The sequence below is a fragment of the Zophobas morio genome, unplaced genomic scaffold (assembly GCF_036711695.1).
Source record: "Zophobas morio isolate AGI-343-1 ecotype UQ-CSIRO unplaced genomic scaffold, CSIRO_AGI_Zmor_V1 ptg000011l, whole genome shotgun sequence".
Lineage (NCBI taxonomy): Eukaryota > Metazoa > Arthropoda > Insecta > Coleoptera > Tenebrionidae > Zophobas > Zophobas morio.
In genome coordinates, this window is record NW_026972116.1 from 4,123,584 (window position 1) to 4,700,299 (window position 576,716).

General features: G+C 33.6%; 8 protein-coding genes and 1 long non-coding RNA gene across 12 annotated transcripts; 4 read left to right on the top strand and 5 right to left on the bottom strand.

Moving 5' to 3' along the window:
- Nucleotides 1–15,295: 15,295 nt before the first annotated feature.
- On the bottom strand, nucleotides 15,296–17,941 carry LOC135127296 (uncharacterized). The gene is made up of 4 exons (XM_064053740.1): nucleotides 17,856–17,941; nucleotides 17,518–17,807; nucleotides 17,409–17,476; nucleotides 15,296–15,325 (listed from the first exon to the last, which is right to left on the bottom strand). The coding sequence occupies exons 1-4, from the start codon at nucleotides 17,939–17,941 to the stop codon at nucleotides 15,296–15,298; spliced, it is 474 nt and encodes a 157-aa protein (XP_063909810.1).
- Nucleotides 17,942–22,412: 4,471 nt separating this feature from the next.
- Nucleotides 22,413–24,144, top strand: LOC135127297 (uncharacterized). The gene is made up of 2 exons (XM_064053741.1): nucleotides 22,413–22,515; nucleotides 22,604–24,144. Exons 1-2 carry the CDS (start codon nucleotides 22,413–22,415, stop codon nucleotides 24,142–24,144), a joined length of 1,644 nt encoding a protein of 547 aa, XP_063909811.1.
- A 6,199-nt stretch (nucleotides 24,145–30,343) lies between these two features.
- On the bottom strand, nucleotides 30,344–344,846 carry LOC135127424 (hemicentin-1-like). 4 transcript variants are annotated; one of them, XM_064053866.1, is made up of 7 exons: nucleotides 344,657–344,846; nucleotides 318,601–318,707; nucleotides 102,044–102,216; nucleotides 68,249–68,459; nucleotides 58,202–58,246; nucleotides 41,570–41,869; nucleotides 30,344–31,152 (listed from the first exon to the last, which is right to left on the bottom strand). In XM_064053866.1, exons 2-7 carry the CDS (start codon nucleotides 318,668–318,670, stop codon nucleotides 31,052–31,054), a joined length of 900 nt encoding a protein of 299 aa, XP_063909936.1. In that variant the 5' UTR covers nucleotides 318,671–318,707; nucleotides 344,657–344,846; the 3' UTR covers nucleotides 30,344–31,051. The 4 variants fall into 4 exon arrangements, with proteins under 4 accessions (XP_063909936.1, XP_063909935.1, XP_063909934.1 ...); XM_064053865.1 differs by having other exon boundaries at nucleotides 318,601–318,704; nucleotides 344,552–344,846; XM_064053864.1 differs by having other exon boundaries at nucleotides 344,552–344,846.
- Nucleotides 344,847–362,405: 17,559 nt separating this feature from the next.
- LOC135127298 (uncharacterized) lies at nucleotides 362,406–363,489 on the top strand. The gene is made up of 3 exons (XM_064053742.1): nucleotides 362,406–362,417; nucleotides 362,469–362,665; nucleotides 362,717–363,489. Exon 3 carries the CDS (start codon nucleotides 362,851–362,853, stop codon nucleotides 363,487–363,489), a length of 639 nt encoding a protein of 212 aa, XP_063909812.1. The 5' UTR covers nucleotides 362,406–362,417; nucleotides 362,469–362,665; nucleotides 362,717–362,850.
- Nucleotides 363,490–364,545: 1,056 nt separating this feature from the next.
- Nucleotides 364,546–365,598, bottom strand: LOC135127299 (uncharacterized). The gene has a single exon (XM_064053743.1). The coding sequence runs from the start codon at nucleotides 365,596–365,598 to the stop codon at nucleotides 364,546–364,548; it is 1,053 nt and encodes a 350-aa protein (XP_063909813.1).
- Nucleotides 365,599–381,187: 15,589 nt separating this feature from the next.
- On the top strand, nucleotides 381,188–391,595 carry LOC135127426 (neprilysin-2-like). The gene is made up of 10 exons (XM_064053868.1): nucleotides 381,188–381,298; nucleotides 381,351–381,490; nucleotides 381,748–382,247; nucleotides 382,299–382,454; nucleotides 382,505–382,719; nucleotides 382,774–382,932; nucleotides 382,981–383,212; nucleotides 385,285–385,453; nucleotides 385,792–386,036; nucleotides 391,088–391,595. Exons 1-10 carry the CDS (start codon nucleotides 381,288–381,290, stop codon nucleotides 391,424–391,426), a joined length of 2,166 nt encoding a protein of 721 aa, XP_063909938.1. The 5' UTR covers nucleotides 381,188–381,287; the 3' UTR covers nucleotides 391,427–391,595.
- Nucleotides 391,596–472,465: 80,870 nt separating this feature from the next.
- LOC135127300 (uncharacterized) lies at nucleotides 472,466–477,607 on the top strand. Its single transcript, XM_064053744.1, has one exon. The coding sequence runs from the start codon at nucleotides 472,466–472,468 to the stop codon at nucleotides 477,605–477,607; it is 5,142 nt and encodes a 1,713-aa protein (XP_063909814.1).
- A 67,608-nt stretch (nucleotides 477,608–545,215) lies between these two features.
- On the bottom strand, nucleotides 545,216–545,947 carry LOC135127301 (uncharacterized). Its single transcript, XM_064053745.1, has one exon. It carries the CDS (start codon nucleotides 545,945–545,947, stop codon nucleotides 545,216–545,218), a length of 732 nt encoding a protein of 243 aa, XP_063909815.1.
- Nucleotides 545,948–546,189: 242 nt separating this feature from the next.
- Nucleotides 546,190–546,563, bottom strand: LOC135126598 (uncharacterized). The gene is made up of 3 exons (XR_010280076.1): nucleotides 546,500–546,563; nucleotides 546,394–546,446; nucleotides 546,190–546,285 (listed from the first exon to the last, which is right to left on the bottom strand). It is a non-coding gene; the product is annotated as an uncharacterized LOC135126598 (long non-coding RNA).
- Nucleotides 546,564–576,716: the final 30,153 nt, after the last annotated feature.

Here is a 576,716-nt window from a genome sequence, read left to right on the forward strand (position 1 = left end):
AAAAATGTTGATGACATCACAAAATTGTGTAAAGTAAAATCTCAACTCGAAAATGCTGGATAGGTTTCATTGTACTTAAGGTGCGAGGAATATTCTTTCGAAACAGTTTTCGACCAATTTTTTTTTAATATTTTTGCACTTGCGTGACAAAGGTCACATATCACTGACATTAACTAACTATAAAGTAAACAGCAGGCTGCTAAAACAAGTCAAATGTTTTCGTGCACTACTCCTTGTTACGTATAATTTTATTTGAATTGTACTTGAATGTATTAGGTATACTCTATCTAGAGCTATGGCACACGGTCGTGCGACGCCACGTTCTGTTTCTTACTCTTTCAGCATTAAGCCAGGAAGTACATATATGCATCCATGCTACTATTTTATTTGCCAATATAGCAGAGATCAATAATTATTTCGTTCACAGTCACCGTTAAACAGCTTTATCTGAAATAATTAATTGCATATATCGGGTGCGCAACTGAAAAAGTTATTAAGATTAATTAAGAAAAGAACAGTGTAGATTAATAAAAGACATGCGTTTTTTCGTACGTTATCGTTTGTCGTTTCTGACACAAGATGAAAGGTTTAAAATTATATTTTATATTACTTATACAAATAATATGTACAGGAGGGATGTATTTTGGTCAATATATTGGTTTAATCCTTGGTAGTTTGAACGTTAATATGTTAGATACACTTTGTGTGTTCATTTGCTTAGAGGATACCTTTATGTTGTTTAAATAACAATAATTAACACGATTCACTCTTTGAAAGAAACAAAATGAATTCTTATGATTTGTCAATATTACATTATTACATGACATTTTAGTGAATTTCAAGTCCTAAAATTAAGGGATCTCAAAATATTCAAATACTGAGTATGCCCGCATTGATTTTATTTATGACAGCATTCACCAATCCCCATATTTTCACCAAAGTAAGAAACAATTTCGTTCGGCGAGTACAGGCCTGCATCGACTGTAGTGGAAGACAGTTTCAGCATTTACTTTAATTAAAGCTAGTTTCTTTAATCCATTTAATTTTTTTATAGTTTTTATTAAAAGTCTGTTCTTTCAATAATTAGTATTTATATCACGCACGAGTTTTTCAGGGATCTGACGTTATTTAATAACCAGGTAATAATTTTGACACTACCTATCCACGCAAAAACTTTTATTGTTTAGGTCAATATAGGCTGGGTATTAAATAAAATAAGAGTTTAACGTTTTCAAAATTGTTAAATAAACAAAAGATAAACATAATAATTAAAACAGATTACACATTAGCAGAGTCTAGTTTTCTATCAGTTAAGAATTTAAATCGAGGGGTAAACCACAGAGGAAATCAAAGGAAATCATAGGAAATCAAAAAGGGGATCAGAGGAAATCAAAGGAAATCACAGGAAATCACAAGAAATCACAGGAAATCACAGGAAATCACAGGAAATCAAAGGAAATCAAAGGAAATCAAAAGTAAATCAAGAGGAAATCAATGAGAAATTAACGAGAAATCAACAAGAAAACAAAGGAAATCCAAAATCATTATAGCAAATCCAGTTAAACTAGATATTTTCTAGAACTAATAAACGTAACATGTACGACATAAGTCATAGCATTCATCATAAGAAAGAAAATATCAATTTAATCTTAAAAGTGGAGATTAAATAACCTTTTAAGGGCATAATGATAGAAAATTCCAGTATAATATCATTAACTGACAGCATGATATTTCAGCTTGACAAATATTAAAGTTGTAGTTAATGAAGTGCAGTTCCGATGAGAAATGATACATTATATTGCTTTATACCTACAAACCAAATTTATAATTTCACCCCAAATTAGTTTTTAAAAATTGAGTTTGTGACATGAGGTACCAAATTCATTAAGTTCAGGTCGTGCAAAAATCTTACTGATGATATGTTCTTGCCTTGGAAGTTTAGCTCTCAAACTTGTGAGAGTATGTTTAGAAGCCTTAGATCAATGACCTCAACTTTTAGCACAATGTTAATTTTAGTATAAGAGATATGTTGCATCGAAGTGACAGACTGCAAACTATAAACAACACTAAAAACGATTTGGATAAAAAATTCGTTTTTCCTAGAGAAATCAGGAAAAAAAGTTCAATCATGTAGAGAGATTTTGTGAAAAATGATGACTTAGGAAACATTTCAGATAAAGATATACAAAGCATTAGAATTAGCTTTACGGGTTTGTCTGCGTGACACTGAAGATTTAGGAATGAAAGTGATAGATTTCAACTATGTATTTTTGCTTCCGTATAAAGACAATGAATGCAATGACGAAGTTGAAGATGAAATGTTTAGTGAAGAACAGTGCGATCACAATGAAAATTACAACAATTCTCAAATAGCCATGAAACGTAACTGTTTTCAAAGTTTGGAAAACGATCCAGTTGACCAAGATGAAGATTTACTGAATGATCTTTGCACAATTTCGTACGAATCTAAGAAATTTGACAGAGACATACACCTTAGAAGTTTTGATAGTGACGATATTTTTGTTGAGAAAGGAGATCTAGTCAGAATACGCTTAGATAATACAACAAAAGTTATAAAAAAGTCTTCACTTTGCTGGCTGTTAGACAATGAAAAGGATCGCGTCAGTGTGGATCGTCTCAAAAGATTTATTCAAAATAAGAAATGTAATAGTAGTAGAGTTAACTAAGAAACAGATACCTGCCTTCAACATAAAGATGCATCTCAAATTCAAAAACCAGTCCAAATTGGAAAACAAAAAAGACGCTATAATATATCAAGTGACTCATCTGATTTAGACAACCCAAGTAGTATGGAATATGATGATAGCACGGACTCCAAAAGTTTGAATTCTTCCAATTATTCTGATGATTTGAATCCTCGTTTGAATCTCAAGGCTGAAAATAGTAAGACTGATCGTTCTAAACCAGACTTAGATACATATAGACGATTATATTATAGTACAATTAACAACTCAAAAACAAAACAAAAAATGTTACATTGGTAAAATGTTATCACTTAACCCTATTTTTTGTGATTTTTTGAAAAGGAATCCAAAAATTCCGGATGCTTTTATGTTTCCGGACATTAAAGATCAGGGGGAGATCCAAGAAAATGAATATATAATGAAATTACCTCCACCTCAAGTACTCAGAAGGGGCAGTTTAGTTTTTGAAAAAAAATTATTGAAAAAATATTTGATTTAATTCTAGTTTTTTTTTTAAGTGATGTGATTAAAATTTGTGATAATGTAACCTCAACCTGGGTCGAGATTTGTACAAGTATATATTGTAGAGAATACTACAGTAAGAAACTGTGCAAAGTTCTAGGTGCCCATGAACACTTTTAAAGGGGAAAATTATCTCTGAGGTTTTATCAAGTGGGGTTATCCACTCCTTTATTGTGCAAAAAAATTCGTACGTGTTAAATTTTGCATTTCAAAAGTTTTTTTCTAATATGCTTCATTTGAAAGTTGTGAACAAATAATTAAAAGCGTTATCATCTGTATTTATGGGTAGCTAGAATTTAGCACAGTTTTTTACTTCAACATCCTCTACAATATATACACAAATCTCGACCCAGGTTATGGGGTGAGTATTTTTTAAGAAATTGTTTTATTTTGTGATATTTTGTTATGATCCAACAGAAATGCTTTGCTTTTATGTTTAGAGTTACCGTTTTTTTTAACCTTTAATAAAATAAATGAAACTACTTGTTTTTTCTGTTTATGCTACCATAATAAATGAAAAAACCCAATTTTTAAAAAGTAATGACTAAAGTTATTATTATAAGTTTGATTTAGTAGGTCAAACTTTAATATGATCTTGTATGCACAACACAGAGATGAACCTAATGATGATTTTGGATTATTTGATATTCATTAATTACCTCTGTGAACGTATGAGCCAGTCGTTGTTGCCTTATGACTATGAGTCACTGATAAGTAAAAACTGCTGACGTAACTAAAAATATCCTTGGCCTTATGTACTTTTAATTTCGTAAAGTCAAAAGCAAAATTTCATAATATAATTTATAAAAAAATTAATAATAATATATAATATAATTTATTAAATCTTTGAGTGCTTTAAACGAACTAATTTGTACACACCAGATATTTTTAATTTCAAAATTAAAATAGACCATAAGGTTTTCTGACTGAATGTGCAAAAAATCTAGAATTTTGCATATGTCCACTTTTAGAACAAAGATTTGACCCAAGAAAGTGTAAAATTCGAACGAATACTTACTCTATTGATTTAATTAGACATCTAAAATCTCGATTTCAGAGTAGCGTTTTTTTTTTGTAAGTAAAATCAGATTTTTTTTCTTAAACATTTCAGTTTGTTGCTTAGCAGCACAATACATTTTATTTATTTATTTTTTTCGTCTAAAGGGAAAGCACTTCAGCTTACCTAGTCACCGTACGTTAGTAAACACTTGGTAAAAAAAGGTTTAAATTCAACATTATTATCGGCAAAACAAAAAAGTCAAGTTAAAAAAAAGTTAACAATCGCCCTGTAGTACATTATGTAAACAAATTTTGAGGAAATCAAAAGGAAATCATAGGAAATCAAGAGGAAATCAAAAGGAAATCATAGGAAATCAAGAGGAAATCACAGGAAATCAAAGGAAATCACAGAAAATCAAAGGAAATCACAGGAAATTAAAGGAAATCAAAGGAAACCACAGGAAATCAAAGGAAATCAGAGGAAATAAAAAAAAATCGGGGGAAATCAACAGGAAATCATTGTCAAAAGGAAATCAACTGTACACTTGATGGTCGGCGGTTTACCCCTCGATTTAAATAATATGCGATCAAGACAATTAGCACTAAATTTTTTATTATTTTATTATTTTCATATTACATTAAAAGAGTTTGCTAAACAGAATAAAATTGGTGAAAATACAATTGGGAATCAAATAAAATTTGTCACTGGTAAAACATTAATTAAACATAATAATCAAACAATATAGAAAAATATAACAAAAAACAGAAATAAATGAAATGTAAACAGAAAGCAAACACATCTCAATCAGATTACGAAGCTTCACTAAAAGGGGCTAGTCCTCAGCATGAGGCAAAGCCTAAGAAGAATTTGATAAAATTTTTGATAAGACTATGAATTCTTTGACTCTGTCAACGTCTTTGACTGGTGCTTCGCATGCTCATGAGCGTCCTTAAAAGTGACTTTCCCTATCTAATAAATAATGGCACTAATTGATGTCGCAGACAAAAATGAGATAAAAATTATTCAAAACTAGCTGACCCCGTGAACTTCGTTTCACCTACAATTTAATTTTGAATCTGCAAAACCGAATGATTTGAAATCTTGCAGTTGTTAATGTTAATATATTTACTTATCCCCTCCAAAAAATTGATGACGTCAGCCCAAAATTTTGCCAAATGAATCCTCTCTAAAATGTCCAAGATAGGATGAGACTATACTTGTGATTTATCATTCCATTCATATTTTTTAGTTTTGCTTATAGGGGGTGTCTCAAAAAAATTAATCACTGAGTCAATTTATTTTATTGATTGAATCAAGAATTGCAAAACTGAATTTTGAAATATTGCAGACGTTTTGAAGTTACTGTTTGACATGGTAGGTTTTTAATCAAAATATATCTGTTTATCAAGCCCAAAAACTTGATGACGTCATCTCAAGATTTTGCCGAACAAATCCTATCTAAAATGTGCAAAACATCATCAGTATATTTTCGTAATTTATCATTGCATTCATATTTTTTAGATTTGCTTTTACAGTGACTCAAAAAAATGTATGGATCAGTCAATTTATTTTAGAGAATAACTCAAGAGTTGAAGAAATGACTGCTTTGAGATCTTGCAGACGTTTTAAAGTTATTGTAAGCATGGTAAATTGTTAAGAATATTTACTTATTCCCCCCAAAAAATTAATGGAACGGCCCACTCGATTTTCGCAGATAATTTTGGGAATACAATATAGTTATTTTTAGTATTACACTGCACCAATCCAAGGTGGTATACTTGTTGATTAAATGTTGATTAGGTCATCACAAAATTGTGTGAAGAAAAGACTCAACTCGAAAATGCTGAATATGTTTCATTATAATTTTGGTGCGAAGGAAGTTCTGACGAAACAACGTTCGATCAAATTTTTGACAATGGTTGATATAAATAAAACTCAGTAGATGCTCATACTCGAAATACAAAGTATCTACTCGAATATCAAATCAAAATATTTCTAGTTTTTCTAGATGATGCTAATACTTCAGTAGGTAACAGTTGATGCTCAAGTGGTATCTCGATACAACAAAAACGGAAAACAGTGACAGTGTTCAACCATCAAGGCAAAAATCGAGTCACCAAAATATCAGTTAGTATGGGGTAGACACCTTGAGTTGGGAATCTCTATGGTCAGTGTTAGAAAGAACGCACTGCACAATTTATGCATAAATAAAAGCTAATTATCTTACGACTTCAGTTTTAATTTATCGGATTCCGTGATTCCTTCACTCGACAATGTTTAAATTTTGGGAAAATTTTCGAAACGATTGAAGTCGGTTGGTCAAAGCTATGCATTTGCATGATATAAATTAATAAATTTTAAACACAATTAATATCACTTATAATGTTTAAATATGATAAGCATAAATATATATGATAATTAAACCGAAACTCGTTGTCCTAAAAGCCCGAAATTATTAAAAACAAATCAATTTGTTTAAACATTATTAAATTAACCCCGAAAATGTGTATTTTCCCGGCCAAAATATGAAAAATAATTTTTGCAATCTCATCGTGACGTACGATGACGCCACTGTCAACTGAGCTACCTGTCCGAAGGTCACGTTTCGCGGTCTTTTGTGTTCGGTATTAATTTCTGTTTGATGGCGGCAAGATCGTCGCGTCGTTTTGGCGTAAAAGTGGGGTGTTTTAGCGAATTTCTACTTTATTATGAATAAATATTGCGGAAAGTATGTTGTGTTAGTGTTGTGAACACGAACGAAAATGGATATTTTTCCGAAAAGGACCGAAAACAGAGTAAGTACGATTTCAGTTTTAATTTATTGGGTTCGGTGATTCGTTTACTCGACAATGTTTAGATTGTGGGAATATTTTCGAAACGATTGAAACTGGTTGATCAAAGCTATACATTTTCACGATATAAATAAATAAATTTTAAACATACTTAAAATCATTTATAATGTTTAAATATGATGAGCATCAATATACGATAATTAAACCGAAACTCGTTTTCCTACAAACCCGAAGTTATTAAAAACAAATCAATTTGTTTAAACAGTGTTAAATTATCCCCGAAAATGTGCATTTTCTCGGCCAAAATATGAAATATAAATTTTGCAGTGTCATGGTGACGTACGATGACGTCAATGTCACGTGAGCTACCTGTATAAAGGTCACGTTTTGCGGTCCTTTGTGTTCAGTATTAATTTCTGTTTGATGGCGGCAAGATCGTCGCTTCATTTTGGCGTAAAAATGGAGCGTTTTAGCGAATTTCTACTTTATTATTAATAAATATTACGGAAAATATGTTGTGTTAGTGCTGTGAACGCGAACGAAAATGGATATTTTTCCGAAAAGGACCGAAAACGAGGTAAGTACGACTTCAGTTTTGATTTATCGGATTCCGTGATTCGTTTATTCGACAATGTTTAAATTTTGGAAAAATTTTCGAAACGACTGAAGTTGGTGGGTCAAAGCTATACATTTTCGCGATATAATTAAATAAAATTTAAACATAATTAATAGAATTCATAATGTTCAAATGTGATAACTATCAATATATGATAATTAAACCGAAATCCATCTTCCTAAGAACACGAGGTTAGCAAAAACAAATTAGTTTGTTTAAACATTGTTAAATTAGCCCCGAAAATGTACAATTTCTGATCTAAAATATGAGAAATAATTTTTGCAATCTCATCGTAACGTACGATGACGTCACTGTCACGTGAGCTACCTGATAAAAGGTCACATTTTTCGGTCCCCTGCGTTTACTTTTGATTTTGGTTTGGTGGTAGCAACATCAGAGTCCGTTTTGGCTTAAAAGTAGGGCTCTTTTCACGAATTTCTAATTTATTATTAACAAATAATAGTGAAAATGTGTTGTATTAGTACTGTGAACACGAACAAAAATGGATATTTTTCTGAAAAGGACCGAAAACAGGGTAAGTTCGAGTTCAGTTTTAATTTATCGGATTCCGTGATTCGTTCGATCGACTATGTTTAAATTTTGGGAAAATTTTCTAAACGATTGAAATCGGTTGATCAAAGCTATACATTTTCACGATATAAATAAATAAATTTTAAACATAATTAATATCATTTATAATGTTTAAATATGATAAGCATCAATAACGATAACTAAACCGAAACTCGTTTTCCTACAACCCCGAAATTATTAAAAACAAATCAATTTGTTTAAACAATGTTAAATTATACCCGAAAATTTGCATTTTCCCGGCCAAAATATGAAAAATAATTTTTGCAGTCTCATGGTGACGTACGATGACGTCAATGTCATGTGAGCTACCTGTATAAAGGTCACGTTTTACGATCCTTTGTGTTCAGTATTAATTTCTGTTTGATGGCGGCAAGATCGTCGCGTCATTTTGACGTAAAAGTGGAGCGTTTTAGCGAATTTCAATTTTATTACTAATACATATTAAGGAAAATTTGTTGTGTTAGTGCTGTGAACACGGACGAAAATGAATATTTTTCCGAAAAAGACCGAAAACAAGGTAAGTACGACTTCAGTTTTAATTTATCCGATTCCGTGATTCGTTTGGTCGACAATGTTTACATTTTGGATACATTTTCGAAACGATTGAAGTTGGTGGGTCAAAGCTATACATTTTCGCGATATAATTAAATAAAATTTAAACATAATTAATAGAATTCATGATGTTCAAATATGATAACTACCAATATATGATAATTAAACCGAAATCCATCTTCCTAAGAACACGAGATTAGCAAAAACAAATTAGTTTGTTTAAACATTGTTAAATTAACCCCGAAAATGTACAATTTCTGATCTAAAATATGAAAAATAATTTTTGCAATCTCATCGTGACGTACGATGACGTCACTGTCACGTGAGGTACCTGATAAAAGGTCAATTTTTCCATCCTCTGTGTTTAGTTTTGATTCCGGTCCGGTAGCAGCAACACTGGAGCTCCGTTTTGGCTTAAAAGTAGCACGTGTTCGCGAATTTCTAATTTATTGTTAATAAATATTAGCGAAAATGTTTTGTGTTACGTGCTGTGAACACGAAGGAAAGTGGATATTTTTCCAAAAATGCCCGATTTTTTTTTAAATATGTTGTTAATAACATGCATTCAGGACTGATAAAGTACGGCTTTGGAATATGCAAAGTGCAGCGTTCATAATTCACAAAATACGGTATGCATCATTTTTAAACTACGGCGTCTAAATTTACAAAATACGGTGTCCTTCACCCATGCTATCAAACCCTAGTCCTCTCTTTTAATGGCAAGACGCACTCCAGACCTCCTCGTATTGTTTGGTTCTTGCTGGGCAACAGCAACGAGCGAGCACAGTCATCGCTCTTTGGCGGCAAACGTGGAGAAATTTGTATATTGTAACTTTTGTAATTGAAGCATTTTCTACTGTAAATTGTATGTGTCACTAACTTAACTTGGGTCTTGCCAATTTAGCTCCAGTGGTGCAAATGCTTTGTTTTCACGGTGCATTTGCTTGGGTTTTAATTTTGCAACAGTGCATTCTTTGGTTCCGAGACTGAAGTCTCCATGTCGTCAGACGCTCTGGCCTGGAGGGTTCTGCTGGCCCTTAGACGCTGGGTCATCATCCTAAACGGATGAGGTTCATCATCCTAAACGGATGAGGTCAGTCGGCCCTGTATCTATGCGGCTGCGTTCTCCCTTGGGCGTGTGAGCGCTGCGACCTATAGATTTCGTTTCGAGTTCCATCGGTGTGCTTGCTTGGATATTAATTTTGCAACAGTGCATTCTTTGGTTCCGGATTTGAATTCTCCATGTCGTCAGACGCTTTGGCCTGGGGGGGTTCTTTTGGCCCTTAGACGCTGGGTTGCATCGTTCTTTGAGAATGAGGTAAGACGACCTTGGATTTATGCGGCTGCGTTCTCCCTTGGGCGTGTGAGCGCTGCGACCAATAGATTTCGTCCCGAGTTCCATCGGTGTGCTTGCTTGGGTTTTCATTTTGCAACATTCTCAATTTTTGGTGCAATTTCTTCCGGTGGTGTATTGGCTACTAACTTTGCATTTGTATTGTATCTGAATTGTATCTGTATCTGTAGTGTATTCTGTATTGTAGCTAGATTGTAGGTACCTGTATTGTATTTCCGTTGTATTGTACAGTATAACGTTCTATCCCTCATTAACAATTCCTAGCCCTCTCCTTTCCTAGCGAGATCTGCTCCAGACCTTCCCGTGGTTCTTGCTGAGCATCAACTATCGAGGACAGAAAATTCAAATTCAAAACCAGCAAAGTTTCACAAAAATCATGAAAATCGCTTGTTGGTGGCCAACGTGGAGCAAACGAGACTTTTGTAGCTCAACTAACTTTGTTAACTCTATATTCTTAAGGAAAAAAAATATATTACATTTAATTTATTATTTATTAGGACAAATAGTCATTTGCCACGCCGATGCTCATTTTTAGATTAAATGCTCACAAAACGCGTAAATGTTCAATTTGTGTCCGGGGAGATACAATGTTTGCAAGTAGATACACAGTACATCGGGTAGATGCTCAGGTATATAAGATTATTACTCTTTCTAGGTACTTCGTACTTCGCATATGAGTATCTACTCACTTTTATTCATACCACCCAATGTCTCGCTTCAATGTTTGATGATGTTGATTATGAGCACAACGCTGATCAACTTCCGTATCCGAATTACCCATGAAGTAAATCATTGGGATTTGCACCTGAGGTAGTTCGTCGCACATTTGATTGACTTCGTGGACCTATGTCAGCTTGTCGTCTTCTCGGCATTGTAATGAACTTCATAAAACGACACAGAATTATTTTCACAGTCAATCAAATCTGTAAATTTTGTCTTGAGAATTTTAAAATACTGAAAACTTCGAATTGAATCTTCAAATAACGGTAAAGTTTGAGATTTTGTCGAAACCAACAAAATGAATATAGGTAAATAGAATGGCAGATCAAAATTAATAAGAAACTTTCGCAATGCGTAACTAAATTCACTTTAACGAACACTTTTCTTAAAATAAACGACGTTTTTTGTTACGAAAAAACAAACAACGACTTGAAATGCCATAATACTTTTCACAATCGCACGGAAGAAATAGTTTTGTATGACACGTCAGTTAGGCGACAGGTCCGTCAGGAACGCCAACTATTCAAATTCATTCGAAATGGCGATTCCCATGCAAAATTTTAAAATTTGTTTATCTTTTAGATGTCTTATTTTTTATAAATTTTCTTACATATAAACCTTGTCCTGACAATGAGGAACACGTAAAAAAAAGAATCGTCCAATTCGGTGCGGTCGTTCTGAAGTTATGGGCGTACATACATTTCGGCGATTCATTTTTATTAATATAGATAGAATAAAAAAGACTGCATTGAGTTTAATAATTTATCTGTTGGCAATAGAGTTAAAGCATCTAATTAATTGCACATGGAAAACCGAGTTTTAAAAGAAGTAGGAAATGCCGCAGTTGTAACAATAGAAAATATAGACGAAGAAATACAGTATGAAGATAATAAAATTAGTTTTATATTAGTAGGTAGTTTCATATCGCTTGGTGTTACGGTGTGTAGTGTGCATGCAAGACTGTGCTTAAAACTGTAGTAGTTTCAAGAAATAAATTTATTTTGAGATAGGAAGTTGACTGTCAGTGTCGCCTACATCTTCACTGGTGAGTTAGTTCTGTTTGGGATGCTGGAATAGCGTTATATTGTATTTGTTTCTTAAGCAGTCGTACTTAAGGTCGATTTTGGAAAGGTACTTTTTATTATCGTTCTTATAACTTTTTACCAATATCACCCGCTGGAGATACTCTTTTTGTAATCCGCCATAATGGCTATCAAATGCAAGAAATGTGACTTGTACATTCACAGGAATGAAGACTACATTAATTGTAGAAAAAACTGTGGAGACAACCATCATCTTAACTGCGGTAATCTCAGTTTACCTGCTTATATGTCAATGAAGGAAACGGCTTTAGTCAAAACATGGGGTTGTGGACTTTGTAGTCCACATTCTCTTGATACCACAAATAATGCCACTAGCCATTGATTAAATACATACAGATAGACCCATACTAGAAGTTTGAGCAGGGTTGAGAAATTAGGAATAAGGCAAAAGAACACGTTAACTCAGTATGTCAACCATATCAGAGGCGAAACTCATTTCAGTTTTCAAATAGGTTGTTCAATACATTTTTCATTTTTAATGTTTGACTTATTATCAATGACTTTCGCAAAATATACGTTGAGCTGCTTTGATAAGTGGCCCAGGTAAATGCGCTGCAGTGTATCCACGTGATGTCAATCAGTACTAAAGCGGTGGGACACTCACACAAATAACACGCCACGATCCTGTAGCTGTGTTTAAATTTATACAAATAATAATAATAATTATTATTGTCTAATTGTAATTAGACAAAAATAGATAACAAGTATACACGGAAGCCTGAATGAAAATAGCCGAAGCTACGCCGCCAAATGCCAAGCACAGCCGACTGTTTTGCAAGGTGCAAACCCGTTGCTGAAATAGGATATTTCATAACCACGCAGTAGAGATGTACCGACTATAGTCGGCCGGCTGTTCCGCTTTGCTAAAACCGGTTTATAAATGCAACAGACAGTGTGTTGTTTTTGACGTGACAACGTCTTATAAATCGATGGAGCCGGCTGCACGCTCGAAAAAGCATGACTCATGCGCCGTTACATCGCTCTGAGGCGTCCCATGTAAGGCTTGAAGTGCAAGCGAGAACGCGGAACGAGCGACAAAGAGGCACAATCGGCCTTCGCGTTCGGCAACGTTCGCCATCCGTCTCTCTCCTACTTGAGTGAGCGATGCGTCTGCGTGGACAGCTGCTATATTATAGTACATTTACATGTTTTGGTCGAGTATCAAGTGCAGTGAAAAGTGAATGTAGTGTCAATTTTGACGTGACAACGATAATATTTTAAGAATTTTATTTAAATTGTTTCGAACGACGATTTATTTTGCAGAACTGCTTACAAACGCACCATGGAAAAAAAGCCTGACAAACCAGAGGATGTTACGAATAAGCCTTTACCTTCAATGAGTGAACCCATGGAGGTTCAAGATGCTGTAGCATTTACTTTAGCAACGCCATTCGCGCAGCCAATAATCGCTGCTTCAAAATCAAAAGCCCAAAACCATTCCATCAGTATTTTCTTAAGACGTTGTCACGTTCAACTATCGTCAGTAAACCGACTTTGCAGACAACCGAGTTTTTTTTCTATTTCTCTGACTACCTTAAAAACTTGTTTTATTTTAATAAAAGGAATAACTAAAGTTTCTTTGTTTTCCAAAAAATGTGTTAAATTTGTTTGGATAATTTTAACATTTAATTTTTTGTAGTAACTCAGTACAAAAATAAAGAATAACACAATTTAGGGCAGTTTATACAATACTTAACCAATTTTAACCACTTTTTTGGAAAATTTTTGGAAACTTTGACTTCATTTTTCGTGGTTATTAAAAGAGATATCGTGACGGCGATTTCAGAATCGTAACTAGCGGAAGATTATCTACACTTTGACACCAATTTTCGGTCGATTAAACCAATTTTAACCGGTTTTTACAAAGCCGACTAGTCGACCGACTATAGTCGGTATATCTCTACCACGCAGTAAAGTGAAATTCTGCAGGCGAGGACGTTTATTGAAGAATAAGAGGACGCGAAGCGTCCAAGTACTTTTTCAAAGCCCCCGAGTATAGCAGAAACACTTTTATGCTGTGTAATGTATTTTTTAGTCGCTTTTTAAAAAATTTAAGATATACGTCTGTCACAACAAAAAATTGTAAATTTTTACGAATGTGTTTCCTCCCCTACAATTAATTGTTGCCAATTTTTTTTTGTCAGTATCGAAAATAAAACATTAATAAGCAACGATTCCCATCAATTACTTATAAAGTAAAAATGCTTAGTCACTGCAAAAATCTTTGCAAGCTTTGCCACTGAAAAGTGACACTTTCAAAATCAAACTGAGTGTTGACATGACCCGCTTTCTAGGTGATTTCAGAAAAGGGTATATTTTCCGCTGGTCATTGCTTTATTGCTCGACTCCGAGGGGGGGGGGAGTCCGAAGTGCGCACATGACCTGAAAAAGATAGGAGTTGTGCCCTTTTACCGCTCGGAAAATGTCCGAATTGCGCCCACTACCTGATTGCTTCCTTACCGTATTCTTAGACCCAATTAATGCAGGTAAAAAATACTCTCTATTAGAAAATCCAGTGTTTTGTCACATCAATATAGGACGCTTGAATGAGATAGATATAAATGAACATAGAAATAGTAGTTTTACGGAGGTGCCATTTTTAAAGTAATATTACTCTAGACCTACCTAAAATGTACATGTAGAACATACTGAGTTCAATTAGTAGGTAAATTGTGTTAACCTGCTATGTTTTAGGGACTCAAGTTTTCCTCAGTCTGATTGTAAATTCGGGCACCTATTTATATATACTCTACATCAATGCTAATGGGGTGTTGTTTCCTCCTATCATATGGGCACAGAGTGAAAATTTTGAGGAACAACAACAAACGCTTGCAAAATGTTCCTCGCGAAATATAATGATTCATTTACTTTTTGTCACCCTAATATTTTTACCTTTTCAAAGTACTAAAGCAATTTGTGTTTATATAAAAATTTTATTTTCTTTAATGAAGAAAAGCACCATATATATTTAGAAATTATGAAAAAAAAAACGTCCACAACATTTTTACTTGCTTCATGGAGGTAGGTGTGAGATTTCCAGGTAGCGGGCGCAACTCGGAACATTCACCTACAGTTAAAAGTGGGCAATTCGGACATTTTGAGCTCGAGTACACAGGTAACGGGCACAACTCGGATACGTCCCTCTGAGGAAGGGTACCGGTGCAACTACATTCGTGTTTTAAAACAACAAACAAAAATTTGTAAAAATATTATTTGGGTTCTTCATTGCAAATTGTGTGGATTATCACATCATCTGTATCAACAAGTAGCTGTTATTATATTTATTCAGTGTACTGCGTATCTATCCGCTACAAAATTTGATGACTGCGTATTTAATTTATTAACCAGTAGCACTTTGCTGGCACACGATCTGCAATGAATAAACCATTAGTTGTTTTACTGTGCGGAAAAAATCTGAAAAGCAGGACTGCATAATGATACATTTGACATAAACATTGCGTGCTGATTATCGCATAATAATTTATGGTTGTTACTGTTAAAAGATAACTCACCTTCAGCAATAAAAAGGTATATTTTTACCATATACAGGTATATATTAAATTATAATATAGTACCAGATGTTTATCGTAATTAGTTGTCAAATAACAATGTGGCAAATGAGTACCATCTACTCGGTGGTACAGACTGTAGATGATTTTTTAAAAAGTTGATAAGTTAATAATGTTTAAGGTATTCTTCGTTGAGGACGTATACAACTGCTTACTGTCGTTAGATGGAATACTCTATTTTGTAATATATTTATTTTAAAAATTTGATGAGAAAGCCAGTTTTCAAATCAATTTCTCTGAAAATTAGTGTAGTTTTTGATAACATATTAATATGACACACAAATTACAAACGTGTGCTTGTCAGTAAATACCAAAATCAATGTACAAATAGCGCAATTTTGAATAAATTATTAGCTAGCACCTTTTTGTAGAGAGGAAATCTATGCAATATTGCATAATGACACATTATACACGGAGGTTTGCGTGCTGATACCATGGCACGAAACATTACAACACACGATATTCTAGAAATGTATGTTTGTGGCAGTTTTCTAAATGAATGTTTTGATTTGGTGGATGCATCGATCTGCGATAATACAATAGCGCGCCATCGTTTAGGTGAATAAACAAGCAATATTAACCGATTTGATCTGGAAATAGGCAATCGTCCGTATCCACCTTTAAATGTGATTCTCTTTTATCACGAAAAAGTAACTTTATTTGAATCAGAAGTACAGTTTCTCTGTATAATAAAACCTCTTGTACAATATTTATACACAACGTGCTTCATCCATGCAGAATGAGTGTTTTAGTCGAACAACAAATTTTTATCAGGCCTAAATACATTAATTTAATACCGTTTTCCGTATTGCGAGGAAATTAAACGAACCGCTTCTGAGATAATAGATAAAATAAATTGGCTCATACATTAACTGGTTTGAGACAAATGAAAGAATAATATAAGATTTATACCGCAATTTTTCGAGACAAAGTCATCAACTTTTCGAAATGGATGAACAAATAAGTTTTATTAATGTAATTTCTACATCAGTGTCTCGAGTTCTCAAGTTTTACCGCAATTTTTGAGAAGTGTGTCGTATAGTTGTCTTCGAAGGTATCACAAGTTGAGCAGAATTTATGAAAGTTGTTACACATCAGATCACATCAGATGTACCTACTGGAGATCGAACTAAAACATTAGTGCGAGGAGTGTCTACATAAAAAAAAAATAGAACTTCTTGTACCTAATCTTCAAAGTTAATTTGAGACAATAGGTTTTTAAAATCAATTTTGTTATTCACTAAATTATGTAAGAATTTAATAGAAATATACATATATTATTACGTCTATGTTCGAGAAAAGTAACCTGAAATTTTTCTACGAGAATATTTTGACTAAAGCCTGTATGAGGATAGAATCCGTCTTTTTTGAACGCTAGATATTTTATAAATTTTTGCTGAATGTTTTTAATCTATACTTTATGCATAGGTGACCAAACTAAACAACCATAATTCAATTTAGATGTGATTAGACAATTATATAGTGCAATTAAACACTGGATATTTGTGAAATCTTTGCAGTTACGAAACACGAAACCTAGGGTTTTGAAAGCGGTGGCTACTATTGGTGTTATGTGTTCGGAGAAATTTAACTATGAATCAAACAGTACTCCCAAATCTTTAATTGATATTTTACAAATTAGAATGTTATTTTTTTATAATATAAAAAAACATAATCGAACTTTTTGACTTGGTACAATCAGAAATAGCAATGATTTTATAATATAGCTTAAGACCATCGGCAAATAATAGTTTTCTGCAGTTAAGAAGCCCAGGTAAATCATCAATTAATATAACAAATAATAACGGATCCAAATTTGACCCTTGTGGCACTCCAGAAGTTGGAACAATATATTTGGAACGTACACCATGAAATTATACAAACTGAGAGCGATTCCTTAAATATGGTTTGAATAAATCTAATAACGAAGTACTCATTCCAAATTTTTCCAGCTGTAACAAAATGTAATGATTAAAGGAGTCAAATGCCTTACTGAAATCTGTGTAAATTGCATCAGTTTGTATTTGTGTATCCATATTTTCAGAAAGGTATTGACAAAAAGTAACAAGATTGGTGGTCGTTGATCGTTTTTCCATAAACCCATGCTCTGAAGTAGAAATATTCAGTTTAACAGCATTGTAGATGTACTTATCTAATATAGATTCGGAAACTTTAGATAAATTAGATAAGATGGAAATCGGTCTATAGTTAACAATCATGGTCGGATCACTTTTTTTAAAAACTTGGGATGTACGAGCCTGCTTCCAAATGTTGGGAAAGGTTCTGGTTTTTAGAGAAAGATTGAATAACATATAAAGTGGTCTGACAAACACTGAACGACAGTCTTTGATTATAAAATTTGGAATTTGGTCTATACCGGAAGTTAATTTGTTATTTAGCCTTGAGATCGCCTCCATTATGGCTTCTTCACAGATAGATTTTATATTTTTTCGTATTCAAAGGAAGTAGAACCAGTATTATATATATTCTATTTCCATTGTTCTGGGCTATCGAATTTATATACAGGGTGCCGCATCCAAGTCTGGACATAGGGAATTAACATGGCAAGTTGGTTTTTATTTTATAATATCTCCCCAGATCACTTTAAAGCTATTACTGAGTGATGCCTTTGTGGAGGTCGAAGGGGGCTATCGGCCAGTATTTTTTTCAAATCGTTGCATCGCGTTCATTTACTGTAAAAAGGTTTTAAAAATCGTATTTTGAAATTCGCGCCCGATCCGAGTTGTCGCGAAATGTTCCGTCGCAAGGTCGAAGTTCGGCGATCGCGTCTTCAGATTAGCCATGCAAAATGCAAATGTCAAAGTGAAATTAGAAATTATTCTCAGAAATCAACGAACAACTCAAACTGATTTATTTTATCCGGTGTGATGATTATTGTAGGACAAATTAAACGGAATAAATGCACAAATTGATCCATTTATTCGTCATAGTGCGCGACCCCGTCAAACGATTCATCTCGAACTACACTCAGGCTGTATCCAAAAAACCCGAGATGAAGACTTCGAGCAGCTGGTCTTCCTGTAAACCTCATCGACAGCATTCTGACATGTCCTGGGAGCCCTTCAAGCCAGGAATGTACATTCGTACCGAAAAGACGAAGAAGAAGAAGCTCGGGATGTACTCGCGCTGCCTCACTCAGTAATCACTGAACGACTCAAATTGAATTATTTTATCCAATATAACGATTACACTAGTTTACAAATTTAAACTTTTTTTCGTATCCAAAAATAAAAAAAATATTTTTTACTTCTAAATTACTTACTGATAACAAATCCAAAAACAGATTATCCTTATCACGTCAGGTTTTTTCATAAATCAAAAATAATGAACTTTGCTCTTACCTTCACGTTAGTGTCAAACTGATTCATGTTAATACACCATTGTCACATAAAAAATGTCTTCGAGATCGTGCAAAGTAAGTGCAAATCAGTTTTGTTACGTTTATGTAAAATTATAGTACCTAAAGCAAGACCTGTTCAAATATGCTTAAAAAGAAGGTATCAAGGATTTTGGGACGAAAATGTGTTACTGTTGGTCCATTATAAGGGAAACTGTCAGTACTGTAAATAAAAGCAAAGCTACTGTTTATAATTTTTAATTTTCAGTCGTAATGTTTATAATATATACTGGGTGTTGCTTTTATTTGATACAACCCCTGTAACTTCTTTATTCTTAAAGATAAACCTGTATTTCTTTGAGCAAATTTGTATCATTTTAAAAGATGTTTGTGAGGCCAATCTCACATTTTTATTATCACTTCCCGTAGAAAAATCAAAAACAACCAATTATTCTAAAATCAATACTTGAAAAATTTTAAATAAAACATTGATGACAATCTAGTAGCTTGAAAAATTGACACTCATGTTATTTATTTACGTAAATGCTCTTTTAAAATGATACAAATTTGCTCAAAGAACTATATGTTCATATATATTTAAAAATAAAAACGTTACAAGAGTTGTATAAAAGAAAAGAAATACGGGGTATGTTTATATAAATATCTCAAAAACCTGACGTGATAGATTTTTTCTGCTTTCAGATTTGAATTTCCCGAGTCCAAATCCTTTAGATTCAGCTATTTTTGTCTTTGGATATAAAACCTTGTAAACTAGTGTTATTATTGTCGGTCAATTTAAACGGAATAAATGCACAAACTGCACAAAATATTTTATTAGGTTATGTTGGTGGTGCTGGTCGAGTCTTTATTACTAAAACCTCATTAAAATGCCATGTTCTACTGCGATTAGATGAAAAAGCGAGGGCCCGCTTTTCTTATTGTGTGATGATAAGATTTACCATCAAAAGAGCTGGCGCTTTTGAAGAGAACCTTTTAATGAACCATTTAGATAACTACAAATAACAAAACTTAACAATTGTTGATGAATGAAGTAATGAAATATTGTACGAATCTGGAGAAGTATTGCACTATTTTCAAGAATTGCTCAAAAAGACTGCTCTCAGCAGCCGTACAGTAAGTACGCCAATCTTCAAAACTCCTACGCGTGTTGATTAGCATTTGAGTTGAAATCTGAAGACAATATTGCTGGATTGCTTGTTTCAGCGGGTCTCTGTTTGTATAGCTCGTATTGTTCAAATACAGATGCTCGTGAAGAAATCTCCAAAGAGCAAATTGCCAGGGGTTTAGATCTGGCGAATGCACAGGCCAATGGGGCGGTGCACTTTCCATTCCAACATTGCGGTAAAATACTGGTTCAAATAAACAACATTTATGCGAGTTGTATGGCTGGAGATTTGATCCTGCATCTAAAAGATCTGCTGCAGATGCCGCACCCTTCGAGTCCTAGGAAGTATTTGCTGATCTAGCATATTGTCCTACTTCTGAGCATTCAATCCAGATTCGATGAAAAAAGGTGCAATGACATGATGTCTTAGAAGCCCCAGTCACACACTGACAGTTGCACGCCATTGATAACGATGGTCATCGACCACGTGAGGATTGTGTATTGCTCAAATTTGATCGTTCTGACGATTATATCTTCCCTTAAGACAAAAACAAATGTTCCTCAAAAACTCTCCATCAGCCTAGATTTTCTCAAGCGTTCCTTCGTAAAACTCCATACGTGAGTAGTCCTCAGGCTTTAATTTTTTGTCATGATGCTTTTTGAAACTCTTCTATCCCATCTGTTTAAGATCCCTAGAAGACGTCGTGCCCACCTGATAAGAATCAGAGCCAGTGAATTGTTTCTACCACGGATCGTACAGAGCTTGAGATAATCTGATTGGTGCCAATGACACGGCATCCCTTACAACAGTAACTAATTAGTAAAAGTTCTTAAATGCATAATTCAAATTGTGGCGCCAAACATGCACCTGTTAACACCACCTGATTTTATGTAATTTTTATTATCTTTGAAAATAAATGTAACTTTGTTTTGTGAAATATTATTTTTATTTTTGTTGTTGTTAACACAATAAACAAATAAAACAGTAATACAAAAGTTTCTGAATCCCAAAACACATTCGTAATACAGAAAAATATTTTAAAATGTTGATAAGTGAATGTTCTAGATTTCTCTCTCAAAAATTTCTTGTAACGAACATGTTTCCATGCGGCAAAAATTCCAAACCTTTTTACAGTAAATGAGCGCGATGCAACGATTTGAAAAAAATACTGGCCGATAGCCCTCTTCGACCTCCACAAAGGCATCACTCAATAATAGCTTTAAAGTGATTTGGGGCGATATTATAAAATAAAAACCAATTCCCATGTTAATTCCCTATATCCAGACTTGGATGCGGCACCCTGTATACACTACCAAAGTATGTTGAGAAACCATTAACAACTGCATCAGATCCTTCTTGTAGTAAATTTCGTTGATCTGTTTATTAGGTATTCATGACTGATTTTTACGAGAGTTCATGTATGTCCAAATAAATTTAGGGTCATTAGTAACTTTTTCTTCTGTTAAAAGAATAAAATTTTTGTAGAGAAACTTAGACTGATACTTGATACTAGCTCTTAAGGCACAAAAATTGATATAGTCAGTTTGATCACCGCTTTTCTTAAACATTTTATGTAGCCTCTCTTTTTTTAAAGGCACACTAAAGTTAAAATTGTTTTTGTTTTTATTTGCTTAACCTTGAGATTTTGTATTGTTATCGTATTATTATACGAAGGATGCAACGGCAGCTCTTATTTTGAGTTTTATTTCCCTGAAACAGCGGTCTTTAGTTGAACGTGTGACGTCATCCGTTATACGGGCGGCGCGAAGCATAATACGGCGATACAATTCATCTCAAGTTCTCTCTCGGTTAATTATTCATTAAATCAAGATTACCTATTCGTATCTGCATTTACAACTTTATTTACTTTTATTTACTTATACTGTGTATTTTATATATGGTAAGTAAGATTATTTTGTTGAAAATGTGGTAAATGTAGTGTTGCAGTTGCATTGACTCATCATCAATATGGTTTGTTGCTGTGTTGTGGGATGTTCAAATAATCCAAAAAGAGACAAGAATTTTTCATTCCACGCCTTTCCTGATAAAAATAAATATCCCGAAACTTATAAAACATGGTTAGTCAAAATTAAACGTCAGAATTTTTTGCCAAATAAGTATACCCGCATTTGTTCTTTGCACTTTACGGAAGATGATTACGAAAATTCTTTGAAGAAAAAGTTAATGCCGAACATGAAAACGTTGCCATTATTAAAAAACACTGCAGTCCCGTCATTGTTTTTAACAGGCAAATCAACTCCACCTTCCACTAAAATACGAAGAGTTTCAAATTATTTGCGAAAAAAAGAATTAAAAGAAATGTATAGTTCAAATAATAAAGAAATAGCAAGCACTTCAAGTACTTCAACCACTAATAGGACTAGTAAACATCAGTCTCAGACAATGTGTAGAAAGATTGCATATAAAGAAGTGTATAGTTCTTCAGACTCTGAAATGAGCGAACTAAATGATATAGAAAGTAATAATAATAGTAGTGTAGGCATTGGTATACAGTGTGAAATCGGCTTAGAAATATTTAAAAATTATGTCACAAACAAACAAAAAAAATGATCTTGATGCATCTTTTCATGAAGCTGAATGGAGTGATAGTGATGACAGTTCGGATAGCATTGATGAAAAAAGTTCTGAAGGAACCGATTTGGATATGGACAAAAAAGAACTAGACGTTACTGCAAATGATAATATTGTTTCTTTGAACGATTGCATAGTTTTAACTTTTGGACAGAATATTTTACAATTATTTAAAATTTGTCATATTTGTGGAAAACGCGTAAGTGCAGTGACCCATTCAAAACGAGGATCAATGGTAATCATAAAAACTGTTTGCGTAGCTGAACATATTTTTATCTGGCGCTCTCAGCCTATAGAGAATAAATTTTCTGTAGGAACAATAAAACTGTGCGCTGCCATTTATTCTACAGGTCTGAGTTTTGAAAATTTTACAATGTTTGCCAAGGCTATGGGATTATTAACCGTTAGTGCTACAACATTTTATTCAGTAGTTCGGCGTTTTGTAGGACCTGTCATACGCCAGGTTTTCAGTGAGCAAAGGAGTGCAATATTTGCTTCCATAAAATCGGAGGAAAATGTAGAAACAAGAATTAGCGGAGATGGGCAATACGATTCGCCTGGTTTTTGTGCCAAATACGCCACATATTCAATAATGGACCTGAATACAACAAAAGTTATAGACTTTATGGTCATTCAAAAAGGTATGGTTACAGGCGATTTAGAAAAGGCGGCATGTGACAAAATTCTCCATAAATTAATTCATGAAGATTTAAAAATCAGTGTATTTTTGTCAGACAGACATCGAGGCATCCGACATTTATTACGTACTAAGTATTCGGAACTCAATCACCAGTTTGACGTATGGCATATGGCAAAGAATTTGGCGAAAAAAATCAAAACTGTAGAAAAGAAGGCTCCTCTTCTGGCCGCTTGGAAGTCAAGCATCGTCAATCACCTATGGTGGGCAGCACAAACTTGTGGTGGTGATCCAGATTTACTTATAGAAAAATTCTTGTCGGTTCTACACCATATCTGTAATATCCATTCGTGGGAGGGCAACAGGTTTACAGCGTGTCAACATGAACCTATAGCCGAAGAAGATGCAATAGATGTAGCATGGCTATCGCCTAAATCCAACGATTTTACTATGCTGAAATCTATTGTTGACAATAAGCAGTTTCTATGTGATTTACGCCATGTAAATTTATATTGCCATACAGGCGCCTTAGAATCGTATCATAATGAGCGATTAAAGTACTTGCCAAAAAGAAGTCATTTCTCTTATGATGGTATGGTTTTGCGAGGTATGTTAGCAATATTGGACCATAATTTTAACGTATCGAAAGACGTTGTTAGCGACTCTCAAAAGTATTCGAAGATCTCGGGAAAATGGGTGTATCGGAAGATATACAGAAAAAAAAATTATGACTGGAGACAAGATCTCGTAAAAAATGTCTGCAGTTTGGGTGACTACGTTGTCGATGTTGATCAACAAGCGGAATACGCTGGAATGGTACCTGAAAATATTGCACCAGTTAGTAAACCGTCTTTAGATACCACCCGACAACAATATTACTCAAGATTTGGCTCTACTCCTGTTTAGAAAAATCTATGATACTATAGTACTATTCAGTACTAAAAATTGTTATAAAAGTTTATTGTTTATTTTTCTCAAAATTCGCCATGTTAAAGTTACATTTTTAGTTTTCCAAAATTATAACTTTTCTCACTTATTTATTATTTAAATAAAAGATAAATACACGTATAACATGTTCATTTTATTCGTAAATTACAAGTACACTTCGTCTAATCAAAATAATTGGCATCTTCTCCTTGCGTTGGTGTAAATCCAGTGTAATTATTGTCAGCTTCCGGGTATTCTTCTCTAATTTTTTGGATAACACATGAAGGAATGATTTTTCGATTGTGTTTACCTAAAGGAACCCACCCATTTATCCAATAAACAAATACAACAAAATAAATTATTTGTGGTCTCTTTCAGTCTTTCTTTCTCGTAGGAAGAGGCATGCAATAACAAATGATATCGAGCAGCCGTGAGAGTGTCAATATTTAGGACAACTTTTTCAAAAGATGAATGTAACGTAATGCAATCACAGCTACCCATAACAGTGCAAATTTGTTCGAAATCGTTGCAACAAATACTCTCCATATCCGTCTGCATTTGGACACAAAAACCGCAACTGCACCACAACAGATTTCCTGTTCTTCCTTTAAATTTGTCTAAATCTCCCGGATTCTTCTTCTCCAGATTTGTTTGGGAATATCGGGGCTCAAATGAGTAAGGACAAACACCTTCCATTTTAAGAACTTTGTCAATAATGTTGGTTGTTCGTATCGCGCCCGTATAATGCGACCGCAGCAGCTAGTTTGGTGTGTAACAGATGACGTCACGCGAGATTTTAAAATCGCTGTATCTCGGAACTCCTTCGTCAAAATAATACACAACTTGCGGGAGCCGAATCGGTATTTACGCTGCTACATATTGCGACTAAAAACGAAAAATCGATTTTTTTAACTTTAGTGTGCCTTTAAGTAGATTTTTAATCAAGTCAACGCTAAACCAAGGAGGATATTTGAATGAAGGTTTATTATATTGAACTACATGAACAGTTTAATCTAATATTTTATATAAAGCATCATAGAAGACTTGACATGCTGCGTTTATCTCAGAGAATTTGTTTAAAAAGGTCCAATCAGTTTGCAGCAAAAGCTCATACAATCGAGGAAAGTTGGCTTTTTTGAAGTTGCATTTTTTATGAATTGCATTGACCTGAAAGTTGTTATATTTTATCTGCTTGAATAGTTAATTGTACGGACAATGTTGGATGATAATTGTCTTCTTTTATAAGCGGAAATTTCTTAGTGACTGAGCACTTTTCAATATTAGATAAGACAAGATCTTGAACCCGACCGAGAGAATTAGTTACATAATTATATTGCGTGAAATTAAAAAGTTTTTCATAGTTATTAATTAAGATGACGCGTTTGTCATTTTGATGGTGAGTATTATATTCAGGAATATTGAAATTTCCTAACAGTATAATATGATTATCATATATAAAAGGGAGATGTGACAGTAAATCAAAAAAAAAATTCTTATGGAGTAAGTTCAGTGCCTGGAGGTATGTAAGCAACAAGTATTATTAATTTAGTATTAGGCGAACATGAAATTTTGACACCAACTATATCAATTGTTGGAACACACTCAGTAATACAATGTAGATCTAACTTTTCACAGGCTAACGCATGACTGAATGCTAATAGTGCCCCACCATCTCTAGTAGAATCAGAAAAAAGTTCCGAATTAGCGAAATCCTCAGTCATCCACGTTTCGGTTAATCCAATTATTATGTTATAATTGTCAGCAGAAACAGAAAGATTGTTAAAGAAATTAAGCGTTTTTATGCGAAGTCCCCTAACGTTTTGATAATAATAAATATTTTAATTTCGTTTATGGCATTTGGGCGAAGTTAGTTTAGAGATTTTTGAATGGTAGGTATACCACGAACATATTTTATGAAAAGATTTTCTTCTCCGTTCTCCAGTCTTTGTTGAATTTGGTCCTTTAATTCATTGTAATAGTGACATTGTCGACTTGTGAAACTCGAATTGATTGAAAGCGAGGGTTACCTTCAATATTTGCACAATTTTTTTTTATCAGACTCAGTAGGTTACCTACTTGTTGGTCGCCTTTGCGTGTAATTTTAATAGGACGCGACTTTTTGGGATTTGCTTTAAATTTGCCAAGACGAGACGGAAGAAGAATCTGTAATTCTGGAGTTTGGATTGGCGTTAACAAATTGCGAAAAATCAGATAGAAATTCGGAATCCTTTTCTCTACGATTTTTCAATCTTGGGAGGAATCCTGCTCGGAAATACCATAAAATACAATATTATTTTTCCACTTTTTTTGTTCAGATACCTCTTGGACCACAGCTTCAAATTGATAAGAGTTATGCGGAGTTTTTGTATTATTAGAACTCAATAATGTAATTTGTTGTTTTAATTTGTCTACTGTTTCAGTAAGTTTTTTTTAGAGTGGCTAATTACCCAGGGAGTATAATGCAACAATTGCACGACTCTCCCTTAGAGTTAGAGTTTATATTACATTTTTCATATTTCCTTTCATAGTCTTAGAGACATCAAATCGATTTTTAGTAATACCCACACATTTAATATGATGATGCAATGTGCATGGATTACATTTTATTTCAGGTACTGCGGGTGTTATTGCGCCCTTGCATGTTTCACAAGTAACTGTCATGGTGAATTCGTATTAACTGTGAGTTGTATACAAGGTCATTGGGAAATACATGCAAAAAAAAAAAGGGGAATAGCTCACAATATGATTGTCACTGGATAAAATTCACGGCCCTAAGTGGTAGCAGTGTCTATAGTATTTCCACCGATAGATTAGCTGACAGAAAAGTCACCAAATAGACCGCTATAAAAAGTAGTGCCAAAGGCGCTTTATTTGAAATATAAGTAGATTTGAAAATAATGTTGAACTACGTAAAATTACTTTTAATAATAATACAATTTATTTGCAACAGACAATATTATCTACACTGGAACATACACTTCGAATAACATTACGTACTTTATATTGAAGTAACAACCTCTGTAGGGCATCTTAAATTAAAATTTTCCTTCTTGATAAAAGAATACGCATTGGCAATCATTTTCTGTGCCAGGATGTTGTCAACAACAGTCATATTGCACCGGGTTGAAGAGGGCTACAATATATAATGGTATATAATTATTGCACAGAATAAATCAACAACACACTCTTGCGTAATTATGAATTTTATTCGTAATGTTTTCCATGGGGTCCATATGAAACGTTTTTTGACACAAACAACTTAACCTAAAATGTCCAAACTTCAGCCACTATACAAAAAATAGCACAAAGGTCTATAATATCATACCTAACAAATCAAAGCAAGTAAAAAAACACAAACACTAAACGCAAAAAACACACTTTTTAACTTTTCGAACCAAAATTTTAAATTAACGTCAATCAGTTGATCGTCCAAAACACAGGTTAAACGAAACCGGCCGACTGGCGCAGGCATAGAGGCGTAGGAAATTCGTTGCGCGGGAAACGAAACGTTGGTTGCCAACTTAAACTACAACTCTTTAACAGCTTTAACCGTATAATGTTAGTATATTTTGGATTCTCCGATTGGCGATTGTGAATTCAAAATTTTCCAATCTATCGCTGGAAATAGTATAGAAAAAAATATTTTAAATTAAATGTAAATTGTTATACGCGCCGCTGGTAATGTTTCGTGACTCACATAAATTACTACAAGAATGGGACAGAGCGACTCAGATTAAGAACCAAAAAAGTGACTTTATCAGGCACTTTTTTTTAATCACAACGTGAAAAACACGAAAAGGGCCAGTCAACATCGAGCGGTCGGTGAAATCCGTTTATGGTGCAGTTTTCCAATGCAGAGTGTGTCGATATGGTAATTGGTGTGCGCGAACATTTGCATCAGTGGTACAGCATCTCCAAGATCATGGTACCTTCAACCTCAACTCACGATCGTGGCCGTGATAGAACAGAAAGAAGAAGTTGGATTTTCACAACTTGTAATGCATCCTACATTAAAAGAACACGGTCACATCCATACCATGTTGACAAAGTGCACGGTTTGGAGTCCACTGATTGTCCACGTTGTGTAACTCACTTTTGGTCGGATGGAACTCCACATAGTCGTCAACAAGTACGATTTCAAGAGACGGTTTTCGAGAAACGTGTATTGGTTGGATGAAACAATTCGTTTGTGGAAATCAACAGTGTCCATAAATAATCGAAGAGCTTCAACATGTGAAAGTGGCAGCCGCTACTCCGGTGTTTTTTTACCTATCAACAAATCTCTTGCGACGCTCTGACGCCTGTATTGCTAGTCAAGGACAACATTTTCAACATTTCTTACAAAAAGGTAGTAGCATTCTAAGTTGCTCTTATTTCTGTTCCAATAAACAATGTAAAATCGTTGTGACAAGGACCAAACATCCGTCAGAATCAAAATTACTAAAAAACTTTCACACTGACCTTTAACGATGAATAAGTAAATGAATGAACGAATGATAAGCAGCAAAAAGTCGGTTTTACTTTTAAATGAAACTGAAAGTGTTTAGGTCGTTTTTATTCGAACGTTTTTCCAACTCTGTTTACAAGGTGGCTCAGTGCCTTCGTATCGAGGGTGGTTCATGGGGGTTTTGCCCCATTCGATTTTTAATTTATTTTTTCTATATTTCGGCTCTACTAGGGTGGGGGATGCCGTGGTTAAAATATTTGCATATATTTCGCAGTCACCCTGGGTATATGTGACTTTATGAATAGGATGCATTATAAACCGCAACTATAAGACCTTGTAAAATTTCAAAAGAAATTTGTTTTAGAGTAATCTGAAAGATTTCATTAATATTTTCTTTGCAGGAAATAAATATGATAAGCTTACATGCATTAATCATAGCTTCATAACAACCCTAAATTTTATGAATCATACGATATTTTTCTCTTACACTGTCCACTATCCAGACTCCCAGGAATGTGTAGGTAGATGAACTTTAAGTTACAGAATCTTCCAGAACCAGAGAGCCGATGCACAGAAAACACCAAAAAAAAAAAACATAAAATTATACATTCGTCAAAACGATTCTATTACAACACTGTCTTTAGCTATCGCTTTGCAAATAAAACTTCTTAGTTTCTGACAAAGTTGATGTCTTGCAGAGTAGAAGACAAAACTGACAAGTTTTGCCTCGTAGGCGTTTTAGGTCTTGGCAAGAAGTATCCAGGCGAAACGTGAGAATAAAATAAAAGTTTGTTAGCGATCGAAACAATCTGGTGGGATTGTATAATAGTATATTAAAGAACGAGTTTCATAAGGCAAATATTGAGGCACGAATCCAAGTTTATAGAACGAGCGGCGAAGCCGCGAGTTATATAAAGGATGAGTGCCTCAATAGCCTTATGAACGAGTTATTTATACTATTTTTTCTACCGCACACGTTTTTTCCCAAAATTTAATTGAAATTTGCATTTTTTTTGATCTGGGGACTTTTGTCGTGGTTGGTGATGGGTTGGTCTGACACTAACCACGAAATATTTGAGGTTCGAATTTTCACAACAACAACTGTAATTCGAATCAATTCGAGTTTTTGTAATTTAAAATTGGTTAAAATGTCTTGCGAAGAAGTTACGCGTCCGGAAACATGGGAAATTTTAAGTTTACATTTGCCACTGACATTCACCTGACATTTCTCGTCATGGCTACCAATCTTACCGATCTAAATTACACCAGATCTATTAAAGAACGCCATTCCGCTATTAACGAACTGCTGTGACGTCATTTGCGTGCGTTAATAGCTCTATTAGAAAACCAAAAAACGTGGGCGGTAGAAAAATATAACTAAGGAGGTTAATGTAAAATTCAGTTGGTTTGTATAAGGAAGTGCGATGTAGGTGTTTAGTAGGTACTTTCATATTTTCAAACACTTTTTTTTTTAAAACGTTCATGGTTCGATGCATGCTAACTTTTATCTTTCACAATTGTAGAGGACTTTTCCGGTTGCTACAACTACAGCTTCGGCATCATTTTATTGTAAGCTTGTTCCTGGAAACGGAATTTCATCATATGAATGCTACATACGTTCAGTGGTGGTGATCTTTTCTGAATGATCCGTGCTTTGTTGACGGAATAATAAAAGGATCAAACGAACTATTTTGTGTTTTATTGTTGTATGTACAAGATGATAATTACAAGTTGAGATTCACCTTAATAATTACACAGTAGAACGATTTTATAAAAATATGAATAAAATGTTAGAATAGTTAACAATTTTTCATCTGAAGTAATATTGCCAAGATTTGATTTTGAAAGTTTCCAATACGATTCTGCATTTCAACCAAGTTTGCCGTTGCATAAATCAAAAATTACACAGTTGTGAGCGAAATATATTCCTGTTACGGATTTTAAAATTTCACATAAAACAGTCTGACTCGGTATAAATTCTTAGGATAAAAGTTTACAACCGAATGGAAAGGTGGCATTGAAAGTTCACATCGAGGGTGTGAGGAGCAAAGACAAACCGTGGATGAGCAAACGAAACAGACTCGAATAAAAATTTGATAATGATAACAATAAATCTACATAATATCAACATGTAATAATAGTTACAATGAATAATGCTAGAATTATCTAGAGTGCTTTAGTCTATTAAATATCAAACCGGTCACACTATATACAAAATGGACGTTCATCGAATCCCTCGTCACACTCACAACCTTTTATGTGGCAACATTTTATGTCCAGTTTAGCACCAGAAATAAAATAAAAATCCTGTTCATTGATTTGAATAATATATCACCTCCTGAGTTCACTAAAATTATGGTTTAATATTTACACCGAGTTAGTACCACTAGTTCGTTACATGAGCGTATCGTTGATTGATATTTATTAAGGACAGCGTAATCATCTTACTGCGGTGACCACCAACAGAGAGAGCGACGCCAAAAGCGCCATCTGACGTCGAACGCCCGCCCGACTCGTCTGCATCGCTGCCGGGTGCTCCCCTGGAACAAATTACTCTCATTTATTACACTGATAATAAATAAATTATGTCGAATGGCCGGCCAAGAGAGATGAGGACGTGCTCTATTGCTCTTTTATTGACCGTTTCACCGACCTCAGATTTGGTGCGAACACATCCTTGTTGCGAGGCTATTTATTGACCCAATTGCCAACTTTAACCTCACACAATGAGTTGCAATTTTTACACAAACGCCTTTTGAGAACAAAAAGGCGAATGCGAAGGGTTATTACAACGCAAAAGTCGTTATTCAGTATTTCTTAAGAGTGAAGTTGCGTCTATTTACTTCCAACTTATTATTTAAATGCTTTTACTGTGATTAGACTGCAAACTACAAAGAAGTTTCTTTATTCAACTACATTTGATTGAAGTTCTAGATGATGGAACAAATTAAAACTGAATTAAACAAGTCAATAATTTTAGTTCAAATGAATGAATCTGTTAATGTAAATAAAATTATGCCTAACTTTTCAGCTGTTGTACTTTTATACTTTTCTTTTACGTACCGGCATCAGAATAAATCGTATCCGAATCAACATAAGATAAATTTGGTCTCAAATTTTCTTCCATTGTCTTCTCACCACTTTATCGCTGTTTTTCTCTTACAACATTGTTTTTTATATAATATATTATTCATGACTCATGAGTCTCACGTGACTCAGACTACATTAATTATTAATTACGTTTAAGTTAATATTTTCTTTACCGGATAATGCTCTTTTAGTGCTTTTATTCAGGTAATTAATTGTTTCTAACATCGTAGATGGCTTAAAAAAGGTTATAGTTGACTTAGGTTGTAGGTGCTTACCTTGCAACCGACATTCAAAATTTTTTGTAGTGAAAAGGAGACTACCGATTTTCTGTTTTTGTTTATCGTAATGTGTAAATATGATTTCTGGTGATATTTGTGGGGTTATTGACGTTATAGTTAAATAGTTGTAAACTATCATCAATGTCATTTAATTTTAATTTCTTAATTATTATTCATCAACTGTGAATCATGAAAAGTATGTATATTACAGAATGAAAAGTAAAGTTAGTAAAAGGAAGGAAAATTAAATAATTAGCGAAATAAGCCAAATGGCCAACGTACTGTCACCAACAGTACCTTATTCAAATTACCAAATGGGTTGCAAGATTTTGAATCCAGATTGGACACGTGTAACTCGAGTCGACTATAGAACGATAACGATCAATTTGCTGTTATCAAGCTTCAAAACTAGTCAGCAGATTTATTTGCATTGAAATTGTAAATGAAAGATAAAGTCGTAAACCTTCGGTACGTCAGGAAGTTATTAAAAATTTCAGGGAATGCGTGCATAAAATTTATAAACCTCTTCAACAAAGTTATTCCAGAAACGAAGAGTATCACTATGTAATAACATCAATCCAAGAATGTTGCGGAATATTTCTGAAAATATGTAAAGAAACGTGGAGCGCAACACCAGGCATTTTAAGGCTTTTATCTTAAAATGAAATGAGAATGATTGAATTTATTTTTGTGCTGTGTATAATTATTCTTTTTCAGTTAAATTTGTTTCGTGATACAGTTTTATTTCATTAAATAATCCGCCGGTAATGTGTATTTTATGTTCAAGAGTTCACCGGTTACGACAAATTTTTAAATTATTTAAATGAGCTTTGTTTTTTTAACCGAATAAACATCAATTGTGTGCCGTGTTTTACGCAGTGAAATAAATTAATTAAATAAATAAGGTACACTCAGAAATGTAGGCGGCAAATTTCTCAAGCCACTGCGATGCAAGAAACATTTGTAATAACTCTATTTTATATATATATATATATATACATAAGTTTTGTATTAAGTGGCACCCTGTAGGATGAATGTAATTGTGACGCCCGGTGTATATACTGATTTGATAAATAATGTAAAAGAAGCACAATCAAAATCAATAGTAATAAGGCACCCATCTGTATATAAATTGAGACAATCAATGCTTTCGTGGCACCTTGCGTTGTTGCCACTTTTTTATGTTCATCCAAACAAACATATTACAATACCTTAGGTGCTTCGTACCCACTTATCGTAAATTTAGTACATTTTGGCAGCATAAGCTAAGAGGGAATTTGCACAAATATTGTTATTATTAGTATTTTAAAAAATAAAATACCGTAAGAGACTATGCTGGCATAAAAATTTGATAAGCAAATCTTAATTAAAATGCGAAAAATAATATGAGAAACAGGTTGTGTAAAACAGCATGCCTGCGTTGATATAGTTTTTTTAATTCAGCATAGTTTTAATTTTAAGCATGATTTCAAAAGGAAAGACATTTAAAATCCTATAAAAAAATTGGTCCCTGGCTCCTGAAGTACAATGAAACATATCGAGCATATTCGAATGGGCGCACCCTCAGAGGCGTCCGTCATCGTTTCTCTGTCATAGTGAACTTTTCTACCTGTACCTGTTCAAATTAGTGCCTAATCGAATCATCCGTCCAGACCAATTGCCGATTTTATTTTGTATGTACCTTTCAATAACATCCCGTATAATTCTTATTTTAACATTATTATTATTATTATTATTATCATAAAGACATGTTTTTCAAATTTTCGAGGAAATGGGATGACTGGTTCTTAATTTGACCAATAAAAACTTGTAATGAAGTCATTAACATGGATAATACTTGTCACAGCACAAAAGAAAAGTAGTCACAGCGTATTACCAGTGCAAGAAAAAACAGCGAGACGTACATCAACTTGGATTGGTGGAATGTAATACTAAAAAAAAACTGTATTGAATTCCTAAAGTTTTCTGAGAAAATGGAGTGAACCGTTCCTGATTTAATCAATAAAATAAACTGACTCATTCATTAATTTTTTTGAGACACCCCGCTTAAGGAAGTCTAAAAAATATTCATGCAGTCATAAATCACAAGATATAGTATATTTTCCACATCTAAGAAGGATTTATTCAACAATATTTTGAGGTGACGTCATAAATTTTTTCGGGGTGATGAGCAAATACATTTTGATAAAAAATTACCATGCTGTTGATAACTTTAAAATATCTCCAAGATTTCAAAGGATTGGGTTTAGCAGTTCCTGATTAAATCAATAAAATAAATTCATGCATTCATTAATTCTTTTGAGTCACCCTGTATCCGCAAATCCAAAAAATATGCCAGAAATGATAAATTACAATGACAGACTCATCATATTTTGTACAATTTAGATAGTATTTATTCGGCAAAATTTTGAGCTGACATCATTTTTTTTAGGGGATAATAAATAGATTTTGTTTATATATACTATATATTATATTTATCATGCTTATCATATTTTCAGTTAGCCTGTATAATCAAATCCAAAAAATATTAATGGAATGATAAATCACAAGTATAGACTCATTATATTTGGACATTTTAGATAGAATTTATTCAGCAAAATCTTGAGCCGACGTCATCAATTACAAAGTTTATTATGCTTATCATAACTTTAAAACATCTGCAAGATTTCAAAGCATTCGGTTTTGCAAATTCAAAATTAAATTGCAAAATGTTGTCTTATAATTGTGACTTTTTTTCCAAAAATCTGGACGTTTTGGATAAAAATTCAGGACGAAGTCATAAACCATTGTTATTTAATACAATTTAAAACCCATTTACTATGTGCAATTTTGAAACGACGTCATCACACAATTGTGGTGGGGATGATTTTGGTTAGCGTTTTACCATCCACATGATTTCCTAATGTAAATACAAAATTTGACAACAATTGGCCCAGTACTTTCGGAGATTACCTGTCTAATAAAAATCGGGACACCAGGCAGAGACATATTCCTGCATGTGTAATTTAAGAATCCATGTTGACTTTTTACGCTCCACATTTTTGTGAAAAATTAAAAATTGTATTTTACAGTTTAACTTTGAAATTGCTAAACCGAATGCGCTGAAAACTTGCAAACGTTTTAAGGTTATAAAAAGCCTAATAAATGATTACTCAAAATTTACTTATTTATCACCTCCCCAAAAAATTATGACGCTATATCATATAATTCTGCCGAATAAACATTTTAAAATTTTAGAAAATGACATACAGCTGCATGTGTTATTTATAAATCTGTGTTGAGTCTTTACCCTTGATTTACCTAGATATTTGAAAAAAAAAATCAAAATTGTCTAACAATATTATACAAATTAACTTCCAAATTGTAAAAGCTGAATGCTGTGAAATCTTGCAAATATCTTAAGTTTATTGGAAGCATGGTTATCGTCAATCAGACTTTGTCCATGATCTTATAATCTTGCAGGATAAATGTTCTTCAAATTTATGAGTGTTTTTGGGAAAAAACTGAATGTGATTAATTAATTAATCAGTCCTCTCTTCTGCTTTGAAAAGAAAAAATCACTTTAATTTTCTTTTACTTGTTCCTCACTTGTAAACATCAATTTACCAAGTCACTGTATTCACCATGAAAATGTCACTTAACTGGCTATAGCCTGTAAAAAATGTTACTGGCTGCCAGTAAAATCATAGTAAAATATTTACAGCCCTGGTCGTGTTGATACCGCCATGTATTTTAAACATTTTAAACTATTATAAGTTGAAATGACAGCCAAAATTGATTCAGGTAAATTTTCACTTACAATTGCTGCTTCCTCAGTAATATAGCTTGCGCCACACTCATTTCAATACGTCTAAAGCTCATACGATGTTTCTTCAAATATTGGACCTTCTAGAGGTTTTAATAATTTATAATAGTTATTTACAAGTGAGAAACAAATCAAATATTGAACAATACACGCAAGGTAACGGGTTTTTACTGACTCCAGAAGGTGACTGGCTCACCTGCGGCTCGCCAGTCATATCCTTCTGTCCGCCAGTAAAAACCCTTTTACCATGCTAGTAATGTTAAATACTATTAACAGCTGATGCTTGTAATCTGAACTTGTTAGTTGTCTAATTACATAAACAGTCGAAGTTAAACTTGTACTGAGAAACTGAGAATATCTACATTTTTTCCTGTTGGGTATCTACGATCCAGGGGCTGTGGGATCTTAATTCGGCCGCTGGTTTTTACTTTGTGGAGGTTATCACAGTGATTGGAACAATTACTTCTAAAAAGTAATGCATTACTTTAGCAAATACTTTTTGCACTTCGAAAAATTTGATGAAGATACAATTATAGATATTTGTTGTATGGGTCCAAAGGGAAACAAACGTGTTAGAACGAAAAAGGCAGTGAGTGATTTATTTTACTAACGCCTTTGTTGCATACACACATCAGTAAATAAAATAAAACAAGTAGTAAATACTTCACGTAAGAGGACTATATTAATAATTTAAATTCAATAATAACTGACATTCAAAATTTTCGTCAGCTAAGTTTTGTCTTAAAAACATCCGCGCCAACACTAAACATCCTTTCTACTGCGGCGCTAGATGGAAGTGTTGTGGGGCAATATGTTACATATATTACCAAAAATTGAAAACCCAATTCTTTTGCGTCTAATTTCATTTCACTCTAGCTACAAATAAAAGTTCGATGCCAACTGCAACAACTTTTAAACAAAAATTTGCATTGGTGGGAGATTTCAAAATATCTTATTGGCTACGTGTAAATGTATCGTAAATATTAGTCCACTAATCTTTAACAAAAAGGATGTTCCTAAATACTTAGAAGGGGGCTACAAGATAATGTAAACTTAAAAAATCTGTCTTTAATTGCCTCTTACTTGGCGTTGTGACTTGCAGATTAAATTTAGAAAACCTTAGAGGGTGGACACTCTCATAAAATTTCATGGTCGTATAATGAGTAGTTTAAAAGGACGGACTCTATCGGTTACTGGTTATAGATTTGAATGGGCCAGAAAAATGGCTAAAGTTTGACCACAAATTTTAAATATTCAGCCCCTGTTTACTGAATTATTTATTAAGATATTTTATTTCTGTAAAGCGTAATGAACTTTTTAATACAATTTCTACTATGTACCTTTTTGGAAATTTAAAATTGATCCATTAATAGCGAAAACCAGATAATCTCATACTCTTGACAATTTTAAGGCGTTGTAGTTTTTTTTTTGACAACAAAATTTTAAAAACGGAAAAGCAGTCTGGGTAGGGTTTTTTACGCTCATTTCAACGGTGTGAAGTTAATCTTCTGTTTGTGGGGACGAACTAGGTGTAATAATCCCCGCAGGTCAAGTAAATGATTCATGGAGAAAAACAAAACAATATTTTTAAGTATTTGGGGTAAAAGTAATTGTAAAAGTGACTGAATTACTCAAAAAAAAAGTAATTCGCTACAATTACTCATTACATTTTTTGAAAAGTAATGCATTATAATTACTCATTAAGTCATTACTTATTACTTCCAAACAATGCACGAAACTAACATCGCAACATCAATTTTTTAATTTTTTAATGCAGCGGGATTTGTCGGACTATAATTTAACGACTAGGAAAGTTCTGTCGAAATAACCTTCGACCATTTTTTTTTATTGTATCCAAAACGATATATTCACTTTTTGTGAAATTCTTAAAATAAAATCATCTTTCACCACCTCACAAATACATACATACTAAAATTGTGAAGTTTTGTATAAATAATTTTAGATAATTTTTTTAGCATGTACTGTATATCCTTTGTCACACAAAAACCTGAACTCCGGTCCAGGTTGGGTAGTCACTAGCTCAAAAACCTAATAATTCCGGTCCGCAATTTTGTTTTCTTTCTTCTGTATTTTCTTCTTCGTGATTTTCATCTTTCCAGATCAGTTTCAATTTCTTCCAATATCTTATTTTTAAAATTGGTAGTATTTGCTTTTTCCATTAATTTTTTCAAACTGTAACCAATTATTTTCTCCGCAAAGTGTGCTTTAGAAGTTTGCTTCGTATCTTAATACAGATAACATTTTTTTTCTTTTCCAACTTTGTTTATCTAAATTAAATATTACTTTAACTTTTCTCTCTGTCTTTGTAAATGTTTAGAATGTAAAATATTTAGAAATCATCGGATTGTTATGAAATTTCTAAAACGTAAAGTTTTTTTATTTCTATTTTCTACTAAATCTCATTAATTGTAAACTTCGAAATTCTGAAACGAATGAGAAGTTACTGGCTGTATTTCAAAAATTTAGAATTTGCTACTTATGGCATATATGTACTTATAATTAAGAACTAAATGTATTTTAAGAGAAATTTGATTTTAAAATAATACGAAATTGAATAGAACAATAGGTATATTTCCATTGTTAAGTTGTTGCATTCCTAGACGAACTAATCTTTTACTTTATGAATACATTTTTCACAATTACAACTGAACGAAAAACTTCACGGAGAATACGAATACTGTGTAAATGCGATGAATGCAATGTTGCCAGTTTTCGGGTGCCAGTTTGATACAAGTAAAGTCCCTAGATTACTAAAGTAACGCGAATAGGCGCCATTTTGGCTCAATAAAACAACCGCCAACTTTGAAAATGAGGACAATAATTGCTGGTATAATCAGTTATGACTACGAGAAATTACGAGTGTCTAACAATATGAATGTATTCTACGTGTTTTGGGTGCCTAAACTTTTATCTTAAAATAAAGTCAAGATTTCAGTTTTTAATCATTCTATTTATACACTAACTAAAAACAAAATTAAAAATTAATTGACCATGTCAACAAGGTTTCGCATTGCAAGACTACGACTACTTTTATTGCTTTTATTTTTTGTCTCCAGAGACTTATTTTTTAAAGAAAAATGAAGCCTACACTTCAAAAAAAATGTTGTCATCTTGTGTATAATATTGTGACATGTAGGGATGCGTAATTTGAGATTTTTCAAACAGATGATCAGAACAATTTGATGCAACACCCAGGCATTTTAATTGATTTTTGTAGAGCAAACACTTTGACACACTTGTTCACAAACGTCAGAATCAATTGTCAAACGGCCATTTTGGCTCAATTTGTGTCTGTCTTTGTCTAACACACGGGCCTAATGAATCGCGTTACTTTAGTAATCTAGGGACTTTAGATACAAGTACATAGTGGTGCCAGTTTGTAGTGCCATTATATCTGTATGTAAATCTGTATATGCAAGGGCGCCCTCTGGTGAGTACACCTTCCAACTAGTGGAATATAAGCGGAAATATATATTGTAAAAGTGGCACCAATATCTACGAAATTTCGTAGTTTTTCATTTCGATGTCAGATGACGCTAATGAGCCGACTCCCATTTAAAAACAAACTGGCACCCAAAGTCGGGTGCCACTTTGTAAAATCGGGTGCTACTATTGCAACGAACATACGTTTTGGGTGCTACAATTACAAAAAACATGTATATATATATATATATATATAAAAAAACTTCACAAAGGACAGTGAGCCGAACGTCCTATTTCCATTGTTTTTTACTGATATATGGAAACCGGATTTACTCATTTTGTCCTGTTTTATATTTTTTTTTTATAAAATAGTACGTCTATTTGCTTTATAATATTTTTACAATAAAATGTTGCATTTGACATACAGCAAATATGTGGTAAAACAATATTTTCATCTTTAAATGTAAAGGTAATATTTTGTAAAATACAGAAATCAGACACTTATTTTGGACAGATTTCTTATAAAATGAATTAATTCTTAGCTAATATATCACTTGCAAATTATCACGTTTATTACTACGTGGTAAGTATGCATTTCTTTATCTTGCCCTGAAAGGTTTAATGCTGTCAACATTCTTGTCATTTAATAGCTTTCTAATTTTCAGTCACCACGTCATTCATATTTTCATCTCTAATCAGCAGTTAGTTCTTTATCACCTATGTAGGTATTTAGTATGTATGAATTATTATACAGCGTGTTATTGAAAGGTACGTACAAAATAAAATCGGCAATTGGTCTCGAAGTATGGATGCTAAAAATAAAAAAAGTTGAGGTAAATGTGTTCTCCTTTTACAGATAAAAATTTTTAAAATGTATGTCCAAATTCGTTGTACCCCTCTGATAAAAAGATCATCTTTCGTTTCTATAGCAACATTTAGTCTTGACAAAAGTTTTATTGTTACAGTTGCTAGCATTTACTAAAATAAATTAATTTTACCTATTTATCCTTCAGTAGCGTCTAAAAAAGTTGGATAAAGGTTAATTTTCCCCTTATAATTTTGATAACACAAAATAAGGTTTTCAGACTTTTTAAACTTCGCGAATAACTGTCAATTTTGTTGTACGTACCTTTCAATAACACCCTGTATAAATTTATGTATTTCGTTTATTCCTATAAGTTCACGTTTTATGACCATCGATTTTTGCTATTATTTCTACGCATTCTAAAATTTCTTATCTGTTGGAGTAAAATAGCATTTGGTATTCTTAAACGAGGTACAATTGGGAGCACGGGGTAGTTTAAGCGTTAATTTTCCTAGTTACATTTTATAAAAAGTTATAGGCGTATATGGATTAAAATGTCAAAACATTTCAAATCACTGATTAGTTTTATCTTAAATTTAAATGCGACTGTCGTGTCATGTTGACATAAAATATCCGTTTGACATTTATTAGGGAAAAATTTAATTTGGCAAACCGAGATAAATGGAAGAATAAAGTATTCCGTGCTCCCAACTGTACAACGTTAATTTTTTCAGAAAAACACAAAATAAAAATAATAATAATTTTAAAATGTACAAAGTCAATCTCTGGAAGCAAGTAAGTCGTGTGTGATTCAGTGTAGTATTAAGTTCCCAAAGTTACGATATAAAGGATGAAAGTTAAACTTTGGTGTGGTGCTGTTGAAACTATTTATTATGAGATTAAACGTATATTTTATGGAAGACAAAATCACGAAAGTTAAAAACAAAAATCTAAAGCATTATATTAATTTCCATCTTCCAGTTAAACTTAAATTCATGGATTTCTAATTTAGAATTAATGCTGTCAAAATGAATGAGATATTAAGTTGAAGCAGAAGTTGAAAGAGAACATTAAAAAAAGTATTCCCTTTTTATTAAAACGAGAAGAGCCGAAAAGATAAATTTACTTTCGATAATAGCTTCCAACACCTCGACCAACACACACAATCGCGTAGTTCCTGTTTTAGATTGATAATGCCTGTTTGAAAAGACCGTGCTCTATAATAGCATCAATTTTCAGCTCAAACACTTTCATAAATCGTCGACTTCACTATTAAGCTGTCAATTCCGCCGCCATTTTGTCGTTTGAATCATGAAACCTAATTTCTATTTTGAAAACGCAAATTGGAAATTCCCGTTCGGTCTCTGATTAATTTCCAGATTAAAACTATCAATTCTCGTTTGGTTACGCATATCCGCCGGTAAAGAGGTTCCAGGAGTCGGCCACAAAAGTGCTTTAAAAACGGCGGTAGTGGGCATTTGATTGGTGAAAGCCGCAACTCGAAATAAAACGCACATATTACAAAGAGTGATTACCATTGAGGACGTGAACAACGGCCGATGCGGGACTAGCGTTGGACGGCATGCAAGTGTAATTTCCCGAGTCAGAAAGCAGAGCTTTGGTGACCAGTAATTTGCTGGTGGTGCCAGCCTCCGTTTTCTCCGTTTCCAGACTAATTCCGCCTCTGGGCGAGTCGAAATCTACCACGGAATGGCCGTGATACCAAAACACAGATGAGGGCGGCGTTGAATGGACATTCACTGAACACGTTAATGATATCGTGCTGCCCTTCTTCACGTACACTTCGGAGGGACCGGATATAGTGGCTTGGGCGTCTGCAACAAACAGTACAAATTTATTAGGATCGTTGACGTGTCTAGGCAGTAGCCATTTGTGCAATCATGGTACTGACGTGAGGTGGCACAATATTGTATCTTAATTCTTGAAAGATTCGGCTTAACTATTTTTAATATCCAGTACTCGTATTATAGAATATTGATGTTCTTTGAAATTGTCGTATCACGAAATGAAGTAATGCTGATGTGACAAGGGAGTACCTTAGGAGACGGAGGGGACGCCTATGGCAATTTTGCTTAGGAATATATTGAAGGGCCCTAGAAAGTGAAGACAAAGCAGAAATGTATGGTTTTACTAAAACTGGATTTAAGTAGGTACATTGTGACTAATTTTGAGTAACTTTTACTAAACTCGCCACCTCTTGCGAAAGTAAACATTATACTTAAATCATCCACCTGAAAATGAACTGAATAAATGGGAATATTTTTAAAATAATGTTTCTTAAAGCGTGATTATTTATTAGTACTTATTACTTAATGTATAACAGTGTTCATTTTAAATCTGTATTTATAAATAGAATTTATATTGTTAATTTCAACGATGGATTCATGTCTGGGTGATGCTTTCACAAGTCTTGAGTTGTTAGATTAAGCTGCAAATTTTAGTACGGTATATGTAATACAATGTATGTTTCGATATGAGACATAATAATTTAAGTAACAATCTGTGGGTTAAATTCAGATAATGTTCTAGCTTGTATCACCCCTGACCTTTCATTTAATTCAGAACTCAGGTACAGTATTGCGTCAAAATAAAAAAAAAACTCCGTTTTTACCTAATATGCTATTGTTTTCAAAACAGAGAATACCCTTCTACTAAACCATCGGTTTAAACTTAAAAAGATTCGATATCCCCATAATATGTATATGGGATCTCATTATAAATTTTTATACGTTATAAGTAATGGATCTTTGTAACATTGTCAGTTTACGAACTGGGAATGAAAGCATATTCTTCCTTCTTTTATTAATGATCAGTCAATATCAGTATTATGAATTTAACTTAATTATAAAAATAAAGATGATGATTATTTATAATTATATTAAGAATATTGACAAGATGCCGCTAGCCTATAAATGGATTTTGCACAATTTAACCAGTTTAGTTTAGTAATGTTATGACTATTTTCTAATTCCGAATAAGAACCGAACACAAGCATTTGGAACCTTCTGGACATTACTAACTATCTAAACAAAAAGTGTACACTAGTGAATAGAAATTAAAGTTTGAAGAATATCACATAATTCTATGCGAAAACGGCAGTTTTATATAATTGTAAGCTCTATTCATATAGTTAAATGAGATTTAAACTTAAGAGTACTGTGAAGGACAATGCCTGTTTTTATTTCTCGAGAGTAAGCTAGGGAAGTACATATTCTAATCCAGTGCATCGGGCGACTAGGTACTTTCATGTTTGTCGACTTTCATGGCCGCTAGAATACGAAAAAATAGGTGTCCAGTTTCCGTCTAACTATAGTCTGTGTCAATTTTTTCTTAGACAAATACCTTAATCTCCGAAACTATTGGACCCTATGTCGTCAAATTTTGTACGTATTTTTTTTAGATGGTAAAACGTAAGCCAAAATTTGTCTAATCATCCCCACCAACAATTTGATGATGTGCCCGCAAAATGTCTTACAGTAAAGGAACTTCTGCCGAAATGTCAGTTTAACATGGTAGTGTTGAACATTACTACAGTGTTGTCACAACATGACAGATAACTTACTATATTTTGTGTTGCTTTGTGATAATCTATAAATATAAAAAGAATATAAATAACAGCAGCAGGCGCTTATAAAAGCTTGATAGACAGTTTTAATTTTTTTGTGAATTATGTATGCTTCGGGTAACAACTCAATTCGGATTCATAAACTACAAGTACAGGAGATACTCTGTATAAAATTTTAATGACTTTTCCTAAAAAAAATGGGGAAAGATCATCAAATTCTTGATGGGGATGATTAGCCAAATTGTGGTTAACATTTTACCATTTACATGATATTCCTAATCTGCTTACATACAAAATTGAAAATAATCGGGCCAATAGTTCCGGAGATTATCTGTTTAATAAAAAAATTGATACCGACGACAGACGGATAGACGACAGACAGACGGAAACGGGAGACCACTTTTTCTGTAGTCTAGGGGCATGAAATGCTGAGAACATATGAAAGTGACAATTCGTCCGATGAAGTCGATTACTACACTTCCTTAGCTTCCGCTTGGAAAGTTAAAATGGTATGAAATACCAAAGATGGTCTAAAAATTGTATTTCTAAATGCGTCGTGAATTTCTTAGTGGAGGAGTTTGTCGTGAATGACCTTGTATTACTACCACACCTCAGCAATTGCTGCAATGGTTTGCTTCATATCTTGGCAATATAATTCAGACTGCTAAAATGGATCGAAACGTCACGAAAATATATTAATAACCATTGGTCCGATGGACTCGATTACTATACTTCCTTAGCTTACGCTCGGAAAGTATAAACATGTAGACAATTTTGTGAAAGGCCAAAAAATTGCAGTTCTTTTAAGGCTCGGACTTAACTTTGAATTTGTTGATACCCCTAAATGTTTCATGTAACCGTCAAACAATTTGTTTTTATTGATAAATAGGCTTTTGGGTTTTTGCTTCAATGAGATAAAATTTGGAAAATAGAATGTATAAACGACCAAACTGAACTGGCATATAAACCGACTTTCAAAATGGTGAGAATGACAATACAGGTTAGTAACGACAGGACATTTTCAGTTGACACAAAAATAATGCCACAAAGTAAACAACTTCCTGGGAAAATGTTTATTATTTCCCAAAAAATACTATTTGAGATATCCATGGGGACCACAAGTTAAGATTTGTTTTTGTTTTTTGGAGTTTCATTATAAAAATAGGTACACTTACCGGCAAAAAAACCGGCCACCCTGAAAAATTTCGCACAACCAAACTTTAAAAGTTATTAATTTAACTAGTGATCGTTAGTTTATTAAAGAACCATTCACTATGGGCACATGAAGTATAAATTGCCAAAAAAGGAGAAGACAATTAAACGCAGAATTAAATTTAATTTAACAAAATAACAGAAACAGAGCGACAATTTGAGAGACGTCTATAACAGTTAGCTGTATTGTTTTCGCGTGAAAACGTTTATTAACTGCCAAACTTATAATCAAATGATGAAAAACACTGTTTACAACAACAGTCTTCTTTATTGTTTTAATTAAGAAAATATGTTACTTGGTCTGTTTCTGTTATCTTGTTAAATTAAATTTAATTCTGCGTTTATTTGTCTTCTTTTTTGTACTAATTTGTATATCATGTGTCAATAGTGAATGGTTCTTTAATAAAATAACGGTCACTAGTTAAATTAATAGTTTTTAAAGTGGTTTTGCGAAATTTTTCAGGGTGGCCGTTTTTTTTTGCCGGTCAATGTATAAGACCTCGTTGATATCTTCCGGGAGCAAGTTATCTGTAATATCTGCCGAGAAAATATTCTCGAAGAAATACACTTTAAGTAAATTAAATACTTTAATAATTAAATATACAGCGTGTTATTGAAAGGTACGTACAAAATAAAATCGACAATTGGTCTCGAAGTATGGGTGCTAAAAGTAATAAAAAGTTCAGGTCAATCTGTTCTCCTTTTAGAGACAAAAGTTATTAAAATTTATGTCCAAATTCGTTGCACGCCTCTGATAAAAAGATCATCTTTCGTTACTATAACAACATTTAGTCTTGACAAAGTTTTATTGCTACCGTTGCATACGTACCTTTCAATAACACCCTGTATATATGTATATATAATAGATATAATAACTGGCAACGTTTCAAACCGATTATTAATTTTTCGTGCGGTCTGTTGGTCAACGTCTTGATGGTTTGCAAGACACCCTGAGTTTTATATTTGACTTTATTTTTTGAGTTATCGGACCTAGTCTTCAAATTATTCTCTCCAACTCAATCAATTAAAAAACTGAGGATTTACGTAATAAATGAAAAATTTTCTTTAAAATTGTTTCCGCAGAAAATATAATCCACGTATAATTTTGGATCCTTAGACTAATTAGAGTATTATTTCTTTAAAGTGATTTATTTGAATTGGTACACAAAATTAAAACCGCTCACTGATCAATTGGGAAATCCCAGTCGGATTTATTAAATTTTAAAGACACGTGTGTTTTAACTAGCAGCAACGGTATATTTGCTATTTACACGTTGATCATGAGCTTTTAGTAACTGGATCTATCTAATTGTAATATAACAGCTTCGATGAACGGAAAGTGCTCAATTTGAGCCTTTAGCTGATATGAATTTAAAAAAAAAAAAGTTATATTGATTCAGAATGCAGTGTGTTTTTGATCAATATGTTTGACATATTTGCTACCAAAAAATAAAAAAGTCAGGGCACAATATATAATTATGAGGGACTAAAGTTAAATCTGTGAAAAATATGGCTGATATGTATGCTATTTTAGTAATAAGTATTAAATAATTACTCGAGTTTGCGTTAATTTATAAAATATTTTTGATCGTTGTGTGAGTCACAAATCTTGTTACGACTAGCTAGATGCTCTCGTATTTTATAAGATTTTTAGAAAACCAAGTCCATTCTTAATACCTCTAATAAGGTTATATGATTTTCGTCGACCATCTCAACTTTTCTTACGGCTTAACAACAATTAATAATTCAATGCTTTGTTATAAATTTTTTTTAGAAGTTTAAGGGCATACGGAGAACCGCAATAGAAGAAGATTTAACAATGACGAGGCCGGAAATTTACGTTGACGATTATTGTTTGAAAATTTGCTTTAAAGCTTATCGACACCCTTGCAATAGATTTACAAGTATAGGGAAACTAAAGATCGTCCCTAAACCACCAAATTGCTAAATAAGTGAAGAAGTACCTAAAGCACGCACGTGGTGCGGGGAAAGCCGCAGGCAAGTTATAGAAGTTGGAAGTAGGTTAGTTCCAGGAACAATAATTTGTTTGGTTTAAGGAACAATTTAATTATCATAAATGTGAAATTTTTTCAGATGTATGAACACAATAAAATAAAAGAATTCCCTGAAAGTGAAAAAGTGAAGATACAAATAATAATTTACGCAGAAAATACATCAAAACTAAATACCAAGTTTTTGAAGAAACATTTCAAATTTTGGCAGAATGAGATTTAGTTATCTAGTTTATTTGCCGGAGATATTTTAAATATAAGGAGCACTCTATTGTAATGATTTATGATCATGGAATGATAAACATGGCCCGTCATCAGCTAAAATCTTGACATTTGAACTGTAACCTTGATATTCAGAAATGTTCGTGTCTATAGTTCTACTCGGCTACTGGCTTAATTATACTTATATAATTATTGTAAATACCTAATGTAAATACCTAAATGTAATTGTTATGAACATCGTTCGTGAAATTTAGATGACGATACAGAAGTCCTATGCCCTATCCAGGTCAAAACCAGTTTCCACACAGCACTAAAATGTATATCATTGTGCGATTAATAATCACTTAATTCGAGTTTTGCATGTACAGGGTTTCTATAAGTGATTATAGGGTGGTCATGAAAACGTGCCGCCTCTCAGTTTTGAACTTGACTGAATGCCAAGGACGCCTGACAAAGACTAGACGCATCTGTAGAACTGGTTGCCTAGATGCTTCATATCTTATTAAAAAAAAAATAATTCACTACAATAAAAAGAAACAAACTTATTTGGGTTAAACGTCACAGTAAATGTTGAAAATGTTCACGCTCTTCTGCAATCATTTCGTGAATACCCATTCATTGATTTGAACTTTCATGTTGCAACAGAAACTCCTGACTGCTGAGGAAATCTTCTCTAACATGTTTGCGGATTCTGTTGAAGTCCTCTCAAATCATCAACTTCCTTAGATCCTGAAGGTCTTCCAGAAGATTTCCTTTTGTTGACACTGCCAGTTCGAACAAATCTTTGATTACATCTCTAATGTGGGCCAATAGCAATAGTTCTTGAATTATTAAATCACGGTATTTGGCCAGATATTCTTGCTTACAAGCGGTTACAGAATATACTCACTCTTCGTTTACGAATGTCCCATTGTGGTAATAAGCTAATAAGACATAACAATGACGGTGTCTTGTTCAATAGAATAAACCATTTTCACGGTCTTCGCTTCCTAATAGCACAAAAACAAAATTTTCATACGCAAGCACCGAGAGTTTTGAAAACGACTGTTTTGTGGTTTTGAGCTTGATCAACGAGGATTACTGTAAATCACACTTGAAAAACGTTACAAAAATAAAAGCGATGACTTTAAATGACAGGTTATAAATGACATTAACGACAAATGAGAACTGTTGTAATGAGGCTTAATTTCAGCGAAGTGGGATTTTTGAAATTCATGGCCAACTACGCCCTTAGAATCATAAAAAATGACATGCAAATACCCATACAATTTGGATTTTTTGGTTTACCTTTGTTTGGTTTCTCTTACGATAACCTGCAACTGCCAGGTTTACAAAGTTATTACCAATAAATATCTAGCAAACCTTTTAGTTGACAGTGTCACGCATAACTTGAAAAATTTAGTCTAACGTTTTCTTAAATTTGAATTGTAGCCAAGGTGTGCATTATAGAACATATATATTTTATAAATATATATCTGACAGTTCGCCTCATTTTTGTCTCGCTTGACCGCACTGGAAGCTATAACATTGTTTATTTCAGTGACAGTGATTTAAAATCCTTTGAACATGTTAAAATAAAAATTGTGACGTAAACAATTTACTAAGGCCAACTACCATTTCACAACTGAAACTGTTGAAATTAACACTACGAAAGAGTTTACTTGGATTCTTCAATCAACGTTTACAATTAAAACTCCAATTTAAACCCACTCACTTACACTATTGATTTTACGACACCTTAATAGAAAGTAATTGACTCCCGTAATTAGGTTCCATTATAATTTGATGAAACGTTATATTTGATATTGTTCAAGCAGAGCAGTGGTTGAGGAACAAGAAAAGCTTCTTTTGATAATATTAGTGAGAACAATCGTTTATGCTTTGAGCTTTCCAAATATTATCTTCAATCCATCAAGTAAAAACTTTCTCATATAACGCCATAATTAGTATTACGGGAAAGAAAATGAATATTAGTGTCATACTTAACTGATATATTTCTAGTAAATGTTGTTGTGTAATAGTTATGTGTAGTATTGGCACACAGGGGTTTATTTCGAAACAGTGGTGGATGTGGTAAAATAATAACTAATCGATATGAACATAAAGCGGTATTAGTGAACATAATGGTAATGCAAAGCTGCGAACGTCGTCATGATAGTTGAATGGTTGAATTGATGGATTCCTGTCAGTTATGTAAATGTGAGATTTACGGATTCAGTACGAAAACATGCCCACTTTCACCGTAAATATTTCTAACTAACGTGGTTTTAATGTTAAGAAGATTACGGGTAAACCAACATAATTTTCATGGTAGATATAAAATATTAAAGTAGATTTCCGACTTAAATGAGGTTAGAGAGCTACAGCTTTTAACTAGGACCGAGTTTGTTGGAGTAAGTAAGAGTTTAACTTTAGACTGCTTGGGTATTTAAGATTATTTCGGTCACGTTACGCATACTAATTTTTCTTTTGTAACCATTTTGTTAAACATTTTCTCTCGAAAATAAAAAATTATATGGTAGGAACATAAAAAAAGCGTTAAACTTTTCTTGAAAAGAAATGAATAATGAAAGTTTTAAGCCGAAATTTTGTGCCAGATAAAATAACACGAATTTTTTTACCGCCGGAACTGTAAAATTACATGCTACATTTTTATAATTCTGTTTCATAATTTTAGGAATTTATGCCCTGTGTTTTATTACAGCGAAATGTGAAGTTTCGTTGTTAGATACTCGCATTTAGAACACCGAGATTTATTAAATTATGTGGAAAAAGCTATTTGTTGGAAAATGATTTAGTAATTACATTGTTTTAATTAAATATATTTGTTTAATATAACCAAGGGACCTGCATTCAGTTTTATCAGTTGTGAAAACATAATAAAATGTCAGATTCAATTGGAGTTTCGCCAGCGGTTGTTAATGCCTGCAAAAACAAAAGTTGATTGATTACTAAACACAATTTTCCAAAAATTTTACAATGGTCATGAAATTTAATTAACTGCGTATTCACATAATAAAATAAATAAATATTTTCATTAGGACTATTTTTCATTAAAAAATTCTAAATCATCCACATTTTTTATTCAAGAATAGATGTTGACTGTGACCAAACTTATAAGAAATCAAAATGTAAATAAAAACACTTATATCACCTTATAGGGCACAATTTTACAGTTACTGAGTTTAAGGTATATTGCATCTTACGATGTAGCCTTTACATACTGTGATATAATATCAACCAGCAGAGTACAAGTTTTTCATATTTGCAGACATTAGAACATCATATTTTTCCGAGCGACGTGCGAAAAGTGACTAGTTTCCGTACGCCAACCCGTGCGGAAAGTGATACTTTTCCGCATTAGTGCGGGAAGTAAAATGTAAGTAAATGTCAAAGATTTATTGAGGTATTATTGACAAATATTTTGCGAAAAACTTGTTTGTGGTAAAACAATTGCGTCCGCAATGTCTTGACTACCCTACGGTCAGACGATACGATTTTCGAATTTGTTGCAATTTATAAATATCCTGACGAAAATCTTAATTACTGAAAGATCTGAAAGACTACGTTAGGAAAATAACTATTCAGAATAGAAATCCAGCTTGAACTAATTTTAGTGATAAAAATGGCAGACGTTTATGACCAAGTACCTTAATCCGGTGAACATAATTTCAACGGACGGAGAGAATATTTTAATCCTTACATGTAAATTGTAGAGGGACTTTCGCAGGGCCCGAGGAATCTATGTAAATTGCAGCAGTAAGCAGGTGGTACTTGCCCAGACACTGTACTGGATGTCTTTAATTACACTGCCCGAAAAAAAACCCAGATGCCCTAATGTTTAGTGCTACAACTTTTTTTACTTTTTTCTGTTTCTACATGTTCTAGAATAAAGTTATGTTTTCTATTTATGAATACATTAATGATTTGCTTTTTGGAATATTTTTACAAAAATTTGACCAGTAATTACAAAAAAGTTCAAGTGTACCAGTTGAATTAATTCGTTGTTTTTCATAAAAGTATTGGATACGTTGCAAATTTAGTTAGTACTAATATTGTAGCAGTATTTAATATTACTAGTATGGTAAAATGGTTTTTAGTGGCGGAGAGACCGATATGACTGACGAGCCGTGGGCGTAGCCAGTCATCTTCTGGAGTCAGTAAAACCCATTACTTTCCGTGTATTTTTGAATATTTTATTTGTTCCTTACTCGGAAATAACTATCATAAACTATTGAAAATTCTAGAAATTCTGATATTAAAAAAAATCGCGTGAGTTTTAGACGTGTTGCCTTGGAAACGCAAATTATAATAGTATACTACTAGCCAGGAAAATTTTTACAGGTTAGCCAGTTAGGAGACATTTTCAAGTCGAATGCAGTGACTTGATAAATTGATGTTTACGAGTAAGGAACAAATAAAAGCTTTTATTAGAACGTCTACGACAAGTATAATTTTGTATTTTTATTATTGGGAAATCTGAACAGCAGTTTCTCTTTTGCCTGAAGACGGTACTGTGTACCGAAACACGTGTAGCAGTGCCTACTAATAAATTATTTAAACTCTTAAAGTTGTTTCTTTAATAATAAGATTAATACAGAGTTTAAACAAGTAATCGCCTCATCAATACAAATATTAAATTTAAAAATGTACTTATGCAACGATTGTTCTTTTGGAAAAGTGAAAAATAATTATTATTGTATTATTAGTTTTGTAATAATATTAGCACTAACTTATGGTCTATTGGGTATAGTAAAGTATCTATATTAAAAATGTGATTTTATCTTGACAAACAGTAGATGTACATACAGACAACACCCATCATAGAATCAGATGAGTGCAGACGAAAAAGAAATAGATTTCCAGTAATTTTCGGTCATTACAGATATATCAGTTAAAACATATTTCCTTGTTATATTTTTTATGATATTATTTTGATACTCGTTCAAAAACAACCTATAAACTTGTGACATCAATTACATCGAAATCGTTTTTGTAATTTTAAAAGTTTAGAAACGCATTGAATCATATCCAACTGAGGTACAGAAAATAACGATTTACCGTGTTGCCACAGGTTTTTTTAATCATTCCGCTAATGTACGCATAAAATGCTAGTTTTGTTAACATTCCCCATATGTGAAATTATTCTATCAAGAAACATGTTTTAAATTTCGTTCATGCAAATCCAGATCGTATAGCAAGCAGCGCTGTTATACCAAAACCATTTCGGTTTTATGAAATGTGCTAAATAACTTCCCAACGTTGTAGGATACTTAACCGAGTTAAATATAATAGCATTTCTACTAAAAAAATAATAAGTAATAATATATGGTAATTATCTGCGAAAAGACAATTCTTCGTACTTATTAACACATTTTCTAAAATGAATGCGTAATTCATTACTTATTAATAAGTTAATTTAAACGTGAAGTGCCACATGAGTAGAATGTTTAAGTTATTGGAATGTTTTGTGGGTGAATTAGTAAGTTTTGGTGTATTTTTACTTCTTGAGCGTACGCTAAGTTAAGTAATCGAGTCGATCGGACCAATGGCCATTTTTATATTTTCTCGAGACGTTTCTGTCTCTCTGTCTCTCTGTCTGTCTGGCGTCTGTGTCGATAATTATTAGACACGTAATCTCTGAAACTACTGTACCGATTGTTGTTAAATTTTGTACGTATATTAGGAATATCATGTAAATGGTTAAACACTATCCAAAATTTGCTTAGGCATCCCTACCAACATTTGATAGCGTCATTTCAAAGAATTCTATTTTAAAATTATTTAAATATTATACCATACTAATAAACTCCTATACTTGTGGTGTAATTTCTACGTGACATTTTTCAGATGTATAAAGAAAACTAAAAACTCAACAAATAAAGCTAAAACTTATTATTGTTGAGAGGCCATTCATTCTCGTTGGTTATCTGTTTTAAATGTATTTTACATTGTCCGTATTTGTGCAATTTGGACAATCCCTTGCAATTTGTGCCCCTAAGACTCAGAGGCTGTGGGCCACTGGTTTTTACTTTATAGAGGTTATCACAAAACAAACATCGCAAAATCTGATTTATAAGCAACAATTAAGCGAGATTTGTTGGACTTGTACTTCAAGAGCGGGGGAGGTTCTGTCAAAATAACCTTCAGATACTGAAGGATTTTCGCGTTAGTCCTTAAACCAAAATATTAGGCAACTACTGCCTGATTTTTATTTTTGATCCACTCTGTATCTAAAATTAAACGTAGATTGTTTTTGAGCAGATACCCATTCTACATTCGTTTCGAAAATAATGCAAAATAATGCGTTAGGACCCTTATAAACCTTACACTCGTAATTAAAATTTGGTATATTTTGTGTAGTAAGTATATAATTATCGATGTCTGTGACTGTATTTAATATTTTTTAATTTCTAGCATATCAAAAAGATTACCAGATCTTTTCCTACTGCTACAATCCACGTTTTAAATAATATTTTGCAAAAAACATATATTGATTTAAATTTTACGCTAGAAAGGGCTTTTTGTTTTTCCTATATATATATTAAATAAAAGAAAAACCGTCTTTACTTACGTAAGAAAGCATTTTTATGTTAAGATTTGATTCAGTGGACCTTATAGACCAGCTGAAAATATCTAAATATAAACTACATTTTCATCAATCGAAGCCATTATGTAAATAATGCAACCGTCTAACCTTGAACAATTAAACAATTTTATAAGATAAATAAATCCTGAAATAAAAAAAATAAAATTAATTTATTTAACACAATTATTAGGCAAGGCAAAGAGTTCAAAAATGTTTTTGACATAGGTCCAGTAATTCCTAATACACCCTCTTGAAAGATGTCTTTTGAAAGAGGCGAATACCCTGAAGCCCACAAGACAGCTCTGGTTTTACCTTTATTTAAAAAAGGAGATCCTAACTTAGTAGAAAACTACAGACCTATTAGCTTATAGCATAGGGAAAGTATTTGAAATTATTGTAAATGATAAGATATTACGTTACTTCGAAAAACGTAACCTGCTTAACCTACAGCGGCATGGTTTTAGGAAAAATTTAGGTGTGGACAATGCGCTAAGTAAATTTATTGACACCATCCACTCGTCCATGGATAACAAATTGGTTACCCTAGGTCTATTCATTGACTACTCAAAGGCATTTGCCACTATGTCGCATCAAATTTTACTCCAGAAACTGAAAAGACTCGGTTTCCATGGCGTGGCCCTTCAATGGTTTACCTCTTACCTTTCTAATCATACACACAAGGTATTATATGATAATTCATCTGTATCTGACTCAAGAACGGTCAATATCGGTGTCCCGCAAGGGTTCGTTTTGGGATCTACTCTTTTTATTTTATTTACGAATGATCTGGCACGATATATAGAAACAGGTTGTAAAGCACTGCAGGTGTACTATGCAGATGATACTAATTACTTAATAACTGGGTCGGATTTCGTCACAGTTATTAGTACGCTTCAAACTTTATATGAAAGAGTCCTTTTCTGGTCGGTAAAAAGTAAGCTAATTGTAAACAACGATAAAACTGCATGTGTTTTGTTTGATAAGAGTAGCCATAGTAAAATATTGATCGATGATGCACACAAATCTATTAATTATAATCTTCAAGCACAAGCCTCAACAAAAATGCTTTGTGTTTACATTGATTACAAATTTTCCTGGGCACCTCCTATTGATATCATGTGTGGAAAGCTTTCTCATGTTTGCTATATGTTAAAAAAATGCATCGCTGCACTGCAGTAAAGAAATCTTAAAATCCTTGTACTTTGGTTGTTTTCAGAGTTTCATAATGTATGGAGTAGAATACTGGTTTAGATCTTCAGAAGCCGAAATAGTCAGATTATTTAAGCTTCAAAAATGGGCAATAAGAATTCTAGTTAATATAAGGAAACGAGACTCCTGCCGACATCATTTTAAAAATCAGAAAATTTTGACGCTTCCTAGTATGTATATTTTCAGGGTTGTGCTTTGCTTTTAAAAATTAAAGCCTTTTTACTACGTGTGAGGATAACCACAACTACGAAACACGTAACAGAGATCGTTTATTACCAGAAAAACACTCAACTGCATTGTATCAGAAAAGTTTGCATTATAATGCCTGCAAATTCTTTAATGCATTGCCTCAGGTAATTAATTAACGATGTAAATAATGTGCACACCTATAAAAGAAATGTAAAGCAATTACTCTTTGAAAAAAACTGCTACTGTTTATCTGACTACTTTTTGTAATGTGTGTAACTATACGTAAATCGTCTTTTTTTTTAGTTATTCTGTATTGTATTGTCTTACGTATATTAACATATATAACGGTTGTATATGTTTTTTATTAAATATATTATTATTATTATTACGTTAAATTAAAAGAAAAAAGAATGCATTGACCCAAAGACGCACGGTTGGAGTTTTAACATTGTCAATTTATATAAATTAAACACGTATACGCGACGAAGTCATTAATTTTCTCTTAAAAAATAATGAAAACCAAAAATATGTTGCGCTTGTATTTTTTGACAAAATGATGATTAATTAACGGAAATATCCATTTATTGTCAATTGTTATTTATTATAAAATATACTTTTTTTATTAAGACCCATCACTGACCCGGAAATGACCGGCATTCAGGCAAGACTTCTATCATTACGGGTACTAAGACCAAGTAATGATATATTTATCATATAGAAATACAATAATTCATTATTATAATAATATTGTATAAAACAAACTAAAGTACAATGTTTAATTTACCAACTAAAGTAACAAATAAATATTTACAAATGCCGGAGCAGTATTTATAACTTATTCGATTTAAAATACAAATTATAGCGTTATCGCCTTCGGTAGCTTTATCCCTATCATTTAATACAGTTATTAGTGGCCTATGGTGACTAAGATAAGTGATATAAATATCAGTTCTTAATTGAGTAATAAAGCGTGTGAAAACGGCATCAATTGTTATACCTTATTTAGTCGTTGGAACAGTCAAACGAACACATTTTATCAAATAGTTGTAACATGGACCGTAGCGCCGTCTCGATCACGCCCACGCTAATTTGGCGTTTCCACTCCACTCTACTCGGCCCAACCTCGCTCGAGTAGCTAGTTACTACCGCTGCGAACAGGAGGAGCTGCTCGTCAATGGGTACGCACATTAATCGCCTCATCGCAATACACCTGGATGCAAGAATAATTCGTCAAGCAACTTCTGCACTAAACAGAACAGTTCTGAGAGTTATCTGTGTATCACTGCTGCATCCTGAGGGTCGTTGTGGTCTAGATAGTCTTTGAATTCTGGCAGTGGGTGTCTCTTCCTATAGCGCGGCGTTACATGCCGATGTTCAAACTCAGTTCAGACCGGTCTCGGTGACCTCAACACCGACACCGACACCGACACCGATTTCGAGCTCGTAGCTCGAACTCGATATCCTATGCCGGCGCGCGTCGCCTACGTGTTCTATAATACGAAAAGAAATGAGTTAAAGCTCCAAAAGAAATAATTATTATTTGACGAATTTAGGTATTTTCAGACATTTTAAAGCTATTACATGATTTTAAACAATATTTTTCAATTTAAATAGTGTCTGCAAAGAAAATGACACTTATAAAACATAATTAAATAATCAAAATTAACTTGTACCTAAATAAAGCACGAAGTTGTAACGTTAGAATCTTAACAATACATCATTTAAGTAAAATATGTTTCCTATTTATAATATTTTGATTCAAAAACCGTCAGGTGTTTATGATATACTTTGCGTTTATAAAAATTTGAACATTACGTTGAAAAGTATAAATTATTATCAATGTATGTACTTTATGTGTATTTGTTTACTTGTTTTAACGAAGGTTGCATGCACTTCATTAATTTAGCTTAATAGGTCCTCAGAATAATTTTTTTCAGAATTCACGAAAACAACTGCAGTAAAACATTAAAAAATATGTGTCATGATAAAATTGCATTCTAATGCAAACTGCAAGAATCAAGAGGAACATTGAGTATTCTTAAAATAAGAAAATAATTAAAACTGAATGATAACAGTTATGTACAGTATCATTTGTGAATAACTGAATAAGGTATAAAGCGTTTTCAAAAACGTACAATTTATCAGCAAGAGAGTACGGCGCGATCTCTTGAGAGCTATAAAAAGCAGCAAATTAGTTTCTAATTTAACTAACTTTGTATCTCGTACAGCTGTGAGATTATAATATGCACTAAAAAAAAAGGTAACCACCCTATACACCTACTTCTCTTCTAAATGTTGTAACGAACCCAATTCCTTCATTTCTTTAGGAAATTAGAAGTTCTGTAAGTAAAGCTGAGAGCTTTTACGTCGCTTGGTCAGTTGAGCACGCACAGATAACGGTGAAGGTAGTAAAAGGGCTCTCACTATATTAGGTTTCATTGCAGAATAAGGTATTTAGGTTTAAATCCATATAATCATTTAGTAAATGATATTATCTCTCAGTAACCCTCACAGCAGTTAACGAGCTTTTGAAATTTTCTTCGTGCCTCATTTATGTCCGTTTTCGTAGCGACGTCCCAGAATTCTAATTTTTTATTTATGACACTAGACTAATGTTTGTCCGTTCGATCCCAGCCACAGGTGTGTTTTAACAGAAATGTTTGAAATTGTACAAGAGTTGAAAATAAAGTGCACAGTTTGTCGGAATATTGGAAAGCTAAGAAGATAATGAAAATTTTCTATTGTTTCAGAGTTTACATGAGTGAATAATAAGTGGAGCAGGGGAAGTCCCTAACTGGATGTATCCAATTACTTCTTTGCTTTGATTACAAAATCAATTTTAGGCGGGCATAGTAATAATTATGAGAAAGTATGTAGCTAAACTTAATGCCGCGTACTAAATCAGTCATATAATTAGAAGTCTCTGTCCTTACCGAAATATAATTAATTAAACAAGAGAGTGGATCGTATTACCTTAAGAGATAATGGGTAAACAGTAATAAATTACATGCAGAAATGGCTACGTAACGGATAACGACTGAGAGAAGAGACAAACTAAGAGAGTTTAGTTTGAGATGGATGAAAAGTGAGACCGTGTGCAATAAATCATATGCGATAGTGCGATGCGTGACAGGGATGAAGAAGGTACCTTTGGAGCGAGGGTCCGGATGTGTTGCAGCAAGAGAGGACGCGTCTGGAACAAAGGAACAAAAACACTAATATGTCCTGGTTGCTTCCCACTGATTGCTATTAGTAGGCACAGCACAGCGGCATGCATGCGACAATTGTTAAAGGGGGTGGTTCTATGCAAAAAACAACGCCTAAAACATCGATAACAGGAACAGCGATAACGATACGGTTTTGCTGCCATATATTACGCCGTTCTCAAGACCTACCGACAAATTCCTAAGTAGATTAAAGCCCTTTTTGCCCCCGATTCGGCAATTCCCGCCAAAGCGGAACGCGATCCGACACCTGAACTTTTTTCTCTTATTTCGTTCACGGGAGATAATTGCCTGGGATTTTCGTTTTCGTTATTGCCCTACTATACGCCGAAGAGATACAAAAACTAATTAGCTGTCTATTGCGACTTCCAAGTAATTACACCGCTATTACGACGTTTCAATAATGAGAAGAAAAATGTGAGGGGAAAAAAGATACATTTAATCTAATTGTAAACATCAATCTTGTAGTAATTTATCTCTATAGGTTTGCTCGAAAGATAAAAGGTAAAAAAAAAACAATATGCCAAACGGCAATCAAAATATCTTTTATACTGGAATCATGAAATGTACCTATATGTAAAACGTGCAGCAGCCGGTATTTTGCCGCTTTGCTCAAGAGTTAGTTAGAATAGTGTCTCGACTTGACACTTTGTGTGAACACCATATAGGATAAAGCGGAAAGTAAAGAGGACAAATCCTCATTAACAGTTTTTCTTTGTGTTGCCGTAGGCTAACGACGGAATATTTTCTCACTCTGTACCAGATGGCATAGAAAAAACTATAAGATATTCTGCACGTCAGATGAATTTCCGCAAATTCTTACACTGCGAGTCTACATACTACAATAATTTTGAAAAATGATTCTGTATTCATTAAGAAGGTGTAACAGTGAAAACTGGGTTGCCATTTGGATCTTTTTTGTTGTTATTCTTTTAACCTCTACAATACTGTCTATTACTACACAACCAATCTACCAACTTGTAACCTATACTTTCTTAGGCAAACATTTCCGTAAGTTGCAAAAATCTGAACATATAATTGTCGTTCACTCATTAATGTCTTCGAAGTTTTGACAAGCAGTTCATCTTACACATAATAATAGTTGTAGGATATCAGATGCATCCCATGTTTTAAAGCACGGGTTATGTGTATGTAATGTCTCAACTGCTAAGTATACCGACAGCAAGGTTCATTATGAAATATTGTTTCATCAATTGGATCAATCATTTGTTTTATTGGAGTAAAATTCCTAATCTTTATCATCTGAGAAAGATTCTCAGTATCTCGAAAAACCCTTATCCCTCTTAACATAACATCGCCAATTGAATGATTCCAAGATTATCCTTCAGCTGAACATAGATATTCTTCTGATATTTGCACCTTTAAATACATTTTTTTAGATATCAAATTGAGTTAACACTTGTAGTTTTATTCTAACATAAGTTTAGAATTTTTTTCGTTCCTGACAATACAGTTTTAATACAAATGCCAAGTTCAAAAGTTGGCTATCGATTTTTTTTAACGTAAAACTGTAAGAAAAACTACGAGTTTTTCACTGGAGTCAACTTGAGATTTTTTCATATGTGCTTTTTTATTTTCAAATGTGGTTTTTAGTATTTTTGACTACAAATTTCATTGTAACTACCTTGTCTCAGTTTCATTCCCTTGTGTAGAATATGGCAATTTCTATAAAAGTTGTGAATACTAAATGGCCAGATCCCTTTCATATCACTAAGTTAATCATCTTTTTTATGATAGTAACGTTGTATTAACACATTTACTGAAATGTGAGTTATTAACATCCAGACATAAAGCACCCTAAATAAAAATGTTAAGAATAAACCAAACCTTAACAACCGATTCCTAATCTTGGCAGATTGTTTATATGTTTTTTTTGACGTTTGTTAGTTGGTTATCTGAGTTTAATGTAGAAGGTAAGTTAGGCTATAGTCATTCTTTTATTCAGTTTAAATAGAAGAAATTATGTCAGAATCAGGATTATTTTTATATTGTGACCCTTCACAGAAATTGTGAGAAAAATTCAAGTTTGGGCGTCAAAATATTGTTATAAAAATTTCCAAAAAGCATATATATTCTAAATAAAATAACAAGAATTTAAAATCATTACGATGACGCCTGAACTGTAACAAATATGTAACAAAAAAACCGTTGAAAGAGACCGCAGATTGAACTCTAGTGAAATAACTGAAATTGTAGCTAATTAATTTTATGTTATGTACAAAGTTAAAAATAATGCAAGCAAAAATTGACATTTACAATTTCACTAGCATTACAGTTTTTGACGTTTTAGAGTAGAAAGTTTACTTTTATGTCATAAATGGGAAGCGACACAAAAGTCTCACATCACTGACTCACTATGAATAAAAATGATTTCAATACAGCATATGACCTACCTAGCTATCTGTGTAACGTGCCATTACTTGTTTTTATTGAATTTAATATATCTTCAGCGGGACTCTATCAACTATTGTCTAACAAGAGTCTATCTGCATAACATTAATCGTGCCTCAAACAAACATGAGTTGAATATAATATGAGCTGTACCTGAGTTTAGTAATACGCGGCATAACTTTTTGTGAAAAATTTAACTCGGAATAAAAATAGTCTTACAATTTTTTTTATTGCATGCTTTCTGCACCGTTTGAGATGAAATATTGTGCGGTAATTTGAAATCTGATTGCTGGTAAATCGAACTATGCAGACGTTGTAAAACTTTAAGGTACAACTTTCAGAGTTTCTTATTTTAAGGCTATTGATTTAAAAATGATTTTCCAACATAAGCAAGGTTTTACAATTGTTGCCGTCTGATTTACTTTTCTGTTGTTCTACTGTTTAAAATGAAATTGTATGAAACCAGTTCTAATGTATTTTATAGAATTCTCTTTTTCACTAATCTACGTAGAATTCGATATGTATTATCAGCTGATTTTGTATGTAATTTAGTGCTATTTTTGTTTTGACGCTACAAAGAATTCGTTCAAAAACATTATAAATTTTACTTTTACCAATTTTTCTTATTCTTTCTAATGATTCCACTACCCCAAAGGCAAATATGTTCACATTTCTCAATTTTGGGCTATATTATAATTTAGTAGTAGTTTCTTTTTTCGTTATCTATAAGAAAAAACACGAAACTAATACAAAACTTAACATAACAGAGCATGTTTTGTTATTGGTTAAAATTAAATTTAGTTCCACACGTAAACCAAAAGTGATGAAATGAATAATTCTAAATAAAGTTTCTCGCTAATTCAATACGCACACACACCAAGCCAAACAATTTAAATCCAAAATAATAATTATGCACATGCAATACGTGTGTTTATTTTGCAAAAGTATAACACAAAGCAAACAAATTTTGATTGCCTATTATTATTTGCAGAAAATCGCTTATAACGTTATAGATAATCCCACTTTAATTGATGTTTATTCAAAATCAAAATGTGATAGAACTAATAAAAATTTCAATAATCACATCCGACGCAGCATTAAAATAGAACTTTGAAACTTTGTACACAAAAACTATTTTAGTATATTAACAGATTTGTCACAAGACACAATCTGTAGTCCCCTTACTCTGCGTCTTGAAACAGCGTTAAATACATTTTGGATAAAATTTACAGAAAAATGGCCTTGTACAAGTATTTTTCTTCTCGCTGTGTAGGCCTCACAGTGAGTCAAAAAAGTTACTAGCACAAATAGGTGTGGTCCGGTTGGTGAAATTAATTTAAGAATATCCTTCTTTCCTTGAGATTTGATGCTTTTCAGATAATTCTTTGCACGCCTTCACGTTAGGATATACGCCATCTGCGATCCCTTTACTTTTCATTTATTCCAGATCCAATCTAGTCTTTACAAACTTCATTTTCTACTGACTGAATTATGCTTCCTTATCTCACAGTAATTACTCACGTTTTCCCTTCGTACATGAATGTAGACACTACCATCATTTTATAAAGTTTGGAACGTGACTCATTTCTTGTCGCAAACTCTAAATACCCAACCCCAGCTTCACATGTGTTCCAAAGATTTAGGTAATTTTTCTTCTGACTTCCACCTTCTCATGTTTCGGTTAAGAAAAACTAAGTGCCGTTCCACTTTGTATTATATTCTGCTACGCACAGCTTTTCCAAAAACTATTCGACTACTAACATTAGTCGGCAGCCTAATGGTCTCGGAAATTATTGAAACGAACGGATTTCGAGTTGGAAACTGCTACCAGTGTCGATAACGGTTTAATAACCCACATTTATGCCGAGTATTATTTGATAACAACACTACTTTGTTTGACTGTTAGGGTACTCTACAAACGTATCAGATTTTAATATCGAGTCCAACTAATATCTAAAACAGAATTAGTAAGTTTAAAATTGTCCGGATACAGTAGTTGGAAATTGATTGTTCATAACTTAAAAATTTATATTTAGTAGTTCTTTATATCAAATTGAAAATAGTTTATGCTAAATGAATAAGCCATACGTCAACTATCATCGTTAGGTTTATTTGTATCAAGTAAAACTAGATTTGTTCTACAATTACTAATTTTGCAATGCAAGCACATCAACAAGAAAGGTTTCAGATGAAATGAGAAAAAACGGCTTAATCGAAATAAATTTGTATGTTAACTATATGGTATATGAATCAATGTATTACTCAATTCTGTTTGATTTAAATTTATACAAAAACAGATTTAGAAAATAGCTTAGATTGTTAGCTACTCATAAAGCAAATCTACATATTTTTAAAGTGGGTAATCTCCTAAAAACTACAGTAATATTTGATACTTAAATGCAAAGAATTATACCGTTTTTTTTATTATTCGTTATATATCATAGTCCGATTTTTAGAATGTAAAAATATTCGTACTGAAATGTTTCAGTTTTAGCTGAAACTATATTCTGATATAGAATGAGACAATTTTCAGTTTTCCTTGACAAAGTGGTATCTATTGTTATAATTTTATAAAAAAAGAATCACAGCTAACAATATGCTATAAATTCTACTTATACCATTTATATACAAAAATAATAATACTGACCAAATTCTGCTTAGTAGGTACTACACTTAAGGGATACCGAAGGAATGTTTTCCTAAAAATGCCAATATTACAAGAAAAATATTAGTAGAATGGTCATTATTAATCGACAAATCAACGCGAGCACATGGTAGTGATTCATATCTTCGTTACCATTTATGCTCATTGAATTTCACGAAAAACGAATTTTCGTGCTCGAGATGTTTTACTCATCAGTCTAAAGAGCAAATCAGCAGCGGATCGTGGGGCTAAAGGTTTCGTTAGGCCGTCGCAACGGTTGAAAAAACAAGGTAGCCGGAGTCTCCTTATCGAGACGAATTTCCGACTTCAGGTTTCTGAATTACGTAACGTATTTCATCTAATTTTCTTCAACCATTACTGTCGCTTATCGTCTTTGGGAGGTTTCTCATGCATTGATTAAGAACTGAAGTAACAATGCATTAGTGGTAACTTACAAACAACGCCTGTTTTCCTATAGTCCCCTTACTCTACGTCTTGAAACACGGCGTTAAATACATTTTACCGACAATTTACAGAAATATGACCTAGTAAAAATATTTTTCTTCTCGGCCTCACAGTGAGTCCAAAAAGTTATTACCACAAATAGGGGCGGTACTGTTGGTGAAACTGAGAATAAGCTCTTTATAACAAGCACGCATGTACTCGTACTTTATATACTGATACATATCCAAGGCATTCTTCCCTAACTACAAGGTTATTTTACACGACTTTTTATCACTGGATTCAACTGCGAGCTATCAGATCAAACATTTGGACCTATTTTGCATTTATTCGCTGGAAGCAAGTTCAGTAATGACCTCTTAACAAAAACTGTCGTTACTCGAAATGTTAGGAACAGCCTGAAAAGCAATAGACAAAAAACAACTAACCGAATTGGTGTAGAAAATATGTATGTTTTAGAAAATTGCAGGAAAAAAAACTGTAAACTATACAGTTGTCAAAAGCAGGCACATGTTAATCTAAAAGTTTCCTAGTTTGGTTTAAATCAAGTGAAATAAAAAATTGAATCTCACTATGAATTAGCAAAGTTATGAAGAATAAGTAAACATACTTGAAATTTTGAGATACACATGTATTTGTCCAAAAGTCTGTCAAATAAGTATTTTACCTGCTAGTAACTTTGGGTTTAAATAAGAACTCACCGCAAGGAGTGCACTTTATAGGGAGTATCTAAGCTAGGGGATTGTGTAATAAAAGGGGATAAAACCTGGTAATTTTTTAACAGACATGTTTTCTGTGGCTGTCTGATCTGTTTTGTTCTATCTGTACTGCTCTCTTTTATTCCTGCATATGGAGAATTCGCTGCAGCTTTGACATGTTGAGCATGCCAAAGATAAAACAAGCATTTAAAAACAAAAAACAAAAAATAAATGTTAACAGTCTAAGCTAGTGGAATTTAACTAGTGAAGGATTTATTAACGAAAATCATCAGGTACAATTATTTTACTTGAATAATGTTTTATTATTGTTAACATTTCTTAAGTAATGTACACATTTTTGGAAAAAATCTTTTTCGTTTCCCTAAATTATTAACATAATTAAAATTTATGAAGAAAAATGTATCTGTATCTGCTTGATTATTATTATTGAATAACACTGTGATGATTTTAGTTATAATTTCTGTTACTTATAACAATTTCGAAGCGAATTTCCATAAAACCGAAAACCGTCGTCTATGACATATGAATTCCTTGCCACTTTTGCTATGGCGAGACACACACAAAAACACCAGTTCTGAACACATAAAGCTGATTTGAAGCAACATGAACCAACTGCAAGCTCGTGTGAAGCTGTTGAACCTAGAAATACAGCAAAAAGAAAATAATATTGGTATTTATTTGTGCTCGTAACAAAACAATATGGCCAGAAAATTGAAGTAATAACATAAAAAATATGTAAGTGGTAAAACTGAAATCTCAAAGGATGTCAAGAGAATTGTAAGTAATAAGTACATAATACGGTTTTTTGTAGAAAAAAAAAAGGTAGCTATAAAGAGAAAAACAATATCTCCAAATTTTTGATCGGAACATGCGAATAAATGTAACATACTCCTACATCAGAATTAAAATAAGAGAATTTCGAAAAATAAAGTACGGGAACGGACGAATATGAAAGCGAAATGCAAGTTGAAAATAGCAACATAGAGGTGTACAAAGAAAGTATTGACAAAAAAACATTGATTTTTAGAAAATGAAGAAAAATATGAAAGATAAATTAGAAATATGCAGTATATTAGGATGAGAATGGAAGCAGAATATTTTTAAATTATATTCTTCGCGTACCTATGTATGTAATTGATCTTATAAATTTGTAAATTAAACCTATATACTTATTTATTAACGAAAAGATAAAAAATGTTCAAAGAACAGAAGTTGATATCTAGAAAAAGACAAGGAACGTGGAACAATAATAAGAGATACAAGAAAAGGGCTTAACAGACACATGTAACTGAATGAGAACGAGTACACTAAAGGCAATGGTGAAATGGGAAAAATACGTAAGAATTACGTGATGTAAAACAAAATAAAAATTTGATAGTGATTACAGGAAAAATATTTTGAGTAGTAATAAGTTTACAGATACAAATATTAGTACAGAGGTAGTGGGTATTAGAAAAATAAAAATATATAAGAGAAATGCAGTATACAAGTCGTAGACAAAATACCACTACACAGTTGAGCAACTTGCAAAAGAAAAACAAAAATAAAAATAACTACGTACAAAGAGAAAGTTTAAGCTAGGAGAAACATATTTTTGTAAAACAGGAGTTCATAGATTGACGGAAATATAATTAAGGAGAAATAGTAAAAATGACCATTTTAAGATATGCGGAAACTACACATATAAAGGCATAAAAAAGGCAAAAAATTGGGGAATTTAATACAACTCAAGATCACTGTGATTCATATTATTGTATATATAGAAAAAAAATTGAATAGAGAAATCAATGCTAAGATTGAGAACATATCCTATTCATAACTATAGAACGATTATACGAGAGGTATTAATAAATAGTCGGCCTTGCTGCTTTCTCATAAACAAAATCGAAACTGACTATTTTTGATAAAAAATGTAGCCAATTCCACGTTCTGACTTTTTGACGACAAAATGGCTGATAAAAGTCTCAGTTTTGATGAAATTGGCGAACGGTCGGTGTATCTGTTATAACAGGGTTTTCAGGAAAGAAAATTTGTCCAAAAACAGTGAATATCTTGAAGGATCGTAATCCTTCCTACGTTATCATAAAAACTTGTGTTGTCGAATTTGAAAGAGCAAAAACAAACGTCAAAGATAAAAACATTGTTGGAAAATTGTTTTTGTGTCCACTAGTGAAGAAAATGACACCAGATATGACATGATTTTGGAAGATCGATGAATTGGGTCTAAAGACATACTGGAACTTACATATTTCCTGTAAGGTTGTCTTTCTCATACTACATAATGATTTCGGTATGAGAAAATTATCTGCTCAATCCCTAAAAGCCCATCAAAAAAGACTCACAAGAGTGACAATTTCGAAGTCATTTTGTCGCCGTTGTGAACAAAAGTTTTCCAATATTTTAGATCGTATTGTAATTAGCGACCAGTCATTACAATTTAGAGATAAAAGAATGATCAACAAAACTAAAACACTCCGGTTTCGCCCACTCAATAAATTACATCTTTGTATAGAAAAAAGTTATACAAGAGCAAGCAAATTTTGCAATTTTTAATCAGGGTGAAAATGAAAACCGTCCTTCAGAGCACGATGTCTACTAATTTCTGAAGAATAACAATTAAAGACTAATTGACATAACTAAAATATAAGTTTTTTTTGCAGAGGGATGCAGTATCCAAAAACTGACAACAGTTTTTTTGGGCGGGGTCAGAATAATTATATTGAGATATTTAGAAATAATGGTGGAAAAGTGCTGCTCACCGTTGTTAGCTAAGTTTTTGTGCAAAATGCGCAGAAACGCTGTGTAAAACTTTCCAAAGATGTGCTTTACTTGCAACACAATGGTTCGTAAGTCTTTGATTGGGTTACAAAAAATGAAAAAAATTGGCTTCCGATCGATTGAGCATTCTAGCGTTGGCTAGATTTAGCTCAACAGACTATAGTCTGGTACCAAAACCAAAAGACACCGAGCTGGACAAAGTTCTCATCGAATAAAGCAGTGTGCAGGACTATTGTAGAATAAAATGAAGATTTTTCTTTAAATTCCGGAACTACTTTGTGAGCGTTATGCTAAATGCACAAAGTTAAAAAAAGGTGATTAAGTTCAATTATCAATACCTCCTCGTAATTATAAAAAAAAATGTGATGATGACTGAGGAAATGAAAATGAGAGAGGATTAAATTAAATAAAAAAAAACTGGAATATAACAGGAACGTTAAATTGTAAATGGAGATATATAATTTAGTATGTATTACGTATCACTTCAGCGATGCATGAAAATAATTAATTTTTTCAACAAAACTCACACAAAGTTAAAACTTTTGTGCATAGATGTGCATGGGGACTATAAATTTGTATTAATTTAACAACTTATTTACTTATTCACAAGTTGCCAACATATAAAGCTTGGGTAAAGCGATATCAACTAATTGCAAGCTTTGTTCGAGCCCTTGAACGTAGTGAAGCGGCGAAAAAATGGTAACGCCAAGGTTAAAGGATGTATCTGATGAAACTAATCGACTCCTTCTGCCCAATTAAGCGTGCTCCAATGCGGCAGAAAATATTTTTGTTCGGAATTCGTCGTTGTCCGAGGCCCGCGCGATAAAATATTATCTTGCGAATGTGTGACGTTTACTATGTGAATATTTCTGCTTAGTTGGGTAGAATGAGGCGTTATCTTGTCATTTATTTTTGGGATGGTGGTGCATAATAGGGCGAGTGAGGAGTGTTCTTACCCTCAACGTTCAGCATGATGGCGAGATTAATCTTCGGTTCCGTGTTCACCTGACACTCGTAGACGCCGGCGTCTCTTTTCTGCACGTAGGTAATGCGCAGATCCCAGTCGTCGCTGTGCTCCGGATGGCGGACGCTGAAGCGAGCGTCGCCGGTGTATGTGTGGATGCTCGAGGTCAGGATGTGGAGGTCGCGTTTACGCATCCAGGATACCTGCAACAAAGTATCCCGAGGGTGATGAAACCGACGACGATTTACACGAAAAGCGAAATTAACAGGCGCTTATCCGACCGTAAAAGACACACTCGAGCCATGGCAAGAGACGGGCGCCTGGTCGATATTGCTTTTGACTTTCTGAGAGAACGGGGTTGAGACAAGATACTTTTTATTTCGAAAACAGAGGATCGTCTTGAGAGGGAAGATAGTATAATAGCGTTTTAACTTTTTATTTGCCTCATTTGCCGCTGCATTGTTCATGTAATGGTGCAGCATATCAGGAGCGCGTTTGTGCGATTAAGCTGCCAAACTATGAAAATTAAATAACTTTCAGATATAAAAAAATACATACAATACATACATATTATTGATAATAATCTGTACAAACATTAAACAAATCGAATTGATCTATTTTCAATGAAAATTAAAACCTGAACCTTACTTTTGAAAAATTTTTAAAGCATTCTAAATGTTAGAGTTAATGTTATTAAAAATTACTCAGTAAAGTTTCCTTCCTGACCAGTATGTATTTTATTATGAAAATAAGGAAAACGCTTCATAAGATTGTTTGCACTATTTTATTTGTCTAGAAAATATTAGTGATACTACGGAATTCAATTTTAGACTTATTACAGTATATGTGGAAATTAAATTTCGTGCAAGAAAAAAAACATTTCGATATTCCTGTCAATTACCCATATCTCCACGAGTTTATAATAATCACTGATAACGGAATTGAAACCGTCTCGCAACCGTTAACCAGGAGAGGAAAAGGTAAAATTTTTCGGCCAAAACTAGTTTTTTTTTCGTTCGTGGAGCTAAACGACAACATGCCTTCTAAGATTATACATTAAATTTTGTTTGTTAAAATTTACCAAAGGACAGTTTATTGTAAATCAAATGCACCCCAGTTATCCAGATTTTTATGTATTGTGAAATTTTCATAAGTTCAGCAACTTCTGGATTTTAGTTTCACAATCACGTTGGCTACAGATGATCTGCTATTTGGGGTACCGATAAGTCCTCTATCTGCTTAATACCTTTGTGCCATATCATTGTAATAGCACGCATATTACCATTCTTTTGGTTTGGCGCAGTTGTCGTGAACTCGAAACATTTTGTCAGACTCGCAACATTTGGTGATAAAAGTTAGTAATTTTGTGTTTGAAGGGACGAAAATGTCTTATAGGTGGTAAAAAAGTGTTCAACAGACTTGTTTTCAGTTTTCCCCTACTGCAGAAAGGAACCACATTTTTCGTCGCGCTGTAATAAAATTAACGAAATATATATCAGTTCAGTAAGTACTCCATTTGAACACATTCCATCTTGTTAACAATCACAACTCGGGGATAAATTTTAGTTTTTTCTATTTTTCGCGAGCATGGCTCAATTTTGGTGGATTATTTTGGTAATTATAATTTATAAATCAAAAATTAATTTTAGAACTTAATACTGCCAAAAGTAAAAGTCTGCAGTCTGAAGATTTTTTTATTTACGATTGAAACAGGACGAATGAACTGAATTAAATAAAAAAAATGGTCTAAGGTTATTTAGACAGACCTTTCCTTGCCGCTGAAATACAATACACAAATGCAGCTTTTTCAAAAAAATTAAATATTTCATTTTCCGAATTTTATTTTTTTGATAACCCCTAAGTTAAAATAAAATTATGTATGTAATCTTAGAGTAAATGTGAAAAAGAATGCTATATCTAGGTATGTTTCAAGTGAGTGTTTCTACTGTCAAATTTTGTGATTTTTTTTACTTCTCTAGCGTAATCTAAGGAAGTATTGTATTCGAGTCCATCGGGCGACATTTTCTCGACAGGTCCATGACCCCTATGGTACGAAAAAATGGGTCCCCCGTTTCCGTCCGTCTATTTGTCGTAACCATCCGTCACGATTTGTGGTAGATAGATAATTTCGGAAACAACCGGACGGATTGTTGTCAAATTTTATATGTTTTTTATGTACATGGTAAAACACTAACCAAACTTTGTTCAGTCATCTCCACCAACAATTTGATGACGTCACCTCAAAATTGCACATAGTAAATGGGTTTTAAATTGTATAAAATAACATAGTCTTATACGTGTAGTTTATGAATCCGTGTTGAGATTTTACCAGAAACGTCCAGATTTTTGGAAAAACAATCAAAATTAAATAACAACATTTTGCAATTTAATTTCGAATTTGCAAAACCGAGTGTTTTGAAATGACGTGATTTCGAAATTTTGCCGAATAGATCTTATCTAAAATAAGCAACATATGATGAATATATACTGCATTCATATTTTTTAGATTTACTTACATAGGGTGACCCAAAAAAAATTATTGGGTTGGTTTATTTTATTGATTAAATCAAGAACTGCAAAACCGATCGGTTTTAAATATTACAGACGTTTTGGAGTTTACCAAACAAAATTTGGAGTATACGGGAGGACGCACCACATTGTACAGAATTTTGAAAGCGATGGGTTTTAAATATAAAATGGAAAACAACAGAAAAATATTAGTTGAAGGACCGTATATTGCATTAAAAAAGATACAGTTTTTAAAAAAATATTTGCAGTATAAAAATAATTACCCCGACATAAAATTTATATTCTTGGATGAAACTTGGGTGTACCGAAACGGATCACCTAACCGGACCTAGGTCCATCACGACATGGACAACGTTCAAAATTAGAAAGACTGACGGTGAACGGTTTACCATGTTACATGCGGGAGATTCTTGTGGTTTTTTGGATGAACGCAGCCTAATGTTGTCTAAAAAATCAATCATCGGGACTACCGCAAGACAATGAATGGGGACATTTTTAAGCAGTGGGTACAGATCCAGCCACTTCCTGCTTTAGAGTTCGATGGGAGGATAACTGTTGTGGTACTAGATAGTGCCCCTTGTCACTCCATACGAATTGAAAAACCACCAACACGTTCATCTAAAAAATCAGAGCAGCAAAATCATTTGGCTAAAAATAACATCCCCTTTGAAGATCACCTTACCAACAAACAGTTATGGGAATTGATACGAACTAATTCAAAAAACTCCACTATAAAATATAAAATAGACGTTTCACTACAACATGGAATTTATGTTTTACGACTCCCACCGCATCATTGCCAGTACAATCCCATCGAGCTAGCATGGGACACTGTAAAACATATTATAATAAACGAATTAATGCTAGCACTTCTCACAAAAATAGAGTATGCAATTTATGGCAGGAAGTCCAACTTTACTCCACACATAGTAAATAATAAAAATAATACAGGAAGGTTGGTATAAAACTATGGGAACCACACTCTTGAAGACATTCGACCAATTATAATTTCCTTAGCGGAATCTGATAATTCTGATACGGATTTTGTTATTGAAGTTTCTTCAGCAGAGTATGAAGACAACGATGATGAAACTGAAACTATGTAAAACATTGTTTGGTTTTTATAAACTAGTTCTTGTTAGTTTTTTGTCTTATCATTTATTTTTATTTTAGTTACCTTATTTAATAAAACTTTAATCTTTCAAATGAATTATCAAAGAGAGACGACATAACCTTTATTTTTTTTCCATTAGAATAAATTAACTAATTAAACGGTATCCGCGCAGTGGTCGGTTGAGTTTTATGTCGTAGGATCTAGCATCTTAGCTATAAATATGAAACTTATTGTTCGGAGAAAAGTACAATTTTCGGAAATGACAAATCTTTACCTTTGCAAGATAAATAATTTGGAAAATTGTTTTTTTGTTATATGCTTTTTCGGGACACGCGGACATAAAAAAAGAAGAAGAGATGTCTTCTACGTTGTGAAATTACATTAAATTTATACTGTTTTTGCCATTTCTATTGAAACACCACCGGTTTGGTTTTGCTTGAAAATTGTCTAAATATGAACGTTGCCAGATTTACGATTAAGAAGTGGTGTTTCAATAGAAATGGCAAAGACTATCCTTAAACAATATATTATAATTTCAGAACTTGTAGACGTCTTGAAAAAGCGGTAAATAAACTGCGAAACCCTTAACGTAGAAGACATCTATTCTTTTTTTTTTATGTCCACGTGTCCCGAAAAAGCATATAAAAAACAGTTTAATGAATAATGGACGAGAATAAAACTAATAATATCTATGGAAATTCTGAAAGTATTGGCGATATTTCAGAAAGTTTTGCTGTGCTAGTAATCAACATGAAATGATGTGAAGAACACGACAAGATAATTTAATTGCTACATGATCGTTTTCCGGGTTGGAACCATGTTAATTGAGTTTTTGGGCTCAACGTTTTACACACTTTCGTAAGTGGCATCTTCAGGAGCAGGGTTAAGAATAAGGCAAAAGAGCACGGTAACTCAGTATGTCAACCATACCAGAGGCGAAACTCTTTTGACGGGAAGAATTTGGTAACCATACTGAGTTACCGTGCTCTTTTGCCTTATTCTTAACCCTGCTCCTGAAGATGCCACTTACGAAAATGTGCGAAACGTTGAGCTCAAAAACTCAATTAACACGGTTCCAACCCGGAAAACGATCATGTATTGATTCCGACCGTGGAAGCATCCGAAATTAATTTCATTGTTTTACAACAGAAGATTTTTCTTGTGTTATAAATTATAATATTTAGAGACGTAAGTAATTAAAATTAAGTTTCAAGAGAGTATAGACATACAGTCAGTGCGTATAGGTAAATATAAGTAAGCTAACAAATAAAGCTAGTTGACTACCTATATAAAATCAGAAGACAAAATAAATCTTAAAGTTAACTATGAGTAATACAGGGAAAATTTTTAGATAATAAAAGTGTAAGACAACTAAATTTACGAATGGCCAATTACGTAGTAATAATTTCTTGACTACGAGTATTACAAATTATGTGAGATTAAAACTGTTGCTGCGGTTTCTTAACAATTTCAGGTAATTAATTTTGGTACATGTTTTTGTTTTGTTTCTTTGACATGTCTTATATAAGCCCTCGAGTTGGACTATAACCTCCTCCGCCTAATATAAAACATCAGCTACTGCGAGATCTACTGTCTTCAATCCATCAACTCTGTCTGTCTACTTATGTGCATTTATATATAGAGTCACTGCACGCGCGGCAACACTTTCTCATAATTTGGCGATGTTACATCTTTCATATTCGTCCCAAATACAGCGGATTAAAGCTTTCGTACAGTTGTAAAAATGACAACCAACTGTGGTGCGGGTTCAAAATTTCTTTCGTTTATGCACAGTTTATTGACGACATTAGTCTAGTAAATATTAATGCTGCCTAACAGTTGCTTGCAATTCAATATTTTTAATGTAATCTTGATATCTGCTAAAATATTATTTCTTATTTAGTATTTTTTCTATGTATCTACTCGTATGTATATATTATGTAACATAATTAAAGGTATTTGCAGTGTACATCTTCTACAGCTGCCGCTGCACTTCTAAGATGTCACAAACATGGCCACAGCTATGAAGTCCATTTAACTTTCATGAAATAGTTTAAGTTTGATGAAGATGTTCTTTGACCCTTCGGTGGTTATTATAGCTTCATTAGAGCAACAGTCTTAATCGACAATGAAATTCACAAACTTCCTGACCTGTAAACTTGCACAATGTAGCCCTCTCGAAGCGATTATTGAATATTGAAGAAAAAGGACGAAATTGTAAATGCAACGAAACGTTTGAAGGTTATTTTGCAGTAAAAAATTAATTCAACGACTCCATAGCATCCAAAGAGAATGAAACACACAATCATATGTTGTACCATAAATGAAATCGTGTCTAATTGCACGGCTGTAAATTACGTTTATGAACATGATGTGAGGGTACACTGGAGGTGTCGGTGTAGAGATCTGACTATCGTGTTTAAGTATCATTTGCATTATTCTGAGAAAGTAGTTATTGACTGTTGTAGAAAATTCTTTTATAAATAAACTGAAGATTCATTAAAAGTTTTACTGTAATAAAACAAAATTTAGGTGCAACACGCTAAAGTTCTCATAACAGAATTCAGTGAGGAAACTTTTGAACTTCCGCTTTTAACTAAATGATTCCATTAAATCTGCTATTATAGTCACGCCTGACGTTACTACATTAGACAATCGTTCCTGTGGACAGTTAAGATCAACTTTAAATATCCACACAAACATTATGTTGCGGTAAAAAGGTAACCATTATAAGTGTAATTAGTAAGAGTTTGTTAGATTAAAGAGTGTTTATCTTCTTACCGTGCTTCATACTAAACTAAATACATTGAAGATTAAGGGAAGTGGTTAATTTATCGCATGCAACTTGAACATATCTAGTAATACATATTTATAGAAGTCGTCGTGCATACAGCCGTCATAAAACCCCCAATTTATATTTCAATTTTGTCTTAGCTGGCTGTAAACGTAGCAAAGGCATAATAAACTTGTTATCTTATAATTAAATCTACCATTTACGTAGCGAAGAGATTAAATTTTTAAATACATTTTCGCAACAAAAATAATTTTTCCGAAACAAAGCATTGTGCATTGTCTCGTTACATTTAAAGCGAAATTACAAAAAATGTAAATGCATCAGCGTCGGCAAATGTTTATTTTTCATTTAACTGTATTTTTTGTGTTTGTTTGTCGACAGACGAAGCAGAGTTTGAATTCTGGCAGGAAATTGTTATACGTTTGTTAACCCTGAACTGTTGAAAACTTGTATTGATTAAGCGATCCAACAGATGGCGAATTGCAAGACGAGACACTTGGCGGCATAATTAGCAGGTGGGTGTAGACAAAGGGGTTGAATTGTCGGCTGTTAAATGCAGGGTAACTTTAGTAGAAAGCTGTTTTCAGCCTGCGCAAGCATGATTAAAAGTAAAAGCAGATAACGTTAGCTACAAAGAAGAGACGCTATAAAGTTGCAGCATGCAAATGGGACCGCAGAGGGCGCGGCGTTAACAAGCGACCAGCAAACACCCACATCAAGTCGACAATGCAAATAGGCACACATGTCCAGGCTTTGCCTCAGATTGATTGTGTTTGTATGCTAAAACCACGTAAAAACAACCATATTTGGACAGAACAGAACTGTCAGAGTGATAAATGCCCATACCTTCAACAGTATATTTGTTTCCGAAACATTTTTATTTGCCTCACATGTATTCCCACAAAAAAGTTCGCTGAATTCAGATGTTACGAGTTATACAGAAACATTCTAATTTGGAAGCCGAAGTAAAGTCATCAGAGCCTCGCCAAAGACTAGAATGTCTTTTGGGATACATTCGAATGATTACGTTTCTGAAAACTTATTTTGTAATAATAAAGTCAAACGATGTTGCAAAATACTCATCCTATGTCGTAATCATTACGTAAATAAAGATTTCAGCTTCTTTTCGTTTCCAAGCAACAGATCACTGAATGCTAATAATGTTAATTAACCTGATATGCGTATGTCGAACCAGTGGTAGATACCTTCTTAAAAGATTTTTATAACGTTCCTAAAACGAATTGTTTATGCCAAAAAAAAAACTGATTCACAAATATTAACGCGATTGCTGTCTAATTTTGTCTCTATATTAGGAATCATGTAGGTGGTTAAATGTTAACCATAATTTTTATAATCAGCATTCTAGTAAGAACGTGACGACATTCAACAAACATAACTTAAATTTCATAAAATGTTGAACTCCCACACTTGTGTTGTCTGAATCCATCCAGATTTTGTTTATTTTTTGTGTAAAAAACAAATTGTTTCAGTAAAAAAGTATTCGACACAGTTGTATTCACTTTTGCCTTTCTTAAGCCGTAACTTCGAAACTTAGTAAAAATTTAAAAATATTGAAATTATCATTAATTATTATTTAAGTGTAAAAACATCAACTGTGGATGACGATTAAGTTTTGAGAAGTATGAAAGCCAAAACTTTGTTAGTAAAAGGACGAGATATGTGGCCGATCGAAGAAACTGGGCCACATTCTAGAAGAAGTGGATAGGGAAAAATCAAGGCTACAACTTTAAGAGATGAGCGATTTCTTAGACAAAAACTTATGAGAAACATAAAATTTGCCAGTACAGAGCTAAATAATGAACTTACAGGAGTTAAGGGTGTGAAATTTATGCTGCAACTGTTAGGAAAAGATAGAGAAAGGTTGAATTAACACAATAAACACAGTAGCCAGTCTTTTTCACAAATGAGAGTATATTCAGCTTGAAATCACATGATGGTCGAAAAACAACATGGCGAAGACCTGGGAAAAGATTTGCTGCCTTATCTAAAAGAACCATTTGGAAGTGGTTCAAAAATGTTTTGGGAAGAAACTAATTACGATGGTCGTACAGAGTTGCCGCATATTACCATGAAAACATTATTCAAGACCACGTTATAGTGTCTGCACCATTTTAATGGATGACAATTTGCCAGATCAGTTTTGGACTACCTAAATCAGCCAAAGAATAGATAAACTCAATGAACACGTGTAGACTGCAGTTTCTATCTCTTGTGTGTGGTTAACTATTGTCGGAAACTTAAGGAAAGCGGACTAACATTGATTCTCTGCGGGATTAATAGTTTCCACCTACTAGTTGGTCTAGGTGCCTAATGTTGGCGACAAAATAGAGCTCATCGACCACTACTCACATTTTATATATTTCGGTAATACCGAAATGCGGTTGATATCCGCGTAATGGACTAACCACCCCGAAAACCAGACTTAAATGAATTGAGTGCCTCTGGGATTAATGAACAAATCAGTGAGACGTCATATACGTACTTCCGGAAATAAGATAACATTCCTCAAGAATCCATTCAAAACTCGATCAAAAGTTTACCACGCAGAATGCCAGCTGTAATAGGAGCTGAAAATACATAAAATATTTCTGTTTAAATAAATTCAACGAAATGAATGCTTTGTTATTATTTTTAAGGCTACTTGGGAGTAGGTCTCACGAGAGTCTTTATTTTGATTCTATATCGTCTGTAGTGTTAATTCTATCTAGTTCTATCTAGTTCGATCATTGCATTTAGTTGAGGTGTTATTAAAGTGAAACATCTAAAGGCACTTTTCGGAGATCGCACTTCGAAACTCGTTCGTATTATAGGAGTCGCTCTCAGTACTCTGGTAGACGCAGTTTTGCTTATCCATTTGAGAGTACGTTTGATCACAGTTTTACGGGCTGATCTCGGAAGTATTTCTTTTAAGTGGACAGATAGCTTAATCGTCTTGCACTATGTCTCCAAGAATTACTGTTACTAATAATTAGAACAATTCAGGTTGTTGACCAATTTTATTGTGGGGCGATAATTTTATACAGCAGCTTAATTTTATAAAAAAAAAAACGATAAGTTGGCGGTGAGTTTTTAGCAATTTTATATTTCGTTACGTTTTAACAAACGTATTATTTGACAAAATACCCCATATACTTGCCACTTTTTTTAATATCCAAAATATATATTGTTAATTTTATGTTAATATTTTACTTACAGTGAAAATATATTGAAGTAATTGCACCCATTATACAGTATATCTCCGGATTGGGTTAACAAGAGGAAAAACCTTTTTATTTGTGATTATATGAAAAAATGTCAGATGAATAAATTTTTTTGCTCCATTTAACATAACTAAAATTGCAATAATATAAACGGGTGTTTAAATAAACAAGAAAAACATTTTATTTATTCGAACAACAAAAGAAATTGAACATGAATTTGATTATTCTAATAAAACCACCACCGTTTTGAACGCAAAGTTCCAACCTGCGGGATACTTCCTTTACTTATTTTGAATTTCCTCAAGTGATAGCAGTCATTTGGTAAATTTTCTATATAAACAATTTGATTCAAACGTCCCCACAAGTAACAATTCGAAATTATTAAGTCAAGGCTCCTTGGGGGCCATAAATCTGCCCTCTCTCTGCCAATCCATCTATCGCCCAATTTTTGCTTGAGCCATTTTTTAACAATTCGCGAGTAATGGGACAGATGTTCATCTTGTTACTCTTGTTAGAAGTACATCGTTTGGCGATAATTCAGAGGTAAATTTATTAAGCCTTCACTCAGAAAATTTTGCAACTTATCCAAATATGTATGCTGATTAACATTTTGTTTAAAAAATAGGGCCCTATTATTCCATGGTATGTGATGGCACATCATACATTACTTTGACGAAATATTGCCGACAATTTACTATTCTAAAGTGTGGATTAACATCACTCAAATATCTGACATGTCGTGAGGATACCGTTCCATTTGTGGAAAACGTCACTTCATCCGTACACGTAATATTTCTGTGAAACAATCTGTTTCTCATAATTTGATTTCCCATCCATAAGCAAAAGTAGAGGCGCTTTGCGTCATCCCTCGGTTACAATGTATGATTGAAAATGGGTTTGTAAGGGTAGATTTTCAACTCTTTTAAGATTTTTTGGATATGCGACTTATTGATTCTTAGATCAAGTGATCTTCTTTGCAAAGACATTGTAGAGTCAGCCTGTACTGAGCCTGCAATTAATACAGTGGCCGCGTTTTCTTCGTTATGATTTTTTTTCTTGATATTATGTACTGCCTCTGTTTAAAAATTTTCTTATAAGCTTGAAAACCGCTGTTTTCGACACAAATATCGGGAAACTTGTTTTTGAATTGAGTTATAACATACCGGTAACCATTTTCACTTTTGCCGTAACACTGCATCAAATAAATTCCTTGTTGCAACGTTAGCATTTTAATTTTTTGACGTTTAAAGTAAAACATTTTGTTAGTTTCAAAGCCTATTGCAAAAGACGATCTTGATAGAATTTTAGGAAAAATTGATTTATTTATTTTTATACGTGGAATGCTTGTTTTATGTCAAGCAAAACAATTTATTCTGGTGACATTTTTTCATCAAATCACAAATAGGAAAGTTTTTCCTCTTGTTAACCCAATCCGGGGACATACTGTATATGATTATAATGTTTACCAGAAACGTTTTTTAGTTTTTATTAAGAAATTTAATTTGTATTTTTGAAACGCGGGATAAAGAAATGTTTTGTTCATCCCTAGGCGTGAGGAACAAGACTAACTAAACCAATACATTTTATGAAATACAACACTAATACCCCGTGCTTATTACAGGGTTGAAAAAAATACATTATATAGTAATTTTTTTTCAGAATCGTCAGTAAACTCAGTAAATTTTTGTATTTTGCTAAAAAGATGTTTTTCCTTAAAGTAACAATATTTAACAAATTCACTGTTAGGTATGTAATATTTTTCAGAAGAAAATTTTACAAAATTAAATTTCTCGACTAAATTATAAATGTGTCAAGTAACACATCGAAAATAAATAATTTAAGGTAACACTGAGAAAAAAAATGGTTTTAATCAACCATCTAATTTACATCAGGACCAACACTCTACTCACACCTTTTTGTTTTGTCTATATTTTATTGGCGACCTGAGCAAAAAAAAAACAATTATTGTGCCAACACATACCTATCGAACAAATGCCAATGATTTTAAGATTTATCCTGACGTTTACATGTTGTTAGTAACTACATATTTTTCTACGTAGTGATAAAAACTTTTCACAGTATTTTAAACAAGGAATATCAAATCAACTTAATCTTAGTATGAATAAACACATTACTGATTGGAAAGGTTAGTTGTGTGGTTATGTAAATAAGACAATTTTAAAAACATCTCATTTAGATGTAATTCTAAACGGTCGGTTGTGTTTTTAGAACTATAACAACAAAACATTCTCTTTAAAAGCCACTATGATTTCTATGAAGAAATTTTGGAGTCTTTAATAATTCCGTCTGCAGTCGACTGGAGTTTGCGTCTGTCATTTCGTTGCCTTGTCGTAATACTCTGTAATATGCATTTTAACAAAAAATATAAACGTTTGTTGAATTCCTCTTGTTTGTTTCTTTTCAATTTTATATTCAGAGCAGCATACGAAGCGGATACTTCACTTAGTTATATTTTTATTTTATAAGTATAACTATGGGTTCGGTATGCGAATCATCACATAACTGGTATAATCTTATTGTTTATTATGACCAGAGGCTCTCTGATGGAGAGAAACGGGACTCATATAATACCTAATTTGTAAGAAATTAGAGCGGGGATCTTTACAGATTTTACGATATTGCAGTCGCACTTATCCAAGAATGTGTTAATAATATATCTGTTGATTTAAAAGGAAAATCATTGTTAACTACAATTTGTTTTATGGTGTTCACATTTTAATGAATGTGCTACATCCTACTATTTAAATAAGTTATTTTGCATAAACATTAAACTTAAAACAATTTTTTTAGAGATACACCGCATGGAATTTCCATCCTGGAGTTTTAAATCTTTAGTTTTGCTATCGGGAATGAAAATACAGCATTGGCCTTTTTATTTTTCGATTACTTCTCACAGTGTAATAGAAACAGATAAACCTGTGGACTTTGATAAAAAGCGATCACCATAAATGAAGTTATCGCATAGTTTTAGTCGTTTCTAGTAAAAGATATTCCGATATCTCTCAGGGTTTTTACTTTTCGTGTTTTAATTAGATAATAAACCAGTTTTGTAGAATAATATGTTTTTTAAATAATTAAAATTTTTATCCAAATTTGGACCAATGTGTAAACGTACACTACGTACTTTAATATTAACAGAACTCCCCCCGCGTGTTTATGTAAAAATTAAAATTCATGAAGTTGCTTAAAAATTTACTTTTACTTTGATTACATTCCACCAACTTGATGTGTTTCCTGATGAGATACTTATCTCATTATACTCGCGTAACAGCATATTGAATTTGGAAGGCTGTGTACTTTTATTCGGCTTACATTTTAAAGTATAATGAGAAGAATTTGTAGTGAATAATTGTACCAAGACAAATACATACCGAGGACAATTTAACAAGCAACAACCTGCGGCTATACAGACAAGGACGTACTCAGGTTAAGTACCAGGTTTTGGAAAAATAAGATACCTCAGGATTCAAACAAAATTGACCCACTTTTAGCCCTAGACGAATTTTGTTCAAGAAGCTTTTTATACGAGTTTAAAATAACCCTGATTAGTGTGGCGATAAAACAAATGTATGCCGGATAATTACTGCTAAGCACCTGTGTGTTCAGATAAATTAGTTAACGCTGTCGGTGTAATTGCCGAAATAACTAATTATTCACTTTTTGAGGATTTTTAGATTTCACTTTAAACATTAGCTTCAGCACGAATGCGCGTAATACCAATTCATTATTTCCACATTTAATAAAGTTTAGTGTCGTGATATAAATGTGTGCCGGGCTCGAACTTCAGGAAGTTTCCCCAATAATGTCAAATCGCAATTTTTCAGATTCTCTTCTGAGGAAATGTTAAATTTATCTTCCAGTTCGTTTGCGGAATTATTGCTGGCTTCAACAGAAATTGCCCTAATATTCTCCCCATCAATAAAGTCTTGACTACATTTGCTTATTTGGCTTATTTGGAACAAAATATAGAGGCTTTCTTACATTCCGTGTACCAAATGAAAGTGACCTTGCCGTAGGGAGCAAGCGAGATATTAAAATTTTACTGTAGGTTGTATTGCTTAGTTCTAACTGAAATTTCTACAACAAAAATACCCAAAATACACATTGGATGAAATTTTACCCTGGCGTAAAAGCTTAATTAAGCTGATACGCTTGACGATTCTGTTCAGAAATTTAAATCCCAAGAATTTAACAAATTCCTGACTAAACATTAAGAGACATCAACTTATTTAGACTAGCCAAACATATTTAATATACGTACGACGGGGGTTTGATTCTGCTAATACTAATTTGCCCGTCATGTATTTACCTTGCAAACTACTTTCCTTGTTTCGTTTCGCATTTTGTTATTTGATTTTACAGTTTAATAACAAAACCACATCGGAAATGAAAAATAAAAGCAATGGGCTTTCATAAAATTACGTAGATATTGTAACAACACCTGCAGAGAAATAACTTTTAACTAAGAATTTAATTCAACTATTTGATGCTGCAGGAACTACTTCCTTTATGTTAAAGTTGGAAACTGTAATAAGAAGCCTGCAGCTATGCAGCCATTTAAATTGTCAAACTGAATGAAGTTTTATAGAGAAACTAAAATGTAAATGTAGTTGACATAATTTTATTATTTAAACAAAGCAGCTTGTTTGGTGTTTCAATAATGATTTTAAAGATGAGTTTACTAACGTATAACAAACAGTTTAATATATCTTCTGATAAACAGCTGCAAATCTATATTTATAAAGGAATGAACGATTAAGTTTATCTAACCATTATCGTTTCCAAAGGCGAGAATTTCTTTTATCCCTATCGGCTTTTAGAAAGCTTGTGTAGTTTTTGTAAGCAACAGCTGCTGGTAACAACACATCAACATCGTTTGTTACCCTATTATTTTATGGTTTGGTTTATAAATTAAAGAACATTTATTACTAAATTAATAACATTACGATTTTCTACTTGTTCAAATCAGAAAATTGAATATTTGAATGATGTTTCTTGAAAGTGAAAGTTTTATAGTACTGGCTTTTCAAGTATGAAATTGTGTTGCAAATCAGGTGGTAATTTTAGCTAATTTATTTAAGGCGTAAGTAATACTGAAATTTATGCCCTGTCTAGAAGCTCACAACTTATTAAATTATACCGTAATAAATCAAACGGTGGTATAAATCTTTTTTGAACAGTTACATCAACGTTATTCCGCTTCACTGTACTGTAATACGAAACTCGCTCGAATTTGTTTGCTCTGAAATATGGTAATAACAATCACCTCGGAGTCCTTCGAAGATATCATTTCCTTAAATTTTTTAGCGTATAATTACTTAGATTTTAATAAGTGCTCACAAAGTGTTTTGGAAGAAAACATATTTGGGGGTAAAAATAACAGACCATTTACTGCCCATCTGTTATTTTCCTACAAAAGATCTCTTTTTGTTGATTTTTAATAATGAAGGAAACCTTTCCAAACGTAGTCAGCAAAAAGTTTGTGACATCTATTTTGTTAGTGTTTTCGATAAAAAAATGGTCGAAGGTTATGGAGAGAAAACTTCCTGCGTACCTGAAGTACACTCCAACAAATCCAATTTCTTGGAAAAAATACAAATTTTGATTGGTGTGAGACCATTGTTGCTGGCTATGATTAAACATAGTTTGGTTAGCGTTTTACTATCTGCATGATATTCTTACCATACATATAAAATTCGTCAATAATTGGTCTGGTAGTTTCAGGGATTTTCTGTATAATAAAAATCAACACAGACAGACAACAGGCAGACACACACAGATAGACAGACAAATGGAAACAGGAGACCTATTTTTGCATTCTCGAGGGGTTATGAAACGTCAAGAAAATATGAATGTAGGCATTCACCGCACGGACCATATTGCCAGACTAAAATAGACGTAAAAATCGCCATAAACCTTACAAAAGAGACAGAAATACATATTTGAGTAGATCAATATATGAAATAATAACTAGTTGTAAGTATTATGATGCACTTCTACAGAAGATCTATTAAAATGACATCAGTCACTTTGTTATGGAAAGGTCAAACAAGTTAAACATGTTTTTCCGCAGCTTACAATTCCGATTAACTATAGGCTTGACTGAAGTTAAAATGCTTCGGAGAACAATAGGAACAACAAATCTGGGGTTATACCAACTAGATACACAACAAGTTAGAAGGCGAGCTCCTGAAAATGGGATTTTATACCGTAATCCAGGTGCAGTCGACCCAGTTTTATTCATTACAACTTTCAAATAAACTCCATTTCGGCCTCAAAGTTATTTCTAGCAAATCTAACCCTTGAGGATTAATTGTAATATAAATAATTGAACATTAAAGAAGCAGTTTTGCAGTAGATATACCAAACATATATATGTATTTATTTTGTTTAATACCTGCAGAGTGTCGTGTTAGAATTCAAGAATTTAACGAACGTACATTTAATCGCTTTGTTGTTTTTTCCTGCTTTAATTTCTCTCCTCCTCGGCACTGAAATGTTCATTCCAACTTTTTTGCTGAGTACTATTGAAATGAAATATTTAGACATGTGAATGATTTTACTAAGGTTTAAGAATTGAAGATCTTGTAGTCGTTCGAATATGTGACTACGGATTTCAAACCATCTTTCTAGATAATGCAAATTTACTTATTAGGCTGTATTCAGTATTTGGGTAGATTTTTTCAACTTTTTGGATCTTGCGCCACTTAACTTATTTTTGCGGTCTCACCTAAAACAAAGGCGCGTATTTTTCACGATTTGCAAACGTGAGACATTTGAACAATCAAATGAAATAACTTCAAGACAAGTTTCGTACAGCAAGTATTCAAGGAGTTATAGATACTTATAGTGCGATTAGGAAGTTGACCTGGTCTCTTCAACATGGGAGTGATTAGTATTTATTTTTAGTAGTATTGAACTTAATATTTTTGACTTTCATTAAAATATCAAATTCATACATATCGATATCGATATATTTAAATGAGAATATAATTCATGAATCACATGACCCCATTTCGTCCAATAGAATTTGTTCATGCCCTTAGTTACATGTCTATCACAGCGATAATAATTTTATTGCCTTATTGTGGTCTGTTGCTATCTAAATTTAAAAACTGTCAAATTGACAAATTTTAAAATTTCGTAAATTTTTTTGTCTTTTATGGCTTGCCAACGTTGGGGGCAAGCTCAAAACGACGAAATCAACTCTATTATCAAAAAATGTGTTCATTTATTATATTCTCATGTTGAATATAACTCGTGATATGATTAATAATCGAAGATATGGCTCGTGAAACCGAAGCAGCACATTCAACTCGTGCTTCGCACTCGTTGAATCTGCAGCTCGGTTTCACTCGAAATATTATCGATAATAATCATATCACTTGTTATATTATAACTGAAAATATCAACGCATTTATACTTCATTTGTCTCATTTAGAAATTGTGTGACCTCTTTCCTAGATAAGGGGTCCTGCTGCGTTTAATTACTCCACCAACAACTGATAGTGATAATTAGAGAGCGGATTTGATGAAATTTGCATATCCGTTATTTTTTGCATATAAGTCTTGATATTTAATATTTGAACGAATCATGCTAATTAAAAATGAATACAGCTATAAAAAAAATTGCATATTTGCATATATTTGCCTTCTGCTGCATATTTCATGTAACGGGTACATATTCTGCATTTTTATCAATTTTTGTGCTAATTTGAAAAAAAAGACAAATTTGCTGAATAATAATACCTACTGAAAAAATATAATATCCAAGTCCTGGGTAGTTGATTCTATATGAAACATAAAAAAAATGGTCGAAGGTTATTTCGAGATAAATTCTCTTGCACCTGAAGTACAATAAAACAAATCCAAGGGTATCTAAAAACTATAAAACTTAATTATGCGAATTTCATTTTATTTTTTATGAGGAGACTTATAGGGTAAAATAAAGATATGTATGTAATGTGAAAGTAAATGTAAAGGAGCTGCATATATGTTTCAAATGAATTTTTCCTCAACAAAATTTTGTGATGACAGTTTTGCAAAAACACGTAATGTATCCATTTGAATAGCTGTAATGTATCACTAATGATAACTGTATTGTATTGTCAAATTTTCGGGAAAATGGAATGAGCTGTTCCTGATTTAATCAATAAAACAAACTGACTCATTTATTAATTTTTATGAATCATATTGTATAAGCAATTCAAACACTTTTAATGCAGTGATAAGTCACAAGTATAAACTTATTTTGCACATTTTGAACAGGATTTATTCGGCAAAATTTTGAGATGACGTCATAAATTTTTTGGAAGGTATAAACCGATATATTTTTATGAAAAATGTACAATGCTTACAATAACTTTAAAGCGTCTGCAAGATTTCAAAGCATTCTGTTCTGCAGTTCCCGATTTAATCAATAAAATAAATTCAGTCCTTAATTAAATTTTTGTCTGATTCATTAATTTTTTTGAGTCACCCTGCATAAGTAAATCTAAAAACTGTGGGTGGGTTTATAAACCGCAGGTATAGAGTAATAATATTTTGCATATTTTAGAAAAGATTTATTCGAAAAAATTTTTAGATGACGTCATCCAATTTTTGGGAGAGGATAAACTAATAAATAATAATAAATGATTAACTAAATTAAATTACAAAATCTTGTTATAAAATTTTGATTTTTTTTCAAAAATTTGGATGTCTAGGGTGAAAATTCGATACGAAATCATACATCACAAGTATAAATTAAATTCTATATTTTATAAAATAACATAAAAAGTACTACTATAAATTTTTGCCGACGACGTCATCCCATTGGAGGTGGAGATGATTAGACCAATTTTGGTTAATGTTTTACTATCTGCATGTTATTCCTAATATACTTAGAAAGTTTTACAACAATCGGTCCAGTTGTTTCGGAGATTATTTGCCTAATAACATTCAGACAGACAGACGGAAACGGAAGTCCTATTTCTTCGTATTGTAGAGGTCGTGAATGGTTAAGAAAATATAAAAGTAGGGAGTCGGCTGATGGACTTGGTTACAATACTTTATTAGCTTGCACTCGGGAAGTAAAAAAATGATACACAGTTTCGATGGCTCCGTAAATGAGAAATCAATTAATAGAAAAGAAATAATATAGAATTTTGATTGCTTAAATGGTACAGAGCAGAAAAATTATTAAAGTAGACAAATTTTGTAATTTTGTAATTACTGTAGTTTTCTCACGCTAATGGTTTTTAAATACTTATTTAACGTAAAACATGAAATTATTTTTAGTTTGGATTAACACTATAGCAAAAACATACTTTATATAGTTTTGAACTAAAACGTTTTTGTATTATTGCTATATTTTTTAATCCCACCAGTACTAGATCGTTGTGTCTGTTTTTCAAAGTCATTTAAGATATGTTCTTTGAGATATTTTTATGAGCGGTTATTTTCCGGGGGTTAAAGCGTTGACGATTTTATATTTCGCGAGAATAAAATAGCTAATAGGTAACACGTTACGACATGAATATTTTAATAGGAAGCGAGAGGAGTAATTCGAAGGATGCTCCGCGAACTATAAAAAGCAGCGCAAGAGAATACTTAAGGTTGTAGAGAGTGTTTGTGGCGCGCGAGGTGACATGAAATACACCGTATATATTTTCAACAAGGAAAATGAAACACGTTCCACGAAGCACTTTCATCGTGGGAAGGTTGTTCCGCGCTATAATCATTCAAATACAAATTTTTCCCCTGTACTAAAACCATTACATCCAATCATCATTACGCGGAGTACATTCGTTTTAATTAAAATACTTCCATCATACGTCCATTTATTGTTAAATTTGGCGTTAACGAAACCACCGGCTCATGAAATCGAATCCGCTAACTCAATTAGACTTAAAACCTGCCTTAGCACAGGAGGAGGAATCCGTACTCGTTGAAGAGGTAACACAACGCTGTTTCCATTCCCGTCTTGTGTTTGACAATGTGGCTGACAAGTGCCGTCTGATATTTTCATTGTAAAGTCTTTGCGTGATCTTGATCCGGATTATGCTCTGGAGTGGTTTTAACTTAGCGCATGATACTTACGGTAAATTGCTTCCGATAAAATGCCTTCCTCGTTCGTGCTTTTTCACTAAGACGTGCAAATTTAAAACATGTCCCATAGGCCCTGTTGTGGTTTAAAGTCATTATCGGATAGAGCCTATGGTAGAACAAGGGCCTGTCACTTATAGATTTCGTGAAAAACGTTCTCTCGAGTATCTTACGCTCTCGTCAGGTTGCTTTCGCCTGGGATTTGTAGATTTTTTGATATGTGGGAGTACATGACAGTGTGATGAAAAAGTGTTTCATTGATTTGTTATTACAGTTTATCAAAAAAAGATTATTCTGTTGTTGTATTTACATGTTGCTGTTTTGAAATTTATCATATTGCAATATGAACAATTAAAGGTTTTGCATTTATAAATTCGTCGAGTCACACGATATTGACCAAAAATGTTCTCCTTTTAAAATTTAATATAGGGGAAGGCATAAACTTGACATTAATAATAATTATTGCATGGCTAGCAGTTATTTTGATTCCACGTGATAACTTTTGCTTAAACTCAGTAATTATTGTAGGTCTTAGAATACATTCCCCAAGAATATTTTAATATAAACACGAAATATGTTTTTCTGAGGAATTGTATCCTACCATTATAACAGCGTTTCAAAAAAATAAGATTTTGTATATGTAATAAATTGCAATGAAATATTTTATTACATCCATTACACTGAAACCTCGCATATCATAAATTTTATATAACACTGCTTTTAGAGAAAATTAGCAGCTCTTATCTTTTTATATTACTACAAGGAAATAAAAAAAATGGTTTTGTCTGTAGATGGCATTGTCGCATCCCCTTTTCAAGCGGAGTTTGAGGAATGCAATACATAAGTATAGTATTTTAGTTCAATTCCCAGTATTTTGAATAACAAAAATATAACTTGATGTTTGAATTTTCAACTTGCATAGTTATAGGTACTTCTAAATGAGTTTTTTGTATAATTAAATGTTGTTGATAATGCTATACCAAATCGGTTTTGTTATAAATGAGTGTGAAAAAATACATATACAATTTTATAGTAGTTATTTGCTATTTGTTACAAGTGCTGATAAGCAAGAATTAATTAATTTTTTATGTTTTAATATGTAGTAATTTTTCTTAGTACTTATGCTTGTCCATTTTGGCACATATTGGTCCCATGCTCTTTTTCAACTTAACAATTGGTGTTACAAAGTTCATTTATGTCAGATTTATAGTTTAAGTTTTAAAGTTATACATTTTCGCTTTTCGAAAAATATTTGATAGTTTTATCTAGTTTTGGAGTCAGATTTGCATAGCTGCCACAGTAAGTATGAGACAAGAGGAAGTACATAAATCAACACACTGCTAACGATAGAATTATTTTTAAAGATCAGAACAGTGATTCTCAACTCAAGGGGCACATCCCCTTGGCGAGGGCGAAATATGGAGGTGGAGTAACGTTTTCACATTAGGTGTTATTTTGCTCAAAAACACCATGTAATTGAAAGTCATCGTGTTGTATAAGCAATTCATACGTACTCGTATTACAAATACCTAACGCTTTGATGTGGTCTTAGAAGAATTCAAAGTCTACAACGTCAGAAGGAATGTCCGCCCCGGGGTTTTTTCACCTGAAGAGGACCTAAATACGCGCTTAGATAATAATTTAATCAAAACATGCCGTGAGATTTTTTTTAACTCTGAACATATGAAAGTAAGTATGGGCTGAATCCTTACGTTTAGTTTTAAAAAACACACATCAATGCAGTGGAAGTACGAATATCTAATCAATGTTATGTAAAAATGTACACCTGATTTTGTAGAACAAGAAATTCCAAGTTAGTTGGAATGAAGTTATAGTATATTTAACTACTTTTCTTCAGTTAAAATATAATTTGTTCTACTTCATTTGTGGTGTTTAAATTTTTGTAAAATAGTTTATAACAATAATTCAAACAAGTTGACGTTTAGGTTTTTTCTAAATGAAGAGAGCTTGATGTAAAATTGTTTGCATACTTGCATAATGCGTTGCTGTGTTTTTATTTAAAACTGAACAGAGGGATTAAGCATTACTTATTTTGTATGTTCGGAGTTTAAAAATCTCTCAGTATGTAGTTTTCAATTAAAAAAAAAAGTAGAAAGCAGTCCATGTAAAACAGGATTTATGTGTATTAACTTCGGTTTGAATTATTATTAGAACAAACATAATATGTGGCTCCGAATTTCCTAATAAATGTACGTAGACTACATAGAAAATAAATAGTACCAAGACGACAACAACGTACTTTCGAACATGAAAAAAATGATCTAAGTCTATCGATTTTGTCGAAGTGAAGGTGATTTTGTTTTAAGTTGCAAGAGTTACAAATTATACGATCAATAAACAATTAAAACGGCTTTACACTCAATAACAGGAAATATCTAGCAGCTTCAAAAATCACACAAGTGTTTATACTAAATGATTCGATAATTGTGAAGATACATATAAAAAGCTGAAGTGTTAGGAACATGTTATACTGTTCGTAAGTTTCTGGAATAATTTGATCATGTTAGTCAGAATATGTTAGTGCTAGTAGGTCAAAATAATTGTGCAGCTTACTTTTCAAGTGTTGCTCTGACAAATAAACAAATAAATAAGGGGATGGGCGGCGATTAAAGAATAATAGCAAACGAAATTGTAAGTTGCAATTGCAAAATGCAATGCATATCGTTACTTGGTATTAATACCCGTAATGATGGAAGTTTTTCCTGAATGCTAGTCATTTTCGGGTCAGTAGTAACTCTCAAAAATAACACTCTATTTTCCAGTGCATTTACATCCAATAACAAGAAACATCTCACGACTTAAAAAGTCATACTTCCATAATTTTTCTGAAATTTTTTAAATCGTTTGCGTATACAGGGTTAGTCACGAGAGAATTACTTCTGAAAATTATTTTTACGCAACCCAAAATACTAATACCCTGTACCACTTGATATTATCTAAATTTAAAATGAAATGCCTAATCCATGATTGCTTTGACTTTGGCAGTGTCACTTTGACGTTAATTAATTTTTAACATTTTTTTTCATCGTTGACTCGCCTCTAGAGTCCCACTGGATCGACGACATACAGTCAGATCAATCTGGGCTATACTGAAGCCGTAAGTGCTCTACCAATGTTGTTCGCCGCTAATGTGCATGTGTTAATTCGCCATCTCTGCGTCACCTAGAGCCTCTTCGAAGTGCAAATCTGCAACCTCTGGACTTCTTCGGCCATCCATTTACAAAAAAGCCGTAGCATCCCCCCAAAATGCCCAACATTTTCAACAGATTAGTAGTTAAATTATTTACTTACTTGTTTGAGTTTGTGTTGTAACCTTTGAATAAAATGCCGTAAAAGGAATTTTTAAAAATAATTTTCTCGTGATTAATCGGTTGCAAAAGATCAAGAGGCACACTGACAAATTTATTAGCGGCGCCGGAGGAGATTTCTGACTGGCTGCGGTACCACCATGGGCACTCGCGTAACCTCCTTTTCCACAATTGTCAAAATGAGATTGCCAAACTCAAAGCAATCATGGATTAAGCATTTCATTTTAAATTCAGTTAGTATCAAATGGTACATGGTATTCGTATTTTGGGTTGCGTAAAAATAATTTTCAGAAGTAATTCTCTCGTGACTAACCCTGTATGACTGTGCTAGAACTAATAGGCTTTACAACATCGTTGATGTAAATATCAAAAAAGAGAGATCCGAAAATTGTACCCTGCCGCACTCGATGCAACCAAAATCTTATTTGGCACAATATTTGGCCACAATATTTAACACACTGGGATCTATTAGATAGGTAGGACAATTTTAAGGGTGGCTGGCAATCGGAAAAGCCTAAATTATGCAATTTAGCCAGGTGGTTTATTTTGTCGAAGGCTTTAGAAAAATCTGTGCATATCATATCAACTTGCAACTTAGCATCGAAACTATTTGAAACAAAGTGACTAGTTAAAAATCCGTGCTCTAAATCTATAATATTACTGCGAACATTAAATAATAAAAATGCCTGTAACACCATCGTAAAGATTTTAACGAAATTGCAGATTAAAGAAATTGGTCTATAATTAACCACCTTGTTTCTCACAGCGCATTTAAAAACAGGTGTTATGATAGATGATTTCCAGGCATCACGGAAGAGTTGCGTGTTTAAACTTAGGTTAAATATTATGATCAAAGGATAAGGCAATACAGCATGCAATACAATAGAGTCTGACAACAGAAATACAGGAATATCGTCATAATCACCCGTCCGATTGAATTTCAACTTTTTAGAGCACTTAATACTTCAGATTGAGAAATCTCTGACAGACTGATAGATACAGTAGGCGTAGTATCGAAATAATCCTCAATGTTGGTGACAGGGCAGTTACTGTTGTTGTTGGTAAAATTCGCATTGAAGGTATTGACAAACCGTTCGAGAGTATTAGGCCATTCACCTGAATAAGTTATTCGCACAGGCATACCAGTACATCTTCTCGTATTGTTAACGTATGTTAATGTTTTTCTTGGCTCAGATCTAATCCGGAATTCCAGATTAAGCGAATAGTTGCGTTGTGCAAGCTTAATGCCACGTTTTAATTCAGATCGTAGTCTTGAAGTCATTGATGACATCAGTGTTGTTAGAGGACCTTAATTTCCGCAGAAACCGCCATTTACACTTCAGTTTGCAAATAATAGAAGGTGTAAACCATGGCGGAAAAGAGGGTTTACGGAGGCGACGCGTGGGAATATACCAGTCAAGAACTAGCTTTAACGGAGTCTACAGAAGAGAACAAGCGATATCAAAGTTTATAATATCAAGAATATATGACCACTCAATACGTGATCTAGGTATAATTTTTCCTAGCTTATATATATCAGCTTTCCTAAAATTCCAAAACTTAATTTAGGAACTGATTCTATTGATCACTTTTGGGAATACATGGTGATTAGGAAATATGGATGGTGAACATTCTCATCCAGTAAGATATCCATCGACTTTAAAACCGGGTTGTGACAACTGGAGACCGTTAGCATTACTCACGTTATTAAACTGTTGACAGTCACAGAAATCAAGGAAATTGAAAAGATAACATAACTTTCTGCTAAAGGGGTAAGTTGGTAATTTGAAACATTAACATCACCGAGGATAATAACCTGTTGAGTTATTAAAAGAACATGACCGTAGTTCATCTAACATCAATCAATGCTCAGTTATAGGGAATCTAACATAACTTCTAAATCATTATATTTATTATTTAAACTTTGCGTATTTAAATGCATCATCGTCAGTTCATAACTTGGTGCTACCTGCGATACAGAAAGGGAGGTATTAGAATTTTCCGTATTTGTGTCGATAGGAAAGATATATTTTTTTACTATAACTCCTTTTCGCCAGTTCTCACTTTTATAAAGTTTATGTGCTTGTAACCTCTTCTCGTTTTGGATTCAGTTCAACTTTAAATTAATGTACAGGATATTTAACCTTCAGGTATGTATTTATTTGTTGTTCTATGGTATCAGTTCTTGTTTTTATTTACAGCCAGGTCTTCCTCACCGCTGCGCTGCTCCAAGGCTTATAGTTTCGTCGCTCCTTTTAGCTGTTCTTTTTATGTTCATAGCGGGTTTTTTTATTGGTGTGATCGATTTCTTTTATTCGAGATTGTTCCAGTTTTTATTATGTCGCTGATCACCCTATCAGTATAATCAGTGGATGTTTGAAGTTCATCGGTGTTATGGTGTTCAAAATTAATTTTCATTTCAGGTTTATTTTCAAATTCCATTTCTAATTTTCGTCTAAAGTTGGTCTATGATTTTCTTCAGTGCTCTCAGTTCTTATTGTAGTCCAGTGCTTTCACATGAAATGGCTTCGTGAATTATTTGTTCCAAATTTTCCTATGATATCACTTCCAGAGTTGAGATTGGCACTGTTACGATTATTTGCCGAAATTTCTCGTCTAATAGTTAAAATTTGTTAGTTCTCTACAATAATACAGCTTTGTAAGACACGGTGTCTCTGTAAATAACGAAGAACTACACTCTACAGAGCATGCATATAACTAAATTTTAAAGTAACTTGATATGATTTTTTTCTTATTAATATAATTTATAAACAATAGGAATTTTTCAAAATTTTGTCTGAATGTCAATTCCTCAATCGAGAAATACTCAGTTCACACAATAAAATATATAGTTGCGAATTTCGCAAATAATTTCAGGGATTTTATAAATCGATGTTTTTTTAGTTCTTTTTTACATCAGCGGGATGCACGACATCTACTGCAAAATTACACAGATGTAGATGAGTAATGGTATCGGCAATAACTAATAAATTCTCTAACGTGTACTAGCTGGATAGTCGTTTATGAAAATTCTTAGAGAAACCATAACCTAATTGAATAAAAAAAAATAATAGTAACAACTTATTTAATTTTCTTAAAAAGTGCTAAAAACTGCCGAAATCCACATTAAAATTTCAATAGTAACTTAATATCATAACCTTAATAAATAAAAAAAGATTTCAATTACATTTGCAAATGTGCTCAAATTAATTAAGTAAATTAAAAAATCGTGTGATTTTTTAAATTTCTGCCCTAGTTGGCCATGACCATCATCCCATATTTATCCTAACGAAAAATTAGTACATTGCATCATTATTTATGTTTCAAGGGCGAAGGAACTATAATCAAAGTAGCTTTAAAGCAATGAATGACAGATAAATTGTAATCAAACTTAGGTGTATTCTATGATTATTTAGATTCTGATGTATCTCGTTGGATTATGCAGTGTTATGAATAAAAAAATTGTTATCAAATATGTGGACTTTTTATTATTTCATTTGGTTAATATTTGCTTGGAGAAACAATATACAGGGTGTTATTGAGAGGTACGTACAACAAAATTGACAGTTCGTCGCGAAGTCTAAGAAGTCTGAAAAACTTATTTTGTGTTATCAAAATTATAAGGGGAAAATTAACCCTTATCCAACCTTTTTAGACGCTACTGAAGCATAAATAGGTAAAATTAATTTATTTGAATAAATCCTAGCAACTGTAACAATGAAACTTTTGTCAAGACCAAATGTTGCTATAGAAACGAGAGATGATCTTTTTATCAGAGGCGTACAACGAATTTGGACATAAATTTTAATAATTTTTATCTCTAAAAGGAGAACACTATTACCTGAATTTTTTTTAAGTTTTAGCACCCATACTTTGAGGCCAATTGCCGATTTTATTTTGTACGTACCTTTCAATAACACGCTGTATTATAACTATAACTCTGAGGTTCAGTACAAAAAAGTAATAGTTTTAAATTTTTGTGGAAGGGGTATAATTCAATAGCTAAGTTATTTGAGAATATCTATTTATGATAATATTTTTTAAACTAAAAAGAGTCTGTTTTTTTATAAGAAAATTAAATTTTTAGAGAAGTATTCTCAGTAATTTTTTTTCCAGAACATGCTGCATAAACAGACATTTGCAAGGCAGACTTTGATGAAGTAATGCGAGTAGCTGTGTCATTAATTGTACCTATAAGAAACTGAATTTACCACGCCGCAGATATTTATGTTCCTTGTTGCTGCAATATTTCTTTTCCACCAAGCCAAGAGCAATATTAGTGAAATGTTAAGAAGCTCACGCACATCTGCGTTTTCATTGCCGACACCCCAGTGGAAATCAATTTCCCTAAATCAAGCTGTGACATTGAAGTATGAAATCATGTAGGAAATTGCAGTATCTGTTTATCGTCTGATGTTGTTTACGGAATGCGGCAGCTGTTATGGCCATAATTAGACAATATAATCCTGAACATAACAAACATCAATCCGTCTCACACCCTCATAAAGGAGTCAGATAGCATGCGATAAATTAGGATTCAGGTCCACGGGACAGAACTAAATCTCGATAATCCAACAAAGTTATATTGACCTTTTACTAATCCTCCCTTACCCAGACTGGAGATCCATGTAACACGTTTCTTAGTTTATGCAAGTCGAGTTGGAACTGGGTCATGCCATCCGTCACAAGGGATACAGATGCGTAACCAGAAACTATTACAATAATAGCGAGCAATGGAGCTTAATGGAACGAGCAAGCTTATGTGTTTTAAACCGTCTTTTAAGCTCCACTACTATTTACAGTTTTCTGTGTCACTTTGCCGCGCTCTTTGAGATATGGATGCTATGTGCTATTCAGTAGAAAGATCGAGTTTAACTACACATTCTTTTCCGAAGTTGAATCATGAACATCGCTTTACATAAAATATAGTGGCGTGTTGAGATGCCAATTGCAGTCGGTGCATTGCTATACTCATTGTGTTCAAAGGAAAACGACACCCCAGGGAAATATGTTATCTGCAAATATGCCCGGGAAAACGTATTATATATTTCCAACACCCTCAATACCGTGTTTTCACTTTGAGAAATATATTACAGGTGAATTATAACGTGTGCAGAGAGAGAACGGTCTTAATGGAATCTGAAGAAACCCCTTGCTTTAAGAAAATCTCTTCAAATAAAACACCTCAAGTATGTTAATAACAGAATTACTCCCACGACTCCTACTGTTAAGAATTCAGCACAGATGCTTAATAATTACGACTGGGAAAATTTAAGTTCTCGTATTACCTTTCTACATTTTGATACCGTAGCACAATATTCAAAATTAATTTTGCGTTCTCAATAAGAAAAGTTAAAATGAGAATCTGATCCTGGAAAATTATTGAGTGGATTTTTTTCTGCCGACGCTCATTCTCCTTTGAGCGCATTAAGAGGTTTTGCTTTGGAATTTCGTCTCTATTGTACGCTTAACCGATTTCGCAAAGGATGTGAGGCTGGAGGGTGTCCTGGATAATTTTGTCTGGACGGTTTCCTTACCTGTTAGGTGTAGAACTTGCTAGTTGACCGGTTTAATTAACCCTACGATACCAAGGAGATTAATCCAGTTTTGTAAAGGACTAAGAACAAACCCTTGGAAGTATTTCCAGCGCGGTGCTAATGAGATAAGCTCAGGGAAAATTATTTTGTTGTGAAATAACGTTTTTGCTAGTTTTGTTTCTTGTTTGTGAACTTGAACTTTAGGTATATATTCGTGCTCTGAATTAACCGAAACGAAAAACTCAGTGTAAATGAGTCATTTTCAAATGTTCCAATTGTAATTTTATATCAAAATTACATTAGTTTCTACAAATACACAATATAATTATGACTGATGAATAAGAAAGAATATTGATTGTACAAACTGTATTTAAAAAATTCAAACAAATTCACTTTCGTTGACACAGTAACGCAGAAACGTTTTTGTCACAAACTTTTATATACACGAAAATGTATCTACAATTTTACATTGAGTGTCATGTCAATGCAACGTGCTGTTATTATAACAACAATAGTTCACACAAAAGTCGAATTCACCAACATGGTCCTTATGTATGGCGAAGCCCTTGGTTTTTAATTTTTACCTCACTACTGGTTAAACGCTAATCTTTAGGATTGGGAGAAATGGATCGGTGTTGTTGCGAACCCCCTGAACTCAGTGGAAGAACTCAATGCACGTGTGAATACTATTACCTAAATCCTCCATTGGTTGTGGGAACACAAACTTCAATGTTACAACGAATCCAAGCATGTATTGATAGTAAATGTAGACAGTTTGAGCAATAGTTACAAATATGGAACACTGGCTCAAGAGCAAAATTATTAATTTATTGTTACTGTTATGGTAAACCCAAGGTCGGTTGAGTATTTCACTTTATTGCATTTGAATATTTGAGTATCTGCGATTCAATAACATATAAATGCGGTAAAGTAAACATTTGGGAGTTTAAAATAATATAATGGTCTAACACTGCTATACGTATTTCGGTATACGGTACCGTCTTCAGGCAGAAGGGTAACTGGTTTCCTAAGTTAATATTTGACATTTACATACCTGGACTAAGTACAGCGGTTTTACAACTTGAGATTAAGTAGGGGAGATTTATTTACATCAGTTTGATCATTCAAAAGCATATTGAGATTCCTATATCTATTAATTTCTAAACATTCTAACAAATCTAATTTTCGACCTTTATTTTCTATGTGTAAAATTCTAAAATCTTCATTAATTGCATGGTTTTTTTATGAATAAAAGATGACTTGTGCTCTCTAATTCTGTCTTGAAATTTTCTTCCTGATTGCTCAACCTATACCAAGGGGCAGTCACCACGGCTAAGCAAGTAGACTCCTGAATTTCAATCTCGAGGTAACTTATCATTGCTATTGTTAATTAGTTTATGCAATAATTTCGAAATTTTAATCGACGTTTTATCAAAATATGTTAAACTATTATACTGTTTGGGTTCTTTACCTATTGGATAAATTAATGCGGACGTAATTTTTTGTTGCCAAGTCGAACACAATCAAAATTATAGTAAATGATAATCGATTTTCGGACAAAATTATAGACAACTTGTTAAAAAAAAAACAATATAAAATTACGTCAGCACTAGTTTATCCAATAATTAAATTGTGCTCATACTAGATTTTTAACCGTCGGTCCTCTGACTTATAGATTGTATTTACTGTGTACATAATAAACTCAAATATTACACTAAACAGGGGTGAATCTGCCTCTTTACATGTACCTATCTGTAATTTTATTAAGTATCTTTTTCACAAGAACGTCAAAACGTTTTTTCTTTAAAAATTAATCTTGCTATTTAGTATTAAGTATATAAATTTTATAAAACAGTTTCTCTCATATATCCAACCATTGCAATGGTTTCTTTTAAAATATAAAGTTATGTTTATGCAAAATGGATGTTATAAGAATAGACATGTCGTTTGTATCAAATCAAATTCCAACACCTACTCCGAGTGATTTGTTAGAATGTTTACAAATTCATAGATATACAAATCTCAATATGCTTTTGAATGATCAAACTGATCTAAATAAATCCCCCCTACTTAATCTCAAGTTGTAAATCCAGTGTACTTAGTCCAAGTATATAAATGCCAAATATTAACTTATAAATCCGGTTACCCTTATCTGCCTGAAGACGGTACCGTGTACCGAAATACGTACAGCAGTGTTAGACCGATATATGATTTTAAACTCTCAAATGTTCAACTTAACACCCTTTACCATATTTAATAAAGATTGCCCTGTGGTTGACCAAACATATTTTTTGATGTCACCTTTGAAAGTATACTACTTTCATGTAATGCCATTTTCATTTTTGCTTGATATATCTTGTACAATTAAGTCTGTCATTGCAAAATTTGAAAGCAAACTAATTCTAATTAGTACTGTAGCTTGTGATTTTATTAATCACTTTAAAAATGTTTAATACTTGCGACAATAATTTTTAAAAGCTGTAGCTTACTACACTTCAACAGTATTTTAACCCGGCGCATCCACCATTTTATATACACGTGTATGTACTTAAAAATCTATTAATTCACAAAAGTCGTAAAAATCACAAAGAAATGTGTTCAAATAATAAAATTCAGTACACAGCTACAACAAAGAACAACAGTTGTTGCTAAATAATTCTAGAATCGCAAGTATGATATGTCAAAAGCAATCACACAGCAAGTGGGTAACTAATTTGAATAGGATTTACCAGCATTTTACATAAAATTAGTTTTATCATTAATTTGAAAATCATTACAAATAAAATTAAAGAACTTATGTTCCAGCAATAGTCAAATAAATATATCCATAAACAACCTCCGAATTCAAACCAGTTGTATTTGAACCCATATATTACATACGGAAGAGTAATCTAGAGAATGAGATTTTTACTTAATTTGATTAGCGCAGGATTGGGTTTTTTGAACAAGTACTAGATCCACAGAAAATAAAAAGCGGTTACTTAATCACATGCAAAACAAAATCTCTAAATAAATTTCTCCAGAAATAAAGCACCCGTTATGACTCGTTCATACAGATATACAAACTCTAAAACACATATCGAATACGATATTAATCTGAAATTGCTAAATTAACACATTAATTTCACTTTTAGCAAAATGTAGACATACCTGCGTTATAAACAAGTATGGGATCATATTTTACAGAATGAAAACAACCGAGACTCTAAAGGTATGTAAGTATATATTATATTCATAGTAATAGACTTCGGAATCAGTTACTGCAGAATTGTGTTGCATGTACCATGTTCAGTATGGACCTTAAGTAACATAGAAACGTTAACCAATATTCTGTTACAGTGTCCTCCATATTTATCACGTAAACAATACTTCTTTGTCTAAGTTGGAATTATTCTACAATTCTCCCGAAAATCTAGCAGAAAAATTTGCAAAGTATGTAGTTTGTTCGTTCCAGAAGAATAACCTTTAGCTTTAAATTAACAACTGTTCTACTCAGCTTTAAATAAACATAGTCACATACACCATACTAACGTATCCCTAATTAGGAAGATAGGATTATCCTTTGGTTTTCTTAATATTTTTCTAATTATAATTCATGTAAACTGACAAAAGTCTTAGCAAAATGTGTGCTATGCTTCTGATCCACGGAAATATTTGTCCAAAAACTAATTTGTAGTGTCACTTTGAGTTGGCACCATAAATATAAAACTGTCAGATAGGAATTTTACATGAGAGATTTTGCTACGGTTGCGGGTTACCTATTAAAGATATTTCTATTTTCTGAAAAAGATGGTACGTAAATCCTGCACTTATCAAAACAGTTGTTATCCGAAATGTACCTACTCTTGTCAAAATAAATTCAGTTTTTATTTATTCAAATGATATTGCGAATTTTCATCTTTCATAATTACATTTTTCTGTTTCGTTTACTATGTCAGATTTTCGAGTTTTTATAAAAACAATATAAAGAAACACTACTGGTCGTCATAATGATATTTTCATTGGACGAGTAATTATGTCTCCTTCATAAAAGCTTCCTTTATTTAAAAATTTTTAAGCCGAGCAATATTTAGGAAAACATAAAAAATAGCTTTTATTGCGGAGAATTTTCAAATTGATTACGGGGAAAGTTGTTGTTTATGCTTTGAAATTAGTATTGACAATGACATAGTAATATTCGTTAACTAAATAATCTTTTAATTTGGAAAGTATTTTATACAACGCACATATACCGCATTATTTCAGTTAATATGTGTCTTTATCTTTAGTCGGTTACTATTTTTCTTTTGCTGAATCTTTACATTTTTATGAAAAAATGTTAATTAAATTATTATGAAATATATTTTTAAAATAAACTTGTATATTGGTCTCTTATTGAACAAACACAACAAAACTACGTAGAAATATTTGTCACAAATAAGGTTTTGAAAAATACTCGTATATAACTGTTTTAAAACTTTTATCCATTCTCGTATAATATGAAAATGAGTTTGGCTTCAAACGTTAATATCAGTGAATCGGCATGCACAAGCGGACACAGCAAAATTTGCATTTATTTACTACTTTCCGAATTTGTAAAATAAATAAAAGTAAATGATAATAATTCACTATCAGCCTGCAATTCGATTGTTAACAGATCAACAACTGCAGTTTTTAATAGAAACCAATGAATCACCAATAGCAACTACTCTGTATTTCTAGTAGATTTTTTGTTAAAATTATGAAAAACATCAAACGAAATAGCAGTGGTTTTACAGATATATAAGCTTAAGACCCAAGAAATGTAGAATTATCATTATTACCATACTATATAATACTTAATTAGTTTCTTGCTCACACCAGTAATTGTTTAAGTGTCAAGATCCATATTTGAAATTACGCAAAAGTTTTTAACGATTTTATTTCCCTTAGAATACGATTGTATACGCTGAATCATTAAAATTTTTAGACACAATAACAGAAACCTCAATTTCCATATATATCTGCTGACAAAAACGTCAAGCTTTCCTTTGTACACAAAGCAAAGCATCACATCACGTCAGTTTCAAACCGCGTTTTATAAGGAAACCAACGTCATATCTAAGACAACCCCTGCCTCGGTGGTCGCTTTACTTGTCAACAAAGCAATAAAGTATGATTACTTAATGCTTACTCACCGTTCTGTCGCCTGGGTGTTTCACTCGACAGTTGAGCAAAGCAGACTGCCCCACGACAGCGGTGACGTTCCGGGGGCCTACGTCATCAAAGTAGGGCCTTTGAACGATCGGCTTTACGGACTCCACAAACCTAGACTTGGAACTTTCCGAGACTCCCGCCAGACCCGCTGAAACTAAACAGAGACCACTAATTAGACGCAAATATTACCACACTTTTAGAGATATTTGTGTGCTTAACATTCATTAGGGGCAGTGTTTGCGTTTCCATCTGACTTCTAGTTATACAAAGTTGAACAGAAAGTACAAAATTTCTACCTGTGTTTATCTAGTAGTAATGGTAAATATATTCACTTTCAAACTACTAAAATTTATATTAAAGTATCCATTACTTCTAAACATATTATGAAAAATGTTATATCTGCATGAAAGGATTTCTATTAGAGTAATCAACTGGAAAATTAAAATCATTCAGTATAATTTTATGCAAAACAGAAGTCACTTGTTGGTACAGAGTGGACATGCATCTACCTGAACTTGTGGCGAAGAGTAGATAAGAATCTGTACACTGTAAACATGACTATTAGATCTTAACACATCCGTTACCAAGTCATTTGAAACTACTTCACCACGTCAGGCCTATTTCCTAAAGCGTACACCGGTATGTGCTGTGGCGTACACGGGAAGAAGATGTCATTTGTATTTTTTACTGCCAGAGAGGACACATTCAGCGGACACATTTGAAGTTTTTCCACGCCATGGCGGACATTTAGGCGGACACCATTGTGTCAACGGACACAGACAATTCTTGTCTAAATTTGCATTTCCCGGCGAATGCACGAATCTTTTTTGCTTTAACATATTCCCCAAAAATTGTGTACGTCTCAAAATGAGTGAAAGGGGAAGAACAATTTTAGGGCTTGCAAGGGTAAATAACATTATTGAAGGTAAGTATGTAAAAGTAAGTTCCTAACTATTTTCTTATCGTCATCGGTTAAAGTGAGTAAAAAAACAATGATTCTTTATTTTGCGGTATTTATTTAGCGAAATTTGGGTGTTCTTTAGCAAACTTTGGTACGTTGTTTAAAAAATATAATTTTTATGATGATGATGTGGTATTTTTTAAATAAGGCAATATATTTTTGAAAACGTTTTTCATAATATCTTATTATATGCGAAAAAATATTTTAAATTGTGTCCGCTCTGGCGTCCTGCAGTAAGCAAGAACTGAACCCTTCACAGACGCCGGAGCGGACACAAGTAACGGACACAGCATGTAACTGAGCAATAGTCGTTCTTATTACCAGATCACATACGGCAGATTCCCCACCAGCACGGGGACAGATACACTGCTAATGTTCAACGCTTGATTCAGTGTACGTTCGGCGTCAAAAATAAAAGCTTCAACGCACACCTGTCTCGTCGCGGCGTGGTAAAGGAGGAAACAAACAGACACCGGTGCCCGTGTTGACATCGAATGTATTAATCCCTATTAAAATTACAATAAAGGAATTAATAATACACAGTAAATATCACATTTCCTATGTATAAGTATAACTAAATCATTATAAGTCTTTTTTTCTCAGTGAAGAACTAATAATTCTGATAATTCTGTGTTGCCTAAACATTTTCCAGCATCGCCACAACTAAAAATGATAAAATTTTATCGGTACGTTTCATATGTAATCAGTAAGAAAAATTCTAAATGCAAATTTAAAGTACTGTTTGAAATTTAATTGCTACGTAAAACATGTTTCTGAAGCTAGACTGAAATAGACTGACATTCAAGTCTGCTGTTAACATTTCCATTGTTGTTCGAACATTTGTAGTGAGCTCCTTGTTAATCGAAGTTAACCAACAGCAACTAACTCGTAAAGGTGATTAAATCTCATCTGTTTTATACCACACTGCAATTTTTTAAATCGTTGTTAAGTTATAAGTTATGATAAATTAGGTTATTAGCACTTACTACTGATATAGTGAGAAATTTAGTAAGCTTTTATGTGTGGTGGTGTTTGGTGTAATTTTAATTTAAAAATTGTTAGCAAAGAAACATTTGGCGACTACTTGGTCGGAAAAGAAATTTTTAGACTTCAAAAAGAATCAGTCTGCTGAAATTACGAAAACCCAAGAAGAGTATGTATGTAGGTACATTTTAATAATGAATTTTCATGTAAATATTAATTAACTTATTGTCGATTTTTCAAAATATTCATTTTATAGGTTGTTGCAGAACAACCACACTTGCACCATTCACATTATTGTGAAATGGCTGTTTACTAGATATTTATTTATTTTCAATTAGGCAAGTTAAAAGACATGTTCATCAGTTCATCCAATCCAACCGAGGTAGATGATAGTTCTTTATAGTTATAAGACACTATATTATGTTTAATTATGACCATAATGTGATACAGTGGTGCATAATACGCAAGCGCGTAGTTCTTCATTCTGATCGCACTCTTTGACCGACGGATAATAGGCTGAATTGTCCACTGATTAATTTAACGATGCTTTAACAACGATTAGAGCGCCGGTTTAAGGCGTATACAGTGCAAAGAGGTATCGTGCCGCACCGTTCGCATTTGCTGACTATCTGTCAGTTTTGACGTTTGTGTAATATAAAATCTAGAAAGTTTGTTGATAACCGCTATCACCTAGGTTGTTGTTGAATGTATTTTCACATTAGAATGTTGTACAGGACTTTCAAAAATTATTCTAAAATTCAAGTGTCCCCTGATTTGTTTGCTTCTTCTGGAGTATATACATATTAATTGGAGCTTTTAAAATGTCTACCATTGCTAAGAAGTGACAACTCCGCAACTTTTTTTAAATTTAACAATTTAAAAGCCCCTTTATTAATGAATTAATAATTGAATTATCACATCATGATGATATACAAATGTTGCAATCTTCCTTCGGCCACGAATATTAGAAACAAGTGATAGAAAAATTTTCTATTTAAGCAGACGTACAAAACAACGGCACACTCAAATATTCTAGACACAGTTCAGAAAATAACCCTTGTGTAACAAAGTGAAATTAATAACATCCTTTTCTTTGAACTTTAGATCTGGCAATGAATTTTTTGCTATGTTTAAAGTATCGAGGAAAGAGACGTGAGGGTCATAGCTCACTCTAGAAAAGTTTTCGACCATTCTTTATAGGAGAGATATTTTATGCGATAAAGACTGTGTAAATTTTTCTGTATAATTAAGCAGTTTTCGCACGCACTGTGTTAAAAATATCGTAAATCGAAACATTGTTGCTTAGTTTTCAGTTACATCCCAAGTAGCACACTCTGATTTTTAAACGTTTATTTTTTAACAGAATAATTCATCTAATTATAGTTTGTCATAGAGCTTTTATAGTCCGAAAAATGTCCGCCCGTTTCAACTTTTATAATATGTATTATACTGATGTTTATTAAACATCGAGATCTACCGTTTTTTAAATGTATTGATATTATGTCTTATTATCATTTAATGTATGCACACATTATACGTTTCAATATACATTTTTATTCACTTTTAGTAAAGCTACAAAAATGACACAAAACAAATATTTATAGAATGTTTATTAAGAACAATACACAAAAATTACAAAATCAAAATAGACATATTAAACTAACCAAAAATTCTTTCGTAAAAATTGAAAATCCATATATAGCGATTATAATGTTGGAACTCTTCTTTGAGAGTATTCGTACCTCGCTTTAGCCAAGCGTAACCAATCCTTGACTGCATCATTTATGTTTTTGTCCTAAAGATCTGATGGATTTTGTCTCGAAAATGATTGTCGAATGGCATCTAAAAATGACAAAGTTACTCACTTGTTACAAACAAACTCAGTAATGTTAAATAGAAGATTACTCCATTTCGATCAGTAATTGATAAGTCTATCTGCACTAGATTTATTGGACTTCAATATTAAAAAGTTGTATTTATGTAAATCATGCATCTTTTATACATATTTTAGATCTAATAAAATTACAAAATTTATAAACGTTATAAGTCCAAACAATAAATTGGTTGTCACATTAGATAACTGTACTTGTGAATTTATATGACCCAGTCATTAACTTTCACGTTTGATACAAAAAATATGATATACCCGCCAATGCGTCATTTCATGTCGATGTTATTCTGCGCAATAAGCAACAAATCTGTTCAACGCAATAAGCAATTCATTACTTATTGTGTAAAGTTAGTAGTTAGCCTATCTAAGTATACCAAATTATCTACCTACATGTTACAACATTTATAGTTAGAGTGATATGGAAGAAATACACAAACTGTACTTACCAGAGTACCGCAATAAAAATATTAGTTTCCAGCACAACGCGCGTCTGTGGTGTACGCGTGGACGTTGGTCAGTGGCTACATGAACAAGTTACGTGCGCGGCACAGGTGCGCGACCGATTGAAAATGTGACAGCACAGCTCTTCAGCTCTTCGAGTTTGCTTCGAGTTTTTCAGTCGAAAATGTCCATTTTGCTTATTTGAGACTATTAATTAATAAAACCATTTCCATCTGTCCACTTCCCAGTACAAATTTTCGGAAATTGCTGGGTGTAAAATGTTTTTTCGGGGAAAAAAATTGGAGAAAATTTTAATGGGTCTTAAACGTTATCAAATCTTTTTAGATGTAAAAAAAAACTTGAACGCAATGATACGTAAAGGTAATAGATACCTAATTGCCTACATATCATAAATCACCGCTAATTTGTAGTTTTTATAATTATATCATGCTATTGACCCGTACCGTATAATAATATACGTGTAGAAGACATTATTTAATTAAAGTGCTCACAAACAAATCTGAACAAAAATTTACGTGCTAAAACTTGCAAAGGAGACATAGGACGTATTTTATAATTTAATTTCATGTAATATTACCTATAGAAACCATAGAAAAACTTGATGAAATAAAATATGTTTATAAAATACCAAATATAAATGTATATAAAGAACATTAATAACACATTCTTATATAGAGGTACTTTCCGCGACAAAAAAATTAAAGGAAATGACTATGAAACGACTTACTTTTGTGCTTTATATAAAACAGATAAGTTTTTAGAACTGAATTTACAAGAAAATATATAAAACCTATAAACAATACATTTAAAAATCATTTAAAATATGTATAATTTAAAAATGATTTATGAAATACGTATAGTATTTATACGAACACACAATTTAGACCATACTAATGTATATAATACGGTTAATATAGTATTGAGTGCTACTTGGGATGCGATTTACAGGATAACCGCATGTTTGTTTATCATAATGAACCAATTGACGTACTACCTACACTTTTTAATCTCCATTGACGACTTTTAGTTATTTTCCTGTACTTAAATAACGATGTTCTTACGCATGTCTATATTTTTTTAATAAAATGATGAAAGTTTTGAATTAACCACGAATTTTTTCTCTCTTGGTTCAGAATTCAGATAATATGCAACGTAATTTCCATCAAGAAAGATGGCCATAAAATGTATGTTATTTCTCTTTTATTAAATTTTTACTTCCCCAAGGTAAGCGAGTTCATCTGATGAATGGCTGTTTAATAATATTTCATTTACGTTAACACAGATTACTGGAAAATTCTTGGTAGAAATAAAAAATAGTGATTTGCTCAAATGCTTTTGCAAATTTCTCTTACTTAAATTAAATAAATTATTTTTCGCATCCAGTTCAACTGTTGTGAGAAGGGCTCGTATAAAAACTGACATACAAATATAACTAAGTTTCATTTTACAAAATGGAAACCTTATATTCCACTCTCAAATTTCAGTCGCCGACTAAATAATTGAAGTAAAATTTAGATTAGTCATAGGTTTTATTCCGAGAGAGCAATAAAAAATACGATCAAAGATAGCCATGGATTTTTGAAAATTTGTCTTTGATTGTAACATTTTCAACTCAAACTTTCAAAGTAGCAGTAATCTGACAAGGCAAAGATTCTTTCAAAGACAAACCTTCAAAAATCCAGGCCCATCTTTAATTGTGCTTTATATTGCTCTCTTGGTATTAGACAACATAAGTTACAAAAAAGTGGCACACCAACTAGATCTAAATTATCACTTCTTTAATTTGTAAAAAACTAATATTCTACTGTTCAGTAGCTTCAGGTGGTTAACAAATCCTAAATTATATCGGATAAAGGGTTCTGTTGCAAGTAGAAATTACAAAAGCGTGTAATACATAACATATCAACAACAAACAAAAAATACAGCAACAAATTAACCTAATAAACAAAGATTGGTGGTGTCATTAGCAATTGGTGTCTCCTCGAGCGTCTAACAAAGACATTTTGGTCACTGTCTTTCTGTCCCCAGTGTCAATTTTAACTCTTGTAGTGTCTCCGGGCGCACGAGAACAGTTCCAATACGTCTTCAAACCGCATTCCAAACGCTTTCTATGGGATTCATATCAGGGCCCATTACAGGTCATTTCAAATATTTGATTTCCACTATCTGTAGATACCAGATGATGCATCTAACACAAACGACGTGGTCTTGAAAAATGTGGCTGATATAATTGTTTCCTTTTATAGATCATTCTTAAAGAATGAAGAGCTCAGTTTCTGCCTTTAGAGAAATTCCAAACCGTTACAGATCTTTTACAAATATGTTCATGGTGGCCGAAAAATATCTCTCCCCTTGACTTCTCCAGACTCTGTGCCGTCCATCCGGTGAACGCAAAGAAAATCTTGATTCATTCGTGAAGACGACTATCCTCCAATCATTATGTTCCCAGTTTGAATGAATCCTAACAAACTCCAATCTTTGTATGTTTATTTCATCGTCTGAACCTCGGCACTCGGTACTTTTAAACTAATTTCTATAACACATACATACAGCTCTATTACATAAATATACAGCTTTGAGACTTTGAGCCAGTTGAACCTCTGTTTGATAATGATCTCGAAGACACTGCAAAAGACACTATCGTCTTTTGCAGACGTGGCTCTCCGAGGCCTGAAACTGTCTCAACGATACCTCTGAAAGTGCTCTACATACAGTTGTCTTTAGTTGTCTAACAGTACGAGCATCATATCATGCACTTCGGCCATCGTAACTTCTTCGGGAGTTATTTGATTTTTCAAAGCACAGGTTCAATAATGACCAAAGAAACGGCGGAAAAAGCAATACTTGAAAAATTTGAACGAAAATTTGTTCTCTATGAGAATAATGATTTAACAGGAAATGAAAATTAACACTAAAATTTAAATAAGGCAAAACAAAAGTCATAGCCACCCATGTCGATATCTGGCTCTATAAACAAAGCATATCCACATAAAAAGCAAAACTGGATTCGCCATTTTTTTTTGTAAGTTAGTGTGCTTGTAATTTATATAAAATGAATATTGTCATTAGACTAGTACAATACAGTAAATACATAATAACTGTTGATCAAAACATTGTTACTACACTTCCAACAGTTGTTACCGTGATTAGTTAGTGGATTAAGGAAAACATAAATTACAGTTTCATGATCACCAATAATAACGATTGTAATCTTGTACAATAACTAGGAAAAATTAAAAATGTTAGAAAGTTATCGGAATGCATACGTACACGATTGTTTTGGCGCGACTGATATGGCTACGACTGATCGACAGACGTTTACGGGAAAGTCCGTTTTGAAACTTCAACAAACGCCTTATTGGTCATGTAAACAGAGAACAAAAAATCGTAATGAAGAAACACGAATCCGTGTATTTCTTATTTTCTGAAAACTAACTCCTCCGAAGGAATTAATGACGAAACGGGAGTTGAACCCAAATCTTCTATTATAGAAACTGATTCTGATTCAGTTTAGGCGTTTTTTGTCAGAACGTAGTCAGACGTGAAGACACCATTCGAATAAAACATTGAAAGTATTAATTTTAACGAATAAAGGAAAGTCCCCGCAAAACTGTTACCATATCATGGCTGAAACTCCGTTTGTCTGCGGCCTTTATTTTTTCATGCTAGATGTCCGCCGTGTTTGCTCAATTTGTACCGTTTAATACAATATGCAAAAGCTCTGTTTTGTTATGGCTTGCCGTACCTTTCATATGTCACTAGACAAAATAGCGAATTTCACAAATGTATGGTGAAAATCTAAACAGTACTTACTAAAACAAGATGGTTAGCTCTAATTAACAATTAAAAGCCGTCATAATTTCGAACGGGTTTTACAGTTACTTACAAGGTAAAATAATTTTTTTTTCAAATTTGCAGTAAAAGAGTTGTATCCGGAATTGCTTACGTTTATACATGCAATATTTCCATTGTAATTTATAAACCATAAAGAATTAATTGCGTGCTGTGCGATTAAAAACAAGGTCACAGTTTCGTTTGTTAGTGTGCCAACCCTTGCGCGTTACATAATGGAAGAGGAAAGGATTTAGGATGAGAACTTTACATGGCAGTTCATAAATAAGTAATCAGGGTTTAAGCATGTGGGCTTGCATAATTAAAAGCCGTAGATGTAGACTCGGTATAGTTCTAACTTTGGTGCAGTATTCAACAATGAAACGTTTTCATCGTTCCATCTCACAACTTTTGATATACGAATTTCCGCATTGTTGCAACTACGACCCATTTTTGCCACCGTATTAACCGCATTGTCTTATTAGTACGGAGGTAATAAGTCAAAAAGCAAAAGAGGCCCTGATTTACAACGCTGGAAATAAAAGAGCTCGTCGTATAAAAGACATGTCGAGCTGCTGGTTTAAGCCTCAAAAAATTTCTGCAAAGTAAAATTATGACGACGTTCTTCTGTGTCAGTTCTATAGAGGAAACCCTTGATATTGTTTGTAAGTTGCCAAAATATAGTGCGTTACGCTGTAATCTAAGTGCACGTTTATAAAGTGAGCACATTTCTTCTGTAATAACGATAAAACAAATTTATACTCTGTGAAATATAAGGAAGAATTTTCAAATTATTAATACGATAACTGCGTGTAACAAACATTTATCTATTATTCTATACATCTTTAAATGGCGGTAAACCACAATAATAAAAACCAAGTACCAAAGTATAACTTGAAAAATACATTCTGCAGTCACATTTTTAATATCGACTTTAACAAATTAATATAAATATGTACTGTCAAAAATGCAGCGGAATACAAAAATGTCTACACAAAAATTATTATTCTTTATTAAAAACACTGTATTATTGTGAAGAAATAGATTTTTTAATTTCGAAGTACTAAACGTTTAAGAAATCGGTGTACATGACGCATTATTTTACCTTGGAATGGTATTAAAATTACAGTTTTACATCATTTTTACTTCCCAAGCGTAATTTATGGAAGAATTGTCGTCCGGTCGTTTTCACCACTCTTATTAGTGTTAGTGCTCATTCACAATGGGCATAAAGCATAAGGATGTCCTAAGCCATATGCTCATTGTGAACGAATACAAGCATACAGCACTAAACATAAATTTTTATGCATTAATGCTTAGGACATCCTTATGCTTTATGCCCATTATGAATGAGCACTTACACTCGTATCAAAATTAATACATTTGTCAACATTATAAATTTTAGAACTTTGTTACAAATATGCTAGTTGACATGTGGTTAATAATCCATCCTTACAGGGGTTAAGGTTACTCATCGACTCAAAAACCCATTAAATCAATGTTTAATATTAATATTGAGAGCAGAACAATATTGTAAACGGACAGATTAATATCAAATTATTTGTCGTTATGAAAAATTAATACATGCATGCCCTTTACTGAGGAAAACACAATAATTGCAGGCATGCTTAATTAGTTGTACTCTAGTGGCCCAGGTCGTTTAGACCAATTTTCTCTCGCTTGTGTACGATTTCATAAAAAAAGTTGGACAAATGACAGTGACTTGAACATCTTATTCCCATTGCTTTTCGTTGATCTATGGGAATTTGATTTACTGATTTTGTTCAGTTTTTTTTTTATAAAATACTTAGTACTCTACTTACTATTATGCCTGAATTTATCGTTTTCTAATAAGATTACTTTTTTATAGTAATCTTAATATTAGTATACATTTAAATTTAATTTTTGTGGTTATGTATTATTGAGCTGTAACGAATTTACACCATAAGTTCATTTGAAAATATTTTACCTAAAATCTTATACTTACTTCCTTTTCTTAAAATCACTAAGAAGAACCATATGAATTCGTTTGTACAAAAAGTTAAAATCCTACCTGTTGAATGATTAATAATTCAAAATCTTAAAATGCACAAACGAATGAAAAGGTTTAAACTAATCAAATTTTCAAATTTTCGGTAAAAATATATAAAACTGCCTAACCTGAAAACTGTTGCATCATTTATTGATATGTTACATTAGATAGAAAAAACCCTATTAGAAATTTTCCATAATAAGTATAATAATGAAATGATTATTTTGTTTTAAATATATCACACCTTTATACGTATCCTTTCTTTCATCGGAAAACATTTTCAGCGGCGGGTAATTATATTCAAATGAAACTGAAATGGCCGGACATAAATTGTACATTTTATTGGATATGACACAAAGGCAAAAAAGGGCGTAAAAAATTCGCAACAATAAATCGTATTTCATGAGGTAATTACTGAGTCGATTTGCATAATAAAAACCTCTATTTTCGAATCACCGAAACGGTTCCTTCGTTTTATAGGCTATCTGCAGAATTCGCTTAAAAAAATAATACGCTACGAGATATCTAGAAAGAAATCAGAAAAATACAACAAATGATCTGAACTGATAAACACGCAAGTTTCCTGGATTCTGAAGTTAAAAAGCAAAAAGCTAATAGAAAAACTCGACTTTCGGCGCAATTTGCGTCACACTAAACAAAAATTTAATTATGGTTTATGACTCGAACAAAAATTTTTTCGGAACCTAACTATTAATGGAAATCACTTTGAATAGTTTTATTAGTGGCATAATATTCAAATAAACTAATAAAGTGTTACTTTTAAAACAACTCTACATTATGACAATATTACATCCATCGGAAGCGTAATAGCTTACTTATTTCATTTTAAAAGTTTCGTTTATTCCAAGTTCGTATTTCATGAAAGGAACAAAAGTTGAATGCAGAGTATATTCCACGAGAAATATGTAAATTTAGATCTGTGTGTGGTTTTATCTCATTTATGCTGATCCTGATTTACATCGGTCTTACATCAGTACGTACAAAGACGGGGAGATAGGCATACACCAAAATGGAACTATTGCAAACAAACTAGGTATATTAGAAGATTGTGGTAAATTTCATGAGAGAAAACAGACGCCAGTAATGCGATAGAAGCCGGTACAAGGGAAATTAGCAAATAAATTATGCTGCACATGTAACTCACCAAGTTGCATATGTCTGTTGAAGTTGAGAGCAAGCATTTGTGAGAAATGTTTGCCGGATACACATTGTATGTCGGTGCTGAGATTTTGCATAATGAGAAAATTCATTTTCGAAGCATTTAATTTAAACCACTGCAACTCGCACGTTAAAAAGCCTCACATTGTTAGTAGTGTTTACGACACGTCAGGCGGTAAAAATATAATAAATTAAAACTAAGCTGAAAAAGAAAAAAGTACGCGATGCGATAACGTTGTTGTGACATAATAAATTTAGCCTTTTCAAGCTGTTCAGAGTAAATGTGTAACACTAAATAAAATATCTAAATATTGAGAAAAAAAAATACGAATCATGTGCGTCAATTTTAAACCCTAAACTTTAAAATGTTATTATGGTATCAAAAGGTTCTCGGTAACAATATCTTTCTTTGCCAACATGAAATCAACGCTATTGGTAGCAATAGGGTGTTGTAAAATTTTGAAAATCCCGTCGAAAATCTATACGTGATTTAAATTTTTTCCATAAATAGTAATTTATTGCTCAAGACGATAACGAGAGTTTTTATAGTTTACGAGTGACGAAAGTCACGAGTAGATTTTTTTTCACGACTATATAGAAGATATTTTATTACCGTCTATAATTATTTTGTATAAAGCACATTTTGGGGATCATGACATGACATTTTTTTTGGAATACGCGAGCAATAGATCGAATAATTGGCTTAATTTCAGTTTGCCTATTTGAATTCAAACTTTGAAACAGCCTAGATTCCGATATCATTAACTCAAAAACTACGACTATCTTTAAACTTAAGTTAGGCAAACATTTATTTCATGCAAGTTAAAAAAAAAAGTTCAACATCTTTAATAAGATTAGCAGTAAGTTCTAGCTGCTAGATTAGTTGTCCTACTGGCGAGCATAGTAGGCTTTTGCCTCTGCTCCAAATCAGTAATAATAATAATAACAATAATAATACAATTATTTGAAAAACAAACAAAAGCAATTTCGAAGTATCGGGAACATGAATGTCAATAAAGAGAGCAGAGAAGAAAAAACAGGGAGCAACAATATTTCGGACAACATTACGGTTGCTGCTAATGCCTAGATTACTTGAAAAGTCAAAAGGAACATGCGAGAAAAAGTAGGTATGCGTCGTTTGTAAAGCGGAAGGAAGCTTATTATAAAATTCGAAGACTTAACAAATGAGAGGTATGATGGCATATTTCGGTCAAAAATTAGTATGAACGCAGTCGTTTTGTCTTTGGTCCTACTACTCTGTGTTAAAAAAAATAGTACTGGTCCGTGAAAAAATTGATTTTGTATATTCAGGTATGCACATACTATCTACAGGGTGCCGCATCCAAGTCTGGACATAGGGAATTAACATGGCAAATTGGTTTTTATTTTATAATATCTCACCAGATCACTTTAAAGCTATTATTGAGTGATGCTTTTGTAAACGTCAAAGAGGGCTATCGGCCAGTATTTTTTTCAAATCGTTGCGTCGCGGTCATTCACTGTAAAAAGGTTTTAAAAATCGTATTTTGAAATTCGCGCCCGACCCGATTTGTCGCGAAATGTTCTGTCGCACTGTCGAAGTTCGGCGATTGCGTCTTTGGATTAACCATGCAAAATCCAAATGTCAAAGTGAAATTAGAAATTATTCTCAGAAATCAACGAACAACTCAAACTGAATTATTTTATCCAGTGTGATGATTATTGCAGGACAAATTAAACGGAATAAATGCACAAATTGATCCATTCATTCACGTCCGCGACCCCGTCAAACGAGCCATCTCGAACTACACTCAGGCCGTATTCAAAAAGCCCGAGATGAAGACTTCGAGCAGTTGGTCTTCCTCAAAACTCCATCGGCAGCATTGTGACATGTCCTGGGAGCCCGTCAAGCTAGGAATGTACTCGCGCTGCCCCGCGGATAAATTCTTCAATTGCATGTTGGATAAATGTTCTTCATTTTTTTGCGGCATTTCTCACAGATTGCTTTTTGAGAGAGGCTGTTATTTTATACGTCCCAATATTGACATTATTTCTAACTACTAATGCTATTTTTGCAACAACTCAGACATATACGTTAGGATGATGTTTTCACAACAACTTTCAAGGTTCTTTTTTGAACACCAATCCATAAAGAGTTGATATTCGAGGTGATATTTTTCTTTGTACTTTGTGGGCAATAAATGTAACTTTCTTCGCCGCATTACTAATTTCAGGTGGTGTGCAATACTCCATTACATATTTCTTTTTCACAATCGTCCATTTTATCGGTTTGGCCCGAAGTATACCTATTAACTATCAAATAAGAAAAATTACATAAAACAGAAATTTATATGCAGTAAAATGTAAACCAGATTAAAGAAATTTTCATGCAAATGTACTTGACATCTAATAATGATTATTCATAAATGTTACAATAATTATTGCAAACTGACGTTTATGTTTAACGAAAGTGAGTTTATGTGGGTGGGATTATGTTGAGAAATATCAACAGAAAAGCGGGCAGTGAGGTTTGGACAGTTACTTGTTCTATCCTGGCCCTATTAAACCGTCACTGATTACTGCAGCAAAGCGATTTCAGCAATTTATACCTAGGTTTATGACTCAGTTGATGTATAAAAAAATTGCATTTATGAGGGCTATCTGGTGGTTAAACATGGCGATTATTTTGTCGGCCAAGCATTTTGAGTTATTTTGTAGGGCTACCCGTGAAAAATCTCGCTTTACCCTTGCTATAGAGATGGTAAAATTGGATTTTCTAGTAGTGTGGGACAAAAAGAAAATTAAATTTATTTGTTCCTTACTTGTAAACATCAATTTACCAAGTCACTGTATTCAACATGGAAATGTCACTTAACTGGCTGTAGCCTGTTAAAATAGACAGTAAAATTTTTACAGCCCTGCTCGTGCTCATACAGCCATGTATTTTAAACATTTTAAACTATTATAAGTTGAAATGACAGCCAAAATTGATTCAGGTAAATTTTCACTCACAATTGCTGCTTCGTCAGTAATATAGCTTGCGCCACAGTCATTTCAATACATCGAAAACGATAAATTGAAAAATCTAAATGACAGAACTAGACAACACAGTAAATGCTATGACAAGTGCCATGCTGATGCGCGTTTCCAAGGCAATACGTCTGATTCGATGTTTCTTCAAATATTGGACCTTTAAGAGCTTTTAATAATTTATAATAGTTATTTACAAGTGAGAAACAAATAAAATATTGAACAACACACGCAAGGTAACGGCTCCTTCTGTCCGCCAGTAAAAACCCTTTTACCATGCTAGTAATGTTAAATACTAAAGGTTCAACAAAACTGGATGACCGACTCATTCAACTAGACAGTTTGCTAGCTTCCCAGTACGAGTATATACTGACAATATCTGATTGTTATCAAGACTGATTAAATGTTGAAGAATTTATTATTAACGTTCCTAGGTCTTTTGACATATCTACACCACACACAGCAACTTCGAGTTGGCACTATTATGTGGACTATATTAAAACGATGCCATTCCTCTAATATTTGGTTTCGAAGCGAGTTGGAAATTAATACTTGGATTCCTCTAAAATTTCATCCTTTTTGTAGCATGAATTCATCTTGTATAGTACTGGAGCAATTAATAATATTTTGTTTTGTGGCTGTTTTTTCTAATAAATGTGTAATTAACTTTCGTGAACATCACCAGTTACGATAAAAAAAACCTGTAACAGGACTTGAACGTTTCTTAGCCGGTTAACTACATTTTCTGCCATATGAATTTTCAAATACCAAGTATTAAAACGCCTTTTTGTGGTGGGTTCACTACTAGCCCAGCTATAACTGATAAACGTTAGTAGTTTATTTATATTATGCTACTAGTCCTATCGCAGTAATGTCGTTTTCCTCATAAATAGCGTGACGGGTGAGTTAGTTACGACGTGATTCGTTGTTATTTGATATTAGCATAAAGTTTACTGAGATCTTATATAACGTTGTTATCGTTGATTGTGTTTTTTATTGTTGCTATGTATATTAATTCAAGAATGAAGCGTTTTGCCTAGATTGGGTCTTTGTCAATAATTTTGGTTTCTTTGAAGTTGAAATTATTTCTAGCTTGTCCTACGTAGATATTTTTATAGTGGTGTTTTCTTTTAAGTTCTCTTGCATGTATCTTCGAACTGCTGTTTTATTTGTCCTACATACACGTCGTTAGACCCTCCACAAGGTATCTTTATAAACTATATTTTAACATTGTCGAATTTAGTTGTCATAGATTTAAATCTTCTAAGTATACTATAAGAAGTTAAGCTGGTCGACATCTTTGTTTGTGATTTTTAAGTGCTTTGCCATTTTGGGAGTGGTCATTAGGACCATATTATTTGTTTATTTTTAGGGTTCAAGCTACTCTAACATTCCATTTGTTGAAAATTTTGTTGACGAATGTTGGTTGACAGTCGGCTTCAATTAAACATTGTGTCATTTTTTTATAGCATGATCGGGTAAACATGGCTATTTAGTTTTTAGTACTCTACTGCCCAACCCCATTACGACGGTTTTTTTGTTTGGCAGCAGTTGTTGAAACTTTTAATTGTGTGACTTTGTGCTTTATTCTGCAAATACTGCAATTTTTTAGATGTGATTTCATGTCAGGAACGTTAATTTTGTAACTTTTGCAGTTTTAATGTAAACTCACTTTATTTACCAAATGGGTTAAATTTATTTAGTACTTATTCAGATTTATCAAAATGGATTGTCATTATATACCTTCCAACATATTTTTAACGAACAGTGTAGGGTGTACTAAATCCAAGCTCAGGAGATACATTTTTTCCAGGCGTTTCATACATACACATACAAACCATAAGGAACACAATCAACGATAAAAACGGCATAATTACATGAGAACGAGGATGTCATCGAACACAACCGATGAAAACATTTTAACGTGTAATAATCGACAATGGCATGAGTATGTATGTAGTTATGTACCTACACTATCCTACATACTCATGAAATTCTAAAATACAGAATGCTCTGTTCATTTATAGAAAGATATATCCTTATTTCTTATGCTAAAAAACCCATTCCTACATTCTTACCAAACAAATCTCTAACGCACTCATGCCTTAGTCAGAAAACAAGAGATAGTATAAGAAACGATGATATATCTTTCTAAAAATGAATGTATTTTAAAACTCTCCCAATGTTCTAAATCTAAGCAATGCTTCAAAAATCAATTTCCAAATTTTTGCGATGATTATTATTCGTCATGGTGAGTGTTGACAAAGTGTGATAATTGAGAGGAGAAGTCATGTTCTTGAAGTTGCTTGTAGAATATGTTTGAATATATCTGAAAACTCCGGTTTTCGCCATTGGCAGTGAAACTCGAGCAAGCCAATCAATAATAAACCGCTGCTATGTAAACAGGGAATACTGTAAATACCGTCAATTTTCCGAAACGTAGCGCTCTCCTGTCAACAACTCGGAATAAAAGTATGCTGGAGATGATTTATGAAATCCATTTATTTAAAGCAAACATTTCCAATTTCTTAATTACAGAAATCACAGGATGGTAATAATTGGCAGGCTCGTATCTCAGACTTCATCTCTTAATGCCACTTTGAAAAGCGCAATTTTCCTGATTAATGACGTCAACATTTACAATCTCCCAGACCTTATTCGACCAAAATGACTGTTTTAAAATACATTAAGCTTCAACAATGGCTCCGCCTACATTCGTTGCTTTCCAAGGTTTAAATTATAAATAAAGTATCACTGTTATAAATTTATGGAAAAGTTGGCGCTAGAACGGAACTAAATCATAGATCAAAAGAACTAGTAATTTAAAGTAAAATATTGCCACTAAGAAAACCCACTGTGAACGCATAAAACCAAAACGAACTCTTATAGAAAATCATTTTAGCGTGGCGTGTTTATTTTACAGAGAACGGAAAAATTACGAGGTGGAAATTCATTTCACAGTGTAATTAGTAGTAGGTAACTAGCGTTTATATTTTTAAATATTTTACAAAACACGACGACTTGTTTTTCTCAATGTCAAAATAAGCAAAATGTAACATTTGTCGTTGTTCGTTCATAAATTACACGTTTTGTGCTTGATTTTTTGATGTTTTTTTAGGGTTATAATGAATGTCTGTCTAACATGCAAGCACGAGTAATCGAGGAAATCTTATAGTTAGCAGAAATAAAAATTAAATCCGTTGCTTCATGGAATAAAACTCATGCCGAGTTGGTTATGAAAACAATTCGTATAATAATAATTTTGACAATATTAATAACCATGAACACATTCTTTTACATTTCGTTCATAACTCAACTACCAAAGTATCCAAATTATTACTTAGTAGAACTGGTATAATTTATTCTTTCAAGATTAGTAGTCACTACAAATATCACTGTCAAATAACAAATAAAATTAAAATCAGACCGAAATGGTACTTTTAATTAAAATTTAGTTTTACCATGAATAATGTGCAATTATTATTAAACATATCAATCGTAACATTGTATGTGTCGTAGACACCTAGATTAATAGCAGGTAAGACGATTGTTATAATATTTTGCTGAAAATCACTTTCGCGGCTAACCGTGATTCATCTAACTGCACCTGTGGACCTCTGGAAGTTTAGTTTAGATTTAGATACTGCTGGATTCAAACATATCGCGTGCTACTTTGGGCAATTTTTATAATTTTAGAGCATTCAACTCTTAGAAAACTCGTTTGACGATTTGGTTTCTAATTTTGGAATTCGTACCCTAAAATAACGTCGCATGTAACTTGTTTTTTGTTTGTATATACAAGAAGTAGAAGGCGCTGGAAAGCCAGTGGTTTGTTTTTCCAATTATTGGCATAAATTTGCATATGTAGTTTATTATTATTATTATATAATGTATTCAAAGTGTTCAAAATGTCTAACAATATCAATACAAAAATGACAACGAATAAATAAATTTTTAAGTCATCTTTGTAATTTCATAATTCAGCCATTTTGGTTATTTTTTAAGCAAAAATGTGAATTTTAAATTACTGCAAATGCAACATATTATGCTGTACATCTGAAATAAGTAGTGAACAATATTCCAAGGTGACGTCACCATTTTTTTGGCAAGGACAAATGGAGACATTTTGGTTAGCTTTTTTCGCGTCCAAGTAACATTACCGCACACTTTTGTTTCCAAAGAAGTGGATGATTATCGACTGTTTTAAAATTACCACCGTTAGGTTTTTGTTTAAACACCCGTGTAAAATTACAATTAAAAATAAATGTATACACTTTAAGAAAGAAAAAACAAAAATATGGTGTAAGTGATGAACCGAATGCATATTTAGAGTACTTAATGTTAGTGGAATGTTGCTTCGCGTGTGAAAGAAATTTTGAGATATAGGTATTGTGCTTAAATTTAAGAAATTGGTAGAAATCTATTCTAGAAAAAAAAAACTGCCTAATATTAATAAGAAAATGTGGAGAAGTGCACGTAGATAAACAATCTATTAGAATATCTAATTTTGTGTAAATTTGTGTTACGAGGAACGATATTAAAGTAACAAGATGTATTCAGTTACCTTTACTAGTACAGCCTCGGTGTACATGATGAAATGTTTTCCTTTCCAGATATTATTAGTATGTGTGTTTAATCTATTTTTTTTCTCTTTTATAAAACCTGTAGAATTAAGTAATATTTTGGCATATGAGATTATTGTTTTTTGTCCCTATTTCTGTTTTATGCCAAAAGTACGTTGCATGACCACATGAATTAATTAATGGACGGAGTAAACGAAATTCTTAAAAAAAAACATACCTTTTTATAGAACCATGTAGAAGTTTTTTAGAGCGACTCATTTACATTCTCTTTCAGAAACTAAATATCGAATGCTGAATATTGATTACGTCGCAAGTAATGCCTGTGTTGAGTTCTTCAGCCTCTAAAGTGTTGCTAAACATTCGCTTTTGTAGAGAAATATGTGCTTATCAAAATAAGTAATCCTTGGAAGAATAGAAGAGCAATACGGTTTTCATATAAATAGTCTTTTATTGTTATATTTATTATATATTTTTTCGCCTCCCTGAAAGAAGTACACAACAAATTATGTTTAACTAAGAATGGTGTACCTACACTGTGAAAACGCTTGGCAGGTATTTTTATTTATGTGCTATACATATCTGAAATAATTCAAGTCGAGCAAAAATTAATTCGTTAAACGGAGGTCGCTACATACAGACATACTCGTAAACATTCACTTGTTCTAATATTTACGTTAACATTTTATAGCAAACGTTATTCTGGTTCTATGGATTTATTATTAAAATCCATACGTTTCAATCTGTATAACAATGTTTTATTAATGTTACGTTATCGATTCGAAATCACACAAACTTACTTTTTTTACAATTCACAAATGTATTATTTTAATAATGATTATTTTTTAAATTTTGGGATCCCCCAATCATTTCGGATGACAAAGGGATAAGATATTGTATGGATTTTATCGTTTTCGTTTTGTAACATTTGTTGAAAAATACATGTTTTGTCAAAATATTGCGATAAAGCACGTAATTTTATCTTCCAAAGTTCTAAATTCCGGTGGCTAAGAAATTAAGAGGATCCTTGTGCTGTCAATATTAATTTTGAAGAATTATTAATAATTTAGTTTGTTTTAAGAACAAGTGCCAAATTTTTCCTGTTTGAGAAAAGTACCTCTGGATTATTGAAATTTTTGCAGTTCTAAATAATATTACAAATAAATATAGAAGCATTTAATGATAGTTTGTTTCCAATTCCCCTGGGCCAAAAGTAACATTTAGTATAGTATTCTTATTGGGAGGACAGATTCGTAAGCGGCAAGAAATTTTCTAATCAGGTTCGACCTTTTTTCCCGTAACACGTAGCAAATTGGCTCGTAAAACTTTTTTCTTTTACAACGGGTGGGAGAGCCATTTTTCTTGATAATACCGGTTGGTCCCTCCTTAATTATGGTGCGATTTACATGATTTTTTCGCAGCGTTTTTCTCATTTTAAAATAAAATGACACATTAAAGTCATAAAAAAACCTTCATTTCAACATGAAAGTATTTCATATATCATGGAAACTGACAGTGTGTGGGCGGTTAAAAACACATTACTTCCAAGATAAATGAATCTCCGCGCGACCGAATTTCTTGCATCATATTTATAAACAATTCATACTCATTAAATTTGTATCACAATATCCTCCAGTTTTATCTTCCTTTGTGGTGGCCTGCTTTTTTTTGAAACGGAACTCCGCCGCCTCTCCGGATATAATAATTGTCGACTATAAAAGGCACATAAAACGGCGGTCACGAATGAAAGATGCCGTAATTTCAGGATTCCATGAGTCAGATAAAAGTATGGCTGTTCGCAGCGTGACCTTATCCACAGCTTAATGCGTGTTTATTACGTAGATGACGAGAGCTTAATGTTGTGGTCTTTCTCTTTTGATCTCCTGACTCGGAAATTCGCACCTATAGTACTGTACAAAGGGACACTAATTTTATTAAGCTACACCTTCGCTGAAATAATTTAGAGGATCGAGGAGATTCATTTTAAACACCATAATTAACCTTAAACTACCTATTCGTCTCTGTAGCACATTACGCGAACACGTCTGGAGCTCCAACTCTGAAATACTCTTCTAGCACCGCTTCGGGAATATACTCATGTGAATATTTTATAAATTCCACCCAAGCTTTTCGGTTGAGGCATATTTATTTGAGTACCTAGACATAATGCCATATTTCTCCATGACATCAGCGGAATGGTCAACGCATAATGTACTTTTAAATCCTTAAAAGAACAAGAATTTTTAGCCCTCTTATAGGCTTCATGCATCACATAAGCCGTGCGCTTTGAAGAAGAAAATGACCCGGAAAATATATAGTCGTTAGTGAAAAAAAAACACCGACATTTCTCTTCAAAATATACTAATCCCCTTTTTGACAAAAGATTACATAAGCACTCCCCTCGGAAACAACCGAGTCTCCAGATACGTACCTACATTAAACACAACAAATTATTTATGCATAACAAGAGCTTTCCTTGCATAAATAATCTTGAAACTACTTAAGCTTCGAGATATTAAAGTTGTACAAAAGAGTTTTCCGTGAAGTTGGTAGTGTGTTTTAGTAGTTGGTAAGCTTTATAAAGGGCTTGGATGAAGGTGCGTATCGCCGCAGTTTGGATGGAAGGGATGTCACATGCCCATTTCAATTTGTCAGCCTCTCGATTTCACGAGCCGTCTGAAATACACCCGCAGGAGTTACCTTGTAGGCCCATAAGTATAAAACTTACCCGAAGGGACGACCGTCCTATACAGTCAACTTGGGTCTAAGCTATTTTCTACTCTGATGGAATAAATCCATTCATTGTAACCGGAAACGTACGCGCCCAATAAAACGTTTCTTGTATCTTTACAATTCCACCGATTTTTGTGATCAACATAATTGATCGGAATAAGAAAGCTTCCAGTGAATTTAACTACCTTACCCTTTCTATTTCGAAATCCATATTTAGAAAATGTGGAAACATTGATGCTGTATTTATATAGGTAAATAAACTTCTTGAAATGTTTTTTGTACGCAGATATATACTCCTATTAAATTATTTTTACTTTGATATTATGTACATTACATTGATTAGTTATCATCTAATTAATTTTTATTTAATGTGTTATTTGAGTTATTTCACATTATTGTAAAGTTGTTTTTTCTTTATAAACTTTACATTTCCGGAGTGTAAGCTAAAGAAGTATTTTAACAGGTTCCATTTGGAGAGTGCTATTTTCATGTTTTCTCGATGTGTCATGACCCGCTAGAATAGGACAAAATAGGTCACCCACGTCGATCCGTCTGTCGTTTGTCGACTCTCGTCTGGATCTATATGTTACGCTATGTTAGGAATATCGTGTTTACCCTAGGCATCCGAATTGTATACATTTTGCAATACCATAAAAGGAATGGTCGATTCACTCAGTTGGTGAACGTCGTTCTATAATAACATGAAGGTCGTAGGTTCGATCCTCTTCGGCGCCACTTTTTTTTACAGTGTGTCAGGTATTCTCTATATATTTTTAACTTAAGGGCTAATCAGTCATAAAATAAATAGATTTCGCAAAATCAAATTTTATAATTTCTCGAAGAAAAAACCTTGCACCACAGTATCCACAGATATGTAATTAACGTATACGACACTGACAAATTGGGGTTTCCGGTGTACCAGAATAGTACACACATATGCATCACTTGTGTTATCAGTAAAAAGCTGGTCCCTAAGCAGCCGTGCATTAATCTTTCACAAGTGTTATACCGGCTGTCTGGAAAATGGCGGATTAACTCACCGCTACGGTCTTAACAATAAACTGGTGAATCTGGGAAAAATAGTAAAAAAATCCTCACATTTTGGTGGAGCTATAATGATTTTAAAATTGGTTCTTTTGCTACGTTTAACAACTAAACAACTCATTCATTATCAGAATAACTAGTAGTAAAACTTTTAGTTAATATTTTTCTCGCCCATGACCATGTTTAATTACCATTTCCGTTAGAATGCACAAAGATATGCCTGTGTTGCTTTTGTAATAATTTGATAAAATTCCATTTGACAACAATGTTTGCCGGATATAAAGCGAAGGTGGATTTCAGTCAGCATCGTTACTAAGAAACCAGAAAGTAAGCCGGAGGTATTCACGCATTAGCTGTGTACAGGGTTGCCAATTTTACTTTTATAAAACCACGTTTTTTTCGTTATCTACGTTATAAAGAATTTTTTTATTATTTTTTTGGGACTCTCGAAACCCCCGTATATAACGTACTGAAGAGTTAATCCGCTATTTTCCAGACAGCCGGTATAAGAAATTAGTGGAAACAGCGTTCTATAAAATTACCAGAATTTATGAACAAATGTACATAGAAACCAGATATCTAAGCTTCCTAACCTTCGGGTCTTATAATATTAATAATAATAATAATAATAATCTTTATTGCCCAACAGAGTTATATCATCTGCATGGGCTAATGTAATGAGTCCAAGAGTTCGTTGATAAACACCACAAAAAGTAAAGGCCCTAAATTAGACCCTTGTGGCACTCCAGAGGTGGAAACAAAATTTTTAGACTGAAAACCATTATAGAAAATAAAATTTTGGCGGAAGTCAGATAAGCTTCCATTAGCTTTAAGAAAAGAATATGATGATCAACGGAATCAAACGCACAGGAGAAGTCAGTATAGATGACATGGACTTGTCCATTGTTATCTAATTGTTGTGAAATGAATTGAGTTATTAACTATAGCTGATTGTCGACCGTCCGGGTAAAAATCCATGTTGATGTATAGAGATGAGACTTTTAACATTGTGATATATATTTCTGTAAATGAGTGGGTATTTCAAAAATTTTAGCGAAATTCGAAACTATAGAAATAGGCCTGTAGTTTTTTATCACAGAAGCATGACATTTATTATGCACAGGAGTAATTCTTAAAGTCACTAGATCTATTATTACATTTAGAAAGTACCGCAAATTGCCTGTGGCCGGTGGTTGACAGAGATGAACCTAACCTATCAAATGTAGGCACTGTCAAAGAAAGTTTGGTGTGTTTACGATTTGAGGTTACAACAGACTGTACTAGAATATCGAGTCAACGGACCGAAAAGAACACTATTCCAGTCCGAAAATAACTCCAGCCCTATACAACGAGAAAGTGTCACCGGCAACCGGCAAACAGTCGTGAGGACGTGTTACCAGCAAGACAATTGACAGGTAAATGACAGTAACAGGATCGCCATACTGGAAGCAAAAAATACCTGCTGTCAAAAAGACGGAGCATAAAAAGGACACAGATATATTTCTATTTCATAAAAGTTACCAATTGCCGCACATTTTAAATTCGAGTCACATTAGTAATTCTGGCTATCTTCCAAGTGTCAGGGAAGATGAATGATTTTATACCTAAGTTAATAATTGTAGCAAGAGGTCTAGCCAATGCGAATCTTGTGTCTCGTATAATAAAGCTAGGTGTTAGGTCATCACCAGCAGTTAATTTGTTAGGAAAAGATGACATATATGTTATAACAGACAAAACTTCTTCTTCAGCAACATTTTGCATTTTAAAAGAGGGATTAACTATTTGTGATAACATCGGTAAGTGGAACATCAAGGTTGGATTTATACATGCTTGAAAAGTTTTCTGCAAATATATCTACTATTTGTTGAGAGTTGTGAGAATTATGTGATAGTTTGATAGTTTCCCCGGAATGCGAGTCGTAGCTTTCTTTGCCTGAGCATATTTCCACATATTTTGAGGACAGGTATACAACGACTCTTCAGTTGAACTAAGATAAGCTTGATAAGCTGTATTTATTAACTGCTTTCAAATAGTTCTTTTCTTTCCATAATAATCTTTCAGTTTCAAAGTGGATATTACAGTCTTACTAAACCAAGAAGGGTAAGTTAATTTAACTACATGAAACTGAGGAACAGAAGAGTGTAAGATACTGTATAACTCAAATTTTATAATTTCTCGAAGAAAAAACCTTGCACCACAGTATCCACAGATATGTAACTAACGTATACATTAGAGATGTACCGACTACAGTCGGCCGACTGTTTATAAATGCAACAGACAGTGGGTTTTTTTTTCTATTTCTCTGACTACCTTAAAAACTTGTTTTATTTTAATAAAAGGAATAACTGAAGTTTCTTTTTTTTCCAAAAAATGTGTTAAATTTTTTTGGATAATTTTAACATTTAATTTTTTGTAGTAACTCAGTACAAAAATAAAGAATAACACAATTTAGGGCAGTTTATACAATACTTAACCAATTTTAACCACTTTTTTGGAAAATGTTTGGAAATTTTAAATTCGCTTTGCGTGTTTATTGGACCATATATCGTGACGGCGATTACAGAATCGCAACTAGCGGAAGATTATCTACACTTTGACACCAATTTTCGGTCGATTAAACTAATTTTAACCGGTTTTGACAAAGCCGACTAGTCGGCCGACTGCAGTCGGCACATCTCTAGTATACATGTATAACTGTATAACTTATCGTAGAAAAAATTCACACAAGAATTCATGGCACAGGCAGAACTTAAGGAAGACCAGTCAACAGAAAGAATACCGTTATATAAATTTACGTAATTAACTTTTCTGAAATTAAGTTGTTACCAGATGGAAAATTACTAAATTTTGCATGTGGTAAATTTCACAGTCATTGATAAAGAGGATTGATATATATTTTCTAACTAGTACAATTGGGTAATTTTCATGAGATACGTTAACTGAACAATAAAAATTTGACAAGATTAAGTCCAACAGCCTGTTGGGGTATTAAATATGCAATTCCAATTATTATATACACCTCTTTGTTTTGATGATGGCAATATTATAGTTGTAAACGTATGTAGTACAGAGAGGTCCACCAACGTTGCCAAGGTGTTCGCACGCAGAGACTTTCAAGTTCTCTTTTTTTTTGTATTTAAAAAATATTTATTCGATGAGTACTTTATATAATATGTTTTAGTATCTTTATAACCTAATTAAAAGTGTTTTTGAACAATTCAAAGCTAAATTAATATTACTTATCTTATAAACGCAAAAGAGTAACGGAAGGTTTCTCTCAAAAAAAATAGATAATTTCTGGATGATTCAACGTTTTCATTTTGATATTTTTGTTTATAAATGTGTGCATGTATTTGAAAAAATTAATAAATTTCACCAAGTATCATGTTTTTAGATTTTCTGCTGTTAATCTATTCTATATTCTCTGATGTCTTGGAAGCTTATAAGATAATTGTTATTTTTACTCGTAATTGACGCATAGGTACATACTTTAGTATTTCCCTGGTAACTAAAGATTTAAAAAAATTAACTATTTGATATATTAAGTCAAATTAACTGGTTTTGCGTATCAAATACCCCTAGCACACACGTAATATACAAATTATTATGACATAGAAATTTGACAATTATTCGGAAAAAAGTCTAAATTTATTTTATTGCACTGTGGATATTTATAATATCCACACGTATTAATCGTTAATCATCACTAGTGCAAGAGAAAAAAATGGCGAACTGTTAATTACTTCATATTTCCTCGACGTTTCATTCTTCCTAGAATATATAACTTGGTCTCTTGTTTCCGTCTGTTTGTTATCTCTCCCGCTCTGCCGTCTGTTGGCGAAACTACTGGATTGATTGCTTTGAACTTTTAATTATGTACTTAAAGTTTATTGTCTAGATGATCAAACGGTAACTAGATATAAAATAGAACTTTTAGATTTATTAATCCACCTTTATTTTTAACTATATGCATTTAGATTTTTAGAAAAAGTCAAAATAGTGCCAAAAACTTTTACACTTAAATATAGAAAATACAAAACGGCTTGAGTTGTTTTGTAACAATTTTAAACTTATCAACATGTTAAAGTGGTAGCCAGACTCTTGCTTGAATGGCACGGCATATTTCATTATTTGTGGTTTAATAACAATTTCATATTTTTTAGAATTGTTTATATTAACCTACATGGATTATCTTAAAAACAGTAAAATTAGCAGAATCAAATTCTATAATTTCTGTACCAAATTCGATTCGTTGCCTTTTAGGGGCGAGAGGTGTTTTGTCTACAAAAGTGTAGTGGTAGAAATGTACCAGTGCTGTGGTTTCCTCATTCCCTGGATTTAACTCCCTGTAATTTTTTCGGAGGAGTTAATGTACGCGACTCGCGTGAATTCTGTGGAAAAACTAACTGCACGTGTGAATGCTGTGGCTGAAACAATTCGTCAAAATCCGGATATGAGTGAGAGGATACACTCCAATACCCGGCGAATTCAAGCATGCATTAATAGAGAAGAGCAGCATTTTGAGCAATTTTTATAAAAATGAATGAAATGCGATACTGCAAGCATCTACATATCTGATGATTTATTCTTATTGTTGAAGTGAAATCATTTGTAGAGTGTTAAGTTTGCAAAAACTCGGTGCAGTTCCATCCGATATTTATGTTTTTATTGTGTCAAGGCACGGTACTACAATGATCAACATGAATTTATTTTGTTGATAATAAATGAACCCTTTAGGGAATAAATAAGGTTTTTTTGTATTTATTCTTGAGCTTATTACCTGATATAAGCGTGCCTTTTTGTGAAGCACAGATGGTTTTTGTTACATGGAAGAAGCTAGGTATAAATTAATTTCGATAGTTGGGTGGCGATTTTCATAGACCATGTATTTTCAGTTTTAATTCATGAACAATAGAGTTTTGAACACAAGGCAAAAAGTTTACGCTAATGATGAGTTCTATAATTGGTAAATTTTTTTGTATTCAGTTCCATAACAGCCTGTACCTATAATAACACAAAACAATAGAAATTACAATTGTACAGACAATTTACAAAGCGTTTATTTAAAACACAACAGATATTCTTCGATGGAATAAAAAATATAACTTATAATAGATTTTTTAACGGTAATCTTAAATTTTGAAGTAGTCTTTTTTTTCCAGTGCTCAGGTAATACATTGTAGGGTTTTAGGTTCAGAGAATTTTTTGCACTCTTAGTCCTTAGATATCTGGATTGACGGAGCGAATGTGCTTGTCTAGTATTGTACGTATGGTAACCCGAGTTGGTAGTAATTTCGAGTTTACTGTCATGTACGATTCTAAATAAAACAGTTATAGATATAAAACAATGGCAGTGGCATGACTTGTAAATATTGAACAAGGGGTCGACAATGTTCCCTATTTTCTACTCCTAAGATTATATGTACTACTTGTTTATGAAGAATAAATAGATTTTTGATATGAACTATTCCCCTAGGAAGCACAAAGGCATAATTTAAATGTGACTGAAATAATGCAAAATAGACCATTCTCACAGCTTTAGGAGAAAGTCTAGATTTTAGTCGGAGAACTAACAATAATGATTACTAATTTTTTTGATAGGCTCTCAACATGAGATAACCACGGTAGGGAATCGTCAAGAATGACGCTTAAAAATTTAACCTGATTGATGACGTGATCATAAAGTTTGATTACTGAAAAACTCACTACAAACACACGCGTAGCATGCTCCTTTACCTGTGCTTTAGCAGACCACATTTTAATTTTAACTTATAAGGTTTATCATCAAAAAATAAAATTTGCAAAATTAAATTTTATAATTTTTCGAAAAAGCCTTATTTGTTCGCTTGTACTTTATTATGTCCTGTGCTTTGAAATCTTGAAGATGGATACGTTATCTTTTCTGAAAATTTTTCATGAATCTTGAAAAATTGAAATTTTTGAAAATTGCATTTTAGGGAATAAAATAACCAAAATGACTTAGTTTCATAAAAAGTTTTAGGCACATCTTCAAAAGCTGGCTTAAATCATTGTCAACGTAACCTTTAATAAACTATCGTTGTCACTGGGTAATAATCATTTCAGACACTTCAAAAATAGTATATTATTAACTAAGGTTGTGAAGACAGACATTCTAGACCGAGCGCAAATTAGAACCTGAGACGCGCAGCGTCGAGGGCTCTAAAGCGCGAGGTCTAGAATTGGCTTCACAAACGTGGTTAATATACTATTTTTTCCACTAGTAGCCCATTTGAGGTTTGCGAATTTTCAAAATGTTTTTTCTGAAGTGCATCAATAAAAATGTGTACTCACGTCATTTTAGTAAGCTTTGGAATTTTATTATTTTTTGACAATCCAGAAATGGTCCAGAACTTTTGTTTTAATTTCCTCCATATTTCCCGTTTTTAATAAATTTTTGTGTGAAAAATGTTGTAAAGTGAACCATCATGTACCCCTCCTCATTCCGTCGTACTTACGCGACCGCGACAAATTTGGCTAAAAAAGGTATGGACCTTTTATCGTTAAAGCGACACGGGGAATGGAAATCCTCCAGCATAGCAGAAGGATACAACGACGGCTCGATCTTCAATAAAAAAAAAATCGCCGAAATCGTCCAAAGCTCATCTACGGCAAATCAAGTCAAACCAAATCGGAACCATGATTCAGTTTCAGTCCCGTAAACTTCATTTTCACTCCCATCAACTTCATCAACTTTGTTTCACCAATTTATCCTCAATTTATAATCAATTCAGGGTTTGGAAATCATTCCAGGGCATAATTTAAAAGCAAATTTTCCAAAATGATCGTTTTCAGGTTATGTCTCAGTTTTTCTGACAGTTGTGGACAGTTGTCACATTAGGTGGCCAACTTCACGTTTACATTATTGACCAAGGTTCACAATTTTCCAAATTACAGACCTCTAGACAAGTCGACAATTAGCCATTGTAATGCTACTAGTGGAAAAAATATTTTTTTACGTTCGTTAAAAAAAGTGTAACATTTTCTATTGATTTTTGTTTATAAAGGATACGTTTATTTCATCGCATTCAAACGCGTGAAAAAAAGTGTCATAGCGGTTCATTTTTTCACGAATTTGAGTGAAAAAAAGTGTCGTAGCGTGTCATTTTTTAACGGAATAAAACATAGAAGCCTGCCGTTGCTAGGATAATTCATCAACACAAGTGGTTTTTTTAATTTTCTCGGTGTGTTGTGGTAATTTGTGTGCTCGGACAATGGAATCGGACAGCGATAAAAATTTCTCATACAAGAGAAGACGGCAAATACGGCTACATTTAATATCTATGTTCCAAAATAAAAAGTTTTTGAAGTTGGTGGGTGTTGAGTTTTCTTACGAACGCGAAAAAAATTTTGTATGCGACTCGTGAGTAAAGTGGTTTTTTACTCGGCGGATTTGCGCACTTCCCTTCGGCTCGTGCGGCAAATTTTCCTTCCCGTAATAAAAAGACACTTTACTCACTAGTTGCATAAATAACTATTATTACATCTTTAAATATTTCTCTTGACCAGCTATTACCAGAACGACGCAAAGATGGAGGAGGGAACATGGTCTTATTACCCAGTTTGACTGTAGGTATTTATTCGGGTGAATTTCCTTGTATTTCAAAAGTCTCGATAGTTATCCCCATCCATAAAGTTGGACAATTTACTCCTTCAGACTGTATCAAAGGTAATGGGAATTTTGTTAAAAATCAATTTTACAGTCATCTCGAAAATAACAATTTGTTGCTTGAATGTCAGTTTGGCTTTAGAACCGCTCAATCTACTACTAACGCAATTATATATTAAAGTTGTTAATATTATTACCAATGGAATGGAGAATAAAGTAATCACAGTCTGCGATCTACAAAAGGCGATCTATTGTCTCTCACACAAAATTTAAATTGATAAATTAAAAATATTATATAATTTCCAAAATAAAAGCGTCGATCTCATGCAGTCCTACTTACACGAAAGATCCCAATCTGTATTAAAAGGTAACGCAAGATCGGGAAAACAACAAATCAATAACGGAGTACCGCAAGGATCTGTGCTAGGTCCGCTATTATTCCTTTTATATATATAAATGAAAAATGACCCTGAGTATGAACTAATAAACATGAAAACATTCATTTGGTGAGGCAGAAGAATCGTTCATTAAACAAAATTTGTCACTTAATAAAAAAAAACAGCGAATACGATCTTCACACACAATCGATCAGACAACTTAAAAACCAGCTAGTGGACGGAAACAGCTACTTCCTGGACTCCGATGGGATGGGCTGGACTGATGAGATCCAATAAGATCGAAACTGCAGTCCACAGCTTCCCAACGGGTTGTCTAGCCTTGGATGTGATTAATCACTTTGTTAATTGATGATATTAATTAAGAGTATAATTTAAAATATTAAAAAGTTAATTCACTATTTAATTTAAAATTTGTAAGTAATGTGCGCCTATACCTGTAATTCACTTTTGCATCCCTATTTTTAATTTTCTATATGTAACTTTTTAGAAAAGATGTCAACATAGGAAAACATCATTTAACAATTTTACTTAGACTCGATGATACCACTGGCGGTGAACACTTTAAGGTTCAAAAACTTGATGAGACCATTTTAAGTTACTTATGTCATTGTATAAAGCTTACATTGCTCTTTATTTGTAATTTAATAACGTGGACGAAGAAATATTTTGGATGTCATATATTTTCAAGGACAGTGAGAAAATGAAATTGGTAAAAACCAACTCTACAATGTGTTCTAGAATTTGTGAAAAGAAATTTTGACAGTTTATTAACATTGATTTCATGATTACAGTTAAGTTAAAATCTATTTATCACGTATGGTTACTTTCATGTTTTCTTATCGTCTGTCTGTCTGTCTGTGTCGATTTTTATTGGACAGTAGATGTTAGGAATATCGTAGGTATGGTAAAATGCTAATCAAGATTTGTCCATTCAACATTCATCCCCACGAATAATTTGATGACATCTTGAAGGGTAAATATTATTTAAATTTTTTAAAACGATATACTCCTGCGCTTGTGGGTTATCAATGTGCCTTGAGGTTTTACTACAGGCATACAGGTTTTCGCAAAAAATAGCCAAATTATACAACAAACTTTTATACTAAAATAAGAGCAACCATATATATTTTTTCTTTACAAACTGGACCTGTTAAATTATTATAGGTACTTCAGCGGCGAGAATTGTTTTGTCTAATAACATAAGATCACAATTTTTGTTTAATATATGAACTTTGCCCGGAAAAAATAATATAATCAAAATAACCTCTTATAATTTATTTAAGAAACTAAAATTGTTTGACTGTGCTTCATGGGCAAGGAAAGTTCTCTCTAAACAGCTTAAAGGTAAGTGTCCACTTGCGAGAAATCGCCTCAAAATCAGCCCTGGAGAGCTCCGAGTCCAGTCGAGTAAAGACGAAACACTGATCGGCTGATCTCGCCGCGAACGATATTCTCTCCAGTGGACAAGCCAAACTGCGTTTACTTGCGAGAGATACTGTCCGTGTGAAGAAGCTTCGAATTGGGGAAGTATTCCCCGAGAGTAAGCAGTTCATCATAAATTATTTCTCGAGTAAAGCCGCCTTATTTTACACGTTTATGATTCTATGCAAACAGTCGTGAAAAGGACTACGCAATTCGGCCAAATCTGATCGTTTATCTGACTTCAACATTTATACAGCGTTTTGAGATAGGTAACACATTTTTATGAAATTATTAAATACTAAAAAAAATGTAAAACGAAAATAAATGACTAAATTATGTTCATTTGTCGTAAATCTGAAGCAAGTAATGTGAAAAGTAGACTAGATTAACTTTTTTAATTTATAATTAAACATCATAGTTTGTATAAGTGATTCTGATTATACTTCATTATTATTATTATTATTTTGTTGTAGTACGAGATTAAACTATGCACAACGAAGTAAATTCATTTTTTATTATTCAAATAACGTTTTTAAATGAATTTTTAATAATAATTTACATATTAGGTACTACAAATGTATTGTTAAGTAGCATGAGTATTCAAAAATTAATATTTATATTTATTTTCGGTGTTTATCCACAAGTGCTTTTATAAATTGATACCTGCCTCACCTGAAAATATAATTATTAGGGACAATAATTTTATAGATGTTTTTACACACTACAACATTGCATGTAATTGTCCTTTGATGAATCATAACCTGCCGGGATGATAATCTTCAGGTGCCGGTCGTATTAAGCGCTCTTACCAATCTAACCCGGGAGACAATTTACCTATACCCTTTTTGCTACCTGTTTTCCCAGCATTTACATTTCAGTTGAATTTCTTGAACGAGGATTAACAAAAAGCTCATAAAATCATAAATTATTTGTCGGTCGAGTACAAATCGCTCGTTTCTCTCGCTAGTGTACCCGAGCAGTGGACAGGGTAGCAAATTTGCTAGAACTTGGGCTCTAGTTGGAAACCAAAGCTGTGCCTCTCTGGAGGTACTTTCACAATACGAACACGTTTCGAATTCCTACAGTTCTGTCCGCGAGTGGTGAGCTTTGCCATGGCCAAATTTGGATGGTCAAAAGACCAAACTGCAGAACTAATTGCACGATATGGAAAAAAAGGACTATAGAAATCGCGTAGCATACACTAAAATTATTTTCAACTATACAGAGTGTTCTGTTTTTGAGGCGTAATATTCAACGTACTTTTTTAAATAGAATGCCTAATTCTAATTTTCTAAAAAATTTTTGTAATGAAGCGGTTCACAAAAAAATCGCAATCGTATTAATTTTAAGATCTGTGTTATAATATTTTATGGGGAGGTAAACAAAAGTACGTGCTTTGCTATGGTATCAATTAAATTAATTTCTAATATGCTGAGTGTTTATAAAAACAAAACTAAAATATTAACAATTTTCAAACATCGTTATTTCCGTCAGCCCATTCTCTACTTTTACGTTTTCTCGACCTTTCATGACCCCTAGAGTACGAAAAAATAAGTCTCTAGTTTCCAAGTTGATATACGTGACCTTGCAAAAATGTTGATGACGTCATCACAAAATTGTGTAAAGAAAAAACTCAACTCGAAAATGTTAGATATGTTTCATAGTTCTTTCGGTGCGAGGGAAGTTCTGTCGAAACAACTTTCGACCAATTTTTTACATTTTTAAGAGATATGTGGAAAGAAGATTTTACATAATATTAAATAAGAGTAATAATTGCAATGTTGATTTAATCAAAATCAACTCTACATTAAAATTATATGACATTATAATAGAGGGTGGGATCATATGAATGTGACAACCTGTGACACAGAAAAGAAAGGTCCAAAAACCCCAAAATGTACGTGACATAACCTATGGAGAACACCTTATTTTGTTCAATGATTTACATAATACTTTTACATATGTACCTGATACAAAAAAATCGTAATGTTACTATTACTCTTTCATGAATAGAAATAGCATCGTGCATTTGCGTATTTCTTAGCACAATTTTAGGTCCAGATAATAATTTATGTCCTCTTACTACCTGTTTTCACAGCTGCAATATTTTACCGTATTTCGTGAAAAATAAATTAACAAAAGGCTCGTAAAATCATAAATTCTTTGTCGGTTCGAGTAAAGAGGGTCCATTTTCCTCGCAAGTGCAACTGTGTAGTGGACAGGGTTTTGAGAGCTTTGTCTGATCGACATCTATCGGCGAGCAAAATTTGCCAAAATATCCTCTCAAATCGACAAGCCCTTGAAAGTAACTCTCGCGAATTCTCGCCAAGTCACTCTCCAGTGGACACGTACCTTAAGATCAGCTTTCATCAAGGCACTGTGAGCATCTCTTGCATATATAAATATCATATTCAATTTTGTAAAAATCATGAGCCAATCTCTATTGTTCTCTCATAGTCATAAGATACAAATCATCAGTTTACTATTTAAAATAAACAATCTCTGCCACTTTATAACGAATCTGACAACAAATTCAGACCAAAAAAAAAGCACGTTTCAAGTCTATAGAAGCACTGAAGCGAACGAGTTAAAGCTTTACCATTTTTCATTGTTTCCACCGCTGATACCTCATTCATTTTTAAAATTTAATTATTTGCTCACGCCTTTATGCAAATCATGAGCTACCCTAGAAAAAGCACTTTTTTTGAAGGAAATAACTTGGATTAGCTTATGGATCAGTATCCACAAATCTGTCTATGCACTGTTCGCCTCAATTTCGTCAATAATTTTTCCTTTTCTTCTCTTCTTCGACATTTTACGGTTGTACGACCACGGAACTGGCGAACGTCACGTAGCCCCCCGTGGTTTCGAAAATCTATAAATTGGCCCACTTGATTCAACTTGACATCTGAGTAAATTTGGAACGAATGTCCTTTGGTGAATAAAATATAAGGCTACTTTAAGTCCTACAGTTCAATCACTGTCCGCCATGCTGGGAGAAATCTAGCTATAAGGACGTGACTGGATTATCCTGGCCAACACAAAGGACACCTCGTGAAGACGCCAAAACTCTCTGGGATTTCAATTCAATATTCACGGAGCTAACGGCGATACAAGTCCTCTCGGTAAAAAAGCTGCAATTGTTCTTCTTGGCGAATAATAGAGGAGGGCTTGCATGTCCGCAGAATATTGATTGGGCTTATCTGGTATTCAGAACTGTTAAATATTTCTTAGGACTAATGAAAGGTCGCTTGATTTATTCATAGTCTAGCGAGCACAAAAATAGCTTGTAGATTCTAACTAATAAGAGTTTTTCGCTTAATGTTATGTGTTAATAAACATTTACATAAAACATAAAACATAAAACAATTTCCGCGAGTTAATTTTAGGATTATGTGTCCCTAGATGGGCTGATCTCTGGTGACAAATAAAAGAATATACTTATGCAACTTTTGCAATAGTTATTTACTTCATATTAGTACAATAATTGGCGAACGGGTATTGAACTAAACAAATTACGTACCCTGGTGCTCTTTGAAATAATAATAAATGCCGTCTACGTAATTTTAAATATGGAAATCTTAATTTTTAGGTGTAATTACAATACATTTACAACTAATTTTAATAACAAAGCTTGTTTCAGGTTTTAGTTGCGTGTATTCAGTAATACGTAAATAATTTTTTGTTGCACATTTTTAGGCAATACGAGAATTGGTCATTTTAATTCCATGCAACTCGTGCTAAGGATATGATAATAATCGGAGTTTATTTAATTTGACGTCGTACATCATTCACAAATTTTATTTTTTTATGTGCTAATCAAATTCAAATTCAAATGCTTCAATTTCGTGCTTATTTGTGTGTATGCTGTTACGTACCTTTGTCAAATTTTAGAAGTGATTATTTTAAAATTGCGTTACTTTCGCATTAAGTTTTAAATTTTGGAATTCATGTCAAGTATTTTTTACTGATAGAGTTTTCACGTGACTAAAAATTTGCAAATATTTCTTACAAAATGTATTAATGCTAAGTCAGTTGTTTCCTAGATTATTTATTACTTTCGGTGATCCATAATCAGGTTTTAAGACCAATGGTCCATAGCTCCTACTTTATCTAAAAAGACACCATTTAAACTAGCTTTCTAAGCAACTCTTGCTTCATCTTCAGAAAAAATGTTTATAATGATGTTAACTAACAAAATATATTCTAACCAACTAGCACATATGGGTTCTGGTAGTGTAGAGTTCAAATACCTCAACCATAAATTAACACAAATGATAAAAAACCTCTAGCCAAAAATGGAAAAGTCTAGATTGTGCCATGTGGTTAGAAGTGATACGTTAAAAAAAAATCACCTCTTCTCACCACATGGCGCAATCTACAAGTTCCATTTTTGGCTAGAAGTTTTTTACCATTTTTATTAGTGTATGGTTGAGATATTTGAACTCTACACTACCAGAGCCCATATACGAGTATATTAGTTGGTTAGGATATATTTTGTTAGTTAACATCATTATAAACATTTTTTCAAAAGATTATGCAAGAGTTGCTTAGAAAATTAGTATAAATTGTGGCTTTTTAAATAAAATGGGAACTAAGGGCCATTGGTTATTTTATTTTATTTAGAACAATGTATCGTTACTATAAATACAAACCACATACAAAAAATCGTAGTGTTTGTCCTCTTAGAATTATTGTAAAAATAACATTAAAAAATGTTACAAAATTTTATTTTTTAGAAAACCCGTCTTTAAATATGTATGATCGTAAAGAACAGCTAAACAATGTCTGAACCTTGAGATTATTAGAAATGCAGTGGGTGCAAAGAGAACTGCCTATGCACCCATTGCATCTCTAATTTTGACCTTTAGATGAAATGAAATACTATTGCTAAAATAAGGTTCGCTATCTTGGATTTACTACTAAATTTAAAGATGACGTTATCAAAATTTTGAAAGGGATAATCAGACATATTTTAGATAGAATTTTATCATCTACAATATATGCTTAAAGTAATTAAAAAAAATAATGGTATAGTCTAATCACAGCAATAAGAAAATCTGACAAATGTATAATTTAGAAAAACAAAGAAACCTGTTGGGTTTAAGTAATTTACAACAGTATAAGTACTTTCGGCACAATATCTTTTTTTATAACTTTAGTCACATTTTTTTATTACTGTCAGTTGATGATATATATTCTTCCCAGTAATTTCGGATATTGCTTGTCTAATTAAACGGCCAACGGACGATAGACGACAGACGACAGACAAACGGGAGACCTATTTTTAAAATTCTATGAATTATGAAATATCGAGAACAATAGAAAGTAAAAACATATGATCAGGAAATACAACGGGCAAAGTCTTGCTCTAATAACAATTTTATCGGCTTTGCAGTAAGTATCAAGAAAGTCACTATTCTTATACTAAATATAATATAGAGGGTATTTCACGAATAGCGTCTAATTTAACAATTATCTTTATATAACCCAAAATACATGCTCGCAGGACACTCCGCGAAATTTTCATTTGACAAATGTATCAAATAGAGATTTTAAATTGTCATAAAAATACAGCAAATTAAACTTGCAAGAAAATAAATTTTAATACGTAGAAATTATGAAATAAGAAAACTAATGCAACAAATGCTCGGAGTTTGTACCACACAAACTTCTAAACCGTTCAGGAATGATTTCCGAACACGTCTCAAAATATCAAGTGCTACGATGTTACATGCATGCCTTATTCGGTTTTCCGTGTGACTTAAATTTTCGATAAGGGTCTCATAAGTTCCTGCGGCCTGCCTTTACGAATTCTCATAAAAAATGGTCAAGCGGGGTCATGTTAGGGTTACGAGAGGGCCATGGACGTTCTGTACTTCTGCCAATCCACCTATCTTCAAATCTATCGTTAAGATAGTTGCGCACAATGCGATGAAAGTGGGGTATAACTCCATTTTGTTGAAACGACAAATGAAGTTTTGCGTCAATTTCCAACTCCTCTAACAATTCTGGTAAGATATCTCATATAAATTGTAAATAACTTACTTCAAATAATTTCGGAGGCTTCCACGGTCGGAATCAATACATGATCGTTTTCCGTAAGTGGCATCTTCAGGAGCAGAGTTCAGAATAAGGCAAAAGAGCACGGTAACTCAGTATGTCAACCATACCAGAGGCGAAACTCTTCTTCGTGAATCATCCTGTATGTGCTTATATTACGTACGCATATTATATTTCTATTCATGCAACCGGGTTGAGAGTACCCCAAGATAATATAATAATGGAAGTTTTTTTTAATGTTCATAGAAACACTCTCCGTGTATATACGTATGTCGTTACGGTTGGAAATATGTAGTGAAAATGACTTGAATGAAGGGGTGAGTCTCATATGTTAGGATCAAAGCTCTAAAAGTTAATAACGATGGAAGTATTATGACGTTATTTTTTTAAGGGACATTCAGTTACCTACGAAGGCATAACATACATTTCCGGATTAAAGATTGACTCTAAATTACTTCGACATTCCCATGGCGAAGAGTTGGGATTGATACTAAATAAAAGAATATTCTTGTTAAGATATTTCAGTAATCATGTCTCTAGGGGTACCCTTAGAGCTCCATATTTTGAACTAATGTAAATTCCGACATTAATTATGGATTGGCCGTATGAGGACATTCGGAGACCACTGTAAGAAGGCGTTTAGGGATCTTAAAATGCTTAACTTTACTTTCTCTGTATCTTTACTTTAATGCAGTTTACTTTAAATGTAATCTAGAAGATTTTCCACTTCCTAGTAACTTCTAAAACTGTAACAGAGAAATAAAAATTCTCTGTGTGAACGGTAACAATACATCGAAAACAAGCGCCAACCATGTCTACAATGTGAAATTTTTAATATATTTCCCGAGCATGTTAAAATTTACCCTTGCGTTCTTTTAAGAAAAATGTAAAACGCCATCTAGAAAGATTATTGTTATTATTGTTATTCTAACATCGAAGCTTGAAGCAAGTGCATCCATCACAATAGAATTTTACGGGTATGTACTATGTCGAAATGTGGAGAGTGTACTGAGTGATCACTGAGAAGATAATGCCAAATTTGTAAAAGTGTTGCTGAATGCGTAGAAATTTTAAACACTGAAAAACGAATAAGAGAATAGCAGTTAAGTTTCAGAATTTGAATCATAAGTAAAAAGGAAGTTTGTAATTAGATTTATTCATTGTGGTGATTCATAAATATCATAAACTTGGTGATACTTTATAAGCACAGAATTTACGAAATCAAACTTTACGTTAACTCAGTTTATCTCGAATTTTTTTTTTATTTTTTTGTATACCTCTTATTTATAAACAAAATGTAAGTTGCAGTTACGGGTGGTAATGTTTCAGTAGTCTAAATGTTGAATTATTGCCAGAATACTATAATTTTTAGTCAATAACAGAATCATGCAGAACTAATAAATGCTTTATGAGTAAAAATCAAAAAATTGAATTTGTCCTATATTCTAGGTTTCACTTTGGCATTAAGAAAGGTTTCTGAAGGTATGTATGTCTAAAGGTTCGATGAAGAACTGTAATAGAAAATCACGTTGTTACGAGTTCAAAGGTGGAGGCAGGACGATGCGTCAAAAGAACACGTGCAAGGTGGTTCTCTGAACTAAATAAGTTTACGTTGTTACCTTTGTTTTCGTTATGATTGTCATAGAATTGTTTGTGTTTAAAAGAAATTCTGGTAACAATAATATTCAAATTTGTTTAGTGGGTGCTTGTTATTCCCCTCTTTCTTAGTTATTTTATTTATAAGTTAATTATTTATTTACAGTTTTTCACGTGATTTCATTTCATGTGACTTAATTTATCGCTCTAATTTGTTGCATATTTTGTAGATTAATCATATAAATAGTTAGGCAATATTTAGTTTTTTATTTGTTATTCGCTACCGTGATTAGGCTATTGTTGCTATTGTTTTAAAGGATTATTGACACATACCTTATGAATTTATTATTTTAGTCGTGAAATTATTTACTCATTTAATTTAATGGCTTTTAAAATTTGCTTGCGTTTGTTAATATGATTGCCATAATCACTTGTTCTTTTATTCACATTTATTGGTATATGTGATTGAAAAATACATTTGATTATTTGTTTATTTATGTTTGTTCAATCGACATTAACCAGTGCACGTTGTATTTATTCTCATTTCCAGTCCCACTGAGTTAAATTTGCTGATCGTAAATCAAATAAAAAAACACCGTCGCAAAGATACTAAATGTCACAAAATAGAACCTGATTCTTAAGAAAGGTTAACTAAGTAACGTACCGTCTATAAACAGACGTCCTAAATTTAAAATGCTGGTATTTGTAAATTTTATATCAAACATGGTATGTATGTATATACAGTAGGGGTCATAAAATCTTGGACGTCAGTGTCATTCCACTGTCACAAAGTGTAAAACATCTTTAAGTATTGTAACCAATTTATTTTGTGATTTTTGATATTGCAAATATGCCAACACTTTTTGCAAAGTCACAAATATTTGTAATTTCAAACGTTATATGACAGTTTGGCATAGATTACAACGAAATTTTCCAAATGACAGAAAAATAATGCCAACATTTTCTGGCCGCGACTATATCTTTCCTTGTATTTTCTCTCCTTCTTAATCACTTCAACTTTTATCACTCTTGTTACTATTATTATTCAATCAGGAAGTAAATTTTAATTGAAGCAGTTTTTAAGGCGGTGACGAATGATTTTTTATTCAATGCTACATATGTTGATAATTACTTAATTTGAGACAACCGTTATACGCATCAAGATTGTTATAACAAAATATTGTGGTATACCAAAATTACACCTACGCAGTAAATTTAGTTTAAACTTAAGAGATAGAGTCTGCAACAATAAATTGACATACCTATGTAATGATCGAATCAAAACGAATAGTTTACTTCCGTAACCTACGCTTATAAAAAATAAGTACATAACTAGTCTCATTATTCTAGTCTATTCAAGATTTTTTAAAATTTTAAACATTCAGACTACAGTGAGCCAAAGAATTTTAGTAATATAAAAAAGTAATGATCAATTTGAAGAAATATAGATTTGTGTCGCGACATCGACGCCATATATGCGTCGTATTTGCCACATACGAAACTAAGCTTCCCCTTCACGCTGAAAACAAAAATTTTCACAAAATTCAATATCTCTTTCCGATTCGAGATACAACGCTGGAAGGTTTTATCTAGGATAGCCTGCATAATAAAAATTACATACAATTAGCAAAGGTATGTATAAAAATTAAAATGTCAGACTACAATAAAAAGTATAAGATAACATTACAAAAAGCAGCAAATACCGACAACTACCTTAGAAACTTGTTTAGATTGTGTAGCTTTCAGCTATAAAAAATTTCGAATGTTGTGCAAACGGACTTGTATATCACGTCGGTAAAAGTTCTCATTCCCTTGTTGGGATATGGCTTCTTTTGTTGAAACTAACCCAAAGCAAGTGACCACGTGATTGATAAAAACAATTACATTAACACGGTACATTTTAACTTTTTTTCTAAAATCTTCACAACTTCAGAATATTTGCAATACCCTGGTGAGGTATTATGCGTTTACACTTATACATTACTAACTAACTCAATCTGAGTGTGTGTATGTCACACAATCAAGTCGTCTAATAAAGTATAGATTTCAAGAAATGAAAAGGAACAATCGAGCAATCTAATATAAGTATTATTGTTACAGTTATCGTGTGAAATACTGTAAATTACTCCTCATGTTATACTGTAACTTTGTTATAGCACACTTAATACAGTGTTTCAAAACCCAATGAAAAAACGTAAATACCAGAGTAGAATGATATTGTTATGTAACTACATATTTAAAAGGCAGAGTAATATAAACAATAATAATCAAAACCTCCCGAACTAACGACGAGTTACTGAATAAGAACTTCCTCTTAAGTAAAACAGTATCTTTATCTAAACAAACACAATCAATAACGCGGAAAAATGATTTTGCAAAGGATCTGCAAGCTCGTTGCACTGAGGAAGTTGAAAACCTTTGCATCGTACATTCAAGGATCTCCTGACAGGCGATTCTATCTTCCTCAGAGTATCAGTACATGAAAGATGATTCAAGCTGAACACCCGCAGGCTTAACTCGCGTTTATTTTAGAAGATAAGGTCCTTTACCTTATTACGAAATATTGTTTTCACTCATAGATGTCGGCTTTTACCCGGAGTAAAAAACTACTGCCGGGGGTGCGTACCTAATTTATCATAAAAGCAACTTCAAAGGTAATTTTATGTGCTATGTCAGATGATGAACACTATTTGTAATGCAGTCATTCCTTGCACGCGCACTCGGTATATTCATTTTCCGGTTCAAAAACTAGAAATGTTGCACTGTAAATAACATGCATTTAGAAACGCCGAATTTAATAAACTCATATTCTGAATATTATGTTACATGCAGGTCTGGTTTGCTTGAAATCTGACGATCAGTGTATTCTACATTTAAAATTTAAAATAATTATAAATTTAGTTGAGAGGCATTTAATGTGTTCACTTTTGTTTAGCGTCAATAGGAATAATTTTTAGACATTCTATCTAACAAGACACATTTATAAAGCGAAAGGTTTAAGTCAAGTTTGATACTAAACGTAATATACCGCACAATTTCAGCTAACAGCGTTATAAAAATAACGTGTCCAAATATCTTTTTACGCTGAAATATTTTCTCTCCTAATAGACGAAGTTATAAAATTTCGAAAACCAGTCATTTAAAGAGTACTAATAGAATACAACAAATTAATATCTCATGCGTAAACCCTGCTTTTATTTATATTTTAAACATATTACATACATTTGTTTACACTTACGGACAATATGAAATATATTTAAAGCAGATAACCAACGGGAAAAACTGCATTATCATCAGTGTACATGCTTGACTTCGTTTGTTTATATGTATTTATCCATCGAAAGAATGTTACGAATAACACAACAATTTGTTCCATTTGAATCAATTTGTAGCTTCAAAACAGAGGAATAAAATTGTTAATTAAGTTAGAATACACTAAAATGTTTTGAATATTATTATTATTATTATTACATATATATACCGGCGCAACATTATTATCATATTTTCGAAAAAATGGGGCGACTTGTTCTTTGTTGAGTCACTAAAAAACAGAGAGGGATTAATTTTTTTTATCGGTTTCTGTCTATTAAATGCCTGTTTACATTTATAAAAGTTCACTGGTAGGAAATCCAAACTGTATCTTGTATGTAAAATCGGTGGGGTAGTATATTACCTTACCGAAATGTCAATTGTCAACATTTGTCGAGGAATTGAAAGGCAATGAATGTGAAAAGCAAAAAGTTTTATTTAAACCGTTTAATGCTTGACTGGCTGCATTTTGAACATTTTCGGGAAATACGTCGCCTAAATCCATCATTTTTCTAATTCCATTCACAAAATTTTTTTGAATAAACAACGAAATATAACTATGACACCGTACTATTTTTTTTGGATTATTGGATTCAAATGGGCAGAAACCGGTAAAATCGGATGTAAACAGGGCCTTAGCCGCTCGGATTTCAAACGGACGGCTGCGGCGGTTGTGGCACTTTTTACATCCTAGGTATGTTAATAGCTACGAGTATAAGTTATTTCATCTAATGAAAAAAAGTGCTGCCGCCACCGATTTCAAACCCTGCTCCTCTCATATGTCAGAATGACACGCCACTACTGAACCACCGACCCGATTGTAGAAGAGCGTACCGTCGTTTTCAAAAAATTTCGTGCAAATGACATTGACATGAAAGTGATATTCCCATTGCTTTTCACTGACGTATGAAAACCTGATTTGCTCATCTTGCCCGAAATTTTTTCGAAACGACTCTAGGTATTATGTGTGTAAAAAACAATAAACAAATAAAAATATACTAAACAAAATTACGGTAGATTCCATAAACCACATGTATAGGAGCATATTATTTCACAAAATTTAAATAATGTTAATGATGTAATATAATCAGCGGACTCACCAAATTTTGGTAAGCCTTTTACCGTTTGCATGATATTCTTAATATACATACAAAATTTGACAACAATCGGTCCAGCAGTATTGGAAATTACATTATAAGTTTAATAAAATCGACACATACATAATGATATCGGGAAACCACTTTTTTGTAGTTTAGGGGTCATAAAACGTCAAGAGAAACATGAAAGTAACAGGTTGCCGGATGAACTCTGCTACAATACTGTCTTCGCTTACGCTCAGGATGTCAAAAATAAAGGATATTATTAATATAACACGAGCAGTACATCATTACATGCCATATTTTTAAGTCCAACGTAAAAGAATGGATGTTGTAATAATAACAACTTTGAAGCGTTTGTCTGAGTGTCTGTGGCACCGTAGCTCCCAAACGGATCAACCGATTTCAACGCGTTTTTTTTTTTAAAGTTGGCTTAATCGGTATGGTTTTAATCTACTTTGATGATAATCACTTCAGCTTGTTTTTTTGTGATGGGGATTTTTACATTTCTTCACATGTTTAATATATATTTAGGGAATATAAATTTCATGTAATACAGATATTATTTTCATTTTTGCGTGGAATAATGTAAAAATAGTTTGTAAAAAAATATCCGTTCTCTATTGTATATATAAAAGACGATGTCGCGATTGACTGACCTATCAACGCCCAGTTCAAACCGCTAACAATAGAAATTTGAAATTTGGAGAGGATGTTCATTTTGTACTGAAACTATCGTTTAAGAAGGGATTTCTCGAAATTCATCTCATAAGGGGGTCAAAAGGGATGGTAAAATTTCTGTAAGAAAAATATTTCTACTAAAAAGTTAAATGTTTACGTGAAACTTGGTATTAATGTTATTCAATACAAATAATGAAACACGTATTTCAGTATTTTCCGAGATTCAACCCCTAAGGGGGTGAAAAGTGGTGTGCATGGGAAAAATATTTGTATGGTAATATTTACTTAAAATCTGGTATTAATGCTGTTCAACACAAATAATGAAACAAGTATTTTTTTAAACATTTTCCGAGATTCAACCCCAAAGGGGGTGAAAAGTGGTGGCGAAGTTTGTATGAGAAAAAATATGTTTATGGCAATGTTTACTGGAAACTTTGTATTAATGCCTTTCAACAAATTTTTTACTTGAAGCTTGGTAATTAAACTAATTATGCTATTCAACACAACGAATCGTCTACGCGACCGAAGTCGCGGGCGAAAAGCTAGTTATTTATAAAACACTCATATGTTCACTTTTAAGATACGACAGTCAAAAAAATGTGGAAATCTGCGATATTTTTAGCGCATTATACACTAAAGCGATAGGTAAGAACAGATAAAGTAGCCGTCACAATAAGCTGAACGCCTCAAGCGACCGCGCCCCAGGCAGCATTCGGTATAACCTGATGGCTACTATACTACCCATAAGCAGTGTAAGTTGCAATGTAGATTTAAGAATGGTCAAGAAGTAAGGCTTGATATCTGTGACAACAAACACGATTATGTAGACGATACAATTACTAAAATGCTAAAAAATTTTCAGCGATAGAACTACACCATACAGTAGACCGAAAGTGTCAAACACATCTGATGATATTTCCGAAACCTTCACTTGCAGCAAATCACAATGATTTTTGATTAATAATTTTGTGTGTGTGTTCTTTTCGTCCATGGACAGCTCTGAGACTTAAACAAGAGTATTCTTCTGTTCTACTCCATCGACTTGACATACAGTTGTCAAGACGTACTGCACAACTCTCGGATGGTTAGCAACAGGCTACCGGAGTTTTGACAGACGCAGCCTGCAATGTAGGATTTTTCCTGTTGTCTGTTACATCCAAGAGGGATGTAAATAAAAAAATGTGCATGGCGGACAGTTGGTACAGGGAACATGTGGGAATTGTGCAATTTTGAAGCCATTATACATATGCTTGAACCTGAGTGTATGAATCTGTCATAAAATTAGTTGTAGTGGAATTATATTACCATTCTATTAAAATATGGCTTTGGATTGTAGAGTGTTTCACCGCCAGTCAATCTAGACAAGTTGATGGTTATTGTTGGTGTTAATTTTCCTAATAATTAGGAACCAGAACTACAAAATTCTGGTTTGTTGGGCGACTAATTAATACTTGAGCTGCCGAGCCGAAATCCTTAGGGTAGAGTGGTGAAGTTTGGAATTGCCACATTTGTCGGTTATGAGTTATGAATAAATTAACTGATGCGTTTCATTTCAGAAAATAAGTGTTATGTAGTAAATAAGATACTGTACGATTATAAATACAAAAATTTCATTTAATTCTTAGTTCATCTTTACTATTGGTGGTTGATGGGTAATTTGCATTAATTTCTCAGAAATCATTAACTCTTTTATTTTGTTATGTATGTCAAGACTGTTTGTATCTAGATCTCCCAAATAAGAATATACTATTAGACGAAGATTGGGAACTTTACCATGTTATAATCAATTCAAGTTTTAAAAAACGGTGCAACAAAAAAATATTATTTTAAGGGTATCGATGTCGTCTAAAGACAAATATATCAATACACTGAAAATGCAAAAGATCACTTTGCAATAGCCTCCGTAACCACAGTAGGTATCTAAATTAACTTTCCAAAGCCTATAGCATTTCGTAAGTGTAGCCGAGTTTAATACTTGTCCTTACAATTTTAGGATAATTTATGTTTCTGAATCGAAGTTTCTGAAGCCAGGGGATTTCTCTTGTAATTAATTAGCCCTTGAATTTTTTTTTGGTGCGTATCTGATGGCTTCACGGTTAAATAACTCGAGTGAACGTTTTGACATGGTCAATCCAACACTGTCGCCCCGCTGTAAGATCACTCTGAAAAATGTGGGTCAGATTTTCGAAATAATCAATATGTGCCTTAAGGGTGTCCGCTTTCCATTACAAACATATCTCGTTGTGGCAGCAGATAGATGGCGCTGTCTAGGAGATGAGGCATTAGTTTTTAGAGTCGGTATTCGCGCTACGCTCTGTCGCCGCCGAGGAAATGATTTATCTTATAAAATCCAACCTTTCCCTATTCGTATACGTACGAAGAGTGTGAACGCTTTTCAGATGTTATTTTTGATGTTTTATGGTCTTGTGTTTCAACTTCTCAGAAATTTTTATTTCGTTCGTTTAGTCGCGAATTTCCGATGCCACCAACTTGTTTTTCATTCGCTTAGAGCAAGAAAGTGACATAAATTCAGGATTCTAAAAAGGACTTCCAAAAGCCAATTTCAACTTTATGCCAAAAAGGGGAAGTCGGGTGCGGGTTTCAGATTTCCGGATTTTGATCGAAAATGACATAATAGACACATAAACTAGACGATGTAACTGAATGATAAAATTTTGAGCTGCTGTGTTTAGAAAGTGTCTAAGGTATTTTCACTGACAACCTCGTAATTTCGATATCTGTGAAAAAAAAAAACAAGTATACAAAACTATTTTTAACATTTTTATAGAAATATATTACACACTGGACCTATTGAACAAACAGGTGTGTTAAAGTGGTTAGATTAACTATTTCATACGTCTTATTATGACCTGGAACTCTTGGAACATAGTACGGGGATGTTAGATAAGTGTGTTAAAAAAGTGTAATAAATGTAATAAAAACAAATGTTATACTTATTTCAAAAAAAAAAAAATTAATGGTGCATTAGTGTAGTGTATGAAAATTTAGTCATTTTGATTGCCGCCTAAAAGCTTAAACATGGATATATCAACAGTTACCTCAAATTAACACAATAGTGTTTAGTTTCACTGGATATGCTAAAATCAGACAAAATTTAAATGGCTATCAAATGATAACTTGTATTGTATATCGAGTATATTCAAGAAATTCCGCCAAAAACTTCAAAACTCTAACTTTTACGCGTTCTCTTCTAAGTAGTTTCTAGCTTTTTCTCCGCTAGACGGGTTCGAAAATACTAAGGACACCTTCAAATTTTAGTTAGAAATTACATTTCTCTTGTAATTTATGAGACCTGAGCTGTATTTCAACTTATTCTGAACATTCTGAACATCTTGACGCACTTGCGACTAATTTGGCGAGGAGTCGATTGGGTGCATATTACACCTTCAAACAATTCGTTGTGAAACTTTAGAAATGCAATTTTTTAATACGTATTATAGTCATTATAGAAGCAGAACGTTTAAATAGGTGAATGCAGCCTTTACCAACAAGAGTTGAAACATATATGTACATATTTTTTTATTACGCAAATTCCTCTAGAAAATATAACCATACTACGGATATACTTTTTTATGTGTTTTACTGTTTGACTAAAGCTGACTCTTAAACGTCGTCCAGGCATCTATTTTTGTCTCCATTTTGGTGACCGTCTTCGTCGTAAGTTTAAAGAAAATTGTTTCACGTCTAAGCTGTGCGTGACGCTATACATTAAGGGAAATTCCATTATACATATTGCCCCACGGAATAGAATTTTTCCGTTATGTAATATTTGTGAAAATCTAATATATTTCGCCCTATACCTGTAGTAATCGCGAAAGTTTTACTATTACAAAAACAATAGCTTCCTCTATATTGTTTCACGCGAAGGATAATAGATTCGCAGTTTCCTTTGTAGCCTTATAGCTAATTTAAAACTTTTATGACAGCTGTTTGTTACAAGCAATATAATTTATGTTCTTGATTGGGAACTATTGTTTTTTATCGATTAATTTGAAATTTCAGGGGAAAACATTTTAGCTTCTTATTGTGGACTGCGATAGATACTATAGATCATTTGTGTTAACAGCAGAAGATTCGATTTTTAGTATCTACTCATACACATTTTTTGTCCCTTCAAATTAATGATTTCAGGTGGATTTCACTATTGGTTATCAACAGTGCAAAGATAACGTTCATTAATTATTTTTAAAGTGCGCTGCATCATTGAACAAACGGCACCATGGAAACATAGCTTCAACATTTAATTATTTCCATGCAAACATTATAAATGCACTGCCAATTAGTAATAATCTCTCACTGACAAAATGTGTCCCTCAAAATAAAATTTAGTAATATACGTCATAAGTTCGGTAACTCAAATTTTACACTCCGAGTGAGATGTAGGGAGCCTAGTCTTGAATTTCGAAACGAATACTGTGGAAAGAATTACCGGACGTGTAACGCATAAAGTTTTATTTCGTACTTGATAAAATTTTGAGTTTCAAAGACATTTATTTAACTATAGAGACTGAGTGGTTATAGCTATTAACATACCTGGTGTGTAAAGAGTGCTATAACCGCCGCAGCCGTCAGTTTGAAATCCGAGCGTTAGCGAGGATTTTAAGATGGCTATAAAGCGGTTAGGGTACCCTTTATATCCATGGTGTGTTCAAGATTTTATCGGTTTCTGCCCATTTTAATCCAATAATCCCACAATTCATTAAAAAATAAATAAATTTGGTTGATCACGTTTACATGATATATTTCGGTGTCATAATTACATTTTGTTGTTTATTTAAAATAAAAATTGTGAACAGAATTAGAAAAATGATGGATTTAGGCGACGTATTGCCCGAAAATGTTAAAAATGCAGCCAGTCAAGTATTAAATAGTTTAAATTAAACCAGTACTTACATCTATTGCTTTTCACATTCTTTGCTTTTTAATTCCTTGACAAATGTTGACAATTGACATTTCGGTAAGGTAATATATTACCGATTTTGCATAAACGATACAGTTATGGCTTTCCTACCAGCCAACTTTTGTAAATGTAAATAGGCATTTAATAGACAGAAACCGGTTAAATCGATAACCCGTAAATCATCTAAATAATAATAATTATTATAAATTCTCGAAAATGGCATTCAATTTTTTCGCCTAGAAGCATGGAAATGAAGGAAAGGAGAATCGATCAAAATTATATAAAATATTCTTTCTAGAATAAATAAATCTTGTGCTATCGCTACTCATTGTTACTCGGTATAGTCATTACAAAAAGGTCTAATCGAAACTTCCGTAAATCGTCGATCGGTGTTTTCACATACGAATGAAACATTCATCAAAGTTGGAACTATTAGAGAACATTAACAGGGTGCGGAAACTGTAATTTGGGAAACTTATTGTAGGAAGAATCTTTAGTATAATTAAGATCACATTTCGCTTCGATATGTGATCAGTTAATTTCACGTATCGTAATTTAATGTTGAAAACGTTTAATAAAGTTATACACTTATTATACAGAATTCTTGAGAAAAAATTAGGTAGTAACTATTTGACCAGTGATCTATTAATGACTGTTGATTTGGCTTTTATAATTATAATCAGTCATTTTCGTTCATGCAGTATTACATTCCATGATTGTTAGATGAAAATTTAGCGTGAATAAAACAACGTTCAGTTCAACGTCCAGTCAGTGATAAAATGATCGATTTGAAAACGATCGAGTCGTTCTACCTTTGACCAAAAGAAGATAAAATAAAAGAAACCAAGTTGATAACTAAGGAGAATCTTCGACAACAATATCTGCGCGGGTGATAAAAGAACTTTTGGAAATTAAAAGTTTATATATTAAAAACTTTTTCATGCAATTTTAGTCTATATGGTCCATAAACAGATTTCCTTCAGAAGTCCGTAAATCAGGTCATTCTCCCATGCATACAAAGTTAAAACATCCAAACATTTAAAATAGACTTCTCTCGTATCAGCAATTGTGTCCATATACCTATATATGCATATATGTTAGATATTCAGGCGTGTCCAAGACACTGCGCGAGTGAATTCGTCCTTGCGTTTGTAGTGGCCAACACGTTTGGTACCACTTACCAGCTACACACAAGCAAGAATAACATCAAAGGAACCGCATTAATCCTCAGGGCTTGCGACTTTGTCGTCTTCGATCTATTGAAATGGTTGAACTCAATGCGTCCTTTGTTGGTAGATTTTAAGCTAAAATACGCGAACTTGAGATCTGCAAATAAAGGTGTTATTGATTTTAATAGTTTAATTCGAATACTTGTTGTGCCTTACGTCTCTTTTCATCTTCGTTTGATTTTTCCCGTTCTGTTCTTGACAAAATAACATCACAAGCAATCAGTGAAAGGAAACAATTTTACAAATATTGTAAAAAGAATCAGCGGAAGATACTGGTTATGCCTTTGAAAACTTTCTACTTTATACATGGAAGTCAAAGAATTACCAATACAAAATGTTTAATATTTGCATCGTGTTGGAGCAAAGTTTTATAACATGTGCTTCCATATTTGCTTGTAGAATTTAGATTACCTAAGCCTATTTTACACCGACGTTTTAAGTAGCACATAATTTTAAAGTGAATAAAAAATTCAGTTGATGGACTCAAATAATTTTTATTGGTTACTCATAATAAAAGCCTGTTATTGAATGACAATTTTAGGACTGTTGTAGAGAAAAGGAGGTTCATTTTTCTTACTTCCTTACAAAGCAAAACAGAGAGAGCTGAAAATTTTGTGATCGATAAGAGCCGTGTTCTAAAAATAGACTGTCGAAGCGAAATTAAACTCACACCAAAAACTATCGATGGCATTAATGATATTCTGTTAATTAAAGTACTTTGATATCAAAGTGAATTTGTGTTCGACGGATTTAGCCAATTTAATCACTGAGCTGTATTCACTATCCTCTAAAAATATAAAATTAATTCGATACAGTAGGTACTTAGGATTGCAGTTTGACAAAAAAAGCAAATTTCACGCGGTCGAAGAAACATCACAGACTTTCTCAAACCTTTTTTCATTTTTAGTACAATGGAATTTTGGATTTTCAAGTAAAACCGCAAACATAACCTAGTATTAATTGTACATTTTGTAACAAATTTTATAAACATATCTTTAGACTCGAGTCTTTAAAAAGGAGTGTCTAGAGAAGGTTATATACTATGTTATCGAAACTTTGAAATTTATTACCCTACAAAAATAAAATATGTACTTAACATCATGAACATCATAACAGATTTGTTAAATTATTACTTCCACTTTATTTATAGAGCTCACCAATAATTTGTAGAGAATTAGTTGAAGGTTATAAAATAATATAGTTCTGCATTTTTGGTTTATGAATTCGCTTTGAGGTTTTTCCTTAGGCATCCAAATTTTTTCAAAATATCGAAATTTTATAACAATGTGTTATACTAAGTAATATAAATGGAGTTATCGCACAAATACTGACTGGCGCAGTGGTTATAGTCGGTGACGTCCGACGCGTAGGTCGCGCATTCGATCCCCTCGTAGACTCTTTTCGTTTCTTACACTGGTAAATTTTATTGGTATTATCTATATAGATATAGATGTTAAAAAATGTAAAATTTCGCAAAATCAAATTTTATCATTTTTAAAATAAGCCGGATATATTGGACTGAACAGGGACCAGGGAAGTTCTGTCGAAATAACATTTAACCAATTTTATATGTTTATGTCTTAGCATACCAATTTAATAGTTCGTTTTTAGCACAAAAAGCTAATAAATTTGTTAATGTGTCATTTGCTCGAAAATAAGCTCGGTTGCATTCTATGTCGCTATAAAATGATTATTGCCATAAATACTCATTCCAAGCTTTGTACAGAAAAAGGGGAGTTAAATAACCTAAATTATCCAGGTTCATTTTTACATCTTCATAATTATTTATTTATTTCATTTAACTTCCTATTGCTGAAGTTAGTGGTCATTTAAGTTACTGTTTTTGAAATATATTAGCTTTGATATAAACATAAATAAAACTAAGTATATAAAACTGACTGCCATGAACTTTAAAAATTAAAATTATTGGTGTAAGCTTAATAGCGGTTTTTTGATTCCTTGGTATTCTAAGTGTTCTAAAAATATAAGACTGACTTATCCTACTACAGTAAAATGTTACGTTAATGGAAAGCTGAATCACCATTATCTCTCGTAGGTTATCGTTTATCCTAAAAGCTAGATTCCCATTTCACCTTCCACGTAGAGCGGAACGACGTTCTAAAGAACAGCATCTAAGTTGTTATGATTTCTACTTCAATTTTTTTCAAAGTGCTTTTTCCGATAGCTCCGTGATATGCCACTACTTAACTTGGAAATAATGTAGAAATCTCCAAAAATAAGCAATGTATTGACAGAATCTATAGCCATACAACAAAATCCATTAACGTTCAAGAAAGTACCTCGTTGAGTAATATTTAATTATATAGAGTTTTTGGTTTTACTCCGTATAGCAACTAACGACGTCGATGGCTATCAGCAGCGACCTTCGGCACTGAAAAGCTTTCGATTTTCCTGTGCGAATTCCTTAATTTGGTAAAAACCCAACAGGACGGCAGCACACATGATAAATGGGAAGGGCAACAGTTAGGAAGGTCAGTCAGGTGGGGCGAAACAAAATAGCTCTAAACCTTCACTAATGAATATAAATCGGTTTCGTACGTTCGACTTTATTAAGACATGAAAAATTCGTCCTGCTCCTCTTTTTTCAGCACCTACCTATTGATTTATGTAAATGAGGACAGAAAAATTCCTGAATCAACAATTTGTTACAAAGCCAATGAAATGACTCTCTTTTGATAATTTTGTCTTTTAAATACGATTAATTTTAATGTTTGTAACGGATAAATGAAAGTAATCTTTAAAAGCAATGATACGAATTGGAACAAAACTGAAAGTGATAATTTTCGAGTTCGAATTTTGTAAACCAACACCGTTAAGGATTTGTAACCGCATCATCAAGCAGCTAAATTTGTTTACGTGCGTTATTATCGGAAAGTTTCGTAACAGTAATATCCTGCACAGTGTTAAATTAGAATTACTCGTTTAATAATTATACGAATTACGTTACCGCATCGTAAAATGTATTAATACAGCACCTCAGAGCGCAATTGCGGAATTCGAGGAATTTACTAAAGCGATTACCTAATGCACATACTCCTTTGGAAGACACCGTTCTATTATAAAATATGAATGCGGGTTAGAGCGCATGCAATTTCATACCTAAAACGAATTAGAATGCTTGGCAATTTTGAAAATTCCCACCATAACGCAATTAAGCACATACTGACTTGTAAATGTCAGCCAATCGATAAGAATAAGTAAAAGAATGTGAGGAAAGAGAAAAATAAAATGAGCGTCTTTCACTCTAGCAGCTGCAATAACGGTTTGACAGCATTGATTTTCCGTTCCCTGATTTGTTGCTCCAGAAGAGCTGACCTACTGTTTTTTGATTTGATAGTATAAGTTGGAGAAAATCGACTAATTTGCAAATTTTGCACCTTATTCAGGCTTTGCCGAAATAATCTTATTCATGTAACAGCTCATCATCTTGGATGCATTTACTTCCAAACTTTCATAATAACCCAAGTGGAAATGTTTCTGAATTAAGACGTAAATTGTGTTTCATGAAAGTGCAGCAAACTTCACCAACCTACACAGCGAAACCCCTATTTACATTTAGTCTTTCCACCTGTCATAATAATAATGTTGAAGGCAGACGCGTCATATTCTTCCCAGCTACAAAGTAACAAACTAAATAATTACAGACATGTTACAAGTTAGACAACTTAAAACAAACTATTTGACGGCACGTACTTCTTATTCTGTTTAGAGCTTAACAAAATAGAAAACAGTTAAAAATCAAGACGGCAGAACGCATGGGTGTTACAAAGCTCTATTTTATGACTATAAGCACCCTAAAAGTATTTTGCACAAAAAGCTGTTTTGTATATGTCGGAAAAAATATTTCTACGATAAAATTCAATAGTGAGTCCAGAAAAATATCCTATAAATTATCGTAACATAAAAACGTGACAAATTTTCCACACAAGCCTATACATTTGTGACAAATCCTCCACCCAATACGAATCAACAGCCCCTTTGATTCATGAGAGCTGCTCTAAGAAATATATTGTTCACCATCACGCATTGACCAGCTGAAAATGCGACTATAACAAAGCCTCAAAAGCTCAATTCTCTGTTTATTGTGTAATTTTAAACCTCGTTCTTTTTATGATTGTCTGGAGATTTTTAGAAACTCACAAGTAAGCACATTTATAACACCGGCAAAATAATAAAAATCGATCGCACTGTTAGTTTTAGAGTGGCGTATTCGCGTATTGAATAAACAGAAAGTTTGTTCTTGCATTTATATTATGACGTAATTAGTGCTTATATAGAGCTGTTACCTGTGTTTGTTTTTAGTTTAGAACTCTGTAAACTAAACATATTGCGAAAATGTTGTGGACCACATCAGTATTTTCTTAGTGCATCAAGTTTGCAGAAGGGTAAATTTACGGTTAGAGAAAACCACAGATAAAATATTCAATGAGGTTGTTTAGTGTACAGCGAGCTTGTTGCTGAATTTATTATAACCATTTAACGCCATAAAATAAAAGATATTTACGGGACGCTGTTTCTAGACAACGTTCTTTCTAACTACTTTAAAGATGAAATACTTTTTACACACGCAGAGTGACGAAAATTACGTCTTTACCGTGGAATAATAGTGAAAAAAATAGCATGTTTGCGAAAACCTTTTCTTATAAAGTTTTCCTTATGCTTACAATTATAATTTATAATTATAGTTATAAGTATAAATTGTAACAGTTATGCTGACGGCTTAGAACCTTACATTGACAAGCAGAACTGACTTTCTGTCACGCAAATTGATTCATTTTGCCCATGAATAATTTAGAAATTTTGGCTACTTTTGGCAATACAGAAGATGTTCAGAACTACTTAGTGCATCAGTTAATACAAAAAGAGTTAACAGAAAAGCGTTATTCATATACGTGTGTTAAATTCAACATGAATAGTATTCCGCCAGAAAACTTTCGTTTTCTTTTTCGATTTGAAAAAGAACATATAATTAAATTACATCAAGCTTTGCAAATGCCTGCAAAATGGGTTACACCAGATGGTCATGTCATTGAAGGTTTATTATTATCTACAATCGAGAAGAAATTCCGCATTTTTAAACACTCTTCATTTATAGGTCTTGCAGGATTATGTCTCGTTTTAAGACGATTTTCTTACCCAAACAGACTAAAAGGATTGCAAGATGAATTTGGATTACATTTTTCGTCAATCAGTAAAATTTTAAAGTTTGTTGTTACTTTTATATTCAAGAAATGGGCCAAGTTATTATTAAATTTTGATAAAAACATATGGTTAACGCAAGGTTTTCTCGCAGAGGTGGCTGCCTTCGTACATAAGAAAGGTGCTCCTTTAAGAAATTGCATTGGGTTTATCGATGGTACTGCCCGGGCAATTTGTAGACCATCAAAATTTCAAAAAGAAGTTTACAGCGGACATAAAAGAATACATTGTCTGAAATTCCAATCAATCACCGTTCCAAACGGTATCATTTTACATTTAAGTCCTCCGTATTCTGGCAGACGACATGACTCTTTTATCCTTAAAAATTCAAAAATCTTAGAGCAAATGAAGCTCCATTGCCCACAGTTTTGTTTATACGGTGACGAAGGGTATCCATTAGTGCAACAATTAATAAGACCATTTTCTAATCATAATTTAACAGAGCAGCAACAAATGTTTAATACCAAAATGTCCAAAATACGCCAATGCGTAGAATGGAGTTTTGGTAAAATAACAACGCAATTTGCGTTTGTTGATTTTAAAAAAAATCAAAAACTTTTTCTGCAACCAATAGGTCAGTATTATATTGTGGCTGCATTACTAACGAATGCGCATACATGTTTTTATGGAAGCACAACTTCTCGATACTTCGATATAGAATCACTAGATATTATGGAATATTTTCAATAATTTCTTTTTAATCAAACAATTACCTTTAATTAATATGTTATTGTTAAATAAACATTTAAAAGCTGTAATTATTTCAAAAATTATGTCAGATTTTTATTATTTAAATTTTGTGTTAAAATGTTTTCCAAAAATCTGTGTAAAACTGCATTTTTTTCTCTTTCTATTTTACGGCCCTCTTCCTCCTCTTGCCATTTTTTCTGTTCGAACTCAAGTTTAGCTTTTTTGAATTCCAACTCTTCTATTTGAATTTTCATATTATCTTGATGTTGCTTTTCTTTAAATCTTAATTGTTCTTGTTGTAGCTGACTTTCCCGTTTCATTTTTTCAATTAAATATGAAAAACTTGTTCCATCTTTAGTTCTATTTCTCGTCTTTCATGCTGCTGCTGTATAAACCCTGCTAGATTCTTGGTTGAACCCTTCACGACCCCCACGCTCACCATCAATATCAGTGTCATTAAAATCGTCAATAGTGTGAAAAAATATTGCATTGTCCACGTCAGTGGCTTCTGTTTCTAATATTTGTTCACTATTACAACTTTCAATAGGATTGTCCAAACTTTGCAGAGCAGCTTGGCGAATTGCTTTTGCAGGCATAACCTCGTCGAATTTTTGGCCACTGCATCTTTTTTTACCCCGTTCATTTTTTTTATTTTCTATGTCAATTTGTGCTACATCTTCATATTGCGACCAGACAGTCAGAAGTTTTCTAACAGCGTCGCCCCACTCAGTCTGTATCCGTTCTTTCCCACTTTCTGTAGCTTCGTCGGCATCAAATTTTCTAAATTTTATTACTTGTTCCAACATATGATCTTTTAATAATTTGAAGCTACAGTTCTGAAAGCGCTCTCTTTCGTCTTCACTTACGACTGCATGAAGTTTTTTCCACACATCTTCGTTTGTAAATTCAGTCTCGCAAAGAAGGTCGAATAGTGCATTCAAACATTTTATACGTTCCCTCTCTGAGAATCGAAATCGTTTCTTTTTCAGTTGCGACATAACTAATTAAAGTTCTAAATGACACTGACTGACATTGTAGAAAAATTCTATTATTGTCAATATAAGAAGTAACGATTGTGAGTGTTATAATTATAAGACATAGTTATAAGGATAAGTGTAAGCATAAGAAAAAATTTATAAGAAAATGTGGCCTCATTTTGAGTTACACTATATAAACCTAGTTTAATAAAGTGTTTGTTATTTATTTATTTCTTAACTTCAACTTCAACACAGATTATATTTACAATACAGTAGCCTACAATCAGAAATAATGTAAAGAGTGAGTTGTACTCATACTGTTTGTTTTCAGGAAAGTTTTAGGTGGAACGGTAATTCTTTATTGCATTTGTAACAGTTCTTATAGATATCTACATATAACAATTAACTTTAATTGAAATATGGGTTTTTCACCCATTTGTTTCATTGCTTGCATCTGAAAACAATTCTCACAATTTTATTGCATAACATAATGAGCTTCACCCACTTATGTGATTACGGGTTATACTTTATACATATATACATTTCTTAGCCGTTTGGATGAAGACACATAACTCTACTTTTTTGACGTTGTATTCATTTTCCGAGAGTATGAAAGCCTGAAACATAGGAAACAGCGAATATCGCAGTTTATAAAACTTATGAGAAATGAGTAGATACTGTAGGAAAGTCTTATGCCATACTTTTTTCTTGATCTATTGCGGAGATTTTGCTTTCATTGTTTATTTCAGTACACATACATTTTCCTTAACAATCACAAGGAAATATATATTTTAAAGATACGTTTGAGATATGCTGGTATTTTCAGCGTGTTCATAAATATCCAAAACTAAAAGTAAGCAACACGCTTCCATTAAAACTCAATGTAATAAATTCAGAGGTTCTGTAATTAAATTTAATGTGATTCCTGCTATAGGTAGGTAAACACAATAGCAGGAAGAAGCAGGAAAATTATATCTTCCGTTGTAGGTCCTCCTAGTGATAATAAAATGACTGTATCTTCTCGAGAGGTTATATTTCCCTGCGAATATACGAGCTTCGAACAGGTAGGTAATGCATATTAATTATTTCTAATTACATTTTAGTTGGTTCATTACTGAAACTCCCGGACACTTGGCACGTAACATGATACCTCGTCAGCACGCCCTCTATTTCGACATAAAAGTACGCTCCTTTGAAGTGTGATCCGGCGGCAATTTTTTCACAAAACTTCAGATTCGTTTGATTTCTTTTGCGCGATATTCTACCTGTCGTTTCTTTAGTAATTGCCAACTATCCAAAATCACGCCTCTCACTAACAAACACCGCTTTCATTAAATGCGTGTAAACAAAATCCATAAAGAATGGATAAGTTTGCAGCTCGCACCTGTCCGGAAGGGAGATATTCATAAGCTCTACGTGATTAATGAGGGTCTATCTCGTTCCAGAAACTCGGTTATTTTTTCCTCGTTTGTCTCTTTATCGCGATAGTTCAACCTTTTCGTCGTTAGTGAGATATCGAGTTTAACGTCAAAAGCAGCTTAGATAGATTCTGCTGCTAACATTAATGTGTTGATTAGCCATTAGTGGAGCTTTCCCTAGAATTTGTCGATTCAACCGAGGACATAAAGCTTTGGTGGTGTTGTGTTTGGGGAAAATTTTCGCTGGAATTAAAATGCAGTGATTAAGGAGTGGTGTTGCGGGTTGGGCTATAAACCGGAAAAGGGGAAAGATCCTGTCTCCCGGCTTGCCTTCCGGTTTACAAGCACTAGTCTTTCCGTAAAGTGCGTGACTCTCGTGGAGTTCTAAATGGAACGTTGCGACGAAGAGAATTTCCCGACGATGGCTGTAATGGCTCCGCAACAACAGAACTTAAATATGCAAAATACAAATGCATTCAGAAGATACGTTACACCTCAGGAAACACATTCATGCCTGATGCTAATTGAACATCCTGTATTTTGGAGAAGAACATTACTAAAATATGACTCTAGGAAGAATATACACAATATTTTCACAAAATATGTATTAGTTCCATAAGAGTACTAGAAATGCACTGTTCCTAAGGTAAAAAGTGTATGAATCATTATAAAAGCAAATGAACTAAGTAATTGGAAGTTATTTTACGTTCTCATTTGCTTATAGAAATAAAATAAAACCGCGTTGTACAGAAGTTATTTAATAATAAATTTCGACTTTTTCGTTATAATACTCGTATAATCTACTCAATTTCTGAGCTCAATTTCACCAATAACAATAATCGTGTTGCAGTCCTTGTATAAATTCATAACCTTTAAAAATAACAACACTCACTAAACCACACTTGACCCTCACAAAACACAAACGCATTAGTCCATCTCTGATTCTGGAAAACGCATTAGTCCACCTCTGATTCTGGAAAACGCATGCAACCGCACGAACCACTATTTATAGGCAGTTTTTATAGCTGCAGGCAATTTTAGACCATAATTACGAACACCATATATCTGCAAGTTACAATACATTTAACTCGTCCTAGCGCTTTTGATAACTATACTTCTAAATTTCCATACTCTGTGAGCACACTAAATTCAAAAGTTGCTGACAGCGGTTTATACAACGTTGCAACAACATTACAACAACATTATTTTTAAAACTGTGCCTTACAGAGAGAAATTAAATTTTAGATGAAATAAATGTATACATGGTTGGTACTCATATAACAAATAGATATCGTAACCAATGCAAATCTGTGCTAAATAATACGAGTAGTTCTTTGGACACTTCTCTTAATTTTAGTTCACTTGCTAGTTTTATACAAAGCTGTATTTTCGATTTTGCGGTATTTGTTTTCTACATCCTTCCATCCTTTTTTAGACGCAAAAGTCTAAAAGAAGGGGTGTCATATTTTTGACATCTTTCTTTTTCTGATTGTGTATTTGTCTCAAACGGATGAACCGATTTCAGTGCGTTTTTTTTTTGTTCGTTTAAAATCTGGTTTTATCGAGATCGCTTTTAGCTATGTTTGTTGATAATCACATCAGCTGATGTCTGTTGCACCGTAGCTCCCAAGCGAATGGTTTAGTCAAGATATGATTTGATGAATGAAAGAAAAGAATGAAAGAAAAGAAAAGCAATAACTTCATATGTTGACTTCAAGGGGGCTTCCGATAGGTGACGTTTCTACAACATCGAGCAAGTCATTCTGTCAGTAATTTTTTGTTTAAGAATTATTCGAGTCCTACTGAGTTGAGTGATTTTTAAAAATAAAGCTCTTCTTTGTGATAGGCAAAATTGTGAAAGAAATCCCCGGAAAATTTTTTCCTAAACTGGGCGTTTTATATTCTTATTATGAAACGACTCGTCTTTGGGTTAATAATGAGTTCAAGTGCTGGACAATATCAGTTGAAGACACCACGTTCTGAACGTTCAAAAACTATGGTCATTCCAGAAATCATTGACAAACTTCATGATAGGCTTTTGGCAGATAGAGAAATAAAGGTGAGTGAGTTAGCCGAAGTTAGAGAAATCTCAACTGAGAGAGTTCGTTTTATTAATCCAAGAGGCAAAAAGAGGGGTCTCATAAATTTGAAGCTTTTGTCTATCTGTCTATCTGTCTGTCTGTCTGTCTGTCTTTCTGTATCTCTGTCTCTCTGTGTTTGTCTGTAGCTCCCAAAGGGATGAATAGAATTTATCAGGATGGTTCTTGATTATGTTTGATAACAATCACTTCAGGTGAAAACGGTTGCAAAGAATCTTAATCACATTCAAAGTTTAAAAAAATTTTTTTTTGAGTTAGAGATTTCTCAGTAGTAAAATTTGTTATCTTCATGTTATATGGAAATTATTTATATGAAGTCATTTTAGCACTATATTATTCTTCAAATACATATTTTAATGTTATTTATTACGGTTTGCACATTACTGCAGTACGCCAAAATTTTAAACATAATTTTAAATTAACAATTTAGTTATTTCGTTTCATCTTCAACCTCAGCAATCAGCTGTTTGTGTGTAAAATTATGTATCTACGCTACGTATTTCATACAACGAGTACTGAAGGGAAATGGATTTTAAATTCATTGCCTCCTTGTGGAACAGTCGAATTTAAAAAGCACTGAATCCTGTATCATCTGATTCTGGGTTACTGATTGTTGTTTTGGCTATAAATAAACTTCTTTGTTTTGTTATGTTTTTAATTCCGTAAACTGTTCGTTTAAATAAGAAAACGAATTTTAACTCCAAGGTTTATAGGCAGACATTTTGTTTTTTTTTTAAAGGATTAATAACAAATTGCTATAAAGGAATTAGAAATACGTCTACGACAATCAACAGTGGAGTGTTGGTTCACAGTGAATATTCTGTGTTCTTCGGTGTGTTAACTTTCTATATTATGAAAGGAGCAGTTCGCTTAAAAATTTAACTTTTTAATAAGAAATGGAAATGAGACAAAAATGTATTCTAGTATTTCAGTCGTAAAAATATTTTAGGGAAGAAATTTTCTTTTAACAATAGGAGCCGAATAATATCTTAGATAATTAAAAAATTAAAGAATATTATTCGATAACACAGAAGCTTTATTTGAGTAAAAATTGTATATTCCGTGTATAGAATAGAGTATTGAGTGGTGAATAAGAAACATTTTAGCTCTCGACCTAAAAAGAGAAGTGTTATAAGCCTTTTGTCTGTGTGCCTGTTTGTCTGTCTGTGGGATCGTAGCTCCCAAACTGATGGACCAATTCCACTGAGGTTTTTTGTTTGAAACCTAGCTTAATCGGTAGGGGTCTTAGCTATGCTTGATGATAGTAGTTACACCAAGATCGTCATCATAGCACACTTGGAGCTGTAAGAATTAGCTCGGTTCACGCGAAGGTGGGGATAACATGTCAAACGTCCCACCAACTAATTTTAAACAGTTAATTTTTTGTGCCAGGGGTTTTTAAGTATTAGCTTTCGCTTAGGCTCGGGAAGTATTGTAATCAAGTCCATCGGACGAATGGCCAACGTTTCATGACGCCTACAGTACGAAAAAAGTAATCTCCCGTTTCCGTCTGTCTGTCTGTCTGTTTCCATTTTCATTAGACACGTAATCTACGAAACCGCTGGACGGTTTGTTGTCAAATTTTGTACGTTTATTAAAAATATCATGTAGATGGTTAAATGCTAACCAAAATTTGGTTAATCATCCCCACCAACAATTTGATGACGTCATTCTAATGAATGGTATTCTAAAATGATTTGAATGTTACACAAAAATATACTCATGTGTCATATGCTTGTAGTGTAAGAATCCACTTTCAGTTTGTCCGCAAAAATATTTGCAAGGTATAATAACGATTGTGATTCGATGCCGAACTTCGACCCTTTCCTTTTTACGCTCAGGAAGTATTGTAATAAAATCCGTCGGCCGACTCTCTACTTTTACGTCCGTTTGACATTACGTCCCATTATTTTCATTAGTAGTTGCACATGTTTCAGTAGCATTTCTTGGGCTTACCCCAGAAGTTCAGATCAACATCACTTTTACATTTTCCCGACCTTTCATGACCCCTAGAGTACGAATAAATAAGCCATCAGTTTCCGTCTGTCTATCCGTCTGTCTGTCCGTCTGTCTGTCCGTCTGTCTGTCCGTCTGTCTGTCCGTCTGTCTGTCCGTCTGTCTGTCCGTCTGTCTGTCCGTCTGTCTGTCCGTCTGTCTGTCCGTCTGTCTGTCCGTCTGTCTGTCCGTCTGTCTGTCCGTCTGCGGTCCCGATTTTTATTAAACAGATAATCTCCGAAAGTACTGGGCTGATAGTTATCAAACTTTGTATTTATAATAGGAATCTCATGTAGATGGTAAAACTCTAACCAAAGTTGGTCTAATCCTCCCCATCAATAATGTTATCACTTCAAAATTATGAATAGTAAATGGGTTTTAAATTGTTTGAAATAACATGTACTTCGTTTATAATTCCGTATTGAGTTTTTATTACAAACGTCCAGATTTTTAGAAAATAAAATCAAAATTATAGAACAACATTTTGCAATTCAATTTTCGATCTGCAAAACCGAATGCTTTGAAGCCTTGCAGATGTTTTAAAGTTATGACAAGCATGATAAATGTTTAATCAAAATAAAACTTATGCCTTCCAAAATCCCATCTAAATTATACAAAATATGATGAGTCTGCACTTGTAATTTATCATTCCATTCATGTTTTTTGGATTTGAAGGGTGACTCAAAAGAATTGATTAATGCATGAATTTATTTTATGGATACAATCAGGAACTACAAAACCGAATGCTTTGAAACCTTGGAGATGTTTTGAAGTTATCATAAGCATGATAATTTTTTCATCAAAATGTATTTCCTCATCTCCCCTAAAAAATTGACGACCCCACCTCAAAATTTTGCCAAATATATTCTGCCCAAAATGTGCAAAATATGATAAATGTTTACCTCTGATTTATCACTGCATTTATATTTTTTAGATTTGCTTAAACAGGTGGCTCAAAAAAATTAATGAATGAGACAATTTATTTTGTGCGCCTCCGTCATTTTTCATAGCGTTTGTCTTACTCAATTGCGGGAAGAAAATCATCTTTTGGAAGTCTAGGCAATCAAACGTGACAGTTAAAATAGTTAGATTTATTTTGCCGATTGGCATCACTACATCATGTCAGTTGTGTCAAATGTGTTTGGAATTTGCAAGTGGAACCTATGAAGTGGAACTGTTTAGTGTGTTGTTTAGGTCGTTGTGGGTTTTTGTGCTAATTATTGACTTCCGAAAATATGACTGAATGCATGAGAGTGCATTATTATGCTAAAGGAAAAACTAATATAAAATTTGGGCAGACCAGGTGTGTGGCGCATTAATTGATTAATTGAATTTCCGTGCATGTATTAATTCATACTTCAGAGCATTCTTGCACAAGTTATCTTCACACCATCGCTGAAATATTTCATACTCCCGCCAGTATTTTTGTGAAGATTTCGACGGTAATAACCTGTTTACAGCGTCTTGTGCAGCTTGTTTAATATACGCGGGTGGTTTCATTTCTTATTGACACTTTCACAAAATCACAATTCACAGTTTACATGAAATTATGAGATTTCAATTTTTAATCTTCAATTCAAACTATTTTCAAAATAATAAAATTTTCCTAAAAAGATGTTTGTTATTTCATACGGTTATTTCAAACACAAGTCAAAATGAATAATTATAATAAATTGTCGGCGCACAAAATGTTGTGTTTTACACGTCTCGAAAATTTTTTGGAAATGCTCGTAAATTGCAAGCCTCGCCCTCCGGGCTCGGCTTCCAACAATTTCCTCGAATTTCCAAAACTGCATTTTCCAGCCTTGTTAAACAAATAACTATTATTGATTAAATCAGGAACGGTGCATTCCATTTTCCCAAATAATTTTGGGAATACGATACCATTATTTTTTTAGTATTACTCTGCACCAATCCAAGTAGATATACCGGGTCGTTACAAAAATGTCGATGACGTCATCACAAAATTGTTCAAAGAAAAAATCGAAAATGCTGGATATGTTTTATTGTATTTCAGGAGCGAGGGGACTTCTGTTGAAACAACTTTCGACTAACCTTTAGTTTCGAAGTACGAAGGTTTTTTTCACCATATATTGGTTTCTAGAATCATATTATGAATTTGAAAACTACGCACCAGACGTACCGAAGCTTCCTTGAATTTTCGTAAAAAGGAAATCACTTTTCAACAGATTATCTCGATCTTATAGGAATCAAGGCCACATTGTGTGCCAAAATTGGCATTTTGTTTCCTTGCCTGCTCCTATCTGCCAACATTTCGCTTAAATTTAAAAAAATGTTCACCAATTTTTGAAATGCGTACTCATTATAGTCTAGACTTGAATGCTTTTGGCATATTGTGATAATTTGTTCTTGTTGTTAGCATTTTTTTACATACCAACGTATCTAGAACCTAAAATTAATCGTAATATTGTATTAACTTGTTGCTGTAGAATAAATAAATCATATTTGTTGGTATGTAACTGGGTCTGCATTTGTTAATCAACTTACTTAGTAGCATTAATACTAAACAAATTATTTTCGTTGTGGTAGTGCAATAGTCAATACTTTATTCAGACAAATAAAATAATTCAGCATTTTTACTCGAATACCCACGTTTACGTAAAGTTACTTAAACAGAACGTTTCTCGCTCTTGAAATACAGTCAAACATCCAGTTGCTTAGATAAATTATAAAATTTGACATTGCAAATTTTATTTTTTATTATAAATCCTACAAGTTAAAATAAAGATATGTGTGGACTGTCAAGCAACAGGTAAAAAACTATGTTAACGTTTTACAAGTCAGTTTTTCTTAATAAAATTTTGATGACCGCATCGCCTTTTAGGTGGGACAGATTTGAATAGGTACATCGATATACTAATGACAAGACTATTATATTCGCAGAATTACAGGAAAATAAGGTAATCAGTTATTGATTTAATCAATAAAATAAACTGAATTTTTTGGGGATATCGTGTATAAGCAGTTTAAAAACATATGAAACCAGTGAGAACCGTAGATTATTTTGCATATTTTAGATTCGATTTATCCAGTTTAATTTTTAGTTGATGTCATCCATTTTTTTTAGAAATTACCTAAGCAGGTAAATATTATTAACTATTTACTATGCTTATGACAACCTCAAAATGTCTGCAAGAATGTAAAGCATTAAATTTTGTAGTTACTAAATTAAAATGTAAACTATTAAACAATTTTGATTTTTTTTTGCGAAAAAACTTTCGACCAATTTTTTGACACATTAATAAGAGTACATGCATGTATTTTACCTACTAATTTAGTTAAGTTCTCCTCGTGTTTAACTAGAATATGCATGTGACGCATACCACACAAGTGAATATTTACACCTTCTTCTCTCTTGTCATTTGGGTCTGACAGTTATTCGTCATCCCACAGCCACATGCACGCTGAATTTAATTGCCCATGGGGAAGGACGTTGTATTATTTAAGTCACCGTCGCACAATAGTTAAATCACCTTAAATAAAAGAAACGTAACGTTTATGAAGTTTTAAATTCTCTGTTTCCGTTTGATTTCTAAACATTTCACTTATTTATATATTTGTTTACCCGGAAGTAAAATCTTACCTTATTTTGTCCCGAAATGTAGTTGTTTTATTTTGTTCGAAAGTTTCCCGCTGAATTATCCCGAGCGCCAATCTTCCGAAATACAGTGTCGTACTAGTGAATAGAATTCTAAATTTAGTTAGCAAGAAGTTTATATTTGCTACATATATAGACGACACCTTGCAGCTAAGCTAAAACTCCACAACTTTATATTTCCGAAGTTGGCGTTACTTGTAACGCCGGAAGCGACGACGTACCGAACCGACGAAAAATATCTGGAAAACTTCAATAACCTACACTCCGCTTGGCATTAATTATAAAACATTCTTAAAGTTTGTCGGGAAGTGACTTTACCAAATCCAATCAAGATGTTACGAATGCGAATTTCAAATTCGCGTCTCCAATCTCGACCGTAAATAATATATTCAAATGTGATTTGTGCGAATTTGTCGTTATTTATGCAGTTGGTTCAAGAACCTGTGGCATTTTTCAATCGGCCCAATTTGCCTTGGTAAACCCGGGTCAAGTCAGCAAATGCAGATGAGTTCAGAACCTTGTCTTTGCCTAAATTAGTAAAATCAGGAGCTCCTCCAATGAAAAAGTGTGACTTGGTAATTCTGGCTACATCAGGTTTTCCGATGTTACAGTTCTACAGAAAATGAATAGCTTTGTAGGTAGGTAATTTTAATGTAAGAACGTGTTTGAGAAAAGTTACTATAGGCCGAGGTGTCAGTGGAAGCTTTTATTAGCATTTCAGAATGTTAAAACTTCTCACCACTGACGTAACTAGAAAAATATTGAGAGGTTGTAAAGTCTCCGACCTCTAATTACGAAGAATTATTATTATACAATAGATGTGGTTGTATTAAATTTGTGAAATAATAATTTATTTCAATCTTCTTTCCAAAATTAATTTATTAGTAAAATGAGATTATTGCTGAACAGTTCTACAAGTATTGATTTATAAGAACTTCAGTCCTGTAGGTTTCAACACGATGTCTCTATGTTGATGATTCCTACATTGCACATTGCGAATTATATTTTCACTTTCCTATCGTAAGCTATGTAATTATGTAGGAACAGAAAAAGCGGGGCGCTTTCGCTGGGATTCGACCCCTAGGTCTCCCAGCTGCCAGACAGGCGTGAGGATCATTGCACTACCAAGACTCCTACTTAGTTCTGACCTGTCGTGTCTATTGACGATTTTATTAGGCAGATAATCTCCAAAACTACTTATTTATTTATACCGGTTTTTACTGAAATTTATGTTAGGAAAACTAATCTCAAACTTGGTAAGTAAATCCTATTTAAAATGTACAAAAAAATTGCTTTTGTATCTCTGATTTATTAATTCATCTCTATTTTAATGTCATCCATCCAGGTTTAAAAAAATATCAAAATTTTACGATTATAATTTACAAAAACCATGGCTCGGAAATTTTGCAGAGTAAATCCATAATCAAATTTAATTTGCTCATCTCTTCCAAAAACTTGATGACGTCACCTTAAAATTTGTTAACTAAATTTTGTTTGAAATATTAGGCTTTGTTTGCGGTTTAATAATAACTGAGTGTATCCATATTTTTACATTAATACTTATTCGTCACCTTTAGAAAATAAATGCTTCGATATGCGACGTTGTTCAGAAATACATTTTTTTTATTTTAAGGTATTTAAAGGCATTAGAGAAAAATAATATTTGCGTATACAATACAATTTAATAGAGACAGGATTTATTTGACTGTGTTTCAGGGGCGAAGGAAGTTTTGTCTACATAAAATTAAACTAGATTTTCCTAATCAGGACTGAATTTTCAGTCTCCTTTAGTTCACATTATCATTAAGTTTTAGAAAAAGTAACGATCAAAAATTACGGATAAAAAAATACATCAAATTTTTTGTAGACTTTTTACAAAGTAAATTTGTGTTGACAATAATGTATAAAATGATTAAGAAATTCTATACAAGTAGTAAATATTCTGAATTACAAATCACATACTTATTAATAATTTTTTATTTTCTTATATCAATAAATGACGGAGAACTATGCCGCGGTTACATCTTACCCTTACCCACATGGTTGAACGATTACGGCAATTAAAATCACCGATGGTGTGGTGCGGCTGTTGCAGACTGTTAGATTTTCAAAAGTACTTGCTTACCTGAAAAGAAAACAAGAAATTTTAGTCCTGAATACATTCAGAATATTGATTATTAAACATATGGCTAAATGTTTTTAAAAATAACGCAAGGAATTCATACAGACAAAATAAATAATACTGGATAAAGTTCAACAAATATTGTGAATCATCTTGTAGTCATAAATGAATGTTTTAATTAGGTACTTTTACAACAGTGAGGCAACAAGTTCACATTTTCATCTAGTTTTCATCTGAAACTTTTTTTAATTACTCTCACATAAAATTTGGTGTTTTCTCGTTGTGGAAGGAAGTGCTGTAGTTCTATTTATGTAGATAAAGCAGATCTCTCCTTATTCGAGGTCTCGCTGGTACATTCTTTATAATAAACAATTTAAATCATGTTTGGACAACCACTTGTTTATTCATGTTTTTTCAATTTTTTTAAAACTTAAATTTTGGTTTTAACAACACGTATCCCCAACTACATACCCTTGGTTTATCTCGTTTATGTCTAGAAATATTTGTTTCCTTTAAAGTCACAATTCAAATTTCAAAAATTTGGTGAAACATCAAATGTAGAAATACGATTTGCAATTTTGAAACAATAGAACGAACTCGACTGTTTCTATCGTCTTTATATTATTTTATTACTTGTGCTCCATGACTTCGTGATATTGGAGATTTTGTTGTAATTTTTTAATTTTCTATTCATTTATTTTTAAACAAAATTCCTTGCTTGGGCTTATTTGTGGACCCGATATGAGAGGTACGAAACATAAACGATTACTTGACAACATGTAGTCATATTTAAATAATAATAATAATTATCTCTTATCAGTATCAACAAAAATTTAGACACTAAAAATCAAAATGCGTTTAAAAAGAATTGCAAAGTTTTACAGTAACTAAAATTAAACCATCCAAATTAAGTTATAATCCTAAACATGTGTTCCAGAAAAAAAATGTTTTGTGCCCAGTTTAACACATGTAGTTTAAATGCATATGCTTATAAGGACGCGCCACGATGCGTTTATGTAAAAATGTTACTGATATGTAGACGTTTCTTTTAGTAATTATTATACCCAAAGGAAAAAAAAATCATCTATGGTGGGTAATGTTAAAGTGGAAACAACAGAAAGGGTTCAAATTCCTCGTAAGTGTTTTAAATTCTACTTTGTAAAAACCTCATATGCATCTGATAATTTTAACACTTAATTGATTGACTCAAAATAATAAATATCGTAATATATAATATACATACACCCAACTGGGATTTTTGTTAGTTTGTCTTTATTTATGCAGTTATTCGATGAGAACCTGTGGCACTTTTCGGACAGTTCAATTTGCCTTGGTAAACCCGGTCCAGCCAGCAAATGCAGATGAGCCTCGAGCCTTGTCTTTGCCCAAATTAGCAAAATCAGGCGACCAAAATCCCATGGAAAAGCACGATCTGGTGACTGGTTAAATCTGGGTTCATCAAGCGATCTGATCGATCCAGTGCGGTTACACATCCATTAGGTGACCCCAAGACTTGGACTTGGGAGCTTTTAAGCTACGATATGGGAAACTCGACGCCACACCATGTGTTTGAATCTGTTTTAATCATGGACGCCCCATTAATTGCCACCAAACCCTCCATTATGAGTTTCTCTTCCTATTTACCTGCATGAATAGAATACTAAACTAACCTTCCTCCAGCTCTAAGCGTGCTGCTCTAATCTGATAGCTTTCACTTCGTTACAAACAAAAACTGTTGCACGTCCCATCTCGTTTCACGCGAATTTTAACGGTTTTGATGAAGCGAACGATGCGAACTTTCATTTGATTATGACAGACAAAGCGATTAGTAATGGAGAGGCAACAATTTCAGGACATTTATTATGCTTCGGATATTTTGTTAATTTCGTTTGGTGTTCTCAAGTCGAGTAACTCTTAAAAACGGATAAACAAATTATTTCAATTCTCCGTTTCGTTCATTTCTCTAATCAGTATAATTATTTCCGCAGGGAACACAGCAGAAACACCGAGATAATTCGAAAAAATAATGTTCTTTTTTACACAAAAATTTACATTTAAATACACGCTTTCTAGAGCTGATGCTTTAACAACAGACTAAAACGACCTGGAGATAACCGACTAAAGTTTAAATACAGTCCCGAAAACGCCTTGTTATTGACACTGACTAAAGTTTCTAAATATTTGCCAGACTACATACATGTTACCCATATCAAGGAACACTAATTGTAGGTATGGTACATTCCAAATTAATTACACTGTTTCATTTTGTATATCATGTTCTCACACTGATGTGAAATTCTCATTTAATTCATTCGTTCAATTAAAGTAATTGTTTACAAAATCTTTGTGCTTTATGCTAATCCTAGCCATGTCACATAACATTTTTTAGCAATTTCTAGAGTGGTTAAACCTTGACCGAACTTTTTTTACAGCGTAAAAAACATAATGAAATGTTTTGTTGATGGGCAAAATTCATTAAATTTCGTACACAATTGTTCTCAGAAATTAAATATTATTGTGAGCCATTACAATAAGATGAAATCTAGATTTACATATTTACAATAATGTAAACAGTAATTATAACAGAATACCCATAAAATACGAATCACACTTAAAAATTATATGGTGCAATCAACAAAAATCTTCTGGTAGGCGCTGGACAAGCAAACTGTCTTTTTTTAGTGTGCCTCACACAACTGGGGATGAGAAAGATTATTGGTGATCCATTCCTAATTGAACCACTTTTGCTGATGTTACTTTCTGAGACAGAAATCCATTTCATAGAATTTTTTTACACTTGATTCATGACAAACGAAAAACTGCGTCTGCTAATGACGTGATGCGACGAATACATAATGGGGCTGATGCGGTTTGAGGGTTACATGTTTAAGCTCTCTTATTTCAGTACACAACCTATCATGCCCTCCTTACTCCAATCAAATCGATATTTTTAAATATTCCAATATTCTTAATCCGGGAAGTGTGATATACCTAACCTCGGAATAGCTTTTTCAACATTTTGCATATTGTGAGGTATAAACTAGCGTACCATAAGAGTAAATATTTTCAAAAAACATTAAAGACGTTTTTTCTTTGTTTTTTATATTATTTAGACATTGGGTAATTATTAAGTTGTACCTAATACTTACTAATGGATATTAATTACAGTTTAGAAGCACAACACAATGTGATTTTTGTGAACCGCTAAACCATCACATAATCGAAAAAAGTATTCTAGTATTCCATGAAATTTATTTTTTCTCCAGCCGTCTTAAAACATGATGACACTTTTAATGACAATTTCAACACTAAAGGTAGACGTTTTTGTAATTAGGGAAAAAAACTTGCGTTAATAAGGTAAAATTCACTTTTAATCCTAGGATTTAAAAATCTTTCAATGCTGTCTTATTAAGTTGTCGATTTAGATTTTAGAGATTACTTATTTTAATTTGTGTTTAATAGCTATTATTTGAAGGAATCTGTAAATTTGTACAATTCTTAACAATTGTATGTAGATTTCACAGACGGAACTCTTTGATGTAACATCATAGCCTATGTGTTTATGTCGGACTTCTCAAATAATTATCTTATATTTTATCAGAATTGTTGGTGGATATTTTAATATATTATTTTTAAAATTGATACTATATAGATAATTATGTGAACAATAATCATACATGTATACAAATATGTAAAATTTTGTATTTGTTATCAAATATAACACAGGATTTAATCTAAACGCAGATTTTCAATCTTCTTCCCGTTTTCTTTAGATATCTGTTTAAAAACTGTTATCTTTATAACAAAGCAGCGATTATGTTGCAGACGCTCCCATTTCGGGTGTTCGTTAGTTGGGGGATAACGTTGGAAGTGTTTACCTTTGGGTGTGGGTTAGCACATCATACTTATGTAAAGGTGGTGTTATTTTGTTGTAGAGATAAACACTTGATGTTAAATCGAAGATAGATATGGCTAGAATTTAGATTTAATTAGATTAAATTTATATATAACGATGAGGGCTCTGGTTGCAAGTAATGTCAATAAACTCGTGTTATTTCTTTAAAAATTGGCAGCCGCTTTTTCATTTAATTTGGGTTTATTTACACTAAATTAAATGTTTTCAGTATATACCATTAGGGGAAGAGAGCCCAAAGCGGGCACCATAAGGAAAAATATAAAAAAAATAGTTTATGGATAATCTAGATCCTTTAAATTTTTATATTATAATGCTTGATTTAACCCTTTTCAATGATGCATAACTAAAATTGAGGAAAGTTTATTAAAAAAAAAGTTAGAAGCAGATAACTAAACCTTTACAACTGCCCGCTTTGCCCTACGGGGAGGCCTAAAGCGGGCATTCAGCTAGGGCAAACCAGGCAATGGTTAAGGCTGGCGTCTGGTTCGGTTTCCCTCTATACTAAATACATTGAAAACATTGTTGAGGTTTCCGGAATTGCATTTTAAAAATACTGAAGTCTGCAACCAAACCAGAAGCTAAGTAAGCTCATTTTAATAGATTTTGACTTTTCGAGAGTTATTTACCTCAGTCATGGATTTTTTAGGATTATAAATGATATCAAAAGAAAGCTGACACTTTTTCCCAGAGGACCTTCTATCTCAAAATGCAAACCTCTTCAGCACTTCGTCAAAAAATGCATCAATGTGCCGATTAAAGTGTGATGCAAAAGTTGCTCAACTTTATATTTTTTTTTTTGTAAAAACTGTAGACTAGATATGAATATAAATATGGAGGCCCCCTGGACTGAAGTTTGGTAATTCGAAATATAATTTTTTTAAAGCGATAATATCTCGTATTTTTCTTTTTGGTTTTTTCACTTCTTAGACTTTGTTTTATCTTCAGCAAGTTCTTCTTTTATAATTTGTTTCACAGACGCCACATTGCCTTTGTTCTTCTTTTCGAAACAACTATAGATATTTAGTAAATACACTAGAAGGACAAACCGGACAAGTGCCCGCTTTGCCCTGCCCGCTTTGCCCATTTCGACAATTAAAATTGCAAACAACATCTAAACTTAAAATAATGCGACAAGTGGCAGTTAACTGCTACCTTATGGCAGCCGAATAAACACAAATTGACTAACGAATTTCATTTTTAGACAAAACAGATGTGCCACACTTTGCAATATTTTTCAAAATCATGTGAAAATTATTTATTTATTACAGCACATAATTGGGTACTCGCAGGAGACCCGGGCGACTGATGTGAAGTGTGCGGGGGCGGGATGCACTATGTCCGCGCGGTTAAGGCGCACCATCTTTTGAAACGCCAAAGCTAAAAAGAGTGCCCGCTTTAGGCTCTATGCCCGCTTTAGGCCCCCTTCCCCTACATGTTACATTACAATAACAGCAGTAGCATTTTTAGTAAAGCTGCCTGAATTTTTTGGCGTACGTTTATCTAAGAACCATATACTTACCTATTCTTTTATGATTAGTTAGAACAGTGTAACGTTGATTAAATATATAGAAGATTTATTAGTATAGTCCACATAAGCGTCCTATATCATTGTAATCGTAATTTAATGACCTATCAGAATCCGTTAAAAAGATATACATACATAAGTATATTGCAATTTAAAAAACACAGATTTGCGTCGCGACGCCGACGCCATATATGCGTTATATTTGCAATGTATTAGATTAGGCTCTCGCCTTCAAGCTAAAAGCAATGGCGTTTACAGAATTTCGATATCTCTATCCATTCTGAAGATACAAGGCCGGGGAGTTTTATCTGGGACTTATTTTTTTTATAAAGTAGTTCTATTACAGATACGACTGTGAATAGTCTAAGACAGGTGCTGTTTAACCGTTTACTAGTGCCTTGTGGTAGGGACCGTTATCACCAGATTGGTTTTTAACACCAATTTCTTGATTTAACGGCTATAAGACATCAACTAAAATTCATTTTTTCTTTATGGTTTTATTATTTCTTTCGCCTACGGTTTTTTCAGAAATGGTCAATTTATTATTTCAAAATTCATAAAATGGAGTAACGTTTATAGTGTTATTGTAAACTAATGTAATCAGTTTTACAAACAAATTACTCAATAAATAAATATCTCTTAAAAAATAAGCCTCGAAAAACAATGATCGTATTTCAATGATGATTGGAGTTCTGTTTACAGAACTCTTTACCATCTTTACTTCCTGAGCGCGAGCTAATCCAGTTCATCTTACCAATTTTATGTTTTTTGTCATTTCATGACCCTAGAGTGCGAAAAAATTGGTCTTCCGTTTCCACCTGTCCGTCTACCTATCTGTCTGTGTGTGTCGATTTTTATTAGACAGATAATCCCCGAAACTACCTGATCGATTGTTGTCACATTTTGTATGTACACTGTAGTATATTCAAGTGAAAGAGTTAGCAATAAACACGCGTGATCAGCCCGTGTTCAACTGCTTATTGGTCAACAAACTTGAGGGAGCGTTTTTCTCAAGCCAGGTTTACACTGTACCGATATTTCGTTGGCGGTGCGTTTCATTGTCGATTCATCCCTTGCATTGTGCCGTCTTCTTGCTTTCGTCCTTTGTGTTTTTACTTGTTTTTATACTTGTAACCGTCATTATGTCGGGTGTTGGAGACATTATTTTGTCAAAATCAGAACTTAAAATTTCTCTACAGTATTACACGGGCTAGGCGCAATAATCTCAGGGGCACTCGGCTCCAGAATGCATCATGCAAATTTCACGTGATCACTGACTCTTTCGTTTGAAGAGAGTACAGGAATATCATGTAGATGGTAAAACTCTAACCAAAATTTGGCTAATCACCTTACCAACAATTTGATGACGTCGTCTCAAGAGATTCTACTTTTAAATTATTTAAATGTTATACGGCAATATACTCCTATACTTGTGGTGTACGAATCCGATTTGAATTTTTTCACTAAACGTCCAAATTTTCGAAATTAATTTACAAAATTTCACCATTACAATTTACCGCTAACACGGGATATAAGCCTCCGTAGAGCAGTGGCTTAGATACGGGCACGCCGACCTGTGGCGCCAAGTTCGACACTAAACTTGGCCGTTTTTTTTTTCTTGCAGTATTAACGCTCTATTATAACCTCATCATAGATTTTTTTCATCAAATTAAGACAATTTTCCTCGAAAATCTGCGAATGCGCCCGTCGATATTTAATAATAAATTATAAAATAAAAATTACAATAATAATAATATTCATAATATTTTGCTCCATTGTGACTTAATAATTTTAGTCCTCTGTTTTGAAGACACAAACTTATTCAAATTAACCAAACGTCACATTATTTCAATGTATAGACGTAACAATCGAAGTCAATAATAAAAATATACTTTTTTCCGTTGGTTATCTGCTTTATATATGTTTAAAAAAATCAAATTTTATATTTCAAAGAAACCGGATTCGCTAGACTGTATTTTAAACGCGAGGGAAGTTCTGGCCATATAATCTTCAATTTTTTTAAGTTCATTGATCTTTTTAGAACTTCGTTCGTTAATTGATATTGCATGTTACTTACTTCAACTTTTGATCCACTGTATTATTAAAAGAAATTGTTATAAATACCAAAGTTGGTAAGTATGTATAATAAAGTATAACCAGAAAGTGATGTTTTTTTTAACTTGTATTTATTATCTTATCATTATTGTATCAATGCGTTATGCACTATAAAATATAATAATTAAGACCCACCCTTACCCGGAAATGACCGGCATTCAGGCAAGACTTCTATCATTAGGGGTACTAAGACCAAGTAATGATATAATAATAATAATTATTATTATTATTGTGCCGTCAAGAGTTTATTTTATAATTACCACAAGCAAGTTAAAAGGAGAATTCAGTTCGTAATAATGAAAATTCGATCACCACAGCATATAAAAGTGATCAATTGTTGTGTAAACACAATTAGGCCTTCTGTCCTGTGTGCTCCACGAAGCGCCTCAACGTTGATTAAAATAATTATTCCTGTTGACAAAAAGCCCACCGAATAAAAAGCTCATTTCAAACAACTACATACAATAGATTCAGTGAATCGCTGAAGTAGTTAATTACATTTTTAATGATATGTTCCGTCCGAATAGTGCAATCAATCGTGATGGTGTGCTTGTTGACAATGCAGAGACTCGTTTATTGATGGCAATGTGGGTTAACTGCCAATCATTGTTAGACCAAACTGCTATCAGACACGCACTGGCTCACTGCTTGATTCGGTTAACACACGGTGCACTTCACCTGACAAGCGACGACGTGAACGAATTAAAAATGATAGTTATGATAAAGGACAGTTATGATGAAGGACATGACGGCTGACATCACCCGCTCCTGTGGCACGCACCCCATGAAATTAATGCGACACGAAGAGAAACGACAAAAGCGATTTGAAAAGGCTTGAAAAAGTTTCTCACGCACTAGCCACTGGAGAATCCCAAGAAGGGTTTTGTTGTGGTTAAACAGTAATAAATATGGACAAAATCCGAAAGATTTATAAAAAGTCACTTGTTTGCCATAACAATAGTAAAACCAAAATAAATGACCCCGAAATGCATACATGGAGCCTTAAAATTAGGAGGAGTCGCTAGACGAGGTAACACATTTTTTTTGTTTTTTGTATGAAAAAATGATATTAATATAGATGTATCATACATCAAACTGCAGCTCTCTTCATATTCTAGACCGCAGAAACCAGTTCAATCGATTAAAAAAATATGGCTGAGAAATATCGTAAAAAAGAACCATTGTATGTTTTCTTTTCAAGTTTTTTGAGTCATAACCATCATAAAATCGCTTGAAAATTCTGACATGGACAAAGCATCACTTTTTCTAGGCCGCAGAGTCATTAAATGTTTGTTAGTGGTACAATTTATTTAAATAATAATGTATTTATTAAAATCAAAATATACCACAAATTAATGAAAAATACGTCGATAAATTTTAACAGGAATACTAGAGGAAAATTAATGATATATTGCTTAGCAGAGTTTTTAATAAAAACTAACAATTATTGAAAAAAATGGGTTTTACCTGAAAAGTCGCTTCCGTAAATTTTAGTCGCGCTCCTATCCTATCGGCAAAGTCCTGAACTAACGGCTCAAATTATGTCGAATTGATACCCATTTTTTTCAATAATTGTTAGTTTTTGTTAAAAACTCTGCTAACCAATAGATCATTAATTTTCCTTTGATATGCCTGTTAAAATTATTCGACGTATTTTGCATTAATTTGTGGTATATTTTGATTTTAATAAATACATTATTATTTAAATAAGTTGTACCACTAACATTCATTTAATGATTATGCAGCCTGTAAAAATTGATGTTTTGTCGATGTGAGAATTTTAAAGCGATTCTATTATGGTTATGACTCAAAAAACTTGAAAAGAAAACATAGAATGGTGCTTTTTTTACGATATTTTTCAGCCATATTTTTTAATTAATTGAACTGGTCTCTGCGGTCTAGAATATGAAAAAACGCTGCAGTTTGATGTATGATACATCTATATTAATATCATTTTTTCATACAAAAAACCAAAAAAATATTATACCTCGTGTACCGAATCCCCTTAAGGTTTTACTAGTAACCATTTTGTGAATATCAGAAATAGTAGATAAACGATCTACGTTATTCAAAAACATTTAAAAGTAAGTTCTTTAAACCAATAGATGAGTAGAATTAGCCTGAAAAGGAAAGGAAAATATCAGGTCAATTAAGTTGACAAAAAAGCACATGGAAGAGTCCTATGTAAATACCCATTTTTGCAAAAGAAAAGATTAAAAAAATTACATAAAATATTTAGATGAACTGTTTCTCTACACACTTATTTTTGACCAATTTTCAGTGGACTGCTATTTAAAACTGAGTTTTAGCATGCACTACACGATGGTATTAGTTATTTACATTCGCGTGTGGTAACTTACATTTTACAGCGCGAAATAAATTTGAAGCACGACGGCGAAGCCGGAGTACTTTAATGATTGAGCGCTGTAAAATGGTTAACACACAAGATTTGTATTAAACTTTTTGGCCGACAATTTTTAAAAATTATTTATATTTTTTATTAAATTTGACATAAAGTCAGAAATAAAACAAACATAACTGTCAATGAATATGTCAATTACAGTGATCTGTAACTGGTGCACAAAAATACACAAGATGGCGTAGCTCCGTTTGAATTAAAAAATATTCGAAATTATATGATACATTGCTGTTCAACAATAAATAACTTATGTATTTGGCGTTTTAATCATTATATTTTCGTTTTGTAAAGAGATTTTTATTTATAAACGTCTAGGAAGAGTGGACAATTTGGGCAATTTTTACGCACGCCGGGTGGTAAACATCCAGGATGACTGTAAATTTGATGTTTCCGAAGATGTCATTTGAATGTTAATTTGACGTTTACATGTCAGGAGGCCAAAAAATTATTTAATGCAAGAAACTGAGCAAACGAAAGGGACACAAAAGCTCCTGGAGCTGGCAATTTTTTTCCCCTCCTGACATGTAATCGAGACATGCATTAAGCTCTAGAAGCTCCAATAAAAAAAATTCTGACTACTTTACATCATGTTTTGTTCAATTAAAACTTTTTAATTAGAAAATAGTATGTACATTGTTTTATTAGGAGCAAAAATCAGACATTTCGTGGCAAATCCGTAGGTTTGACGGCCGAGCGCGCGAGGTCGGCAATTACAGATGTTTCGTTAATGTCTTTTAAATTTTCTTATAAATTTTTTGGCCTGCCCATATACCAAACACTCATATTTCGTTTTTTTTTCATTTCTCTAGAAGTCCTTATTACCTTAGCACATCTGCAAACCACCATTAATCTATATTATAGATAAAGTTTAAAGTATTCATTCCGTGAATGTTTTTTTTGTTCTACGTTAAATAATACTTTTAATGTGATACAAGATGAGTTCCATTAGATAGAACGAACGATAGGACATAAATTTGATAGTAAAAAAACTAAATAGGAGTGTAAGATAGCCACTCGTTTGCTAAACTATTAACTACTGTACAATGTGATATATTTTAAGTAGCAGTACATGTGATTATAAAGGTATTTTTGTAATACTTATTAGCATATTAAATTAAAACACCCACAGCCCTAACTGTAAAGGATTATAGCTTAGCTGGCACTTAAAATATGTTGATTGGAGTCTAAAGGGAGCAATTAAATCGACAAGAAATTATCCTAACAAATTGCCTTACAAGTTAGAAAGCAGATAATGACTTATAAAAGTATATCAAACACGACCACATTAAGCTGGGCTTAATCTAATGGAAGAGCGACTTTTGTAAATTCGGTGTCACCAGCGATAACGGAGCTCTGATTGCTCCCCTAACAGGGCATCCACGTACTAAATTCAGTTTAAAGTGTTGTCACGATAAGGCTTTATAAATATCCTCGTTAAGTTAATTCTTTGAAGCAAAACGAACATTCACTTAACTGTACTCCGCTTTAAGAATTTTCCAAATACAAATGGACCAGCCATGCAGAAATTACGCCTTTTTTTCGACCGTAATCGTCACATTTTTGTCAAACGAATTTAATGGCATCTGTCAGCGTCTCTCATCCATCTACTGCTTCACCGAATCCAAATACGGACGTGACTACCGGAAAAAAGCTGCTGTGAGCAAAGGTTTTAGAAACAGCACACAAGAGGCAAATCGTCTTTTCGCTGCTTATCGGCTGTTAGATCAGGAAGGGCGCGAGAACAGATGGCGCTGGCGCGAGAGGGCCTTAAGCGCATAATTACCATAGGTGCTTAGTTATGGGCACTGTTACGTGCTAAATTATCTTATTGGAACTTCTGTAGAGTGGTCGGGTTAGATAACAATAGAGTACTTCGATTTTAAAAAATATGACAATTTGAACGAAACACGCATCACCAGTACAAAAATAAAAATGCAAATGACGACAGATAAGCATGACTTGCTAAATCGTCAGTAACTTTTGTCTGGCCTGTCATATTTCGCAGTTCATATGTTTAGTTAATTCAATGAGTCTACTGTCTGATGAGAGCTTGACAAATTTTTAACGATGACACACCAGTTGTACAAAGTTTCCATCATTATTGGTGAGAAATGGGCCATGTTTATGGTATGTGGATAAGCCACTGAAATTGCTTTTATCAGATTTAGGAACTGCAATGTTCCTAAGATTACTAACATATTTAAAGAGCACAACAATTTGTAACAGATATTTTATTTAGCCAAAGAACTATGATAGAAACGATATTGTTTTCAATGGTTCGTTAAATCCGCGTATAAAATAGTAACGAGAACAAGGATGTATCTGTTGTCCATATCAGCGAAGCGCCGTAGACGAACGGCGATTGACTTTTGACATACAAGAAAGTTGACATTTTGCATCGGGTGCTCTATTGCACTAATGAAAATACCAAAAAAGCGGGTTAGCAACCACTAGAGAAGTAAATTTATAGCTGGTAACGTGTTTCATTTCGTGTGGATAGTTTGTTCCAAATAAAAAACATTTCAAAGATTGTGGGAAGATCAATTAACGAAGGAATATGAATACCATTTAAAAGATGATGTACCCACAACTTAAACAATCATTTGTTGATTTTAACGTTAGTTTGTTTGCTAAATTTTTATTGTCAAATTTTAAACTTGAAAAGTCTCTGTACTGTCAACGACACCTTCAGACTCCTTTGTACGAGTGGTGCCATTGAATAAAGTTGTGTGACGCCCGAATTCTGGTCTTCCAAACTACTAAGTCACGATGTCGAACTCCATTACAGCTGCAGTCATGATACTCATGATACCCATAATAAAATAATAAAAAACTTTTAAAATCCTTTGTATCAAACGAAAAATCAAAGAAGAAAAATCATTGACTGTCTTGGTAAATACATATAAGAACATATTTCTGAAATCCAATGATTTCTAATCTTGGGGCTTAATTTTTAGTCAGGTGTGTATTTGTGTTTCAACAAGAATAAACAAGTGGAATGTTGTTTGTCTCATATTAAGTTAGAATAAACTACCCACTTTTTTAAATATTTGTTGTCAAAGCCTAGTGTTTGCATTTATTAATAACAATATCCACTTTGAAAAATTGGTTGACGGATACAAATGTACACTACACAAGTGGGGCTTCTCAGTTAGTGTCTCTAATCAAAACAAAAAAAAAAGTATTCACATCACTGCTGTTACGATATTTCACAAAGTCAACCACTTGACATTTTGTGAAACCCTAAATCGCCTTTTCCTTATTTATCGGCTGTTAGATCAGGAAGTTGGCGTAGCGAGGGCCTTAAGCGTAAAATTACCATAGGTCTTTAGTTATGGGCACGTACGAACAGTTTGATTTGCGTTCGTAATAGAGGACGATGGGTGCAGTATTAGCCCCGTTCAGCGTTAATCGAAGCGTTTAATAAGATCCGAATGCCACTATTATTTAGATGTATGCGCCAAATTGCCCTGTGATTGTAGATCGCCCCCACTGAATGTCAATTGGGACCTTACGTTTCACCAAATACAGAACACGAATTATTATTATTGATGTGTGGTGGGCGTTCGCAAATTTAATTTAAGTTGGTTGGTCGGTTAACTGTTCCTATCACTGAGATGTGCACGGAAAACTGATTCAGCTATTTACATCTTCGACAAGTTGGTTATTGCAGAAAATACAGGAACGGAGATTGTGTCAGACTGAAATTATTTTTATATTTGTCTTATCAGATGTATCTTAATCAAACCGTGAACCTACACAGGGATTGCATTATCTAAAATTTTAAGATCAAAATTTCAATGATAGTTCTTAAAAAAAACAGTGTTGTAGATTTAATAATCGGTATAATTTGTTCTTATTAGTTTTCACTTTGCGGTTAGCTTCGTATCTCCAGATAATGCTATAAATAAAAAATTAGGAAATGTATAAATCTGAATTACTTCCGTGCTAATAAATGCCCGCGACTAACTCAATGTTCACCTTAAGTCGTCGTCTGACGTTGTCGGTTACTTTGTTCGAGCAAATTCGTTACCGTGGGGTCTCTCTTTCCTCTTTCGGTTGTTGTTTTTTACGCCTTTTATAAAGAGAAACGATGGGATTAAACAGTGTTTTTAAAGACTGAAATGTGGCGTTATAAGTTTTTAATACTGAAAGAGTAAAACCATTCCAGGTTGAAATTAAACTTTAGGAGTGATATGGTATACATTACACATGAGATTTTAATCATACTTAAGGCTGTAAAAAATGATCAACAGAATGGTGAAAAGGAAGCGTCACGTATGAAATAAAAAAGCATTTGTTTTCAAAAAAGTCACTTTTTAAGTTGAAGTACTTAGTGGTGGTTAAAAGATTTGGATGACAGTTTACATGAGGCGGAAATATACCAATACCCAGATAGACGTTTTGAGTACCGTTACTTCCATCTATGTTTTGCCGGTATTACATGCTCTAAATGGTCCGACTGTGAAATTGTTTAATGACAAACGGCATACTAAATCTGAGTTATTATTTTGTCATGAATTTTGTGTGTCACACAACAGCGTAAATACACTGCCTTTCAAAAAAAATTGCAACACTTAGAAAACGTTTCTTTTTTAATGATTTATATCCATCCATCCAAGTACCATGTTCTCCGGAAAAGATGATGGAAATATGGTGGTAAACAACGCACTCTTTGGAAGATTTTTCTGGTTTTTCTTGGCGAAGAAGTTAAAATTTTTATCATTTTTTTTAACAAACTTTACATTTTATTTTTATGGTTGTCTGTCAGTTGTGTCACTTTATGCAAGAAAATGCCGTCGGTGCGAAGAAATGTTAAATTTGAACAAATTGGCGCGTTTGACAGAGGCAGAATTGTGGGTATGCGAAAGGTTGGTTTGTCATACCGTGAAATTACAAGAAGAATCGGTCGAAATGATTCGATAATTTTACGAATATGCAGCGAATATGCAGGGCGTGGTAAATGAAGGGCTCTGAGCACATCGTAGGGGCAGTGGGCGCCGAAGAGTAACTATTTTCACTGCTACTATCTGTTGCAATTTTTTTTAAAGGCCGTGTATTTTTGTTCAATGTTCTTTTTAACTTTAGAGACCAATCATCTTGCAAATATGTATAAGCTTCACATATATTACAGCTAGAAAAATCAAACAACAATAAGAGTAAGAATGTACAAAATTTTATATGGAGCGCACAATAATTTGTTATTATTATCAGAAGAGATCAAGAACAGTATGTAAATAAAATTTGTTGGTCAGTTTACATATTACATACTTTTTTTTAGACGCCTATTGTAACCTTCATTACCTACACCATTCGGAATTAATAGGACTCCTTATTACTTCCCGGGCCTAAGCTAAGGCAGTATTGTAATAGGATTCTTCCGACATTTTATGGCCTCTAGAATACGCAGAAAAAGCTCTCACGTTTTCATTCGTCTGTCGTCTCTGTGTGTTTTTATCACACAGATAATATCCGAAATTACCAGACATTGTCAAATTGTAGATAGTAAAATGCTAACCAAAATTTGTGTACTCATCCCTGCCTACAATTGGATGACGTCACCTCAAAATTTCACATAGTAAATACTATTTCACTTTTATAAAATAACATAGTTCTGTACTTGTGGTTAATGAACCTGCCCTGATTTTTTTACACTAGGCATCCAGACTGTGAAAAAATCAAAAATTTTGTTTTGAAAAACTCAGTTGAAACATACGCATGATTTCTTATCTCTGCTTTAAGAAGAGTCCATAGATATCTTGATTTTAATATGGGTTGTCATAAAAAAATCAAATCCACAAAATCAAATTTTATAATTTTTCGAAAAATATGCATTTGTTGAACTGCATTTCAGGGGCGAGGAAAGTACTGTCTAATACCCTAGACTAATTTTTGAAATATATTTTGGATAAAATACTTTGAATCGTTACAATCTAAAATGGTTTTTCGAAAAGTTAGCCATTAAAGGAAATATGACGATAATCCCCACAATACCGAAAATACACAAAATATTTGCGAACGCGTTTCGCCAACGATGTTGCCATTATTTAAATAAGACTAGACTAGACTACGAACGAGTAATCATTAATTATTTACATTATTAATGCGGTAGCTAAGATTTTGTAGTGCGAGGTTTTATTTTGAAGAACGGCGGCGAACCCGGAGTGCTTTAACAAAACCGAGCACTCCAAAATGTTTACCGCACGAACAATGTATTAAACTTTTTACCCGGTTTTTTTGCTAAAAATGTTGAAATGAAATTCGTTTTACGACGTCATTGCGCCATTATTTTTGCACAAAATATCCACAGTAGGCTTAGCAACGCTTTATGTATGAGTTTATTTAGATGTCAAAAATCGAAAAAATTGAGCTTTCATAATCTCAAACAAATATAAAAATATTATAAAATAATTCCATAACAATACCCTGATATCATTTGTCAAATAAGATACCGCATGAGTACTTCGGAGTTCTGTAATTTTAGATATTTTCATATTGGCTTAGAACATATAGTCTTTTTCTAGTCTTTTTCCGCAGTACAACCCTCTGACACTGTTTGAAAATAATTGACATTTGAAAAATCATAGTTACGAAGAATATACAGAATGGGTAAAAATATTGTTTATGTTACAGGAGAGTAAAAATATTTACCTGTTTCTGTCTATTAAATGCCTGTCTACGTTTATAAAAGTTGGTTGGTAGGAAAGCCATAACTGTATCCTGTATGTAAAATCGGTAGGGTTAGTTATATTACCTTACCGAATTCTCAATTGTCAACATTTGTCAAAGAATTGAAAAGCAATGAATGTGAAAGCAATAAATGTAAGTAACTTTACAGATTTTATTTAAACTGTTAATGCTGGACTGGCTGCATTTTTAACATTTTCGGACAATACGTCGACTAAATTCATCATTTTTCTAATTCTGTTCGCAATTTTTTTTAACATACAACAAAATGTAGCTATGACACCGAACTACATCATGCAAACGTGATCAACCAAATTTATTATTTTTTAATTAATTTTTGGATTATTGGATTAAAATGGGCAGAAACCGGTAAACTCTTGAACACACCACGGATGTAAACGGTGCCCTAACCGCCTTAGCCGTCTTAAAATCCTGGCTAAACGCTCGGATTTCAAACGGACGGCTGCGGCGCTTATGGCACCCTTTACATTCTAGGTATGTTAATAGCTATAACAGTACTCTAAAATTAAGCATAGAGAACTACGATACTTGCAAAAAGATGGTAGGAAGTCTTATCATATCTGCCAAGTAATCTACGGTTTACTTCTCAAACATATAGTTTCTTTGTAAAGAACAAGCTCTTTTCCATTTTAAGATACATATTCCCGTAGTAGTTACACATCCATTTCAACTCAGTTCCCTTTGTTGGAGTGATACTTAAATCAACAATAGTACATTATTACACATGTTTCATAAGGCGATCATTATGGCACGAATCAATTTTGACCACGACGAGCGCAGCGAGGAGTGGCTAAATAGAATAAGTGCCACAATTAAGTCGTCTTATGAAAAGAGTGTAATATACAATTTTTTCTACTTTGCATTGTAAATGAATTTTAAAAATATATTCTAAATAAATTATTTTCGGTTAGGGATTTTCGACAGTCAATTGATAACAAAATCAACATTTTCGTGATCATTTAACACAAAAGGGAGCAAATAGATGGAAATATTCAAATGGGCTAGTTATTATTAACAATGTACACTGATATTTGGTTTCAACTTTCGACCACGTTTCGACTGCCCGCAGAATAACATTGCCAACATAATCGAGGAAAAAGTTACTGTTTTGCGTGCTATAATAAAATTAAATGTCATTATTGTGAAACGCATATGCGTTTCATAATGAAAATATTATTGACGCAAAGTAGTATATCGACCCCTAGTTAACCATGTGCTTAATTGCAATTTTTCCAGACAGACGGGCCGATCATGTAACGAATCTATTTAATTTAACAGCCTGTTAAAAACTGAGTTTGCATAGATTTTTCAACCAGCTTGTAAACAGCACTTTTAATAATTCTTGCTTGAATTCCAATTTAATTAAAGATGTATATACGCCAGTGAGTGCGCGTTTCAATACTAATACATTTACTCACACCAACGTGTGTTAGGTATTTTAAGCTGTTGTACGCCCGAGGGTTCGACTTGTTTAATCGAAATCACAAGTTGCTTTTGTCGACTGTATTCTACACATGTTACATATGAAACATTTGTACTGCCACGAAAATACTTAGACATATATAGGTTTCACCTCTCTATACACCTCTAAAAAATGTACAACCAGAAAATTAAATTTCACAAACGAAATAAGCACAATCAGACCCACATTAATAAACGAAAAAAGTTACATAATTGGAAACACAGCAAATGACCATTTTTAATTTAGAGTTTTTGCTGTTCAGACTGAATTTAGTTGAAATATTTGTTTGTAGGGATTTTCTTTCAGGGGGATATATTAAGGGTTAATTTTGTACTTGGTTGAGTTTATTGGATTTTAGTCATTAACGCAACGCATCTGTGAATGAGTCAGCAGCGAAACAATCGAATGAAATGTTGGTATTACAGTCTCCTAATTACGGTAGAGATGAAACCAAAGCGAATTATTGAAACCCTTGCTACCGCTCTAATTTTGGTGTTATAATGGCGTCAAGTGAACATCGAATGCCACACAAGAGCAATTTCAAATAATGTCCTGCGAGGAAAAAGGATAATACGATTGCCAGTAAAAGTGAGAGCGCTATTTTGGTGAAGGAATTTTACATAAGAAAGGACACTATTAAAGAGATTGGTTTGTGCTTCAGTGTAAGAAATTATTCTTTATATAACTTATAAAATGGACGTCTCCGAAATCCAGCGACAACAACCGAATCATCATGACTAAATATTTACAGTAATCATAAGTAACAACACTATTTCTTGAACGTACATTAAATATGCAGTTTTTTTCTTATGTATACTGTTGATGTAATAGTATAGACAAATAAAAGCAAAGTAAAATAAATAAACAAGATTGAAATAGCCTTTCATTCTCTAAACTAATCTAGCAAAAGCATATAATTATTATCAATGTTATAAATGTAGTAAATTTTAGATGAAATAAGACTAATGTTATATTAATGATGAATATTTAAATATAACATCAGTGAATAATGTACAGACATACTTACTTAAATAAAAAGCACTAAACTTATCAGAACCAATCCCGCTGATACGAACATATCAAACAATGAATTGTAGTAGAATGACAAAAACCCATATACATCGATATTTACATATAAAAACATTCCAGGGTAAACAGAAATCTAAATTTCTATTGAATAAGCGAAAAGCGGATCGAAGTAACAGATTTTCAAACAGGATAAAATTACTCGTTGAAAAAACAAACACTGTAAAGGTATAAAAAAGTTTACAAGCTAAACCGCTTAGCCAGCAAATATCCAAAGGTAAAATAAGCCAAATTTTTGTTCACAACATAAACTTCATAAATCCCTGGGAGTTGAAACAAAAATTATTTGCGAAATAATTTATGGCATCTTATTCTGCATTCTTTGTGGATTTTGCTTTTGTAAAATAAACAAAATTATTTCTTTTTAGATGACAAAGTCGGCCCACACTTTTTTTATTCAGTTTGTTTATCCTATAAGTGCTCCACATGGAATGCAAGAATAATAACACGAAGACTAAGATTCATCCATGTTTTTTGAAAACTTTAAAGGCCACAGGTGACAGAATACTTTTTTTGGCTGTGAATGTCGATACATATATTTAACTTAAACTATTGGACGTAATGTTATACACTCATTAACGTACTTGTTTGTTTTTAGATGAATATATCTACGTGAAAGAAAAGACAGAAATCCATAAGAATTCACCTTCTAGAATTTGGATTACGGGACACCAATTTTAACTTAAACAATAAATAAGAATCATTTTTTAGTTCACAATATGAATTAAAGTTTGGAAAATCGTATATTTTTACTGACATAATAAGCTTCTTAAACTATTTTCCGGTGATTAGGTATAAGGAATACTTTGAAAATTATGTTACACTTTAATGAGATCAGCTATAAATGAGATTACCGTTTTAGAAATGAATCACTTTTATCACAATGTTATTGGTTTAAAGTCTCAAAATTGGAGGATATTGTATATGTAAGAGCTCGAAAGATATATGTTTGAAAGTTATTTCAGTGGAAGGATGGTAAAAAGTTCGCGTTAGATATTGTGGACCGCCCCATAAATTCTCGCCTTCTCTGAACGTCGTCTTGCTCATCAACATAAACCCAATATAAAACCAATATCAAAAGACTCACAATAAATTTTGTCATGGAGTCAGTAAATTGAAATTTATATTGTGTACTTGACGGGCGCTTGAATGATTCATTAGACTTCCCTACTATATGAATATTAATGAGTTCTGTGGTTCACCCCTTTTCCTTTTCTTTCCAATAGCGACTTGCTGAGAATATTTATGTATACGTAAACAAAATATAATCTACTTTACTGTGGAAATCATTAAGAAATTTTCTTAATAAGATTTCAGTTATTAGCATTATGAAATCTTTATCTGTCTAGCTATTTTAAATTGCAAATTTAACCGGCTTTTTAAATTCTCCCTCATAATTAAGTAAAAAAGTTAATCTCGCTTTTGCATGTATACTAATGAACTGATTTCATATTTCTAAAATTAACATCTCAAACTTTTATGAATACTTATGGATCGTTAATTCAAAAAGCAAATTAACAATTTTTACGGGTTTAATAAAGATATAAAAGCAAAGAGGAATATTAAATTTATGTGCTTAACTAAAAAGTCAAAGTGTTTTATATGTTGGACGTAGAATACGAATCAAAATTTTACTTTACGAGGTTAATTGTTGCAAGTTTGTAACTTCTTAGAACCAGGATAAATTAAGTTGTGTTACTTTACCCAATTTAAATTCCATTTCAACGCTCATTAATGTATTGAGCAACGAGTAAAGGAGTTGTATATTTATTTATTATGACTCATGAGTACATAAATTTATGCATGAGCCGGAAGTATTAAAAAAAAATTGAAGAACATTTACCGTGTGTATAACTGCAGCACAAGCTCCAACATTTTTCAAAAATTCAGAAATGTGTTACAACTCTTCTAGGAATGCTGTCTAATGTTAACGTGTTAGCATTAAATAAAAATTGAAATTTCTCCCAAACTGAGAAACGTTGATGTTTGACGTTCTGGATAATTTATATTACTGTACAGATTAGTTTTTAATATCACACTCTATTTCATTTTTTATAATCTCATGATAACGAAAACTAACCTTGTATTTATATAATGAAAACACTGTATTAGTGAACATAAATAATACTGTACGTATTTATACCACCCTACAATCTGTGGCATAAATCTAAAAAAAAACACTGAATTTTGAATACTAAAGACAGTCCGTCCACAAGATTAAAACCAAATACTGTAAGACAAGTCATACATATATAAACTTTCATCTATCAAAATCTTATTGGACAGGTACAAATAGATTCTTTAAAAAGTAGAAAAATAATAGATAACATGCAGAACAAGTTGAAAATTCCGATTTACAATGTGTTTCTTAGACACTATAACGGAACATGTAATAAAATAAGGCTAATATATTTTATGGTATATTTGGAAGCAAATTACAATTTGTCTAAAGGAGTCCTAGTCTCAATGATCTAGATTTCCATTTGAAAGGAATATGAATTCTCATTCTTTCATATATCAATATATTTTAAAGCTGCAATAGTATTGTTGGTAAATACGTAAGTTATACTGTGCTTATTTTGATAAGCTAAAGTTGGAATGAAATTTAGAGTCAGAAGTCATGAATTAGTCTATTAATAAATTGAAGCTGAAGAGTTTGTATAGTCTTTTATATATGTTTAATCATTTTCCAATTCACTTCCTAACGTAACATCTTTATTTATGTTGTTTCTTATGACAGATAAAAAAATTTAAAAATCGTTTTTCTGTAGTAATTTCTAATAATGCTTGGAGCTATCTACATTTGAAAGTAATTTTAAAGTGTAACTAGTTTTTAAAATCGTACTTATAAAACGCCCATTTTCAACGACGCTGATCTTGGATTCTTAATAAAGTAGTTATAATTAAATGAAGTAAAATTTTGTATGTATAAGCTGCTCATGAGTACAAGCTTTTGTCATGTCTCTACAGAATTTCACTACACAAGTAGGGTTTATGCTGTCACTTGCTTTAAAAAATTTAACATTGTTAAAGTATAAATGTTTTTGAGCACCTATTTGTTTTTACAATATTTTCGAAGGGATTTTGAAATGTTTAATCACAATGTTCTACATAAATAAAGTTAGTGGCATAAATTTATTAATTCAAAATCATTTACGCATTATTTTTATAACACACATGACATATAATTACATATAGGAAAATTGTAGATTATAACAGCTCTTACATTCATGTCAATCATTTTGTCAACTAAATTAACTTTCCCGGCGCATCCACCATTTGTGTCATATGAAGTGGAATAGGATACGGTTTTCACATATTGTTTTCTCAAAGCAACATTTTTTGGGATAGTATTAATTTATCATTAATCTATATTTAATTAAAAAAAAAGCAATGAAAGAAGACGACAAAGAATCTTTCATATGGTAAAATGTTATGATCGAACTTGCCAGGATCAATTATTTTAGATGAAAATTCTAAGGGAACACAAAAAGAACAAAATTAAAAACTAAAAAAAAAGGTCAGTAAAAAATGAGTAGATGGCGCATTTGAACCTTAATGTGCAATTAAACACTAAGTTTCGGTGCTAAAAATAAATGGTCTACTAGGTAATTTTTAAGATTTACTTTTCCACACTATTAAAATAAATTCGCACATTATAATCAAAGTTAAGAGAAAAATATTACCAAACATAAAGATTCACTTCTCTATTTTTTACGACCAACGGACAGGATGAAGTAGATTATAATTTAACTCTAGGTAGTCCACCCATTATTCCATGCAATATTTAGTTTTCTTAAAAATTCTCATTTTGCGTTACAAAAAAAAAAAAACAATATAATGTTTTCCATAATAGTCGTCGTCACATTTTTGTACAAGAAAAGCTACACTCATGTGCTGCTAAGATAAAAAAAAGTTAGTATTACCGAATCAGTAGCGCTCAGTTCGGTGTAATCATCATTAATTTGAAATAAATATTGATAAATTACGTGATGGAGAAGAGGAAACAATCTTCCTTGTTAATTCTACACGCCAAAGTGCAATCTCCGTTTCTGTAAAGTGGATCTTGTAAAATGTCAACAAAATTGAAATTATATAAATCTATTTGTTAAGATCACTCATTAAACTAATTTCCTGCAGCTTTTCCGAAAAAAATGTGAAATAATTGTTCTATGTACCACACATAGTTTTAATGAAACAAAATTTAGTTTTTAAAATGTTAGAAATGCAGATCAGGCTGTTACAGTAAAACCTGTCTATGCCGGAATCGCGCGGGTCCAAAATTTGTATCCGTCTTAAACAGGGTTCCGGCTTTTACAGGAAACCCGCCTATGACGGAAAGTAAACCTCTATAAAACGGAAATCAATTTTTATTAAATTGAATACATAGGTACATATAAAAGAATTATTTGAAATAGTTGTTTATGGTTATTTGCTTTTTCGCTCATTAAGATATATTTTCCATGCTTGTTCTCAACTGCAAAAGGTTGGCTACACACTCACCGCTTTGCCATTACTCTCTAATTTATTTTAGGATATGTCTTATAATTTGATACACTTGCGTTTTTTACAACCGAACTTTTGCAAATTTCTTTAACACTCAAATTTTGCTGCTTGTGTACATTAATTAAATCCATTTTGTTGTTATTGTTGGTGTTTTTTGGGCCATTGCGAACACACATATAACCACGAGAGACACCAATTAAATGAGAATTGAGAACAGTGATTTCCTGTTGACAAAAAATGCACCTGCAGGTCCACGAATTGAATTACAGTGGACGCCGCTTAATGTGATCACTTTGGGACTCAGACAAATTGATCACACTAACCGACTGATAACAATGAGCGAAAACCACCATCAGAGACAGGAAAACTTGAAACAAATCAAAATCATGAACAAGAGAGTGTTAATTATGCTGGTAAATGAAGGTACATAAAAATTAGAATTTATTTTTAATTTTGGTTATCATTCTGAGAAAGGAACTCTTGATTTCCTTTGGTTATTTTAGAAAAAACGGACTGAAATTTTTTTTTCTCTGATAAGCTGAGATCTCGTCGTTTTGACGTGCTCATTTTTACATAAGTACTACTCAAATTTAAAACAGGAAAAATTCGTTCATTCAAAAGACGAAAACGCGCTGATTACTAAAGTCTGTCACTGATTGTGGCTCTATAAAGTGAGTAGTATAAGCGAATGTATCTTTTGAGAGCAATAAAAGTTCATTAAAAACAATAGTACTTTCAATCGTCTCGTTTCTTCAAAAAAGCTTGTATAAGAATTGGGAGATTGATCACAATAAGCGAAATATTGATCACAATAAACGGAAAAACTGTAATGCATTGGTATAACGTGGGCCCGTTTCAAGCCATTTTGATCACACTAAGCGGTTGATAACATTAACCGTGATCATATTAAGCGGCGTCTACTGTATATATTTTTCGTAGAAATCATCAACTTTGTTCTCGCTTCCGTTTTCCACAGAGTTGGGTGCATGTACTTTGACACGTTGGGACTTACAAATATTTTCCGTTTCCGCGTTATACAGTTTCCGGCTTATACGGACCAAAATACATTAAATTGGGTATTTGAAAAAAACGGGACTGCGGAAAATTTCCGCGATGAGCAGTTTTCCGCCTTCTACAGAGTCCGGCATAGACAGGTTTCACTGTATAAGTAAGTATTCATTTATATAAAGTTGCTAAAGAAAATCCCAGGGAAAGAAAATTCTTTGTAAAACACTTAATTAGATTGTCAGAATACGTAAATGAATAATCTTGCCACGTCTCACCACTTCTTGAACTTTAAGTAAAACTGATCCATCCATACATCTTTTTAATTGTGCAAAAAATAGGTTCCTCTACTTAAAGTTCAAGGATTGGGAAACGGTTTTTCGTATCTTCTAGACGGATACATTCAGCAGCTGGTAAAATTCTTACATATAGAATGTATGCCAACATACATCAGACAATTAACACTTTTGGCACTTGTGTTAAATAGTTTAAAAAACAAAATCTGCTTATAAATTTTGCATGATATAAAGTACGGGAAAATATTAAAGGCTGGACGTACCTTTTGAATATGATGAAAGTGTTCACTGCGCAGAGACGATTTATGTTATAAAAAATTGGCCGAAGTTTATTTTGACACAACCCCCTCGCCCTTGAAATATATCCGACAAATCCAGCCTATTTAAAAAATTATAAAATTTAATTTTGCGATTTTCGTTTTGTGGTAAGCTCTATAAAGTAAAAATCAGTTGTATAAATAACACTCCCGCAGACTCTGCGCCTTAGGTGCGCAAATTCATTCTTGGAATTTGCTTTTCCAGGTAAGAGCAATGTAAAATATATTTAAAGCAGATAGCCAATGAGATAAAATGTCCTGTCAGCACTAATAAAAAACTTAAACTCAAGTATTTTTGTTTATGGATTCAAAGAATGTCACGTATAAATTAGTTTGATTTGAATGAGTTTGTCTCGTCAAAATAGAGGACTAAAATTATTAATGAAGCCACAATCAAATAAAATGTTCTGAATAATATAATTCTTATTTTTTTATTATTAAATAAAGACATTTTTAAGAAAATGCAAGAAAAAAAGGAACGGCTAAGTTCGGCATCGAACGTGCTACCGCAGGTCAGCGGTCTCCTATAAACATACTGCGCCACAAATCTTTATTTATTTTTATTTTTATTTATTCAATTACTTATATTTTATACGAAAGTTTATATTCCGTGTTGATAATACAATGTTATTATACTCTTACCTTGCCAATATTTTTGCGAAAATTTGAAAGTTTATAGACAAAATTCAAAGCGGATTCATACACCACAAGTATAGGATAATATTGTTGTATCACATTTAAGTCGTTGTAAAATAGAATTCAGTAAAATGATGTCATCAAATTGTTAGTGGGGATAATTGGCTCAATTTTGGTTAACCTTTTATCATCTATATGATATTCCTAATATGCGTACAAAATTTTACAACAATCGGTCCAGTAGTTTCGGAAATTACATGTCTAATAAAAATGGATACAGGCGACAGACACACGGAAACAGGAGACCATTTTTTTTATACTCTAGACGTTATGGCACGTCGAGAAAAACTGAAAGTTAGTTTCTTCGGGAAGTAAAAAAGAAATATCCCTTATTTATTATACAACGACAATTTCGTCGACTTCGATGATTGATTACAAATTCGCTATTGTGTTCTATCCAAACACCGCCAATCGTAACAGCATAATTTGAACAAGTTTTAAGTAAGGAATCATTTCCCATATTTTTGGTTTTATATTATATGTATATATATATACAGCGCGATGAAAGATGACGTATATGCTCGATGGTAGGTACGTTGTTAAGAACAACTTGAAAAAAAAAGGTTTAAAAAATCTCTGCCCCAATCTTTTGAAAATATTGAACGTCAAAATTGAAAAATTAACTTCGTAATTTTGATTTGTTTCAATGAACTGCATGGTCTAATATACAGTTAAACAATTAGTTACAAATAATACATTTAATGATAATTTGATAGAATACGACTCACAACGTCATTTTTTACTTATTTTCATATAAAAACTTACTTTATTTACCCACACGAAGAACTGATTTTCTGCGTCATTCACTTATAAATAGTATGGTGAATAGGCAATGAAGCCAATCAAAGAATTGATTTATTAATCTATGAACCAAATAAAATTGACTGACGCCCATGAATTATTAAACGACTGTGTTGTAGAATTATGCTCACGTGTTCCATAATTGAGTTTCGATCCGTGGAAGACTGTTACTAATGGTAACAATAATATTAACGCCCTTTTACTGTTCTTCATTTTTATATTAGTTTAATTTCACTCAGTTAACATTTTCTGCACCATATACACACCACCACGTGAATTATTCTCTCATTATTTTCATTAGATGACAATACCCACACTTAACAACATAATACATTGATACTTCGATGACGCCACAAAAAAATTAAAAACCAGTAACATTTAAAGCAAAAAATATTATAGGGGTTAAACTTTACTTCATGTATTCAACATTCCAAAAACAAATCAAAATATATGAAATGCATAAAATATTAATTTTCGGGACTGATCGATGCCCATTTAATTCTAAAATGAAAGTAACCTGAGATTTTAAGTAAACCTTGCTGACTTTATACTCTTGGTTAACGACTGAGCAGACGAGTTTATGTACATAATTATTTACTAGCAGCTTCTATTTATCTATAATTTTTTGCATTTACGCATTGTAAAATGTGTATTCTTAGTTATTCAAAACTATTGTTTTTTTAAATTAAGGATTCATATTCACTATTTTTCTAAAAAGTGTTGTTGCATACACAAATGTTATTCTTCTGTGCTTTAAAATGTAGCTATTTAAAGCATATTACATTTAAAGACATTTTTCAAGTAAAAAAATTAATTACTTATAACGTCTTCTGGTCATACAATTGAAAGGCGATATTTTTTGCATAACGGTTGCTTTTGAGCAGAAAGTTACTTTAACTACGTCAAATTAAAAATGAATCTAACGTCATAGGTTATACATAGCTTGTAAATAAATAAATGAATTTCAGTAAATGAACAGCAGTAAAAACAGTAGGTTACTATTCTATAATTTTTGTAAAATAATGTTCCTTTGCTGAAGTTACTACGTGAACAATTTAAATGTATATAGATACTCTTGTCGTATTTAAAGTCTTCACAAACATTCGTATACACAACTGTTGTTTTACCTTAGTGTCCGTTAATAATCTTGGGACGATATATTTAATTTACAATCTTCCAGTTTAACTACGGGCACACCCTGTTAAATAATTTTATCAAAGTTACCATGATTTTTTTTTTCGCAATTTTCCCTGGAAGCAAATCCTGCACGAAACTCACGCCAGCACACGTCCACCGCCATAAAAAGGCGTGGGAGAAGGCAGCATCCAGGATAACTAAACTGGACGACCGATGTGGTGGTCCGGAATGGACCTAAGACCAAATTAATTGCGTCGCGGTCGCCCGCCCCCTGAGAGGAGGTTTTTGTTAAGCCGCAGCGGCCGTTAGATGAGGAGGATTTTGCTGTTCATCGATTTCCTTGCTTCCGGTGCACTCACACTAACCCAACACGTCAGTATTCTGCTTGCTGTACTATTAGTTTTCTTTCCTTATAATAAATGTTTCCTGTACCACACAAACTCTGATTGACGTTTAGCTAAATAACTTTTGTACGATTAACGTCACAGTAGACAGAGAGGATTAAAATTTACTGATATAAAATTTGTGGGATTGGTCTTGTGGATAATGGATTAGGGCAAATCAGGTCAAACCGTGAAATTTGCATGAAGAGCTGGGATTGTGGAAATGTAGTAGTGCAACTAAAACCGGAATGACACGGAATTTTCGCACTGATATTAAAAAACTTTTACTCATCTGCTAAAACGACAGACGTAATATAAGGGGTTATGCTAAATTTACTTTCATAAGTAACTTTAAATTTGTGGCTTAAAGTAAGGTAAGGTGAGGATAAATTTAGTTATGCCTCCTTAATATACCTAATTGTAAGCTGTATGTAAATGTATAAATGTAAAATGTAATATAAACGTTTAGTATTATGATCTACATTGACATAAAGTATCGCATAACTGATACAATGTTGTCAGTACTATAATCCAAAGGTTCTGTGACAAGTAGAAAACAATTTTACAGCCATTTTTGAAAGTAAGTTTTAGCTTTACAGTAATTCACTCAAAAAGATCCATCACGATATAATATTCGTTCTTTTGAATGTTTACATCAACTTTTTATAATGTATCTATAACATAATTTAGACAGGAGCTGTTTTAAAGCCTATGTAATAACTTTGAATTCACAGCCTACCACTAAAACAGTTTTGGATATACCTAGTCATGACTAAATTCTACTTTTCTTATACAGAACTTCCCTCTCCCCTGAACTACCTTCAAACAATTCCAGTTTCTTGGAAAATTGTCGGAATTTTATTCTACGAATTTTATTTTGTGTGATAGTCCTTTTTTCATTAAGGTGAAAAATCAGGAATTAATAAACCACCAATACAGCAGCATGCTATTTTATAAAATTGAAACAGGATTTACTTTGCAAAATTTTCGTGTTTTATCACCTACACGATACATTTAAAATTCCATAACAATTAGGCCAATAAGTAGTTTCGATGTTTATCTGTCTAATACAATTACCAACAGACCTAACCCTATTTTTACATATTTTAGATGTAGTAGAAGTTAGGAAAAGTTGAGGAAACATGAAATTAGCCATTTCCCAAATGAATGCTGTTACAATACATCTCTAGCTTATGCTCGCAAGTAAAAATATTCGGCAGAGCAGTTTTGCTTAGGCAAGGTGATTACTATTACAATATAACGTTTGCCACAACAATCTTTTGTAGTTAAATTATTACATAGAGTCACACAAAAAATAAAATTTTCAGTTACGCGCTACTAAGTATAAAAATAAAAATAGTCAGCCATTATTCTAGCTTTATCAAATCGCACGTAATTCGCTGTGTAGCTTCTTTCACTGAATTTACCTCTGTAGATTACACAAAATTTTACGTTTTTGGAATATAACTTCAGCACTTGCATCTCTCATCTACCATGTCAGTTAGTGATAATGGTAAGACATTTTCTAGCAGACATATATTTCAAAGCTGTGAAGCGAAACAATATTTTTGACGTGTTACGAAATTCGCTATTAAAATAATTAAATTCATTAATAACGCAAATATTATTCCAAATTATTTTTGACAGATAGCATTAATATATTTAAAACTAATATTTTTCAAAGTTTAAGAATGCAATAACAATTACCCTACATTCAATTATGCAGTGGTATTTATATTCAACATATTTCTCGTCGTATTTCATCGCATTTGCTCCAGTCGGTATTTTGTGCATAATTTTTCTTTTTGTTAAAGATATGATATGCAGTCAAATGAAGAAATAATAGCATATTATAAAGCACCTACCATTTAGTACTACGGGACATATTTTTTAACATATAAATTTATTTCATCATCTTTAAGATGACATCAAAGATTCATTAAAAAATAAAATTTAGTTAGTGTTTTATAAACAGAGTCCTCTTTCCTCATTCCTCAACCACCGTTGTTACAAATTTCTCAGTTCGACCTAACATGCAAAATTAGCTTAAAAATTTTACCACTTCCATCTCATGGTATTTATATGGTTAAATAAAATATTATACAACTGTTTACAAAGTTAAAGTCCTTGGTTAACACGTAATAGTTCACAATTTTCAAGTAGGGTTTGCGTGTTTCAACGTATTTTGTGCGTTTATGTAATCCTTCTGAAGTTCGAGTATCGTTGATGCTAGCAGTTTTTTACATCTTTACTCAATTCTATTCTAGTTACAACCATTATATTTGGTTTAGAATTTGCTGTATTAAGTGTGACTGTATATAACTCCATTTTCTCTCTGAATTTTAAATGCTTTGTTTTCCAACTGATTGAGGTAAGTTTCCATTTTCAAGGGTGACAGCTGCGTTCCCATTCTGACTTGTTTTCCTTGGACAACTTCTTCTTAAAAACAGCTTGTTTCTAATAACACTTAATGCGTACAGTTTCTGTAAGTTTATATTTCTTGTGGAGCTAAATTTAAACGATAATTCATCTAGAAATTAATAAGAATAAACAAGTTTAAGTAAGGGAGTTAAATTTCCAAAATACTTGAATAAACAGTTTTGAAGAATATCATTATGTGAGAGACTGACATTTAACGAAAAGCAGACAACTATTCTGTAGGCGGTGAAATCTCACGGAAACAACTATTACTCGGAGGAAAAATGGAGCAAAATTATGGAAAATATTATTCCTAAAACAACGTACAAACGAAGAATAAATTAAAAAATTGAGTACCATATGTGCATTGGTAAACAGAATGGCGTTGAGGTATAAAATTGTATTCTATCACTCTGTCTCGTGTTGTCAGCAACGAAGTTAAAGAAAAACATGTTACCATTATTACCATTAAGAAATCTATGTACTACTGACTAACGTAGTTCAACATTCATACAAGCTCAAACAAACGAGGAAAGGACAACCTAAAACAAACACAACTAAAAATGTTTTTCTTTCTTCGACTGGATTAAGTACTGTAATGCATAATCAATTCACTGGAGATAAGTACAATCAAAACAGGTGCTGTTTTTAAACTCGAAACTAATACAGGATTATTCAGGAGACGCTCCTTGCATTAAAAATTCTACAATTAGGGTAAATGTGTACAAGAGTACGGACTTAGTGTAAAACTGTCAATAACTTTTTAATTTTTTTGGATAGACAAATTTTATGATATGGGTTCGTTATATACATGTTTAGAGATCAGATATATTTAATTGTACGTCTCAAGACCACTATATTTTAAGAGTAATTTCAATTTTTGTCAAGATGTGTAAATGCGCACTCTTAGACAGTTCTTTGCAGAAGAGTGCGCATTTGAACGCTTATGAGTGCGCATTACATTTTATAAAAAAAATATTTGTTTCTAAGGTGAAAATAAATGGGAAGAAGTGACTACAGACTACACATAAAACGGGAGACCTATTTCTTCGTACTCTAGGGGCCTTGAAAAGTCGAGAAAACGAAAAAATAGAGAGTTGGTCGACGGACTCGATTACAACACGCTCGGGAAGTAAAAATTAAAAAAAAATCACCATAACCACCACCACACAACTTGAGAAGCAGTACAAAGTAGTATAGTTAAATAATTCATTGTCGTATGATATGTATCTCCAAGACTATTAGACTACGTATTGTAAGCAATGCGCACTCTTATACAATACCTCGCTGCGCACTCTTGTACATTTGTACATAACCTAATGTTTTCAAAGTTAAAAGCTTTTGATGGATAGAAAGTATAAAAGTGCTAGTGTATAACGAGACCTTAAAAGTTACAACTAATGAAAATTATTACTGTAAAATAAAAGAACTGGTACGTACCTTACAAAAAACTAAAACTATGAGCGGTAAAAATTACATCCACACAACGTGTAAACATAAAATCGTCAGTACGACCAAACTATAAACTATATTCAGGTCAGTTTTGCACCTTTATCTCAGGTTTAGCATTAAATTCTGAATGGTATAACTTCATCTTACCCAGATGGCACTAATAAGCAGAAATCATGAGTGCGTACTCTTATACATAGTATCTGACACTACGCCAACGTCAGTGTTCTTACACAAAATAGATAACAATGTTTTGCTTTTTTTCTTAATGGTTTGAAATATCAAAGGCAGTTTTCAAATTGTATTTCTGGTTGTATCTTGAGTTGTTTAGGCTTGGAGCTTAACGTGAATAACCCTGTCTTTACATTTCAGACTGGTTAATTAACACCGTATCCGTATCACGATGTAAACAAGTCGTATTTATCATGATTTAGTTATGCATGTATGGTTGACCAGATTAAATTCACACCAACTTTAATAGTTTGCAACTCACATGCCTTAGAAACCAGAGTACCAGACCATCTCGCAAGGTATAAATTGCAGTAGGTGCATACAAATATTGCTCCATTTTTAATAAAAAATTTGTATTCTAACCAAATTAGGCTAACTTTGTAGCACTGTATATTACTTTTAGTATTAATACTTATCACTAGATAGTATAAAACAAAGTCGCTTTCCGCTGTCTGTCCCTACGTATGCTTAGATCTTTAAAACTACGCAACGGATTTTGATGCGTTTTTTTTTAATAGATAGAGTGATTCAAGAGGAAGGTTTAACATGTATAATAACATCCATTATATAGTAGAGAAATACTGTTATTTTTAAGGTTTCTAATGTGATGTAGTAAATAATTACATTTTTTCCGTTTACATTGCAAACGCAGGCTGAACCCCACGAGATTTATCAAAATAATGTACTAAGTATTGTACACCTTGAAAAGGTCTACAGAAAACTCCCTGGTGGAATATGTCTATCTCTTATGGATAACCCACAATAACATTGTTTTACTCCGAATTTAACGGTTGCGAAGCCGCGGGCAAAAGCTAGTAAATAGTAAATAAAAAAATAACACCATAGACGTATAAGGTGTCATTTTTTTCTATAATTTGGTAAAAAATTGTTGCAAAATAATGCATTTTTGCCTTCATTTTAATAAAAATACAAACATCGTTTTCGAGCTAAATATCTGTCATAGGGGATTCCTCTTAACATATTCCACGTGTATGACATATGTATTTGTAAAAAGATGCGTGAAACGTAGATATCACTATCAGTTTCAAAAAAGGTGACATAATTAACGAAATGTGAAGAAATTTAATTATCTACCGACAGTGTTTGTTTAGTTATTAGATCTTATATATTAGATCTTATATTTGTGCATACATAATAGAATAATATTACATATAACATTTAATGAGCTTATTATGTAGCTTATTATTCACAAGGATAAAGTTTACACATGAGACAAAGGCGAGTTTGTAAATCATTCGAATGAATAATAATAGTCATTATATATGTTCCCGGTCATAGAAAACTGAACCGCTAGTTTTTCACATACGCTTCAAAATTTTTAAAATTTTAGGATACAATTATTAATGTTTTGTTTGACAAATTACATAATTTTGCTTTTGACATGACATTGCTTGCCTTAGGATTATGAGAATAAATATTCCAATACTAGACAACCATATGTTGTACTGATGAGACCTAAGGAGATGGAAACTGCAGTCTGTAAATTTTCATTGAGTTATATAAAATGTTTATCAACTTTTTTTTTTACTTTTTTCTGCAAAATAAAAAAATAGCGCTATAAACACCATCCGAGCACAACAAAAAAAATCGACTTTTAAGTAAATTTTAATTTTATAAAGAATACGACGTCGAAAGATCAATTATTATTATAAAAATCGAATTAGAGATATATATGTATTAAAGTGGTCCTTTATACAGGCTATTTGGAATGTCGCGAACACCTCTATGGGTACATTATCGAGGGATTCTGATCAATTCAAAATAATATCAATGAAGTTAAAACTCATTATATTTTGCACATGTTAGGTTGAACAACCTGTGTATAAATCGTTTTTTGTTTATAATTTCACTTCTTCATGTCTTTTGTGTACAAAAATCATTGGACAATTTTTTCTTTGAATTTGGTGTGGCCCGTTCTTGCACGATACGATATTCGATACTTTTTATCAATCTCTAATACGTTAACGGTCATGGATGCCGCACCGCTAATCGCGATCTACCTATATATAAACACAGGAGGATATCGTCAAAAATTCCCATAGTTACCTACGTCAAACATACCCCGAATTGCCTTATTAATTGTTGGGTACTCGGTACTCCATGTACTACTATTCCTAAAATTACGTTGAGTGATGACGTTGCCCTAGTGACGACAAAAACTGTCCCCAGAGCTTTACCGCACGCCATCTTGATGCTTATGTGAAACATACGTATATCGTACTTATAACGTTTAAATTACCATAGTGATGTTAAAAAAAGAACTACCATAATGTCCGTCATCTCTATGTTTATGTCAACAAAAATTCCATGCACCATGACGCTTAAAACTGCCGTAGTGACGTTAAAAATACTACAATGATGTTAAAAACTATCATAGTGACATTAACATCCGCCACACTATCCTCCATCTTGATTACGTCAAAAATTCCCTAGTGTTCGCCATCTTGATGACGTTACAAAATCCCCGTATAGAAGATGAATCACACAACCCACGATATTACTACTATTGCCTAATAGATATCAAATAATCATGAAAGCCCTACATAAATATGTAAATAGTCGTCATTATCGTTTGACAAAATTTTCAGAACCGGAGTTATGGAACTTTTGAACTTTCTTATTTTACTGTAGAAATAGAATTACGGAACAAATAATTTGATAGAGGGCGTTATGGAGAACATTTACTTAAAACTTATAATAAACGAGAAAGAAGCCATCAAAAAAACAAAACTGAAAGTTTACAATGAGGTATTTGCGCCGGTATTATTGTATGGGGCGAAAACCTGGTGTCTAAACACCAACTGATATGCACAAAGACTTGTGAGGGTGACAAAAATAAATTAATTAAGAAATACAAAAATAAGAAAACTATTAAAGGTGTAATCGCTAGAAAATAACATTCAAATAAGACCGTTTGGATGGTGGACATATGACAAGACTGTCAGGTGAAAGTATGGCAAAAGTAGGGGAAGTCAAAGTAACAAAAGTTAACGAAAAAGCCTGACAAAAATGAGAGAATAAAAAAAGTAGGAGCAAATTGGCAGTTTAGTGAAAATGTTTGTATGAGGATATGAGCTCAGATTATTTCATAGCAATAATTCAAAATGTTATTTTATAATTAGCAGTATGCATTGTCAAGTTTTTTGTTAAGCGTAAAATATTGTGAGTACTTTTTATTTAGGTACGTGAAAAAAGTCTACAAGCTTAATTTAAACTAATTAAAACAACTCAAATGAGATGAAACGTGTTATACTGTGAATTGCATCAAGTTTCTAACTTTAGACTTGAACTGACATTCTGTTGATTACAATTACGCCTGATAAAGCAGTGTACACAGGTTGTTCCCTGAGAGATCCCTAGAGCTTTATGCGACATGTTTGGCCTGTCATTTTGAACGCACACGGGAAAACATCTCGATTCACTTTGGCCGACCCTCGTTATTGTCAATTCAATTTTAACAAATCGTCGCCCTTCGAAATCAGTTCAATGCGTGAAATTTGAAAATTTCGCATATATTTCACCGGCATTTAGGTGTTCACAAGCTATCACAATCCGTGAAAAATGTACGGCACAATCAGTTCTCAAATATGTGAAAAGAACGGCTCATTCCGAATTATGTTATAAATTTATCCCCGTTGAATGCGTAAACCAACTAAATCCAACCTCATCTATCAACTCCTATTCAACACTGAGGGAAATCAATCCAACTTATAAACTTACCTTCACGCAATGCCAACCCCCAGACTAACAGCTTATCCGAATAATAGAAATCCTTCAATATAATCAGCTCATCCGCCATTCAGAAGCAGACACGAAGCCAGAAAATCGCGGAAACTTGATGAATTAATAACAATGTCCTAGCACATCAATTTATAGCTGTTTTGAAACGGACGAAAATTGCTAATTTTGGCCACGAAAACACAACAGATACGATAAATGTGTTTGTAATGTACCATTTTCTTGTTTATTTTGTACAAAATGTGATTGTTTTATTGTCTTTTTGATAAGGATCGTTAATGGAGTGCCACGAGCATAGCATTGCTGAAAATAACAGATCCGGGCGGAATTCGGATATTCGAAAAAAAGATAACAAATCAGTGGGTGAAACATATGACAGAATGGTGGGAAATTTACATTTTAAATAATAAACAAAAAAGATAAAATGTTTTCATTCAAAAATATGAATCATTCTGAATACACAATCTGGAATTAGAGTGAACACCGACACAACAGAATAAACATTTGCTGGGATAGTGGCATTTGTTCTCCAAATAATTTTTTTTGGCAATTTCAAGTTGTATAGTATGTAAAGAGGAAAAATTCCTGTTTGAAATATAGGAACATAACAAAACTCCTATAAATATCAGTTACAATACAAAAAATGCAATGTGAATAAATGCCCGTACCGCTGATATATATTATTACTTAGTTATTTTTTAAAGTAAAAAGTAAAAATACTGTAAAGTATGTTAAGAGTTACTGGCATATTTTTTACTCCAAAAAATATATTATGTAAGGAAACACATTCATCACTAGCAAATCAACCTAAGTCAATTATTCCAAATTATTATTTTTGTTCATATTATTATTATTAATATTAAAAACGGAGTTGTAGAAAAAGTTCGGCATGTTCTTGACTTAATTTTGAAAAATATTTCATTCGAGTGCACTTGATTAGCCATATAGCCTCCTATTTTGCATTTATTATTAAAGTCAACTCATCGCAACAGAACTGTTTCAGAATCCCTTCCATTTGTTAAAATCCTCTGCTCTCCAAGGGTTTGAGCAGTTTGAAAATGCAAAAAAAAAAACATTTAAAACTGCTTTGTATACCTGGGTAACTGAGATGTTTTAATGTTACCAGATCTACAATCAGCATGCTTAATTTATACATTGCTAAAACAGAATTAAGGTGCTTTCGAAAAAAAAATTTGCAAGTTTCGGAGTAATCTCGTCGTATAAAGAAAGCCAGATGAAGAAGCTTTATCATAATTGATTAAAGCATCTGTATTCGCATAACGAATTGAGCATTGGAATGAATTTTACATAAAATCAATGAACAAATTTAATATTACAGTACAGGGATCACGAGTGAAATATAAATGCAATAATTATTGCGATTTGTAGGGATAAAGGGTCCAGGTCGCCGTAAATGAACATGTGTAAGCTCGATCATAAAACATCTGTGGTCATGTCCGTAATTTTATATTTAAATATGGGCGAGATTTTTTAATAGAAGCAAATGAAATGTAGCCACTTTGGCATTTTGCCCGAATATAAATCTTAATTGCACCAGCATCATGAAGCTAAGGGTACTTTATAGTCTTGCTGGTACCGAATTCAGGGCGTCGTGTTTGTTAGAGGCCTTAATAAATCTACTCAACTTTTTATAGGCTCCTGGAAAGAGGCAGTTCGAGTGCTAATGTAATGATTTTATTCATGTTTTTGTATTTCGTGTCAATAAAGGTAATAATCATAGATAGATTTTCCAGTCACGGAGTGACGCGCCTAACTTTGCTCATAAAGAAAATATCCAATCTGAATTAAACATGAAAGGCATTTTGAAAAGACGAGGCATCAGCCACCAATTCTAAAAGAGATTTATTCGGTAAGAACGCCAAGATTTATAAGTTTACTGAGTCATCCGCTCTTCTCTAAGACAAGACATATTTATATTTTTATCTGTGTAACAAACGGTTGAGAAGTAAAGAAAATATGAGATATCTGTCGAAATGTGGACGTTTCTAAGCCTTCGCTTATGATTTATGCCGTTGCTTTGGGATGATATAATTCTCGATCCTGCCCTGTTACCCGCCCGACGTTTCAGATCAGCATCTATACAATTTGGACTGTGGCAATAGCATTTTCGTAACAAAAAGAACAAGCATATCTCAAAGGCAATTATTTCAACAACTAGACTATTAACCAACACTTCATGGAGCATCAATCAATCCATCAGAGTCCTTCTCTATGCTGCTGCTATCATTGTTATTCCAATGCTACCGTATTACTTGACACGAAATTTTATATTACTTAATAAGGGTAAAAAGAAAGGCTGTAATTCTTCACTGAAATCGAAGGAAATTGCAATGCCATGTTAAAATTATATAATTTTAATTCACACACTTATACTAAAATAAAAAGACCAGTTGTACACATTAATCAAATCCAAATTGAAATGCTGTGTAATGTTTTTACGTCTTTAGCAGTCGTTGATAATGAAATTCGTATCATACGCATCAACTTATTTGCAGATTCCATTCGATCTCAAATGGAATCCATGTAAGACTGGATGTGTATTCTGGAGGCGACAAACTTTATGCTTTCGGGAAATTAAATCATTTATCTGACGTTGACGACAATAAGCTACACCTATGCAACTTGCACCTCTATATCCAAGGTATCTGAGCTTAACGGTAATGACTCTGAAGCAATTTAGTTAGTAATAATCAAAACCGATATTCGTACCGAATTACCTTATCGCTGCTATATTAGACTCATATATTTCCTAGATAGTCGTTTTCAACTTAGGGTATTTAAACCTTATCGTCGAGCTCAATAAACTCATCGATTATCGAAGTTGTTCATTAAATTAAACTAAAATGGAGACTTCAATTATACGATTATTATCGGCAGAGTAATTTTACGAAAGGAAATGGAAATATATTTTGCGTACCAGCGCAGTTAGATATGTTTGTGATACCTATTATAAATCACCAACAAATCAAAACTAAAGCTACCTAGTTTTCTTTCTGCGAAATATAAATCTTTTAATACCTGAATCTTGCTGTTGGTTATTCTGTAATTCCACTAATTACCAAAATCTAGTTCAACTAGACATTTTATAACACACAATATATGTTCATACTGTAAAAATAAAAACAAAAATCAGTGTACAAGAAATACTTAAATATTTTTGTGTTACGCTGTTTTATATTTTTTATAAAATATGTCAACATCATATTAAAAATACTAGACAAAAATACAGTAAACAATACGTCTTATCTTTCATAAGACAACTAATACGTTTCAAGGGAAGTTCTTCGTAACTTGGAACAATTTTCCACATTTAGTGAATACAAAAACTCTAGTACATTATATACAATATTTAGTTGGTGAAAAGAACATTATATAATTAACAGCAACGGCTGCAACAATATTAGCAATTACAAACAAACTAACGATTATAATAAGGTTAAAATAAAGAAGTTCTTATTATTAAAACCATTAACGCTATCAAACAAATATTTACCTGAAAACCATTATTTTAATAAATATTATAAGCTAGTACACTCGAGCAATTGTTAAAGTAACTTTTGTGTGTGTCAGCCCACAGTTATGTTTTAAATTCTATTTGTTATTAGTATAAGTAGTTACTTTTAATATTAGTAACTTTTTTTATATGCAAGACTATAAATAAATAAAAAATTGTTACTTCGCTTAATATGTATAATGGACTCTGCAATTGAAATTACACTTTAGTATAAACATGGGTTTAAACAAAAAATTAAAATTATTTTTTTAATTGTCTCCATAAAAATTAATTAATTTTTAAAAATCTGCATGATTTAAAAGTAGGTAAAATACTTGTCATAAGTCAGGCCATATTCCCTTGACTTTCTTTGGTAAAATATACAAATAAAAAAAAACCTCTTTTGAACTCAATCCGGAGATTTTTTGTATACCTAATATAAATTTTATACCGTAAGTATAAAAGCGTCGCCGGTTCACTACCTCTTTCAATCCTTACGATCGACAACGTGTAAGATAAAGAATTCATATTGCATCAAGCACGTCGGTACGTGATAAAATAGCATTGTATGTCAACCTAGTAAGAATATCCTTTTTGAATGTTGGACAGAGTTTTCAAAACATATTGCCATTAAAATTCGTTCGTTTCAGATTCCGACTGAAAAAAATTGTTTATGTAAAAAGACGGAAGTGAGAAAATTAATTTTAATTTATTCATACTGAACCAAATTAACAGTGAAAATTCGAAGGAACTTGGCTATTTTACAAATTGTGAGTTAAATCAATTTTCTTAAAAAACTAGTAACAAAAAAATGAAAGGCAGGGTATATATACATATATTTCTGACAATTACGCTGTTCTAAAAATTGTTTTCAGATATTTAAGAAATGTGAAAATAAAATCGTTTAATTATCACCATGGTGCAACATGTTTTATAAATAAATAAATAAATCAATAAATAAATACATATGTATATATTGTTATAATTATCATATTATAAGTTCTGAATGATTGGATTTAGGCAGCAGTTCTTTACTCGATTGAGGACGTAACACTACTTTCTTTCTTTTGTATGTTCAGCACATTATAAAATGCCGTTCTTGGAAAGTACGTACGTACTTCTTTATAGGATTTTATAAGTAGTATTTTCACCAATATCAATGTGCATATGATTAATTCTGTAAATTTTATGTATTCCTTACATTCGATACGGTGAAAACTGATGAGACATAAGTAAACACAAATTTCAAGAGTAATAAAAAGCATTGTCTTAAAAAAGCGGAGCCGAGAAGAAATTACAGTTTTCCTGCTTCCTATAACTGATCTTTATACCATTGCTCTTTTTGTTCCCGTTTTTCTCATTTTCTTTTCACTACAGGCGGACTTATATCATGATTTGATCTGATGAATATTAATGGGCCCTAAACGCCCGTAATTTATCACTAAAGCATATTTTTTGTCTTTCGCAGCATAACCTGAAAAAGAGTATTAATCGCAATCTAATCGTCCGAGTCTTTTAATATTTCACGTCTGAAGAAAAGTTTTGTGTAACCAGATGGTGCTTTCCACCTGGCGATAAATGAAGTGCTCTAATTCGATAAATTAGAAAGGTTTCTTGGGTAAACGCTTTCATCAGATTACGAAGAGTATTCACGCCCACAGGATTTCGTTAGATAACATAGCTACACATTTCTCACACAAATTATTTTACAAATTCAGGGATAATTTTGGTAGAGGCACAGTGCGAAAGAGTACAAAAAGAAATCACGATTTATAGCTGGCAGAGAGCAAATTCATAATTTACGGTTTATCCCTCTCGCACCGAAGCTTATTTACGTAAAATGCAAAGTGGGGTCTGGTTTGTGATTATTTTTCGAGCAAACGGATTATAATGTTTTCATATTTTTTGGTAAGATATAATCAGTTCTTTGTGGGAAACAACTCTTGTCCTTAAAAAAAAAATCATTCCTAAGGGGATTTTGGTAACGAGTAAACATTCTCTTGGTGTAAGGATACATACAATAAGCCAAGTGAACATTAACAATCAGTAAATAAGGCTTAAAAGGATTACCAGGGATTTATAAACAAGTGCTCCTATTTGTGTATTATAAAATAACATATTTAAGTATCAAAACGCAGAAAGTTGTCGAGAGATTATTATTTCACATTGTCAGTTTTATTAAAGCGAAACCTGTTTCAATTTCGGTTCGAGTATCAAATACAAAATACGAACCCCTTTAGGCAACCACTTGTGAAAATGTTGTGAATGTAGCATAGTTATGGATTTAATTATTAAGTAATTGCAGCTCCTTTATTGGATTAGATCCGCTCAATGGTTTCGTGTAAATGGTCCCGCATAACCTAATTTGGAACTAAATAAACCTTAACTACTTTTCCTCACATACGCTACATTGATCAAGTGGCAAATAATTACTACCCACCATTAATAGTCGCTTCTGTAGAAATTACGACTAAATCACAGGTTTCGTGTAATCGTCGTTAAGGATCTGCACGAAACCAAACCGAATTTACGACTTGGTCTGGAGAAATTTCAGTTTCATAAATTCGTAATTTTCGACGTCTGTTTTTGGCCTTAATAATGTTTCAAACATTTCCCACTGCTGTAGTTAAGTGTAAAGCGCGCGTGCTTTTAAGTGTTGTCCCAAAGGAAGGCAAATTTGCTATAGTTCGTGATTCCGCCAGTTGTAATCCGTAAGTTATGCAAAACTATCATTTGAAGTGCAAATTCGTTGTTCAAAGTTTTGTTCAAAGTGAAAGTAAGTAGGGCTTTGATGATAGAACAGACATTCCAAAGTTGAAACAAGCGACCTCATTTGAATTTTGTTGTGGAGAAAATTTTGTGGAATTTTATCATCTTCAGAGAACTGAGGATGGCACGCGTAAGGTGGTTTTAAGGTACTTATGCACAGACAAACTGTGCGTAATATATGTTATAAATAAACGTAGTCACAGAACAGACAAACATATTTCTATCACTATAATTCATAAAACGAAGACAATCAAGCGACTGGTTTACCTTTCTCCGAGACCTCACTGTTTTTGCTCATGCGCTGCTTCTTTTGATTATCTAATAAATAAATGTACGTGTTTTAAAAATGATTACATTTGTGAGGTAGCTGGTGATGATTGTTGACAATAATGAAGCTCTTTAGTGGTTTAATGGCCTTTGCTACCCTTTGTAGTGTTTAATATTTTATTAAGATTAAAAAAAGTTTTTAAGAACCCAGTTTTACTGCTGATAATTTCGCAAATTTACAGAATAATTTACGAAATTATTAGCAACTGTTTATTTAAACAGGTACTCACATTGACTTGATAAGTTCCATCAAAAGTATGTGATTGACTTTTGTACATTTAAAATATAAAAAAAAATTAATGCATTTTATTGTATTGATGACTTGTGGAATTATTTTTCAAAAATTTGTTATATTTCCTGATTTATGTTGGAGATCCTACGATTGCAACATTTATAACGTATACTCCTATAACACCGAAAATAGAAAATTACAAAAATGGTCGACGTGTTTCGCCAATTACTTTGGTATTACCCAGACAATATTAACGTAAAGTGGAATAACAAGTACCTTGGCTTATGTGCTATTTACCCCCTACCACTCTCCCCTCATAGGGGAGTTTCGGATAGGCCGCGAGGAGAATTCATTACATGATTTTTGTTTTTAAATATTTCTTGTGAATGTATAGAAATTTACAATTATTGGAAAGCTCAAATAATTCTAATAATAGTTTAGGTTTATTCTGTGTGTCTCAAAAATATGTTGAGCAACGCTTGATTTTTCAAACCTTCCGAATTTGAGGCGAGCCGAATCGCGTGATGTTTTGTGAGCTTTTCGTTTGCCCAATATATTTGTGATTATAATCTTTACAACTTATTTCATAAATACCCGACTTTTCATTAGGCTTCACTTTATTCTTAGCATTTCCGAGAACTTTGAAGACTCAATCCGAAAGTATAAACAACGTTCACACTGAGTCCTCTGAAAGCTTTGTCTAGCCCTTTTGTTCAAAAGAGATTATGTTCGTCATCATTGTTATTATTAAATCATTTATGAAAGAGACAATATTCTTAACGAATGATTTTTATAAATAAACTTCTCTTATTTTTTAAAATGTCAAGATGTAACTGACAGAATTTCTTGAAACTATGTTGAATATAGCGCTCAATTGATGGTTCAATATTGAGAGATTATTTGTTACTTGTAAGCATCGGAAAAAATGTTGGTTTATTGCTACAGGACTCACTCACTAAGGGAATGCATATTTATAATTTTAATTTTTTAAATACAATACATTATTTATTTTTCGCGTTGTGATAGCTGTAAGCAGTTTTAACAAAGTAAAAAGATCATCTGGTAAAATGTCCATGGTGGATGTGGAGGAAACGGTCCTTATATTAATATAAATAGTATATTAGGTATTAAGAACGGTAAGAAAGTTTGGAGAAAGAGCGAAGCCATGTCTCGAATATGTCGGTGTAAAAGGACGTGCATTGTCCAATTGATGAAGTTTGAAAATATATAGGTCTATAAAATATGTAGTTTTCCATTACTCCAAGCTCTAAAATACTACGAATCAACGCAAAACCAGAAAAGTGGAAGCAAGCCCCATCACTAAAAAATGTTAAGGCCAATATTTTGTCACCATGAGGTAGTTTTGAGATTAGTTACGATAGTAAAAGCGACGAGGAATATCGGCAGATGTCCTACTTTAGTTCTAATCTTACATGAGTGAATATAATCTTTGTAATAACATTATATAACACTAATCCTCAGAGATAATTTTGGGAAATAAGTATGTTTCGTTTAAATCAGTTGTTCGCTCAAATCATCAACAGTATCATCGAAACTGATGATCTTCTTGTTAATTTGCCTCCATTTACGCTAGCGGTCTTCATAAATCCATTAATTGCATTCGAGATGTGATTTAATAAAAAAAAACGCCTTCAGTTTCCAATTTGGGAACTTCGCAACATATTACTCACCTTAGAAGTCTGCATTGAGTAGGTTCATTCACCAATTTGGAATGTTCCACTAGGATAATGCGACACCACGATGAACCTATCTTGTTCCAAAGACCACTGTTATTGCAAAGACACAACCCAAGTAAGTTGAAATATTTTCTTTAAACACACAAATTATTATCGATGAATATTAACTTTAAAAATCTCGGAGACAAACTGAAAGATACATCCAAAAATGTAATTCGAAATGAAAGTAGTAGAAACAACATAATTGCTCTGGCAGGCGACATGTTAACTTGAACTCTAGTATTATTAAATTTCACAGATCACCATATGAAACATTTTTGAGAGTCTGCATATTCGCCAGTTATAGCTTCGGAAATAAAAAGAGCTTTTCTACCTATATAGGAATATAATTGAGTGTAAGTCAAATATCTATATTCAACCTAGTGGTAGTCAAAATAATTTCTCAAAGGTAAATTTCAAACTATTAACTATTCTTTAGTTAATTTTAGTATTAGCATTTAAAAAATACCAGAACCCAAACGTTCGGTTGTTTATACTGGAGTGTATCTTAACAAAATTTTTATTGTGGATTTGAGCAGTGCGATAAAATTAACATTTATGTGCTAAATTGTTTTGCTGATATTTCAATAGCCCCTCGTCTCGTTTTACTTTATCATCCTTCCTACATAAACATTAAATGCACAATATAAATCTTTTTCGGGTAACGTTATCTGTACAGGAAAAGCCAGAAAACAATAGTTTTACTGTGGCAGCAAAAATAGTTTCACGGTGATAAAAATTTTGTGATATTGGATATGGATTTCACAGTGAATGTAGTTCTTGTTCCACTTTTATTTCTACTATACATGCCAAGCCCGAGTTAACCACTGTAATTTATGAGTTAATGAGTGCGCTTAATTAATTTTTATGTAATTAATTGTTCAATCAGTAACTCAATATTCATGAATGAATAGTCTTAGCAGATTATGAATATTCACAGATGTAATGAATTTAGAAATTCCACATCACATGTGCAGTATTGTTGTAAAATGCGGCTCGTGCGAGCTCCAATTGTCTGTTTATGTAATAACTAACTAAATTAATATTAACTGCACTTTGCCTAACATAGACACTGGATTTTAAGTTCAGCCAATGAAACTATAACTAAAAACATTTTCTTTTAATCCGTTTTGTTTGCCAATTTTGCATAACGTAACGGAAAGACTTTTACTAGACTCAACAGCACTGTATTTTAAACCCTCAAAACATATGTTCAGAACATGCAGCCTAATTTATTGCTATGTGTACTATAAAAAAATTGAAACTTATAATTTACCACTTATCGTCATATATTTTTTGTACGGTCATTCAGTAAACGGAACAAAGGATCAGAAGTTTCCTCTAAGCGGAATTATCTATACTGTTCGAAATAAGTTTTGACAATAAAGAGCCATAATACGCCTCCAAAACGGCAAAATATTTCAACGATCACGCAGTAAAAATTATGACTTGAAGTGTGTTATTTTGTCGACTCAATAAAAAAGATCCGTTTCTCCGTTGTGTCCTGGAGTAAAATTCCAATAGAATTTTTATTAACCGTATTTTCTCCAAGACAAATATCTTTAACGGCATTTTCCTGCATTCCTCTAATATTATGACAAGTTATAAATGAATTCTTTTCCAGCCCAAGGGTTATAGGAAGTCGATAAAAGTGTCGTTATTAGCATAAACGAATGCCAATATGTGTGTACCGACTTGAATATGAATCCGAAGGATGCCAAGAGACGCCTACCAACCATGACCTAAGAATCGAAAGCAGCTCCCTTTGTCCTCCTACAAAAGCTCTGGATTATCCTGCACGCAAGCGACTCATTCGTAATCCTGCTAAGTCTCAAGGTGTATAATGCTCTACCTAATACTGCCATTGTTATTTATAACTTATAAAGGTAACGCTTTGCACCACTCTCTAATTCCTTGGTACCCAAAGACGTAATTAAAACCGTCAGCATGTCAAACTGATCGATCACCGAAAGCGATATTAAGCCCCAAGTGTAGTAGAGCGTTTATAAAACGAAATTATGACCCTCCAATCCTAATTTACACCCCGAGGAATATTTTTTTATTGCGGGTGGTGTTTCTCGAGGGGCAAAAAGTAACTGTATAATAACAGCGGGTTTATACACTGCTTGATTTGCATTTCAATTGCGAAGTGACTAAATTAGTTGCTACAGCACAAGATCTGTTCTCTAGAAGTTCTTGGCAAATAAACGTCCTTATAATTGGTATAAGCAATTAGACATTCAAACTAGTTATTTCTTCAGAAAGTGTAAAACAACAACGGCGTGTGGTAAATGGTTTGAACCTCAACTGAGAGGATAATTCTGTAAATTTACGATTCAGCTAACACAATTATGGGGAGATGCGATAACAATCTGAAGAGCAATCGCTCATGCGATGATCCTTCGAGGGAAAGGATGCTTATTGTGTTCTTAGACTAGGGGCAGAAATGAGGAAGTCTTGAAAAAACAGGTTACGCAACAACGGAAAAGTGTAGGAGGACATTTATTCTGATTCTAAAAATAACGAAATATGTTAAGAGATACGATAAAAGATATTGTAGAAATGCAACGAAAGAATTATTGCAACGTTTTTATAAGTAAATGTTGAACGCCATTTCATAATGTTATACATATAGTTTTACTAAGATGCAATTTTTCTCAATTTATATTCAATTTACCAAAATCTCAGAATCAATTCTTTCAGTTTTGTAAAATAATACATAGGTACCTGCTTTCAAAGTGATCGAAGAGTTTCCGCACAACTGAGTCAGATCTGAGACAACCTCTGCATGATCACTTAACGGAAAGCGGGTAATAACCAAGTTTTCCCAAAATTGGAAGCCCTGATGGCAAAATAATTTGTTGATTTACGTGTAAATAGTAAGGCCTGGAAAGCGAAACGAAATAATTTATCGGTTCGAAAATTGTGGAAAGCGAAAAAGAAAATGTTTCCAAGAGACTTCCAACAGAGCGTGAACCGGCCACAAAAAGTACAGCCATCGATTTGTTTGACAAAAAAAAAATTAAGGGAAGTGCAAACGTATTTCTTTTATAAAAGAAAGTGAAACAACAATCATAAACATTTATTTGTATATATTTTTAAAAGATACTATCGCTTACATCATCCAAAAACCTCGGAAATTATTGTTCAAAATCCAAATTTGTTAAGGGAAAATTCACTTTTAAAATGGTTGTAAGAAAAATGTTTTCACAACGTATATCTATTGATATTTACTTTAAACTGTATCTGATTTACTAAAGAAGATTTCTTTATTATATTTTCTAAACCACTTCAAATACATACTAAGAGTATGTTAGTTTTTGACCTAAATGTAATTTTGGGGTTGTCTTTGGTTTATAAGATATTCAGAGCGTTTATAGATAATTTGTAAATAAATACCTGGCTCACCTTAACGGTATCCATCACAAGTCGATAAGTAAGGTTATTTAATATCACAATATCATTGTTCAATGGAAAATTGTACAAGTTTTTCGTGGGCGTCTATCTAAACTTGTGACTTCTGATACTGTACTCTCTTAAGAGTAGATTAAGTATTTAAAAATACGTTCCTCCAGTCCCCCTTGAATTGTGCGATTTGTTACTAAGTATCATGAGTAAATGTCATTAGTCAGTATTAATAATATCGCAAAAGTAAGCGGTAAATTTAAGATTCTATAGAATGCAGAATATTTATTTTGCTTTTAATCTTATAAAAAATATTCTTATATTCATGATTTGGACAAGTACCGCTTGATTTTCATGTCAAATTTGGCAACTTTTATACGAGAAAGGAATGTTAAGCTGCAGACAAAAAAAGTTGATCAGATCTTTTTCGATTTCTTCATTGTTTTCGTTTTTTACAGGTAAGCCTTTGTTATTCGACATCATTTATCAAAAAAATCGGCGTGGGTAAAACGCAACAACCTATTTCTCAATAACTCAAATTTACACAGCGATTAGGTGCAAAATAATTCCAGCGAAACTTGTCTTTATGCGAACGCCGCCCGGGCGCCGTCACCAATGATGAGTCACTCATTATCGCCGCACATACTAGAAAAGCATCGATAAATCCATAGGCGTCGTACCGGGGCGGTGTATGGGTTTATTTCGTAACAGTATATCAAGTAAAAGTTTTGGTGGATCCTAAATCTAAGATAAAAAGTCAGATTTTGAAAAAATCCAGATCAATATCCTTTGCCTTGAGCGGAATTATATAGCAAAATTTTTTATAGTGTTGTTTTAATCTCGAGTATTACTCAATAAATATACTTTTTTAAATACAAGAAAAAGTATTATTTTATTTCGAACGTCAAATTACAATCAATTATCTTTTTACAAAACTACAGAGCCCACTACATATACTCCCCCTCCCCTAAAAAAAAAAAAAATTTATGTCTTGAACGAAACTGCCTTGGTAATCGGAAATGCTTCATCTCCTAATTTCTCCACATATGCTGGTTTAACCCTATCAATTGAGACGGTGTATTTTTTATCACGTTTCTCTATGGTAAACGTTTTTTCGTTTCGATGTAGTACTCTATATGGTCCTTCGTAGGGGCTTTGGAAGCCTGTCTTGACGCTGTCCACTCTCAAGAAAACAAAATTACAGGAATTAATATCTTTAGGCATATGAATGTTATGCTGCTTACTAGTGCGAGTATTAGTTGGAATCAAATTGGACATAATTTTTCGTAATTTCAACAAATACTCATGAGAACTATGTGGCTCTAAAGATTCTGATTTCACAAAAATTTCTCCAGGAATACGCAAAGGTTGACCATATACAAGTTCTGCCGAAGTACATTTTAGGTCCTCTTTTATTATTGTGCGTAGCCCAAGAAGAACTAAAGGTAATTCTTCATACCAATTTTCTGTATTTAGTCGCGCTTTTAAAGAAGCTTTTAATTGTCGGTGGAAACGTTCTAAAATTCCATTGGCTTGAGGATGATATGGTGTAGTGTGAATTTTAGAAAAACCTAACAGTTTTGCAAGATCTTTTAAGAGATTTGATTCAAATTGTCTCCCTTGGTCAGTTGTTAATTTTACTGGTACTCCGAAACGTGATATGTATTCTCTGACAAATGTTTTTGCTACTGTGAGGGCTGTAATATCCTTGAGAGGATATGCCTCTGGCCATCGTGTAAAGCGGTCTATAATAGTAAGAATGTACGTGTATCCATTTGAAGGTGGTAGTGGACCTACGATATCTATATGAACGTGTTCAAATCTTTCATTTGGAGTTAAGAATTCTGAGAATTTTGATTTAGTGTGCCTATAAACTTTTGATTTTTGACATGGGACGCAACAACGTGCCCACTGTGCAATTTCTGTTCTCATTTTGGGCCAAAAATATTTTGAAGCAATTAATTTCTTAGACGCTTTTATACCAGGATGAGATAAATTATGCAGGGCATTAAATATTTGTTTCCTATACTCTGTAGGTATATAAGGCCTATTATTATTATTCGATGACGTCTCGCACCAAATTATTTTGTCTGATTGGGAACCTTGAATTGGTGTTAATTTGCATTTACTATTTAATCGTGGATTATTAAGCATGTTTCGTAATTCAGGATCTTCATTTTGAGCTTGAATTAATACTTCTATGTCAACATATTCATTGGGTTTTGATATTTCGTCCATTTCAATACGTGATAAAGCGTCGGCTACAACATTACATTTGCCCTTGATGTGTTTAATGTCTGAAGTAAATTGAGCAATAAAATCTAATTGTCTTGCTTGCCTGGGACTTTTTTCTGCTTTTGAGGTTAATGCGTTAAGAAGTGGTTTGTGATCTGTGAAAACTGTGAAATCTCTAGCCTCTAAAAAATATCTAAAATGTTTAATAGATAAATAAATTGCTAAAAGTTCTCTGTCAAAAGTTGAGTATCTTATTTCTGTTGGTGAAAGCTTTTTAGAAAAAAAAGCTAGGGGTTCCCAATGTCCTCTGTTCAACTGCTGCAGCGCTGAAGCTACAGTAGTATTTGATGCATCGACTGTTAGAATTATTTTTGAATCTTCCTTATGATGTGCTAAGAGTGATATACCTTTTAAGTTTTTTTTGATTAATATAAAAGCATTATTGCAGCTGTTTGGCCATGAAAAATGTCTAATTTTATTTTTCGTTAGCCAATTCAAATGTGTGTACAATGGGTTCAGTGATTCTGCTAAATTGGGAATAAATCGATGGTAAAAATTGACCATCCCGATGAAACGTTGGAGCTGTTTCATAGATTTTGGCGAAGGGTATTCTGAAATTGCTCTAACTTTTTCTTCGGCAGGAAAAATTCCCTTTTGGTTTATGATATGACCTAAAAAGGTAAGTGAAGGCACTCCAAAAATGCATTTAGATGGTTTTATATTGATGTTATAGTCTGAAAGGCGGTGAAATAAAATTTTTAAGTGTTCTAAATGTTCTCTTTTGTTTTTACTGGCAACTAAGATGTCATCGATATATACAAACACAAAATCTAACCCTCTTACTACTTCGTCCATAAATCTTTGAAATGTTTGCCCTGCGTTTCTTAATCCGAAAGGCATTTTGGTGAACTCAAACAAACCAAACGGTGTCGTTATGGCTGTTAAATGAATATCTTCCTGGGCGACTGGCACTTGATGGTACGCTCTAACTAAATCAATTTTTGAAAATATAGTCTTCCCGTGGAGATTGTTGTTAAAATTTTGTATGTGTGGTATGGGGTAACGGTCTGGCACTGTTATAGCATTCAATCTACGATAATCCCCACATGGTCTCCAGTCGTCGCAATCTTTCTTTGGAACCATGTGAAGTGGTGAACTAACGTTTGAAGATGATGGTCGACATATTCCTAGTTGTAGCATGTGTTCGAATTCATTTTTAGCGATAGTGTGTCTTTTGGCATCTAATCTTCTCGGTTTAGAAAATGGTGGCTTACCATTTATTACTATATGATGCTTTACATTGTGTTTTAATGGCTCATTGTAATCAGGTTGTCGACTTAAATTTGGAAATTGTCGAAAAAGGTGTGTGTATTCGGTTTCAATTTGAAAAATTCGTGGACTAGGTGTGTTCGCTTTGATTGTTATTCCACTAATACAAAGGTTTGTTGAGGTGTCGATTAATTGTTTCTTTTGGATGTCTACTAAAAGTCCAAATTGTTGAAGAAAGTCTGCACCGACGATTGGTCTGTTAACTGCCGCAATTATAAAAGGAAATGTGAATTTCCTTCTTAAACCAAAATCAATGTTTAAGACTTTTGTGCCGTATGTATTTATCCTTGTTCCATTTGCAGCTGCTAAGTCAAAATTAGACTCTTTCTTGTATATACCAAAAATCGAATTTGGAATAACTGACAATTCAGCACCAGTATCGATAAGAAAATTTAGATGATTAATTTTATCATTGAGAAATAAACGGCTTGAATTTTGAAATACCTTACGATTCGCCGTTGAAATCGCAGGCTTGACTAGTTTAAAGAATTACCTTGTAAATTCTTGAATTCGCATGGTTTGATACATTTTTGAGCATATTTACCAAATGTAAAATGATACCAGCAGAACTTGCCGTTTTCCTTGAATTGACTGCGGGTTGAGTTTCGACGAGGACTTTTACTACGTTCTCGTTTATACTGTCTGTCATTAATGTCATCCTTACGTATGTTTGTCCTGGTGAACTTTTTTTCTAATGCATCTATTTTACTCTCCAAACGAGCCAAATAATTCTCTGCCGAACTTAAATTTGAGCTAGAAACATCTGAAATAGTTGAAATATAACTTGTATGTGTCACGTTCCAAATTTTATCTGCAATTGCGCATAATTCTGTAATGTCTTGTTTTCCTGAAGCAAGTAGGGCTACATTTATGTTTATAGGCAATTTTCTCATCCATAAGTTCTGTAAAAGCTCCTTACCAACCATAGCAGAGTTTCCCGCGAGAATTTCTAAATGTCTATAGAATTCAGATGGTTTCCTGTCACCTAATTCGTTGTTGTTGCTTAAGATTTGAGTGAGGCGTTTTTCTTCACTGTCAACGGTTCTTTCCAGCAAGGATTTCTTTAAAGTTTCGTACTTATTTTCAGTTGGTGGTTTTTGCAGAATGTCCACTACTAATATGACGATATCTTGAGGCAGTGCTGTGATAACATGTTCGTATCTTGAAGCATCGCTGGTTATTCTTTTCAGATTGAATTGTGCTTCTGCTTGGAAAAACCATGCCGCTGGAGAACAAGTCCAAAATTGCGGCAATTTTATTTGTGTTGCTGCTTCGACGAATGCTGTTTTGTTTTCAGTCGGATTCGTTTCAGAGGTATCGTTGTTTGGATTCATTTTCTACGTCGGGGTCACCAATTGTTGTTTTAATCTCGAGTATTACTCAATAAATATACTTTTTTAAATACAAGAAAAAGTATTATTTTATTTCGAACGTCAAATTACAATCAATTATCTTTTTACAAAACTACAGAGCCCACTACAATAGCAATCAAAGTTTTGAATGAAACTTGTAGCTACAATAGATTTCTTCAAAAATTTTCAATGAGAATCAGTTGTTACAATATTTTTTTGGATTACTTCATTTTGGCTACAGCGTTATTTTAGAAACAGTTTCTCTTTTATGGACTATAAATAATTCAGCTTCGCGATTTCAGAATCGAGTACACTCTTGGGATCCAAATCCCAGTTACCGATTTTACAAAAATTAAAATGCGGATCCCAAATGAATGCGATCCGAATTTGAAAATAAAATTATTCTTATTATATTGAAAGCTGTGTCGTCATGTGGCTCATCATTCTAGTTAAAGTCCAGATTCGTGCAAAATACTCGTATAGAATTTTGATTTTTAATTTAATGAGCGACATGCGCGCTGAAGTGAAATAAGAATAAACATTTTTAACATCACCAAAAAGTGTAAAACCACGGTTTAGGATTTGTTTCCAATTTTTAATGAGTAAAGTTCAGACAAAAAATTTTAAATGCAATCACATTTATTTTAAGATTGTAAGATACAAATTGTCCCTCAAAAGGACTGACTGTGTAAGATAAAAACTTACTGCACACGTTATATACATTTATGGTTATAAATATTTACAAACAACAATGCAGGCAGAGGCAGCCTATTTTTATGTCAGTAAAATTAACGGTATAAATGCTATAGTTAAAATTTAATGCTTTCGTACACTTTTGTCAACACAATACTTGAAAATAAAAATTGCTTGAACAATCAGGTAAGTATATAATACCTGACTGCAATTAGGTACATACAAGTGTTTATAGTCTCCTAAACAACACTCTCATATCGACACTTCACGTCTTAAAGTTTGTCTTGGAATAGAGAACATGGATTGAAACTTAATTTATGCAATTTTAGAAATATCGATTAAAAATTTCACCACAATATTAAGTACTGAAACATCAAAATAAATAAAGCAACAAAGATTTGTCAGGGGGCATACACCTACGGTACACGATGGTATGTAATTTATTCCGAACAAAACAGCAGTAATTATTCGCTTGGAAACGCCATTAACGTGGCGCCCCAATGTAGGTGTTTCTGTAGATAATATAATTATTTTTCTGATGACTCTGAAATAAAAACATCGTGTTGGCTTTTGGCACGTTTCACTTTAACTGATTTTGTTTCTGTGTTTAGCTTTTGCGCGAAAATGAAATCCGGTTAAAAGCTGAACCGGCTCCCATGCGCAAAAAATGGAAAGTCTCTCTATTCCAATTAATTTTTTGATGATTAAGGGTTTGATGGCTTTAGCATTTTTCACGGCGGCTCGAAAGCCCGGAATTTTTCCGGTGAATTATTTACTTGTCAGACGATCTATTTGTCGTAAGTCCGGAGCAATTGTGGATGTTTTATCGATTTCCGGGAGTGCACAAAATGTATAATGTCGGTCGTTTACAAGTCATAAAATTTAATGCGCGATATTTCCACGTATAAATTTGGTTTTATGCGGTTGTATCTGGCGCGGCATCCCACTTCTGCGATGCACCATGTATGATCAAGTCGGCTGGGGATAAACAATTCCCATAAAGTGAAACAATTGCTGCGAATCTCCATTAGCCTCGCCGACTCTGATGATGTATGAAATATATGTGTAGATAATGGCGGCCCTCAATCCACCAGAATGCAATATGCATGACTTCCATGATTTACGACCTTTCATTCTAGCTGATGGTGATCGCCACGCGCACACCCATTGTGAAAAGCTTATGTCGCCATTCTCTTCTGTTATTGGTTTGTTGTAATTTTCTACCAAGCTCTAAACAAATCCTGATGACCGAAGCGCTTTGACAAATTGAATTCACAAATTGAATTTTTTGCGCGACAGATCGAAGGTGGCGAGGGAATGGTCACGTGACGCCTATACACGCGCAGCATTCAAATTTACTTATGTAATATTTATCACAAATATTTGCATATCGCGCACCTATTGGATCTCGTTTGCTACAGATGTTTAAATCATCTGAAGGGTGGAAATGCGCCATTAGCGTGCAATACAATATGTAGCTCGTTTTTGATCCAAATGACTATTACACGCATTGGGAACTTAATACCAAATAACAGGTGACGATACGTCATTAGTACCAATATTCTTAATGGGAAATCGCAATCCCGAATCTGTAACCTTCATCTAAATAATTTTTGTTACAAGTGTATGATACTAACGACATTAATACTAATCGTTACTGTCGAAAGACAGCATAAATAGACAAAATACACCACACACTAACACATGTGGACAATAATGAGTAAAAAACGCCTGCCGGTTTGTTATTAAATTATTAACAAATAGGCAGTGTACCTCTGATACAAACACAGTAAAACAGACACACAAAAACCACCTTCTAAAGTTGTATGGTACTGTGAATACACAGCTAGAGACTGTTGGCAAAACACAAATCGAGATGGCGGATAAGAATATTTAGATCCCATAGATCGATCAGATTGTTTCAAAACTACCACCTGTTCTGGTAATAGATTAGAAACACTTTAAACTTTATCCTAGTATTTTAATTTCGTTGAAAATTGCTCGAAAGTAATTCAAATAGAACTTCCCTGGTCCCTGAAGCATAAAAGTAAAATTAAATTTTTATGATAACCTCTATACCTAAGTTAAAATAAAAATATGTGTGGTCTGTTAAAGTACAGGTAAAGTAGCCTGCTATGCGTATATGCAAAATATTAAGAGTCTATATACATACCTGTGGTTTATCAATACGTTAATATTTTATAGAATTACTTACACAGGGTGACTAAAAAAATAATGAATATTGAAAAATAATGAATATTTTATTGTTGAAATCAACGACGGATCACTGCATCTTTAAAACTGGAGTATACACTACTGTTATTATTAGTGTTACATTGCACCCATTATAATATGTCTTTCCTAAAATATTAATAACGTCATCAGAAGAATTTGTTTTTGAAAAATTCACTTTTAACATAACAGTTGACGTTTTGTCCAAATTATCAAAACCAAACAGCCAACCATGTTTTCTTAAAAAAAATTATACCGGGTGTCTGGAAATGGCGGATTAACTCTCCGCTACGCTCTTAACAATCAACTGGTGAGTCTGGAAAAAATAGTAAAAGAAAATCCTTCTCACATTTTGGTGGAGTTATAATGATTTTAAAATTGGTTCTTTTGCTACGTTTAACAACTAAACAACTCATTCATTATCACAATAACTAGTAACAAAACTTTTAGTTAATATTTTTCTCGCCCATGACCATGTTCAATTACCATTTCAGTTAGAATGGACAAAGATATGGTTGTGTTGTTTTTGTAATAATTTGATAAAATTCCATTTGACAACAATGTTTGCCTGATATAAAACGAAGATGGATTTCAGTTCCCATCGTTACTAAAGAAATCAGAAGTAAGCCGGAGGTATTCACGCATTAGGTGTGAGCAGTGTTGCCAATTTTACTTCTATAAAATTACTTTTTTTTTTGTAATTTACATCACTAAGGCCCGGTTGTATAAAAGCCTGTCAAGTTGGATGTCAGCTAACACACTGTCAACTTTAACAGCTTGTTAACATTGGATTATTTGTGACACCGTTGTATAAACAATTTGCGGACGCTAGTTAACTGACAAACCTTTGACAACGAGTTAACATAGGATCACGTTCGAATACTAGAAATTTTATCGTTTATGAATTGATGTTGGTACGAGTTCACGCGTTGTTGACGTTTTCTCTAACGTAACTTCAATTTTTGATTTTGTTGTGACTTGTATTGTGTGGTGTGGTAGTTTTTGGTGGGTAACATGCAAGATAAACCCATTATTGAACATAAAGGTACGTCATCTGTTACGACAAAAAGAACAGATCGTGGTAATGATTCTACCCATCAAAGATTTATGAATGTCAAGATTGTCCGATTGTCCCCGAAAACTTGCTGAAAAGATGCATTTCCCAGAAATCGTAATGTATGAAGAAGTTGCAGTTTTGCATAAATAACGTGATTTCTTTTTAATGCGGGTTCTAGGTGATGCTGATGACCGATTAGATTGAGCAACTGGATCAAGGTGTTTTTCTTATCCTCCACCTTTTCGTAAAATCCACATCATCATACAGCTTAAATGGATTCTTACGAATGAAAATACGTCTTGGATGGCTCATTCTTACTGCTTGCAATCTAGTTTCTTCATTACTGTTTTCACTCATCGAAGACGAAATACATAGTGATATCTTCTAAGATTTGCATGAACAATTATAGTAAATACAACCATTACTACCCAATTACGTTTCCTTTATTTCAAAAACCTAAGAAATCTTGTCCTTGAAGCTTTATACAAACACGAAATCGAAATTTAATTGATGGCGGATGACTGATTAGCTGACAGAAAGTTAACTAAGGTTTGACATGATGTTAACTTTGACGATAGCTTTATACAACCCAAATCCAGAGTTAACACAGGTTTGACATATTGTTAGTTAACACGTTGTTAATCGATTGTCAAATGCTTTATACAACACTTGACATTAGCAAACGAATTTAACATTGGTTTAACAATTTGTTAAAGTTAACAAAGGCTTTATACAACCGGGCCTAAGAATTTTTTTATTATTATTTTGGGACTCCCGAAATCCCCGTATATAACGTACTGACGAGTTAATGCGCCATTTTCCAGACACCCGGTATAATAATTGTATTATGGGTTGCGTTTTGAATTTTTTAGGTGAGGAGCTTCTCGTGAATAACCTTGTGTATATTTTATCGTTTGATTTTTAATGAATATTTAGATATTTAATAAGTTATAAATTGACTTCATGGTGAGTTGACGGAAAAGTCGGATTTATTTAGTTGATATTCAGTAACATAATAATTAATTAAAAATAAATCTTGATTTAAATATTTTCTTTGAAATATATATTACTGTGGCTTCCAGGATTATATGTTTAATAAAAGCAAGAGACCGGAAATAAACCAGAGATAAACCGGAATTTTCTATATTCGACTGAATTCACAATACAGCCTATTTTAGCATAGAGTTGTATTTCTGATTTAGGTATTAATTCTATCACGTCTCATTAAAATATGTCACTATTAATAAAATTTCATAATTTTTAAGTATTATGACAGACAAGTTCTTTAGATATACCATTTTCCCAGTTCATAGTATTTCCGTAAAATTCATTTTCCACAATAAATTACACGAATTATTAATTCTTCTGCTACATCCAGCTGTCACTAGCTAATCGAAAAACAACTAGCACATAATTTATATATGATAGTCATTACGGAGTTTGTCACGGTTGAAATACATTGGACTCCGAGCATTATCATAATCCCCCCTTTATAAGTGGGAGAGCCCTCGACAAAAACTTGAACCAACAATATTTCTTTCATAGGCGGTTAATTTATTCGAATAATATAAGGGTAAACGATTTCCAATATAGTAACCTGAAGAAAGTTTGATAATGTAGAAACTTTAAGAATATAATTTTTACAACCCTTATAAAACATTTTGGGGGAAGTCCGCTGTCAAGGTTAGAGGAACTAAGGAACTCCTATTATAATCAAGTTTATAAATGACCTCCCACTCCGTGATCAATATTGCTCGAGTAAACTATAACTAACAAGTGAAACAAAGTTGCACACGACAGTATTTGGTTTCAGCATGTTATACCCATCTTACGAGGCAGATTTATTTACGGGTAGGCCTAATTATTCTCTAACAATCTAAACCTAAGCAAATGTTACAGAGTGCATGCGGGCGGGAGAATTAGTTGAAACAGATTTCGCCCACAAAAATTCCAGTTATACCGGTTCGCCGCTGCTGAAGCGTATTTGAGCTGTCTCCCTCTATTAAGGTAAATATTTCTTCGGGACTTATTTAGTAGAATTGTTCAACATCCTGAAATAAAAATCACAGCTCAATGAATTTCCCCGGTTGTCTTTCATCCTATGAAATGAAAGTTTCATTTTCATCGACATTGTTTGATTTATATGTTGTTTCTGTCTTGTTTTTCCTTTATACACCAATTGGAAAAAAAAGATGGATAAATATTTTCCTTCTTCAGCTGAGATTTATATCAGCAGAAATCTAGTGCTTCTAGCTATTTGTAATGCCTTTATTACATTTATTATTTGATGGATCAATAACAGCACTGTGCGACGTGGAAGGATTCGGAAATGAAGGCACAAAATGGCTGAAAATCATCGAAACGAATGACAAATAAAAATGAAATTGAAACTCCGCATAATTACACCCCAAACTCGACGAGCCAATATTAATTTCAACCCCAACAATTCCAACATAAATGAGGATAACAGGCCGTTTATGAGGGGAATATTTTCAGTATTCTAAGCATTCTGTGCTGTTGACAGGTTGTGTTATCCTCCACTAGTGAATGCGAGTGTTGAATTAAAGAGAAAAAAGGGTGGAGATCATAACCATGTGCGACAATGACCCGACTTTTTAACAAGGCTCTGCGTTTGCTGTTTTTAAGTAAATAAAACGCACTCTGTGCTTCTGATTTTGTTTATCAAATTTTCTATCGGGGAATTTTAAATTTACATATAAATAAGAACGAACATATGCGTTAAAGGTAAAGTATTAAAAATTCCTCGCATGTGAATACGCATTTCATAACTTCCAATGGCGTTAAATTCCTTGCATACTATTTTTCCACCGTAAATATTTCTACAATTTTTTTAACGTTAAACATTTTCTCTAAAAACATACAACGTGTCCTGTCAGCGCGGACAGAACCCTGGAGAATTTCAACAAAAATCGAGAAACACGCTTGAAAAGGAAAGATTATGTGTGAGGTTACGAAGAAATAACAACGGACAAGGCATTCTTTTAATCTAACGTGATAATTAGAACTATCGTGGCTACAATAAAGTATAAGCTCCTTAAAGTAATTTGTGATGAGACTTTCATCTTCTTGAACTTGTGCTCCGAATTTGTTTAATTAAATCAAAACATAACCGCGCAGCTAAACCAAATTCCTTTAAAAAAAAAACATGTTTATTATTAAAGTCACTCGTCAAAAATCATCCTGCAGGAACTAAAATTAAATTTTGTCGCAATTTTACCTTCCATTCAACAAAAAATCTCTAACAAAAAACTCTACAAAGACGTATCGCAGATTGATGGAATGTCACTTTTCAATTTTGTCTGACAGAAGGAAAAATACATTTGCATAGAAGTAGCACCCTCTAAACACTGAAACATTTTTACATGGCACGTTTTGACGTTAAGCGTTTTCCTCAAAGACAAGAATATCTAAATATTTTCTTTTTATGTGTCGGAGCTTTTAAATTCTGCAGTTTTGTGCTACAGAGTTATTCAAATTAGTAGACCGGAAAGTGCCATGACTTCAAAATGAGCATTAGGTTAGATTATCGATTAGCAGTTTTTTGGTGACGTCAACTAACAGCAAAATAACAGCAATTTGTGCGACCAAAATAGTTTGGAAAATAATTCGCCAGTTGCGTGCTTTTGACAGATTGCATATTTTATACGCATTTTTATTTAATGTTTCAGTTGATTATCTAAATAACTGACTCTAATATTTTCATTTTGTCACATGTGCTTCTGCCGCAAAATTAAATTTAAATACGCATGATGTGGTTTGCAGACCAATTAATTCCAGCAGAGAGTCATATTTGAAAATATAATTTAGCTTCTGTGTTGGAAGCTTTGATATTTGAGTACTACATTCGGATAGGTGAGCATTAAAAGCCGCAATAAATTTTACGGAGGAAGCTTATTATTCGCACTGCAATGAAATTAGGATTTTAAACAGTAAAATTTGTAACACGGCATTCATGTACGTGCTAAGAAATTCCTTAAATTAAAATTTATCGTTGTGCTTGTTTAAAGTTGAGGCAGTTTCAATTTTATAACATAATAATCTGAGGATGAATACAAGAAATACACCACTCAGGAACTTTATTGTTCTTGAAGTGATCAGGAAACTTCAGAATTTCATGTTGTATTTAAAATTTACATACTAATAGTATTCGACATTTATACAATTTTAAAGTGATGGAATATAATTTATCGCTTGCTTTGTCTGCTTTAATAAAGGAAAGTATTTTTTATGATATGAAATTTCGAAGACATGGACATTCATTTGTAGCCGAGACACAGTGAATAAAGAAGACATCAATGATCATTTACAAATGCGTAACAATTAATTACAAAAAATTACTTTATATTGTTGCAATTATTCGGTTATACAAAAAATTATTAATAACTGGCTTAGGAAATGTCTTTAGCGCTCTTGAATGATTAAACTTCATTCTCGTGCGACAAGGTAACATCTTATGCAGGAGCTGCACACATAATTCCATAGGTTTGCATTTTTAGATTTTCGAAAAATTGTTTTCAATTTGAAAGCTAATTTTTGTGCTGAATTCAAATATGAACTCCATTTTTCTCCATTACATAAGAATCTAACACAAGAAGGCTTTTTTTTAATCAATAAATCAATTATTTATAGGTGATTTGAAAATTACTTTGAAGTATGCTTAAATCTAATGAGAACACCCAGTAAAATACTAAATATAGGAAAAAGAGTAACTAAATAACTGTTACAAAATTAATTGCACAAACTTACACCACGGTTGTAAAGCTGGTATTAAAAGAAATAATTTGTTTAGAACGATGTTGATATCATTTTGCATCATCATAACTAAAAGAAAATTAATTGTTTATTAAACAACAGTTCTATGAAATGTTCCTATATTATTCACTATTGTAAAGATCATTGACTAATAGCGATAGGTAGAACAAAAAAACCTTATGTGATTATATTTTTAAATTGTTTTCCCTTTTTCAGCACCAACAAATCACTGGATAGATTCCAAACAATTTGACCAATATAAACCTGTATTATTTTAACGGCTTATTAAATGTAAAAGACCATTAAGTGCACTTTTCAATCCATCAAGGTTATTCCATGAATCTTCGGAAAATCTATAACAGGTGGTGGAAATTTAGAATTATAAATTTTATCTTTATGTTTATGTTATACTGTAAAGTATAAATTACATTGTAACTCCAGTTTGACAATTTAATTATAATTCTGGTAACGATCAGAAAGAACAGAAAAAGCAGTAAATTCCTACACCGAAAAATATTTATGTAAAAAAACACAACAATGTAATTAAATAAAACTTTAACAAATATATCACATTACAAAACAACTTGAAATAACTTTGAATATCTCACTTTGCACAGATATCACGTTTCTGCCTTCAACATCCATATTTTTAGCGAGACCGTATCCAGCAATTTTGAAGAGTGCAGGGAGTCGGAATCCAGCCTGTCATGTGTTTGCTCTTTTATCTTCGTGTCCGCTTGCTTAATATTAAGTTGCTCTTAAAAGGCGCATCCGCATGCATTATTTGGTCACAGACTGCTTTCAACTAAGAGTTGATGATGGCCATTGTACTAAGCCGGTCCCAGATCAGAATATAATGGAAGTTGTAATTGTTTAACATAGTCGTGCTTGATACTTTGATATAGCTTAATATTCCATTAAGTTTGTACAAGGAAAGCCCTCTTGTCCGTCTACACCCATTAATTTACACCGACCGTGTCATTTAATCTCTCTATCTCTAAAGGAATGGGAAATGTCAGGGCATGCGGCCCTTAATCTTCCCGGCAATCAATCGGGTTCAAGTTTGGGAAAAAATATTTTATACCAAAAAAAGTGTGAAATAACAGTCGGGAGGTGTTAGTCGATGCCTAGAACGCAGCTTCGTGAAAAATTACGGTGTTCCTCCTTAAAGTCCTTTTTCAATTTAAAATTAAAACTAAGGCTGTCAGGGTGATGAATGCTCTTTTGTATAAAACAGGTCAGCTTGCATATTTCAATCTTGCTGGGAAAATTCCGTGTAAGTTCCCTCTAGAGGTGATTTTTTTAAATACCGCAGCCAGCGCTTTGGCTAATTCTTATTCTGTTTGCATAAGCAAATTCCCGCCTTCTATCGGCTTCGGGATTCTTCTTATTCTTAAAAGATCTGCTTGGGATGAAATTAAGTTTAATTGACGTTTGATTGTGGGTAGTTTCCTATTTTATTGTTATGCTGGACACGCTCGCCAAGCTGTGATTTATGTAGACTGTTGGGTGAAGAAAATGCTTTATGGAGAATTTGTGTTTGAATTTCAACGCACGGGTCATAAATTTATCAATAAAGGTTAAGTTGTTGCAGAAACCGTCGTCGACAAGCATTTATATTTGAGCCAATCGGACCATAACTTTGCAACAGAAAGCATAGTATCACAGACATGACAATTCCGCGCCACCCCTGGAACTTTCCTGGCGCTGCACACATGCACACAAATAGACTTCCTTTCCAGAGCTAGACAAGTCGAGAAATAAATTTCGCATTTATCACAATCGTGCTTAAAAAAATCTTTTCGAATGTATACAAAGGGATATTATATTTACGTGTCTGCTTTTTTTGTATTGTGAAACAGTTTTTTCTACAAAAAACTATCAATATCTGTCTACTCAAAATACATCATTTGCGATATTTGTAAATTTCAAATTGCTAATAAATATGTCTAAATTTCTCTCTACTTTAGAATTTATTGAGAAAACATACGATAGCGAATACATGTAACTTTACAACAAAGTGCTTCTAGTTCCCTGAAATTAATTGCAGCTTATTTTATTTTAACATCTTTTAGACCTAATACTGAATTAACACCGTTTGTAGCTAAAAATATGTATTAGAACACGAGAATCACCGTTTGATCAAATTATGAACCTACATATTTATGTTGGGAATAACCTTGCAACAGTATGGTGCAGGTATTACTTTTGTAAGGTTATTTCTTAAAATTTGGATACTTACAGAATTTCAACTGTACTTGTTCCATCTTCACAATACACTTACCTGTTACAGGAAGAATTCCAAAAAGAAACAGCATTTCTAATGTGAATTTGACAAATGCATAGTCTAAGTTTTTAAATCTGTCACACCTAGCAAGATCAATGTTTCGTTGCAAACCTTACTAACCTGTGACACGTAAATAACGAATTTTCTACATCCAGTCTTGTTCGAGTAACCACAAGTTCATAAATTAGAAACATAAAGCATTGTTTTTTTATTTTTATTTATTTATATTTGTTTGTAGCCGAATGCAGTCACCACTAATTTTTACTTATTATTTTATATTATCGCACAAACAAAATAATACTGTTTACATTTTTAATGACACAAGGTTTTACAGAGTTAGGTTTAAAGTTGTGATTTCTGTGGATTTTGGCGAATGCTAGATTTACAAATCTTATACTTTATAAGTGTAGAACTAAAAAGTATTATAAGCTTTATTTAAAGTCAAAAGACTTCAAAAAATTCGCAAAGATAATATGAACTTGATAAACAACAGGCCCCACATATGCTGAACCTATTTGCATAAATTCGTGCATACCACCCTACCTTTAATAAATTTACGCTATTCGTTAAGGTCACGATATAATTGCACAAAATGTTTGATAACATGCAGGCAAAAATCTTAGCACAATTATTGGTATTAATCTATAAATTGTTGATTCAAAATTTTTTTCTTCCTGTTTTGAAGATAGAACTTTCGCTATTTTCCTTCATTTACTCTAATTGTAGTGGAAATTTATAAGATAAATAAGAAATGTGTTTTTGTTTAAAAAACTCATGCAATTCTTACCAGAAATTACCATCTCAAGGTTTGGTTTCACAGCCAATCCTAGTAAAGTGGTGTTTATTACAGAGATCGTATCTTGGTGTTATTTTTTTAGTTACTTTTTGAGGTTGACATTACACAGTACAACAGTGTTGTAAAACCGTTAACGATTTTAATGGAACAAAACGTATTCTCTTCAGTGTCTTGGTTCATCTGTGTTTCAGCAATATATTTTTTAAAACTGATGTAAATTCGCAGTTTAATAGTCTTTGTTGTTGACAGTTTTGTTTTATTTATTTACCTTTTTGACAACTCAACAAAGAACCCATTTGGATTTGTTTTATATTTCCCTGACACAGTTTTTTTTTCATTTTAATAGCAAGGATTACCTCACCCTAGAGTAACGTAGGAAATAAAGACCCCTTAAATTGTACATTCTGTATTTACGTTGCTTGTGCAAGGTTACATGAGTTAAAGTTACAATATGAACAGAGAAAGTCAGCTTGTCTGAAAAGCGTTGTGATTATTTGATTGAAACTTAAGCGGGAAAAATCACATACAACTACTCTTTGAACTAGTGGAAATTTGTACCTAACAAATGGAAGAAAAATTAATTTTACTATAACACTAAACAATGTGTTACATTTTGAGTTAGCAAGGTAAAAAACCCACAGCTATAGTCTGATTTATGTATCTTTACACACACGTGATCAAAGTATCATACAAGCACAGACAACCAACTATTACGATGGCGGTGTTTGTTTTATGGGTTACACAGATGAAGACAATTATTACGATTTGTTTATCTACAAGTGCTACGCAACGTGCCCGTTTCTGAATTTCACAAAATCCCTTAAGTTGAAAAGAGATACAACTATGACATGTCTCTGTACACTTGGTGCGTGAACTACTGCTGCAGTCAAATGACGGTTTTTCGTTAAAATTTGTCACTTTTCGTCAAGTGTCGTCGTCGGTTTTAGTGTTTCTTCAATGTTTTTGACCGTGGTTGCTAATAATGCTTTTCTCTATTTTCCAAAAAACAGTTCCAATCAGAATTAACAGAGTTTAATATTTGAATTCTGAATTGTTTGTTTTCTATTTCTGTTTCGTTATCGTTTTTCTCTTCGTTTGAGGCAAAAGTGAACATGCCCGGCAAACCTTTGAGTTCGGGTACTCAGAAGATGGTGATTAATGTCCTATAATATTTCACGATGAAAAGGACGAGAGAGAAAGTTGTTGTCGTTAAATGTCATACAACAAGTGAGAAAAAGCAATGGAAATTTTCACTATCTAATAACAATTTCGTTTTGAATTTTTGGCGGATTTCTGAAGAAGTTGATACGTGAATCTCATATAATTTAGCATAAAATTATTGTCATCCCACATCTATTCGTGTTACAATTCGATTTTTATGTATTAAAATTTCGCTGTAAATAAGTATTTGCCTTTTTGGTCTTATATTAAGTCATATGTATTTCAAAAACTATTCAAAATATTGTCTTAGTTTTTTACAGTAATATAACCATGTACTATTGATTCTAATTATACTATCACTATTGTACCAGCAACTTTAAATTTTTTCGAAAAAATATCACTTTTCAATCTCCACAAAAGGTGTATTGAAATTTTCAACATAGGAGGGGCAAGGTTGTAGATTCTGACCTATCATAATTTTTTCAATGAAGAAATATTTGATAAACTCTTTGTGTTTGAGGTAAAAATTTTGAAAATTGAGCCATGTCTAGAACATGGCATAGTAACTGAGCTTTAACTGCAACTTTGTCACTGTTTGCTGAAAATTTCGAAGCAATTTTCGTGCTGGTAAAATTTTATGAAAGAAATTTAAAGACATTAATTCAATCAGAGTTGCACTGTTAGAATCAGTATTTGCTGTTTATGTGTACTACCGCTCAAAATATTTAAACATAACTTGAAGTGGATTTTAAAATATTAATACATACAGGGTCTCTAAAAAGTATGGAAACAGTTGAATCTCGCGAGAATGGTTTATCAGAACTCATTGAAATTTGATACACGAAGTAAAAGTAGTTGAACTCTGTGCTCTGAAATATATATTATTCAAATTTCGATCAACATTTGTTTTGGAGATATATGGCTAACTTCTTTTTTTTTAAATAGCACGAGGGGTCAAATTTGGTACTCTATTCTTTAAAAAAGCATTTTTTTCTGCATTCAATAATGTAACACTTGTCTTTTTTATTTTCAATAAAAGGCAAAAATTATTAAAACAATACAATTTGGAAAAATATTATTTTTTAGCAGAAAAATGAAATTGAATTAACAAGAAAATTCAAGAAAAAAAGTCGACTTGAACAAAATTTGACTACGCTGTCTAGTTAAAGTAGAACACATTAGTAGGTATACATTGCTATCATTTTTTGAGGTAGTGACTAATGAGTAATAAACTATCAATTCTTCTATGGCATGACCACTATTCTTAGCCCGATTAGTGATTATTATCATTAACTGAAGTTATTATCGGAGCTATTGAAATTGCCCATAATATCCATCGCTTTTTCTGATGATGAAAGCATAATTATGTATTTGTACATGTAGTAGATTTCCACTTCGGTAAAATTAACTTCTTTAACATAATTTCACGAATTTAATTTTCTAAAGGACGAACGTATAATATTAAGTACAATTAGAATACCATGAATTAAGAAGTTTTTGTCGCCATGTTTACTTGTACATAGGATTGCATCACACTCAAAAAATCCGCATAAAATGCATCCATTTTGGTGCCATACAATTTAGATTTAGATAGTAACATTAATGTTTTCAAAGTTTAATCATGGTTGATCGATGAAATCATTGCCTTTTTTTGTTATTTTTCTGGTACTTAATACATATTTTGGATACGTTCGCAATTCGATTGTCAACTAAGGTCATAACACTGATTTCATTTTAGATCTCGATTTAAATAAAGATTGCTTTATTTTTATAGCATCCTAAGATAAAACATCACTGACAGAGTTTAGTTTTACAGCATTTACACTTTAGTATGTACAGATTTGACGAGATCCTTTTAAGTATGATAGTATATTTCTTATGATCGTGTAGTAATTTATTATTATCCAATGTTTGAGTATTTTTTATTGAACACTTTCTAAATTTGTACTTTTGTGGTATAATACGTTATTTCTGTTTCTGTAACTAGGATGTTGTAATTTATTTTCACAATAGTATCTTACAATTTCTCACACATAATCACTTAACAAGTACACACTATAGTAAGCCATACAACCTAAACAGATATCATGACATTCATACCATAATATTTATCACAGAGAGAATTTTACCATACCACTACGCCACCATACGAAACCGTGAGATTTTTTAGTTCCCTCAAAAAATATTTTTTAAACAATTAGTTTAACTTAAATGCGCAACTCTACCTTTTTCACTGCCATTAATGTGATCATAAGCTTGATTTAAGTAACTATAAACTTTTTGCTTAGTTATTAAGTACAAACGTTCTAAAGTGGGGATTAAATCTGGTAAAGTTATAAATAAAATTGACTCTGTGCAACGAGTGTTAATGCTTAAAAAACCCCGACAGAAATACAAAGAACCCTTAAAAAGTTTGAAATTGGTTAAAATTCAAGCGAACTGAGCTACACCAACTGTATTATGAACTGATGATCTTGACATGGCAGAGTGTCCGGTTAAATTAACTTTTAAACAAAAAGAGCGGACAGAAATTATTTCATCCATTTGGGAGCTACGATATTACAGACAAATACCATAGGCAAATGTTTCAAAATTATAACACTCCTCTTTTTACATCTTTTACGTCGGGGGTTAATGAGTACTAAATACTAAGTTTTAAATAAAAAAAACTATCAATTTTCTCTTCTTTAATATTCTAACAACTACTAACAGAAAAGAGGTAATAATCGTTAATTGTGCTGGTGCGAATAAGTTTGAAAGAAAGTACTACGTGACCGACTTTACGCTAATCAGACGTCGCTGAACGCCTCCTTAAATGTGAGATCGATTAATTGCAGTTAAAATATATTATAAACTGGCCCTTAAAGTTTTGTTTGTTTTTAGGTAGTTGTGTCCTGAAAAATTTACAAAAACAAACAATTTAAACGTTATTTTGCAACACATTTGAATCTGCACTAGTGATTTAACTGAACTTTACTTAATAAACTGTAATAAGGGTCAGTTTATACAATATTTTAACTGAAATTAAATCAATAACGCATTTGACGGGACGTTTAGGGACGTTTGATTGGCGTAGAGTCGGTCATGTGGTATTTAACGCTGTGTTAAAAATTTAATCGCAATCAAACATGTAATAGGACTTCTCAAACCGGATATAAATGTTGGAAAACTTTTACTATTTTTGTCTAACTCACGGTTTATTTTTTCTGAATATGTATTATTCTGTATGACATACCTACTAGGTAACAAAATTAATAACAATTATTCAAGTGATCTGACTTATGAAGTAGTGTTATACATAAATCCTGTACTCCAAAAATAAAAGTCATCAACTAAAAAGACAACTATTAATGAAAAACTTTAGAATTGCAGTATTTACAGTACACATCGCATAAGTGAACTAATTTTGGTATTGTAATATTTCATCATAAATTACAGTGCTGCAAACAAAAGATAAAGTGCACTTTTTGTATGTTTCGTAGAGGTCGTAAATATTCTGCAACTGTTACAATTTTGTTCGCTGAACACAGGTCTCTCAGAATTATTATTATTTGCATTTTTCATCGTGAGTGATATCGTTCGTTTCTTGACAAATTGTCGCGTCATGTACCATTTACTTTCCTTGCAAATACAGGAAGACAAACAATCCAAAGAGCTCTCTAAGTGTTTGTAGAATTAGATAAACAGAAATTTCTGAATTTGAAAATTTAAAGTTAGCAGAAGCGGAGCAAATTTATTTAAGAACTCTCGGTAAACGTAAAAGGAAATGAAATTTATTTGAATAATTTCCTGGATGAATCTTTTCTGTAGTCAGGGTAGTGTTTCCAATTGTTACCGCTGCCTTAATTACATCGTTGTAAATGTAAATGTGTTAATAATTACGTAAAAATGAAACGGTAAAGCTTGATAATGTTTATGTAATACGAGTTTGTGTCAAACTAAGCTCCAATTAAAGGGAGGCTGAGCACGTACACCTAAGTAATGGGCAATATAACGCAGCTATTAATTATATTAAAATGGGACCACGAAACGTATTGAAACATCTGCTTGACCGTCCCTTTAGAATAAACAACAAACCCTACAAAGGTCTGCTTAATTCTCATTCCGTTTTTAATAACCGGTTGGAAAATTTCCCCTTATACTCTTTTGATGTTCTCTCAATCGGGTTTTTATAGTGAAAACTCTAAATTGAAAATTCCATGACCGTCAAAATTGCTGACAAACTTTATTATAGTTATAAAAATGTTATCGTGACCTCTGGCTTTATATAAATTTTCTATATTAAAAAGCTCTATGGCTGTGAAAAATGCAAAACTGGGAGCGAACCTGTCCATTACCTACACACGATTTTTCTTCGTTGTTTCATGTCAGAAGCTGTTGAAGCCCTTAAAACGGCACTGGGAGGGTTCATGTTAAATAACACTGTCATGCTTGCGTGACAGAAAGCCACAACTTACCAACTTTATTCAAAGTCTTGGGTTATTAGTAGCAATCTCCGCCAGATGCTCTTCTTCACTGTAATCTAATTTATTGTCTTTCATAATCACGCTCTTGCAAAATATAAAATTTTCGAAGAAAAATAACTGCCATTCTAGCTGCTGAAACGCACTTATTCTCAGGCTCCGCTAACAGGAGACGAAGATGTTCTAATTTCACAAATTTATCTTTTCTTTTGATACGAAAATTGAAACTACCAACACATCGATCGTTTAGACCAACTGGATGATTGATGCCAGTGCTTTTTTGGGAAAAGAATTGTTAAACTATTAGGAGTCTTAGTTATTAGTAACGGCTTTGTTTTGTTAACTACTTAACTTAATATAAATTTCATATATTAGAATATTATCAGAAATACGGAATAATATTTTTAACGTACTATAATCGAGCTTTTCCAAAAGACTATTCAGGTTTAATAATAAAGTGATTATTGCCTTTTATCTTTTTATTTTTGACAGTATCTACTTTGGGAAAATATTATACGAAGAGATGAAAACATTAAAAAATTCTTTTTTTACTCTGCTAATCTTAAAACTAATTTGTTTATACACCAAAAAAATAAAAGTTCAATTTTATAAAGTGTCTCGATTACAAGGTATGCACTTTCTAACTTCACTATTCTATAAGTACATATTTTATTTCTAAATTAATGTGATTAATGTATTTTCAAAGTGACGGTAGAAAAACATAGGAGTTGGTGTAATTTTTCGATACCACTTTGGAGTGCAGCACTAGCTTCACGTGAGTTTTTATTTTTGAAAGTTTTTAAAAACCTATTGTTGGGGAAGTAACTGGCATCCGCTTCGTAAAAGAAACACTTGAAAATAAAGTACATATTTATCAGGACCTTATAGAACAAGGGAAGTAAGTCAAAACTAATAAACTGTGCCTAGAACATTCTTCATTTTTTTTGTTTTTTTCAAGTGTTGACCAAAATCTCTCAGTCTTTGCAATAACTTGTTTAACAGAATTTTATGTAGGTTTTAACGTCGGATAAATCTTAATGGTTTCCTCTTTCTACAACCGCAGCTTCAATTATTCCTAAAGTCGAGAATGAGATATGAGTACCGAAGTGTGGAAATCCGATAACGTTTAAAATAGGTATAATGTTTTCACCCACAGATTTGTAAAACGCGAACTAATATTTGCAAAGCAAGCGGCTGGTGAATCGTGGGAAGCAAAACACGCTTGTGTAATGTAAGATTACAACATTTGATTGTTTTTTTAGGGATTGGTAACAAGCGACTTAGCACAGAATGTGTGTTAACAATCTTTTCGCATTAGAAACGGACGCTTTACATAAAGTATGTTTATCAATGGTGTGAATATATCGTTTGGTTGTAACCCTTTCTAACATCACCTCCAATAAAGCAACCCTTACTTTATGTTGTGTAATTCAGTTATACGTTATATCTCGCGATAATATTCAGCCATTCTTTTGTAATTTAACCTCGGGGCTACTGCGGATAAGCTTTCCGGCTTCACTTTAAATTCAGCTCGCACAATTGGCGACCAAATTAAAAATAAAATTAAAACAATAAATATCACCAGTGGAGACTGCTCGGGTGAGTGCAGATCAAGAATGGGATTTTGAGGACGCATTGTGGGACAAATAATTAGCCGACGATTAATAATAATAATTAACTAAAAAGTGCTGCACTCTGTCTACCAATAGAAAACGCAGAATGCTCTTTCCCCTCACTATGTATTTAAGTACTTAAGAGCCGGTTTACAGAAGCTCAGTTAAATGTTTGATTGCGATTAAATTTTTAATGAGGCGTTAAAGTACCACGTGATCGACTGTACGCCAATCAGACGTCGCCAAACGCCTCGTCAAATACGGGATTAACTTAATCGCAATTAAAATATTCTATAAACCGGCCCTTAAGGAAGTAAATTTAACTGAAAAACAATAACGATATTTTCCTAGGAACGATACTGAAATGAATAAACTCGTAGGCATTCTTGCTTCTAAGTGAACTGCGCTGTTGTATTTTTTTTTTTTTATATATGCATAGGTGTGTAAATCTTATTTGACTAATGACATATTTTTAACGAAGTATGGTTTGAATATATCTTCCTTCTTTTTACTTCTCGAGCGTGACGTAATTGTAACAGGATTCAGGCTAATTTAATGTTCTCTGGACGTTTGATAACCGCTAGAGTAAGAAAAAGTAAGTCTCGCAGTTCCATCTGTCTGTCGTCTGTCGTTTGTCGTCTGTCTGTGTCGATTTTTATTACAAACTACCAGATCGTTGTTGTAAAATTTTATTTGTATGTTGGCGATTTCGTGTAACTGGTAAAACGCTAATCAAAATTAGCCTGATTAACTACTTAGTAAGTAAACGCTATTTAAATTTTATAAAATAATATACTCTGTACCTGACCGTGGTTTAAAGAATAGTTTTGATTTTTTACTTTAGACATCCAGATTTGTCGAAAAAAAAAAGTCATAGCTGTATAACAATATTTTATTTAACTTAGAAACTTCAAACTCGAATGCCCTCAAATCTTCTTAAATCCTATCTAAAATGTACAAAGTATGATGGATATATGAGTCTACAATACCTGTGGTTTACCAACACATATACATATTAATATATTTTTTAAAATAATTGTGTATAGAGGTGACTGGAAAAAATAAATAAATGAAACAATTTATTGAACTGATATATCCATGCGTCTTTACTTGCAGTCAATAGTTTCCACCTATTTTTAATTTAGCATATAGGGGTTATTACAAAAAAATAAAATTTCCGAAATGTTATTTTATACTTTATCTAAGAAACTAGATTTGTTGTTTGTCATTCAGGGGCGAGAGAAGTTCAGTTTAAATAACTGTAGACATTTTTTTATTATACTCATCACGGCTAAGATCGCTATTGCTGTAAATACAACTGTTTCGCGTATTGTTCAAAAATATTGTTAATTACCTTAGATTGTTCAATAAGAAAAAAATACTACGATTCAGTTGACGACGCCACTAAATAGATTTTTTTTAGATTCTGATTTGTCCCTTCGCAAGTGATAGTTTTTCGTAAGTTAAAAGATCCTGCATACACTAATTAAGTGAAATATGTTGCTGACTTGAATGTCATTAATGCTAACATTTATAAAATTATAAAGATATTAGAAACATTTCCTGAAACTTGTGAAAAGTCCCATAATTCAAAGGGGAAATTTCAGACAAATATCAGAAACTAAAGTTAGAAACCCCATTAAGAAAGAAGTCAACTCATATCGCAGCTGCAACATTTAACATGATCACATGATAAACTTAATTTCTCTAAATAGTTTATACAGGTAAAATAAAGCCAACAATTTTATTCTTAAATTTATTAAGTGAAAGATTTTTCTCCACATTTCCACGATAAATCCTTCCTTGCTTTACGAGCTTTAATAGGGTTTAAGGAATCAAGATTTTTTGGATCCTCTAGGCAATTCCGGGTTATTGATTACTTTTAAATATATTGAGAAGACCGTATATCTTGATTAAAGTTGATTTTGCCCGCTCAATGTAATACTCTCATTCGGCCTATTCGAGACTTGTATTGAATTGTTAACATTGTATTGGATAAAAATAAAACAGCAGGAAAACTTCGGCCAATATTTTCTCCTTAAGGCATTCAGATCTCAGAACAGGAAGCGATTAAAACAGCAATAAATACTATTGATTAAATTTCCCATTTTTTAATTAAAAAGAAATGCCTGAGGCCTGTTTATTTAGCTGCTTTTTTAACTCGACGTTAATTGCACAATTACTAATTTATCATGGACGTAATATCACTTTTAACAAGAGAAATAAGGATTTTAATTCCGGAAAAAGACTCTTGAAACAAGAGATAACAAAACTTGTTGGATATATTTTAACCCGGTTTTAGGCAAACTGATTCATATGCAGTACATTTGTCTCGCAGCAGTTTGGAGCTTAACCCTCGGCAATAAAACATTCTGACAGTACTATCATCATTAATACATAAAAGAATGGAGCAATGTAGGGGAGGCGACTACAAATTGAACCAGTAACTCACTGCCACACTAATCTGAAAAGAACTTCGTACTTTCTGTTTAATTATTTATTTCGGAAAAAATGGTCCGCATTTCACTTTTTCCTTTTGAACGTCTTGAATGCAATTTTCGTCTCAATTTTTACGATACTGCCAGCGAAGATACATTATTCATCTCTCAGGCTTGCTAAATTATATTTTAAAACGCACCATTGCCGCACAAAGAGCACACTCAATATACCTTTATCGGCATCAAGTCCAAAACGTTCGTCTTTGTTTACACCAAAGAAACTTCCTGTTCCATTTCCCCAGCAGAAAAAGTCAATGCACACACCCACGAATCTGCATCTATTTGAAGCTGAATAGCTTTGACCGACGTTCTCCGCAGTCATTTTTCTTTTGTTGTTTGGTAAGTTGCGGTTTTACCAAAACTTGACTCTGAGAGCATTGTCAGTTGTGTGTTATGTCGTGTCCCTCTTCGTAGAGTAATTAGTTTCAAGATCCCTCAAACACAAAACCAGCCATGAAAGCGACATAATTAACGTCTCACGATCATGCGGTGGCTTTCAAGTTCGCTCAGATTGTTTCAATAATAAAGCATTATGTTTAAAAGAAGTTAAAATTTAAAAGTTTTTTTTTCCGTATTGTTTATGTGGCTACTTATATATCAAAAGAGAAAAACGAGTCATTAGGGTTGAAGATTAAGATGTAACAATTTATTTAAATAACAATTAATATTGAATTTTTGTGAAAATTAGTCGTACCATATATGTGTATTACTTGAAGAACTAATAAATGGTTCTGTATAAAGTTCGGCTACAGATATAGTGCGTTCACGACTGTGAATTCATAAGTATTTTACAATGGATCCCTCATAAAATTTAATAAATTCAAGCAAAGCACGTTAAATAGACAGGTAGGCCACGTGCTATATTGAAATAACTTTTATTTCTTACAATAGAAGAAGGTCTTGGACAAACAAACGGATTTACTGGCCCCGTTATGACGAACTCGTAAAAATTACCGCAAGTGAAGTACCAATTAAGCCATAACCCCACTATATTTTTAGGCAAACTATACCTTGCCACTGCAAACGCTGTTTTAGTTAATACGAAGGTTGTTCTTTAAATTTTTAGTTTCAAGGAAAGTGCGGATATTTAGAAAAAAATAAATATCTGGCTTTTCAAAATAATCCTCCTTAACTTTATTTCATTCATTATTTGTTTGTAACAAAAAAATCTGTATCTGAAGTTCCTCATATAATCGTTAAGATTCAGCAACTGCAGCATTTGCATAATTTTTTTTTTAATAATGGTGAAAAAAAAAGTAATCACTAGAGTCAAGATCTGAATTGTATTGAGGATCCGTTACCGTTACAGCCCAGATTCGTGTTAAAAATCTATTGTTTTTGCGGCTGTCTACTTATGCTTGTTTCTGTCTTTCAGTGAACAAATTTGCTACCCATCGCCTTGTCAGCTTTCTTCGATGAATTTGCTGATGTAAAATGTTATCTACTGCAGGTGATACAGTCCCCAATTCTTGCTGAATCTCGCTATGGGTTATTTTTCCATTTTTCTTTTGTGGCCTTCGATACCGCCATTTTATTTTCTAACGTACATGGTCCATTTAACTTCACGAAACCAGTGGCTAATCGTGGCTAACAAAGGACTAGTATCGCTAGAAGCGGCCTTTAAATTTTGGATACTCTGGTAGTGTGTCTAACCCATTTTGTATTCGTAAAAAGTCATTACTTAAATATTCCGCAACAGTTCCACGATGGCGGTTGCTCAATATATGACTTATAAAAATCAGAACTCAGAACCTCTCAAAAGTGCAACTGTAAATTGTCAAAAAAATGGCTTTCAACTAATGCAATTGTTTGTGTTGGTATTCTTAGAACGTTTTCTACATTTTAGAGTAGGAATCTCGATAGGACAGTTGCCTTTGTAATCGAAGGCTTTACCCAAGAGGCACCATGTTTGTGAAGTAGACAGTTTCTTTCCGGTGATTCAATCAACAGGTTATGTGCCCAGAGTGCGAATAAGCGGAATCGCGTTATGTTTAATACGTGTCGGAGTGTGAGAACGTATGTGAAAAACGTCACCATGGTAAATGCTAGAAGTTTGCCGCGAAAGGAGTTGTTACACAAGAACCATTACGATACATAGAAGCTCTAAATGCAGGTGGTGTTGACCAAGAGTAGTCTGTGGGAGTACCCACTGGGCAAGTGGACCAAGAACGAGAGAGAGAGGAAGCTGGGCATCATCTTTTCGATAAGTTAAACAGAACTGAAGCAGGTGAAGAACTGCAAAACCTCCCAGACCACGTGGTTACGTCTGGAGGAAATTTATCAGTCGAAGGGTTTTGCGAGAAAGGCGACGATTTTGAAAGGCCTCAATTTATGGCGGACAAACTGAGTAACATGGAGATGTTGGAGATCAACCCCGATCGTTTATGACGTGTTTCGCTGTATGATAGCGATCCGATGATCGGCAACAAAAATGGCGCCTAGCGGAACAACGAGGAAAAAGCGGAAGCAAGCGATAGTCACACCCGGAAACGGAACAAGATGGGTAGATGGGTGAGATTGAGTGGCGCGTGCTTGAAGGGAGCACAACGTGAGGCGATCAATCCAAGCCTGGATTGGTGTTTGGATAGCAGTGCCTCCATGCATTTATGTTATGAACTGGGTTACGAAGCTCAACCGCTCGAAGGGAGGAACGTTAAGGGCCGGTCTCTTCATGTCCCAGATAAAGTGTTCGATAACTATCATCCCGATAACTTTACCTGGAGGTCTTATCTTCTAAATAAGCTCGTACCGTCTTTTCATTTTGCAACTGTTAGACATTGGTTTCCGATAACAATCAGCTAGTCCAGCTGTAAGCGAGAGAGTGGGAGCTATTGGTATTGTAATATGAATAAGAGAGAAAGACTATTTGCAACTGGGTTTGCAACAGTTTTTGACGTTTGAAGTCGTACCGCTGCTAACATAACCTCATTTACTTCGTATATTATCGTTTTATTTTGGTTGCGCTATGGAAGTCTATGAACTTATGAAGGTATCGACATGTTATTTGATGCATATTTATTATTAATAATAAATGTGATTGAAGAAATAAATCCACATCGAACATATTTTGTTCGCGAAAATAGAGATTATGTCAACTTTTGGAGTGACCAAGAGATTTTTAATCGTTTTTGTCTTTCAAAAGCCACAGTAGAATTATTGTTTAACGAAATTCAAAAGCAGTTACAACATCGGGCCACAAGGTAAAGATAAATACGAAATATTAAACGTACTATTTTGTATATTAAAATTTGTGTTAAAAGTCGGCTTGTTTCGGCCTTGATGCAATTTGGCTCTCTGTTCCGTTTCTGTTCGCTTTCAATTTTTCGTTTACCCATTTTTCGTTTACCCATTTTTTTTTATCAAGAAAATCACTTACGGTTTAATAAGTAAACACTGTCTTTGGCAGAAATGGGCAGGTGAATTTGAAACAATCGCGCAAGTTCGCTGCGCCATCGGTTGTCGCCGTCAGATATCAGCAAGAATCGGCGACTATCCGGAACTTAAAGTTCCGAATAGTGTATCTGCCGAATAAGAGCTATTTATCTGGAAGATAATTTTATCAGGTGGTGAAAAGACTCCATTTGACATTATCTAGTAGATAAAAATAATCAGGAACTCTATCAGGAGGTGAAAAGACCGGCCCTAAATCTTCGCGAACGGTACGGTTCGTGGTGCGCGTGTTCGACGAAACAAGTATTTCATTGAATTATACCCTCACGTTCCCAATTTGAGAACTTAAATGTCCCTGGGAAAAATAACGGACATGGGGTATAAGTCTATTTTTTTGCTCCAGGTTTTGCACAGGCGATCAGGGCAAGCGAACACTGGGAAGTTGTCGAGGACTACGTTGCCAAAGCGTTCCAACTGGTGTACACGCAAATGTTTTGAGCCTATGGGCGGATCATTTTTGCCAGTCGTCACTGAAGGGGGCGGTCCAAATCGTCCAAGGGTAGAATTTGTAGGTAGGCTCAAACTACAACGAAATTTACGTGTTGACCAAATTCTTACTCTGAATTAGTTTTAATTTTATAAATACCCTATCTAAAATGTTCAGAATATGATGAGTCTATACTTGTGATTTACCATTCTATTTATATTTTTTGGATTTGCTTATACATACAGGGTGACTCAAAAAAAAATGACTGAGTCAATTTATTTTATTGAAGAAATCAAGAATTGACTTGAGCCCAATTTTTTTTGCAATATCTGTGATGTGCTATTAGTTTCCGTAACTTATAAAATTAGAAAAAAAAACCTGTTCTGCTCTAATAAAATCGAGAATATGCTCAAAATCACACTAATATTACGTCTAATTGTGCCGACCATAGTTATCAAATTCACATTAAGGGTGGCGTCTGGTTCGGTTTCGCCCAATACTAAATACATTGAAAACATCGTCGTAGTTTCCGGAATTGCATTTTTAAAATACTGAAATCTCCAACCAAGTCAGAATCTAAGTAAACCTGCATTCTGCTACCGCATCACAGCTCGTTTAATGCCGATTTCTCGTTTCAATAGATTTTGACTTTTCGCGAGTTATTTACCTCAGTCGTGAATTTTTTAATATTATAAATGGTATCAAAAGAAAGCTGACACTTTTCCCCAGGGGACCTCCTATCTCAGAATGCAAAAAACTTCAGCACTTCGTCAAAAAATGCATCAATGTGCCGGTTAAAATGTGATGTAAAAGTTGTTCAACTTTATAATTTTTTTTTTGTAAAAACTGCATACTAGATATGAATATAAATATGGAGGTCCCCTGGACTGAAGTTTGTTAATTCGAAATATAATTTTTTTAAAGCGATATTTCTCATATTTTTAAAATGCAACTCCGGAAACCGCGACGATGTTTTCAATGTATTTAGTATAGGGCTAAACCGAACCAGACGCCAGCCTTAAAATAAGTCACGGACATTTTTTGAAGAGTACTACATTTCAAAAAACAAAAAAAAATGTTCAGTTTATAAACTTCATAATTTTTTGGTTTAAAGTTTATCAATCATGTTTGACGCTTTATTTTATCCGTTCCATTTGTTATCCTTTACTGCGGTCTCTCTTGAGTTGAGGCTCTGTAACACCGGACCGAACGTTCTTCGACCGATAGGATAATTTATTACTTCCGACATCTTTTCGGTGACAAATTTAATCTTCGCATACTTCAGCGTAGTTAGTGAACTCGTTGTGACCACTGAAATATACAAAGAGTAAATTTTGAAATGGAACGAAAGCCGAAGAATACTTTCAATTCCACGATCAAAATGTATTTGCTTATCTTCGCCAAAAAATGCATGACATCATAGCAAAATTTGATATGAGTCTATACCTGTGATTTATCATTCCAGTAATATTTTTTAGATTTACTTATACAGGCTGTCTCAAAAATTTAATGACTAAGTCAATTTATTTTATTGATTAAATCAATAAAATCTGCAAAACCAAATGCTTTGAAATCCTGCAGACGTTTTGAAGTTATTGTAAGCATGGCAACTTTTTAATCAAAATGTAACGGTTATCAACCCCAAAAAATTGTTGACGTCATTTCAAAATTTTGGCTAATACGCCTTCCTGCCCTATGCTCATATTTTCTGTTCCAGTTTCTAGAATTTTCTAAACTCTTTCTTTACCCACTTCCACCTCTCCAAAACCGAAATTATATATACAATGGTACGGCGGAAGTCTAATCACCCTAAATCCACGATCTCGCGCCATAGCATCTATTTTATATTGTTTCTCAAATTTTCGAGTGTGTAACACTTCTAATAATTTGTGTAATTTTCTTCAAAGTATAAATCATGTTCTGTAAGGAAATTTTGAAATTTGAAAATTTTAACAAACAAAATTACTCTGAGTCCGGTCCTTCGCGTCTCGACCGTCCCTGGCACGTCGAAAAGGTCTTTTCAGGTAGGTATCGGTGAGCGGGTTTAAGACATCCAGTTGTGACGGCCTATTGAATTATAATGGGAGTCAAATTGGTGTGAAGTCATAAACGCCAAATATGTTTGAGGATAGTATACCTGTAGACCATTCAAACACCCTTCTAAAAAAACTTCTCCCTCGAGCTCTCAAACTGTAACCGTCGCTATTTCTCAAATTCACCAACGATACCCATAACGTTTTGATATAAAAAGTAACCATTCTTACAAAAACTTCAAAACATCTACAATATTTCAAAGTATTCAGTTTTGCTATTCTTGAATTCTTCAATAAAATAAATTAACTCTGTCATAAACTTTTTTGAGACACCCTGTATAACCAAGTCTAAAAAATATTAATGCAGTGGTAAATCACAAGTATAAAAACTCATCAGATTTTATACATTTAAGAAAGGATTTATTCTGCAAAATTTTTAGGTGACGTCATAAATTTTTTAGAGGGGATAAGCAAATATATTTTAATTAAAAATGTATCATGTTTATCATGACTTTAAAACATCTGCAAGATTTCAAATTATTCGATTTTGCAAATTCAAAATTAAATTGCAAAATATTGTTTTATAATTTTGATTTTTTTTCCAAAAATCTGGACGTTTCGGATAAAAACTCAACACGGAGTCATAAACTACATGTGTAGGACTATGTTACTGTATACAATTTAAAACCCATTTACTATGCATAAATTTGAAGTGACGTCATCACATTATTGGTGGGGGTGATTAGACAAATTTAATAATTTTGCGACATTTATGAAAAAAATATCAGTTAACAAAAATGGCACGTTTTTATGATTATGCCAGTTACATGTCACTCAACGACAATATCGGTTTTTTTTATTTATTTATTATGAACATTTAAGAGTATTTTATTTGAAAAAATGATGAAATTTTTTATACGGAACAATTGGTCGAAAGATGTTAGAAAGCAAAATAATTCCTGTCCAGACCATCGTTACTCACGAACGAAAGTGACCATTATTTTATGGGAACAACCACCTGCTAAATCTTCTCTGACAAATTTGGGAGATCAGGGTTGAGCCATAAATATTTCTTACCAAATGGAAATTTCGTTGTAGTTTGAGCCTACCTACAAATTCTGCCCTTGAAGGATTTGGACCGCCTTCTTCGGTGAGGGCAGGCAAAAACGATCCGCCCATAGGCTCAAAACATTTGCGTGCGATTGTACAACGAACCACGGTGCACCCAACAGACGCCACCTTTGTGAAGTAGACAATGGTACTAACATCAGCGAGTACTATCACGCTATCTTGCGCCGTCGATCGTGTACTAATATTTTCCATCAACAGGGTGATCAACAAGAATGGCCTACTATTAACAATTAACAGAACAGCCCTCGTAATAGTAAATAGATTTTGGTCAAGAATTTGCTTTGCTTTTTGTTTAGTTCATTTCCTTTTCTGAGACAAACTTGGACGATATTATAAAAAATTTACTTGTAACTAGAAATCAAAAGAGAGAAAAACATTCCAAAATTTAAATAACATTAAAAAAATGGTCGCTCGGGTACAGAATTGTAAACTACTTTTAGCTCAGAGACTTGTTTAGACACAAGAAAAAAAATTGTGGTCTCTTAATATCGGTATTAGTTACAGCTTCCATCTTTAAGACCTACAAAACATCACACACAGAAAAGAGTAATAGATTTAAATTTGGAACCTGTGAACACTTTGATGTGAAGTTCTAGGAGTCAAAGAAGTAAAAATCATCAATTAAATTGTTTCTAGGAGTTTGTTTTTACATGTAATTTGATCTGTGCATAACAACAAGTGAATTTGAATAATCAAACCCTGTTTTTCAGCGACTACTGTTATATTTTGACCGTCGAATTGTCATAATTTTTCACAAATCTGTTATCTTTTGTAACTGTTCGCATTCTAAGTACAAAAAAGGGTATGCCAATTGTAGAAATGTAGGTAATTTTGTCCGAATCAGAGGAGCTAGCTTATGCAGATATTTACAGTTCAAATTACATACTGAAATACAATCGAACATAACATTCACTCACACATGTTAAGAATTTTCTTATTGACCTTAGGAAAAAGCGAAGGGCTCCCTTTAGGAAACTGAATAATAATTAACTTTAAAATAGTAACTGCAGTCTTCATATCTGTAAATCGCTGACTTTGTTAAGATACCTTGATGATTCCGCATTTACCCCACGAAAACCAAAATGAAGGCTATAACATGGTTAGAATCATAATTTTAGATTTAATCTGAATTATTAAAAATTTAACATCTGCAACACCGTCCACCAACAACAAATTATGATTCCTTGCAATTGTTCGACGGTCATCAGCGTTGTGTGAGGCAAGTAAGCTTCCCGCTATACAATAATAAGTAATGTAATAACCAATAATAGTTTTTTTATTTCACTGCCTGGTTATTATCATTTTACTTGAAGCATTAGCGTGAAAATTATTGCAATATAACAAAGAAAAATTATGAGCCGGTTTCCTTTTATTAGTAAAAACTTTTATTTTATTTGCAATAAATTCAATTTTAGTAGAATTAACCAGAAAAGGCACAACAAGATTTATTGTTAAACTACTGTCACGAATTTATATAAGTGACATCCTACAATTTTACCATGGAAAGCAAAAGTTGACGACAATTTAAGTAGAAGCTTGATTTTAAGAGTTTGCTCACCTGATGACATGATCAATTAATCGCATGTTTGAATTATTATTAATGCTTTTACAAACCACCTTACTGTTTACTATTCATAAATAACAGATTCCATCTATGCTGTGTATTTTTTACCTCAGCTGAACAATCTAGTTATTTCAAAACTATTATTTCTGTAAGAGATAAATCATTGGTGGTCAAAATGGCCAGTTTATGTCAGATCTAAACAGCATCCTGCATGTATAGGTAATATCAAAAACCATTCAATCTAGTTAAACTATACCTGCCAGCTGAACGAACATTAAATGCACCCACGACACAAATTTTGAGTTAAATGTGACCACAGAAGAATTTGGTTATTCCATAGGACCAAAAGCTCAGTTTTAACAATGCATACCATAAAATGTCAGCTCTTTTATTGCACAGTTTATTAAAATTTATGTTTTAATCGAGTTTTAATCCTCTGCTCATCAACTTGATGCATACAAAATCGTTAAATAAATTACCAAAATGATCCGTGAATTTGAACACCAAAAACCGGCAAACTGTGTTCTCGTTCTTACCTGTAGCGTAACAAAGGATCGAACGATCAGTTTTTGAATGGGTCTGGAGATAAACAAATAGACATCGTTAATTTTATTTTATCGTCCACATAAGCGCCAATAACTCTCTTTCGGTAGTAGTCTACTTCCGTTCTGCCTTTTATGTGTTTAAAGCATAAATCCCGTCCTTTATCTCGGTGATGTTATTGGATTTAATTATTAATAAAACAGCCTTTCCGATGTTTTTGTTCTGGAGTGTCGACGAGAGATATAAAAACAATGTTTTATGTAGGGAAAATGGAGTAAAGTGAAATGTCAATTCAGTGGGATGAGTGCGATACCGTGTAGTAAATATGGATCCTTAAATGAGGAACTATTTATACTTAAATATAAGACTTTGTAGTTGGTACTATAACTAATTCACATAATACATTCACGTAGAATTAAATATGCACAGATTATAGAAATAACAAATTTCTGATACCCACATTATTTTTAATAACAATTTAAAACGAAACTAGCAGTTGAGGAATAAAAGACATACTTATTTATGCTTTAATTCGTTGCCAAGTTGTTAAACTTGACTGACCTGAATCTACTTTGAGTCAACGTTTCCGGACTAGTCCAACTGCAGACGTTAATTACTCCATTTCACTATTTTTTGAGTTTAGAAAATTGTATAAGTTCTCCACAGAAGGAAAACCAGGAAACTAATAACTAAGGAGATGCAGTTTTAGGCCGGGCGCCTCCCAGCACTTTCCGTCAGCAGCGTCCGCTGTTATTGCTTCCCTTCGCCCATCGGTGCATGTTCGGTCATTTTAATATTGGTGATTGGGATAGCAGGCATCGCATTTTGCCGTTGCAGCTATTATAAAATAATCTACGTCTCATCTGTGTATTGCTACGTGGAGCCGATGGTTATTAATTATTATATATATATATAATAAAAGCAATAAACTACTGATATGTATGTTAAATCTTGCATTTCGCCGCGCGACACTGGAGCGGCAATGATAATGAGGAGTGGGAGTTATAACCGCGTCCTTGAACTATTTTTGCATCTCTCTACTAATAACCGAGTTTTTGGTCAGACACGATTCTGAAAAACTCTTTCTTTTCCATTTATTTGAATATTTTGTGTAAACCTGTGAAGCAATAAAATCAAGGTGTTTTTCAAATAATCTATGTTCCCAAAAGACAAAATGTTGAGAAATAATATCAATCTTTCAATAACCAAGGTAATGAACAATTACACATGTATTGTATTGAATATTATTCTTCCATTAAATATTTAATGTCTTGTGAAAAAACGCGCGTCTTATATTGAAACCGTCTTGAAAATTAAATTCCCCGATTTGTTGTATATCTAAATTGCGTATTTGTTGTACATGAGAATCAGAGGAGTCTATGAAGTTCTTAGTTTTTAATATTTTTAGAACAGAAACTGCTACAAAGTTCTTGGAATTTAAAGACAACAGTTAATCATCGCTACTGCGTGAACTAAAGGACGTTCAGCAAATGATTAGAGTTGGTGTGGGTTAAGAATACAAATCCTTGAAGATTCTATCGTCTCTGAAGCCCACCCAGTGCTAAATGCACATTTTATTCACAGTTCGTGAAAAAGGCGTAGTTCATTTATAAAATAATTATGTATTTTGATAGTTTCAGGAATACCTATCGTTTTCAGTGAGGAACTTAGATGATCCGTAATTCATTCGCATGTCGTAGAAACCAGGATCCTTGTGGCTTTGTTAATTTTCATAACTGGACGTTTGGGGCTAGAACTAAATTAAAATTGAAAGGGTTTGCTACAAGTGGCCGTTTATATTACAAATGTTTAGATTATCTTACCTCAAGCTGTCATCCTACATAGTTTAAAACACTTTGGGCAAGACGTAACAGTATAAAATGAAATATAATATGAGATTTTTGTATTTTGAGCCAAAGATGTGGGATTTGTTGGACTGCACCTAAGGGGCGAGGAAAGTTCTGAAGAAATAATCTTTGATTAATTTTTTTTTAACAATCTACTATTGTATGACAATGTTTGAGGTTTCTCCCCGAATATGTGTTTTTAATTCAGTGTGTGATTGATTACTTTATCGGTCTTCAAATGATTGCATCAGTGTTACCTTTTGGAGTTATGACAAAACAATTGTCCCCGTACATTTTATAGTAAAATATTTATACCAAGGATGTTATTTTTAAGCGTATCTTTTTCAGTTTTTTACCAGACCAAATCCAGTAAGTTACTGAGCCTTTCAGAGTGCTGTTTACCTGTTTATGTGTTTTCGGACGTGCAGGAGTTCCTATGAGTATATTATATTAAATCTAGTATGTCATGTCAAGAAATGGATTTTAAGGGATCACAGAAAAGAGCAAACAATAGAGATCCTAACGCAATCTGAACTAGTTACACTTTCATATATTTTTCTCACGTTTGAAGGATTTTTCGATATTTATTAGTTACTACTTATTTGCATGTACCAACTATGTTGAGTAGAAATTTTGAAAACTTACATACCTGATTATTACTGTTTGAAATAATAGATAGACCTGAAGAGGCGTTGTTTTGTCTGTAAATTTTGCGAGGCATGAAAAAATGTTCCAAAATAAAGATGTTTTACTAGAAGTTCCCAGCCTTGTAGGCTGTTTCCATATTTACACAAAAAGTTTATTAATGCTTATTCCAGGGTCCATCAGCGTACAGTATATCTAGCATTTTTTTATGCACTTTTCTTTGTTTAAAATACAGTTTTTCCCTTGCCGCCTTTGGGATGAAAATTCCAGAGTGTTGCTTTAAAATTGGGAGACCATCTACGTAACACAATAGCCCAAGTAATTTTTACAATAATAAACGTGACCGCCAGTTCCAGGAATCGATAAAAATGTATTAAGGCACTAAATGTTAACAACTTCAACTTTCCTATAGAGTTTTTTCAACGCCCAGGGGGCTTAGCCAATAAAATGCGAAAACCAAAATTTCGTAGAATTAATTAATTATTAATGCAGAGTGGTCCTATTATCATTATTATCATCTGGTGTATTGATGCTTATGTTCGTGTAAATCTTCCGTGTTGCGGTAAGTGGCATTATCTAGGTACCACAACTGGTCAAGCGCTTATTTGCGTCATTTTTGCTGTTCAGCATTAATGTTTTTCCTACTCTATAATACCTACTCCTATTATTTTTCGCTGCCTTTATTTGTTTTAATTTAAAGACACCGCTAGCGTAAATTTTGTATCCCTATTATTCCTTTTTATTCCTCGGGCGTAAGATAGGGAAGTATTATAAATACCGGTGAATGACTACTTTCATGTTTTCTCCACGTTTCATGAACTCTAGAGTATGAAAATATAGGTGCCCCGTTTCCGTTTGTCTGTCGTCTGTTGTCTGTCTATGCCATAGCCACAATAATGTTATGAGGTCCGTAAAATTTTTGCATTACAAATTTTTTAAAATTTTTAGACAATAACATACTCCTTCATGTGTGGTTTATGAATCCTTCTTGATTTTTCACTTTAGATTTCCAGATTTTTGGAAAGAAAATGAATATTAGGTAACAATATTTTACAATTTAACCCTGAAACTGCAAAACCAAATGCTATGAAATCTTTCGAACGTTTTAAATTTATCGTAAGTATGGTGAAACTTTAATCAAAATTTATCTGTTTATCTCCACCGAAAAAAAAAATATGACGTCATCTCACACTTTTACCGAATAAATCTAAATCTAAAATGTGCAAAATATTATAAGCCTACACTCGTTCACATTTTTACAATTATTTATAGAGGTTGCTCAATAAAATGACTCACTCCAATTTCCCGAAAATTTGGGAATACAGTACCGTCATTATTAGTGTTACACTTATCCAAATTGTTATGTGTCCTTTCTAAAATGTTGATGACGTCATCATAAAATTTTGCAATGCAGAAATTCACTTGAATCTAGATATACTGTACTTCAGGAGCGAGAGAAGTTCTGTCTAAATAACCTTAGACTAATTTTGTTTCTCTTTAGTTCCTTGAAATTTGATAATTATGCCGTACTTGTTAAGGAAAAACAGCAAACGCTTGTAAAATCGTTAACTGCTACATCTGCAATAAATCTTACAGCTGCATTTGTTCGACTGGACTTCAAGGGCTAGGGAAGTTCTATCTAAATACCCTCCTACAAATTTGTTGCCACTTGTATGTCAGAACGCCTTGTCTCTTTAATGTCAAAGTTGGATAATAAGTTTACTGATTGGTAATGATCGTATTGCAAGCTTCATTATACGTGATGCAAGATTTGCATTTGCCAAGCCTCTTATGATTAATCTTGCCACATAATTAAGTTTTTGATTTCCTGCATCAATGGAAACGAGTGAAATTTTTAGAAAATTGGTGTAAAGTTATTTAGAACTTCCGTCGCCCCTAAAGTACATTATAACATATCCAGTTTTTTCGACAAAGTACTTATAAAATTTGAGTTTGTGAATTTTATTCTTTTATAATAACCCATATCTTTAAGTTAAAATAAAAGTAGGTGTGTACTGTTAAAACAAAGGCAAAAAACTACGTATTTCAAGTGAGTTTTTCCATGAAAGAATGAATTACATTAATTTGTATAATACTAATACTAACTAGTAACCATACTGTAATTCCTAAATTTTCGTCATCATTTTTTTTGGAAGGGGATAAAGGTTTAGCCATGCTGATGAGAACCTCAAACCGTTTACAATATTTCAAAGCATTCGGTTTTGCAATTTCAAATTTAAATTGCTAAATCAATTTTGTTTTTTTTTTAATCTGGATGCCTAGGGCAAAAATCAATACCAATTCATAAACCACAAATGCAGGAGTATGTTGTTTAGTCAATTTTAAAATATTAACTATTGTAAATTTATCCCAATGGTTAAACAAATGTTGGTAAGTGTTTTACCATCTACACGATATTCATAAATAAAATAAAAAATAAAGTATGATAACAATTGGTCTGGTAGTTTCGGAGATTGTCTGTCTAATAAAAATCACGAACACACAGACGAAAGACAGGCAGAAACGTGAGGCCTACTTTTTTATATTCTAGGGGTCATGAAGAGAGAAAATACGAAACTAGCCATTCGTTGGATGAAATCTCTCACAATACTTCCTTAGCTAATGCTGGGGAAGTAAAAACGTAGTTTTGTAGATTGATAACTTTTTGTATGAAGCTTCTAATGCAAAATATTTGTAAATGAACAATGAAACTTAGATAATAGTACGCAAGTTGTAATGATATTTTATTTAGGCTGTTTTATTAAGTAGTACCAAATGATGAAAAATACCTCGTTTGGAGCCATGGAACTAATTGTTTCAAAAATTCTGTTGGCAATATACGTACTTTTACACCAGTTCGTTCTTGAGGTTTGAAATTATTCGCATATTTATTCTATGCATTGCATTAGAATAGAGCGTAAGATCACCCACCCTTTTCCATTTGGGTAATACTCCTAATAACTATGGATAATAAAAATTGTATGTTTTGTTTCGAGCATTTTTATTACACTGACAATACAATGTCAAACTGACAGGTAACGTCAATGGAAAACAATAGTACTACCATCACCTTTTTTGAAAAAATTAAATCCATGGCTTACTACAGGCGGTTTTTTTATCATATGGTACATCCGTCGTCGTTGTAGTGAAATGGTATAAATGAAAACTGACGACTTCGAAGACTTAGACTTTCTACTTCATATCAAAAATTCCTGAGAATCAAATTAAGCAGGCTCCATAGACAGGATATATCTTTTATTTGATACAATCCCTGTAATGTTTTTATTCTTAAAGATTAACCTGTAGTTCTTTGAGCAGATTTGTATCATTTTAAAAGATCTATGTGATGTCAACCTCATATTTTTATTATCAATTCCGGTAGAACCAAAAATGACTTTAAAAAACACTATTTTTTATGGAACACTAGGTATATTTTTCATAAATGGAAACATTGATGTTTTATAAAAAATCAAATGCAACGAATATTCTAAAATCATACCTAAAATGTTATTCAATGTAATAGACGAAAAATTCACACTTATTTATTGATGACAATCTAGTAGCTTGAAAAATTGACACTTATGTTATTTATTTACATAACTGATCTTTTAAAATAATACAAATTTGCTCAATGAACTGTATGTTTATCTTTAAAAATAAAAAAAATTACAAGGGTTGCATCAAATAAAAGAAACACGTGCTATTATACTTGTTATAGAAAATCACATACGCATATCTACAGAAAATATGGATCTTTACCCCCAAAGGTGATCGAGAATTTTTCTCGAAGTACCAGGAACATTTTGTTTCCAGAAACAGACTCTTTAGCACAACTTTTAGATTTTAATAGTTCACATAGCTTAAAGCTTATGCAAGTTTGCCAATAAGTTCCAATGGTTTTAGTTTGCGGAATGCGTCTACTAATAACTGTACTGTTAATTTACATTTTGTTAATAACTTAGTTTTCATTAACCTGCGGTGTCACGTTTGTAGCCCCTGGCCAGTAGCGCCAGCGGTAGCAAACAGTTTTTTGGTACACTTAACTTTGCTTGTCGAATTATAAAAAGTCCTTATTTTTACTGTTTGGGGACAAGTTTTTCACAGTTATACAATAAAGTAGTTTTATGTTATGCATATAAGCATATAACATACAAAATAGCAAGTCTAGCAAAATTGGGATGAAGGTTGAGTCACATCTCACTGACACCGTCAAATTGAGCTCCGCCTTTTTCCCGTAGGCCATAGGTGATCCAAGCTAAAAGTAGTTGCCGTGAAGAATTTTCTCCTTAAGTAAAAATCGACCAACTGCAGAACAAAACTCATATGTATTGTATCCTTTTCATTCAACTATGTTTAATTCTGCAAATTTTACCTACAGTAGGATATATCATTTAGCTATACAGTTACTTAGGCATCTAGTTAAGAATTCTGGATAGAAATTAATATCCAATTCTTTAGTTTTTAAAAGTTCCTAAAATATTTCTCAGTTTAAATAAAACGTTATTTATATTTGTCACTCCCAAAAACTATTCACTTTATGCCATATTTCTGGAGGATAGGATACTTAATCTACGTAGCCACTAGAAATGAAGTGTCTAAATGCTAATCTTTTTGTCCCACCTTCCCTTGGCGGCTTACACACTGTCACCGCTTTGGCGGAATGCGCATTTTAGCAGTTTACACCCTGAATATAGTGGCTGTATCAAATTTAATGCAGTCTTTATGTTGGATTCCAGCTCGAGAGGAATTACCGCCCGGTGAGAGGTGTAATTAATGTTTCATAATCGAAACTAGTGTCTGCAGCAAGAGTTCATTATGTATAATTTATGATGCAACAAAAATATGCTTCTGTACTTGAAAGTTCCGAAAGTCCTCGAATACTGTTTACCAGGTGTCGACACTTATCTGGCACAAGCTCAGGATCGTGTTTTCGGCGTTAGCGAAAGCCCGATTCAGAAGAGCGTCAGCAAAACCGAGCGAAATTATTTTTGTTAGTCCTGAGACGTTTCAGAGGGTTGTGTAACAAATTGCTATAATTTTTCTCAACTCGAATTCGAGACGGGGAAATAGAAACGAAGGTGGCGAGAGCACTTCATCTCTACCGATTTGCGCTAGTGATACATGCAAAAATTTTATTGACCGTGTGGACGGATAGATGCGAGCAAATTTTCGTCATCATTTAAGTTGCAACTTGGTCTGCGCTGAACTGTTTAATTCTCTTGTTTATACTCTTTTTACTTTTTACACAATTTGCCTATCATATCTTGGCTGTTTTTTTAGATGTTGGTATGTATATGTATAGTTCATATGAGATATTTATCTTGCTGATAGGTTATGTCTTTGTAATTACAAACAAATAAGTTTTATTTTCCTTTACATTTAGACTGAAAAGGAGTCCCTTAACTTCGGGAGCCCGATGCTCCAGCGTTACAAGCATCCCTATAAGTCCGGCCGAACGCCACACAAGTACGGACAATGTAAAATATATTTATAGTAGATAACTCTCGGAAAAAGTGGCCACTCAGCAACATGCTTGAAGTGTTTATGTTTATACATCGGAGGAATGTCACGTAGAAATGTATTTGATTTCAATGAGTTTATCTCCAATAAACACAGGACTAAAATTATTAAATAAACAAATAGAGCAATGATAAACCAAATCAACATAAGATTCGTAAACCTCAAGTACAAGAATTTGTTATTTCACAGAAAATCGGTAATGTTAATTATGCAATGTAATGAGCGGACGTCATGAAACCAAACATAACAGTAGTAAGTCAGCCGATGGACTCGATTACAATACTTCCTTAGCTTACGCTCGGCAAGTAACAGATATTTATTTGAAATTTAGAATATAGCCTATATGCTATATGTTACGACTGTGGAACTTTTTTGAAAAGCGCAACAAAAAATGTTATGTCCTGGATTACGCATTAATAATCTTATGGCAACTCCACGGTGGTGACCATTCTCAAGACATTTGTTTGATTATTTCCCGATCATAAGCTAATAAGTCTATCATACAAATGTATGTCACCTCCTTGTGTCGTCGACTTTTAGTGGACGGATAATACGCGAAACCGCTTGACCGATTATTGTCAAATTTTACAAGTACCTATGTTAGGAATATCGTGTAGATGCTAAAACGCTAACCGCCCCCTTGAACAATTTAATGAGGTCTCTTCAAATTTTTTCTAGTAAACACGATATACTTATACCTATATGTGTTTTGTAAAATAACACACTCTCACATTTATGTTTATGAATCCTTTTTGATTTTTTGCCCTAGACATCCAGGTTTTCGTAAAAAAATACAAATTCCATCACATTTTGTACTAGTATAAGAGCACCGACGTGTGGTGAACTCAGTGGCTGATCCGCGTTAAAATATTGAATTACTAACGGGAAGGTCGTTGGTTCGCAATTTTTTTTGATTGATCAAATCAACACAGTAATGTTGCGCCCGCCCATATTTAATAATACTAAAATAAAAACTCATACTAACAGCTACTTCCCCAAAATAATATTACAGCGTTTTGGTTAACTAATAATTTTAGTCACCTTATCTGTTTTGAGGAGGCGGTTTGCTACCTGCTTAATCCTAGCATTCTTTCCATGTATAAACAAACATTCGAAGTTAAGCATGTACTGTTGATATGTCCTTCGTATCGCAAGGGCTACATGGGTGTTCCTTACGCCACTGAATAGCGTGTCTCTACTTGTACTTTAATGATCCACAAATAAAAAATGTATTCAGAGGCGAGGAAAGTGCTACCTAAATAACTTTAGACACATTTTTTTGTGTTCAAAAGTAATAACCATTATATTAATCACATTTGTACATTACAGTAAAATTTTAATAATGAATTATTGTACTGTCTCGTTACATACAGAACAGTATACCTTTGAACCTAAAAGATTATGATAAAATGATTTTTTCCTGCTTTCTGTAATTTAGTCAGTGAAATTACTATTAAGTTCTTTCAACCATTTATTTAAACAAATAAAATGCCAAATCCAAGAATATTCCGTTAGAAGGGCCACGAAATTACCTGCACTAGCTAATTAGAGTTTTAAATGTGCGATAGAATCATTTTCAGGGAAGCAATTAACCTTACAAGTAGAGTTTTAGTTACTTAATTTAATCAGTTGGCTTTTAATTGAAAAATATAACTCTTATGGTCACTTTAGGTTTAAATTATAACGTGCGGTCAAAAATAAAACACCTCCAAGCATAATTTAGTACATTATGGAACTAGTGGATGAAGTTGAATTTCAACGGCGAGAGTGATTTTTTCACACGAGCGAGTGCAACGAGCGAGTGCGAAAAAGAAACTCGAGCCGTTGAAATTTCTTCATCCGCGAGTTGCATATACTATTTTTTCTAAGAAATTAGGAAATAAATGTTTGTTTATGGTAGGTATTTTATTTTTGAAATACATTAACTGTAATAGAACAATTTGTGCAATTATCACCAATAATATTTACACTTTTATCGTAAGTATTATTTGAACTTGTATCTTTGTTTAAACTTAGTTGGCTGCTTCCTGTATCAATAACTGCACTTGTTGAAGTTGATGGTTTATCTATAAACAACCTGTTTGCAATATCTTTTCTTGCAGATAACGATTCGTCGATGTATCCTTCAGCTACGGTGGATGATTTCCACCCACCGTGTCTTTTTAACATCATAATATCGCCGCCTGCATTCACTAATAAAGTCGCAGAAGTTCTGCGGAATGCATGGCCCGTGTACTCTTGAGGGTTTCTTAATTTCAAATATGTGGCTATAGTTTTTGGCATTGCGCTAATTTTATTTATTCCAACAAATTGTTTTGTACACTTCCCTGATTGATAATTGCAAAATAATCTTGAACTCTCTAAAGCGGGAGGACGGAGTGCAAAATACTTCCTGCACAGATCAACATATTCAGCAGGAATAACAAATTTTCTCGAAGTTTTGTTTTTAGTATTTGGAAGTGTTATGATTATGTTTTCACCGTTTTCCATGTTATTTAATTTCAATCCATAAAGTTCATCGCAGCGGCAAGCACCCGAAATACCAATTACTAGTACCACCTATAACAAATTAGAAATTATTACTTATGTAGATCCACAATGTTTGAATTACTTTTGTCAATAAATAAACATGGTCCGGTGCTTCATTTATAAATTTTATGATTTGTTCTTTGGAGAAAGTGTTGGATTTTTTCGGGTGATACCCATCGGATTTTCTTTTCAGAAATGCTCGTAGGTTTAAATATTTCGAAATATCTATGTTTTACAAGCATCGCCCTTAACATCGAATATTGTGCCCACAGTGTGGACGGTTTCTTGTCTTTAGCTAACTCCCCAAAATATGCACCAAAAACGTCTTCATTAAATGAACGGCATTGTTTTCTCTCTCTCCACTTCATAAATTTTCGGTATGTTAGCTCATAAAACTTTTTAGACTTTTCGGGTATCAGATTCGAAAATGCCGCATTGGCAGCATTCAAAATTTCTTCAGAAACTTCGTCAGTCTCACTCATGTTCATTGTTTTCACTTGTGTAAACTAGCAGTATTAAACGTCAAACACTAACGGGTCGTCCAGCCTAGGCGTCATGATTTTCGAAGCGCGCGAAGCGGACGGTGCGGTCGGTGCAGGCGATACGCGACACGTTTCGCTAGCTGCGAAACGCTCAGGCTGGACGACCCGTTAAAATCGTAGACGGCCGAGTATTTTTCCACTAGAGGGTGAAATGAAATTTCATCCACTGCCAGCGATGGGAAAATGACAAACTTCAACCTTAATGAGTAGAAAATAGTATATTATTAGCCAAGGTTGCAGAGCCAAGCATTCTAGACCGAGCTCAAATTAGAACCCGAGACGCGCAGCGTCGAGGGCTCTAAGTGCGAGGTCTAGAAGTGGCTTTGCAACCGTGGTTAATATACTATTTTTTTCACTAGTAGAAACCATAAGACAATAAACTGAAAAATAAACGTTCAATTTTTTGACGCAACATGACTTTGTTTTGATTTCTAATCAAACTTGATCTAAATCTTCAACACAAAGAAAACCGTTTCTACTTGTCGCTGAGTTAATCATTTTATCTTCTACCGTCTACCAACTACCATGCGTATACTCAAATAATGTTTGTAGCACACATTTGTTCATTTTTTAAGAAATAATCACATCAAACATTGCGTACATAACCTCAATTTTTCTTTTTGAACCCGTGGTAGCAAAAGTTGAATTTGCTACCACTAAATGAGTCGACATTTGCATGCGTCCAGGCTGCTAGTGAAAAAACGTTTTTTCAACGTGCGGCGTCGCTAACATCGTACATCGCACATCTATCAGTGTCATAATTGTTCTGTCACTACTGTCATTTCTCTCAACTGTAGATTATCTGTTTGAATTGTCGTTGTAACCTAAAATTATTGTTAGACACTAGCTCAGCCATACGTTTAGAAAACATTTAAGTGCTGAGAAATGTAGCTAGCGATGTTCTTTATTTGACCGCTCCTTAAAATATGGACGTGATGGTGGACCACAAATGTATGTAGGTCCATAAAATTTTGAGGTGATGTCATCGAACTTTCGTAGGGGGTACACTCATACCTTTTGATTAACGATTTACCATAGGTACGGTAATCTTCAAATGTTTGCAAAATTGCAGTCGATGCAGTCAATGTTGTAGCTTGTGAGTTAAAATGTACAATGTTGTAGGGAAAGTTTTTATTTTCTCAAAAATCAAGACTTTTAGCGCAAAAAATGAGGACAAATTATTGAACCGCAACATACATATTATACTAATAGAATGAAATTTCTATTATCCCTAGGTACCAGATTTGTCGTTTCAATTCTATTTTATTTTCTAATTATAACGCCGAAAGGGCAACTAGTTCACCCGTTTATTGCACAAAGTATTATTGTCAAGTTTGTATGTGAAGAAAATGTCAACCGAGTGAAATATTGGTGAAACTTCGTTGAGAGTTTGAGAAAGATGGTATTGCAAACTTCCAAAACGATGCCGCAGTACATAGAATTAAAGGGAGAATAGGTCCACAAGTAGTTTATACCTAAAAATTTCGTTTGCATAAAAAGTTATGACCAAATTCCCGGTTAAATCTGAACGACCTTCCTAGTAACATAACTACTGTTACTTCCTGAGCGTAAGCTCGCTTCCGTTTGTCTCTCCACCGTCTACTGCCTGTCGTCTGCCGTCTGTCCGCCGTCTGTGTCATTTTTATCATACAGATAGTCTCCGAACTACCGGATTAATTGTTATCAAATTTTGTATGCATGGTAGGAATATCGTGCAGATAGTACAAAGTTAACCAAATTTTTTCTGATTTCCCCCACCAAGAACAGGATGACGTCCTCTCTAATTTTTACGATAAAATAAAAAAATAAATGTCATCTAAATTTTATAAAATAACATACTGCGACATTTGTGGTTTATAAATTCTGTCGAGTTTTTACCATAGGCATTAATAATAATAATAATAATAACGTTCATTGTGCTCAGTATTTGGATAACAAATATTTACACTCCTAACCTAAATGCGTGTGAAACGATAATTGCAAAACTCTTTGACAGTATAGAAAGCATTATCAACTAAACAGATTTAGATTAAATTTTTATGTTTTAAAATTACTTTGACGTATACTTTGTGGCAACACGTTGTAGAATTTAATGTACTATTAAAACGAGCTCTTTCTTGTTTACTTAATTTAAGGAAATCGCGTTTAATGTTTAGCTTATTTCTAGTAGAATAATTATTATAAGTCGCATAATTTAGCATGTAAATGTAAAGCAAACATTGAAATATAAAGACGCAAAGGAGCGTTAATATTTGACAAAGTAAGGCCAATCATCACGATGGAAGGCAAAATCTTTTCTTACCTGTGCAGAATGTCCCCAAATGAGAATGCCGTATAACATATAGTGAACCAAGAGTTATAAGGTTATATGGCCATCATAAAAGTAGTTGACCGCAAATAAATACCCCCTTTGTGTGGTTCGCATTAAGCTTACCGGTTGGCAATAAATCATCTTCTTAACATTTCTTGCTCATATTTAACAGGGCCGGCTTTCAAAGCGAGTGGTTATTTCGGAACCCTCAGCGGCTGCAGGTAGTAAAGAAATAGTGGAGTGGTGGATTTTCATATTTAGTGAAAGCCGCCCCTGAACGAAACCACAAGAGCCGGTCGAGCTGCAGTGGACACGCTATTTACGACCCTAAAACCTTTTCTATTGTAAACAACTTAACTACGACACAATGGGATGATTTTATGATGGTCATATAACCTTATAGCTCTTGGTTCACTATAATACTAGGTACTAACGCATAATACGCTGTTGGCAAAATGTTATTGGGAACGATATCTGCTTTGGAAAAACAGTTTATACGATAATATAAATATCTACAAGAAAGGGTACATGCGCCTCCCAGATTAAGTACCCATCCAGCTTCATTCCTAGAAATAAAAATTGGTCGAAGTTTATTTTTAAAGAACTTCCCTCGCTCCTGAAATACAAGTCCAACAAATTTTGCTTGTTTGAAAAATGATAAAATCAGATTTTGTTTTCTGATAACCTCTATAAAGCTTAAATAACACCCCCACAGCCCCTGCGTCATGAGGGCTCAAATTGCAAGGGATTGTACAAATTGCATAAGTATGGACAACGTAAAATACATAAAGCAGATAACCAACGGGATTGGTTTCTCGGCAATAATATGCTTTAGCTTTAAATGTTTGTTTATACTTCGTAAGAATTTAATCAATAAAATTTGTTAAAACGTCATAAACATAGATAACCAAGGCTCGGATTATATATAAAAAGCATATTCCTTAAAATGCGACATATTCAGAAAAAAAGATGTTTTCTGGCCATATAACTTCTCTTTTTAAACAAAGGGATTTAAAAAAAGTGCATATTTTGCATATTTTTAAATCTTACTGCATATTTACGGATTAAGTGCATAGTTATGCATATTTTTTTAAATTTTCAAATTGTATCTTCAGCAAACACCTAGACGGCAGAATCTTTAACTCGAAAAACCACTAATTAAGACATCCTAATCCGAACTGGAGACATTCCGTTTATTGGTATATTGAATAGGCCGCATCCGCCTTAAAATTATCTTAATTCTCCCTTATTAACTCTTCAGGTAGCGTCCTTCTACCAATTACTCATTTTGTCATTTACTCATTGCATTCTTAATGTTGTCAGTCCTTATTTTGGTAGATACTGACACATGAACTTCGAATACAAAAAGCCAAAACTTTCAGCAAGTATCCACGGCGGGATAAAACAGTACCTCGAACTAGGGTTAAATGAAAATTCCCAATCTGTTTTTTGCAGCGTGTACTGTAAAAAATTAAGTAAGGTATCCAAATTTTTATCATTGCTATATTTTTGAATTTGTCACATTTATTTTTATTAGTTCGAATTTCAAACAATTGCTTTAGTTTATTGATATCTTATTTCCGACAAGATGCCTTAAGAAAAAATTACGTATACAAAGTGCTGCAAAAAACAAAGCAGGCTATTCGTCAAATTATAGGCGATAATCTAATTTACTTACATGTCAATGAAACAACCCATTCATATCGCAAATTTGTTAATTGGAACTTTGACCAGTGAAAAATGTGGCACCTCATATTTGATTAGCACAAAAGCTTTGGAAAAGACAAATAATAATATCATTACAAGGTTTATTCACGATCATGAAGGTTTAACGAACTTTTTCCTTCCGAAATCAGTTCCATAATGAAAAAATCATATTAAAGACATCAGATGCTGCTACATACATGCGCAAAGTTTCATCCAACCAAAAAATATTTTTTCCTCCCTTAATGCATGGTAAAGAGTGGCTGAGGAAATTAGAAATTTATTTTCAATAGTAAATGATTTAAAAAATAATGTTAAAATTTTTTTGTTAAATCATCTTTGAGAGTACAATTTTATGGAAATACAGTGCCTACTTTACCATTACCTCCACGATCAGTTGTCACTAGGTCGGGAACATGGTTAAATGCAGTGGGATTTCATACCAAAAACTACAATGCAATTAAGAATATTGTTAATGAACTGTTAGATGATGCTACCTCTATTAGAGAATCTAAAATAATTTTAGCTAAAACAGAAGTGCCATCTCAATTAGAATATTTCAGCTATTTTTTCCATAGTTGCCGATACAATTGTAAAACTTGAATATAAGAATTTAGCACTGGTAAATTTTATTCAAGTAGTAACTAACAAATCGTTTTCACAAAATATCCAATATTCAAGGTCAACTAGGTGAAAAAGTTTTTCAGAATTAAAAAAAAAAAAGTTAAATTGCAAAATGTTTCATTTTTCCAAAAATCTGCATATCTAGGGTAATAGCTAATAACTCAAGTTGGATTCAAAAATCACACAAGCAGGAGTATTTGATGAAATTTAAACAACATTTACTACTATAAAAGTTGGAATGATTTCAAATCATTGTTCGTGGGTATGATCAGACAAATTTTGGTTAGAGTTTTACCATCTACACGATACTCCTAATACATATACAACATTTGATAACTATCGGTACGGTAGTTTCGGAGATCATCTGTTTAATGGACAGACAGGTGCAAACGAGAGACCTATTTTTTCGTACTCTAGGGATCATAAAACTCGAGAAAACTTGAAAGTAACACGCGCTCAATAAACTCGAATACAATATTTGCTTTGGTTACGGTCGAGAAGTAAAATAACATATTTTTACTTCCCGAGCGCGTGCTAAGGAAGTATAGACGAATCGCCATTTTTTATTGAATATATTCCGTTTTTATATAAACCAAAGTTACTGGCAAACATGAAAGCAATAAAATTATAATAAATTATGTAGTGCAAATTTTCTATAATTTTAATTATCCACACGCCCTAATGGCTGCTGATAGTGCATTGTTTATTTACATTCAGGATATTACAACACTACCACATAATTAATTAATCGTTAATTGCAAATTCGAAGCTCTACTTTCACGATAGCAAATTGTTGGTGTTCAGATTTTAGTTATCACAATGAAAATTAATAATGTTTACGAACATTGCACCACAAATGGACCAGATTCGAAACTAAGTTATATCACATAAGTTCATGATAAAAATTTCTATTTTATTGGGTATTATATTTATTTTGATTCTCAATGAAAGATAATATCTTCTTAAAATTAGACAAAAATCGGCCTTTTCCTAGATTTTTTTGTGTATTATGAATGGTCAAGGCTCCTTGATTAATCAACTTGTTTGAATTAGTGTCATAATAGTTATTTACGCAATAAGTGGGATACATACATTATTATGGCACGCACATGGAAATTGCGTAACCATGTAAGTGCGATAGTAGTGTATCCCACGAATTGTGTACAAAATTTTATGTACAACTGTTGAATTTTTTATAAATAAACCATTTTTGCTGCTTTCAATCATGAACTAACAACTCTCGATCAAAATGTTGTGAATATTAATTCAAAGAAGCAGCTGCATCTCATTGTTCAAAATGATGGCAACGTACTTAGCAACAGTGTAAACAGTAAACAAATTTTAGTTTTGTAAAATTTTGTTACTAAACATATACTAAATCATCAGAATGAGTGCGTCAGAAGATCTGCCTTTAGCTGCTTTGGATGTTATTTCTGGGCTTATTCCTCAGAAATCACGCGAAAAATATCAGCTGGCGTTTCAACGATATGCAAAATGGTGCAATGAAAACACTTCCTACATTAGTTCGTCGCCAACGACCTCACAATTATCAACTGAATCTGATGACATTAATTTGTTTCACTGTAAGAGTTGTCTTATCTTTGTAGAAAGCGAACTGATTATGCGCTATTATTTAATATATTATTTCCTGATTCGAAATCTTTGATTTATAGCAGTTTACGGGAATTTAAGTATTTAACATGGTGGCTCTGACAGAGACTAATCGTAGTAAAATATTCATCGATGAACAACAATATTATCTAAATTATAATCAATTTGCGAACTTTGATAGTGCTTATCTACAATGGACATACACAATAGATCCTCAGCCACTGAAAGCAAGATCTTTAATACAGACACAACGCACACATTTCAAGGAATAATTTGTCACTCGCTTATCGCCTATTGACAGTAACAGCAGATGTAAATAAAATCACATACTAGATGGTCCGGAAATAAGTGCACGTCGAGTACTTGTCGTTTGGCACAACAAATATTTGTAGGAGCCGTGTAAACGGGCAATAATTCAGGATCGAGAGCGTCCAATTGCGCGCTATCTATCAGAGCCAGTCCTGTGCTATGTAGATCTTCTCTAATTCCATGCGCTTCAACATTTTTCTCAGAAATCCCCCCGAAAAAACTCAGACCACGTTTAGCGATCCTGTTTCCGTCGCCGCAAATGCCATTTCCTCGATCCTGAATTTATATTAGACAGAAGGCTTTAGTGTACGCCCGCGCCCTAATCATGTCCCTGTTTTATGGTAATGTTATTGTTTTTTACATTACGACGCCCCCATCGGTCGGTGCCAGACAATTATTTCGGTCGTTTTTAACGCGAAAATGATCGTTTTTACAATCATGAAGCGCCTTAGCTTTGCTTTGTCCGTTAAAAAAAAACAATCTCACGCCATCGGCAGTCTATGAAAGTTTTTAAATAACTACCGTATCGACGTCTAGCTTGCAACCATGGTGAGTTCGTTAACGTGACTCGACTAGCAATAAAAATCGTCCAGAAAAACACAAGTGTGGAGCGTTGGATCCACAGATTTAGGTAGTTCTTGCTAAATCGATCAAGAGTTCTGTCCTGTATTTTGAAATTGTCCTTTACCTTCTATTATATGCTAGATATGTTAATTGACAAGAATTTTAATTAGTTGTACCATTTCCAAATATTCTTTCTTACAAACACACAACTTGCTTTCAACTACGTGGCCTCCATAAAACTATAACATGCTATCAGAAATGAAACTTTTGCTCCACATTACTATTAAATCTAAAATTTTAGATTTTAATTTTACTTTTAATAACATTATCGCGAGTCCAGGACAAAAGTAGTAAAATTGTTAAATATACCTATATATTATTTTGTAGATTATAACTCTACTTTTTAAGATACAATTTTTAAATAACGCCGTTTTAGCAACACCAGGTTTGTCGTTTTGTGTTTTTTAATAAAGAAAATCCCAAAAAGTAAATGCTAAACTACGAATATTTTATTGTTAAAAGATCCAAAACCACGTGTTCTTAATACGTGGCGCTTCTTAACTTATAATAACTAACGTGAATGGAAGTGTTTGCATTTAGATCACTAAATATGTCAAAATAATTTAAAAAGGATATTTAATAATAATCAATAATGATTACTTACTCATTGTAGCCCTAGTGTACATACCTACTCTATATTCTTTCTTTTTGTTTGTACTTAGGAATTGTTAAAGTGTAAATTCTAATAAAAATAATATGGCGTCCACAAATAATAACACAACTTACAATTTTTAATACATATCACGATCCCGGTTCCTACACATGAGGTGATTTGTGTCATATAGAACATTACTTTCAGAGATTTAGTGTTTCCAAAATAATAAAAAATAAATAAAATAATTCAAATTTTTATTTAACGAAACTGTGAGTCAAAAAGAATACTAAAAATCATGAAAAATAATTCTCAATCGACTGTGGATTGCAATGTCATGTTTGTCCCCATAAAACATATATTAAGTGACCGAAAAATACTGTGATTGCTCTTTCCGTTGGAATTGTGTTATTCGTTGTCCTTTTGACGGTGACATCGGCACATCCGTCACTAGATATAAAACTGTAAAACTATACAAGCATTTTGTTATTGGTGGAAGATGTTCATTTACAGATATTTCTGAGGTGAATGAGATTCTTAAGATATAACTACAAGTGTTAAATCATTACCGTAACAAAAAACCAATTTATTGGAGCGCAGTTTTATGGGACTGAAAGGACTGTACTTTTAGTTTCTGTGGTCTCTTTTTGTTGCGAAGAAAGAACAGGAATAGAGAATTCGTTAAGTGCTTTTGCAGTCAACATCAATGCTTTTTTTTTAGTTTCCGAACACATAGAAGCTTATATCAAGTGGCCTCATTCACTATTTTTTTTTCTCCTTGACAGTAGAAATCAAAAAATGATATTTTATTTATAAATTTCACGTATATTCCTGATCAGTTAAATTACACTCATTTATGTGAAAACACTAATATGTCGGAACTGCACAAAATATACGCTTTTTTTAACATAAGTTATTTAAATCCAAATGTTATGAAATTCGATTCATTATTATCCTATCTAAAAACAATAAAATTAATATTGGAATCAAAATATCGAAGTGGAAAATTGACTGTCCAAAAGTTACACGACATGATAATAACCCACATTGACGGACCCACAAAACACAGATATATTTATTTAAATAAATAAAATGAAATAAAATTTCCTGTGTTTTTATTTAGTATTTAAAAATGCTAAAAATAAAATCCATTTATGTTACGAAAACTGAATATTTCCGTTTGGCTCTTCAACATAACCAGTCTTTAATGCTGGGTGCGCTGATTTAGACAAGTGTCAATTTAAGCCGTCTGCAATTAACAGTGAGACATCGTATTTCATCCTTTCGCTTTATTTCTGAGCAATGGTTTAACTATGAAATCCATATCATGTCGAAAACTGTTGATACATTTCGTCTTCCTCGAACTACGTGGTATTATTATTTCTCATTCATTTTTGTTCCAATTAGGCAATTTCTCAGTGATTAATGTTGATTCTCTAAAAAATTACTCATAATGGTGATTTATTAATTAAGATACAAGTTTCTGTACTTTAAATTTCACCAATTCCAATTGCTTAAAGTTGAATGATGTGTAAGGAAACACTGAACATACCATTATCACATTGTCTTACAAAAATAACGCAACTATTGTTTCATTCTTACCAATGACAAAATTTGTATTTGATACCTCCTTAGCTTTTTTTGCGGTTGATGATGTTAAAAAAAAGAATACAAGAATTGTATTTTCGTCATTCAGTCTATATTAAAATTGGATATTAAAACTTGAAAAATATCAAAGAACGTGACAAAATATATACTAAGAAATATATCACAGTGTTAAATTGAACAGCTATAGCACTTTTGAACAATCTCACAATTTAAAATTGGGTACAAAAGGCAACTGAAAGAACAATTCCATTATATTTTGTGGAATAAAGTCGTTGTCAAAAACAGATACCGGCTAAAATTGATAAGTAGTAAATAGTAATCTATACCGGGTGTCCCACGTGACTCGCAATAACTCAGGTATTTTTGAACGGATTGTTATGAAATTTGAAATGTAGGTATTTGGATACGTGAGGATTAATACATATGAACCGGTGAGAATAATAATTATCTTGAAAAAGTAAATTTTCCATGCCTTAATTTAATTTTGAATATTATTATTATAAATTTAAAAAAACAAATTACTTAATTTTTGCGTTTTTATCAACGTAATTCTTTTAAACAAAAACAGCGATTTAATAATTAAATTTTGCACACAGGCGTTATTTTATTTGAATAATTTTTAACAACAGGAAGCTGTGTTAAAATTCGTTTTTTGTACGATAATAGTTATTTATGTTACAAGTGTTGAAAACGGTCCATTGCATTACGAACGGGAATACGGCGCGAGACGCAGTCGAGCGCTGTATGTAAGTGAGTAATGCAATGGAGTTTTCACACGAGTATCATACAATATTTTTTGCGCTGCCTTTTTGAAAAAATAACATTTTTCAATCGCTAAAAGAATAAATATTACTGAACCGAAATTATGTTGGTATTGAATTTATCACCAAATACGTCAAATACCAATCTGTCAATTTGTCCGGGCTAGATTTTGAATTTCAAAGTTGAAATGGAAATTCGTGCACGTATTCAGAGAACTGTAGGTAAAGCAACTGCAAATTTGTTGCCTGCAAAATCCGCAAATCCATATGAAGCCGAATATCAAAAATGCATCAAGTGGTGCGAAGAAAATAAAATACGCGAATTTTCTGAAACGACGCTCTTGGTTTATTTCCAAATTAAGTCGGAAATTATGAAAGCATCCACACTGTGGACAATATATTCAGTTCTGAAAAGTACTCTTGGCATCAAACATAACATAAATCATTCGAAATTTTATAAATTAACAGCGTTTTTAAAGCGGCAGAATGACACAAGCCCAAGAAGTCTGAAATACTTACCAGTGGAAACATTTTTATATACGGCTCCAGATCAGAGAGAATCTTGTGATTATGATTCGGCGTGAGGTTGCGAATGACGTCAAGTTTAAACGGTTTTTTTAATTAACAAGAACTACTAACAAACAGTAATAACATAATAGTTGTCAACAACATAAACCAAACCACCGATTAGTGTCAACTGTCAAATTACTACAAATCTAAATTTTGATCAACAAATTCCCCTATTTAAGATTACAACTTAAATTGCACTTTTTAAATTTCGAGCCACTTTTTGTTATAATAACTTTAGATACATGATTATCAATTAGTCGTAATTACTTTGTGATAATCAATTTATTTTTTCAAAGCTTAAATTCCTCGTTTGTATTTTGCAACACTAGATCCTTTTTCATTGCCATTGCGACACGCCACGTGTCAACGTAAAATGTCAATTACAACTAGGGCAGCGCAAAAAATAGTTTTTTTATTATCACTCTAATCTTTACCTATTATATTACACCTGTTTTCTGTGAATGCCTATTTTTTTATCGTATATTATTTAATAAGTATTTGAAAACATTGAAAACTTGTTATTAAAACTGAGATCAAACTCATCGCAATAGGTTTTGCTGAAGTCTCAGTGGCGGGCAATGATTTTGGATTGATGTGGAGTATTTTCATTTCCAGGGTTATTTTTGCACACGCGTATGAAACATAAACCATTGTTTTTTTTTATATGTAAAGGGGTACTTTAAGGGTTTTAATTTTTTGGAGTTTTGAATTAATGCGTATATATGTTGGGTAGGCTGATTGAGTTATTAAAAATTTTGGTTGGTTATTTCATTACAGAATCATAAATTGAAATCATGTGGTAATTAAAACAGTTAAAAAATCGAAATGTTTCTTTTTGTTTTTTACTTATTTTATTTACTTTGTATAGGCTGAAATATGGCAACACACAATAATATCGAAAATCGATGAATTCATAATACCCATAACGTCCAAAGTGATTTATGTAAAATTTAAAAGCGTCGATGTAGCTTGCATTAGCCGTCACGTTTGGCCCATAATTTCCAGTAATTACTAATCACAACAGTCTGTCTAATTAAATCCAGAAAATAAATAAACTTGCCAGAGAAGCCGTAATTACGGCTTGTTTTTTCTCGTGCGCAATTGGAATTTCAGTGTAAATTGCAATTTGAATCGGGCATTGTTCACATTAAGTCCGCTATAATTTAACAGCGGTACGGGAAATTAAGAAAAGTAGAAACTAGTAGCAAGGGGTAGAGGACGAGCGCTTGTAAAGAATCTAAATAGCTTGAAGGCAAGATGGATGGTGCGGAAAATCACTACACTGGTCGCCCTTACGAGATACAATAAATCCGAGATCGGGATTTGATCAGAGACGTAAGTCGGAAGGCTGGTGAGCGGGATCAAATGCTTCGGACGAGAGTGTGGCTAGAGGGATGGATGTCTTTTCTTACACACACAGACCGAGATACTGTAATGGGAAGTAATGAGTCGTGCACTCGGCGCTGGAGCCCCAACGGAACGTTTACTTGCGGCAAATTTGGGGAATAAAATTAGTTTTGAAATTTCGCAAACCGCACACTTGTCCCACGACTAATGTCTGTGTTGCGAGGACCTCGGGCGAGGGACGGATCGACCAAAAATACGACCCTGATTAATCGGACTATTTACTTAAAATTCTAAACAGTTGAATGGGAGTTGGGCGGCGCTGGTATGAAAAGATTTTAGATTTGTACACCATAAACGTTTAAGTAATGCCTAAAAGTGATGTACTTTCTAAGCAAATGTATAAGAATGTATATAAATCTTATGAATCCTCTATAGCGGAAAATTTAATGAGAACCCTGATTAAATAATGTTTTCTATAGCAGAATTATGTTAAAAATTCCTTTGATGGACTCAAAATAAAAGGCTAAGTAGCACTTTAACCGCAAAGGTAGATAAAGTAACTCTTTAACAGCAAAGGTGGACAAAGTAATTGAATTTTAGTTCTGTCAACTACACCAATATGTTGTATTAATCATAGAAGCATCTTTTCACTAATGTCACTGGTATTCTTCTCAGTCTCCCATTTTTGAAAAGTTTTATATTCTTTTTCGTAAATCGCCCGCGATTTTTAAGGTGATAACTTCCCTACTGCTTCTAATGCTTCTTGCTCTACGTCCGACGGCAATTTCTTTTCTTCGTTTTCACATTTTTTTTTTTGTAAATATGAGAATTTTATTTACAAGCTCCACAGGAACCCATACCTACTACTACGACGAAAATAAAGCTTGATATTTAAATATTAAAAAATTTAAATTTCGTGTTGTCTCTACATTCTGCTACAATAAAGGGAAATTAAGTTCTCGCGAAAGATAATTCTTTCGCGAGAACTTAACTATCGTCACTCGAGAATTAACATCTTTCACTAGACAGTTGTTTTGACCTGATACACTCTTCACTTGCTGGTGGTTTTTTTCTTTTTTTTTAGTCATAGGATGCGCATCATGCGAATTTTCTTTAAAGTTTTTACATAAGGAGTAGTTGACTACATACAATTTACTAATTCAGGTATAAAAACTCATCACACAGTATGAGAGTAACCGACAGTTTTCAAATTACTCCAAAAGTGTGACTTCCAAAAAGCTTATAGTACTGACTGCGGCCTATAAGTAACACTTACTTGTTAGTTACAAACAACTAGTTAATATGTACCAACTATAAAATCTACTGTTCTACTTTCGTAAAATTATATACTTGTATGTTACGAAAATTAATAGGGTTACAAACAATAATTGTTAGTACCGAAAGACGATGAAAACCAAGCCCAATAAGATGTTAATTATTGTACCACAAATGTATCACAGTAGATTTTATTGCCGCTTGGGTCTATTTTAATTCAGGAACCATAGAATTTTCAGAACTAAACCTTGTATTTAAAAATTACCAAAACAATTTGTTCACAGACAACCGTTCATACTTATGCATAAACAGCTGATTCAAGAGTCAATTATTATTTCAACTAAGTATTTATTTCTGAGGATTTTGATGTTTGGTGAGAAATCGCGTATTTCATTGGCACTTATCTAGAATCTTCAAATTGTGGTTGGATAAAACTAGTAGAAAGTACAAACACTAAAATAGCACAGCTACATAAGTTATATAACTTAGATATACTAAAAGGCAAATCCGCTGATAAATTATGACAATAAACGATATTACGGATTAATTTAAAAATAAAACCATTCCAGCAAGTCCTGTTCTTTCCAGCAAAGACTGTATATTAAAATGTTTATACACATTACTCCTGAATAGAAATTGCCATTCGTAGACATGAAACAAATAATGGTATATGAACCAAATATGTAGGCAATTAGGCGTATACTCTCGAATATTCAAACCTAGACCTTACTAAAGAGTAAAATGAAAACAACAAATAGGAGATATTTGTAAATTCTTTCAGATTTCTTCTTCCAAAGGCACAGTTTTTGATTGCTTGAGACATAGTTCATGTGTGCCAAAGAGATGACAGTGTAAGTTATAAAATATTTTTTTTGCATTTTGCCTGTTAAAGTTATCATTATCAATTTGCATTTCTTCGCGCCAACTGTAGTATTTATAGACGTAGAGTTTTCTACATATGCACAAAAACTGGACATTGAAATAGCCAAAAAAAAGTTCATATAAATAAAACTAACCCAAGAGCGATTCGTGTTAAAATTATTCCATGCTTATATGACGTAGGTATTTCACACAATATAGACTGAAATAAAATCGCCCATTATGACAGAAATCGCGTTGAATTAATTTGTACGAACGTATTATATGATCAAGAGAATTTTCGATAGGTATACGAGATATAACCTCTGTAATTCTTTTATTTTTAAAGATAATCATATAGTTCTTTGAGCAAATTTGTATCATTTTAAAATCACTTATGTAAATAAATGACATGAGTGTCAATTTTTCAAGCTACTAGATTGTCATCAATAAATATGAATTTTTCTATTTTATTAAATAACTTTTTAAGTATGTATTGATCTTAAATTATTTGTTGCTTTTTATTTTTAGAAAACATCAATCTTTCCATGTATGAAAAAATATACCTAGTGTTCCATAAAAAAATTAAGTTGACGTCATTTTCGATTCTACCATAAGTGATAATAAAAATGTGAGGTTGCCATCACATAGATCTTTTAAAATGATACAAATTTGCTGCAAGGACTACAGATTTATCTTTAAGAATAAAAAAGTTACAGGGGTTGTATCAAATAAAAGAAACACCTGTATAGATATACAGGTGTTTCTTTTATTTGATACAACCCCTGTAACTTTTTTATTCTTAAAGATAAATCTGTAGTCAGGTAGATACCTGATCGGCATATTCATTTCAATGTGAACACAGATTAGTTAGCATGAATTTGGGACAAACGAATCAACAATGATTGACCATGTGCTTGTGTAAATAATTTGCTAATATTGATTAACATTTTTTTCCTAAATTTAAAAAAAAACTGCAGCTGATTTATTAATATCAGTTATTAATATCATTTTCTGCACAATATTTAAACAAGAATTACTTAAATAGGTACGACATGACATATGTTCTAGAATACCGTTGCACTGAAAATTAATAATGCATATTGCTCTCATAATAATTGATATTTGACAGAGTTTTTGAAAAGCATTAATTTTATCAACGAAAAAGTACCACTCCGTGTTGTCATAGAAAGAATTTCACCCTCCTATTTCATTAAATGAATCTCCAAAATAATTGAAATTTCATTAGTTGGCTGTCATCTATTAGATTTTGGGTTCATTGTAGACATACTTTACAATGTTTACAAAAATTGGTTGAAGGTTTTTTCGACAGAACTTACCTCGTTCCTGAAGTACAATAAAATATGTCCAGTATTTTCAAAACACTTTTAACAAGTTTTTTTTTTTCGGATATCCAGGGTGAAAACTCAACATAGATTCATACACCACAAGTGCTACTGCAAATTTTGGAGAGGACGTCATACCATTGGTGATGGGAATAATTATCCAATTTTGTTTAGCGTTTTACCACCTACACGGTATTCCTAAGATACATAAAAAATTTGACAACAATCGATCCAATAGTTGCGGAGATTATCTGTATAATAAAAATTGATATATACAGCAGAGAACAGACAAGAGACGACAGACGACAGAGAGATGGAAACGGGAGACGTTTTTTCGTACTCATGAGTAAACGTCGGGAAAACCTAAAAGCAGCAATTCGTCCGATGGACCCTACTACAATACTTCCTTAGCTTACGTTGCAAAGTAAAAATCAAGGCCAACTTGACTTTTTAATTGAATAGCCGTTATGTGTAACAAAGTGGATTCGCTAGTACACAAATGCAAAATTTTACCAAGAAAGACTGCTGTAAAATTATTAATAAATATATGTATGCTTGTGTCATTACCAGTACGCGGGAATTTGTTTTACCGCTGCAATTCCCCAGTAGAGGTCGATTTATAAACTTGACGCTGACGTTGCTGTTCGCCGTTGACGTTGCCGTTGGAAGATAAATATACAGCAAAGGTATGCGTTGTTTATATCATCCGTTGACGTTGCCGTTGGAAGTTGGCACGCCGTTGGGATGTCGTTCGAGATGACCAACTTTTATCTTTCGCCGTTACGTTGCCGTTGACATTGGGTTTTGAACCAATCAAATTGAGGTGGTGTGCAGTGCTGTCAACTTGAAAGAAAATTCCCTGAAGTAGGCGGGACCTTTTTCTGGTTGACAACACTAATTCCACGAAAATCAAATAATGAGGCTGCGTAAACACACAAAAGATAGCCGAGAGAACCTAATAAGTACTTTTGTCGCATTTTGGTTGACTTCATTTCACTTAAAACAATTAACTCGTTCGAAAGTACGCAATGTTGACGTGAAAACGTAACCTCACAATTGGATTTGACAGCTGCGGCCTGTGTGAACGGCAACTGCCAACCAAGGTTAATTTATAAATTAACCTTGACTGCCAACGGAGTTTATAAATGACAATTTTCAGCTCTAGCAGCAACGTCAGCGGGAATAGCAACTGCAGCGTCAACAGCAAGTTTATAAATCCCACTTTAAAGTAAGATGTGTTTTACGGCGAGTAGCGGGGACGCCTTGATCTGGTCCACAAGGTCGTAGCCAGTGCGTCGCTAGGAGTGTTTACAGCTAAAGTCGCGATCTTTTCTATAGAACCACTCCCTAGTGTAAATTTTCAAAATTTGTTTGGTGTAAGTGACCTTGACGGGTTTCTGGGGGAAAACATATGTGTCAAAAATTTGACAGGTTAGATGGCTCCATTGTCAATGTAGATATTTTATTTTAATAAATAGATGAACAGAACATACAATCTGCACGGGATACAGTGGGACATAGCTGAGGGCAACCGAAACATTCGTGTTGTGCTAGTTTCGATTGCCATATCAACTACCGCTACCAACCGCGTTCGGCGTAAAGCACTAGATAATAGGGCTACCAACTTGACTTTTTATCGAGTGGTTCCGTAGAAATGACCGCTAGCTACTGTAGTAAAAAAACTACTTCTATATTACTATATTACTTCAAATAATAATAGTTGATGCCCTTTTTAATTTTTCAACCGCAGCACCACAGATTTGTGATGTTGAAATGTTATAGTATATTTAATTCGTTTTTTTATACATAAAGGACCTTCATAAATAATGTTTAATCATTTTCATTTAAGTCTGATGCTGCCGTTGTCGTGATGTTCAAGAATTGATTGACTATTATTTCTTGATATACTTCCTTTCTATACGAAGTTACAAAATTCCATCGTAATTTTTGCCAAATTTTAATTTTTTTATTTCGCTCTAATTAACTTCCCCACCTTTCCTATTCAAAGAAAAATTGATTTCCCGTTTTCGGTCAATTCTTAACTATATCAGAAGACATTGTGCATTTGTTGTGTTCAATTTGTACCTAAATTAGTAGGAGTATCAGATTATCAATATCGACTGAAATCTCATAGCTTCATAGCTTACTTGCATTTCACTTAGTTTTGAGATACGGCAGTCTTGCACACGTAATGTTCGGAAATACAATACAAACATTTTGATGAATTTGAGCATTACGCAACTATTAAAAACCGTTTATACTTACATATACTAAAACTACATTAACTTTTTTATGCATTAATGATAAATTTAAGAATTCGGCAAATTTTGACTTACGTGAGTATTGCTCTCACAGTGCGATATAAACATATAAGCTTGTTGTTCAACTAATTGTGAATGATCATTTGCGGTTGAAATAGTTGCGATTACTGCGGCGCTATTAATGTTCATTTATGAATGATCAGTGTTTTCATCAGTACAAATGGTTTTTTCGATGTTACAAAAGCGGCATTTAAATTTCAAGTAGCTAATTAATCCATTCCGTGTTTCGTTGATGCAATCCATAGCCGAAAAAGTACAAGCAAAAGGAGAATGGCAATTTATAATTTTTATTTGTTGTAAAAAGTACGGCAAATTTATAATTCTCCTCCCTGTAAAGTTTTCGGGATAAATAACTGCATCTTCTTTTTCCAGTAAATATGGTTCTCTAAAATATACAAATATAAAATATAATACTAAAAAATGTGTGAATTGGGTATTTAATTATACTTGCAGGCTGTCATTACGTGTGCGCTCCTCGTTAATTATTCGAAATACAAAAAAACAAATCAAAGAACAAAGTTGAATGGTTGTATACGATGTGTACAACATACACATCGATCTATCAGAAGAATGAGAACAAAAAATGGATACAGAGTGTTCTATTTGAAAAAACTGAAATATCAATGTTTGACAATTATAAAGGTTTAAACTTTTTTGTAAACACTCAGTATATTAAAATCTCATTTAATTCACACCTCAACAAAGTACTTGCCTTTATATATCTTTCCACAAAGTTTTGTTAGATAGACTTTAAAAATAATCCAATGGTGATTTTTTTGTGAACCTTTGCATTGCTAGTTTTTGACTCAGTTAGAACAACGTGGAATATCCCATTTGAACTTCAAAAATAACTTTGTTGTTATAAAGCCTAGGAAGAAGTTAATGAAAATATGCAACAAATATATAGGTGTTTCATTAAAACAAAAAAAAAAAAAAAGTTATGTGTTACGCTTTGATAATAGAACACTACAACTTTAGTCTATGATTTTTTTATATCTTTAATAATTAATGCGATACCGTGGACCACGCGTTTAGTGACTCACCCTGTACATAGGTACTTACGAATTTGACGATGGAGAATTTTCTTCAGTGATAAGACAATCTGAGTTTTGTTTTGGGACGTTGTCGAGGGTCTCAGACAAAACGTTTTTTTTTGTCAAATTACTGAAATTTTTACATAATTATCTTGTTATGTTGTTCTTAGTTTTCTATTTATTATTGTATAACATAATTGCGACCAAGTATTTTGCTTACCTTATCGCGACTTTACGTCTACTTCTAAACCTAGTTTTCCTAGCTTTCGGCATATTCATTTTTAGTCTAACTACTAATAAATAAAATGGATATTTTTTAAATAACTAACACTGGTTTACTTCGGAAAATGCAAGTATAAACTGAACAGTCTGTTCTCGAACTATTTAGCTCTCACAAAATCATGTCAGCTACGGTCGACTACAAAGTGTACCACTTGCATTTCAGATTTATTACTTCCGGGTACGGTCCACGTTACATTTGAGACTAATTGACGACTTCGACAGAAAACAAACGGGCCAATCCCGAAAGAAAGAAGTGTTTGGCAGTCGGTCTAACAAGAGGCTAAAACCTATCTTTGTTTATTTACTGAAATAGAAGTATCTCTCATTTTATGACGTATTTCTGTACTTGTTTCGTGTAACGAATACAGTTTCCGCCTACATAGAATGACGAAGTCCACCAAAACGAAAAGACAGCCTTAACCCCCATCTTATCGCACAGACTAAAAACTCATCGGAGGTCAAAATTTACAAATAGAATTATTGCGAAAGTCAAAATTAACTACTAGGTATCTATGTTTGTACATTTTAGAAAAATAAAATATAAAATTCATATGAGATGTGTATTTTGTGTTGCATTGAAATTTGGTCAGGGTCCCGTTATTATAATACTTACCCTGTGTGTTTATAATTTATAACACAATAACTATACAATGGTCGTCTTCGTAAGTAATCCTAAACCTCGTTACTTGAGTTTTTTTTTTCCTTTTTTGCCTTTCGAACTACTAGGACGAAAAGTTACTCCGTTTTTTGATACATTGTGGATCATTTTGTAGTTTTAATTGACGTAATTTAAAATTATTATAATTAATTTTTATTTTCAAACGTCATATAACTGACACTTATATGACGTTCTTACCGGGGTTTAAGTGTCATTTCTATGACACCGTGTTTGGGCGGCAGATGAGTACTACTTATACTCCGCCGGCGTATAAATAAAACATTTATACTCCGGCGGAGTATAAATATATGAAAATCATAGTGGTTGTCAATCATAGTAACCATGGTAAGTGAAATCAAGGCAATTCCTTAATGAAGCAAGAAGGTAGGAAATAATCATTTCAAAAGAAGATTAATCGTTTGAAAATAAAATATTGTATTTCATTCGGAGTTTAAGTGACTTTATGTGACTCGTATGGACTTAATTCGCCTCGCTATCGCTCGGCGTTTAATCGTCCATACTCCGTCACATAAAGTATCACTTAAACTCCTAATAAAATAAATATCTATTATCAGACAAGGTACATGTTTTATTTTGCCCGGACGATAGGAAGATAAAGACCAGTAAGATTTCAGGGTGCGTAAAAAATCTTAGGATTTGTAATTGCTTTAACCTAGAGATTTACGAGAAAAAACAAATTCAACTGCACAAAGTAAAATGCAATGGCATATAAAATTAAAATCGATTTTCTGTTGTACAACAGATTCAAACTGTCCCACACAAAAAATCAGCAACACCTTTTCTCACTTCACTATGGTTACAAATGTTACATTCACTATTATGCGAGCAAATTTTAACAATCCAACGTTGAACTCAGAAGTGAAATAATTCATGTTTATTTGAACATGTGTCAAGTACTTTATGCCATTATTTAATTACAGTTGCATTCACTAATGCTGTGCAAAATCTAATAATAATTCTTGGTCGTTGAAGTCGACATAATCTGTTCGTGTCTTTATCTTCGTTTAATCCTAATAACGACACCATGTGCCCTATTTTTAGTCGTAATTTTGATTACATGTTTGCTATGTTTCATAAAATAAGCTCGACCCACTTGACACAACCGACACTTGACATGCACATAGTTCACAATGTTGTGTGTAATGTATGTATGTAGTTGATAAAAGATCAGAGTTTTCTATTTTTAACGTTTTGGAGAAACACAATTTTCACTCACAGCATATGTCACCTGTTGTGTCAAAGACGCATATCCATCTTTGAAAATTGGTTACGATTTGATTCTGCACGCAGACAGAATAACGAATTTAAGCTTGCATAGAATTCCAACACTAAACTTCAGTAAAGTGGTATAATAGTATGTACGTACACTTATGAGAAGAACTAGGTACTTACTAAACATGTGGCAAAAAGTAAGATATCAAAAATTCCACTATTTATGAAAATTATTTTGCGCACACATGTCATGAAAATCGATTTCCACGAACTTGGAGCCTGTGTTCACACGCGTTATATCTTTGTATACAATTTTTATATAAATTGTTACTGAATTTGAAAAAAAAAAAACAATGTATATTTATATGCTCTTGATACATGATTTTAACGTTGTTCCTTTGAGACATAAGGTTGCCATTAATTTTTTATAAATATTTTCAATAGTACAGTTGCTAATATGTTTTTTTATTGTAGTCAATGACAACCGGACGCGCTATTGCACTGTCGTCAAATAACTAATATATTTATAGCACTCAAAAAACAAGAACTATTCTGGAGAAGATTTTTATTTTGCATCAAAAAATGACCCTTTTAAATACATAAGGCGTTACAAATGTTAGCTATATTATGAATTAACATATTATTCACATGCATAAAATAATGTCACATAAATATGAACAGTAACTCATTCCATTTCAGTATCAGTTGAATATTTTCTTTCTTTCTAAATAGGTATCTATATATTAAGGACTATAGAGTTATTTACCAAACTAATTAAATTTAAGTGGAACTCAATTTCCCCATATGCATGCTGAATTCCGCAGGATACATCTAGAAATAACTAAAAGCTTATATAAATATTTGGCACTCTTAAGACAAATGATTTAAAAAATTATTCAGACGGTTTAGTTTTATTATTCTAAATTCGCATAATATTTCTATCTTGAAAAAATGAGTGAAGGGGTTACGATTTATGGCAATAGACTGCGGTTAAATAATAACTGGTACTAGTGCCGAGTACACAAATGACTAAGGTTGTGTTGTGTCTGAAACTTTCCAACTGCTAACTAATAATGAATATCACAAAGTAACGAAATTATGTCATTAAGTTAAGTAATTATTACTAACTTTACAACGATTATTTTATGAAATCTGCTATTTGTCATCACTGGAGAAGTTTATGCAGCTTAATTATTTTAATTAACTGTAGCTAACAGTTGCAATATTTTTCAAAGCACATTTTGTGGTTTCCTTTCTTAAACTAACTTTTGATCTAGCACGATATAATAATAGATGTATCCTAATGAGTTAATCCCTGTGCTCTTCATAATAATACAATTTAACAATTATTAGTTTCATCTATGAAATTGGCTGCAATCAGTTAACATACTTTGTGTTAATGACTATCCGTCAGTTTAAAACCGTTTAATTGTAGAAATTAATGTGAAACAACGTGCTTTTATGGGTATATAACATAAAGCTATTGAAAACTTTGTTTGTCGACAGAATATGAACAAAATGTAGTCATGTACGTGTTACTAATGGCAATAACACCTTGTTTTCAGAACACACTGACTTTGTACTTTTTCTTTTAACCAACGTAGGCAGATAAAATCAAAGAAACCAATCCATTCGGAAGGAATTCCACTGGGCAACGTTTCTCTTTAAGCAATCGATTATGGCATCGTTGCCTACAAAAGTTAGAATTTTTTATATATTCCAATGCTTTTCTTCTCGTTTCCTTACTGGTCTTGATCCCTAGTATATTGAACTCTGTTTTTTATTGTCACTCAATATCAACTTTATTTATGCCTCTGCCACAACAATAAATTCTGACACATCTTTTATGAATTCATAGTTATAAATCTCCGCGTTTCCTCCAAAAGAACTTTTGGCTCATCTTTTTTCCATGCGATCAAAAATTATAAACTCGATTCTTTCGGAATATGTTACAGGAAACTTCTTGCGATTGATAAAATTTTAAAATTCATCGTGTTTGGTTCTAGTTTAGTTTGTATTACATTAGTATGAATAAACCAACGAAATTTGGGATCTCAGATTAATTTTGAGGTAGCAAGTTAAAAGTTGGAAAATTGTAACTTTAGCTTTTAATGAAAGAGTAATCAAAGTTTTCTCAAGGGCTAGATAAGTTGTAGTTATGTGTTGGTTTATTTATCCGCACCGCAACTCGGAAAATATAGTAATTACTGTCAACAACGTATAAGGAAAGGATTCGTCCGACACTCACACTCTCATGCGATCTATCAATCAATCCTAAATTTCATTAAGGACGTCGTTTGTCTTAATTACTTGCAGGTCTAGCAAGAATTCAGGTGGTTATTAGAAGCTGCCGCAAATGAAACAGTTCTAATCCTTTCATGTCAAGGAAACGTAGTTATATGAAAGCTGTTATCGTAAGAAGGATAAGTTTATGGCATAAACTTATTTTGACAGTTTTTTCTTGTTCTCCCATTTTATTAATCAGAATTTCTTATGTAAAATAAAGAAGGAACTGTAAAGACTTCTAAAAGTATTTCGATCGTTGTGCTAAGCTAGTTACAACACACCAGCAAGCATCATTCAGTTTTAGTTATAAATAAACTTTACGTTTTTAGGTAAGTGAAAAACGGTGTCTCATTCTCTACACTGTTTAAAATATTTATTCATTCACTTATTCATTATTTGTGTTAGATAGACTCCCTGTGTATGTTTAAAGTGCCCGTGTTAAAAACTTACTACGAACTATTGCAACTCCTGTAAACTGAAAACAATCAGTGTTTGTACAGTTGCACCGCGTTGCGTCATCGATTTAATTGTGGTAATTTCCCTGTAAATGTTGTTGCATTTATAGACGATGATGAGGTTCTAAATTGTTCTCATTTAAAGTTTTATAAGTAATTTACAAGACATTCTTGTTGATGAAGTTATTCGAGAAGTCATTACGAATTAAGTGACAGTTAAGCGTGTGTTAATTGTGGTCGTTTCATTGAGTAAATAAAAGTAAAGTAAAACAATATTAAGGAAGCTAAGAGATTTATCTTTTCCGCGTAAAATATGTACAAGTGTGTCATAAAACTGTTAAAAACTTTAATAATTTAATACTGCAAAGAAGAGATTAAATAAGATTAAATTTTCATATTTTTTACATTCCTGTTCTTTTGCCTCACTGGGGATTGTGTCTGAATAAAACATATGCGAAATAGGTGTGCCCGATACATTTTATTTTCTTTTGTGTCTGCCCTACTTCGTCTTAAATAAGAATTTATCACAGCGAGAAAGCCTCTTAGGAAGTTTTTTATTTTTAACAGACGTGATAAGGTTTAACGTTTAGTACTTTTTATTTTTCCTTAAACACGACTGTTTAAAACAATATACCAAGTTTAAATGGCCGGGGTTAAGAAGTATTACGCATCATTTGGGAATCAAAGTTAGAAAAGAGCAAACAACTTCATTCGCTTGCAGTGGAAGGAACAATAATAAAACTTAAATACTTCTTTATTGGGTGGCTTCGAACCTAGGATATTTCCAGGGATTTCGCCATTAAATGAACAATAAAACTGACAAATTTGTTGTTTTTCATCACAGCTTTAAAACCACACCTACATATATATCGAAAATGAATAAAATTCTTCGGTACATTTTTCGTGTTGACTCGGGAGCGATGCAGTTTAATTAATTGACTGATTATTAAAGCAAATTTATTGGAAATTGCGATTTATTTACTCAACTGCATTTTCAGCTCCAAAACATTAATTTCCCATTAAACACATAATTTTACGAGCTACACTCAGCAAAACAACATTTGTTATCGACTCCAGTAAGGTACTGTAACATGAAATTGATACATTATGTGAACGAAACCAGGTCAAAACTTCGAATATGTTGATTTGGTTCTGAAAATATTATTCAGCGTTTGAACAATATCACATGTGGAATGCTTTTCGAAACAAGTGCATGATTAACTGCGAACACTTCTTTTTTATATATGTGATTATGAAATGATTATATATATATTTATATATATTAGAAGGAATATTAACGATTTTTAATACTGTGCTTTTATAGTTGGTTTTATATTTTTTTTATATTTAAATTTAAACGTTTAATAGCGCTAAATAAAGTTCTAATTCCAGTAAAAAAATATAATAATACTAAAAGATAACAGCATTTTGATATCTTCAAATTTTTATGTGAAAACCTAATTTTTCATTAAAGTATGTAGACTTTCTAGGCTTCGTCTGACAATTTAGATTTCACATAACTTTATCAGTAACAATAAATTTTCCGAAGACTCCGAGGAGCTGGACTTGAATTAAGAAACTTACAAACTTCTACCAATATCAATATTTAAATAGCCATTTGCCTTTTAAAACGAAAGTAAATTCTTTAATCTCTTTTATAGGCCAAAGAATCCTACCTTACTTTCCTAAAGCTAAAAGGATTAAAATTAAACCTACTTTCCAAATTTAGTTAATATTTTCGTTATTATTGGAAAAGCGAGTGTTTGTCTTCAATATTTACAGTTTAAACCTCTTCCCAACCACGAATAAGTTTGTACTAAATCCTCAACATAAAGTACAAATTGCAGTAAAGTGGAAGAAGATATTTATTTGATTATTCTCTACTACAAATGATGTCTCTCGCTACAGATATATTTAAAGTTCAAGTTTTCAAGTACCTACCAAATTAAAACTCACATTCCGATCATCCACCGTTCCACTTATTTCCAGATTTAAATTACATAGTGAAATTTACAAAGCAGCTTTTTTGAGTGGTTTAAATTGATTCCCTGACGACCCTTCTGCAATTAACATGTTAGATTTTTTCATCTGAAAATTCCGAGAAATCACGCACCGTGCATTAATGTTGTTAACTGAACCGCGACCTTTTGAAGCACCATTTTCTTTGATGTGGAAAATTTCAGCGTTTCAATTTGGAGCTCCTCGGCGTCAAAAAAAAAAATCATCGATTTTAGTATACACGGATAAACAAGATGTGTAAGATCGACATTATTGCTTGGTGATACGTTACATCAAATAAAGCTCTACTTGGTCCTAAATCCTGCTTTTCGTGTTCTAAGCCAATATTTACCTAACTTTAAGCCCGACACACATTATAAGACTAACAAGAGTGCATTAACCGTGAGACCCACCCTTTTGTCTTTGTTTGTTTTTTGTGCTAGATTCGCGGAATAATCCGGGTTGTAGCCGGTAAGGATTTCATTGATAATAATAGTTTTAATAATGTATTAAACAGGGTTTACAGCTTTTTAGTGTAGCCAGCTTCGTCAGTAAACAGCAAGCACAACAAAAAGACACCACACGGAAAAAATGGATAGGTAAATAAATAAGTTTCGTTTAAATTCATGATGGCGTACAATGTTTTTGGAAAATAAAATAATGAAAAGGTCATTTGAATAGGTAGTTAAATTTCATTATTTATATTATTTTAACAAGTTTGACTTTTAAATAAGAAAAATATATATAAGCTTTCATAGGTTCATCCGGAAAATAATCTTTAAATCTTATAATTAGTTTGAACATCTCTGAAATGGTATGGTATTGCTTGATAATCGCCCGACATCATGTCTCTTTCAACATAGCACAATTTTGTGTATATGATGTCATACAAACGTCGCAGTTCTTATTAACTAATAAATATAACTAAAATCTTTAGTATTGTTGTTTAAGCAATTATTAGTTCGAATTTTACACAGCGACTAAATAAATGCGATTATGGACGTAAAAACATCATATGCTTATTGTATTGAGATATAAGTTGTAATTTAATTTAACATTATAATTAAACGAAATGTAGTGCAGAAATGTAAATATTTTAATTAGTTCCTTGAAACAAGTAGATAACTGAAAACATAAAGTAAGATTTAGATTCCTGTTTTACTTAAATCTGACATAGTGTAACGCTATGGTGGCATGATCACTGTTTAGCTCTTGAACCTTTGAAAGCTCAGACAGAATCAGGTGGGAGCTTTAGTTTTAGAAATCGTTCCCCGCATGTGTTACCTGTGGGAGACCGAGCTCATTCAGAACTCGGCTTGATATTAAGCCCCCATGGCTATACAAATGACTTAAAGGTTAGACTTAACACATTTCTGATTGCTGTCTTTTACAATTTATCAGCTTCGCAAGGCTTTATCGAAAACCAATGACTTCGCAAACTATTCGATGTTTTACACAACAAATCTTACCAACTTTTTTTTCGAATCTAATAAAGAAAAAGTTGTTTATGGTAGTGACGCGTGAAGTTTTTGCTTTCAGGAAGCCTGGAGGAAACAAATCGATCAATTAGAGCGAAGAATTTGTGATTGTGGAAAGCACCAGAGTTGGACTTCTTAGGAAAACTGATAGTGTGCTAAGTGAAGTTTTGAGAGCAAAGTTCTATTCTTTTAACTGATTTCAAAGAATTTTTGTCTGTATGACACCCCAGCGAAAACTTTATTTTGTGAGTTAGCCCGCAGGAAACAGACTACCGTAAGAAAGTTAATAAAGTGAGTTCAACACAATATAACTTCATATACTGTTTGTCTTTGTTAATGCAATAATGTGCATTTTTCACATTCGTCGAAATTCGCTGGGGAGTGGCAGATTACTCTGCCAAAGTTTGATGTTAATCCTAATTACACTCACTACTCTACTTTAATCTCTTAGGAGCAAGTTTATTTAATTTGAGTAATGAGTCAGCGCTTGTACAAATAGACTGAAAGGGTTGCTACAAAGTGAAGACAAGTTAAAAACTTTGAATAATATTCCGGAATTGCCCTTAAACTCACTCAACGACTCATCAGTTCTAAATTGCCAATATTGCATTTCGTAAGGAGCTAGAATGATGGCGTCGTAATAAAATTATAATTGATTGCTAAAACGTAAATTGAAATTGAAAGCTACTTTTGGCGTTGGGACTTTAAGAGTTCATTTAAATACTTCATTTTTATTTGGTGAGACTTAAACTATTCAATATTCCTTTGTACCTCGAACAGATCATGAAAGTTATGTACTCTATCTATTTTTATTCGATAAATTGTCTGCTGTTTTTCTTCGAATTCACTAACTTCAGCAGATGTTCCTTTTTAATGTATTTCTTGTAAAACGTAAGAAACAGCATTAAAGTAACTTTTAACGAGCATTCAGATTGCATCTGTTTAATTCTCAACAAATTTGCAAATTTAATTTTAACACATTTAAATTAATAATTCTCTCATAATTTACTTCAATGTTAAATTTGTAATTAATAAAAGTGTTTCAACATAGCCAATATTAAATGAATATCAGCAAACCAGGAAAGTTTGTTGAGGTTAAATACACAATTTTCATCCTCTAGAACGTAATTTACAGTTTAAGGATTAAACAAGAACTATTGGCGCTTTTGTACAAGGTCCCAGACTTAATTGACTTTAAACCGCTTAACTCGTCCTTAATTAAACTTTAATTTAAGGAGAGAATTTAAAATCAATAGTAAAATTGTCGCTAACTTGAAATCTCAATCGTAATTGAAATGAGTTCAAACTTCAAAAAAGTTTAGAAGTGCATGTTTTGTTGGAAACGTCTCTTACATTATATACAATTAGATTAAAATTAAAGATAAAAAATACATTTGTAATTGTAACACATCTTAGCGTCATTTTATTGGTTTCATAGTTCTTTATGTTCGCCAACAATACTGAAAAATGCCGAACTGGATTAAATTAAATTAAATTCTTAAACGCAATTTAGAGACCTCTATACGAGCTGAAGAAGTTCAGAATTTTTTACAAGATTTTTTACCTTTACCTTTACGAAGAACTTATAAAATTAAATTTAGGTTTTTCAACTCGTGTGTAGAGTTTGGTTTTTACAATTTTAGTTATGTGTTATATTATTATTAAACTTTTTATTGTTTTTGCTTTCAAATACTAATTTGTGTAGTTCATCTGGTTTCAAGTGAAAATTTTCATTACGTGACTTGCATGGTTAGTAGTTATCGTGTCTGTGCTAAAACCCCGCAAATTGAGTTTGGGAGCAATCGTTCAAACAGTTTGCACAAAATAGTTTAGTTTGGCTCGTCGAATTAGATAAGTTGGGCAAAATTTATGCAACGCATGATAAGGTTTGTTTATATTTAATGTATAATTTCGCAGCTAAATAGGACAACGAGGAGAAACCGCCGTATAACCATAGAATCTAATTAAAATTACACCCAAGTTAAACCTAATTCTCTAGCAATTTCGCTAACACAGGAGCGGTTGTTAACCTTTTCAACACAAACAACAAAAACTGCATTATCTCTACATGTAATTTTAATGAGAGTTGCCCGACTCCACACTCCAAGAGAAAAACAAAGCACAATAGAAATTACGGCCGACAGAAAGAATATTAGCGCTGCGTGAGAATAAAAGATTGAAACAGGAACGAAACTCATTTTGTTCGGGTTCCAGTTACAGACACACACAAAAGGATGTCACTTCGCACCACACATACCGGAGTAATACCGAGATGGTCCTTAAATTACATGCACACTTGACCAGTCAAGGCGGATATTCCCCATAGAAACTGCCTGGAATGGAAAGACTTTAAGGAAAATTTCTTGCAAATTGAAGTCTAGTGGTTGAAAACTTAAAGAAAGAAGCTTTAGGGAAGGTGTGAGTGCTTTTAAGGTGTGCTGGGTAAAGAGATTGTTAGAACAATAGTGAAGCAAATTCTAGTTTGAGTCTCGGGTTTCGTGTAGAAACACTACACCTAATTAGAGTTGGTTTAGTGCTTGAAATGATTTAATTTCTAAGTTTCAACGAACAGTACAATGGGATTTCATATAATTGAGTCGTTTGATTTAAAATCGGAAATACCATGAAAACAGAATAAAATGACACTACTCAGTTTTATTTCCATTCAAATAGAACGTATTGAGAGTGCTAACACTATACTTATATATGTATTTGTCCTTTTATTAAAATTTGATTAGTTTTCGTCAATACGTTTTTGCGTTACAATTATTCGGTTCAACTATATACAATTGTTGTATTTATTTATGTTTTTTACATTTCTAGTACTACTAGTTGAACTAGTTGAATGAAACATCAAACAGGATTTTATTTAGTCAGTTTCAATTAACAATTATTACACATACAAAAATGCTTCAGGGCCATAAATATCTAGCTCACTTCTACACGTAATTGTTCTGAATTTACATGAGTATTAGAGTACTAATTGTTCCATAGTAAGAAATGATGCCCTTTTTCTTGCAAAATGTAATCAATAAATAATAATGGGATTAACAAATAATTCAAAATTGCCATATTTTAAGCTGTTTGTCTACACGAAATTATAAGCCGTGGAACTTGAGCGTTCTCCGTGTGGACGAGCTGTAGTCGAGTGTGTTCGAATCCCATCCCTGTCCATTATTTTTTTTACTTATAGGGGTTATCATAAAATAACTAAAATTTCGCAAAATCAGATTTTATAATTTTTCGAAATCGAATTTGTTGGACTGTAGTTCAGTGGCGAAGGAAGTTCTATCTAAATAATCTTGGTCCAATTTTTACCGTTTGTGTAACAGCCACCACTGAGTAATAAATTACCAATTGGAATCCACGACACCTTGGGTGGTAGCCCCACAAAAATCTGACAATGTAAATTTTATTAATTACTATTTTTGATATTTCTGTTTTATATATTACTATAATTATTAAAGTACTGGGAAATAATAATGTTTCATCCAATTATGTATTTAAAATAACTTTGTATTTTTCAAATCTTGAAATCAAGCAGTTTCGACAAAGAGATTATAAATTATAAGACTTTGTTGATTCAAGTTGGATTTTTACGTTCCGAGAATTAGGTAGCTATTACTTCCGAGACGGTAGTTAAGGAAGTATTGTTATATGTATATTCACCTACATTCATGTTTTTTCAACGTTTCATAATCCCTAGAGGACGAAGCTATAGGTCTCCCATTTCAGTCTGTATGTCTGTCTATCTATACTTCTGTCGTCTGGATCGGTTTTTATTATACAGATCATTTTCGAAACTACTGAACCGATTGTTGTCAAATTTTAGATGTAGGTACGTTATGATTTATGAATATTGTGTAAATGGTAAAACACTAACCAAAATTTGTTTTATCATCCCCACTAATAATTTGGTAATATCATCTCCAAATTTTACAATAGTAAATTAGTAAACGTTATTTAAATTTTATAAAATAAGATGCTCTTACACTGTGATTTGTAGATCCGTGTTGAGCTTTTCCCCAAAAATATGGAGATTTTTAGGAAAAAAGTCGAAATTGTATAACAACATTTTATAATTTAATTTTGAAATTGCAAAACCGAATGCCCTGAAATCTTGAAACATTTTAAGGTTACCGGAAAGGTGATAAATGGTTAATCATCCAATAATACCGAATAAAAACTGATGAGAAGAAACCATATTAGACACAGACTCAACTAATTTTTTAAGTCGCAGTCCAGCATAAATTTACTTCAGCATTGCCAAAGTGTGTGAAGTTAATAAATGGGTCTTGAGGTAGGTGTATTGTGCAGAAATTTATGATAGTGGTGTATTCTTTCACTCCAACTTTGTGGTGGCATAGAAATCTCTCAGCTTTAAAATTTTATCTCATTAATTTTAGACTTATTAAATTTCTAAAGAAAATACAGTTGGAAAATATGAGACAGCAATTTTTATTACACAATTCAGATTTAATTTTCATCCACTCACATTCACTTGCATTACAAAAACAGCTTACTCCCAAACAGTGGTGGCTTTTTAGAGGCAAAATTTTTATGTCCAATTAAAAAGTCAATTACCTTGTTTCCCACTTTTTATAAAAGCGACAAAATTAAATGAAAATGAAAGCTTATCAGTTATCTTTTTACATCATGTTCGAAGCATTTGTGTTAAATGTTTTTTTTTATTTATAAAATATTTACTATGTACTTCCAAAATGTAATTTTTTTGCATTTGCCTATTACTTAATGCAGCAAAGTTTGTTGTTATACGAGCATATAAGTATCTATTATGTATATGTGCACGTCATTAAATTTATTTGTTAAAAACAAAGAAATCTTTTATCTCTTGCCGAATATACTAATACGTGGTCTAACTTTTTGTGTGTCATTTAAATTATTAACTCCCAGCTTTTGCTTTTATCACAGCTGCTTTCCTTATCAGGTTCTGTTAGCTTCATAGCAATTGTTTGCATCACTAATCTTGCAAAAAAAAAATGCGGACCACTTGTTACACAATACATGAAATTTCAAAAACTGCGGACAAACATTGAAGAGTAAAATTAATACTTACCTGTGAAGTTGCACTGTGCTCGTAATTAATAATTACATTAGGCACTCCATCGAAGATCACTATTAAAATTTTGGTTATACTGTCAGTTACCTGCTTGTTACTTAATGTAAAGCCAGTACCACTCTTATTCTTTTATGTTAAAAAATTCCGACCCAAGAATCGCATTTGTGCTAAACTGATAAGTCTAAGATGTTACAGTAAGTTTTTATGAAAATCTAGTACAATCGTAATCGAAATGCATAAGTAAGTGTGAATTTTACTACTTATTAAAATATTGTACACCGATTTTTCATCTCGAGTTCTGTTAGAATATTATTTTTAGAGTGATGATAATAATACATGAAAAAAACATGTTAAATCATCACAATTTCTGTGTTAGGCTTTGAGCATCATTTGCGTTTGGAAATGGACGGGTATGCTAAATAATACGTTATCCTTATCACATACAGTTTTAGATGACATACAGTTTGTTATTTTGCTTGTTTAAAAAAATGAAAGATATGTATATGAGAATTGAAAGTCTGCACTTAAATTTTTGCTACATTTTATTGGTGTATACCTCGACTTGGGGTTTTTTAAAGCATGATTGGTGTTTTTCGCTGGGGCAAATATACATTTTTTGTAAACTAATACGAGATATATTTATCGGGGGCAAAGTAATAAATACTTAACTATTTATTTTGAAATAGTTTGAAAAAAGCTATCTTCCCCACAGAGGCATATGATAAAAAAAGGTAAACAGTGGCTAACTAATCTGGGCAACAGCGTTTTGAATTGTGTATTTCCAAAACTAGACCGTTCTTAAATCTTACCAAACCAAAAGCTTCTCTAATGGAAAAACCTGTAAAGACTGCAGCATTAGCTTTTCCCTCAAAGTTTTGTAATGAAACTTTCTTATGTGTTTTCTCCAAAGGCTCTCAAAAAAGAGGCACCCTAGATGTACCTTTCAAGAGCGATAGATACATAATTTAATGAATGACTGATTTTGTATGATCTTTGCTGAGTTAAGCGCCAGTAATAATAGAGTTGATTTTAAGGACAGTTTTCACAAAAGCAGTCCCTTACAAGGGTAATTGGATAATTTAGTTGGGTTATATCTGGTGGTGTATTTGGGAGGTGATAGTTTCAACTTACTTAACCTTTTAAGTTTGTTTCCAATATCCTAGGTAACACAACTGATGAGGTTCAGCTATATGAATTAAAAGAAACTTAAACTTGATTGGTAAATCATAACACTGAAACAAATTGATTGCTTTTGGCATTGTCATTACAAAATGGTTAATTTTTCTGTAAAAGTCTGCAAAATTCTACCCAAATTTTCAAATCATCTAATATTAATGTTAAGTAGAATCACTAACCAATAGAATCATTACTGCAATTCATTTGGAATTCTCATCAGAAAAAAATTCCCGAGACAATGACCCATCATTAAAATTAATGCCCGAGAGATAAGGGGGGTTGTAGACAGCAAATTAACATCTAGTCCTATATATAATAAATGCTTCTTTTGACGGCTTTGAAAATATTGGATAACAAGGTTGGCTTTTCCAACTCGATACAATTGGATCATCTTTCGCTTTATTCATAAACATTTTATTCAGCACTTTTAGAATCAAAACGAAGACAGGAAACGCGAAAAACAAAAATATATACCAATTTATCACATCTGTGACAAACAAGTTATTTCCGAATCGTCTTAGTAATAACATTCGAAAAAATATTACGAGAAGTTTTACTTGTCGTAAAAAATTCTTGGTCAAAAATATGCCTTTAAGTTCTACAGTATCAATTCACTGTCCATGACGCTTTTGTTTCTCAGAGAAAACTGCTAACCTTGAATAGTAGTGTGTTTTTTTTTTGATATTTTGATGTCGTCAGTTCAGCTCCGGGTACGCTTAGTCACAACGAGATATTTTAAAATCATAATTTCTGTTTGATATGCGTAAAGCGAAATATTTTTACGTGCCAGGCATTTAATCTATACCCAAAACCGAAACAAACCAAATTTGAGATATTATTTTCTTTGTATCCCCTGCATAACCCGTTGACAACAGAACTTAAATATTTAGGAAACTCTGAAAGTTATACTCCGCTATTTTCTGTCTTAAGATGGTCAAATGAGTGCAAAAAAAGCTATTGTTGACAAATGGAAGCATACACAAAATGTAACAGTTTTTTCTCAAATTTTAAATATAAGAATTGTTTATCTCAAGGGCAGATGGAAAGTAATTATCTTTTCTTGTGGTCCTGTCGACTGGATAACATAATACCGTCCGTATGACTTCAATTTTAATTTTGTGAATAAGTGATTGGATTTTTCAAGTTAATTTATGCTGTTTATTATTTCATCAAGTAAAATGTATGATGATAAGAATTTGACGACACAAGCAAAAATTCTGCAAGAGTCCTTAATAATTAATCAGATCTTGTAACACGATTTTCATGCTCTTTAGCAACTTGTGACAAAAAATGAACTGGTGGCCTGTGTGGCGGTCTACTTTCATTCAAAAACCCATCATGAAAAGAAATAACAGGTAGCCAATCTCTAAAAAGATCTACTGGAGTATTGGAGCTACTTTTTCGGGGTTTTGTTGGTGAATCAACGGCTTGTTTTCCTCTTGTACAGCACTAAGGCGCCCAACACAGATATAGAAGCCTCTAGAACCTCATTTTTTAAACTCATTTGAAACTGACGCGTAGCATGCTTACTTACACTTCTTTAAGATTACATGTTTACATATCTTTATTTCAACTTATAGGCGTCCTCATAAAAAAATTAAATTCACAAGATCTAATTTTATATTTTTTCGAAAATGCTGGATATATTTCATTGTACTTCAGGGGCGAGGGAAAATTTTTGCGGAACACATTTATTTGTCACGAATGGTGTGATTTGTAAAAAGAAGAGCGAAAGTTAATAACGAAATGTAAACGACACTATAAAAAACATCAGTTAACGGTTGTGGGAACTTAGTTATGATGGTGAATACTAGAAATTGTACAAAATTTTCGGAGACTGCAATAACTTCGAAATTCGAGAATGTATAGTTAAGCTTACTACCAGCCACTTATAAATAACAAATAATGTTAATCCGCTTTGCTAATAAAGCTAGGACCACAGCCCGAACATCCTGATTAAAAATTGGGGTTTGTAAAAGTGGTGCGTTTTCTCTGTCACTGGCAATGCCTCACTCATACAAAGTATTGAGAAGACATTAACGTAGGTGAAACTGTCGCCGTTTGAGACGCTACTATTTGGCAATAGTTTAAGTACGACTCGGAAAACTGTCGTTTAATGGGAATGAGATCCTTTACAGTGCAGTGTGATTACTTGGACTCACGCAAGTGATGTTCTGAACGTTAGATACGTAGATTTTATGAACTCAATTTTGGGACAAAGCGGAAACCAAAAACCTGCACAGCTTTAAGAAAACTAGAACCAGCGAAAAATATACAAAAAACAACAGCATGAAGCGCCTCATGTATTTAACTAAGAGCTCATATTAAAATGTAGGAACTTGGCAAGCAAAAGTGGCAGACCTAACTTTTAAAGCCGCCGCCGGATTACCATAAAAGTATGAACTTCTGTCAAATATTGTTTATTACTATGTGATTTCAATTCGATTATAATAAACAAAAAATTTCATATTGAAAAACGAAGATAAAACTAATTAAACTGTCAGCTTTACAAATATTCTGTACATGAGTAATAGCCTTAATTTATAAACTATAACTTATACTTACTATATATTATTGAATTATGTATACAATAAAATTATCTTAAGTTTCACTATGGCTGTTCACTTTGAATACTGTTAAAGTTTTACACGCGGTATACATACATACTTTTAGTGCCAGGTCTCACGTTGTTTAATGCAAGCACAGCTTAACGTCAGCTGGTAGCTAGCCACATACGCCGTCAGAGCTTTCCGTACACATTTTGTTTTTCTTACATCTCTCGGCTACGTGCAGATTTGCACTGGTTTAATTTCTATATTTTTTAAAACTTGGTAGCTTCTTAGCTTCTCTCCCAAGCGCAGGCGAAAAGGCCGTTGTTGCTCCAGATTTCCGCTTCGCAACTGTCTCATAAGAGTCATAAGCTGAGATGAAACATACGTGTGAAACGTTTAAATTGCCATTTCTGTAAATGCGAACGATCGCATTGTGGCCACTCTCATTTAACTTTAAATCATTATAGACACAAAATTTGCAGTAAATCTGCTACAAACTTGGATTTTTATTCTGAGGAATTTTTTCTAAATATCTAGCAGAATTTTACCCATCTTATCCACTCGTTCTATGCACTGGAATATACACTAAAGACTGGAGCGGAAAAGCCTTTTTACACAAATGAAACAAAAGATATTATTCTAAAATATGTCTCTTTCAAACTAAAAGTATAAAAATTTAAACTTGCGGTCCTAAAATATCAGCAGGCACGTAACCTCATTGACAAATGTCTTTGATTTAGTTGTTTATATCATTATCTTTCCTATCAAGGTTGATTTTTTTGTGAAAGATAAAGTTATCATGGATGGTAAGGTAAGAAAGCACAGAACCATCATATGAATACTTTAGAACTTTGGGTGATACTTTTAAATTTTGTAAAAAGTTGAACGCTTTTATTAAAGAACGTGCGAGAAAGGGGTCCTACAAGCACTAATACAAGTAAAATTTTAACAGAGAACTTCGATAGGGAGCCTAGTACAAGTAGTCGAACTTCTCAAACAAGTGTGGCTGTTCAATTTTAAAATTTTGATAAAACTGTAAACGGGATGTTTAACAACGAGGACTAAAGTTTTTATTTTTTTTTTAATTAATTAGTTTTTCATTTTAAAATTTATTTCTTCCAAATATGATGAATTATGGTCTCAACTTCTGGTACGAAGGGTCTTAGATCGGTAACATTAATTTCAAAATAAATTTGTCAACTCCAAAAAAAAACGTGAAGTCAAAATAATCATTATCACAAATGTGTTTTAAATTAATTGTGAATTCCGAAGAATTAATCCTTCAATTCAGTCAGAACAATTCAACAATACGAACCTTCAAAACGTACTAATACTTGGGAAGGCTTTATAAGTAATTAAGAAATCACATTATATTAAGTCCATTAAAACAAAATTTAAAATATGTATATGCAACTTTAGGTTAAATTAAATTTATAAAGTTATAGAATTCAAAAAATGTGTTTGAAAATAATAACAAAGTTGTTTCCGTCTGAATGCAGGAAATGCAAAGAAATACTTTTAAACACTAAATTGTAAGTGAAGTCATACCTATTAAAGTAAGTGTAGTTTCATGAAGAGGTTCACAGACTTGGTAGAACTTTTAGATGCTTAGAGTTTGTTATAAGATCCGTTAAAGTTGATGCATTTTATTATAAACTTGGCTTCCAAGAATATATCACATATTGATTTCTAATTTTCTGCATGATCTAAAACAAGACTTTATCTCACTTTTAAAAGTGCTGTTTCAGGACAGAAACCTTATGATTCAAAAACCTTCAAAGCTGTAACAAATTGTCAACTTACATCAAAGTCAGAGCCATTTCTTGGAGAGAAACGTGCATCAATTGGATGAACGAATGGAACAATTTTTTGTTATCGATTGTAAAAATAAGAATCCACGACAGACCACGCAAGAAAAAGGCGTGTCAAAACTTGAAGTGGGTCATAATTGAAAAATGTCCTTGAGACCCTATCAGTGAGATCATAATTAAATGAGTAAGGGTTGACATAACATGTGAAATAAATTTCAGCTTGCATCTGATAAAGTTTGGGTTACTGCATGTTAAAAGCAAAGGCGTCTAACGAAATCTAATCTTGCCAGCTACAACTAACTAGTGAAAAGTAGATTAAATAAGTAAGTTAACAGTACAAATTCCGACATTCGTGTTCGAAGTAGGTTTCAATCTTCTCGTTTTTAATAATATCTGACTGTGTGAAGTCCTACAGAGTCATGAATTGAGGCCTATAATTTCCACAAAAGTCACGAAAAAGTTTAATTACTATTCTCGCGGCGTCCTCAAGGGGATGAATTTTCGTAGGCCTTTAAAATGAAGCACATCCGCACGTGGGGACAAAATGGTACGTTATCCTTCTAGCCTTCGAATAGGGCTGGAAATGAAAAACGTCCGCCTGTTAAATGTCATTTTTTATTCAAACGAAAACGTTTTACGGGCGACCGCTGCAATTCACCTCAATCCCAGCCAGTTATTTGAGGAGAAACCCTCGTATTGGAACAATGAAAATCTGGTCGTTCTTGTTAGCGTGTCCATTTAATTTACTGTTTATAGTTGGTCCCTTGTTTCCTTTTGGCCATTTAACGTGGTCGAAGCAATTTAAGTTGTGTTAATTTTGAGACAACAATCTAACATGTAATAAGTAAGTAACCCGTGAGTTGTCGGTTACACTTCTTGCACAGAAAACCCCAAATGCATTGTGTTTCAAGACTTGATGTAAGTCGCCCGCACCAACAACGCAATTAACAGGATGTTGTAAACTACACTTTAGAATAAATTTCGTGCTGCGGAGACGGAAATACTCAACAGAACAATACAAATAATACAAGGACGAATTGAGAAGACGGAATCAAATTTGTAAGCGACTGTGCTTGCTTTTATCTGATTGTAGAAGGTAATTTTCGAACTGCAAAGTGAACAACATAACAGAATAGGTGAAAATATTTATGAGATTCGTGATAATCGTGGAAATTTACCAATTGGACCTTAAGGAAATTTCTAGATTAATTTAAGTCAAATTTATAGCTGCGTAACTTTGGCCAAAACTTTGCCAGAATTATTGAAATGCGTGTTAGATTCTATCTTCGATAATGAATTTTAGGAATAAATGTAAAGTCTAAAGCAGACTGGAATTTCCACAAAAACTTAAAGGCAACTGCTAATCCCTTGGAAATTACTAACTTAGTGGAACTGGGTGCCTTACAAATGAAGTTGGGTTTTTGCAACGACGGATTGTTAATAATTCTCGTTTCAGTTGTTTCATGGTCGTTCAAGTTTAGTGGATCAATAAGACTTTGTTAGAGAAGACTAAACTCTCGGTTCTGTGAATACAATATTACATAATATACTCTTAGAAGGTCAAAAATGATTTTAAATTACTCACGTAAAATTATCCCTAGTGAACAATGTGCGTGAATATTTTCATAAATCTAATTTAATGTTTTCGTTTTTATGATATTTTATGTTGCATAACCTTGGTAAGATTTAATTTAAACAACAAGCGTTTAAAATATTAAAATGCTAGGCGCACCAAAACTAACAAGATACAATTAATAACTTGGGACTTTTACTTACTGCACACAAATTTACCAACTTACGGTTACTTAGCGGAATAAATTAAAAGCGAAGAGATTTTCCTCTTAACAACTGACGTTCATAGTGTATTTTTTAATAAGGATTAAAACTTGTTTTTCCACTAGTAGCATTACAATGGCTAATTGTCGACTTGTCTAGAGGTCTGTAATTTGGAAAATTGTGAACCTTGGTCAATAATGTAAACGTGAAGTTGGCCACCTAATGTGACAACTGTCCACAACTGTCAGAAAAACTGAGACATAACCTGAAAACGATCATTTTGGAAAATTTGCTTTTAAATTATGCCCTGGAATGATTTCCAAACCCTGAATTGATTATAAATTGAGGATAAATTGGTGAAACAAAGTTGATGAAGTTGATGGGAGTGAAAATGAAGTTTACGGGACTGAAACTGAATCATGGTTCCGATTTGGTTTGACTTGATTTGCCGTAGATGAGCTTTGGACGATTTCGGCGATTTTTTTTTTATTGAAGATCGAGCCGTCGTTGTATCCTTCTGCTATGCTGGAGGATTTCCATTCCCCGTGTCGCTTTAACGATAAAAGGTCCATACCTTTTTCAGCCAAATTTGTCGCGGTCGCGTAAGTACGACGGAATGAGGAGGGGTACATGATGGTTCACTTTACAACATTTTTCACACAAAAATTTATTAAAAACGGGAAATATGGAGGAAATTAAAACACAAGTTCTGGACCATTTCTGGATTGTCAAAAAATAATAAAATTCCAAAGCTTACTAAAATGACGTGAGTACACATTTTTATTGATGCACTTCAGAAAAAACATTTTGAAAATTCGCAAACCTCAAATGGGCTACTAGTGGAAAAAATAGTATATTAACCACGTTTGTGAAGCCAATTCTAGACCTCGCGCTTTAGAGCCCTCGACGCTGCGCGTCTCAGGTTCTAATTTGCGCTCGGTCTAGAATGTCTGTCTTCACAACCTTAGTTAATAATATACTATTAGAATTCACATATGTATAAAGAGTATTTTTATCTCCGTTTTCTGTTTCTGCACTTTCGGTGCACGCACTACCTTTATTCTTCTTTCTTTCTTCATAACACAAACTCGTTTAACTCTACCATATCAGTGTTATTTTAGTACAAAAATATTTTGGAATCGGCATCAATGAAGATTGAATTATATACTATGGGTCCAAATTTTATATAAACGTGTCATACACATAGTCCAGGTAAATTTATTGACTTACTTTTATATGTTCTATATTTCAAAATTTATTAAACCCTTATATAAAAGTTAATCATGAAAAACAGAAAATTTTAAAATATAGGGGTGCAGATTTGTTAATTTATATATCTAAGAATAATTCGAAGAAGAAAGTCAATTTTAATGCATGTTCCAACATACCATACGAGGGTTGTCCGGCGGAAATTGAGCCTCGTCTAGAAGATGGGTGTTTAAAAAAAAAACTTCGACTGTATGTATACACACATAATGTTAGTAGTTGATGTCTCAAATTTGGTTATGATTGATGTAACGGTTATTGAGAAAACGTAAAACAAACCACAACATGTCTAGTGAAACGCTGTCTTTTTGGAAATTGGAATATCGTGCTGTGATAAAATACCTTGTAAAAAAAGGTAAATGTGTCAAAGAAATTAATGAAGAATTATTGGCCACTTATCCACAATGTGCTCCATCGTATGCAACAGTCAAAAGTGGACTCGACTGTTCAAAGAAGGCCGAAAGTTAATTGAATACGATGAACACCCAGGGCTCTCTTGCACTCTCGTTCCCGACAAAATATCAAAAAAGTAGAACAATTAGTTCTCGAAGACCGTCGAATTCGAGTTCGTCAGATAGCAGAGGAATTGAAGATTAGTAAAGATAGTGTTGGACAAATTCTTCATAATCATTTGTTAATGAGCAAGGTGCGCGCGTTGGGTACCCAGAATGCTAACGTCGTTAGATCGGGAACGGAGAGTGGAAAGTTCTCATGATTTTCTTAATTTATGTGAGAATGATTTGGATGCGATTTGTCATCGTATTGTAACCGGTGATGAAACATGGATTTATCAGTACGATCCAGAATCCAAACAAGAGTCTATGCATTGCATAAAAAAGGGAAAAAAGCCACCGAGCAAGTTTAAGGTTCAAAGGATGGCAACCAAACTTATGGCAACGATATTCTGGGATAGCGCAGGAATACTTCTGGTGGATTGCCTTCCAAGAGAAAGAACAATGAACAGTCAATATTATGCTGACTTAATAATCAAACTGCGACAAGCTATTATTGAAAAACGCAGGGGCAAACTTAGCCGAGGAATTCTCCTATTGCAGGACAATGCGCCAGTTCACACAGCTCAAGTTGCAAGGCGTGCTGTACGAGATATGGGCTACGAGGAAATTATTCATCCACCCTACAGTCCAGATCTGGCTACCAGCGATTTTTATTTGTTTAGAGATTTAAAAAAGGCGCTACGTGGTAGGACATTTTTCGATGAAAACGAAATGAAGTCAGCTGTAAATGAACATTTTACAGACCAAGTTTCGGAATATTTTTTTCGCGGAATAAAACAATTGCACGATCGATGTGAAAAGTGTATTGAAATAGATAGAGATTATGTTACAAAGTAAAAAATATAATAGATTTTAAAAGTCAGTCTTTCGACCCTAGGCTCACTTTCCACCGGACAGCCCTCGTAGTTGACTGTATTGTACTGAGTTTTTCTCAATGACACCAAAATAAAAAAAGACTGCAAAACAAATTAATTTTGCATGTTGGTGAAATTAGCACTACTGGAAATTATCCATTCAAAATTTTAATGCTATATACTTAAGACAACCCTTGAAGTCGTATGTCATAAACGTAGCCAGTGATTAGAGAAAAGAGTATAAAATGTAGAATAATTACGTCATTGATAACAATGAATCATATTAAGTGTTGTATGTAGGTGTAATATCAGATAATTAGTAATCAGTAAATTTCACAATTTAGTTAGGAAGCAGGTATGTTAGGAACATGTTGTTCATAAGATACTCGAGCAGTCTAATTATTTTGATTTGGTTAAGTTGCCACCAGGATCAATGATCGGTAGTCGCGCGAGGATTGTGAAGGTGGGGCAAGATTAGAAAAACAATACCAAACCAACAGAAACCAGTATGTTGTTATTATAAACACTCTATCGTTTTTTCATTTCGTTCTCAATGTTAAATGCACTGGTTTTGCTAACCCTAATGAAGTTTTGCATGAATGCTGCTCATCTTTCGTATAGCGGTGGGTTGCCACCTACCGAAATTACACAAAATCTGATCAACATCTGGCTGTTAGAATAGATAACCTTATTGGAGAACCATCAAAAATAAGGTTGTTTATCTAAGGTTTTCCGAAACCTCGTTTTCGTTTACTTGTACTTAGTAGTTATAATTATAACTGTCACTAGATAGAGGGACACCGGGACTGGTACCACCGTATGGAGGACGTGAGAGGGGCAGTATGATGATACTGGTGCAGCTATTAATAGGACATGCTTTATGGAACTAAGAAACGAAACTCCCACCTTCGCATGGTATAGGCTGTTTTCTTAAACGGGAGCTGACGAAGACCAGCCAAAGTCCTCAATTCCCTGTAAAAGGTACTACACTGGTCCTCAGTTAGTGGGAGCCCCTCTGGTACTCTGATCAAGGAGTCCTTGAATAGTAGAGTGAGATGTGAAGTCGCATGGACTCCCACGACTAGTTGGTCGGGCCGATGGTGCCCATTAGGATCCAGTACTTCGAGCTGAATAGATTTAGTCTTTGAAGGTTGTAAGTTAGCCTTATCCGTATGAGAGGCAACGGGACAGTTGAACCCCTAAAGAATGCACAGATTGGGTGTAACTCTTGGGGCAAAACGTTACGTAATAAGTCAACAAATGCGCTTGCAGCAGATCACGGGCTACAAGGCTTACAAAGTTTCGAAGTAATACACTGACCAGGCCTACCAGTCCCCTCGAACTCAGGAGCGCACTATATCGTATAATCCCTACGGCCTCATTTTTCACAAAACTGGTACAAGAAAATGCGGAGCACTTGTGCTCTGTTCAAGCCTTACCCTCTGGTTAGGGAGCTATTTGGCTAGTATGATGACTAGAGCGAGTTAACTCACCAGTTGTGGGATTGGCATCCACCACCGATTTACCGGCTCTTTTCACATACCTCAAATGGATTGCAAATTGAAATCTATTTCGCATCTAACAAATTGGCCAACTTCACCTCCAATGGAACAGTCCAGGTAGGTGACTGAAAATAACTACGTGGGCCCGGGCGCTTTGCTAGGATTTAAAGTCTATACGGTGGAGGGGCAGCCGTTTAGCCACTGGTGCGTAGCTAGCTCGCAAGACAAAGAAGCCTTAGCGAATATTTACCAATACCTACTTGTAAAAGATGGCTCCTCTTGTCTCTGCTAGGAGAGCTTTAGACCCTTCGGGTGGGCAAGACGGGAGTCCAGACTCCCAGGATTTTTATTTCACTACATAGACGAGTTCGAAATCGAATTATATTTAACTATTTGTAGTTAACAAACACTTGCAAGCACCAAGATTTCTACGCATAAGTATTCACTGAACCAATCAGAAAAAAAGAAGCTTTTAAAGATGCACCCTGAAAATGCGGTACATTCAACATAATTTTCAGAAATATGGATGGAAAATTTGACGTGAAACTAACACCAACTTTCCCACAATATCTGATAGTTTGGGACAAGTCCAAAACGGTGAGCTATGGAGGGAAAACGTAACTTTCTATTCGTCCCAAACAAATACATAATTTTCTGTTCTCAACGCTTAAATTAAACTCTGTTTGGTAAAGTATAGTTTCTTAACTTCTAATTCTTTATTATAATTTCTTGTGCACATACAGCTTGATTTCGAAATATGTGCAATAAAAAAATGGGGAATAGCTCACAATAAGATTATTGCACTGTGTAAAATTCACGTTCGTAAGTAATGTCCAGAAAAAATTATTTGAAAATAAATATAAATTGTTATACAAGCCGCTGGTAGTATTTATTGGCCTACTTCTTTGAATGAATAACACAGAACGATTCAAATTAAAAATCAAAAAAGTGATTGATAAGAAACTTGCAAAACACGAAAAGGGCCAGTCATCTATCAGTTATCATCGAACGGTTGGTCAAGTTGGTTTATGGTGAATTTTTCCCATTTAGAGTGTGCCGATATGGTAATGTTTTATGGTGAGCGCGAAAATTTGCATCAGTGGTACAGCATCACCGAGATCATCGTACTTTCAACCTCAAACTCCCCATCGCGGCCGTGGTAGGACAGAAAGAATACTGCAAGCTGAAGAACAAATTTTCACAGTTTGTCGTGCATCGTACATTAAAAGAATAAGACCACATCCATACCATGTTCAAAAAGTGCAAGGTTTGGAATCCGCTGGTTGTCCATGTTGTGTAATTTACTGCAAATGGTTGTTACAGCAGTGTCGTGAACGCCCCAACTTTTTAAAGTGCATTTTGTTTACGGATGAAGCAGGATTCACTCATAATGCCGTTTTCAACAACCACAACACTCACATTTGGTCCGATGAAAATCCACACGCTCGTCAAGAAGTTCGATTTCAACGACGGTTATCCATAAATGTGTGGGCCGGTATCGGTTGGATGAAACAGTTACTTTATGGGAATCAACAGTGTCCAGAAGCTATCGAAGAGCTTCAATAACAAGTGGAAGTGGCAGCCGCTACAGTTCGTGGAACTCTCGGTGTTTTTTTATCTATCAACAAACATGTTGCGAAGTTCTGCAGCCTGTATTGCTAGTCAAGGACAACATTTTCAACATTTCTTATAAAAAGATAGTAGCATTCTAAGTTGCTCCTATTTTTGTTTTAATAATAATCGGTGTAAAATCGTTGTGTTAAGGACCAAACATCCGTCAGAATCAAAAGTCAATCACCATGAAGTATTAGCAAAAATCGATCCTTCCCAGGACCACGATTTGTTTCTACAACGAATGATCTTTCGCACTGACCTTTAGCGATGAATGAATGCATGAATGAACTAATGGTAAGCAGCAAAAAGTCGGTTTTACTTTTAATTGAAACTGAAAGTGTTTACATCGTTTTTCCACCTACTGTTTAAAAGGTGGATCAGTGACTTTGTATCGAGGCTGGTTCATGGGGGTTTTGCCCATTCGATTTTTAATTTGTTTTTTCTAAATTTCCACACTCCGGATGTGATGCCGTGGTTAAAATTATTGCATATATTTCGAAATCACCCTGTATGTTTACTTTGCGGCATGATATTAAGAATGGGGAATTTTTTTACCATTAACTGTTTGACCCGTAAACTGTACACTAACTAATAACAATACAAAACAATTCAATACCTTGGCTGTAATAGCGGATAGGAACAGCGTTTGTCAGGTTGATCAGGATTTGTCCAGTCATCTTCATTGGTATTTCATCTATATTTTTAATTTCTACAAATGGAAGACTCAAGGGTATTCCGCTGTTGTTACCACTAAATTTATTTTTACCTATTAAAGATAATACGCACATACGTATACACTATTGATCCAAAAAATTTGTATTTAGGGTAGGCTATAATCAACCCTGCGAGTATTACTCATAGACCTTAAAATTTTGAGAATCATATAGTATTCTTTTTGGTTTGAGATTTTTCCTATTATAGTAACAATCGTAAGTAGTCTAGAAATGAAATCTTTGCCTTTTAGTAAAATTGAAGTACAGTGATAGTTGGATTGAATGTTGAAAATTGCCTGGACTGGTAAAGAGCACAATATGAGAAAATATTGTGATATAATATGCAGATCACTATTTAATTCTTTCCATTGAATCTGAGAGTAGGTATTCACTTAGTTTACTTCAGAAATTAGGTCAGTCGCTCTCCCAACGACGTCCTGTCGCGCTATCCTTATAAGTTCCTAAAGAACCTGTATAAAAAGAATTATTGGAATTCTTCTGCTAATGAAGATAATTTATTTTAAAAATTGATTATTATAAATGCCCCGTTTTCCTTGTTATAAATTAATTTATATTTAACGGTCATAATAGCATTTTGTTGTATTGAATATGACTTTCAGAAAACCCATTAATGCAGTTTTTAGTTATTTAATTAATGTTCGTCATACCAACTTAAATAACTACTTTTATCTTTTGGTATCATTTTTGTTTAACTTTTTATTTTATTTTTTGCATCTTTAGCTTGTTACTTTATTTTGACAATAAATGTAGTTACCGAAGTTTCACTATTTTGTCAAACTAAGGAGCAGTTTATGCAATATTTTAACTGAGATTAAGTTAACCACGCATTTAACGAAGCGTTTTGCGACGTTTGATTGACGTAGAGTCGGTTACGTGGTATTTTAACGCCGTGTAAAAAATTTAATCGCAATCAAATATTTAATTGAGCTTTTGCAAACAGGGTCTTAGTGTATTACGCCTGAGAATCGATTTTATTATGAAGTGTTTTCTGCGATTTGAGTGCTTAAACATCACTGAAACAGAAAACGTAGACTACCAATTTAAAATAAACTCACTATCCAAAATCAATTATTATATAATAAAGAGCATCTTTCCCGGCTTTGGGTTTAGTTTACTTTACAAACCAACAGATGAATATTGTTACCCTTTAGTATTTACTTACTATATCATCATTCACAGGCAACAGATTTTTTTTTTATTCTATTCATTTTCAGAGTAACAAAACTCGAGTTAGTTTCAACATTTGTGGTATAATTAATATTCTTCAGTTAACAGCGGAAGTTCAGAAATTTAACGAATTAGAATGCCAAGAATGTTTTTGCGACACCATTGAAACAACGGAATACGAGCCTTGTTCCAAGTCCCAACTATGAAAATTTCAATTTACGAATATGTAGCTAATATACCGAGAGAGCAACAAAAACACGATTAAAGAGAGCCATGGACTTTTAAAAGATTGTATTTGATCGTTAAGGCGGCCACTCACACAGGGAGAAACGACCGTGCAGTTAAAACTGTGTAGGCTTGTCTTAAATTAAACCCGTACTCTCTAAGTGTAGACACACACACTACTGCTTCGCCATCAGTTCTGTAGCAAATGTGCATCGCTATCTTAACCAAAAAAGATATTTACTGGATACTGGATGACAGTGGAGTGCATTTGTATTATAAAAAAAAACAATTCTAAAATAAGTTTAGACATCGTTTAAGAATACGGCGCTACTGAATTACAACTCAAGTATGCAGCGACTTGTCTCCATACACAGTAACTTATCTTGGCGCAGTTATAACTGTGCACGTTAAAAATCAAAACAATTTTGATTTAAATGGACTTGGCACATTTTTTCTCACACACTAGGAGTATAGTCAATCTTGCCTCTCTATGTGTGGCCGCCTTTACATTTTCAACTCACTGTCAAACTAACGATAATCTGACAACACAAAAATTATATCAAAAACAAAATTTCAAACGTCCATGGCTGTCTTTGACCGTGTTTTTTATTGCTCTCTCGGTAGAAAAAGTAATAATGGCGCCCTACGCATTTTTTTTTATTATTGTTGTTGAATTTGTGTTCTTTTCCTACACATAAATAGTAATATTATATTAGTCTTTTAATAAAAGACAAAATTATGAGTGAGGCAGCCATATTTTGTATTTGACGCATCTTTAATGTAATCGCTTTTGGTTTAGAAATTAGATGAGATAAACAAACATGTGTCTATGCAAAAATGCGTTAAAATATATAGTTGTTGCTGACCGATAATAAATCAGTAAAAATTGAAAAGTGAATTTCCTTATAAATACGAGCAAGAAAAAGACGACATGTTATGTAATGTCCTTTCCATTAAGGAAGATTGTTGTTAAATTTATAGGAGTATCATTTTATATAATTTTTTTAATTATATTTTTGTAATAATATTTAATTTATGTGGACATAAATGTCGAAAAATCTCTGGCGGAAATAAAAAAACACTAACTTTTTGAAGATCTTACAAATTTCTCTCAATTAAAGTAAATAGATATTTATTGACGCAAACAATAAATAATTCCACTATTATTTATACATATAATCCCTAAGACAAGTTATTGATGTGACTATTCATCGAGAATAAACGTCACGTAGTTGGATTGCAAATGTTTAGAAGCACTTTACTTGCAGTGAGTAGCGGGAAGTACTGTAAAGTGCGTCTAAACTTGCACACCAACTGTTAAATTAACAAATTTACGCGAGAATTAACTCCATGCTGATCATTGTAATGGAAAATTGTTTAGTTTATATCATTTTAATTGAGTTGTAAATTAAACAGAATAGAGGAATGCAGAAATTTGATAAATTTAACGAACTCAACAAAATTTATTAACAGCATATAACACTGCGCCCCTGAACGTTATGAAACCTGTTAAATATTTTGGATAATATTCATTACCAGCGCTCTTAACAATGTAGATCGTATGTGATATAATCGTAAAAATATATGTATCTCCAAAGGAGGGGCTGTAAAAGAACGATTGTAATAAGTGTCTAATTTCATATTATTTTGTAATTATACATTTCGTAGAATATGAAAACACAAATTGTCCATTACATGTGTTCCTTGAATATTACGGTTTGTTTTCTGATATCTTATTAAACATTTTTCGTAATTATATATTTTTTTTTCATTTCAAACCTAAATCGTGCTTATTTTAATAGTTGCTTGCAGGTCAAAAAAAATTGCTATCAAATTTGCTTGTTTTTGGGTAACTATAGATGCCTTCAAAATTTTGACAAGATCAAGAAATGATATAATATTAATTAAAATTTATTTAGCCATACAATTCAGTAATGTGATGTATAAAGTTGATGTATAAATAAATTTAGTTTATGGAGTAGGTATCTGAGAAACGATCGTCTCGTTTGCTAGAAGACAGAAAAAGGAGTGACACTACAATTAGTCTTACAATAGACCAAAATTAAATAAATTTCTACGGGCTAGTTGTAACTTCAAAATGACAGAAAAATGATGTTCAAGATTGACTGTATATATCCTATTTGTGATTCTTTTTGAGCTGCATGTTCCTATATCCGTCGGCCTTGGACTTTTCGCACGAATTTCATTTATTGTTATTCTTTTCCTGCTTCGTCAGTGAAACATGCACGCCCGTAAGTGAGTAATGGGCTGTATATTAATTTGTAAACTTTAATTTTCGTGTGCTTTGTAACTTCTTTTCTTAATACAGATCTCATGTTTATTGCATATACACGTTATTTGCTATTTATATAATTATTTATTTATTTATTATTTATTCTTACCTGCTGTATTTCTATACCTTCAATTTGCTTTCTCGAAATGGGCAATACTTTTGTTTTCATATGTTTATTTTCACTCCGTAAGGGTCCCGTTCTATGGTTTAGTGTTTTCTTGACTTCTTGTTTACTTTTTTTTTGTGATGCACAATATCAACTGCTCAACATTACATAGTTACTAGTTCCCTGTACAGGCTTTGAGTTTGTGTTTAACATTTTTGTTTTGCAGAAAATTCCATATTTTAAATCTGGGAACTGTATCCAATGCCTTCTCCTAATATAGAATTGCCACAAATACTGTGTATTCTGTTGTCAATATCTTAATTAATTAATTATAATTTCTTTTACAGTACATATTGTGTGGTCTTCTGCCTGCGTCCGTTGTGGTTTTCTTTCTTCTTTAATTGATTCTCTAACAGTTATCTTATAGTTTTGCTGCTGTATTCAACAGTGTTATCCCCAACTGTTAATGTGCCCTTACTCTTTTCTGTTCATTGGAAATATCGGGCCATCCTTCCTATCGTTACCTTCATCTTTAAACCGTTTTTATATTTCTATATTGTTTCCGGTTAAAATTTTTCATTCTTATTGTGTTTCAATTTTCCTTTTTCAAAATATATTAAACACAGTTTTATTGAAAAATAGCAATATTAATTCTCGTAGTCCAGAAATAGTCTTTTATTTTTTGCAATTCCTAATTCAGCACGTCTTTTTACTGTCATCAGAGAAATTAATGTATTAACTAATAGCAATATTTATGTTACAAGTAAATAATGCATAGCTTTATTGAACGCGCCGTTTTATGGTTGAGCGAGCTTGCTCGCGACTCTAATGAAGGGGCAGGTCCAATAAAAGGCATTATTTACGTGTGACATAGGTACATTTTTTCTTTGCAACTTTTTCACCTCCATGTTAAAATTGTTAATAATGTTTAGTAGGCGCTCCCGTTGTCACTGTCCTATGAACTGTGTTGCAGTTCAAATTACTTTACAGTAAAATAAAGTGATAGATTATGGTTAGCTGACACCACTGGAGTCCAAAACATAATTTTTATTGTACTTGTACGATAATGAGGCAGATTATGAACTGTGGATAATATCATAATTGAGGTAATTATGATTGAGTTGAACATAAAAGTTCATGAATTACCTCGGAAACATTCATTTGATTTAAATGAAACTCTTGTTGCTAACATTGTATAAAGCAAAATTTTTAATTGACAATTGATAGCATGCAGAAAAGATTGAGCTTAAGTAGGTAGTGACGACATTGTAAACAACAATAAATGTCACAGACTAATTTTAAAACTAATCTGTTGTATTCAGGTTGTGAAAATACGGTTTGAAATCACACTATCCGTTTGGTAAATGGATATAAGACCTGCAATATTTTACCACATTACACAGACGTCGATTCTTACATTTATTATTTTAAGACATCTTCTGTCTACCACCAAATATTTCAAAAACATACATAGTGCAGACTTCTAAACAAATTATAAAATTTCAATTTATACATACCATTTTTTAAAAATATCTCATAACTCTCACCCACGTTGTATGTTTCTGGAGGAATTATAAAATCCCATTTTACAAATTTTATATATTTTTTGTATAATTCATAAGCGTCAGAATATAAATATGGACAGATTAATTATTAAACTTCATGTTACCCTATAAATTTCAAGTGAAATTTGGTTAAACAATATTTTGATATGATAGCTTCAGTTTTTTGGAGACAGTGAACAGATTTTTGTTAAAGTTTTGTAATGTAATTTTAAAGTCCATCAAAAGTTTCAAAATTATCAGTTCTGCAGCTTCGATAATTAATTAATTAATGATCTATCTACTAAATCAAATAAAAAAAGAGACATAAAACCGAAACAGCGACATTTTCATATTCTACGAGTTGCCATCATCGAATAAGCTTGGAATTAGACATTGTTGAAGTGACTCTATTGTAATACATTTTAGCTTATTTTTGGGAAGCAGAAATTATTCAAATGTATATGAAAGTAAGTGCATATGTGGATACTGTGTTGGTTATGCGATGAAAAGTCTAACATTCAAAAAACAGACAATCTTAAGTAATTTATGAATATTTAGCCTAGTTAATGTTACATAGTGACAAAGGTAGTATATTTTCATGAATGCTACCACTTTAAAAGTTAGAACCTTAGTTATTTAATCTAAATTGTAGTATATACTTATTAATATGCTATAAAATTTGAAGCCAACGTTTCCTTTAAAGATTTCATCAGTTTTTTCGTTCGTCTAACGGTTCGTGTCACAAATGCACGTTCTAACTGTAAAGATATGTAAATGTAAAGTCTCTGTTATGACACATATCAGTATTTAGTTATAAATATCTAAAATAAGTAATAAAAGTATAGTACACCATGCGTACAAAAATTTTTTGATTTTTTTTTTAGTAATCGTTTTTAAAAGCAGCAAAATAAACTTACCGTAGGCGCTGAAGAAAGATGAAAGCAGGAGTAAGAACGGGGCTTCCCACGAGCCGCTCCTACTGGGCATGTTGTAAAGTTCAGTTCCTTGATCTGTCTGAGATCTGCTGAAAAAAATGAAAAGAAATAGATGTAAGAAGCGGCAGCCATTAAGATTCATTCTTGGATAAGTGCTTTTGAGGTTGTAGAATAAATCCCGGTGCCTTCAGCGTGTATTTTTCATTAAAGAAGATAATTTTACTTTGGCGTAATAAGCGTTTGAATATAATAGCACCTGGTACATAAAAGCAATTTTTATCTTTTACGATTGCTGACATAAAGTGAGCCTCCTCATTAGCATTTTCTTGTTTGCCATTGCGGGTTTAAAAGTATACACATTTCGTGCAAAAGTTAAATGGGCAATAAAAATTCCGGTTAAATAATCCCCTCATGTGTACAAACCGTGCTGTTTATTTTAAACCCAGCGAGGATTTTTTTCAGAAATGCCGTGATAAATACACCATCCACATACATTTCCGCTGTTGGGCATTATGCTAGGCCATGAAAGCTGGGCTGAGATATTCTGTATCATATACATGACTAACTAGAGCCATTATAACTTGCAATTCGTATGAATTAAGCGAAACCACAGCTCGCAAATATAAATGTTACACAATTATGTCGTTGAACTGGAACAAAACCGCATGTAGAATGCCCGCCAACGCACGAATTACCCACATATTGCCTGTATTTCTAACTTTCTTAGAAGGGATTAGTTTCCCTGTTGCGTACACTTAGTAGCAATAGTCCTCCGGTATAAAAGCAAAATTTACATTTCGTTGAGTGAAAAATGACACGAAATTTAATTTAAACCACTAGTGAATGTCCATTGTGAGTGCCCAGTTAAATGTAACTCCATGAATACACTCCATTTTGTAAATTGTGACGATTTACGAGATTGTGTTGACCATATACATCCAGCACGATGAAGGGCGTAGTAATACTTTCAATGCTTGCTGTCAATATATACGAATATACTTACTTTACGTAAATTAAAGAAAAAGAAATTCTACTTTTACTATTATAGTGAAATTAAACCAATGTTTATAGACTTAAATGTCCTTAACAGAGTTCGTTTGTTCCAAGGCGACATTATAGTAATATATTACTCTTCTGCTTGGTGTTATCACATGAACTAAGATTTTATGCATATTTCCTTTGACTTGCAACGTCACTTTTAATTATATCACACTTGCTATGCTTGCGCATCGTAAACCTTGGAAGCACGAATCACCCAAGGTGATCAAAGCTACTTCCAAAGGAGGGAAATGTTATTATTTTTATGCATATTACTTTGACTTGCAAAGTTGCAAGTAAGTAAAATCGTATAATTTAAAAATTTATATTCTTATGACCGTTAAAATTCTAGTACAACTCTGAGGAGTAGGTACTATTTCATATTTGATGTACTATAACGTCTATATGTGTAAGATGCTGTTAGTTATGATTGAATTAACCCGATGTAGTGTTGTGAGAAACCAACAAATTATTGAATATTAAAGATAAAAATTAAAAAATAAATTATTATAGTTCTTCAGATAAACTGGAACATTGTTTTATGTCGCTTTTGTTTAGTATTTATTTTTTTGACCAACTAAAACTGAACTTGTAATGAATAACAAAGAGTGCGTCGTCAAATCAGAAAGCTAAATACTGTGGTGTATAGTAGATGGTTCAGTATTGCAAAGACCTGCTTACATATGCAATCTTGGTGAAACTTTCGACAAAAAGTTAAAATTTAATAACATATGTTGGTACAGAACGTTGTACCGTCGACTTACATAGAATTCTCTTGGGTTTGTAATTTGAAACTCTAGTACAATATAAGTGTGTATTCTAGACCTATGTTCAGTCTAGTCTAGTATCGTTCACGTTTTTGGAATCTTATATATAGGATTTACATCGTGGCACAGATTTACAAAATTTCAATATTTTCTTAAAGATGAGGTATACATGTTAGACGAATTCATTCCGAACGATGTACAGTTTAAACGTTCAGATATATCAACTTTAACGTACCGTCAAACTCTTGCTTCTATGTTACTGCTGGATAATATTGTACATCATCCAAAACCTCTGCAACTTTGTACCTGACTTTTCAGTTATTTGGAGTCTTCGATATCTACTCAAAAATTATTAATCAAATACTCCTATTATATTCCAACTTACTAACCAAGTCGAAATGAGTTTCGGAAAAGAATTATGTGGTCCAGCTAAAACTAACTAACTAAATCTTAAATTAAACTAAAAGTAAATTTAAAATCATTACAAAAAATAAAAATCCACCATTTGCAAATAACTATTGGTAGAAATAGAACTGAATAGAAATCACATTTACTTTTAACTGCCGTCTTTATTTTGTTATTTACAATGACTTTTTACAAAAATTTAACTTTATTATTTTCTAAAGTACAAAACTGCAACTTACCTCATGACCAGTCATGACAATCTGAGAACGAAATATCAATGTGTTAAAATTAAATAAATTTCATTTCTGATACGCCTTTCAATCAATCACTCATACTTACGTTTGAGAAAATAACACAAGTAATGGAGGAGATTCATTTCTGTTCTAATTTTTTATATGGATGAATAAAAAACAGGCCCAAATGCCGACATTTGTAGCAGAGTGACAGCAAAAATGGATAATTTCATTTCCATTCATTCTATTTCTCACCAGACCTGTGATTTTAAACTCCTACCTGGGTACAATTTGCATATTAGATGTATCTAGAGCACAGCAGACTGTTTTATCTGTTGTAAGCATTGTCAACGAATTTCGTTATTATTCTGTCTGTGTCAAACAAACCAAATTATACGTCGTACATAGGTATGTACTTTATAATTATATGTAAATTAACTCTACAATGCGGCATAAATATTATGATTTAGAATAACTTGCTATTAACGTTAACGGTTGACAATGTTCAAAGTAAAGTTGATGGTCAGTGTGTTTGTCACGAGTTTCCCGGCATGATCAGGGAGTCTTGTGACACGTATAAGCTCATAACAAATCTTTTTAAGATGAATTGTTTTTGCGATGAAATTGATTTTAACAATGGTTTAGTGCACGTTACAATGTTAACACGTATGCAGGCGACTACGTAAACTGTGGTCGCGAACAGTAGCCAAGATGGGAAAGAAAGGCCCCGATAAGAATATAAAAAGGCGGTTCATTTTTACCCACTGACTATTCAGTAGGAGTAACTTGTACGGTTATAATTTATTTAAAAAACACAAATTTTTGTAAATGGACAGAAAATATTTCTCATGTTTGTGTAACATTGGATACTCGTATCTGTTTCTAAGTCGTGCTGAGAAAGTGTCCATATTCACTGTTACCACAAATAAAGTGAAACAGTGGCGAAATTGATAGCGCAAAAAGAGCGGAAACTCTCGGACCGCATTTATAGTTACTTATTTGGAAAAAACCAAAACGGGAAATGAAAACATAGTAATCAATGAAATACATACAAAGATTATGAATTTTTATTTTGTTTTGTAAAAACTTTTTAATATATATAGTTATAGTTATCACTTTTTCATCCATGACGTCTTCAGTGTTTCTAAATGGTTACAAATGTAGAAAACGCTCGCAGCTCGTAGAGAAGCGTGCTGAGCGTTTGTTTCAAATGAGTTTTTACTTCACAAAGTTTTGTGATGACGTCATCAAGTTGGATTGGTCCAGTGTAATACTAATAATAACAGTATAGTATTGCTAAATTTTCTGAGAAAATGGAGTGAGCCGTTCCTAATATAATCAATAGTAATACCACTAGGGATGGAAATATTATCGATAATTTTTTTTATGAGTCAATCGTTTCAATAAATTTTGGTTCGAGGGCGTGGGCTATACCTTATCTTATGTATCAAATATAATAAAATAATCACGTTCGCCAAATTAATTCCGACAGTTAAAGGAAATATTTTTTAAGAGCCACTGGTTTCACAGTCAGATTTGACCATTGAACAGAAAATAAAATAATTCCACAACACGTTATTCTTTTTTATATTATCAGGATGTAAACAAGCATTAAAAAATATTTAAAATTTGCAAATCTGTTCTAGATGAATGAGTCTAGAACATACATTTTTTTTAATATACATATTGCAGAGATCGCAATTTAAACGTTTGGACCCACATCAGGCGTTCATTTGTGCTATATATATGTACAAATCTCTCAAAATAAATGTTTTTTTAGCAAAAATTTAAAAACGTAGTCAGTTCCTTTAAATTGAAACTAAACTCCAGCATCCTACACAACGAAGAAAAGAACGAAATTAAAAAACAAATAAATTTTGGAAGAACTGACTCATGTACGTAAAAAATTAATCAGATAAAGATGAATTATGTAAAAGAACTGACAAATTAATTAACTTATAAAAAATGTGTAGTGTTCAAATTTTAAAATGGTGATTTAATTACATGTTATAAAAAAATGTACTCATTAAGTACGCAACACTAGTATTTTATTTGAATGAAACGACAAAATTGGTTTATCAAGTGTATTATAAACAATAATTGTCAGTGAAAGAGAACGCTTAATAAGATTATGTTTTTATTATCCAAAGAAATTAATCAGATCTAATTTTCTTGGCTACATAAAATTTCCTTAGGCACATTTTGTTAAACCTAACAAGTAAAATGTTACTTTCAAGTTTTCAATACTTTAATTTTTGACTCATTTTATTACGGTTCACATTATTGTCTCATTTAAAAATAAAGTGTTTACGTAGACGGCTTTTATTTTCAACTTTATTTTCTAAACAAATAAAAAAATAATTTCGCCGAACTTATTTCTGTTTGCATGAAAGTCTTTGTTACGTACATACAAATAATAATTCATTAAATCACTACAATTTTAAACTGTCTGCGTTATGCAATCATTTGTACGTAGAAATAAGGCTAGTTTATTTGTAAAATGTTTCTACAGTTACAAAAAAAGCGTTACTCAAATTTATTGAATACTCGTGTATAATAATAATAAATTCCGTACGGACGGATGGCCCGGTGGTTGCTCTTTTGTCGCGCAAACTGGTAGCTTTCTCGACCAACTATGAGGGCTTAGTTTTTATGTTACAGTAGTAGGTTTTGGGGTAGTTTATGCAACTGTTTTACGAGACAACAATTAAACATTATTAACTAGAGAAGTAAACTGCTCACAAGTGATGTAATTTAATGATACTACTAATACATCTAATGACAATTAGATTTTTTAGGATAACTGAGTTGTCAATGTGGGTTCATTTTATTATTATTTTGATGTAAAAGCGCCTACTGTAAGATAAAACGTCGTATATTATACGTGAGCAAAATGCCATTATAAGCTCGTGAGAGCAGTATCACTCGCGCCAACGCGCTAGTGACCCTACATCTCACTCGCTCATAATATAGCATTTCTCTCACTTATAATATAAAATACTATTATTGTCAATGTATTGCATATTGTCTTATATATCTATATTATCACCGTGTATAGTATAGTACAATGCTTCGACGTTTTTACTACGCTTATTTTTGATGTTGTTTCTTGACCAGCATATTAATTGAGTGTACCTGCACCCCACACTTTAGATGAATTTCAGACTATGTTTTTAAAGAAATGAGAGAATATTCAAGAAGAAGAAATAAACAATTTATTTCATGGGAATGACCTGGAGGATTTCAGCAATCTTAAAGGTTCGTGAGGGCAATACCCGTTATTGACGTCCTTAAACAGTGTGTCCAATGATCATTGATTTTGCTTTTTTGGAAACTTTAATTGTTTTTCAGCTTTGTTTGATTATTGATTTTTTTTCATTTTCTATTAAAATAATATTTTTTTAATTTTTTTTGGATAAAAATATTACAACAAGCGTTGCATAACAACAGCAAAGTGTTGCAACCGAAATCGTATTTTATTTTGCACATTTGCGAAAAAAAAACGGGTGGCCCATTTTTCGTGAGAGATACATTACCACATTCTCAAAGATATTGCAATGACATTGTTTGATTAAATTAACAAGTACTGCATTCTAAATGAAAAAAGCAGAACTATTCAAATGATTTGCATCAAATGCATATAATGGTTTTGACATTATTGCACTGTAAGTTTATTAATGTATTATTAAAAAAATCAATAATATGACCGAGAAAACATCAATCATCACTGGCTGAATTACTGAAATAAATGGGGAAAGAAATTATATTTCCGATACTAAATAGAAAAGAATGAAGTTTCTGCTGAAATGAAAGTATTGTTATTACGAATTCAGTTATCATATTATTCACATAATACTACATCTGCAAAGATTGGCAATTAAGATAGAGCAGAACAGTAATAGAATTTGAAAACACTACCCGATACAAAAAAAAAAAGAAAATACTAGTGGTTAATATGACCTTTGGAAATGATCGAAATCTTGCGCCATATGTAGCAAATGGGTTGTTATTGGTTGTTATTATCACACAGCTTTATTGAACGAACTTATCACTAGATCTATCTATGAAAATTGCACTCTGGCAAAAACTTCTGAATCAACTTTTAAAAAGTTGATTCAGAATACATAACTTCCCCCCCAACGAATAAACCGATTTCAATACAGCAATACAGGAAGTAATACTGTATCACGCAACCAATTTAATCGAAAAAGTACACATTAATTATACACAGCACGAAAATAAATGTAACTAGTTATTTTCAAATAAAGCCCCAAAATGCCCGCTGTTGTCCTCCACCTTTCCTTTCATATTTTCGTATTAATACTATTTCGCAACATTCGTTGACTGATGTTATGGTTTAGTGAAACTCCTGATTGCTTGGATAACCTTGTTAAACCTTGTTCATGCATTGCCTGAAATACTTCCTGAGGTATCGGAGGTTTTGTATTTGATTGATTTTTCATTTACACTTTCAGTACAAATTTATCTGCTGACTATACCAGTGGTTCGCAAACTTTTATTATTGATGGCACCCTAAAATATTAAACAAAATTTGGCGCCACCCCGCCAGGAACAGTTTTAATTGTAACTAATTTATTATCAAAAACACTGCATAACATGATTGTATAATATGTAATTGATGTTAATGGAAAATATGTGCCTGATGAGATACACAAATCTTGTCGATGTCGGGATGAATTTCACATAAATACACTAACATCTCATCGTCGATCGACTTTAGTCCTTCGCGTTTTTTACATTTTATATTAATTAAGACTGAGAAACCTAATTTGCACAAGTATGAGGTGGAAAACTGCAATACAATTCTGAATGCCCTTGTACCTATTTGTGAGTACTCTTTCGCAATATTAATCCAGAACAGATCTAGGGGAATTTCTGCATGTTTTAATTTCAGTGGGCATTTTCAGTTACATGAGGAGAATATGAATTTCTTATCCAGTCGTAGCTTGCAACGTCAATATCAGCAAAATATAGATCAATTTTAGTTTGCAAATGTTCCAAATGTGTCAAAATCAGTTTCTGTACAGCAGCAGGTAAAACATTATCTTCTGCAAAATTTGCAAGTCTGGGAAACATGTAAATATTATTTTTATTAATATTTGTTTTCCATAATTTAAGCTTGTATTTTTCCGCCAAAATTTTGTCACTGGAGGTTAGAATATTTTAATTTCTACCTTACGTACTTGAATTTATTTTATTTAAGTCTTCAAATATATCAGTTAAAAATGCTAGTTTTGCACACCAAACGCTGTCTTGAAGGACGTCAAAAAATTGTTCAATTTTCTGATTCAAAAAACGTTTGCATCTCTTTTCTTAATTGCCAAAATCGGGAAAGAACACGACCCTTAGATAGCCATCTTACTTCAGCATGAAAAAGGTTAACATGTTCAGAACCCATTTCTTGACATAGTGCTGCAAACATTCTTGATTTGAAAGGTTTACTTTTGATGTAATTTACCATAGCAACAGTTCTGTTGAATACATATTCCAATTCTTTACCGACTGTTTTAGCAACCAATGAATCAGGATGTATAAAACAATGGGTTGATATTATACTTGCATTTTGTTTCTTCGCACGGGCGACAAATCCCTTTAAACAACCCGTCATTGATGGTGCATCATCAGTGCAGATACCAATGTATAATACCCACGATAAAACAATGAACTGCAAATATTCATTAAATACATTAAATATTTTATTTCCAGTAGTGTGTTTTGGCAATTCCTTGCAAAACAAAAATTGCTCGATAATTTTCTGAACTGCAATAAATCGGGACAACACTAGTAATTGTGCCTTTCCACCGATATCTGTGATTTCATCTACTTGTAAGGCCTACAACCCTACTTCTTTTATCTTCAAATACTTGGTACCAAGTAATTCCAAATAAAAATCTGAATAAAGACGAGTTCTTGTATTTCCTTTTGGCACTTTATTAACAGGCGGAGCATCACACTAGTGCTAGCTTGTGGGGCATCTTCAAAGCTGTCGTCCTGGTCATTGGATTTCCTTTTCTTTATAAAAAATTTATCTTACCTTTAAAATATCCTTATGAATACAAAGGTGCAAAAACTACGTACCGAAAACTGATACAATCAGTAACAATCCCAAACAGAAACTGTTTATGTCCTATCAACTTATTTATTCAAGTGTAGTCGACGAAGATGCAGACTGTTCGAAAATACGAGAAACACTGATTCTTTGCAACTTCGAGCTTGAAAAAATTTCCGCGGCACTACCCTTGATGTATGCTGTTATTTGTACTTCAAATTGGGAATATTTCACAAGAAATTAATTCTTGCAGACTAATACCCAGAACTTTCACCCACCAAAACAAGAGTGTGTCTGTTTATTTCTTACTATATTAAAATTAATGGCGATGTCCTTCAAGAATACCCCACTTGCAAAGGCCTTGAGAAAGAATGTTGATATTCTGCTACTTTAACTTACATTTTAACTCGGAACATCGTAATTACATAACGAAGAATGATAAATGAATGAAAACAGTAATATACTCGTAATTAATAAGTTAACAAACTAAAACCAAAACGGTGTAACAACTAAATGCGAGACTGTGAGGTGCCAACCCTCAAATTGTTATATTTACTTTGCGAACATTTTGCCGACCATGTAATAACCATGTATTTTAATTGTTAATGAAAATTTTAATACTTATATGTACATATATGTTAACAACTTGTAATTAGAAAACAGTTTTTCAATTCACAATTTTCCGTTTCATCACTAACTTCTACTCAACTGAAGCTCCGCGGCCAAAAAATTTAAGCCATTTGCTATGTACATACGACAAATATGACATAAAGCACAGGGCTTGTTTTTTTTTTAATAAATAAAATGTCGCCAATTAACACAAGTGAAAATTAAGTATTTATGAGGTGCAAATTTCAAGTAATCATTTTTTCTACAATTATTAAAACTTTTCTCCATCTTAGCTTTTAAACGTAAGTATGTTTAACCTTTTATAATGTATTTGCGTAAAAATAATACCATAACTATACCAAAAAGTTCCATGTCGTCACCTATTAAATATTACTAGTATACATTATACATACATATATTGACCTCTAATAAAAACCCACATACTCGTACTCATAACTTGAAATTTTTAGAAGTTTGCAAATTAAAACAGTTTTCTTAATTAAAGTTAGTTCTCTATACGTTATAATTATTAAGCAATAACAATCAGTCTGTAATTGTATGCTATTGCTAAAATAATACCTAAAAAAATGTGCTAAAACAATCTAATATGTTTTGTTACATTTTTTAAAGCCATAATAAAACATGTTATTTTCTTAGATTTTTCAATAAAAATTGTTATTTTATTTAAAAAAATAGACAAGGGCGTCTGGCTGCAAAAACTAATTTATTGTAACTGCGCCTTCAAACTGTAAAAAATAAATAAAATAGAGATTTCATAACTAATGCCAAAATGGAATTTGATCTCCCGGACGATTTGCATGGGTAATAAAATACAGAATAGCCCAATCCGTGACTTATTGCTCTGTCTGCACCTTATTCACAAACCTAATCGATAAACACATAGTAGTTGTGTAGCTCGCAAATGTTCTGTTATCTGAACTGGATGAGCTTAGTGAAAATTGAATAAAGAATTTATTTTGGGACTTCCATGTTTGTTTCCATTTTCCTTGTGAATTTGCATCTAAACTATTCAAGAGCAATTCGAGAAAACTGATGCCGAAAGCAAATTAACCAAAAATATCCTTGCCTAGTGTAACAATATAATATTAACTTGCTGGAAAACATGAACCTACTCAGCTTGCATTCTTAACGATAAATGCAATAAATTTCTTTAGAAAACGCTCTTTTAATGGAATAAGGTTTTCAAAACCACATGCAAGTTGTAGCCCGTGCAGTGCATTTAACTGTGTATGTTATCAAGATTTCCGTTAAAATGTTTCACCCGCTGCCATGAGTAATGAAAGATAATGAAAATTCAGGTGCATCATATTTTCCGACTCGATATTTTAGGTCAAGTTACCGTAAAGCTTTTTTATTGGCCATATACTTCGGACTCATAAAATTAAAAGCAGTGCATTTTCCGTATGAAGAGAAAAATAAAATAAAACTGCTTTTTCGTAACAGACATTTATGAACGACTGCTTTCAAACAAACGTGTTTATTTGCTGTTTGATTCCATCCATAGCGTATTTCAGTACAACCTTTTGTGTGTTTTTCATTTCAGTCAACATCACGGTCAAAATTCCCTCCTCGTTCTCGTATTGAAAAACCCATATTGGCAGTTCCCAGTAGATGTTCGAAAATTTTGAAACAAAGAAATAATCGACGTGATTTCAACTGTGATTTCAATTTTAGAAGTTTCATCACATTAGAGAATTTCGTGTTTCCTAAGTTCAGAAGAGTTGAAACAATTTCCAGCATTCGATAAATCTGTAACGTTTTCAACTTCCCTTTTTCTTTATAAAGTTCACGTCAAGTTATTTTGTAAAATGAAACAGTTCTGCATGAAAACTTTTGGAATTATTCCATCAACAAGAGGAATGTCGCTAAATACAACCAGTAAAATCGCTTTATTAGCTTTGTGCATATTCATCACCGAGGACTTATTGAAGCATGAACTTTATGAGTTGACATAAAACAAATTTTCCATTTGTGCAAGCTTAAATTTGCGAGAGAAATATGTGATGTATGATTGGCAGATCTCGTTTTTGGAGTCGAATAATCTTTCAATTAACTCGAGTAAATATGATCGTAACAAAAGCCAACAAATAAGGGTTCAGCTATTTTTTCAGTTATGATTTTAGGCTTCTGGCTTCAAAATAAATATTGGACGTAACACTCTCTTATTACTTTGCAATAATTCTTGTATTCCTTTTCGCGCTATACTTTTGCAATTTAGATGATTGTTTATTTGCGGTAGCGCTTGAAATTAGGATGTAACAAAGTCCTTCTCTGATGTTTTGTTTCGAAAATACGATTCCCCCAAAAACAGATGAAACACATTTCGAAGAAGATTGCTCGAGAATTCACTAGCAAAGAAACTTAATTAGGTTTGCAAGGCAAGAAAGTTAATCAATGTTTTGTCTGTTACGTTCATTTACATCAACCCCGACCCAAATTTTCTAAGAGAAACATAATAACTCAGCATATTTTCGAAATTAAAAAATACAAATTCCCCTGTTCATAAATTTCTTATTGCAGAGCTCGACAGAAATTAAGTCGCAATAAATAAAAGATAACGAGGAGAGAAGCCTGGGGATCTACAGCACTTAATCCTGCGGAAAGCACAAGGAACCTTTCTTGTATGGGTATTTTTAAGTCGTAAAACTTTAAAAGTACTTTTATATGCATGCAGGGTGCACGAGATTTTATGCGGATCAACCAAAAATTGAAATTTAATATTATACCTGTTACGTAACGCAAAATCGATGTTCATCTGCAGGCACTACACAAAAAGGAGTCTGCTTGAGGAAACATTGTTTCAGTAGAACAATTGATGATTGCAGTCTCGACTGAAAGTAGATTAGGACGGCGCTGCGATTCAATATGACTAATGATCAAAATGTCTCGCCCTTGCACCGTCTTGCACAATAGGAGATTTTCTCAAAGTACAATCGTTGAATTCTTAAAAATTCTATGTAATTGACATTGGTGTAATTATAAACCAGTTAAAACACAATACAAATTTTCTGAAGCATGATAAAGAAATAGATAATCTTCTGTGTTGTCACTAACCTAAAACTATATATTTGCACGTCTAAAATCTAAGGAAAGACGATGAAATGAAATTATAATGTGTGTAGGAATAGCAACAATAAATGATGACAAATGTTATATTGGTATTGGAAAAATGGTGGATGCGCCGGGAAAGCTTACTTTCCAAAAATTATCAGACTGATTAAAAATAAAGATAGTAATAAATATATAAACCTCGTTAAAAACATAAACGCAAAACCCGGTTACTGTCAACAGTATAGATAAGAATTAATTTTGCTTTTGAAAATTGCTTTATGACCCAGACTTGTTGGTTTAGGTTTATTTCGATATGAAAGGAAAATTATTCCCCTCCGTTATGGTGCTTTTAGTTATTTTCCATTATTCCTTCTATTCATGAAGGAACGATTAAACCTGCTTCAAGTGTTTAGTGAAAATGAAAGTGCAAACGAATCTTTAGTACTCAAGTATAAAGCGGCAGTAATAAGTCACTTTGCTCAAACTCATCACCGAAATGAAGGTATTGTAGTCCAATTTAAATCAAATTTTAATAACATCAAGTTGTGAAGAATGATTAAACTTGGTTCCTAAGGAACGAAATGATGAGATACAAATAAAACCCATCAGTCCCGAGTTCGAGTTGTTGAATATTAATTTGAACATTTTCGGAAGTCGCTTTGTTATTCGTGTCACTCTCTCATCATAAAGAGTTTTGTTGTAAACAGGAAGTTTTTAATATTTATAATTATTCAACTTGTAAGTCAAAAACATGAATATGTATTACCGACATTTCCGCATTCGAAGTATTTAAATACTTTGTTTAGGTCAGGTTATGTCGAAAGGTGTTTTGCTCGTTATTGCTTTCAAAGGCATGTACTGTAAACTGTTTTTTTTCATCCATCTAATGAGATGACTTAGTTGCTCACAACGGGAGTTGTTAAATTCTGGCATAATTTTAGCATGAATTCTGCAAGAATCATTTTATAAAGAGAAAACTCGATCTCTCTACTTGTGTGATAACAAAAAAACCCATCTTGCTGCGCTCTTTCCATAATAACAGATTGGTTCGACGGCATCGACGGAAATATTTTTATAAATCCCATCATCGAAGCTTGTTTTTCGCGTTCCGGTGTAGACAAAAAAGCATTCCCTTTATAACTCCAGTAATTCATGATTAGTTTCCATTTCCAGATCATTTGTACTTCCGCTAGTACAGCGTACACCAGTCCGGAAGTTCTGAATAGCAGGCACTTTATTTCTCTGGTTTTACAGCATAGGAAATAAAGTGTTCGATATTTTCTCAGTTTTATCGAGTTTTATCACATCTCTGATATAATTTATGTAGCGAACTTGTGTCTGGGTAAGCTTACATAATTTGGTAATTTAATAACGTGCGATAACGTGTGCGACCTCGATCTTCACAGTTCTGCTTTATAGGTATGTTGAGTAAATACATTTTCAATTACGGTACCCCGGTAGGATTACGTAGGGATGAAAAAATCACGAGAAAAATCTTAACTCTTCATTTTCAATCCAAAGGGGAGATTAAAGTCTCATCGGATGAATTCGTGACAATGGCGATGCACGAGAAAATGAGAAAAGTTTGTTTTTTGGGAAAAATTCATTTAGCTTAATATGAATGTCTTTTTGTGCTTTTCGAAAAGCGAAACGTCTAATCAGAGGAAATAAACTTAGCTCTACTTGTGCCAACTTTTCCCAAGTTCATTAAAACACGAAATTTCTTGTTGGTATTATGGAAATCACGTATTCGCCTCCTTGATTGTTTTTGATACACTTGAACATAGGTACCGGTATAGTATGGAGGAGCTACAAGTTACCGTACATATGCACGGCTTCATGTGTTGGTATTTTTGATTCCCTTTAATTCACCAATAATTTGTAATAGCACATATAGACATATACACACAGTTGCGGCCCCCCAAAAGTGCACGATTTTTCGTTGTCATAAATTTTGAATTTTTAAATTAATGTAAGTCTGGCTATTAGTAGTGGCGCAGAATTTTTGAATAAACAAAATGTCAAATTTGACAAATTTTGTTATTCAAGCGCCCACGATTTGAAGATACATTTAAAATAGAGACAATTATTGTGCACTTTTGGGGGGCCGCAACTGTGCATCTAAATTTACAAATATTATTGTTTACTAGGTGATTATTTTTTTCAGGAAATCCATAAGATAAATTAAATAATTAAATTTCATTTTAAAATGTGATTATAATATGTTAAATATTTAATTAGACAAATAAATTTAATTTGTTACAAAATTTTTGTAACAAAACTGTGTATTTTAATTAAGAGTGAAATACAAACCAAAAGGAGACAACCACAATGTGCCAAAAACAAAAAATGAAAAGCAAAATGTTGAAAGCAACATTTTAATTTATCAAAAACTAATCAGTCAATCAAAGTATGATTTTAAATTGGTGCTAACAAAATATTTCATTGTTAAATGGAGGCAGTCGTTTGTTGATTTAAGAAACTTGTACAAAAAATTCAAATGCATCATTCATTATTTGCACAAAGATTAATATATCGGGTGGGCTTAAAGTAATGGTAATAAATAATTCAATCGTAAGATGGTATGAAAGAAACAACTTTGAAATCATTAGGGTAAGTTGATTTGATCAATACGAGCCCAAGAAAATTTTCCCGTGAGTGTATTTGTCGCCTGCAGACAGAAGCAAAACTCTGAAGTGATCACCATTATATCTAGTATGTCTGAGCTATTACAACTATTGCACAGGTAATAAGAATATGGCAATTGTACATGATAGTTTTAGTATTAAGTAAATATAAATGCGTAAGTGCAAACTATAACTGGGACAAAAAATCCTTCTACTTGAGCAATTGACAGGCATTGACCACTTAGTCAATGCCTGTCAATTGCTCATTGGTTTAATGAAAACTATTCTAGTGTTAATTTTGGTCCAATCTGGCAAGCTATTATGTAGGTCATGACCACCCGAAACTTATGGAAGAACAAAAGAGGTAAAATTTTCGTGTCCAAAGATTCAAATCCTCCGAATATCCACCAAGTTCATTGAACTGAGGATTTTGGTTACTATCATGTTTCATGTAAATTAAATAATGAACTTGGATGTCAGATTTGATCATTAAAGTTAGAAGTCAGTTAACAAAAATCGGAGGAGAAACTTTTGCTATAATGTACATATTGTTTAAGATGCACTTTATTGTTAAATTTTCGTTAATATTCCTGATTACATTCGTTGACTAACTAAAGGTGTGGAGACAAAAAATCTGCACATCTTTCAAACTAGCATAACTTTATTATTAAATGACGTATTAAAAATGTAACTGTTAACACTTTCTAACACTAATTTTGAAGAACACAATCTGCACCTATCTACTTGCTTCGCAAAGTGAAAGCCAATATTTTTGTCTGCATGATTTTCAGCAATATACACCGCATAATTCTGTATGTGGGGAAGCTTCCCATCCAATTTCAACAAATTCCTCTTTGATTTCTCCAAAAGCGTTCAATGGGTTGCAGCTGAGGAACGTTCGGAACATTTTTATCCGTAAGAATAAACTGAATGCTGACTGAACGTATGACTTTATTTTCTCTTAGTATGGCACTAACATACATTTTGTCGGTTTTAAATTTCTGTCCAAGTTAACTTAGTGAAATTCCAATTTTACCGTGGCTCTGTGATTTTATAGAGCCAAATATAAATATGAGGCGTTACTGGACCTTTCTTGCCAATTAAAATTTTTGACTTGGGAGTTGTGATGGCCAGAAGGATAATTTGTCAACGTCAAATTTGACATCAAAATGTGTCCATCTACGAGCCCTAACAACTAAATATTGGGACACAGACAATTTCTCAAAAAAATCCGGTACATATTTTTGATAGCATTCAATTCGTTTTGACTAAATGCAAATTTTGCATGGGCATCTATTTTGGCAGAGAGTGAGGTATTTTGCAAATTAATAAATTTTCTTAGTGCGCAAAAATTGTCACCTAAATAAAAAATGTGCCATTTTTGCTGACACATAAATGTTGGGACACCCGAGAAAATTTGCTAAGTATACCATCGAAATACAAACGTTGTAGCTGGTAAATGCTGCCATTATTATAGGGATCGTAGCATTTCATACTAGTGTTGGTTTTACTTAGAAGAAAATAGTTAGTGGTGGGATAGTTTTAGTAAAATTTCTGAAAATAATAATTTCGCAGTAATGCATGGGAAAATCGATAAGAAAAAGTGAAGATTTGTTCCAAATAGCTTAGTCGTCGATGATAAACAACGTAAAATATTACGCAGACAGAGGTACCATAGGAATAAAACGTAAAATTCCCGGTAGGCCACCACTTGTGAAGCCGCGTGATCAACGACAACTGATGAAAATTTATAAAAGTGGACGACGGAACACTTCAAGAGAAATTACTACTTGCTGGAATAGCGATAACCAACTAAATTTTTCAAGACAATATTGTCGCGAATGCATACACAAATCAGGCCTTGGTTTTTACACTGTAAATCTTAAATAAAGCTATCTTTGATGGACTTTATTATTTATTTATATTATTTTAGGCTAAAGTAAAACCACAATTAAAAACTGCCCACAAGAAACATCGGTTAATATGACCAAAATATAAATTGGAGAAAAGTAATATATAACGCTGAGTCCAAATTTGATGTATGGGTGAGGTAATCGTCGAAAAAAAGTTATTGAAATAAAAAAGGAGTTTTAATATGGATTATCTTAAACAATCAGTCAAGTTTGCAAGCGAAAAAATGGTTTGGGGGTGTATGTTTATTAAAAGAATTTAAAGACCAGTTAACAACGTTCATGGAAGGGAAATTACAAATTCAAACAAATGTCAAGAGACTTTGTAAAAAAATATTAACAACTACTGAAGCAGTCTATCCTGTTGATATTTATATTTTTCAACAGGATGATGCTTCAAGTTACACACCTACAACACTTATTACAAAGAAAAATAATATAAATGTTTGCCCTGACCATCGAATAGCCCAGATCCTAATCTAGTAGAGACGGAATGGCGTGAAATAAAAAAATATTTAGGAAATCATCCATGACAAGCGATTGTCAATCTTCAACAGGAAATTTAGCGAGTGTAGGATACGGTAACAACTCCTGTGTATTGCAGAAAATTAGTTGAAAGTATGATGGCAAGAATTCCTGCAGTTATTAAGGCAAAAGGAGATATGACCAGTTACTGAATTTGCTGTGTCCCAATATTTATGTGTCACAAAATGTTACGTTGTTTTAGAGTTTTATGTCACTGTTTGAGTTACAAATCAGTTTTTGTTGTGCTGTAAACATTAATAGCTTTGCAAAACGAAGTAATTTTAAAATTTTAATTATCTAAAATAAATTACATTTTTGTTAAAAAGTTTGGTTATTTTTTTATGAACATTTTTTGTTGTCCCAATATTTAGTTGTTAGGGCTCGTAGAAATAAAAATATCAGCACCTTTTTGGACTCTTCTCAAAGTAAAAGGAACGTTACGTTATTTAGGGTGCTCCTTTTCATTGAACTGGCCTACATATTCATATAGCCATAATAAATAATTTACAGACTCAGAATATTTGTTTTTAGATAAATAGGACAATGTGTAATAGATGACAAAAACAAATAGTGCTCTACCAACTAAAATAGAAAAAATTGGTGAAATAAGGAATGAAAAAACTTGTGATGTTCTTCCAACAGCTTAGACACAATGTTGTTTAAAATTTCATTAAACAAAACATGATTTCATTATTTAACAGAATTGATTTATATCCTTCGCTGAGGCTTATTATGTGAAGTATCTGTTTCGAAACAATAATACAGTATGTTTGATTTCGCACTTTTGTATCTATATTTTTACTAATTTAGAATTATTATCCACCTCAAACTATGTTAACTGCAATATTATTTAATTCGCTTAATAAGTGATACTGTATAAACCTGTGAATTACAACACTGCATAAAATATGGAACTCGCTAACAATGAAAATATTACGACAAAACTTAAAACAGTCCCATTTTACCTTACATTTCAGTATAACATTAGGCCACATCATATTCCACTTGAGTTTTTTCTAGAGAAGGAAAAACCTGTACAGCCATATTAGTGAATTTTCACATGCCTGTAAAGTCGCTGATTCCTAAATTTGTATGTAATACACTTCGAGTTTATCAAGATTTCGTGGAATCTAAACCCACTTAAGCACCAATTCTGACATAATACTGTCGAAAAATAAAGTAAAAATCTGATTTTCTTTCCCCAAAGGTAAATTTCGAAAAATTGATTGAAACTCTTCAAGTTTTCTTTGTAACTCGTCGACTCCAAAAGATTGGAAAATGCTTATACATCTTATCCAGCCCTGAACAAAATGAACTGCCTTAATACATTACATGCAAATAATTCCGCTTTGCATAACATAATAAGCTCCTTCCGCATCCTTGTGCACACGACCTTTCCATTTCGGCGAACTCCTTTTACTGTTTCCGATCGTAAAACATTTGTAAGAATCGGCAATTTTATAGCGACCTTTCTCCATCGTGTTGCTAATTTGGAAAAGCCAGCTTTACAAAGAAGAGAAAAAGAATGACGGGAAAACCCAGAAGGGAGCAACTTTTCAATCTTAAATCCCAAGAAGCGGCCATCGTACGTTACACTTACTTATGGACATTATCAAAATAAATGGCAACAGTTCACATTTCATTTTACAAAGTTGACACATATTTTATCACGTGGAAATTGCAGGCCGCATCTTCACACACCAGCTAAATTATGATTTAGAGGTTTGGAGTGGTCTTTTTATCGAACAAGATGTATGCGGGTGAAATATTAGAAGAGCGTGGCCCTACTTCGTAGCAATTTGACCCTAAACATGCGAGCACTTAGGCGTTTTACTAATTAGAATTGCAAAAACTACCCCGCAGCACCACCAACTGGGTTTCGGTAAGTTTGTCAAAGAAACTTTGCTCGGATAAATCCTAATTGAATTCGTTGGGACTGAATAAACAAGTTACTACCAATAATAGGCCATTAAAAGTTCTCTCGCCGTGTTATTTATTATCTTGATCCACAAGGCGATTAAGGTGATAGCGTATTTATTATATTCTTATTGGGGATACTGTAATTGTGCAATAACCCGTGAAGTATATAATAGAGGAAGTTTGCCGGAGTAGACGCTTCTGCAGACTCATTGAAATTCAACACGAACTTTACGAATAACAATAAAAATCGATGACTGTCAAAATCGATTTACATCAGACTTCTCGGTTTTATTTCTTTGTGTTACTTTCAGCTACTCCATTGACAAATAAGAAAAACCTCTTTTAAAAGTTAAATCAGCCAAGATCGACAAAAAATGAGAAATAACCACGACAATCCTGAAGAAAAAAAACATTCTTTCTACTTCCATTTTAATTATGTCAAATTGTTTTTAAAATGGAGTGTGAAGTAGAGATAAGGCTAAAGTACCCCAGCGCGTGACTTATCTTTGTTTGGCCGTGTTCTACTAACACAAAAAGGCAAATTCTTTTAGGTAATCTGATGTTCTACATGAGGTATCGATTGACTCTGAAGAAACGCGTGGGTCTAAAGAAGATTAAGTCATTTCACGAAACTCGCAAGAAATCTCATCAAAAGTGATCATTAAAATTGAAATTCCTCTACATCATTCTAAACCAAAATAACTTTGCGAATATCTCATTCCATATTATCTTCTTATTGATTCCACACAGAATTAAATTATTCAGTATGAGCAACTATTATAAATGGATAACGGGTTCCCAATATCTATCACGTAAGTCTTCTTACTTCCTCAGAGTAAAGGAAATTCTCAATTAAAGAAACGGAAATAGAAATTTGCGGTAATCAGAAAATCAATTTATATACATTTGCAAGTTAATAGGGTTTCAGATGGGTACATTCTAATGTGCAGCAGGATAGATCTCGAATAAATACATAAATTAGACTTTAACCTTATTTTCTTTGTAAACGACATTAATTATTTACAGCAGCTACTTCCCTCTGAATGAGTGTTAAACATTTTTATAGCATTTTAATTCCTTTCGTCGCTAACGTAACAATCTACTTTTCACCAAGTACTTTTACTTGTCATAACACGTTTTCAAATAGTAAAAATACATAAAAAGCATACGGCAAATTTCCATTGCAAAATTAATCTCAAGTTAAAGTTCTTAAATTTGCCTTGTAATTATTTCACATCACTTAATTCTGTTTCAGTCAACACCTTCAACGTAATATAAATTATTACAGCATAGTTAGTTACTTAACTAGGCTAAAATCTCGTTCTAATTATGGTAAATTAACAGTCGCTACAATTTGCATTTAACAACGGTAGTTGATGGCGTGGCAGAAACATTGTACGTCTAGCATAACTATGGTCACGAAAAAATTTAAATACAACGGTGAAACTACGACACGAGCACATACAAGAAGATTTATGAAGCATTATTTTGATGTGCCCTAAATGTGACTCAGTGCAAGCTTGAAGGTAGGTACTTAACCTAAATTAAATAAAATTAGTAAACATGAACTCAGTATGAACGAATTCTTATTTGTTATTCCAAAATACATAGTTAAATACAACAAAAAAGTAACATTTCAAATATATATGACCTACGTACTATGTTAGCGGATGTCAACATATTTCATAATATGCTTGGATTAAGGAAATTTATTTTCCGTATTTTTTAAATTTGATTTACACAATGATCCATATGCATAGTCACATATATATTCAGCATAAAAATGCTAAGGTACACTGTATACAATTAAAGCAATAATTTATATGTTTTAAATATGCTATTTACAGTTCCAGTCGAAATAGTAGCAATGTTTTAGTTTCAGATAAAGTTAATGGCAACTTTTTCGTGATATAACTATACACTCATTCACAAACTAAATATAACACTAAGAAAATATACAGCTGCGGTCATAGAAAACTAGACCACTTCTCATAACAAAGTTTTAGTTGTTTTATCAAATGTACGTTCGTAATGTGAAAAGCGGAACAATGTTTATCAAAATTATTTGATTTGTTACATAGAACATTAATAAACTCATTTTTTTTAATTTGGAAGTGTATGTCAAACCTCGTGGTCCATTTTTCTATGGCCGCGACCGTGCATGTAATGTATAACATTTTAATTGCATTTAAAACCAAAATACTTATTACCTAGAAATAAAACGAAAGGTGCACAATATAAATAAATTCATTGCAAAATAATTCTTTACTTCAGTGAATTTTTAAAATATTCACATTTCAAATTTATTGTTTTTTAATGAATATGTAAGGGATATGGATTTTGTTTGCGTTTTATTCAAAATGTAGTGCTTAAACGTTTTGCTAAACGCACTGTAATATACATACTATGTTTCAAGACATGTACTATGTAGGATAAAAAAATTCAAACGGCTTCAAATTATATTGACATTAACGAGTAAATTTGGCTTTATGAACAACTAACCTTACCTCTTCTTTAAATTCGTTTTGCCTAACTACTACTAAATTAGGTGATTTACAAGATTGGATTTTAAATGACAGAAGCTTGTCGTTACTGCAAATTTTATTTGCTCATGGTTTATTTTTCTAGATGTACACAAATAATTGAAAAATCACTCTGCACTGTTGAAAGTTCACGATTAAAGACCATTCACATTCAATATTTATTCATTTCTACATAAAGTTTCTTCATTAAAACTTGCGTCCCCTAAAGACAAACGGAGCTTAAAATAATTCAAAAGGCTTGATTAATTAACTGAATGTCCATCGGGTTTGTAGGGAGCAACCAACGGCGCAAAAGTTCCATCACAAAAGGAAGTTAAAACTTAAAAAGATCGTTAAGTAGTAAGCATCGCCATGAAACAAACTAATTACCAGTTTACGCTAAGAAAATGTAAAGCTTGTAAAGCTTGCTGTTCAATCTGAGACACTTTCGGTACTATTCGAATAATTCCAGTGTCACGGACTAATTACAAATAATGTAAATCGGGGCTCCAATAAAAACATTATTTATGGTTAGGGATGCGGAAACAACGACAAATTTGCGATATGAGAGGAGTTACAATACAAATTGGATTCATGTTATTTGTTATTAGAATAACTAAATCAAATATGGCAATAAAAATCCGAAAAAAATAGGCAGATTAAAACTTCCAACGACATAACGTACAAACAGAGCACACATAATTATAAGTCACTTACGTTTTTTTACACTTGAATTTAAAATCGAATTTTAAATAACATTCATACAAAGTTATTCATGACAAGCACTTCGCCTAAAAAATTTAAAGCGCAAACAATTACATATAAATAAATTTACGCAATCCTTAGGTTAAAACCAAAAGCAAACAAATTCAAATCAAGACCTCGTAAGGGCATCTCTTGCACAGACAATATTGTCTACACAATCGTGAAGCACAAATAAAATGTCAAAATCATGTCTTTTCGTCGTTTGAACACATTAATTCTGACGAAATGTCAGTGTTGTTGCACACAACAGATAATTATGTTTTATTTTTTTTTTAATAGTACGAAACATCCAACATAGGTTTAAAACTGTATTTCTGGGCGTCTTGAATTTTTTAGGCGTGGAGATTCTCGTTAATAATCCTATATAAAGAAATAGTACTGCACACGCAGGACAAATATCATTTAACCAGTTTATTTCCAGATGTAACAATAATTAATTGGCAAAGAAAGCAATTTCAGCAAACATCTATTCTGAAAAAGACTGCACATGCAAAAGAACTAATAAAATACATGCATATCAGAAATATTATTCACTACCTTATTGGCAAACAAACAAAACCAGACAAAATGACAAAATTTTGGTTGTTTGAACAAAACATCATTACAACCTAGGTGTGATAAAACTGAAATACGAAAATTTTACCAACATATTTTCCAGCAAAAATACCACAAGAAGTATTAATAAACGTGTTGTAGTTATTATTAAATATTTACGAAAATTTAAGGTTTAGGAAAATTGGGTTTAAAATTTGCAAAGCCGTGTCATATTAACGTTTGAATTTTGCACAAAAGTAATTGCCTTAAAGTTATAACGTCACAAGTGACCCTGACAGAATTTTCAAATTAGTCAAAGTCAATTTGTTTTTGAAAAAATGTAGGCGAAATTGTTCAGAAACGTTTTGCAATTTTGATTAATTGTACATTCACATTTCTACAAAATCTGAAGTTGTTTCATAACCGGCCTGGTCTAACGACTTCTTACTTCAGCGGCACATAACTGTTGATACAATAGCACGTTATTTGTTTTTAATTACGGAGTTAGACATAAATGTAAGAAATAATTCGTGCTTTTAGGTATAACACTTAGGAATTTAATTCAACATTCTTAAAATAGTAGATAATAAACGAGTTAATCATGGTCATCAGGGGTGCCGACAATTCCAACATCATTTGGATTGTTTCCTGCAGGCAACCATATTTTGAGGGCATTTTTATAAAATAATATTTTCGAAATTTTTCAATTAATGTTCAAGAATTCCCCGAAAGTTGTTTTACCCCCTCTCCCACCCTTCTACTTTCCTCTTCCTCTCTCTTGTGACTGTACGGAACTGAAAAATTTTTATAAATAGAATCAAAAATAATTTTGCTCCGAGTTGTATACATGTTTTGTATACATATTTTTTAAGTTGGAAAAGAAATCGAATTTTAAAATTATGTATCGTTTCATGCTAATTAATACAGCTAAGCATTACAGATTTAAGCGAAAATCAAAATGAGTACCGCTTAACACAATTTAAAATACAGGTAAGAGAAAAATTGATGATTCATTTGTTTTTTAATACACCGTAGCTTAAACGTACGTCTGTTTTTTTCTTTTTTTGAAAAGAGTAAAAATTTATCAATTATCCAATGTTTTACCACTTTAAAAAATGATTATACAGGGTGTTATTGAAAGGTACGTACAAAAAAATTGACAGTTCTTCGCGAAGTCTAAGAAGTCAGAAAAACTTATTTTGTGTTATCAAAATTATAAGGGAAAAATTAACCCTTATCCAACCTTTTTAGACGCTACTGAACGATAAATAGGTAAAATTAATTTATTTTAGCAAATCCTAGCAACTGTAACAATAAAACTTTTGTCAAGACTAAATGTTGCTATAGAAACGAGAGATGATCTTTTTATCAGAGGCGTACAACAAATTTGGACATAAATTTTAATAATTTTTATCTCTAAAAAAAGAACACTTTTACCTGAACTTTTTTTAACTTTTAGCATCCATACGTCAAGACCAAATGTCGATTTTATTTTGTACGTACCTTTCAATAACACGCTGTATGTTAAATATAAGTCCACCTATTTTAAATGGAGTACGGATGTTCCAAAAACCTGAACAAATTTTTTTTAATTTAATAAATTCAACTGAGGGTGTGGTTTCTTTGCTTGTAATAGTATTAAAAACAAGTATTGTTTTCTTTTTTTTGCAAAGCAATTTGTTTGGATATGCTTCATTTTTACAAATGCTGTAACAATATGTTTCAACAAATATGCGAAATTTGTTTATATTAACCATGCGACGCCTACAACAAGAAGCTTGTACATTTTAAAAAAATATAGAAGTATTTAAATAAATTTATTTGTATATTATAAAAAAAAACTAATATAAACAAGGAAAAACTAGAGAAACAAGATTACGTTAGTACACTATTACACCGCGCAATGAACATATTATATAGATGTATAGTTGAATATAATATGAGTTGTAATATAATATAATAGAATAGTAAACTGTATTTTTCTTAGAATGCACAAATATGTTGCTGAATTTTGATATAGTCGCGCAATCAGGTACAAATAGACTGCAAAAAAGAAAAATTTATACATTATGCCTTGTACGTACACTTTCGAGAAAACTACAAATCAATCGAATCAGTACTACGGTAAAATCAATAAAAAAATCTACGTATCAAAAAATAAAAGTAATAAACAACCAATATTTACCAATACCGTGTTTTTCCATGAATTTAAAATAATTATGAAATAATTCATTTTTTATATAAAAGAACGACTTTTACAAAACATGTATCTTCTGAATATTATGGAGTACAGTTCTCATTTATCGTTATTTTTCCATGAAAAACCTCTCAACTGTATCTCCCAGTCAATAACATGTTAAAAATCTTTATGAAAAGCAAACAATACAAACTTCTGAACCAAGTAAGAACTTGGTTTCTTTTACAAAGGCCGGTAAAAGCCATCATTGAAACTTAGTCCATTTCCGAATACTGTGAACGTAACCGAGTTTAATCCAAATGATTTGAATTATAAGTACAATAAACTTTTCCTGCTACGAAACAGTCATCCGCTTAATATCTTTGAATAAAAACCAGAATTGCTAACTAAACAGTCAAAAAAAAAAATATCCAGAAGACACTGCTCCTTCCGGCGCAGTTAGCGAAAATAAACAACTTTTAGCATAATATAACGGTAATAAATCTTGAAAGTTGGAGTTAGCAAACTTCTGAAAGCATCGAATAACAATTTTTTTTTTGGTCCCGAATAAAATAAGCATTTTTTAAAGGGAAAAACAATATGGAAGGTTTTTATGTTACGATAGCGAAAGTAATCGCTCTTTCTTTGATGAATTGGACGAGTTGAGCGCATCGTCAATAAATCACGCCGCAAATGTTTTTCTTGGTTGTAGAGTTGTGCTGTTTAAAGACAAAAAGCATGCAATACAAGTGAAAATTACTTCAAAGCTCCTTAAGAAGTGTCAATGTGAGTGTGAAAGTTTCCTATATCCACAAAGTCGCAACACATTGTAACTGCAAAAGTCGCGTTGATCACTCACGAGCACCTTTGGCAAGGTTAAAAGAAGGAGAAAATCCGTGAAAGTTCCTCTGCAAATGTTTACATCTCACATAATAACCTATTTAGAGAAGGACACACTGAGTGTCGTCACAAAACATGCCGGCCATCGTCATCAATCACGGATGTTGTACACGCGATCCGTCAAATCTTGTCCCAAGAAGAAGTATCAGCCGCGAGAGCGCGCTACAGACTGTGGGACAAACGGCTGCGCCCGGGACAAGCCCCCACTCCTGCGGCAGCGCAGGGCAAGGACTAAGGACACACACAGGATAACTTGCCGTATAGGATGCAATCTTGACGGTGCACTGATACACGATGCGAAAAGTCTCGGAATGTTAAGTACAGTTCGCAGGAGATGCTGAATGGAGCTGAACGCTTCAGCAGGAATCGATATAATAGAGGAGAAACAAGGTTGATGATAGAGGATCAAAGCTTCACTTGGTAATAAAATTTAGTGGAAAGGTAAACATCGGATCGACTTCCAAACGAAATTGTTGGAAAATGCCGAATCGATCTTCGAAAACGCTGGCTGGAGACTTTTGCCCTCTGATCTGTATTGTTCTTATGAAAATTGTTTTCTGAAGTAAGTAATTGGAATGCTTTAGAAAGCTAATTGCGTTTATTTCTCGAAATTTGCTACATTGTATTGAAATTCACTAAATTTCGGCTTTTGTTGAACATTTTTTTGTGTAGAATTCGAAATTAATTATAGTAAGACATTTGCTCTCTCACAAAATGTTGTAAAGAATAAAATTATCTAAACAAACGAAGAGGCTACGCTAGTGCAAATGGTAGTAGCAGTCCTCAAGATAAGACAACAAGAACTAAACACCTAGTTAGAAAAATATAATCTTGTACAAATTACTTAATAAGAAAATAATGTCATTTGTCAAAGAAATTTAATTAATTTTCTATATAACAATTTGGCGAAACATTTTTACCGCTGTCAAATTACTTTGTTTTCATGCTCCAAAGCACTGCTTCGGGTACCAGTTATCAAACAACTATGTACACTGGCAACTTTTTCATGTTTATATACTTTCAAGCACAGACCAGAGTTTTTAATTACAACACTTACGGCTAATAAAGTAGAAATCTGATGCAAGCCAGATATAGTAAAATGACGGCTTCCAAATCTTAATTAATGTTTAAACTTTTCGGTAAATGAACTGCAGAAAAATGTAAAACAGGCTTCATTCACTATGAAACTTAAACAAAAATGGAATGTTGCAAGTGCTGAAATTTGCCACTTTTCCGATTTTTCCACTATGTATGAGGATTAAAAACACAAGATTTTAAATACCTATTAAGAAAACAAGTGTTTTATAGACAGTTTAAAATCCAGTTCGTACTTAATCCGACGAGATTTTTAAACTGTAAAATCCGTGTTGTCTTCAAGATTTTTTCCAACATTAACAACTTATCAGAAATTATCAGACTTCAATTCAGTTATTTGAGTCGAATTAGTATAATGTATGCAAATATTTCCATGGTTAGTAGGTGGTTATTACGGTAGTAATGTCAACAAATTTTGGAAAAAAATAATTTCAGCATTAAAATGTGTTCAAATGATCCACATGAAATTATAAAAAAAGAAAACAATCGCGGGGTAACTTATTATCTGCGAAATATCAAAAAGTGTATGCTTCGTTTTTAGTGTGGAAGAATAAAAAAGGCATCGGGGAAGTAAGCCAAGATGTAATTTTAGCCTTTCTTGATATGAGGGTAAGTGTTAGTAGTAAGATGCGTAGAACGTCCTTGAAAAGCTGATTAATGACACGTTTACTGTGGCAAAAGTTGTCACCGGCTTCCTTGTGGCCAAAATATTCGATGTTAGAAGCAACTTTGAAGGCCAAACAAAATATAGATATTGAAAAGTTTCGTTCTGTCATTCCTTATTTAAAGAAATTAAACATTGGTTATCGTTGTAAAAAAATCGAAGATTCTGTCACCAGAAAAAATAACGACATTTTTAGAGCAAGCCGATGATGGAGAATTTATTTATAAAAGTAAGTAATAAATAAAAGTAACAAGTATAAAATTGTTTAGGTTGCTTTAATCTTCGGACTTGCTGGGGCCTGCAGAAAGGCCCAATTGTGTGCTTTGGAATGTACTAACATACAGCAATGTACAAGTACTGATAGTAAGATTCATAGTGAAAGAAAATTCAGTATAATTAATGAAGATTTTGGTGGTAACCCCATCGACCTCAATCGACGTTATGTAACTTTACGCCCGAAAGATTCACCTTCAAGATTTTTTATACAATACTATAAGGACAAGTGTAGCCGCCAAAATGTAGGAATTAACTCCTTCGGATCAATTGTTAGAAAATCTGAAGTAATTTAATTTTAGTGCAGGTGGAGATGTTAAAGTACGATGAGTAAATATTGGCAGGAAAGTCTTCAGTGATGAAACGCTTGCAATGGATGAAACACCAGATGATAAAGTGGAGGTTAAAAATGAGAGTCCAGAACTAGTGACGAATGTAGTAGATCTTGCTCAAGAAGTGGTCACACTTTTCAATTCATTCATTGTAGTTTTAATATTTCTTGAAAATATTGTAACAATCATGAATGCAATATTTCTCGAACAATAATATACAGCAGTGTATTTTAAATTGCTATAAATTACGTTGCCATTAACCTAAATGTACCAAACAAACAGTACAAGATGTTAGTGTTGGAAAAAATATTTTAAAAAGTGCTTGCAAAATTAATTATCTTAAAAGACAAAAAAACCCTACTCTCTAAAAATATCATAATATAATATCAAAGCTTCATAAAATTTAGCAAACATATCGAATTCCGCCAACTTTGATTAGGGTGGGATTAAGGGGTAGGTACCATAAATAGTTAGGGTAGGATTAAATAAATAATCACTTAGATAATAAGTCAAAGATATTTATCGTTGTATTCAAGGGAAAGAGACATTTTTTTTTCTATACCATGGCTTACAAAGGTGAAACCTACAGCTTATAACATTAGTGCTGAGCTATATTGTGTTGACTGTAGTATGAACTGCAACTTCGAAATCAGTGACAACCTGACGACATTACTGTAACTTTTCTTGAAGAAGTTGTAATAGTGTGACATGTTTCTATTGTTTTATTTGGCAGTAACAAAACATTAACTGAGCGTAATGACCATTTTTATAGGCATGAATCGTAAAAAATTGATAAAAGAACCGAACCAAACCTCAACCAGATGCGCTATATATCTTAGTAAATTTAGGCTTGCTTATTGCCACCAACCGGTATGAGTTACCAGAATGGGCATTTCCTGTTCTGTAGACATATAAAATTTGATGCACTGATTTTTATAAGTAATAAAATACATAAGGTAAATCGGTCGCTACCTCTTAGGCTAATAAGGACCCAATAAGTTTGCTCCAGCATGTACCTATTTATTTGCCCGTTATGGAGAGGTAAAATTTTACGTTAAGTTATCATCCGTTGTTAATGAGGTCCATTTTTGAAAGGTATTATTGCATTACATTTTCAATTTAGTTCTTTCGGTATCGCAAAAACTGTCTAGTGTTTAGAGGTGTGCGTTAAGAGAGGTTTCACTGTAATTCTGTATCTTTTAGAAATACGAATAAATATGTAGAAGAAAAATGTAAAAAACAAAATAAACGCTATGATAAAAGAAAATATTGAAGAAATTCATATTGTGACCGATAAAATTGAGATTACCTACGGTTTAAGATATAATGTACTGTAGTTAATAACATCATAAATGTTTGCGACAAGAATATTATTTTCTAAAAACATTAAAAATATGCAAGAATTCTAAAAATTTTACGCAACAAAAACTTCTTCTTAGTCCTTATATGTATGTGGTGCTGACTGTGTTGATTATGTACTGTACAGCGTGACATTTGGATAATTAAAACACTTATAATTAATTCGTAAAAGTCCTTAAATAAAAAAGAGTGAAAAATTTTAATTTAATCAAAAACAGTTAACGGAACTTTCCAAACAATAGTACCTTTTTTCCAATTGTAAAGGTTAAAATTGTGTTTTAATCATTGTTTAGTAACTATGAAAGTTAACTTTTATTCATTCAATGATGAAGATTTTTTGATCACAAGTGAGGCAAAAGTTTTAATCACTGGTCAAATTTCAATTTTTTATACAATGTAAATGACAATTCTGTGCTAATAAAAAAACTTTACAATGTCTTCTCCCAAAAATTGTTTCTATTTTTTTGCCACATAACCCTTAGACTGTTTCTTTATAAAGGCTTTCAACTTTAAGAACCTAAAAAACATTTTTTAAAGAGGATAATATTGTAGATCGTTCACAAACCTGCTAATGTCTATATCTTATTTAATCATTAGTCTTCTTCAACATCGAATATTGGGACCATAATGAACTCGATTTGAACACTTTGGCTTTTTCGGCAAAATATGCGATCATTACATTCTCAGAAACACCAGTAACTTTCTTTTCCTTTTTCCATTTGAGGAAACTGTCGTACTCCTAGTTGTATCGTTCAGCTGATTTTGTAGGCAGCAGCTCTCCAATTGTTGCCCGTGCTTCTTGTTCCACATCCGGTGGTGTTCCAATTATTTCGTCTCTCAGTTCTTCCATAATTTCTTCCGAAACAGCAACACAAATATCACTTTTATAAATTTGCGATAAATTGTTGATTTTATTTTTGCGCGTTACTATAGATACTTGTACTTATCAGCTCTGCCAACTATCTTTGTGCATTCCAATATTCCACAAATTAAATTTTTAAGCAATGTTGCTGTTTTACAATTGGAAAAAACAGTATACTTCACTCATGAGGGATTCTGAATTTTAATCATTCGTGGACACTTACCTCATTCGCCTTCGGCTCATGAGTTAAATTGTGTCCACTCATGATTAAAATTCAGAATCCCTCACTCGTTGAGTAGCATACATTATATTATCCTTATTATTATTTTTAAATCTGGTTACATTGTACATAAGATTTATTACTAATTTCGGCTTTTGTTAGTCGTTTGTTTGTTTTTTGAAAGCATAATTTGAAGTTAGTAAACGTTGTCAGGTTGTCACACAATCAAACAGTTTTGTATATTCTTTTGTATTTCACCAAATATAGAGTTAAGGCGAGCGTAAATTTTTAAACATTCTGTTATCGAACCATGTTACTTTTTAAATATATGGCGTAACTTTCGCTGAGAGAATTTTTGTCTTCATGAGGTACATTTAGCCTATATCGCAGTTAAAATGGTATGTTGTAAAATATAAAAAGCTACATCTAAAAGATTACTTGGGCAGTATGACTTTCATTAAAATTTTAAGAATTTAGCTGACTTTTTATGACTATGCAGTATGTACGTCCTTTACCAGGTTTTGACATAAATGATATTTTTCTGAGCTGGTTACAATTAGAATTACATTTAAGAAAACGTACCTGTAATTGCTCAGTTTCTTAAGCAACTTCTTATATATGCACATAATTAATTAACATTGACATAATTTCTGCACTCGTCAGTTACAGTCAAACAAAGTTTAAATAATGGTCCGCTTACTTCAAAGTCAGTTTCTAAATCAGTGTCGCAAGAATATTTTTGCTCTAGGTTACACAAACCCATGACAACTGATATTTCGTCCTGAAACTGTTCTAAAACTAACGTAGATCAAATACCTCAAATAGATTATTATCTGAAAATATTCTGGTATAAAAGAATATCAGACAAAAATTCTTCAACTATTATTATGATGTTTCCATTCAAGTTAAGAACTTTGTACCTGATATATTTTTATTAGGTATGCATTTCTTAAATAGCATACTATATAAGATTTATTTTGTACATATATTTAGGTTTCCAAACTACATTTGAAATATAGATAGTAAACTTTCGCAATAGTAACAAAAAGTACGAAAGAACAACTTATAGAAGTATGTCCTTTTCTCTAACTTTAGATGGCCAATTTGAAAGTGTCTTCTTTACTACAGGAACGTATGTATGAGTGTTTTACTTTCTTTAACACGCGATTCAAGCTTTCCTATTTATCGTTTTGTGTTTCGATCGCATCCCCACTCACTGTAACTAATGGAGTCGCACATTAACCCTTTCATATACCTTCGAAAAACTTTTTCACTTGTACTGAACGTTTTACCAGCAATTTTCAATCTTTACATATTCATATTTGGGGAATCGAGTATTTATGAAGACAGTTTACTCCTATTTTAGACAAAGGTGCAGAAGCACTGATTGTAGAATTTACGAACAAACCCTGTTTTATCGATTTTACTTTTACTTCCCGACCGTAATTACTGTAATACGGTCCGTCCGACGAAATTACTATTTTCATGTTTTCTCGACCTTTCGTAACCCCTAGAATACGAAAAAAGTGATCTCGGGTTTCCGTCTATCTGTAGTCTACTTTCTGTCCTCTGAGTCGATTTTAGACAGATAATTTCCGAAACTACTCAACCGCTTATTGTCAAATTTTATTGTATAGATATTAGAAACATCGTCTTGACAGTAAAACGCTAACCAAAATGTGTTTAATGAGATGACCTCATTAACGGTGGAATGACGTCATCTCCAAAATTTGTAATAGTAAATGTATAGTCTCCCAAATACTACAAGGTTATACGGCCCCACTAAACTGAATAATGGGATGTTATAGTTCCTTTTGTGCGGCTAGTTAGCGGCTCAAACGTCATAAATCAAGTATATATCTTGTCACCTCAATATCTACGCTGGATAATCTGCATAAACATTTTTTGTACATTCAACCAACCACGATTTGTCTGTACATGTTTCGTGCCTTATTAACTGCTCCATTGTCGTCTTCACAATACCCTAATTTTGCAACAGCGACATAACCTTGTAGTATTTGGCAGACTTTATTTTAAATTTTATAAAGTAACATACTCCTGCACTTGTGGCTTATGATGACTGTCGAGTTTTTACCCTAGATCCAAATTTTTAGAACAAATTGAAATCATATTACAAAATTTTGCAATTGAATGAAAATGGAATTGCACAACTGAATGCTCTAAAACTTTGCAGACGTTTTAAAGTTATCGTAAGGATAGTAAATCGTTAATCAAAATTTATCCGTTTGCTACCTTCCACAAAAATGACGATGTCATCTCAAAATTTTGCCTAATAAATCCTATTTAAAATATGCAAAATATAAATGCTTCTAAACTTTTCCTTTATCAATGCATTCAAGGTCTATATAATTACTTATACAGGTGACTCAAAAAATAAAAATAAATGAGGTAATCTATTTTACTGATCGAACCGCTTATACTGTTTTACTGAAAATTATTAAAAAGCTGCTGTTTGTAGGTCGTATTTATCGTATGTTGTACATTCAGAGAATGCCACCCTAAAAAACTGTAAACTTTTGTTAAAAGTAAATCTAGCACAACCAGTAAGCTTCCTTTATACTCCTATATGATTTACGAGTCCTTTATATAATGATTTACGAAAACATGCAAGTGTGTGATGCTGAGAAAATTGTAGAGTGGTTTGCTAGACATTTTTCCTCAATATTTACTAACAAATAATAATAACATTAATTTGGACAATATCAACTTTCCTGTAGATCAATCTGTTGATTTAAACCATGTCATAGCGCCTCCGTTCTCAGTGCGCTAGAGAGGCTTGAAAACAAAAACTGTTCAGGAGTTGATGAACTCGTTCAATCTTTTCGTAAAATATGCAGCAAATTTCTAGCTGATACCCTTTGCCGATTATATAATCTATCTATTAATTCTGGCAAGTTTTCGACTATCTGAAAATCAGCATTTATAATTCCAGTTTTAAAACAGGTTGAAATAAAAAATTATAGACCTATAAGTTTGCTGTGTACTCCGTTAAAATTTTTTTAAAGCATTGTACCTGTTCAAATATTTGAGAAATTTAAAACTGTGATAACTTCATGTCAGCATGGATTTTTCTCAAAACGATCAAGCTTACCAATCCTTTTACCTTTGTTAATTATGTTTTTGATGCATTTGAAAATAACTTTGATATTCAGGCTGTTTACGCAGACTTCAGGAAGGCATTTGACACTGTTAATCATTTATACTTTTAAAAAAGCTATGTTTGAATGGAGTCAGTTCGAATGATTATCTAGTTACGTCAGGTATTCCGCAAGGTTCAGTCATTGCCCCACTTCTCTTTAGTATCTTCATTAACGATACGCTTCTCTATACTGATGACCTATAATTATTTAAAGGTATACACAGAGATATTGACACTGTGGGTCTACAGTCATATATAATTAAAGTTGCAAAAATTGGTGGAAAGTTATATCGACAGGATTTTCCTCGTCCCCCTATACATTAAAATAAATATAGATAAGTAACACCAGTAACTGCCTAAGAAGGTAAATGACATCATATAAAGTCGTTTGGATACCCTATAATTTTTTTGTTTCTCTACCACATATTATCACTTATTTTTTATTGACACTCATTTTTTAGAGATATTGTAGAACTTGTTTTTGAATGCATTAATGTATCATACTTTAATCACCCATACCCCGCTACTGTCCACTGTTTAGCACTCTAACACATTATGTTACGAAAACATACTTGTTTATATTTAATCGACAACTTTGGAGTGACCTGGTCGTCAACCTGTGACAGGAACCGAATTAACAATTGTTCCAAAAATATGAATACATTGATAAGGCAAGACTAGGCTTCTATGTGTTGGTGAGTTTTCCATTTAAAAATGTTTCAGCAAGGACACGTACTATATCAATTCCGATATATGCACTGTAATACTAAAAATAACACTGAAGTGTTCCGTTTTAGAAATTTAATCAATAAAACAAGTACAGTAGTATGCTATTTTATAAAATTTAAATCTTAACTACTATGAAAAATTTTGAGATGTCAGCACATTGATATGGAGTTGGACAAATTTTGGTTAGCGTTTTACCATCAACACAATATGCCTAACATACATATATGTTTTTTTATATGTATATAAAATTTGACAACAATCAGTCCGGTAGTTTTGGAGATTATGTGCGTAATAAAAATCTGGAGATACAGCAGACGGACTGAATCAGGAGACCTAATTTTTCATACTCTATGGGTCATGAAACGTCGAGGAAACATAAAAGTAGCTCGCCGATAATAAGAAAATTCGTAAAATTAAATTTGGGAAGTTGTATGTAAGTAACCTTAGACCACATTTTTGTTCAACATTTGGTGATGTATCAGACTTTAGTGAGGATACAACATTCACCTTTGTTTTGGTCAACGACATTCAAGTTTCCTTTAAAATGTTACCATAACCCATGTTCCACCACTGATGCTTGTTTCTGTTTGGACGAATTGTTTATATGTATTGGTGCGATAATCACTTCGCCGATGACACGGTTGAGTTTTTTAAGAAATTATTGTGGAGACTTTTTTCTACATTCATTTTACTTTTATCTATGACATCCAATGCGTTTGTTGATGTATCATATTATATAATAATAATAGAAAATTATGAATCACGGATAACTGTAAGTGTAAGTGTTGTTTTTGATTTGAGGTGAAAAAAACCTGGAAGTGCCGGGATCCGTACCCGGAACTTCTGATTGCAACGCACACTCCAACTCAACTGAGCCACCTGCCACGATTGCGAAACCATATATTATGTGCCAAAAGAGAAGGATGCCGATGTTTAACAATAACAATAATAATAATACACAGGGGAATTCATAAAACACAAGTGTACGAGTATAATATTTTATGAAATTCAAGTTATATTTATTGGAGAAAATTTTGAGGGGATGTCATCACGTTGTTGGCGATGATTAGACAAATTTTGGTTAGCGTTTTATCATGAACATGATATTCCTAATATAAATACAAAAAGGACGGACAGACAGACAGACAGCCAGACAAACAGACAGACCGACATACGGAAACAGGAGACCTATCTTTTCGTACTCTAGGGGTCATGAAAGGTCGAGAGAACGTAAAAGTAGAGAGTCGGCCGAAGAACTCGATTACAATACTTCCTTCGCTTACGCTCGGGAAGTAAAAACAACATGACAACTCTGCCGATTCACGTATAAAATTTTATACGTTTCAGAGGACAGTAAAACTTATTTTTCTTAAGTATCTATATATAAAAGAAAACATCTTTTGAAACAACATAACGAGATCTTGCCCTACACTGCTAAATACATGGTTTACATGCGCATGCTACAATATACCAACCGTTCTGGATTCTGGATTCTGGATTCTTAATTTATGGGGGCTGACCGTAGCCAGCCGGCACTTAGGCCTCGCCTTTGGGCCCATTGTACCTTCCCCAAGTCCATATCAGGGTGTTTTCCCGCTCCTCTACTCGTCAAGCCACCCAACTGCTTGAATGTACTTGAGTAATGCAGAGGGTGGAAACTCCCTGATATTTGCCATACTAGGCCAGATGTCCCCTAGTATGGATTCCCTGTAGGAGGCTAGGGCTGGACACTCACGAAGAATGTGCTCAGCTGTTTCCTCTTCTTCATTGCATCCACGACAGATTGGGTCTGTTACCACCCCTATCGTATATAGATGTTTGTTAAACTGGTAATGTCCCGTAAGGAATCCTACCAGTTTACGCAGTTTGTCCCTTGAAAGTGAGAGATAAAATTTCGTCAACTTACGGTCTGGTGTCGCCATACAAGCTCTACTATGCCGACAGCTGCTCAACTTCACCCATATCTGCTCATGGCGTCTCTGGGTATATTGCTTTACGAGTTCGTTCGAGAGGGCGACCGAAGGCGTGATTGCCGGTTCGGGTCCCCAGAAGGGCATGCGCGCGGCTCGCTTCGCCATCTCATCTGCCCTCTCGTTTCCTTCGTTGCCACTGTGTCCTTTGATCCAACAAAGTTCCACACTATTCCTCTGCGTTACATACTTTAGCGTTTGTCTGCACTCCCAAACCAGCCCGGATCGAACCATACAGCTGTCCAGGGCTAGTAGTGCAGACTTGCTGTCAGTAAGTATGCGTATTGATTTGTTGCCGATTTCACGTTCAGCAATGATTCTAGCTCCCAGTATTATTCCCATCAGTTCTGTTTGTAAGACAGACGTGTGGGTGCCGAGAGGTACACTGATTTGTGCGTTCAGTTGTTAGGAGTAGATGCCGGCTCCTGAACCACTATCTGTTTTGGCACCATCGACATAGATATCTATGTCGGCTCGTCCTTCTGAATTATCATTCATTGATATTCTATATGTCTTCTCATATATTAATTTTGTGCCCATTCGGTCACAACCCATCCTCAACAAGGGTATTCTGTTGAACGCCTCCGTTAAGATCCGAGTGTGCTTCGTTGTGCGGCCTTGTTTGTTCCATACTCCCAGAGAGTGAAGTCTTAGAGACGTCGTCATTGCCGCTTCCTCTATGTGAAGGTTAAGAGGTGCTAAGCAAAGAAGAGTCTCCAGAGCCGCTGTGGGAGTGGTCCTCATTGCTCCTGTAACACTGAGACACGCCATTCTCTGAACGTGTTCAAGTTGCAGGGCTGTTGTTTTTTGTCTGGCTCTGGGCCACCAAACTAAAGCTCCATAGCACAGCATCGGTTTGACTATTGCCGTGTAGATCCAGAGGGCGGTCTTGGGATTTAAACCCCACGACCTTCCCACCACCCTACGACATTGCCAAAGAGCCGAGCGTGCCTTTTCTACTTTATCATCTACATGCTTCTTCCAATTCAGTCGCCATTCCAATACAACTCCCAGGTATTTGACTTCGTCCGAAAGTTGAAGCGTTGTGTTAAATATTTTTGGCATCTGTAGTGTGCCAATTTTCCTTTTCCTGGTGAACAGGATTAGTTTCGTCTTTTCTCCATTAACGGAGAGGGTATGTCTGCTGCACCATTCCTCGACTATTTTTACTGCAGCTTGCATTATCTCACATAATGTATTTGCGTTTTTTCCTGTTAGCAGAATGACTAGATCGTCCGCGTATCAGATTGTGTAGTAGCCAAGATCATTGAGGCGTCGTATCAGGCTGTCAACGACAGTATCCCACAGTACAGGAGAGAGAACTCCTCCCTGAGGACATCCCCTGTCTACAACAGCCTCGATCTCAGTGCCACCTACATTAATCATTACTTCCCTGTTCCTCAGCATACCGGCCACCCACCTACTTAGGGTGGGGTCCACGTCGTGCTCTCGTAGGACTAGCTCTATGCTTTTGAAAGTCGTTTTATCAAACGCTCCTTCAATATCCAAAAACATTCCTAAGGTGAAGAGTTTGTTCTCCATCGCCCACTCTATACGGTTTACAACTGTGTGTAGGGCCGTATCGGTGGATCTTCCTTGGATGTAGGCATGTTGGTTCGGATGTAGAGGTTGCTTGCTCAAAGCAGTCTCCCGAATCTCTTTTTCGCTTAGTCTTTCTAGCGTTTTCAGCAAGAATGATGTTAAGCTAATTGGTCTGTAGGATTTAGCCAAAGTGTAATCTTGTCGTCCTGGCTTAGGTATAAAGATAACCTTTACTTTTCGCCATGCATTCGGTATGTAGCTGAAAGCCAGACACGCCCGAAGCATTGGCAACAAAATAGGGCGTAGTCTGCTCATTCCCCTCTGCAGGAGGGCGGGATAAATACCGTCAACTCCTGGAGATTTGTATGGGGAAAAGCTGTCCACTGCCCACTCCAGTCTTGCCTCTGTGACTACCTTTGCAGCCAGCGCCCAGTCCTTCGGGGAAGGTTGAGTACCGACTACATCCCTTTTGGAATGGGAGGTAGTCCGTGTGCTGCCTGGAAACATGGTCTGCAGCAAAAGTTCTGCGGACTCTTCTAAGGTGGCTGTAAAGGTGCTATCTTCTTTCTTTAGGAAACCTAGTTGATGTGTGTGGTCCTTCGAGAGAACTCTCTTCAGCCTTGCGGCCGAAGCAGTCGACGTTATGTCGCTGCAGAAGGATCTCCACGTTTCCCGTTTCCTCTTTCTTAATTCTTTCTTAAACTCTTTCCGGTGCTCTTTATAGGCTTCCCAGTCTTCAGTTTTTTGCTCTATTGAAAAGTTTTCTTAGCCCCGATTGAAGTAGGCTGAGCCTTCGGTTCCACCATGGTGTACCTTTGGCCAGACCTTCCTTCTTTAGGGGGCAACTTTTCTCATACGCTGACATTAGAGAGTCGTTGATAATGGTCAAGGTTTTCTCTATGTCTTCTGTCGAACTGTATTCTGTTGGTATAGACTGCACGGAGGTCCCCAGTCTGTCGTCCAGTTCTTCGTTGTATAAAGCCCAGTTCGTCAGCCTAGGGTTCCTGTACGTCTTTATCTCCATGTCTATACATTTTGATGTATACATGATCCATCTGTGGTCTGACACTGACGCCTCTTTAGAGACGTGCCATCCCATTATATATTGTGAGATATCCCATGTAGCCAGTGTAATATCTATTACTGACTGACTACGTGATGTTACGAAAGTTGGTTCGCAGCCTCGGTTGAGAATCTCTAGATTTGTTGATAAAAGATATTCAGCTAGTGTTCTTCCTCTATCATTAGTGTCTTTGCTCCCCCACAACAGACAGTGGGCATTCGCATCGGCACCGATGATGAGGTTTATATTTCCGGTATCACAGTGTTCCACCAAGTTCGCCATTTCCCATGTTGGACATGGTTCCTGTGCTCCCTGTGGTAAGTACACGGATGCTATTACCAGTTGCTCTTCGCCTCTTCCTATGTTACACTTAACATTTACCGCAGTCACATCCCTGGAGCTGACCTGAGGTAGGAGGACGGCTTTAATTTTCCTCGGAATGTAGACGCATGTCCTTGGAGATTCTATTGTGGTACCTGAAACAACAGTGCCATTTAAATTGCTCAACCCTGCGATCCTGGATTTTACAATCCATGGTTCTTGGATTATTGCTATAGTGTTCTGCATCTTGTCTAGACGACGACACAAAACAGTCGTCGCCATGCGACAATGCTGCAGGTTAATCTGAATGAAATTTATCTGCTGCAGCGCCATCTCTGCAACCAAAAATCCCATAATTGTCCTAGGAGACACGAGGCACATGTCTCAGGCGGGCCCGCGCCCACTGGTAGAGGCTTCATCCCCTGGGGTTTCTACCTCTTCCATAGGGGTCCGCCCTTCCTTAGCCGACGCCTCGTTCTCCTTGAGTTTCAGGTTGAAAGAGGACAGCATATAATTGATTCTGCCCTCTCTCTCCCTGATTATCTTGGCCTCTTCCATCCCAAGACCAAACACAAAGAGGTTGCCTGGAGAGGCAGCCTCGGGTTTGGCCTCGCGATGGAAAAGAAGCCATTTTTTGACGTTGGCCCATTGGTTCTGACCCTCCAGGCGGCGAAGTACGACTCCTGCGTCCACCGGTGGTCCCGGTATCCACAGGGTCGCCCTCACCAGCCTTGGTAGGTCAGCCAAGGGGACCACGTTAAGTTGTGCGCCCTCCCACAAGGGTGTTAGGGAGCGCACTGTTTGTTGTAGCCATTTCAGGGACAACTCGTCTTCACAGGTTATCCTTAGGATTTCCCCTGTGTACTTCATGCCCCTGAAAGTGGCTGCTTGTCTATCCGATGCCAAGCACTGGTCAAGTTGCTTGTCCAGCGCTCCCATCAGGCTCTTTTGTACTATCTCCACCTGGTCAGCAGTCAGCTTACCAAGTGGATGCTGCACATCAATCACAGCTACACGGAGATGACTTGCAGCCGCCTCCCTGTAGCTCTGTTCTCTAGAGGTAGTCTCCTGCCTCCTCATCCTCTTTTGCTTTTCAGCTGCCGGAGGTGTGGAGGTTGAAGACCTCACTCTCTTCTTGGACCCTGAGGTCTTTTTCCCCGCGGGTTGTTTAGGGTTGGCTATCGTAGCCTGCCCTTTACCCTTGGGGTTTATCCCGGAGGAGGATGGACCCGGTTTCGGCGGGTCGGTATTCGCCGCCTCCGCCTGCAAACGAGCCTTCCTCCGCCTTTTTACCTCAGCCCCGCAGATTCGCTTCCTCCTAGGAGGCTGCGACCCCACATTGGCCGGGTTTTCTGTTTGAGGTGCACCCGAAGGCACTTCCTCAGTGGTTTTTTTATTATTATTATTTTCCATGATCTGGATTTTGATTTCGTCCTCCTGCGTCCCCACCCACCACGGAGTCCAACAAGGGGACGTCGAACTTCGACGTCAGGGCTAGCAGAAGGATATAGCCCCCAGGGAAGCTCATCCTGCAGTACGCAGCCTCAACTAGTGAGGTTACTCGTGCTCAGACTACACTTCCCCCAAGGACTCACCCTGTCGGCGGTCTGACCCGACGACACAGCCGATTGATCTGAGATGGGTTAGTCTCGACCTCCCGTTTTGGTGGAAATCCAGGCCAAAGAGGCGTGTTGCCCAGCCTTGATGACACACTGCACCAAGGGGGGCTCAACCTCCAGGATTCCTTCATCCCACCTTACGGGTCTCCACGCACGGCACAAACACGCGGGAGCTTGTCCGCGGGGCTGTTTTGACGACCCCACACCAGGGGTTTAATCCCGGGGGGGCACGTTTATTTCCAGCCCTCCTCTACTGAACCGCCTTCGCGGCCGTCTAAGCCGACAACCACCAAGGCATGTCCAGGCAAGACGAGCCTCAGCCCTAACCTACATATCTGGAGAAGGGAAAAATCCAGGTCGGACTTCCACCACCCCCAGGAGTGTTTAGTTCCGGGGGGCATATCCGCCCTTCCCAGACCTCCCTTCCCCAGACAATGCCGGTCTCCCCCTATCCGCAACCCTGGGGACGCGCCTGATAGGTAACTCAACCCACAGGCAACCGTTATGTATTTCCATGAAATGTAGCTAGCAATTTTTAACAATTAAGGGCACATTTTTCAAGGAAGATATATCGGTTTTTGGATTTATTTAATACCAGATTATGTGTGGCAAATCACTAAAAAATACCACACTTTCATTCATTTATAGTATTTGCACTTAAGATAATTCTTAACCATGCAAAAGCCAATGATGTTCCATTCTTGATCTTTTAAATTAAAAACTGTTTTATGCGAAACAAAAATATTACTTGGTGTTGTACATGTGAATACAAGATTAGCTATGTATAAGCTTCAATTTAAAATAACGTGATTGCCATTTTAAAACACAAGAGTTAATTTCGTTAACATTTATACGCTCTCATATTTAGATAGTCATATGCTTAAAACGTCGAAACGTTAGAAAAATATAGTTAAACTTTAAGCATAAAACAAGGTCAGCTTTCATCCAGTTCTCAATATATTTTAACGAGCACTTTACTAAATGAGTTTTTGGCACCTTATAATGAAAATTAAGAGTCATCGGGGTAATTATAGAATTAGTAGGTAATTATAGAATTAGTAGTAAGAAATGATGAACCAAAAAATTAAACTCAAGTAAATCTATTTAGATACATCACATCCAAGTTTTATTTAAAAGGAACTTGGTCTCAGAACTTGTTCCTGCACCGTCAAGCTTTTATATTTACAACCTACGGTAACACTATATATAACCATTATCCCCACAACACCGAAAACACAAAAGAGACGCTTGATGATGCGTTTAGCCAACCACGGTGGCATTATTTAGACAAACCTAAACTTAAACTCAATTTAGATTTGTTGCGTTCACGTAGTATTTATTATAATGCACCGGGTGATCAATTAGCTTCCACAACATATGTAAATAGCACTCTTGCATATTTAATGAACAGATATTCTTAAAAATAAGATCGTTTCATGAATATCATAATATCAGAATATCAAGCCTTAAAATTTTATTTTTAGAAATTCACAAAAGACGATCCTGACAGAAATAATTGAAACAACAACAGCGTTTTGTCCTCTTTTCACGAGGACGTTGTTTACATGACACCGAAAAGTGCGTAATTTTTGTAAGCATCATAATTCAGAACAAGATTCCCTTTGAGGATTCATAGTATAAAGTGTAAATTATAATTAATTATTATTAAACCAACAACCCCTTAAGCGTTTTTACATGTCTTGAAATTAAAACTTATTTTACTTGTACTAATTTTCGAATTTCAGACTTTCATCAGTGTCTTTTATTATGTGCAGATTGCAAACGTTATTTCAAATGAAATACGATCTTTATGAAGGAGTAACGTTAGTCTTTTTTTACATCCTGAGGAAACGATGTATAATAGGGTATTCCACGATTTTTTTTTTAATGCACCACACGAAAGAATATCGTCTACAAAATGCGAAGATGTGGTCAATATTTTTTTTTTACTTTTCAATAACTCAAAAAAAAAAAGTTAAATTTAAAGTGATTTTTTCCCGCGGTTAAGTTGTGCATTACGTACGTCATGATGACGTACGTAACGCTGACCAATGGGATCAGCGTAGCGATGTGGCAACTCCGCTCACGCTGCTTTAAAGTTAGACGACATCGGTATTTAGCCATCTTGAATTCTTGTTGGGTTATGATAGGTTAGGTTTATTTATGTTTGGTCGATCTTAGTGTTAACGTTTTGTAATTTGCTCTCATTGAAGCTTAAAATTATTTAAAAAGTCAGTCGTTTCCATTATTTGACATTGTTTGTTTAAACACGGTGAGTAGAATTGGCCGTTTAATATTTACCACTTACCAAAACCTTTTACAGCGACTTACAACTTAAAATTGTGTAGGAAGATTATCTGGGAAAATACGGCACAGAATAAATAGTCACAATGGAAAGTGAATATGAGCAAGCTACTTCTACCAATCTCCCTGTAGTTGATGATGTAATGATAGATTTGTATTATCGAAGAAATGTGAATTTTCTGATACCAGGTGTTGAAATGTGAAAACCGAACGGTAAAGTGTACAACGTAATAATGATTTGATAGTAATTATTCATTGTTATAGTGGAGCTCGTGCAACTTACGGCGACGATGCTGTTGGTTATGTGCAGTTGAGACGACACGATGAGATTTGTACTGTCAAAGCTTTGATTGCACCAGAACATAAAGTTCGCCTAAAAGGCTATGAAGTTTCAGTAAGAATAAATGAGTCTGAACAATGCATAATTGACTCAAAGTGTTATGACTGTGCTGCAAGTGAAGGTATGAATGATTTTATGTTGTATGAGTGTATGTATTATGTCTACTTTTCAGGTGGTTGTAAACATGGTGTAGCCTTACTGTTCTGGTTATACAGACGTACCTTGGAGCCTTCAGTGACTTCTGTTGAATGTTATTGGAGGAAGTCTACTCTGTCTAAAGTTGGCAGTACTATAAAAGGGCAAAGAATGAGAGAGTTGTTTAATTTTCGGCAAGTTCCTTCTTTACCAACAAAAGGAACGGCATTTTTGGACAAAGTAATTTCTACCGCATTAAAATCAGATAGTCATTCAATTCTTGCTACGATGTATAAGAGTGAAGTGAATATTTTGGAGAAAGCTTCGTTGTACCATTTATGTCTTTCTTATAAAAAAACGACTGATGCACCAAATGCAGAAGACTTCATATCGTTTTGCCAAAATAATTTAAATAGTGAAATTTGCAAAAGTATAAATACTTTAACAATATTGCAGTCACAATCTAAAGCCTGGTTTGATGTTAGATATGCGAGAATAACAGCTTCAAAACTGCATGAAGTTGCTCACTGCAAAACTGTTGATGGAGCTACAACTGCTGCAGTTCTGGCAGCATCAAAATTTAGAGGAACAAAGGCCATGAAAAGAGGCCTTAACCTTGAAGAAGATGTCTTAAAAGTCATAGCTGAGGAGAAAAATATTAAATTAGAAAGAGTAGGAATGACCATAAATCATATGTACCCAATATTTGGTGCATCGGCAGATGCAATGTCTGATAAATATTGCGTTGAAATAAAATGTCCAATAAAGACAAATACTGTAAAAATAGTACATTATGGAACTAGTGGATGAAGTTGAATTTCAACGGCGAGAGTGATTTTTTCACACGAGCGAGTGCAACGAGCGAGTGCGAAAAAGAAACTCGAGCCGTTGAAATTTCTTCATCCGCGAGTTGCATATACTATTTTTTCTAAGAAATTAGGAAATAAATGTTTGTTTATGGTAGGTATTTTATTTTTGAAATACATTAACTGTAATAGAACAATTTGTGCAATTATCACCAATAATATTTACACTTTTATCGTAAGTATTATTTGAACTTGTATCTTTGTTTAAACTTAGTTGGCTGCTTCCTGTATCAATAACTGCACTTGTATCAGATTCGAAAATGCCGCATTGGCAGCATTCAAAATTTCTTCAGAAACTTCGTCAGTCTCACTCATGTTCATTGTTTTCACTTGTGTAAACTAGCAGTATTAAACGTCAAACACTAACGGGTCGTCCAGCCTAGGCGTCATGATTTTCGAAGCGCGCGAAGCGGACGGTGCGGTCGGTGCAGGCGATACGCGACACGTTTCGCTAGCTGCGAAACGCTCAGGCTGGACGACCCGTTAAAATCGTAGACGGCCGAGTATTTTTCCACTAGAGGGTGAAATGAAATTTCATCCACTGCCAGCGATGGGAAAATGACAAACTTCAACCTTAATGAGTAGAAAAATTACATTACGCCAGAGGGTGAAATAACTCCTAAACCATATGCACAACTGCAGCTGCAAATGTTTCTTAGTAAAAAACAATGGGGTTTATTTTGTGTTGCATCTCCATCTTTTGAAACGGACAGAAATGTGACTATAAAGGAAATTCCTTTGGATGAAAATTTTTGTCACAATGTAATGGAGCAGGCACAAGCTTTTTGGAAAAAAGCGATTTTTCCAATTTTAATTAACTGATGTTTTCAATAATTATACTTATTTATTTCATAATTATTTCTTATTCATTTCAATAATAAATAAATCTAAATCCCGTTATACCCCAATCCCCTAGTATCAATAAAAAAAAGTTAAATGCTTCTATTTATACAATTAATTTATTGTTTCCAATAAAATACAAATAAAAACCATGTAAAAACTATTGTATTAATGGACCTTGCAAATTTATCAAACCACAAGCAACAATTACAATATGATCCAAAAGTGGCACCAAATTATGATCTGTGGTAGCATGTGGACCCAACATTCGAAATTCTCTGATCCTACGAATTAATCTTTCAATGTGGATCCTCAACGCTGCGACAAGTTTTGACTGACGTACCTCATCCTTCGTCATTTTTCTGGTGCTTGTGACGCTGGGAGGTCTAACTAGATTCACCTTTTTTTTCTGGAAAAGCCCTGCTACTTGCTTGAAGCCCCTATCAGTCATTACAGTTGCATTTTCAGGTACAACGGTCAAATACCCTGATTGCTTAATTATTTCTACATCTGATGTGCGACCTCCAAACCCTTCTGATATAAAATTAATTAGCCCATTTGGAGTACTTGACACTAAATACTTGCATGTGTTACAAGTTTTATAATTGCTCCAGGTTAAAGCTTGCTGGTAAGCTGCACTAGGTCTTTCAACCTGTATTTCGAAGCAATCAATGATTGCTTCAACATTTTTATAATACGTCTGAAACTGCCTAGGTAGAACTCGCTGAATTTTACTTTTCTCAGGCCAAAAAATTAACTCGTTGAGTTTTGTAGCCATTTTTGGCAATGTTTTTGAAAATATATTACTGACACCACTAGTGCTTAATGCAAAATCTGTCCCTAATCGTACAAATTGGTCATCTGTTCGTATTTTCTTAAGAACGATATAAATATGTTCTACAGGAACTTCTAATTCTTCCTGGAGTAATTTGATGAAAAAAAATTCTGACTTGGGCAAGCCCAGATAAAATCTGCTATTATTTTCAATTTTGAATATTTCCACTTTCACCAATAGTTCTTTGGATATCATCATATTAGTTTCATGCAATGACTCCGATGATGGCTCATAAACACTTCCACTTTGGAGTGAAAGGGAGGATGATGACAATGATGTTGATGATCCCTGAATAGGTTTGTGGGGGCTTTGATATATTTGTGACGATAATGATCGAAGAGTGTTTGTGCTTTTATCTGCCACTTCAACTGAGGTCATTGATGACTGATCTTTTGTGCTAACTCTTGTCTGAGTTGCTTTTCTAAGAGTTCTCCTTTTTGTTCTTAAAGGAGAAACTGATTTTTCTGGCGATTTTGCACTAACAAACATGCCAGATGGTGAAGCCACTGTTTTTAATTGCAGGTCTTCTACATCCTCTGTTACATCCTGTGAAGTACCAGGTACAGTAGGTTCAGGAAACAGTTTCCTTCGAAGCCCTCTACTGTGCTGTTGTGTTTCTATCTTACATTTCCTTGAAGTTGGTGTGAATTGGGACGAAGTTTCTTTCCTCACTATGCTTCTTGGAACCACATTGTCTTTTAACATTAGGCGTGTACCCATTAATTTGAAATGAATCCAATTTTCAGCATCCTTTTCCAACTTTATTAAAGAAAATTTGTTAATAAGGTGATACAAGTAGATACCAACATACAAATTTTTGAAATATTTACTATACTTACATCAAAATGATCTTCACAACAGTACAAACTTTTCCCAGGTATGTATGTTCTTCCCACAGCTTCAAACCATAACTTCCTCCGATCCACTTTTTGGGGAACAGTAAGAAATAATTTTTCTGGATTATTTGTAAAGTTATTATCACACCCAACGAAGAAACACTGTTTCGCCATCGTGCCAATTTTTTCTATTTAATTTGTTTATATTTAAGGAATAAAACGAACAGGCCAAGTTGATCAAAAACACGTGCACACTCTGACCTACCTCAATATAATAAACCAGCAGGTTTGGCAACACAGCATCGCTGCCATCGCTTCAAAGTGATTGGTTACACTTTTAACCGCGAAATACTGCAACTTTGAGTCGGTCTCTCACTCTTCTATTATTTTGACAATTTTTTTCAAAGCGATTATTTTTTATAAATAGTTCAAATTTGTTTTTTGTACATGTATTTAGATATTGTTTCAGAATGTTTAGTTAAAATTTGATTTTAAACTTTGGTGGAAAACCCTATTTTATACTCCCTCCGTCTGAAAATATGGTATACATTTGTGAATTTTATTTAATAATACTATTATAACGACAATATATTTCAATTTATATGTAATGGGACTTTATTTAGAGCTTCTGGAGAACATACTATTCTCGTTGGTAACCTTCCCTCACGATGAAGTTTAGATTTATTAATTAATAATTTATACTTAAAATTAAATAAATAAATAAATAAATAAATTAGATTATTATAATCTATTATTATTATTAAGACCCACCACTGACCCGGAAATGACCGGCATTCAGGCAAGACTTCTATCATTACGGGTACTAAGACCAAGTAATGATATGCATTATTTATTATAATAAATAATTTATTTAATTTAATTATTCTTTCTAAAATTTCTTATTCTTTAAATTCAGCGGGTGTCAATTTATTTTGTTGTTATTGTAGTAATTTTCTTGGTCATTTTTTTAACAGAAACGAAAGTAGATCTCAGTCCACTATTTATAAGATGTTCTATTAAGTATACAAGTTGCAAACCAAATTACTTGAGTATAATTTGCTGGTCATCACTCGTTAATTACAATAATTTTGTAAAAAAGGGAGTAGTAAATATTATGAAGCAAACTTACAACATAAAGGTTACCATTTTGTAAACAGTATGATCAACAATGTGATCGAGAAGAAGCTGTTCTAGTAGGCCGTGCAATTTATTTTTAAAATAATGGTGCTCACATTGCAGCTTTGTGACCCTTCATTTGACAATTACTTGACTCTAGCTGTGAACCTGAACAAGGAGTGCGGTGTTGTCAACATCATTATTTTGAAAATAAATTGCACGGCCTACTAGAGGAGTTTTTTCGATCATATGGTAGAAACACGAAGAAAGTAAGCTGCTACACAAAATTATTTGCATGTTCTAAGTACCTACTTTATGTTATGTTTGGTACTGGCAAAAGCTTTTGTTTTTAACTTCATACTTAACAATTTGTCCTATGTTTAAGTTTATGTACCTGTATTATCTATTCCATCACCTCAATCTTTGGAAAGCACTAAATAATAATAATTAATTAATAAAGTATGTTCTTTAAAATAACAGTGAATTATGACAACGGCCCAATTTATGAAATTGAATTAATTGATTCATGAAATGCAAAAATACTTGGAGCTAGTTGAAGAGAAAATATGACATATTTGATTTTCAAAATTTCTGAACATTTTAAATAACCAACGAAATGTTTAAACAGAAAATACTACGCTGGTTATCAAGACGCTTGATTTGTTTGTCGTGATATTCTTTTTTTATGTGAAATCTACATTAAACAATAGGGGAAGAGGGCCCAAAGCGGGCACCATAAGGAAAAATATTAAAAAAAGTAGTTTATGGATAATCTAGATCCTTTAAATTTTTATATTATAATGCTTGATTTAACCCTTTTCAATGATGCATAACTAAAATTGAAGAAAGTTTATTAAAAAAAAAGTTAGAAGCAGATAACTAAATCTTTGCAACTGCCCGCTTTGCCCTACGGGGAGGCCTAAAGCGGGCATTCAGCTAGGGCAAACCTGGCAATGGTTAAGGTTAGCGTCTGGTTCGGTTTCGCTCTATACTAAATAAATTGAAAACATTGTCGGGGTTTCCGGAATTGCATTTTAAAAATACTAAAGTCTGCAACCAAACCAGAAGTTAAGTAAGCTCATTTTAATAGATTTTGACTTTTCGAGAGTTATTTACCTCAGTCATGGATTTTTTTAGGATTATAAATGGTATCAAAAGAAAGCTGACACTTTTCCCCAGAGGACCTTCTATCTCAAAATGCAGACCTCTTCAGCACTTCGTCAAAAAATGCATCAATGTGCCGATTAAAGTGTGATGTAAAAGTTGCTCAACTTTATGTTTTGTTTTTTTGTAAAAACTGTAGACTAGATATGAATATAAATATGAAGGTCCCCTGGACTGAAGTTTGGTAATTCGAAATACAATTTTTTTAAAGCGATATATCTCGTATTTTTCTTTTTGGTTTTTTCACTTCTTAGACTTCGTTTTATCTTCAGCAAGTTCTTCTTTTATAATTTGTTTTACAGACTCCACATTGCCTTTGTTCTTCTTTTCGAAACAACTATAGATATTTAGTAAATACACTAATACCGGACAAGTGCCCGCTTTGCCCTGCCCGCTTTGCCCATTTCGACAATTAAAATTGCAAACAACATCTAAACTCAAAATGATGCGACAAGTGGCAGTTAACTGCTACCTTATGGTAGCCGAATAAACACACATTGACTAACGAATTTCATTTTTAGCTTAAAAATCACAAACATAGAAAAAACAGATGTGACACACTTTGCAATATTTTTCAAAACCATGTGAAAATTATTTATTTATTACAGCACATAATTGGGTACTCGCAGGAGACCCGGGCGACTGATGTGAAGTATGCGGGGGGGGGATGCACTATGTCCGCGCGGTTAGGGCGCACCATCTTTTGAAACGCCAAAACTAAAGAGAGTGCCCGCTTTAGGCTCTATGCCCGCTTTAGGCCCCCTTCCCCTAAGTAAAATTTAATTAACCCCCAAGTAGTTAATGGCATCTGTTCCAAGCTATCTTATTCATTTCTCTTGGGTAAAATTTAGAACAATGGTAAATACATGCTGGGATCTATGTTTGAGAAGAACAAATTAAATGGAGTTCAGGGTTTCAGTTGAGTTAATTATCAGATCGTTGCTTATCTAACTTCTTACTCAAGTTTAAACAGTGTACAGCCGACTTAGCTATTTATTGGAACGTATCTTACCAAGGCAAATGCGCTTGTCTCTCATCTATTATGCACCGAAAGCCAGATATTACCCCGAAAAAATCAAATTACGTCACGTATGTACAGCAAAGTAAAATATTCATACCCAGACGGAATGAATCCAGCTGGAAAAAACCGATAAACGAATCCCGATCAAATCGCACTGAAATAGTCTGATGCAAGAGACTGGAAGTAATCCACTTCTATCAAAAATATTAAAAACTAAACCGCGTTATTAATTTAGTGGTTACAGGGTTGCGCTAATCTGTTTCACTGGATAATTCCACGAAGGGAATGTTGATAATTTGCATTGAGTTAAACCAAGTTTTGCGAAACACGTATCATCAGTATAGTACCCTGGATGCAATGGCAATTATTGCAGATGCGATTGCTGTTGCTCTATAGTGACCATTTGTTTGTGGTATTACAACGTTAAATCTCCTCCATTACCGAACAATTTTCTTTTTATTACCGATGGAGAGCGTTCGATGAAATACGGGATTTTCATTATTCGGATCCCCTTGGGGAATTTATGGAGGTGAGGGTGTCTGGAATCATCCCGCAATCCGCAGACTGGTTTTATATATTATTATAGTTTAGAGCCTGCAGCTAAAGTAAATAAAACAGCTCTTGTTTCCTTTCATATGAGGATAATATAAGGGTGCATTTTAATGTCGCCGCTTACTCTGCGGATTTTCGACAGGGAGAGTAAGCCCAAAAATGGCTGACGTTAGAAACAAACAAACGTAAAGGCGCAATACCATAAATCGTGCCTTATCTCCGACAATTTTGACTCTTTCATTGCCCGTTAAAATTAAATTAACTACAGTGCCGGGCATCGACTATAAAAATTTTACTTTCGATAACAACCTGATGATTTCCATGTATCAATTGCTGCAGAGTCAAGCGGTCGAAATCATTAAATCCACGGTCAAAGTATACATAATGAAAGTACCTGCGGGGGAGGATTTTTATTCCTCCAAAAGGTCGGCAGACAGACACGTGAGAAAACAGTGTTTTAAAACCTTCACTCACACGTGTGGTTACGTGGAAGCGACAACTTGTCCATGTCATATGCTAGCTAATAAATAAAATCATGGCTTTTTCAAATGTGAAAGGGTGGCATAGTAAAGATCACAATCTGCATGTTAATTTTTCGTTGGTAAAATAAATTTTCCAAGATTAGATTTTAGTGTTCGCTACAGGTCCTAATGATTGTAAATATATTCCTTGGGGGCTGAAAAAAGTCATACCCTTATCCTTGCTGAAATGTTTTTTTATCCAACCCTGTCATCCTCCAGTGGTTGCAGGGTGTGCGAACGTTCATGTTACATTTTTCTTTTATGTATCTTTATTTTTTATTCTGGGGAGTAAGTTGCTGGAGTGTAAGAATTGTTGAAAACTTAATAAACATTTTGTTGCGCAGTGAGTCGAAATAGTGATAATTATGTAAATGTATTATATTCTATGCCCTTAAAACATATTATTATGCATATCTATTGCAAAATCTTTAATGTAGCTCCTTATTATTATAGTTATTCAGCCATTGGAACATGAATATGGATATAAAATGTATAAACCAAAATTTTAATATCCATATCGTTACATCGAAACGACTTGTAATAATTATTTATGTCAAGGGTTATAACGTTAATCATGGTGGTAATGTGAAGATTATTAGGGGAAGGTAACGCGACACGTACCATAAATCATTACGGTTACGATCCAAATTTCTTATAGAATAGAAAGTGGATTAGCAAATATGTAAAAGAAAATCTTCAAGGGTTATACAAAAACAGAATATCTTTCCTATGGTGGGATACTACATATTACGAACCGCTTGTTAAATGGAGAAGAACTTCGAGTATAGTAAATACACATCGTTTACCTAAGTCCGAGAAACCTGGGAGCTAAAAAATCCAGAATTTTTGTTAGGATTATAAATTCAGCACATTTTTCTTTTTTGTGAAAGTGATTGTTGAAGTCGTTCTACCGGACATAATATTATTCGGAATTTTTTTATTACATCAAGAGATTGGATATGGTAACAATCGTAGAATTATATACCTACATATTACCCTGAAATTTTAAACGTATTTTAACTTCATTGTGAACATGGGAAATTCGTAACAAAACTTGTCATCTTGTGTTACAGTGGTAACGTGGTTTTAACTTATCATTATTACAGATATACAACATGACTTGATTCATTACCTGAATAACTAATCTCAATTCCCACTTTAAATTTCAAGTTTTTTTTTCAATTTAAGTGTGCATCTTCAAATTTTCCGGTCTATTACAAAAATTACAGCCTTTTTCCGAGTTTTTGCAGTTTCAATAAGATACATAACTTTAATTAAAACTTAATTACAGATTTCCCTTCAAAAACTGATGAAGTCATCTTGTAAAGTTGTGTTACGTCTTAATTGAAAATTATGTTCTGTTCTAAAATGTGGGGTTGTTTCAACTTCAGCAGTGTTCATTGGTGAATGTCTTAAGAAATTAATCCATGGATCGATATAATTTACTAATATATTCTAAAGCGCTCATCTACTGTTAATATATTGGGAACAACGCAATGCCATAGTTCAAGATAATGTTAAATAAAGCTTATAGAAAAATTTATCCTGAGATCGGATACGGGTTATTCTTTGTAACTTTCTACAATTTAGAACTGCTCAGATAATTTATTTTCTTGAGTATGTCAAAGTGACTCATCTAATTTTCTTAAAATTTTGCATTGTCTTAAACTGTACATTTTGAAATTAACATACAATAGATGCAATTTGACAAAAACGCTTCAACAAATTGAATAAAAAAATAAATAGCGAGAAAAATGCATTCTCTGTAAAAACACGCTTAACTTTAAGTGTTTATGTTTATACTTCGAAAGAATTACGTGACTAAAGAACAAGAAGATTTAAACAATAACAATAATAAACAAAAACAGGGCGGATTCATAAAGCACAAATGTAGGAATGTACTACTTCATGAAATTTAAGTTGTACAAAATTTTGAAGGTGTCATCACTTTGTTAGCAAGAATGACTAGACAAATTTTGTTTAGTTTTTAACCATCTACGTGATGCTCTTAATATACATACAAAACATTAAAATAAACGGTCCAGTATAGTCGGAAATTATCTGTTTAATAAAAACCCGAACAGAGGGAACTGGTTTTTTAGTTACATTTTTCATGTTATGAATCAATTAAATATTTTTTTTGTAGTTCACCCTTTTTTGATGCATTTTTCAGAGAAGCAATTTTCATAAAACATAAGGTCAGAGTATAAACAAAAGGAACAAAAAAAAATTCTTCATTGAATGCAACTCGCATATAACTTAGATCAAACTTTCTGTAAAAAAAAATCATCCAGTGTATCACGAAACTAACGAAATTTCTCTAATACAGTCTCTTCTTAAATGTGTAACAAAAAAGGTAGTCTAAGTCGACAAAACTTCCCTCACCTTTCAAGCACAATCATTTCGACAGTTTGAGGAATTATAATACAAAATACAATATTATATTCGGTAAACTTTAATGTTTGTTATCATAGCCTCTGCAAGTTAAAATAAAAATAGAGGTGGATTACTGACCTATAAGTAAAGGAACATGCTACACGTATTTTAAGTGAAATCATCAGTTTTGTAATAGGGACTGTATCAATTTGAATACTACTCACAATACTGTGTTCTCACAATTTCAGTAAAATGATTATACTTTAGAATTACACTGACGCCGAAATTTTCTGAAATAATATACATGTTTTACCAATGGGATAGTGTGTTTCAAATCGATTTTTTTTAGAATGAAATAAGCTTTTACAAAGATATTAAATCAGAACACGTTGAAGCCAAACTATACGACATTTGAAATAAAAAAGTTGATGTTTTGTGCAGACAAATCAGCAGAGATAGAATGTTAATGATATGGTTATTTTATAGTTTTCTTTTGTCAATTAATGTCTCATATTTTCTTTTAAAAATATTAAGATTTCTTTGATTTTTCAATTCGTATTATTTTCAATTTATTTTAATAAGCTTTAAAACAATCTCACTGTTTGCTCTTCTTGTATAAATTTGCTTGTCATTTTATTATTTCAGTATTTTTAAAAAGGTTTCTTAAAACTTGGTTAATATCCTTACATTTCTCAGATCATCAAAAAACCTCACTTTATGTTTTGTACACACTAAGTAACAATAATGAGTATTGAACATAGCAAGACATGATATTGTGAAAACTCTGTTACAATATTAACTCTAATTAGTAATAACTACTTAATAATTATCAATTTTAAGAAGCTATTAGATGGTTTGTTCAGTAAAAATAAAAGTTAGTATCAGGATCAACTGAATTCACTCCACGCATTTATCTAATCCTATCACCACCGTGAACTTTCCGTTTTCAAATCATGTCTTTGGTTTTATAACCCTGTAGCCGTAAAATTAAGGCAATCACTTTAAATAGAGACGGCTTCGGCATTAAAGCAGAAATAGCTTTGTTACACATTCAATTCAATTGTATCTATTATGAATTGGAACGAAAACGTTTTGTATAAAACTTCAGTGCTTTATCAAAAGTATTCCACACAAATAAAAGATTATACTTCCACTATTTAAAAAGAGGGCGACTCGACATCGTTTGGTATATTTTTTAGTGAATATGTCAAAGTCAAATAAAAGCTTATGATGCTGGAAAATTAGAGGGAAAAATGCGAAAATCGCCGTCTTGTGTTATTCAAGTCTGCCTAATGTTGATGTTGATGTTGCAGATTAGAGACGATTTATGTCTGTCTATCCGTCGCCAGGATTTATCTGTTTATGTGTTTATTTCTTAAGAAGAAACCGAAACTATTTCGGTGAACTGAAGTACACCATCTTGGTTATCCAGCTTGTCAATGAATAGTCTATTCGATCCGTGAATCGATACCGTTGTTGAAAGAACAATTTTACTGGAACTGGTTCCGCTCACTGCTCCCCCTTTGTTGGCTAAAATTCAACGCGAAGAAATCAAATGTTTAATGATTAGTGCTAATGGTTTTCCTTGCGCAAACTAGCGTAAGTAGGTTTTATCGAATACACTTGTCTAAAAAAGTTTAGCGGAGCAGATAGCAGCTAACGTCCACTGACTCGTATCACTGGCCATACACGTAGCAACCAATTTCCGTTTTCCATTCTTTTTTCACTTCCTTTCGTCGTCTAGTCAAGTTTTTTTTTACATCGTTAGTTATCAGCGACCTACCTACCAAATAATATTTTTCTTTCTCTTAGATTCACTCGCGTTATTGAATCTCGTATTAAACCTAGAAGAATCTCGGACAATTTAACAAAGTTACATTCACGTTATTAGAAATTTCCAACTGTTGTTAATACTAATTTAAATTCAAGTCGTATAAACTTTTCACACTAGTTCGCACCTAATGGATCAAAAGTAGTAAATAATGAAAATTTACGGTTAGTTTTAAAATAAATCCACATCTTCCAGTGCTTATATTCAAGCTGCGCCCGATTATATTCGACTTAACATTAAAAGAGCACCGGAAAAATTATAAAACGTTTAACGCAACTTTTACACAACATAAATTAAGATTAAGCTGGAAATTAACTAAAATTAATTGCGCAAATTAGATCTGTTTGGAAGAATTTATCACTCGGAAACATTTTCTCGCTACTTTTTCTAAATCGAAAGTGAAGTGCACTCTAACTAAATTGCAACAGGTATACAATTTTTCTTGAGATATCAAACAAAGAAACTCTTCGTTCCTCGAATTTTCAGGCTTACATGCCAGACATTTCAGAGTTAATTTCATTTACACGTAAGGAGAAATGAGATATCCTGGAAAACTGATTGATAGACATTGTTGCTTAATTTCTTCACTCGAGAGAATAGTATGGCTTAAAAGTCTAATAAAACATGTAAAATGTAATAAAAGGACGCAACAGACTGCAGTGTACAAAAAATTTTTTTTCGTTGATTGTCCGAAAATGGAATTCGTTGAGCTCGTTGATATGTCGTCTCCAAAAACTATTTTTGTGAATTGATAACGAACTTCCCATTTTTTTAGTGTGACTGCACGCTCAAATTAACTTTTAAGAACACGAATGTTTATCAGAGGGTCTGTTAAGTTGGCACCACTCGTTTAATGAATTGGTTTCTAAACACCATTCAAGGTTCTTTAAACTAAGCTCCAATACCCCAATTACTTAATAAACTCACCTCCATCTAAAGGTCGCAATTATTGCCTTTTGTATTCGGAAAAAAGCTAGCTAAATTCTTACAGTTAAGAGGTTGCTCTATTTAGCTCTACTGATATTGTAGTTGATTAATAAAATGATGCACGTTTCACTTATTTTTCTACGTTTAGAAAATGATAAAAATCATCAAATATTTCTTTTTAGCATAGTTGCGGCCAGTCCTATTAAAAATATATTTCTTGTATTTCACATTAAACAATTAAAATTTCTACATTTTTCGATTTTCACATCTTTGAAAACATAATCGCAGGTGATCTTCAGATAACTTAAGATAGATCAAATCAGATGCATTCACCGTTATAAAGAGACTAATAACTATAAGAACAAATGAGATAAAACATATTAACCCTCACTTTTGTCTAAAAAATAATAAAACGTGTAGGTCGTTTGCTGTAACCTACATTTACATAAATCCAAAGTAAAATAAAAATAATTATTTAAACGGTGTGTTTAAAAAAAATGTCAAGGACTTACCACACTTAAAATCAAGAAATCAAATGATCTCCACATAACTCTATTTAGATTACTTGTCCAGTGGCTGCCAAATTATATACACAAACTATAACAAACTAATTTTTATTTAGTCTTTTTTTCATACACTTCATTTTTGAAATTACGACTGGAATCATAAAAACAATTATTTATTTTATTTATAAATATTATTTAAGAACAAATTAACTTATGAACAAAATCAACATTTTTTTCATCTATAGCTTTCGTAACAAGTAAGAATTCGTTGCAGTTAAAATAAACCATTTGTTATTTATACTGCTATTCAAACTGATACTTGTTCATGCTAAATCGTTGATGATATTATCACAAAATTTCGTAATAGAAAAAACTCCCTTGAATACACGCTTATTCACCTTTACTTTAACCCTACGGACATATATTTCTTGACAATAAGTTAGTAACATACAGAATACAGCTTTCCTGACCCCTGAAATGTTGGAAGGTCAGTGATTCACGGGTACACTTAGTAATGACTAATGAGTTTGAAAAGCCTGAAACCGATCAGTAATGAGCGTGAGCGGTAAGAAATGAAACCAGTTCCGACCTGTGGGGGCACTACTGTCAATTTTAACTATAAATATCAAATTAAAAAAACAATTCATACAACTATGGAGGTAAGTTTTTTATTATTATTAATGTTACTCGTTTTATTGTGAATAAAATAATATACAAACCTCAGCAAAAGTACGATTCCTGTGTCTCTACAACTATATAATTCACCTCGAGACCACGTCTCTCGGTAAACCATAGTTGACTCGACATAACTCTCCGCCTCGGTATGCAATATACTATTACTTTAACTTATAGGGGTTATCATAAAAAAAAAATAAAATATGCAAAATCAAATTTGTACATTTTTCAATGCAGCTGAATGTATTGTACTATTTTTCAAAGGCGAGGGAAGCTCTGTATAAATTACCTTAGACCACTCTGATATTACGATCCTGTACATGTAACACAGCAACACAAATTCAAATCTAATTGGAATAGTTGCCCCAAAAAATAAAAAAACTCAATTATTATTTAATTTCAAATTTGGCAAATCAAACATTGAAACTAAAAACGTTTGTTTAGAACGCTTTTTTGCATAATATAGTTTTTAGCGTAGAATTGAACTAATACGAATTTTCTATTAAAAAAATATCCACATAGATAAAAACAAGTAAGAAAAACCCATTGATTTTATTATTTTTTTGCATTAATGATCTATTTTACAAATTTTTAGCTACAATAAAAAAATTCCTTTACAAATATTTGCTATCCAAATTTGCGATATTAGATTTAAACAAATTTATGAAATAAGATAATAAACAGTTAGAAGTCCTTATGAATAGATAGGATCATAGTTTTGCATTAATTTTATAATGTCACTAAAAATAAAATTACAGCTTGTAAGAAATATTGCGAAAGTCCATACCACTGTGATATAGAGGACCGTGATATTAACAGAACAGTGATACTAATTTATAATCATTATTCTCGGTATTATAACTAAAAATATAATACCCAGTAATGAAAACATTGGTCCTGTCTTATCATGGTGATGTCAGAATTGTGGTTATTCACTGCTGTAAACCAAAACGTGCTTGCCACAAGGTTTGAAGTGAAAGTAAAATCATTATTGACAACCACCGTCCAATATCGACTTTGGCAAATTTTCAAGTCCTTGAAAAAGTGAATTGTCTTCAGCTAACCAAATACTTAGAATCTCATAATAATGACATTGGCTACATCAATCAATTTGGTGTTAGGGCTTATAATAATGTTAAAACAAATGCTATTCAACGTATGTATTTCACCATGACTCACACCCTGTTGCACCGATAAGGCAATAAAAAGATGACTAAACGTAGCCATGAATTTTTGAAGATTTGTTTTTGATATAATTTTCGCTTTGTCAGATTAGCATCAATTTGAAAGTTTGTGCTGAAAACCTAACAATCAAAGACAAAATTTAGAAAATACATGGATGTCTTTGATCGTGTTTTTTTTATTGCTCTCTCAGTACTTTTAAAAGTGTACTTACACTTGAAAGCTAAATTACTATCATCATATAATAGGAACAGATAGAAAGAGTCAGAGCTAATAATATTACGCCAATGAATTTGGCAATAAATTTACTTTCATTATCAACTCTAAAAAACAATAACTTTGCCATCTAAGTATAATTTATTAAATTTTCAAGAGATTTCTTTATCAGAAAATTGTCTACTAGTTTGATTTCCAGATTCTTCACACCTGGGGTACGCTTTTGTTTCTCGATCGAAAAAATCTCGTTTGCTGATGGGTTGAGATGCTACATTTCTGTCACATTTCTCGATTCTGTCACGAAATCAAGTCTTCATGGAATGATATTTTGTCAATAGCTCTGAGTGAAGGGATAAATTTTGGAAACATAACCTCGAAATTTATGTCAAAATAGAAGTTCAAAATCGTAATTCTGAGTTATAAGTTCTTAAAATTATGGTAATTGTAAACTTTTGAGCATTTAATAAGCTTATATGCAAAGAATAAATGCAAACTTTTGCATTTAAAAGCTATGCAATGCCATTTATCGCAAGTGATAATTTATCACTTCGATCGAGAAACAAAATCGCACCCCAGATCAAATCATCCCCACTACTCCCCGTAAAACAATGAAGTTTAATTTCTCGCACTGCTAATTACAGTTGCTTCAGCAGCACTGGTAAAAGGGCTCTCTCTGATTATATCAAGCAAAGCATCGTCTTCGCCAAATGTTGAAACGAGATGTCTCACTGAGCCTGGACGACGTTCCACGTCTGCTCTCGTCTACATTTCTGCACGATCAAATTCACCGTGCTGTTTTCAATCGCCAAAGTAACGGAGACTTGCTGCTGTGACATCCCACTTTGAATAAGGGCTATTGCTCGAGATCTGTTAAAAATTGATACAGCTGGCATGTTGAACAAATTGATATATATCAAAGTTAATTTGACAGTTTTTTCGAACATATCAATCATAATGACAGCAAAGGTGCATTTACATTGAGATTTTTTGAAATAACAAGAACAGACTGCCCAGCATTCCATGTCCTTCACGGTACCCATTTAATACACTAAAATGTAATATATGACTTCCATATTCATACTATGTAAAGAAACAGTTTTAATAAATAATAACACAGTAGAACAGTGTTTTTGTTACATATATTTTCTAAACATGGTCGGAAAGGTAATTTTGTGCTGAACAACTCTTAAAAGAGATAATATACCCATGTCGTCAAAAAAAAAATTATTCAAATTTTTATGTCGTCCGGTGAACAATTAGAAAAAATGAAGTGAATTCTAATTTTACATAGAAAAACGCGCAAGAAGCACTAAAAAAATATTCCACAGATTTCTGACGACAGATATTTAATTATGTCTACGAATATTTAAGCGGTCTAGAATATGTAGAAGGATCTAACTCTTTATAAAAGCCTCATGTATTCGGAAAGAATGAATACTTGGGTCTTTTTCTTAAATCTTCCTTCGACTTTCTTGATTTCTCGATGAAAATGTTTTCAGCAAAGAAATTTAAATAAGACATAATTTGTGGAACGTTTGTTTCCCAAAAATTCACTGATCACTAAGCTAATTGATTCCCAAGTAAATTTTTCCATATCATTCAAATAAGTAGGTGTAGAACATTTGATCCTTCATTCGAATTTCAGGCCCAATGAAAATTCCTAAATATGTACAGAAAACGTACATAATATGAAAACTGAAATTGTAATATTTTAGTTTTTACCTTGGTTTATGTTAGCAGCAGAAAGCTTAGGAAATATTGTTTTCAGATGTTGAAATGCTTTCTCTCTTGTATTTCACTTGCATAAGAAGCACATATGATTGGCATATCCAGATTGGAAGCCAGTTCTGTTACTAAAGCTACAATTTTTAAATCGCCTGTCAAATTGCACTCAATTTTTTTATCGTTAATACAGTTTAACAAATATTGAATATTCTCATATGTTTCTGCAGTTTGTATGGAGTATGTAGTCGGCAGTACTAGATATTTATTCCCATTATGCAATAGTACACCTTTTTAATAATAATAGTAATAGCATTTATTGCCAAACAGCATACACGATTTATAGGACAACACATTGTATAATACCTACACAGTATAATGCAATTAACAAAATAAGAATGAATTAATTATATAATTGTGAAACAACTTAATTATGAGTGAAACACAAACATACAAAAGAATCTACAATTTATGTGCAATATGAACTTTAACTGGAACTATCTATGAACAATCTTCAAAAAAAATTTTTTTTGACGAGCTAGGCATAATGTCTTGTTAGATAGTTATTCAGCACATAATAACCTTTCAGAATGCTTGTAACAAGATTTTTTTCTAAAATTGTTCTACTGTGTAATTGACGGACTCATTATACCTACATGTTTCTACCTACTTAATTGTACATAGTTCCTTTTCATTTACAACGGCTTTTTTCGACAGAATTTAATTTAACATTGGTAAGTACGTATACATAAGAACATTTATCAAAAACGTTTACAACAAAGAGTATTTTGAAATGTATATACAGATTATTAGATTGTGTTCCATGAGAATGGAATGTAATAAACACCAGTTGTAATGAAGAGACTGACTGAAATTCAAGCTATATTAAATTAATATTATATCACCAGTTTTCTGATGTAGTGTATTGGAAAATTGTGAAATGTCATTTCTATACAAGATTGCGTACGGTCTTACCTTCAGCCACATGTAATATTAGGGGATAACATATACTACAAAGCTGAACAGTGAAAATTATAAGGTGCTGGTGTTAAGTTCATAAATCATTTCTTTTATTGTTTGTAGTTATAACAAAATTATCGTATGCTATCTGGGATGCTTTATTAATATCGTTATTGCATATTATTTAATATTTTGTTTTACGCATAGCATGCCTGCTAATCAATGAAATATGCGAGGAGTAACTAATTAAATAATTTTTCCAAAATTCTTATTTCATTCCAGTTAATTACTTGACCCTAGGTTATCTCTTCCCACTTCGTTACGAAAGTAAACTGTTCTTCCTGTCCATTTAATTACAACTCTCGTACGATGTGTCATAGACAATTTAATGTGTTAATTATGGTGAAGTGTCCCAGTGAAACTTGAAGTTGTGTTTTTCTACAGAACTGTGCTTATAGAAAAATGAATAATGGGTACGCAATAAAAAGTCGACGATTATTATGTTAAGGCTAATTTAATTTGTAGAGAAGTTCCGAGCAAAGAAAAATCCGCCTATAAAACATGGTGGAAGAATCGTTCGAAAGGCGAAAAGAATCTCATAATTGCGGGTGTTGTTGCGGCTGTTACATTAACATTGTTTTTTATAATTTATTTTTCCCTTTCTGGTAAGTATTGAATTTTCGATTCCGTTCTTACTGACTGCATGCGAAAAATAAAGAGAAATATCGCTAGATAGTTATTTACGGAACTGCACCATTGAAACTCAATCCATGTGGATTATCTTGTCACGTAAGAATCTCCAGGATTACGAAGTGAAAACATTTCGGAATTTTTGCGGTGCATCGCGTTTTAATTGGCCTGCGATCGAGAAAAGTGTCTCTTAAGTAGTTTAAAATTATGATGATATTGTTAATGTCGGCAGATGGCCTCGAGGAGTGCTCTTCACCCACGTGTGCAAGGATCTCGATGGAGCTTCTCCTCAAGTACATCGACATCAAAGTGGATCCGTGCGAAGATTTTTATCGATTTTCTTGCGGTAATTTCCTGAAGAACAGCAAACTAGATAGTCGAGGTTCATGGTCGGTGCAGAATGTCATGGAGGAGGAGATTCAGACCCAAATTAAAAATATGTTGACGGAACCGGCGCAGACGGAGGATCCGGTAGCTTTCAATTTAGCAAAGAAATTTTATCGAGCTTGCATGAACGAGAGTGCAATCGAAGCAGAAGGATTAAAGAGGATGAAACAAATTTTTAAGCAAATAGGCGGATGGCCCACTCTTAACGGGAATAATTGGCGTAAGGATTTATTCAATTGGAAAGATGCTGTGTACAAACTCAGGCAGCTCGGAATTAATTTCGAATCTTTTTTAATTCTGTCTGTGCAAAGAGATAAAGCCGATCCCAATAGGTACATTCTAAACGTAAGTAACGATCCCTTTGCACGTCAGCTTTCCTTTCATTAAAATTTTCAGCTGGAAAGCCCTTACAGTCGCTCGGAAATAAACGCGGAGATAAAAAAATTCTATTTGGACTATATGGTCGACGTTGCTGTAATGATGGGCGCCACGAAGGAGAAAGCGCGCAAAGAACAAAGCCAAGTCCTGGATTTTTTGCTAAGATTAGCTAAGGTGATATGGGCCTTTTCAATTTCTTCATAATGTTATTTAAAAATCCCCAGATTTCTCACGAAGTTGAAGCTGCTAATGGAACCGGTCTTTATAATCCTTTATCGCTGTCAGAATTACAATATGAATTTTCCGGAGTACCCTGGACGGAATACATCAACCACATTCTTGCTCCTGCCACGAGGATTACTCACGATGATGAGATATCCGTTTCCGAACCTTTATACCTCAAAAAAATGCTCACTTTGCTCAAACATACCGATCAAAGGTATGTGAATTCACCCAGCAGACAGACTTTCATCAAATTACAAAATCCTTTTAGAATTGTAGCAAATTTCATGTGCTGGCAAGTTCTGCAAAATTGTATTAATTATTTACCGAAGAAAATATTAAACAGAGCGTCTGAGTTTCTTAAAAATGTAAGTGGAAGAGAAGTACACGTATCCCGTGAGAATATATGCACTGCTGATGTTGAAGACCGGTAAATTTCCAATAGTATCCATATATTTTCTTGAAAAAGGTGTCGCAGCTTTTCCACCGTTATTTCAGCAGCTTACGTACGGAAATATTTGGACGAGAATACGCGTTATAGTGCTCTATCCATGATTCGAAGTATGAAACACCAGTTTAAGGAAAATCTCTACGAATTAGATTGGCTAGACAAAAGGGCTAAAGATATGGCATCGGAAATGTTGTTATCCAGTGTTGAAGAAATCCCTCGTTACGAAGATTTAATTCAAAATAACTTCTTATACGAAAACGTATGTATACAAAATATTTGTCCGTCAAGTTTCCCATTAATTTATATTAAATCTCACTTTATTACCTTTTTTCAAACATGAAATTCGAAACTGTAATGTTTTAACTAATGAATTGCATTATTTCTACGAAATACGATATAAACAAATACTCATACAGTGTAAAATGTGTTTTCGTGCTATGTAAAATATTAGGAGTACCTACATGATTGTTTTTTTTATCAAATTTATGTGTGCTTATTTATGGATTAATCTTCATTTTACAACGATTTTAAATATGTAATTTACATTACAATGAGGGGAATGCACATACAACTAGAAGTTAAAGTTTTTAGAAACTTAGTGCTCGCATTTTCAATATTATTATTATTAATATTATTATTGATCAACAAGTTATCGGGCAGAGGCAACAGCCTGTTAGCCACCGTATGAATGTAATATATTAAAACTTCAATAACGAACAGTGCATCAAACATTAAACGTATTAAGTATTTTGATGGCTACGATAGGGGTCGCAATTAGATTTAAAACATATCAGCGATTGGCTCTGAACCAAGTCATAAACACACAGAAATGTGTACAAACTGAATTCAATTTCAAATTAACTCAGTCAAAGGCATGTTGTTTTAAATTTTTCGGAAACAATTTTTCGGAAACAATTTTTTGTAATGAAATTCAAACAACTAATTAATTTAATAATTCGGTTAGAAATACAAAATTTTATTTAAACTAAATTTACCTTCTCGACAGAACGTATTCATTCGGCTGAATGAAGTAGAGTCCACGAATTTAGACTTGTTTTGCTGCACTTGTATTAAAATTACTACATATTTATTTATTTCGGATTATCAAATTAATTCTAATATAACTTTTATATCTGATTAATAAATGTTGTGTGTAACTAGCTACAAAAATAATTTCGTTCTTACGTTTACTGTGGCATAACTGTAATTTCATAAATTAATAAAATTATTTATAAATATCAACTGCAAGCTATTTATTGTTTTACAAAAGTTGGTGGTATCGGTACGTTAACATAATATTCGTATAAAACGAAAATATTTGAATGTGTTATGACTATAAATTAAAATATAATTTCAAAAATACCTAAAAACTTTATCCGGAAATGTTATAGACTATAGACTTCAGTGTACTAAAACTAAAATTTTCAATACACTTAACAATTAGCCTTTTGGGGTATTTCGATCTTAAAACTCGTTCTATAAATAAAAATGAAAAAAGAAATGACAGAATTTGTTACTCTAATCCTCTTTCTCTCTCTCTAGATGATTGTATGAGTTATACATGTGAAAAGGATTTTTTTTTAATATAAATCAAAATCAGACTCGTCACCTACACCATTTTCATTTTCAGTTCCGAATAGGACTCCTCGAACTAAGCTTGTTCTATCTAGTTAGTTAGTTAGCTTGACAAGTTTTAAGTAAAAAATCAACAAATATTTTTGACATAGGTACCATTTAGGTGACTACTTACTTTAATTTAAAAATATTGTAACTGTACAGAATGACAATCACAGTACAAATGTATCGGATGTAGTTTTAAAAATATAGTAAACCGTCAGTTCTAATTTTCTTTTCTCCCACAAACATTTCTACCAGTGTTAGATAAGTAACAAAGTATTGATTGCGACATACAAATTTTCAGTCAAGCAGTAATAATAATTTCTTTACTTTAAAATCGATGGTGTTATTTGAGCAAACATCGCCTTGGCTCATGTTAAAACCAGATATTTCGACGATTTATTGAAATTAAACATTCATATGTGCTCCTGATTTATTATTAATGTTTAAAGCATTTTCGTTGCTGTTGTCGGAGAATTCTTTCCGCGTTGGCGGTTTTATTATTTGAGTGCATTTGTATTTATTTCCGCGAGCGCAACGTCGATCTATGAATATTCAAGTTGATTTGATAAAACATTCGGGAAAATGTTGATTATAAATTCTAATTATTTCCGTAATTATTGATGGCGAACCGACGATAAAGTTACTCCCCTGAGAATATTTTTGTTATAACATCATTCTGCAAAAAATGTGTAAACAGGATCGATTTTTCAGGTGGAAATATTGCAAGATAAGCTCTTGACGTCGGTCCTAAATCTGGATTATGTGACTACCAATATTCTATATGGAAAGCTGAGACAACCTGTAAAGGACAATTTTTTTGAAAAACCTGGAAGCGTCACAGGATTAAATATTGTTTATTCACCAACGGAAAACGTCTTGAGTAAGTCCTACGATTTCGAATAAAATACTTCGCAATATATCTGACCGCGTGTCTCGGAACAGTTTCATTTAATTCCAGTACCGCAATTTGAAATTGTAAATGGTCTAGATTATTTCTGTTTTAAGATGGCGTGTCCCGGAGCGAAAATCGTCAAATTAACCGGATTACCATCGATCGGTCTCCGGATTTTACTAAAGTACGCTACGTAATGTTTTTTAATCGCTGTTTTTCACGCGAAATAAATAAAGATAACGCGCCGAAAGACAGAAAATCAATTCCCAGGTGGAACAGTGTCGGCTTTTCATATTTTCTCAAATAACGTTTGATTTTACTTTCAGGAATACCCGTGGGGAGACTCGAAGGAATTTTCTACCAAAAAAATCGACCCAACTATATGAACTTTGGAATCCTTGGTACCGTGATTGGGCATAAAATGTATCATATAATTACAGAGGCAAAATATAAAGGAGGACAAGGGGAAGTAAGAAATTGGTGGTCTTCGCACAGTTTACTCAATTATGAGGTGAAGCTTCAGTGTCTCTCCAATCACTATGGAAAATTCATTGTTAAAATGATAGAACACGTAAGTTTATTATGTTAAGGTGAGGAATTCACAAAGCATTCTCTACGCAAATATTTGAAGTATGCTGGCAACCTATAATTTCACACTGTCAGTGGAGGAGTTTGGCCCGGTAGCTAAACCGCACCTCATTTTTTGTTCCAAAATTACTCACACAAAAATTTTAAATAAAGAATACCAAGCAGATAATAGAGTAGAAGTTGTAAATTCACTAATATTAGACAAAAGACGTTATTTAAAAGTTAACAACACTTAATCTGCAGTTCTTAGGTAAAATTGTCAGTCAATTCACAATATTGTTTTTTCTTGCAACCGACTACCATTTATAGTTTGTTACAGGTACGGTTTTCTTGTAGACATGCGTTATTTCAGATTTCCCCTCTACATTTTATTATGTTTGGAATGTTTTTTTTTCAGTTTAAACACATACATTTACACAGCTGAAGTTCAATAGGTATGCGTTTTTCAATTAGATTTTCTACTTTAATAAATCCAATTATATATAACCAAGTTTTTAATAATATAAGTTCATTCTCATGACATTTGCAGTTTCCAAAAATTTAAACGAACTTTTGTTCTAATTGAGGTACACTATAGAGTGTGGAGGAAACAACAGTGTGCTGAACAAAGTAAAAGTAAACAATAATCGTTCACACAGGTATGAACTTACAGTGCACGTAAATGTAATTTAACCAAATGTTTTAATTATATCTACACACAGTGTAGAATGAGGAGTTCCAGACGAGGAGTATCATTAAAACAGTTAAGATAAGCAAATATCAGGCGTTTTATCGTTCCTTCCAGGGACTCACATCGTGCAAATTATGCTTGGTATGAGAATTTATTGGGGAATTTTTATTACTTATCTCCATAAAAATTTTTTGCTTTAAGTTTATGTAAGCTTTTACACGTTATTACTCATTTTAAATTTTGTTGTCGTCATTGTTATCGTGGTATGAAAAAAACATGATGGATTATAACATCACCGCTTTATAACCATAAAATAAATGAATTGAAGAAGTTTAAAATTTTGCCATATTTGTTGTGGATCGAAGGGTTACACTCTCGGCTAATAAAAATTGTATTCATGGCTTCAAAGAGAAACACAGCTAACATTAATCCAGAAAAGTTATACATTTAGCGAAGATCCCCTTCAGTCATCTTTGACTTTTTTTAAGGTGTATCTGCCGTTTGTTAGAAAATCGAGCACCATTTTCCAAAATTTCGCCAAATGCCGGTGTGTTTATATTTTATTGCTTAACTCGCATTAACATGTACATGCAAACTATATGTTTCAGTTTATTTTAATTTTGAAATTAGTAAATGTAGATAAAATTACAGTACACAAAAAACAAATTAAAATTTAAGTCCATCTTAAATATAGGATGTTCAGTTTAAAAAGTCATCAAGTTGGCCTTAATTTCTTGTAAACATCGTGAAGTATGTCTACAATAAACTTAAAATGGAATGGATGACAACTGACAACGCGCAATGGTATAACGCAACCTTACTTTTTCATGTAACAAAACTAGGTAATGCTGATCCACATCTCTGTCAAAAGTGTCAAAGTGTATGAATTAATAAAATATATGCGTTTTCCCTACGTTTTCTTTGACCAAAAAAAAAATTAAGCCAACTTGATGATTTTTTTTTCAGTTGAATACCCGTTGTGTAATCGTCCATTAAAACGTCATATTCGGAATTAAATAGTTGAATTTGATTTGAAAAGTGAATGAAGATTAGCACATAAAAAGCGTGAAAATTTGGTTAAAAAATTCAAGGTTCTTAAAATTTGTAAGTTCTTTTATTTCAGATCTACTGCGTTTATTACTTATAATAAAATTGTAATGTCTAAAAAAACCCTTAACAAATAGATCTTAAATCTTTGGTTTACTACAAAGTTTATTCTTTTTGAGGATATTAAAAAATTGAAGACTAATTTTTGCTCGAAGTATAAAAATTCCTAATTTCGGTACGGCGTCCGTCTTTCATAAAATATGGCGTCTGACCTTTATAAAGTACAGCGTTCCTTCAGACAATGAATAGATAGACAGTCGACACACAGACGGAAACAGGAAACCTAAACTGCGGTTTTTTTTAAACTTCACCTGTTGCTTTGTCCTGTCTCTCAAGAAGAAAATGGTTCTCGTATTAACATCAGGGTTATTAAGAGTCTTTCGACCGCAGATTTTAAAATAGGATAGCCAGAATGTATCATGTCACAAAACAAATAACATAACCTAAATTTGTTTTCGTCTTTCAGTAAAACTTCGTAGCCATGTTGGCGCTTATATTAATGGGAGAAACTGCGACGTTGGTGGGCACTAAAAAAATAACACTGTATTTTTCATAATTTAAGGGTCCTGAAACGTTGACCAAACAAAAAAAAATGATCGAAGATTAACTTTTTCGACAGAACTTCCCTCGCCCATGAAGTACAGCTTAATAAATTCAGCTCTTTCGAAAAATTAAAAGATTTGATTTTGCGACTTTTATTGTTTTTTATGGCTATTATAAGCTAAAGTAAAGATATGCATCTAATGTTTGAATAAAGGTAAAGAAACGTTCCAACAGTTTGTTACAAGTGAGTTTTTCTATTACAAAATTTTGTGTTGATGTCATCCACATTTTTGCAAGGACATATATCAGTTTGGATAGATGCATTATAATACTAATAATAAAAGTATTGTATTATTTTTATTCTTAAATAGTGTTTTATAATCAATAAAATAAACGAAACAATTTAATAACGTCTGTCATAATAGAGGTGGGACTGAAGACTGAACCGAAAATCATTAATGGTACTCGTAATTTAAGACAAATAGCGATAACACTAATCAACCTGTACACGTGAGAGTGAAACAGAAACTAAACTAAACGATATTTTCTACGAATTGCAATAACCGGATCACATCGCCGACGGTCCAGACATTTTTATTGCTTTGACTTCCGCTTATTGAATAAAACACTACATTTTGTTTTGATTATCGATGTTGTAATTCACATTCATTCATTTTTTTGAGTCACCCTGTATAATATAAATGATAAATCACAAGTACAGACTCATCATATTTGCTACATTTTAGGATAAGTAAATACATTTTTCGTTAAAAATATATCATGCCTATCATAACCTTAAAATATCTGCAAGTTTCAAAGCATTCCGTTTTACAGATTCAAAATTAAATTGCAAAATGTTGTTTTATAATTTTGATTTTTTTTCAAAAATCTGGACGTTTCGGGTAAAACTTCAACACGGAGTCATGAACTACCTGTGTAGGACTATGTTATTTTATACAATTTAAAACCCATTTACTATGTACAATTTTGAAGTGACGTTATCACATTATTGGTGGAGACGATATGACCAATTTTGGTTAGCGTTTTACCATCCACATGATATTCCTAATATAACTACGAAATTCGACGACAATCGGCCCAGTACTTTCGGAGATTATCTGTCTAATAAAAATCCGGGACGGCAGACAGACGGACAGACGGACAGACGGACAGGCAGACACACAGACGGAAATGGGAGACCTATTTCTTCGTACTCTAGGAATTATGAAAGGTCGAGAAAATGTAAAAGTAGAGAGGCGGCCGACGGACTCGATTACAATACTTCCTTTGCTTACGCTCGGGAAGTAAGAACCGTTTACCGGATGGACATTGTTACTACACTTTCTTAGCTTACACTCGGGAAGTAAAAATGTAAATAATGTTACTATTTTTGCTAAAAGAAAGTAACCACACAAATGATCTAATGGTTGCTATGATATGAAATATGCTCTTTGCTAAAACACCATTTAAGCTGCTAACGAACTGATTGTCGTCTGTTTATATTGCTATTATCAGAGATTTTTGAAGATTTGTTTTTGATAATTTTCGTCATGTTAGATCACCTTCAGTTTGAAAGTTTGAATTTGAACAAAAAACCTTTTTACTGGAATTACACTTCAACAGTGATCAAATCGTCAAACATACATGGCTGCCTTTGATCGCGTTTTAATTGCTCTCTCGGTATATTTCTTGCAGTAACATAAGTATTTTCAATTATAATATAACAAGTGATATGATTATTATCGATAATATTTCGAGTGAAACCGAGCTGCAGATTTAACGAGTGCGAAGCACGAGTTGAATGTGCTGCTTCGGTTTCACGAGCCATATCTTCGATTATTAATCATATCACGAGTTATATTCAACATGAGAATATAATAAATGAACACATTTTTTGATAATAGAATTGATTTCGTCATTTTGAGCTTGCCCCCAACTTTGGCAAGCCATAAAAGACAAAAAAAATTATGAAATTCTAAAATTTGTCAATTTGACAGTTTTTAAATTTAGGTAGCAACAGACCACAATAAGGCAATAAAATTATTATCGCTGTGATAGACATGTAACTAAGGGCATGAACAAATTCTATTGGAAGAAATAGGGTCATGTGATACATGAATTATATTCTCACCCTAAAACTATCAACGGGATTTCTCTTATCAATTCAAAAAAAAATCATTGTACAATTGCATTATGTAAATTAAACATACTCGTAATGATACCTGTGTTCTCAATTGCGACGTAAATAACGTAAAAATATGTACTTATTACTCTATAGTCAAATTGTATTGTTGTTGAGGTTAGGTTAATTACAAACGTTTATCCCATAGTACCTATGTGATAAATTCAACCTTCTATTCGACAATTGTAGTTCTAGCTACAACTGGTTGAGAAAGAAACTTTTAGATATTTTTATTTGGTTAATTTGAATATTGCTCGTACAAAAGTTTGTCAATTAAAACTTGTTGAGAATGTATAATACACAGTATCAATAATTACACCGTGAGACATTTCAATAGCTTGCAGTAATTAAAGTTTAATTAATCCAGTTCGTGCAGACCTATACGTCTGTGGTAGCACATTAACTATGTTTTGAAGTACTCGGCGTCTACTTATTATTATTATTAATTTAATTTTATCCATTCTCGTGCTATTTTGCTCGCGGTTTCTATAAATTTATTTGGATACTTGTACTGCCATAATGCTATTTCCAGGTGAACGCTTCTAGCACCCGCGACGAAGACATGGCCGATTTAGCCGGCTTGAAAGTTGCTTACGACGCTTACGTCAGATGGGTTCACGAAAACGGAGCTGAACCTCGGCTTTCAGGCTTAAACTTCTCACCGAAGCAATTGTTCTGGATATCATCAGCCATCCATCACTGCGCCAAATACTCGCCCCAGACACTGCAGAGGTACATCGCTAATTACCAGCAAAGTCCAGGCCAGTTCCGCGTCAATGGCGCTCTGCAAAATTTAGACGAGTTCGCAATGGATTTCGGATGTTCGAGAGGGACGAATATGAACCCGGCGCAAAAGTGTCGGATTTGGTAGATCCATCTTTTATCAGTACATTCCATCCGTTCGTTTTTACATGCGAGGGGCGATGAAGAGATTGTTGTTAATAGGGGAAATTGTTTTGCAAGTTTTATGTTGGGAAAATATTGGGAGCTCATGCTAAAACCGATAATGTACTGTATCGATTACTTGTATCACAACATTACTTTTTACTTTTCTGTTCCACTGTTCCATATTATCTCTTTCCACACCACTTAAAGCATTATATTATGGTGCTGTTATACGCTGAATAAAGTGCGCCAAGATTTTGTTTCCTTTCGACCTACTATAATTACCCGTTTATGGAATAAAACAGCCAAGGAGAAACCATTAGCAAAAATATAAGCAGATTGTTTTAATATTAATAAGGACTCCTTCACCCTCATTCTAAAAAAATATCAGGATATTTCTTACTGGAATACTAACAATACAATTGTAGACAAACCACCAAATGAAAATATGTATTACGTACACTACTAAAACTTTGCTTTATATTTCACAATATTCGTGGACTTGCTAAGTTATCTATATACTTAAAATCCGTTGTTTCCTTTTTAATATCGAAACAAAAAAAGAACTTAATACTTGGTATATTTTTTATGCCAACGTTTATTATCGTTACTGATTCTGGAGTAGCTTATTTCAAGGTCTAGTCAGACAAAGACAACATTTGACAGTTACCTTTCTTTTTTAAATATCGTATTTGTCAAATCATGGCGTTTAGATTTGCACTCAGGTTTCTTCTATTTAATAATTTATTTGCAGGCTGTGTTTGTGATGTGTCTCACGTTCGTAAATAAAATTCGACAGGTAATTCTACTATTTCCATATTGTTACTAATATAACAAAATATTATTATTGATTTGTTTGACAATATGTATAAGAGTAGGTATATTTATAGACATTTCTTGCATTTTACTAAACTATTTTTGTTTCTTTATCTTTTCTGAAACAAAACTTTTTAACAAATTTTATAAAATTCTAACGTCATCTCTAGAAGTAGCTCGTGGCATACTTGAATTTTTTGAATATATACAACACCAATGTAAATTTGACTATATAAACGTTAAAATTAATATGAAATAACTCAAATGAAGTAGTGGGTGTATTTTAACGTTAACAACAAATATTTAAATAAAAAAAGTAGAAATATAAACTTGAGATTAAATGTAGATTTACGGTGAATAAATGCAGGATAAAAATGAGCATAAAATTTTGAGTTACTGAACTTTCGTCGTGAACGTCTGCATGGACTAAATTCCAAAACATATGAACAAAGCTAAATAGAAAATTATCTTATTGATGATGACCATGTATCCGAAATCACTAGTTGGTTAGGTGGGGTTTTGCGATGAACTTGATCTTTTTCAATAGTCTTATTTAGAAATAAACATCTCTTTCATTTTAGCAATTATTTATTGTACATACATACGATATACACAAAGAAGCTTAGACTAATGTAATTTCGCTTATTTCTTGTTGCGGTTCTCGAACTTGTAGTCTCCAAAACACTCAGATGTGTCCCCTTGAAACCATATGTTATAAAGGCGGAACCACACCAACAGGTACCCCCAAGTACCGAGCAATTGCTTGGCGAATGCCGAATAGCCTAGGGGCTCGTCGTGATGTTCGCCGAATGGGGAGCACTTTACACCAGATAGACATGTGTACTTTGCCAAGTAGCGAAAGTTTCTGGGTACAACGAATATTAGCCATAGGACCTCATTTCCATGGATAGCGGCGATTCAGAACTCGTTATTAGTTCAGCTGCTTTTGTAGTTATGTGCTGTGGCAATATGTTAAAAAAAGAAACAACCGAGAAACTCTCTAGCGGTTCCAAAATCATAAGGGGGGACTGAGTTTATTAAATCCGCACTGTAGGTTCTTTTTCATAAGTAAATTCAGACTCAATAATTATTGCAAACTTCAAATTTATATTCATACAACCTATTGTTACATATAAAAAAATATATTCTCTACAAAATAATGTTTGTCAAAGATTTTTAATACATATTTTTGAACTGAAATCATAAATAAAAATAAAGCTTTAATCACCGGGAGCTATATTTCCCCTTTTCTCCTATTTGATGAACAAAATGCGTGATAATCCAGATCCAAATATTTGTTGGTATTATTTATTATTAGATTATTACTATTATAATCTTTTTTTTTTTTTAAAGTACAGCCACTTTTAACCATATTTTACAACACCAAAACTGAAATTATTCAAGAAAAATTGGGACAAATATCTTATTTAGATATTTACCTTTTTAGAAGTTTTTCGCATAAAAGCACGAAACATTAATATAATTTAATACAAAATCGACCACTTACTCATCAAGCTGAACCAGGTTTATTTTGTATTTAGTTCAATTACGTACGGAATAAAGTACGCTAAGATTTTGTTTTCTTCTACGTGGTTGTAATTACTAACACACTGAATACAACAAACAATGGAGGTTTTGTTAGCAGAAAAGTGTGCAGTGGGTTTTACTTACTTGGAAGGCTTTGCGCACGCATGAATAGGGTTTGAAGTAATTAAATAGACCAATTAGATTACGGGAACAATTGTACTTTAGTCTGCTTGAAAGGGGTATTCTTAATTTGTTGTTTCAAAGCCTGATTACAGCTGATATGGCGGTTATTCTGCACTGAAACAGTGAAACCTGAATACATTTCCTCTGGAGCACGGCTGACTTTGATAAATTCTTGAGGATGGAACTGTGAAACCGACATTATGTGATAGTTATTACACTTTACTGTTATTTTGTGTCATTATAAAATGGTAGCTGTATAACTACAAATCTTGAAAGAAAGCACTTGCTTTTTAAATGTGCAACAGTGGTTTTAGAACAACACAAGTAGCACAAATTTGTAATTACGATCTGGTCTTCTTTATTTTAGCTAGATTAAACCAAATGAATGCACCGAATACAAAACATTAACAATCTCATTGTTCTTTGAGTATTATTATTGAATCGTTTTGTGCAGATAACGGTAGACCGTAAAAATTATAAAAAATAATTGTAGCATTAACAAATTGTGATCATATAGCCACTGGTTTTTTAATTATTTTTTGCAAATTTAAATAATTTCAAAATAAGACAGCTTTCAAATCAAAACTGATTTGAGTAACTATTTGGGAAACAAAGACCACAACCAGCAAAATCCATTAATATAAGTGCGCCTAAAAGGAATAATGTAATACAAGTGTAAATAGATGTATAGATCTAGTTTAAAGATAAATTGTATAACTCGATATATATGTAGTGATTTGTTGAAAAACAAGCATAAATAACTGTTGAAAATAACGAACTCAAATTCTGGCCATAAAACCAGGAGTTGCACGATCATCTTATGTCGCTAAATAGACTTTATTTCAGATTTTCTATTATACAATTGATTTTCTGTACAGGCAATGGATCTGTAGTAATCTAAATATTCGTTACATAATCCCTCTTTATCGTAATACCCGATTTCTTTAACAAAAGGGATTTACTAATATTGATTGCGTGTTATTTAATTTTGCAAACAGACATTCTTTCAGCTTTCAGCGTTGGAATTTACTTTATAAGATGTATCTCCAGGTTTTTTATTTGAACAGAAGGAAAATAACGTGCGATTCTTTAAATTTTTAATATTCGTAGTAGGCTGGTAGTTTAGAAACGTAAGTGCATGTGGGGTACATGTACTACACATCTGTCAACGTCAAGTTAAATGCCAAACATGGCCAACTTCATTGACACTTCGCCTCGCTTTTATTCAGCCATAACATTAAGTCCATTTTCATTGTTGGATGTTATCCGTTATCCTCAAAAGTTTGTAGGGTAATTGACTCCAACTATCGATAAATTTGTATAATTTTGACACTTTAGATACGTCTGCTACTTTTTAAGTATAGGTACAGTAAAAGCAAAAAACCTAGAAAAGAAACATGTATAATTTGAATGAATATAATCAACAGTAAAATCAACAAAACAGTAATAAATGAACTACCTATCTATTTTTAACAAGCAATAAAACAATAAACAATGTATGCAGATACATATTCTAAATATTCCTGAAAATATTTCGATTTAACAATTAACAGCAAAGCTCACGGAGCGTCATATGTGAAGGCGTAGTAAGGGATCAACCCCACGAATAGGCTAGTCTTAAGATTTCACATTGGGGAGCAACTCAGTATATTTCAGCAAAAGCCGATTACCAGCAGTATAAAATTATTACCATCATTTAAAAAATCTTTCTATTAATGGGTTTATTGGTGATTTTTTTTACCACAATCGGTTTTTTGTCCGCAAATATTACTCGAACTCGTTTGATCAGTAAGTTAATTTAATCAGTTTAGAAATACCGTTTTTCTATTTGTTGCAGATGAAAAGGGAATTTTGAATTAGGTGCGAATTTAAAATTCTGAATAATTTTTGGCAAGTACTTCTCGTTGGTCAAAAAATGGTATAATTTATATCGCAAAATCTCCTAACACTTTCCACATACAAAATGATAATGTGGATAATTCAATTTGTCGCAATTTTGACGATGAATGAAGGGTAGAACGACACTGAAGTTGAAAAAGATAATATAATATTGTTACGAAAGAAAGCCATACGCCGCCCCGGTACGACGCCTATGGGTCTTCTAGTATGTATTTATTCTGGTATGTAGGGCGGTGATGACTTATCGTCCGGGCGACGCGGCATTCGTTGACGAAAAGCCTGGAAGCGGAAGTCGCGATTGGCAACCCAGACAACCCTCGAAGCGGCGTTCTCGAACCATAGAATAGTTTTAAATAGAGGCCATTGTCGGGAACGATGATTATTTAATAAATCGAGTCCACGAGATTATAGTCAAATTGCGCCGGAATTATGTTGTACATAATCGCTGTGTAATTCGAGTTTTTAGGAAATAAATTGTTGAGTTTAACCTACACCGATTTTATTCACCCGTTCAACGTAACAATATATATAATAACAGGTCTTTTTAAGTTGGAATTCTCGGAATTTCATCTTTTGTGATTAGCGCCGAGGTTTTGCTGAAAGGCCCCAAATAATGTGAGATAGTCATCTTTGGCGGTCATTGACATAGTGTTCTCTGCAAAATCCCTATCTTTTTGGTGAACAAAATCTCCCAACCGTACATAAAAGGATATGTATTTCCGACTATCGTAGTACTTTTTTATTTTAATTTTTTTCTATATCATTGTTTTCCGCGATTTTAGAAATTTGTGTAACAACTTTAAATTTTCACTTTTCTCAAAGATTCCTTGAAGAGATTCGCTAGAGAAGATACAAACATTTTTTCTTTGTTTCTATAATAAAATGGTGCGACAAAACTCAGAAAACCGACACTGACGTTCTGGAGTTTCGCCGATATCGCGTGGGGGTGGCGTACTTCAATGCCAAGCCTTGGGCCGACTAGTGCTGGCTGAAAAGAAACCCGTCTGACCGACCTAGGCCTATGAGGTCACCTTCACGCCACCGGGGATGGCGCGTTCGGTCGGGAGTGGTTGGGTAGCTCTAAACCGAAGACACGGATCTCTGGTTGGTCTGATGAAACAAAATATAAAACAGCGGGTTTTTATTCCTTGCCACGAGCTACATGATTAAAATAGTCTTACAGCTAATCTTAAATATAAGGTTACAATTCGGTTTAATAAAAAAAATAACAAAATGGACTCCTGGTCCTGGGAGCGGCAACCTTGATACGGGTAATCGCGGCGGCGGAAAACGACGCGTACTCAACGGTTTTGGTTTCCTGCGGTCAACGGGAAAAAGCGGTGACGCCGGTACGGTTTTTCGCTAGGGGGCGGCGAGTCAAAAGCGGTTCGCAAACAGGCAGAAAACCTAAAAAGAAACATCTTAAAAAAGCGCTATTGTCTTCTATTTTCTTCCTCTTTTTTGTGTGTTACACATCGTAGAATCTTCACACCGACAAATTAACGTATTTTCCTTAACGGCATGCGGAAAGTGGCACTTTTCCGCACTAGTGCGGGAAGTAAGATATAGATAAATTTCAGAGATTTATTGAGGTATTATTGACAAATATTTTGCGAAAAACTTCTTTGCAAGATCTTGACTACTCAACGGTCAGACAAACATGATTTTCCAATGTGCTACAATTTATAAATATCATGACTAAAATCTTAATAGCTGAAAGACCTGAAAGACACCGTTAGGAAAAACGTTGTTCCTAACGCGCACAGGAAATGTGATTCCGAAACTCATGCAGGTACTGAAACGAGCGTAGAGTTTTGTAATCACTGATTTCCCGCATTTGTTAGGAAAATAACTATTTTTGGAGAAGATAAACGCATACATTTTGATTATCCTTTTACCATGCTTACGATAACCTTAAAACGTTTCCAAAAATTTACAGTGTTCGATTTTGCACTCAGATGTATACGTGGAAAAGAACTAATATGTAATAAATCATTAATATGACGCCAATGAAGAAAAAAATATGAAAAATAAAAAGCAGCATAAAAAAACAATGAAATAACCAGGGCCATCTTACGAGTATATTAATTTTTATACATTTTACTCCGAAGTTTCGTCCTGTGGATCCGAGATAATTCTTATATTGTAATTATCAACGCGCGGAATAATAACTCATACGCTAGATCCAGTGCTGTCGCGTCGATAGTTTGATTATAAATATACTGTTAGGGAATATATCCATACGCCGCCCCGGTACGACGCCCATGGGTCGTCTAGTGTGTACGCGTTTCTTCTCGTATGTAATCTGACTCATCGGCCGCGCGTATGCAAGCGGATGTCGCGACGGGCCCAGAAAAAGTCTCGAAACGGCGCTAGAAAAGCCTGGAAGCGGAAGTCGCGAATACCAATTCGAGAAAGAGCTGGATCGTCGAAATATGGATAAATAGAGGCCACCGTCGGAATGATTCATTCATAATTCAGTCAAGAGTCGAATGAGCGAATGCATTTAAGTTACGAAGTTATCGCTGTTATAGTTAGTAGTGTAATTCGAGTTACAGAAATAAATTGTTGAGTTTTTACCTACGCCCGATTAATTATTCGCCCGTCAAACCGAACAATATTTTTCTTTTGGACTATAATATAACATTTCAAGATCACAAGTCTGTGGTCCTGTGGTTGAAAAATTAAAAAGGGCATCGAGTATTATTATTTGAAGTAATATAGTAATATAGAAGCAGTTTTTTTACTAGCTGTAAACACTCCTAGTGACGACGCACTGGCTACGACTTGGTGGACCAGATCAAAGCGTCCCCGCTACTCGCCCTAAAACACACCTTACTTCAACTGGGGGATTAAAACCCTGAGATAGAATTCCGCGTACTGGTAATTATGGAGCTTTTTCAGGAACTAGTAGTTTTAATGTAGACTAAACATGCCAATATACGTATAATGTATAAAGATGGAAGTGTAAGTATTTGGAGATCAACATATGTCATTCTCCAGTCCTCTCTTTAGGTTAATCTAGCTAAAATTCTGATCCTCCTTCCCTGTAATTGGAATAATTTATGTTTTACTTATGTTGAAATGCCCCCACCAAACTGACTGCATATGTAAGATATGACTCACAGAGCGCAAAATAAGCTGTTCGTAGAACATTTCGTGGTAACTAATATGTTAAGTTTTTTAACAGAAAGATATTTGTACTTCATTTTAAATAAACTTTTTCTAGTGGAGATTCCAACACAATTTAAAATCTAAAACCTAGAAATTTAGATGCTACGAAGTTTGGGAACTGTTAGCATTTTTGTAGAGTAAACACGACCTTAGTTGATTTCCAAATTTAATACAGGGTGATTTTTGTTAAACCACTTTACAGCCTTCGATTGTGAATGAGCAGTCTTAGCAACAACTATTGACTTGAAGTAGTAAGCAATTATTATGTACCACGAATAGCAGCAGACTATTTCCAATAGAAGTATTCAAGTAACGTATTTTTAGTACTTCCCTGTATACTTTAATATTTTTAAGTTAATAAAACGCTACTAAACATTTACTTATATAGACAACTGCATAGAGATGCTTCACTGCAGAATTTGTTGTCGAATATGATTTCTGGAACACGTTGAATCTCGTAGCAACCGTACTTAATACAAAACTAGGTACCTAAGAGCTTTGATTAAATTTGAATAAGTTAACAGCATTTTGGCGTAGATGTCCCGGTGTATGTGCCAAATGTAATATACTGTTGACAAAGTAAATACCATTTTATGATGTGGCAAATACAACTTTCGTGAAGCGCCATCCGTTCTCTGGTGTTTATTTATTAATGACACACAATTATAATTTGTTACCAGATACGACAAGATTCATAATGCTCCTCCTATTTATTATTTGCTCTTGCACGACGCAAGCATGTAAAATTCATACCTTTGAAAGTCAACCCCTTTGAGTATTTCCCACTGGCAACGCTGTGCGGTATCTCCCTTTTGGCAGTATTTGTATCTCGTCCTCGTTCTGGTGCGCTAGTTTTTAAGGTTGTAAGCATATTAATTAAATTTGAGCACGCCGTTGTTCCCTATCTAGGTATCGTTTTAAAATTCCCAACCAGCGCGTGTTTAGCTCAGCATAAAAGAAATTTAATTGGGAACATTTGGTAGCATTTAAACTGGGTGTGAAATTACAATTAACGGGAGGTTAGTAGGTCATAACGACGCTCCTCCGAGACTGATAAGAAACCTGTCGTTTCCAGACGTTCTGCTAAGTAACGCATACCCAAACCCCGACATAGTGTGCTGTGGATAATTGCGGCTAATTAAATCAGAGAAGACGTAATTAGTTGACGATGTTAATGCGCCACTATCTGTCAGTGGATTCTGAATACACCTGCGAGGGTTAAACACTGCTGGAGAACTCTGTGCCATCAGTATCGTTCATTGGGGAATTCGCCCTCGTAAGTTAAGGGTTGTCTATGTCTTGTTAGTGCCAGTTTGGTGGCCGTTTAAATCAATAATTGATCAGGTTGGTTTTATTAACCGAAATTGTTAGGGAAACTAAGCGGAAAGCACATAGGAAGTTAAGCAGGGTTTCGAGAGATCGAATGTTTATTATAAATAACTAATACTACATTTAAGGACTTGACAACTGAATGAAAATCTTACACTGCAGTTTCGACGTGCTAAGGTCTCATCAGTACAGTGTAGATTGTCTCTCACTGGAAAATATTTAACCTTAAATGCCAACAGACTAACATTAGTGAGATATAAAAGATTTTGGTAGTGACGATGGGTTCCATTCTGTCACAAACATTGCGCACTTATAACTGGACCAACCAACGCCAACGGACGGAAGCAGCTACTTCCCGGACAAGATCCCCACCGGGCGCTGAATTACACCTGCCCCTAGCTTTATAAACGGAGGGTTTACGTAAAACAAAGGGCCATTGCTGGCAGGTGTAGCCCAGCCGGCGGGACTCTTCTCTGGGAAGTAGACGTTTCCATCTTCTGCACTGGATGATCCAGTTAGTAAATGTACAGTATTCGATGAAGCACGTTGGCACTACCAACATGTTCTAAAAGACAAGATTACTGACTGTGATAACTTTCATCGAATATATGTATTTACTTATGGTTATGATGACATAAAACCCGCATTTTTGTTTGAGAACTCAAAGAGTAGAATATATAATACGTTACTTTTTGTTCTACGTGCTTTACCCAGTCGAGTACGATTAGATATCTGAGATAGCTGAAAAATGACACTTTGAAAGAATATGGGTAATTAATAACTTCGTTGCTGTTCGTGAATATTTTGTTATTAGAAGTGTATCAAGTTTGCACTAAGTTAGCAAATCATGCGTAAAAAGGCGACTACTTTGTAGAAAGAGAGTTAGCTTTAACTTGTTACTCAGTTTGAGCTTAATGTAAATTCCAAGCAGAATAACTTTCTTTATATTATATGTCTTTTCAAAATTTAAGCAAATTTCAAGGTCGACAACTTACCAGTGTAGTTAGCGGAGATCACAACCCTCGCAAAACTGTAGGGTCGCGGACGTTACAGTAAACAACACGTTTTATTGTACATCTGTGTTGTACACGTCTATAATATTGTAAACAAAAGAAAATGTAACTAAATAGTATGTTATATAACAGAAAACACAGAATTTACATTGCTTGCACTCTTATGTTTCAACACTGCTGCTGTACATAGCAAGGACTTTAGAGCCGTTTGTATTGAGGACTTAATGCTGATTGTTGCTGACATTGAATGACAAATGAAAAAGTGACAAGCTGACAAGTTATTAGAAAAACATTCTGATTCGGAATCAGAATCAGAATCGAGAGAAATTATGATTGGGGGTATGTCTTCATATGGTTCAATTCCCCATTAAACGCTTCCAATCATCCCTGATCAGCCGTTCACAATGTCTAATAAAATTTTGCCTTTTGTCTGCACCTGCTGTAGCAAGAGCCTCCCGCCATAAGGACTGTACAACACCAATAGCGCCACCGTGTTCCCGAATATGTTTATTGTAATATAATTTACACTGTCCCCACGCCAGTGCAATTGGATTATATTGACAGTGGTAGGAATATTGAAAAATAGGTGGATAATTCCTCTTGTTCTCGTCACTGCCATTAGCATTTACCCTAGACATATTTATAAATCTGTTCTGTTAGGATCTGTGCTGGGTGCTTTTAAGTTGTTCTTCTAACTTTTCTACTCCGTAAGAACATAATCTATCATAAATATTGCGATAGAACGCACTCATAGAAACGATTCAAATTTAATGCGGTTCTTGACGTCTCAACTGACAGATCAGTCACTATTGCATTGTCGATAAAGTAAAATAAGGAGGTGTAAAAAAATACTAAACTACACAGTTAAGAGTAAATTTTTGGGTTTTGCGTGTCCTTGACCTTCGCGCCCATTTTGAAAAATAATATACCTATGTTATAAGTTTTGCCCACCAGCGATCGCTTGAGAAATGCGTTAGCAATTAGTGAGTATTACGAAATTGTTTTGCAATTAGTGAAAGAAATACAGGGCTTTTATAAATGATTCTAAAGCCGTAGTTGGCCATGGATTTCAAAAATCCATTTTCGCTGAAATTATGTCTCATAACATTTCTCACCTGTCATTAGTGTCGTTTGTAACCTGTCAGTTGAAGTCATCGCTTTTCTTGTTCTAACGTTTTTCAAGTGTGAATTACAGTAATTCTCTTAGAGACAATCTCAAAACAACAAAACAGTCGTTTTCAAAACTCTTGCGTACGAAAATTTTGTTTTTGTGCAAGGAAGCGAAGACCGTGAAAATGGTTTATTCTGTTAAACAAGAAACCTTCATTGTTATGTCTTATTATCGCAACGGGACATATGTAAACGGAGAGTGAGTGTATTCTGTAACCGCTTGTAAGCAAGAATATCTAGTTAAATACCCTGATTTGCTAATTCAAGAAACATCATTAGAGGAGATGTAATCAATAGATTTGTTCAAACTGGCAATCTCAACAAAAGAAAATCTCCTGCCGTCAGTATCTGGGGAAATTGATGATTTGAGGTGTCGAATTGACAGTGTTAATAAAGACAGATCTGGAAAACCTTCAGTATCTGAGGAAGGTGTTGTGGATTTGAGATGACTCGATCAGAATCTACAAACATCTTTGACAAGGTTGTCTCAGCAGTCAGGAGTTCCTGTTGCAACATGAAATTGAAAAATGGGTCCAAAGTATAGATGAAAAAATGTTACAGATCATTTTTGAAATTAACAAGAGAGTGACGTATATGCCTTGAACAAAATGGTGAACATTTTCAACATTTACTGCGACGTTTAACCATAATAAATTTCTTTCTTTTTATTGTAATGAATTAGTTTTATTGTTTTGAGATATGAAGAATTTCGGCCACCAGTTATACAGATACGTCTGGTATCTGTCGTGCATCCTTGGGCATTTAGTAACATACGCATAAAGTGATAGGCGATAGACATCCATGACCTACTTCGACGGTATAATCATTTATCAATTTTTACTTCCCGGGCGTAATCTATAAGGAAGTGTTGTAATTGGGTCCATCAGGTAAAACTTTAATGCCTTCTCGATGTGTATGAAAAAATAGGTCCCCGCTTCCGCCTGTCTTTCCTCTACGTCGATTTTTATTAGATATATAATCTCTGAAACTACCGGACCGATTGTTGTCAAATTTTACATGTGTGTTAGGAATATCTCGTAAATGTTAAAATGCAAACCAAAATTTGTCTGATCACCGCCAGCACCAATTTGATGATGTCACCTAGAATTTTCCATGTTAAATACTATTTAAATTTTGTAAACTAACGCCCTGTACTTGTGGTTTTTGAAACCACCTTGAGTTTTTCCCCTGGGCGTACAGAATTTCGAAAAAAATGTAAATCTAATTGACATTATGGCGTTAAATTAAATTTTTACGTTTACGTAAAACGTTTGATGCAATAACGTATACGTTAAAACGGTGGTTGCTTTAAACAACAGCTTCGTGTAGGTAACTCAATTAATATTCAAATAACCGATTCCTGCTCTATTTAATCAATTTGACCTCCTATGCCATAAAGTTTAGCGTATACGATAAACCAACCTCGCTAAGCAATGGAACGGTGTCCAAAAATTGGTAAACGAAATCGCTCAACGCTCGAAGTCTGTGTACACGATTTGGATTACGGTGTTTATTTACCGTTTATTGAGCGTTACCATATTTTTAACGTACGTTAACTATCCAATGTCTTCATATAAGTTTCAACTACAGACAATATTGATTTTTTTATTGCATCAATTAATTTTTTACCGCAGACATCATCCAGATTCACCATACTTAAGCAAATAAAACTTATTGATTTCAGGGTTAACACGTAACACTAAAATACTGTAATAAAAATACACATGAAAATTCAATTAAAATTTCATTCACAAAAATTGAGATATCTTCCGCTGTTTTGTTTTTCCAATTTCTGCTCTAAGTGGTCGTGGCGCTTGCGTCAGCCGTCTGAACTATTGCACTGCTCACGTACGCGTAGTGGCTAGTTAGAGCAGAATCTTAGAAGAAATCACTCGGTACTTAGGGACAATGTTATGTTTTTATAAAATGCATTTTTTCCAAATTGTTTAACGAATATCAGTAATAAATTAAATATCTCTTCCCGAGTTGATTACAGTTTCCTTAACAACTTTGTAGCTAACAAATACAACTCTGACGTTTCTGAGATAATATCAAAGAATAATTTGCTAATTCTTAATTTAAGATATGTAGTTAGTTTTCTCCATGAAATCATACTAACTTTTACGAAACATAAAAAACATCTTTGGCGCTGTTAGCAAGAGTTTACGGAAAGTCCGTTTCTATAGATTCGCGGAAGATAAACTGCAAACTCGATGTCGTTGTGCCCCTTTAGCAGGAAATTTATAAAACCAGTTTTATAGATTTGTTATGTCATTGATTAGAGAACAATGTCTCGTTCTCGATTCTTTCATTGTAAAGATCGTTTGTCACAGGATAGACAAGCGCGAAATCTAATGGTTTCGAGTTTTACTTCAAAAACTTTGAGAAAAATGCAAGACTCTTATTTCCTCCTTTCGCTGTGTCGTCATTTCGTTGGAACGCATTCAACGTACTCGGTGTTAAATTCACTGCAATCTGTATTTTATATTTGATGCAAGGAAAGAAATAGATTAAAAAGAATGCGCAGCTGGATAACATCCAACAAACACCAAATAGCCTTAATAAAATTTGTAGATTTTTCTTTTTGTAACGTGATATTTTAAATGAATGTCGGTTCGGTTACGTTGATAAATCCTGGGATCAGAATTAAAACCCGGAAAGCGACAGGAAACTTTAAATGAAATTTTTTAAAAAGCTTTTTAACAATGTAAGCTTTAAAATTTAAAAGTGAAACATGAGGTTTATGATGTGGTCGCTGGTGGCTTCATTATTCTAATTCTGTTCATTTGGGCTAACCGTACTTTGTTCTAATTAATGGACACAAAAAACACGAATCTGATATCATCCGTTGAGATTTAAAAGTTAATTGTATCGGATACTGTTCAATAAAACATACGTGTTTTAAAAGATTTTACCGAATTTCATTTCCACCCACAGAGCTATGGAAACAATGTATTTTTATATTACAAATGATTAAACAAAAACAGTTAATGTTGTGTTATAGACGTAATCATTTATAACATTATAGTTATTTAAAATTTATTAAAAATAAGTATGTCGCTTCCAGTAAACTAACTGAGACTAAACTGAACAGTTAGACTTTAATAAGGGATATATATATATTACTATACGCAGTGCATAGAAAAATTCTGAAGAAGTTATGGGCACTAACTAATCGTTAATGAGTATGAATCAAATGACACCACATAATATTTGTAATAATATTAGTTATCTCTTTTTTCTGAAATTTTTGTTTAAAGGAGACAAGAAAGCAAAAAGCGCAGAAACCAACTGAGTAGATTTTCGCACTTAACACGAGTAGATTGGATCGTAATCCTTTGAATACATCTAATTTTCAAGAACTGCAAATTCCATTCACAACAAAAAATGTAACTACTGGTCTGAAACAAAAGCAACAGTACGGAAAATTGTTTAAAGATTTAGACGGAAAGAGAAAAAAAGGAAATCCAGTTTGTATACACAAACGGAAGCTTTTTTTATTTGTAGTTCAAGAGCAAGTAATGAGAACAAAAAACTACAGACAAAATTTCATTAAAAATTCAGAATAAGACATGTTTGTTGTCGACTCAACATGAAAACGTAGGCACGATTATTCTTAAAGAATTAGCAAGAACTCTGAATCCACACAAGTTACGGTATCCACATTGACTAATTATCTTGGGAACGAACAGTACTTACCGACCTAAACATTATAGACAGACCTGAGTCATGCAAACAAAAACATACACGAAGCCCATCTCATTGACATTGTCATTCCTAACACCTTAGCAAAAGCATACTAAAACAACATTTCTAAGTACCGTTAGTTGTTCATAGAGAAGTAAGAAGGTATCGCCAAAACTTTACAAAATTTCAGTTGTGTCTTTAGTTGTCCCTGACATAACTGTAATACCAAATAATTTAGCTGAGAACTTTATATTGATTTATTTTTAAACAAATCAGTAATTGTCAAAGTAAAATTTAGTGTAATTATTTTGATCCTAGTTAATTAAGTTAGCAAGAAGCAGACTAAATCAGAGTAGCATAGATGATTTGTGAACCAACAAGGTTCTGGAATCTCGAACATCGTTCGATTTTCTCATGAGGTTCATTAATACACAGGGTTATGATAAATTAATGCACAAAATTAAAAAAAAAACGCAGCATTTGTAAAAAAAATGCAAAAACATGTCAAGCTTTTTATTTTACTCTCCAGCTTTTGACCTATGTCAAAAAAATCATATCAAATTTGTAAAAGTTATGACGTCATCAATAATTTTTTAAAAAGGAAGGTATAATTTTGATTGCATTATTTGCTAAAGCTTTATTTTACTGCATATGAAAATGTAGTTTGATTTAGGGCATAAAAAAAATGAGAAAATTAATAACAAACAAAATAAACTTGATTTCAATGATAAATATTAAATAAAGAGAACAATGCGTTGAGGTAAAAACTTATGCTATAAAAATTGTTCAAACTGTTCCCCATTCACTATCTGACACAAACCCAGACGATGAGATTGGACTTGACCTGATTGACGGAATTTTCAATACTCTGGTGACTTAAAGGAGTCATTTCGTGACGAATTTGTGTTTTCAAGTCGTCTAAATTATCAGGTCTGTTCATGTAAACACGACTTTTTAAATGTCCCCCTAAAAAAACCAAGGGGTGTCAAATCCGGAGACCTAGGTGACTATTCTATTGGTCCACGCCTTCCAATCCATCTGCCATCAAATTGATAATGCGAAAAAACACTTACATTTACGCTATGATAGGTGGTGCCCCATCCTGTTGGAACCAAATACTACAGTCTAAATTTTGTGGATTATTTGGATCAGCTAACGTAGCAATTAGATCCAGAAGCACTGCAGTTCTAAGATGATCCAAATATCGATCTACCGTTAAATTTCAGTGAAAAAAGTAGGGGCCAATGAATCTTCTATTTATTTTGAGCTGACGTCATCAGTTTTTTGGAGGGGATAAGCAAATATATTTTGACTAAAGATTTATGATGCTCTTTATAGCCTTAAAAAATCTGTACCATTTCAAAACATTCGGGCTAGCAGATTCAAAATTAAATTGCAAAATGTTGTTTTATAATTTTGATTTTTTTTTTCCAAAAATCTGGACGTTTCGGGTAAAGACTCAATTCGGAGTCGTAAACTACATGTGTAGGACTATGTTATTTTATACAATTTAAAACCCATTTACTATGTACAATTTTGAAGTGACGTCATCGGATTAGTGGTGGGGATGATTAGACAAATTTTGGTTAGCGTTTTACCATCTACATGATATTCCCAATATAAGTACAAAATTTCACAACAATCGGTCCAGTACTTTCGGAGATTATCTGTCTAGTAAAAATCCGGGACGGCAGACAGACGGGCAGACGAACAAACGGACAGACGGACAGACAGACGGAAATGGAAGACCTATTTCTTTGTCTTCTAGAGGTAATGAAAGATCGAGAAAATGTAAAAGTAGAGCACAGATATGCGATAAATTTGCGCTATATTCTTTCTATAGCTCATATGACATGGAAACCATATCACATAAGCATAATCGATTTTATTTCTTCCTAATACTGGATATAGCGATATAAATGTTTTAGATCCAGTAAATTCATATGTGTTTATATATATTCAACTGTTTTAAAGCATTGCGATATACAGGGTGACTGCGAAATATATGCAAATATTTTAACCACGGCATCCCCCACCCTAGTAGAGTCGAAATATAGAAAAAACAAAATGGGGCAAAACCCCCATGAACCACCCTCGATACGAAGGCACTGAGCCACCTTGTAAACAGAGTTGGAAAAACGTTCGAATAAAAACGACGTAAACACTTTCAGTTTCAATTAAAAGCAAAACCGACTTTTTGCTGCTTATGATCCCCTCATTCATGCATTCATTCATCGTGAAAGGTCAATGCGAAAAATTATTCGTTGGAGGACCAATGGTGGTCCTAAAAAGGACCGATTTTTGGTAATGCTGCAGGGGGACTGTTGTTTCTGACGGATATTTGGTCCTTGCCACAACTATTCCGCATGGTTTATTGCAACAAAAATAAGAGCCAACTAGAATACTACTACCTTTTTACAATAAATGTTGAAAATGTCGTCCTTGACTCGCAATATAGGCTTCAGCACGGCGCAACATGTTTTCACGGATACGTAAAAAAACTCCGGGTAACAACCATTCGCAGTAGATTACACGACGTGAAAAACCAGCGGGTTCCAATGCTTGTACTTTTTGAACGTGGTATGGATGTAGGGCTTGTTCTTTTAGTGTACGGTGCACTACAAACTGTGAAACTTCAACTTCAGCTGCAAGTCGGCGAGTGCTGATCTCGGGCTCTTCTTCGACGCGTTCCAAAAAGGTGTTCTTCCACGTGCAGTAGGTATTCTTTCGGTACTACCACGGCCACGCTCGTGGGTTTGAGCCTCGAAGGTACCATGATCTCGGAGATGCTGTACCGCTGACGTAAATGTTCGCGCACACGGAATCGCGCGATTTGGAAAGCGTTCGATCCACAATTCGCGAGCCAAGCTTGAGTTCCCATCCGCCACCCCATACAGCGTTACCATGTCGACACGCCCTGAATTTATAAAATACACCATTGTCAAATACAACCGAACACACCCAGCTACGGCAAGTAACTGATACACGACTGTCCTTATCGTCTTTTTGCAGGTTTTGCACTAGTTTTTTGGTTCTTAAACTTCGTCGCTCTCCATTCATTGTAGTAATTATGTAGGTCAAGAAACACTACCAGCGGCGTGTGTAACAATTTATATGTAATTTCAAATAATTTTTTCTCGACATTGCTACCACTTAGGACCGTGAATTTTATACAGCTCACATACTCGTATCGTGAGCTTTCCCCCATACGTTTAATATTAAATCGAAAAGTCAATTTACTATGAAACTCGACAATACGGCACTCTCAATTTTCTGATCCTAAGTAAAAGGTTTCTTTTTCAGTGAAAACGGCATTACATAGCATTTTTTTCTATTAACAGGCAGTCCAGTCCATGCGCATTCGGCATTGTATAGCATACCTAGGCAAAGTAAAAAATTGGTCTAAAGAGTTTAGACAGTACTTCCCTCGCTGTCGGAAACTTGACGACTGCATGCCTATTATGTTTTTTTTTCTCATTACATTTTTGTAGTGGGAATTTAAAAAAAAATTGTGATGACGTCATCAACATTTTTGCAAGGACACGTATATCAGTTGGGATAGATGTAGTGTAATACTAAGAATAAAATTATTGTGTTCCCAAATTTTCGGGAAAATGAATTGGGTTGTTTTGAATATTGATTTCTTATAATCAATAAAATAACGAAACAATTTACTCACGTATACGGCGCCGGTGTGTAATATCTAGAGAGCGGATTTCTGTCGGGCTAGGCAAGGCCAAACTCGGTACGGCTCGCACGGGATGCGAATTCATTGCCGTTGCGGACTGCACTTCGTTTACTTGAGATTAGAATAACGTTGTTTCGTTGCACTCTGCTGTTAATTCCCGTTCTCATTTACTTAGCCGTTTGATTAATAAATCGTTAATTATATTTATGGAATCCAGCACGTCCCCCCCTATAATCGTGACGTAGCCCGACAGAAATCCGCTGTCTAGTAATATGAGGGGCAACTGAAAATCGTTTATGTATAAACATTCTTAATTTAAGATGACAAGCGTAACAGCATACGTGAGAGTCAAACAGAGAAACTGTAAACAAAACGACCATCGGTTTTATTGCTTCGACTTCCGCTTATTATATAAAACATTGCGTTTTATTTTAATTCTTGACGGTGAAATTCACAATTGGTTGATTATAAACATGTCTATTTCGCATTCGCGGAACCAAGTGAGCGCATAAAACAAATGCAGGTCTGTAATGTTAAAGTCGATGTAAATAAGCGTGCTACCCTTATGTTTCAACCGAGTTTTTCCTTTAACAAATTTTGTGTCTACCAAATTGGGTTGGTTGGGGTGTAATACTAATAATAAGTGTTGCCTTTAATTTAATCAATAAAATAAATTGACTTCATTAATTTTTTTGAACCACCTCTTAAGAAAATCTAAAAAATATGAATGGAATGATAAATCACAAGTACAAACTCATCATATTTTTTGCATTTTAGATAGGATTTATTCAGCAAAATTTAAGGGTGACGTCATCAATTTTTTTAGGAGGGATGAACAAATACATTTTGAACAAAAGTTTACCATGCTTATAATAACTGTAAAATATTCCCAAGATTTCAAAGCATTCGGTTTTGTAATTCCTGATTAAATCGATAAAATAAATTCACGCCTTCATTAATTTTTTTGAGTCACCCTGCATATGCAAATCCAAAAATATGAATGGAATGATAAATCACAAGTACAGACTCATCATATTTTGTACATTTTAGATACGATTTATTCGGCAAACTTTTGAGCTGACGTCATCAGTTTTCTGTAGAAGATAACCAAATATATTTTGACTAAAAATTTATTATGCTCTTTATAACCTTACAACATCTGCAAGATTTCAAAGCATTCGGTTTTGTAGTTCCTGATTAAATCAATAAAATAAATTTACGCATTCATTAATTTTTTTGAGTCACCCTGTATATGCAAATCGAAAAAATTTGAATGGAATGATAAATCACAAGAAGAGACTCACCATATTTTGTACATTTTAGATAGGATTTATTCAGCAAAATTTTGTGGTGACATCATAAATTTTTTAGGGGGGACGACCAAATACGTTTTGATCAAAAATTTACCATGCTTATGATAATTTTAAAATATCTTCAAGATTTCGAAGCATTCGGTTTTGTAGTTCCTGAGTAAATGAACTCGCACCAAGAAAAATAGATATAAATATACAAAAATTGCACCCGTTGTTAGCATAACCTAATTTTTATAGTATCCAACTCGTGGAGGGGTAATGTCGACTTTTTAATGGACACACGGGCGCTTCGCACCCTGCACCCCATTATAAACATTCTTCTAAACGTGGAACTTCTTGTTCTGTGGATCATTTAGTTATTATTTGGAATTTGTGCGAATGAAACTGTGTATTTGTTTGCCTACACTTAGCATAAATAACAGGGTGCCAACCACAGTACGAACAATAAATATTTTTTATATTATATACCGACGTACTCGCGCCAAGATGGCTCGCGCCAACATGGTTTGCGCCAAAGTGTCCCTGCACCAAGTTGACTTTGCGCCAAGTCGGCCGCGCCAAGTTGTCCGCGCCAAATAGTCCCATTCCGGTTAACGGCAGCGCCATTGGCACTGCACCAGCGTAAGAACTGGCCATTTCAAGACCTATTAAACTAAAAAATAAGGTGGCGGAAATTATTAATAAGAATTATTATAAAATAAATAAATAAAGTAAGAAATTACCAACAGCTATTCTACTGCTGCGCCCTTTCAGGTGAAGTTAATGATATCAAATACCTGATTTAGTTGAAAATAATATCCGTTTATTTGGACCTAACAACGCCATTTCAACGAGTGCATCACCACATATGTCAATCACGCACAATGATGTGTGTTATCAAACAAGCCGGAACAAGCGTAAATTATAATCGTCGGCCGAAACAAGCGTAAATTATAATCGACGGCCGATCCGCTTCTTGCTCTGATTTAATGGTTTCTTAGAGTAACGCGTTTGTACCAATGCAAAATCTATAGTCTTCTGTAACAGAGAAGCCATTAACAATTCACTGTTTTCTATTATATTTCTATAGTTGCTGTGAGTGACACCTTGTTAAATTTGCTTATACATAATGACTCAAAAGAACTCATGAATGAGGCAATTGATTTTATTGGTTAAATCAGTAATGGCTCAATAAATTTTACAGAAAATTTGAAATTGGGAAAATAATAGTGTTATTGTTAGCATTGCACTGCACCCACCCAAAATGATGTACTTGTCCTTGCTAGAATGTTGATGACGTCATCATAAAATTTGTGTAATGAAAAAACTTACCTACATACCTTCGAACAATTTTTATTTCCTGAGCGTAAACTAAGGAAGTATTGTAATAGGGTCTATCCGACGAATCGCTGCTTTCAGATTTCCTTTACGTTTTATGATCCCTGGAGTACGAAAGTATAAGTCTCCTGTCTCCGTTTGGCTGTCACCTGAACAGGTAGCTGTATGTCTGTCCGTCTCTCGTGTGTGTTTTTATTAGACAGAAAATCTTCAAAACTACTGGACCGATTGCTGTAAAATTTTGCATGTATATTAGGAATATCATGTAGATGGTAAAACGCTAATCGTTCTCACCACCGATGGGGTAAGGTCATCTTGAAAATTTATTATAGTAAATATTTTTTAAATTTTACAAAATAAGGTACTTTTGGACTTATTGTTTATGAATCCGTGTTGAGGTATTACCCTAAACATGCAGATTTTTATAAAAAGGACACAACTGTATAACAACATTTTATAATTTAATTTTGAAACTGCAAAACAGAGTACTCTGAAATGTTGTAAACGTGTTATAGTTGCCATAAGTAAGGGTAATTCGTAATCAAAATTTATCGTTTTACCCACTCCCAAAAATTGATGACGTCATTTCCAAATTTTTCTTACTCAATCCTACCTAAAATGTTGAAAATATTATAGCTCTTCAGCTTTACCTGTGGTATGTCAATCTGAAAATAGCATAGGTGAATCATCACCTGTTGCATGGACTGACGTGAACCTTGATTGTCAGTAGCGTCTGTGTTTTACATATTCAAAATAAATTATCATTAAATTTTGAGAAAATGGAAAAGTCAAACCAAACAAATACAAAAACAAACTAACACAAACGCTGAACAAACCAACGAACGCCACTGGTACAACTAGTCCACCTGCAATTTGAAAGTAGACTCGAGTGGTCCTACTTTTCTCTTCTACGCTGGTGACGTTGCCGACGAGGACATGCTCTTTCTGTTTCTTTGCATTCTCATATTACTTATACAGGGAGACACAAAACAATTAATGAATTAAGAAATTGTTTTTATCCAATCAAAGAACGGCTCACCCTATTTTCCCGAAAATGTGAATGTACAGTACTGTTACACCACACCTACTGAAATTGATATACTTGATGACGTCATCAGAAAATTTTGTTACGGAGAAACTCCTGTACCTGTACTATAACAGTCCATACCTATAAGGTTTATCATTAAAAAATTAAACTTTGCGAAATTAAATTTTATAATTTTTCAAAGAGTCGGTGTTTGTTCGACTATACTTTATAGGCGAGGGAAATTCTGTTGAAATAATTCGTTTATTTTTTTCTTCGGAAGTACTTTCTGGTCCTTCGTGTTGTTGTTTTGGCTTGAGCTTCTTTTAGCTTGCACTTTGTGATTGCCGCATACATACCAGGCGCATGTTTGGTTGCCTTGTTGTATGGTGTCAAGATATCTACAAGACCTTTACAAAGTTGGTTCCTGAAGGTATAACGGCGTTCATTTTATTACGGTAAAAAATAAACACACTCTTGTTTCAACAACGATCAGTAGGATACGTTTATTATAAAGTCCTACGAATATCATTATGATGAATGGAAATACTCGGTACCAACCTACAACAATGGATTTCCTTTCTTGAAGACCAAAAAACTACTTTGTTGACGTATATAAAAGTTGTAATTAGCAGAATTTTAGGGAATACATGGATTAAAACCATAAACTTCTTTGACAAGGTTATCCTAGCATTAAGGAGTATCACTATGCCATAACATCAGTCAAAGAATATTGTCGAACATTCTTGAAAATATGGAATAGTTAAATTTATTTTGGTGCTGTGTATAACTCTTAGATCATATAATAAATAGATACCAATACTCAAACTGAAAGCTGTGACTAGACATGAAGGTGTATGTTGTCGTTTTCTACGTCAAGGGGAGTAGTATAATGCTATCCTTGTGTGATCACCACATCTTCATCTTTGTTATATGCATTTCATCTGTATATGTCTATTTCACTTCCATCCTTGTACCGCACCAGCGCAACAAATCGCTTTTGACAGATATTTCTTCTGACCTCTCTTTCGAGTTGTTGTACAAAAAACAATTTTAGAATTTAGAACAAAGATCCTATTTTAAGTGATGTAGTCATAAAGGATCACAATTGCTGCCCAATAAATTACTATTCCTTTCGTTATCTACTGTGAATTATTTATAAAATCAAGCTGTCAACATCTTTCTTCCGAAGTTAGTTCAGACCAGTGGCGGCTCCTCGGGGTGGGCAGGGTGGGCAATGCCCACCCTATTTGATTGTTTATGATACGAAGTAAAATATTGATTTTTTTTCTTTTTAGAAATATATTATATGTATATATACACAAATAATTATCGTCGTAAACATCATTTAAGCCAACGGATTTTCTTCATTACATCCCGCAGTTTCCGCAACTGAGAAATTGCAGTTGTAAAAAAGTGCGTCAGATCTCGGCGTTATACGGTTCATGTGAGGATGGGCTAGTCCACCCTGGTCCACCCTCTTGATTGTAAGCTACGACATACGTTCGGTTTTCTATGTACGTAATTGAGAGTAAAGAATTCGAAACGCGCGTCTTTACATATCCGTGTTTTCTTGCTTCAAGCGGGGCAGGACGCCCTGGCCTCAACGTATATCTGAAACGCTGCAGAATCGGATCTCTCGATATTCGATTCAAGGATTCAATAAATTAATTTCGATTTTTTTACTTCTTCTGTATTGTAAAAGTATAGAGGTAATTATTTTTATTACTCTATTGAAATATGGGTAAGGTAGTAAGGAAAAAAATGTTATGCGAAAATTCTTGAATACTATTGTTACAGAAAAGAGCAACACCATAATAATTAATAAATACTTTTTCATATCAAATGAAAATTTGTAATAACCATATTCTTGTATTATGACACCGTGTAAACTTTATAATGAATTATAAATTTAAAAATCCGAATAACCAATGATGAGAATAAGTAATACATTTATTATTGCAGTACATATCTGACATGTGTATTTTTTTATTATTACATATGCATTTTTGTTTCATAAATATAACTGTAGCAGAGTCAACAAAAGTTAAATATACGCTTAATTTATTATTTAATTCAGACTGTCCGCACACGCGTTCGCTCTAGCATTGTTTAAGTATATTATAGTTGGACAACCTATACGGAGAATCACTTTCCCATGTAGAAAAGAATGAACATACATTTTACATCTCACTCGCTTCACTGTGAAGTGGCGGTACCTTACGAAAGGAGGTAAAAATAATCTGTAAGCACGTGATGTCGATGAGGTAGTAAACGGACGTATTAGTCAGTACGTTGTACGGGGAGCAGTCACAAAATAAGCGAACGTACGTGTTGAAGACTACATATATGTAATATATTTATATGTAGTGCATACCTGTTTCATGTGTGTGGTAGCACGTATATTTGCACAAAAACAAATAAAGGTTAAGGTAACAAAAATTTAATATTATCGCAGTATATTGTCCATGAACACCACTACTTTAATTGATAAGTAACAAGTCATCTAATTTGCCTCCAGAATAACTATGGGTTATCATCAAATTAATTCAGTATGAACATCTTACGGATTTTTTTTATTAACAGTAGTCAAATCACTAAATACATATTATCTTTGAAACTAAAATGCATTTTATCACAAAATATTTACCACCATTTAAATATATACGATTTAGACATCAAGAAATAAATTTAAAATCCCAAAAATTAAATGTAGCAGACTTAAAACAGCCTTAAATGCGTCTTGTATGTACGTGCTTATCAGTCTGTAGGCATTTGAACGCACAGCAATAATCGTTCTTGATGAGTGATGACTACTGTAACACAGTGAATTCTCGAAATCGAAAATTTAAAACATTGAAAAATTCAAATATGGGAAAATTGTAAAATCGAGAAATCGAAACATAAAAAAATCAAAAAAATAAAAATTGGAAAACCTAAAATTTAAAAATCGAGAAATTGAACAATCGGTTAATTCAAAAATCGAAACATCGAACAATTGGAAAATCGAAAAATAAAAAAAAAATTGGACAATCGATAATTTAAATATTCCGAAAATTGAAAAATTAAAATATAGAAGAACTGAAAACTCAAAAAATCGAAAAAACTAATAATTTAAAAATTGAGAAATCGAAAAACTGAAAAATCACAAAATTGAACGAAAAAAGCAGAGTCGAAAAATCGCAAACTGAAAAAATCGAAAAATTGAAAAATCAAAAACCTGAATAATCGAAAAATTGAAGAACTGAAGAACTGAAAAATCGAGAAACCGAAAAATCTAGAAATTTAAAAATTAAAATATGGAAAAGTTGAAAAATTGAGAAATTGAAATATAAAACAATCGAAAAATTGAAAAATTTAATGTATAAAAAACGAAAAACTGAAAACCCAAAAATAAAAAATCGAAAAATCCAGAGGTCGAAAAATCAAAGAATCGAAGTATTGAAAAATATCAAAACTGAAAGAAATATCCAAAAATTGAGAAATCGAAAAACCAATAAAGCGAAGTCGAAAAATTGAAGAATTGAAGAACTGAAAAATCGAAACTTTGAGAAGTGGGAAAATCAAAAATTGATTAATTGAAAAATCAGAAAACTGAAAATTTAACGTCAAAATTTTTTCATTGAAAAATTTAAATACTGAAGAACTGAGAAGTCAAAAAATCGAGAAATCGAAAAATCTAAGATTTAAAACATTGAACAATTAAAATATCGCAAAATTGAAGAATCGAGAAATCCAATTCAATTTAAAAAATTGAAAAATCGGAAAATCCAGAAATTGAGAAGCTTAAAAGAAAAAAATCGAGAAACCGAGAAATCCAAAAATCGAAACATCGAAAAATTCAAAAACTGAAACATCGAGAAATCGAAAAATCGAAGGATCGAGAAATTGAGGAGTCGTAAGTCGAAAAGGAAAGTTAAAAATTGAAAAATTGATAAATTGGGAAACTGAACAATCAAAACAACGAAACATCTGAATTCGATAAATTGAGAAATTAAAAAATTGAATAATCGAAAAATTTTAAAAAAGAAAAACTGGAAAATCGAAAATTAAAATAAAAAAATTGGAAAAATTGAAAAATTGAAATACAAAAGTATTGAAAACTCGAGATATCGAAAAACCTAGAATTTTAAAAAATGAAATATTAAAACATCGAAAAAAAATCGAAGTATAAAACAGTCGAAGAATTGAAAAATCTAAAGTTTAACAATAAATTGAAAATCCTAAAAGTAAAAATCGAGAAATGGAAAATTTGAAGAATGGAAGAATTGGAAAAGCCCAAAATTGAAATATTGAAAAATTGAGACATTTAAAGTTGAAAAATCGAGAAATCGAAAAGCCTAAAAGTCACAATAGCGTATTTATAAATCACAAGATCAGGACTATGCTATTTTTAAAATTTAAATAACATTATAAATTGGAAAATGTTCATTTTTTTTCCAAAATCTTGACGTCCAAGGTGAAAACTCAACACGGATGCATAAACCGTAAACGGAGGATATAGTATTGTAAAATTTGGAGATTGCATCATTTCATTGTTGGTGACAAATTTTGGTGAGTGTTTTACCATTTGATAATACAATTTGAAATGTAAATTTTGTCATTCGGAAATATTATGTATTAAATCATTAAGATGTTCAAGAACTTTGTTCACTTATTCGTTGTGAAGTCCAATGGTCGAAACGGGTTAGTTCTTCGTAGTGGATGTGTATCAGATCAACTCTAACGAATGTCAACTTATAGATAGATCGCTTAAAGCCGATATTGGCCTGAGTGTGGTTTGGTCTGTAGATCAAACAAGTTCTCAGGCGACGAAAAATTGCATGTGGAGGGAGACTTCGGATTACAAATCGTGCCAAGAAAGTAAGAAATTTATATCGGTGTGAAATATTTGGGAGAGATGGATTTTCATTCAGATGGATTAAAATTATCATAATCACTATTGATATTAATTAACACAAAATGGCGCGCAAGTTATCAGTTGATTTCGTTAATAAATTCACAGAAACCTATATGGGAATTTTTCATGGCTTAGAAAATTAAAAAGTAAAAAATACAATAACAAAAATTTTAAAATGCGATTTACGAAAAATTACTTGACCTGTGCAAAGAGGAAAATTTTGGAAACGCTGACAAATATTACATCTTAAAAAAATTAACACTTGAAGAAGTGCTTTCGGCGTAGTATTTTTGATGCTGGCGTGAACAAAATACTCTGTGTCTGTGTCAGTGTGCAGTGCGCAAAGAGTTAACTGTGCAGATCTAGCCGAAAATACGAAAACCAGATCGCTGTGTGTAGGGCTAGCATAACGGAAGTAATAAATCATCCCATCGGTTGAAGAACGTTGGGTGGGTGCACTGATGTCGGTGTTATATCCCGAGAGGGACCCAGTACAGAGTACACCCAATAAAATGGAACAGACAAAATAAAGCTTCAAACATGATTATTTTTATACTAAAATTCTGAAGTTTATAAACTGCAAATTTTATTTATTTATTTGTTTATATTGTTTTCGAAATATAGTAAACATTTCAAACAATGTCTGTAACTTATTTTAATGTAAATTATATTCATGTGGTTGACAAAATCAGATGTAATTAATATTACATCTGATTTAATAATTTAATAATAAGGTCAAAATCACACTAATGTGTGATTTTGACCTTATTCTAGATTTTATTACAGCAGAATGGCGTATCCTTTTTAAATTTTAAAAGTTACGGAAACTAGTTCAAGAAACAATTAGTTATCTCGTATTTTTGGAACAAAATCTACCAAAACGTCGGATTTCATCAATTGTTTTTCATAGAAACAAACAGTCTTCAAAGCAGCCTTTAACCACCCGGTATTACAAACATGCGTTTTTTTTCTGTCTTGTAATTATTTGTAACGTCAACGCCGAAAGTTTATGTCATTCTATTATTTACTTTGTATATATATTTTCATTTTGTGTTAATATTTTTGTAACCACGAATCAAAATTTTACTAAATCTTGTAAAACTAAACAATTATACCAGTTTAAAAACCCTTTTTAAAGTTTCTGTCAGTCTTCAGATATAGTCAAATAAAAATAAGCGTAAAATTCATTTAAATACAATTCTTTCGTATCACGTTACACCGCGTTGCTTCATATTTTTGATGTCAAGTATATTTTCATATTTTGTATATATATGTCTATACACATTAGAGATGAGCGATACCGTGATTTTGCGATCACGGTGATCACGGCGACCGTTCCTTTTGAATCACGGTGATTTTAAACGGTGATTTTGTCACGGTGATCAAGGAACGGCGAGCGACGAAAGTAGCGATTTAATATTAGGATCACGGCGCCGGCGCGAACCGCGACTTTTCACGGTTCTTTCTTGTCACCGTGACGGTGATCACAGGAACGGTTTCAATATTCTCTCGCGGAGGAACGGTGATCGCAGGAACGGTGATCGTAGGAACGGTTTTAATATTCTTTCGCGGAGGAACGGTGAAACGGTGTGCCATGTGAACAGCAGAAAATTCCGATATATCGATGAATGAATAAACAGTAATTGTTGGGAACAAATAAATAACAACAAATCATATAGTAAATGTAAATTCATTGGCACATAAAAACATGCATAAAATGCATAATTAATTAAAGAAAAACTACCTCCAAATAACTAGATGTCGCCTCAGATTTTATAGCAAACTGTATGAAAAGAAAATAAAAGCAAAATTTACCATTCACTGTTTCGTATTACCGGAATCAATTTTAAAAGGGAAAATCACGGTCGCCGTTACTTGCCGATACCAGTCACGGTTACCAACAGTGACAAACAGATCACGGTGAAATAATCACCGGTAGTGAAATATCGCTCATCTCTAATACACATTACTCCTTACGGAACAATGTTAATTATGGATTTATGGATAACTCCTCGTATAAGAGTAGAGTGAAGGGTGTTTGCCTTTGCTAATGTTTGATGGCGCCATCTGAAGTAGAGTAAAACAAACCTAATACGTTCGCTCACTGTAGTAACAATGCGCGTTGACGAAAAATTTGTCCCACGCCCCCTGGATTCCTTGTCCTAAAGCTCACTATTTAGGCGAAGTAAAATTTGTATTAGGTTGTCCAACTATAATATACTTAAACAATGGCTCTAGCATGGGTGGGCAAATGCACCCTGAAAATCGGAAGCACTCGGCATGGTTCGTCCTCGTCGGAGACACGACTCAATTGAATTCAGTCAGATCAGAAACTGCATTGTGGATAGAGCATTTAATTATAAAATGTAGCTTATTCAAATTACCAAATAGTTAGGCGGGTACCAAAGTAGGTACTTTCTAGCAATTTTTTTTTAATGGCAAATCCTACTGTAAGCTGTGCAAATAATATTAGAGAGGTGGTAAAGAAGCCATTAAAGACATTGAGTTTTTGTTTTTAATAAATAAATTCAGTAGTATGGAACTTGATATTTATGAATTATTTGTTTATAAATTAAGATCATGTCCCGAAATGAAACAATTGGTCATCACAAACTCTCGTGGCAGTAATAAAGGCTTTAATCAAAGTTCGGACAATAAATATTAGCTACCTATTGGTTGATCGGTAGTGAAACAACAAACAAAACTGTTGGAATTATCTGCTATTTAACATAAAATTAAATTACGAACACTTTAAAATTCCACAAGAAGAGCGATATAAAATATATTGCTACTGCTTTACAAAAACATGACCAATCTGAATAAAGGAAAATTACTTGGAAAACGAAGTGAAACTATGGAAAATTCTCTTAAATTCGGCGTTTATTCGATATGATAATTTTCTTGACTACACAAAAACATACATTTCGGGGACAAAATGAATTGCAAATTTCTCTTAAAGTAAATTCGATGATAAATTTAAAAAGTTTTTTGGAGGAGTCTTTGGTAATTAGTGGTCTTCAGAACGATTATTTTGGAATTATTTTTATTTTATTTGTTATTGTTAACTTTGTTAGTATTTTGAGAATTTATTTTTTGTTTCATTTGGCATTTTTAATTTTGCTTTTACAATAATTTTCCAAATTGCTGCTTTTTCTAAGTGTAGCTTATCACAAAGGTTTAAAATTTAATGTTTTCTCGTCATGTTATTACAAAATCTTTACATGTTGGGATCATTATTTGAGTTTATAGTTCTATAAACACCTAACAAATCTATTTATGTGCTGAACCTTTTTTTTGTCCCTCTTTCCTCTTCTAGCAAGAGTCTTCGACGTTCTCGTTGGTTCTTGCTGACCGACATTGTAAGTAACATTTATAAAATAATATATATGTAATATACATAAAATATTTGCTATATTATATTGATTGACATGCACAACAAAACAAAAACACGTTCTCACAAAAATGATTAATTATATATATGTATATATTTTTTTTTCATACATGTTATAATCTACCTATAATGCTTTGCCCACCCATCAAAAATCACCACGAGCCGCCACTGGTTCAGACATACTTCCTAAAATTTAGGCGCGCAAAATTCAAATAGTGATCAGGCAAGGATAGCTTCATTGTAATCCCTCCATGCACGAGAGAGATGTGTGACAAGAGGATGTCGTCACAGGCTGTCCTAGGGAAAGAACACGGCATGGTGGTATCTATTTATTATATGATCTAAGGTATAACTGTATTTTGTATTGTTTCGTGATACAGTATTATTTCATTAATCCGTCGGTTCTGTTATTTCGTGTCCGAGAGTTCACTAGCAAGACGAAGTTTTAAATTATTGAAATGATCTTTGTTTGTGCAACCGAGTAAACGTCAATTATGCTCCTTGTTTTATGGAATCAAATAAACGCCAATTAAACTTCACAAAATTCGTGCACTCAGAAACATAATTACACAACCCAGTACGATGTAAAAAACATTTATAATAACTCTGTAGTACATTAGAGAAGAAAGTCGGTTTTCCTCATATCACATTCTATAAAAATCAATATTATACCCTAAAATGTACCAACCTACCAACAACTTGGGGGTTGACCGAATTGTTCCATCTCCGCAGTGACACCGAAATGTGAAAGGGTGGGTGATGTGGATATTTCCCCACTGTAGTTGTTCTCTTGTTCAAGACCGGACCAACACAGTATTTATTAAATTTATAGAAATGTTTCATTAATCAAGTATGTACTGGATAAATCACAAATTATAATCGACCGTTAGAAATAAAAACAAAGAAAATTTTAAGTTTTTATATGTATTAGGTAATAATATCAAAGGACATACGACTGCTTAAAAAAAATGTTATTGCAGCGTGCGGTTGGTGTTTACTTGAAGAAACTAACTTCACTGTGCGGTTAGAAAACGAGCAGACCGTTCTCTGTCGACCATAAAATAAAATTATTTTGCCATAACGTAACTAACGTTGTTAAAAATATATCCTCAGAAACGAACATTAATGCTTACTGACAATCTAGAAATTCTCTTCGAACATTTATCTCGATTTAGTGGTAGGAAGAAATTAAAAACCGGATATTTATTTGGAAACTTTCAACCAGACAGTAAATCAAAAGTACGATGTTGGTTTGTGCTTTTGACACAACCGTATCAGCCCCTAATCCCTATTACAATAGTGTCATTAGCAATAATGTTGAATGAACACATACAAAAGTTAATTGGTTATATCAATCATTATTACGGACCTCGCTAAAACTGTTACAATTGTGTTCGTAATTGAGATATTAAAACACGAATCACCCCTAGGAATTTATGCCCGTATTATGCAGATTTTTCTTTGTTAGCAAAGATAAATTTTAGTTAGTTCTCCTGAAAATTTTTGCATTAACGAAATTGTTTGTTCGATCGAATTACAGACAGCAGTTTTTGTTTGCTTTAGTGGAAAATGAGCTTTTTAGGGCAGATCGCTACTATAATATTTAGGTTTATTCAGGCTATCACATATAAATTCAAAGCAACATCTGGAGCGGCGGCTGTAATCGGAATTTTGAAGCGGCAACGACAAATCCAAGCGTGGTTCTATTCACTTAATCACACAGCCCTATATTATAACTATCGATCAGGTTGAGTCTGAGTTATATAACTTCTCGTAATAATTAGTCCTTATTGTTATTCTAGGACGAATAGAGAACAGATGCAAGATTTTTGTAAAAAGCGCTGATGATAGAATCTAGGTATACAATTGAAATGATCTATAAATCTTTGCGAAAAGCGGTCGGTTTGTCATCATACTTAAAAAAAAAATTCAAATATTTGTTTACTATTCAAACTTTTAATTGAATAAAAAAATACACACCTACTTCTGAAGTACCACAAGAAATTCTAAAAGTGACAAATTATGCAATACATATAAAGCAACGTTCCTTCGTTATTTTCATTTAATATTATACTGTAAACAATCTGTTCTAAAATTGATCATTCTGACTCCAGGAATGTCTTCAAAAAAGATGAAACAAAATTCATGAAAACATAGTGAAAGTTCTAAACAAAATCATTATTTAATAACCCTTTCTCTTGGCATTGGCATAGATGTTCCTAAATAAACCCGTTGAGGTTACCATTTAATAAAACAAAATTATTCATTGGTTTAAATATTTTGTAAAATTCGTTCATATTGCAGTTTATATACTGTTGAAATTGGTAGGATTGCATTCATTGTATCTGTTACTTTCAATTTTTCATGAAATATTTAAACCTACAGTTATGATCTTTTCTTCGACTCCTGCATAAAGTACACCTAAGTATTAGTGTAAATATTAAATTTCATAAACTAGAACCGCAGTTGAGTTATGTTGCGTGTTTAAACATTCTGTTTAATATGTTTAGGCTCTATTCGGCTTTGAAACATTTCGTGGAAATTTCCATGTTCCAAAAACTAGCAGACAGATTTCGTTGACCACATTGTACTTTGTAGAAAAAATATTTAACTCATACAAATGAATGTATAATTATTATTGATGTACATTAACGTAACTAGTTTAGAGATGTTAATATGGTTCTGTTGTCAAAATCAATTCACATGTATATCTCTCGTGCAACTTAAGCAACTGGCTGAATGCTTTCTTAATTTGCATCAGTACACTATCTTAATGTTATAATAAGTAGTTGTAAAGTTTCTTGCTAAATTATAGTGCTATTAAGATTATTAATTGTTGGAAGAAGGATATGTATGTTAGGTGCATGAAGGTAAGTACAATTAGCTTACTAATGTGGCTGACATTCTTTGTTTTCCCAAGCCGTGACATAACAGTGAGTTTCAAGTAAACAGTAATTCCTACACACTGCTCCAACTTCGCTCCACTCATATTACGCGATGCCGTTTGCAGATTTCGAGACTTCGATGCCCCAGCAGCAACTTTGTTGTGCCATACTCACGAAATATTCACCGATTACACTTGAAACTTTCTCTACTATTTATGAACCACTCCATAGTGTGACTATATAGTCAAATTGCGTTTTATTTGCTGACGAGTGAAAGAAAGTAATGAAATAGAAATGTGGTGACTTCGAGTAGTTAGTGTGATTACAGAAGTGAAAGGAAAATCCTCATGGAATCCCGATGCTTGCTTACTGCTTTGAAATTACTTGATGTTTACCAGTTAACACACCTTTTGAAAAGTGACTCTCTCCTCGGTACCACTGCAGCCCAGCATTACTTCGAGAAAAACGCTTATTCCATTTATTTGATAGAATCACTATTCTTCAACAAGAAAATGATCAATTTTGTACCCTAGGGGACTTTTTCGCTGCCAAGAAAGAAGCGTTTACAAGTCGCCAATCTCGTCCCAATAGATGTATTTATTGCTGTTAGTTGTACTGTTGTTACTGTAGTTTCTCATCTTTTGTGTCATCTTTTTATGATATCTCATTGTTCGATTTTAGTTCTCACCCGAATCTTTTCTATTTCTTCACATCAGTTATGTAAGAATAAACCCATATTTTGCCCGTTTCCTTATCCACAATTCGAGAGCAGCGTTTTTATTGGACCTTTTTTTGAAATTTTTGCGCAGTAATTCCATGATTCATTTCCGAATTGTGATAAAAAAGAGGAGAGGCTGGTCCATGGGAAACGTCAACTGGGAGATGTTCAAATCGGAATTGGAAAGGGAGGACTCTATGACCAGTCCTGAAAGCTTTGCGAGACTCCCGAGTAGGGAGCAGCTAGAAAGCCTGCACGGATGGATCTGCATTGCTATGGACAAGGCGACAAAAAGGTTTGTTAGAGGTAAAAGTAAAAGAGCAGCCTGGTGGACCGAGCAAGTAAAAGATTTAAAAGGTCGAATTGCGAAAGCACGAAAAAAATGGCAGTTGACTCGTAAACTAGAGAGAAATTTGGACGGAAACGAGAGGTGCAGGTTCGAGTACCAAGGCTTGCTCAGACATTACAAAAAAGCCATCAAAGAAACATGGAGGTATTGTTGAGAGAGTTGTTCCCGTGAACTATAAATTGTATGAAGGGGTGGAGGGTTATGATGAGGTTGAAAGGAGCGTGAGGAGTATGAGGAAGAAGAAGTCGCCGGGAATGAATGGTGTGACGCCTGAAATGATTGCGCTTGTGTGGAAGACTGTTCCGGAGTATGTGTTGAAGGTGTTTAATGCATGTATGGGGGAACGATGGGTTCCGGACGAATGGAAGGTAGCGCGACTGGTCATCCTCTTGAAAGGCATGGATAAGGATAGGTCATTACGGAGGTCCTATAGGCCTATCTGCCTTTTGAATGTGATGGGAAAAGTGTTTAAGAGGGTACTGGTGGGGAGATTTCCGAGGGTACTTGAAAGAAGAAGATCGAGGGCTCAGTTCGGATTCGTGAAAGGATTGGGAATACAGGATGCGTGGATAAGAGTGAAACAGGTTGTGGAGTGGTCGGAAAAGAAGTACATGTTGGGCATTTTTATTGATTTTAAAGGAGCGTTTGATAATCTGAGCTGGAATGCGGTGTTGAGTAAATTGATGGAAGTTGCGTGTAAGGAGATCAAAGTTTGGACGAGTTATTTTAGAGATCGGAAAGTGTGTGTGGTAGGAAGGGCAAATGAGGTGGAAAGGAAGGTGTGTAGAAGATGTCCACAAGGATCTATCTATCTGTGGACCGGCGGTTTGGAACATGATGATGGATGGGTTGTTGGAAGAGATTGGAAGGAGGGGGATATCGTGTGTGGCGTATGCGGATGATCTGTTGTGTATGATTGAGGCGGATAATAGAAAAGAGATTGAGGATGTGGGAACGGAAGTGATGGAAATGGTGGGTGCTTGGGAAATGGAGTGGGTGTCGAGATCTCCAGGGAAAAAACGATTATAATGTTTCTGAAGGGATCGTTGTCTAACTCGAGACCTCCGAATGTGAGGGTTCAGGAAAAGCGTGTGAAGTATTTATGTGAAAGAGGTGAAGTATATCGGTATAAGAGTTAGTGAGCGTATGAATTTTAGGCCGCAAGTCAAGAGTCTGAGAGGCAGGGTGATCGGAGTGATGGGGAAATTGAGGCGCGTGTATTGAGGAAAGAATGGGGTCTGGATAAACAAACGGTACGAGTGATATATAAAAGATTGGTGGTTACGTGTGCTTCGTTTGGTGTGGGGGTATGGTCTGATGTGTTGAGGCTTGGATATGCGAGGGAGTTGGTGAACAGGTGTCAAAGGAGCGTGTTGTATGGGTGCATGGTGTTTTGTAGGACAGTAAATACGGATGCGATGCAAGTGTTTATAGGAGAGTTACCGTGTGATTTGTAATTTTTGAGAAGAGGAGTGATGTTTAGGGCCAAAAGAGAGAGAGTCTAGGAAAATTGGGATGGCTGCAGATTAGGTTAGAAGAGGGAGACAATCTCTAAGAAAAGGGAGTGTTGGATGCGAAACTGTGGGAGATCTGGCAAAGATGATGGGACATGAGCCAGAAGGGTAGAGTGACTCACGATTTTGTTCCGAGTGTGAGGTTTGCCCGTGAAAATGTTTGGTTTGAGTCAGGAATGTTTGGGTTGTTCTTGTTGACGAGGCATGGGAGTATGACTGAGTTTTTAAATAAAAGAGGACTGAGTGATACGGATCTGTGTGGTTTCGGTAGGGTAGAGAATGTTCCGCATATTATTTTCGAGTGTGGATTGTATGATGAGGAAAAAAGGAGTTGTGAATGGTCAGGATGGATGGGGAAAGAGGAAAGACGATTTGAAAGGTTGTTGTAATCAAAGAAAATGTATGAGAGATTAATGGAATTTGCGGAAAGGGTGTTTAAGAAAAGGAGAGGATGAGAAATGGTGTGACGGAGTGAGGTATGGGGGTGCGGATGATGAGAATGAAGGAAGAGTGAAGTCGGTGCCGGTGAGGTATGAAGATACAAGCACCGGCACTGTAATATAAATAGAATGTGTGTGTGTGCTTCAGGGGAGAGGAAAGTTTTGTCGAAACAACCATCGTCAAATTTTTTGAAATATGTTGTGAATTCAATTCAAAAAATAGTCCTGCCAAAAATTTTCAAGAAGCAGCAGGTAATCGTAAACTAAAAACTAAAATTATTTATTCGTAAAATTACTTCATAAAACAGTTTTCTAGCTATCGTGCAGGAAATAAAAATATTATAAAACAATAACGGGGATTTTCTTTTCGTTTGCGATTGAATTTATAATTGTATATGCCATACACCCATGACACTCTGTAAAGAAAACAAGATAGAGTTGTATTTAAAAATAAAGTAGTGGAGGCGGCAACTACGGACGTAGTCACTGCAACATTCTCCTGATAATCTCTGTTTCTTACCGTGTATCTTCGCTAACATTCATTTAAAACATACAGAACCAAAACACATTTTGCTGTCAAACATATCGCACAATGCATAAATAATTGATCAACATTATGATAATCGATTAACAACTGTGTAAATGTTTTCTTACTATTTTATTCAAAAAATACTGGACAAGATAAGTAAATCACGTTTCCATAGATCAATGAAAAGCAGTGGGAATAAGACGTTCATGAGAGTGACATAATACCACATAATATTTAAGCAAGATCAAAATTAAGCAAATTTCAACGCAAAATCCAATATTTCCATAATGCTTACATACTGTTACGAAATAAACCCATACGCCGCCCCGGTACGACGCCTATGAGTTTTCTAGTATGTGCGATAAAGATAGGTGACTCATCGTCGGTGACGGCGGCCGGACGGCGTTCGCTAAAGAAGAGCCTAGAAGCGGTTTAAATGGGAACCACCATCGGGAGCAGGGAGTGTAGTTCAGACAATGGGAGAAATTCAGTCAACGAGTGGAGTCCAGCGAGTGTCGGAGAATCCAATCAAGTCGCGCCGGAATTATCTTGTACATAATCGCTGTGTAATAAATCGTGTAAATTTGAGTTACTAAGAAATAAATTGTTGAGCTTAACCCACGCCGATTTTTAAATCACCGATCATCCTAACAATATTATAAGCACGACATTTTTAGAATTACATTAAATAAAATTTACAATGCGGAACGAAAACTGTACATATTTATTTAGGGAACAATCAAAGATACAAAATAATGAAGTTTATGTTTCACCCATGTAAGTATTATTTGTTAAATACTGCATTATAGTTTTTAGGTTCCAGCTTGAGTTAAAATACAAAGGATGTAAAATGTTCAGCATAAGAATCAAGTTCTCCTTCCACGATATCACAAACTCGCATGTCATTTTCCACTATCTTAAAAAATCACGTATTACTTTACCTATGAAACAAACCAGCACGCCGAATCTATGATTGTATTACAGCTTAATGAAGATTAGTATGCAATATGTATTCTAGTTCTCTGCGTGATGAATTGGGTAGCATGTGTTGAAATTACTTGTGCGTGTCAGGAAGATACGCAACCATTTAAAGTGGAAATACAAAATGTAAATCTTTCTCTGGGAAAATTAAAAGGATAGCGGCAGTTAATCGAAAGAAAATTACTACTAAAGTCAATCAGGAAACTGTTGGATGATAAAAAAGATATTGTGTGGTTGATGTGTTGTATTGAGTTTTCAATCAATAGTGAGTGGGTTTTTTCACCTTTGTGGTTTTAATAAAAATGAGAAAACAATGTCCATCGATTTATTAATTAAATTTAAAATACCTCACTCATATTGGGGTATTGTAATTTTAATTAATAAAATGTTTAATTAATAATTATGAATGTTTCTTTAATACACCTCTGTGGTACAATGTAATTCATCCCATTCTTTTAATATATCTTCCAAAAATAACTTAATTTAAAGAATACAGTAAAATTAAATCTGCTTTTCGATCGTTATAATGTATAATTAAGATTATAAGATAATCTCAGACATTACAGAAAAGATTTCTTTGAAGTTTTGATGCGTTCCTGAAACATCATTTAGGGATCACAGACAGATTAACCATTTAAACTTTATTTATTTATCTTATTCATAAACTTGATAACGTCAGCTCGAAAGGTATTAAATATACTCTAAAGAATTGATTACATAAATAAACTTTAATTAAAAAATATTCCCTGACATGTGACACTGTTGTGCTTATCAGTTTCACTTAGCGTTCACACTAACGTATCCATTTTAATTAACGTGCTGAACCAAAAAATAATAACTCTTTCGTTGCTCCTGAAAAATTTTGAAGCCCTCGCGCATTTAACGTAATAAAAAATGCGTTGTGTAACACAATACAGAGCGAAACGTGCTTCAGCCTCCCCCAATATCGTAATAATTGTTGATTAGCTTTGTTTCCGTAATGCCTTCGCGTTGGTTCCAAGTCCCTGTGATAATTTTCGCACGTGTTTCATATTCGGTTAACCGAACGAGGTATACCATAAAAGAAGAGAATGGAAACGAAAATAATAGGAGTTGTGACGAGGTTTTTTACGCATCAACTCTTTAAGCAATGGCTCAATCCCGCTTCAGTGTAAGCAAGTTTTTGTTAGTTTCGCATTTCACCATAAAAAAAGATGAAAAATGCGCCACATCCAACAAAAACGTCTCTTCCCTATTCAAACATTCATGTTCTGGTGTTTATAAACAATGTAAAAATTGAATAAAGCTTCGTTTTTTTTTTGATGATTGAAAGCGGCGCGTGCTTTCTACACCCTTTCATCGAACGGGGTGTTAAAAATGGAAGGGCGGCTTCTGCATCTGAGTGACATGTATTGTTGTAATGGCTGTGTGTTTTGTCATAGTACAAAAGCAGACTGCACTTGAACACAACGTACCGGGTGTCAGGTTGGGCTGAGAGGATGCTGGCACATTATGTTCTTGAACATTCTCTTATGTGCTGTTGACATAAAGTTATTCGACTGAAGCCCGCATTGTTGCAGAGCGTCTTCATGTCTAAATGACTTTCACTCAATATCGGCACATTTTTCTGCGCATAATTAACATTTCAATTATTACGCCACTCCAAACGCAACAAGTTACCGAGGGGACGACTCCCGATTTGACTGGTTTTAAGATCGTAGAATTAGGTTAATTAACATCTAGATTGAGGGGTCATTTATCTGTATTTAAATGGACAAAAATAAATGCTGTCGATGATAATGCCATCAAAGGTGATAGTAATTAAGACACCTGTAATATTAATAAAGTTCATAAATTACGACGAAGTAAGAATTACCAGTGAATTTTATCTCAATAACAGGGCAAATTCACCGATCTATTTAACACTTGAAATATAAAAAATAAAATCAAAACAGTTTAGTTTAATTACAGTGGGGCACAACGAAACTACAAAATGGAAATTCATAAAATGACTGCTTACAACAGATCGTTCTATTATTATGACACTTATTTTGATAAAGAATTTTACACTGTTTTCAAAAGTTAGATGGATGAAAAATGGACTAAATAATGAAAATTTTCAAATATTGCTAGTGGATAAGAGATAGGATATGATTTATACACTGGAAGTTGGAGCACAATAGATGTTATCTCTGTCAGTCCTGAAACATAACAGTGTTGCACGCATTTGGATTATTTTTACGGAAAAAACGATGTTAAACAATGTCAAATCTTTTGAAAAAAATTTAACAAACTTAAAACCTCCCTTGCATCCTAATGATTTGCTTGTGGCATTCTTAGGAAATACTTGCGTGGTAAAAAGTTATACATATAACATAATATTTAAAACGTCGATTTTATATTCTATGAAAAATACGGCAAGGATCGGTCATTGTTATTAATTTTTTTTTTATACAAAAATTATATTAGGAGCAGTCCTGTGTATAATATATAAATGTGTATGTAACGTATAGAAACATAAAATTTACATAATTTTACGTAACCAGTATTTTCAGAAAAAGTTGACTGATACTTTTTATATCGCAATTTTAGGACCCCCCCACTAACCTGAACATTAATCAGATTATTTCTTATTTACAATTATATTATTTACCTATTATTTTCTATATATTTTCTGAATACATATAGGTACATATTATCAATTACTATTAGTTTACAATTATTATTTAGTGGCACTTGACTATATTTCAGATCACATAACTTATCAATGCTTGATAATATATATAATACTCTTGAACTTTCCGAAATTAATTATTCGATTTAGAAGCTGGAAGCTAGAAGTTAAGTTTTCTACATAATGCAACCGAGAAAAAGCTTTCGCGCGTAATGGCAAATGGCTATGTAGACAGATTGCGTGCATTTTGTTCTTACAATACGATTTATAAATAAAAAAATATTTCTTAAAATGACTACCAAAAGTCTAATAAGGTATTATAAAGATACTCGTCGGTCCGACAACAAATCGTGGGAGTTCCGTGCTACTCCACACCTGAATTCAGGATGTACTCCTTTGGCTCGGATAGGGTGGGACTGGCTTGTTAGTCAGCTTGCCGCTTTCTCTAGGCGATGGAAGATTCTTCATTGCAGATTATGATACAAATATGCCACCGCCGATGCAACAGTCTGGCTTCCTCATACGCCTAGCCGCCCCAAGGCCTCTCATCACTTGAATACCCACACGGTAGAAGTACCCGGTACCAAATTCTCAGCCTTTTTACATGGGATTGAAGGCTTTGGTTGGCCTCCGCTATAGCTCCCCTTCGTGAAAACAGCCTGTACCACAGAAGGTGGAAATTAACATAGAGCAAGTGAAGGGATATTTTCACTTTTTGTCTCATAAAATAAATGTCCTACCGGGAACTGCACGGGCAAGATCACACTGCTCCTCTCACACCCTCCATACTGAAGTAATACCTACCTCTTGACGAGGCCAAGTCTCTGTAAAGAGGCAGTGCAAAAGGCAATATCGTTTTATCCGGAACAAATGTCTGTTGGACAACTCAATTGACTGACGAAATTAACTCAGACTCTTTCGATCAAGTCAACCACATACTTTCATTGTGCAGGCTCTTTTTATAAACAGAACTAAAACCAAGACCTATACCGATTAAAGCCTTTGTTCAGTTCCCGATCTGTGGGGTTGCACGATCGGTGTTAGAACAGTGAACACTGATGGGCAAGGAATCGTTTGCTATGCGTTTACTGGAGATGGAAACCAAAGACTAAATTCTCATGGAAAATAGGTGGAGTTGTAATACGTACACCAGCACAAATGAGGTCTTTTCGAAAATTCGACGCCAAGTGTGAAGTACTTATGACTCTCACAGTCGGTACCCGGTGCAACTAGGAGCAAAAGTGTGACTTTTCAATCTGGACAAATTTGCATAGACGATTCTGAATTGGTTTTACCCACACAGGGTTTTAACTTTGAACGGCGTAGGAGTAATGTGCTCCTCTAGATACCTACAGTTTTGTGGGGTGGCTGATGCCACATTTTCCCGTCTGATCGCACACAGATCGAGGTTTAGTAAATTTCATAAATGTTCGCTAAACAAAACGCGATGCATGATTTTGTACGGTTTGAAAGTAACCGTTTCAATCAAAATTAGGTTAGCCTTGCTGATAAAATTGTTCGAGTTGGTGAGAGCATTAGTGTCGCAAGAAGCTTAACTTTAAACAGTTCGGATACTTCACATTCTTTAGTTATTTTGAAGACACATACGTCATACCATATTCTCGAAGACCGACAGCATCGCTTCGCATGAATACGGGGATAAAGTGTTACGCACGTGTTCCTTCTGCAGACAAATACAGTTCTTCCGGTGGACCACAACTATTAAAACCCTAAAGACTGGAAAGGCACATGTCTTCTGAAATATACAGAAGATTAAGAGAGTGAAGGTTGTTTTCTTTTCCTGGTCTCGTACATATATTAGATATAAATCTGCAAATTCTTACTATTTATTCTAGATCAAAGTCATTTTGATTTTTGTTGTACCAAGTTATTTTGAATTTGAAAAATTTGAGTTTCTTTTATTTTAGGATCATCTTCAACATTAGTATGTCAGCTACAAACAATAAAGTTGCAGTCAATGAACGGCGATAAATTTTGTGTTGAATATACCTCATCGTTGCCTTAGATTTGCACCATTTACTTTAACGTGCATTTATTCATTAATTCCAATTTTTTCCCCGAAACCAACCCTTTAATTTCGTGGATGACAAACATTTCATATACATATGTATAGTCGACTCACGGTAATAACAAACTTTGACAAAAATTATAAATCATGACTACAAAGAAAACAGTCGACTTTAAGTAATTTGTGTATTCTTACATTAACGCTTTAAGAATGTATAAGAGAACGGGGCAAATTAATATCATCACAGGCAGAAGTTTGACCGAGGCTACTTATTGTTGTGAATTAATTACTTAAACTCGACGGGTTTCTTTGCCGTTATGATTTATAACTTTAGTTAAAGCTTCTTATTACTGTAAGTCGACTATAGATTACAATAATTACAGATCCAATTCTATTAAAATTGGACCTAAGAGAAAGTGAATAGTGATGCAAATCGCCTAAAACCAATAGCAGTGAAATCCAAATTGTTAATTCTGAGGACGAAAGTATAAAATTGAAAATTGTATCACCACTTTCAAGTAAAACTCAAAGAAAAATTATGTTCATAATTTGAGTTCTGTTAAAAAAGTAATTAAAAAAAACTCTCTTACATAACCACAAAATGCGATCCGTTCTTTGCCGTCCCCAATCTTGAGCGCAGGGCGCACAAAAATCATGTTTCCAAAGATGCTGCGTTACATTTGCAAAAGTCGATCTAGAGTACGTCCGGGAAAATATTCTTCGTATAAACACGATTGCATTCCCGTCAGCTTTGCCATATAGGAGCATCATGTCGGTTGTTGCTGCAGCGGTGAACATTTTAAACCGAAATTGGATATAAGTTAAGAATTAATGAACTTCTCAGTTTTGTGACAAACTGGAATAATATTGATTGTCGAAATCTTTTTGTCGTTGCGACGACGAGAAAATATCCATGTTACGAACAAAGGTGGTACTTCTTAGAATAAAAGACTCGTTGCGGATGGAATACGGATTTTTATTCCCTACAAATTTCGGCAAAATGCCACATAGAAAAATGTACATTTGATGAGATCTATTACCGGTTCATGTATTCTGATGAATTTAAGAATCGCCTTTTATATATGCTCTGTTTGTCTTATGGTTAGACAAATAATGGCTACCTTAAATGATTTAGATTTTTGCATTATTCAAGATCCATTTATACATTACAAAATGGCATAATGAAAGATTAAGCATTGTATGAATCTGAGTTTTGCTATGTCATTGTTAGCAAAAGAACATGCGTTATTTTTGTAAAATTTTGTCTCTATTTAGAAAAAACTAACTAATCATGGTGACTACTATACTTTTATTTAATTTTTTTCTAATTATTGTTCAGTTACTTAAGTTATAACACCAAAATCACGGTTCCAAAATATGTTTATTTAAAACTAAAAAAGTTAAGTTAAGGGTCAAATTTAGATTTAATTTCTCTAAAAATACAGCAACTTTTAGACGGATTTATTTGCAAAATAAATCCAAATGTATTATTATAAACCGTTTACCTTACAAAAGCAAATAGACTTGTGCAGACAACACAACATCTTTATTGTAACAGCATTGATGTAGACAATACCATGCCATATAATTGATTACTAATGATTAGTTTTTTCGTAAAACGTACTGTTATGGCATACAAATAATACAGTTATCGATCCCATCATGGACTCTTCGTATTTTCATTGAGTAGGTAAAAATCATTTATTCGCGATTACAGCAAATTTTAGAAACACCATTAGTTACAACTACTAGACTGATCAGGACTCAAAACAAACAGATGCAACGTTCCTGCATTTTATATTTTACTGCTATCCATTCCATTGATTTTGAGCTGCCGAGCAGACCGTTATGGCAGGATAAAAATATTTTATAGTTTTATTAGTGTTCAAATTTGTCTTATTCTCTCTAAACACGTGAGTTCCTAGCTGGACATCGAGTAACTAAATAATGATTTTTCTAGTCACTGCATATTGTTTTAAATTTTCCATAAAAGTCATTATATTGTAAATTTAATAATATTGATTCGAGCTGACTTTATCTAAGTTGGTTGGAGTTGTGGTAACTTTATACACAATGCAAGACTGCTGATTCTAGCACGGCTTTTTGGGCATGCCTCTTCTTGTTCGTAACAGTTTCGGGTCCCGTAATAAATGATATAGGTCAGTTCGGATCTCGATTTTCAGTTGAGCAGGAAGTGTCTGTTGGATTTCAAGGCACGCTCGCAGGTGTTAACGGGCTCGTCATGTAGCGGTGTGGCGGTCGTCATTGGAAGGATATTGGAGCTAACAGTTGCTATGGAGACCACGTCTCCTAATCAGGCTTGAGTACCTCCGGAGAAAAATGTCTGCAACTTCTTCAAAGTCGACGTTGCCGCAACGCGAAAGACTTACACTTAATAATGTCACCCTGAGGATTACAAACGTTCTGCGTTCTCTTTCTCACTCTAATTTGTCAATCATTAGCCACAATAATCATCTTTTGTGTATTACAGTAGCTTGACGACGGCATTACGTAGGAATTAAATGCTTCCGAAAGGATCAGAGCGCGCACTTAAACGAAATAGGCCCTGGCAGGAAGAATTATGGCCGATAAAATCGTAATCGTCTTACTTTACTTAGAAAATTACGGCTGTCTCCATGTTTTTTAAACGTAACGAAAAAAAATTCTCCGAGTCTTCATTATTTATCTGGAGCTCGTAAATCAGGGTTTTGTTAAGTCCTTATATACGTGACGTTTTTCTATGAATATTTCCATTCTGTGCTGACTTATTTTATTTAGTAAAGTCGAGGGCAAACATCTACACACAATTTGTAAAGCACTGTAATGTATAGCCGAGTGATCGGAAGGTTGCACCCCATTGGCTCGAAATAGGATAAAGTCGAACACGTCCCTAAGGCTCTAATGCATTCATAACTTTCGATACGGCTTGTCCCGAGAAATCCTCAAAAGTATTTTACAGAAAAAATACACCGCCTATTCCTACTGAATTATACAAAACTGGCGTATAACCATCTGAATATTCGACGTTACATTGCACCCTAACAGGATTGCACATGATGAATTTTTACCTAACACAATGGCATCACGCAGGAAATATATTTCCTTTTCTTTGTCTCAACTATATTTAATTATTAGTTGCCTCATAATGGCAACGCAATTAATTACCTTTTAAAAATTGAAAACAAAATTTTATATATGTATTTGAAATTAATTTCATCTATATATGCAAAAATTAAGAGAAATATAATACTCTGACTACACACTTTGTACGCCAGTTTATCAAACTTTAGACCAACACTCCAACATCAAGTAATGATCATTCATTTCTCGGACAGAATCGATCTGAGGCAATTTTTTCAAGAATTTATTATATTGCCCAAACATAGGTTTCCAAAAACTTCTACAATATTTTCAGATTATTAAAGAAAACTTTGCACTTTCGTGCGGACCTTAAAATATTAACACCAAACCCAGAACTTCACCATCGTCTCGGATTCGAAAGCAGTTTTGCGGATAATTTCACACAAGATTGAACAGAAAATCAGCTTTCGTTGAAAATGCCCTGGGACAAACAAATGGTGGATAAAAAAATTGTTGCAGACTAAAGAAAACTGTGGCAAACTGTAATGAGGTGCAAAAACAAGGCTTTACCGTGTGATGAAATCTACTGGTGGTTATACGTACTAATATGTCGAAGAAAGTGTATTGTATTCCAGCAATATTGTTGTTGTATTTAGGGTTAATTCACCTCTGCTGTATATTAATTAGTTTTTAATGTTATATTATAAGACGCTTGTTAAAAAACTCTGGCCTAATAAAAATAAAAATTCAGTAACAACACTCCATTAGAATGGGAGGGTTTTCACATTACACTACAATGTAAATTCATAATTTAATGATAGAACGTACAACGTCCTTCCAGCAGGACTCCCAGTCCTCTCCGTCCTACCAGTTTAAATCGCTTATAAGAGAACTTTCTGGCCTGCTAGCAAGACTCTGTTATACATCCGGAAAAAACTGGATTTTTTTCCTGTTCAGGCATGCAAAAATCACGTTTCTGTGACAAAATTTGCCAGTCATGGAGAAGATTTCGTTAGGTACGCGCGTAGCCATACGTGCTACCAAGTTTGATCCAAAAGACAGTGACAACTCGTGGAGTAGGTGCTATTTTGGTGATAATTTTTCGACAGCGTTATGTTGGGGGACAGTTACTGCTAAAAATAATGATAAAATATCAATAGTATGGGATATTGATAGCAAAACAACCAAAGTACGGTTTCAAGACCTGGACAAGATTGAAAAAGGTATGTAAATTATGCTTTCAATGTTATTGTTTTGTTACAATTCGCTAATAATAATAATTTAACTAAATTTTGCACACAATAATATAGATTAATAAAAAATTAAAAGAAAAATATGTATTTAAATTTTTAAATACATCAACACTAATTTTAAATTATTAATTAATATTCCTTTTTCTAACAGTACAAAGTTCACATGGTGATGGTGCCAGTACACCTCAGGTATCCTACGTCTAAATCTTATATTCATATTGTCTATTACTTACTAACACTTTATATGTATAAATTACTAACTTTTCTCATTTCTCTTAGTATTCAGGAGTATTCGTCTTTTGCAAAATATATATAATTTCTTTCATGTGCACTTCATACATAATGTTTTGCTTTTCGCGTGTCAATGGATCGAATCATAAAGTATATATAAATCGGAAATTTTCAACATAACACCTGAAAGAAATTTCTCAAAAAAGTACTGTATTAATAGATCTCTAATTCTTTGTAGACACGTTCTAATTTGTTTGCGACATGTTTGTTTTCTAAAACCTTTATAACTTATATTTTTGATTTCACAGGCTGGGCCTTCACGAAGTCGACGATATGAACTCTCAGACACATCTGACTCTTCATCAAGCTCTTCATCTTCTGATGAAGACGATTTGCGAACACAGAACGATACAATTCTGGCACACTCGACAAAATGGACGTTTACAGAAAATATAGAAAATGATGAATATAAAGAAGGTTATTATAAACCAAAATTAACCACAACTGATATGATGAATATGAGTGAACACGATTATTTTGAATTATTTTTCCCTACAGAAAAACTCAATTTAATCTTACGCTACACTAATTTAAAATTGGCACAAGGCAGAAAACCAATCTCCAGACAAGACTTGTATAAATTTATAGGAATGTTACTGGCAATGAGTGTTAATACACTAACTCCAAGACGAAAGTACTGGAAAAATACAGATACTGGCGTATTTCCTCCCGCTGCATTTGGAAAACGATTTGGCTTAGGATTGCACCGGTTTGAAGAAATTATGCACGCGTTATCTTTTGCCAATCCCGACGAAGATGTTGGAGACGATAAATGGTTTCAGCCCCGGGCCTTAGTTAATTTCTTAAACGAAAAATGGCCAAGTATCATGACTGCTGGCTACAAGCTAACTTGCGACGAATCCATGTTTTCTTGGTATGGCAAAGGAGCACATCAAAATGGAATGCCGGCTGTTATAAAAATCAAAAGAAAACCTAAAGGCGTCGGTTGTGAAATGAAAACACTGGCTGACGCACAAACGCGCATTATGTTGCAGATGGAAATAAACGAAGGAAAAGACGCAATGCAAGAAAAAAGATGGCAAAGAGAATTGGGCGCGGGAACAGCTACCACCTTACGTCTCACTCAAAAATGGCATGGAACGAGCAGAATGATAATTGGAGATGCTTGGTTTGGATCAGTAAAAACTACTGTTGAGCTGAGAAAAAGGGGATTATATTTCTTAGGGATCGTCAAAGTCGCTACGACAAATTATCCTTCAAAAATAATAAAAAGCAAATGCCCTGAAGAAAAGGGAAGATATGCAACTGCTACCGCAGAAATTAACAACACAAAACTCATAGCTCTTGCTTGGAGAGATCGAAAAGTTCACACATTTATTGGTAGCTGTGGGACCACAATAGACGGGGAACCGTGTAAAAAAAGAAGATTCGACGAAGAAGGCAATCTGTATTATAAATCAGTGAAACGCCCAAAACTGGTTGAAACATACTTTGATGGAGCCCCTGCGATTGACATTCACAACCACATACGTCAAAGTGGACTATCTTTAGAAACAGTATGGAATACACAAAATTGGGAGCACAGAATGTATGCTAGTTTATTTGGAATAATAGAAACGAATGCTTTTTTGGCATATAATTATTTTGCTTCTAAAAATGTAGATCATCAAACTTTTACAGAAAATCTGGCCATACAATTAATCAATGGACCAACGGAAAAAAGAAATGTGGATAGACATCAGTCCCTTCCTCACGAATTAGATGTTTCCAATAATAATAACGATCCACATGTTTTAAAGCCGTTGAGTTCCACAAACCCAAATAAACAACGCATTCAAAGAAAATGTATTATTTGCTCCAGAATCAAAAAAGTGCAGCAAAAGGCATCATATTTTTGTGTACCTTGTGGAGAAAGGGCTGTAATGTGTAGTCCTCAGACAGGCAGAGACTGTTTTGTTTACCACATCCGAAATGGAATTCCTGCTTAAAAAAGCCTTTTGTTATACAATTTATTTTATTACAATATGCAAAAATAGTGTTGATTTCTTACATTTCTGATAATAAAGTTTATTTTTAAATGTGAATTTGTTTTTTTTAAGGATATTATATTATTATAAATCCATTTATTTATTAAAATAACTTTCCCCGCCGCCTCTGGTCAATTTGCGCGCCGTACCATGTGACCAACATCAGAACGTAAGTCCTGCCGGAAGGACAGGGCACCTAATTTTACGTCCTTCTGGCAGGACCGGACCCTGTTGCACAAAAGTACTTCTTGAAGCGCTTCCAGCAGGACAAATCGTTGTACGTTCTATCATTAACTCCATTTCACAAGGGTGCGCATGTTAAAATTGCTTTTTGACATCGTTTCTTTGTTTACGGTATTTTTAATTTCTAAACTATTTTTGAATCGGATTTTTAGATCTTATTGTTCTTTATTTAACAATTTTAATATTTTTCATTCGCCTTTACTCGTTTAAACTTATAATATAAGCAGTCTCAGAAAATATCTCAAACTGGGACAAAACTATCTTGTTAATAAATAGCACCACAAATTTTTACGAAGTAATTTGGCGATATCTTGCTAATATTTTTCATAGGACTTATCTAATCTGTCGTATTTTGTGTCTTTTACTTGTCATGATACCTTAATTTTTCATAAAATTGGAAAGTATCTGGCGACTGTTCTAAATCCACCAAATTTTTCTGTAAACTGTATGCGTGGAAATCACTGCAACCATTCTTTATGATATTTTTGAAAAAAAAAACGTAGAAACATGCTTGCCTACCATGGCGATTTTATAAAATTTTGTCAGTTTTTATTAGTGAATTTATTCCGTAAGTAGTTTTCGCTCTGCAATAAATAAAAATAATGGCTCGAGATGGGGTTTCGTGCTGACTGTGGTCATTTCAGGATTAGCTTACTTAATATAAAATAAATAGTCACGCAGAGATCTCTGAATTGTGAGCTTTTCCTGGTTCATTTGTCATTTCGATTCAGTGGCAATCTTATCTGGAACCCTGCGTCTTGAGAAACACCCCAATGAAAACGCTTTGGCAAAAACGTTTACTATGGTTCGGACGAGATTAATGACGGGGCAATTTCTTGAACTAAAACTAAACTTATAAATTACATACAACCACTACGCTTTCTTTTTTTCTAACTTGATAGGATCAAATTTACAGTCATCTTAAGAGTTTTTATAGTACGAAAGTGTTCCGATAATTACAAATGTTTTCTGTTTTAAAATAGCAGAACTGTACACTCGACAACTCTGTATACGATTTTAGTTGTGTTAGAATGTATTTTAAATTAAGTAGGTACTCCTCTTGTAATTGATAAAAATTCATAAAAATTATGTATCTCATATTAAGTTATTCCGGTTTTTGAAATTTCTGATGATTTTGATGATAATTTTATTTTTTTTCTACATTTTACAGCTTGGAAAATATGAAAATTGTGGTCTACCACATTTGTCGGTTTGTTGTCTGTCATCTGTCATCAGCTGGCGGTTCTATCATAAATCTTTGAAACTAGCCACTGAGGGGTATGGAATTTTGGATCCACTAATTATTACCCCCTCTGTTCCAAAATAAGTGTCCGATTTCTGTCGTTTGCTAAATATACATTTGATTCAAAAAAAACTTGGCAATTGTTTGTTTTGGTAACAATAAGAATTCTTTGTTTCTAAACAAATTTGAAGAGACTTTATTTACAACGCAGGTGTGGACAAAAACCTCATTTTACAGAAAAAACTCGTCAGGTCATCTACCAGTTCCTTCTTGGAGTAAGAGTAAATGGGAAGTTTAAGCACGGCGTCATGCAATCTTTAGCTCGGTTTCAACGAAAACTGTCGGTCGTATTTGGCATCGAAGACGGCGGTCCCTGCAACATTTAATAAATGCAGATGTGAGGTCAAGAAAAGTTGGAAAAATCGATTCTGAACAGTTCTTTTTGTGAGTGTATTTTTTTTTTCAATGTTGTGCACATGTTTTAGCAGCATTTATTGGTTTTATACCAGAAGTTCAGATCACTATGTTAATGTTGCCTTACTTGCCTTTATGTGTTTCAGAACAGCGGAATAAATAAAGAAGAATAAACTGAAAATACAAATCAAAATTTTAATTAAGTATTTAAATTAATTATAACGAAAGTTCAATATTAAACGAAAGCTTAACGTTGTATTTATTCTAGGAGTAGTAATCCTTCAAGTAAAAATACATTTTTCTCTCAATTAAAAAAAATCGAATTGTTTTTAGAAATCGAACAGTTATTATGGGACAAAATTTATTTCCAAATCGGAACCTTAATTTGTAATAGAGAGAGCAGAATATTAATAGAAAATTTGATAAGGAAATCTCACTACAAACATTCAGCAAGGCACACTCTTTATTTTAATATAATTGTTGAAAAAATTATCAAATAAAATTGAACAATCAAATTTATTAAAAGAACAATAATAATTAAACTGTAGACGACAGGACCCTCTCCGATGATAATATCATGTTTTCTTATAACTCCACAATAAAATATCTTCTGGGGAACGAAATTAAAGCCATTTTAACTCCGAAACCAAATCAAAACGTTCCAACTCTGCAAGTTAAAAATGACGCTAAAATTAAGTGCAATACTGTAAAACTAAACATGTAAAAAGCTCGACGGTAACAGTACCCTAAAAAAACTTAGAAATAAATTAAACATGAAAGCTGGTGCATAATTTTACCCCAGAAATTATATGTGTAATGACTGAGAAGTCATTAAATACAGAATATTTTCAAGCTATATTTTTACGATTTGACGGTTGGGATAAGAGAAACGCATTGATTTGAGAACCAGAGGACATTTGTCGATGAAAGCCCTTCTAAAGCATGATGTACCATTGTACGGAGATTTCAACGCAATCGACATCTTTAGTAGACGAGAAAGAAGTATACGACTGGAACAGTAGTCATACAAAAAAACGTGAATGCTGTGGAAGAATTAATAAGTAATAATTGGCAACTCATATATCACGAGATGTAGCACATTCTAAGTGATGAATAGGCATAGTAGACACTATTTTGCAACAACACTTACGACTAAAAAAATCGCGATGGGTGAAATCAGGAACCAAAAGGCACTAGTATGGACTGATGCCGTTACATACTTGATCGCTTTGACGATGGAATTTTCAAACGTGCTGTAAAAACTGATACAGGTGATACCACCTAGGTTAATCCATTTGACTGAGAAACAAAGCAGCAGCCCAAAATTTAGGCGTTTTAATTTGAAGATCGACGAACAGAAGTGAAAAGAGCCCACAATATTGAGAAGAAAATCATCGTTAGTTTTTTTTTTATGAGAGGTTGTTTTATTGCTTCTGTTCCTCTTGAAATGCAAAGGCGGGTCAACGCTGGATGGTATGTGACCACTTGTTTCCCTCAAGTGTTCAGATTGTTGGAGGAGAAACGACTGGACTGCGTGGCATTCAACTTCATCACGACAATCCTCCCGCTCATTCTGCGGGTCGAACTCTCGACTGTTTAAGCGGTACCCCGGTAAAATTAGTGGGGCACCCACCCCAGTCCCTATTTAGCTCTTTGTGATTTTTTATTTTCACAAAATTACGGAAAAACTGAAAAGACGGTTATTGCAGTCATTTGAACAGTCATTTCAACGTTCCAAATTGAAATTAATTTATATATTTTCCCTAGGAAACGAGGGCTGGTTGCTTTAAGGACTGGTTTAGGCGGATGAATTCGTATAGAGGCTCAAGATGCCTAGATTGCCCAACTGAAATAAATATTTGTAAGTTAACGTATGTCAGCTTTCTTCTGTTCTTAAAATATTTTAAACTACCTTCGTATATAGGTACGACATCCAGGTTGAAGAAACTGTGACGAACCCTCGCTTTATTGAAAACTTCTGTTTCCCGTTAAAGAAATTTCTGTATAAAAAAAGAATTGGACCATTCTTTTTTTTATAAAGAGAAATATAATAATAACCATAGGATGTTGTCATTTGGTAGAGAAAACTACTACTTTTTGTTGACTAATTTACAGAAATAGATAGTTTATATTAGATATATGTAAAAACTTTAAGTTTGACTTTGTGGACGGTAATTCTCTTTATTTTATCTGTATTTGCAACGTAAAATATGGAAAAATTCTTGCTATAGTACAACACAGGCAAATTGCATATTTAGAAAAGTGGTTTTACATTTTAACGTATACCGAAAGTAGCAGCATCAGAGACTTTAAATACATAGACTGGCTGTTAGTAACATTTCTAATGCATTTTCGTGAAGCCACGGCGCATGGTAGTATGGACGCCATTGCTATAACTTTTATGTCAAATTAAGTGAGGTTGTGGTGGTTAGCAGCAGTAGTTTCTAGCACAGAACGTTTCTAGACCTCGAAATAAAAGTGGTTGTGTGTCGGAATCTACGAGATTGTTCGTAAATATGGCCATTAAAAATGATTTGGTAACTAAAATGTTTGCCTTAACTTTGCAAAGTAGGACCATAAATTTTTTTTCTACATAATGAACATTTGTTTAGTATGGATTAGTTGTTAATTCTTATTTTAATTTATTGCTTAAATTAATTTTGAGAAATTTTTTGACTCTCGGAATAGGTTATGAGTGCCGCTTAAGTACTGAGCGTGAAAAAGCTATCTCTTTAAGACAAAAATTCACGAAATTAATTTTGTTTCAAGGACATTAATATTTTTAAAGGAATTTACATATACATATAGATATTATTATGCTAAATAAATAATTACAATTTGTTGTCTTTTTTATTTAACATTTTAAATTACATTTTGTGACTGGAAAATTCAAATTTCGCGCACTTACGGTTATAAGCAATATGGCGGTCGAAAAACTTCACGTTTTTCCTGACACAGCCAGTCTATGTATTAAAGTCTCTGAGCAGCATTGATGTGACCAACAAGATTTTAGCGTATTTCAGGCTCTACAATCTTTAAAATAATACTCTAATAAGTAAGACACTACTTCTTCCTCTACTACGAATCAAAATAATATTGTTGTATAGAGTGTATAAGTTAATAGACTAGTATGCTAGTATCTCTCTAGTAAAAAAAAAACCCAAACGGTTTATTCTTTTTCGTAATTCGTTTGTAGTAGTTCTCTTTTCTACTCATCGCCGTCGTGGAATTAATTTTTCTAGTCTGTGTGCAGTTTATACAGCGGTTTACATCAAGTAATGGTGGTTTTCTTGTAAAACTGAACTATTATAGATTAAACCTATTTTCTCTTTAAGCGAGGAATCGTTCTTTGGTTTTATGCCTTATCGATATTAACAATTAAATCTTATTTAGTATTAAGGCTCCGATTGTATGCAAAATGTATATTCCTTAAAATACGGCACATTAAAAAAAAAAATTTTCTAGCCAAATAACATTTTTTTTTTAGAATGGGTTTAAAAAATACATATTTTGCACATATTTTCAAAATTTTCTAATTGTTCCTTTATTCAGCAAATACCACGACATTTCGGGTACCTGAAAAAACCAGTAATTAAGACATCCTAATCCTAACTGGAGCCATTCTGTTTATTGGTATATTAGATAGGTCACATCCGGTTTAAAATTATCTTAATTCTCTCTTATGTAACTCTTCAGGTATCATCCTTCTAGAAATTACTCATTTTGTCATTTACCCATTTTATTTTTGGTTTTGTCAGACCTTATTTTGTATTGACAAGTGAAATGCCGAAAGTTCTTGCTGCTTCGGCTGATAAAAAAGTATCCTGAACTAGAGTTAGATGAAAATTTTCAACCCGTTTTTTCGAATGTGTGCTATAAAAAGGTAAGTAAGGTATCCAAATTTTTATCATTGCTATATTTTTGAATTTGTGACATCTATTTTTATAAGTTCCAATTTCAAACAGTTTCTTTAATTAATATCTTATTGCTTTCAATTAAGCGCGAGAAGTAAAGCATGCGCAATATATTCTTCAAATCGCCTATGAAAAGTTTTCGATAACCCAGCATATTGGAACAAGCCTTCTCAAATATAAGCTGAAGAATTCTACTAATGTGAAGTCACAAAGTCTGCTCACAGAATCTTTATCCAGCATCCAGAAGATGACAGATCAAGAATATTGTTTAGAATTGTGTGACGCATTCCTCAGTGCTGATATTCCTCGATGAATCGGTTCATGTGGACGTTATGTCGCAAATTTGTTGATTTTGAAAAGAGAAAAATGTGGCACTTGATATTTAATTAGCACAAATGCTTTGAAAAATACAAATAGTAATACCATTACAAGGTTGATTCATAAAGGTTTAACAAACTTTTTTTCTTCCGGAACCTGTATCGTATGAATATCATCAGATGGTGTTACATACATGTGCAAATCTTCATCCAACCTAAAAATATGTTTTCCTCGCTTAATCCATATTACATGCTTAGCCTCCACAACCTGTTGTAACTAGGTTGGGAACATGGTTAAATGAAGTTATATTTTATACCAAAAACTACAGTGCAATTAAGAATTTTGGTAATGAGATAAGGTTACCTCTATTAAAGAATCTAAAACAATTCTTGCTAAAACAGAATTGCCATCTCAACTGGTATTTATTTCAGCTAATTTTTCCATAGTTGCTAATACAATTTTAAAACATGAATGTAACATTTCGCACTTGTAGACACTATTCAGCTGGTGGTAAATTGTTTTCAAAAACTATCCAATGTTCAAGGTAAAATAGGTGGAAGAGTTTTTCAGAAATTTAAGTCTGTTTTAGAAAAAAATGTCGGCTTCTTGATACCTTGTTGCTTGTGAGTAAAATTTTGGGAGGAGAAGTGGTAAATGTGGATATAGACCCAGATATTATAGAGAATTTAAAATTTGCTCCAGTACCCTCTGTCGATGTTGAAAAATCGTTTCCTCCATATGCCGAAGGTCAAGCGTTCGAACCTCTCATAGGACTTTGTTTTTTCTTTTTAAACTGTGACTGCTCTTATCCATATTTTTTTAATTCATAGAGGTTATCACAAAAAATTTAATTTTATAATTTTTAAAGGAACGGTTTATTGAAGCGTACAGTCTATATAACCTTAGACCAATTGTAAAAAACCTGCGGACATTTCGAACAACGGAAAAAGTGTGTCAAAATTATTGCAATCTATTTCTAAAATAGTAACAAAAAAATTTAAATATGCAATTTACCGTACCAACATTAACCATGGTTCAACATTTCTCCGCTGTCCAGTGATACGTGATAAGTTGATAACCAACAGGTTGTCCCTATATTATACACGTACAAGATTTTGAACCAATCAACTTTTTTTTAATTTATTCTATAACGTAATTATTTATAAGTATAATTTTTTTTGAGCCTGTTCACAAAGCAGGTTTTCCATAGAAAAACTTTCAAGCACTAGTTATCGAAATAATTGAATTGAAATTGAAATTGTGAAATGACGACCCCGACACTGGAAGTTAATAAGGCTATTATGGCTATTATGCATAGAGCAGCACACGGAAGCCTTATCGGTTGATCATTGTGTGCTACTCCTCACTTCTAAATCAGTAATCTTTATTTGTTTAAAAGAGATAACTCAAAGGTGAGAATTGCTCGTCCGACATAATGGATACTCTGCACGCCAAACTGACATTTAAGACAAAATAATAAGCTTCCCGCCTGATAATTTTTTCCACCACAAAATAAATGCATCGCGAGCGAATACGTAAATAGATCTCTGCGCCTAATTTGTACAACCACAGATCACTCAAATCTGACAAATCTACCTAACTTTTCTCGTGAATGTATAAGTATTGCATCAGCTTTGAATATTTTAACCTTGAGTTTTTATAAACTGAATCACTATAATCTGACAAGAACTATAGTGCTATATGGTTCGAAATATCCATTGAACACAGAAAATTTTGTTTTTCTGGAATCATAAACTTGGATTCATCTTGTATACTCGAATACATAGCACTCGTATTGGAAGTTTAAAAACTTATAATATTTAGCAAATTTAAGGCATTTCGTCATGCATTTTAGTTATTTTGTGGGTGCCTCAACCACTTTTGTCGTATATAGCATATTTAGTCATTCATTTTTTGTCTTTGTCGTGCTTTTGTGTATTTCCTATTATTTTAAACACATAGTGAAGTCTTTCACAAGCACGAAGGTCAAATTTTACTCAGAATAAAGCAAACAGAAACGATAAAATATTTAACGACTCTCTTCTGTCCAGCCAGTCCCAAATTAATCTGGACCGATTTGATGCACAGTGCAGTGAGGTTAGCGTTAGCTCTCTACTCGAATATTAAATCCTTTATTGTGATATAAAGAGTCTTTGTGTTCGACAAGAGTCAAAGAAATGAAATTGGTTTCGAACGTGTCCCTCGTTGAGTAGCAATAAAAGTGCAACCGCTGAACGGCAAAATTGAACGAGTCTTTATGTAAAACACTGTCTAAAACAGCGCCGCCGGTGGCTGCGTCTAAAGTGCCGACATGACGTCGGAGCCACTGTCAGAAACCGCACTCTTCTTGACTTCATTACAGGTCTGCCAAACCACGGGGAAAAATATTCCTGCACCTGCAGGGTTTAGCATATTTGATGCGTCTTATATCCACCCTCTCACAGATCCGTTATATTTTATTACCATATAATTTCGAAACTTTTTTCCACATCCCTTTATAAGGCCCGACACCTAGAGAAATATTATAATTTCAAATTCCGTGCTTACTAACGGCGGGGTTACTCAAGAAAGAATGCTGTCAAATCGAGTTATAAGTTTGTTTGCTTCCAGGATTTCATAATTTTATAATCTGGTTGGATTTCTGGGGATGGAATCATCACAAAGTCGGTATAATATTCCGATTTTGCATTTTTCTTAAACCGCAAATTTAATTTTCACAAAGTTATTCCCCAGGGGCCACAAATCAATTTGCCCATTATCAAGTAAACCTAATTTTGACGCGATATTTTTTAGTATAATCATTCGTATTTGCTTTATTATTTAATATAGCAGAAAATTAAACTTGGATTGATTCTCCAATCCATTCATAAACTCCTGACACGACGAGAAGATTTAATGCTTTCTATAAAAGCTCCACCACTTCACATAATAAAATAGTGTTAACCAAACGGGGAAATTAATTAAATTCTATTTCTCGATTTCTCGCTATGCACCCATTAGATTTTCAGTCATCCCTTTTCTGAGTAGTTTCTCTGCTGCTGATCTATGACGTTCTAGCAAGGATGCGCTTGCAGCTTGTGAACAAAATTTTTATTTTTCACATAACACGTAATTTGCCTTGCCTAATTGACAATTTGACATTTTACGTTTATTTAAAAATTCTTAAAATAAATAAACTGCTGGTATATTCTCCAATACTGGTATATTTAATTGAAAATTTTCTGTATCTATATCTCAATATTATTTTAAAAATGGTAAAACCAAATTTATTTTAATCATTTTCCACAAAAAAGAACTTACACACACTTAAAATAGTGCTATGTAAAAGGTGTCTCAAAAACTCATATCTGAATATACATTTTACCATCGATTACTCCTTTAAATTATCGTTTGTTTTATCAACCTCGAAAAGACGATGGTTTCAAATATTGATTGAAGCAATTTTTATTGAAAAATACACCCTAAAATGCGTGGAGTATTGATTAGGGTTCACAAGCGAGGGAAGTTTTGTGTAAATAACGTCCCAGATTTTTTAATACACACTTCAAAAAATATTCACTTGTGGGTGTACCATTCTTCATCATCCATCACTTCTTAATAAGCCATTCTAAAATTATAAATTTTTTTGTGATTGATTCAGCTTCTCCTAACCTCCATTTTAATTTCCTCTCCTCTTCCTTACTATGTTAATCCCACCTCGTTGATTTCCCATATAATCTAATTTCCTGTTCAAGCTAATGTTGATGCTGCTTTTAATCCTATTACTCCCTTGACCGATTATCAGAAAGACTGCATAAAGATAAAACATCACCGATATTCCCATACACCTAAATTCAACAAAGTGACAGATCTTTTAACAGCGAAACATCAAAGCAGCCTCTACATCTTGTCGAGTAGCCATCCGAAGTCAAAGACTCACTGCCAAAGTCTTTTCTGTGTTTTTTACGCCAAGTCGAACAGAAATCCCAAGAGAATCGGCGATCTTGCGAAGCGAAACCGTAGAGAGGCACACCACCAAAGCTAGATTAACTCCAGCCTCCAACTCCCTAAACGAACTGCAACCCGTTAACGAAAAGGTAACATTAATATATTTTGTTTGCTTTCATTGTGATTTCAGAAGCGGAGGCTCTATCTCATCCACCTTGTGGCCCTTAGCAATATTTCCTCCCAAACTTGATAAAGATGGCTCTTCTTTCAGTTGAACAAAAAGAAGAGATTATTTAATCACACAAAGGTCAAACATGATAGTAATAAAATACGTTGAACTAGTGAATTTCAAACGTTGCATTTAAACACTGATCATTTTGGAATATGATGTCAATTACTTAGGTATTTAATAAATTTCAATAATTATCGCCATTAATTATTATGATAAATATATACAAGGGAATACAGCAATAGAGTGTTGAAACAATTTAACTTTAAAGAAACACATTCAAATAATGTTTTCAACTTTTGATTAATTTCAGAGAAAAAATATATGCTATTGTGGATGGAAGTAAGCGTGATATACGTAACTCTTACTATCCGTTTTCCTGTAACAATAAAACCACTCTAATGGACACCTCCCAATAGTGCATATTTCACGATTTTCTAGAAAGATTGTAGGTAGACTTCTCTCCTCTATACCGGATATTCTCCCAATAAGAAACGTGAATAGCGTAAACAAGTGATTTCTGCCGCTATTGGACGTTTTATAACTGAAGCAATACTGAAACATTTTTATATTTTCGAAGTATATATCGTTTTATCCATTGGTGATACTAATAGTGACTCAAAACCATTTCGAAACTAACGACTTCGTTGAAATATCGGACGATCAAAAAGTGGCGTGAAATTGAAATCGACCGTTAAAAGCACGAAATATGTAATAATTACTCCACTCTTTCCACCTCAACAACTTTTTAAATTACGGTAACACGATAAAAACACACAATAATTGAAACGAAGAGTTTCGTTGCAATACAATTTAAATTGAAACTTCAAATACTCGAACTAGTAAATTATTTTAGGCAACAACTTCCAAATTAATTGTTTCGTAATACGAAATTGCGATAGAACATAACGTTTAAAACCAGTTTTCTATTTTTCGTATTTTATTACAAAATGTAATGCATTGCTTGTTAAATGTTGGAAAGATACACCGAAAACGGGAATAAAAACGTAATTGGAGGAACAATTTGTAACTTTCTTTTCATTGTAAACGTGGTATAGTAATTGGACGTCTTCAAAAAACGGAATACAAAACATACTTTTATTTAATTGAATATTAGGTATGTACTAGACCCCTCTAAATTAACAATAATGGTTACTTTTTTAATCAGTTTATAACCACATAAATACCAAATAAAAAATACAATAAATGAATTCTTGGGTTGAAATTTTCAAAAACTTTATTAACAATAATTTGTCAACCTTACGGCAACGTTAAAACGTTTACATTTTTTAATATTTCAGAGCGCTCGGATTTGCAGTTTCAAATTTAAATTGTATTATACAATTTTGATTTTTCTTCTAAAAAGCCAAGGCGGATTCATAAACCACAAGTGGAGGAATATGTTATTTTATAAAATGGAATTAATAATTTGTCAGGCGTTGTCATCAGATTGTTGGTGTGGATGATAAGACAAATTTTGGTATAGCATAGTTTTTGAAAGCCTGTCTAATAAAAATCGATACGGACCATAGACCGACAGACGACAAAGACGAGACAGACGAAGGACAAATGGTAACGTGAGACCTCCTTTTTCGTAGTCTAAGGGTCATGAAACGTGGATAAAGCACGAAAGTCGCTATTTGCCGGATAGACCTTAGTAGAAGCTTACTGCCCATTCACAATGGACATAAGGCATAACAAGTACATAAAGCTTACATAAATACATAAAGTTGAAACGATGGAAAACGTATACCCCTGTTCACAGTGGACGGACGTAATTCTTATGCTTATGAACGTTTTATGTAATCCTTGAGTGCGTACACAAAGTTGAAATAAGTTCAACTTTGTGCACGAATTATGTCAAAATTATGTTAAAACCTAGGGACTTTTGAATGCTGCTATTGAATTCCCTTTGACAGTTGACACTTGGCACTTCACACCTTTGATTATATTATATAAATTATAATCAAAGCTTCACACTGCGAGTCTGTTTTGTACTGCAAGTTGTCAACTTCGAATATCGTATGAAATTGTAGGTTAGATATTTTGATTGACTCAGTTTGAAGTTAGCCGCTTCTATGTTTAGCCGGGAGTTATTCCGTTCTGCGTTTGCGCAGTTTAACAATTCTTACAGAGTTCACTCTGTCCACTGTGAACGTAGATAAGCATAAGCCAGACACAGACCAAAAACGTAAATTATGTTATGCGCTCGTTCTTATGTCTTATGTCCATTGTGAATGGGCAGTTAGGCTTGAAAAATAAAAATCAAATATTCATTAATATGCATATTTAATTTTCTTTAATTTGGTCTAGGCAAGTAAAAAGCGAAAAAGGTGCATTTTCATATAAACATCGCTTTCCTTCTGGTGGAATTGGCATATTGTCGCGTAAAAAAGTATATAAAATAAATCGTGAGTAATGAAATAACTAATCTTATCTATATGTTTAAAAAACAACAAGCAACATATATTTCTGATAGGTACATGGATGAATTGTGAAATATATAAAATTATACATTTAAACTTAGTCTAAAAATCCTATGGAATCTAGTTTTAGAAAATTGAATTACGAGAAATTGCATCATAACTTCAAAATATCAGTTAAAGTCAAAGCTGTGCTTATTTAAATCAAGTTGCGTCTTTGCCATTCATATGTAAGAGTTCTCTGTTAAAATCCTGCAGGAGACAGAATAATCCAGTCGAAGGCAATAATCTTAAACGAAGCAAAAACTGAAACAAACATCTCCGAAATCTCTGTAGAAAATTGAGCGAAGAGTGTTTTAATGCAAATTACGAACGAAATAAACAAAAATAGGATTCTTTGTAATGAAAGGTTTCATTCAGCTTTATACATAACCAGGAGTCTTGAGGGGTTCGCGCTGAAAGCACTTCCCCATATTCCTTTCAATACATGTATGCTCAACGCAAAAGAAATTCAGGGAAATGGGTTTTATTTGCAGCGTTATGTGAAGAAGTGAATTTTTTCAGGATTCTGAGTAAAATTTCCGCCGTAAATTCCAGAATCTAACATTAATGAAAAATAATACGAAACGCGCAGTTCCGGAAAGATGCTCTTGATGAAAAAACATCCACCATCTGTTCGAGGACTACCACGATAAATTTTCAAGTATGAAAAATAGTGCAAGAACTAAATCGTGAATAAATTTGATTAACATTTATTAGCGTCGTCTTCGCAAGATATCGATAAATAATGCTGGAGTTTAAGAACTTAGCGATATCAGGCAATGTGAATTTATGGCCCCAATACTTTATTAATAAAATTTGGTCTTGTGGCAAATTTAATTTATTACATTGTTGTTTAGATGCAGTGACAAATTAGTAATCTGAAATCTGCATAATGTAATTCGCTTTTTCTACGTCCTAAACGTTATAGAATTGTATAGAATAGAAACGCATAGTTTTAATTTTGAGAGTGAAATGTTATTAAATTTACACATATGGTACAGTCATCAACAGTCAGAAGTGAAGGACGTATTGAGATTTGAAGATGGATCAGAATCGATAACTGCAATTACTGTCATCGCCTTCTCCAAGCGAATATACCAGCCCGAGTCATATCTGACTCTGGCATCAGAATGATATCTCAGAATTCACTGAATTAGTTTGTTGATTGAGTATTATAAAAATGAAAAAGCAAGGCATTCATATTACTGTTATTTATTTACTAACTTTTTGGTATACATTCAATATAAACCAAACACTTCAAGACAGGACAGTGGTAATAATAAATCAATATCAATGCCATGTTAGAGTGAAAAACAATTCAGAGCTCGTCTTCATAATCGATTAATAAATTTTAGTTAAAATCACAATATAGCTTATTATCAGACTGACATGAAGAAAAAATCGATAACCATACTTTGCCACTCTAAATCCATAAACTTTTTAAAAGATTGTGTTAAAAAAGCTGTGGAGAGCGTGCGAAGAAATTCAAAACTAGACCCAGGACAGAAAGCAGTGGAAGAAAAGATACAGAAATACATAACAGTGTTTTTTTTTGTTTCAAATAAATTGAGTTAATTCCAAACTGAAATTTCAACTATTAGTTATTGTCACTATAAATTCTTAAATGTGATTTTTTTATTAATTTTATTTTTCCAAAAATTATCTTTAATTTTAGTGTCTACTGTAAACTATTTAAGTTATTTTTTTATTAAAGTAAATTGTTTCCATATTTTATTTTTACAACTGATAACTAACAACTGACAACAGGCTTTCGCCAAGAACGCGGAACACTAAGGTAACTTTGTAACCCGAATTCCCATATATTTATAGAACTAATTACTTATTTTGTATTTTGGCCTAAGAAAGAGTCTAGTTCTACTCTAAACGTCACTTTATAATTACAAAAAGATTTCTTGATGAGAGTTTTTTTGAATAAGTCAATCCAACTTTTCGTTTGGTGTTTTTCTTCAACTTTTCAGTTTGCATCAAAAATTACTCAGTAGTTTTTCTTTTGAAACAATTTAACGGTACCAAATTCCAGGCCTCCCTTCGTTTCCGATGGTAGGATAATTTTCATTAAGAACTTAATTACACCTTCGGTGTCCTCAGGCAGCGAATTTGGCGCAACTCTCTCAGCACAGATTCTATTTACGAGGTAATATATTTTTTCCCACCTCAATCCAACGAACTTTAATCCATATCCTCCTCCACGCAGATTAAACGAATAAAAAATCTAAATTAATAAATAAGTAAAACGAAAATCCTCGTTAGAAAAAAAAACCTTAAACTGTCGTTTCCACCAGATCCAAAGTATTTTCCTAATTGAATCTTAACGTTTATTTCTAGATTATCTCGGAGGATTTACGACTGCCTGTTATATGATTTAGATTCCAATTACAGAAAATTGAAAGCACAATTATTTTATCAGTTCCGCTGCGAGTTTTAATTTAAGTAGTTGTTTGTGCTGATAAAGGTTTGGAGAGCAGTTTTTGTTCAGCCATTCTAGCTCTAGCCTTACGAGATAAGATTTGTTAAAGTAATTAATGTTTAGGAAGGATACCTGAGGCGAATCATTACCTATCCGAGAAGTAGAACGCCCAACAACGATAAATACGTATGTACGTGCAGCGTCAGCTTATACTGCAGACTTCTACAGAAAGTCTTGCAGGTTACGAGTTTGATGTTTTCTGCATGCGGCTTCTGCAAGATACCACGTTTATACGGTATTTACGCGTTCGTTGACAAAATGACGTAATCAGTAAAAAAGTTAACACAAAATATACAAAGTAAAGGGTGCATGGATGTAATTTTAACAAAATTTGACGTAACTAATGGATTAATGTTGCAAGGTACAAATACTAGTGGTTCAATTGCTGTTACACATCACTTCTCATTGTGAAAATAAAATAAAGTTGCTGCAATGCGAATTTAACTAAAACAAGTATTTTAATAAATGATACGTCACCACTGTTTGTTAAATACTATTTCTCCACCAACAGAGTTCTATTTTTGAAAGACTTGTTGTTGCTTATAAATGTCCTTGGAGATATCCTTTCTTCTGATCGCCTAACTGAAGATAAACGATCCAGTGAAACATGCCATTGCTAAATGTTACGACTCCAAAAGGCGTGAAATTGCTAAGAATCGATTCAGTGGATATAAGCGGATGCGCAATCCGTTTATGAGGAGTTCTGTCACATGATCGGCACAACCTATCCCTCACATAATACCAACCGCAATCAAATGGAAACACTGACGGTCCCTAATTTCGTGGTAAATGATAGTTCCTATAAATATGATTACTGACACGAACGCTAATCGTTTAGTTAGTTAGCAGCAACAGTAGAATACGAATCACTTGTAAAACAGAGAACCCATTTGAAATAAGATGAACTAGACAACCCTATGTAATGACCTTATGACCTTTTTAGCGGTGATAAGAAAATGTTGTTAAACGTATTGTAATACTAAGCATAACGTTAGTGTTTTTACAATTTTTGAATGAAATTAGACGAGCCCCATTCTCCCATTGCTGATAGTTCCGATCACCAGTCCTTATATTTCTTTGAAACATTCTTCATAAATAATTTTAGCAGAATAAAAAATATCGTCGAAGCGTGAGCGGTGCAGAATGCCAGTCAAGACTTAATCATTAACTTTCAGTCAAATGTTTTGAACATCATCAACTTTCCGGAGAAGATTAACAATTTTTTCTTAATATATTGCAAATCACCGTTAGCAGTTAACACAATTTCTCCTAAAGTTTGCACAATATCTCAGATCAATCAGAAGAGCTGATTGTCAGAACTATTTTTTTTTACCTAAAATTACCTTAATATATAAAATACCTTGATATATTAAACTGAGGCTAAAAAGCTTATTGTGTTGCACATTTAAAGCGAGATTGATTTTAATACTCGTCAAGCATTTTTTGAATGGGTTATAAGCAAATCTTGATTAAAACAGTACTAAAAATTGTCCACTGATATTACCAGCAGAGACATTAACGTTAGAGTCACTTTCGCTTTCTGTCACCAACGAAACGTATTTTGTTAGGATTATGTATTTATGCGTGGGAACTTGTAAACAGTGGCTCTCTAACGACAAAAGGAAACAATCTGATTTATTATTCGAATTCATAAATAAACAATGTATCAACTTTCAACTTTACATTTTAGAAGTCAAAAAAATATCTTGCTCTTAAACATTTTATATCTGCTGCTATATACAGCCTGACTTCGAAATGTGTGCAATAAAAAAAATGGGGAAAAGCTCACAATAAGATTATTGCTCTGTGTAAAGTTTAGGTTCCTAAGTGGTAGTAGTAATTATTTGAAATTAAATATAAATTGTTATACACGCCGGTGGTAGTGTTTCTTGACCTACTTCTTTAAATTAATGCCACAGAACGGCTTGGATTAAGAACCAAAAAGTGACTGATAAGCAACGAAAAGGGCCAGTCATGTATCAGTTGCTCTGCAGCATGCGGTTGGGTAATGTGGGTTTATGGTGAATTTTTCCAATTCAGAATGTGTCGACATGGTAATGCTTTATTATGTGGCTGATGGAAACGCCAAGTTAGCCCGCGAATTGTGGACCGAGCGCTTTCCAAATCTCCAGATTCCGTGAGCACGAATATCAGTGTATGATCGCGGAAATGCTGTATCAGTGGTACATCATTTCCGAGATCATGGTATCTTCAGTCTCAAACTTACGATCGTGGCCCTGATAGGACAGAAAGAATACTGCAAGCTGAAGAACAAATTTTGCAACGCGTCGAAGAAGAGCCCGACATTAACACTCGCCGACTTGGAACTGAAGTTGGAGTTTCACAATTTATAGTGATTTGTACATTAAAAGAACAAGGGCACATCCAAACTATGTCCAAAAAGTGCAAGGTATGGAGCTCGCTGATTGTTCACGTTGTGTAATTTACTGCAAACGGTTATTATAGTAACGTTGTGAACGCTCTAACTTTTTTCTGCTGTTTTCAACACTCACACGCTCGTCACGAAGTACGATTTCAACAACGGTTTTCCATAAATGTGTGGGCCGGTATCGATTGGGTGAACCAGTTAGTTTATGGAAATCATCAGTGTCCAGAAACTATCGAAGAGCTTCAATAACGAGTATAAATGGCAGCCGCTACAGTTCATGGAACTCCCTGAGTTTTTTAAGTATCCTGACAAACATGTTACGACATCCTGAAGCCTATATTGCTAGCCAAGGACAACATTTTCAACATTGCTTGTAAAATGGTAGTAGCATTCTACGTTGCTGTTATTTTTGTTCTAATAAACAATGTGGAATCGTTGTGGCAAAGACCAAACATCCGTCAGAATAAAAAGTTGATCACCATGAAGCATTACCAAAAATCGGTCCTTCTCAGGAACACCATTTGTTTCTACAATGAATAATCTTTCGCACTGACCTTTAACGATGAATGAATTCATGAGTGAACTAATGGTAACCAGCAAAAAGTCGATTTTACTTTTAATTGAAACTGCAAGTGTTTATATTGTTATTATTCGAACGTTTTTCCACATACCGTTTAGTGGCATCGTCAGTGGGTGGTTCATGGGGGTTTGCCCCCATTCGATTTTTAATTTTTCTTTTCTTTAGATGTTCTCCTGGCTTTTATGGAATTAGGACAATATACATATCACAGTTGAAAATTTAATTTTACGGATTAGTAGTTAGGTATATTATTTTCGGGCGATTAATTAAATGTAGGAAAAACCTCACAAATTTCATTAGGTACCTTTGTGTTTTGTTCTACTTTTAGTTCTTTACGTATTAATTCATGTTTTTACGGTACAAAAATCAAACTCAAAATATGAACAAAAGACATTAAATAACAAATATTTAACAAACGTTCAATACATTACAGTTGTACAGTTGACCAATGCAGATTTCTACCTCTGCTTCGCCCATAACTGACTTTAGCTCTCAAGAATCATCTACGTATAACTGAGACGTCAGCACCAGTATCGATGGTGATTTCTGAGATGGTGCGTGCGTCCCATTAATTAATATATAAAATAAATCCCCCGGTATAATTGGACTACTGCCTCTAATGAAACTTCCTATTTGCACTTCCCTGGGGGCCTTATTCTTACCAGCCAGCACATCTGTTAAAGTACTGGCCGTTTTGAGATTTCCTGTACATTTTGGTAAGGAAATTCCTGTTGTGTGTTTCTCCTCGGAGCTAGCGATCGAGCACAACAATCTCCTTCGATATGTCCCTGGTGCCCACACCTATAACATTCCATATTTTTCTTAGAAAGCGCCCCGTTTTATCGTTCTTGAGCTAGGCCATCTATTATTCGCTGTGAGAATTCTTCCAACAGCTTTTCTACCTTCTCGTTTTCTTCCGTCTCTAATTCTCACTTTGACTTTGTGGTACGTTCCACTTCCAGCGCACGAATCAGGGCATCAAATGATATCTGGCATATGGATACTTGTAAAATCTTCTTTACTTCAACGTCGCGAATCCGGTTAATAAAGGTCTCAGCCGCAAGCCTTTCTTGAAAATGTGTATGCTAGACGTATCAGTCTTTTGACATCTGCTTCAAATTCTTGAAGGGATTCTCCAGCTTTTTTCTTGTCTTCATTTGGGATGCAAAAAACTGTTTCAGATGTTCATCCTTGAATTGAAGTTCTAGAGTGGCAGCAAGGGTATTTGTTCCTATTTTCTTCGGATAGAGTTGGAAGTATCTCTAGCGCTGCGCCCCGCAAAACTATCACCAAGGCTGTGGATTTTTGCTCTTTCCCCAGAGCAAAATACCAGCACTTCATGCGAGAGTACTCAGACTTAGGCCACATGAATCCTACATCTAATGCAGTGGAAAAAAAATCAAGTTAGTAATCAATTTTTCGTTCTCCATCACACAGTAATAAAAGGTTGCAGCACAACCACTAAGGTTCGAATTTTAATGTTACTGGTAAAACAAGCAAGGAACTTCACCAAATGATGTTTAAAATGTGATATAGTGAAAATATCTTGATAAATATGGATTCATTCTAATGATGTTCCATATTAACGTATAAATTCACGCCCCATGACACATTTGTCCTCTGATCCAAAAGATTTATCCCCTTTAACCCCTGGTTAGTTTTTGATTGGGGATGAATTAACAACGGTCCAGAAAATAAGCCAGCATTTTTGGAACCGCTGGGCTAAGGAATTGTTGGTGACACTCCAACAGCGAAAGAAGTGGACCCAGACAGCAAAGGGGAACCTCCAAGTCGGCACTCCGGTTCTATTCTTGGACGACAACGTTCATGCTCGCATTTGGCGGATGAATGTCATCAGGGAGTTGTTTAGTAGCAATGACGGTCGGTCTCACCAGAACAGTAGGTATACATCAAAACAGTTACAGATTCAACCTCTCGCGCGATCTATAGGATCTGTCCTTTCTCAGGGGAAGAATATCGAACCGCAGTCGTTCAAGGAGGGGCAGTATGTTCGGTCCTCGATGAGTCACCGACAAGTCTAAATACCACTCACCATCCCTTGGTACCTGAGAAGGGTTCCGCATAATCAGAAAAGAACAAGATCCTCCGCGCAGTCGGTTGTACTTACTAACACATAACATCAGGGCCGGCTCTAAGGGACCAGGCGCCCCGATGCAACTTATTGTTCAACGCCCTTTAAAAACGGTTTGTAAAAAAAAAAACAAACAAAATTTTGTAATCACATATCTTTGTAGAGAGATATTTTTATTAACAAATATACCTAAAATTATGATGAATCAATCTTAATATATAAAAGTGTTTGTCCTGACTGACAGACTAACCTATTCATCAACGCAAAGCCTGAACTACTGAAACTACAAACATGAAATTTGGACAGTAGGTTTCTTTTGTGTCATAAGCACCCATTGAGAAAGAATTTTTGTAAATTCCGCCCCAATGGGATCTTTGTAGGAATCCCGTGAGTTTTTAAGTTAGACGGCTTCACTGGGAAGGGAGGGGGGGGGGGGGTGAACGGGACGAAAAATGATGTGAACAGTGAAAAATATAACAAAACTGTTTGAACAACCACCACAACCAGCCGACTAGACTTGGAAAATAAAATTTTTAAGTTTGTGCCGACAAGGAGTTTTATGGTAAAAACAAACGTCACAAATGTTAGAAAAACATCTGGTTTTGGTCATACCGCTGTCTTGTCAAATTGTTACCCAGATAATGCAATCATAAATCTGGTATTTTTTGTCGGTATTGATCTAAAGGTCCAATCACCCAACCCAAAGGCGCACTCTTTTTCAAATACTTATTATAGTCAGAAAGTGCCAGGAATTGACTTTTTATGACCTATTTTGGTGAACCACTCCCCATTGCGGAATGTTAAAATGTAGCTTTTTCTGAAAAGTTTTCGATGGGCGTCTTGGTCCATTCCTGCTATTATATTTTGTACGTAGTGATTCAATGCAAATCTAATATTAATTTACTTCTATGGCGTTAACACAAAAGCATAGGCGCCGCCCGCCGCCCGGCGCCCCTTGTCCTGGGCGCCCCGATGCGGTGCATCTTTCGCTTACCGTGTTAAGCCGGCCCTGCATAACATGTACAAAATGTATATACATTCAATGCGTATTCCTTAAAACATGAACGCATTTTTTCTATGTGTCCGTACAGTGTACAACACAAAGATCATTCACTACTAAAATTTTATCAGAAGAAACTTAACTAACTAGATGACTACCGTAACATATAGTGCCTTTTTGTAAAGGTAGCCATAGAAATTTAAAGACGTTGGGCCGTGTTAATAGGTTTTTTGGGAATATTGAAGTACAATTTATAAAAATATTAGACTAGTATTTTGCAAATCAATTTCAGTTAATTTTGTCATATAGAAGCAAATAATTTCGGAATTATAACAAAAAAAAAATACTGCATTAGATTTGTTGCATATTGCTTAGATAGTGAACCAGGACCAAGTGTCAAAATGAGTATTTACGAGCAACATGTAACGAATTTAGTCTACTATTTTTAATTATATATAATTCTCTATTTATTTTATTTCGTGTATTAACATGAACCGAAATTGATTTATAAAATACTAATCTAATATTCTCCCAAAATACACTTGAAGATTCCTGTTAGGAAGCTCATTAACACAACCCCTAATTTTTAGCACGTAATATTAATCCCTATGGCCAGTGCTAAAAAAAACTATACATGAAACAAAAACCGTCAACTCCAGACGTGGAAGCGAGCATATCTACAGAAGAATATACCGTTACATGCCAACCTCCACATGAGTTACTCTCTGACAAAATAAGTGAACAAAAAGACGGAGCAGACCTTATATTCGAGGCCATCCTCGAAGAACGCAACAGCGCCAACAAAAAATGTCCATGTTATTAAATCGAGTTTTCCTAGTTGTCTCTGGTTTATAAAATTCCATCTTGGCGGAGATTGTCGCAGATCCCCATTTAGCCGCTTTCATTCAATTATGTATTTTTTGAACAGTTGGGAGTTATAGGCACTGGATGCAGTATTTCATTAAGAGAAAGAAGTCGACCAGAAACCAATCAAAAAATGGAGTTAAGTGTTAATCACAACTTAGAAAACTTAGATAAAGAAGCTCGTGTAAGCGTTTGGACCGTAAAAAACTTCCGGTGTTGGCATTCTACAGTCAGGCAGTCCTACAATCTCATATTATTCACTATCACATTCAGTGAAAGCAATTAATTCATGTCCGCTTTACTTGAAGACATAGATAAAAGCCCGATAATTACCACAAGATAAAAAAATGTATATTGGCAGCTACAAAACAGAAGGCACCTAATTGTGGATATTAGAGCGTTGCTTTTTTTCTCCAGGAAGTTTTCTGTCGTTACGGACTAAATAGCGACAATGATGAAGTCCAGCACGTGGTTGCAAAGAACAACGGTAATGACGTCTTTAAGAGACACCATGATGACTCAGTAACGGAACACCTGTACACTCGATCTCACTGTTGGCATAGTTACTACACAAAAATTATAAAAGACGTAGGGATCATCTGAAATTCTACCTAGAATGCCAGATATACAAAGTTTTAAACCTAAACGAGAGGATTGCGTCAAACCCCAATGACAGAACAACGAAAGTCCTTTGTCTTACCATTTTTTGATTTCTTCTCATCCCTGAAGACTATTTTTACTGATTTAAAAAAAGACATGAGTTAACAGGTTGCATGATTCCTTACTCCTCATCAACGAAATGTTTATAAGGTTCGGACGACGGATAATAACAACCACACTTTGAAGGTTCTGTGATCCAGGCGGAACTGCGTACTCATTTGCAATAACATACCATCCTAAAGTCAACAGAATCAGGACGAAGAACAGACATCAAAACTCCTTTCGCCGTCTAAAGTAAGGACGAGTTCAAATTAGCATCACTCCGACGCTCGACCTTTCCGCATAATTTATGCTACAAATCAGAGATTGCCGCAGCCTCCAATTCAGAGTAGGAACCTAACACCGTCCAACATTCCAGCCATGGTACCAACGAAACAGTTGCGGAGGCCAGTATTTTCATAGAAACTATATCTTATTATTATGAAGGATCAGTATCCGAAAATATGTTTCTGAGAGAGTTAAAATAACGAAAATTAAGTAGTACCAGTGCCCCTCTAGTGCTGTTAGGCGCTATCTCAACCGTATGGACACTTCTCAGAACACTAGGAAAACACTGACTCGATACTTGAGATATCATTTTACAAATATTAGTGTATATATGTATTAAAGAATTTTCGTTTTATGTAATAATACATAGTAATCTTTCACTTACAAAGTAATTTTTGGTTTTGATAATTAGAAATTAAGTGAAAGTATTGTTAGTTTTTGTGCATAAATCTTTCAAGTATTCAGAATTGCTTTATAAATTGATATACGAACCTTCAATGTGCTCAAAAGAATCCAAATTTCGCGACAGAACCCAGGTCAGTACGATGCTCAAAATTTTTAATCGGTTCGGATTCGGGGTCTCCATTTTTTTAATTGAACCATATTTTTTAGCTGAGCATTTTATCCCATTTTTCTCAATCTGTGCTTTGTTTCCCTTCTGTGATCAATAAATTCCAATAGAAAAAATCGTCGTTAGTGGGGTATTATGTTGAAAACTTATAGAAATTTTACATTTAGTTATATTAAATAATTATACACATTCTACAATTTTATTGTTTTTTTGAAAAATTGACTAATGCGCACGGATGATTTAATTCTGCTAAAACTCTGCAATATTAAATTGCTGATCTTGACAATTACTTAGCTGTTCGACTCAGCCTGTCAAGTTAATGGGATCTGTTAAAATACATTATAAGTTACAGCGTGTCGGATCGCTTGTCTGTATAGCCTGTAATTAATATCGGATTATAATTTCGATTGAACTTCCTTTCAAAGTGCCGTCAGTGCAGTAAACATTAAAGTTTGATGTCGATTTAGTTCGAACACATCCGCTCGAATTACGTGTCCGTGAAGTTGAGAAACAATACAAGGCGATAATGCTTGGCAACTTTCAACTAATACCCTTTTGAAGTAAATCCATAAAGTTAGATAACATATTGGGGGCCACTAATGACTGCTCAGACTTTTATCGGGGTTTTTGTTCGCCGGTGAGCGAAAAGGGGCCCAGGGGCAGCCGAACGAGAATAAAGATTAACTATCCGACAAAAGCCGTTGTCCCCACCGCAACTCAATCTCAGGCCAGATAAAGCAAAAATATCAAGGGACAAAAAAGCTCATACTACCAACTAATAGACCGGCTAGTTGCACAGAAAACTCTTGTTTACACAGCAACATCTGCATAGACGCGGCATGAATTTTAATAAGTTTTGTAAAAAATGTCATCAACAAAATAACTTGACGACATCACGAGCACGTTAATTTCATTTAACTGGAGAACTTTTACAACTAACAGAAGCGCTACTCTAAAACAAAAACAGTGGAGAAAAGAATGAAAATATTGCCCACCTTGGAAAGTGGAGTTGTGTGGGAGGATTTTTATGGCTGCCCTTAGTTCTAAGCCAGTTAAGCTGCAATGCCGTCGATTAGATCTAAGTCTTGTTGGCACAGCGATAGAACTTAAAGCTCATGCTTCGTCATCATTTCCGTTTGTTACATTTTCCATTAATTAACCTTGACATTTTCTGGATTTCAGATCTCAAGCTGAATTTTCTGTTTACAGTATAACCGAGGATTTAATTGAATCGTTAATTTCCGTAAACGAAAATCGTTGGAAAATTTGTTTTCTACTTCAAGATTCAAGAGATCGATTTTACTTATTTATAGCCACAAGAAGAAGCTGTAAATGTCTATTATTAGAGTATTACTTTAATGGTCTTATAATCCACGGTGTATAAAATGAGGACAAAATTTGTACTGAAAACGTAAAACGTAACAACTCCTTAAAACATGGATGATTCTCCAAATCGCTTTTTTATTACAAGTACAATCAACACAGATTCGTAGCGATTTTTTGGAAATGCATTAGATTTTTTTTATTTAAGTATAGTGCAGGAGTTTATTAAACTGGGAAATACTACTCACTTAATTTGTTCCTTATGAATGTTATTTTATAATTTACAAACAATACTGTTTCTAACGCTATAGAATTGGAAAATCGAGAATCGAAACGACTGGTGTTCAATTCAAAAAGTCATCAAGTTTCTTGGAGAGAAGAATTCAGCGGAAAACAAATGTAGTAAAAGTCCATAATATTGTGCATAAATAACATTTGATAGTTGTTTACATTTTTTGAATTTGTTTATTTTTGAGTCCTTGTACAGTTTATTCCCCTCTATTGAATTTTTTTCGTCAAATTCTTTAAAAACTCAGTTGTCTTTACAACTAAACATCAACAATTTCGTTCTTGGTGGTCCTGGCTTACATCTTAGAACACAAAGTGTTTCTGGTTCAGAGTTACTGTCGAAGTAATGTTAAAGTTGACGGAGAATTAATTTATCCCGTGCAGGCCTCTGTGGAATAATTTCCAAACGTTGCTATCGACGCTTGCAATTTAATAACACTTTGGACAAGGTAGTAAAGCTCATCTCAAAAACAGGGAGTCTTGTATGAAAATCTGAGAGTGAAGCAGCTAAAAAACGTACAGAAGAGGTTATTGCCCATGCACCGAAAACGTCTATTCGTCAGTTATAGTAGCAACTTAATCTTTCTGTTGGAACAATGCACGTTTGGTACGAAATGATTTGGAACTTTATCCATACCGTGTTACAGCGATTTAAAACTTGTTGCTAGTCGATTATCCAGGACGATTAGAGTTTGCAATAATTAGTTTGTGAATATAAACCACAATCGAGAATTGTGCAGAAGGTCATTTTTTGTAGTAAAGCAATGGTACCACGTAAATGGGTATATAAATTCGCAAAATATAAAGATGTGGAACCATGAAAATTCACATGAATTTATTGAACAATTGCTATAATTTGCAAAAATTTATGTCTGGATTGCAATTACCCACAGACAAATAATAATAATTGGAGCTCTGTCTGTTGAAGGTAAACTATGATCAAGACAATGTTTCAAACAGCTTTTACTCTGATCTTTTTTTAAAAACATTGAATGCAGCGAGATCTAGAACTGAAATTTAGAGCCATTTGCCAACAGAATAGAACTTGTATGCCGACACCAGACCGCCAAAAGATAAATTGGTAGGGTTCCTTATGAGACATTATCAGTTTAAAAAAAATGTACATATAAAAAGGGATAATAACAGACACAGTCTGTCCTGGATGCACTGAGGAAGAGAAAACATGTCCGACATTGGCCTCATACAGGAAATCCATGCTGGGAGATATCTGGTCTAGTATGCCAAAAATCAGAAAGGTTTCACCATCTATACAAGTTAAATGGATTGACAAACAGAGGAACAGAAAACACCCTGATAAACAGGGGAAGGCACAATAGGTCCAAAGACCAGACCTAAATGCCGGCTGGCTGTAGCCAGCCCCCGTATTTATAATACAGCCGTTTGCCAACCAACTACATGATGAGGGACGGCAGTATAGTAAGTATAAAGCTCAGATTCATGATACAGTGGAAACATACATTTTTTTAAGGCAGTTTTTAAATACAGATGTTGTTTGGAACCGTCGCTCCTGTGATTTGACAGCAAGTAATTTCTTTTTGTGGCCTCGTCTTAAAAACTGCGTTTTTGAAACGCATGTTTAAGTGTGGATGACACATTTTGTAATTTTGAACATTTTTGTTGCTTTTATTTAATACAAATAACATATGTCCTATTCGTCCCATTTTCTCATTCATATAACTTTAACAAGATTTTAAAACGGTTTAGTGGGATTAGTTTGTACCATCCTACGTTAGCTGCCATTTTACATGCATTTCAGTGTAGTCGATTACACATTAATCTGGGACAACTACTGTGAGCAATTTTTGCATAATTTACCTAAGCGGTGTAAAGCAACCCGGAAGTCTTCTAAAATGATTTAGTGAAGTATTATCTTCATTCATTTTCTTTTTAGCAATTGGGTGAAGTTTTTCATCACATATCTTTAAAAATCAATTGCTTAATTATTTATGGAAATTTCTGAACCCAGTTTTCACCACAACTTTTCAACCTACCTAACTCTATGACCTGGATAACATCGTCTATTTTTTTGTTGGAAATGAGAAGTATCTCATGTCTTGTGTCTGTAGACACAAGCTTCCTTTTACTGCATCTGACAAAAAAAGTCGACAATGTTTCCAGGGTAGCTTATAAAGTTTTTTATGTTGTAAACAGTGGTGAAAACCGTGTTTCAAAGTGTCCATGATTAAATGAGATATTGATTTTTAAAAATAGTGATGAAAAACTTTACCCAAAGCTAAAAAGAAGATGGTGATAAACCAATTAAAAAAAATTTCTCTTGCGTTATATAGAGAAAGTTGTGAACAGGTTGTGTTTAAAAGTTCATAACAACTGAGATTAAGTTAATCACGCATTTAACGAAGCGTTTAGCAACGCTTGACTGGCGTAGAGTCGATCACGTGGTACTTTAATGTCGTGTTAAAAATTAATTGCAATCAAATATGTAATTGAGTTTGGTAAACCGGGTCGAAGTCTGTTAATCACGAAGATATTACGAAAATGTATTGAAAAGTCCCGTACACTAAACGTACGGACTCCTAAAATAAGGTGCAACTAATCGTACTAATCTTCTTCTAGATTGGTTACAATTCGAGCTTTTCTGATTTCTAATAGTGGGACAGGTATAGCACTAATCACAGAAAAAAATATTAAATTTGAAATGTGTAGTAGATAATTGACAGTAAAGTAATTCGTTGATTGAAATTTCCGATAACTCTGTGATTTTAACACACATCGATATTTACAGCAGGAAATTCTAGTTGTCCCAGATTAATACGCAATCGACTGTACTTGTTCATAATGTTACAAAAATCAATGCCGACTTGAAAACTTTTTCAATCGAACGTCTTTTAGTCGGTAGTTATTCCACACTAACTGTCAAACCGAACGTGGAACGCGTTTTTGTTAACGTCATTATTTTTGAATTAAGCCTATTATAGGACTTTTTTATCATATGGTAAACTGAGTGTGTACTTGTCCTAATTATGTTTAGAATAAATTCACTAATTAAATTATTAATAATAATCTGTGAGTTTTTTTAGGTACCATGTGCAGGAAATCATCTCAGGACGTAAAAAAAATACACCACAACAATAAACTTGTCTTTTTGATTGTTTTTTATTTCTCTTCTGCGCGAGATCAAAGTATTTAAAATAAAAAACACAACACCTCTCACTGTGCTACGAAAAAATTGCAAATGAAATGTATATTTGCTATAAGACAATTGACTTTTCTCAAACTTCTGTTGTCACATTGAATGGCATTAAATGGTTTACGAATTCTGAGATTTAAATACTCTGCTGTAAGCATTCTCACTTAGACACGTTTACATTCATAAAAAGCTATACATATCATGATTATATGTATATATGTCGCCATATATTCTCTTTATGATCACGCATACCTATGTAGATGAGAAAAATACATTTATTTTATTATATTATATTTTTATTTAGAAGCGCTCACTAGAAAAAGTAGTCTTTTAGATAATTAATTATGTTACACGACCAATTATAATTTGTGGATGCGACACATATAGTCTGAGAGCTAACGACCAAGTTACTTTATATGTTTGAGTACTCATGAAAATCAGAATATAGGAATGCCCATTCTGGCAACTGATACCAAATGTGGCCCCGTTTGCTGATAGATTTTTGTTCCGGCACTTAAACGTATTCATCAGACCAATTTACTTTTCAACACTGTTGAAATAACACGACAAATGTCAAAAAAATATATGCAACTTTTAATTATTCAATTACCAACTTGAAGGGGTGGAAATGTTCTGGCAGCATATTTCTTCACGACAAATTAATATCTACTCATCTTCAAATGCCAAACTTGCTGGTTCACAAAAACTGACTGAATACAACTCGGATAAATTTGATAAATACTGAGAAATATGTATCTTTTAGAAATTGACTTTTTAATCGTGAATCCAAATTCATGATAGTGGCAAATTTGTAACTATTAAACAATATGTGGATACAGTTAAAATGTAAGCGCATTAATTTGAATAAACAACTATTTCAAATATTGGTAATGATTGATTGCATATATGAAATTGAGTGTTAATAATAACATATTATGAAGTATAGAGAAAAACACAAGTTGACAATATTTTCGCATAAAAAGACAATACTTATAAGCATAAGTAAAAATATTGTAAAAATGCGTTTTTCTATAGTTCGTATAAATAATAATAAACAAAAGTCAATATTTCGTGAAATGGTGGTACGATAGATTTCCCACACTAGTTCGTAATGAAAAAGCGAGTTAGCGGTTAGGATTTATAGAAGGTAAACAGTTTATATCCGCGTAAGGACACGAATTTAGATCAGCTGCAAAGATCCAGATCTACATCATTCTACATAGATAAATTTAGCATTTCACAAAAATGGAAATGTGGTTGACACCCGGACTTGAATAGAATTTGAAAATAATTGAGTAAACACCACTAACAACAATTACTTACATGTGGGTCTTTTTACTTTTTGGTAAAATCTTATTTAAAAACTAAAAATTGTTTAGAAAGTATATCGACAACTAACTGATCATTAGTTGGATCATCATACCAATCTATTTTTGTATATTAATTTGTGTACAATGTTTAAATCACCTTAGAAACATGAAAACCATTGCACAAATCCCAGCAACGGTGCAGTCGAAGTAAGCAGAGGATTTATTAAAACAGTTTTAAAGCTGTCAGTTTTCCAATAAAAAGATCGCAAAATAAATTGCTTCTTGCGCACGTAGTGCGGTGTTTTATTTCTCCTTCTAGTTCAACTGTTGATAAAGTTATTCCAGAACAAAATACAATTTAAGTTCGAGCACAATAGTTGAAAAAAAGTTCGAATTAATATTCTCCAGCGAGTGGTCTGGGAATAGAAATTAATTTGCAGCTGCTGAATTTGTGGCGTATAATTTGAGATTATTTCAAATTTAATTTTTAATCCAAACGCCGAAAAGTGTAACGTCGAAAGAAATTCCGCACAAGTTGGAAAATTCAATCAGAAAGTTGAAATGGACGTCTCGATTTTACTGCGAGTTTTAGAACCGGTAAAAACACGACTGCACTTGACTGAAACAATACACATGTCGAAATGAAGCGCTTCTGCTATATAGGTCTGTCAGCTTGAAGAAAAACTTAACCGGAATCTTTGTCGGCGTAAAAACCACGCACCCTGTCACACAAACCCAAGCTCTATGTCAGCTATAGGCTTTTTTATGCCGCGTTATTTTTTCTTTATCCTGTTCAGATTGAGTTACGTTGGAAACAGAAGCTACTGACAGACACTTAATCTCGGACATCAAACTATACCGGGTGTTCCAAACTTCGTTCCCTTATTAATTGGGTAAGTACGCCACAAAATCTAATTTAATCACAAGTTGAATGTGTGATACAGTTTTTCATGCATCCTAGTTAAACATTTCTTTATTCTATTAGAATGAAAAATTTTTGTAATTTTGATTTTCGCGGTAAATATAAATCAGTTTATACTACTTAATATAAGAAATTGAGTAAATATTCCTTAAGTGCAAATTTATTTAGGAAGTTGTCACAACAACTAATGTACTCAGTGAACACGCTGATGACAACCTATTAAATATTATCAATAATGCGTTGAAATCGGACAAGTTAAGAAAATAATGCAGTAAGCCTTTAAAATAAATATTATTAAACATTATGGATAACGTTCTTGTATACGTTATTTTGAAATAGTTAAAACAGTACTGTTCTTTCTAGAACATCTTTTAAGTTGAGTACCGTTGATCCTATTTAAATATCTTTGTCAAACAAAAGTCATAACAGCTTAATTGTCCTCTTAATTGCTTAATCAAAGGTGTAAGAGAGAGAATGCCTATTTTTGCATCCCATAATATTGCTAGCCCAAAAAAAGGTCGAATTTCGACAGAACTTCCTTCGCCCTTGAGGTATAATCCGACAAATCCAGCTTCTTTAAAAAATTATGAAATTTGATTTTGCGATGTTCGTTTTATGATAACCTCTTTTAAGTAAAAACTAGCGGCGTAAATAATATCCTCGCAGACCCTGCTGGAAGCGCAAACTCATTCTTACGCTCCCAAGTACGGACAATGAAAAACATAGTTAAAGCAGATAACCAATGGCATAAAATGTCCTCTAAGCACTAATAACAAACTCAACTCAGGTGTTTATACATCGAAAGAATGTCACGTATAAATTAGTGTTCGAACAATAATTGCTCCATTCCGGCGCACGCGCGAGTGAGCGGAAGTAGTACGCTACTGAACGTACAAGGTGCATGAGTGAACGGTTTTTACTCTCACGTGTTCCTCGTTGTGCTTCTCAAAATCAGGCTACCAAGAACCAGGGGCCCCTGTCACCTACAGCAGGATACTCCAGGTTAGTGGTACTTCTCAGTTATTCTCGGTCCTTCGCGCAAAGTTAATTCACGGCACCCCGCGTGCACATTTGGTCCTAATCGGAGCCGGATCATAACCTCACATTTATCGGTTTCTCGGTCGACGCTTTATCGCGTATCGCCGCAATGACTAACGAAGAAGTGTTGCAATCTCAAATTAAGAAGCTCGCCGTACTGAAATCTACACGGGAAAAGTTATTTGCTCAAGTTCAAAACTGTTATGACTCCGTGAAGAGAACCACCGTTGATACAGCTCTTCAGTTCAAGCCTCGGTACGAAAAACTAGAGGTTATTGAGATAGAAATGGATAAGACTCAGAATGCAATTATTCAGCTAAATGCAGATTTATTGGATAATCGCCATGCTCTCGAAGTCTGTAAGGTGCAAACAGCTTTCGATGATTTACTATTTAACACACGTGGTCGTTATTTAGACCTGGTGAAGACACAACCTCCGCAGCAAACCAGCAGTAATTCGGTCGCCAACAGCAACCAGCATTTGCCCAGAATAAATATCCCTACGTTCACCGGTCGCATCGAAGAATGGTCGGCGTTTTTCTCACTGTTCGATTCGGTTGTCCACAAAAACGATGCGTTATCAGAAGCTGAAAAATTCCAGTATTTGCGCTCTTATCTGCGAGATGACGCATTAACAGTCATTGCCAATTTTCATTTAACCCCCGAAAATTACGCACTGGCGTATGAGGCATTGCAACTTCGCTACCAGAATAAAAGACGGTTGGCGACTCACTACGTCAATCAAATTCTAGGTTTTACTCCTTTATCATCCCCAAGTTCTAGCAGTTTGAGACATTTTTTGAATATTCATTCGAATTCCATTAATGCTCTTAAGGCTTTGAATCTTCAAGACCTTGGTGATTTTTTGCTGTTTCAATTATCGTTTGCAAATTTGGATCCTGTATCTAGAAAAGCTTTTGAGAATAGGCAAAGTTCAAATTCCGTTCCCAGCTATCAGGCGTTAATTGATTTCATAACGGATCAGAATCGAACGTACGAACTTCTCTCTCAGGACACAAAATCACCGAAATGTAAATCTCTATCAGTTAAGTCATTCCGTGCTTCACTCATGACAAATGCCAAATCCGATGCCCCCTCTACGTGCTCTGTCCCGTGCGTGCTCTGCAAAGGTTCACATCCCTTTCCGGCATGCAGCGAATTTCTCCAGAAAACAAATGAACAGAAATATGATACGTTGAAGAGATTGAGACGATGTTTCAACTGTTTGGGTGCTCATAATCGAAATGAATGTCAATCTCGTAAAACTTGTCGTATTTGTCACAGCAACAAGCATCACTCCGTGTTACACCAGGACTCCAAGGCGGATACCTCCGAAACTAGTACTTCTCCCTCTGTAGAGGAAAGAAAATCTCCCGTTGTGTTTTCGTGCAAGACCTCAGCGGAGCGCAACACTGTTTTACTAGCGACTGTGACAGCCCAGATCCAAGACTGTAAGGGAGATTATCACAAGATAAGAGCTGTGGTTGATCCCGGCTCTCAAGTATCAGTGATTACTTCATCAACGGCGCAACATTTGGGATTAAAAAGAAGCAGATCTCCCATTGAAGTTACTGGCATCGCCAGTTTTCCTGTCCGAACTCAAGGTCTCATTCGTACCACTCTACGCTCTAGAACTCGTGCTGATGTCGTAAACGTTCACGCTGTTGTACTTTCGGATATTCCTAATAAATTTCCTAGTCAGACGTTACCTTCTCACATTAAGGATCAGTTCAGTCATCTAACGTTAGCTGATGAAAACTTCCATCAAGCTGCTCGAGTTGAATTCTTAATTGGAGCAGATCTATATCCTCACATTTTATGTAATACGCAGCCTAATGTTATTCAAGGACAACCCTCTGCCATTGACACAATCTTTGGATGGATAATTATAGGCTCGATTTCATCTTCAACAAATTCCCCCTTGTGTTCTCTTCTCACATGCACCGATTCTCTTGATGATACCGTTCGTAAGTTTTGGGAAACTGAGACTCTCGCTGATAACCTTTCAGTCTCCAATCCTGAAGATGACTTTTGTCAATCTCATTTCAAGGACACGCACTATCGCGATCGCTCAGGCAGATATGTGGTATCAATGCCAGTCCGTGAGCAGCGCTCGCCGCTTCTCAGCAACCGAGAGACAACTCTGAACACTTATCTCAAAATGGAAGCTCGAATGTCTCGGCGTCCCCAACTCAACGCTGCTTATATTACTTTTCTCCAAGAATACCGCGATCTCGGACATATGCAACTAGCCGCACAACCTTCCATGTACGTAATGCCTCATCATTGTGTTCAAAAGGACACTAGTTCAACTACCAAAGTGCGAGTTGTGTTTAACGGATCCTCCCCTGACTCAAACGGGACAACGCTTAATCAGCAACTTCTGCCCGGTCCTAAGCTACAAAAGGATTTGAGCCACATTCTCATGAATTTTCGCCTTCATGCTATAGCAGTCACAGCGGATATTCGACAGATGTATAGACAGATTTGGTTGAATCCAAAGCAACGTTATCTCCAGCACATATTCTGGAGGCCAGATCCCGCTTCTAATGTGCAGGAGTATGAGTTAAAAACAGTGACATATGGTTTAGCACCATCAGCATATCTTGCTCAACGTGTCCTTCTCCAGCTCGTCGAGGACGAAGGGCGTGAGTTCCCATTGGCAGTACAAGCTATCACAGAAAGCACCTATGTGGACGATATTGCGCATGGTGCCTCTACAGTTGAGGAAGCGAAGTCGCTACAGTTACAACTCGCAAACCTACTCAATCGTGGCGGTTTCCAGCTGAGAAAATGGGCTAGTAATGATCCAATTGCTCTAGATCATGTTCCAGAACAGCATCGTGAATCTCCGTTGAATTTCTCAAGTGACGATCCTTCTATTAAGATTCTTGGATTACGGTGGGATCCTCGGTCTGATACTTTCACCTATTATGTACAAGAATTTGATTCTCAAGTTACCAAGCGCACTGTTCTTTCTTATATCGCTCGAATCTTTGATCCCATGGGGTGGTTATCTCCAATTGTATTTTGGGCTAAGCATTTTCTGCAACAGATATGGATCTCTAAAGTGGGCTATGATGATATCCTGCCGCCTTCCCTATCGGAGGCTTGGGGAAGGTTTGCTTCTCAAATGCGGTGTCTCCGCGCACTTAAAATTCCTCGATACATTCTCCAAAGTTTGCCACGTTTGCTCTTGGTGGGATTCTCGGACGCTTCCTCTAAAGGATACTCCGCTTGCATCTATTTACATGCGTATGATTCCAGTAGCACTTGTAGCAATTATCTTTTGAAGGCCAAGAACAAAGTGGCACCCCTCAAGACATTGACTATTCCTCGATTGGAACTCTGTGGAGCGTTGCTATTATCTAGACTACTTCGTGATGTGATTAAATCTCTTAAAGCCGTAAGATTTGAAAATGTTCATCTCTATACCGATTCTCAGATTGTCCTTGCATGGCTCCACACCTCTCCTCATCTTCTCAAAACCTACGTGGCCAATCGTGTAGTTCGCATATTAGAGCATACATCTCTTCACCAATGGGCACACACAGTGTCGAATCAAAATTCAGCCGACTTTGCGTCTCGAGGATTATTTCCCGAAGAGATCATGGATTGTCATTCCTGGTGGAATGGACCAGATTTTATGCAGAATCCGCCGTCCAAGTGGCCCGTAAGAGACGAAAATTATGTCGCACCCGAAGAGCTCCCGGAGCGTAAAAACGATCCTATAGTTTTGCGCATCCAAGCCGACCCAGAAAATCCTCTGTATGAAGTTGTGTCACGATTTTCTTCATTGAGTAGACTACAACGCGCTTTCGCATTTATTCGCCGATGGCTACTCCGAATAAGATGTCCCGAGATGAAAGGTCCACTCTCAAGCGAAGAGATGCGATACTCGACCTTATTGCTTGTGCGTCTCACACAGCAAAACCATTTTCCTCTGCTCATAGAAGAGTTGCGTTCCAAAGGTCACACCACAACTCCATTAAAGAAGCTGTTCCCATTCTTGGATGCAATGGGTATAGTTAGGGTGGGCGGACGGCTACGACACTCCGCCCTTCCCCTAGATGCGAAACACCCTCTGCTTTTACCTCAGAAAGCTCATCTCTCGGCGTTAATTTGCGACTACTATCATCTGTACGCTTGCCACGCTGGACCTAGAAGCGTGCAGACGCTTATACAGCAGAAGTTCTGGATAATATCGATTCGATCCCTCCTACGGCAGCGCATTTTTCGCTGCATTCGCTGTTTTAAGTTTAAATCGAAACCTGTATTTCCCTTCATGGCTGATCTACCACCAGCTCGAGTTCAATCTAGCAAACCGTTTTCCTCTGTTGGCATTGACTTTGCCGGACCCTTCACGGTCAGGGAAAGTCGTCGACGTAAGGCCCACACATACAAAGGGTATCTCTGTTTATTCATATGTATGTCTACGAAAGCGGTCCATTTAGAAATGGTCTCGGAACTCTCCACGAAAGCCTTCTTAGCCTCGCTCAACAGATTCACCGCACGCCGTGGTCTACCCTCTGACATATACTCTGATTGCGGACGTAACTTTATCGGCGCCGCTCGCCACCTGAGGGAGGTGAGTCAGTTTCTACGTTCGCACTCCTCTGAGATAACGAGTTCCTTAACTTCTTTGGAGATAAAATGGCATTTTAACCCTCCAGCCGCTCCCAATTTTGGCGGCCTATGGGAGGCTGCGATCAAATCCGCAAAGAGTCTCTTGTATCGATCAATCGGCACCTCTCTCTTAACTTTCGAAGAGTACAGCACGCTATTTTGTAAGATTGAGGCGGTATTGAACAGCCGTCCTTTATGTGCCGTCACCTCTAACCCAGAAGACGCTGTAGATTACCTAAGCCCTGGACATTTCTTAGTCGGCAGACCTTTATTGCAACCTCCTGAAGCTCCCTTGGAGGACAACTTGAATTGGACCTGTCGGTGGCAACTACTCTCCCAGCTGTATCAGCGGTTCTGGAAGAGGTGGTCTACGGAGTATCTCCATACTCAACTCCAACGTCAGAAGTGGAATAAGGATCAACCAAACATTCAACCCGGCGCCATTGTCGCATTGTATGGCGCAGAAACTACCCCCCTTTCATGGCCGTTAGGACGCGTACAAGAGGTACATCCTGGAACCGATGGAGTCGTCCGTGTGGCCACAGTGAAAACCGCGACCGGTTTATATACGCGTCCGGTAAACAAGCTCGTGATTCTCCCAACCCAATTCTCAATGGAGAATTGAGTGAACTCTCATAATGTACATAAGGAACTCTCTTTAATTTTCGTTTAATTTTTCGTTAAATTTTGTTAAAATTTGGTGGGCGGTTATGTTCGAACAATAATTGCTCCATTCCGGCGCACGCGCGAGTGAGCGGAAGTAGTACGCTACTGAACGTACAAGGTGCATGAGTGAACGGTTTTTACTCTCACGTGTTCCTCGTTGTGCTTCTCAAAATCAGGCTACCAAGAACCAGGGGCCCCTGTCACCTACAGCAGGATACTCCAGGTTAGTGGTACTTCTCAGTTATTCTCGGTCCTTCGCGCAAAGTTAATTCACGGCACCCCGCGTGCACAATTAGTTTGATTTGATTAAGTTTGTCTCTCCAAAACAGAAAACTAAAATTATTAATTATGCCATAACCGAACAAAATTTCCTGAACATTATAATTCTCATTTTATCATTATTAAATGAGAGTGCGTATTTTCACCTATTAGAGAAAATGGAGTGACTTGTTCTTAATTTGATCAATAAAAAATTTGTTATAACGTTATAAACATAGATACTACTAATACACAGCGCGAAAGAAAAATAGAAAAAAAGAAACGTTATACCTTGAGTTAGTGGTAAACTATCTATTATTATACTACGTTTTTAAATTTTAAAATATAATTCTTTGAAATGACGTCATCAAATTGTTGGTGGGGATTATTAGCCAAATTTTGGTTACCGTTTAACCATCTACATGATATTCCTAAGCTACATTCAAAATTTGACAACAATCGGTCCAGTAGCTTCGAAAAGTACGTTGTTGGAAATTCTACATGCTTCCATTGTAGTAATAGTATATTATACGCCAAGGTAGTGAAGACAGTCATTATGAACCGAAGGCGAGCCCGAGATGCGAAGCGTCGATGGTTATAAGCGTGAGGTCTATAATGGTCTTCACTACCGTGGCGTATATACATTTTTTTTTTACTAGTAGCACACAGATTTGAAAAATTTTCAATTTATTAAAAGTAACATAATATAACATAAGATCACTGATATCACCTAGGTTTTGATGTTTCCGTCATTATTTTCCGACGTTTGAAAAGTTGATTTGTAATGAGGTTTACAAATTGTCAATTAATTTATGTAATTTTTTTTAGGAAATGTGTCGGAAAGTGAACTATGTACCCCTCTCGCGATGCTGTTATGGCAGTTAGCACTTTTACATTCCTCGTAAAAATAATTTCAAAAATCTGGTAATAATGGCCAATTTTAATTTGTCGAATATTACATAACCTCAATCTTTATTGTAGACCTTGGTCAATAATGACGTCACTTCCATTATTAACCTTGGTCAAATTTAATTATCATTATTGACTTTGGTAGAGAAAAACGAATTCACTACTCGCGGACAAGCATGATAATGGTGCATTTCTACGCTACTAGTGAAAAATAGTATATTTCCTAACAAGTGTCGAAAGTAACAAATATCAAGCGAGTGTTATAGTGTCTGAAATCGGTGCGCAACTATAATTATTTAAAACTAATCATTGCTCCCTCCAGAAGACAATTAATCACTCCATAAATCTCAAAACATACGTGTCTAATAAAAATCCACACAGACACTAGACAGACAGACAAACAGACAGACAGACGGAAACGGGAGACTACTTTTTTTCGTACTCTAGGGGTCGTGAAACGTAGAGAAAACCCATTCGTCCGTGAACTCGATTACTATGCTTCCTTAATAATTTATTACGCTCAGGAAATAAAAATAATTCAGACGGTATAAAGGGATCAAATAAATAATTACTAGTTCAAATAAATTCTATAACGTTTTTACTAAATGGACATTTTGTGTTGCTGTCCACCTGAAAGTTAATACTCTCAACTATAAATCCCGCTATTTAATACTCTTTAATGTTCTTATCAGCAGATTTTTGTAAAAGTAAATAAAAATAAGTGGGTATTACCATTTGCATCGCTGAAGATCCACTTTTTTCAGTAACACTGTTTTAATTTTATATTTTATTGCAATTGGTACGCTAACGACTTGGAAATTGTTGTGATCTTTCAGCATCAGTTTAGAACGCCAGTGTTGAAGCGACGGAAAATGTAATATATTTCAGCTGCCACGCAGCAAAAAACCAATACAAAAAATGAGACTCAGTTAATTGATTATATTATTTAATGCCGATATTTTCCACGCATGCGTAAGACGTACACCTTAATTTATATAATGTTGTAATATAGGTTTAGTTTTTAGAATAATTTAGTATTGATATAATGAGTTGTACCTACCTATTTACTGGTTATTCAAGGTCACCTCTTCTCATACATATTTTTTAAGAGATGAGGCTGCATTTCGCCAGTGACTGTTTCACAATTCGGTGGTTTAATTGATGGAATTGACTACTTTGACTACTTGCAATTTAAAGTGTACCTTAAAATTATCGTGAAGATGATAGCATGCAAATGATAAAATACTAACACATAACTATTGGTTTATTCGAACCCTTTCAAATATTGATGTCTTTATAAAACCTTGTTCCATGACAGGTTCTAAACTACTATGAAAATTTTGAAAATGTTCTTTTCATTAATTTTACTGCATTTTAAATTTTAGTTTAACTCTTATGGTTGTTGGATGATATGAGAACACAAAAGAAGCAATTATACATATGTGTTTTGAATTCTCTAGAAAAGAATCGAGATATCGATATGTAAAGAATGAACCCATAAACTGGTAAACAAACGAGATTCTTGTTATGCTGCATATCAAAAATATTTTATTATATGCAAAAAATAGAAGAAATCGACAAACAAAATGTGTATCGTGTAAACCCTTAAAGAAAGAAAAGTTCTATTAATGAATGTGATAGTGTTTTCGTGATCTTTATTGGATAATTCCACAGATTTCCAACTTTAAGTTGTTATTTTTTTGGTGCATTATCTTCTTTACTCGAGATTCATGTTTAAAAATATAAAAAGTTTGTACAAAATGTAAACTGATAAACAACATTGCTCAGCAATACCGATAACATGAATAATATTTAAAAGATGCCGCAACCTGCCACACTTTCGTTAATTTTTTCATTTCCACTTGTTAAGTTTATGGTAACCAACTTATAAATAACAAAAAAAGTACACGGAACTAAATACTACTTTTCTATGTAATTAGCGAATCATTATTATTTTGTTTAACAGAGTTATACGTGTTCAACTATGTGGTACCTCATTTCCTGTAAATATATACAGGGTAATTTGAAATATATGGAATACTTTTAACCACGGGATTACGTAACGTAGTAGTGGAAATATAGAAAAAACAAATTAAAAATCGAATGAGTTAAAACCCCCATGAACCACCCTCGATACGAAGTCACTGATCCACCTTGTAAACAGAAGTGGAAACATGTTCGAATAAAAACGACGTAAACACTTTCAGTTTCAATTAAAAGTAAAACCGATTTTTTGCTGCTTATCATTCGTTCATTCATGCATTCATTCATCGTTAAAGTCAGTGCGAAAGTTTTTTCGTAATGCTTCATGATGATCGACTTTTGATTCTGACAGATGTTTGGTCCTTGCCACAACGATTTTACATTGTTTATCGGAACAAATATAAGAGCAACTTAAAATGCTACTAACTTTTTACAAGAAATGTTGAACATCTTGTCCTTGACTAGCAATACAGGCTTCAGAGCGTCGCAAGCTATTTTGTTGATACGTAAAAAACCACCGGAGTTCCACGAACTGTAGCGGTTGCCATTTCCACTTGTTGTTGAAGCTCTTCGACATTTTCTGGACACTGTTGATTTCCACAAATTAACTGTTTCATCCAACCGATACACATTTACTGAAAACCGTCTCTTGAAATCATACTTGTTGACGAGCATGTGGATTTTCATCGGACCAAATGTGAGTGTTGTCGCTGTTGAAAACAGCATTGTGAGTGAATCCTGTTTCATCCGTAAACAAAATGCACTTTAAAAGGTTAGGGCGTTCACGACGCTAAATTACACAACGTGGACAATCAGCGGGCTCCAAACCTTGCACTTTTTGAACATGGTATGGATGTGGCCTTGTTCGTTTAATCTGGTTTAATGTACGATGCACTACAAACTGTTAAACTCCAACTTCATCTGGAAGTCGGTGAGTGCTGATGTCGGGCTCTTCTTTGTCGCGTTCAAAATTTGTTCTTCAGTTTGTAGTATTCTTGCTATCCTATCACGGCCACGATCGTGAGTTTGAAGTTGAAGGTACCATGATCTCGGAGATGCTGTACCACTGATACTGTTTCCATATCCAATTATTTTTAAGCAGGTACCTGGGGTTGTGAGAGGTGGGGGTGTGTCCCACCCACCCCATTTAGTCGGTATCGGTAAATACAATTTTGTAGGTTTTAGTTCTGGAATAAATCCCAAACAAAACGGTCGCACTCTTAACACTTTGGTACAGATACAAATGTTCGCGCACGCCATATCGACACACTCTGAATTGGAAAAATTCACCATAAACCACCTCCCGACCGTTCAATGCAAGCAACTGATCATCACTGGCCATTTTCGTGTTTTTGCACGTTTCCTGTGTCCCTTTTTGTGGTTCTTAATCCGAGTCGTTTGTGCCATTGATTGAAAGGAGTAGGTCAAGAAATACTACCAGAGGCGTGTATAACAATTTATATTTAATCACAAATATTTTTTTCTAGACACTGCTACCACTTAGGACCGTGAATTTTACACAGTGACATAATCTCATTTTGAACTATTTCCCATTTTTTTGTACATATATTTCGCAATCACCGTGTATGTGTACACGAGTTATAGTTCCATTAATCGTGATATAAAGCACTATAAATTCTTGATTCCTTTACCAAAACTTTTTGAAAACTATAGTTATTTTTATAACAAGTGCCGAAAAAGAACCATTACGCAAAAGTGCACGCGTGAACGTAACCTTTTTCGGCATGTGTTATAAACAACGTTTTTCCTACAACTAAAAAGATTTCTTTTAAATATATAATAATCTAGAATTAAAATTTCACTAAATTGATACATTCCATCAAGTTAGTGCCATTTATGCGTTGCTAAGTTATTTTATTGATAATTTTACGTGTTCAATGTTTTCAGTCGCCACGTGTCGCGTCCGCTTGTGCTAGTTCAAAAATGAGTGATTCTAGTAGCGAATGTTGCACTCCACCCAAATTATGTGATGCAGTAATGGAAGCAGTAAATGCTTCACTACCCGCACAATCAAAAGAACGCTACCAAATGGTATACGACAATTTCAAGACTTGGTGCAAATGCAATAAAGTTCAAAAATCTTCCGAGAACGTGTTATTAGCGTACTTCAGCGAAAAGTCGAAAGTTTACAAGTATTCCAATTACAACTGCTAATACAATTCTTGGTTGTGTCGATGAAGAATCGGGTGCATCTGGAACTCGTGTAAGAGCTGCTGATCCTGAGAAGCCTGTAGAAACTTACGCTGTTCAAAATGTTAATAACCAACAACTAGACTTTAATAACACTGTTTCGATCGATACTCAAGAAACTCAAATTTCACGTTCAATCGAGGGTTCGGTCACTGTGTAGTAATAAATTTCTATAAAAAATAAAATTTTGTTTCAATTTGACGTTTCTGAAAACAAAAAGCACATGTTTCATTTTCGAAAGCAAAACGAACTAGTTTGAAATACTGCCTCTTTCAAATCGTTTCTAAGGTAATTTTAATTAGGTAATAGTCAGAAAATCGCCCAGTTGTAGGAAAATTACGTATCTCCAAAACATTGAAATACACAATTACCATTTAACTTGTCTTACTTAACCCCATCTATAATCTTAAAAAAGATGCTCCAGACAGCTAAGATTTCTATGTGTATACTTTAAAAACCGAAAGCTGTAATGATGTCTAATTTGAATACGTTATAAACTTTTTTCGTCGACCACTTATTAATGTGAATGTTAATGAATTTTTTTTCCGAAAAAAGGATGCGTCATTAACGATCTCTTTTTCATTAACGCACTCTTTTTTAGTTCGTCATTTTCACGGTTTTAAAACGTTGTGATCTGTCATGATGTTAGACAACCAGATATACTCATTTATTTTTCTTTTAATTTTATTCATTTTACAAGAAACTTTTACAATTAATGAAATATTGTTATAACATAATTAGAATTATTTTTGGATATTCATCACAAAACTATTAAAACTACAATTGTTAAAGGTTACGAAAGGAATGGTTTTGGCTGATCTAATTTTAAAAATTGAGTAACTGTACATGGAATTTTGGAAAATGTGTTGATACCAACAGGGTTTGTAGTGCATTTATTGTGTCTGTAGTGTACAAAGAATCGTGTATGTTTTGTATGGTTGGGTCTCAGTGTTATATACCGTCTGATTAATTTTAAAAATATACTTTGGTCATCATCTACAATGGTAAAAACTCTTTTTTCTTTTGTTTTTGTTCTGGAGCCAGGGATAGTAACTAAAAATTTTGATTTCAAATCTTCAACATTGTTGATTTGCAATTCTAGAAGTTCATGCTTTCTTAAAGCTCCAGCGATGCCGAAAATGAGTGCTACCTATAAAAGTTGTTAGCTTGTACAAATTCAAGTTCTTGGTCTTAATTTACCTTGGCCATTAAAAATACATCATTTGGAGCTTCAATAATAAATTGTTGTACTTGCCCTTTCTCCAATATTTTTGATTTTTTTGGAACATGTCCTTCACTTTGTCTTTTAATGTACATTATCAATTTATGATAATTGCCAATGTCAATATTTTTTTTTAGACGTAGAGTAGACTTCAACATTGAAAATTTTGGCCAGAGGCTCGCAATTAATCCTTTTTGTACGATCTCGGCAAAATACGCCAGCAAGACGGGCTCACTGTAATCGTTTACGTGTTGCTTGGTACACCAATCGCAGAATTCAGAGTATGTTCTTTCGTAGAGATCTTTACTTTTAGCCGGAAATAAACTTCCACACGCATCGTTCGCACTTGCTATTACTGCAGCCGGAAGATCATTATTTTCTAGTTCCATTTCTCAATTTACAATTTACAACCGCAATGGCAAACGCTTTTTACACAATGAATGTCAACGTTTGTGATTCGCTTGTCATTTTTTTTTCCAATGATAACTATGTTAACTGTTCAAAATTAAAACACACAAGAATGGGCAAGTTTGTGGAACTATGTTAACTGTTCAAAATTAAAACACATAAGAATGGGCAAGTTTGTGGTCAACGAAAAAATGTTGTAATAAACTCGTTTGTTAATGGGCGATTAATAATCTCCACTTTTAAAGGCACTCACTCGCTACGCTCGTTCGTGCTTTAAACAGTGTCGATTATTAATCGCCTTCATTAACAAACTAGTTTATTAAATAACTATTAAAGGTTCTAATAACAAACAGTAGGTGTTTGTCATCCGGTAAATGCTGTGGTTGGACACAAACTGACGTTAAAACCCCTTCTCTCAGATACTCGTACACTTTCGTAGGTTAATATTCTGTAATTCAATTTTCACCAATTAGACCTGAGAACTCATTAGTGTATCTTCAAATGCACATAACCAAATTTTATTTCTATCTTCTAGTAATACTCACCGTAATTGGATCCCTGGATACAAGAATATCTTGTACAAAACTTACTGTCTTTAATTCTGAGTAAAACTTTTATTTTTCCATTTCCGACATTTTCGAGAAGATTCCTCGAAGCAAACATACCCATAAAATTCAATTAAATTAGAAAAAAAGCTCCGCATATTCCGAGGATTCGTTTTAATTGTCTTGTTTTATTGTTTTGTGCTGTTTTATTGATTTATGCTCAAATAATGAAAAACTAGAATAAACCGTGCATTTTGTATGAATTGCTCGGCGAGGTCACTTGGAAAGTTCCCGATATTGAACTGGTCGGTGGATTGTGAAGAATGAAAATTTAGTGGCAATTAACGCCAAATAAAGTAATTTCGATGCAATAAAACGTTAGGTATAAAGTAAATTTTCTAGTACGAAAGCAGACGCAGGAAAACAAGGCTTAAATTATTTACCTATTGAGTTAAGAGAAGAAATCGGAAGTAAAATAACGTTTAAAGAAAAGGGCAGTGAACAAAGAAAACGATGCGTATTGTTTCCAGACGTGACATGCCAATTAATCACTTGCTTTTTCGGGGTCTTTTACTGAAAAACCTTCCTGAGATTTTCATATTGAAACTGACAATTCCACTCGGTTGTATCCCACAGGATACCGAGATATATCTGTATATTTCTCAGATCAGAAGGGACCTTAATGCAATTATCTTTTAATATGATTTACCCGTTTCTACTCTTAAGTCCCTATTCCACCCCTCGACCTACCGGTGGTGGAAATGAGAAAATTGACATGAACGAGAAAACTGCGGAGATGAGAAAACGATAGCTGAAAAATTGCGACTTGAAACATAAACGCTTTAAGAAGCCGTTTAATAGACTTACAATTTCGACTTTATTGATATTGGAGACGGAAAGTATTTCTCTTTTTACAGTTTTTTCGAGCAGAATGGCTTCATCCGTTTTCGAAGGTTATTAAAAACAAAGATCGGATGATATCTAAAAAAATTCGAGACTGGATCTGGATAACTAAATTATCAAAAGTTTATTACTGACGAAGAGAAAGAGTTCGCAATAAGAAATTACAATTTGTCACGAAGTAAATAGTTTTAACATTGTCACAGACATGAGGGTTTCTAAGAAAGTATTAATTATTATTATTGCAATGTATTCTCATATTCAAAAAATTCAAGACTTCATATATAAATACCTATTATCTAATAAAATCAATAGTATTGTGTCAGTAAGTACAACATATAGGTACTCCTTTGCATGTGGTTCAACAATCCAATTTTATTTTACCGTGCACTTGTAACAAAAAGGTTTTGATTTTGAAATTTTACAATTTATTTCTTTTGTTATGTACAAAATGCTTGCAAACAATTAACTGACTTACAAAAAATTAATTAACATTTATTTATTCATTATTCTCTCAGAAATTTGATTACATCATGACTAAAATATTATTAAATATGTATTCAATAAGCAGTGTTGCTTCTGCTTTGCTAATGTGTTTATATTTTTTGCCAAGGTTAAAACAAAATGTTTACAAAAATTAATTATGAACAGACTTTTTGTTAGTTATTTTAGAAAGAAATTTCCCTGAAATTTTGTAAGCACAAGCGTTGCTACCAGTATTATATTACACACATCAAAACCAATTTATTTATACCCAACCACAAATTAATGACGTAGTCTCAAAATTAGTAAGCACATTTCTATTTTACACGCGACATTTGTTAATCTCAATATATAAAATATCATTGTAAAGTACTTAAAATTGGAGAATCCTGAGACGTATATAGGGCGTTCTTTACGTAGCAGTTCAGCTACCATCTTAGCATAAAGCGGTAGGAACATTTTATCACTGAAACCCCACGGAGGGTAGCTATATTTAGGACTCGATTTCTCACAAAAAAGAATTGCACAAATGGTACAGGGTAGTTCAGAGGAATCTTCCACCCAGGCAAAATACAACATATTAATATTCTGGTAGAAAACTTCGATTCCCCAATTAGCACTGCCAATACATACAATGGCCGTAATTGACGTAACGTGCTGCAACTGCACCATTAAATATTATTTTAATAATAAGGAGTGGTAAGCTGATAAGTGATTTAATAAAATAAATAAGATACGTTATATTCTCTGTGTTCTGTCAAGCATTGCATAACCCCACTTTTTGATTATTAACCTAGGTGAATAACAAGCAACTTCAGAACCTCGTGTCAAATGAATAATTAAAGATTTCACGACTACCAGTGAGAAAAGTCTATTAAATAACTTTAAAGACAAGTGAATACAGGTTCACAGTGCCTAATTATCACGAAGTTTTTGCTCCTTAATGTTTAAATGCGAATCAATGAATAAATTTACTGTATTAATTCAAAGGTGATTAACTATAGGTACATTAAATTGTAGCTGAAACCGTTTTGCTGATTGTAACTTACAATATGCAAATCTGGCAGTTTTGACAAATGAGTTTTTTTGTCACTAGGCTATTATAGAACTGAAATAATAGATTAAGTGTTAAAAACTTGAAGAGTGGTTTACTGGTTCAATTTGTTTTTCACTATTTTGTGTACGACCGAAAAAATTTTAATGTTTTTTTTATTCAGTTCGTGATGTTGAAAGAAATTCATCAATCATCACGCATTCCCGAAAACTGTTTCTGATTTTTTTAAATTTGTTGTTATAATTTCACCTGGACATAAACATTATAACCTTGGATACATGATTACTTACCTTTCACTTGACGGTAAGTGATACACCCACTGTCGTGTTAGCCATAGCAACCAATAAAAAACGCTTACTGGCATGGGAACACACCCGGTAAATGATCGAAAACGCAAACGTACACAAAATTATTTCGATTAGTTCATGCTATGTTCGCACACAAAAAGTATGATGACTTTATAACAGATGACATTTTATAATATGATATAAAATAATATCTGTAGAATTCTAGCTCTATACAAAGTATTACTTCTACTTATAGAATATTAATATTCTATATTAATAAACCATGGAAAATATTGTTTCGTTTGTAAAAATACATGTTTGCTGTTGCGGTTGCCATCTCTTGTTATATGCGTCCATTTCACACAGTATCATACATAATATTCCTCCTGCACTATTCACTGTTTGTTTTCATTCAAACAATGCACTTTTTTAGGAATAATTTATCTATCAAAAACCGTGATGAATCGGAATCAAATCAGATTTCACCGAAAATGGGTTTTCAATTACACCACGAAACAAATTTCGCCATATCCAAACTAGGAAGTTATTTTCATCGCATTGGACAAACATTACGACACTGAGGGGTGCCTGATGCTGTTTTCATATTGATATTTACCGGGGAACAGATCTCTAAATCGATTCTGAACACATTACTCCTATCTGTAGCACGCAAGGCCCCGGAATGAGGTAGGTACGGCACACATCAGATTTCCTAACGTTTCACTAAACGAATTCACTAAGACTCTCAAATCCTGGACCGGAGAAAAGTGTAAAGACTTTTATACCTGTTTTATTCTTTTATGACAAATTCGAAGCCGAGAGTTGGCAAACCGATATTCAAAGTTCAACTTGGTTAAGTCGCCAAGAATTCTTTTTCTTCTTGGGTATCCTCGGGCAAGGAACGTCCGCAATTTTTAATTTAGTCGAGTCTACAGAAAAATGTTCCGCAAATATTCTACAAATAATTGAAGAGTTTTTCTATTAAATTTGAATACTTGAAGTAACCAATTTGGGTAAATAATGATGTCAAAAGAATTTAATACTATCTTGAAGTAGTACACAAAATTTATTGTGTAACACTGAAATTGTTATCAGGTATTTATTGCATTGTAGGTATTGTTATAAACTACAATTGAATTCTGAAACATAATTTACAAATCTTTTAGAAATAATAATACAATAATTAGACAAGAAAATGAACATCTTGAGGACAGTAGTTAACTAATTTACTTAGCGTTTGCTGGTCACACCTTCTTCAAAGATTGCATGTAGAGAAATAGAGGATATTACCAGCATAATTCAAATAAGTATTTTATTTTAGTTTTTAGATATCTCTAGAAATCTTAAGGCATCTAGAAATTACAGTTCTTTCAGTTCTGTGCACATTTTTAACAATGTTTAACAATATACATATGTATATTAAAAATATACTCGATATTTTGAAATTTAACATAAGTTTCAGATCAGTAATATTCTATTTGTACCCTGTGTTCTAGGGTGTCGAATATATTTTTAGTTACAATCTTATATACACTTTCATAAGTTTACAACACTTCCTATATCATCTTTCGGCTGGTTGAGATGGTATTGTAAGCTAAGCTCGCAGTGTAAACCAGTTTTATAACGATTGTTTGCAAATCTTTTTTGAAACCTTTGGCAGCTGAAGAGGCAAACAGTTCCGTCTGTAAGAACTCTATCCATCTAAAAACTAAATCTTGCCATCTGCAGTATCTGGAAAATGGCAAATTAACTCTCCGCTACCCTCTTAACAATCAACTGGTGAGTCTGGGAAAAATAGTAAAAAGCTTCCTTCTTACATTTGGGTACAACTATAATGATTTTAACATTAGTTCTTTTGCTACGTTTAATAACTAAACAACACATCCGTTATCACTTATCACAATAACTAAGTAGTAATAAAATTTTTGGGATTCGCCAAACAGTTGCTCGGTACTTGACAAGTACCTGCTAATGTGGCTCCACCTTAAGGTGATCAACTGAAGCCTATGTTGTATAATATGTAACGTAGAATCAAAGATAAAAATGTTGGTTCCATACCATTCTGTATATTTATTGTTGATTAGGTCAATATCTATAAATGTTTTTCCGTCGACCTCTACGAAAAATGACATGTTACGTATTTATTCGTCCATTATGGGTGCATTTGTTTAAACGCCAACATTTTTCGTCGGCAACGCTTTTTCGTCCGTTGTGGACACCGCTGGGGAGCCGGTGTTTGGATTATTATTTTAGCAGCATGTACGATTAACATAAACATTAATTTTCACTTTGAGTATTATAATTAAAATAAAGAGTTAAACTGATTTTTAATTTGCTAGAAGGGGGAAAGTCGGCAGAAAAATGTAATATGCACCTCGGCAAAAAAATTACCTACTATTGCTGTCAAATTTGTCTTTAATAGGCATTTTTCGTCTATGGTACATACATAACTAATTATCATAGTAAAGTGTCTTGTATTAAATTATTTGAGAATCTGTGTTACTTAATATGTATAACTAAAATTAATAATCTTATTTATCACAATCACTATCTGTTGTAATTTTATTACGAAGCAAATAATGAACCCGTTTAGATATAATATTCTACAGCGGCCTGTTTTATTTTTAAGAAATCGCACATTTTGTCACTACTTTTAAAATTATATGAAATCAATACGTGTAACCTGTCATATTACCTGTAAGCTTACCGCAGGGAAATAACTTCTCCGTGTCAAAATTCGACAGGAGTACTCTCCAGTTTTCGTTAAAAACTCATTCACATAACAATCTGTTACAAAAATATTTTCCGAAAGAATTTTCGTGGAAAACAGGGTAAATTTAATTATTTTCAAAGCACAAAAACAAACCCTTTAAAGAATAAATTTACACTAAAAATGGTGTTTTATATTTCGATATTGCTCTTATTAAATGAAAATTAGTTGCGACAAAGCAAAATCATTAAATATACCCTCGCTTTAGAATATTAACAATGTTGGAAAAAATTCTGTTAGCTTTTGTCTGCCTGTATTATTAAAAACGTGTTTACTTTGTTTCGCTTTTTATATTTTAATATTGCTGTTTAGCAGTGTCATATAATAGTAAAATGAAAGTATGGGCACATATTGTGTTTTCAAAGACCGTTGCAGCCTTTGATGTGAAAGATTCTTAAAAAAAAGGTTGAAAAGCTTGTACTGTGTTTACTTTAAAAATATACTCGTTAACCATAAATGCAATACGGTGCTATAGGAAAAATTCCTACATTATTTTAACGCAAAATATTTCAACGTAAAATCGTTCAGAGTTCTAAGAAGTCACGCTGAATATGTGATGCCTTTGTGACATTTGTAATGAATAATTTTTATCCCTTGCACACTTCAATACACTTTTAACACAATAATTATCATTTTAATATGTTCCCAATAGTAACAAAGTTATTTTTTAAGTGGGTAAATTTTATTCATGTTTCGTGTTGTCTTATGTCTTAATTTGGGTGCATAAAACTAATTGCTTTCATGACATTTTTTTGCCTTAATTTTGCGTTTGGAACTGATTTTCAATCTCGGTACTTACTATGTTGAAAAACCAAATAAGTATTATTGGACTGTGATATTTTTAAATACCTTGTATGTGCTTGAATTCTGCCTTTGTCAATAACAAACGCAGTCTTACGTCTACAAAAAACTGGTTTGTTTAATTTAATAACAAATGTGTCATTTTATTCTTTCCCAGGAATGGTTTCGTTGTTCTAATCCTTCATCTTTACAAATAAATAACTTTATGTTGTGTACGAGTACATGTAGCAAATTACATATATTTTTTTTTAATTTTCAATTTTGTGATTTTTCTGTAAGGCAGTATACACAACTACCGACCACAGAGTCAACTACCAAGCAGAACCAGAATCGATTGAGAAAATTTTCTTGACTTACGTGACTTGAAGTGTTCTTAGCCCATAGAGATCTCAGACTGGAGAGAGGTTAGAGAGAGAGGGTACGGTGACCATTTGAGAGGACCGAATCGGTAGGCAAAACAGAGCAACTTCCAGTTAAAATTTACTTTTAATTATTCACTTTCTGGTGTGTGTGGCGTGTCTGTGCAGTTCTAAAGTGCTTGTTTTCTTACAATCGCAATAATAAAAATCATATTCACGATGGTTACATCTTGTTATGCATTTGGATGCGAGGAGCGGCATCACAAAGGCCGTAATATTTCATTTCATCGGTGATATATTTGTGGAATAATTTTTTATGCAATTTTTATTGCATCTAGTTTCAGTTTTCCGACAAATCTGTTGCTAAGAAAGCAATGGTTTGTTGCACTTAAATGAGATAAATTTTTTCCGACGTCTGCGTCAAGAGTGTGTAGCAAACATTTTAAAAATGAGGACTTTCGGCAGTTAACAAATTCTGCTAATCCCACACAACTGAGAATTTTAAAAAAGGACGCAGTGCCATCCATTTTCAATTTCCCCAAAAAAAAAACATTAAAAAAAAATGAAACAAGGCCTAAAAAACTGACTAATCCTTTTCGGCACTGCTAAATTTAAAAAATAGAGGTTGACTTACAAAGCCATCACTTGATGTTGTCAAAGTTTGTAAGATAGCTGAAACCACTTTCAGAACTATGAAATATAATATTTCAGCGAATGTTATTAATATTCTTACAATTAAAACCATTAGATTACTAAATTTCAGAAATATGTTTAATGTTTTAAATGACCACATTTTGTATGTAATTTTAGGTACTTTTTTTATTATTAGACTGAATTATGAAAACAGCAGAAATAATCAAGTTCCTAATAAAATCAGGCAGGTATACACAAATATAATTTTGTTCAAAAATCAATAAATGGTGTGTTTATATTCATTTTGTATTGTATGTATTACAGTTTCCTACAAAATAAAAAAAAAAGACAACAAAGTTGAATTTTAAAATCATTTTTACATGATCTCCGATTTAACTCAACGGCACCGAAGCTCGTTCTTGCCTACCGATGCTGGCCTTGTCTAACGACACTCATTGTAGATATGTTTATTTCTCTCTCTAGTTGTCACCGCATACGAGCGGTATCACGCGCCTCAACATTCCATCCATTAGTTATTAGATCATTGTTCTTAGCCCAAACTTCTTTAAATACGTGGAAAGCAAATAGATTTGGAAATCAATCATGTCGACCTCAAAATTTTTGTACAACTATAAATGGGGTACCAAATTATAGGCTTTACGCATAGGTATACAAAATAAATGAATCGATGATTAGCTTCTCTCTAGAAGCAAGTGATCCTCTAAAGAACCGTCTATGTTTGTCACGATCTCAGAGTTAAGGCCGTATAGACCGATTTAATTTTTTGTGTTATGCATGAAGGAGTAAAATACTGGTAAACATGTGATTTGTCTGTATTTTGACCGATTTGTTGTCATCATTTTCTTTTGATTTTGAAAAAGTATATTACAAAACATGTTACCCCTGTATGATATTTGATAGAATTTAAATTTCATTTACTATGCAAAATGTTAAGGTGACGTCTACACGACATTTCTTATGCACATACATTATATAATGCATTTTTATTTTTATTAAAAAAAACAGTCCCCATATTAAGTTCGCAATTTACGTAGGTACCTGGTCAACTTGTCATTTGAAACTGGCTGTTTTCCCGAAAAAATAAAACTTAATAAAGTCATACCACTTCATAAAAAAGATAATTCTTCAGACATGAATAATTACAAACCAATAGCACTAACATCCAGCTTTTCAAAAATATACGAATACTGCTTTCTATCGCGATTGCAAACAGCCTTGAACGTAACAATATTTTAACAAAAACTCAGTTCGGTTTCAGGCCTAATACATCGACATTTCACGCCCTAAATCATTTTTATGACCACATTTTATCCTGTTTAGAGAAAAAGGGGTACCCAATTGGAATATTCTGTGATTTAACTAAGGCTTTTGATACTATCTGTCATAAGCGTCTTTTAAATAAACTGGAAAATTACGGCATTCGCGGCGTTCCGTTAGAATGGATACAATCGTATCTACTAAAACGAACACAGTATGTAGCGTACAAATATTTTGACACAAATACTAATTCAACAAAAAATGCATTTTCAAATATTATGGAAGTAAGTCTTGGAGTCCCTCAAGGGTCCATATTAGGGCCAACATTATTTATATGCTATATCAATGATTTAAACCACAATCTTGAAAGTAGTGTAAATACTACACTTTATGCTGACGATGCCACAATAATCATTTCTGACAGATTCTCTCACGAACTGCAACTTAAATGTGACAATACCACTAAAAATATGTCCAACTATTTTAACTCCAATAGCCTGTATTTAAATGAAACAAAAACCAAATATCTCAGATTCCATCAACATAATGTAAAAGCTGACATAAATGACGTAAGAATAATGCTTAATAATACGATTTTAGATAAAACAAATACTGTAAAATTCTTAGGACTAACTTTAGATGATAAACTGAATTGGACATTACATTGCAATCGACTTATCGGTCAGCTTTCAAAAGTATGCTGTTTGAATAGAAATGTTAAGTCTTTGTTGGATTTGAATTACTTGTTAATGATTTACTATGGACAAGTAGAGTCCCGTTTAAGATATGGCATCTGTTTTTGGGGTATGTCTCCATCTGCACAAGATGTCTGTTATACAAAATAGAATTTTGCGTACAATTTTAAATGTTTCTCAAAGGCACTCATGCCGCGAACTTTTCAAAAAATATAATTTAATGACTGTACCGTCCTTGTATGTTTTTGAATGTTGTATGTACGTACATAAAAATAAAACAAAATTTGTTAAAAATAGTGAAGTCCACGACAAAAACACTAGACAAAAGAACTTATTCCACGTTCCTACAAAAAAATTGAACGTTACAAAAAATTCACTTTGTTCTTTAGGACTTGACTTGTATAATAAATTACCCAACGAAATAAAAAATCTTTTATTTATTGACGCCTTTAGGCGCAGATTGAGAGACTATCTTGTTACTAGATGTTTATACTGTGTAAAAGATTTTGTGTAGCAGATGTCTGTATATATTTATCTAATTGTCTTTCATGTTCTGACGATTTTCCACACTGTATGTAGTCTATGGAAATAAAGTATTATTATTATTATTATAAATTGAGGAACAGTCGTTGGACCCTTAATACGTATCTACCTAGCGACCATTACAATTATTTGGTATCTGTTTAAATATGTATGAGGTTTTAAAATAACATTAGATCTTATTTAAATGGATACACTATATTTCTCCACTGACTTGTGTTTCTTATTTTTAACTTCCAGTGCGTTATTCCTTTGCCAACTCTCGTAACAACTCTTCCACGCCGTCCCCATTTTTTTCCCAATTTGCCTCTCTTCAGGACCAACTTTGGCATTCTTTCTCTACTCATTCTTTCCATACGTGTTAACTATCTGAATCTTTGTGCTATAATCTATAACATATACTTCTATGCTTAACTCTCTATGTATAATTTTTAAGGCCTGGTTTGTCTTTCTTAAACTTTGTGTTCTTCCCACCAATAATGATTGTTCACATTTTTCTTTTTTTTTCGCTTTAATATATCCTTTTCCGTTCTGTTTAACGCAGAACTCATGTCCTAGGTTATTATTTTAATTTCATCAGAACTTTTAGGTTATTGAATTTTTCATTTCCTTCTACTATTCTCGCCGTAAGTTCTTCGTTACCTTTTTCTTTTCTTACTAATTTCTTTTCAACTATCGACTGTTACTTTTAATTTACTGATTTCTCCTTCGGCCGACCCCATCACAATGTATATTGTTTCTTTTGGTTGACTTCTAGCCCAAATGTTTTATCTACTTGTTTTACTTGTTTTATTCTTATTTCTAGAGAGTAATCTAAGGATTGCAAGAAGGTTTATCCGACGATGACTACTCTAATGGTAAGGTATGGAAAAAGAGATCTTCCCTTTCCTTCTGTCGTCTGTGTAGATTTTTATTAGAAAGATAACCACCGAAACAACTGGACCGACTGTTGGCAAATTTAATAGCTACTTTAGGAATATTGAGTAGGTGGTAAAACGCTAAACGAAATTTGTCTGATCAAGACAAGAATTTGATGATCTCACCTAAAAATTTTGCAAGGTAAATATAAATTCACGCAAAAAAATTGCTCGAAGGTTATTTATTGCTCGAAGGTTATTGCTACAGAGCTTCTCTTGCCCCCCGATGTACGGTCCGACAAATCTCCCTTCTCTGAAAAATTATACAATGATTTGGCTACACTACATTTGTAATAACATCTATATTTAAAAAATGTAAATAAGTAAATAAAAAACATGTAAAGACAAAACCCGTGGCAATAATACCCCTCAAAACAGAAGAAAGGACCAATTTCATTACCATGGAGCAAACCGGAGCGAATATAATTTGGAGCAAGCTATTATTATGATAATTATTGTTTCATTATTATTATTAAATATAGGCGGGCGCCACAATACTATATTTATGCATTTTCGAAAAAGGGGGTAAATCGTTCTTGATTTGATAACAAAAGAGCTGCCGCCCGTGAGCTTCAATCGCCACACCTTGAATTTGAAAAAGAAGTGCGCTACTAATGAACCACGTTAGTTGTTATATTACCTACTTAAAAAAAGAAACAAGACATATTAGACAATAAACAACTGTAATAATAATAAACAAAATCCAGGTAGATTCGGGCTCCACATCAAGTACAGAAATATATTATTCTCCTAAAATACGAGGATAGTCCCAGAAATACCCGACCTGACATAGAAGACACAAAAAATTTGGGAAAATAGCTCTTTATTTTTCAAGGTAGTCCTCTTATAATTCTATACATCTTTCCCAGCGTTGTTCAATGGCTGCAATACCCTGTTTATAGGAAGAATCGTCGAACACCTCAAAATAGCCATTAGTTACAGATTTCACCTCTTTATTGTTGGCAAATTTTTGACTAGCAAACCATTTTTTCAAGTTTAGGAAGAGAAAATAATCCGAGGGGTCCAAATTTGGTGAATAGGATGAGTGAGGAAGCAACTGGAATTTTAATTCGTTGATTTTGGCCACCGCAATAAGGATCTGTGAACAGGTGCACTGCAATACTTTCTTTTTCGACAAATGCGGCCGTTGTTAACTGATTTCATCGCTCAAACGCAGTAATAAGTTCGCATAATACTCGCTGTTGATGGTTTTGCCTTTTTGCAGACAATCAATAAAAATGATTCCACGGGTGTCCCAAAAAACTGACGCCATTACCTTTTCGCCTTCTTTGGCGCTGATTCGCCAGGTCCAAATTCAAAATTGACTGTTACTTCGTCTCTAGAGTGAAATGATGGACCCATGGTATGAATCGACGTAGAAACTCAGCTTTATTGCTGCGAAAGATTGCTAAACACCCGATTGAAGCACCCTCACGGCGCTGTTTTTGTTCTATAGTAAACAAACGCGGCACTCATCTTGCTTACAACTTTTTCATGCCCAAATTTTCGGTCAATATGCGTAACTAAAAAAAAACTAAATAACTTTTTGAAATGCCCAACATGTCTGCTATCTCGTGCACATTTAGTGGACGATCATCTAATACTGTTTTGTGGATTTTCTTTACCATTCCCGGTGTGGTCACCTCATTTGGTCGACCACTAGGATGTTCATTTTGGAAGCTTATAGTTGTAAACGAAGGAGCAGACCCCCTTAGAGTAGAATCCAGCTCGGCTTTGATATTGGTTGGACTGAGACCTTTCATCTTGTATCACATAACAATGACCAATTTTTTCCATATTTACAACTTCACTGAGATCAGTCATTATTAACCGCTATAAAATAAATACTAAATTTCCTTGAAATTTCAAACTTTAGCTCCATAAGGTTGGTACTTTCGATCTAGGTAGTTTTTGTCAACAAATGAGAAGGTCGGGTATTTCTGGGACCATCCTCGCACATACAAAATTTGACAACAGTCGGTTCAGTAGCTTCGGAAATTATATGTCTAATAAAAATCGCAGACGACAGATAGACAACAGACAGACAAAAAGCAAGTCGCCCAATGGACATGAAAATTAAAACTGCATAACAACATTTTATACAAACTGTTGATAAATCTTCGCACAAAATTCATATTTCTGTTAACTGACGTTTTCTTGAAAAGTCCTCGGTCAATTTTATTTTTTAAAACGACACTTTTTGACGTAAAAATTATTTTTTTACAACTAGCCGTTTTTGCATACAGTGACGTCATCAACGATTTTTTTTAATGGTAACCCCAATTTTTACTTCCAGAGCGTAAACTAAGAAAATATAGTAATCGAGTCCATCGGGCGAATTGCCACTTTCATATTTTCTCGACGTGTCATGACCTCTAGAGTATGAAAAAAGTGTCTGTCTGTATGTTTGTTTTATTAGAAATTACCGGGTCGATTCTTGTCAAATTTTGTGTGTATATTAGGAATATTATGTAGATTGTTAAACGCTAACTAAAATTTGTCTAATCATCCCCACCACCAATGGGATGACGTCATCTCCAAAATTTATAATAGTAGGCTTTTTTAAATTTCATCATCTATATACATATAAAACAAAGTCGTGTTAGTTACACGTTTATAACTCAAGAACGGCTGAACCAATTTTTTTTATTTTTGTGTTTTTGGATTTGTCTTCGTCGGGAATAGGATAATAAGTATTAAAAGTTTTGAAAAATTAAGAAAAAATAGTATTTAACATTATTAGCCTGCGTCTCGCCAGTCATATCCTTCTGTTCGCCAGTAAAAACCCATTACCTCAATATTTTATTTGTTTCTCACTTGTAAATAACTATTATAAACTATTAAAAACTCTAGAAGGTCCAATATGGGAAGAAACATTGTATGAACTTTAGACGTATTACCTTGGAAACGCACGTCAGCATGACACTTATCATAGAACTTTTGTGTTGTCTAGTTCTGTCATTTAGTTTTTCGATTTATCGTTTTCGATGTATTCAAATAAGTGTGGCGCAAGCTATATTACTGAGGATGTAGAAATTGTGAGTGAAAATTTGCCTCAATCAATTGACCCTTTTCCTGTAAGATCGTAAAACTTCCATAGTGACTTTCCGTGCGCACGCATCTTCAAAACCACGTTGGAAATAGTATCTGGCACTCCGGCAGCAGAGCAAAGGCCTGTGACAACAAACCGCTTTGACAGAATGCAACCGGCTACACATGTGTAATCGGTCGCTCATTGGTTAATTTTAACTTGGCGCTCAAAAAATCTGACTTCGCCTGCGCGATGTTGTCTCACTCTGTATCATTGGAATTTATATAATGTCTACTCACTTTGCTTACAGGAAAAGGGTCAATTTTGGCTGTCATTTCAACTTATAATAGTTTAAAATGTTTAAAATACATGGCTGTATGAGCACGAGCAGGACTGTAAACATTTTATTGGCTATTGCCAGTTAAGTGACATTTACATGTTGAATATAGTGACTTGGTAAATTGATGTTTACAAGCGAGGAACAAATAAAAAAGATTAAACAAATTGACGACGTTTGGTTCGTTAGGTTATGACAGTTGTCATGCTGCGCGCAAAGACAATGGAGGTTATGACATTTGTGATTGTGTGTGTTGCATAATAATAGAAGCAAAGTCAGCAATATCCGCCACAGTGTTCTTTTCAATGCTGCGAGCGAGAAGATCGAGTTTTTCACAATGAAGCTTTAATGCAATTAGACTGTAGAATATTGCGAATCAATCCACTGCAGATGAAGAGTAAATCGCAAGAGAGGAGCACCGTGTTAGTATGGCCCGACTTCGTGCTTCACAAAAACAAGAACACAGAGAGGCCATACTTGAAACGCCTCAGTTGGCAAGGAGAAATCGTCGAGCAGAACACAGTGATCATGATCAACAACGTCGAGGAGTAAAAAGAAATGCTTCAAGTGTTAATTTGCTGACACACTTTCATTCGAATTGAAGAAGAAGAAGAAGAAGAAGAAGAAGAAGAAGAAGAAGAAGAAGAAGAAAGAAGAGGTTGTGTATGTCCATTGCGGTGCACTTAAGTTCGCTGGAGAAACGCCTGGATTATGCTGTCTCAGTGGAAAGGTTAAATTGCCACTGTTGCCTCCGCCACCTGAGCCATTACATTCATTGCTTCATGGCGAAACTCAAGATTCACGACATTTTATTTCAAAGGCTCAAAGGTACAACGTACCATATGTTTTCATGTTTAAGGTAATTTTTGTTAATAAGAAAATAATCTTCATTTTTGGTGATCATCAACGACCACTTCGTTTTCGACTTTACAAAGCCAAGGACAAATTCACCATAGAATTGGATCATTGTAACCGGTTGAAGACTCACAGCATAAATTCTTACAAATTTACTTCATGAGCAATATGTAGGACCAACTTGATCGGCGTCAAACGATCAATAACGCAATGAAAAAAGAAATCATCCAAGATTTGCAGCAAATACTTCATGAACATCATGCATTGATTCGGTTGTTCAAAACTGCGTTGGATTGTATACCAAGTGATGACTATAAAGTCGTGATCAGAACAGATAAACGACCCCCTGGAACACACCAACGACAATTCCACGTTCCTACAATAGATGAAGTCGCAATTATTGTTTTAAGGTGGTACGAAGTTCGCCGGGTCAGCTAGTAAAATATAAAAGATTCTCCTGAACTTCGTGATGTGTGAATCCGTGTGGAATTTTCATCCTTGACATCCAGAATTTTTTGAAAAAATCCAAAACTGTATAACAATATCTTTCAATTTAACTTTGAAAATGCAGACCAAATGTTCTGAAACCTTGTCTGTAAATATTTTAAGATTATCGTGAACATGGTAAATCGTTAAGCAAAATTGATACGTTTATCCTCTCATGGTTATTTTAACATATAAGAGTTCTCATAGCAAAAATAATATTCGAATAATCAAATTTTATAATTTTTAGAAAAAGGTGGATTTGTTTTGTTGTACTTCGGGAGCGAGGGAAGTTCTGTCAAAATAACAGTAATAACAATAATAATATTTGACTGGAAGTCGAAAAAAAATGTATATATATTTTTTTTAAACTTGGATAAGTTGTACGGTACTTCAGGGACGAAGAAAGTTCTGTCGAAATAACCTTCGAACATCAGACCATTTTTTTTGTAATTCTTTTGTAGCTCTTACTTAGATATTGCTAAAAGAGTTACCTTATTAACACCAGTTCATTGCCGACAATCGTTTCCTTAGTTTATAGCGAGCGTGCAAATAAAAACGATGTCAAGTTGGCTTTGTAAATGTGAATTTAGGGCTTAGTGAATGATTCATTCACATTTCCGAAGCCAATTTGACATCGTTTTTATTTCCAGACTCGTTATTTTAAAAGCTCATTTCCGTGACATGACATATTGACAATATTTATCAGCACATGAATTAGTTACAATTTAATTCTAATTAAATAGTCTTGCATGTTTTTCTTATATCCACTTTCGTACAATGTGCTGAAAGATTTAAGTGTTGACATAAAAGTAGTTGTTAAATATACTCCCTAAAAAATATCTAACTGGTACAATTTGTTTAACAAATTATTATCAGTGAAGCTAAACTAAACGTATCGAAATATTGAGTGTGTTTTTGAAGGTAGCACCAAACCAACTTTTTCAAGCGTAATTCTAGTAGCCGACGCGTGAAATTTCGGCAATTTATGTATTACTTTTGTGCGAGTGAAAAAATCGTCATCCTAATCCTGTCACATTGTGCGCGAGATAATTTGAATAAATTCCGACAATTCAGCGATGAATGTGATAAAATTTTCAGCGAGTTGTGACGAATCCGTGGGGTTGCATCGAGTCACAGGGCATTAAATGGACTTTATAAAAGTCACTTGTCACTCGGTGCGATTTTCTCTACTTCACTACACACATTCGCCGTCAATTTTATGCTAAAATGTCTTTCTACTATGTTCATTTAAATCTCGTCCAAGGGTGGCTTGCCTTCGAGCGATACTGTGCATCCGTTCATGCGGAACTTTCGTCCTCCCCAATACACAATAATCCCCTGCGGTTTTTGTGAGTTGTGTTTTCTGATTCTTCCTTTATGCTATTACGTTTTCCGACACTTTAAAAATTTTTTGCCATTATTTACGCGCCACACAATAGACGTATTTCATAAAATCAGGTCGGAATATCTGCGAAAAAATTATAAATGCTCTACAATCTTGCCCGTTTCTTTGCATTTTCAACACGATAAAAAAATTATCACTGTTTTAGTCGTTTATTAAGTTGGCACCCTGTCTGAACGACCCCACTAACCATAATACTGCAATAATGCTATGCGGAAAAAGCCCAAGGAGATCCGACAAGTGTTTGGTTTCGCAGGAGTCTAAACATCTTCCAGTATTTACTGCACTTTTGACGAATTTACATTAATAAACTGACGCAATTAAAACTGATTGAAGATATTTAGGGGTGAATTACCAAACCGTATATTAAAAAGTATTTTTTAGCATTTGATTCAACTGAGATTTCCTTAACAAAATTTATGATGAAGTCAACATGTTTAGTAGAGAAAAATGTCAATTTGGATATGCACATTCTAGCACTAATGAGAAAAGTAGATGCTATGTTTTCAGAATTTTAAGGAAAATACATACCTAAGTCATTTTTTGATTTGTTTATTAATTTTTTAGACATCCTGCATATACGAGTACAATTCTAAAGATCAAATCCACAAGTAAAATACATATTTGAATCATGTCGTGCTGCATATCTCAGATGATATTTTCTTAGCGAAATTTCGAAATTGCATCATCAAATTTTTGAAAAGAATAAACAGGTAAATACTGATTAGCGATTTACCATATTTACGATAACCTTAAAATGTATACAAAATTTCAAAGGAATTGGTTTTGTAATTACCTACTAAGATGAATTGTAAAATTTGACATACTTACAATTGAAACCATTTTCCACTAATTGTGTAAAGCCAATGAATTGGAGCGTATTAATAATTCACAGGTTCAGAAGCATGTTATTTCAGAATTACCCACAAATTGTGGTTAGCTTTCCAGTAGTTTCGGAGATTACATGTGTAATAAAATTGTCATAAAACGACAGCCAAATGAAAACACAACATTTACTTTTTTATATTCGAGGTAGTATGAAACATCGAGAAAATATTAAATGTATGTGGTTACAATACTTCCTTAGCTTCTATTTATTTTGTTTATATATAATGATTCATGACAAACATGAAATCAATCGAATTATAATAAATCATTGTAGTGCCAGTAGCAGCCATTCGTCAAACGGTTCCTATTAAAATAAAAAGCTCACGCTCGGAGACCAAAAGTAGTGAAATTCCCTCCTTGAAGTCTTAGTTATCAAACCCTTTGGAAATAATGTTCGAGTGAGTCGCAAAAAAATACCCTAAGAGAAAATCCCACGAGTGTTTGCGTTCGCTTAAATTTGACTGCATTTTTCAATTATCCGCTGTCATTAAGCATTTAGCTGAATACCAATTTAACACCGACTGCAACCTATTACAGCTAAACGGCCAATGGAAGAGCTGATGCAAAATAAAAAGGCAATTTCACCGCAAATTACTTTCAGATTTCATTCAGTTCTAATTGCGAAGAGATCAAATATTGAGCACTTTAGACAATGGAGAAATCTAATTTTTAAAATTAACTGTGGCTGAAACGTATGAAAAAATAAATATATTTTACTCGCAACTCTGATTTTAATCTTTGCGCCATAAATTTGAGTTGAATTTTAATATACTCTACTAGGCAAATATATTTAAATTCGTTGACAAAACGCCCGGTTTTGTAATTATTTTTTTGCCAAGTCCAATGTTCCGCACAAATTTACATTTTGGTTTGTGAGCGCTTTCCAAGCCATAATTTCCTAGATAATGTGGTCCCCTGTTGTTAAAAAACAACACCGAAAATTATACAACGAACCTGTAGAAATAGTGAGTAGAATTGTTGAGTTTAACGGAAGCGGACAAATAGATTCAAATGAATTACCGTAAATTAATGTAAACCGTCGTGAATTAATAGAGCTGAATATTGAACTCTTTTAATTATTACAAATTTACATTAAATATAATTTTTGGTGAACTTCCCTGAATTAAATGGTTTCAATTTTTAAAAGATGGCGCTTCACATGTTTCCTTCTCGAGTTTTTCAAATTTAGAAAATTATATAGTGGTTATTTGAATTCTTTGTTATCTCTTGTGAAAAACTAACAATAAAAGTTAAATAATAATTACTTTCTAGGTCCATGATTTTCAGCAAACTCAATTTCAACTTTTCTGTACCAATCGCGATTAATTATGCAACACATTAAAAATTACAGCTCCAAAAATTATAAATTTTATTCGTGATAAAAATCAACTTTTATACCTTAAAATTTCATAGCAAACCACATTATTAGCTGAATTTTCGTAGTTTTAAAATTGCGTTGATTTGTTAATTATCACTTTATATGTATTTCAAACACTGTTAAAAATTTTGTCTTAGTTTTTGAATATCAATATGTCTAAATGTTACTGATTCTAACAATGTATCATTTATTGTATTAGTAGTACTTAGTAACAAACAAATATTTTTTATATTTTTCTTAGCCAAAATGCGAAAGACGAAGGGTAAATCCTTTGTTCCTCCTTTCTCGGGAAGGAAAGGCTGTGAAATAAGTCTGAAGGACTTACCTGTTTACCTAGTTGGAAAAACCTCCCCAGCTTTAAAAAATTAACAAATGTTACAAGTAACTGGATGGTAATACATAAATTAAATATGAATAAAAATATAGATATACAGTTATGGAATCGATGTATCTGATCAAGGCGATCGAGCTCTCCACAGTTTTCGACGTTACTTTATTGCACAAAATTCACGAGCTACACAGCATCCTCGCGAGACAAGGTGTGGATATTTTGACCACAGCCTTCCTATAGTTCCAGGGTGGAAGAATTGCTCACCCCATGCTGACGCAGGTACTCCAAGCGTAAGTCAGAACGATAACTAGAAAATTTGCATTAAAATACTCCCTACTAACAATCGATGAGCTGCTGCGAACAAATCACTCAGTGTCGACTCCTTTTATACAGGTGACCGCATTAATCTGAAATATGTACTACCGAAGTTCTGGTGATAATTAAACGAATTACTGAAGTTGCGAAGCAAACTAATCTTCGTTACGCCACACTGTAGCATGACCTTTAAATAACAATAGTTATTTACATTACAAGATGAATAAGTAAACTTTTTTGTCGAGGTGGATTTTATGGGCCGATGCAACGCCGAGGCCCGGCAAACCTCCGAGACTTAAGAAAGGAGTTACGCAGCGTGTATTGTATTACGTTTTTTTCTGCTACCGACACCAGTAACACTAAAAAGTAATAATTGCAGTAACTAAAAAATATTTAACAAATTATCAGGAACTCGTTGAATGTATTCATTTCCGTAGCAACAATGTAAAAAATTTATTTACACATGAAGTTTTCTAAAAAGTAGTTCAAAGTGAAAAATGAGTTGACTTGAAACACTCATTTTTCACTTTGAACTACTTTTTTAAAGGCAATAGAAGAAGCTGCCAATACTGCTTGCGCATCTCTGTTACGTGAAAAATCGAAATTACGTTATAATGAAACTTACAAAGCATTTTCAAATTGGTATACATCAAGAAACATTCAAGATGTTAATGAAACCGTAATGCTTGGTTATTTTAAGGAAAGATCCAAAGCCCTCAAGTCTCCTAGTAGTTTATGGTATGAATATTCAATACTGAAATTAACGTCGTGTCAGTTCTTTTGTTGTTACCTCAGTTATAAAAGAAAATGCTGGAAGCTCATGCAATTGATGAAAATGTGCCAGTTACTAATTTTTAAATAACTTCAAAGAATAATCCTTTAATAAATATTACTGAGTGTAGTGTTACAGTTAATATTAATAAATAGTTATGAAAGAAACTTCAACTATTGCTGTAAAATGAAATTATTGACATTTCTTTGACATTCTACTACTTCCATTACTTTTTTGTCCTGACAGGGTAAGTAACACTTACGCTCTTAGTAACCTACTTACGGAGCTAGCAACGAGGTTCCCCTATTTACTTCACTTACGTTTACGTCCGTGTCACTGGAGCAATAAGATTCATTTACGCTAGCGGTAGCAGAAAAAGAATATAAATACATGATATTAAATTATACCTACATTTCTTCAAGTAAAATCAAAATGAGTTCATTAAGATCACATCGGGGATCAACCGAATTTCCACATCACATAAAACAAGAGACGTACGAAATGAACCCAACCCACATATATTTAACACGGTCAAAATTAAAATAAATTAAGAGAATGTACGAAAATAACACATAAATACAAATTAACCATAAAAAGTCATTCCTATTTCGAGTCCATGAGAATGTTAATTTAACCGATGAGTGATGACAATGTTTTGAGTTCTCTATTTCAAAAGCGGATCAATTATAAGTTTAGTTTAACTGCCATAAATGAAGTATTTTAAATTTCTTGAGAAGTTATGTAGTGTGAATAATATAATCAATTAGATAAAAATTGTAGATGTCGTTAATTATTATTTTGAAATTGCACCAGACTGTGAATTTACAAACAGTAAAATAAAAATTATAAGTTTTCATGAAAAATTTTACATTTCCGATTAGAAAATCGTTAATAAACTGATCTCCCACTAGTTACACTCGTTGAGGGAGATCGATGGCGTCGGATAAGATTGCATTTTGTTCAAGCCCTTTGGTAAAATAACAAACAAAATTCTACGTACAGATTTACCATGCGTTTTCACTGCAACCCCAACCAACTGGAGTCAAGTGCCCTCAAATTAAACGTGCCCTCTGCAATTCAAACCCCTAACTACCAACCTATACATTAATATTACACTAATCTCCTACAACAATGTGCTCAAGCATGGATGATTGTCTACATTATTGGAATTATTTTTAATTTTTCAAATGCGCACACCACAATATGAATATTCAAGACATAATTAACTTGATTTTGAAAAATGAAAATAATCAATACCAAGTCGTTCTTCCAATTAAGTAAGGGAACGTGTGGCCGAACAGGGTAGTGTGGCGAGATGGAATATTTTGGATATGAGATGAAAAGGGATAAAATGTATTTTTACAAAATCTTTACACAAAAAATATGAAACGTTAAGAGTGGTTAACCCTAACAACTTAGGCATCCGTATAGAAGAATTTTTTCCAAATAGTTCTTGCATGGGTAAATGAATCAGAATAACACTGTATTTTTACAAATTATTTAAACTTTTGGATTCAGTAAGTTTTCAACTTGGTTTATGCTTATATATGTATAATCATAAAAATCGCTTCTACTAGGTGGACATAAATAATTGTACATAAAGTGGGCTTTACATTGTGATGAAATTTTAACACTTTATTGGAATTATGTATACGCTAAATAATTCGCAAGCGTTGGTATCTATCAATTATATGCTGCCAACAGTGTCAACTAAGTTAACCTAAGTTTGAATTATGCTACATTTGTTCGAATTTTACTCCCAATGGTTTTTAGTTTGCGGATTTTACGTCAGAATCTTTAAATAAAAAAACGCTGATTCAAAAGAGCAACGTCTGTACAAGAGATTATTAAAGTAGGTAATTCTCACCAAAATGCTAAAATTGCAAGCTTAAAATCAACAAATTTCTGAAGAGCAAATTATTTTTACTGTGATGGTATACTATAGCAATGGAATTTTCGAAACCTCGCAAAGACACTTCACGATTAAGAAAATGGCATTTACTTTTAAGTGCTGCAGTTTCCTACCTATGAAATATCGTTTGAAAGTGCTCTTTTCATGAATTATCGAGTTCTTAAGGCATCTACGGCGATGCGCGCCAACATAACAATTATCATGAACAATATATCTTTTGAGCAATGGCTATTGCAGCGTAATGGGTTAAATTATTATTTTTTTTTTAAGCGCAACTAGCCATTTGAACAAGAAACGAATGTGTAATTTGTAATATGTACTGGGTTGATGTAGTTTATGGATTAAGATTCACTTTTGGGAAAAGTGGTGGGACCTAAAATAAAGAAGGACAACATGTATCCTTAAAAAATTACCACAGTTTAAGGACGATTATGACGCATATACATTAATCTGCAATAGGTTAGGGAGCAATTTAAACAATGATGATTTGCTAAGTTTTACAATTGTAGCGATCAATCAAAGTTCTACTGATCTAGATAGTGAATTCACAAAACTTTCAAATATTAAGTATTGAAGATCCTCACCACTTTGTGGAAATCATTTTGTCATGAGTGCAAAAATATATGACCTTTTTTGATAGCTTTCGCGCATTCACCAGAGTGCGGGAGGTCGAACTTCCCGCACACGTGCATTTAACTTCCCGTTGCCATGGTAACCTTAAAATACTCGGGTAGTGTCAACATTGTGACGTGTTGACGGCGCTGTCAATGGCGTTGTTTATAAATAACTCACAGTTAATCTCTTCAGTGTAAAGGTTTATTCGTCGCAAAAAATATTGTACACAACACGTTCGTGAGCCTGCTTCCCGCATTCACGCAAATGCGGCACTCCCTTCGGTCGTGCCTCAAACAAGCGTTCATGCGGGAAGCAGGCTATCCCGAACTAGTTGCGTAAATTACTATTACAGCACAGTACCAACGGGCAAAGTAGTCTTTCAGCAATATGCATAGTGCTTATTATGTGGCAAAATAAAACAATGTTTAAACTACAACAATTATACCAATAATAATAATACATAAAAGCAGGGGGATTCATAAAACACAAGTGTGGGAGCATAATATTTTATGAAATTCATATTTATTGGGGAAAATTTTGAGAGGATGTCATTACGTTGTTGGTGGAGATGATTAGGCAAATTGTATTTAGAGTTTTACCATCTATATGATGCCACGGTAAAAAAAAGCGGACCATGCATACATGATAAGACGCCCAAATGAAAAACTGAACAAGTCCAAAACTGCTCTCATCTGACCCCAAAACTAAACTGAACTAAACTGGACTGGACTGAACTGAGCTGCTCACTCCATGGGCACTAACCACAGGAAAGCACTATTAGGAACGGGAATTCTACAATTTTTATACAGTTCTAACACTACATCAGTACCTAGTAAAATTTTACAACCGCTACTTTGAGGGATTGTCGGACAATGCAGGGGGATAATGACGCCAATAAAGGGAGCGTGCCGCCAGTGTCTAGTAAGCTAGAAACATCCAGGGCTGCATTGAATTTGTGATTTATGGTATTGTGGATCCAACCTTCATGGTTAACTTTCAAATATCAATAAAATTTTACTAGATACTGTTCAAGTGATGGAACTTTACTTGCTCGGTGTTACGACTGGATGGCTTACTTTCGAGGTCAAACGATGGGAAATGCAGACAAGCTAAGATAGCCGCTATGCCAAACGAGGGTACGTGCAGTCGTACCGAAGCGTGGAAAACCGATTTGGGGAGGGTAGAGCAACATTGTTAAAAACCGAAACCGTGACAATGATATTCCTAATATAAATACAAAATTTGACAACAATCGGCCTAGTACTTGCGGAGATTATCTGTCAAATAAAAATCCGAACATACAGCAGACAGACGGACAGACAGAAACAGGAGACGTATTTCTTCGTACTCTAGAAATCACAAAAGGTCGATAAAACGTAAAAGCAGATAATCGACCGACGGACTCGATTACAATACTTCCTTCGCGCTTACGCTCAGGAAGTAAAAAGATACAAACTTGGTTTGAATATAGCCCTAAAATTCATAAATAAATATCTAGGTAGTTTAATTTAATTGTTAAAATGATTTACGAAAACAACTGCTTTTACAATTTTGTAATTTACGGGGTTTAAATTTAACTACTGTTAATGTTGGGAGCAGTACGGCTCAGATAGCCCCTAGCGCGGCGCAGCGATAATGCTTATGAAGCAACGCTGTCCGCAGTCACTTTGTGGATGGGTGGCCAAGATCGCCATACTTATCTGAGCGGCTCGGTGCGTCTCCCCCCTCGACACCCAATGGGTAAAAGAGGGTAACAGATTATATATATAATGTTAATGTTATTATTAGCGGTAGTTACATTAGCTTTCTTTAGCTAACCTCGTTCTAATAATGATTCTTTTGTATTTATCACACATGAACATGTGTTAATACTTCAGTTAGTAGTTCTGGAAAACAATTGAGGCCTGCCTTTTGTGAATAGTTCATTTTATCTCCTATGAGGTTTTTCTTTCAATTATGAAATGGAAACTGTAAGTTTCCTAATTAAGATTATTACTATGTGGATTGGATAAGATTCGTATTCTTGGCGAATCTATTTAAAGTTGCAAGAATTCTACAAACTAAAGAACAAATTTTGGAACGCGCCGAAGAAGAGCCCGACATCAGTACTCGCCGACTTGCAGCTGCACATTTGAGATTTTGGGTTCAGTAAAAAATCAACAACCAGTATTTGATACAATTATTCTTTATTTTTCTCAAATAAACACATACATAACAAAAATGTCTCCAAGACGCAGTCCTCTACGTTGTATTTTGAATTACGTTCTTATTGAATTTTCTTCGATCTCTCGGTGCACTATAACAGTTATCACCCCTACAACACCGAAAATATAAAACTATCAAAATTGTGGACATGTTTCGCTAAGCACGTCGGCTTTATCAAGACAATACTAACCTGTACAGATAAAGGTAGTGTTATACGCGGTTGGCGCAACGCGTTGACAATTTTTTGTGATTTTATATAGGGGTCATTTATAAATAACTATTTGCGGTAATTTGCAGTTATTTTTAAAGAATATTTAACCTTGCATAGAAAATATATCCAGAAACACTCAAAACCAAAAAACATGCAATTTTCATGGTTTCAATTTATGGGATAAGCAACTCTCCTCTAAAAACTATAACGATTAGGCTATGAATTTCTTAAACAACACTTATATGTTATTGACATGGTTAATGGATGTTTATACTTTTTATATACATTATATAATCTTACTTACTTCACAAAGAAATGACATTATGTACGCACTATGATAGATGCAGATATAATTATAGTAAAGATAACACCAAATTAAACACCCATTATCTTCTATCCCTAGAAAATAATTAATTACTCTTTGTAAATAATTGTTATTGTAGGACCCTTAGCATTCGCAGGTCAGAGATAGATTATAATTATTCCATAGAGAATACTAGCCTAAGTAAAGTTAATTGGACACTTGACTTGGGTGCATTAGAGGACTGTAAATTAACATTTAATAGTCACATAAATCTAAAAACATTGCTCGATCTGCAAGAAACGCTGGTAGAAATTGCAGATTTAAAATCGCTCGCGAAGCATTTAATCCCCTGCAATAATCTCCTCTTCTTCAGTCTCCGTCTATTCAGTATTAATTGTACGGCCTTTGAGTCGTCGAAACAGTCGCTGGTCAGTTTTTAAAATAGTCGAGGTGCATCAAAATTAAGAACTCACAAGACAAAATAACGACTCTAAATTCAATCACAGACATGTTATGAGTTATGTAATTTGCGAAAACATGTTTTGCCCGACCATTAAGCAGATATTCTTGAAAAATTTATTTACGTCACCCTACTTCTAACATTTACATGATGGAATATCGGATCGAAGCAGGCAAGCTGTGTCCCGGAAGAATTAATCATTGCCCGGAGAATTTAGCGGCTTCTCGTTCTGATCCAGATGCATGCCAACAAGGGATAATGCAGGAGCACTTTGGGCGAATAAGGAATTGATTAATTAATTATACCAAAAAGCAATACTAATGCCTGGCACGTTTGGTCACTCTGCAATCCATTCCTTCGACCTCTCGAAATCATGAGTTGAATACCCTGCCGAATTTCACTTACCGTAATTAGACCTTTCATTATCATCTGAGAAATGGGCAGGAGATCAAAATTTCAAAGCTGAATAATCATCGGTATTCAGCCACGGCTTTGTAGAAAGGGAGTATGTTGAATTTTATTATTTACTTCTACCGAAGCTATAAAAATGTCAAGATGTAGGAAAAGAGCATATACTTATTTATAGAAATTACTTAACACTGGAACATGTTACGTAATACTTAGTTCAGAACAAATCAAAATGCTTTAAAGCAATTGTATTGTGTTTAAAACATGTCATCGTAAGATATTCTTAAAAAAGTAGCAAAAGTTGATTAGAAGTAACTTCAGTGAAATCGAGGCGTAAACGTTTTGATATATCGTTCTCAATAGAATTTGCGTATTTCGGGTAGTGAATAATCGCCTCAGTTTTCCAACTGTCGCAAAAGAATATACTTAAATGAAATTATTAAACTTAATAGGAGTATGTTACTTTCATATGACACACCTTTACAATGCAATTAAAGTTACCCCATAAAAAGCGTTAAATCTGTAAAACGAACAGAAGAAGGTTATATTATGTCTAGTATAATCTCGTGGTACAAGATAGTTAAGCTCGTAGTTCAGGAGAGTCTATAAAGTGATTGTGTAATTTGTAGATAAATGCAATATATATATATAAAAAAAAATCTTCTAGCTTCCACATACGTCACTTCAAATAAGATTAAAAGTATTGATTGAATGGTTGATATTTCTTTGCGGTAATAACCATGGTAGCGAAGAGTAAGAATTTTATAAACCACATTTGAGAACACTTTCAATTTGTTTAATCAGATAACTGTAAGTACATTGAATACCCGATAAAAGCACATTATTCTAATTTGGAACATACGAAACAAAAGTAGAATTTTTTTATACTTTTATTGTCATCATACAAACTTTTAGATTTTTGTTATATCTACAGTACGATACGCTTGAACATTTTTACATCGAACAATACATTCTTCACACCATTAGACTTTCATTGTCAATGCAATAATCAAAGTGTGTAATATAGTCATTTCTACTAACTATATGATATAATTAAGCATTTGCATAAGCGATGTTTACAACACCATCAGATGTAACAGGTGTTAAAAATCACTCAGACTTGGCGTTGGAATTTCAGTTAACATACACTAGGCAGAAACATCATTTTCTATCAAACACCTGTTATATTTTTTCAAAATTATTGGAGTTGTTAATTCTGCTAAATATTTTTAGGGCGTGAACGTAAAATAGTTTGTTACAATCGATTTCAGTAGCTTAATTAGAAAACGGCCTGGACTGGACACGTGCGGTACTTCAGAAGTTACAGTATACGGTAAAAATTTATTTTAACTACAGACGACTATCTATTTCCGATTATGTGAGTATGAAAGCATCAGATTATAAGTCGCAGATACAACTTAACGACAAAGAGACGTCATTCGCATCAAAATTTTCAGTATATTAATTTAAGCTATACACAGACGTGAATTTGACCACAACTGAATGTGGTGAAAATTTAGGTTAAGACCATAGAGGTACTGACACCTCGAGTCCATGTTCAAATTCACATTATACCTGGCACTTGTATTTTGAAACTTAAATATAGAGGTTAAGGGTTCAAAATTTTGAAAAATCAAATGTAGGCTATTGTTACAAACCCACTTTATGGCTAAGTTTTGTCTGCGACTTTACACATTTCTTACTATGAAGTATTGAATAAAAAGTGCGGCAAGTTAATTAAACATTATTATTATTATTATTATCAAACCAATCTGTTTCTGCTTCCTTAAAATTAAAAACTACGAAACTTGAAATTTGACACAAATTGATTCTTTTAGATTCGAATGCAAACTAAAACCATAACTCGACATGGACTGTGACCAAATACAATTTCATATTTATGGACAATACATTTCAAAATAAATGTACCATGAGATCTAATATTCTTTGATTAGCATTTGGAGTATTATTACACTGAGTGGAATTTAAAAGTCTTGAATGCTACTGGTTATATGCAACCTGTTCCCTAGATCACACTTTAAAAAAATGGCTAATTTTATTCAAACACAACTTACCTTGCCCGTGAACCACAGTCGAACAGCTTGTTCGAAAAATTATAAATTTTAATTTAGCGAATTTTATTTTTTATGTTAACGTCTATTAGTTGAAATAAATATATGTGTGCAGTACAGGTAAAGAAACAGGCTATCCATATGTTCCCATATTTTCCATTAAAAAATATTATGACGACGTCATCAACATTTTAACTGGAACATGTACAACAATTTAAATAGGTGCAGTAATATTAATTATAATAGTAATATATACTCAAATTTTCGGAAAAATGAGGTGAGCCGTCTTGATATGATTAATAAAATAAATTGCCTCCTTCATTAATTTTTTTGTGTCACATGTTTTATAATTTTCTAAACAGACGAATGCATTGATAAATCCACCAGTGTAGACCCTTACACAACATTTTGCATACTTTCTTAAATTTTTTGGAGAGGATAAACGGATAAATTTTAACTAACGATTCATCATGCTTACGAAACCCTTAAAACATTTGCAAGATTTGAGAGCACTAGGTTTTGCAATTTTAAAGTTAAATTATGCAATGTTATACAACTGCAATTTTTTTTCCAAAAATCTATATGTTAGGGTAAAAAATCAAGACGAATTCATACACCACATCTACACAAGTATGTTGTTTTATAAAATTTATATAACATTTGCTATAAAACATTTTGAGATGACGTCATCACAGTGTTGGTGGGGACGATTAGACAAAGTTTGGTTAGAGTTCTACATGATATTTATAAGACACATAAAATTTGACAACAATCAATCCGGTAGTTTTGGAGATTAATTATCTCAATAGTAAATATCGGCACAGATGAAGACACGGCACAGGCCACACTAAGGTTCAGGAAATGCCGAGGAAACATGAAAGTAAGTATTGGCTGAATGGTCCCTGCTACAAAATTCTACCAAAAATCGTCTCAGTATGTTAAAAATGTCAAAACCTATGAGGAGACGACCGCTACTAATCTTGTTTAGTTCAAACCTTTTAAAACTGTTATCATTATTAAAAATTTTTACACTGTCTTTAATATGGTATTTATAGGACGCGATATGAATCAACCTGATTGCCGGAACTGCACCAGCAAAGCTATAAAAATAAATAATATACTAGTCCTGAGTCCTTAATACATGAAGTTTCTTTTACAAAAATTAATTTCTTAGAGTCAAGGTCATCGCGTCGGGACAATCAATCTTACGTCAGATTTTACTACAAACAGTGTCCTTTTAACAAATCTTAGTAGATAACTGTCAATCGTTAATCATCTACTACCCACTAAAATTTGTTTAGTAGAATCAACAATTGCCGCATAAGAAAAATCCCTCGCTCGTGACTCTTTTATATACCTTAGATCATTCATGCTAATTTGCGGTAATAGTTTTCATTTCTGTAAATTCGAAGAAATATATATGGAGATTTCGAGGATGTTTTTGTAAGTGTGATGAACAATTGAACACACTTAGACCTCGCCAGTTCCCTCAAATGAATAATAAATTATAAATAAAATGCAGAGGTTTTATAATTGATTCTAAGGGCGTAGTTGGCCATGTACTTCAAAAATCCTGCTTCGCTGAAATTATGCCTCAGTTTGACAGTTCTCACTTGTCATTAATGTTATTTGTAGCCTGGCAGTTGAAGTCATCGCTTTTATTGTTCTAACCTTTTTCTAGTGTGAATTACAGTAATTCTCGTCGATACAATCTCAAAACAACAAAACCGTCGTTTTCAAAACTCTCGGTACTTGCGTACGAAAATTTTGTGTTTGTGTTAGGAAGCCAAGACCGTGACAATGGTTTATTCTGTTGAATAAGACACTTTCATTGTTATGTCTTATTACCACAATGAAACATTCGTAAACGGAGAGCGGGTGCATTCTGTAACCGCTTGTAAGCAAGAATATCTGGCCGAATTCAAGAAACATCGTTAAAGGTTCACATTAGAGGAGATGTAACAGATTTGTTCGAACTGGCAATTTCAACAAAGGGAAATCTCCTTCCTTCAATATCTGAGGAAGTTGTTGATTTTAAGTATCGAACTGGTAGTGTCGACAAAGAGAAATCTGGAAGACTTTTAGTGTCTGAGGAAGGTGTTGTGGATTTGAGATGACTCGATCAGAATCCACAAACATATTTGACAAGATTGTCTCAACAGTCAGGAGTTCCTGTTGCAACATCAAATTGAACAATGGGTCCAAAATATTTACGAAAAAGTGTTACAGAACATTTTTGAAATTAAAGAGAGAATGAATACGTGCGTTGAACAACATGGTGAACATTTTCAACATTTAAAGGCCCGGTTGTATAAAAGCCTGTCAAGTTGGATGTCAGCTAACACACTGTCAACTTTAACAGCTTGTTAACATTGGATTATTTGTGACACCGTTGTATAAACAATTTGCGGACGCTAGTTAACTGACAAACCTTTGACAACGAGTTAACATAGGATCACGTTCGAATACTAGAAATTTTATCGTTTATGAATTGATGTTGGTACGAGTTCACGCGTTGTTGACGTTTTCTCTAACGTAACTTCAATTTTTGATTTTGTTGTGACTTGTATTGCGTGATGTGGTAGTTTTTGGTGGGTAACATGCAAGATAAACCCATTATTGAACATAAAGGTACGTCATCTGTTACGACAAAAAGAACAGATCGTGGTAATGATTCTACCCATCAAAGATTTATGAATGTCAAGATTGTCCGATTGTCCCCGAAAACTTGCTGAAAAGATGCATTTCCCAGAAATCGTAATGTATGAAGAAGTTGCAGTTTTGCATAAATAAAGTGATTTCTTTTTAATGCGGGTTCTAGGTGATGCTGATGACCGATTAGATTGAGCAACTGGATCAAGGTGTTTTCTTTTATCCTCCACCTTTTCGTAAAATCCACATCATCATACAGCTTAAATGGATTCTTACGAATGAAAATACGTCTTGGATGGCGCATTCTTACTGCTTGCAATCTCGTTTCTTCATCACTGTTTTCACTCATCGAAGACGAACGAGATAATGATATCTTCTAAGATTTGCATGAACAATTATAGTAAATACAACCATTACTACCCAATTACGTTTCCTTTATTTCAAAAACCTAAGAAATCTTGTCCTTAAAGCTTTATACAAACACGAAATCGAAACTTAATTGATGGTGGATGACTGATTAGCTGACAGAAAGTTAACTAAGGTTTGACATGATGTTAACTTTGACGATAGCTTTATACAACCCAAATCCAGAGTTAACACAGGTTTGACATATTGTTAGTTAACACGTTGTTAATCGATTGTCAAATGCTTTATACAACACTTGACATTAGCAAACGAATTTAACATTGGTTTAACAATTTGTTAAAGTTAACAAACGCTTTATACAACCGGGCCTTAGTGTGTCCTTTAACCACAATAAATTTGTTTATTTTTATTGTAATGAATTAGTTTTATTTTTTTTGAGATCTGAAGAATTTAGACAACAAGTTATACAGATGCGTCTAGTGTCTCTCGTGAATCCTTGGGCATTTAGTAACATTCGCCTAAAGTGATAGGCCGTACACATCCATGACCTACTTCGACCCTATAATCATTTATAGAAACCCAGTACAAGTACTTATGTATCTCCTCCGCATAACTAAACACTTTAGATGTTAAGCACAGCTTTAAATCTACGTTAAAACTTGCGCACAGCGCAGCAACAAAGTATGACACACCAGTAGAACTTTCGTAATCGTTATTTTAACCAATATATAATGGAATTTTTTGCTATTCCTAATAATTTCAAGCAGTTTCATTAGATTTTTGTTTTTTTGGCCGCTGCGAAGATCTATAATACATCCACGTATTTGTCTTTATAAAAACAGCAACGTCAACCTTTCAATAAAACTCGAAAATCGTATCTGAAAATCGATATATACCTAATGTTTTTTTTTCTCAAGGAAATGTTTCTATTCGTATTTGAAAACATTCTTTTGTGGATTGTTATTACTTTTTGTGTCGTAAACACAAAACAAAAGTCTACGCCTTACATGCCACCCTTTGATTAAACTCCCTGAATGACGGAAAAGCACACTCCAGAATAAAAAGACATCTACATTCTCTTCCAGGTTTCTTAGTAGGAATATACACGCAGGTTCCCCGAATGTCTGTGCTAAATAAGTAGGCCCACTCATTAAAAGTCAAAGCTTTACGAGTAAAATTACGACCGAGACCAATGACAGTTTACCATTAAAGTCCCTCAAGCGTTTAAGATTGAATACCCAAAGAGTGCATAATTGAAAGAACAATGTTTGGGTTGATTTGATTAAAGAACGTTTAGGATTATCCACATGACCTATTTTAATATTAAAGTGACTTCTCGAAATCGCATTAGGATTTCCCCTTATTTCTATCGCATAAATTCAGATGTTTTCAGAAAAAAAAGTGCAGAAAAACAAAACTGCTTAAAGTTACGAGCATGCTTCACGCTTAGATGATTTTTATTAACGTAATTTAGCTAGTTTTACCTCGACTGTAACTCAACATTTTGCTACCAGGCTATGAATATAATAAGCTGAGTACACAAACTGGTAGTCTGTAATTGCCTCTTGAGTGTTTTTGCTTTCCGTTCTAGAGAGAAAATATAATTATTAACTTCACATTCTAAACAAAAATACCACACCTGCGTGTGCCATAGATACCTAATTTATGTAGCAATTAAAATATATATAATCACTAACATATTTAATGTTGTTTAAGTTACGAAGTTAATCCGCTATTTCTGGAAAGAAAACTAAACTACTGCGGAGAGTTTCCTCAAGCTGCTTAAATTTCAAATTAGATTTAAAATTTATTAAACCGGCCGGTTGATGTAACATTGAAGACATTTGGGAAATTCACATTAAAATATGCAAATCCACATATTGTTGTGCTGTGCGGCGGTTGTAATATCTGAAATTTATGTCAATTTTGGTAATGTAATTTCTTGGCTGGAACTATTTGTTATCAAGTGAGGGTTTCAGGTTAGCTGCAACATAACCACCAAGTCTGTGTAAGAGCTGAAACGATATTACGCCCCGCCAACTATCCTAAATTGCCAATAACAGCCGCCGTCTTACCTTTTTAACCCTGCCATATCTGCTACCCTTAAGGCACTTTCGTAACATTAACCAATCCTTTGACCTCCTTGACCTGTGACGGACTATTGCAACATTTTGACATGAGTAATACACTAGAAATAAGATAATACTAGATATCAGTAATTTACAGATTATTGCCACCGAAAATGCTATTTCGTACTGCTAGTGTTTTTTGGAAACTATATCGACATATTCCAAAGATACGCGGTTTGAGGTAATTATTTTTAATAGTATGACTGGCTGTCCTTATGTAATAATGTGCATAATTTTAAACGTTTGTTAACATATGCCAAAATAATGATAATTATAATTTTCTGTTTGAACACAGAAGTTGTTTATTGTTTTGTGTGGAGGAAGTACTATGTGCTTCGGGAGCGCCTATCAGTCAAAATAGCAACTAAATATATGTTGAAAATGCGACAATTTTTCTAATTTATTTAGATCCGAAAAAACTTATTTAATAAGCGATAATCAAGTCCGATCCAAAGTCATATCTCGTTACACTGGAACCTGAAATGCCTTAATTTCTCGCCTTAACTCCGGTTCAAACTGATAAGAGCACCAATTGTAAACTTTGGATGAATTTTAGCCGTCCCTTTTTAAATTCCAATTTTAAAATCCATGCAAATACGGCCAAACTAGATCATGGAAGCGTACCACCTACCACTTTATGAGAATTTTACTAAATGCCCACGGACTCACGACAAATGTCTTATTAAAAAACAAAACTAATTCATTACAGTAAAAAGGAAACAAATTTATTGTGGTTAAACATCACAGTAAATGTTGAAAATGTTCACCATTTTGTTCAGGCACAATTTCAATCTATTTTAAATTTCAAAAATGTTCTGTAACATCCTTTCGTCAATATTTTGGACCCATTGTTCAAATGCATGTTGCATCAGGAACTCCTAACTGCTGAGACAATCTTGTCAAAGATGTTTGCGAATTCTGCTCCAGCCGTCTCAAATCGTCAACAACTTCCGCAGATCCTGAAGGACTTCCTGGAGATTTTCCTTTGTTGACACTGCCAGTTCAAACAAATCTGTTCATTACATCTCCAATGTAAGAGTCTAGAGTTTCTTGAATTTGCAAATCAGGGTATTTGGTCTGATATTCTTGTTTACAAAGTTACAGAATACACAACTATGCGTTAACGAATGTGCTATTGCGATAATAAGACATAACAACAGAATAAACCATTTTCTCGGTCTTCGCTTCTTAGCACAAAAACAAAATTTTCGTACGCAAGCACCAAGACTTTTGAAAACGACTGTTTTGAACTTGAACTAACGGGAATTCACACTTGAACAATAAAACCGGTGACTTTAAATGGCAGATTACAAATGATATTAGTGACGAGTGAGAACTGTCAGTGAAGCGGGATTTTTAAGATTCAAGGCCAACTATGCCCTTAGAATCATTTATAAAACCCTGTAGAAACAAACGTGAAATTAAATAAAAATAAGTCAGAAAGTAGACGTGTAATAAGCAAAGAACTTAGACAACGACAGAAAAGAAGCAAACAATTTTGCAATAAGAAAATCGCATTTCTAGATACGATTTTCTAAAACGTGTCCCATATAATAGTAATATGTTATAATTTATAACGAATTTTGTAACTCTATGATTGCTAATAGTCGTAAGTATGGTTTAAATAAACAATTATTAAATAATCATTTTTAAAGAACTTCGCTTCTTAATCCAAAATAAATTGATTTTGTTCCTGTACTAAATAAGGGTAATTAAAGTCAAGTAGACTATAATATTTCCCGGACCAGAGTTAACGCCATATCCAATGGGAGAAAATGATCACGGACTAGTGTTTTAAGGTATCAGATTAATGAATCTCCCGACCTGAACCGGAGTTGAGGTTCTCTGATTTTTTCAACATTTATAATTGAATAACAAAATTTATAGAGGAGTAGTTAGCAAGTGACTCTGAATACGTGTCCGGTAGTTCAGTAGGTTAGTGTAAGTGGATAAAGGGTTTTCGGGTTTCAGTGAATACTTAGTTTAAAATTAACTAGTTGTTCATGGTTAAAAATTCTTTCGAGACTTTCCACAATACGTAATGTCAGTGATGGTGACAATGATTTGATAGTTAAAGTAACAAAAACAAAATGCTGTAGAAATAACTGTTACATTACTTAACTAGAAAGTGTCTTTGATTCATGCTGATACAAACTAACTTATGCCAATTTACATGTGTAAACGGAATTTTTAGCAAGGGTCTTAAAGGGGATAAGTTCAATCAGTTTTAATTATTAATCCCCACTTAAGACAGACAACTCAGCTGCAGAGGGTGAATTTTACAGCAATCAATGGTTGAGTGGAACATAAGTGTTGTAAGTAAAGAGTAAATGGGGAGGACTGGCGTGAACTTGGCCATAAGAATGTTGACATGTATGTACCTGGACACTGAGAGAATCTCAGATAGGGTCCCTTTTCCTTTGCTCCACATTATAGCAAGTTGGCGAGACTAATGAAAGAGTAATGAAAAGGATGAAGGGTGAAGCAGACAGCAGAATGCAACACAATGTATAAATTAGAAAATAGGCTCTATTTCTGGAGGAAACATAAAGGCGTATGAACGTGAAGAACCAACACTAGATCACGTTATTCAAACTCTTAACCACTGACAGAAGAGTCAGATGTGTCTATATTTTCATATTCATGTTTAGGAACATAATTTTCGCGAGACTGAACCTGCACCAGAGCGTTACATTTGAGGTGTATGAATCTGCAGATTGCAATCGTCTGTAGCTGTTAGACTATCACTGATAAATTGATGAATATTTGTTGACAATTTGAGCAAAATGTGCCATCTCCTCACAAATCGTCTTATATGCAAAAGAAACTTTTCATTTTAGAGAATATTGGGGATGTTATTTTTAATGAAAAAAGTTATTACAAGCAAAGAATGTTATTGAGCAATTTCTAAGCTTGTCTGAAACTTGTAGAATATTGCTACTTTTAATTATGTTTGTTTACGAAAAATATTAAAATCATTTTTAATAGGTAATACACAGCATTTGTTCTCGTTTTTTTCCAAAGTACGCCAAAGAAAATAATGAAACAAAAAGTGACAATTTACTACACTCAGCTTTTAACTGCCAGCCAAATAAAAAGAATTAACAAGCGCTTTTATATGAAAACAAAACAGTAATAAACACTCTTGAAAGCTTTTCTTTTATTTAACAATACGTTTTTTATTAATCAGTTACGTATAAACCTAGTTAAACAACACATTTTATTTTCACTTTGATGTCGAGTGTTCATTTTATTCCTCAAAATAACAAACAGTTTCTTATATTGTAAGTAGTTAAAAATTTGTATATTACTATCAATAGTTCATTTATCTAGGTAGTTTTAGTAACTAGGTTAACTTTTTTATAAATCGGGTCAGTCAGCTAGAAGAGAACACGTCGAATAACTTTTTTATTTATGAACTTAAGTTAATGGAATTTAGTTTATAAATAAAGACGAATGAGTTCTAGGTATGCATCACTTCATGAAATAGTTGATGAAAACCAAAATTATTTTAGAACAAAATCACAATTTTTCTTTGATTTATTTGAATTTTTATTTTACTGTACAATGGAGAAAAAAATACTCTGTAAGTCCGATATTCGTTACTTTTGAACCGTTTTATTTGCTTTTGTAAAATAATGTTTTCTTAAAGCATTTTCGGCGCTTTGTTTTCTAAACGCGTTTTAGTGTAAGAAATGAAGCATGTATACATTTTTGAGACTCATGAAAGTATTTTATGTATTATGCTTTTCTGAACAATCCAATCCAGCATTTTACCAAATTGACGTAAAGTTGTATTAGCGAATAACATTAATTAGAAAATTTATTATGTAAATTGCAATAATTTAATTGCAATAATTAAATAGTAAGCTAATAAAGATAATTCTTTACATTTTTTCATAAAAACAAATAAATAAAAAAAGTTTTCTGCAGTATACTCTTTCCGTTGCTTTTTTTAAACCAATGAATTTACGTATGCACGCGAACTATTATTCACTATTTGCAAATTTAATATCATTAACTTTACCTAACTAATAAATAAAAAACTTATTCGTCCATCGAAAATAAATTTAAATAAAAAAGTAATCAATTGCATGATAAAATGAAAAATATAAACAAAAAAGTCAGCTTCTTTGTTTACAGCCTTGAATTAAGTTTCTTTATAAATAAACTTTAGGCTGTAGGCACACATTATTCATGACGTTTAAACAATAAGAACCTGAGGTAATTTTGTAAATATGTAACAGTTTTCGGCAGGAAAAATATAGCTGATTTCCCCTGTAAAGCCCCCAGCGGTAATAACCATTCCAAGAACACTTTGGAGAGCCAGAATCCGACCAGACCCTGCAATTTTTTTAATTTGTCGATGGTGCCTGTGGAATAACAAGAGCTTTTTTGAGAGGTCCGTTGTAAATAATAATGGCCATTGAAAAAGAGGTCGTTGCTGTTCGCGTTGAGCATTGAGTACGAGAAGATCGGATCAACGCAGCCAAGTAGGGACGTAATAGTTCCTCATAGGCCTGCAACGACCTCTTAACTTGAGTTTGCGATGGCCATGCGATAGACCATTAAGCCCAATGAAGCTCGCTGATGGTGGAACGGTCGCTCCTCTCCCGGAACCCGGAGTCCGGACCCGATTCGGACGTGCCCGAATCGACACTATTGTTTTATGAGTTAGGGAAGTGACGTGTTCTCAGAATGATTGGGTTGTGGAGGCTGGCACGGACCGGGAGGCAGATTGCGGTGTTCCTGCTGGACATATTGATTCTGACGACAAATTGTTCATGTTTCACATTTATGGTAGGTTTTCGCGTTTCGACACGATCGTAATACGTGGATTTCTTCGTCATTTCCCAGTGATTAATTTATTTATCGACTGGCAATTAAAAAAAATTGTGCTTAGTAATCTATTCCTACCTCAGTGAATGTATTCATATCATATGGTATTATAAACGAGTAAGCAAAATCTTAACGAATATGTACAACTTGTAACGCGACTCTCTGAAGATGATTTAAGAAATTTAAAGAAAAAAAATTTAACAAGAAATACGTCGAAATTAAACCTTCAGAGACAGCGCCGAATTCAAAATAGAATTTGTAAAAGAACTAAGGAAACAAATAATAAGGTATAGAAACTAAACGTTACAGGATGTGTAAACTACATATATAAAAATAAAACTTGCACAAGAAGTACAACGAAAATGACAGCAACATAAAGTAATTAAAACGTATTGAATGAAGTTTTATAAAATCTTACTGGAACTTCTAGTAATATTTAACGTACAAATTACAACACTCGTCAAAAATTAAAACTTTACAATTTAAAACAATATTTACTTGCCGCTTATAATAAAATAAACTGTTCGCTTGGCATCTCCAACCATAAAGAATGGAGATCGGTATAGAGTTGCAAACCCTAAAATTAGTCTAATTATCCAAAATTAACAAATATTACAAAACAAAAAGTGATCTAAAGTTATATGGGCGACATAACTTTCCACGCCTCTAGAGTACAATCAAACAGTTTCTTGGATAAATTATACAGTTTAGTTATACGAATTTTATTTTTGTATAACTATATATAACTGATGATAAAGAAACATATTATGCGTATGCTTCAAGTGATTTTTCCACGATAAAATATTGGGACGATGTCATCAGTTGTTTAGCAGGGACACATATTTGAGTTTAAATATATATACAATGTAACACTACTAAGTGGAAAATACTAGTGGAAGACTCAACTTTTAAAGCCCACCATAGAATGATTATAAAAGTATGAACTACTGTCAAGTAATATCGATTATCCTTCTATTTATGAATAAACACCTGCACAGGAGCGTGCTGACGATGACTCAAGCGAAACGGTACTGAAAATCGGACCAGAGTAGGTAGAAAAGATCTTTAGAAGAATTGTTTTATTAATGTTTTGTGTACAAGTATCAATTTAAACTATATATTTGTTTCTTTTAAAAACAATTAAGATTCGCGAAGATTCATTGTCCTTTTTAATTACTAATGATACTTTGGGCGTTTCTGATCACATAATCGTTAATTTTTTAATTTTTTGTATCTAAAACCCAGTTGTTTAAAAATATTTCGCAGTGTTTTCTCCGAAAAACCGTTGAAACCTTTTAACAACAATTTTCCTTTAACAGCACCCGAGGTTGGAATTTCTTTCCCCGGTATATCTCATATACCACCACTCGAAATTCTTCTTTTTCGGATCGACTAATCGATCTGAACCTCTCCTCCACTAGCTACTTTGTCACACATTCATAGTTGCCATATTAAAGATATAAATAAAAGTATACAGGGTTAGTTTAAAATCCCGGAACAGTCGAATAAGTTTATTTGAATAGCTGTTTTTTCCGAAATTTGCTTTGGAAATATAGCTAAACATGGCGACTTGATTACAACATTTTTCCTTTTTTTATCGCTCTCTGCTTGACAGACAGGGCCGCCTACTTTTTTTTAATGGAACATCCAGTTTTTTTTACATTTTCTGCAGCAGAATAAAAAACTACTTTCAGAAATTATCATGATGTTTGTTTCTAATGTAATGATACAAAAAATAGAAAAAAATTCACAAAAAACACCTACGTTTTAAGGTTATCGTCATCGGTTAATCAACAATTTACCATTTATCCTCTCCGACAAAATTTAATGACGTCATCTGAAAATTTTGCCGAATAAATTCTGTCTAAAATATGCAAAGGTTTATTATCAATATATTCTTATGATTTAACATTGCATTCATATTTTTTTAAATGATTTATACGAGGGGACCCAAAAAAAAATTAATGAAAGAGCATATCTATTCTAGTAATGAAATCAAAAACGTCTCCCCGCATTTTTCCGAAACCGGAAGTTATGTTATTACTAGTATTACACTGCACCATTTAATCTGATAAACGTGACGTTGCCAAAAATTTGTTTACATAATCACAAAATTATTTTATAGAAAAACTCACTTGAAATGTACTTGCAGCAGGTTTCATTATGTGTATTTTAACAGTTTACACTTATCTCCTTTTTAGCTTACAGGTGTTATCATAAACAAAATTATCTAAGGTAATTTAGATATAATTTTCTTCGCCTCAGGCACAATACACAAATACAGCTTTTTCGTAAAACTGTGAAATTTAATTTTGCAACTTTTATTTTTTATAATAACCCCTATAAGTTAACATAAAGTTATGTATGTAATCTTAAAATATACGTATGCCATGTATATGTTTTAAGTGAGTGTTTCCATTACAAAATGTTGTGATTTTTTTTTATTCCCCAACAGGCCCGGAGGCCCAATTACAGGGGAATCGAACCCACGACCCAAGATGTAGCCGGCAAGCACGATACTAACTAACCCACCTGGGTCGTCGGGTGATGACGTCATCAACATTTTTGCAAGGACACGCATATTAATTTGGATAGGTGCAACGTAATGCTAATAATAACAGTATTGTATTCCAAAATTTTCGAGAAAATAGAGTGAGCCGATCCTGATTTAATCAATTAAAAGAAACTACTCATTTATTAATTTTTTTCAGTCTAACCAAATCTAAAAACATGAATGCAACGATATGTGATTTATTTTATAGTATAGACATATAGATTAGAAAGACAGACAGACGGACGGACGGACGGATAGGTGGGGACAGGTGGATAGACGGATAGATGGATAGACAAATAGCCGGGTACACAAATAGACGGATAGTTGGTTAGACGGATAGACGGATTGACGGATAGATGGATAGACGGATAGATAGTTGGATCGATGGATAGATAGATAAGTAGATAGATAGATTAGGCAAAATTTTGAGATGACATCATCAATTTTTGGAGGATGGAAGAGGGATAAAAATTTAGTAAGCTTATGATATCTTTAAAACGTTTGCAGTATATCAGGGTATTAAGTTTTGCAGTTTCAAAATTAAATTATAAAATGTTACACAACTTTGATTTTTTTTTAAATCTGAACGTCTAGAGTAAGAAGTAAACACGGATTCATAAGCTCCATGTGTAGAAAGGAGTTGTTTTATAAAATTTAAAACAGATTTATTATATACACTTTTGCGGTGACGTCATCACATTGTTGATAGGGATAAACAGAGAAAGTTTGGTTAGCGCTTTACCATCTACATGATATTCGTGTTACACATGCAAAATATGACAACAATCGGTCTGCAAATTGCAGATTATCTGTCTAACAAAAATTCAGACAGACGGCGGACAGACAGACAGAAATGTGCGACTTATGTTGTACTCTAGGGATCATGAAACGTGCAGAAAAAAGTAACGATTCGCCAGATGAACCATATTTCGGTACTTCCTTATCTTACGCTCGAGAAGTGAAAACTAAAATTCGCAAGTTAAATTTTATAATTTTTCAAAGAACCTGTATTTGGTATTTAAAACAATTTTCTTTTAGTAAAATCAGGATATCTTAGATAAAAATAGAATCTAACTGATAAACCATGAACAAATACTGATCAGCGTTTTAGCATCTACAAGATATCCTTAAAAGACATCTCAAATTTCAGAACAAGCAGTCCAGTATAATACATATAAATGTGAGTGCATCGGATATCCACATGACTTCATACAAGATATTAATTTTACATAAAGAATATACATATATTGAACGTCGTTCATGTGATATAAAGTTGCGAAATTTAATATTAGTAATTTATGGTTAACTGTTTTTATTTGAACTGTAAGTTTAATATGTACATAGGAGTGTATCATAAAACAGATAGTCAGGAGCATAATTTCTAAGATATAAAAATTAGTAATTGTAACTTTATTGGGATAAACTATAATATATTGTGATTATTACTGTCTGTGAATTTTTTTGTCAGGTTGGCAACATATTCAAAAAATTTATGATCGCATACTTGATGTAAAATTGAAATTTTGGGCATTAACTCAGTAGCTGTAATCTTCGCATTGGTTTTTAAGCGTGCTCATCAGGGGCGGCTCATGACTTGAAAAGTTGATGAGGCAAAGCACAATACGCTCCAAAATATAAATACATCAAGATTACTTAAATATTTTCTACTTAGTCAAATAAACAAATTTGTAAACTCATTTAACTGTCCACCAAGAACCAACGTGAAGGTGTAAGGAACTCTTGTAAGGAAAGGATGGGAATGACAGGACAAAAGGAAAGGGAAACGTGGTCAGAAAAAACTAATATAACTTAAAAAAAAAAAAACAAAATTAAAATAAACTTTAAAGAAAACATATCGAAAAAAATCAAATACAACATAAAATAAACCTATTTGATTTATAACAAAAAACAAAACGAAAAACATATAAAATATAAATACTCTGGATTTATTTTAAACTTTTTTATAGATCAATAATTATTAACGATTTACTCAAATCAGGAACCGGCCGTTTTAATTCCTTAACTACATACAATTTATCATCATACGTGAAAGTAGAAAAAACAGAACTGCTATTGTCATTTAACGTTAGTAGAGAAAAATTCCGATTTACTCGTAATCTTAAATAACGATTACCGAAATCAAATTATGACAAGCACAAAGCACTAACGCGACACACACAAACGTAGGCACTTTTAAGACAAAATTCTGTTACCGAAATTTTGAATCAATTTATACACACACAGATTTGTGGCAAAACAATCAACGGCCTAATTTTGAATACTCCTGCGAATGCAGACTGCATTGTAAATCGCACGTTCCCCGCGCGCAAATATTATAGTTGTCCATCTCTTTTGCAAGCACGGAAATGAGGCTAGCCTCAATTTTGTCTTTTTTCAACTCATACCGCTTACGAGTGTATTGCAGGTTGCTTGCCTATTAACGATATGATTTCTATATCCGCTGTAGAGGCAAGCTCCGAGTTTGCCTCATTCGCGTCACAAAATACATGTTGTGTCGAGTGTTTCAGCGCGCTGTTTAATTAAGGGAGCAACGAGTACCTACTGAGATAAAAATAAGAATATAATTTTCCATATTTATTTTTAAAATTTTAGAAAAAAGACACAAATTATTGGCCGAAATGTGTCGTTAAAAAATAGTAAAAATCCTAATAAGGCGTAAAATTCATTGGTGAGGCACTGCCTCACCTGCCTCATAGGACAAGCCGCCCCTGGTGCTCATGTCAAAATTTTCAATTGTGAACTGACATGCTAGTATTACTGCCAATAATTCAGAATTCCCAACTCAAAAATTTGCGTCAATCATTCGTAGTCACCCGATACTATGAGAGGTTTTAATAAAATAAGGATTTTATTACAAAACTTTAGATGCCTAGGGTAAAAACGCAAAGCGATTCATAAACCTCAAATACAACAGTATGTTGCTTTAAGAAACTTTTTGATCATTCGGTGCGCTATAATAGAATAACGTTTATCCCCACAACACCAAAAACACCCAAAATATTTGTCGATACCTTTTGCCAACCACATCGGTATTATCTGGATGAAACTAAACTCAAATCAGTAATTGAATTGACGGTGGGGATGACAAATTTTGGTCAGGGTTTTACTATCTACATGATATTTCTAAAATATTTATAAAATTTCAGCAATAATCAGTCCGCTAGTTTAGGAGATTACCTTTCTAATAAAAATGAGCACAGACTATAGACAAGCAGACAGACACAGAACATCAATTATTTTCATACTCTATGGGTCATAAGATGTCGAAAAGACATGAAACGAGCCTTTCTTCGGATGGACCCTTTTATAATACTTCTTTAGCTTACGTTCAGGAAGCAAAATCTATAATTCTGAATGTGTGTAAGCCGCAAAATGTAGTTCTACTCTCTGCGTGATTTTTGTTTAGTTCAAATTTATTCCTGTTATTACTGTTATTGTCGTTACCATTTTTTTACTACCATCTTATGGAATGTATTGAACGAAATATAAGAATTTAAAATTTTTTTTTCGTTTTTACATTATTTGCGTAGGTATATTTGATGAGGAAACCAAATGCCTGAAGCATATTCTGATACAGAAACAGTCAGTTCAAAAGAAGGGTCCGTAATCTTATTGTCCAAAGTAAGGATTAAACAATAGGTATCCCTGGATTTTTATAAAGTCGGTTCTGCTTAGTTCTACAGTAAAAAGAATACACGTGAGTATAATTGTTTTCTACTTCCCAGTATAAGAAACATTTGCGCATTTATTAATAAATACTTAAACTTAACTAGTTACTGTAACACCATTCCGCTGTTTTACGAAAGTGAAATGCGAGCCAGTGGCGATTACAAAAAAAAAAAAAAAACTTGTACGACATCGCTATCCATAGTTCTGAGACCACGCATTCGAACCAGATCCCACAGGAAAACCCACAAAGATTTAATCAAAAAGGACACGCATTCGAACACCGCTTGTACTCCTCTGGTTACAATTCCTCATGGTAATCACAGTAAAACTATGTCGCATTATGCAAACGCAGATGACGATGATTTCACCATATCAATCGCTGGAAAAAAGTTTGCGTCTAACCAAGGGAATATCGTATACCCGTGAAGTGAATATTAGTGAGAGTAGTTTGATTGAAGTAACTGAGAATTAAGAAATATTGATATTTTCTTCAATGCTTATATTTTAAAAAATATTGTCAATATGTATTGTGAATTAAGAACCTAGGAGTAAATGTACAGAAGTAAATATGTTATTCTGTATATTTAAAGTGAAAGTGGGAGAGACTGAAGAGCTAAATTCTGAGTAACAATTTATCAAGATCACGATAATCTTAAAATTTGTGCAAAACAATCGATTTTGTAGTTTTTTGAAACAACTGGAAAGCATTGTACGAATTTGAACATTTTTTCTAATCTCGTCATACATAAGGTTGAGAATAAAAGTGAATTAATAAAATACATCTACCAACCCATGTTAATTTGCAAATTTTAAATAAGATGTAGGTGGGAATATTTTAGACATCATCAGACTTTTGGTGAGAATGAATAAACAAACAAAACAAAATTTGATTACCACCAGGATTACACAGGAATGTGTCCCTTGATTTCAAATATCATTGAGTTAATAGTATAATAATAACATTACTTCAGTAGTAATAATTGCTACACAGAGATACTGCAGATAAATGGAACCGGGATATCTATTTTCTCGAATTTTAATAAGCAATTAAACGTGGAGAAAACATGAAATTAGCTTCGCTAACCTGTAGCTTCCAATCACAGCGCCATCTCGTAATATTTTTAATTCGGCACACACACAGCTTTCGCCCTATTGTACAATCTATGAATAGACTTCAAGTACTCGTATCAGGGTAGACGACAATTTATAGTAGTAATTTTTTGAGGGACAAATTAAAACGTTGTATTCATCTTCTAGAGAAGAAGGACAAAAACACATATAATGAGAACTAAACTAACTTAAAAACTTCGATGGAATTCGTTATAATTATCCTTAAATTTCTCCCTCATATCAGGTATGTACGACACACCCTACTAATTTTAAAGCTTTCTTTCAGTATGTACATTAGTTTTACAAAAAAAGTTTTAATTAAAAATAATGATTAATGCTTCTTAATGAACGTATTCGTATGTGTGAATATGAAAGCATGGCTCTTTCCTAATTAATTCAGAGATTGGTAGTACCAGCTAATACTCAATATAGATAATGAAAGAGAGACGTCTATAAATTTGATTAATGCTCTTGCATGGAATAATTGACGATTCAATTTACAACGTCTGCATGTCAGTCGCTTTGAACTTTTCAAGAATGAACACTTCCTATTAAAATTTAATAACTTTGCTGTTGGAAGAAAACATGCTTCTCCAACAAAGCGAACAGCAATAAATAAATAGGTTTCAGCTTCGAAATTAGAAGTCGGCAATTTCTCAACACAATGATTTGTACTCTAATTAAATTAGCGTAGCTACTTTCATGAAACTTATATTCTACAGTTTTTTACTAAATTCTAAATGGCAAACAGTTATTTGGGAAATTTCTAACATCGTCAAAAAAACCGGAGGTTTCATTAAAATAAGACAACTTTAATAATCAACGCATTTGGAAAGAAGCTGTTTCAAAGTTAAATTGAAAGCGTAGGTAGACTGACGCTACGTTTCACATTACCGTATTTTATAGCAGAACCTAGCGGTTTTCTTCCTTCAACATTTGGTGAATATTAGTTAATATTGTTAATTTATGTGCGTATTTAAAGTGCGAAAAATAAAAGGCCAACGATGTTAACACTAGCGAAGGTATTTATTAACTGACTTAGATATGTACAATATGTGAAAACTAACTTAGTAAAAAAGGTCTCGACATCTGGACGTCGATTTGCCGTGAAACGCCGACAAAGACAAAAGGGTCCAGACTTTCAACCACACAAGTGTCGCACCGGTACTGGGCCAGAGCGTATCTAATTCTGACATATTGCAACACTCCCACTCGCTCTGGTCAGATGAACTAAATAAACAAACACAAGAAAAATTAGAACACACAAGTAAAATAATACTTAAGAGAATAAGTCTTAAACTGAATGTAAATTCAACAATTTTAAATTATTGGCAAATTTATCACGGCTTAGCGGTTTCGTGAACATATCCGCCAGTTGTTCCGTTGTCCCAACGTGGTTGATATCAATTTCTCCCCGTTGATAAGCGTCACGTGTGTAGTGGAACTTGACGTCGATGTGTTTGGTGCGTCGATGGTGAACAGGGTTTCGCACCAAATGTTCAGCGGCCGCGTTGTCCATGTGCACAATCGTCGGTTGTCGCTGCACTGCACCCAAATCGGCTAAAAGTCCGCGAATCCAAATAATTTCTTTCGTCGCCATGTACGCCGCTACATACTCTGCGTACGTTGTAGAGTCAGCCACAATCGTTTGTTTCCTTGACATCCAGCTGACTGGTCCACCGTTAAGCATAAGACGACGCCACTGATCGATTTTCGATCTTCATCCGACGCGTAATCCGCGTCCGAGTATGCAACGAGTTGATTTACACTTCCCCTTTGGTCACTAAACGTAATTCCAGTGTCCATACTTCCACGTAAGTACCGGAACACTCGTTTCACAGCTTGCCAATGTACTTCAGATGGATGCTCCAAATGTTGACTTAATTGGCTCACTGAAAACGCCAAATCCGGACGCGTAGCCACTGCCAAATACATTAGCGATCCGATCGCTTGTCGATAAGGTGCATCGGTACCACCTTCACTTGTATTACGCTTCAACATTACACCGGGGTCTGCTGGTATTGAGTTGGGGTTGCATGCACTCATGTTAAACTTTTCGAGAACATTACGGACGTATGCAGTTTGCTTTAAATGTAGAGTTTTTGTCCCACGATCGCGCACTATTTGCATACCTAAATAACAGTTTGCCACATCACTGGTTACTTCGAATTTCCGTTTTAGTTTGTTTATGAAACTGTTGACACGTTCCACGGAACTACCGATTACCAGACCATCATCCACGTACAGCGCGAAATAAAGTTCGTTATTGTCAGACGCGTACACACACCGGTCAAACCGAGTAGGGTTCATGCCGAATTCCTTTAGCACTCCGTCCATTTTCTCATGAAACACTAACGGTGCCTGTTTCAGTCCGTATAAACTTTTGTTTAGTTTACACACACGGCCACTACCGTCGTCAAAACCGTCCGGTTGCACCATATATATTTCCTCTTTTAGTTCACTATAAAGGAAAGCAGTTTTCACGTCAATCTGAAAGAGTTCATAATTTTTGGCCGCCGCGATGGCCAACAATACACGCACCGATTCGAACCGTGCAACGGGTGAAAACGTTTCCGCGTAGTCGATGCCCGCTTTTTGCGAACATCCCTTAATGACCAACCGTGCCTTATATTTATTGATGCTGCCGTCCGGGTTGGTTTTAATCTTGAATATCCATTTATTTTGGATTGGTCGTCTGTTCGCTGGAAGCTCCACCAATTCCCAAACTTCATTTTTGGCTAAAGACTCCAATTCATCAGCCATTGCAAGCTCCCACTGTTTCGAATCATTCGTGGCTAACGCTTCTGTGAGAGTTTCAGGTGTTTTAGTCACTATTTTCTCACCTTCAGTCAGGAGGGCTGCAAATTGAACTTCGGTCATTTCATCTTTTTCTTCCATCCTTTTCTTCGTTTTAGATCGGGTGTTGTTTACGATGGAGTTTTCATCTGAAGGTACCACGCGTTTCGAGTACGCCGCTCGTGTTGATGTTGATTGTTCTTCATTTGTAGCGATTTCAGGTAACAATTGAAGCGGTCTTTTTGGTGGTAATTCGACAATTTTTACATCACGACTCTTAATAATTACTTTTGTACCTGGCCGCCAAAGTCGATATGCGTGTTGCTCAAATTCATATCCAACTAAGATGAGCCGTTCGCTCTTCTTTTCAAATTTGCTCCGTTTCGACTCGTCAATTAATGCATATGCAGTACTACCAATTTTACGCAAATGACTCAAGTCAGGCTTTCGACCGGTCCAGAGTTCGTAGGGGGTTTTCCCTTCGAGACGGGCACGTGGTATTCTATTTCTAATGTGAGCCCCGTTTCTAATCATTTCCGCCCATAGTCCTTGGGGCAGGTTTCCGCTTGCAAGTTGACACCGCACCATTTCATTTAATGTCCTGTTAGATCGTTCGGCCCGCCCATTCTGTTGTGGACAGTACGGTGTGGTCAGTTCTTGTTTAATAAATTTCTTGGTTAACACCGCCTTCATTTCACTGCCCAAAAATTCACCCCCATTGTCCGATCGCACGCGTTTTATTTTATGTCCATTCGCTTCTGCATCAGCTATTACACTAATCATCGCGTCGACGACGTCGGACTTTGTTTTCATAGGAACTGCGATGATCGTACCACTGCAATCATCTGTAAATACAGCTGCGAACCGCGAACCACCTAACGATTCATTCAATGGTCCGATCGTGTCAAAATGCATTAGATCTCCTGGCCGTTCAGCCCGCGAATTTGAGGACGGAAACGGTTGTCGCACGTGCTTGCCGTATACACAGTCTTCGCAAAATGTGTCCTCATTGTCCGCACTATCTTTCGAGTCCACAACTTTCATGCCAGTTATCGCGTCACTTTTGGCCATTTCGCGAACCACTTTAAATGCAACATGTCCAAGCCGTTCATGCCACACTCGAACGTTTTGAGCACTTGCACTTGCGATCATAGCCTCTGCCGTTGCCCGCGCGCGAATATTCATTTCGAATAAACCGTTTTTAGCCAATTGTCCGGTGGCTACCACTTTGCCACGACTAAACAATTGTAACGTGTGTTTGCTGAATAATGCGTTAACACCATGATTACTAGCTGCACTTATTGAGAACAGATTTTTCCCAATTTCAGGCACATACCACACTTCACTCATGCCTTGCTCCAGTACTTGTCCATTAACGTACGAAGTAATCAGTACATCTCCTTCACCTTCCGCGTAAATAGTTTCATTGTTGCCCACTGTGATCGGTTTTCTCTCACTTGCACTAAACTTCCTATAATTTGTAATGATGTCGCGCCGAAAAGTCATGTGTTTACTCGCACCAGAATCCGCGACCCATAATTCGCCCGCGTTACCGACAGCCATCGTTTCGGCTGTATACATCATCGCACTCGATGCGCCGCTGTTTGATGCTGTATTCGCTTGGCCATTGTTTTGAGTGTTTTGGGGTTTGTAGCAGTCGATCTTTCTATGTCCCGTCTTACCGCAATTATAACACTTCCCACTAAATCGCTGTGTTGTAAATTGCTGTCGCTGCTGATTTTGATAACGACCACCTCTATTTCTTTGATGATTTTGGCGTTGTCCCCGATTGCCGTTGCTTGTGTAAAGGGCTGAGCTGTCTTCTTCGTCGTTTTTAATCTCGACCATTCCATTTCTCATTGTTTCCAGCTTTAATAACCGAGGAAGAAGGTTGACCATGGTTTGCTCTTTTTCTGGAAGCATATCAAAAGCCGCTGCTATATGCTGATACTGTTGTGGTAATGTGTACAGTACTTTGGTGATTATTTGTTCATCGGTGGGTTTCTGATTCAGATCTTCCAGCTGTCTCACCAGCTCTTCGATAGCAGCAACATGTTCAGTAATTGTTGCGCCTGGTCGCATTTGATAATTATAAAATTTTTGGTGTAAAATATGAATCGACGTCTTGTTCTTTTGTTCGTAAATAGTCACCAGTCGTGTCCACATTTCAGCTGCAGTCTTCATATTCATTATATGACGCACAACATTCGTCTCTAGAGCGCACGATAACGCAAATTGAGCTTTCTCGTCTTTTCTGTCCCATTCTTCTTGTTCCTTGGACGTACCTTCCAAATCAGGGCGAGCTTTCATACCTTCGACAACGTCTAACAATTCGTGATACCGCAGATAGGCGCGCATTTGAAACTTCCATACTGCAAAATCGTTGCCGTTAAACTTAGCTATCGCGAACTTATCCATTTTCGATGTGTCTGCTACTATTGGCCGCGAAACCGAACTTGAACACTGACCAACTACAAATCACAACTTCGAATAGGAACTAATCGCTGATATTCCACTAATTGCACTTTTTCAAAATACTAACTGCACAATACTCGATACGTAATCTGGGCCCATAACCTGTTAATTTATGTGCGTATTTAAAGTGCGAAAAATAAAAGGCCAACGATGTTAACACTAGCGAAGGTATTTATTAACTGACTTAGATATGTACAATATGTGAAAACTAACTTAGTAAAAAAGGTCTCGACATCTGGACGTCGATTTGCCGTGAAACGCCGACAAAGACAAAAGGGTCCAGACTTTCAACCACACAAGTGTCGCACCGGTACTGGGCCAGAGCGTATCTAATTCTGACATATTGCAACAAATATAATTTCAACTTCGAAACTCTGACACATCAAAAACTTTGCTGTTGTGCTCTAAATTTGTCTGTTTTTAATTTCCAGCAAAAACCGATTACATTAACTGTTAGCAAGCAGCAAGTCTTGATTAAAGAAATAGTAGCTGAATGAATATCGATGCGTTTTTCTCAGACCATTATAGCAATTCTCGTTTATAACGAGCGCTTTAGTAGATTGTCCTTCCAAGCAAATTTCTCTTGCATTATTTTAAGAAGCCGTTCTCGTTTTCTCTCTTCAGTAATTGTTTGCGTCGTTATTGTGGAAACCGCTTTAAAATGAGGATTTCATTTTATCTTTCAGACATGCATAAAATACTCTACTGTACTCTAACACTCTCGTGTATCGTTTTTAATGTACTACTGTTGCAGTTGAAAGGTATTGAACGTTATGGTACAATATCTCCATGGCTGCAAATTATTTTAATAGGCTGAGCTTTAAACAGAAAACTTACCCAAATTACCTGACTGTCTCCGAATTTTCTTTGACAACAAATTTGATTTCACAACTTAAGAAAAAACTAAGCATGTTAGGTTTTCAAAGAGCAAAAATAGGTAAAAATGTTTCTAAAGCATCATGAGATCATGTGTTAATAATTCCTCGATATTTTCCTCTCGAATGCTCACGCATTAATAAAATATTACTCCTACTGGAGTTCGTTCAATCCAAATCCTACATAGTATTCGAATTCACACAGAAGTTGTAATTCTCACACAAATAATTTCCTGTGCTTTGAAATTTTAACTTTATAATTCAAAAAATGGCTCTGCACCATCAAAACACGTCTCTAAATCACATGCAGTTACTGAAAAGCCACAAAGTCTACCTCAGGTATCAATAAAATAGACGTGTGATAAATATCAAGAATTTCTGTGGGATTTTGTAAATCAATTTGCTTCTAACCGAATAACTTGAGTTCGTATAATGTGAGAAAATGTATTTTACCCATGTATATTTACTGCTGATCTGTACAATGTCTGGAGATTTGCTCGTAAAATTTTATATACTTTCTAATCTAATTTTGTATCGTTGGACCTCGTGTGAAGTCGAGAATATGGCTTTCATTAAAATGCTTTATTGTTATTGGAATTTAAAATAGGGGTTTAAGTGCCTTGTCTAAACTTTTCACATTATGTTGTACGTGTGTGGTTGGATTGATGCTTATGTGATGCAAATTTTCTGTAGAAATTTTCAGTAGGACTTTTTCGTAATTTCTCTTGAATTACAAATTTTATTTCCTTAATATGCACTGTCGCATGATCCGTACAACAAAATGTTCCGTGTTAAATTTTAACAACAAATTAAAAAATATATATATATATATATTTATCAAACTAAAAATGTCTATAAAATTGTTAAACTGATTTGCAAATAATGCCTGCTCTCCATCAAAAATTTGCCAGCTTTTCTTATTGACATCAAAGCCTCTTGATAAAATCTATATGGATAAAATGGAAGGAATATTGCAGAGTGTTGGAAATTTATGTACGATTTATTCTGTAAAGTTGCTACCCAGTCTGTTCTCTCCTCAATTAATAAGAAGGCAACATCTCTGAGAAAATGTGCAACGTCATGCTACTCGAATCCCTTTTGTACAATACGACCAACTTACGACCAAAGACTGTCCCTTACTATCCTGCTTTTATAAATTGTTCTCACCGCTATAACCTTAAATTTAGACACCGTATCCTGCATAATTTCCTCAAACAAGGCTTATCACGCATGTACATTCATACTAAATGTGAAGAAACAAGGTGCACGTTTGTGGCAAAGAAAATTATAACGAAGAGCTGAAGAAGCGACTTATATTACAATATTCTTGTTTAATTAACATGTCAAATAAGTTCATAGTATGAACAACCTTTTCGTTCTCAGTTCCCTCGCGTAAGCTAAGGAAGTATTGTAATAAGGTTCATCCAACAAATATTTCTAGACGTTTCATGACTCCGAGAGTAGGAAAAAGTAGATTTCACGTTTCCATCTACTTGTCGTCTGTCTATTCTCTATCTATCCCCTGGCTGGCCTCTGTCTGTTGTCTGTCTATCGTGTGTGTCGATTTTTATTAGACAGATCACGTCCTAAACTTCCGGACCAATTGTTTGTCAGATTTTATATGTCTAATCATCCCCACCAAAAATTTTATGACATCCCCTCACCATTCTGCGTAGTTAATGCTTCGTAATCGAATGGAATTAATGATTGATTCTTGGACTTATATTCTGTTCCATGTCGGTTCAAATCCTAAACTTATCGAGTGTTTTCTTTCACTGTGACTTGTTAATATAATTGTACCCCCAAATTGTAGATAATTCTAAATTTTTACTTATAGGAATTAATAATAATATATAAAATTTTGCGAAATCAAATTTTATAATTTTTCAAAAAAACTGGATTTGTTATTTCTTTCTGTAAATGGAAAATTTATCGTGTTTGTCTTGTTTCCAGTTCAAAAATATTATATTACTCCTCAAAATTTACAATCATATGGTTTTATAGCTGAAAGATCCACCATCACAAATTTGGTAACATTTAAACAATATTTGTGTGAAACATAAACAGTATGAAAATATATCGCGTAATGGAATGAATTCAGTAATTTCAAAACTAATGGTATTTGTCAAAAACGCTGAAATAGATCAATTTATATAATACACACTTATACAAGTCTCTGATACAATTTCGGGTGGCATATGTAACGGTCACATTCATATTCATATTCTTATTCTCATTCATTAAAACTTAAACAGAATACAATAGGTGTGATGACAGAATTAAGTTCAGACAGAACGCTGTCGATATATAAATTTAAATTTAAAGTTAATTTAATATTAATAAAATTAATGTAAAAGCAATAACTGAAGTTCAGAATTTCATAATTTACACTTACTATTAACTAGTTAAACTGCTAATATTTTAGAAGGCTTAGAATCATCAACCTCTGGTTATACCTTATCATAAATGTTTATATACAACTAGATGCAAACAAACATAGTATATTACAAAAATTAGCAGAATCAATTTATTTAGGCACACATATTTTATTCTAGAACAAAAATCTAACTAAAAATGGAGAAGTATTACAAATTCAAAGTCCATTTATTTATAGTATTTCCAAATAATGAGAAAGAATTTTATAATTAAAACTTTAAAAACACATGACGAAAGCCGTAGATTTATTGTAAATATTCCATTTCTTTAAAGATGATTCTTTAAAACGACGCAACTCGCGTGAAATAGCTGTACATAAATTTTATTCATGAGAAAAGAAACTTGAACATAACAAAAACTTAAAGCACCAATATCAAGTTTTATACCTAAAAATAAAATGTTAGATCGTGTGAGCAGTAACAGTAATGCAATCAGAGCGGAAAGTATACCTTTCTAGTGCCGATGACGGCCTGCAACGCTGCAAAGCAATGAACTGTGCTTGGTATTTGACAGCGTAGCTTCGGCTACTTCCATTCAGGCTTCAATGTACATTTGTTTCTTTACAATGTGATACTCCGTCCATTTGTTGTAAGTATTCACAATCACAACCTTCGAATTTTCATAATTATTACTTTTGTAGATTTAAACACTGTGTCGCATACATTTAACACACAAACACAAGAACAAGGCGACGCATTTACCTGGACAATTGCCCGAGGTATATTTTTTTACTGCGTTGTGGTAAAATAACATAGCGTTAACAGCAAGTTTAATTAATTAATTATGTAATAACATTCTTATTACTTATTAGAATAACACTAAATTTTCAGAAGATATCTAGTGACATTTCTGAAAATAACTAAAAATTATTAAACTATAGAAAGTGACTAACATTTCATGCCATCTTGATTCTTTCATTTTAACAGATTTTAGATGAAAGCAATAAAATAAAGAAAATTTCATTTAAAGCGAAATATTAAAATTTCAAAACTAACCAAAGAAGAAGAATTTATGACCATATCAATTCATCATAAATGAAATAATTGCTTGTCTTAAAAATTTAGTTTTCATTGCAGACATCCTGAAAGCACGGACTGCTTTTAATCTCCGCAACGTTACTAAAAGACAATTCCCAAAGCTCCAACCAATACCGAAAAATTACAGCATTTTTTAAATAAATGGTGACTGCAATACATCAAACAGCTTCAGTTCTGTAACAAATGGAAAAAGTGTAATAAAATTCAAATTAAAATTGGTTCTTTGGTGATCATTAAAGAAGATAAGGCTCCTCCATGAATATGGAAAATGCGTGGAGTTTACAATTACAAACAATGATGTCATAAAGAGAATTACCACGAAAACTCCAGATGGTGTACTGGAAACTCAGCAACCTATAATTTGTCTAATACCTATGAAGAAATCAAATAGTGTCGAAACAACAAGCACCAACGTAAAGGAGAGAACCTCAGAAAATCATTAGTCAATAATAATTAGGAGAGCACTAACACTTTATGTTATGAAACTTTAGAGATCTTGAAATAAATAAGTATCTATAGTAAAGAATAATAACAAAAGAATAAAAAACATCAATTATATATTTGTATGCTTAATAAATAATTTTAATGTAGGTGTCGGATTGGGTTTTGGCTGTAAGTATATTCAGAAACAGTAAACCTATCTATCGTGACGACATTAACTCCTTTTTCCTTCCCAGCGTAAGCTAAAGAAGGATTTTAATCAAGACTGTCGGGTGAACAGCTACTTCCATGTTTTCTCGATGTTTCATGACGCCTATAGTATATTTTTGGATATTTCATTGTTAATGACAATTGTTTAATTGAAAAAAAATCATCAAGTTGGCTTTGCTTCTTTGTCGGTGAAAAACCCATACGTTTAATAATCCATACTAATTGTGTATTAGTGACATTTAATAGAGTTGTTCACAAGTATTAATTTTTTCACAACAAATGAAGTTGATGTACGACTCCGCGTTGTCAATTGCTGTGATTGATAAGTTTTAGGTCTGTTACAGAGATACTTCGTAATGTTTACAAAAACTCGACGCCAGCTTGACAATGTTTTCGATTGAATCAAAGAAATCTGTAAAAACTCAAACAATTAACGAAAATTTTATAATATTATAACGATGAATATGCAGATGTACATACAGTTAAATTTACATTGGTAAAATATTACGTTCAAAGTAGTGTAGAAAGATCAGACAGTGTTATAACGTAATAAATTTTAGCAGCTCCCAGCTAACGCGAACTTCAAACGTTTATGAAGGTGAAATTGCAGAAATAGCCTTATCGAGCTTCAAGCAACTATTCCCGGATATATCGGACGGCAGAACGAGATACTCAGTCCGGAAATTCTACACAACTATTTACTCTGGCACATACACTAAATATACAACCCGTCTGCTGTTCAATCTTATCAAGTGCTATGTTATATCTGAGGAGTTCATTCAATAGCATCGGTAAACACTCTGTTTAGTTGATGAATTTGATTTGAAGCAGCCGACACTCTACACGAGAAAAAACCCATCTGACATAAACCTGTCAATACACCCATGTCGATAAACTCTCGGTATACTTTCCATCAAAGTTTTTGCGTTATATAACCCCGACAGCTTAATAAAACGCCTGATCTGTGATCCGCTTAAATTGATCCCATAAAAATTATTTACTTTTCGATGCTGCTATAGTTGTGTTACACTTTTTACGGACGATAAAATTTACGATCCGGCGCAATTTAACATTAAATGTGACGTCACAAAATGCTACGACCGACATGATGAAATTGTGCATAAACTACATGTCGTTGACATAGATCAAGCTACACAAGTTGATAGGGTGGTAACCCAATTATGACGATGTAAAATAAATCGCCACGCCGAGGTAATAAAAATCATATTTTATGGGATGTTTGCCACTCTGGGCACTTCTACTGGAAGTGGTTAGTTTTAATTGGTCTGGAATTAAGTACTAACAAAATTCCCTACACATCATCTAAGTAGATTATTTTTTATAAAATGGAGTGCGGTGATTAAATTCGAACTTGCAGTTAAATACTAACTGCATCAAGCTTGAACTAATAAAATTACTGACCGATGAGAAACATAATAGCATTTTAAAGTTTATGCAAACATGTGGAGAATCATAGGTGTTATTTTCTATGTACAAAAAAAAAAACATTAATTCCGGTTCCTTTCACATCTCTTTTCATGTGTGTACAGTGTGTAGACACATCATCCAAACCGCAGTCCAAACGTGAAAATGTAAAATACTGTTAATTTGGTTCCACCAAATTTTTTTAAATTTGCAGTATAATGGGTTGATTTAAATCAAATTTTAAAATTTCATCCTTGAAACAAGTACATAATAAGTAGAGAGCGGATTTTATGAAATTTGCATATCCATTATTTTTTGCATATAAGCCTTGATATTTAATATGTGGACGAATCATGCTAATTAAAAATGAATACAGCTACAAAAAAATTGCATATTTGCATATATTTGCCTTCTGCTGCATATTTCACGTAACGGGTGCATATTTTGCATTTTTATCAATTTTAGTGCTAATTTGAAAAAAAAATAATTGTCATTTTATCGGCATTTATTGTAGGCCCAATACGCTCTATTAGTGATGACGTAGATGACGCCATTTTTGTTGAGAGTGGTCAGTGCGTGAAGCTAAACAAACCTTTTCCACCATTTGGATTCAAGTTGATTTTTAAATTTTGTCGTTTTCTTGTGTTATTTGGTAGTTTTTATAGCAGTATAAGTAAGTATTGTAGTTGTAGTGGATTACTGCTTAGTGTAAGACTTTCTGGAAGAAATTATTTTATAGCAAATTAGCGTATATACTTAAGTAATACATTGCTTAATTTTTGTCCCTGTAAATGATTATCATATTTTCAGTGCCTGAACAACATGTCATAAAGTTTCATCACATAGCCTTGTTTTTCATTGATGCCACTAGATTCCTTAAAAGAGGTGAAAATGGTTACAGCAGTGGGCATGTACAAAAATTTTTATGTGACGGAACTGTGAAACCAATGTTGATAAAGGGGGAGGTTAAAGCCAGCATGAAAGCAAACAATTATAACGTTGAGGTATGTTGGGAGTTATGCAGTTATGAGTTTTTAATTACATTTTTTTTAGATTTCCTTTGATCTAGATGAAGGAGTTAAGGAGGCGTCATGTACTTGCCCAAGAGGAAAGGTCCTTTGCCACCATATGGCGGCTTTATTATACCATGCTCACTACCATGTGAGCACCACTGATGTGGAATGTCAGTGGAGTGCTCCACACGTAAAAGGTGGTAATGGAGTGGTAAAATTAAAGGATATTTATCCAGCAAAGCAAAGTTATAAAGCTGGTCAGAGAAAGGCAACCGACGCAGAAATTGCAGAATTTCGGAAACAATTAGGCTCAACAAATATTGTGGGATTTTCTTGGCTGTTGCGTCCTGAAGCCACTCGAGAGGCGTCCATGTTAATCCCAGATATTGAAGAAATTTTGCATTCACCCCAATACATATCGGCCGAAGACAAGGATGATTTTGTAATCAAAACAAGTAAAATAACCAAAGAAATAATTTCCCAAATTGTAAATTTGACAAAAGGGCAACATGTCAATGAAAACTGGCACATTGCCAGAAAGCATCGTCTAACAGCTAGCAGATTTGGTATGGTGCTGTCAGCAATTAAAAGGAATAAATTCCCTCCGTCGCTGTTTAAGAGTCTGGCGGAAGGTTACAACTTGGATCGGGTTGCGGCTGTACAGTGGGGCAAAGAACATGAAAAGACAGCTCTGCAAGCATTCAGGGAAGCTGTCGTTGCAGAAGTGGAACCAACTGGCTTTTGGTTAGATAGATCAGGATTTTTAGGGGCCAGTCCTGATGGATTAGTTGGATCTGATGCAGTGGTGGAAATAAAATGTCCGTACAAATATCGAGATGCCCTTTCCTTCAAGGAACTGGATAAAAAATACTTCTGTTGGTATGAAGGAGAAGACTTGATAATTAACCAAGAACATAACTATTACCATCAGGTGCAGGGCCAGTTATATCTATCAGGTCGAAATGTCTGCCACTTTGTAGTGTGGACATTAAAAAACACACTAATTTTCCAAATAGAAAAAGATATGGAGTGGGGAAAAAATTTGGAAACTTTAAAAAACTTTTATATTTCAAAGTATCTTCCATATATTTTAAAATAAAACAATTGTACATAAGAAATGATGTAGTTTTTTTTTTCTGGTGGGGCGAAATCCTGGAGCATGGTTCCACTATTTTGGGAAGTTTCAGACTCTTACCAGCTGACTTCCTGTGTTCTGGTGTTAAGGGACTCCATGAGCATTGCTTTAAAGGTTTTTTTTTTAACTTACAATGTTTCATTAAACGTTTACTCGTCGTTAAAAAATTGGCTCACTTCTCTAATAAGGGGATATTGTAGATTTGTTAATGCTGCCACAGCTTTAAATACCACATCCCCATAACTACATAATGAGCGTGGCATGAAATTTAAAATGTGATAGCACTTCATGCGTCGTATAGCCCGTTCCACATGAATTCTTGCACGTGCTATATTTTCAGTGCATTGGACTTGTTCTGGTGTAAACTGGGGACTTCTTAAAAATGGTGGAATATTCAAACTCACACCAGGAGGCAATATATTTTGAATCAGAAAACCCCTGTCGGCTAATATTAAATCGCCCACTTCTAACTGTTTCAATATCCCACAATCCTGCACAACTTTTTGATCTGAAGTAGATCCCACGTACAGGTCACTTACATAGGTAATGACACCATTTGGAGCCACACCTATTAAGCCCTTAAAAGTGTTGTGGTGTTTGTAGCTGCTGTATGTAAGACGTTGCTTTTTCATTGACGTTCTAGCAACAACAGTAAATATTTCTGTACAGTCTAGAACTGCTCTGCAATTTGTAAAGTTGCTGAAGCTTGTTGGCAAACAAGACTTATTTTTCTGTCGAGATGGTATCACCTCCATAAATTGTTGATATAGGACTTCATAAATTAGATGCACATATGTAATCACGATATTCGTTACAGCTGCTTGCGAAATATCGAAACGTTGTGCTAAATCTAGGTGGGGGCAGTTTAGCCGAAGTTTCATCAACGTCAGCAGCAGTTGATCAATTTTATTCAACTTTTTGATGCCCCATTTTAAGTACCACTTAACCTCAATGTTTTCAATGAGCTTAAATAAAGTCTCAAAAATTGTACTTTTTGGCAGTCCAGTGTACAAAAGTACAAGTCTGTCATTATTCTTAATATTTTCATATGAAAATCTCACTGAGAGGTACTTAATCTTTTCTTCACATTCTTGCAGTCTTTGTTTTAAAAAATATACTTCAACTTCCAGAGCAACATTCGAAGCAGCTGACACCGATTGAGCTGCTGAAGATGGCCCTGCACTGGAGGTTGATGGTCTTGCATGTGATGCTGATGGTTCTGAAAACATTAATGTTTAAGTGATCCGCTGACACTTGGTTAATCATAAGAAGAATCTTAAATATAACGCCTCACAATTTGCTGATGTTGGATATGAATAATAATTACCTTCGACAGTTAATATTGCCACATCTCTAAACGATGTTGAAGTTGATGGCATTCTAAAAATTGAAATGGTTTAATGCAATAAATATGTATTTTTATTAATCATTACTCTTCAGCTGATGAAGGACCAGGTATTGCTGGATCATCGAAAGTCTTCATCTTCCTTGTTCGCTCCTTTTTTTCTCAGGCGTTGAAGCAATGCATTTTTTTTTAATATTATGTAAGAACAACTCAGGGCCATTCTTTTTCTCTCCGTCCCTAAAGCGGCAACTGCAGACGTATGCACCAGGGCCTGGTTCAACATCTCTCCTAAAAAGTTAAAAACGATTTTATAAATATGAAAAAATATGTTATGATGTTCACCTAAGCAAACGTTTCCATTTTGCTCTTTCCTTTTCCGATTTCGGAAACCTAAAAAACCTACAAGTATCGCGGGTACTGTAGTGCTTGCAATCAGGTGCCCAACACATTCCCATTTTGCCCCTTCAAAGATCTGAGTTCAATTCCTCTACAAATAATATAAATATTAAGAACAAACAAATTTTCGTTTTTATATGAGTCAGCAAGTTACCTCACTTTGTTATTATGTGAGAGGAAATATTAATAGTTCGGCTGCTTTGCAGAATTTTGAATTTACACACAAAGAAAGAAAGTGAGGTTAAAACGTCTCAACATAAAATTTTAACAAAAGAAGAATCCATCAGGACGTTTAATCAATTCTAGATTGTTTATTAGTACTTACCAACACTCACAATTCACTTTTGATACACTACAACTGTATAATAAGTTTATAATTAATAAAAACACGCAAAACCCTTAACAATTCGGTGTTTGTTTAGCTTCACTGTGCTTGACCTACCACAACTGCTACGTCACACTAATATGGCGTGAAAGTGGTTTCTATGACAAGATACTAAACATTATCACCTCGTTATTACCCCACGACGGACAATATGAGTTAAATAACAAAGTACGACCTTGCAAAGAAACCGACCACGTTCTTATTTATGGCTAGGGATTGACTTCATTGTCCCCATCGTCAACTTCGACACAATGGACCTATCATAAAAACCACTTTAAACTGGGAAGACTATATCTAGAAAGTCTAAATTTCATTAATCGTATAGCAAATATTTTCCTGAGCTTCAAATAACTAGGAAAGGTTTGGGTTTTATGGTATTTTGGAGAAACCACTGGGTGTTAAACCATCCTTCCAGGGAAATTCGCGCCCTAATTACCTTTGGAAATACGTCCATTTCCAATATTTTTGTTCGTTACTTCAGTGTATTAATGGTATGTTTTGTGGTGGTCAAAGCATTTAAAGCGATACAGGTGTGTCAATATGTCGAAAATAACTCAAATTAATTTATGGATTAAACCTTTTCCTGAACTTATTCTTCAAGAAGTATTTTTACTTCCCGAGCGTAAGCAAAGGAAGTATTGTAATCGAGTCCGTCGGCCGACTCTCTACTTTTACGTTTTCTCGATCTTTCATGACCCCTAGAAGACGAAGAAATAGGTCTCCCATTTCCGTCTGTCTGTCCGTCTGTCCGTCTGTCCGTCTGTCCGTCTGTCCGTCTGTCCGTCCGTCTGTCCGTCCGTCTGCCGTCCTGGATTTTTATTAGACAGATAATCTCCGAAAGTACTCGACCGATTGTTGTGAAATTTTGTACTTATATTAAGAATATCATGTAGATGGTAAAACGCTAACCAAAATTTGTCTAATCATCCCCACCAGTAATGCGATGACGTCACTTCAAAATTGTACATAGTAAATGGGTTTTCAATTGTATAAAATAACATAGTCCTACACATGTAGTTTACAACTCTGAATCGACTTTTCACCGAAACGTCCAGATTTTTGGAAAAAAAAATCAAAATTATAAAACAACATTTTGAAATTTAATTTTTAATCTGCTAACCAGAATGCTTTGAAATGTTGCAGATGTTTTAAGGCTATAAAGAGCATAATAAATTTTTAGTCAAAAAAAATTTGCTTATCCCCTCCAAAAACTTGATGACGTCAGCTCAAAAGTTTGTGGAATAAATCATATCTAAAATGTACAAAATATGATGAGTCTGTACTTGTGATCTATCACTCCATTTATATTTTTTGGATTTGCATATACAGGGTGACTCAAAAAAATTAATGAATGCGTAAATTTATTTTACTGATTTACTCAGAAACTACAAAACCGAATGCTTTGAAATCTTGCAGATGTTTTAAGGTTATAAAGAGCATAATAAATGTTTAGTCAAAATATATTTGCTTATCCCCTCCAAAAAATTGATGACGTCAGCTCGAAAGTTTGTCGAATAAATCATATCTAAAATGTACAAAATATGATGAGTCTGTACTTGTCATTTATCATTCCATTCATATTTTTTGGATTTGCATATACAGAGTGACTCAAAAAAATTAATGAATGCGTAAATATATTTTATTGATTTAATCAGGAACTACAAAACGGAATGCTCTGACATCTTGCAGATGTTTTAATGTTATAAAGAGCATAATAAATGTTTAGTCAAAATATATTTGCTTATCCCCTCCAAAAACTTGATGACGTCAGCTCGAAAATTTGCCGAATAAATCATATCTAAAATGTACAAAATATGATCAGTCTGTACTTGTAATCTATCACTCCATTCATATTTTTTGGATTTGCATATACAGGGTGATTCAAAAAAATAAATGAATGCGTAAATTTATTTTACTGATTTACTCAGGAACTACAAAACCGAATGCTTCGAAATCTTGAAGATATTTTAAAATTATCATAAGCATGGTAAATTTTTGATCAAAATGTATTTGGTCGTCCCCCCTAAAAAATTTATGACGTCACCACAAAATTTTGCTGAATAAATCCTATCTAAAATGTACAAAATATGGTGAGTCTCTTCTTGTGATTTATCATTCCATTCAATTTTTTTCGATTTGCATATACAGGGTGACTCAAAAAAATTAATGAATGCGTAAATTTATTTTATTGATTTAATCAGGAACTACAAAACCGAATGCTTTGAAATCTTGCAGATGTTTTAAGGTTATAAAGAGCATAATACATTTTTAGTCAAAATATATTTGGTTATCTTCTACAAAAAACTGATGACGTCAGCTCAAAAGTTTGCCGAATAAATCGTATCTAAAATGTACAAAATATTATGAGTCTGTACTTGTGATTTATCATTCCATTCATATTTTTGGATTTGCATATGCAGGGTGACTCAAAAAAATTAATGAATGCGTGAATTTATTTTATCGATTTAATCAGGAATTACAAAACCGAATGCTTTGAAATCTTGGGAATATTTTAAAGTTATTATAAGCATGGTAAACTTTTGTTCAAAATGTATTTGTTCATCCCTCCTAAAAAAATTGACGACGTCACCCTTAAATTTTGCTGAATAAATCCTATCTAAAATGCAAAAAATATGATGAGTTTGTACTTGTGATATATCATTCCATTCATATTTTTTAGATTTTCTTAAGAGGTGGTTCAAAAAAATTAATGAAGTCAATTTATTTTATTGATTAAATTAAAGGCAACACTTATTATTAGTATTACACCCCAACCAACCCAATTTGGTAGACACAAAATTTGTTAAAGGATAAACTCGGTTGAAACATAAGGGTAGCACGCTTATTTACATCGACTTTAACATTACAGACCTGCATTTGTTTTATGCGCTCACTTGGTTCCGCGAATGTGGAATAGACATGTTTATAATCAACCAATTGTGAATTTCACCGTCAAGAATTAAAATAAAACCCAATGTTTTATATAATAAGCGGAAGTCGAAGCAATAAAACCGATGGTCGTTTTGTTTACAGTTTCTCTGTTTGACTCTCACGTATGCTGTTACGCTTGTCATCTTAAATTAAGAATGTTTATACATAAACGATTTTCAGTTGCCCCTCATATTACTAGACAGCGGATTTCTGTCGGGCTACGTCACGATTATAGGGGGGGACGTGCTGGATCGCCGGGTGATAGATAATCACTGAATTTAATCGGTACTAATTCCATAAATATAATTAACGATTTATTAATCAAACGGCTAAGTAAATGAGAACGGGAATTAACAGCAGAGTGCAACGAAACAGCGTTATTCTAATCTCAAGTAAACGAAGTGCAGTCCGCAACCGCAATGAATTCGCATCCCGTACGAGCCGTACCGAGTTTGGCCTTGCCTAGCCCGACAGAAATCCGCTCTCTAGATATTACACACCGGCGCCGTATACGTGAGTAAATTGTTTCGTTATTTTATTGATTATAAGAAATCAATATTCAAAACGACCCAATTCATTTTCCCGAAAATTTGGGAATACAATAATTTTATTCTTAGTATTACACTACATCTATCCCAACTGATATACGTGTCCTTGCAAAAATGTTGATGACGTCATCACAACTTTTTTTTAAATTCCCACTACAAAAATGTAATGAAAAAAAAAACACAATAGGCATGCAGTCGTCAAGTTTCCGACAGCGAGGGAAGTACTGTCTAAACTCTTTAGACCAATTTTTACATCTGTGGACGTAGTAGGTACGCAGTTTTTCTATTTACAAATACAAACTTTAGAATCACTTTTTGTTAGAATATTTCGAAAAGCGATAGGGTTAAAAATAAATTGTTACCAAACTAGTAATTAAATAGTCGATTACTACTATCTTTCGATTTGTTCTGTTTATATTTATTTTTTTAGTATAAGAATATTATCTTTAAAAATGTGATTTATGTATTACTTCCCGAGCGTAAGCAAAGGAAGTATTGTAATCGAGTTCGTCGGCCGACTCTCTACTTTTACGTTTTCTCGATCTTTCATGACCCCTAGAAGACGAAGAAATAGGTCTCCCATTTCCGTCTGTCTGTCCGTCTGTCCGTCTGTCCGTCCGTCTGTCCGTCTGTCCGTCTGTTGTCCCGGATTTTTATTAGACAGATAATCTCCGAAAGTACTCGACCGATTGTTGTGAAATTTTGTACTTATATTAAGAATATCATGTAGATGGTAAAACGCTAACCAAAATTTGTCTAATCATCCCCACCACTAAAGCGATGACGTCACTTCAAAATTGTACATAGTAAATGGGTTTTCAATTGTATAAAATAACATAGTCCTACACATGTAGTTTACAACTCTGAATCGACTTTTCACCCGAAACGTCCAGATTTTTGGAAAAAAAATCAAAATTATAAAACAACATTTTGAAATTTAATTTTTAATCTGCTAACCAGAATGCTTTGAAATGTTGCAGATGTTTTAAGGTCATAAAGAGCATAATAAATGTTTAATCAAAATATATTTGCTTATCCCCTCCAAAAACTTGATGACGTCAGCTCGAAAGTTTGCCGAATAAATCATATCTAAAATGTACAAAATATGATGAGCCTGTACTTGTCATTTATCACTCCATTCATATTTTTTGGATTTGCATATACAGAGTGACTCAAAAAAATTAATGAATGCGCAAATATATTTTATTGATTTAATCAGGAACTACAAAACGGAATGCTCTGACATCTTGCAGATGTTTTAAGGTTATAAAGAGCATAATAAATGTTTAGTCAAAATATATTTGCTTATCCCCTCCAAAAACTTGATGACGTCAGCTCGAAAGTTTGCCGAATAAATCATATCTAAAATGTACAAAATATGATGAGCCTGTACTTGTCATTTATCACTCCATTCATATTTTTTGGATTTGCATATACAGAGTGACTCAAAAAAAATTAATGAATGCGTAAATATATTTTATTGATTTAATCAGGAACTACAAAACGGAATGCTCTGACATCTTGCAGATGTTTTAAGGTTATAAAGAGCATAATAAATGTTTAGTCAAAATATATTTGCTTATCCCCTCCAAAAACTTGATGACGTCAGCTCGAAAATTTGCCGAATAAATCATATCTAAAATGCACAAAATATGATCAGTCTGTACTTGTGATCTATCACTCCATTCATATTTTTTGGATTTGCATATACAGGGTGATTCAAGAAAATAAATGAAAGCGTAAATTTATTTTACTGATTTACTCAGGAACTACAAAACCGAATGCTTCGAAATCTTGAAGATATTTTAAAATCATCATAAGCATGGTAAATTTTTGATCAAAATGTATTTGGTCGTCCCCCCTAAAAAATTTATGACGTCACCCCAAAATTTTGCTGAAAAAATGCCATCTTCAATGTGTAAAGTATGATGAGTCCATACTTGTGATTTATCACTGCATTCAAATTTTTAATCTTTGCTTATACAGGGTGTCTGAAAAAAATTAATGACGGAGTGAATTGATTTTGCAAAACTGAATACTTAGAAATCTTGACGTTTTGAAGTTATTGTAAGCGTGGTAACTGTTTAATCAAAATGTATCTCTTTATCAACCCCAAAAAAAATTCATTACGTCTTCTCACAATTTTGCTGAATAAAGTATATGATCTGACTATACTTTTAAAATTTTTAATATTTGCTTATACAGGGTGTCTGAAAAAAATTAGTGACGGAGTGAATTGATTTTGCAAAACTGAATACTTAGAAATCTTGACGTTTTGAAGTTATTGTAAGCATGGTAACTGTTTAATCAAAATGTATCTCTTCATCAACCCCAAAAAAAATTCATTACGTCTTCTCAGAATTTTGCTGAATAAAGTATATGATCTGACTATACTTGTAAAATTTTTGATATTTGCTTATACAGGGTGTCTGAAAAAAATTAATGACGGAGTGAATTGATTTTGCAAAACTGAATACTTAGAAATCTTGACGTTTTGAAGTTATTGTAAGCATGGTAACTGTTTAATCAAAATGTATCTCTTTATCAACCCCAAAAAAAATTCATTACGTCTTCTCACAATTTTACTGAATAAAGTATATGATCTGACTACACTTGTAACTAATCATTGCATTCAAATTTTTTAACTTGCTTATACAGGGTGACTCAAAAAAAGAAATGAATCAGTCACTTTATTTTAGTGAATAAATCAAGAATTGCTAAACTGAATATTTTGAAATCTTGCAGATGGTTAAAATTGATTGTGAGCATGGTAAATTGTTAATGAAAATATATCTGTTTATTCCCCCGAAAAAATTCATGACGTCATCTACAATTTTTGCCAAAAAAGTTTAACTCAAAATGTGCAAAATATGATGAGTTTTAACATAAGCAACTGTGGCCTGTGGTTTAGTGGAGGTGGAGTGTGCAGTGCAATTAGAAGTTCCGGTAACAGATCCCGGCACTTCCAACTTTTTTCGCCCATCAAATCAAGAACAGCACTTCCGATTTTCGCAACAATAACAGAGGCCTGCGATGGTTTTCCCCCAACAAAATCAAGTAGTAATTTGGGTAGGTCTTAGATACTCATGTATAAAAAAAAATTACAAAAATTTCTATCACGCACAATTTCTGCAAAAAATATTTTTTTCAGTTTTGTTCTTAGTACTATCAAATTGACTTCTAGATTTTGTGGTAATAATATGTATGGATAATGGTGTTGATATTTCATTTCGTGTTCAGCTTAGTAAGAGTTATTTGTGTCGACTATGCGCTTACTACCCTGAATTTAAACAAAAATTACTAATGTCTTTTCGGAAATGGGTTAATTCTTCAGATAACTTCTGTTACATTTGTAGAAGTTATTTAATCAAAAAACAACAACAAATAATTTCTGAATTTATCGAAGAACTATGCGAAAGTTATTTTAAAGTTAATATAAAAAACCAAGACAAAAAATTGGTGCCTCATAAAATGTGTTCATGCACCTCGCAAATGGTCAAAACGAAAAAAAATCTTTCTAAGTTTGCTGACACCAATGATTTGGATGGAGCCACAAAATCATACAGACGATTGTTACTTTTGCTGTTCAAATATAAAAAGATATAATGCGAAAAATGTAACAGCAATAACATACCCTATCGTGAATACAAGAGAAAACGCTTAAATCAGAGCTTTGAAGAAAGAAAAAAAGAAGCTTCTTGATTTATTTGTTTTTTTAAGTCTTGTTTATAACTAATTTAGTTCATTTAATAAATAAACATTAAATTTTATATTCTTTATATTTTATTTTTTCATCAAAATTGTTTGAAAAACTATGAACATTTAGGCCTACATAAAAATAAATCTCGATGTGCTACAAAAAAACTAGAGTTATATTTTCATTCGGCATACATAAATACCTAAAAAAAAACAATATTATTTAAAAGGGAAATTAAAAGTTGTGGTATCCTTCCTTGTTCGAAGCCCCACGTTAGGGCGACAGATTGTGGTATCCTCCCTTATTCGCGGCCCCACGTTGGGCGCCAGTTTGTGGTAGCTCAGCGGTTTATTGATAATAAGCAAACAATACAAAGCAAAAGTAGGGTATGGGTTATCGAAGTGGTGGCAATTCTCGTCGGGGATGGTGGCGGCTCCTGGGACTCAGAGCGTCGTAGGGGATGACGGCAGCGATGTATGTAGCACAGGACACCTGGACGGTGCGACCCTGGAGATGACGACGTCGGCGATGCGGCACAGGGGACCTGGACAGTGCGACCCTGGAGATGACGACGTCGGCGATACGGCACAGGGGACCTAGAGAGTGCGACCCTGGAGATGACGACGTCGGCGATGCGGCACAGGGGACCTGGACAGTGCGACCCTGGAGATGACGACGTCGGCGATACGGCACAGGGGACCTAGAGAGTGCGACCCTGGAGATGACGACGTCGGCGATGCGGCACAGGGGACCTAGACAGTGCGACCCTGGAGATGACGACGTCGGCGATGCGGCACAGGGGACCTAGAGAGTGCGACCCTGGAGATGACGTCGTTGAAGCGGCGCAGGGGACCGTAAAACAGTGCAGCCCTGGTGAAGATCTCGAAGCGGCGCAGGGGACCGTAAAACAGTGCAGCCCTGGTGATGATCTCGAAGTAGCGCAGGGGACCGTAAAACAGTGCAGCCCTGGTGATGATCTCGAAGCAGCGCAGGGGACCGTAACACAGTGCAGCCCTGGAAACGACCAGAAGGGGACCGAGACAGTGCAACCCTTAAGGTGGAGATGGTGGAGTTCCATCTGCCTGAAAAGCGTCCGAGTTGCCCTTTTATAGGCAGGGTTGAGATGCGTGGGAGTACCTGCACAATGAAGTAGCTTCAGGTGGGGTGCGTTCCAGTGGGGGTGAGCTTGGTGGGGTTGATATCGGCGCTGCCGAGGACAGCGCCCTCGAAAGGGTACTAGCGGAGCGCTTTGAAAGCTCCGCTACAAAGTTATATTTCGCAGGCCTGTGTAATGTTATAATATTTATTTATTTGTTATTGTGTGTTCGTGATTAAGCACCATAAATAGCAAATGTTGAAATTTTTTTTTGTGATCGGAAGAATATCTCTTAATCATTTTATATATTGTCAATACATGATTAACTTCGACTGTTAATGTTTATACATCGAGAGAAGCAGAGAAAAAGTACATATGCATTTGCTTCAGTTACGCCACTGACCGTGTCATTTCTTTATCGCACGTTGAGACATAGTTTATATAAACAAACTCCCAGCCATAGCAAAAAGCGGAAGTTGGAAACGACGAGCGGCGCGGGGGGAATCACTTGTTTGGGTGGCGAGACGAAACAGTTGCGATTGCGAAATGCGAAGCCAATTCGAAAAAAACTGTTGAAGAGTGAGTGTCATTGAGGATATATATCTCCAAATTTTAAAAATTGGACCAAGTTACAATAATTGTTGCCAGGTAAGTGCAGATATTTTGGATTTGCATATACGGGGTGATTCAAGAAAATAAATGAAAGCGTAAATTTATTTTACTGATTTACTCAGGAACTACAAAACCGAATGCTTCGAAATCTTGAAGATATTTTAAAATTATCATAAGCATGGTAAATTTTTGATCAAAACGTATTTGGTCGTCCCCCCTAAAAAATTTATGACGTCACCACAAAATTTTGCTGAATAAATCCTATCTAAAATGTACAAAATATGGTGAGTCTCTTCTTGTAATTTGTCATTCCATTCAAATTTTTTCGATTTGCATATACAGGGTGACTCAAAAAAATTAATGAATGCGTAAATTTATTTTATTGATTTAATCAGGAACTACAAAACCGAATGCTTTGAAATCTTGCAGATGTTTTAAGGTTATAAAGAGCATAATAAATTTTTAGTCAAAATATATTTGGTTATCTTCTACAAAAAACTGATGACGTCAGCTCAAAAGTTTGCCGAATAAATCGTATCTAAAATGTACAAAATATGATGAGTCTGTACTTGTGATTTATCATTCCATTCATATTTTTGGATTTGCATATGCAGGGTGACTCAAAAAAATTAATGAAGGAGTGAATTTATTTTATCGATTTAATCAGGAATTACAAAACCGAATGCTTTGAAATCTTGGGAATATTCTAAAGTTATTATAAGCATGGTAAACTTTTGTTCAAAATGTATTTGTTCATCCCTCCTAAAAAAACTGATGACGTCACCCTTAAATTTTGCTGAATAAATCCTATCTAAAATGCAAAAAATATGATGAGTTTGTACTTGTGATTTATCATTCCATTCATATTTTTTAGATTTTCTTAAGAGGTGGTTCAAAAAAATTAATGAAGTCAATTTATTTTATTGATTAAATTAAAGGCAACACTTATTATTAGTATTACACCCCAACCAACCCAATTTGGTAGACAAAAAATTTGTTAAAGGAAAAACTCGGTTGAAACATAAGGGTAGCATGCTTATTTACATCGACTTTAACATTACAGACCTGCATTTGTTTTATGCGTTCACTTGGTTCCGCGAATGTGAAATAGACATGTTTATAATCAACCAATTGTGAATTTCACCGTCAAGAATTAAAATAAAACCCAATGTTTTATATAATAAGCAGAAGTCGAAGCAATAAAACCGATGGTCGTTTTGTTTACAGTTTCTCTGTTTGACTCTCAAGTATGCTGTTACGCCTGCCATCTTAAATTAAGAATGTTTATACATGCACGATTTTCAGCTGCCTGGGATACGTATACGTGAGTAAATTGTTTCGTTATTTTATTGATTATTACAAATCAATATTCAAAACGACCCAATTCATTTTCCCGAAAATTTGAGAATATAATAATTTTATTCTTAGTATTACACTACATCTATCCCAAACTGATATACGTGTCCTTGCAAAAATGTTGATGACGTCATCGCAATTTTTTTTTAAATTCCCACTACAAAAATGTAATGAGAAAAAACACAATAGGCATGCAGTCGACAAGTTTCCGACAGCGAGGGAAGTACTGTCTAAACTCTTTAGACCAATTTTTTTTTGTAATAAAACGTAAGCTCGGTAAACCTGTTTTTGTAATTTGTAAATCAATTTAGTTCGCTTATTAAGCTTTTTTTTTTAATTTTTGGAGCATATGCAACTGCATATCTCTGCATATATTAAGAAAGGTACTGCATATTTCCATAAATTTGGTGCATATCATATGATCATATTTCCCAAAATTTTGGTACATATTTTCCGCTCTCTAATAATAAGCATTCACGTTCGGTAGAAGTAGCTGGCAGAAATTTTTCTGTGGTTAAGTTGCAATCTTAAGATCACTAGAAATTAAAAATTGGCATCAACTGTTTAATTTTCTAATTCAAATGTCAAATCTGCATTGTGTGGGAAAAAACAAAATTTTTCTAATTTTTTTCCAATTTCAACACGCTTCGTTTCAAGAAAATCCTTAAATAGAGCATGGAAAGAATTTACACAAAAGTAGTGAAGAAACAAGCAATATTTCCTGCTTTTCAAAAAATTATAGAGAAAAATGGACAGTGCTAGGGTTAAACGGAAACAGTTAAACTGGTGGCAGAAATATTTTCCGTATAGTTCGCTCGTGTTGTCGAGTGTTTTTCGAATTTTAAAATAATACCGATACAACAGCACCGGTGCCTTTAATATTAGAATCAGAATCAGAAAGACGACTGCGCAGATTTATTTACCTACATGCTTTGTTGGTTCTGCTCTACAATTGGTTTTTAAGTTTTATATAATCGTTATTAATTTGTAAGATAGAAAATACTCGGCTTTGAGAATAATTGTACGTTAATACACGTATAAATTTAGGTTTCTCAAGGCGAAGTTTTTCACATTTTAAACACGTTGTAGCTGCCAGAATCAAATTTCTATGGCGGTATCTCCAATTACCTGATACCTAGTGGTGAAGATTTACTTTTCATTTTCTTGGATGAGACATGGATATACCAAAACGGATCCATAGTAAAATTGTGGATCCATGATGATCACATCAAAGCTTGTCCTCCTAAAATAACTAGTGAAGGGAAAAGATTCACAATTTGACATGCGCGTTGCTCTTTGGGCTTTTTAGAGGGATGCGATTGTCTCCTTGATTCAAAAATAGATTCAGAAAATTACCACAAAACCATCACATTTGCGATATTTTGACATTTACTAACTTACATGTCACATTTTTGATACCTACTTTTTGACATTCCAGTTATACAGGGCTTTTATAAATTATTCTAAGGGCGTAGTTGGCCATGGATTTCAAAAATCCCGCTGAAATTATGCCCGTGATTATGACAGTTCTCACTTGTGATATTAATGTCTAATGTCATTTATAACCTGTCATTTAAAGTCGTCGTTTTTATTGTTTTAATATTTTTCGAGTGCGAATTACAGTAATTCTCGTTGATCCTAGCTCAAAACAACAAAACAGTAATTTTCAGAACTCTTGGTGGTTACGTACGAAAATTTTGGTTTTGTGCTCGGAAGCGAAGACTGAAAATGGTTTATTCTGTTGAACAAGACACTTTCATCGTTATGTCTTGTTATCGCAATGGTACTTCGTAAACGAACAATTTGTGTATTCTGTAATCGCTTCTAAGCGAGAATATCTGGCCAAATACCGTCATTTAATAATTCAGGAAACATCGTTGAAGGCCCACAATTAGAGATGTAATCAACAGATTTGTTCGAACTGGCAGTATCAATGAAGAGAAATCTCGTGGAAGACTTCATCTAAGGAAATTGGTAATGATTTGAGATGACTTGAGCAGAATTGAACAATTGAACAACGGGTCCAAAGTATTGACGAAAGGATGTTATCGGTTACAGAACATTTTTGAAATTTTTGTGCCTTGAACAGAATGATGAACATTTTCAACATTTACTGTGATGTTTAATCGCAATAAATCTGTTTCTTTTTATCGTAATGAATTAGTTTTATTTTTAAAAACATGTGAAACGTTTAGGTAACCAGTTATACACAGGTGTGTGGTCCATGTGTGATCTTTGTCATGCGTCCTTGGGCACTTAGTACTTAAATCTGAGAGGCGGCACGTTTACATGACCTACTGCGACCCAATAATCATTTATAGAAACCCTGTACATTATATACTACAACAATTATGTCCGCAGTTACACAGTTTAAAAAAAAAGTTACCAAATCTAGTTACATCTACCGAAAATGATTTCTGTATATAAGATAAGTTTCAAGTGACGCCATGTACTTGTTCATTCTTTAACTTGCTTATATTTCCTTATAAACTTCGCTGAATTTTTGTGTTTGCTCATCTATAATAATAATTATTATTTTTACTTGAATTTATATATTACCTATTTAATTAGATGCAAACAAAAAAAAATATTTTGCAAAAATGACCCGTATAATTTTTAAGCAATTAAAGCACGTCTGTGACAAGGATGTTTATAGGAGTTTTGAAAACCCATAAACTTTTCTGTTTTTTCTTTTGTATCGAACAATTTTCAGTTAATTGGCAACCTCCTGAACAAATCTTTTATTACAAACCTAGTCTAATCAAACACGTTGCTCGCTTAGGCTGCGGTAGACTAATCCTAACGCCGATATCGTAAAAAAACTCAGGAAGTAAGAACAGAACATACCCCAGGAAAATGCCTTTAGAAGTTTGGTCCCACTGATACACTCTTCGAGTTAAAATTTCGAAATATTTGTACTAGTCTATTCTCAGGTCTATTTTTGTTTCATATATATCGTCTGCTAAACCAAATGATAAACAACTAGGTAGTCTACACATTGGTGAATTTCCATCGAGTACTTTTCAATTCCAAAAACAATACACGATCAAATGATATGCATCTCGAATACTTAATAGGAAAAATTAAAATATGGGAAACTAATTATTAACTAGTGTCAATTCCCAACATCAGATTCTCTTTGTTAGGTTTATTTTAAGTAGTTTTAAAAACATATCGAAATTAATGTTGAGTAACCTCAGGTTTCTAATCAAATGACTAATAAAGTAACCAAAAATATTCTTAATAAGAAAATATTAAAGAAAAATTTAGTCTATTTAGTTATTCATTCCTCCTTTCTCTGAAGCATAACGAATTTATGTTAGCGCCTTTTTACTTTCCGAGCGTAAGCTAAAATAAGAGTTCATCATGCATTCAGTTTCCTAGTCAAAGCAATCATTTAGCCGATGCGTTCAATCTGGTGTATGTAATTTAATTTTTTATATGTAATTATTGGTCTGTAATAGTTTATCATTAACTAATCCATTTTCCGTATAGTGAGAAAATTATGATGTTTCTCTATAATTTCATAACTACTATTTTACCCCTGGTAAGCGTCAGTTCTACATATTATGTTTTCATTTTTTTTTTAATTTTAGATACTAAATAATAAATAGGGGAGTAATAAATACTTTACTTCCTTTCCATTTTTATTCTGTGGCCAAATCAGGGAAAGTGTATTTTGTGATTTTAAATTTTTTTGAAATTATATATATTTATGTTCCTAATGCACAGTAAAAATTCCATGTTGTTGTAATAATCTAACAACCCTACTGGCTTTAACAATACTTTTGCTTTTCAACGGTTCATATTTAAAACGTTATTCCAGTTCTCAACATTTACATTGCTAAATCTATTGAATTTGTTGTTTTTCATTTCAGATATTACAAAACCAGAACATAAAGGGATATAAGATATATATTTTTTATATTAAATCCAAAAAGTCAGTGTTAAAAAATAAATTTTCTTCACTGTGCGCGTCATCTTGTTGCTAAAACATGATCTGAACTTTTTCATTTCCTTATAAAAAAGACTGTTTTATCGTGTGTCAAATTTTAAATTATTATATTTTCATTTTCATTTATGAAATCACAATTAACCGAAAAACCACCAATACTACTAGCATAATGTTTGCAACTACCCCCTTCAAGCAAAGGTACATTTTTTTTATTTTTTGAAAATGGAACCAGTTGCATCAAAATATAAAATTAGCAAATTTTTTTTTTCTTAAAAAATAAATGACACTGATAGTAACAGAATGTAGAGATAGAATGGTACCAGGAGATTTAGACTTTAACACATGTTATAGGTATGTTTTCATCGATAGAGATGTTTTTTTTACTAACTTGAAAATTAGAATCTAATGATAATTCATGGGCAAATTATAACTGTCTGTCACTGATGAAACAATCAGCTGTATTATATTAGTTTGGGTAGGTAGTAAGCCAAAATGCGACTGTTTCTTAATGCGACCTAGTAGATAAGTAATTCTTAATTTACGTATATTGTATTGTCAAGGCGTCAATACGTACTATACAGGGTTGCTAAAAGTATGGATAGAGTTAAATATTTACAGAACGGTTTATCAAAACTCATTGAAATTTGGTACACAAATAAAAGTACTTGAACTCTGGCCTTTAAAATATTATTCCAGTTTCCATCAACATTTGTTTTGGAGATACGAGGCTAACTTATTATTATTTTTTTTTATAGCACGAGGGATCAAATTTAATGTTTTTTAAAAAAACACTACATCCACTAATGTAACACATGTCTGTCTTTGTTTGCACTAAAAGGTAAAAAAATATGGAGTAACACACATGCATTTATGTAAGAAGAACGTATACTGAGTAATGGATATAATGTGAAACTAAGATACACGAGCACGTGAGAAATAGCGATCACGCCGCCCTCACTTCTTGCTTCTCCTGTCGTTGACAGCAGCGGCGTGCTTTTGGTCAGTGGCGTAGTTGCGGCTTGTAGCGTCCTCTTTACCGGCGAGAATAGGTCAGCTCTTCTTACTGGTCTAACATCCCCTCTCGAGATGAACCGGGTGAACTTACTCCCGACATGCCTAGCCCAGCTAAGCATGCGTTGTGGCGAGGTCGTGGTGGTCCCTTCGTGAAAATATCGGCCACCATCTCTGTCGACAGAACGTGAAGGATCTTCATGGACTTGTCCTTGATCACCTCTCCTATGAAGTAGTGCGTGATGTCGATGTGCTTAGTTCTAGTTAGCATGGAATACAGGATTTTCAGTCAGCTTAGGAGCATTGTCCCCGTAAATCCTGACATCTCGAGTTAGTTTCTCAAAGCCTAGTTCCGCCAAGGTTGCACGCAGATGTATGCACTCTTTTCCGGCTTCGGTCAACCGCATGTATTCGGCTTCGGTAGAGGACAGGGCTTTCGTCTTCTGTTTCCTGGAATCTCAGGAGACCGGACCGTCACCGATCATAAAAACGTACCCGGTGCACGAACGTCTATCGATCGGGCAATTCCCCCAGTCGACATCTGCATACCTAACAAAGTTTCCGTCATCAGCAGATTTTCTTCTATACGTGATCCCATACTCGAGTGTCCCCTTAAGGTAGCGGAGCTCGTTAAATTGGGCGAGATAGCTAATAGCAAAACTTATATCTGGCCTAGTTGTTACAGCCAGGTATATGAGTGCCCCTACCAAAGATCTGTAGCGGCACAATAACACATGGGTAAGCAGAGTAAAGATAAGTTGTCTTGTGGTGTAGTGGTCAGCATACCTGCCCGGAATGCATGGAGACGTGGGTTCGAATCCCACCGAGGCACAACATTTTTCTCTGCTTACCTAAATTGGTGACCACCGACAGGCAACACGCACGCACGCAACATCCTTCTGCCACCGCCCTGTGCCCGCTGTGTTCGGGGTCCGCAGCACCGCCAGGGTTCGAACGACGAACGTAAGAGTGGCAGGAGTGACGCCAGCAACTATCTCCTTCGCACCCCAGCACGACCGCGCGCTGTGTCGCTGGGGGGAGTACTGTAGCGGCACAATAACACATGGGTAAGCAGAGTAAAAAGATAAGTTGTCTTGTGGTGTAGTGGTCAGCATACCTGCCCGGAATGCATGGAGACGTGGGTTCGAATCCCACCGAGGCACAACATTTTTCTCTGCTTACCTAAATTGGTGACCACCGACAGGCAACACGCAAGCACGCAACATCCTTCTGCCACCGCCCTGTGCCCGCTGTGTTCGGGGTCCGCAGCACCGCCAGGGTTCGAACGACGAACGTAAGAGTGGCAGGAGTGACGCCAGCAACTATCTCCTTCGCACCCCAGCACGACCGCGCGCTGTGTCGCTGGGGGGGGGGGAGTACTGTGGCGGCACAATAACACGTCGGTAAGCAGAGTAAAGATAAGTTGTCTTGTGGTGTAGTGGTCAGCATACCTGCCCGGAATGCAAGGAGACGTGGGTTCGAATCCCACCGAGGCACAACATTTTTCTCTGCTTACCTACAGATCTGTAGGGCAACTTTTCTTCCTGATTGTTCGTCTCTGACAGTTTCACCAGTTTCGTGTGGATGTCGATTGGTGTGGAACCGCGTTGCACTCTTCCATCCCAAATCGCTTCAAGACGTCGGTAATATACCCCGTTTGCTGTAGAGTAATCTCATTCTGCTTCACGGTGAACTCGATTCCCAAACAATGCTCGACTTGCCCCAGGTCCTTAACATCAAAATGTTTTAACAACTTAGACTTCACATCGGCGATAGCGTTACGGTGTCGGGACTCTATCAGGATAGCGTCTACGTACACAGCTACCGTTACGATATCTTCTCCCTTGAAAATCTTGAACAGGCATAGATCAGATGCTGACGAAACTCGTATACAAACTTCTTGAATAGACGCACCTTTTTGCCGCTTTTGAAGCTGTCGAGCATTGACTTGCACTTCTTCCGGGTGTCTTCTGCCTTCAATCAGAACTTTCAGTAACATTTCCAACTGGTCTGAGGGTTCCTTGTGGACCGTTTCTTCCAGGTTACTTTTAAGATAAGCTGTGGCTACATCAATCTCATCTAAATACATCGGACGGCTAAGGCAGCGACCGTCCGGATAGTACTGAGTCGGGAGACAGGTGCAAACGTTTCGTTGAAGTGCACCCTGGGACGTTGGCTAAACTCTTGTGCCACGAGTCTATCTTTCCTCTTTGTTGCGATTTCCGACGACACGATCGTTCTGAGGACGATCATCTAGCGCCCATGTTTCATTTTTGACAACAGCAACTCGTCCGCCATGGCATATACCCATTTGTTGGCGTCTAGACCAGCTAACGTCGACTTCATCGGCATTTCGCACGTTAGTCCGAACTCAGATGCGTTTGCTTCTTCGTAGATTTCATGGTATACCTTCCGTGAGCGACCTCTTTGTCCTGTTTGATGACTTCTCCCCGAGGACCTCCAGGTTTTCATCGTTCTCGGCACGCGACAAGTACGATCGGTATTTCTGTGAATGGTCCAGCTCCCCATCATCGAGAAGCATGATTGATTTGCTTCAAACACCTTTATTCATTTCCTCGAAAAACTTTACATCTCGACAGACTTTTACTTTCCTTGATTCAAGGATCTATACCCGGTACCCTTTGGAACTACTAAGGTACCCCACAAATATACCTTCTCGGGTTCTGGTTTCCAGCGTCTCTCTGTTGGATCTTGCATCTAGTATAAACACCCTCGTACCAAATACTCTAAAGTGTTCAGTGTGTGGTCTCTTTCCATACCACATTTCGTACGGTGTCTTCCCATTTAACCGCTTTAATGGGCGATTCAATAAGCAAACACCGAGCCATGTCTAAGAGAGTTCTGTTCTTGCGTACGGACACTCCGTTTTGTTCCGGATTGTATGGAACAGTCAGTCTTCTGGAGATACCCTTTTCCCTCAATTACTGATCAAACTTTCGAATGACGAACTCCGTGCCGTTATCAGATTAGATACATTTCAGCCTCGTTCCTTTTTGATTTTCCACGAGGGCAATTACCTCACGTGACTTCTCAATAGCTTCGCCTTTGGAGTGCAAAAATCTCACTTTGCATCATCGGGAGTGATTATCTATAATCTCAATGAAATATTTGGCCTTACCGTGAGACTCAGTGTGCATTGGCCCATACACGTCCGTGTGAACCAAATCCAGGGGCTGCGATTTTCGCTCGGACATTTTTGGGAAAGGAGTACGCGTCATTTTCTCTTGGTGGCAGACTTCACAGAAGAATTCGACCCTGTTGGATTCGTTTAACTTTGGTCCGCGCACTACTCCGCGGTAGAACGCGTTGGTTAAGTCTCAGAGATTTAAATGTCCGCGTCGGCGATGCCACAGTTTTAGTGCGGAATTGTTCCCCTGACGCGACATGAAAGCGGATTTTTTCGATTCGCGCGCGAAATATAAGTACCCGATGCAATCCGCTACCAATTTGACGTTACCGCCAGAGCCGTACACTAACGCGTGGTTGCTTGACTGAGACTGATGTCTTTAATTTCGTCAAAACTTCAATTGTGAATGAAGTAAACCAGTTGAGGAGATTTTGGTCGACTAGTTGTTGCCTAACCTCAACCGACGACTTCTCCTAGTTTCTTGAAATCGAGCAGATCGTTGCTCATATCGGAGGTGGCGCCACTGTCTAGGCACCATCTGTTCCGGTCTTTCCGTTCTAATAAGTCTCTATGCGCCTGTAGAGCGGCATGTTCAGCTTGTCTTGCTGAGTCTTGTTTCCATTCGTTGTTCAGTCTGCATTCGCTGTCCTTGTCTCCGCACTTTCTCCATCTGTAGCACTGGAATTTGCTACTTCTTTCACCTCACGTTTTCTCCGTACTTCGCGCCGGATTTCGCCAATGATTTTTCGATAATAGCATTGCGTTTCCCGAGATGTCTCGTGTGCTGCGTTTTCTAGCATCACTTTCTTCCATTATCTTGATTTTTATTTACAGATTAGAGATTCTGGGTCTGGCAGGTCGTCGCGAGACTCAATGGCGCACTTAAAGTTTTCATAGCTAGGTGGCAAACTGTATAGCAACATGATTGCAAGCAAATCAGGATTAATGGGAACGTCCATATCCCCAAGTTTGTTTACGGCGTCAAAGAACATATTTAGGTGTTTACGAACATCGCCTTCTTCCTTCATGCGATGCAGCGTTAACTGCTTTAACAATGTGGCCTTCCTGGCAGGATCTTTCGATTGATATGTTTCCTCCAGTTTCTTCCACACAATTGTGACGCAGAGATTCCTAAAGTAATGTCTGGCCTTATTATAATTTTTTCCCAAGTCGCAATCGCGGCTTAATTATCGGCGGTGGAGGCCAGTCTGACGTGGTTTCCTTTCACGTATTCCCAAGCATCGTTCTTGACTAAAATCGCTTCCATTTGCATTTTCCAAGTGTCGTAGTTGTCTTTTGACAATGGTTCGATTCGAACGACACTAGTGCCACTCATCGTTACAGAATTTCCGACATGTTGTGCACAAAAATGGACAAACACGTGCACGTTTTTACCGATGCTACTTTTTCTGAGGTTAAAGTCACTTTCCGTCACTGCTACGCTCACTAGGACCATAACCTGTTAGTATGGAATAACACACACGTATTTGTGTAAGAAGAACGTATATTGAGTAACGGATATAATGTAAAACTAAGATACACGAGCACGTGAGAAAGAGCGATTAGGCCGCCATCACTTCTTGCTTCTCATGTTGTTGGCACCAGCGGCATGTGCCCGGTTAATGGCGTAGTTGCGCCTAGTGGCACCCTCTTTACCGGCGAAAATCGTTCACCTCCTCTTTCCAGAAATTGTGCAGATTTATCTAATAACTATTTAAAAAATTCTGTACGTTTTGAAAACTCACAACAACACGGAAAATTCTCTCATAATAATGCATTGGTTACGGATTTTCTGGGTAGTCTAAACATCACCACTAACTTTTTGAAAGTAACTCATATAACGGTAAAATATGTAGAACGATATAGATAGTTTCTAAATATTTCAAAAAACAGATCTCTAGAAATATAAAAATACAGATCTCTCATATGTGTATATTTCGTATATATGTATGAATCCGGTCATACTTATTCCGTTTAACACTTAAAAATACTTAGTAAAAATCCACGCTGAAAGAAGTAAAAATTTTTGCTATATTGCTGCTTGTTGCTAAGCTTTCACACTGAATTTCATTGAGGCACAAACATCGGTAAGGTTAATGCCATAATGGTATGCCCGCCCCATCCTATAATTTGTCATTTCATTTAAAATAACTAATTTTTTGAATATAAGTATTTTAATATACAGTGCATCGTTTTTAAAAGTGGCCATAGGGATTTCCATGTTAAATTTTAGACCCCATGTTAACTTTTGTTAGGGTGAAAACCCAGAGATTATTTTTGCGGAGAAAATAGCCTTAGGCTTCTCCTTTAATTTTCACTACCATTTTTTGCAGTAATTTGTTAATTTGTGCTTTAAAAAATAAAAATTATTTTGATTAAACATGTTTTGATACAACATAGACGATTTTGACTTATCATTGTCATTTTTGACAGCATAATTTTGATTTAATCATTAAATACCTTTATTGCAGTTTTTAAATGAAGAAAGTCTTAATTTTTTGCTCAACATGATTGCATCCTTCTAGCCCATTGATGTGTTTTTTTTCTTCAAAATTGAACATACGGCTTCTATAGTGTACGTTCAGAGTTAAAAAAAATGTCCCGGTATAAGTCATTGCTACTTTTACACCTGTATTTCACATTTCATTCCACAACATCGTAAACACTTAAGTACGTATGTGAATACATCCAAAAACTTCCCTAGCATATTTTTAAGATAAACAATTTTTGCGTTTAGTTTTTTCTATTCAAACTCGCAACTATAACAACTAATTAATTTCTTATAAGAAAATTTCTTCAGAATACATAAATTGAAAATACAAGCTTTTTAGAAATGAATCTAAGGCCGTAGTTGGACATGGATTTCAAAACCCCCGCTTCGCTGAAAATATAGTTCTCACTTGTCATTAATATCATTGGTAACCTGTTATTTAAAGTCATCGTTTTTATTGTTTTAACATTTTTCACGTGTGAATTACAGTAATTCTCGTTGATCCAAGCTCAAAACAACAAAACAAGCGTTTTCAAAACTTTTGGTGTTTGCGTACGAAAATTTTGTTTTTGTTCTAGGAAACGAAGACCGTAAAAATGGTTTACTCTGTTGAACAAGACACTGTCTTGTTATCGCAATGGGACACTCGTAAACGAAGAGTGCATGTATTCTGTAACCACTTGTAACCAAGAATATCTGGTTAAATACCGTGATTTAATAATTCAAGAAACATCGTTAGAAGCTCACGAGCTCACGTTAGAATTGTAATCAACAGATTTGTTTGAACATATATGTACAGGCCAGTATATTTTGTTTTATAAAAATTATAACGAAATATTTCACCTAAGTCATTAGTAATATCAAGAATGAGTCACATTATTATCTTCTATGTCCATCGATGAGATCACAACAACCGATTGTCTACCATTTTATTATACAGTCCGTAAAATTTCTACTAGGCCAACCACAAAATCTCGGTTTAATTTAGCCAGTTATAATATCATCTGTTTGGTATAGTCTTGACAAATTTAATAGTAGTGGCAGGTCTAACTATTAACAAGGCAATCAATTTCTGGTTTTGTAAGTTCAGCACAATCAATATGAATTAGTTTACAACATACTTATTAATCCGCAAGTGGCAGAATATTAATAACTGGAATTTTTATTGCATAATCTGCATCTGGACATTTTATAACTGAAAATACAGTTAACCTAATTAAATAAATTAAGTTACACTCTAATATGCAATTATGCACATTGCACACAAGAAGACACACACGTGCGCGCTCGTTAAACTCTCACACTCAACTGGTTATGCGAAAATCCTTTTTTGTCATATAATTATAGAACCTATAAAAAATCAAAAACCCTCTAGACTAAATCAAAAATGTTAAATTCAATCATTTAATTTTTTATATTATAAGTATATCATCGCAATATATATTTTTTAACTCAACACAAAAATCATATTACTTCGCTTCACATACCTATTCAAATGTTAAAGTTGTTGAGTCAAATTAGATGTTTACAAGGTTAAAATTGATTGGAGTAAAAACAACTATTCGACATGTGTTACTCGTAGTACTCGGTGTCCTGATGCATAAATTTTCATTCTGGAACCATATCGACTGTTCAACACAGAAGTCTTCAAGTTAGCGTTGATTTTTTTAAAACAGAACTACCCATAAAACTAATACATATTTAGTTAAATATGAATAACACAAATAATTAGAAAATGCAGCCTTTATTCATATTATTATCTCTACTCCATAACCTTTCATAGAAACGGTAATTTATTCCAGACCTAGCATTTGGTGACATAGAAAGCAGAAAAATAATTAAGTAATAATAATAACAGATACAAGGGTTTCGGTAGTGACTTACATTTTTGTTATACATCTTTGCGCACACGGTAGAGACAGCTACTTCCCAGACAAGAGCTTCGTCGGACAGTAAATTATACCTACGATCACTGGCATCAAATCATCTACAACACGAGAAAAACGTCCCGTCCGTTAAATCTTTATTATACCGCTAAAGAATTTCTATCTTGAAAGACAACACAATAAAAATCTGCAGACTGCAGTTTCGATCTCCTTCGGTCTCGTCAATACAACGCATTTCAGCGGTTGTCTAGCGTTCCAGAGTGTTTACTTTTTTAGTGTCTGAAGTAAGCACACATTAGTGAGAAATAAGTGATTTTGGTAGTGACACCTAGGGTTACATTTTCTTCAAGTTAAAAATATTTTAATCGTATAACAAACAAACGAGACGTTCTGTAGAACCGCTAAGGGGAAGCATGTATTTAACCATATACAGGGTGTCCCAGAATTCGCGCCATTCCCGTAAATGACATGTTCCCTGTCCCGAACTGTGCCGTAATTCGCAAAAAGAATTGTCCAGGCTTTAACCGTGTGAGAACTGGAAGGCGATTAAGTTGACCAATAGAGAGGCTGCTTTTATATCCGAACGTTTCTATGTTCAAAGTTACCTATGCCAAGAACAAAAAATCGGGTAATACTAAAGTTGAATGAATTTTTTTCGAATCCCCCTCCGTCAACAAAAGGAAACAGAAGTGTGGTTATAAATTTAATCATTTTGACAATTGTTTGTCATAAACTGTCACGAAGTTCATCACTGACCTGAACAGACGCTTCTGCCCCCAAAGATGACTGATTAATGTACACAGAGACGTCAAGGTTTACTTTAAGGCAAGTAGCATGGCACAGAAGTTATTTCTGCTGCCATTCTAGTTAAATTGTGTTTAACTGGGCTGTACATGTCATAAGAGAAGCTGTTTCATTTCATCGTAGGCAAATAATACATTTATTACTATTCTACATAGAGTAGCTACCGAAGAGCAGGTATTAGAAGTGATTTTCTTAGAGCCCCGTGAATAATGTGTTGTTCTTTTTAACGAAAATTAGTACATTTTCAGAATGCATCATATGCCTGATATTAAGTTTATCGTTATTTCTAAAAAAGAGTACCACATGTCCATTCAAAGAACGTTATTAAGTGTATTTAAACATAAATATCGCTTTTGATTAATCAGTGATTATGATTTTCAATAAACAGTATCAATTTTTACTGAACAGCTTTGTTGCTGATACCTAATCTAAGCAACGAAAAAATAGACGAGACTCCACTTCTCTGGTGTATTAAGATCATAGGTATCTGCTGTGGTGTCAATCATGTGGGGAAAATACTGAAAACTGAGACTTATTCAAGAATAATATTGATGTTGCACATGATGATTTAAGACAGTTTCTTTAAAGTTGTGAGTACATACTTTCTAGAGATTGAAAAGATACGAATAAAAATTATAACAATAGTTGCAATTTTTTTTAAGAACAATACAAACAATTTATGGAGAATGTACACGCTATGCAGCCACTGCTGTGCGCGAATATACAGGTCTTTTCCCCAATCATCGGCTCCTTGACCAGCATGTGTTTCGTCGTTTGTTGCATCCAGCAAAAGAAGATGGATCTTTTCAGCCTATGCGGAAAGCCGTGCTGGGGCTCCACGGATTATACGCATAGACGGTGAAGAACAAGTGGCACAAATGATTGGATGCTCAAGATCGATCATGCATCGTATCCTTACAGAGAAAAATCTGCATCCTTACTATTGACGAAAGTGCAGCATCTGCGACGAGCCGACTGCGCGACGAGTGCATGTTGCTATATGGTTACTGCGACAAAATGAACTAAATCCTGATTTTTCACGGCACATTCTTTTCGCCGACGAATGTTGATTTTCCCGAAAAGGAATATTTAATGCGCACAATTCACTTCTGGGCAAACGAAAATCCACATTTCGCTAACGTGAGAGCATATCAAGAGCAATACTATTAATCTATGGGCTGGAATCGTTGTACTGTAACGTTATTAAACAATGTGCTCAAAATGACCACCATTAACTTCAATGCAAGTTCTAGCTCGTTGAATTATGTTGTGTTGTGTATTATGTAACATCTCAGGAGTAACTGTAGCGTAGGCTTCGTGCAGTCTCTCTTCCAGTTCTTCTAACATATCTAGGGGTTCTCTATATACGTAATTTTTAATTTGATTCCAAAAAAAAGTCCAAAGCAGAAAGGTCTAGAGATCTAGGAGGCCAGATATTAGTACTGCCACGCCGAATCCACCTATGACGATACTCTTTTCAATGTTCGTCGTACAAGTATCGAATTATGTGGAGGAGCGCCGTCGTGCTGAAACCACATATTCCGCCGTACATTCAAAGGAACGTCTTTCAACAATGCCGGAAGCTCTAGTCGTAGAAAATTAGCATATGCATCCCCATTAAGGCGATCAGGTAATCTGATAATTTTATCAGATGCATTAAAATTTTTACCACAGTAGTACCAATGATTCCAGCCCATAGATTAATAGTAAATCGCTCCTGATATGCTCTCACCCTAGTGAGATGTGGATTTTCGTGTGCCCAGAAATGCCAATTGTGTGCATTAAACATTCCTTCTCGGGAAAATGAACATTCGTCGGTGAAAAGAATGCGCCGTGTAAAATCAGGATTTAGTTCATTTTGTCGCAGTAACCATTGAGCAAAATGTACTCGTCGCGGGTAGTCGGTTGGTCGCAGATGCTGCACTCTCGTGTAATGGTAAGGATGCAGTCTTCTCTCTTGAAGGATACGATGAGTGGTCGATCTTGAACATCCACTAATTTGCGCTACGTAGAGGACACTTCTCCTAGGATCCGCTTCCATGTTTCCTAACACTTGCTCTTCAGCACCTACACGTACATTCCGTGGAGCCCCAGCACGGCCTTTCCGACTAGGTTGAAAAGATCTTCTCTTGCTCGATGTAACAATCGGTGAAACACATGTTGGTCTGGGTGCCGACGATTATTCACGGGGCTCTAAGAAAATGACTTCTAATACCTGCTCTTCGGTAGCTACTCTATGTAGAATAGTAATAAATGTATTATTTGCCTACGATGAAATGAAACAGCTTCTCTTATGACATGTACAGCCCAGTTAAACACAATTTAACTAGAATGGCAGCAGAAATAACTTCTGTCCCATGCTACTTGCCTTAAAGTAAACCTTGACGTCTCTGTGTACATTAATCAGTCATCTTTGGCGCAGAAGCGTCTCTTCAGGTCAGTGATAAACTTCGTGACAGTTTATGACAAACAATTGTCAAAATGATTAAATTTATAACCACACTTCTGTTTCCTTTTGTTGACGGAGGGGGATTCGGAAAAAATTCATTCAACTTTAGTATTACCCGATTTTTTGTTCTTGGCATAGGTAACTTTGAACATAGAAACGTTCGGATATAAAAGCAGCCTCTCTATTGGTCAACTTAATCGCCTTCCAGTTCTCACACGGTTAAAGCCTGGACAATTCTTTTTGCGAATTACGGCACAGTTCGGGACAGGGAACATGTCATTCACGGGAATGGCGCGAATTCTGGGACACCCTGTATTTCCGAAACAGAACAGGAGTTCTGATATACCACTAATCCACAATTGATTTTTTTTTTAAACTTTATCTTCTTCAATTAATACCCCAAATGATGATATTGCACACAAAATTGTACATTTTATATTACGATAATGAACAATCTTTTAACGCCGTTATTTCATTATCATTAGTTATAAAGTCTAAGTAAATATAACCCTAACTTAGAAATAATCCCAACATGTAATTTGTCAACTGGCTATTTTGTCATAAGAACTCTAAGTAACACATCTCGCCCTTCTGTCGTACATTCGGTATATTCAAAAAATTTTATTTTTCACTCGTATATAATGTTTGTTTTATATCCAGGATTTGATAAACGCAAAGCGGCATCTTATATCCGGGGCACAATGAGCGGGCATAAAGAATTATTACGCCCTCTCATTATGCCCTATTTTGCTAAACCGAATTAAACAAAAATTTTAAAAAATTATTGTTTATTTTTAACTACTTATTTATTTTTGACAATTTATTTAATAACGAAGATACAAATTACAATTTACAAACTTGCTATTCATACCAAACTATTCAGGTAAACTTAAACTTTCCGGAGGTGCCTCTATTGGAATTATTTCTGCCACTGCTTCCATTCTGCTAGCACCGAATAACGTATTATATAAAAATCTTGAATTGTGTTCACTCATCCTCCAACTACCTTTACAGCATAAAACATTCGTATTTAAATTAATTACAATCATCAAAAAATAACTTAGTTTACCTTCTGAAGTAAATATCTGTTGTTGGAAGCATCTTTTAGAAATTGCATGACTTGTTCGCCAGTCAAAACTCGGGATTTTTTTGCCACATAACCTTTCGGGTTTTTTATAGAAATATGTCAAACGATGATAATTAGAAATGTCTATGTTGTCGTTTACTCTTAAAGTTGTCTTGACCATCGAGTATTTTCACCATAAGGAACTGGGTGAATATTTTTCTGACTAAAAATGAAGAACACAGTTAAATAATTATTTTATAAACAGAATAACCCACCAATTCTTGGAAGTAAGCCACTTCTTAATCTTCCAATTAAGGAAAATTTTGTATTCTTTTTCATATATGGATCCTGATGTTCCAGGTAACACATTTTCATTGGCTTTTTGCGCTTTCTTCACAATGTTTTCTGGAATTTCACAATTTTCCTCATTCATTTCCGCGGTCGAAAAAATACGTGTTGACACCGTGAATAGACGCCGTGTTTGCAATAAACATAGAATCTCTTGACAACAAAATCAACGCCACGTAAATTTTTTTTTTACGAATTAATTATATAAATTAGTCTTTTTTTTAGATTTTCTCGTGAAAAATAAAAGTTTGTATGCACCACGGGCACAACTTGATGTTTATAAATCTCGGGCAACTTACAAAATCTCGGGCCAGAGGCCCTCGATTTTGTAAACGTTGCCCTCGAATATAAACATCTTCTTTGTGCCCTTGGTACATAAATAACTATTACATTTTTCATTCAATACCCTCGTAGTGTTATTGTTAGGACTCAATGCATTCCTTATAAACTTGTCAATAAAAATTGTGTATAAAAAATAAAAACGGCAAAGGAATCCGCAGCATTCCCGAGTTCCCCAGCATAGATCAATTTCTTTAATTGAGCCCGAATCAATTTTGGTGAATTGGTCCTCAGGACGAATTCAAGGTTGATCCCGACTCGTGTTCGTTATGGTCCTCCTTTATCCGCCACTTGCACCTATCGATTTTCGTGTTTACCAAAGCACCAGCTTATGTCGCTCTTGTGGGACGGAACGAGAGTCTTGAGATTTTATTGGGCCAGCTTATCGGAAATATCGCATTCGGTAATCACCACTCATTTAAATGATGTTATTCCGATTTTTTCAAACACTAAAAATCACTCTGGGTACTGAAGAGTCGGCGTTATAAATTTTTATGGGCCCGCTAAAGTGGAACGACCTGGAATTTCATCAGTTTGTCGTCACCGCAATTTTCCGACACGACATTGCAATTCTACTTGGCCTCAATGTCAATAATTTACCTGCGAATTCTTTGTCCAAAATTACTTTTTAATACATACCGTGGCTGCTATTAATCACGCCGGTATTAAGCAGCTGCCATTAGATCACGAATTTCGATTCGAGATAATGGGTTGTAACCGCAATAACAGCAATGGCAACAAAGGTAAAAAAAGGAATAATTATATTACAAAAAGTGCTCTAAGCTAAAATCGATGCTAAAATTGAACATACGGGCTCAGAAAATTAGTCCTGGAAACAAAAGTAAATAGAGACTTTAGCAGAAGAAAATTAAAGTTATGGTTGCGAGAACGGTTTAAATTAAATTCGCCGCCAGGAAAATAATATAGCTGCAGCTTACATTTATATTAACCTATAATATATATATTTTAGGATAAACCAATATTCCAAATCTACACATTGTTATTATATATACAAATTATGAAACAATTATAAAGTTGAAGTTAAATTTACCAGTATGATATATCAAGTGCAGTAGTCTAGAAAAATCTCTAGTGTAGTAATATCCTAGTGTAGCGTCTAGTAATATTCAAAAATTGCAATATACTTAACTGAAATCGCATAACATCGTAAACGATATTCCTAAATTACGTATGTTGCGGTATTATGGTTTGGGAAGTAAAACTTAAATAAAAAAAAGCTGCATCACATGATAGAAAAAGTGGGAAGCGATCTATCTAGTATATTTTAGCTCAAGTGTAGCCAACGTACAGCCTACAAGCCACTTGTGACAAGTAAAGAGCTCTTTCCGGGTTCACGCTGACCTATACCCGCGTTGACCGTATTTTCTATACATAAATGCTATATATACTTAAATAGTTATATATCTACTAGAGTTGCATATATGCTAATGTTATTTCACTTTCACTAAACCACCATCATACAATATTTTCTTGTTTGTGATGATGGCGTGTTTTCCATCATATTCAAATTATTCGAAGACGGGTTACATCAGACTGCTTGAGACCTAATTCAATTATTGGACACCATCTATTTGTCAAGTACGCGTACGACTGCGAATTATCGATTAATGTTACCCTTTTACCAAATATTCTTATTAACTACATTGGAACTTTGACCACCATCGTCGCATTCCGAGCTAGCTCGGATCATACCGCTTCACAGTAAGTTATCTCCGACGAATAAGGCTGCACTTTTTTTCTTATTTTGTTATCATATACATACCAAA

What these genes read in the sequence shown, in the direction of transcription:
- LOC135127300 (XM_064053744.1), top strand. Translation starts at nt 472,466, where the DNA reads ATGACTAACGAAGAAGTGTTGCAATCTCAAATTAAGAAGCTCGCCGTA.
- LOC135127297 (XM_064053741.1), top strand. Translation starts at nt 22,413, where the DNA reads ATGTGTAGAAAGATTGCATATAAAGAAGTGTATAGTTCTTCAGACTCT. An exon ending in TAATAGTAGTGTAGGCATTG is followed by an intron (nt 22,516 to 22,603) that starts GTATACAGTGTG and finishes CTTTTCATGAAG; the next exon opens with CTGAATGGAGTGATAGTGAT.
- LOC135127296 (XM_064053740.1), bottom strand. Translation starts at nt 17,941, where the DNA reads ATGGAGGCGATCTCAAGGCTAAATAACAAATTAACTTCCGGTATAGAC. An exon ending in TGCAATTTACACAGATTTCA is followed by an intron (nt 17,477 to 17,517) that starts GTAAGGCATTTG and finishes ATTTTGTTACAG; the next exon opens with CTGGAAAAATTTGGAATGAG. An exon ending in TATTTAAGGAATCGCTCTCA is followed by an intron (nt 15,326 to 17,408) that starts GTTTGTATAATT and finishes TATTCATTGCAG; the next exon opens with ATCGTGTGCCAGCAAAGTGC.
- LOC135127298 (XM_064053742.1), top strand. Translation starts at nt 362,851, where the DNA reads ATGAGAGAGTTGTTTAATTTTCGGCAAGTTCCTTCTTTACCAACAAAA.
- LOC135127424 (XM_064053866.1), bottom strand. Translation starts at nt 318,670, where the DNA reads ATGCCCAGTAGGAGCGGCTCGTGGGAAGCCCCGTTCTTACTCCTGCTT. An exon ending in ATCTTTCTTCAGCGCCTACG is followed by an intron (nt 102,217 to 318,600) that starts GTAAGTTTATTT and finishes GTCTCTGTTTAG; the next exon opens with TTTCAGCGGGTCTGGCGGGA. An exon ending in AACACCCAGGCGACAGAACG is followed by an intron (nt 68,460 to 102,043) that starts GTGAGTAAGCAT and finishes ACTTTGTTGCAG; the next exon opens with GTATCCTGGATGCGTAAACG.
- LOC135127426 (XM_064053868.1), top strand. An exon ending in ACTGCTGATGTTGAAGACCG is followed by an intron (nt 382,933 to 382,980) that starts GTAAATTTCCAA and finishes AAGGTGTCGCAG; the next exon opens with CTTTTCCACCGTTATTTCAG. An exon ending in ACCAACGGAAAACGTCTTGA is followed by an intron (nt 385,454 to 385,791) that starts GTAAGTCCTACG and finishes TTTTACTTTCAG; the next exon opens with GAATACCCGTGGGGAGACTC.
- LOC135127301 (XM_064053745.1), bottom strand. Translation starts at nt 545,947, where the DNA reads ATGAAACTTCGGCTAAACTGCCCCCACCTAGATTTAGCACAACGTTTC.
- LOC135127299 (XM_064053743.1), bottom strand. Translation starts at nt 365,598, where the DNA reads ATGACCTCAGTTGAAGTGGCAGATAAAAGCACAAACACTCTTCGATCA.